We start from the raw sequence: 576,716 nt of genomic DNA on the forward strand, positions 1-576,716 counted from the left end.
AAGGGTTACAAGCGCTTGGTGTGAAAAAAAAATTGTAAACAAATGTGCTTATGAATAGTAAATATATTACATACAAAGCAAAAATTTGGTTAAATGCCCGTTTTCATTTCATTCACAAACCTAGGGCTATACAGTTTGGATACAAATTCCGACAATTGGGGCCCCCTTACAAAATTAATATGCCGTTGCAATAGAACCCATTTTTGAGTTTAACAAAATATCAATTCGGTATAACGCACAGCATAATGACACCAATATGTAATATGTACTAAGAAAAATTGTTATAAACGCAATCAAGATTAAATTTGGGGTAAATCACACTCCTCGAAGAAACCGCCTCACACATAAGTAAAACATAACTTTTAAATTTATAGGAAAATTAACGGAATCGCTCCACATGTCCTGGCAAAACGGGCACTTTTAAATTCATAGAAAAATTAACGAAATCGTTCACATGTTCAGGTAAAACGCGAACTCCCAAATTTATGGTAAAATTAACTAAATTGTTTTACATGCCCAGGTAAAACGTGAACTTTTAAATTTATAGTAAGACTAACGACATCGTTTTACCTGTTCAGGTAAAATGTGAACTTTTAAATTTATAGTAAAATTAATGAAATCGTTTTACATGTTCAGGTAAAACGGGTACTTTTAAATTCATAGAAAAATTAGCGAAATCGTTTACATGTTCAGGCAAAACGTGAACTTTTAAATTTATAGTAAAATTAATGAAACCGTTTTACATGTTCAGGTAAAACGTAAACTGTTTTGCATTTACCAGTCAGTGCCGGCACCGTTTTGTTCCTTTTTTTTTTTTTTTTTTTTTTTGCTTCTAAGGTAATGAAAGCTATCCACCCAACCCCACGTTACGTGCACTTTTTTTTTGCATGGTATAATAAGTTAACTTTACTACAAGTGGATGCAGCCTGCCCTCTTTAACCCAGGCATATGCATGTATGTATGTATTACGTGTTAAGATTCCATACTAGGGTGACAGCCTTGAACTTGAACATGTCTGTATATTAACAATACATGTTGTTGCAGAGTCAAAAAAAAAATGAAAGAACAAGGTTGAGACTACAAATACGTATATTTAGTTCAGTATCGGAACGAACTCACCGCTTTAACCGCCGATACTCGTTGTCGCAATTGGGATGGCCGCAGGCCTATGTTCGCTGCCCTGTGGTTGTTATTGTAGCTGGTATTGTTGCAGCCCGTACGGCCGCAGCTGATACGGCTGCGTCAGCATTGTTATAGCCGGCATAGTCGTAGCTGATAAGGATGCGGCTAGTATTGTTGTAGCCTTTATGGTCGTAGCTGATACGGTTGCGCCAGCATTGTCATAACCGGCATAGTCGTAGCTGATAAGGATGCGGCCAGTACTGTTGTAGCCGTTATGGTCGTAGCTGGTAAGGTTGTGGCTAATATTGTTGTCGGTGGTGCCCGTGATAATAGCAGGCGCCGTTGGTGGTGGCCGGCGCCCTGGGTCGAGGCAACCGAGTGAACCGGGTGGCGATAAAGCCTCGTGCTACCCTTTACGAGCCGGATGACTTGGCTATTTGACGTTGATTGCACTACGCGGCAGCGTACTGTTGGCCCTGGAGGCAGAGGTGGTGTCGGACGCCCTCCGCAGATGGTAGGGTTCTTCGTAAACGTAGAGGAAGGGGCCCATCTCACTAGGTGCGACTGCGAACGCCGACCTACTTCAACCGGATCCTGCGTCCACGCAACACAACCGGTGCAAGGCCCATTACCACCCAAAACAGACGCGTAGAAACGAGACTTGTCGGAAAGAACGGCTTCGGCGCCCTGCGCCATCGACCCCTTCCCAGCCTCTGGACAATCACCTGCCCACGCGCACAGCCGGCGAGGATGTTTTGTAATCAGTTGAGCATCGTTGGGGATGCGCAGTGAGCAATAAGGTTACCAAAGCAGTATAGTTGAGTATCGTTGGGGATGCGAAGCGAGCAATAAGGCTACTAAAGCAGTATATTAGCGGAACCCGACGCCCCCGCTGCTGAAGCTATGCCCCTAGATGTTATATATTCCGTTTGTATAATTGCAGGGTCGCCAAAATTTCGCTCACGCAATTTTTCACCTTTTCTCTTTTTCTTTTTGCCGGAAACTCATGGCAATTTTCGCTAGTGATGGCCCGTCTGGTCTTTTTTCCTTCCTTTTCGATACTTTTTATCGCCACCTTCGCCCCATCACCAGGTGTGTTCGCGCGAATACGCTCCCAAGTGGACCTGTGGCGTTCCTTATGGAACTCCTTCAGAAAAATTGTTTTTGTGCGCACGCTAATGAACGCACACTCCACTCAAACACCAAGAAAACAATCAAACACGAATTTTATGCTTAGTTTTAGTTTGGTTTAATTAGGTTTAGATATAGTTTTGTTTACTGTAGAATAAGAGTATTTTTTGTAAGTAGTAGCACTTAGTTAAGTTAACGTAGCCTTAGATTTAGTTTTCTTTTTGTAAATTTGTCGTACACGCCAAGTCTCTGCCAAAATTAATAATAATGATGGCCGCCTTTTCATTACGAGCCGACCTCCCCGTTTTCAACTTGTTTCCACACCTGTTGTCCATTCACAATAGACAACAGGGTTGCACCAAGTGGGAAACAGGGTAAGATGATAAGGCTGCTGTTACACCATCCCCCTTTTCGAAAAAAGTTTGAAGTCGACAAGTTGATCAGGTTTGTCGGCTTCAAACTTTTTGGGTGGTTAATATTCATCCCGATTGGGGAAAAAATTAGGATAATTTTGAGCTTTGCGGCAGATCTACCTAGGCTAACTTGGCTAGTTTAACTAATTACATTTATTTATATTTTAAGCCTACATATTTACATATATGAATATTAATAGTTTATTTATTATTCTCTTTTTTTCTGTAAGTAGCTTATTTTATTTAATTAATTACATTTATCTGTGCTTTAAGCCTACATATTTACATATATGAATATTAATAATTTGTAAAAAAATTGTTTGTAATTCAAATTCATTTAATAGGTTTTGTGTATTAACTTATACGTACATTCTCTATTTGTTTATTTTACTTACAATACGTATTGTTTCCTATCGTTTGACATATTTTTATTTAAATGTGCTTTTACTTAAATTAAGTATGGTTTTAGAGTATGAGAAATTTTGATTTAAATTTGCTTTATTAGCGAAGTGAAAAATAAAAAAAATCTTTTTTTTTTGACTATCTCAAAATGAAATTGGGTACATCCGATTGTATTTATCTAGGTACTCCTCTTATGCGGTTTTTATGTACCGTTTTGTATTTTTTATTTTCATTATCAAAAATGGTTACGTTTACACCGTCTATACTTGTTACTAGGTATGGGCCCTGATATATATTTTTATGTTTTTCCCGTGGTTCTTTTTGAACTAAAACCATATCGTTTATGTTTACTACCATTGGTTGTGCATTTTTGTCATATGCATCTTTGTTCCTTATTTTGTGTTTTTCTACTAACTCTTTAGCCAAGGCGTGGCATTTTTGCATTCGGTATTTTACTTCTTTTGAATAATTTTCGATATTATAAATTGGTTCAATTCTTTCGTTCTTCAGTTCAGATGGCACAATGGCCTTTTTACCAAAAATTAATTCAAAGGGAGTAAGTTTATTATCGAATACCGTATTTGGCGTTGTGTTATGACAAAACGTAAAATATCTCAAATATGTATCCCAATCATCAAAGGAATCATTTAAGTACGCACGTAGGTACTCGTTGAAAACTCTATGGTTTCTTTCGACAGTTCCTACGGTTTCGTGGTGATATGGTGTAGAAAAGTTGTGATCAATATTTAATAAACTGGTTAAATTTGCAAAAATTTCATTTTTGAATTCAGTACCTAAATCTGATTTAATGGATTTCATAACACCGTATATTAAAATGAAGCCTTCGAATAGTGCTGACGCGATGGTTTTTGCACTTTTATCAGGTATTGATATTGTAACTAAGTATTTTGTCAGATCGCAGATTATGGTAAGCGCGAACTTATTACCATATCTCGATTCTGGTAATGGGCCTATGGTATCAATTGCGACAATGTCAAAAGGTTTATTAGGAGTAGGAGTTAGGACGAGTTCTTCATTATTTCCTATTTTCACTTTATTCAGAAGACATTTTTCGCATTTCCTAACATAACTAGCTATGTCTTTTGTCATGTTTTTCCAGTAAAATTTGTTTCGTAATTTGGCGTATAATTTTTTCGTTCCACAGTGACCTCCAGTGATGGGATCATTGTGATAAATTGCTAATAATTTTGATTTTTGTTCCTGATCAGTGATTGTTTCAATTGGATGCATTAAAATAATTTTTAAAAATTGTAAAAGCCTATTTCCTCTTTCTTTAAAATTTGTAATTGTAATATATTTGAAAATTAAATCGTTTTTTGGCCATTCTATTTCCTTAATATTGCGTTTTCCGGCTTCTTTTTCTAGCCTCGAAAGTAAATTATCGAAATTCTTTATTTCGTTAGAAAATTCAAAATCAAGTAAAATTGTTCTTTTATGCTTTATATGCGCGCATATTCTTAAAAATTGTTTATTGTTTTTATCATGAAATATTTCTGATCTAATACGAGGAATTTTTTTTGAAAAGTTATGAGTGAATTTATCAAACACGTTTAATGTTTGTATGTTTTCACATAAGTCTATATTTCCGGTAGAACTACATTTATCTTTTTTCTTACTCATAGCCCTAGTCTGAACTGCAAATATATTTTTGGTTGATTCTTTTATTTCGCCAATGGTTATGCGAGAAAGTGCATCCGCTCCTACATTTGATTTTCCCTTTATGTACTCTATTGTGAAATTGTATTCTGCCAACTCAAGTCTAATTCTAGAAAGTTTTGAAGATGGGTCTTTCATAGTGAATAAATAGACTAAAGGCCTATGATCTGATTTTACAATAAAGTGATTTCCATAAACGTATGGTCTGAATTGTTTAATGGCAAAATAAATGGCTAATAGTTCTAACTCAATGATGGCTTTCTTTTGTTCTGCCTCATTAAAAGATTTTGACGCATAACATATGGGTAAATCGCTGCCTTGATGTTCTTGGCTGAGTATCGCTCCACATCCCGTCTTAGAAGCGTCTACTGTAATGGTGAACTCTTTAGAAAAATCTGGGTATTGTAATATCTTTGGTGACATTAGGGATGCTCTTAGTGCATCAAAGGCTTTATCGCATGATTCGTCCCAGTTAAATTCTACTCTTTTCCTATTCAGTCTGTTCAGAGGTGCTGCCAGAGATGCAAAGTTTGGAATAAAGCGTCTGTAGTAGTTGGCAAAAGCTGCAAACCTTCTTACAGCATCCTTGTCTGTTGGCTTAGTATAGTTACGAATTGCGTCTATTTTAGATTCGTCTGGTGACAGACCTTCAGCTGAGCATTTGTGTCCTAGGAATGTTACTTCTGGTCTTAGAAAATTGCATTTACTTGGATTGAGTTTAAGGTTGAATGATCTACAAGTATTGAATAATTTAGACAAATTTTTAATGTGATGGGATTCGCTACAGCCGATGACTATAATGTCATCTACATAAAGAAAAGCTACATTAGGGGGTATTCCTGAAAATGCGATGGTCATCATCCTAGAAAACGAATTTGGTGCAATGTTCAGACCAAATGGCAATACCTTCCATCGATACGCTCCGCGATCAGTAGAAAATGAGGTTATATCGCGTGAATCTACGTGTAATGGTATTTGGTGGAATCCAGAAAAAAGGTCTAAGGTTGAGAAAAATTTGGCTCTGCCAAGATTGTCTAAGATATCATCGATTCGTGCTAATGGAAATTTGTCTGCTATTAGCTTCTTGTTAACTGCGCGAAAGTCAACACACATTCGGTATGCTTTTTTGCCATTTATTTTCTTTTTAGGAACTAAGATAAGAGGACTGTTGTAGTTAGAATAGCTTTCTTCTATTAAATCATTTTCTAATAATTTTGTAACCTGTCTGTTAATTTCTTCCCGCTGCGAATAGGGTAGACGATAGTTCTTTATATACACTGGTTCGTTGTCGGTTAACCGCAATTTCTGCTCATAAAAATTATTTAACGTCATTTTATCGTTGTCAAGCGCGAATATGTCAGCATATTGTATGCATAGATCTAAAAGTTCAGATGGTGCATCTTTTGGAATTTGGTCTTTTAAAATCGAAGTTATTTCGTTAATTCGCTTCTCATCTGACTTAGTTTTGTCGATTACATAGACGTGATAATTAGATAAGTTTTCTGTTTTAATAGAGTTTTTGTTTACCAATTGTACATCACTTGTGGTATTGATTAATTTTATGACTGGGTTATTGGAGTTTGTAATGCATCTTGCGGTAAATACGCCTTTTTGTATTTCTTGAGATTCAACGAAAAGTGGAGTTGTTGAGTGACCTAAGTCGAAAATTCGAAAAACTTCGCATCTTGGTGGTATGACACACATATCTCTTTCTGTTCCGTGTAGGATTGGCATAATGACTTTTTCTTTATTTGCCCAGAATGAGATGCTACTATTTGAATAATTTATTACACATTTATTATAATGAAGAAAATCTTTACCCAGTATACCGTCTGATGGGATATTGAAGTCATCTTTTACCACATGTAAGCTGTGTTCGACTAGATTATTCGAAAAATTTAGGTTTATGTTTATTTTACCCAAAGTAGCAACAGAATCTGATGTAACGCCAGTGATATTCACTATTTCGTCATAGTTAATGGGAATGCGCTTATTTAAGCTAGAAATTTTAATTAGCGAAAAATCAGCTTGTGTATCTAGTAAAAATGTACATAATTTGTTAGATCCGGTTATATGAGTTTCGATAAAATCTGAGTAGTTTAGGTTTAGACAAAAAATATTTTTAATATTTATTCGTTTATCTCCTCGTCCCTCAGTGTTCGCTGCTGAGTGGCGTCCAAGTTTAAAGAGCGAACGTTTGCATTATTTCGCGTATTTGAACTTCCGGCGTTAGTATTGGTTCTGTTTTCTAGCCTATTTTGACTGTTGCTAGTATTACGCGAGTTACTATTGTTTCGATTGTCGTTGTTTTGCCTATAGTTGTTGTTTTGCCTATTTTGATTGTTATTATTGTATCTAGCGTTATTATTGTTGTTGTACCTATTGAAATTATTATTGTTTTTGAACCTGTTGAAATTGCTATTGTTGTTGTATCTATTATTGTTATTGTAGTAGTTATTGCCTCTATTGTTATTGCGAAAGTTGGGTTGATTGTTAAACCTTGATCGAAAAGCTAATACCTGCCTTTCTGTAGCCTGATTGTTTTGTTCGACTATCATTTTTGCTACGACGTCTTTTGCGTCACTAAAGGAGGTTGATGCGAGAATTGATTTGACTAAGTCTGAGCGCGTATTTAGCCTACAGACGTTTACTGACTGTTCGACTGCCATCTCGTGCGCTTTGTCTTTTGATATTCCCTCGATAATTAGAGACCTCTCTAAAGCATCAGATAATTCCTCTACTCGTTTAGCAAACTCGGTTAAATTATTGTTCGTAACTTTTAGTGAAGCTATTTTCCCTGCAACGACTTTTGAATTGTCTGGCTTTATTCGACTTTTAAGAGCATCTTTAATTTCTTGGATAGATGTTATATTTGTCGGAATTGCTTCTCTTGCTTTCCCTTCGAGCTTCGATTTAACCAATAAAATGAAAGTTGGCACAAGATCTGGATCTATACATCCTTCTACTAGTTCAATTTTATCTATGAAGTAGTCTAGCGCTAAGGGGTCACCGTTATAGTTTTCCCTAAATAAAGGCGCCCACGACCCAATAAACTGTCTCTTTTGCTCTGGTGTAGCCATTATTGTTGGTTCTAGAAAACTAGTACGAGATTGGTTGGAATTTGAGAAAGTTGTTAAAAGCCCTAAAGAGTTGTTTGATGTAACGACTGGGTTATCGAAACCACAGAAGTTTTCTTGTAATGAAATATTTTCGGTATGAGGTAAAAAACAACTTTGTTCACCGATACGAGTGTCGAGTGTTTCCGGCTTTGATGAGTCAGAGAATTCCTCTTCTTCCTCAAATTCGATTTTGTATGCGTCGAAGGATTCTTTTTCTTCCCGATCCGTATCTGATATAAAAGTGTTATCTTGGACTAAGTCGATGTAGTTGGTTGGTACTTTAATTGTGAAGTTGAGTTTTGTAAAACATTTAATTAATTCTTCCCTACAACGTGATAAACTTTTATTCACAGCAATTGGCCTAGGTCGGTTTTCAAAATGCCCGTTTGCCTCTATTAAAATGTTATTATATGCCTCAATTAAAGAATTTTTATATTCATCTAACTTCTCTTGCCTTGTCGGTAAAGAACGACCTGTATGTAAAACGCGTTTTCTAATTTTAAAGAAATTTTCTCTCAATTCTTTGAATTTTGTTTCGAAATTTGACATTAGCAAAAGGAAGGCTCTTACACTTGCAGCTTTGTATGCTATCCAAGCATTAAGAAATTTTAATGAAAAGAAGGTTGAAATGATTTTATAATCTAATTCGAGTTGTGAAAAAGTTGCAAGTTTGAGGTATGAATATGAACGAATTTGAATGAAAAAGAAATTTGGAATGGTTTTAGAATTTTAAATTGTTTGAGTTCTGAATAAGGACAAATTTGAATTGAGAAGATATTTGAAATGGTTTTGTAACCTGTATTGTATTAACCTAAATTGAATTGTTGCTGCGGATTGAGACATGAATGTGAACAAATTTGAATTGAAAGTGAATATGAAATGGTTTTATCACCTAAGTTGAATTAATAAAAGTGGCAAGTTTGTGTTATGAATGTCAATTTTAATTGAAAAGAAATTTAGAATGATTTTATAATCTAATTTGAATTTTGTATTGAATGTAGAAGTATAATCTAATTTGAATTTTGTATTGAATGTTGAAGTAGAATTAGTGAATTGAATAAATTTGACATTATTTGAAGTTGGAGTCACTTGAGAGACAGCTGGGTTGTATTCCCTGTGAACAATGAATAAAAAAAAAATTGTTTATACCGGGTGTGCTACCATATACGGTATATAAGAGAGAATCCTGATCTATTTTTCCAATTTTCCAAGACAGTATTAATTTTAGACGTGATATGTTTATTGCAATTTAGTATTTATTACAATATTGTTTAACGTGACGGCCGCACCGTTGCACAAAAAGTATTAAATTTTAATATTTAACGTGTCGGCCGCACCGCTACACAGCAAAATGTGGAGTATGAATTGTAAAAATTTATTAAATTTTCATCATTATTTTACGTGTCGGCCGCACCGTTTCACCAAAATTTTTTGTTTGTTTTTTTTTTGTATTGTGAGTTAATAAAGTTTTCGATGTATTAAATTTTTACGGTTTGTTAAAGTATTTCAAAGTATTTGATATGTTCAAAATTACTTAAATCTTCGCACAATGTACTATGTATATGCATATGTCTTTCCTTTTTTTTCTTAAATGCCTCGCTCTTAGACACAATTTATGTAATATATGCATATACATACTCACCCTATAAAAATTTATTGAAAGTATATATGTGTAAGGCCAATTTCGTTTTTTCGATTTGTGTCAAAAAAAAAAAAAATTTTTTTGAAAGTCGTAGATACTTTAAAGTGATGCAGAAAAAAATTCAAAATATATGTGTATCAATCTTGTTTCGAATTATATCTATTACATATATGGGATTATCGGAAACTACTTTAATTGACTAATAAATTTGAGAATATCCATTTCATTTTAATTTTGATGTTAAAAGTATGTATTTTTATTGTATGTATTCACGTTTGATTTAGACTGATTATATTTCAAGCTATACACACTATTGTTGCAAATCTAAATTGCTTTACTTATGAAAATTTAGAGCTATTATGTATGAAAATATTATAAAAATTGGCAAAGTTGAAGAAACAACCGATATTGCGGTTAGGTTTTAAGAATTTTTCCGGAAAATATAGATTTTAGGTTGATCGGATTTGACAGAAATTTTAAGTATTTTTGCGAAAAATATTGATTTGAAATTGACCGAATTTAAAGGTATTTTAAGTATTTTTGCGAAAAATATTGGTTTGAGATTGACCGAGTTTAAAGGAATTTTAAAAATTATATCGAAAAATATTTATAAGAAAAATTATGTATACATATGTATTTCAAAAGCAACTACATATTACATCTCAAACATACATTCATACATACGCTTTCACCGCTGCTGCTGTTCTGCTGCTGCCGTCATCACTTCGCTGCTTACAATTTTCGTTCAGCTTCCTTGTGCAGCTGCTATTTTGATGTGCCGCTATTTATAGTGGCTTCGCTTGGTTCGGGGTGCCGTACATTGCCTTGTCCCGTTATGTTGGGTACAGCTTCCCTTCAATTTGTATGCCGAAACCTCTGTATGTGTTATATGTTTTTTGTAGGTTTTTGTATTTTGTATTTTTTGTAAAGATTTTTGTATTTTATATTTTTTGTAGATTTTTGTATTTTATATTTTTTTTGTAGATTTTTGTATTTTATATTTTTTTGTAGATTTTACATTTTATGTTTTATATATTTTCACCAATTGCGCTGCCTTACGAAGGTGGCCTGGTGCTCCATCCTACATTAAATTTGGCAAGCTGCCTCACGGTCGCCATGTGGCGTTCCTTATGGAACTCCTTCAGAAAATTTGTTTTTGTGCGCACGCTAATGCACGCACGCTCCACTCAAACACCAAGAAAACAATCAAACACGAATTTTATGCTTAGTTTTAGTTTGGTTTAATTAGGTTTAGATATAGTTTTGTTTACTGTAGAATAAGAGTATTTTTTGTAAGTAGTAGCACTTAGTTAAGTTAACGTAGACTTAGATTTAGTTTTCTTTTTTGTAAATTTGTCGTACACGCCAAGTCTCTGCCAAAATTAATAATAATGATGGCCGCCTTTTCATTACGAGCCGACCTCCCCGTTTTCAACTTGTTTCCACACCTGTTGTCCATTCACAATAGACAACAGGGTTGCACCAAGTGGGAAACAGGGTAAGATGATAAGGCTGCTGTTACAGACCGTAACCGTAGACCGTATCAGCAGACCGTAACAAACCTGCTTCGCTTTGAAGACCTGACGATGAAGCGAACAGGAAACCGGATCCGCTGTGGGAAGCCACTGCCAGAGGTCTCCGATACCAATCAACGTGGGGCACGACTCACCCCTGAGATAAGAGTCTCAACGTCTTACTACGAAGCTAGCCGGGCAACATAGGTCCATCAAAAAAAAAAGGTTTAGTCAAATCGGGAATTAATTCTGTTTCCTAGTTTGAAGGGCTTTGCGGCAATTAGACATTTGTTATGGAGAACTCGTCAAAGCTCCGTATGGTTCTAGTGGTTATCGCCCCCACTGAAAGGCAAAAAAAATATGGGTATAGACATTTTGATAAGGAGAACTCGTCCAAACTCCGAAAGGCTAGTCCAACCCAAACGTGGACTGCCAGGGTGTTCACGGTCCTCGGTGAGCACGCGCGTGAACATCCTATGAGGTCAATGCTCGGGGAGAATACTGGGCGAGATGTCCCCGACCGCCAAAACGCCCAAACAAAAAAAATTGTAAGTTTAAAATAAAAAAAATCAAATTAAAAATCTTGGTAAAAAAAAAAAAAAGAAAATACCATTACTCCCGGAAGGGGTGTGATGAGAATGCTGGCATCCCCTTCGAAGGCAGTAGGACTACAGAAAAAAAAACAAAAACAACACAAACTCATTCATACTCGTCCCTAGTGCTCCCAACCGCAACGCATAAGGGGGTCTTAAGGACCTGCCTCTGGGACTGGTTGGGACCACTAGGGTCAATTTCCTACACACACAGGTTGGTCCCAACACACCCAGCCGCAACGCAGAGGCGGTCTCTTGGACTCGCTAGTAGGACTGGCTGGGGGTGCTGAGGCCTCTCGATCATTCACCCGGGACACCCCTCATACCTCCGCCGCAATGGGTGGAACGGTTTTCGAGCCGCTCCCCAGACTGGTGGGACAGGAAGAGGTGCCACTTGGAATCCCATCTCAACCCGTCACAATCCAGGTGGTATTCTGGGGTACCACCTGAGACGTGGGCTGAGCTGAAGTCCTACAATTCGCTCACACACTCACACCAGACAACACAAATTCGGCAAAGAAAAAGTTATCTATCAAAAAAATTTAAACATTACAAAAAAAAATTTATTCAAACCCAATTAGCGGACAAAATTATTCCTAGCCGACTACGGACAACATCCGGCAAACTAAAATCCCACTTACAAAAAAAACTAAGTGCGTTCAGCACTGCCTCACCGGGTGAATACAAAGTCCGGAGGACACGACGTTCAGTCTCGTGGCTCCGTCAGCTACTGCCCCCGAAGACCAGCCCGGACAACCTGCTCCGTCCAACCATCCCACCGCAACGTAGGTGGCAGCTCCTGTGGCTGCTCACTCGGACTGGTGGGATGGTCAACTTCACAAGTTGACCCGACTGACCCTCGCGACCAGCGCCTCAAGAACCACGTTGGGCGCCATCTGTTATGGCGCCATCTGTTATGGCGCCCTCAGCAACTGTCAATGATGATCACTCTGGACAACTTGATCCGTCCAACCATCCCACCGCAACGCAGGTGGCTGCTCCTGCGACTGCACACCTCGGACTGATGGGATGGTCAACTTCACAAGTTGACCAAAATGACCAGCACGACAGCGCCTCGGGCACCAAATCCCGTTGGGCGCCATCTGTTATGGTAACGCATTTACCGGTGGAAGCAGTAGGAAGGCGGTCGGCATGATGTGTTGGTGCAGAGTGGCTAGTCATTGTCGGCTGGGGCGGGTCCTTGCCAACCTTACTGTTCCTGCGCCATAAACAGAAAAAAGTTCCTATCATGCCTGTCAAAACTGAAAGCTGTCAAATTTAAAGTAACCTGACAGAAGCGCAGAGACCGACTCAAAACGCTTATCAATACAAATTAAAACGACATCCGGTCGAACCGGATGCCACGGGCAGACCGTTAAATTCAATTCAAAATTTAAAAAAAACTAGCCGCAAAAAAAATTACCGAACCGGACATGACCGGTTACTAAATCTAAAGTCAAAATTCAAAAAAAACTGCTGAAAAATAACAATTATTATGGCGCCCAAACAAAACAAATAGATGGGCTGCTATACTTAATATAGCGCCCAAACACATGAAATTCTTTTTAATACCATATACATATATGTATATGGAGATGAAAAATGTGATTGCTTGGATTTTTCAGCAGCGTCACTGATTGAAATTGGCGCCCACCAATGAGTAAATTTAACTTGAGATACTAACATCAGTCGACATAAAATTGTAAATACTCATTTACAAATACAAATATATATATTTCAATCATTTTTTTTTAAACGTGCCATCTGGAAATCATCGAGTTAAACGGGTCCTGTCGTAGGCCACCAACACCCTGTCTCGGTGGCTTATTTATGGTGTGTTATGGTAACGCATTTACCGGTGGAAGCAGTAAGGAAGGCGGTCGGCATGATGTGTTGGTGCACAGTGGCTAGTCATTGTCGGCTGGGGCGGGTCCTTGCCAACCTTACTGTTCCTGCGCCATAAACAGAAAAAAGTTCCTATCATGCCTGTCAAAACTGAAAGCTGTCAAATTTAAAATAAACTGACAGAAGCGTAGAGACTGACTCAAAACGCTTATCAATACAAATTAAAACGACATCCGGTCGAACCGGATGCCACGGACAGACCGTTAAATTCAATTCAAAATTTAAAAAAAACTAACTTCAAAAAAAATTACCGAACCGGACATGACCGGTTACTAACTCTAAAGTCAAAATTCAAAAAAAACTGCTGAAAAATAAAGTTGCAAAAAAAAAGCTGAAAATTAAAATGAAAAAGAAAAGCGCCGATTACATACAACAAAGTATAAAAACGTATGTACAAAAAAAAAACTGTAACAAAATGTCGGATTGCAAAGTGACTGCACAGTTATAAAGTAAACATTTTTTTTTGTAAGTTTTTGGACTTTGGATGAGAAATTACAGGATCTGATCATTTACAAAAAAAAAAATTTCACGAACATATGAATGCTATACATATTTATATACGGAAACTCTTTTTATATGAATCAAAAATGTTTGCATCAATGTGTTAAATAAATTGTATACTTCTCACGGGCCTATCAGTCGCCAAAAGTAAACCAAACGACTCCACACTCAACTTGAGTAAAAGATTTTCGGCTACCTAAACCACCCGAATGCCTACCTAAAAGGGCTCTTTTAATATGGCTGAGGGGATTTGTTGGAAGCGAAATGTATGTATCTGCCTCTGCGCAGTAAAAAAACTACTTTTGAGTCTATTTACACGTTTGGTATATTTTCTTTGTGTCCGACCTCAAGACTCCCGTTTACACTAAATGAGATTTTCACAACCTTAATTTTAGCAAGTCTTTGATACAATATAGCCGCCTAATATTTTAATTGTAGCAATGGTTCCACAACCTTAATTTAAAAATTGTTTATTAAAAATATGACAGCCTACTGGACTGCTTTTGGTTCAGGCCCTTCCGGATTTGCATCTTTCGGATGCATTGCAATAAAGTTTATACCACTGGTTGCAGTCTCTGCTGCTGAAATCCACGTTGGTGATAAAATTGATAATGTTGTAAAAAAATAGTCTCCCTGGCAGCTTTTGTTTGTTTGGAGATGGTATGTTCGCTGTAGGAACAAGAGTTGCATTTACCATTTGGGCGCACGTTGAAGCTATTGAAGGCTTCCACGCCAATTGGACGTGCCTGACCATGAAGCCATTTGACTGGGCGCGCCGGTATTAGGGTGGTTGTGAAACACTCACAAATTAATCCCAAAAAAATAATAAATTTACAAAAAAAAATTTCTTTTAAAGAAATGGAAAACTTCGGAAGAAAATTACTTGAATTTCCTCTAATTCAACTGTACGCATTATGTTGGGTCAAAATTGTTCGAGAATTAGTGGCTGTAATCGCCGAATGTGAACCCCGAATTGGCGCGGAAGAATTTCACAGATTTAAAAAAAAAAGGATTTCGTTCACTTAGGACTTACCCGTTTAAACTCGCTCCGATCTAAAAAATGCCAAACGCTCAAAACTCCAGCATGATATCTGCATTGACAAGAAAGCCCACAGTGCCGGGTTAGCTGGATGCCTCCGCTTCTCGACTCCGCCAAACTCTATTCTCTATTATGGGTACCTCCTTTTGCCTTCAATACCATTATTACCACAAACTAACCAGCAGTTCGGCCGCACAAAACTTTTTTATTTCACATACGCACTACTTGCTAGTCCGTTTTGGACTTCGCGCACAGGGAAACTTATTGTCACGAATATCACCAAAAAAAAATCTTTTTATTTTAAAATTTAAATCAACCGCGCACTGCCAACTTGGTTGTCTGCTTCTATATATTTAATCTTCTTGCCCTACAGCAGGGATGCACCTTAACGTTAAGCTAATCGTTTATCAAAAAATTTCCACCGTTTTCGTTGAAACACTTCGAAATATTATCGATAAAGAAATTATAAAGATAAATTGTATCTTGTTTTTAACCGAAACGAAAAGCTTTCATTAAAAACGTTAGCAAAAACGTGATACTTTATGTTTGAGTTATGCTGGCAATGCTATAGCCATGGTGAAGCCGAAAGATGGTAACAGCGAGCACACAAACTCCACGTAATTTGTTTGTGTAATACGTTCGTGGTAATGTCAAAAATACTCTGAGAAATGTTCGTACTGTCAAAATTCATGAGAAAAGTTGCAATCAGCTTGGCTAATGCTTTCACCTTTAATGACTCCGCCATCAATCAGTTTTGCCAGCATACACCCCTATTATGAATTTTCATACGATAGGCGATAAACGCTTGCTAGCGTATCGTAAAAAATCAACTTTCATATTGCGATTTCCACACGCCCGATAGATGTACTATTGTGAATGACAGCAGAGTTTTGTTTACAAATTTTTGTGAATCTATACGAAACAGATAGCAAAACAAAACGTAAATACCAACAATTCAATTGTTTTGTACGTAAAAGTGGCAAAAGTTTTTAAAACCTGTAATAATAAATGTTTTCTGCAACCTCTGTTGCCTTTTTTATAAACTCAAATGAACAAATTGACGAAACTTGCATAGAGGTCCTAGAATGAAGAAAATTGAGAGATGCTTCCAATCTTCTTGAAATGAACTCTACATACATATTAAAAGTAAAAAAAAGTTGAATAAAAAAAATTGATTTCAGAGTATGTCTTAACAGACGCGCCCGTAAAAATAGGTCATCCATCCCAAATATTTTGAAGGTATGTGCCACTTTAAGGTTTCTTGCCCAGGGTGTTGCAACAGAGTGTTGAGGCTTTAGTTGGATTCTTTTGGATTTTTTAATAATTTTATATTTACTTTTAATTAAATAGCTCCCAACGTATCGTGCAAAAATTTATCAACGATAGCTAACGTAGAAAATTTAACAGCTGGTGCGGTAGTTAGCGTATGGCAATATCACGATAAACGCTAACGATCGGATTTCACACGCTAGAATTTATTTCATAATACGGTACAACAGATTGCAAGCGTTTATTGTGTATCGTATGAGTTCATAATAGGGGTGATAGTTTGAAATTAATAATCAACATAAACGATTTGATTTCGTTTTGATATGGCAGAAAACGAAGCAAAATCATTTCGCTAATTTGACGTTCTTAACGTTAATAAACGAAACGAAATGACTTTGTTTCGTTTATTAACGTTAATTATCGTAACGAAATGATATCGGTTCGTTGGTTAAGCATGCCTGCCTTACAGTTACTCACTCTTATATCGGCAGAATCGATCACCGATACCGTTTTCCTTTGCCGTTTTTGTATTATCATTCTTTCCTATACATATATTCAATCGCCAACATCAGAGACCTATATCTCTCCCTTTCCTTATGCGGCAATTACCCACCGACGTGTGCCGTACGTACGGCCGTTTGTCGTACGAAGCACGTTTGACCGAACTCTCAAGCCCGTAGGAATCATTGTGTGCGTCTGTGTACATGTACATAACATATTTGTGTGTGCATTGTTTACAGATAAGCACTATTGCCATTGACCATTTTGCATGCATGTTTATGGAAACATCAACTTTTTCCAATTTAATTTTTGATGTTGTAAAAGGCTGGAATTAATATTAATTATATATAAATAGATTACATATTTCTAATCTGCACTTTTACATAATTATTTCGAATTATTTTCACAATTTTTCAAACTTTAATTAGGTGTTTTTGTATAAGACTGCAAACGGTCAAAAATTAGCGCACAAAAGTTTACTGGGCAACTCTGTCTAGTGAGAGAGCGATCAGCTGACACGTTCTTACGGAAAAAATCAAAATTGTTTTGATTTCTACGTTCCGGGCTTCGTACGTACGGGCGTTGCACGTCGGTGAGTTTTCGTTTACATTGCACACTCATAAGATAGGTCGTGTCAGCTGACACGTTTTTTCTACGTACGTTCGTGAGTAACCACGGCTTTATTTTCGCTAACCCTCAATTACCATCTGGCAACCTTTTAGCAGAACTTTTTCGGACTTATCGTTGGTGGATTTCCAAACACTTCCGAGCAATTGACATTTCTCGTGTTTATTTACAACTTTGCAATTTATTTTATTCGTGTGTGCCAATTAATAATAAATAAAAAAAATTATATATAGTCTTGTGGATATATTAAAATAATTGTGCATACAGACCCCTTATACTCCCAGTGGTTTCACGGTTCTGTGTACATGTACAATAGGCCAATAGCTGCTTTAATCTTCCTGGACTAACCGTGTTGCACCCAAACATAAACATTGTGAGTTCTATCAGTACAATTTGTGATTTATTTTTGAAAAAAACTTAATTTATTAATCTAATAGATATCTTTAAAAAAAAAATAAACGCTCGTGGACCTTTATTTTATTTGTACCTTCTCCTGGTTGAGTTTATGGGTTCGCCCAATCTCACGCTCACTTTAGACCGTGGTCTATTGTTTTCAGGTGCGATCATTAAGAGTTTGACGTTTCCACCCTTCATCATCCGCGACATTCGAGCGGGACAAGGTAGGTTCTAGTCCCAACGCGGGGAACACCCACACCCTGACAAACCATGATGGAATTATTATTATTATTACATTATGAATAAAACTCTTACAAGCTCTCGCTTAACCTGGCGTGTAAAAAGTAAAAATTCTTATGCTTTTAGTTGTGGCATGTGACGGAAATTAAAAATTTTGTTGCAGAGAACACCTTTTTGCGTTGGCGGCCTTCGCCCAAAATAATATTACGGGCAACGTTTTACAAGACGGTGCACCACCTAATTTAAAAATTATCAAAATTATGTTTTGACAGAAATGAAAATTTATATTTTCGGAGCTCGAGGTGCGTCTTTTGATTCGACGTTTGATAATTTTTGATAAAAATTAGGTGGCGCGCCGTTTTTTAAATCGTTACCATATTAAGTTGTATAGAATCGACGGGATGGCATAGAAGGTTTCATGTCATACTAAATCGCTCCCGTGGTGGTCGGGCTAGTACCTTAAAGATTCCCGGAACGTACCCGATCAGCATTCGGCAAAGGACCAACAAAGTCGATAACGGGGAGTGTCCTTATCGCTACAACAACAACAACATAATTTACTTTTTGCTTTTCATTCGTACGTATGTGCATTTTTAAATAATAAAACAAATGTTATATTATTCTAGTAGATATCATCTCCGCAGGGGTGCGGTTCATCTAATCTAATCTAATCTAAACAAGGTACTTTATACAACCAACATGCTTTGGAATACGGTACCAAACTGCTTGGATGTATTTCCCTAAAAAAGGGTGGAAATACGCATCTTGGTTTGTCAGTATTTGCTTCGGTAATTTATATTGATTTGTATTGATTAAAAATTGCAATAGTAGATAATGTAATGTGAATTAAAATTGAATAGGTAGCCGGAGCAAAAAAGGCAACTGATCCGCATGCAACTGTTATTTATGTGGCGCCACCGGGAGCTGCTGCTGGTATCCTAAAAGCATTGGAAGCAGTAATTTCTTTGATTGTTTGCATCAAAAAGGTGTGCCATAACATGATATGGTTCGCGTTAAGCACGCTCTCTTAAGGCAAAAAAATCGCGTTTGAATTTGTTAGTGATAATTTGTCATGCTTTTGTTGATAATCAACTGAAGAATGCAAATACGACACAGTTCGAAGTTCATGTAAATACCAATGTATTTTTTAAATTAGCGTTTGGAGAGCAAAATACATATGTATGTATGCATAGAACTGCATAGAAGGGGAGGAATTAATTAATTATTATCAGTAGATTTACAAGATTTTTGTCATTTTCCCTGCGTCGCAGTTGTCATTAGTTTGCGTTAAGAGAGGACATCAACCCTTATTACCCACAGTCAGTTAAAATTTTAATAAATTTTGCTGTTTTCATCACTGTTTCGAAACGTGGAAAGTTATATATCGAGCATTCCATGGAGAATGGTATATTTCAGCAGACTTTCGCATTGCGGTCATTATTCATATTCAATCCCTAGAAGGTTTAATGTAGTCATATCAATAGTTCCCGAGATGGTGGGGCTAGTACCTCAATGGTTCTTGTTACCGGAACGTAGATAGATAGATAATTTATTGAGGATTGCACAGTGAATTGCACATCTCCTTCACAGCACCTCATCCTAGCCGACTTCCATGATGAACCCTAGCAGTGTTCTTGGCTTGAGGGATTAAATGTGGGAATGCTCTGGCCATGGTGAGCCCATAAACTTAGCCCTACGTCTTGAAATTGCGTCGTATTCTAGAAGGATATGGTCCGCCGTTTGCTGATCCATCACAAAATCGGCATGTGTTCGATATTATATCCAGCTTTTGTATGTGACTGTTCAGTCTACAGTATCCTGTAGGAATAGCCGTTAGGATTCTTAGGTTATCTTTCGAGAGGCCTATTAATGCCCTATATCGAGTTGTGCTGTAACCCCCTAACAGTAACTTTGATTGACTCAGGCCTGGCATATTGCGCCATTGTTCTTCTCTCTTTTCCCTCCCTTCTACTAACAGGGGCATTTATTGAGTGAGCCAACTGCCAGGAACGGCTCGGGATCGATGGGTCATGCAGTTGCTGCCTCTCTTTCCCGGTTGTCTGCCTACTGTTGTTGTTGTAGCAGTGCTTCGCCCCATCCAATAAGTGCGACCGATCACAAATTGTCCTCAATTTCCTCTAACGGGAGTCCAAGGAAACTTTCTGTTTCAATGAAAGGAGTGTTAGAGGCGCTGATTCCACAATACAGTTAAAGAGATGGTTGGTGTCATGTGGGGACACATTACAAACAGGGCAATGTTTTGTATGTCGGGGTTGATTCTGGATAGGTAAGAGTTTAACCTGTTACGTTATCCAGATCGAAGTTGAGCTAGAGTGACTACTCCTCCTCTGCTAGTTTTGTTCTTTGAGTACAGGAATCACCGCCATAGAGGTTCGACGCCTGTTTGTGGAGTTTACTGAAGACATGCTTGTGTTTTTTAGCTTCATACGGTGTCGTATTTCCTCATAATGTAATGAAGGCGTGAACAACAAGAGCCACAAAAGATTTATAAAAGTTACGTGGACGCTGGATTTTGGGATCTAGCCCAGAGCAACCTGTCCGATGCAAGCATCCCTTGCACGTGAAACACTGACAAGAGTATTTATTTTTTTAATTTAATTTATTAATTATTACGGCTGTTTAGGCCTAAAACTTAAACGACTAAGTACAATTCATTGTTATAATCACTTATTTCTATTGAATATGCTGTTGGAATGCCATGCAATTCCGATCAGCATATTTACTAGCGTGACAAACGGACGAGTCTGGGAGCCACTCACTTAAGGAAGGTTGGAAAGGATTCGTTTCCAATCCTCCAGTGCTCCCAGCTTAATGCAACAAAATTTGGAACTTGTATTTTTCAATTATATTTGTATTTTAAGCTGTCGGAATGTATTAGTCTCCGATCAACACAGCTAAACATGTCTTTGGATGTTGGAAATTGAAAATAACGTGTATCCAATCATACCTCAACTTTGTTTAGTAAAGACGCTGTCAGAATGCATGAAGATTCCGATCAGCACAGCTCAACATATAATGGGAGATTGAAAAGGACGTGTTGCCAATCCCCCTGCTCCAACTTTTGTTTATCCTTATTTTCGTTATTTTCGTTACACATTATATAATTTTATTGTTATATTAATGCTGTCGGAATGCGAGTGATTCCGATCAGCAACAGTAAATATCGGCTGAAAATACCGAATTCCAGCGAAATTAGTTGTTGGAACTGTCTGGAGTTACAGGTGGCGACCGATTTTCTTTTCCTTAGGGCCGGATGCATTGTATTTTGCTGCTTCCAATATTACCATTCCCTTTTCGCGCTCCAGTATCGGATATATCATGTAAAAAATAAGAGGAGAAAAACATTATCTTATTGGAAGGGTTTTACAATGACCCAACAAACTTTTTTTAAAAGTATTGAAGTTATTACTACTTTTTATGTGATTAGGAAATTCATTGAAATATTTCAGGCCCTTATATATATGACCGTCCTAAAAAGATTCTATTGCGGCAAACGCAGCAAACCCATTTCTCAGGACCGGGGTCAGGAGAAGGGCCCGGATTGGGGTCGATACCTTCCCGGAAGAGGAGAGTATGGCGCAGATCCGCTGCAAGGATTTGCTGGGAGGATGACAATTTGTAGGAGGGACGCAACAAATTAAACACAGTCCGCCTGCTCATTACCCTCTACTCCCCTGTGGCCTGGGACCCAAGGCAACAGTACTACGTTGTGTGCTCCTAATTGATTCAGCTTTTCTATGCAATGCCTTTAGTGGGGCCCGACTGTGTGACTTGTCTGAGTATGGCAATTGTTTCATTGGGGTATCAGCGCTGAAGGTTCAGCTTAGCGCACTAACTTATGGCGAATACTTCCGCTTGCAAAATACTCGGATGTGCTTTTAGAGGTACTTATATTTTGGCTCTGGGTCCGAAAACTCTGGCTCCAATCCCCTCTGGCGTCTTCGAGCCATCTATGTACCATACGATCTTGAGCAAACTAGTAATACATTGCACCCGCCCATACCTATACAGCCGTACCATGAGACGGAGCAGCGCATTACATATTGGCACAACCGGAGCACTGCTGGACATCCAATATATATGAAAGCTATGCATTCAAAAGTGTGTGTACCAGTGGCTGGTGCACACCGAACTGGACCAATGTATTTTTTTTTTTTTTGAGATTTGGTTTAATGGAGGGGACTATATTAGAAGTCCCATATTCCAGGTTATTAACAATATTATCTGTTGTTTAATTAATGGATTAAATTTCCAGTGTTGTATTGACGCACGTTGAGCTCCACCAGTACACAATAGTAATACCAATTGGCCAGAACCATGTGTAGCAGCTTGCTATTGAAGGTATTTTCCTTTATGCTATAGGTTAGTATGATGTAAACGTTGTATTCAGGTCGTATTGATGAGAGTGTCGTGATTTTGTTGATTGTAGAATCGAAGTAGACATATATGCAACTTCTCTAATTGTGCAATATATAAAACGGGCTGCCTTTTAGCATAATGTACATTTGTGCTCATAGACCTTTACTATGTATAATTTATCTTTTATACGCCTGTCAGATGGAAGAACTTGTACAGGGTTGATTCTGTAGATGAAACGAGTAGCTTTTCAGCAAAAAAACAAGTTTTTATTTGAATTTCGTGTTCGAAGATGTCCATTTATTATCGGTTGGGTTTGAATTAAATTCCGGTATAGTTGTTATGCGATAATAATCCGTTTCAAATTGACGCAGATCTTCTTGATGCACAGTGTTGTGAGCTCATATGTTGCGGTTTAATGATAAAGCGAACAATGATATCTTTAAAGCGCTGGTTCTTGTTACGCGCTGAGACTGGACTGAAAAGGAATTGTGCTTGATGGACACGGTATGTGTATTATGCAAAATGACTTAAGCGATATTAAGTTATGCGCAAAAGTAATGAATGAAATTAATGATTTTTAATGAACAGGTATGATTTAAATACAACTTTTTAGTTAAAATGAGGATTTAGCTTTTTGTAAAACTGTGATTGGTTGTGTGATATTGGCTTTTTTAAATGTTTAGGAATATTTATTATTGTACTTATTAATTATACAACGCTGATATAATTTATATTGAAGTTTGGATAGTGAAAGGTCTGGTGATAGTGTCCACACCCGAAGGACACAGTGAGGTAAAGTTACTGATTGTCCTATGTGAGTCCTGAAATTATGCTGGTTTAAATTTTAGCTTTGCGAAGGAGGAAGTGATAGGGTGGAAAACCAAGGACTATTGTTATGACATAGAGGGTTTTAATAAAGGACCGAAATTTGGGGATGTCAAATGGATGTTTTTAAAAATAGGTTATATACAAGATACCATTCAGTGTGAATGTTGTCATTAAGTGGCTTACGAACTACATCAAAATTAAAATTTGTTTGTTTATTTCAGGGATGCACCTTAACGTTAAGCTAATCGTTTATCAAAAAATTTCCACCGTTTCCGTTGAAACACTTCGAAATATTATCGATAAAGAAATTATCAAGATAAATTGTATATCGTTTTTAACCGAAACGAAAAGCTTTGGTTTACGTTAAAAACGTTAACAAAAACGTGATACTTTATGTTTGAATTGTGCTGGCAATGCTATAGCCATGGTGAAGCCGTAAGGTGGTAACAAAGAACGCACATACACACACAAACTCCATGTAATTTGTTTGTGTAATTCGTTGGTGGTAATGTCAAAAATACTCTGATAAATGTTCGTACTGTCAAAATTCATGAGAAAAGTTGCAATCAGCTTGGCTAATGCTTTCACCTTTAATGACTCCGCCATCAATCAGCTTTGCCAGCATAGTTTGAAATTAATAATCAACATAAACGATTTGATTTCGTTTTGATATGGCAGAAAACGAAACGAAATCATTTCGTTAATTTGACGCTTTTAACGTTAATAAACGAAACGAAATGACTTTGTTTCGTTTATTAACGTTAATTATCGTAACGAAATGATATCGGTTCGTTGGTTAAGCATGCCTGGTTTATTTAGCCTATTATCTATGGAAAATATAGCATTTAAATCAGCTTTTAGTAGTTGTATTCGTAAAAATATATAAAAAATATTATATAAAATTATATGGAATATAAGTAGTGAGTAGTAAGAGTGATTGCACTTTATGTTGAAGAATCTTTATAATAATATTCTTGGGTTGATGACTCCAAATCTTGGAGTTCATCATTTTGTAATGATTCAAATCTATTCCTGATAGATTGAATCATGTTGATGATTTCAGGATTTGTTTGCTCTTGGGAGAGCATTTGTGTGATTTTTAGCATTTCAGACATGAGTTTCTCGATTTCCGAGACAAGACCTTTTTGGTACTCAGCAGTGTTGTACACTGGCTTGATGGTGGTATTTTTTGTAATGCTTCTGAAATTGTTGTTGAACTTGGTTGTAGTGGCGTGCCTGCTGACAGGCTTGCGTACAATCTGACTGAATGTGCGTTTCCTACAATTTCTGTTGATTTCTTCGTTCTTGTCAATTATGTCCTGTTTTTCCATGCTGAGCATGGGGAAACTGGCTTTCTTCGTCCTCTAAAATTTCAAAACTGTTAGAGTTTTTGGGAAAGTATTGGTCCAGGACCTCTCGTCTCGAGAGTTTTTTAATAGTTTTAATTCGATTGATTTGTGTTTCTTTTTCCTATTGTGGGCAGTTATTTCTCTCCTTAGCTGTGTGGTTTGTTCGACCACATAGGATGCAGATGGTTGTATTACAGTCTTTGTTACATTCTTGCTTACCGCACTTAATGCAGCAAGGCTTGCTTTTGCATGACATTTTGGTGTGACCAATACGCCCGCAGTTATCACATTGTCTTAAAGGTGGAAAATATGGTTGTACGTTTAGTTTGGTGTAGTTATAGAAGATATATTTAGGCAGTTCCTTACCTTCAAAGCCTATTTTAATTGTTGTCGTTGGTACATAAGTGCCTTCTTTTTCACCTTTTCTGGTGAATCGTCTTGCCGATCTAATTTTGATGGTGCTAGAAGCTTCCAATACGATATCACTATCCTCGAAACAGGTGGGTACACCTCTCACAACGCCGTATATTTCAAGTGCTGTGCGTGGGATGAATGGTTTCAGGCCACGTTTTGTAAGTCTAGTGTCCAGTGTAAAATTGTTGGCTGCATATGTATTTTTGAAAATTACTTTATATAAAGTTTTGCCTATAGCCTGTAGGTGTGTTATGTCCTTAAAGCGTAAGTCTTTTATTTGTGTGAAAAGTGTCAGTCCGGAGGTCATTTTTTCATTTTTCATGAAAGAGTTATCAGAAGAATCAACTAAGACGAAGATGTCTGCAAGAAAATTTTGTGGGTATAGAATTATTTCTTTTTTGTCATTGTCAGCTTCAATTGAGGTAGCAGGTTTGGTTGTGTTTAAATTACCGTTGCCTGTATGCATGTCATCGTCCATATTCGTGTCATTCGCGGTTAACGTTTCTTTATATCCGCTATTTGCGGTTGCAAAATCACCTAACCTCACTGTCGTACTTTCCGGACATGTGGCCCCAATATCACAAGAATCGTCCTCTTTGGAGAGTTCATAAAAACCAGTAACTACTTTGTGCTCCAAAATTTTAGGTTTTTTCTTGGTGTTTTTATTTAAAGACTCAGACGCCAAGGAAAGTTTCGTTGACGCCATTTTGTCCCTTGCACTTTTGGTTGAAGCTGCGCGCAAGGGCAGCTTTGTCCTTTTTTTAATCGGCAATTTGATCAAAAATTTTTTAACTAAAAAAAGAAAATCCTAAACATAAAAAGCCAATATCACTTACCACCAATTGGAGAGAAAAAAGCCAAATTCCACAGATAATAGAAGTCACAAGATTTTAGAACTGTAAATTACAGTTAGCTGTATTGTTTTTATAACCCACTGACTTGTGAAATTAACCGCGCGTGTCCACACTCGCCAGTTTCTAAAGTCCGAATTTTGGGACCAATGTATGCTATATTGATGTCTGCACAAATACCAAGCTATGTTTATGTAAAAAATGTTACTGCTAATGTCAATTTGCACGGTTGAGCACAAACAGTACCTACGTTTATACAAGGTGAAACACCACACTACCTACATGGCGATAGCCACCGATCAGGTTGTTGTGAGAAAGTAATTAAAATATGTTATTCATAAACACTGATTCTTATATTTTCATTATCATTAAACTGTAGACTGTAGGCTCATGATGGGTATTCTTACTGGACACTGCCTTCTGCCTTTAAATTAGGCTTGGTCAGTGATAGAAGATGTAGGAAGTGCGGGTTGGAGGAGGAAACGATCGATTACGTTCTGTGCTCGTGCCCTGCGCTTGCCTGGCTAAGACTGCAGCTGACAGCTGTCAGATCTAGAAGCAGCAAGTGGCTTAAGTTCTAGGAAGCTTCTAGTATTTGTCAAGAGGACGGAGTTATTTTATAACATAGGTCCTGGTTGTTGATAGGGTTTTCAGCTTGGTCCTTAAAACAAACTTCTGGTAACACTACGGACTCATTCAGTCTACGCGAGGTGCTCATGAACCCGCCAGTTCAACCTAACCTATATTTTGTTTTGGTTTTTACTTTAGAACCAACCGTTTAAGTAAGCGATGTCAGCTAACTTAGCGCCTTCAAATGTAGATCCATAAGGAACATGGGGTCGTCAGAGCCTCGGCTGTTAAAGAAACAGGATTCGCCACGGGTAAGTGAGGTTGACAATTGGGTTTGAGAAGCTATATGTCACTCGGCCTATGAAAAGGTGGCTTATGACTCAAAAAAGAAACAGCTGCTAAAGGTAAACAATGCATTTCTTCAGTTTCTTAGTAGTTTTTCTTCTGCATTATTTTTTTTTGAGTAATAAGCCACCTTTTCAATGGCCGGGTCACATATATTGCTGGCAACCTATTGGAAGGGTTGCGCTACACAACCCATTGAACCAATTTGGTATTTTAGTCGCCTCTTACGACAGGCATACCTATCACGGGTATACTCTAAGCCCCCTAACCCGCTGGAGCCATGAGAAGCGTGAGTGCACTTTGGGTGTCCCAAAACAAGTTCCGTACCTGCTCCGAATAATTGGTAGCTATCTAAATGACAGAGTACTCCTTTTTGATACGGATGAGGGACCAAGAAAGCACAACGCCACGGGCGGTGTCCCTCAGGGATATGTTCTAGGTCCAACTCTTTGGAATGCGATGTATGACGGGGTGCTACTAATCGACCTTCACGGAGGCACGGAAATTGTCGGCTATGCAGATGATATTGTCGTAGTAGCAGTGGCCAAGAAACTTGATCTACTCCAAGCATTATGTAATGACGCCGTGGGAAGAATAAAAGAATGGTTGACGAACATGGGGCTGGAGATGGCTAGCAATAAGACATAAGTGGTTCTGATGAGCTCAAAGCGGACTGTGGATGAGTTGGTCCTAACCATAGGAGATTATCAAATAAATTCAAAGCCCTCCTTGAAATATCTAGGAGTAATCATTGACTCAAAACTAACTTTTAGGGAGCACTTCAGGGCGGTGGGGGAGAAAGTTTCTAGAGTCAGTGCAGCCCTAACGCGAATAATGCCCAACATCGGCGGCCCAAGCGAAGCTACTCGTCAGGTATTATCCAACGTAACCAGCTCTATAATATTATATGCAGCACCAGTATGGCACTGATCTAAAATGGTCTACCAAAAAGATATACTAGCAGCATATCGCATTACTGCTATACGAATAGCATGTGCTTATGGGACGGTTTCCGACGACGCGATCCATGTTTTATCCAGGAAAATCCGAGTAGATCTACTCTCAGGTGAAATGGCCGATCTGTATGGCATTGGAATCAGCCGACCATCTGAAGATGCTAAGAAAATCCCAAGATTCGAGAAAAGGGCGCTGGACCTTCATGCTAGTCCGGAATATAGCGGAATGGTACGAGCGAAAACACGGCGAACTAAATTACCACCTCACATAGATATTGAGCGGGTACGGTGGCTTCGAGGAATATCTACATAAGCGTGGGATAGAGGAGGAACCTTTATGTCCAAGCTGTCCGTTCGAATTGGAAAGAGCAGAACATGTAATGTTTCACTGCCCTTGTTTTGACGGCGAAAGACTGTCTGTAAACAGAGTTTTTGGAGAGGAGCCTTCGATTAGGAATTTAGTTCCACGAATGTGCGGACAAATAGATTGTTGGATTGCTGTGAGCAAGATGGCCTTTATAGTAATGACGAAATTGATGCATGCCGAAAGGAGGCGGAGAGAAATGCGCATACGAAGTAGTGGCGGCTAAATCGCCTTTCCGCCCGTGACGTTATGCCTAACGGCGGTCCCACGGGGTGCGGACACATGAACAGGATTAGCCTGGTTTCATTGGGCTACTTGAGGGTATTGCGCTACCACAACGTCCAATAAAAAAAAGACAAGTTCCGTCGTGCCTGGTGTTGTTGGGTGAGCGGCCAGACAGCAGGGTACAACAAATGCACCTTTCAGTAGGATACCCTTGCTGAGCCCAGAAAATCGGGGAAAATTAGATGTAGCAAACGAGTATATTCTGTATCATATGATCAACTTGGAGACAAACAAACGTTTATTTTCCTGTCCAACACAGAACTGGTGCACGGCACTGCTGCTAAAGAAGGATAGGCGTAGTCATATCAATTCGTTCCCGGGTTACTCGGGTTACTCGGGGAAAGCAATTTTAACAGTACTTTGCCCTTTTCACTTTGCACATTGATTCAAGAACTTCGCATATTGGATTAAACAGTCATTTGCATTTATTTGTTTTGGTTTTGTAGCGAGCCTAATTTACTTCGTATCATCAATTAACCTTGTATAATTTTATGCTTTCTATAAATGCAACAGTGAAGTATCTTCGGGTACCCCTGCCATCGGAAGATACCTTGATATGGTGGAGGTTCACTTGAAGTTACTTTACAAGGGCCTGATTCTGGTTATCTGAAATCTCATTGAGTCCATTGAGCCTTTGGCCTCTTAGAAAAGAGCTAATCATGGAGTCCTATTTATAGAGCACCTTTCCGGTTATATTAAAAACTTTTAATTCGTCCTTACTGATATTAGTTTCTTTTTCATTCTAGGTAATTTAATTTTCACGATGCGCATATCAATATTCCAAATATTTCAGCTGTGGCTGCAAGAAGAACAGACATTTGCTCAAATAACAGGAAAACTGCGACAACTATCCCTCCGCATTTTTATTACCACATATATGGCCCTACCAAGCATATTATGGCAAAGGGTCAAGGCCAAATGCTCAACATCACCTGTGAATCAACTTTGAAAGCACGAATTGGGGCTGCCTATATTCCGGTATTTTACCCACTGTTGATCACCCTGTGCCGTTCCGTCTTGGGTAACAGCGCTCATATACATACATCATAAACTTTCCTGTTGTCAAAAATACGACTGGTCATCAGCGCGCAATTTTCACTAACGATATGAGAGCAGACACGAGTGCACGCAAAACACAAGTGTAAAACAACACAACACAACACAACACCCACACATCGGACATTAAGCAATCATCAGTATTCAATTACCACATGGTCACCGAAATTGAAGTCAATACAATATTTAAGAACCAATCATATTTGACCGACAATCAATTCAACCAATATTATAATTTCCAATTTATAATTCAACAATTAATTTATGTAACAATTTAATCGACGATTCAAACTACATTTTGTGATATAAAACGACCATATTGTGCGATCACATTTTGCAATATAAAAACGATAATATTTCGCAACAATACAAACCGACGATATTTGGAGACGATGTCTGAATAACATTTTAAAACATTCAACAATTAAACATTGCACCAAATTGAGGTCAATACAATATTCGCAACCAAGACGACACCAAGTTACATCACCGATCAAAGGTTCCACATACAATACAATTTGCGCCATAAATCACATTGTCTAAACGAAAAACAATCAAATATAATTGTAGCAAGTAATTCATTTTATTAAACATTTTATTAAAATACATCGTATACATTTATTCCATTGTTCGGACTACCAAATCGTAAGTCACAAATAAGTTTTTGATCAGTCTTTAACAGTTTTTACACTTTTGTGCGCTCCGTCTAAGGAAAGTTTATATGTTTGCACGCTTTGCAAATAAATAATTTACAATCTTGTGCCGCGTTTAATGAGGGTAAGAATTAATCTTGTAGTTTGAGCACCTCGTCAAGGTACAGCTTTATATAAATTTGGGTGCTTCGCCTAACGGGAAATTGCAAGCCGTTAATAACTACAGGTTAATCACGCGAGTGCATGTCAGAAAATAGTAGTTATTCGCTACGAAATCGAGTGGTAGAAAGGAGAAATAGCGGAACTGCGAACAATAACGAACATGGAAGGTACAGGCGGCGATGATAATGTAAGTAAAATTGTTCCCACGTTAAACGCTTTACGAACATCGGTTGAGGAGCTTAGACAGAGCACCGTAGAAAGCCAAAGGGACATAATCAGGTTACGAGAAGGTATGCAGTCACAAGCCGCCAACATATAGAATGGGCAGCCAGCTCAAAACGATAGTCAAGTGGTAGTTGTGGCTGATACTGACTCTCGCATAAAATTATACGACCTACCAATGTTTAGCGGAAATATTGACGAGTGGTCATTATTCTTCGCCAATTTCAAAGACACCACAGAGACATTCCATTATAGTCATCGCCAAAATTTAATCCGACTGCAAAAGTGCCTAACCGGACCGGCAAAAGAGGCAGTGGCATCCATGTTGATTTACCCGATTGATGTGCCGAACGTTTTAAGTGAACTTGAGTTTAGGTTCGGTCGGCCCGACATTTTGGTAAAGCATCAGGTAAATCAACTACAAAATTTGCCGCCAATATTAGACAACAAAATCGAGAAAATTATACCGTTTTCATCTAAGGTGCGAAACGTTGTTGCATTTTTAAAGTCAGCAAAGTGCCAACAACATTTAGCGAACATAACTTTACTTGAGCAAATGGTTTCTAAATTGCCACTAGCCAGACAATTCGACTGGGCGAAACACGCAGCGACGATACAGCCCTTTCCGACAATTGAACATTTTTCGGAGTGGCTCAGCGAACTGGCTAGAGTAATTAGCTTAATGCCGACAATAAACACGCATAGTAGACAGCAAACGCAACCGAATCATCCACGCCGCTTAATTCATATTGACCAAGCTAAAGAAAATGGTTCGTGCTAAAAATGCAATGGTAAACATACAATGTCACAGTGCGGATCTTTTAAAGCAATGGACGTTAACAGTCGATGGGAGTTAGTAAAATCTCAACAGCTCTGCTTCTCATGCTTGCGCCAGGGTCATGGCACATCCAAATGCCGTTCAAAACAAAAGTGTGAAGTCAACGGATGCCGACGGTACCATCACTCATTACTCCACAATAAAGATATAGCTACCAGCACAGCACATAAAGGCACGTCATAAAATGCCAATGTACAGCCACTGTTAAATTGCCGTGTGAAGCAACACACCGAACAATTATTATTTAAGATGTTGCCAGTTAATGTTTATGGCCCACATGACAAACGGGAAATAGTTGCAATGTTTGACGAAGGTTCATCAATATCAATCATGGAAGCAGAAATTGCAGACATGATTGGTGCAAAAGGTGACTTGCAACCGCTTACGCTGCAATGGTACGATAATAAGGTAGTAACCGAACAGGCTTGCAAAATAAATATCGAGATTGAGAATTGTACAAACAAACACAAATTTGTGCTGAAAGACGTATACACGGTGAAGAATTTGAATTTGCCTGAGCAATCATTCAATGAAGAGAATTTTGTACATATGAAAGATTTACCAATCTCAAGTTATAATTTCGCAAAGCCAGCAATGCTAATTGGCCTTAAGCATGCTTACCTCGGTGCCACTACAACAATCGTCCAAGCCGGCAATGATAGTCCGTTGGCTGCAAAAACTCCGCTAGGTTGGGTAGCATATGGTCCGACAAACGTTCAGTCGGCTTCTAATCCTCGTGTTCTGCATCTGAAGGAAATCGACAACTCCATGACCTGGTAAGTGAGTAGATGCCGCCGCCAGCGTAGGCAACGTTTCACTGAACTCAGCACTTTTAAGAGGCCCAGAGCAAGCACAGCCACTGATACGAATTTTATTACAATTTCGCCAGGGGCAAATTGGAGTATCAGCTGATATTCGCGAAATGTTTTCGCAAATTAAAGTGTGCCTAGTTGACCAACATGCCCAGCGCTTCTTATGGCGTGATGGTGATCCGAGCCATCCAATACAAGAATATGCCATGACATCTTTAATCTTCGGCGCTGTTTGTTCACCGTGCATAGCCGAATATATAAAGAACAAAAACGCAGATGATTTCCGAGCACAATATCCGAATGAAGTGGCAATAATACGCAACAAACATTATATCGACGACTTAGTAGCCAGTTTCGAAGATGCAGACCAAGCAGCAAGGCTCTGTCAACAAATAGTTAATATCAACCGACGAGCAGGGTTTGAGCTGCGAAACTTTATATCAAACAGTAGCGAAGTACAAAACAAGCTAAATCAATATTCATCACTCGACCAGAAAATAGTCAATATGGAACACAATGCAACAACAGACAAGGTACTTGGCCTGTACCGGAATACAGGTGAAGACAGCTTCGAATTCCATACTAAGTTCCATCGGGTCCCTCAAGAAGTCCTATAGGGGTGGCGTGCGCCAACAAAACGCGAGCTACTACGAATTGTGATGGCGGTGTTTGACCCTTATGGTATGATAGCTAATTTCTTACTATTCACTAAAATTCTAATGCAGGAAACATGGAAGCGACAAATCGAATGGGACGAGGTTCTACCAGGAGAATTGGGGAAGAAGTGGTCTTCATGGTGGCAGGAGTTCCCTAACATAAAACAATTCAAAATTGCTCGATGTTACTCACCGCACGTGGCAAGTGTGGGTAAGGTCGAGGTGCATATGTTCGTTGATGCCAGTCAGGCAGCCTTTGCGGCGGTTGGTTACATGCGAGTAATACACGAATTTGATACTGACGTTAGCTTCATAATGGGCAAAACACGTACAGCCCCAACAAAACTTGTGTCAATTCCAAGGTTAGAACTGCCGCGGTTCTGGGTACACGGTTGTTCAAAATGATAAGCGAATATTTAGAGGTCAACATTGTTCGTACGATTTTCTGGACCGATTCACAAACGGTTCTGCAATGGCTTCACTCATCGCATAGGAGATATAAAGCTTTCGTGGGTCACCGAATATCCGAAATCCTTACCTCCACTTCGCAAAATCAGTGGCGTTGGGTACCGACGGATCAAAATCCTGCAGATGCTGGCACACGCCCATCATGCCCGCCAAAATTTGAAGTAAACAGTCATTGGCTAAAAGGTCCAGACTTCCTGAAACACGGCGAGACACATTGGCCTATCACGACATTAGAGACAGAAACTAGCCTACCAGAAGAAATTAAGAATGACATTATTTTATTTGTTCAGTCCAATAGTACACTCATAGATTTCTCACGTTTCAGTTCATTCTCAAAGTTGCGTCGTACGATGGCTTGGGTGTTGCGTGCAGTAGCAATTCTACGTAAGCAATTCAACAAAAACGAAGATCCGTCAATGAGTTTGAACATGGCAGAAATTAGCGAGGCTGAAATGATGATTTGCAGACTAGTCCAAAGAGAGTGCTATTCCACTGAGAAAGCTGAATTATTATCATCGGGCAAAGTCAACAAACATAGTTCATTATATAAAATGTCACCTTATATGGACGAAACTGGAGTACTACGACTGAGTGGTCGCATTGATGAGGCCACGTATTTGCCAATGCAGGCTAGACGACCGATACTGTTGCCACCGAAGCACGCCGTTTCGTTCTTGATTGTCAAATATATTCACGAACGAAATCACCATCAGAATTTCGCCATAACCATCAACACAGTGAGACAGAAGTATTGGATCCCAAATTTGAAGGCACTGCTCAAGGCGGTACAAAGAAAGTGCACTACATGTATGCTTGCCAATGCCAAACCATAACCACCATTAATGGGTCAGCTACCGGGCGACCGTGTTACACCGTTCGTGCGACCATTCTCCTACACGGGTGTCGATTTATTTGGTCCATTCAATGTGGCAATTGGAAGGCGGAGAGGGAAACGATGGGGTGTTATTTTCACGTGCCTCACAGTCCGGGCATATTGAATTAGCGGAGAACTTGTCCAGTGATGCATTCATCCTATGTCTACGCAATTTTATAAACCGCCGTGGTGTGCCAGTGAGGATCAGAAGTGATAATGGAACCAATTTCATAGGTGCACAGAAGGAGTTAAAAAAGGCAGCAAAGCAGCTGCTCGACACCGATAGCATACGATCCGAAGCGAGTAAATACAATATCGAGTGGGTGTTTAATTGCCCATCGAATCCAAGTTCGGGTGGCTGTTGGGAGCGGCTAATAAGAGTAGTCAAATCGCTCTTGAGTAAAACGCTAAAGGAGGTTGCACCGAGGGTGGATGCGTTGCAAAGTGTATTAATAGAGGCGGAAAATATAATAAATTCGCGCCCACTAACCGATTTGCCCGTAGCACACGACAACGACGAACCACTCACACCAAACCACTTCTTGCTCGGCTGTGTGAATTCTACCCAAACACCGCACCCTGTGGACGAAAAGATATGCCTCCGAAAGCAGTGGAGAATAGCACAAAATCTTAAGGATCGTTTATGGAAACGGTGGCAAGAGAAGGCGAATCCGCTACAAGTTGATGATCTGGTAATCATATGTGATCCATCGTTACCCCGTAGGCAATGGTAACGAGGCCGCATTACGGAGGTCTTCCCAGCCAAGGATGGCCAAGTGCGAGTCGCAGAAGTACGAACTAGCAACGGAGTTTTACGACGACCAGCGTCGCGTCTTGCCAGACTAATGGTCAATGGTGAATCCCAGGGGGATTGACGGGGGGCGGGGTGTTGATCACCCTGTGCCGTTCCGTCTTGGGTAACAGCGCTCATATACATACATCATAAACTTTCCTATTGTCAAAAATACTACTGGTCATCAGCGCGCAATTTTCACTAACGATTTGAGAGCAGACGCGAGTGCACGCAAAACACAAGTGTAAAACAACACAACACAACACCCACACATCAGACATTAAGCAATCATCAGTATTCAATTACCACATGGTCACCGAAATTGAAGTCAATACAATATTTAAGAACCAATCATATTTGACCGACAATCAATTCAACCAATATTATAATTTCCAATTTATAATTCAACAATTAATTTATGTAACAATTTAATCGACGATTCAAACTACATTTTGTGATATAAAACGACCATATTGTGCGATCACATTTTGCAATATAAAAACGATAATATTTCGCAACAATACAAACCGACGATATTTGGAGACGATGTGTGAATAACATTTTAAAACATTCAACAATTAAACATTGCACCAAATTGAAGTCAATACAATATTCGCAACCAAGAGGACACCAAGTTACATCACCGATCAAAGGTTCCACATACAATACAATTTGCCCCATAAATCACATTGTCTAAACGAAAAGCAATCAAATATAATTGTATCAAGTAATTCATTTTATTAAACATTTTATTAAAGTACATCGTATACATTTATTCCATTGTTCGGACTACCAAATCGTAAGTCACAAATAAGTTTTTAATCAGTCTTTAACACCTACAAAACTCATATGGCTATGCAAACTGATATTGAACAACACCAGCACGGGAAAAATTGGGCAGCATCATTCTGAGCTTCGAAACAAGGTTGCAGAATGCGTACGACTATGAATGGACGTTAAAGTATTTATGTAGCTTGTAAATATCAATATTTTATTTATTTATATGTTAAGTTTATTAGCGTCATAAGGAAATAACTTAAATTGTAAAAACCATTATAAATATGAAATATTTGTTAATTAAATATTCAGACCAATTCTAAATATTGTCGCGGATTTTTTTATTCCCGCGGAAAAATTCCTCCAATTCTTTTCTCATAGGGAGAAGAATAATTGGAGAATAGGAATTTCGAATTTTCGAAGTCAGCTGTTTTGTCAATTGAAATTTCGTTGCGCATTTCTTATTTTGTTTAAAAAATTGTAAAGTTTAAATATTGTTGCCAATTTGTTTGAAATTAAGAAATAAGGTATAAACAATGCACATTATTGCATTTCATGTGGTATTCACTGAAATGAGTAATGAATTGGTGCCACAGCAACATCAACAGAGGAGCATAAGAAGAAGACCGGTGGGATAACACAAATCCGCCGGATTTGCCTGCATTCATTCTGCAAAGCAATATTCTGGCGGCCAAGTCGAGTTGAGTTCGCCTTTCGCCATATGCCTAAATCTATTTAATCCATATTTAAGCCTTCTTAAAAAATCCTTGCGCAATTTCTGGATGGCTGCATCAAATATGCGAAGAGCTCTTCCGTTGCTTATGATATATTTTTCGACTTAAAATAAAGAATATTGTTGTTGTTGTTATTGTTGTATTAACAGTGAGAATATTGTGGTAGAACGTAATTACATATTTTAGCACAAATTTGTACAAATAAGTGTTCTTTCTTAAAATAACCATTTTCCTTTAACTATTTTGATACATTCCCTTTAATTTAACTAGTGAAAAAACTCCTATGAAATGGCAGAGAAATCTCCCTCTCCCTCACATTCATAATACCTACTTTTCTCCCATAACCGGTTTCCGCTTTTTCGAACATTGTTCAGAATAGGAGGAAAGGGAGAAGCGAAAAAACTCACAAGGAATTTTTATTTAGAATACGAGGAATGGGTGTAACGTACACCTTTCAGAGGTGAATCCGCCCCTTTGCGCAATCAAGGTGGAATGTCCCTCAGCTAGCTCAGGGCGAGAGGTCGGGGCCCTTAACCCTTGTCCACCTTGATGCGGGGCGGATGTCACAATCATCATTCTACTTACATCCGTGCACCTCCCTCACAGAAAGCCCACCCTACCTTGGACCGCTCGAGTTTCTGCCTGGCAGCGAGTCCCCTTTTCCTCCGCTCCAAATGACTCCTTCTACCTACCCTAATGCCATCTTCACCCCTCCCCAACCAATTAAACTCAGCAAACCATGTTCAATATCTTTTCAATTCAACTTGACATTATTATTTATGTAACTAAATTTATACAGATAAAAAAAATCAGTTATACGTTTTGCGATCTCTACGCCAATAGAATGTTCGTGTAGACAGGGGTTATTACAGGCATAAAAGCTTAATCAATTACCTGACAAAAAGAACAAATCTTAGGCACAATTGAACAAAGAGTAATATATAATTCCATTACCACTAAATTATCTCGTACTAAGATCACCATATATATATATGCATCTACAAATATCAATCCGTACAAAAAAAAACCACAAACGTGTAAGTGCACACACATTAAATAAAAATCAAACAAAACCCAAAAAAAAAGGACTCAGAACTTGAATTTCGTTCCGCCATTTTGTCTAATTTAAACCCAAGGGTCGGAAAATAGATATATATATATGTGGATTCACACAAAAATAATGCACCTTATTAAATGGTATTCAAAAAAAAAAGAAAATACATATAATACAATAAAATACAATCGCATTACACACACAGTATCATATTTCATCAATCCCTTTAAAATTAGTTGAATATAGGCAAAACTTGTGAATATTAAAGATTCATGAATTTCAAAAAAAAACTTAATTATTCTTGTGACAAAGATGCATACTACATGAAATATATTTGCGTCACATTAAGATTTTACACATTCTCTACGACCCCTCCTTGGTCATCAAAATTCATACACACGTTTATATGCTCAATCGGAGCCGCCTTCAAACTCAGAATAAAAACAAACACCCTAATGCCTACCTATAAGAGCGCTCTCAAGGATATTCACGGGTTTGTTGCAGGGCTTATTGGCCACTGCACGATACAACAACAAAAACGTATTTTTCCTGCAATTACCCGTTTGGACTAATTTCTGGGTGCCCTTTAGGTGCTGCTTAGATTTGGGACGGCTCACTTGACATAAACATTTGATTCATACATACATACAAATACATATACAAATACAAAAGTAATCGCCTATTCTGCATAAAATAATGTTTTGCTTTCGCTATCCCCGCTCTCCAAATTATTCGTGCGCACTGCGGTACCCTTTTTTTTTGGTGGTTGAGGTCTCTTCTGTTGGACTCGGATCATAGGTTATGACAAAGAAATTATATGAGGTGTCTGCTATGACGTGACTGGTATAATAAAATCGGTATACAAGAGACTGGTATACGAGGCTGGTACAAATTGGTTTCCCTGGCGCTGAAGAAGCTTTCGGTCATCCAAGGTGACCATGTGGGTAGAGAATAAGAATTTAATCAGCGCAACTCGAAGGGATGGGTTACCTCTTTCACGCCAATTTGGCGCTCACGCGTCTTAGCACATACATATGTCATGGATATGTTGGTCTCCTACGGATTTTAAGGTGTTCATGACACAACAAGAACTAGTTAGATTTAGCACTCGAAAATGTAATTTACATAAACAAATTCTATTCAACACGGAAGAATCACAAAGAAAATGTTTAAATTTGAATGGAGATTTGAATTAAAAAAAAAGAACAGGACCCGCATACACAATATACCGGGTTCGGGGTTTAGTGAAAATTAGGTGACCGGAGTCGAGATTAGAGTTGCGTGAACCCCAAAATGGCGTCAAAAAGACTAAAAAAAAAATATTTCTACAACAAAAAAAAATTTTTGATTTCTGGCACTTACCAAATAAAAATGTTATTCCACATCCATATGCAGCTTTTTTTTCTTTTTAATTTGACGACCGAATTGTAATTTTTTGTGTGGCCTTTGGCCTTTCAATTATTTTTTTGGAGGCAAAATGTATAACAAAAAAAATCGGCTTTTGCTCACTTTTCGTGCACAGGGACTACGGTTTGACATATAACTTTATATATATATATATACACAGCGGACCGCGCACTGCAACTTGTCTGCTTTTCAGTAATACATTAGTTTCGCTTGTCCTGTAGTGACCCCCTTTTATGTCGTTGAAATCGATCTCCGGCACCGTTTTCCTATACCGTTTGGTATTGTCTTTCTACCGAATCACCCGCAACCATCACCACTCTATATTTATCTCTCTCCTTATTCTCACCACTCTACCCTCTGGCAACCCTTGGAAAAGAGCTTTTTGCCAATTCCTCTATTGTGAACGTACCCCGTGTTTGACGTTTCTCGTTTGTTTATATTTTATGTGTGTGCAAATTAAATCCGCGACATTAGTGAATTTTTTTGTATATTTAAATACAGTCAATTCAGTGTGCGAGTATTATTATGAAAAAGGGCAGCGGCTCTTTAGTGCGATTTATAGGCACTCCGTTGTGCTTCTGGGGTGGCTTGAAAGCAGCCACTTCGCCCCGATGGTCAAACGGCCCAGGGATTTGCGACATACCATCTTGGAGTTTTGGAGCAGTAGTCGTTGCTGAAGGCATCCACACGCATCGCGAAAGGTGTCCAGCGACAACCAAAGGCCTCAGAAAAGGTAATAATTAAGAATAAATACTTTCAGTGAAAGGTGACACTTTACAGGTGGTTGTTATGGTTTTGATGATTTGGTTACCCAACACAAAAAAATGTGCGCTTATATAAGTGGCTATGCTTCTCTGGCTAAAATAATTTAAATTTATTTTTTTTCTTTTTCAGTGCGGAGATAGGAGGCTCCGGTTGTGAGGCGTAACGGGCGCGGTATTGGAATCCTGGAGTTTACGGGAAGTATATATGACTTGTACACCTTTGTCTACGAATTATTACTTTTGCCTACTTTTATTTTGTCTTTCTAGGTAACTTTGCCCTTGACTTGGGAGTTCGGCCGTACCACTCGAGTGCGACCAACGCGGGGAACACCCACACCCTGACATGGGAGAAGGGAAAAAACTCGCACGGAATTTTCGTTTAGAATTGGGCTGATTATTTAAACAAAAAGGACGCGTTTCATTCATGGAAAAAGCGAATTGACAGAAGGTAACCGGTACGGGTAACCGGCAAGCCAGTTACCCGTGTTGTTGTTGTTGCATATGTTTTGGTTAGCGATAACGAAAACATACCTAATGAAGTAACTTCAAAATGTAAATAACATCGAGCGAGAAGGAATGTCGAAAACACAATAGGTAAGAGCGAGAAAGCGAGTAACACGTACACTATTTTGAGAGAGCGCGTGCGTTACTTTTTTCACGACAGCAATGTAAAAGTCATTTATTAGGTTCCATTGGTGTGTGAACCAGATACGAATAGAAATTTAACATGCAACAACAACGTTGTGATCCTCATATTTATCTGGTTCAATTTCTGATCCGTATAGCAGTTCTGTTCGTTTCGTTTTCTGTAGTAGATTTTTTGACAGCTAACCACTTTTGAGTTGGTAGCACCCATGGCTCAACTATATGGTTGGCTTATCTCTACAGCAACAACATACCTTTGTTCACATTGCCAAAATCAGCGTGTTGGTGTTAGATGAATGGAATGAACACATAAAACTTGGCAGCATTTGTAAGTAGTAAGAGAATGTTGTAAATTCGTTCGTTTCATTTTAAGTTAGCCATCTCCTTCTGACAATCCCTACTCCAGTGAAATGAAAAAAATAAAAGCAGCTGGTGAGATGAGCCAACATATAGTTGATCCATTGTAGCACTGAGCCATGGTTCAACTATATACAGGTTGGCTCATCCGTAAAGCAACAAAATATGTCTGTTCAAATTGTCAAAATCTGTGTATTGGTGTTGGTGCGAATGGTATGGAATGGAAACATAAAACTTAGCAGTTTTTGTATGTGTAAGTAAAATGTTGCCAATGTGTTTCATTTTGAGTTTGCCGTCTCCTTTTGACAATCCCTTCGACCATGCAATGACATAAATAAAATCAGCTGATGAGATGAGCCAACCTGTACATAATTGAACCATGCACTGAATGAAATATGTGTACATTTGTGTATACATAAAAGAATTCGCCATATTTAAAAGCAAAAACACTGAAAGGGTAAACAACTTGAGATGATGTAAGGAAAATAAATATTTGTTTACGTGCGAAACTATTTAAATGTTAATAATTCTATCAGTATCTTAAAATTTTGTGTACGTTTCTTCTTATTTTCAACAAAACAGATGTTTTATATTAGTGCTGCTAACTCTCATAATGTTGATCCAGATGGTTCCAGTGAGATTTGAGCCAGAGCCAGAGCTCGATAAACCTATGGAACGGCCCTATTAAGACGATAATTGGTGACCAACTTATCGGTGATGATTAAGTAATCGATTAAGTAACGTGAAGGGTAATTGATGGAAATTGATATGGATAAGTTGTTGTTGCATTTGCATGTTAAATTTCTATCCATAGCGGAACGATACAAGGTGACAGCATGGTGGCATACCTACAAACATAAATAAAAATCCCATGTACTTTGTTTTTGTAAATTTGATGGACTAATGTCAAAATCGTACTGCGCCGGAAGTTGATGTATCAAATCAAATAAAAAAAGTGTATAATCAGCTGTTCCATGCTGCCACCTTGTATCGTTCCGCCATGTTTCTATCCGTATCTGGTTCACGCGTCATTGGAGCCATAGTGTACAAGTACAAGTGTGTTGACTTATCTGTCAAGCATTCTGACAGGCACTCGCTGGATTCGGAATGACAGCGAATTCAAAATGGATACCATTACCGAATGCTCCGAATGATTGAAAAATTGAAAAAGTCCATACGATTGGTAGTCAAAAATGTTGTCGTTGAGACTAAAAATGCGACTCTAGACCTGAGATTTCCATCAGGTGAGCGAGGCTGTTTGTAGTTTTGACGTTTATCCCCTGCAAAAATCGTGTGACCAAAAACGCACACAGACACACGAAATTTTGACAGGGGTGACGATTTGGAATGAAAAATTCTCCAAATGAAATAGCATGTTGACAAATTTAGCTTTCCCACAATGTATCGTGCTCTCTCGCACCTATTATTTTTATTGGGATAGCAAAATACGTCATTTTTGCGTGCAAAAAAATCCGCCATTTCTAATTCAGCAGAGACAGCAAAACATTTGGTGGTCGAAAATTTTTTAAATTTTGAGAGTTTTAAATGGAATATCTCCGGAAAGATTTAAAATTAAGAGGGAGTTCTCCAGATCACATATATATATATTTTAAAGTGCGCAAACTTATAATTTAAAAGTTATTTGGTGTTAAAGTTTGCAAATTTCTATACAAATTTTATGTGTATACGTATATATATGTGGCAGCACAGCTTTGTAATTTCATCAATAAAATATATGTGTATATATGTTGCTACAAAAGCGCGATTGATTTACCAAAAACATTTATAATAAGTGAAAACAATGCAAAAATGAAATGTGAAATATACAAAAATGCAATTTAAGTTTATCGTTGCCAATTTATATAGATATGTATGTGGATTAAGGTTTTGAAAGATGTGTAAATTGTAATTTAAAGTGCTATAGAAATTTGCTAAATTTGCAAACTTTAACAACAAATAACTTTTAAGTTATAAGTTTGCACACTTTAAAATATATATATTTGTGATCGGGATAACTCCCTCTTTCATTTGATACCAAGTTTTACCCCTAACTCGGGGGGTGCTATTCTAAAATTTTCCCAAAGTCTAATATACAATGATTTTTGCTGTTTATTTCGACAACAGTTTTTTATTTGATTTTTGTGCTCATCGAAAGACATCACAATTATGTAGCACCATGCCGCGAATTATGATAAAAGATGGTGTGTGGAGAAACACTGAGGTAAGCATTTGACGTGACTGGTTACTCTTGGCCGTTTATTAACTAAATTGATAACTTTCAGGATGAAATCCTCAAAGCAGCTGTAATGAAATATGGTAAAAACCAGTGGTCACGTATTGCATAACTGCTGCACCGCAAGTCTGCCAAGCAATGTAAGGCACGCTGGTACGAATGGCTTGATCCTAGCATAAAGAAGACAGAATGGTCATGGGAGAAGGATGAAAAGCTTTTGCATTTTGCCAAATTAATGCCAACACAATGGCGTACAATTGCGCCGATTATTTCAGAGGGTTAACTGGCACCAATTGTTCACACCAAATTGTTAGGTACAGGATTCGCCACGGGTAGGTGAGGTTGGCAATCACAACCCCCTGAATCATTTTGGTCGGCAGGTATGCCGCGGATATATTCTTGGCACTTGTTATTGATGGCTTTTATGATGCCACCAACGCAACCTGGACAGACGCCAATGCTCAGTCAACCACCCAAGCCGGGTCAACCTTCAATACCCGGACACGTCCGGACGTTCTGGTTATAATGTATGTTAATACAACTAATAATTTACAAATTTGCTGATGATTATTTTTGTGTTATTTTCTTTAGCAACCACCTGCACCTGTTACAGCCGCAACAGTATGATCAAGCCCAACGCCGTTTAGATCCCGATCAGATGCCAAATCCGATAAGCGTTATCATTGAAAATAAAAATAGCGCTGGTGGTGCTTTTATTACTAATGAACAGGGTTTATTACCACCATTGGTGACCACAAAATATGTGGTAGAAGATCAGGGTAACTCCTCGCCACGTTACGTTAGGTATCGATAATCGAAATTAATGTTTTGTTTGGCAATTACATTGATCTTTCTTCTCTGCAGGTCGTCTTTGTATTGCATACCTGCAACAGCTGATTTGTTAAAAACAACAGCTTTGTCCATTAAACTTACCGTCTCACCAATGGCACGCACGGTTGAGGGTGAATATGAGCCACCCATTGTAAATTTTGGTGAATTGGGTGCAATTAGATGCAATCGTTGCAAGGCTCAATAGCAACTTGTAGATGCTGGTCGTCGTTTCCAATGTCTAATGTGTAAAGTAACAAGAGATGGTAAAAAAAATATTTCACTTTTACTTGTCTTCATTGATCCATATTTTTTCTCAACAGTGCCAACTGCATATTTCCAACATTTGGGCCATACCGGACAGCGTGTCGATAAATATGAATGTCTTGAACTTGTATTGGGTACATGAGTATTTTTGTAAAAAATGCTTGGGTACCGATAGCTCTCATGGTAAACCTCAACTCATATCCAACATCAATGCCTCGCATTCAATTGTGGCACTGTACGCACTACATTGGGTTCACGTAGTATTGACAAGCATATTGTTGATTCCAGTGGTAAGGCCACAATTTCAAATGATGGGGAAACCATTATGAAACCATTGGATATTGTGAATCCAGCCTTAAAACTCTAGTAGACATTGCCAAATCTCAAAATGCTAAGGTAAGTTTTTTGTTATATTAGAATGTGTAGAATAAAAATGTTTCTCTTATCAGGTCGGCGATGGCACCACTTCAGTAGTATTTTAAGCATGTGAAATCTTAAACAAGTTAAGCCAAATGTTGCGGAAGGCGTGCATGCACGTATCATTATTAAAGCTATACGTAAAGCATTACAATTATGCATGCTAAAATATGACATGGCTGTACATGTCGAAGCGCCAATCAAAGGAGCAACAAAGTGTTATTGGAAAAATGATCTGCCACAGCAATGTCCTCTAATGTCCAAGAGTATCAGAAAATTGTTGATGCTGAATGGCGTATTCTGTAGAATAAACTAGCTAAGTAAGGCGCCAATGTTGTGTTTTCTAAATTGCCAATTGGTGATGTTGATACACAGTATTTTGCAGATCGTGATATGTTCTGTGCTATTCATGTACCAGAAGAAGATTGGAAACGTAGAATGAAAGCTTGTGGTGGTGCTGTTATGACTACAGCTAATGATATTAATTCAAGTGTTTTGGGTCAATGTGATTACTTTGAAGAACGTCAGGTTGGTGGTGAACGTTTCAACATTTTCCAAGGTTTGACATCAATTTCATTTTTATAGTTTATAATTATTTAAAGGTTGCGTTAATGCTAGAACAAGTACATTGATTTTATGTGGCAGTGTTGAACAATTTTTGGAAGAAACTGGGCTTCGTTACATGATGCTAAATTGCTTGTGCGGCGTACAATTAAACATGATTCTGTTGTTGCTGGTAAGTCAAAATACAAATTGAAAAAAATGTCTAATCTTAGGGCCTCATTCTCTATTACGAAACGAACTTTCGATGCGGATCAGAGACGAATCGCTAGTGTATTTGCACTATGTTAAACAATGGCAACTTATCACTTGACAATTACTTTTGCCTTCCTGTTAGTTAGAAAGGTAAAGACCGAACGAAAATGATAGAGAATACCATTGCTAGACGATATCGTTTGGAGGCGAATCGTTCGTCTGAGCTATCGTTCGCAATACAGAATGAAGCCTTTAAATTGTTAAGTAATATAATGAAAAGATTGTGTCCAAATACCCCCAGCGGGTTAGGGGTCAGAATTTATCTGCGGTAGGTATGCCTGTCGTAAGAGGCGACTAAAATACCAGATTCAAGGGGCTGTGTAGCGCAACCCTTCAGGTTGCCAGCGCAATATATAGCTTCTCCAAACCCAATTGTCAACCTCACCTATCCGCGGCGAATCCTATTTCACTAACAGACAAGGATCTGTTGGGGGGGGGGGGGGGGGGTGGATAGGGAGGGATGGCCTGAAGGTTTAATGTGGCCACATAAATCGTTCCCAAGATAGTCGGGCTAGCACTTTAATGGTGCTGTGTTACTGGAGCGTACCGGATCTGTATCCGGCTAAAGGACCATCACATCGATAACACTCCCCAAACCCTTCGGGGAGCAACCTTATCGCTACAAAAACAACAACAACATTGTGTCCAAATCCCGAAAAAAAACTATAAAATTTGTGTCAGTGAAATGATAATTATTACTTTTGGTTGTTAGTTTTGAGGCATCGTCATCGAGTTCCTTCTGATCGTATATGCCGGTTCTTTTGCATTCTTTTACATGCATAAAGTGCCGTTGAAGCCTTCCTGACCCTCTCCTCCACGTTGAGCTTCCATGACAGCTTACTGTCTAGGATCATTCCTAGATAATTTGTGCAAGGTTTCTCCCTTAGGGTCGCCCCTCCTAACTTAGGCCTGGTCCAATTAGGGACCTTGTACCTCTTTGTAAACAAGACCATATGCAACGTCATCTGCGTAAACCGTAAGTTTTTCTGGTCCCTCGTAGAATCCCCTAAGCAGCTGGTTAATGACCAGCGTCCACAGCAGAGCTGATAGCACCCCTCCCTGCGGAGTGCCCCTGTCCCCTAATTTCGTGGCCGCGTACAATCCCCATTGCGATGTAATCTTACTGCAGTTTAACATGCAGTCGATCCATCTGGGTAAGGCTGGATGTACTTTAACGTAATTAAGACCATCAATAATCGCTCATTTAGAAAGCCCCGGCAATGCTTAAGAAGACTTCTAGAGCATATTCCTTATATTCCAGGGCTTTTTCTATTCCTATTACCACCCTATGCAATGCGGTGTCTACTGACTTGCCTTTGGTGTACGCCTGTTGTGTTGTGGAGAGCAGCTTTTCATCCACGTTGGACTTTATGTACACATCTAGCAGCCTCTCAAAGGTTTTGAGCAGAAATGATGGTAAGCTATTGGGTCTATAATCTTTGGGATACACGTGACCGATCTTCCCCGCCTTTGGGTGGAAAGCTACACGAGCAGTTCTCTAAGAGTGCGGTACATGATTCAGTTTATGCACCCACCGAATATTATTTTAAGCCATCCCACGACCGCCCTACTTGAAACTTGTAGCATGGCCGGACATGTACCATCTGAGCCCGGCGATTTCACCACCACTACGAGGTCCTCAGTAGTGTAATTAGGCAGCATATATGAATGCAGCTGTTTCCTTACCATTACTACAGCTCGCACCCGTCCTTCCGTTTGCGCATAGTAAACGCCAAATCCGCGCGCGCTAATTCCAGAAACCTTTCCTCCCGATGGAAGCCACGGCTCCTGGATCAGCGCGTTAGGAGGAGGAGTTCGCTCGACGCCACTTTACTGTGTTGGAGGTTTATCTGTAGGACTCGCAGCACCAATGGGCTGCTTGTCCCCCTCCAGCACCTTCATCGGGACGTCGTCGTCCTCCCCTAGCCCTTTTGGTTTAGAGTGTTCGAAGCCCCCTTCAGACTCTTGTACCTGTTGTGCCGGGTGTTCCTCTGTGCGACTCACAGCACCATCTGGCTGTTGGTCCCCTTCTAACACATTCGGGGTGACGTGGGCTACCTCCACCTGTCTTTTTTCCCTTAGGCTTTTGAGGTCCTTTTCTACTTCGCCCACGTCCAGCGTGTTAGGACTTTAATACCCGCGACTTCTTTTCCTGAGTCGCATATAAATTTTGCCTGTACCTAAGGACATTTTTCCAAGCTGCGCTTACAATATATCCTCCGCCTGCTTGTTTATTTGGAAGATGTATAACTGACCTTCCTCCGTAGGCCGAGATACAGTAAGTACATTCCAATCCTGTGTCGGTATGTTCGGATTCTGATTCTGCAAAAGTCGCAGTGTATCCTCCGACTTCATCACGCATGGTATCCATACCTTAACTTTTGGTACCTTGGGGATTTGCGCTTTATCCACCATCTCAAAACGCGCGTTCGTGCCCTGCCTTTGGAGGTTTGGAACCACTTCCTCCAGCCACGCAAGCTCGCGATGTTGTCGCACGCTATCATCTTCATACCATTATACCATCCCCCGAATCAAAGGTTGGAAGGAGCTTACTTGGTTATTCCCGCATCATCTTAAGCTCCTTTTCTACAGATCTCCACCTTTCACTAGTCATCTGTTCGAAAGGACTGCTACGATCAACCAGCGCCACAGTCAGTGACTGCTTTGCCACATCACTCATTTTCTCGGGAAAAGCCGGCGTCTTAGTGTTATTTCCCTTTGGCACCTCCGAGAAAGCCGGAGTCTTAGCTCCCTCTGGCACCTCCGAGAAAGTCGGAGTCTTAGCGTTATCTCCCTTTGGCTTATCTCCTACTTCCATAGTTGGAACTTCCCTCTGACTCGCAGACTTCGAGGTAGTTGCTACCTCGCTATTGGGGCCCATCTGTCTTACAGCTTTGGGCCTACTTGTCTTGTCTATGGGACTGCCCTGCGTCGCGGCTCTGGGACTGGGCCCTTTCTGCCATTCGACGCTTCTTCCTCCTCATACCGGTTGCAGAACCGAGGGTTTCTCGCAGCAAACCTTTTGAACTGCCTTCGACCTACTTCTACCGCCTCATGAGCCCATGCCAAGCGCTCGATCTCCTCTTCTGTTGGGTCCACCACTGCTCCCAAGCACGGTCGACATTTGGCATGTTTTAAATAAGGTCACCGATGATTTGGTTGATGAAAATATCAGGTTTCGCGAGGCGACAAAACTGGAGAGATTGGGGAGATAGCTGTTTATTTTATTACAAAGTTCATCGATGTAGGAAACAATAGCATAGGCGTAGAAGCAATAGTGACTCCTGGTGGTAAAGGTAGCTATTGATATGTAGAAGTTAAGCAGAAGTTTGAATATGAGTTTTTTTAAGTTATAGCAAAAAAAGCGTTGAGGATTTTTAATATCTTTTTTTTATTTCTTTATTTCTTTATTTCACTTAGTCAATGGACTTAAATCCTTACAGACTATGATACAAACTAAAGTTAAGAGATAGTTATTTGAAAAATAATACATAATACTTAGAAAGCAGATTTTAACATATTTAGCAGTTTCGCTTTTGGAGCAGAAAAGTCTAGATTTACAACAGTACTGATAGAGTTAAACTCACGGAGAGCACGAGCAATTGGAGCATTACTGGAATAGTGGGTTTTAAAATTTTCACAATAAAATGTATAAAAACTGCGAAGACACCTCCGAGGAATATTAAATCGAATCCTATCCAATAAATATGGACAGTCAACGAACCCATTAATAATATCATACGTAAATGACAAGCAGAGTATTGATCTGCGATTATCTAAAGACTTAAGGCTTAAAAGCATAAGTCGCGCAGAGTAGGCGGGTATAGGATCAGAGAAGTTTAATGGACGAAGGGCATATTTGAGAAAAATTTTTTGTATTCTTTCAATTCTGGTAATAGCAGTTTGACTACTTGGTCTCCAAATAAATACGCCATATTCCAGATTAGATCTAACAAAAGATGTGTAAAGTAGCTTAAACGTGTAGGGATCAGAGAATTTGGTAGCATTGCGCCTTACAAAGCCAAGCATAGAATATGATTTAGAGGTTATGAAATTTATGTGCTTACTAAAAGAAAACTTATTGTCAAAGACAACACCAAGGTCCTTAATCTCATTAACACATTGAAGCTCATAATTAGAGATACTATAATTTGTAGTTAGAAGATTAATTGACTTCGAGTAGGTCATTTGAAAGCATTTGGACGGATTCAAAGAGATACCGGAATTCAGGCACCATTGGTGCAATTTATTAATATCATTCTGCAACATTAAGGCATCATCTGGCGTCTTAATGGCAGAAAATAGCTTTAAGTCATCGGCGTATAGCAAACACTTCGCGAATGAAAAACAACTACTTACGTCATTAATAAATAAGATAAATAAAAGTGGACCTAATATACTCCCTTGGGGAACCCCAGAAGTGGCTACAAACGGACTAGACGATTGTCCATCAATGGAAACAACACACTGTCTGTTACTTAAATAAGACTTTACCCATAAAAGAAACGAAGAGTGGAAACCAAGGCAACCTAATTTTTTAATTAAAACACTATGATGGATTTTGTCAAAAGCTTTTGAAAAGTCCGTATAAATGCAATCAACCTGATAACCTGCAGAAAAAGATTCAATACAATATTCACTAAAAACAGCAAGATTTGAAACTGTTGATCTACCAGCGACAAAACCATGCTGGAAGGGAGATATTAAAGACTTAACCGCAAAACTCAACTTGGCATTAACAGCATGCTCGAAAATTTTGGAAATGGTAGAAAGCTTTGAAATAGGTCTGTAATTACGCACATCATTTTTGTTACCACTTTTAAAGACGGGGGTAATGGAGGTGAGCTTCCACTCGTCAGTGAACGTACCGCACGAAAGAGATTTATTAAAGATTATTCTTAAAGGAAGAACTAGAGTCGGGCAGTTTTTTAACAGGACTGAAGAGAACCCATCAACGTCTGTTTGAGACGAAGATTTAAGTTTGAGAATAGCATTACTAATATCATCAGAAGAGAGACAGAGGGCACCAAAGTTTAGAGCAGTGTCAAGATTCGAGGAGGCCTCAAGCGATTGATAACTATCGTCGGCAGAAAAATTTGATTTAAAAAACTCCGCAAATAAGTTGGCTGTATCACCCGGTGTTCGCGCTGAGTGGCCATCAAGGAACACTCCAGACGGTATACTGGAGCAACCTTTTTTGGACTTGATATAGCTCCAAAATGTTTTCGGATTCAACTTAATGTTAGACTCGATTGTGTGAATATAGTTGGTGTACAGAAGCTTATCCAAATTATTAAATTTCTTCAAGTATTGCTTATATTTAATGAAGAACAAATGGTTCTTCGTATGTTTAAACTTACGCATATATTTATTTCTGAGATTCCTCAATTTTTTCAACTCTTTCGTATACCACGGAAGTTTGTAAGGCCTCATTCGTCTCATAGGAATTTTATGCAGGCAGTGATTTAATAGAATAGATTTGAAAGTTTGGAAACTATTAGAAGTATCCAGTCCTTCAAGTACCACTTTCCAGTCTATTTCAGATAAAAAACTATTAAAACTAGGAAAATCAAACGAATTAAAGTTAAAAGTAAATCTGCTTTCAGAAGTATCCTGTGCAAAACTATAAAAACTAAAATTAATAACCAAGGGTAGGTGATGCCTGTCCTTGTGAGTGATGGGATTTGTACATTCACTGATTTCACAATTAATATTATCACTAATAAATATGAGATCGAGTAATCTATTTAAAGTATTAACACATTTGTTGATTTGCAATAAATTAAGACTAAGTAAATTGTCAATGAAATATAATTCGTGATTTGCAGAGAGATTATTAGGTGTAAGACCAAAATTACAAACATTAGTTGACCAGTCAATATTGCATAAGTTGAAGTCACCAAGCACGCAGAGATGATTATCACTTAGGTTATTAATAACTAGCGAAACTATGTTGTCAGCGTGTGCCTTGTATAGTTCAAATGAACTGCCTGGTGGCACGTATGATGCAAGGAGATATAGGGAGCCTTGTGAATCAGAACTATTAATGCAAACACAAATTTGGTCGAGCAAAACGTCACCATTACTAAGCGGAAAGAAACAGGGGGATAACTGACGTTTGACCGCAATTAAGACCCCACCGCCACGAAGAAAACCAGTAGCGTTAACATCTCGATCTTTGCGGAATACATTAAAAAGATTAGAGTCGAAGAACTCACTGTCGAAAAAACTTCCAATCAGCCATGTTTCGATGAAAACAAAGACGTCATAATCCAATTGGGAACTGAAGGTGTGAACAAGATCGGCTTTGGTCCTCATCCCAGAAAGGTTTTGGAAATATACCTTTATCTCACTATGCCCATTAATTGGAGGCAGAGCACTCACCACATTGTTCAGTGATTGCTAATCGTCGCTTGCTTGCGCACATTTTTAAACGGTTTAACTTTCACATTTGCTGGCCATAGCAAGGGATCCATAATTGCGTCCAGGAAGGTAGCTGACACGCCAAGCTTAAAATTTACTCTAGAGAGTTTAGTAAAATCTGTATCTTTTTTAACCAGAGGGAAGCAGGCAAGTTCACTGCCATCGATTTTCGTATTTTTAACCACATAGGAGATTATATTATCAGCAGTGACATTAGATTTGAATGACGATAGATGGATCCATTTTTTTGCGGAAACTACATCAAGTTCAGTGTTAGTACTGACTCCGATCACTAGACTACGCGATCTGGTTTGGACTTGGGGGGTTTCCTTTTGATGGACTTGACTTCCCGCGTTATTAGAATCACTGATTTTATCATTGCCTACCACGTCAACGTTAGTACCAGAAGACAGAGATTTAGTGCGTTTTTTGTTTTTACGCGTTTTTCTCTGAACCTGAGTCCACTGTGAGGGAGATTCAATATTATTTGCAGTAGAAGAGCTGTGAGAGAGATGTGTTGAGCATGCTTGAACCACAGTAGTAACATTCTGCTTAGTGGCACATAGTTGAATTTCACTCACATTGTTATCATTAGAAATTGGGCAACGATCGGTGATAGCAGTAACAATTGGACTCTTGTTGTTGACATCAACATCAGCAGAAGTCATAGCAGCAGCAGAGATCGCAGTATCATTGCAGGTGGCGTCGACAATTGCACAGGCAAGAGATGCGTCATCTGTACTCGACGATGTTGTCTCTGACGTTTTAACTGCAGTAGCGGCGCAAGCAGAACGAATATCTGTAGAACATGTGCATTTATTTGTATTTAAATCTGAAGCTAGCGAAGCAATGGCCGAGAACAACTCATCTAAACGAAGTTTGTTGTGTAGAGAGCGAATTTCACTTAATATTTCCAATTGGTCAATAAGAAATTTGTTATAATTTTTGAGAGAATTGATCTCAATTAGAGCCAAATCTAAAGCACTTGTTTGCTGAGATGAGTGAGGATGACTTACGTCAACACTGCCAACATAAGAAAGCATAGGTTGACTATTGAAGTTATTTGTTTTATCAGGAATGCATGTTGTTGTAGCATCACTGAGATTAATAGACTTATTGAAATCTATGATAGGTGGCGGTGAGCGCAGAGAGTTACGACGCAAGGCAATACACCCATTACATATGAATTGTTTACCCGTTTCAGTCAAGCAATCCAGATCAGCTGGGCGAATCTTGACACACTCCATATGAAAAAGTTCAATGCACTTTGCGCACTGCACTTTTGGTTGCGTTCGCTCTACTCTACAGCCACATATGCACGGCATTTTGAGAGTAACGAAGAATAGTCATAAATAATTAAAATATGCAGAAGCACTTATGCAAAATTTTTTTATATGAAAGTCAATAAACTTTATAATTTTTGAATATTAAAATATTTATTCAATTATAGTTTTTAAAGGCACTATTAGACATTTTGTTTGGAGATCGCGATATAAATCACAAGTATAGAAATATTTATTTGTTTACATTGATTTCACGAGATAAATGAAATTTACTTAGAGAGCAGTGTAAACACGTCTGCACAGCACGACGTTCGACGTTGATCTTACCAGGTACCTTCGTACATGTTTCTAAGAATGAAGAATAAAACCTATTCAAACTCAATTTTCACCAGGACAAAGCCGCTGAGACTTCGCTATACTTTAACATACAATACGTTACCCCATTTTAGCACAACTATCATTTTTTGATTTTATTAAATTTTATAAAATGTTTCTTCCTCTACAGTTCTATTTCGGTATTGGATGGTAAATATGGCTTTCGCATTTTCTCCATCAATAACTGTGAAAAGGTGGAAGAAATCTATGCGTGTAAATCTCACATATTATCTTGGTCGAGCGTTTCTTCAATAGCTCTCTAGTGGTGATGGTGACAGCAGAGAAACCCAACTGTTTACAAATGTTACACTTCAAAAAGAATCAAAATATCTTCCATTGCGTCTACGGCTCAAATACCCACAGTATATGAATGAATCGGTTGCACGAACTGGGTCTGAATACTGAAACAGTACACATATTCAAAATCGATGAGGAGGCTGTGATGATGGTATAGGGTGAGTTGTTGAATAACATACGAAAACCACTTTAACCCATCTATATATTTGCATTACAGCTAAAGCTTTACAAACAGCAAAATTGCTGGCGCCAAGCAATTGGAAAAGGCAGTGAAGCATTCATAACACTGTACGGATGGTGTAAAGTTAGAAACTGCTGTTGTAACAGCTGCCACCGACACAACGGTCATCTCTACTTCGCCGAGTAGCGGCTCGTCCGACTATCTATCGAAGACAGTATAATCATATCTTTTGCCAACACAGGTTAGCGATGTGCTTGCACAGGAAAAGATTTCAATTGGAAAACAAAAACCAATTAAGAGAGTTTATTTATTGTTAAAGTATTTTCTTTTCTTTATATCAACAGTATTAATTTAAGTTGCAATATCACGTACATATATAATAAGGGATGTGATACAATTGCTGTCGGAATTAGATTTGAAACCAATCAATACTCCTGCTAAGGGTTGTAGAATTATTGCTTGAATAATTAGATTTAGAACAATAATAAGTCTGACTTTATTACAAGTCGTACATTTTTAAGTTCATCAATTACGACAGCAATCGGATTCCACGACACCTTTGAATATTCTTGATCTGAATTTCTACTAAGCTTTAAGTTGTAGATTATTCAAATAATTGGAGTTTTTTCTGAAGCTTAAAATTATTTTTTGCTCGCTTAGAAGAGATTTCAATTGGAAAACAAAAACCAATTAAGCGAGTTTATTTATTATTAAAGTTCTTCTGTTTTATATGAACTGGATTAATATAAGTTCCAAGTTCATGTACATATATAATAATATTGAAAATAATAAATATTGAAAATTAAATTTTTTTGGTTCATATTTTATTCATATGGCTGTTCCAGGTAAAGTAAATCTGCAGGTAAAATTCACGTTATATGGCGGTTATATAAATGGTAAAACCGCAGTAAAATTGATTGTCAAATGACTCGAAAATGTAGAGTGAAATGACGGAAAAATGACCGCCATTTGACGAGCATTGTGACGTGTGTGAGCAGCACAGTGCTATGCTGTGGGAGCGGAATGCACGATCACATTAATAGGAACGAAACGGAAAATTTGGTCACAAAAGTTCATCACGCCCATGCAAACGTGACTATGAATATAACCGCTGCAGAAAGTCACAATGACCGTAAAATGACGTGGAGCGTTTTTGCAGGGTCGCTTAGTGAACACACTTGGTATAGGTACACTATGATTGGAGCGGTACTACCCTGCAAAAACGCTCCACGTCATTTTACTAGTCATTTTACGGTCATTGTGACTTTCTGCAGCGGTTATATTCATAGTCACGTTTGCATGGGCGTGATGAACTTTTGTGACCAAATTTTCCGTTTCGTTCCTATTAATGTGATCGTGCATTCCGCTCCCACTTATAGGATATGAGCATAGCACTGTTCTGCTCACACACGTCACAATGCTCGTCAAATGGCGGTCATATCTTCGGTCATTTCACTCTACATTTTCCAGTCTTTTGACAATCAATTTTACTGCGGTTTTACCATTTATATAACCGCCTTATAACTTGAATTTTACCTGCCGATTTACTTTACCTGGAGCAGCCAAATGAATAAAATATGAACCAAAAAAATTAAATTTTCAATATTATTTCCAATTTCCAATATATGTACATGAAATTCGAACTTATATTAATACAGTTCATATAAAAAGGAGTAAGTACTTTAATAATAAATAAACTCCTTAATTGGTTTTTGTTTTCCAATTGAAATCTTTTCTAAGCGAGCAGAAAATAATTTTAAGCTTAAGAAAAAACACCAATTATTTGAATCAATTTACTAAACAACAGATTCGATTTACTCTTTTTTCAGATCAAGAATATTCAAAGGTGTCGTGGAATCCGATTGCTGTCGTAATTGAATTTTAAAGTAAAATATGAATTTAAAAATGTAGGGCTAGTAATTGAGTCAGACTTATTATTGTTCTAAATCTAATCATTCAGGCAATAATTCCGCAACCCTTAGTAGGAGTATTGATTGGTTTCAAATCTAATTCCGACAGCAATCGTATCACGACATTCCTTATTATATATGTATATGAAATTGTAACTTAAATTAATACAGTTGATATAAAGAAAAGTCAGTATTTTAATAATAAATAAACTCGCCTTATTGGTTTTTATTTTCCAATTGAAATCTTTTCCAAGCGAACAGAAAATAATTTTAAGCTTTAGAAAAAACTCCAATTATTTGAATCAATTTAAATCAACAACAGATTAGATTTACTCTTTTTTTCAGATCAAGAATATTCAAAGGTGTCGTGGAATCCGATTGCTGTCGTAATTGAGGAATTTAAAAATGTAGGACTAGTAATTGAGTCAGATTTATTATTGTTCTAAATCTAATCATTGAAGCAATAATTCTGCAACCCTTAGCAGGAGTATTGATTGGTTTCAAATCTAATTCTGACAGCAATCGTATCACGACATCCCTTATTATATATGTACATGAAATTGCAACTTAAATTAATACTGTTTATATAAAGAAAAGTAAGTACTTTAATAATAAATTAACTCTCTTAATTGGTTTTTGTTTTCCAATTGAAATATTTTCCTGTGCAAGCACATCGCTAACCTGTGTTGGCAAAAGATATGATTATACTGTCTTCGATAGATAGTCGGACGAGCCGCTACTCGGGGATGTAGAGATGACCGTTGTGTCGGTGGCCGCAGTTACAACAGCAGTTTCTAACTTTGCACCATCCGTACAGTGTGATGAATGCTTCACTGCTTTTTCCAATTGCTTGGCGCCAGCACTTCTTGCTGTTTGTAAAGCTTTAGCTGTAATGCAAATATATGGATGGTTTAAAGTGGTTTTCGTATGGTATTCAACAACTCACCCTTTACCATCATCACACCCTTCTCATCGATTTTGAATATGTGTACTGTTTCAGTATTCAGACCGTTCGTTTGGTGCAATATTTTCGATTTCATGAATATGTATACTTTCCGTTAGGCAGATAATTAGGTGCGTTCGATTCATTCATATACTGTGGGTATTTGAGCCGTAGACGCAATGGCAGATGTTTTGATTCTTTTTTTAGTGTAACATTTGTAAACAGTTGGGTTTCTCTGCTGTCACCATCACCTCTAGAGAGCTATTGAAGAAACGCTCGACCAAGATAATATGTTGCGATTTACGCGCTTAGATTTCTTCCACCTTATCACAGTTATTGATGGAGAAAATGCGAAAGCCATATTTACCATCCAATACGGAAATGGAACTGTAGACGAAGAAACATTTTATAAAATTTAATAAAATCAAAAAATGATAGTTGTGCTAAAATGGGGTAAAGTATTGTATGTTAAAGTATAGCGAAGTCTCAGGGGCTTTGTCCTGGTGAAAATTGAGTTGGAATAGGTTTTATTCTTCATTCTTAGAAACATGTACGAAGGTACCTGGTAAGATATTAAACATCCTCAACGCTTTTTTTGCAATAACTTAAAAAAAAAAACTCATATTCAAACTTCTGTTTAACTTCTAGATATCAATAGCTACCTTTCCCACCAGGAGTCACTATTGCTTCTACGCCTATGCTATTGTTTCCTACATCGATGAGCTTTGTAATAAAATAAACAGCTATCTCCCCAATCTCTCGAGTTTTGTCGCCTCGCGAAACCTGATATTGTCACCAACCAAATCATCGGTGACCTTATTTAACATATTTACATGGCCGCGCCAAATGTCGACCATATGACATTACCCTACCGAATGTCTTACACCCTAAAATCTTGAGTGTGACTTTCGATCAGGATCTACATTTTGGAGAGCATGCAGTAGCAATTGTAAGGAAAATCCAGAGCTGAAACAAATATTTAATATAATTCGATAAATCGGCAGTATAAATAGACGATTGCATGGTACGCGTCTCCGATATGGTCTCCAAGCCTAAAGGTCACTCAGTGGAAGCAAATACAGGCCTGCCAAAATGCTGCCCCCAAAACCGCTACGGGCTGCCTTCTTATGTCCTCGGAACACCACCTGCACAATGAACCGAGAAAACTCCCAATAAGGGAAAGAAATGAAATGCTAACCGAACAGTTTCTGTAGAATACCTTGAAACCTGGGCATCCCAACAGACATCTGATTGATGATCCAACACCGCTTAGGGGCTTAAAGAGTCATCTCCGTAAGCATTATGAGGAAATACGGCACCTGAGAACTCAGCCGTATGAAGCAAAAAAACACAAGCAGGTCCTCAGTGAACTCCACAAACAGGCGTCGGACCTTTATGCTAGGAATTGCCCGGTGAATCCAGTACTCAAAGAACAGTACCCAAAACTTGCGGAAGAGGACCGCATACTCCCCAGGGAAAAGCGAGTCACTCCAGCTCAACTTCGATCTGGATACTGTAACAGGTTAAACTCTTACCTATCCAGAATCAAACCCGACATACAAAATGTATGCCCGCTTGCAATGTGTCCACACATGACACCAACCATCTCTTTAATTGTACTGTGGATACTGCAACTTTCCTTGGACTCCCGTTAGAGGATACTAATGACAATTTGTGATCGGCCGCACCTATTGGATGGGGCGAAGCACTGCTACAACAACAACAATTCAGAATAATTGGCAATACATACCGGATCAGCGGTAACAGTCAAACATTGATTCTTTAACTCTTCCAGCACAGTTTGTAGATAAATGTACTCCTCTGGTAGTGGTGGCTTCTCTTTAGGTGGCTCTTGTTGTCTTTGCACTGGTGCAGGCTGTTCTGTGTAACCAACATTTGGTGGTTGCGTATTCCATGACTGTTGTTGCTGCGACTGCTGTGATATAGCTGAAGTTTGGAAGTTCATTTGTTGTGGAAATTGCTGTGTTGTTACGTTGTTATTTTGCTGAAATGTTGGATTATAGTAATTGCCCGGTGCTGTAGTTTGCGTTTGGATTGACATATTGCTAATAAATACAAAATACAAATTACTGTTGGCGGTAGGTGGTGGTGGCTGAAAAAGCAATAAAATAACATCGAAAAGGTTACCTACAAATTCTCTTATATACTTGTCGTTAGTTGCATTTTACCTGATATTGTCCATATTGATCAGTATAACCATTTTGATTTTGATTTTGATTTGGATCAACGCCAAAGAGGGGATGAGTTATGAGTGCGGAAGCGGGTGCAGGATCCGGCTTCTTGGGCTGCTTGGTAAGAAGGTGAGTTTTTTATTTTTTAATTTGGCAGATGAAATGCATACGTGGCATGCTGGTATAGTTACATATATCAAAAATCAAGATAAAAATTGTTAGTTCCTAGTTATAGGGAAAATTAAACGCTTAATTTATGTCAGCAGGCAAAACGCTAACTCATTGCAAGTAAAAAAACAGGGAACATATATGCATGCATTCGATACCCTCCAGCAATTTTGTGAAGAGAATTCACATAACCTCTTTTTTGAGTTAAAAAACTCAAAGGTGAATTGTGGCGGTGCCCTCAAGAGCAAACTTGGATCATCCCTTTCATCATTAATAATTTTCTGCCAGCGTCGAGTGCCAGCGTAAAATGAATAAAATTTTGATAAAGATACGTGTAAAGTTCGGATATTTTTTGATCTGACTTTGATATTACCGATAGATAGATAATTTAATTGAGGATTGCACTGCGAGCATTGGTCTTTTGTGCCCTCATCTTCTTCACAGCACCTCATCTAAGCCGACTTCCTTGATGAACTTTAGCAGTTCACTTGGCTTGATTGATTTAATGTGGGAATCCTCTGGCCATGGTGAGCCCATAAACTTAGCCCTACGTCTTGACATACAAAAACTAGTATATACGGTTATTGTATTTATTTTCAAGCACAACAGCATGAAGCATTCCAGTTACCAGTTGGTGTACTACCAAAATGGCTGGCGCTATTCATAGTCCCATAACCGCCGTGTTGTGTTTGGGGTAAATCGTTAGAAAAAAGCTACGTGTTTTGTGTTTGCTGCTGCTGTCTTGAATGATACGGCAGACGGCCATTAGTAACCATTGGTCCTTTTCTATAATTTACCGCATTATATATGCGTACGCGTAATTCCACCAATTCCATATTTTCTTCATTAGTACCCGAACCCAATCCAAATATATAAGCTAAGGCGGCTTTGAGCGCACCTTGTGACACTAATATACCACCATACTCTTTTATAAAATCAGCAAAGTGACCATTTAATTCCAAAGCAATGCCTTGCTGTTGTAGCGACTTACTCATTAACATCACAATTTCTGCCAATTCTTGCAACTCAAGAGTATTGGGCTTGTAATTGTTATTTTGATGCTCCAACGCCTTTAGTTGATGCCGCGTCTCGACCCAGCGGGTTAGGGGATCAGAATATACCCGCGGTAGGTATGCCTGTCGTAAGAGGCGACTAAAATACCAGATTCAAGGGGCTGTGTAGCGCAACCTTTCAGGTTGCCAGCGCAATATATAGCTTCTCCAACCCCAATTGTCAACCTCACCTATCCGCGGCGAATCCTGTTTCACTAACAGACGAGGCTCTGGAGACCCCAAGCTCCTCATGGAACTTGGGGGTAGGGAGGGAATGGGAGGGAATGGCCTGAAGGTTTAATGTGGCCACATAAATCGTTCCCGAGATGGTCGGGCTAGCACCTTAATGGTGCTATGGTACCGGAGCGTACCGGATTTGTATCCGGCAAAGGACCATCACATCGATAACACTCCCCAAAGCCTTCGGGGAGCAACCTTATCGCTACAACAACAACAACGCGTCTCGACCTCCGTTTTAAGAATACGAAAGCGGAAATCAAACATTTTCTGTCGAAAGCTATTTACAAAAAACCGTAAAATGACACCGAGAGGGTCCGAAATATGGGGCTCTATCCATAGTTTTTTTTTTTTTAATAGAACACCTTTCTGCATTGGCTTATAAAAAATTACCCTGGGTGGGTCCGGTTTGGGATCAAAACTAAATGCGCGCAGAAAAAAAACAATAAAACTTATGAATGTATACTCACCGAAATGGTGTGGCAATAACAGTGTTAGGTGTAGCAATTGATTGCGCCTTAGGTAACACTCCTGAAAAATCTGATTCATGTAATGGCGTACTAACGCCACCCTTCAACGGTGTTTCCATATGTGTAAGCGCCATCATATTCTGTGCTTCCTGCATTATGCGATTGGAGAAAGGTGCAGGTGTACGTGGAGTTGCTGCAACTTGTGGCGTAATAGAGTAATCGGCTAACAGCGCATCTGTTGCTTCAACACCACTTTCCCCTGCCACTTCTTTAGCTATTTCACTAGCACGTCCCAATTTGACCACTTGCTGCAACTCGCGATCGGTTATTTGTGGTTGCGGTAACACCAGTTTGGAGCGCTTTCTATCGGGTTCTAAATTTTTCAACATAGCTAGGCGCATATCATTTTCTTTACGTTGCTTGAGCTTTTGCTTATCTTTCTTGCGTTCGCGTTCTTCTTTCTCTGAACGCAGTTCACCATCCAGGTCCTGTTGGCGCATTTTATTAAAGTCTGGTTCTAGTTTTTCAACATTTTCTTCTGAGGTGTCATAGAAACCAATAGCGGGTGCTTTTCAAATGGTATCTCTGGATTGTAGTCGATGCCTTTAACACGTCTGCGATTACCACTACCAATACCGCCAGCACGCAATTCTCTACGCTTTTGCAGTGCGGCCAATCGACGTGCTTCTTCCAATTTTTTTCCCGTGCTTTACGCTTTGCTTTTTTGCCCTGTGTATTGGCACGACGAGCACGTGCCTCAGACAGCATTTCCAGTTCTATTTACATTTAAATATTTTAAATTACAGCGAAAAAAAAAACACAAAATTTTAATTTTCATACCATCTTCATCCATATCTTTGGGATCGGGTCATGCAGGTTTCGTTTCGGGATTTGGATCAATTTCTCCTGGTTTCAGCTTACGCGGATCATCACCGCCATCCTCTCCATCTTCCTTACGTTGTGCTTGATCACTTTATTGATCAGAGTAAAATATATACATAAATATATAAAAATGATGTTATTTGCACTTCTCTGCATAACTTACAGTAAATATTCATAACGTTCTAAACATTGTGCCGCCGTGCGTCCAATAATCGGCGCAATTGTACGCCATTGTGTTGGATTTAATTTGGCTAAATGCAAAAGCTTTTCATCCTCCTCCCGTGACCATTCTGACATCTTTATGCTAGGATCAAGCCATTCGTACCAGCGTGCCTTACATTGCTTGGCAGATTTGCGGTGCAGCAGTGATGCAATACGTCACCACTGGTGTTTGCCATATTTCATTACAGCTGCTTTGAGGATTTCATCCTGAAAGTTATCAATTTAGTTAATAAACGGCCAAGAGTAACCAGTCGCGTCAAATGCTTACCTCAGTGTTTCTCTACACACCACCTTTTATCATAATTCGCGGCATGGTGCTATATAATTGTGAATTCTTTCGATGCGAACAAAAATCAAACCAAAAATTTTTGTCGAAATAAACAGCAAAAATCATGGTAATAGTGCAGTTTACGGTACCAACCGAAATTTGAGCCAAAATTTTCGAGTGAGGTATCAAAAGACGCGTATTCACGTCTAGATCAAGAATCCGAAAGCGGAGGTTAACTTGTTTTACCCGTTCAAAAGATATTAACGAAAAACCGAAAAACGGGGGTGGGATCCATAGTATTTTTGCGCAGAACACCTTTCTGCGTTGGCGGCCTTCGGCCGCGCTTATAAAAAAATAACCCTGGGCTACGCCATGCCAAGTTCGGGTGTGTGGTATAACCGTGGCTACCGCCACGGTGATGCACAATTTTTTTTGTGGGTACAAACACAACAACAACCACATGAAAATCGCCAACTTCAACTGCAAATATCTCCGGACAGATAAAATTTTTCTTTACCGCCTTCGGATTATTGTTCTCAAGATTAGGGTGGGTACCGTAAATTGCACTACTACCAAAATCATTGTATATTAAAGACTTTGGGAAAATTTTAGAATAGCACCCCCCGAGTTCGGGGTAAAACTTGGCATCAAATGAAAGAGGGAGTTCTCCCGATCACAAATATATATATTTTAAAGTGCGCAAACTTGTAATTTAAAAGTTATTTGCTGTTAAAGTTTGCAAATTTCTATAGCACTTTAAATTACAATTTACACATCTTTCAAAACCTTAATCCACATAATATCTATATAAATTGGCAACGATAAACTCAAATTGCATTTTTGTATATTTCACATTTCATTTTTGCATTGTGTTTACTTATTATAAATGTTTTTATTAAATCAATCCCGCTTTTGTAGCAACATGCACATATATATATATATATTTTTTATAGATGACATTACAAAGCTGTGCTGCCACATATATATACGTATACACATATAAAATTTGTATAGAAATTTGCAAACTTTAACACGAAATAACTTTTAAATTATATCTTTCCGGAGATATTCCATTTAAAACTCTCAAAATTGAAAAAATTTTCCACCACAAATGTTTTGCTGTCTCTGCTGAATTAGAAATGGCGGATTTTTTTGCACGCAAAAATTACGTATTTTGCTATCCCTATAAAAATGATAGGTGCGAGAGAGCACGATACATTGTGGGAAAGCAAAATTTGTGAGCATGCTATTTCATTTGCACAATTTTTCATTTCAAATCGTCACCCCTGTCAAAAATTCGTGTGACTGTGTGCGTTTTTGGTCACACGATTTTTGCAGGGTAATTTTTCTTGTGCAACTGAAATTGAACCCCTTTAGTTTCTCTTTACTTTTACTTTGACATTGATTAGAATAATTTTTCTCCATCAGTTTCATTATAAAGAGAACATGAAAATATTTGTTTCAAATTTTTAGTTAGTTGCTGCCTTAAGCAACGATTAAAAAATAAATAAAAATAAAAGACTGCACAAAATTCACCATTATTGCTAGTGAAACAGAGATGTATGCTTTTAACAGCTCGCGTTTGGATGTGGTCAATTTCTATTATGATTTGACATTTCAGTTGTCATCGCGTAAAATCTGACTCAATCCGCCTGTATTTTAGTTAAATAAAAAGTTAAATTTACAGAAAATAGTTATGTTTTGTGCATATTCACATTTGGGTGGCCTGGGACGCACGCCAACTCATAATCGTTACATTGCACGAACGAGACAAGCTGGCGAAAGAGTAAAACCAGGGGAAGCAACGTAAGCAAATTTACGATACGAAAAAACCTTTTGTATATATTTTTTAGGCAGCTTTTCATACATGTAAAATAGAGACATAGTTGAAAACTTTACGAAGCATAGTTGCGGCCATTGTTTACTAAAATTAACAATGGTTGGGGCATTCAACCTAAAATCTCCAAACTGTTGAGGGTCAGAACGTTTAATAAAATTTATGCGTATGAAAAAAGGGATACAAAGTAATTTCACAATTTGTGATATTTCGGAAGTGTTCATCATTTTATTGTATTGTAGTTTACGAAAACATGGTATATTTAACACAAGTAGCTTTGATGGCAAATATGTGTGAGTTTATGATATCTACTCCCTTACAGGCCTACGCAGTTTGACATCTTAAGCGATTTATCTCAAATTATAAGCAAATTTCCTCGTAATGTGAGACGTATCATTGAACACAATGCTAGCTCTTTATCCTTCTTCGATTCGCACCGCTTACACAATATACCTTCTAAAGCGAAAGCCACAGTCACAGAGAAAGGTGTTAGTATTAGTTTTGATGTGGGCTTACTTATGCGAAAACGTTCCAAGCATTCCATTGACATTACTTTCAATGCCCGTGGGCCAATGAATTCCAGCTTGCTCAACCCGTTCACTGGACAAAGAATGTAAGAAACAAATTAATACAGCTACATCCTTAAATTGAAATCAATAACTTTTCTTTCTTTGTAGAGAATTTTCGCGCCAATTCAAAACTGATCGATCAATCGCTGCGGAAATGAAAAGAAATCCTACAATATTCTCAAGAATAAAAACAGTTTTCGGCGGAACTGCGCAAAAAATCGAAACTGGCTCGGCTCCTGTCCAAGCAGAATCGTTGAAAAAACTACTCCAAAAGAATGCATTGCAAGGGCAAAATAAGGGCGAAGTAATTATTTAAATATGATTAATTTTCTATAATTGTAATATCATTGTATTATTCTAGGTGGACAACATAAAAATTGCGTTTGCTGAAGGATATTTGGCTGCTGCAAACTCTGAAGATTCACCTAAATCAGGAAAGACTTTGAAATACCTTAAGGTGAGTATTGTCCCATGCACCGAAGTCTGGCACATACAAATAACGCAATATTTCGCTGCCACAAATCCAAAATTTGATAATCTTTGGATCCTTCGCTTGCAAAGTTTGATTATTTATCATTTTGGTCTGTTTAGACTTCAAACTTAGAATACTAAATATACCTAATTATATTAACTGTACTGTCAGAATGCAAATTGATTTGGCATGTAGATTATTAAAGCGGACGGGCGAGTCTGGGAGGCACTCCTTAAGCGAGTTTGGAAGGGACGCTTTTCCAGTCCTCCCTTGCCAAATTAAGGTAACAAACTTTTTAGTTCAAATTTTTCCAATTAGCTTTGATATTTACGATGTCGGAATGTATGAAACTTCGATCAACACAGCTCAAAAATTTCCAATCAACCCCTGCTTCCACTAATGGGTAGACAATAAGTTTTAGTAAAATGTCGAATTGCAGGAAGATTCAAATCGAGACAGCGCAACATACATTACTGCTGTGTTTATAGCATTTGGTAATGAGGGTGTTATTTTTGTAAACTGATTCCCACCTGTCTTCAATTTAGTTTTAGGGACGTTTCTACTTTTCGTCAATGGTCCTCCTTGCTGCATTATAGTCCTTAATAAAAATTAATTTCTCTATATGTATGTAAAAAGCGAGACAGGCTCATATTGCTTCCTACAATTTTCTGTGGTATTGATATTAGAGAAAAATTACAAAATTTGCAAATGGAGATTGTTACTAGGACATTCATTTGTCCTGGACGGCAAATAACTTCTTGAATGAGATTTAATTCAAGAAGCTTAACTGGCCTCCCGTTAACTTATTACAATTATCCAGAAATCATTGCTTAGCCAGGATATTTAAGTCTTCAGAAACGGGGTGCATTTCCGAACCAATATCCAAAAAAGTTATACCTTATCGCATAAGATGCATAATAAGTGGAGTGAAGTGTTTTAAAAGTACACTACTAATTCAGTGATCACAGCTGTATATAAGTTGATTTCTCATGAAAATATCGTTTCGAAAGAAGCTTCTAGTACTGGAAACCAAATTAATGTATAATTGTAACCCAGCAAGACGTGATGATGGTCGGATTCGTTTGTAAACATTCCGATCATCACAGCAGTGCGGGTTCAATTCCCACTCCCGGGAGAAGAGACTTACAAGTTATAATGAAACAGCTTTAGCCTTGCCCGTCCTGATGTCGAGTTGTTTAAATTTTTCCCCAAACTTTTAATGAAATTAATTTCTGTTGTGAACAAATCATATAGTTTTTATTGAAAATGAGTTGGTTGACACCTTTCAACTGTAAATCTAATATTTCGGATAGCCCTGAGAGCCTATTTACGAGGGACCAAATCCCACTAGCGAATTCGTTTTTGCATTGACAAAACGATTTGGAAAGTGTTGTAGAGGTTGTTGTTGTTGTTGTAGCAGTGCTTCGCCCCACCTAACAGCCGCGACCGATCACAGATTGTCATCAATATCCTCTAACGGGAGTCCAAGGAAACTTGATGTTTCAACAGGGGTGGACCATAAGGAAAGGGGTGTTAGAGGCGTTGGTTCCACATTACAATTAAAGAGATGGTTGGTGTCATGTGGGGACACATTGCAAGCGGGGCATACATTTTGTATGTCGGGGTTGATTCTGGATAGGTAAGAGTTTAACCTGTTACAGTATCCAGAACGAAGTTGAGCCAGAGTGACACGCGTTTCCCTGGGGAGTATGCGTTCCTCTTCCGCGAGTTTTGGATACTTTTCTTTGAGTACTGGATTCACCGGGCAATTCCCGGCATAAAGGTCCGACGCCTGTTTGTGGAGGCCCTGCTTGTGTTTTTTCGCTTCATACGGCTGGGTTCTGAGGTGCCGTATTTCCTCAAAATGCTTACGGAGATGACTCCTTAATCCCCTAGGCGGTGCTGGCTCATCAATCAGATGTCTGTTGGGATGCCCAGGTTTCTGGGTATTTAACAGGAACTGTTTGGTCAGCATCTTGTTTCTCTCCCTGATGGGGAGTATTCTCGTCTCATTATGCAGATGGTGGTCTGGGGACATAAGAAGACAGCCCGTGGCAATTCTGTGAGCAGTATTTTGGCAGGCCTGTAACTTCTTCCAGTGGGTAATTTTTAGGCTTGGCGACCATATGGGTGACGCGTAGCACGTAATCGGCTGGCTAATTGCTTTGTATGTAGTCATGAGCGTTTTTTTTTTTCCCCAGGTACTACCAGCATGGGATTTGAGGATTTTGTTACGGCTCTGAATTTTCGGAACAATTACGGCTGCGTGCTCACCGAAATGTAGATCCTGATCAAACGTCACACCCAAGATTTTGGGGTGTAGGACAGTCGGTAGCGTAGAGCCATCAACTGGATGTTCAAAATGGTCGACATTTGGGACGTCCATGTTGTAAATAAGGTCGCGGAAGATTTAGTCGGTGATAATGCCAGGTTTCGCGAGGCGAAAAAACTGTAGAGATCAGAGAGGTAGCCGTTTATTTTATTGCATAGCTCATCGATCTGTGGGCCTGGGCCTGTGGCCATTACTGTGCAGTCATCGGCGTAGGAAACGATTGTGACTCCTTCCGGTAGTGAAGGTAGCTTAGATATGTAGAAATTAAACAAAGGTGGGGATAGGACACCACCCTGTGGCACCCCTTGTTTAATTCTCCTTGGTTTTGATGTTTCGTTTCTGAATTGCACCGATGCCTGCCGACCACCCAGATAATTTGCGGTCCACCTTTTAAGACATGGGGGAAGGGTAGACCCTTCCAGGTCTTGCAGTAACGAGCCATGGTTGACCGTATCAAAAGCTTTTGATAGGTCTAGCGCTACGAGTACTGTTCTATGGTGGGGGTTTTGATTTAAACCGCAATTTATATGGGTGCTAATGGCATTTAGCGCGGAGGTAGTGCTATGGAGTTTTCTGAAGCCATGCTGATGAGAGGCTAGCTGCAAATTTGCTTGGAAATAAGGGAGCAAAATGGCTTCGAGCGTCTTTGCCACTGGCGATAGGAGAGATATCGGACGATACGACTCTCCTATGTTAGCTGGTTTACCAGGCTTTAGTAGCGGGACCACCTTGGCCATTTTCCATTTCTAGGGTATGACAAAGGTGGAAAGAGACAGGTTGAAGACCTGCGCTAAATATTTGAAACCCTCTTTCCCTAGGCTTTTAAGCATCGGCATGGCTATGCCGTCTGGGTCCACTGCTTTGGATGGTTTAGCGCGACCAATGGCGTCCTCAACCTCTTTAGCGGTGATGGTGATTGGTGACGTGCTGAATTTGTGTTTATGTGCGTGTCTGTTGGCCGTCCGTCTATCTTTGTCGACCGTAGAATGCATTATATATTGTCGGCAGAAAGCGCTCGCGCATTTTTTCGCATCCGACAGCACTTTGTCGCCAAAGGCGATGGAAACTTTGTCTTTGTGCTTAGTCGGATTCGATAGGGACTTTACGGTGGACCAAAGTTTACCCACACCGGTAGAGAGGTTGCAACCTCTTAGGTGCTCCTCCCATTTTGGCCGCTTGTGTTCATCCACAAGCAATCTGATGCGTTGCTTTATATCCCTTATTTGGGTTCGCCTGGATCAAGCTGCCTTATAAGGTCACGTTCTCTCGCTAAATTTGCGGTCTCCGCCGGGAAGTGGGGCCGGATTTCGTGAATTCTCCCGGCGGGAATGAAACGTGCCGAGGCGGATTCAATGACCTTGCGGAAGGCACGCTCGTCTTGGCGGGCATAATTCGGGATAGGGAGGGCAGCAAAGAGGTTGTCTGTAAAAGATTTATATTCTTCCCACTTTCCTTTTTTAAAGTTTATGAAAGTGCGTTTTTCCGTGACGATGAAGTCGGCGGTACGCTTGAGCGAAATAAGTATAGGCAGGTGGTCGGATGCCAATGTTACCATCGGCTGCCAGTTGACGCAGTTTACGAGTTCTGCGCTCACGATTGAGATATCTGGCGAACTGTGACAGCTTCCTACCATACGTCTCCGTTTATTGTGCAAAACGTCGTTTCTTCTATTTGACCCGCCAACATCTCACCCCTATTGTCCGCCCGCAAATTTGAATGCCATAGATCGTGATGGGCATTGAAATCGCCTAAGATAATGCGATTGTTGCCAGTGAGTAAGGCTCTGATATTAGGGCGGTATCCACTGGGGCTACAGGTGGCAGGAGGGATGTAGATGTTGATGATTTCAAGGTTTGCATCGCCTGACCGGACAGATAGGCCTTGACGTTCTAAGACATTGTCCCTGCGGTCGATGCCAGGATCAAAGATATAATATTGCACAGAGTGGTGTATGGTAAACGCGAGGCCGCCTCCATTTCCGCTCTCGCGATCTTTTCTGTGGACATTATACCCAGAGCAGGTCTGCAATGCAGATCTTGCTGTGAGTTTAGTCTCTTGAATCGCAGCACTGCGGATGTTGTGCCGCTTCACGAAAACGACTATCTCCGTAATCTTCCCAGTTAGTCCATTACAGTTTAACTGCAGAATTCTGAAGTGCATGGGGGGAGACGTCGCCACTCTGGGGGTAAGTGACGGGTGACTACGCCTGGGTTGAGGAAGGCCAGGACGCAATTGCTGTTGTGGCTCTGGGACTGGGCGTCCTTGGGCAAGCATTGGGGTACCCGGATGATTTGGGTTTGCGACCTGGCAACATGGCGCGATGAAACCCGTCAGGGGGTTGCCGTCGCGGAGACCAGAACATCTAGGAAAGTGGCACCACCCAAGGCAGGAGCTACATTGGGCGGATGTCGCAAACATATATATTCTGTGCTGGCAAAAGGTGCAAACGGAGGTGGGGACTAAGAGTCTGTTTCCTTGACCTACACGATTGCTGCCGGAAAAGAGGGGGGGGGGGGGGGAGAATACGGGGGCAGGGGCTGTTGCTCAGCATTGCTTCCGACTTACTACGAAGATTGTAGTTATGAGTGGTAGCAGCTGTTTGAGTTGTTGGCGCCGTGGGGCGCGAGCAGCAGCGGGTACTTGTTGTGGCTTGCTGAGCAGCGGGGCTGCTGGAAGGTAGTGGGGGGGGGGGGGGGGGGGGGCGCTTAGGCGTAGACTACGGGACGCCCTTGGGCGTGAACAGCAAGGAGCCACAAAAGATTTATAAAAGTTACGTGGACGTCGGGTTTTGGGATCAAGCCCAGAACAACCTGTCCGATGCAACCATCCCTTACACGAGACACACTGAACAGAGTATGACCGTCCTAAAAAGATTCTTTTCCGGCAGATGCAGCAAAACCATTTCTCAGGACCAGGGTCAGGAGACGAACCCGGATTGGATTCGACACCTTCCCGGAGCAAGAGAATATGGAGCAGTCCTGCTGCAAGGAGCTGCTGGGTGGATGACAATTTGTGGAGGGACGCAACAAATTAAATGGGGTTACACTGAGATGACAGTCCTTGGTCGGGACAAATCCCGAGTCGCTCCGGTACATAGAACCGACTGCCTTGGGAAGCAGTGTTGTAGAGGTGATAGTTTTTGTTGTGTCAATATTTTGCAAATCGAGTATTTTACTTAAGGCAGATGCTCGATCAGGCATCCACTACTTGATCCGACAGTTGCGATTCTCTACAAAAAAAATAAACTGCGTCAACTGGCAGCCCATGGTAACATTGGCATCCGACCATCGCCTTCGTCGATAAAGTGCTGTCGGATTCGAAAAAATGCGCGAGCGCTTTCTGCCGTCAATATGTAATGCATTCTACGGTCGACAAAGATAGACGGAGGGCCAACAGACACGCACATACACATAAATTCCGCGCGTCACCAATTACCATCACCGCCAGAGAGGTTGAAGATGCCATTGGTCACGCTAAACCATCCAAAGCAGTGGGCCCAGACGGCATAGCCATGCCGATGCTTAAAAGCCTAGGGAAAGAGGGTTTCAAATACTTAGCACATGTCTTCAACCTGTCTCTTTCCACCTTTGTCATACCCGAAAAATGGAAAATGGCCAAGGTGGTCCCGCTACTAAAGCCTGGGAAACCAACTAACATAGGAGAGTCGTATCGTCCGATATCTCTCCTATCGCCAGTAGCAAAGACGCTTGAAACCATTTTGCTCCCCTACTTCCAAGCAAATTTGCAGCTAGCCTCTCATCAGCATGGCTTCAGAAAACTCCATAGCAGCACCACCACCGCGCTAAATGCCATCAGCACCCAGATAAATTGCGGTTTAAATCAAAACCCACACCATAGAACAGTACTCGTAGCGCTAGACCTATCAAAAGCTTCTGATACGGTCAACCATGGCACGTTACTGCAAGACCTGGAAGGGTCTACCCTTCCCCCATGTCTTAAAAGGGAGGACCGCAAATTATCTATGTGGTCGGCAGGCATCGGTGCAATTTAGAAACGAAACATCAAAACCAAGGAGAATTAAACAAGGGGTGTCACAGGGTGGTGTCCTATCCCCACTTTTGTTTAATTTCTACATATCTAAGCTACTTTCACCACCAGAAGGAGTCACTATCGTTTCATACGCCGATGACTGCACAATAATGGCCACAGGCCCAGGCCCATAGATTGATGAGCTCTGCAACAGAATAAACGGTTACCTCCCTGATCTCTCCAGTTTTTTTGCCTCGCGAAAGCTGGCACTTTCACCGACTAAATCTTCCGCGACCTTATTTACAACATAGACGTCCCAAATGTCGACCATTGTGAACATCCACGTCGATGGCACTACGCTACCGACTGTCCTACACCCCAAAATCTTGGGTGTGACGTTTGATCAAATCCCTCGCTGGCAGTACCTTGGGAAAAGATAAAGAAACGCTCATTACTACATGCAAAGCAATTGGCCAGCCGTTTACGTGCTACGCGTCACCCATATGGTCGCCAAGCCTAAAAACTACCCACTGGAAAAAGCTACAGGCCTGCCAAAATACTGCTCTCAGAATCGCCATGGGCTGTCTTCTTATGTCCCCAGAACACCATCTGCATAATGAGGCGAGAATACTCCCCATCAGGGAGAGAAATGAGATGCTGACCAAACAGTTTCTGTTGAATACCCAGAAACCTGGGCATCCCAACAGACATCTGATTGACGAACCAGCACCGCCTAGGGGCCTAAGGAGTCATCTCCGTAAGCATTTTGAGGAAATACGGCACTTGAGAACCCAGCCGTATGAAGCAAAAAAACACAAGCAGGTCCTTGGTAAACTCCACAAACAGGCGTCGGACCTTTATCCAAAACTCGCTGAAGAGGAACGCATACTCCCCAGGGAAACGGGTGTCACTCTGGCTCAACTTCGTTCTGGATACTGTAACAGGTTAAACTCTTACCTATCCAGAATCAACCCCGACATACAAAATGTATGCCCCACTTGCAATGTGTCCCACATGACACCAACCATCTCTTTAATTGTAATGTGGAACCAACGCTTCTAACACCCCTTTTCTTTATGGTCCACCCCTGTTGAAACAGCAAGTTTCCTTGAACTCCCGTTAGAGGATATTGATGACAATTTGTGATCGGTCGCGGCTGTTAGGTGGGGCGAAGCACTGCTACAACAACAACAACAACAACAAAAAAAAAAAATAGGCGACAGAATTAAGGTTCTCAAACGTGTTTGATTACAGGTTTTCCAACAGCTTTTGGTGATAGTTGTTTTTATTGGCATTTTTCTAAGCTTATTTTCATCTTCAAATGGATCGATGTTCAGGTAAAAATAAATAGCATTTAACGGAATGGTTGTTGAATTGAAATACATTCAAATTAAATACTTTCATTTATTAATCTGCTTCAACAATGAATTTTCTTATGAAAGTAGAATACAACTGGGAAATCAAGTTGAAGTTGACCCGGAAGAAATTCATGTAACGTTTGATGATGTTAAAGGTTGCGATGAAGCTAAACAGGAATTAAAGGAAGTCGTAGAGTTTCTCAAAAACCCAGACAAATTTTCAAATCTTGGGGGTAAACTACCAAAGGGTGTCTTACTGGTTGGGCCTCCAGGTACCGGAAAAACACTACTGGCTCGTGCTGTTGCTGGTGAAGCGAACGTTCCATTCTTCCATGCCGCTGGTCCAGAATTCGACGAGGTCTTAGTAGGTCAAGGGGCAAGACGAGTACGTGACTTATTTAGTAAGTAAAAGCAACAATTATTATGTAAATCTATTTTATGATCAAACTTGTATCCCTCACATGAAACATTTTAGAGGCTGCAAAACAGCGAGCACCTTGTGTAATTTTCATTGATGAAATCGACTCTGTTGGAGCGAAGCGAACAAATTCTGTTTTACATCCATACGCCAATCAGACAATAAATCAGTTGCTGGCTGAAATGGACGGTTTTCATCAAAATACAGGAGTAATTGTACTAGGTGCTACAAATAGGCGCGATGATTTAGATCAGGCACTATTGCGGCCTGGGCGTTTTGATGTTGAGGTGAGTCCATACATTTTTTTAACAAATAGGTTCACATGTCAACGCTTCCCAAGGCAGCCGGTTCTATGTACCGGAACGACTCGGGGTTTTTCCCGGCCAAGGGCAGTAATATCAGTGTAACCCATTTAATTTGTTGCGTCCCTCCCACAAATTTTCATCCTTGCAGCGTGACTGCGCCATATTCTCCTGCTCCGGGAAGGTATCAAACCCAATCCGCGGCCAGTTCCTGATCGCGGCCCAGAGAAATGGTTTTGCTGTGTCTGCCGGAAAATAATATTTTTAGGACGGTCACACTCTTGCCAGTGTGTCACTTGTAAAAGATGGTTACATCGCACAGGATGTTCTGGGCTAAACCCCAGAATCGTGGTCCCCGTAACTCTTACACATCTTTGCTGGGTCCTTGCTGTTCACGCCCAAGGGCGTTTCGTGGTCTGTGCCTCAGATCATGCCGATGCTTAAAAAACTTGGCGGAGAGGAATTTAAATATCTAGCGCATGTCTTCAACCTGTTCTTGTCCACCTTCGTCATCTTCGAAAAATGGAAAATTACCAGGGTGATACCGCTACTAAAGCCTGGGAAACCAGCTAAAGCAGGAGAATCTTATCGTCCGATATCTCTCCTATCGCCAGTCGCCTAGGCACTTGAAGCCTTTCTGCTTCCCTATTTCACTTCAAACTTGCGTCTTGCCAATCATCAGCATGGCTTGAAAACTACATAACACTACCACCGCGCTAAACGCCATCAAGACGCAGATAAATTGCGGATTGAATCAAAAAACGCTTCCCAAGGCAGTCGGTTCTATGTACCGGAGCGACTCGGGATTTTTCTCGACCAAGGACTGTCATTTCAGTGTGACCCCATTTAATTTGTTTCGTCCCTCCCACAAATTGTCATCCTCCCAGCAGCTCCTTGCAGCAGGACTGCTACATATTCTCTTACTCCGGGAAGGTATCGAACCCAATCCGGGTCCGTCTCCTCACCCCGGTCCTGAGAAATGGTTTTGCTGCATTTGCCAGAAAAGAATCTTTTTAGGACGGTCATACTCTGTTCAGTGTGTCTCGTGCAAGGGATGGTTGCATCGGACAGGTTGTTCTGGGCTTGATCCCAAAACCCGACGTCCACGTAACTTTTATAAATCTTTTGTGGCTCCATGCTGCTCACGCCCAAGGGCGTCCCGTAGTCTACGCCTAAGCGTATCCCCACTACCTTCCAGCAGCTTCGCTGCTCAGCAAGCCACAACAAGTACCCGCTGCTGCTCGCGCCCCACGGCGCCAACAACTCAAACAGCTGATACCACTCGTAACTACTACCTTCGTAGTAGAGCTGGTAGCAATGCTGAGCATCAGCCCCTGCCCCCGTCTTCTTCTCCTCCCCTCTTTTCTGGCAGCAATCGTGCAGGTCAGGGAAACAGACTCTTAGTCCCTGCCTCCGTTTGCACCGTCTGCCAGCACAGAATATATAGGTTTGCGACATCCGCTCAATGCAGCTCCTGCCTTGGGTGGTGCCACTTTCCTAGATGTTCTGGTCTCCGCGACGGCAACCCCTCGACGGGTTTCATCGCGCCATGTTGCCAGGTCGCAAACCCAAATCATCCGGGTACCCCAATGCTTGCCCAGTCCCAAGGCCACAACAGCAATTGCGTCCTGGCCTTCCACAACCTAGGCGTAGTCACCCCTCACTTACCCCTAGAGTGGCGGCGTCACCCCTCATGCACTTCAAAATTCTGCAGTTCAACTGTAATGGACTAACTGGGAAGATTACGGAGATAGTCGATTTCATGAAGCGGCACAACATCCGCATTGCTGCGATTCAAGAGACTAAACTCACAGCAAGATCTGCATTGCAGACCTGCTCTGGTTATAATGTCCACAGGAAAGACCGCGAGAGCGGAAATGGAGGCGGCCTCGCGTTTATTATACACCACTCTGTGCAATATCATATATTTGATCCTGGCATCGACAGCAGTGACAATGTCTTAGAACGTCAAGGCCTATCTGTCCGGTCAGGCGATGCAAATCTAGAAATCATCAACATCTACATCCCTCCTGTCACCTGTTGCCCCAGTGGATACCGCCCTAATATCGAGGCCTTACTCACTGGCAATAATCGCATTATCTTAGGCGATTTCAATGCCCATCACTACCTATGGCATTCAAACTTGCGGGCGGACAGTAGGGGTGAGATGTTGGCGGATCAAATAGACGAAACGACGTTCTGCACAATTAACGGAGACGCCCCCACACGTATGGTAGGAAGCTGTCATAGCTCGCCAGATATCTCAATCGTGAGCGCAGAACTCGTAAACTGCGTCAACTGGCAGCCGATGGTAACATTGGCATCCGACCACCTGCCTATACTTATTTCGCTCAAGCGTACCGCCGACTTCATCGTCACGGAAAAACGCACTTTCATAAACTTTAAAAAAGGAAAGTGGGAAGAATATAAATCTTTTACAGACAACCTCTTTGCTGCCCTCCCTATCCCGAATTATGCCCGCCAAGACGAGCGTGCCTTCCGCAAGGTCATTGAATCCGCCTCGGCACGTTTCATTCCCGCCGGGAGAATTCACGAAATCCGGCCCCACTTCCCGGCGGAGACCGCAAATTTAGCGAGAGAACGTGACCTTATAAGGCAGCTTGATCCAGGCGAACCCAAATAAGGGATATAAAGCAACGCATCAGATTGCTTGTGGATGAACACAAGCGGCCAAAATGGGAGGAGCACCTAAGAGGTTGCAACCTCTCTACCGGTGTGGGTAAACTTTGGTCCACCGTAAAGTCCCTATCGAATCCGACTAAGCACAAAGACAAAGTTTCCATCGCCTTTGGCGATAAGGTGCTGTCGGATGCGAAAAAATGCGCGAGCGCTTTCTGCCGACAATATATAATGCATCCTACGGTCGACAATGATAGACGGAGAGCCAATAGACGTGCACATAAACACAAACTCAGCGCGTCACCAATTGCCATCACCGCTAGAGAGGTTGAGGACGCCATTGGTCGCGCTAAACCATCCAAAGCAGTGGGCCCAGACGGCATAGCCATGCCGATGCTTAAAAACCTAGGGAAAGAGGGTTTCAAATATTTAGCGCATGTCTTCAACCTGTCTCTTTCCACCTTTGTCATACCCGAGAAATGGAAAATGGCCAAGGTGGTCCCGCTACTAAAGCCTGGGAAACCAGCTAACGTAGGTGAGTCATATCGTCCGATATCTCTCCTATCGCCAGTGGCAAAGACGCTTGAAGCCATTTTGCTCCCTCATTTCCAAGCACATTTGCAGCTAGCCCCTCATCAGCATGGCTTCAGAAAACTCCATAGCACTACCTCCGCGCTAAATGTCATTAGCACCCAGATAAATTGCGGTTTGAATCAATATCCCCACCATAGAACAGTACTCGTAGCGTTAGACCTATCAAAAGCTTTTGATACGGTCAACCATGGCTCGTTACTGGAAGACCTGGAAGGGTCTACCCTTCCCCCATGTCTTAAAAGGTGGACCGCAAATTACCTGGGTGGTCGGCAGGCATCGGTGCAATTCAGAAACGAAACATCAAAACAAAGGAGAATTAAACAAGGGGTGCCACAGTGTGGTGTCCTATCCCCGCTTTGTTTAATTTCTACATATCTAAGCTACCTTCACCACCGGAAGGAGTCACAATCGTTTCCTACGCCGATGACTGCACAATAATGGCCACAGGCCCAGGCCCAAAGATCGATGAGCTATGCAATAAAATAAACGGCTATCTCCCTGATTTCTCCAGTTTTTTCGCCTCGCGAAACCTGTCATTGTCACCGACTAAATCTTCCGCGACCTTATTTACAACATGGACGCCCCAAATGTCGACCATATTGAACATCCACGTCGATGGCACTACGCTACCGACTGTCCTACACCCCAAAATCTTGGGTGTGACGTTTGATCAGGATCTACATTTTGGTGCGCACGCAGCCGCAATTGTTCCAAGAATTCAGAGCCGTAATAAAATCCTCAAATCCCTTGCTGGCAGTACCTGGGGAAAAGATAAAGAAACGCTCTTGACCACATACAAAGCAATTAGCCAGCCGATTACGTGCTACGCGTCACCCATATGGTCGCCAAGCCTAAAAACCACCCACTGGAAGAAACTACAGGCCTGCCAAAATACTGATCTCAGAATCGCCATGGGCGGTCTTCTTATGTCCCCAGAACACCATCTGCATAATGAGGCGAGAATACTCCCCATCAGGGAGAGAAATGAGATGCTGACCAAACAGTTTCTGTTGAATACCCAGAAACCTGGGCATCCCAACAGACATCTGATTGACGAACCAGCACCGCCTAGGGGCCTAAGGAGTCATCTCCGTAAGCATTTTGAGGAAATACGGCACCTGAGAACCCAGCCGTATGAAGCGGAAAAACACAAGCAGGTCCTTGGTGAACTCCATAGACAGGCGTCGGACCTTTATGTCGGGAATTGCCCGGTGAATCCAGTACTTGAAGAAAAATATCCAGAACTCGCAGAAGAGGAACGCATACTCCCCAGGGAAACGCGTGTCACTCTTGCTCAACTTCGTTCTGGATACTGTAACAGGTTAAACTCTTACCTATCCAGAATCAACCCCGACATACAAAATGTATGCCCTGCTTGCAATGTGTCCCCACATGACACCAACCATCTCTTTAATTGTAATGTGGAACCAACGCCTCTAACACCCCTTTCCTTGTGGTCCACCCCTGTTGAAACGGCAAGTTTCCTTGGACTCCCGTTAGAGGATATTGATGACAATTTGTGATCGGTCGCGGCTATTAGGTGGGGCGAGCATTGCTACAACAACAACAACAACAACATTGAATCAAAAACCCCAGTACTGGCAGCGCTAGATCTATCAAAAGTTTTTGATACAGTCAACCATAGCACGTTACTGCAATGCTTGGAAGAATCCTCCCATCGGTGCAGTTCAGTAAAGTAACATCTAAACCCAGAAGAATTAAGCAAGGGGTACCACAGGGTGGCGTCCCATCCCCGCTTTTGTTAAACTTCTACATATCGAAGCTACCCTCGCCACCAGAAGGAGTCACCATGGCCACTGCCTCCGGCCCCCACATCAATGAAGTATGTTATAAAATAAACAGCTACCTCCCTGATCTGTCCAGATTTTTCGCCTCGCGAAACCTGACACCAAATCTTCAGCGACCTTATTTACAATATGGACACGACAAATGTCGACCATATTTGATATTACGCAGTGGGTTAGGGCGCTTAGAATATACACACGGTAGGTATGCCTGTCGTAAGAGGCGACTAAACTACTAAATTGATTCAAGGGGTTGTGTAACGTAACCTTTTCAAGGGTTGTCAATTGCGCAATTTCTCCAACCCAATTGTCAACCTCACATACCCGTGGCGAACTCTGTTTCTTTAGCCGTGGCTCTGGTGACTCCAAGTTCCTCATGGATCAAGGGGTTGTTGTTGTTGTTGTAGCGATAAGGACGTGAAACCTTCTAGGCCATTCCTAGATCCATCAGGAGTTCGGGGTCGCCAGAGCCTCGGCTGTTAATTAAACAGGATTCGCCAAGGGTGGGTGAGGTTGACAATTGGGTTGGACAAGCTATATATTGTGCTGACAACCCCCTGAGAGGGTTGCGCTACACAACCTTTTGAATCAATTTGGTATTTTAGTCGCCTCTTACGACAGGTACACCTACCGCGGCTATATTCTAAGCCCCTTAACCAGTGGGGGGGGGGGGGGGGTTGGTTAAGGGGTTGGGAGGGCGGAATGGCCTAGAAAAAAAATCGTTCTCGAGATGGTCGGGCCAGTACCTTAATGTTGCTTGTTACCGGAACATAACGGATCTATATTCAGCGAAAGAATATCAAAGTTTCCTTATAGCTACAACAACAACAAAACTAATAACTACTTGGACATCCACGTCGATGGAATTATGCTACCGACTGTCTTACACCCAAATATACTGGGTGTGACGTTCGATCAGAATCACTTAGAAAGCAATTGACCGACCGATTGCATGTTACGCGTCCCCAATATGGTTGCCAAGACTCAAGGTTAGGACTCAAGGAAGAAAATACAGGTCTGCCAAAACGACGCTTTCAGAACCGCTACGGGTTGTATTCCTAAGTCCCAAGAACACCACTTACACAATGAGACGAGAGTACTTCCCAAAAGGGAGAGTAATGAATTGTTGAACAAACAGTTTCTGTTGAATACCCAGAAACCTGGGCATCCCAACAGACATCTGATTGAAGAGGCCACACTTCCCAGGGGCTTAAGAAGTAATCTCCGTAAGCATTATGAGGAAATACGGCACCTGAGAAAAAAAAAATCAAACAGGTCCTCAGTGATATCCATAAAAAGGCGTCAAACCTCTATGCCAGGAATTTTCCGGCGAATCCAGTTCTTAAACATACCCTAACCTCGCAGAATAGGAACGCACTCTCTCTAGGGAGACGTGTGTCACTCTAGCTCAACTTCGATCTGGATACTATAACAAGTTAAACTCTTACCTATCCAGAATCAACCCCGGTATACATACACCGATAACACTCCCCAAGAACTTCGGGGAGTGTCCTTATAGCTACAACAACAACAACATATGCATAATGTATGTCCTGCTTGCAATGTGTCCCCACATGACACCAACCATCTATTTAATTGCAATGTTGAACCAACGCCTCTAACACCCCTCTCACTCTGGTCCATCCTTGTTAGAGGATATTGATTACAATTTGGGAATGGTCGCGCCTATTAGATGAGGCGAAACTCTGCAACAACAACAACAACATGTCAAGCAAAACATTCATATGAAATTAAATAAATTCATTATAGGTTGTGGTTTCTACACCAGACTTTACTGGCCGTAAAGAAATACTGTCGCTATACTTGGCAAAGATTCTTCATGATGAAATAAATTTAGATATGCTAGCTAGAGGTACATCTGGTTTTACAGGTGCAGACTTGGAGAACATGATTAACCAAGCAGCGTTAAGGCATGCATTACATTTAGTTTATTTATTTTGTTTTGAATTATTGATTTATATGTATTTAATGTGCAAAGGTATATAATCATATATTTTTTAAAGGGCTGCTATCGATGGTGCTGAAACGGTCACCATGAAGCATTTGGAAAGTGCGCGTGACAAAGTTCTTATGGGTCCTGAAAGGAAAGCACGGTTACCAGACGAAGAGGCAAATCTCATTACGGCATACCATGAAGGTGGGCATGCTGTTGTTGCTTATTATACCAAGGTGATATATACATAAATGCACAAATTTTACTCATTAAATAATTTTTAACGATTCAATTCACTAGGAGTCACACCCATTGCACAAGGTAACAATAATGCCACGTGGGCCTTCACTTGGCCACACTGCTTATATACCAGAGAAGGAGCGTTATCATGTGACTAAAGCTCAACTATTAGCCATGATGGATACTATGATGGGAGGACGTGCAGCGGAGGAGTTGATTTTTGGAACGGAGAAAATTACGTCTGGTGCGAGTAGTGACTTAAAACAAGCTACGTCCATAGCTACGCATATGGTTAAGGATTGGGGTATGTCGGAGAGAGTGGGTCTTCGAACTTTCGATAGCACGAAGGGACTTGTAGCGGCAGAATCACTTGGTCCCAATACAGTTGAAATAGTTGATGCAGAAATAAAGCGAATTTTAAATGAAAGTTATGAACGAGCAAAAGCGATATTAAAGAAACACACGAAAGAACATAAAGCTCTGGCCGAGGCATTGTTGAAATACGAAACTCTCGACGCCGAAGATATAAAAGCTATAATGAATGATTCGCATTAAGGAGAATACTCTATATATAATTTAGTAACTTTTTCGGTGAAATTTTTAACAACAAACAGTTAATAAAGACTTTAGCTCTCAAGCTAGAAGAAGAAGAGTTATACATAAATTAAAACTACTTCCTTTTTGCTCAAGTATTTTCAACTAGACCATTTTTTGTAAAGAGATAAATAGGTTAACGATCTGAGCCAGATAAAAGTCTGGCTCAATTTCTGAGTCAGATAATTTGTTAATTTCTCTTTAGCTTGATAGCGCTGCCTTAAATAAACCTGTTTTTTCAAAAATAGTTGTCGCTGCTTGTCCTTTTAACAGAATTATTGTGCTTTGGCAGAGGAATAACAACTCTTGTGATAAAATGCTACGACGACATCTGCCTATCACAAATATACGTACAAAAATATCACGACCTCTGCTTTTGAAGTCTGCAAGGTTTGTGTATTCGACGTCTTGCGATTCACCATGTTTCCCCAAATGCGCAAGACGGTATTCTGTTATTACCAAAGAAATTGAAATTATAAGAAGGTTGAACACGCCAGTATACGAGTTTTTTTTTGGCGAGTTGAGTCCAGAAGAACAAATTAGTGGAGTTTACCACATGCCACACACTATTTTTCGTGATTGCCAAGTTCAACAAATGCAAGCCGCGGCTAGCATATTTTCGCCGCATAAAATATGAGAAATTTCAAAATACAAATAATAGAATGAATAAAAATGGTCTTGTCTAGGGCTTGGTCAAGGCGAATTCAGTACCAGGTGTTGTTATCCCAACAGCTGATTGGTTCTTGATTATTTTCCATACAACGGCTTGTACAACCAGAGAATTTAAACACAATGAGAAGGCGTTTTTGCTAGATTCCAACTTTTTTGCATGTGAATACGTCTTGCACTTCACCACACACAATCCAATTTCAATGTTAACCAGTTAACAGCAGAAAATTCTCTGTCAACAGTTTCAGCTGGTGTATAAATTCTCTGGATTTTCTCTTAATATGATTTCTTTGTGGGAATATAGGTATTTAGTAGGATTAATTAAATTTAAATTTTATTACTTGTAGCAATATATTTGCTTGTTTTATGATTTAATATGAATTTGAACTTAATTAATATAATAATAGCAATATATTTGCTTGTTTTATGTTGCAGCAAATTGCAGAAATTTTGCTTATTTCTTTACAAACAAAAACCTATTCATATACCCAAAATATGCCCTTTCATGAAATATATGTAAATTAATCATACATTTATGAATTATCCCATCCCTTTTTGTTAATAAATTAAAATGTTGGGAAAATGTATGCAAATTAAAATATGTATGTAAATAGTGTTTTGCCGACGGCATTTGCACACTTGGAATTTCTGTGCACACGAAATCCATTGCATATTTATAAAACGTTAATTTGCATAAAATGTATGCATATTAACCATGAAGTATGAATTATTAATAAATTGAAAAATTGAAATAAATAAAATATTTGATAACAATTGAATAAATAAAAAAAATATTTAGTTATTATTTGGACTATAGGTGGGAGGGGAGGTACCTATAAAGAAATTTCCTAAAGCATTTTATATGTGTTATTCAGTACAATGATGTAAATACCTATGTACTTGAATATTTTCAAAGGCAGGTTTGATAAGCCAAGTTAAACTTAAGTACATTTAACCTGCCTCAAATCAACCCTTAAATATATAAATAAGACCAACAATACACAAAAGACATGTGCCTGTTGATCAGATGTTGAGCATTGTATCCATTGTAAATTTTACCAAGTAGCGCAACTAACAGCTGATCGGTGAAAATTCGCACATTCACACGCACAGTTCTCGACTCAGTTTCAAAACAAAACTTTAGATTATTTAATTCAAATTTTAAAGTGAGATAATCCTTACATATTTATGTATATAGAATATATATGGCGTTTTTGTTGTTATTAAAACAATATTTTTATTTATATTAAAGCTTTTATCATTTTTTTTTTTAACTTCGAAAAATCTCCGAACACCATTCCTTCATTATATGACATTCGACTGCCTAGTCCACTGCCTTCCACTCTATTCGCAACATAACCTCTACTTAAGCTGCCAAACTATATAGTAAACAATGATTGTATCATTGAATATATATGTATGAAAATACAAACCAAAGCAAAAAAGTACAAATGTATATACATATATACATATTCAATAATACTCCAATTAAAGGCAGACATGTATAAAAAGCTTGGTCGCTTTGATGCTGTGGCAGTGTCTTAAGTTATTAATAAAACAACTTGTCGCTTTCCGCGTTATGAAGCGACCAAATCAATTATGTCAATCCGCGTATACGGCCATGTATATGTAAATATCAATGCTCGTAGCAATTAGCCGACGAAATACAATAGGCACGAGCCAAATTATGTGTCGTCGTGTGGTTAAAAGTGTTGCCGTTTATACCTTTAATAACTCACAGCTAAAAGGGGAATTTATTATAAAATTAAAATAAACGAATTTATTGCTCTTTTGCGAAATAATGTTATATTTCTTCGCAAAATTACTTTAATTTATTTCGCCGCTCCCATATATTAATTTTTATCTATGAAAATAATGTAAAATTCTTACTTTATACTGACATGTGATAAACAAGTCAGCATATACAGTATGACGTCACAGTGCGAATTCGGGCCAGAAACGGGTAAAACACCACTCTTATGTTACAACTGCAACACAGTTGCTGCAAATTTGGCTGCGTGACTGCGCGAATAATTTTTCGGCAGAATATGATAGGGGGTTTCAAATAGCAAATAAAAATGTCCATAAGCTGTGACAACTCGGCAATTCAGGATATGAGAAAATTATTTGCAATAATTTATATGAACAATGGATGGAAATTTTTAGATTATATTGCTAATATGTTAGTGGACATTTACTAGGCAATATCTGTGCATGTTTATTTGCATTTTTTACTACCATATTAGTACTTTCATACAGGCTTATAAATAGTTTGGTATTATTTCAAAGGAAAAGTGAGGGGTTATGAAAGTAGTTATGCTCGTCATAATGAATACCCCCAATATGCATCGAAGTTGGAATTTATAAAACAATATGTCAGTTAATCGAAATCAATGGAAATTTTCTTTTGATTTGACCAAGGCGAATTCATTACAGGTGGTGTTATCCCATCAGCTAATTGCTTCTTCTTGATAATTTTCCATACAACGCCTTGTACTGCAACATGTCAGTTAATCGAAATCAATGAAAATTTTCTTTTGACTTGACATTCTTCTGTACGGCGAATTGGTTGAATTCGCTTTGCCACCACGTAGTATGGATTCGCCTTGGATTTGACATTCTTCTGCACGGCGAATTGGTTGAATTCGCTTTGCCACCACCTGGTATAGATTCGCCTTGGGCATGGTGGAATAACCAGGTGAAGTAAGCCGTCAATTGTCTCGCTCTAAATTCTTCACTATTTTTCACCAATGTTTTCCCCGAAAAAATGTTGTTTTTTGTATTTTTTATGAGTAAAATAATCCACTTTTAGTACTTTTTTTCACATAAATTAGTAGGTGAATATCGATGGACCTTTACTGGATTTAATTACAGAGATTCTTCATTTGGGTATCTTTGGTGTTAGCTTCCATAGATAAGTAATGCCGTGCTAAAATATTACGTCTATATGCGTATATTTAATTGGTTCCAACTTTTTTTTGAAAAATTTTATTTTAATGCAGTTATAAAACTGAATTCAAAATACATCGATCACAAAAAAAATATTTTAATTTTTCATTTTTACGTGCTGTGGGCAATGATGTGTAAATGTGCTAATTCGTCAGCTGTTAAAAAGAATGTGCTAATAAAGCGCCAAATACACGACACGAACATTTCCGCGAACATTCCCGTTATGTCATGTTTCTGCGACCTTTTCTGTCGTGTATGGTGGTGTTTGCCAGTTCGCGCAAATGTTCGCCAAAAATCAAAATATTTTAATTTTTGGCGAACATTTGCGCGAACTGTTCGTGCGTGTATGGCGAAATAGCTCATAATCGTAGTAATTTCTGAACGGAACAGACGTGCGCGGAAAAGTAAAATGGACAATAAAAAATTTCTGAGTGAATTTATTGAAATGTATAAATTTTTTTTTACGCTTAATTGCCACAGCGAGCAATATTGCTGCAGCACAATTGTTGTCCGTATTCATCGCTGTCTGAAAGAGAACTAATGTTCGGCCAAAAGTTCGTATGGTGTATGGCCAAAGCTGCGAACAAGATTGCGGAATGTTCGCGGAAATGTTCGTGTCGTGTATTTGGCGCTTAAGTCAACCTGTAAATAATATCAATCTGAATTACTAGTCATTTCTTTGTTGTTGTTGTTGTTGTATTAACGATAAAGACACTCCCAAAAGGCTTTGGGGAGTGTTACCGATGTTGATGGCCTTTGCCGGATATAGATCCAGTACTTTCCGGTAACAAAGCACTATTAAGGTACTAGGCCGACCATCTCGGGAACGATTTATATGACCACATTAAGCCTTCCCGCCCACTTGTTCCATGAGGAACTTGGGGCTGCCAGAGCCTCGGTTGTCAATGAAACAGGATTCGCAGGGTTAGGTGAGGTTGACAATTGGGTTGGAGAAGCTATATATTGCGCTGGCAACCCCTTGTGAGGGTTGCGAAGACAACCCCTTGAAATTGGATTCACTCAATTGAGACATGCCTTTGGTGTTTGATAAACGCTTTGCGCTTAGTATAATCTATTTCAGTTCTTACATGACGATAACTACATGCTTTCTTACAGACTAGTTAAAAATAGAAAACAATTCCAGCTTAAACTTATATAAGCTGTTATGAAAAATAATAACACTACTGAATCGTTTTGCTTGATGTATAGTCCTAGTTATAGGTTCATTGATAGCATAATTCGTTTTATGAGCTATTTCGATAAATAATCTATTATGCCAAAGATCACGCAGTGGAATATATGGAATGAACAAAGTAGATAAATCAGAGCAATTCGTGCTAAAGTTTATTACATTATAGGCAAGCATGAGATAAAAGTTCTTCTGTCATGCAAAGCCTGAAGACCAAGCAATTTGTAACTGCTGGTATATGATGGGAGGCCGTCTGGCCAGTGAAGCATACGTAAAGCAATTTTGTAAACATTTTTGGAACTTTCTCAATTTTATAGGAGCTGGGTTCTGTTATAAATACACCTACATACTAGCCTTAAGTATTAAACTCGATACTATTAATAAGCATAATAATCGATACTAGCATTGAACTGTTATCTCTATTATTGAAATAAACTAAGTGATTCTACAGCATTACAACAAAGTGGCGACGAGGACGGTAGAATTACACGTGGAGATATCCAACTATTGTCCATATTTTGTCTAACCACCGCTGCTCGGACAAATCGAAATTTATTTCCTACATAATTATAAAAAATTAAAATGACTCAACCACAGCAAAGTCCTATAAATGTCGACAACACGAGGAAGTCAGCATTTTTTCAATTCGAGGAATTTGACAAGGAAAAAATACAATGGAGTCGTTGGCAAAACGCTTAGAAAGCGCGCTTGCTATAAATGAAACACAGGAAAACAAAAAAGTTCTTTTGCTGCTACATCACATCGGCTATGCAACGTACAATACATTGTGCGACAAGTTAGTGCCGGCCGAACCGGAGAAGAAAAAATACGACGAAATTTGTAAGACACTGGCTAAAATATTTGAGCCAAAGCCGCTAGAAATCGTGGAAAATCATCGTTTCCACCTAAGCCGGCAACAAGACCATCAGTCGGTGGACGAATTTTTGATTGAACTGAAGAAAATAGCTATGCATTGCAATTTCGGTTCATATCTCGAGACAGCCTTAAGAAATCAACTAATTTTCGGGTTGAAAAGTAAAGTTATGCGAAATCGGTTGCTAGAAAAACGGATTTAACACTCAAGAACACATTAAAGACAGCACGTTCAATGGAACTGTCTGAAAAAGGTAATGCCGAAATGACACATAACCTCAAAGATGTTGGGCAAGTATCACTCAAGGAAAAAGCAAATCGTGCGTCGGGAGGAAACCGGTCGAAGAATACCAATAAAATAAAACACTCAGGAAAAGAATCGAAAAAAGCTGTTGTCGTTGTGGCGGACCACATATTTCGCGAAAATGTACAGAAAAAAATGTATACTGTACGGAATGCCGCATTCCGGACACACAAAAAAAGTTTGCATCAAAACGAAACGGAAGCAGAAGGACTAAACGGAGGCTAACTACGCTGAGCATCGGGAAGTGGAGGAGATTTGCCATATCACCGGAAACAAAGCTAAGCACACACCAAGGGGAAAATTTTGGATTACAATGCAAGTAAACTCTTTCTTTATAGATTTTGAAATTGACAGCGGCGCACCGGTCGCAATTATGAGCAAACTCGATTAAAATCAGCAAATTGGACGCATTGAAGAATAACAACTACACAAACTGGACATAGACCTGGTCAGCTACACTGGAAATAATATCAAAATATTCGGTTTCGTGTATGTCAAAGTCGCTTCTAAGGGGAAACGTATGAGCTCCGATTATACATTGTCGAATCAAAACGCCATCCATTATTGGGGCGTGAGTGGCTAAACATATTGCCGTTGGACTGGAACAAAGTTTTTCGTGGCGAGCATACACTCGCGTAAATCGATGCCAAAATATCTTTAGAAACATTGAGGCACAAGTATCCACGAGTGTTCGACACAACATCATTGGAAAAGCTAACCGGGTTAAAATCACGTATTCACTTGAAACCTAACGTAACACCAATTTTCAAGAAATCAAGGCGACCAGCGTTCTCAATGCGAACACGAATCGAAAAAGAAATTGACGACTTGGTACAAAATGGCGTATTAAGAAAAGTGGACACCAGCGAATGGGCAACACCAATTGTTCCAGTACCTAAAAGTAACGACAAAGTTAGAAATTGCGGCGATTATAAGATCACCATAAACCCTTGCATTCTCATCGACGAACATCCATTGCCGTCTATCGAAGAATTGTTTTCACAAATGTCTGGTAGTAAGAAATTCACGAAAATCGATCTCACCAAAGCGTATCTTCAAATAGAAGTGCACGAAGAAGATCAAAGGATTTTCACACTTTCAACACATAAGGGACTATACCAGCCGACTAGACTAATGTACGGAGTTGCAACAGGGCCAGCAAAATGGCAACGCGAGATCGAGAACATTCTTAAAGACATCGATGGTGTTACGGGTTTTCTGGACGACATCAAAATAACAGCACCAAACGATACATTGCACATTCAACGTCTAGAAACCGTACTACAACGCCTTGAAAAACACAACATGAGGGCAAATTTCAATAAATGTGATTTCATGGCAGACTCAATCACATATTGCGGTTATAAGATCGATCGTCACGGCATCCGCAAAATAAAAGAAAAAATGGAGGCAAAACAACAGATGAAAGAGTCCACAAACAAGGATGAGGTACGTTCCTTTATCGGTTTAGTAAATTATTACGGCAGATTTTTTGAAAATTTAAGCACGGTACTGTATCCGCTAAATAACTTACTCAAAGACAAAGTGCCATTCGTTTGGGATGACAAATGCAAATTATCTTTTAATACGTTCAAACAAAAAATGTCATGTCCAAGTTATGTAGTACATTATAATCCAAAGTTACCTTTAGTACAGGCAACAGACGCAAGCCCGGTAGGAGTTGGGGTGGTTTTAAGCCACATTTACCCAGACGGTACCGAACGACCAATACAATTCGCCTCGCAAACTCTGACAGCTACGCAACAACGTTACAGCCAGTGTAATGAACCCCGTTATTCGGGTTTATAGCTGGGGTATAACTCAGCGAATGGGTTCGCCTATACAATAAAAGTCGTTAGTTAAACGTTATAAAAATGATGATTTATTTCAATCAATAATAAAATCTATATACATATATGGTTAATCACCGAGTGTATTACACGCCTCGGTAGTATGCCTAGTGAATATACGTAATCGGTGAGCGTTTCACACAACTCACCGGATCCCTAGTAGAATACGTAATCGGTGAGCGTTTCACACAACTCACCGAATCCATAGTAAAATACGTAATCGGTGAGCGTTTTACACAACTCACCGGATCCCTAGTAAAATACGTAGTCGTCGAGCGTTTTACACGACTCGGCGGTATACCTAGCATAAACAGCTGAAGTTTGACACCACCAGCTGCTCCGTAGTGGATGTTTAACACAGCCCACTATATAGTTCACTCTACGACTTCTAAGCCAAGAGTGCCTTGCTTATGAATTTGCCGCTCCTTTTATATCATTTTTGAGTCGGCTTCCGTTGATTTACAATAAAAGTTCTTAAAACTAAGCTAAGATTACTAAATATATATTTGTACGCATGTGTGTTCGCTATCGTTTCATAATTTCATTTCTCCTTGTTCGCTTATACGTATGTATGTATGTTTGTTTTCATATCCTATATATAATTTAATATGTATTATAATTATATATGTTTTAAAATCTATGTATGATTGTACAAAGTATATTTAATTCAAAATGTATGTACATATATGTATAAGTGAATTCATTTCATGCCATATGTAGAAATTTGTATAATTCATTTTATAATTGAAAAGTATATATATATATATATATATATATATAACTATAGGTAGGTTCATTATATATAAATTATTATAATTTCAGTTTATAACTGGAAAGTGTAATATACATGTACGTATAAGTAAATTCATTGGTATAGGGTATTATAATTCAGTTTATACAAAATCCAAATTTGTGGAGGCCCCGAAAGCCTGTAATTTTTGGGTTTTTCACATCCCCCCTTACTTCCGGCTCGTGATTGTTCCCTCGCCCCCTCTGTTGATCCGTTGTCATCGCGTGAAAGCTGTAAATTTTGTCCAAAACCATCTAATCGTAACCCGAACAGTGTTGGTCAGCCCTATTCTGCATTTCGACTTGGATTGGAATTTTTTCGATTTGGAAATTTTGGTATTCTGTGTTCCAATCTCTTTCGATCCAACTTCGAATCGTTCGATTTTTTGTATTCTGCATTTCGATCGTAGTTCCGTTTTTCTAAGTTGCAAATTAGTTGGCGGAAAAATATTTTCTTTTTATTTTTTTATTAATTTATAACAAAATTTTAATAAAAATGTAATTAAAACTTGTTAAGAAACGTAGAAGGCTTGATGATGATTGTTTTTTTATATGTTTCCAGGTCAAAAACAACATGTAGATGTCGAAGTCCTTGGACGTATTTGCCCCGCAAAAGTATCTAACACATACCTGAAAGCTTCCTTGTTAAGTCGAAAGTTTTTTTTGAACCTAAATAAGAAAATAAGTCATTAAACTTTACCACTTTTAAGTTCAATTTCTTGCAATTCGCCACTCATCTCAAATGGATTACACAAATCTCGCAATATTTGCCTTTCCATTCTCGCCTGGCAATTTTCGTATGCGTTGCTTTCCAACTCCATAAATAATGCCGCGGCTATTGATTCCATTATAATAGACAACTATAATTTGTGTCTGTTCGTTGGGTCCAGTTATATGCCAAAGCAAGCTGCCGGCGTAGAGGAAGGTGAAGCGAAAACGTAAACAATCCTTGCGGAAAGAATAAATAAACCTTTATAAAGTATTTTAGGCCAGTGCAATGAAATTAGCATCCCTAAAATTCGGAAAATATCAACTATATTCGTGCAGGAATCCGTTTTAACAAAACTTGGTGGCCACGGCAGGGAATTGGCCAAAAGAACGACAAAAACACACTTACAATCAGGGATGCACCTTAACGTTAAGCTAATCGTTTATCAAAAAATTTCCACCGTTTCCGTTGAAACACTTCGAAATATTATCGATAAAGAAATTATCAAAATAAATTGTATCTCGTTTTTAACTGAAACGAAAAGCTTTCGTTAACGTTAAAAACGCTAACAAAAACGTGATACTTTATGTTTGAATTGTGCTGGCAATGCTATAGCAATGGTGAAGCCGTAAGGTGGCAACAACGAGCGCACATACACACACAAACTCTATGTAATTTGTTTGTGTAATTCGTTGGTGGTAATGTCAAAAATACTTTGAGAAATGTTCGTACTGTCAAAATTCATGAGAAAAGTTGCAATCAGCTTGGCTAATGCTTTCACCTTTAATGACTCCGCCATCAATCAGCTTTGCCAGCATAGTTTGAAATTAATAATCAACATAAACGATTTGATTTCGTTTTGATATGGCAGAAAACGAAACGAAATCATTTCGTTAATTTGACGATCTTAACGTTAATAAACGAAACGAAATGACTTCGTTTCGTTTATTAACGTTGATTATCGTAACGAAATGATATCGTTTCGTTGGTTAAGCATGCCTGCTTACAATTATGAAAGCACTTCACTCAAAAAAATATAACACTGCGGCAATATATTATATTGCTTTTTTTGTACAAAATGGCGTGGATAATAAAATAAAAACGTTTTTCAGTGTTTTTTACAAATTTTCTTTAATTTATTTTGTTCCAATGTTCACACATTCCGTACTAACAGCTGATTTCGAAAAACCCTTTTGCTCTTCCTCTCCTCTTTATGATTCCGTCGTAATGCAGAATACCAAACTTCGATTAAAGCGGAGCGTAGAACGGGAACGTAATCGAAATGCAGAATAGGGGTGGGTATTTTTTTCCAAAGGTTTTCAATTTCGTAAAATTTCGTATGTTTATGTACGTGTGAATTTGTTAATTTCCTACTTGTTGTTGCTGCCATCAAATTATTATTCCTTCTTAAGTTACGTTTGTAATACTGTAGCTTTAATACCTCGCAATTCTTATGTTAGTTGCTGTCGGTATCCTCGTGTCTTTGCCCTTTCTTCTTTCTGCTTGTGTTTGTTGTTGTTGTACCATCGTATCTTTTCATTTCGTGCTTGCTTGCGTTGTTTGTTGTTGTACCATGTAGCTATGATATTTTCTATTACTTATGTTAGTTACTATTGGTATGCGCGTGCATTTGCCCTTTATTGTATTGCTTGTGTTTGTTGTTGTTGTACCACTGCATTTATATTTCGTGTTTGCACGGGTTGTTTGTTGTTGTACCATTGCATTTCTTTGTTATTGTTAGTCGGCTGTGATTTGTTTGGGGATGCTGTTTACGGTAGACGGAGTAGATAAGCGTTGTTTTGGCGTGCACCAAATTAGGGTTGCCGAAAAATTTTGTTACCGGTAATATAAATGTGATGGTTACTATTATTGTGATTATTACTATGATCATAAATAGTGCTATTATGATTATTAGAGCATTATTATTAAAACTAATAATAATATTATAGAAAATAAAATTAATGTAATTGTAATAATTATTAGGGCAATGATTGAAATTTATGAAACTTGTTCATATTGTGATTTACCGTCGTGATACGCCTTCCTTTGTAGTTTTCGGTGATTTTACTCTTCGGTTGTGTTTGCAAAGATGTAGATGGGCATCTGTGGTTTCTTCGTACCATTTGAAATATCTCCTTCATTTTCGCAACTTTTTCATTTGCCGTTGTTGTGGCCTCGCCTGTGCCAAATGTTCGTTCGTCGTATAGGGCGTTAGGGATCCGTGGATCTCGTCCTTGTACCAATAATGCCGGGCTGTACCCTGTTGCCTCGCAAACACTCGAATTTAGTGCCAACATTATCTCTGGTAATAACTCGTCCCAGTTGCGTTGTTCTTTTCCCGTGAATTATGCCAACATCCGTTTGATGTTTCGGTTTGCCCTCTCCGTTGGGTTCTCTTGTGGTGTATAGGGTGCTGTTAATTGGTGCTTTACTCCATTTTCCTGAAGCAGTCTCTTGAATTGTCTGCTCGTGAACTGGGCGCCGTTGTCTGTAATAATGATCTTGGGAACTCCAAATCGTGATAATATACGCTCTCTAAATGCTTTGATGAGGCTATCCGCTGTTGCCTTACGTAATACTGTTTTAACACAGAAACATAATGATCTCATTTCACCTGCTAATGAAATCGTAAATTTTTTGCTTTCACACAGAAGTAACTGCTCGATTAGTATGAAGGATGAAACAGACAATCATGGCGGAACGATACAAGGTGGAAGCATGGTGACATACCTACAAACAAAAAAAAATCCATGTACTTGTAAATTCGATGGACAAATGTCAAAATCGTACTGCGCCGGTAGTTGATGTATCAAATCAAATAAAAAAGGTTATAATCAGCAGTTCGATGCGGCCACCTTGTACCGTTCCGCCATGCAGACAATGACATTTGCTTTGACAAATGACATTTTTAAGCACTGACCACACCAAAAACTAAGAAGCGGAAACGGAAGCGGAACGCTACCAACAGAGTTGCATTGTGCTTTTGACTTCATTAGGCATTCGATTATCTACTAAAGAAATAATAATAGATTCGAATTTTGTAGGGAAGATTGAGCTCAGTAAGTGTCTTGATGTAGGATATTGCCTTTATTATTCAATAAGCCGTCTGTGTGAAAATAGTATAATGGTACGATCTATACCCACTTGGTGAAGCGATCTAGAAATACTAAAACCATGGTATTGCCGTGCTTTGAACGTGGTAATGGTCCAACGAAATCTGCGCTCACCGTTGCCCACGGTTCTTCTGGAATTTGGGTTAACATTTTCCCCGCTGCTTGCTGTTGATTAGGCTTGTAAATTTGACAGGTTGGGCATTGTTGTACATACCGTTTTATGTCGCGAAACATTCCTGGCCAGTAGTACCTTGTGGCTGCTCGAGCTATTGTCTTCGGGATACCCATGTGTCCGGCGCTTGGACTGTCGTGCACTTCCTGTAATACTTTACCGCGTTGTGGTTTCGCTACACATAGTTTCCACGGGATCGCGTCTTGATCGTCGATCTGAACTTCTATGTGCCGATATAACTCACCGTTTTCAATAATGTAGTCTCGGAACGTCTCCGGATTTTGTTTAACTTCCTCCTTCCTTTTTTCAAGCCATTTACACGATATTTCGTTTTCGTGTTCCAGTCTGTTGAGTTGTGCGTCTTGCGGCTGTCGTGACAGTGCATCCGCTCGTTCAGCTTACCTTTCCTGTACTGTACATCGAACGAGTATTGTTGCAACTCCAACGCCCATCTCGCAATACGTTCCGAAGGACTTTCGATGGCACTCAACCATTTCAATGATAAGTGGTCCGTGATTACCGTGAATTCGTAGCCTTCCAGATATGGTCGCATTTTGCGTATAGCCCATACAATGGCTAAGCACTCTTTCTCCGTGGGTGAATAATTAATTTCTGCTTTGTTGAGGCGGCGGCTAGCGTACGCGATTACCCGCTCTCCGTCGTCTAGCTCCTGTGTGAGGACTGCTCCTAGTCCAAAATCGCTCGCGTCTGTTTGTAATGTGAATCTTCGTGTAAAGTCTGAGCACGCCAGTACTGGTGCTTCGGTGAGTGAATACTTCAGTGTCTGAAATGCTGTTTCTTGTGTTTCGGTCCATTTCCATCTGTTACCCTTCTTTAACATGGTTGTCAGCGGATGCGCTATTTTTGAAAACACTGGTACGAATCGCCGGTACCAAGATGCTAAGCCAAAAAATCGTCTTAATTCTCTTACGTTTGTTGGTGCTTGCAATTTCTTAATCGCTGCTACTTTATCCGGGTCCGTGTGTATACCCTTTTCGCTTACGACATGTCCCAGATATTTCAGTTGCTTTTTGAAAAATTCGCACTTTTCGGCGTTGATTCTTAAATTTGATTTTCGTTGGCGTTTAAACACTTCCGTTAGATGTTTAATATGCGAATGCGTTCGGTTCTAATTCGGGGCCGATTACTTGATCTAATGCCCGTTGAAATGTTGCGGGTGCTGAATGAAGCCCAAATGGCATCACCCGCCATTGAAACAGCCCGCATCCAGGTACACTAAACGGCGCATATTGCTTACTTCCTTCCTCCATAGGGATCTGCCAGTAGCCGTTTTTCAGATCCAGGCTACTTATGTACTTCGCGTTTCTTAGCCGGTCTAGTATGTGTTGGATCCGCGGTAGTGGATATGCATCGGGGACTGAGCGTGCGTTGAGCTGGCGATAGTCTATACATAACCTCCGCTTACCATTCTTCTTCTTTACGAGTACGATCGGTGCACTATGCGATCTTCGCGATGGCTCGATGCACCCCTTCTCCAATAGCTCGTTTATCTCCATATCAATGGTTTGCTGCATCTTCGGATTCCGTGGAAAGTATCTTTGTTTTATCGGCCGATCATCACGCATGATTATTTTATGCGCCGTGATATTTGAGGTACCAGTCATATTTTCGAAACTAAGAATCTGTTCGGCTAGGAAATCCTTAACTCTTTTAGTGTTTTCAGACGGGCTTTGTTGGTCCGTAGTTAGTCTTTCCGTATCGTTTACATCGGGTCCGCCTGCCTCAGTTATTGTCCTGCACATAACCGTGTCTTTGCTTGCCTCTTCTGCTTGTAGCGTTACCGTGTGACCGCCGAAACTTAATGATGTGTTTGCCCTGGCAAGTATGTCCATGCCGATGACAACTTCTCTATTAGCCCTGGAAGAACGAGTATTTCGCTGTTGTACGTCTGTTTCTCAATCTCTATATCTGCCACTATTGCTTCATTTATCGTGCTGACTCTACCATCGCCCAATACCACTCGGCTTCGTACCTGTTTCAAAATCGCCTTACCTAATCTCCTCGAACATTTCTCACTCCTAAAACTCCTTGTCGCTCCTGTATCTACTGTTGCTGTTACTTTGCAGCCATTTATCCATACGTCGGCCAAAATACGCCTTCCTGTTTGCCTCAAAACAGTTAGACCTCCCGAATTTGTACTGCTGGAGACCCCACCCCTCGGGTCTGATCGAGTCTGCGGTCGTTTCCCGATGATGCGCGGCAACAATTTTTTGTGAGAATGTCGAACCGACCACATTCCCAACAAAAGTCTCGACGTTCATTGCGGCACGCATAAGCACGATGCCCGTTTTCACCACATCGCCTGCACGCGGCCCTGGGATTCTTATACGTTTGTTTTGTTGGTGGGTTACTTCGCTGTGTATTGCCATTGCCAATCCTGCTACTAGGCTCTACATCTGGTAATTCTTGTATGAAAAAATGCCGGTCGTCTGGACGCCTTGCTGGAAGTGCTCTTGCCACTACTCTCTGCGCATCTCTGCCATTCGTGATATTTTCGAAGTCCTCTGCCAGAGTCACCAAGCCTTCGAGCGTCTGAAATTCAGTTCGTTTTATATATAATTGATACTCACTGCGGCAGTTTCGGTATATTTTTTGCAGTCTTTGTTCCTCGGTAAGGTTCGCGTGTCTCATGAGGTTCTGTAGTTCCAAAACGTAATCGTTGAACGACTCTCGTGTTCGTTGTGTTCGCTGACGTATCTCGTCTTCCAGCCTTTCGAAGTATGATGCGCTCAAGAAGAAGCGTAAAAAGTCGTGTTTAAAACTGTTCCATTCGCTCCAGTGACGATTATAGTTCCGCAGCCATACCAGGGCTCGGTGCTTGAATAATTCTGGTAGCGCTCGCGGGAGTGAATTAAGGTCCACTTCATATCCCTCTGCCAGCTCTTCTACTCTCTCGACGAAACTCAGTGGGTCACCTTTGCCATCGTACTTAATTCCCCATTTTCGTGCTCGATCCATTACGCAGACGGTAGACGTAGTTTGGGTAAGTTGTCCTGCAAATTGATATGACATATTAGGTATCGTAGGTATGCTTACGCTTTCAATGTTGTTGACCGGGGTCGCTGGTCGACTTCCGGAAGCGGTTCCACTGTTGCCTTGACCTTCTTGATTGGTGGTTAATGTTGTTTTGGAATGCTTTGTTTCCAACTCTGCGAAACGTGTTTCGTAGCTCGGATTTTGGTTAACAAACTGGGCGAACTCCTTCATCAACTCGTCTACGGTTCCGCTGTTGTTGAATCCAAACTCGGCCGCGTATGTCAAAAGATCTTCCTTCTTCTGGTAATAAATCCAATTTACCTTGACCATGTTGTTTTGTTATGTGTTCTGGTGAAGTAAAATATATGTCCCCTTATATGTATAAGGGTCCCTTCTCGGGCGCAAATTGTAATGAACCCCGTTAGTCGGGTTTATAGCTGGGGTATAACTCAGCGAATGGGTTCGCCTATACAATAAAAGTCGTTAGTTAAACGTTATAAAAATGATGATTTATTTCAATCAATAATAAAATCTATATACATATATAGTTAATCACCGAGTGTTTTACACGCCTCGCTACTATGCCTAGTGAATATACGTAATAGGTGAGCGTTTCACACAACTCACCGGATCCCTAGTAGAATACGTAATTGGTGAGCGTTTCACACAACTCACCGAATCCCTAGTAAAATACGTAATCGGTGAGCGTTTTACACAACTCACCGGATCCCTAGTAAAATACGTAGTCGTCGAGCGTTTTACACGACTCGGCGGTATACCTAGCATAAACAGCTGAACTTTGACACCACCAGCTGCTCCGTAGTGGATGTTTAACACAGCCAACTATATAGCTCACTCTACGACTTCTAAGCCAAGAGTGCCTTGCTTATGAATTTGCCGCTCCTTTTATACCATTTTTGAGTCGGCTTCCGTTGATTTACAATAAAAGTTCTTAAAACTAAGCTAAGATTACTAAATGTATATTTGTACGCATGTGTGTTCGCTATCGTTTCATAATTTCATTTCTCCTTGTTCGCTTATACGTAAGTATGTATATTTGTGTAATTTGTATAATTCATTTTATAATTGAAAAGTATATATATATATATAACTATAGGTAAGTTCATTATATATAAATTATTATAATTTCAGTTTATAACTGGAAAGTGTATATACATGTATGTATAGGTAAATTCACTGGTATAGGGTATTATAATTCAGTTTATGTAAAATCCAAATTTGTGGAAGCCCCGAAAGCCTGTAATTTTTGGGGGTTTCACACCAGTTCGACAAAGAGGCATATGCTATAGTGTACGGCGTAAAGAAATTTTACCAGTATGTCTATGCCAGACACTTCATTATACAATGTGACAACAAACCAGTTACACAGATTTTTTCACAACAAAAGGGTCTCCCTATATTATCAGCAACACGGATGCAACATTACGCAATTTTTTTGTCTTCGTTCGACTACGAAATCAAGTACCGAAAATCAGCCGAACATATCAATGCAGACGCATTCTCCCGTTACCACGAGCATAATCGGTAGCAACAATTTCCGAAATTGATAGTATAGAATTAAACGGCATACATAATATGCCTGTCACAGTGGACGATTTGGCTAGAGATATAAAAGATGACAAAATAGTAAGCAAACTTGTGCAGGGACTAGAAACAGGAAAAACAGTTGCTAAAGAACACCGATTTGGAATAGACCAACAGGAATTTGCACTTCAAGAAGGATGTTTGTTGAGGGGGACACGCATTTACATTCCATCACTACTGAGGAAAGCTGTGCTTGCAGGCACATTTTGGTATATCAAAAATGAAAACACTGGCACGTAGCTACATTTGGTGGCCTGGATTAGATTCGGATGTTGACATCACTCTAAACTGTAGCTCATGCCAACAAAATCGGAAAAATCCTAGCAAAATTTCAAACACACGTTTGGGATCCACCATCAAGTGTTTTTGAAAGAGTTCACGTCGATTTTGCAGGACCGTTTATGGGGAAGTATTTCTTCAATCTGGTAGACGCATACAGCAAATGGCCAGAAATACATATAATGAATAATATCACAACACAGTCGACAATCAAAGTTTGCCGCCAAATTTTCGCAACGTTTGGAATTCCAAAATTATTAGTCAGCGACAACGGGACACAACTCACGTCGAATGAGTTTAGGCAATTTTTGCGAAGCAATGTATTACACATAAACGAAGTGCACCATTTCAATCGGCGACAAACGGACAGGCCGAAAGGTATGTGCAGACGCTGAAAGATAAGCTCAAAGCAATGCACAGCAGTACGAAAGACATAGACACAAAATTGGCACAAATTTTAATGTGTTACCGTCGAATGGTAAATACATCCACGGGCGAATCACCAGCACAGCGAATGTTTAACAGGCAAATTCGTTCAAGATTGCATTTGCTGTTGCCGGTAGCACAAGATGACCGAGAAAAACAAATTAAACCGGCGAGTCGGAAGTTGTACGAAGGGGAACGTGTATCAGTGCGAGATTACTACGATAAAAAGTATCAATTTGGTCGTATTCTCAGAAAACTTGAGGAATTGCACTATAACGTCCTCTTGGATGATGGCAGAATATGGAAACGACACTTCAACCAAATTCATCGAATCGGCGTCAGTATTCCCGAACACAGAAATGATCATTATGATGAGCTACCAGATGAAGCAATCGCAGCTGAAAGACCAACGTTTTCAACCACGGCTCAAGACACCAATACTCAAGCTGAGTTAGAAGAACCAGCGACATCGTCAGAAAATGGAAGTACTACTGAGGAGCAGACAGTATCTGAGCCCAGACGGTTACAACGCCAGCGCGTTCCAAAACAACGTCTAACGTACGATGAAAATTTTCAGCCCTACGAAGAATGGATAAACTGAAAACTACATTCATCTCAACGTAATTTCGAAGTTTTCTTCTCTGAGGGGGGTAAGTTGTTATAAATACACCTACATACTAGCCTTAAGTATTAAACTCGATACTATTAATAAGCATAATAATCGATACTAGTGTAGTATAATGCGTGCATGCGGTAACAATGTAATTATTCTACGTGTATATTTGATATATTCTACGTCAATACCCTCATAGTATATTAATTCTGATATATTTAAGTTACGCCGATATGGCAACCTAATAGAACATAAGCAACGAATGAAGAGCAACGAAAAGAATAAAAGAAGCAGTTGTATTCGGAGAAGAAAAGAGATCGGTTGCATATTGCATCTCAGAAGTGGTCGCGCACGCCAAAGTTTAATTTAAAAGAAATTTACAAAAATACATTTGCCCAAATACACTTTTTAATAAGTACAACAATATAAGAAAAATGGAAAATTCTCTTAAAAAACAGCAGTTAATACAAGTGCTAGCAGCTGCTGATATTGAGGTAGAAGCAAAAGCTACGGTAGCAGACCTACGAAAGATTTTCGCACGAAATCGCAAAAAAGCCGAGAAATTTGCATGCCATTTACTTTGGGATGGCGATGATGCAAAATCGCAGGACAGCGTTTTTCAAGCAGTTGGAGTTGAAGGCGCCTTTAATCCTGTTGCTAACGGAATGGTTAGCCGACGCTGAAAATATTTTCGCTTTACACCAAAATACATACACCGCTGCAATCGATGAAATTTTTACTAAGAACCTCAAAGTAGAAGCTGATGATCCCGTTCATGCCGTCAACGTTCATACCGCTGTCAACACCGCCGCCGACGTCGGAGCTCATTTCGTTGTACCTAACGAAATCCGAACGGCTTATGCCAACGATGCCGCTGAAAACGAAAAAGAAGCCGTAGAAAATACAACCGCCGCAAATAAATTTGATTTGAACAAAATGTCAAATGCTTTAGATGAAGAGTTATTCGTTTTACGCAAAGAGTATGACATTTTAAAATTAAAAAAAGAAAAAAGTGAGCTGGAAAATAATGACCAGCATCTATACAAGTCAGCGCGTAGAGTTTTTTTCCAAGAAATTGAGCCCTCAATAGTTAAGTTTGATGGTGACAATCGTATGTACAGTGCATCAGATTTTATACGTCATCTTGAACAAATTTTTGAGCAGGTCAAGGCAGGTGAACTCTTCAAATTTTTGGCTTTGAGAAATTCCTTAGCAGGTACCGCTCGATTGCTTTTAACAAAAGGGCCTGTGATATACGAAAAGTTGAAAGCGAATTTGTTAAAAGAGTTTGACCATTCCGTTTCCCGTCAAGAAATCTACAAAGCTTTACAGTACCGCCGAAAGAAAAGTGATGAAACCGTGCGAAGGTATATTTTGGAAATGGAAGCGATTGCTCGGGGTAGTGATGTATCGGAATATGGGTTGGTTGCATTCGTTTCACATGGTTTAGAAGATCGTGCAATAGACTATGCATTATTTTGTAATGCAAAGAACATCACCGATTTGAAAGAGGTTGCTAACATGGCAGAGCATCGTAATGCAGTGCGAAGGCAGTCACCTAATACACAAAGTTACAACAAAAACAAAGTTCCGATAGAAATTTCAGCTGTAAATAATCGTTGCTACAATTGCTCCAAATTTGGTCATCTTAAATATGATTGTCCATATGAAGTTCGTTCAAAGGGTGTATGTTTTAACTGTTGGAAACTGGGGCATGATCACAAGGCTTGTACGAATCCGAAATATGTTCAGCGTTTGAAGAAGACAGTAGCTACAGTAATGCAAACTAACGATGTACAATCGGGGAATTTTATTAATTTTGTAGATGAGGTAAGTGTTGCATTTCTTAATAATGACGGTATGTGTAAAAAAACAACGAACCTTAAATCCATTTTTGATACAGGAAGCCCCATAAATCTAATTCGGATGTCTGAAACGTCGTTTAAAGAAAAACATAAATTATTTAATACGTCATATTGCGGTTTGGGTAACGCGCAAATAAGAACATATGGAACTATTTATTGCAACATTAAATATAAAAACCACAATTATAAAACGATATTTTTTGTAGTACCAGATAATTTTCTTCCAGTGCCCATTCTTTTGGGACGGAAATGTCTAAAAAATCTTAATATTCTTCTTTGTTATGAAATCCAAAATATGAATAATAAAAGTGGAAGTAAAACAAATTCTTCTTTTTGTACATATGAACCTGCGTTAATGACAGAGGTGAATAAGTCACTTGCGATTGAAAACAAAAATTTTAGCGATTCTCGTATATCAGAGAAAATAGACAAATTTAAAGGAAATATTGAATTTGAAACACCTTTGGGAACTGAGATATTTGCGTTAATGACCATTGATACTAATAGTGCCCATGATGCATTTGATATAAACCCTCAGTTAGGTAGTGAAATGATTACACATATAAGAAATATAATTATCAATAATTATATTATGGCAGAGATTGACGTTGACCCAATTGATTACAAGATGACTATTAAATTAACAAGTGAGACTCCCTTTAATTTGGACCAAGACGGTTAGCTGTAGAAGAGCGTGTTGCTTTGCGAGAAATTATAAGCGATCTTTTAAAAAAAGGTATCATCAGGCCAAGTGACTCACCATATGCATCACCGATTGTGATGGTTAAGAAGAAAAATGGTGATTTTCGTAAATGTGTGGATTATCGGGCATTAAACAAATTTACTTTAAAACATAATTTCCCAATACCCTTAATTGAAGTCTGTTTAGAATATTTTGCGGGAAAAAAAATTTACTCTTCATTAGACTTACGGAACGGGTTTTTCCATATTAATGTGAGTGAGGAATCGAAAAAATATACCTCGTTTGTAACACCCGATGGCCAGTTTGAATATAATAGGGTACCTTTTGGATTGAAACATGGACCATCGGTTTTCCAGCGTTATATACGTCGGTGTTTGCAGGACTTGATAGATTCAAAGAAAATTGTAGTATACCTTGATGATATATCCATAGCATCGTACAGTTTACTATCACATATAGAATTGCTAACAGAAGTCCTTAAACGTCTTGCTAAGCGTGGATTAGAATTAAACATAGACAAATGTAGGTTTGCTTTTCAGAAGATAAAATATTTAGGTTATTCGATTAACGAGAATGGAATTAAGCCAAGTGATGATCATATTATGTCAATAAAAAATTATCCTATGCCCCGAAGTTTAAAAGAGGTTAAAGCTTGCTTAGGACTCTTCTCCTATTTTCGAAAATTTATTCCGAACTACGCGAAAATTGCTAATCCTATACAAAGTTTACTTAGAAATGGATCAAAATTTGAAATCAACGATCTATGTATTAAAGCTTTTGAAGAACTTAAATCTAAGCTTATGTCAAAGCCAATTCTATCAATTTATAGCCCGGATAAAGAGACAAAACTTCAAACAGATGCCAGTAAAGTAGGTTTTGGAGCTGTTCTCTTGCAGCGGCAAGAAGATGGAAAATATCATCCGGTATTTTATTTCTCTAAGGAAACACAACCACAAGAGTCACGTCTACATAGTTTTGAGCTGGAGACACTTGCAATAATACATGCGCTAAGAAGATTTGATTGCTATTTACGAGGAATAACTTTCAAGGTGGTTACGGATTGTAACGCAGTTACTTTAACTCTTAATAGAAAAAACGTTTGTCCGAAAATAAGCCGTTGGGCACTGGAATTACAAAATTATGACTATAAAATTCAACATCGAAATGGGGTTATAATGGGTCATGTAGATGCCCTCAGTAGATGCCATAATTCAGAGTTCAGTGAAGAACATGCAGAATTTAAACGCACGGCATATTTATTTATTTATTTATTTAAGACATCTAGAAAATATACATTTTCATACAGACTAAGTAGAATAAAAACATTTAATTACAAATTAATTAACGGTCCTATTTAATAACAATTTAAATTTAGTTTTTGGTAGAGAGAAATCAACATCATGTACCCTTGAGAAAAGATGTCATTACTCCTCAAGCTTCGGGCTGGGATATGAAATAAAATGCATTCTAGCAAGGCAGAGGAATCAATAGTTCCACGAACTATGTCATAAACAAAAGAAAGTGACAGAATGATTCTTCTGGAGTATAACAATTTTAAGTTAATTAGCTGGCATCTAGCAGTGTACGAGGGTAACGGATCCATGAACCCAATCGACCGAAGAGCGAATCGAATAAAAGATTTTTGAATTCGTTCAATCCTATTGATATGACAATCATAATAAGGTCTCCAGATAAAGACAGCATACTCTAACTTTGAACGTACCAAACTCGTATACAATAATTTCAGTGTATAAGGGTCCTTAAAATCTGAGCCAAACCGGCGAATAAATGGAAGCATTGAGTAGGATTTAGCAATTATGTAATTTATATGACCAAGAAATAAGAAGTTGGAGTCAAAGACAACACCGAGATCCGGAATTTCTCTAAGGGAGCAAAGTTGAGAGTCCTCGATACAATAAGAGGTGGGAATGGGAGAACGAGACTTTGAGAACGAAATATGAAAACACTTTTTTATGTTCAAATGTAATCGGTTACTATTACACCAGGCTACAACGTTATTAAGATCCTCTTGTAACTTAACAGAGTCCAGGTGACTGGTGACAGCCGAAAATATTTTCAGGTCATCAGCATATAACAGAAATTGTGAGTGTCGAAAGCAGCTTGATATGTCATTTATAAAGATAATAAAGAGCACCGGACCCAAAATACTACCCTGGGGAACACCAGAGGAGGCAAAAAAAGAACGAGATGACGTATTGTCAACTTTTACTACACAGCTTCTAGATGAAAGATACGCCCTTATCCACAATAAAAACATGGAGTGAAATCCCAAACTAGCTAGTTTGGATAATAAAAGCGAGTGGCTAACTTGATCAAAAGCTTTCGAAAAGTCCGTATAGATGGTGTCAACTTGACAACGGTTACCAAAAGCTGATAAACAGAATTCTGAAAATATGGCTAGATTTGTTGTGGTAGATCTTCCTGGCACGAAGCCATGCTGATTAGGTGATATCAAGCTCTTAATGGCAAACAACATTTTCTGTTTAACAATGTACTCAAATAATTAAGAAACCGAAGACAATTTAGAGATGGGTCTGTAATTGGCAATATCATTCTTGTTACCGCTTTTAAAAATAGGGGTAATAGAAGTAATCTTCCAAGCATTGATAAATTCGCCACTATCAAGCGATTTATTGAGTAAAATTAAAAGAGGGTAAGCAAAAGCTGCACAATTTTTAAATAGGCAGGCCGATAAACCATCGACATCAGTCTGTGTTGTGTAACTAATATTCCTAATGCCATCTTTACATCATAAATTATTAGGTTGAGAGAACCAAAATTGATAGGAGAGTCAACGACTGGGCCCCGGTTTTCAGTTTCTTCAATGTCAGACTCAAAGTTGGAACTAAAAAAGTCCGCAAAAAGATTTGCAGCCTCATAGGAGGTCGAAGCAATGGTTTCTTTATAGAATACCTCAGACGGAATAATAGAACACGATTTTTTAGACTTAACATAAAGCCAAAATGCTTTAGGGTTGGTTTTGATTTCAGTTTCATATTTCTGAACATAATTTTTATGTAGCACCCTACTCATGGATTTAAACTCCTTCGAGTAACGCAGATATAGATCTCTATGGGAAGAAGAGCCTGAAGACTTAAATTTTTTATAAAATTTGTTTCTTAAATTTTTTAGTTTCTTTAAGTCTATAGTATACCATGGAATTTTATAAGATCTTTTTTTATTAATAGGAATAATGCTCTTGCAGATGCTGTTAACTTTAAATTTAAAAATGTCAAAGCAGTCATGTAAAGATTGACCATAGAAAAGACAATCCCAGTCTAAAGAGGACATTTCAGAGTTGACAGAATCAAAATCGCAATTTTTAAAACAAAAACTAGTAGAATGGTTATCTGCACAAATAGAGTTAAAATTATAAAATTCCAAGTTTAACACTAGTGGAACATGATGTTGATTTGCAGCCGACAAAGGATCCAGGCACTCATTTAATGAAAAATTCATATTATCGCTAATAAATATAAGATCCAAAATTTTTAAGAGTCTGTTAATGAAACTATTAACCTGGACAAGATTAAGACTTAACAAATTATCAATTACATAAGACTCAGCGAAACTAGTAACATTATTAGGAAACAAAGAAAAACTATCATCTAGTCTATTCCAGCTTATATTGCACAGGTTAAAATCATGCTTAGTAAATAAAGCTAAAATATGTCAATATGTGCTTTATAAAGTCCATCAGCACTAGACGGCGGAATATACGATGCACAGATTAGAAGTTTAGAGCTGCTGCAAATTGATACACAAAGTTGATCTAAGAGCGAGTCCCCATTTGCCAAGGGAACCAATGAACAGCGTGGAAACTGCAATGAGTACACCTCCACCTCTTGAAGTCTTGGTTTTCGCGAAGTCTCTGTCCTTCCTAAAAACATTATATAGCTTAGGATTGAAGAATTCGTTGCTAAAAAAATTTTCATTGGGCCAGCTCTCAATAAGAACCACAATATCATAGTCCGAGTGAGAGCTCAAGTCAAAGAGTACTTTAGATTTTGTTCTTAAACCAGACACGTTATGAAAATATATTTTCAAGGGCTTATTATGCATTATGACTGGAGACTGGGCATTTATGTTTTGAGTGGTGACACAACCTCCTTTCGAAAAAACTGGAAGGGACGAAGTTTAACATTCGCAGGCCAAATATCGGCATTTAACATCTTCTCATAACACCAATCTTCAACACCCAATTTAAAGTTGACTTTCCTTAGATCACCTTCAATAACATCCTTCTTCACAAGCTTAATGCACACCAGAAAACGCTTCTCAATTGAGGCATGTTTAGAAACATAAGATATAATATTGTCGGAAGAAACGCTAGGTAAGAACGAGGATATGTGGAGCCACTTCATCGATCGTACGACACCAAGTTCCTGACTGTGGCTGGATCCAACAAGTAAAGGCTGTTTACGAGGCTTTCGGTTAGATTTATTATTAGTTTTCCATTCGGAAACATGAGACACAGTATGTGTTGTAGCATTTGGAATAGTACGACTAGTAGACGACAAATCAAGTGAGTGGTCCAATCCATTGGAGGACAAATGGCCAGTACTAGGACCATTTATTAATGAAGATGGCGTAGTATCACTAATAAGCTTAGTAGTAGTAGACTGCTGGGATGCTTGCATAGGTACAGCAAATGTTTTAGCTAAAGAATTTTGATTCTCTGTTAATGTAGTAGAGAGAGTAACAGCAGAACTAAAAACAGGTTTAGCATGTGGTAGAGTATCATCTGGCAGCGAAGAAGCACACAAAGTAACAGCAGCAGCAGTATTCGACGTAGCTTTCGCCTTTAATGCATTTGTGACAACAGTAGAATATAACATAGCTGAGCACGCCGCAGCACGAGAGACTGGTATAGTATTATTATTATTAGCTGATGATACAAGAGACGAGCATTGACGAGACTGATTAGCAGTAGTTACGGCGACAGATTTATTATTAATTTCATTAGATGCCGCGCATATGACGGATGATATTGAAGGAGAGCTTTGCTCAGGCTGATTTGCAGTAGATACAACAATTTTGCTTTTGCCCATTGCACCATTTTTACTCTTTTTTTCTTTAGCTAAGCTACCAACAATGCTTTGAAGGTTTTTTAGCTCGAGAGTTAGTTTCGATATATCCTCATTTTTATCAACTATTTCGGCCCGCAATGATTGAATTTCGGCAAAAAGTTCTTCCGTCTTTTGCACAAAAAGTTGTTTATCATCTCGATAATTTTTGATCAACGACAGCATAGAAGCATTATCAGCTCTTAGATAAGAAAGTTCCTTCAAGATAGATTGCAGCATTGATTGTTGCTTATTTGAGGGCAAAGCTAATGTTTCACTTTGTTTGCTATTATCAGAGAATGAGGCTAAATTACCGCTGGGTTTAGAAATATAATTATCTTCAAAAGCAGCGGGTGGCGGAGGAGAGCGAATCGAAGACCGACGCTCAAGAGAACAAACTTTACAAAAGAATGGTTTATCAGACGAGGTTAGAAAATCCACATCAGTCTGCAGCATACCAACACAGCTTATATGAAAAATCTCTTTGCACTTCATACACTGAATCTTCGGATGTGACCGATCAACCCTTTGTCCACAAGCACAAGGCATGACAATAAAGATATAAAAAATTAAGTTGCCTAATTATATTAAGCAATATTTATAATAAAAATTATGTAGAGTTAAGAGTCACTATCTCGGTAAAATTGCTTTTGCATCATAGGAACACCAATAACACAAAATCACAGATTTTAATAATAAACACAAGGAAAATCTTTACGCAGCGGCAAAACACAACCCACCGCACCGAAGTCTCTCTCTCTGCTTTGACGACAAGAAGCAAGAAAACTTATCCCTATGCAGCAATTTCATCTCCGACGCCTGAGGATAAGCCAGTTAGTAAACAATTAGCACAACCTGAGCTGTCGGATGTGATGTCCTCGGATGAGATCAGTCAAACAATCGTTCAGAGTTATAATAATCATACTGAAGAAGAACTTAACGGTATTGCAGATAATATCAAATGTTAAGTAGTTACTCCAGCGGATATGAATGACTTAGACTTCATAATACGAGCAGCTCAGAACAGAGACGAACATATTTTAAAACTGCGAGATCGCTTAGAAACGGAAATTGTAGAATATTACAAGTTACAGGACGGTGTAGTTTTTCGACAAAGCAAATCAGGTTTCCTCCAATTATATGTTCCATCGGAAATGGAATCTAATGTAATGCGTCTTTTTCATGAAAAAATAGGTCATTTAGGCATAGAAAAGACATATGACGAAATTTGAAACTTTTACTGGTTTGCAGGTATGAAAGATAAAATTGTAAACTATATAAATAATTGTATTAAATGTATAATGTGTTCCACGCCAGTTCGAATATATGAAAGAAACCTCCATAGTATTGCAAAAGAACCAGTACCGTTCCATACATTACATGTGGATCATTTTGGACCACTACCTTCAATAGATTCGCAACGCAAGCATATATTTTTTGTTATTGATGCATTTACGAAATTTGTAAAGTTATTCGCTGTTAAATCAACTAGTACGAAGGAAGTAATATCATGTTTAGAAAAGTATTTTACCAGTTATAGTAGACCCAAACGAATAATCAGTGACCGAGGAACGTGTTTTACTTCACTTGATTTTACTTCTTATCTTTTAAAATTGAGTATTGTGCATGTAAAAATTGCAGTTGCTTCAGCTCAGGCTAATGGACAGGTAGAGAGGGTTAATAGTACATTAAAGAGAATGCTGGCGAAACTAAGTAATCCAATTAATCACGCTGATTAGAGCAAGATGTTAGTCAAAGTCGAATTTTCGTTGAATAACTCCAAACATAGCTCCACAAAGTATACATCATCTCAACTCTTATTCGGGGTTAACCAACGTGGAACTACCATAGACTATCTCAGTGAACATTTAGAAAATAGACAAAACTCAAGTAATATCAGTTTTAATGAAATTAGATCAGATGCCTCAAATGAAATTCAGAAATCGCAAGAAAGGAATCTTAAGTATTTTCTTCAGAGAAGTAAACCGGCAAAAGTGTATGAAAAGGGGGAATTTGTTGTTATAAGAAATATTGACAACACGGTAGGAGTTAACAAAAAACTAATTGAAACTTTCAAAGGGCCATACGTAATCCATAAAGTGTTACCAAATGACAGATACGTCATTAGAGACATTGAAAATTGTCAAATAACTCAGCTCCCATACAATGGTATTGTAGAAGCATCTCATATGCGCAAGTGGCTTCTTAATTAATCACCTTCCTTAAAAGAAAGCAACACTAATATGATTGTGGGCAATCATAAAGTCAGAATGGCCGAAGTACGACAGCAAAATAGTTGAAATGGAAATAGTTGAAATGAAAAAAATTTACGTTCTTTCATATGTAAATTACATGTTGCGTTAATCTAGTATTAGTTGGAAAATAATGTGATGAGTGTGATGTATACATGTATCATTTTGGTATTTCGTAGATGTAAGCATGAATATATGTTGATGCATTTAGAAACTGTTGTTATATTTTAATAAGGTAAACACATTTTGGCAAAATAATCTAGAAACTATTCATACAATTTTTTTTTATCAGAATGGCCAAGTTGTAGTATAATGCGTATATGCGCTAACAATGTAATTATTCTACGTGTATATTTGATATATTCTACGTCAATACGCTCATAGTATATTAACTCTGATATATTTAAGTTACGCCGATATGGCAACCTAATAGAACATAAGCAACGAATGAAGAGAAACGAAAAGAATAAAAGAAGCAGTTGTATTCGGAGAAGAAAAGAGATCGGTTGCATCATTGTTTACTATATAGTTTGGCAGCTTAAGTAGAGGTTATGTTGCGAATAGAGTGGAAGGCAGTGGACTAGGCAGTCGAATGTCATATAATGAAGGAATGGTGTTCGGAGATTTTTCAAAGTTAAAAAAAAAAAATGATAAAAGCTTTAATATAAATAAAACTATTGTTTTAATAACAACAAAAACGCCATATATAAGCTGTATACATAAATTTGTAAGGATTATCTCACTTTAAAATTTGAATTAAATAATCTAAAGTTTTGTTTTGAAACTGAGTCGAGAACTGTGCGTGTGAATGTGCGAATTTTCACCGATCAGCTGTTAGTTGCGCTACTTGGTAAAATTTACAATGGGTTGCATATTACACTAGCATTGAACTGTTATTTATATTATTGAAATAAACTAAGTGATTCTACAGCATTACAACAGATTCATAGAAAGGATTCCATATTATTGAGCAATATTCAATACCACTTCTGACCAAGGATATATAAAGTGCCTTCAACGTCATAGGGTCCTTAAAGTCACTGGTGTTACGTCTACTGAACCCAACCATTGCAACATTTTTGAAACAAAGAAATCAATGTGACTAGAAAAAAAGAGTTTAGAGTCAAAAATTACACCCAAGTCTTTACTCTCTTGACAACGATTAAGAGATTTAGCATTTAGTTTGTAGATAAAGTATGTAGCAGTTGTCTTTATGGAATAAGATACAACACAGCATTTGTTTGAATTTAAAAATAAGTTATTGTCTGCGCACCATCCGGCAAAAGAATCCAGATCAGAACTGTTAGAAATAAAATAAATAAATAAATGAAAGGCGCGATAACTTCCGAAGAGATTTTATGCCAATTTACGTCGTGCTCCTTTTTAAATTTTTCCTACAAATTGGCGGGACGGGACCTACTTGTTTTATGGCGACTCCGAACGGCATCTGCGAGGCAGATGAGTTTTCACTGAGCGCTTTTCATGGCAGAAATACACTCGGAGTGCTTGCAAACCACTGCCGAGGGGTGACCCCGCTTATAAAAATTGTCTTCAAATTGAAAAACCTTATTTCTAAAATTTTGATGTGGCTTTGCCCGGGGTGTGAACCCAAGGCATTCGGTGTAGTAGGCGGAGTACGCTACCATCGCACCACGGTGGTCGCCAATAGTTAGAAATAGTTTGACAAATAATTAGCATAGTGTACAAGTACAAGTGTGTTGACTTATCTGTCAAGCATTCTGACAGGCACTCGCTGGATTCGGAATGACAGCGAATTCAAAATGGATACCATTACCGAGTGCGCCGAATGATTGAAAAATTGAAAAAGTCGATACGATTGGTAGTCAAAAATGTTGTCGTTGAGACCAAAAATGCGACTCTAGACCTGAGATTTCCATCAGGTGAGCGAGGCTGTTTGTAGTTTTGACGTTTATCGCTTAGTGAACACACTTGGTATAGGTACACTATGATAATTAGTATTGTTTGTGAAATATATAGTGTTTTAGTGTTATATTTCAATCATTAAAAGGGAGGAGTGATGGGGAAACATATTAAGTAAAAAGTGCTAAGTCAGGAGAAAAAATTTGTTTTGAGTGAGGAAATTGTGCTAAGTCATAAAATAAATGCTGGGTTAGCATACATGATTTTTATTTATCTTTTTCAAAGCTTCTACACTCAAAAGTACTGCAACTAAGGTATCCTCATTCACAGTTTTGAAAAAAAAGGTTATTTCAAAAATTATTCAGTTTTTTTTCGTCTCCTGTAAAATTCGTAAAAAGTGACTTAGCACATTTTCACATTAAGCTCACGACATATGTATTTCAAAGTAAAAATAATTATACAAACACATGCATATGTTTCGAAGTCAGAAATTAATTTTTCGTATTTATCCGATCAGTTAATTTATCTATTTTTATATAAAATAAGCTGGTTTGATCTATTTATGTGGGGTGCGAATAAGACAAAGCTTTTTCCACCTTACAGCTCAACGTTTCGCTAAGCATCTTCAGGAGCGTAACTGTAAGTTTATTTAAAATTCATAAAAGGAGCAAAAATACAAAAACAACATTAGTAGGTGTTACATATAGGTGCACAAAGTTTAAAACACACATTAAACATTTATATCTAACTTACACTGAAAATGGTAGATTTTTGTTACATTAAATATTTACGTTAAAAAAAAACACTAAACAATGATATTGTTGCATTAAATTTTACAAAAACATTAACATACAATGTTGACACCATCATTCATTGTTTACTATATAGTTTGGCAGCTTAAGTAGAGGTTATGTTGCGAATAGAGTGGAAGGCAGTGGACTAGGCAGTCGAATGTCATATAATGAAGGAATGGTGTTCGGAGATTTTTCAAAGTTAAAAAAAAAAATGATAAAAGCTTTAATATAAATAAAACTATTGTTTTAATAACAACAAAAACGCCATATATAAGCTGTATACATAAATTTGTAAGGATTATCTCACTTTAAAATTTGAATTAAATAATCTAAAGTTTTGTTTTGAAACTGAGTCGAGAACTGTGCGTGTGAATGTGCGAATTTTCACCGATCAGCTGTTAGTTGCGCTACTTGGTAAAATTTACAATGGGTTGCATATTACACTAGCATTGAACTGTTATTTATATTATTGAAATAAACTAAGTGATTCTACAGCATTACAACAGATTCATAGAAAGGATTCCATATTATTGAGCAATATTCAATACCACTTCTGACCAAGGATATATAAAGTGCCTTCAACGTCATAGGGTCCTTAAAGTCACTGGTGTTACGTCTACTGAACCCAACCATTGCAACATTTTTGAAACAAAGAAATCAATGTGACTAGAAAAAAAGAGTTTAGAGTCAAAAATTACACCCAAGTCTTTACTCTCTTGACAACGATTAAGAGATTTAGCATTTAGTTTGTAGATAAAGTATGTAGCAGTTGTCTTTATGGAATAAGATACAACACAGCATTTGTTTGAATTTAAAAATAAGTTATTGTCTGCGCACCATCCGGCAAAAGAATCCAGATCAGAACTGTTAGAAATAAAATAAATAAATAAATGAAAGGCGCGATAACTTCCGAAGAGATTTTATGCCGAGCTTCTCTTCCAATTTACGTCGTGCTCCTTTTTTAATTTTTCCTACAAATTGGCGGGACGGGACCTACTTGTTTTATGGCGACTCCGAACGGCATCTGCGAGGCAGATGAGTTTTCACTGAGCGCTTTTCATGGCAGAAATACACTCGGAGTGCTTGCAAACCACTGCCGAGGGGTGACCCCGCTTATAAAAATTGTCTTCAAATTGAAAAACCTTATTTCTAAAATTTTGATGTGGTTTTGCCCGGGGTGTGAACCCAAGGCATTCGGTGTAGTAGGCGGAGTACGCTACCATCGCACCACGGTGGTCGCCAATAGTTAGAAATAGTTTGACAAATAATTAGTATTGTTTGTGAAATATATAGTGTTTTAGTGTTATATTTCAATCATTAAAAGGGAGGAGTGATGGGGAAACATATTAAGTAAAAAGTGCTAAGTCAGGAGAAAAAATTTGTTTTGAGTGAGGAAATTGTGCTAAGTCATAAAATAAATGCTGGGTTAGCATACATGATTTTTATTTATCTTTTTCAAAGCTTCTACACTCCAAAGTACTGCAACTAAGGTATCCTCATTCACAGTTTTGAAAAAAAGGTTATTTCAAAAATTATTCAGTTTTTTTTCGTCTCCTGTAAAATTCGTAAAAAGTGACTTAGCACATTTTCACATTAAGCTCACGACATATGTATTTCAAAGTAAAAATAATTATACAAACACATGCATATGTTTCGAAGTCAGAAATTACTTTTTCGTATTTATCCGATCAGTTAATTTATCTATTTTTATATAAAATAAGCTGGTTTGATCTATTTATGTGGGGTGCGAATAAGACAAAGCTTTTTCCACCTTACAGCTCAACGTTTCGCTAAGCATCTTCAGGAGCGTAACTGTAAGTTTATTTAAAATTCATAAAAGGAGCAAAAATACAAAAACAACATTAGTAGGTGTTACATATAGGTGCACAAAGTTTAAAACACACATTAAACATTTATATCTAACTTACACTGAAAATGGTAGATTTTTGTTACATTAAATATTTACGTTAAAAAAAAACACTAAACAATGATATTGTTGCATTAAATTTTACAAAAACATAAACATACAATGTTGATACCATCATTCGTGGTACTCTTGTCATACTAAACTAAACTATAAACATAACAAATAAGTCGCGGCTATTTCATCGGTGTCTTCTTTCTTGTTAATCGTATATTCCCTTTTCTGCATTATACTTAGGCTCTCCAAAGTATATCTCGTCTTTTCTCTTCGTTCCTTATCTAGTATTCTTGTGTTGGCAAAATCAGCTGTGTGGTTGTTTGTTATTGCATGCTGTGATAGTGCTGTGCTGTGTTTTTGTTTTCTTATATCAGCCTCGTGCTCTGCTAGTCTGGTGCTTAAATTTCGCTTCGTAGTCCCGATATAAATCTTGTTGCAATTCTCGTTGTTGTTGCCTTTGCAAGTTACTTCGTACACTACATTACTTTGTTGTTGCTGATCTATTGGGCTTTTTGTTTTTGTGAAGCATGTCGCTAGTGTGCAATTCGATTTGTAGGCTAAGCATAAGTTTGGTTTTTGTATAATGTTTGTGAAATTTTCTGAGAGCCTGGGAACGAATGTGACGCTAAAGTATCTTTTGGGTTCATTTGTCATATCTGTGGGAATCGATAACCGCACAACCCGTAGTGGACAGACGTACTAGTACAGGATCGCACCTAACATACTTGCCAATACAACCCTGACGAATGACAACTAAAGAGGCTAAGTTGAACGGACGAGAAATAATTCAGCCGCTAAGCTAAGAATCGGACGCTTGACAAATTTGACCGCGACTAAATAATTATTGCCAATTAAAACTATTATATTACATGTTAACCGGTGTTGTTTTATTTACCAAACGGAGTAGAACCCACAAATTGGTGTCAGAAGTGGGATGACTTCGCAGTGATTTATTTTTGCAGTAGTTATTTCATTAAAGAGAACACTTTGCAAAAGAAAAGTGCGTGCATATTCATACACATGCGAAGACGTGCATTTGAAAAAATTTAAAAGGCAATCGGCCAAACGAAAAAACATCAAAGTAAAAAATTTGAACTGCTCGAACATTAAATAGCAGAAATAAGTTATCGAAATAACAAAGTACATAATTGGCGTAGAAATTAAAAAAGGTGCATTTCGCCATAAATCTAAAAAAACCGTAATCGAAAAAAACGGTATTTTGAGGTCGAGGTATCAACAGTTCATTGGCAGAAGTACGACATTTGGGCGATCAAACAGCGCAAGTCATAGGAGCGCCAACATTTTAGAAACAGCGCAGCAACAAACGAACGCATATCGCACCAGCACGACATTACAGCCAAGCAAGTGACGCGAGCAGAGGACACAGCACAACCGACGCAGGCGACAACGACACGCATGAAAAGCAAGCTTTCAGTATATTATTTTACTTTATTTATCGTGACAGCAGCGAAGTTCGGAAACGGCTGAGCAGTAGCAAGCAGCGAAGTTGAAGACATCACAGCTAAGTTTTTATGTCTTGTATGTATTCATTTTGTTCAGATTTTTTTTTGCAATATTAAAACAGTTTGATAATTGCACACAGTAGTGGCGGCGAAAAAAGGACAATTAAAAAAAACAAAAACCTCTTTCATACACTAATAGCTAATCAAAAATCTGCTCGAATATATATTGCTAGACATTGTCAAAGTACAATAATAAAATTTTGAATTGTTATTTAATTTCGTTTGATAATCAAATAGTGTCCGCCACTGAGTTTAGATATAGGCGTACATAATAATATTAATGCATATTTCATATACCATAATATTTTAAATAACCTTTTGTATCAAATCGTAAGACCATGAACCGCGAACAGATACTAGGCTTGACCGTAGACGGACTAAAAGAAACATTAGAAGAACTTGGGTTGGCGACTACTGGACGGAAGGCTACACTACAGGATAGGTTGTTGGAACACTTCGGCCTGAACGCTAACGAAGATTATGATGTCGAATCCGATGACGCAGGTAGTAGACACAGTGCCCTTTTTCCCATTACCGAGCGTTCAATATTTACTCTACGCGACGTTGAAGACTCTATGACGCAATTCAGCGGATCAGGGCACCCTAGTTTCGAGCAGTGGGTCCAGGATTTCGAAGAGAACGCAATAGCCGTACAATGGAGTGAGCTGCAAAAATACATCTATGCCAAGCAGTTACTAAAGGGAGCTGCGAAAATGTTCATACGAAGCCAGACAGGTGTTAGCAATTGGGGCTCACTCAAGGCAGCGCTGAAAGAGGAGTTCGGAACTGCAGTGTCATCTATCGAGGTACACCAGGCCCTGAGAAATCGCCGTAAGCGTCATGGAGAAGATCTACGCGAATATTTGTATAGCTTGATGGAAATCGGGAAATGTATAAGCTTGGATGACCACAGCCTAATACAGTATTTTATCGACGGTATACCGGATGCGAAATCAAACAAAATCAACTTGTATCAAGCGAAGTCTGTAGATGATCTCAAGTATCAAATTAAAGTTTACGAAAAAGTTCAGCAAGGAAAACCTCAACCCTTTGCTCCCAGCTCGGTGCAGCCATCGTCATCAAACAAGGCAGTACCGAGTTACAGCTCCGGTGAGAGGAAATGTTTCCGATGCGGCGACAGTTCGCATATCGCCAGAAATTGTAAGCGTAGCAAAGTAAAATGTTTTAAATGCGGTGAAGAGGGCCACCGTGCAGCGGAATGCAAACCAGATGTAAAAGTGAAGTCGGACAAGGATAGTGTTAACACGATGACAGGTATCAGGGGTGGTCTGATTTTTAAAGATTTGGTTTTCACGGCGCCGAATATGATGCCCCAAACTATGTCAGCGTTAATAGATACTGGTTCGGATTTGTGTCTAATGCGACATGATACGTTGGTGATGCTACGGCTGGACGTCGATCTAACTAAAGAAAAGCGGCGATTAGTAGGCATAGGCAACAGCGAGCTAGTAACCATAGGTAGTTTCACGCAACATATGATCATTGACGATATTCCCTTGCACATAACATTCCACGTAGCCAATGAGCGGGATCTGAGTTATGCTATTGTGGTTGGCAACGATGTTCTTAAACAAGTTGACTTGACCGTTACAGAAGAAGGCGTTGAGTTTCACAGGAAGGGGTCTAAGCAGGAGAAGTTAACGACGGAATTGGTTGCGCAGCCACAGGTATGCGCACATACATCGGGCGACTCACGCGAAGAGCAGACCGAAGGGGCAGTAGGAGGGCAGCAGCCGACCATATTGAAGCTCGCGAATGCAGTTGGTGAACTGCGTGGACACAACCAGATGTCGGCATGTGTTGCGAAGAAAGGCAACGTGGGCGCTAGGGTGCGCGTGAATGCAGTTAGTGAACTGCGTGGGCACAGTCGGGTGTCAGTAACTGCTGCAGAGAAGGGCAGCGTAAGCGCTATGGCGCGTATGAATGAAGTTGGTGAACTGCTTGGGCAGAAGCAGGTGTCAGCATATGATTTGAAGAAGGGCGGCGTGAGCGCCGCGGAGCGCAGGTTTATTAAGTCAACAGTGACAGAGCGTTCTAGCAACGGGAAGGCCGAACCGATATCATCGTCATCAAACAAAGATATCGGAGCAGGCGAAGCAGTTGCGGAGGAAAATGGTAATACACGCGATCAGGGAGAAGATAAAAACAGGATTCCTGAGCTGATAAGAGAGTTTGGCGACATGTGCCTGACGGTAGATGCGAGCAAATTATCCGTAGCAGAATTATCTCACCTTAGTAGCAAACAAGCAAGCAAGGTCAGACAACTAATAGATGCATACAAGCCAATGCGCGGCGCTAAGGCGCCAGTTGAGATGAAAATAATCATGAAGGACGATGAGCCGGTGTATGAGCGACCAAGGCGAATGTCTTATGCGGATCAGTGTTTGGTGCAGGAGAAGGTAACTCAGTGGTTAAAGGAGGGGGTCATTAAACCCAGTACCTCAGAATATGCCTCACCAATTGTCCTCGTATCCAAGAAAAATGGCGAAAAAAGACTCTGTTGCGATTACAGAAGATTGAATGCCAAAATCGTGCGAGATAATTTTCCGATGCCAGTTATGGATGATGTCCTCGAACGCTTGCAGGGAGCCAAGGTTTTCACGACGCTTGACCTGAAAAACGGTTTCTTCCATGTCCCTTTAAATACAGAGTCCCGCAAATACACCGCATTCGTCACTTGGAGTGGTCAATTTGAGTTTTTATACGCGCCGTTCGGCATCTGTAATTCGCCGGCTGCATTTTCAAGATTTATATTTGCCGTTCTGAGAGATTTAATTACAGATGGAGTAGTCATAGCCTACATGGATGACTTAGTAATTCCCTCCAAGGATGAAACTGAAGGTATTCAAAAGTTGGAGTTGGTGTTGAAGACGGCTGCAGCAAATGGCTTGAAAATTCAGTGGAACAAGTGTCAATTTCTTTTACGTAGAGTCGAATTTCTGGGATACGTCATCGAGAACAATACGATTAAACCATCCGAGGTAAAAACGAACGCCATTAAGCATTTCCCTCGGCCTCGCGATCGCAAGTCTATGCAACGTTTTCTCGGCTTGACGTCCTATTTCAGAAGATTCATCGAAGGTTACGCAAACATAGCAAGGCCACTTTCAGATACGCTGAAGCAAGATGTAAGGTTCGCGTTGGGCGACGAACAGCTAGCTGCATTCCAGCAGCTCAAAGCCGCTCTAGTTAACGCACCAGTGCTAACATTGTACGACCCGAAAGCTGTGACTGAGGTGCACACAGACGCTTCCAAGCATGGATATGGTGCCGTGCTTTTGCAGAGAAACCCGGACGATCAACAGTTTCACCCTGTCCAATTTATGAGCAGGAAGACGAAACCGAGCGAGGAAACTTATCACTCTTACGAGCTAGAAGCGCTAGCCATCGTAGAAGCCCTAAAGAAATGGCGAGTGTACTTGATGGGCATCAAGTTCAAAATCATTACGGACTGCAATGCCTTTGCAATGACGATGAGAAAACGAGACGTACCAGTGAGAGTTTCTCGTTGGGCAATGTACTTACAAGATTTCGACTACGAAATCGAACACAGAAGTGGCACCAAGATGAGGCATGTAGACGCCTTGAGCAGAGTTTCCTGTTTGCTTATGGAAGACGCATTGCACCATCGGTTAAAGCAAGCCCAAGAAAAAGACGATTGGGTAAGAGCTGTGCGTAAGATCCTTGAAAAGGACGAGTACGAAGATTTTTATATGAAGCATGGCGTGGTACACAAGGATCCCGTCAAGGAGTTGATTGTTGTCCCATCGCTCATGGAACAGGAGATAATCCGAACAGCACACAAGCAAGGTCATTTTTCCAGTAAAAGGACTCAAGAATTAGCTGAGAAATCGTTTTTTATTCCACAGCTAAAGTCAAAAGCAGCACGCGTTGTCGAAAGTTGTATTGAGTGCATCGTAACGGATAGTAAGATGGGGAAAAAGGAAGGGTTTCTTAAACCTATTAAAAAGGAAGACCGCCCTTTAGGTACATACCACATAGACCACGTCGGGCCTATGGAGCTGACAAACAAAGCGTACAACTACATATTGGTAGTCGTGGACGCTTTTTCTAAATTCGTTTGGCTCTACGCGACTAAAAATACAGGTGCAGATGCGGTCGTCGACAGGCTTAGAAAACAATCAGCAGTATTTGGGAACCCTAAGCGTATCATCACCGACAGAGGCGCAGCTTTCACATCGAATCTCTTCAAAGAATATTGTGAAGGCGAAAGTATCCAGCATCTAATGATTGGTACAGGTGTACCGAGAGGGAATGGCCAGGTGGAGCGCATGCACAAAATCGTAGTTCCTATGGTATCTAAACTCTGTAGTGAGAGTCCTGGTAGTTGGTATAAGCAGTTAGATCGAGTACAACAAACGATTAACAACACTCCACCCCGCAGTACAAAAATATCACCATTCAAAATTCTTACCGGGTTAGATATGCGCGTAAACGGTATTCCAGAACTTCAAGAACTCTTAGAAGATGTTGCCATAAAAGAAATCAATTCGGATCGCGAGCAAAGCCGCCATCAAGCGAGAGAAAATATTGCTACGATCCAGGACGAAAACCGAAGAACATATAACGACCGTCGCAAAGCTGAAGTAGAGTACAACGTAAACGAGCTGGTAGCGATTAAACGTACACAGTATGGTTCTGGTCTAAAATTGAAGCCGAAGTACCTCGGACCTTATAAAATATTGGAAAAACTTGAACATGGCAGATATGAGGTTGCGAAAGTCGGAGATCACGAGGGGCCTGTACGAACTACTACAGTCGCGGAATTCATGAAGAAATGGGACCCTTCATTCGGGTCGAATGAACGCGCAGGATGGCCGAATGTGGGAATCGATAACCGCACAACCCGTAGTGGACAGACGTACTAGTACAGGATCGCACCTAACATACTTGCCAATACAACCCTGACGAATGACAACTAAAGAGGCTAAGTTGAACGGACGAGAAATAATTCAGCCGCTAAGCTAAGAATCGGACGCTTGACAAATTTGACCGCGACTAAATAATTATTGCCAATTAAAACTATTATATTACATGTTAACCGGTGTTGTTTTATTTACCAAACGGAGTAGAACCCACATATCTGTTGTTGGTGATGGATTTATTATATTTTGCATTTCTATTATTTTTTGTTGAATTAAGTTATTGGTTAAGTGATCTGGGCAATTATTTTTCTTTAGCGTTCTTTTAATTAATTTAATGTTGGCGTCGTGAAATTTGGGATGACTTATTGTCAGTATTTTGTGTATGAAGTTTCTCGCAGTATTTACTTTATATTTTTTAGGCTGTGAGGATAGGAAGTTTATTAGGCGTCCAGATGATGTAGGTTTGGTGTACCAGTCTAATATTATATTGTTGTTGTTCTTGTGTATTCGGACATCGAGAAATGGGATATTGCCGTTTTCCTCCATTTCCATGGTGAACTTTAGTCTTTCATGATTGTTGAAGACATGATCGAGTTTTCGCACTAAGTCCGCCCCCTCCGTCTGGCAACACCCGGCCAGTGCGACCAAGCGCAGGCAGTGCAGCTCAGCTGCGGCTTGCCAACCACCACCGCGCTCACTCTCAGTTTTTTTAGTTTACATTAAACTACCCGCCCACACGCATCTATCGTGCCCGCATCGCATCCCGTGCGCCGTCGCGCAATATTTAATTTCCATAAAAGTTTTAATATTTAATTTAATTTCGTTCTAAAACTTGGTTTATATTTTACAAATGTGTAATTGAGAGTGAATTGAAAACATTTAAATAAAGTGCCTAGTGCTAAAATTTTATACATGGTCCTTTTGTGCCAAAAAGGCAACCAGCGGCAAAAAACAAAGTAAAAATAAAAACACAAATATTTTGCAAAAACTAAAAGCTATTTTATATAAATACATAAAAAAACGCGGTACATAAAAAAAAGCATGTTAGGGTGGTGACAACAAAAAAAAAGAGTTACTTCACAAAAATCAAATTTTTATTACCACAAAATTAAGTTTTGTACAAACAAAATAAAAACATATTAAAACATATAAGGGCATAAAGCTAAAATTAAGTGCTGATAGGGTGGTGAAAAGGAACAAGTTTTGAAAAAAAGTGTGGAAAATTTTTAAGAAAATAATTTTTGTTCCGCAAACAAAAAAATAATAAAATTTAAATAAAAAGAAATAAAACCATTTATTTTAAATACACAATTGAAAAAGGAAAAAGCAAAACAAAATCTATTTTTCCAAAAAACATAAGAACCACATTTTTTTACAAAAGAAATCAAACAAAATTAAGTTTTGTGCAAAAAGTTGGTGAAGGTGAAAAGAAAAAGAAAAGCGTAAAGAAAATAAAAATATTTTTGGAAAAAAAACAAGAAAATTTAAAATTTTTGGGAAAATATTCTATTTAAATTTTTGAACAAAAACACAAAACACGAGCACAAAAAACGGAAAAGATAAATACAAAAAAATAAAGAAAGTAGATAAAGTTGGGAAAAACGGGAACTCAACAAAAAGAAGTTTTGTGAACAGAAAATAATAAAAAACAAGTAAGAACGGGACTGTCTTCGGCTGTGCCGAAAACTTCATACCTTTCATGAATGGGGCTGAACAATAATCTTATCCCGTTCGTAATCTCCGAATAATCGGATGTATAAGATAAGAAATATATAGTGAACAGATCTGCATACCTTAACGATTTTTAAGATAAATATAAATAAACAGGTAGGTACTTTGTGTGAGGATGCAAAGTTTCTGGTTTTTTGTGGTCTGCGTGTAAAAACTATGACTACGAATCACGTATTTCAACAATATATGACGTAAACGTAACTATTTGATGAAATTTGATGAATTTTGAAGCTTCTAGCCGTAAAAAGGGGGCAAAAATTAGAGTTTATATGGGGTATATAATATATATACCACCGATCTCTATGATTTTTTCAGACAACAATATATGCTATACACGTAAGCATTTAGTGAAATTTGAACATATCTAAACGATTTTTAAGATAAATATAAAATAAAAAATAGGTAGGTAATCTGTGTGAGGATGCAAAGCTTCACGTTTTTTGTGGTCTGCATGTAAAAACTATGACTACGAATCACGTATTTCAAAAATATATGACGTAAACGTAACTATTTGATGAAATTTGATGAATTTTGAAGCTTCTAGCCGTAAAAAAGGGGCAATAATGACAGTTTATATGAAGTATATAATATATATACCACCGATCTCTATGATTTTTTCAGACAACAATATATGCTATATATGTAAGCATATGGTGAAATTTGAAGCGTCTAGCTGTTAAAAAGGGGCAGAAATTGCGCAAAGTTTCTTAACTGAACAATCGGTTGTATGAGATATATACTATATATACCATCGATCTCAATGATTTTTTCAGACAACAATATAATCTATACACGAAAGCATTTGGTGAAAGTTGAAGCTTCTAGCTGTTAAAACGGGGAAGAAATTGCGCAAAGTTTCTTATCTGAACAATCGGTTGTATGGGATAAATACTATATATACCACCGGTATCTATGATTTTCTCAGACAACAATATATGCTATACACGTAAGCATTTAGTGAAATTTGAACATATCTAAACGATTTTTAAGATAAATATAAAATAAATAAAAATAGGTAGGTAATCTGTGTGAGGATGCAAAGCTTCACGTTTTTTGTGGTCTGCATGTAAAAACTATGACTACGAATCACGTATTTCAAAAATATATGACGTAAACGTAACTATTTGTATTTGATGAAATTTGATGAATTTTGAAGCTTCTAGCCGTAAAAAAGGGGCAAAAATGACAGTTTGTATGAAGTGTATAATATATATACGACCGATCTCTATAATTTTTTCAGACAACAATATATGCTATATCCGTAAGCATTTTGTGAAATTTGAAGCTTCTAGCTGTTAAAACGGGGCAGAAATTGCGCAAAGTTTCTTATCTGAACAATCGGTTGTATGAGATATATACTATATATACCACCGATCTCTATGATTTTTTCAGACAACAATATATGCTATATACGTAAGCATTTGGTGAAATTTGAAGCTTCCAGCTGTTAAAATGGGGTAGAAATTGCGAAAAGTTTCTTATCTGAACAATCGGTTGTATGAGATATATACTATATATACAACCGATCTCTATGATTTTTTCAGACAACAATATATGCTATACACGTAAGCAATCGGTGAAATTTGAAGCTTATAGCTGTTAAAATGGGGTAGAAATTGCGAAAAGTTTCTTATCTGAACAATCGGTTGTATGAGATATATACTATATATACAATCGATCTCTATGCTTTTTTCAGACAACAATATATGCTATATACGTAAGCAATCGGTGAAATTTGAAGCTTATAGCTGTTAAAATGGGGTAGAAATTGCGAAAAGTTTCTTATCTGAACAATCGGTTGTATGAGATATATACTATATATACAACCGATATCTATGATTTTTTCAGACAACAATATATGCTATATACGTAAGTATTCGGTGAAATTTGAAGCTTCTAGCTCTTAAAATGGGGCTAAAATTTGCCAAAAAAAAATATATATATATACTATATATATATACTATATATACCACCATATATATACTATATATACCACCGATCCTTATGATTTTTTCAGACAACAATATATGCTATATACCTAAGCATTCGTTGAAATTTGAAGCCTCTAGCTCTTAAAATGGGGCAGTAATTACGAAAAGTTCCTTATCTGAACAATCGGTTGTGGGGGATATATACTATATATACGACCGATCTCATCAATTTTTTCAGGCAACAATATGTGCAATATACGAAAGTATATGGTGAAGTTTGAAGCTTCAATCTGTTAAATTGGGTAAGATATTACAAAAATCCTCTTTTTCTGAAAAATCGGTTGTATGGAGGATATATGCTATAGTGGTCCGATCCGGTCGGTTCCGACAAATGTCTAATCGGACATCCAAATACACCCGCTCACCAAATTTTATCAAGATATCTCAAAAATTGAGGGACTAGTTTGCATACAAACAGACAGACGGACAGACGGACATGGCTAAATCAACTCAGCTCTTCATCCTGATTATTTCGGTATACTTAATGGTGGGTCTATCTATTTTCCTTTAAGGACTTACAATTTTCGGTTTCGTGACGAAATTAATATACCATTTCATTTTCATGAAAGGTATAAAAATTCAGAGAAAAATATATTTAAGAAAAGATTTTTTTTTTTTAAACGAAACAAAACACAACATCTACGTACGTCCAACAACAACATTAACACTAACTTCACCAACAAGGAGGTACAACACAACAACAACGAGGAGCATTACAATAAAGGACAACACAAACAACCCACAAGTAACACCCATAATAATAAAGGAAATGTCAGAGTGAGTACTTTTGTTACCCGATATATACCCCCATATATATTCCCTCCGTCTAAAGTACGGACCCAAATTCTATAAAATCCCCAAATTTATATACCCCTCCGATCTAAAGATCCGGACCCTGGATATATAACCCACATCAAAAAGCCTAAACGGTAAAATATTTCATTGGCTTACTCACTGTTACCAACAGGTACAGTCCCATCAAAAACCCCATATAAATTTTTCAACAAAATAAATTTGCATTCCCGTACCAACGGAAAATCCACTGCTCGGTTCTATATACCCAAAAAGTTCGTTGCGCTAAATATCTACATAGTTATAAAAATATATACGCATATATGTAATATATGTACATATATACCCACTTGGTTCGGTAATATCACCCGAGCTACATATTCCCCCAGCGTGAAAAGCACCGCTGCCCAGTTTACCCTTATATACATATATTATATAAAATATATTTTATAAAAAACCCATAGCAACAAACTTTGCCAAATTTTGTCACTTTTCCAAAAGTTTATTTTACCGGTGCACCGAAGATTAATTTTGCATACAAATCTACAATTATATGCACCCATAATACCCACACGCACCTGTATATCTTTTTGCATAAGTCAAAAACCCACCCTCAACAAAGTAATTGCATGACCATATGTAAGGAAGCAACAAAGAAGATCATCGATCACATATTGGCATACATTTTCTTTGTTAACAATAGATCAAGTGCATTGGCACGGCAACAAAAGGTATTGTTGGTACACCACAGTTTACCGGCAAATATATTTTACCCACTTATATATATACATACATACGTACTATATACCCATATTACTTGTGCTCAGACGCGCTGAGACAAGTACATATAACAAAAAGCCGGTACACATTAGGCCGGTCTAAAAAATTTAAAAATAAAATCCCAGTGAACACAAATATTATAATATTTATATTATTATATACTAACATTACTTGTACTCAGAAGCGCTGAGACAAGCCCGTATTAAAAACCAAGCGTACATTAGGCTGGTTTCAAAAAAAAATGTTTTTTTTGCACTTTTGACAACATTTTTTTCGATTTTCACAGCTTAATAAAAGCTCCCATTTCTTAATAAACCAAACTAATTTATAATGCCGAAATCGTCGGACGAAACCCAAAAATTGACCCCTGCAGATAAATGTCTGCAGAAATTCATATATGACGGTAACCAAGTAGAGGTTTACTGCTCAAGATGGTCACCCTCCCAAGCTACCGATTTATCAGAGTGTATGCTTAAGGTCAAATTAGAAGACCTTGATAAAATATGGGCAAAGGTGCTAGAGTCCCATCGAGAAGTAAGTTTCTCAGATAATTACACAGATGTTAGCGGCTCGGTTGAGCAAAAATTCGCTAAATGCATGGAAACGTACCAAACATGCAAATCAGAAATTTTAGAAGCCTTACAGCTTTTTAATACTGCTAGCACCAACCAACAACAAATACCCGTCCACCAAATGAACAATTCAGACGCAAACGGTTTTTATTTAAAAGTACCACCATGAGACACCGAAGTATTTCATGGTGGATACGAAGACTGGCCATCCTTTAGAGATATGTTCACGGCAGTCTATAAAAACCACCCTAAATTATCACCCGCTCAAAAATTATACCACCTACGCCTGAAAACTAAAAGTCAAGCAGGACTTATTGTAAAGCAATACCCACTGAGCGATGATAATTTCGAGCTTGCCTGGGAAGCGCTCAGATCTAGGTACGAGAACAAAAGGATACTCGTCGACAACCAACTGAAGACGCTGTTCAACCTACCCACAATATTCGCAGAAAACGGAGAACAAATACAGAAGATGCAGACAACAATCAACAACTGCATGTCCACCCTTAACACCCAAGGAATTCCGACAATGGACTGGGACCCAATCCTCGTTTATCTGTGCTCATCAAAGCTGCCCAGTGAAAGCCTTTCACTATGGGAACAATCCCTCAGCTGCCGGAAGGAGCTGCCCCTTTGGGAGGACATGAATAAATTCCTCACCAGTAGATACGAGGTAGTAGAAAGACTAAGTGCATATAGACCAGGCAAGGCGAAACCCCAATTTTCGAGTTTTACGCCACGAACGGTGAATCAAAACTCGACCCAACCCAATAATAATAAAACCCATGCATATCACACCGAGTTCAATAAAACGGCTTCGTGTAGATTATGCAACCAATACCACGCAGTCAAATCTTGCGTCAGGTTTAGGAATTTATCGGTATCAGACCGAATCAAATTTGTGAGAGAAAATAGTTACTGCGAAAACTGTTTATCAACGTCACACCCCAAGAACGAATGTAAAAGTAGTTTCACGTGCGTTTTTTGCCAAAAGCGTCATCATTCGCTACTGCATTTGCAACCAAAACCCCAACAATCACAACCAAACCCCAGAGCTCAAAATGCCCAAGCCGGCACCCCTAGGAGAACGGACGACGAGCGAGCCTCAACATCGAAAGCCGCTGCAAGAGCCACCTCCTCCCTACAGTCTCAAGACAAAAACCTGGTTTCTTCACTCTTCTCGAGTAATCATGGAACCACCCTACTACCCACAGCAATAGTATCAGTCTACTTTGCTGGCGAATTTCATAAAATTCGTGCCCTAATGGACCAAGGTTCATAAAAAACCTTTGTATCATCCCGTATACAAAAGGTTCTTGGTCTACCCACAAAAGAGTCTCTCCACCAGATATCTGGAATGGGTGGAACGGTTGTGAAAAATGCCAATAAAGTCTGCCAGATAACATTCTGTTCAGCAGACTTAACCCAAATGATAGACGCACAAGCAATAATTTTGCCAAAACTAACGAAGTTCTTGCCCACAGTCAGATTTTCAAGCATCGATCTCGAAGAACTGTCCCATTTACCGTTAGCCGATCCACAGTATTCGATACCATCAAAAATCGATGTGGTAATCGGCAGCGATATCACCCCGCAAATCCTCACCGAAGGGCTCCTACGAAATGTGAGTGGAACATTACTTGCCCAAAACACAATATTCGGATGGATATTAAGCGGCCCTGTAGCTGAAAAGGTATCAACCTTCAGCACTCATGTCACGGAATGCACCGATGACCCCATCAATCAACTTTTGAGACGATTTTGGGAACAGGAAGAAGTTCACCAAACCCAACAACGATCAGCAGATGATGAATACTGCGAATCCCTCTACCGGACAACCACAATTCGTGAGGAAGATGGACGCTACAGAGTCAAACTACCCTTCAAATCGGAATTTCCAGCCAATCTGGCACTCGGTCATTCACGACCCGCAGCACAAAAGCAGTACATCAGCATCGAACGCACGCTCGAAAGAAAACCCGAATTAAGAGACAAATATTTTGAAGTCCTTAATGAATATTTAACCATGGATCATATGGAACCCACCTCCCAACAAGAGATAATTAGAGATGGTAAATATTTATCATTTTATCTACCCCATCATGCTGTCATAAAACCCGACAGCAAAACCACAAAAGTGCGAGTCGTCTTCAACGCATCAAAAATGTCGCATTCTGGCAACTCGTTGAACGACGTGCTTCGTACAGGCCCCATTCTACAAAATGACTTAATGCTCGTCATACTTAAATGGCGACTTTATAAGTTTGTTTTCAACGGCGATATTGAGAAAATGTATCGCCAAATACTCATCCATGAAGAAGATAAAGATTTTCATCGAATCGTTTTTCGAAAACACCCAACTCTGCCGATACAAGGTTTTCGACTAAAAACAGTTACCTTTGGTGTAAATTGCGCGCCATATTTGGCGATTCGAACCCTACACCAACTCGCCCACGACTGTCAAGACGAATATCCGCTCTCTAAAAACATTTTATTAAACGAAACATATGTTGACGATATTTTGTCAGGCGGTCATAATATACAGTCCACTTTGAACTCTATGGTTATCGAAGCCTTAAAATCGGCAGGGTTCCCTTTGAGGAAGATGTAGGCAAATCACCCTGAAATTTTAAAACCCGTTCCCGACCCTGATTTGCTAGACGTCGACTTCCTTAAATTCCATGATTCGAGTTCCACAAAAACCCTTGGAATTCAGTGGAACGCGCTAACCGACACCTTCACCTACACGTATGATCCACCATCAGCAGAAAACACGACTACAAAAAGGCAGATTTTATCAGCAGTTGCAAAACTGTTTGCCCCGCAGGATGGCTTTCACCAATAATGATTCTTGCCAAAATGTTGCTGCAACGACTCTGGATTGAAGGAACGGATTGGGACGAAGACGTGAAGCCCGGAGCTCTCCAAAAATGGACCTCAATTTATGAAAATTTACCTCATATCAGAGACATTAAAATCCCTAGGTGGGTACAGTATTCCCCCGATAAACTAATCCAGCTGCATGGATTCTCAGATGCTTCAGAAAAAGCATTTTGTGCCTGTGTATATTTACGAGTACAAACCCATGAAAATAGGTTTTCATCCCATTTGCTAGCTGCTAAAAGCAAAGTAGCACCCCTCCAAACCGTAAGTCTTCCACGATTGGAACTCTGTGGAGCAGTTTTACTCTCCAAGTTAGTGAAACAGCTGCGAAGTGAGCTGAATCTACCCCAACACGAACTCATTCTCTGGTGCGATTCTGCCATCGTACTGGCCTGGTTAGAAAAACCACCCCATACCTGGAAAACGTATGTCGCCAACAGAACCTCTGAAATTCTTAAGAACGTCGACAACGCCATTTGGAGGCACGTTTCCAGTAAGGTAACCCAGCGGATTTGGGCACTCGAGGCTGCAAGCCTCAGGATTTAGTCCAATGTCCATTATGGTGGGAAGGACCTAATTGGCTTATCAACCCATCAACTTCGTGGCCAAAGGATATTTCTCATCACCCAACTTCCCCGAACAACGACATGTGGACGTATTCCACACCCTGCAGGAAGAAAATATAGACATACTCGACCGGTTTTCGTCGTTTTCTCGAGCGCTTAGAGTCGTGGCCTATATGTTGCACCCGAGAGGTCAATGTATTCCCTACCCTTTCATACAACAGGAGTCGACTTTGCTGGACCATTTATGATAAAAACTTCTCCCCTTCGCCGCGCTTCGTATGTCAAAGCTTACGTTTGTGTGTTCGTCTGTTTTTCCACAAAGGCTGTTCATTTAGAAGCGTGCTCTGATCTCACCACGAATACCTTCAACGCAGCCTTTGCCCGATTTACTGGCCGCCGTGGCCTACCCCACCAGATATATGTATGTATGTATGTATTTATTTGAAAATTTGTTCCTAGCACAACAATTTTGACAAATTATTTAACAGTGCTAGTCATGAATAGCATGAGCTATAAAAATTGAACATTTATAATAATAAATTAGATTAATCAAATTAAATTAAATATAGCGGACAATAGTGAAATATTTATGTATGTAAATGTAAATCTTAAAATTAAAGAAAAGTAGTTAATAAATATTAAAAGACAGCAGTAGTGATGATAACCTTTGGCTGGTTATAGATTGAATAGTATTTAACAAACAAAGAAAGAAGACACAGAGAAAGGAAAAGGACTTAGAAATGAACATTTTAACAACAACAATTTGAGATCCAGTTTAAGAGTCGTTAAAAAATGATGTTAGCTCTTTTCTGAAGTGCAGAGCATTACTTAATAGTCGAATACTAGTAGGTAGCGAGTTCCAAAGACGTATTGCAGTAACAAAGAATTGGCGCTCAGAGGTTAGCGAGTGGTATCTGATGTGCTTAAGAAGAAGCACCGATCTTGATGATTGCAGAAAAATAAGCTTACGATATAGATAGTCAGGTTCCTTCGTGTGTATCAATTTATGGAGGAAGGACAGTGTTTTGACTTTTAAAAGATTTTCGAAAGAAATGTTTAGCAACCTTTCAGCATGTTGAGATACGTGGTCAAATCTTTTCAACCCATAAACATATCTAGCAATGTTGTTGTAAACAACATTTAGTTTGTTCTTGCACAGATAGTCACAGTTTGAGTAAATCACACAACCATGGAGTAGCGTAGGTATTAAGTACGCTTTAGCCAGAAGTAGTCGTATGTGCAAAGGCGTGAAATACTGTGTTAACCATAGTGTACGAAGCATTCCATACACTTTCCCAACCGTTCTAAAAATATGGTCTTTCCATGTCAATGTTTTGTTAAAAATTACACCTAAGTTTTTCGCCGTATCTACGTATTCTATAACGGAATTGTCGAACACTACATTCTCTAAATCATTAGTGGGAAAAGACCTTCTATGAATAACAATACATTTTGACTTATTCGGGTTTATACATAAGCCATTCATAGCAGCCCATGAAAATATTTGATTCAAATCGTGGTTTAAGTTACTTATGCACAAGCTAGTTTGATCACGAGGACAACACGTAAATAACTGCACATCATCAGCGTAGATATGAACATTACAATACTTAAGGACATCGGGTAAGTCATTGATGTACAGAACAAATAACAGAGGACCCAGGATAGAGCCTTGAGGGACGCCTCTTAAGACATGAAGGAAGTCAGACTTTTCACCATCTATACATACTGCTTGAGTCCTATCGCCAAGATATGATCTTATAAGGGCAACTGCATGACCAGAGAAGTTAAATAGGTTTTCCAGCTTCCTACAGAGCAGAGTGTGGACTACAGAATCGAAAGCTTTGGAGTGGTCAAGAAGTGTTAAGAAGGCAATGTAACTTTCATCCACTCGCTCACGAATTTCTTCTGTCACAGATAATAGTGCCGTTGTACAGCTCCGCTTTGACCTGAAACCGGACTGACTATCTGACAGGAGCTTGTATTCATGTACATATGATACGATTTGCCCATGTAGAATACGTTCAACGACCTTAGAGAGGAAAGGGAGTATGGCTATTGGTCGATACTCATTATTTTGTTTACGGATTGGAATAACTTTTGCAGCTTTCCAGTATATTGGGAAGACACCGGTCGTCAAAATTGAGTTGACCAAGTAAGTAATGTGGGGAAGGATTTTGGGAAGAATGACTTTTAAAAACTTTGAACATATACCATCAAGCCCCATTGCGTTAGACTTCACAGAAAGTATGGCTTGGATAACATCACAATTATCGACACAAACAAACTCGAAAGGGCTAGTGTCAACATTAACACGCACGGAGTAGTTATCAATACACACATTGTCGGCTGAGTTTGGTAGTCTTACAAAAGTATTATTTATTTCGTTGATGTCGACATCAGGGGGATGAGACAGGTCACTTTTGGGCTTACCAATTCCTATTTGTTTGATTTTGTTCCACTTTTCCTTTGTATTCAAAGCAGAACTAAACTTATACTTAAAATAATTTGCCTTGGCCAGCCTTATGGCTTTGTTTGCAATAAGCCGAGCTGTTTTAAAGCAGCTATGCGCTTCGACTGTTTTGTACCTTTTCCACCGTGAGTAGGCTTGGTTACGAAGGTGGATAAGGTGTTTTAATGTAGCATTGAACCAAGGGCTATTCTTGTATTTAAGTGTTTTTATTTTTAGTGGAACGTGATCATCGAATAACTTATTTATATTATCCTGCAGAAACTTTGTCTGGTCATCAACCGATGTTAACGTACGAATCAAGCTCCATTCAACCGACTCAACGGACTCAGCAAGGGAATAATAATCTATACTTCTGTAATCGCGATACGCGAACGAACTTGGCCTACATGATGTTTGGAAGTTGTAGTTTAGGAATATCAGGTCGTGTTTTGAGAAGCAGGAGGCGGATAGTTGCGTGTAGTGAATCATTTTATGAAGATCATTGACAAAAAATAAATCTAATAGAGAAGAGTTAGTATTTGTGAAATGCGTTGGTATAGCACAGTTTGTGGGAAAAAGTCCCAGAGATTCCATGTTTTGTTTTAAAGTGGCATCCACCAGTAGGTTACTATTAAAATCTCCAGCGATGATAATATTGTCATAGTCTAATAGTAACGATTGAAGAAATTCAATAAACGCGGAAAAATCTATTAGTCGATTCGGTCTATATGCACAGCCGATAAGAAGCCTACTATTATTATCAGAAAACATATGAACAAACACATATTCCACAGGATCACCTGGACTAGAACAACAACACAATTTACAGGACACACTACTTTTTACATATATCGCAACACCACCACCATGACCACTTCTATCAACTCTGAAAAGTTGGTAGCCATTTATCTTCACCATATCATTTCTATGAAACGAAGAAAACCATGTTTCTGAAACACATATGACATCAATATCGGAGCCTTCTGACAGAAACCTCAACTCGTCAAGCTTTTTATAAAGGCTTTGCGCATTGATATGAATAACTTTCAGCCCGTTGGCTTTTTTACTGACTATGCGCAACAAAGTAGATAGACAGTCTTTGGAACTCGGGGACTCATTATCGCAGACCAACATTATAAAAATAATTAAGTGAATGATTTACACTGAATTTGGCTAACAACATAATTAATGATTTTGTGATGTTGTAGGTGGAGAAAAAGACAGAGAAGGAATAGATTAGAAGAGAGCAAAGAGAAATATTTATTAGCAGGGGGCTGTTAGTTAAGCCTTTGGTGGCCCTCCAGGGCGTTGTTCGCAACCGGCGTGACGTCTTCACGAAAGGAAGTATTGTTTTCCAGGTCGAGACTCTCGAGAAAACTCAGGCTGGGGACTGCTTCGGGTCGGTCGCCGAATTTTCGCTTTATATGCACCACACCCCGCATTGTGAACACCGATGAAACCTTTTTCCTCTTCTTTAGATGGATCGCAGCCTTGAAGATCTCATAGTTGTTTTTGGTCAGCGATGCATTAACAAAGATAGGCTCATTGGAATTTATTCCCACATGCACGAGTCGCAGCCCTTTGGTGTTGTTGTGGCGCCTGAAGCTCACAATCGTTTTCAACAGCGTGTTTCGGTCCGCAGGTGTGTAAAATTTAATGATAACGGCGGGATCAACCGTACCGTGGGGTAGTTTGCGTTTCGGCCGAAAAACACTTTTTAGGGGGGGGGGGTGGCTGTAAGTTTAGCGTGAAGCAGAGGTGGTGGAAAATCTTTTGTAAGTTTTCCCCTTCCTCGAAGGGAATCCCATGAACTCGGACGTCGCATGCAGCAATTTGGAGTTCTTGCTTGGATATAAAGTTTTCCTGCTTACATACTCTCTGTTTTAGTGTGGCTATTTCATTTTCGAGGTGCCCAATCCTCTCAAACATACCCTCCATGCGATTAATTCTACCACTTAACTCGTTTAACTCCTTCTTCAGGCCTTCAAATTTATCTTCCAGTTTTCTGCATGTAAACTCCATCATACGCTTTTCTGCTTCCATTATTTTATTGGACAACGAGTCATTGTACTTTATGAGTCGTTGGTCGATTGTACGGATGAGGTTAGGAGATGTATCGCTTAGACGAGGAGCCTTTTTAATTGTTTCAGCTTCATTTCCCAATGTCTCGCCACGACGCTTTCCAGAATTTTGAGACATAGTGTTCCAAAAAAATACTCCAAAAAATAGATGAGTTGGAACCAGGTGGCAGCACAGGCGTAGATGGTATAATTTATTTTAGGCTATCAACCGATAGATGGCGCGAATGCGATTGTTGAATTACTGAAAGCTTTCTGCACAGGAATTGGCGGGAGATTTTCAGTTGTTGGTAGCTATGTATATTATCAAACTTTCTTTGTTGTACCACTGTTGTTATTGTATTATGACAATTGTGATTCTCATTAAATTCACTACAAATTATGAGTTTCAGCTGCACTCCGTGCTCCACACTTTGGGAGTTGCTAGAGATTTTGATACTTTTGAAAGTTTATCTTAAATTCTCGACAGAAATGATTAAATTTTTGAATTATTTACGCGCTCACTTTTAAACAATACTTCACACGAACAGAGTTGCCATGTGAAATGTTCTGACAACGGAAAGATGTTCGTCGGCGCACAACGCGGATTGCAAAGAGAATTCACCACATTCCTCAAGGAAGTCGCTACAGACGTCGCCGAAAAGTATGCAACTCACGGATTCTCATGGAAATTCATCCCACCATACGCTCCACACATGGGTGGGCTATGGGAAGCGGCCGTGAAAAGTTTCAAGATACACTTCACAAAGGTAGCAGGAAACCAGAAGTTCTCCTTCGAAGAGCTTACTACCCTCTTAGTACGCATAGAGGCGGTCCCCAACTTCCGACCGCTCTCCCCTATGTCCGCAGATCCAATGGATCGCCTAGTCCTAACCCCAGGGCATTTCCTACGTGGCGCGCCGCTCTTGTCGTTACCGGACCCAACTGCAGAGCATCTCACCTTGGTCAACAAATGGCAGAAACTGAAAGTGCTTCACCACCAGTTCAGCACACGATGGAAGAACGAGTACCTCAAGGAGCTGCATAAGCGGTACAAATGGAAATGCCCTCAACGTAATATTCAAGTTGGAGATTTATTCGTGGTAAAGGATGATTTACTACCCCCGAACGAATGGCGTTTGGGACGGGTAATCACTTTACACCCTGGATCGGATAACCATGTTCGAGTTGTGGAACTCCAAACACAAAACGGACTAATAACCCGAAATATTGCCAAACTGTGCGTGCTACCAACTGCCTAGTAATGCCAACCCTACCTCTGGTACCCTCTGTTTCATGACCCTAGCAATCTGAAAAAGATATATAAGCTACCCTCACCCATGCCTGCAAATACGAATATTTTTCTTTTCTTGTCTGTGCAGGACCCGCAGAACAACTGAGGGACCAAAGTGTCGCCTCTGTGGCCAACGACATGTGTTGAGACAGTGGCGGGCATTCTTAGCGATGAAACCCGAGGAGAGATACCAATGTGCAAAAACCCACCGGCACTGCCTCAACTGCCTCGCAATCTCACACTCCACCGGGGCGTGCGACTCCCCAAGCAGCTGCCGAAAATGCTCCCTCGGCCACCATACTTTGCTCCACCGGGCTCGACCGAACAACCATGCTGGACGCCAGGACAACAACAGCCGACGAAGAGACAGGGCAACCCCACGAGCCCGCACGGAAAACCGCCAGAGCGCGGTACAAAACCGATCGGCTCGTCACAAAGACGACAAAATACGAGAATTAGTAGCCGAGGCACGGGCGGCATTGGACAGGGTTGATGCCGCCCTTAACCCACCAACGCGTCGGGCGGGGGGGGGGGAGCATGTTGAAGACATGATCGAGTTTTCGGACTAAGTCCGCCCCCTCCGTCTGGCAACACCCGGCCAGTGCGGCCAAGCGCAGGCAGTGCAGCTCAGCTGCGGCTTGCCAACCACCACCGCGCTCACTCTCAGTTTTTTTAGTTTACATTAAACTACCCGCCCACACGCGTCTATCGTGCCCGCATCGCATCCCGTTTTATTTTTTTTAACGCCCGCCCGCCGTCGCGCAATATTTAATTTCCATAAAAGTTTTAATATTTAATTTAATTTCGTTCTAAAACTTGGTTTATATTTTACAAATGTGTAATTGAGAGTGAATTGAAAACATTTAAATAAAGTGCCTAGTGCTAAAAATTTATACAATGATATATATTAAGAGTTTTTAAGATGAGTTCCGCGTCATTTCTTTTGATTATAGCGAATATGTCGTCCACATATTTCACTAAACATTTTATTTTTGTGTTATTTTGTTGTTTTAGTTCTGAGAAAGTATTGTCAAGTATTTCATCCATCACTATATCTGCAATTGTCGGGGAAAGGGGGTTACCCATGGGCATTCCAAATGTTTGAGTATACAAAACCGAATACAACGAAAAGATTGACCAGCTACTAGGAGACAAGAAAACTTAAAAGGTAATTCGTAATTATCCAACGAACACTCTACAGAGAAAAAACAACAACATTGTATACGATCTTCATAAGGCAAAACTCATATGTGCAAAAGAAAAGCAACAAATGACAAGCTCGACAGCCATAGCCCCCCGACTTTATGGATTATCCAAATCACATAAGCCTGAATGTCCGCTTCGTCCTATTGTATCGTCCACTAATGTTCCGTGTTATTATTTGTCCAAACATATTGGAAAAATTCTCCAAACTTTAATATCTGAGAAATACAACATATGCGTATGACCTAAAAGAAAGATTATCCAATGTTTATATATGTGATGAAGATGTGTTGGTGTCGTTTGATGTTGTGTCTCTCTTCTCTAATATACCGACCACTTTAGCCTCTAAAATAATAATGAAAAAATGGGACAGAATTAAAGAAACAACAAATATACCAAAGAATAAATTTCAACGCATATTAGACTTTTGCCTAAAGGCCACCGTGGTGTGATGGTAGCGTGCTCCGCCTATCACGCCGTATGCCCTGGGTTCAACTCCCGGGCAAAGCAACATCAAAAATTTTAGAAATAAGATTTTTCAATTAGAAGAAAATTTTTCTAAGCGGGGTCGCCCCTCGGCAGTGTCTGGCAAGCGCTCCGATTGTATTTCTGCCATGAAAAGCTCTCAGTGAAAACTCATCTGCCTTGCAGATGCCGTTCGGAGTCGGCATAAAACATGTAGGTCCCGTCCGGCCAATTTGTAGGGAAAAATCAAGAGGAGCACGACGCAAATTGGAAGAGAAGCTCGGCCTTAGATCTCTTCGGAGGTTATCGCGCCTTACATTTATTTTATTTATTTAAAGGACAACAACTATTTCGTTTGCAACCATAAAATTTATACTCAAATATTTGGAATGCCCATGGGTAACCCCCTTTCCCCGACAATTGCAGATATAGTGATGGATGAAATACTTGACAATACTTTCTCAGAACTAAAACAACAAAATAACACAAACATAAAATTTTTAGTGAAATATGTGGACGACATATTCGCTATAATCAAAAGAAATGACGCGGAACTCATCTTAAAAACTCTTAATATCATGAAAGACTAAAGTTCACCATGGAAATGGAGGAAAACGGCAATATCCCATTTCTCGATGTCCGAATACACAATAACAACAACAATATAATATTAGACTGGTACACCATACCTACATCATCTGGACGCCTAATAAACTTCCTATCCTCACAGCCTAAAAAATATAAAGTAAATACTGCGAGAAACTTCATACACAAAATACTGACAATAAGTCATCCCAAATTTCACGACGCCAACATTAAATTAATTAAAAGAACGCTAAAGAAAAATAATTACCCAGATCACTTAACCAATAACTTAATTCAACAAAAAATAATAGAAATGCAAAATATAATAAATCCATCACCAACAACAGATATGACAAATGAACCCAAAAGATACTTTAGCGTCACATTCGTTCCCAGGCTCTCAGAAAATTTCACAAACATTATACAAAAACCAAACTTATGCTTAGCCTACAAATCGAATTGCACACTAGCGACATGCTTTACAAAAACAAAATGCCCAATAGATCTGCAACAACAAAGTAATGTAGTGTACGAAGTAACTTGCAAAGGCAACAACAACGAGAATTGCAACAAGATTTATATCGGGACTACGAAGCGAAATTTAAGCACCAGACTAGCAGAGCACGAGGCTGATATAAGAAAACAAAAACACAGCATGCAATAACAAACAACCACACAGCTGATTTTGCCAACACAAGAATACTAGATAAGGAACGAAGAGAAAAGACGAGATATACTTTGGAGAGCCTACGTATAATGCAGAAAAGGGAATATACGATTAACAAGAAAGAAGACACCGATGAAATAGCCGCGACTTATTTGTTATGTTTATAGTTTAGTTTAGTATGACAAGAGTACCACGAATGATGGTATCAACATTGTATGTTTATGTTTTTGTAAAATTTAATGCAACAATATCATTGTTTAGTGTTTTTTTTTAACGTAAATATTTAATGTAACAAAAATCTACCATTTTCAGTGTAAGTTAGATATAAATGTTTAATGTGTGTTTTAAACTTTGTGCACCTATATGTAACACCTACTTATGTTGTTTTTGTATTTTTGCTCTTTTTATGAATTTTAAATAAACTTACAGTTACGCTCCTGAAGATGCTAAGAAAATCTTAGCGAAACGTTGAGCTGTAAGGTGGAAAAAGCTTTGTCTTATTCGCACCCCACATAAATAGATCAGACCAGCTTATTATATATAAAAAAAGTCAGAAATTACCGTTAGTTATATGTATGTCCCACTTATTCACCTCACCATTATCTAGACTGCCATTTATACATTGAAGTGAGGTGTTAGGCAAGTAAGATTCAACAGCTAGTTTGGAGCGGTTGTATAGACTTCTCTATTGTGTTAATTTATTGTGAGTTCGATCCTCATTCGGGTAATTCTTATTTATTATCATACCATTCTGAGCAAATAAATAAATTGCAGTTTGCCATTCAAAAACGTTTACATGGGTTCAAGTAAGGCTACTGTATGTATTATTATTTAACATATTTTTGCATTTGGATATTGTGACGAACTTGTAATGCTTTTCATCAACTTCCTCTTATGTCCAAATGCATTGAACTTATGCCAAGATAAGGAGTTTTTGAAACAAATTTTGAGATAGTGTATTAGTGAATAAAATTCTGACGTACATAACTTTTTATCAAATCACGAAAAAATAAATTGAATCATGTTGCGATCGGATGGTTTTACTGGGTTCATTGTGGATAAATATAAGTGTGTTGATTTCTTTCTGACCGGCACTCGATTAAAGGGCCCATTACTGATACTTAGCATAGACTTGACTTGACTTGACTTGGCGTAAACTTGGCAACTTAGCCACGATTATACTCCACTTAGCGCATACAATCTGGCATTATAATCAATAAATGTCAATTTGTATGAAAAAATGTCAAAATGAAATGGAAACAAACAAATGGCATCTCAAAATGTAAACGTCACTTAGAACTTAAGGCCCCATTACTTATACTTAGCATAGACTTGACTTGGCTTGACAACTGTCGCTTACAATTCTGTAAAATGGACATTGCATGTTACTGATTACTCAAAACTTAGCAACATTTAACTTGACTTAGAAGTCTGTTGAATTTTGATTTTCTATATAAGTTCTAAGTGACGTTTACATTTTGAGATGCCATTTGTTTGTTACCGTTTCCGTTTTGACATTTTCTCATACAAATTGACATTTATTGATTATGATGCAAGATTGTATGCGCTAAGTGGAGTATAATTCTGGATAAGTTGCCAAGTTTACGCCAAGTCAAGTCAAGTCTATGTTAAGTATCAGTAATGGGCCCTTAACATGCAATGTTTATTTAACAGAACTGTAAGTGACGGTTCTCAAGTCAAGTAGCAGTAATGGGCCCTTTAAGTTAGCATAACGGGAAAATCTGGGTTGTCATTTTTGTTTCAGTTGAAAACGGTCAATTATGGTTCTGTGCAGGGACGTAAACGATTGAAATAGGGTTTATGTAGTCACAAAAGTGTTGCTCCTATCACACAGCATTTAAATTTTTTTCATGGCGAAAATTGTTCAGTTCATAGTTATTGATTTTCATTGAAAACTTACGGCTGAATTCTGTAATTGAGTCTCATCTTAAGCCTCTAAATTGGAGATTTTCCTTTAGATACATTTTTTTTGTGACTTGAGATGATTTCGGTATTCAGTCACAAAAACAATTCACCATATCAACGAAATTCACCAAAATGACAATTTACTCATACATTGAACAAATAATATAGCACAGCATTTTGTCAAGATAACGTTGTTGTTGTAGCGATAAGGTTGCTCCCCGAAGGCTTTGGGGAGTGTTATCGATGTGATGGTCCTTTGCCGGATGCAGATCCGGTACGCTCCGGTACCACAGCACCAATAAGGTGCTAGCCCGACCATCTCGGGAACGATTTATGTGGCCACATTAAACCTTCAGGCCATCCCCTCCCTTCCCACCCCCAAGATCCATGAGGAGCTTGGGGTCGCCAGAGCCTCGTCTGTTAGTGAAACAGGATTCGCCGCGGATAGGTGAGGTTGACAATTGGATTTGGAGAAGCTATATATTGCGCTGGCAATCTGAAGGGTTGCGCTACACACCCCTTGAATCTGGTATTTTAGTCGCCTCTTACGACAGGCATACCTACCGCGGGTATATTCTGACCCCCTTACCCGCTGGGGTGTCAAGATAACGTCATATGATATTGTGGCTGAGCTTGCTGAGAATCCGTTCACAATTTTTATAGAAAATCCCAAAGTGTGTAGGTTCGAATCTCAGCGGCGCCACGTAGAGTTAGATGTTTTTTTTAAGTATTTTCTGTTTTTTAATTTTTTCTATGCTTATTTTAATTTGAGGATTAAAAAAATATATTTAAAGCGTTTTTCGCAAATAATTTTCATACTTTTTCTGAAATTTTCACGTTTGTGATCTGCCCCGGCCCAGCTCACAAATTAGTGATTGCTTTTGTGAGGCTGGAGACGCGAGACAGCTTACAGAATGGCAAATTGTCTCAAAAGTGATTTTCACCCCAAATAGTCTCTAATAGTGACTAGAGACGGCTTACTGAATTCAGCTGTTAGTTTATTACATGAGTTGCTCCTCTAAGTGTAAAAAGCATAGAAAACGTAGTTTTTCAAATTATTGTGAAAACCTTTTTAAACACAACGACAACGTATATCGGTAAAATATTTTCTATGATTTCTGAATTTCTGTACCCAAGTTCATTATATTTGTGTAATACAATAATCTGGTAACAGCATTTTTAAATGAAAAAACAAGAATCTTACACGTGTGGCGCTTTATATTTTGTTAAGTTTTTCTGGACTTTTTTGACTCTAATTTAAATAAATTTTGGTAATTGTCTAGATGAGGGGTCGACTGCTAATACGCTACCAAAAATATCTAGAGAGGTGTCAATATACGCGTCTTGATATCAGTATTAATAATCCGAAGGCGGAAAATAAAAATTTTAACTCGTTCAAAAGATATTAACGAAAACCCGAAAAGTTACCCGCGGGTCCTTCCGAAACCGGGAATGGTATCCATAGCATTTTTGTGCAGAACATCTTTCTATGTTGGCGGCCTTCGGTCGCGCTTATAAAAATTACCCTGGGGATGGTCCAACACCGGTTTGGAGACCAAAACTATATCCGCACAAAACATTTATGTTCACAATTTTTTTGTGGGTATACAACACGACAACAACCACATGAAAATCACCAACTTCAACTGCAAATATATCTGAACGGAGATACAATTTTTCTTTTCCGCCTTCGGATTATTGTTCTCGAGATTAATACGTGTCTTTTGACACCTCTCTCGATATTTTTTGACTATTACCAAAGTCTAGTTGAGGGGTCGACTGCTAATACGCTACCAAAAATATCGAGAGAGGTGTCAATATACGCGTTTTCATGTGGTTGTTGTTGTGTTGTGTACCCATAAAAAAACTTGTCAACATAAGTGTTTTGTGCGGATATAGTTTTGGTCTCCAAGCCGGTGTTGGAGCCACTCAGGGTAATTTTTTATAAGCGCGGCCGAAGGCCGCCAACGCAGAAATACTATGGATCCCACCCCCGGTTTCGGAGGTACCCGCGGGTCTTATTTAGGTTTTTCGTTAATATCTTTTGAATGAGTTAAACTTTTTATTTTCCGCCTTCGGATTATTAATCAAGGAGTGTCGTTTGACACGTCTATCGATATTTTTGGACGCGTATTAGCAGTCGACCCCTCAACTAGACTATTACCCGAACCTCAACCACTGATGACCTGATACGAAACATTCATTCTCTCTCAATTCGTTTCCAGGAATGGGTCTTGAAGTTCATTCGATTGTAAATAAAAGTTCATTCGTTTCCAAGAATGGGTCTTGAAATCAGATGGCTATAGAGTTGCCTAAAATACGCAAAAAAAAAAAAACTCCAAGAAATCCGCCCGGTTTCATTATTTTCAAATAAATCAGCAAGTAAGCTGATAAAAACTTATTAAAATTTATAAAAAAAAGGCAAAGTTTTGTAGAAATATTTTGTGGTAGATAAGTGAAAAAATATGAAATAATATATTTCGATTGCTTTGCTTTGTTGCTCTGGCACCGCCATAAAATAACAATGAACGGCTAACCCCTTTTTTCACTTTGATGCGACCAAACCGTTTATGTACATATACCCACATACAATAAAAAACGCAAAAAATGTATAAGAAATTACGTAATTAGATCACTTGGTGAAGTATCTGCGTTGTCGTCCGCAAAAGGCATGTTGCGTTAACCTATACGTATACCTACAATTTATCTCAGCTTTCAAAAATGGAATGTCGCAACGCTCCACAAAACCATGGCCTTTATGCATTCATTTACATCAATGCGAAGACTAAGAAGCTGACTTTTTCACTAATCGAAAGTTGCTACCAAAACCCGTGTGCAGCCCTTCGATGAAAGGTGTTGTCACTGATAAATTTTCCATGGGTGAAAAAGAGCTTTTTTTTGTTCGGATTTGTAATCCTGACATAAATTCGAGCTTTTTGATATCCCATTTGATTATCTTGAGTAAATTTTCGGTGAAAATCATAAATTAAACCTTCACCACGAAAAATACCTAAAAATACTAAAGTTATTCTGAAATGACCAAATTTGATTTTGAGCATGATGGCATCTATGGCCAATATTATAAAAAAAGCACATTTTCACGCGCTCTCAGAGAGCGAGAAGTTTCATATCAGGTAATCAGTGACTTCAACTGCAAATATCTCCGGACCATAGCGGAACGATACAAGGTGGCAGCATGGTGACATACCTACAAACATAAATAAAAATTTCATGTACTTGGTTTTTGTAAATTCGATGGACAAATGTCAAAATCGTACTGCGCCGGAAGTTGATGTATCAAATCAAATAAAAAAAGTTTATAATCAGCTGTCCCATGCTGCCACCTTGTATCATTGCGCCATGATAGGTACACTATGCGAAAGACGAGCCAAAGAGTATGGTGAACTCCACTAACTTGCTCTTTCAGAAAATTTTTGTTTTCTCGCTGAATTTTGAAGCAGCGAACATCTTTCTGCATTGGAGGCCTTCGGCCGGGCTTATAAAAAATATAGTTGCCGGTCAAACACCATTTTGGGATTTAAATTAAATACGTCCAAAACCTTTTTCTGCACCAATTTCCTTTATATGTACAACAGCCACATGAAAACTGTTAAATTCAACTACAAAAATATTTCCACACAGAGCTAACACCATGGTGTCAGGACCATAGTGTACAAGTACAAGTGTGTTGACTGCTTTCTAACAGGCACTCGCTTAAGTGAGCATAACGGGAAAATCTGGGTTGCCATTGTTGTTTCGGTTGAAAACGGTCAATTAGGGTTCTGTGCAGAGACGCAAAAGATTGAAACAGGGTTTATGTAGTCACAAAAGTGTTGCTCCTGTTCCACAGCATATTAAAGCTTGAAACACAATGCCGAGCGACGACGGTATACGCCGCGTCGGGCGATGACATTTTTCAAATTACGCCCAGACATTTCGTCTACTTAAAACACAATGCCGGGCGAAATTGACGCTGTTTATTCAGAGTGGCACTTATTTAGAAATAAAGATGAAAACAATTAAAACTTTTTTAGTTCTCTCTGCTTTAGCACTTGACTGCTAAAACACGCCCATAAAAAAAAAAAAAAAAAAAATAAATGTAAGGCGCGATAACCTCCGAAGAGATCTAAGGCCGAGCTTCTTTTCCAATTTGCGTCGTGCTCCTCTTGATTTTTCCCTACAAATTGGCCGGACGGGACCTACATATTTTATGCCGACTCCGAACGGCATCTGCAAGGCAGATGAGTTTTCACTGAGAGCTTATCATGGCAGAAATACAATCGGAGCGCTTGCCAGACACTGCCGAGGGGCGACCCCGCATAGAAAAATTGTCTTCTAATTGAAAAATCTTATTTCTAAAATTTTAATGTTGCTACGGTGTGATAGGCGGAGCACGCTACCATCACACCACGGTGGCCGCCAACACGCCCATAATGTTAAGAAATTAACAAAAAGAAACAAAAATGTTAAGAAATTAAATTAAAAATGATATGTAAAGAAAATGAAAATTAGTTTTTGTATATTATGTTTTCTTTTTTTATACTTAAAAAATTGAACAGCAGCAACCCTTGGGATGTTTGTCGTCATCGCCCGGCGGCGACGATAGAAATAAACCTATCGTCGCAAAATGACGTCGCGTAAATTTCGCTCTTGGCGTTCATTGTGTTCACCTTCATGTAATTATGGGGATTCTATTTTTGACAAGGCGATGTTCGTAGCGTTTATTTCGCGGCGTCAGGGCATTGTGTTTAAGCTTAATTTTATATCATGACGAAAAGTGTTCAGTTAAGAGTTATTGATTTTCATTAAAAGTTTAATTTATTACGGAGGACTACTCCTTTAAGTGTAAAAAGCAGAGAAAACGTCGAGTTTTTTAAATTATTGTGAAAAACTTTTTAAATTGAATTTCTGTACCCAAGTTCAGTATATTTGTGTAACATAAGAATCTGGAGTGCAATTCCTTAACTATGAAAAACTATAAAATGTACACTTATTGAAAACTCATTTGCACACACAATTTACACTTTGAATTTAGTTGTGTTTTTATGCACAAAATTTTGAAACTAAAAGCAAAATTTTCATTTGTCAGGAAAAATAAAGAAAAAACGGCCTAATGTCAAAAAACCCTATCGAAATACAAACTGGCTTGTTTGTTTTTAATGAACTACGTTGTATTTTTCTTGTATTTCGTTAGTTTTTTTAAATATAGTTCACACACTTACAGCAGTACTGAAACCTTATTGGCTCCCTCGACAAAAAATATAAGAGAAAATACAAGAAAAAAAACATAGAAAATAAAGTAGTGTCATATAGGAGTTTGATTTGTTTGCACTTACAGCACCATTTTATTTGTAGGAGACTTTCACAGGTACAAAAATTAAGGCGGATTTACACAGACGCTTTGGTTGTGTTGCATTCATTAATTCATCTGTCGGGCGAAGTATCGAAAAATTTACATAAATGCTTTGGTTGCATGCCTACGCTTTAAGCTGGAGACATTGGTGCTTTATCGGTAACCTTTTAACAGCTGATTCGACCAACCTTATGAGAATCAATGCAATCGATTATTGGTGCCGCTAAGTTCGTAACCGTATCGTAGCCAACCAATTGGGTTTTGGTTTACCGTCGTAACGATAAACAGCTGATTACGTTAGGGATACGGATACAGCGATACGACATACGGCACCAATGACTCCAGCTTTAACAACGCCATACGAGAAACAATGAAACGCCGTACGTTATTGTTGCTTTGAAGCGACCAAAGCGTGTATATAATTTTGCCTTTATGCATTTGTGTAAACAGCCTTAGAAGTGAAAATTTTCCATGTTACACGTGTGGCGCTTTATATTTTGACTCTAATTTAAATGAATTTTGCTTTCCGTATGTTTCCGCATTGTTGCAGGCTACAAATCTTCTAGTATTCTTATTTCCGCAGAAATATATGCAACTATTTCATCTGTAAATACTACAAAATTTTATTAAACTATCAAATGCAGTTCAGCTTGAAGTACTCTTAGGTACCAAAAATGCAACTCTAGACCTGAGATTTGCATCAGGAGAGCGAGGCTGTTTGTAGTTTTGACGTTTATCGCTTAGTTGACACACTTGTATAGGTACACTATGGTCAGGACGCGTCATTTGATACCTATCCCGATATTATCGGACACGTATTAGCAGTCGACCGCTGCTCTATATATTTACTAATTTTTTTTGGACGTGTATTACCCCACTTTTCCAAACGAAAGCAGTCCAGCTTTTGAGGCTGATGCTTCTTTTCCGCCATATTGTTGTTGTTGTAGCAGTGCTTCGCCCCACGTAATAGCTGCGACCGATCACAAATTTTCATCAATATCCTCTAACGGGAGTCCAAGGAATCTTGCTGTTTCAACAGGGGTGGACCATAATGAAAGGGGTTTTAGAGGCGTTGGTTCCATATTACAATTAAAGAGATGGTTGGTGTCATGCGGGGACACATTGCAAGCGGGGCATACATTTTGTATGTCAGGGTTGATTCTGGATAGGTAAGAGTTTAACCTGTTACAGTATCCAGAACGAAGTTGAGCTAGAGTGACTCGCGTTTCCCTGGGGAGTATGCGTTCCTCTTCCGCAAGTTTTGGGTACTGTGCTTTGAGTACTGGATTCACCGGGAAATTCCTGGCATAAAGGTCCGACGCCTGTTTGTGGAGTTCACCAAGGACCTGCTTGTGTTTTTTTGCTTCATACGGCTGAGTTCTCAGGTGCCGTATTTCTTCAAAATGCTTACGGAGATGACTCCTTAAGCCCATAGGCGGTGTTGGCTCATCAATCAGATGTCTGTTGGCATGCCCAGGTTTCTGGGTATTCAACAGGAACTGTTTGGTTAGCATCTCATTTCTCTCCCTGATGGGGAGTATTCTCGCCTCATTATGTAGATGGTGTTCTGGGGACATAAGAAGACAGCCCGAGGCGTTCTGAGAGCAGTATTTTGGCAGGCCTGTAGCTTCTTACAGAGGGTAGTTTTTAGGCTTGGCGACAATATAGGGGACGCGTAACATGCAATCGGCTGGCCAATTGCTTTATATGTGGTAATGAGCATTTCTTTGTCTTTTCCCCAAGTACTGCCAGCAAGGGATTTGAGGATTTTTTAAGGCTCTGGATTTTCGGCACAATTGCGGCTGCATGTTCACCAAAATGTAGATCCTGATCAAACGTCACAGCCAAGATTTTGGGGTGTAGGACAGTCGGTAGCGTAGTGCCATCGACGTGGATGTTCAAAATGGTCCACATGGACGTCCATGTTGTAAATAAGGTCACAGAGGATTTAGTCGGTGATAATGCCATGTTTCCCGAGGCGAAAAAACTGGAGAGATCAGGGTGGTAGCCGTTTATTCTGTTGCAAAGCTCATCGATCTTCTTTTCCGCCATCATGTTTCTCTTTTGAGGACGAGTACAAAGCGCAACGCTGGAGATGATCCCACAAATTGTTTGTGTTGCCGCTTGATTTGAACTCCTTTTTGCAATAGGAACAAATCGCCGTGTCTTTATATTTATTCGATTTGGAAAAATTATTCCAAATAGCAGACATATTTACCTTCTCTTTGGGGGACACGCTACCCATTTTGTTCAGAATGTGCGAAAGTTGACGATTTATATAAATAATTGTGAACTTCTTCTATATAATATTAAATTTATAAGAGTATAAGAATGCAAAAACTCGTTCCAATTTATACACGTATTTTACAGCCTTTATCCCTTCTAAAATGTCCGCTCATTTGAAAAAGTCAAAATAAGTGCTACCAATATGCCAGCATAACACAAATATTTATATATATAAAATTCAAATTATGTATGTATGTAGGTATAGATCGAGTTGCGTCCTAAACGGATCGACCGATCACAACCAAATGTGCAAAACCCACTAGAAACCGTCCAAGGATGGTCATAGGCTAAAAATAATGTCGATAAATAAAAGGGGCGTTGCACCTCACATGTAAAATGAATATTTGGTACTACATAACTCTGAAGGTATTCATGCTAGAACATTGAAATTCAGTAAGGAATTATATGAGGTCAATCCCTAACACCTCCAGTAAAATGTGGAATTGGGAAAAGGGGCGTGGCACCTTCCCTACAAATGGGATTTTTCAGAACTATGGCTGCCGTACACACTTATATTATTATAACAGCTAAAGTTTGACTACAGAGTTGTTTGGCTGTTTTTCATTTTGGATGTTAATAATCTTCCTCCGTTAAAATTTTTTGTTAACTTCAGTCTATCCAAATCTTCTATCTATCTATATATATAAAATTCAAATTATAGACGTATGTATTTATGTAGGTATAGATCGAGTTGCGACCTAAACGGATCGACCGATCACAACCAAATTTGCACAACCCACTAGAAACCTTCCAAGGATGGTCACAGGCTAAAAATAATATCGATATATAAAAGAGGCGTGGCACCTTCCATGCAAAATTAATATTTGGTACTACATAACTCTGAAGGTATTAATGCTAGAACATTGAAATTCAGTAATTAGTTATATGAGGTCAATCCATACACCCCCAAGAAAATGTGAAGTAGGGGAGAAGGGGGCGTGGCACCTCCCATATAAATGGAATTTATCATACTGCATATCTCTGGATGTAGTAATGGTAGGATAATGAAAATTGGTAAGGAGCTATATGAGGTTAAGTCCTAACACCTCCAGTAAAATGTGGAATTGGGGAAAAGGGGGCGTGGCACCTTCCCTACAAATGGGATTTACAAACTTAGATTCTTATAACAGCTAAAGTTTGACTACAGAGTTGTTTGGCTGTTATTCCTTTTGGCTGTTTAGTAATCTGCCGCCGTTAAAATTGTTTGCCAACTTCAGTCTATCTACATCTTCTTTATCTATATATAATTCAAAATTTCGAAAACAACAAAGTTTTCATACCAAGGATTCCATTAATACGGACGGATATACCTTTCAATTTTAATCGCCTCCAATTTCCTATTAGGTTGGCTTTCGCAATGTCTATCAATAGAGCTCAAGTACAGTCATAAGCTGTAGTAGGAGTCAATCTTACCAACTCATGTTTCACCCATGGCCAATTATACGTAGCCTGCTCCAGAGTTGGGTCATCGAAAAATCTTTTTATTTATACACCAAATAATATTAAAAAAAAATTTTTATATCCTATGGTTTTCAGCAATACCTAAATTGGCAAATACACACCCCTAAAATAAGTTTAAAATTTGTGTTATTTATTTTGCATATTTGTATAGAAACGTGGGGTCAAGCCCACGGGCATAAGCTAGTTATGTATAAACCTACAATTCCTCTACTACAATACTTTGAACGACAGTATCGATAGTCATAAAACATCGATAGTACCATCGATAGGTAAAAACTATCGATATATCAATACTATCGTCGATAGTTTTCCACCTCTAGCAAGCACAGTTCTGATGTCATAGCGAGAGCCATGCTCATAGTACAGGTCTACAAGTAGGATATGTAGCAGCGCGCACATACACAGCCACGCTCACCTGATAAAATGCTTGTTCTTGTTCGTTTTTTTTGTGGATGTTAATTGGCACTGTTGTACTTCTTAGGTCCAAGAAAAGTGTAGTAGCTGCTAAGGAAAACTGCGTAAAATTTTTATCGTAAAATTACAAAGAAATGCCCCTATTTACTTTCAAACGAGCACTTAATTACACCCCTCTTTAAAATCCATATGTTTTGGACAATTTTAATTAACAAATTGTGATACTTTATTACCGGGGACTATTGCTAAAACACGACCAAAACCGTCGGGGGAGGTATTAATAGACGCGTTTTTGCCTCACTTCCAATAATTCGAATACTTTCTCGCCTTTGGACTATTGATAACAGGACAAAACGCGCCTTTTCATTTCTCTTTCTACATTTCTCGACGTGTTATTGCAGTCAACCTCGGTTTCAAACGGTTTTTCGCGGAGAACTTTTGAACGGGTAGAAAAACTTAGCACCCGTGTTTGTATTCTTAATACTGGAATAACTACGCGCCCTCAGATATCCCAATTCAAGACTTTTGTATAATTGTCTGTAGGACCCATATAGGTGCACTACATTTTCATACTAAATTCGTTCAAAAAATTTACCATCACAGCAACCCATATCTTACCAAGGCGTTCGTTATCAAGATGGTCTCGTTTTAGTTGCTCCTGATTAAAGTGGTTATAATATAGAATAAAAATATAAAAAAATATATAAAGATAAAAACAAAGTGTATAATGAGACAGTGACTCGAATTTAAAGTGGTTACCTTATAAAATCAGTGGAAATTTATATATAAAGTTAAAAAATAAAAGTCACCAGCATTGGGGTTTAAAATGCCCTCTGAGTGCTGCGAATGCACAGCGAAATTGACGCTTATAGAAGAGACGGTGGAGTGTAAGGGGGGATGTGGTAAAAGCTACTGCCTTAAATGCAGTAAAATTGGAGGATCAAAATTGAATACGACAGTTGCAGAGTTTTTGAATATATGAATATTTTAAGGTGTTTTAAATGTTTAGGCTTTCAACACAAAGCGAGCGAATGTATAAATAAAATCGCGTGTGCCAAGTGTGGTGGCTCGCATGAAGTAAAAGTTGTAAGTCCGAAATAGTGAGATGTGTAATTTGTTACGAACTTGTGCAAAAAAAGGTAGCAGACGTCGATGCAAATCATTTTGCATTTAGTACTAAATGTCCTGCTTATGAAAAATATTGCCGTAACAAAGGTCCTAACCGTAAATAGCAACTACTTGGTTTATACCTAAATGTAAGTAGCATCATAGCTAACAAAAATGAGGTTGAAATTCTCATATATAAAAAAACCCCATTTATTGTGATGTGCTCGGAATCAAGAACAACAAGTGATATAGAAGATTCCGAATTAAAATTAATTAACTACACGATCGTAAGATGTGATTCACATAGCCGTCACACAGGCGGTGTGTTAATATATGTTCACGAAACAATTGAGTATAAAGTGATTTACAACAACAGCTTTGACCAAAATATGTGGTGTATAATTATTAAAATTAAAACAAATGGTACAAAATGGTGTATGGGGCTTTTATATCATTCACCTAATAGTAATGACAGTGATTTTATAAATTACTTGTGTGAAAATGTTCTACATAAGTTTGAACCAAGCGATAATAACTTACTTATGGGGGATTTCAATATAGACATGAACAGGAACACTTCCATCCGAAATCAGTTAAATGACATTATGGCAAATGTATGTATGACTCAGGTAATCGATTTCAATACCCGTATAACAGAAAACTCTCAAACAAGAATTGATTTACTTTACTCAAATAGTGATAAAATTAACTGTATGAGGCTTGAAGAAGATAAAATCTCTGACCATGAAACAATTGGGTTTATTTTAGAATCAGAGAAAGAGTACCACATGCGTGTAACAAAAACTATAACTTCATGGGAGTGCTACAATGCTGAAAACCTTCTTCATATCTTTAGATACTATAACTATAGTATATTAAACAACTTATCACTTGAAGATAAAATCAAAGCTTTAAATTATGTTATGGTTCAAGCAGTGAAAGTTCTAACGTTTGAAAAACAAATTGAAGTGAAATTAATGAATAAATGGTATGATCGCGAGTTAACTGATCTAAACAGACGCAAAAATAGTCTCTATAAAAGTAGTCAAATGAGTGGTGACTGGAGGTAGTACAAAAGCCTTAATAGACACTACAAAAAACTAATTAAGATTAAGAAAAACAGGTACCTGGAAAGTAAAATCTTGGCTAATAGAAAAAACAATAAGCTTATGTGGAAATATTTAAAAGACACAGTTAATTTAAAAAAAGAGAAAACCCCGATAACAAAAATGGAAATAAATAACATAATATACAGCGATGAAAGAGACATAGCAAATAAACTAAATCAATTTTTCGTGCACAGTATACAAAATATTAATAATGAGATTGAAATAGTGGGAAATAACTTTAACCATGATTATGCTGTACACACATACTTCGAGTTCACGGAAGTGACAGCTGATACTGTAGCAAAAGTTGTTAAACAGTTTAAACACAAGATAGGTGGCAAGAAACTTTTGACGGATGGTGTTGTAAAAGACTCAGTTGAATACACAGGGTACTTTTATGCTGATATAATTAATGAGAGCTTTAGAACTGCTACCATGCCAGATTGTTGGAAACTTACTACGGTAACGCCAGTTTATAAAGTCAAAAATACCATAAAATCGAATGAAATGCGACCAATAAATACATTGCCAGCAGATGAGAAAATCATCGAATTAATTGTAAAAGAGCAGCTGCAAGAATACATTGAATAAAATAAAATTATAAGTTCGAAGCAATCAGGTTTTCGAAAAAAACACTCATGTGAGACGGTTTTAAATTCAATTGTTTTTGAGTGGAAAAATCAACTAAATGAAAGAAACTACGTAATTGCGGTATTTTTGGACCTAAAACGAGCTTTCGAAACTGTATCTCACCAAATTATGATGGATAAACTGTATAGTATCGGCATAAGAGACAAAGCGCTGGACTGGTTTATAAGTTATTTCTCCAACCGACGTCAACAAACATTAATTAATGGTACTTCTATATCAAGTGAAGAAGCTGTTAATATCGGCCTTCCACAAGGATCGATACTTGCACCAATACTTTTTAAAATATATATAAATGACATAGTCAAAGCAGTTAACCATTGTGATATCAAATTGTTTGCAGATGAAACCCTTATTATGATAAGCGATAAAAATCTCAATGTAGCTATTGAAAAAATGCAATCAGATTTAGATAGTGTATATCTCTGGATGTGCCAAAATAAATTAAAGATAAATGCTGATAAGACCAAATATATGATCTTAAGTAGAACACTTATTAGTAATACAAATGAACTAAAAATCGGGAACTGCAAAATTATGGAAGTAGATAAAATGAAATACTTAGGTATAGTTATTGATAATAAAGTGAAATTCGAGGATCATGTAAACGACTTGAAGCAAAAGATTGCAAAAAAGATAGGCTTTTTATACAGATCATGTAAATTTGTTTCAAAAAAGCATAAAATTCTTATATATAGAACAATCGTGGAACCTCATTTTAATTACTGCCCTACCATATTGTTTTTAGTGGCAGATAGTGTGATAGACAGTTTACAAAAAATGCAAAATAAAGCGATGAGGTTTATTCTAAAGAAAAAATACGATAATCCGACAAGAGAAATGCTAAACGAATTGCAATGGCTTAGTGTAAAACAGCGGATCCTTTTCTTTGTGATGATATTTATTTTTAATATTAAAAAAAGGTAATCTGCCAGAGTATTTAAGCAACAATATTGTATATCAAAGAGACGTTCACAATATTAATACGAGAAATAAAAATAGCTTCAGACTTCCGCTCTTTACAACGGAAAGAGGTTCAAGGTCTAAAAAGATTTAATGAGCTTCCTGTAGAAATTAGAAACTGTGAAGACTTAAATGTGTTTAAAAATAAATTATACTTATATTGTCGTCCAACTGTGATACGATAGAGATTTCATATTACATGTGATAAGTTTATATGTTGTAAATCTAGGCATAAAAGCTGTAATAATAATAATAAATAAATAAATAAATAAATATCTGATATTCCGCTCCTTTTTTGTTTCCCTGCGTCGCTTCCAACGACAGCAAATCCGGTAATTTTGACACTTCGTTCAGTGTCAAACGCATGTTCCACGCAGGTTCCACTGAGTTCCACAATAGTTTGACACTGACCGAAGTGTCAAACTGCAATGTGTTAGAAAAGGAAAGGAATTGCTTCCTTCTCATACATATCATACTTGTAAACCTGTACTATGGCCATGCTTCTAGTGTACCTATACAAGTGTGTCAGCTAAGCGATAAACGTCAAAAATACAAACAGTCTTGCTCACCTGATGCAAATCGCAGGTCTAGAGTTGCATTTTTGATACGCAAGAGTACTTCAAGCTGAGTTGCATTTGATAGTTTAATAAAACTTTGTAGTATTTACAGATGAAAAAGTTGCATATATTTCCGCGGATATAAGAATACTAGAAGATTTGTAGCCTGCAACAATGTGGAAACATACGGAAAACAAAATTTATTTAAATTAGAGTCAAAATATAAAGCGCCACACGTGTAACATGGAAAGATTTCACTTCTAAGGCTGTTTACAAAAATACATAAGGGAAAAATTATATAAACGCTTTGGTCGCTTCAAAGCAAAGATAACGTACAGCATTTCATTGTTCTTCGCATGACGTTGTCAAAGCGTAGGCACGCAACCAAAGCATTTATGGAAATTTTTCGATACTTCGCCCGACAGATGAATTAATGAATGCAACACAACCAAAGCGTCTGTGTAAATCCGCCTTAATTTTAGTAGCTGTAAAAGTCTTCCGCAAATAAAATGGTGCTGTAAGTGCAAACAAATCAAACTCCTATATGAGACACTACTTTGTTTTCTGTGTATTATTCTTGTATTTTCTCTTATATTTTTTGTCGAGTGAGCCAATAAGGTTTCAGTACTGGTGTAAGTGTGTGAACTATATTTAAAAAAAACTAACGAAATACAAGAAAAATATAACGTAGTTCATCAAAAACAATCAAGCCAGTTTGTATTACGATAGGATTTTTCACATTAGGCTGTTTGTTCTTTATTTTTTCTGACAAATAAAAATTTTGTTTTTAGTTTAAAAATGTTGTGCATAAAAACACAACTAAATTCAAAGTGTAAATTGTGTGTGCAAATGAGTTTTCAATAAGTGTACTTTTTCAGTTTTTCATAGTTAAGGAATTGACCTCCAGATTCTTGTGTTACACAAATATAGTGAACTTGGATACAGAAATTCAAATTAAAAAGTTTTTCACAATAATTTGAAAAACTCTACGTTTTCTCTGCTTTTTACACTTAAAGGAGTAACCCTCCGTAATAAATTAAACTTTTAATGAAAATCAATAACTCTGAACTGAACACTTTTCGCCATGATATAAAATTAAAATGCTGTTGAACAGGAGCAACACTTTTGTGACTACATAAACCCTGTTTCAATATTTTACGTCTCAGCACAGAAACCTAATTGACCGTTTTCAACCGAAACAACAATGGCAACCCAGATTTTCCCGTTATGCCCACTTAAGCGAGTGCCTGTCAGAAAGAAGTCAACACACTTGTACTTGCACACTATGGCCATGCTCTTTCTTCTAGTTGCGTAAATAATTTGTTGAAGAGTTTCCCTCAGAAGAATGGACGAGATGCCTGTTAATGTGGGAAACTGCAATACAATACGAGAACTGAAAAGTTTGGAGTCCGCATGGCAAGGCCCGACGAGTGGGGAGGGGGATTCCCCCGGGCCCGGGGTTTCTCAGGGGGCCCGCGATTTAGAGGTACTAAGAATTTTTTTTTAATTCAGTAGAGTCTTTAGGTGTTCCATGTGCAAGTTTTAAGCCGAATTTCAAAAGCAACGAATATTGATAACAGGGAGACAATAAAAACATCAATTGTATGTTTACATGAATCCCAAATCGTAAAGTTTTCGTGGTGTCACTGATGAAGGTTCATCTTCAAAAAGTCTTCCAACAATACCACCAACTTTGTATCAAAGTCCAGATTATTTAAACGACTTTGATATCGGTACCGTGAAAAATGAGTTTTCCGATCTGAAGAAGTCAACGAAATAATTCGTCGAGGTCATCAAAAGTGTCCTGTTATTTTTCCACTGGATTGTCATGACGAGGCATTTCCTACCTCGTTATTAAACAAAATCTTGCCAAATGGAGAGAAAGTGGAGCGTGACTGGTTGTGTGGAGTGCCAGAAGCAATGCTTTTTATTGCCTACCATGTCGTCTGTTAAGCACCAATACTTTAAATCGACTTAAAATTTGTTGAGCTGGCGGATATTCGAAATTCCAGGTATGGAAGAAGCTATACGATAAACTGCCATTACACGAAAATACTCAAGATCACATTAAATGTTATAATCACAATTGATACACTTATCAATGAACAGCTAAACACTGAAACTCAAAAGTGAAAGACATTTTATATAGAATTTTGGACACCATTTTATTTTTGGGTGAAAGAGTATATATTGTGAGGAATATTAGCAACACTAAGGGATACTATCATTTCTAAGCCGATACTAAGCAGTGACTTGTATGCACATCAAGAAATCAATCATTATGTCTACACATATGTCCATGCAAGCAGCGGAGAGAAGCGCACAAACACATGCATATATCTGAGATACTCCCAGGAGTAGGTGGAACAATCGGTGGAACAATCATTATGTCTACACATATGTACATATACGCAGCGGAGAGAAGCTCATAAATACATGCATATATCTTATCTAAGATGCTTACAAAAGTAAGCAATCATTTGTGCAAGTATCACTCACATATACATATGAGAAACGTGCATCTGTAGCTATAGCTGGTAATTTTATAGCTGGTAAACAAAGAGTAAATTCTAGAAACGCCTAGAAATATGCAAACGAGGAAATCGAAGAGTATAAAAGAGCGCCAGCTGAGGCATGGCAATCAGTTTGATTTAAGCACGCTATCTGTTGAGAAGTAGAAGTGTTATTGTGAAGTACTTTAATAAAGGCCATTTTGCATTATTGAATATTGGTGTTTTTTTTTCAACAGTTTAGTGATTCGAACGTTAGTATAAGGTTGCAAATAAGCGGAATTGCACTCAACTTGTTACAACGTCTTTGTTAACGAAACAATGGAAATTGTTTGGGCATCTTAGAACTCATAAGCCATTACCCTGCAAAAATCCCAAGTACTCCATGCATACATGTATGGAGTACTCGCTATGGACTAAGCGAGTGCTCCAAAATTAATCACAATTCATACAAAAAATATGTTCCAATTAATATTGCGATGTCCAAGGATTGGACCATATACTTCAGCTCCGCTTTACATCAGACGAATCCATGGAGTACCAACAGTCCAATGTACATTGTGTAGTGATTACAATCGTTAAAAACGAACAACGATCGGCTTACAATATGTTCGTGTAGAAACACGAGTTGGTCCATTGCTGCATTACAGTGGAGTATAATGGTAAGTACTCTAGTATGACACAAGTGGACCACATGATCCAACGATTTTTGCAGGGTATGATCCGATACTTAGAGATCATTTGGAGAAAGTTATGATTTTCACAACGAGAGCACAAACGTTTACAAGTTCACTATATTTCCCCCGAGATTCAGAACGAGTTTATAGAAATTTGTGCAAAGCACGTGAGGGAAACTATATTAGATCAACGCAAGAAAGCCAAGTATTTTGCTATTATCGTTGATGCTATGCCTAATGCTAGTCACGTTGACTACGTTCAATTTCCGCTACCTCCATTTCAATTCGAAAGCAACAAGTTTTACAATTCGAACGGTTTTTGACTTTCGTGAATTGTAACCAAAGAACTGGTTAGAAAATCGCTGATCTAATTTGCCATACTTGATTTAAGATTGTCGTGCACATGGGTACGATAACGCCGCCAATATGAAAGGAGCTTACAACGGAGCATTACGTCACATTCTCGACAAAAACTTAAATGCTGGGGGTCAATTCCATAACTGTGAAAAACTGAAAAATGTACACTCATTGAAAACTCATTTGCGCACACAATTTACACTTTAAATTTTCATGCGATTCTGTAAATTATTGTGGACATTGTTTTGCTGAATGAGCGCTGAATGTAAAAGTCTTATGTCAGTGAGAAAATATTCATCAAACGCCATGAAAACAAAAAAGTCATTCTGCAACAGTGCGTATGAGTTTTGAATGTCAGAATAATGTACACTGGCTGCCAAGAAAACTCACGAAGTTTTTATCAGTGAGTTTTTTTGTTCACAGTTTTGCTTTACAGAATCAGAATTTCAAAGTTTACACAATTTCTTGTGTACACTTTAAAACTCACAGTTAGCGAATAGGGCCCCCGATGACTCGCCTTGTGCAACCGACAGGCTCAATTTATGTGGTGTTGATGCTGCAGAATGTTGTACGGCTGCAATTAATTTCTTCAGAGTTGTACAAAAATGTTTTACTATTTTTAGCAGCAGTTCACAACGATGGGACGTCCTCAAAAAAATTTACCGAGCTCTCATCATAGTCTTTCAGAAAAAAGCCAAGCATACGGAGATGTAACCGGCATTCTCAAGTATATCAACAAGTTCGAATATATCTTGGATCGTTGATTCGGTAATCACTGGCATTATTGAACGATTTGCAGCTATGATAAATTTGAGCGAGACGTTTTCCTTTTTGTGGCAATTTGAAGACATGGATGAAACTGCGGTTCGGGCAAGCGCAGCAAAATTTGTCGAAAAATACAAGTCGGACATTTCTCAAAAGCTTAGAATGCGAAATAATTCACTTGAAACACATTTACGAACCAAATTTTGATAAAGATCTGTCACCACTGGAATTGCTAAAGGCCATTTATGTTCAAAATCTGTATACAATTTTCCCCAACATTTGTGTTGCTTTTCGTATCTTTTGCACTATACCTGTTACTGTAGCTAGTGCAGAACGTTCCTTCAGCGTCTGTTATGGTCCACTTGGGAGAGTCTCCTTTGGAACGCATCTAGTGGCTAGTGATGGTAAAGAAAAGGTGCCATGGCAATTTTAATCGAAAATGGACACTAGAGGTCGCCGCGGCCGCGTGAAGGATGATCTCTAAGAGGAAACACGCTGTTTCCGGGGGAAAAAAAAGATTTTGGAGGAAGACCGAGATACTTGGACGTGTGCACTGATGGAATCGAACCAAAAACAGTATTTGAATGCTTGCTGAAGCGAAAATTGGTGAAAAAGCCCACATTTAATGCCGGTGTGGCTGCTAGTGGGAAAAAGAAAAAAAAAGGGAAAGTACATACATACTTTCACATGTGTACTTGGGGTAATAACCTAAATTCAAAGGTGATAGTTGGTGAAAAAGTCCACGTTTAATGCGGTGTGGTTGCTAATTGCAACAAATACATACCTTCTGCATTTATACTTAGTGTATATTACCAAACCATATTTCGAACGCGAACGCTCCGGCACAAAAAAAAAAAAAAACCAGTGAAAGTGGGTGAAGTAAAACAAAGGAAAACAGTCCACGTTTAACGCGGTGTGGCTGCCACTTGCGGAAATACATACTTTTCACGTGTATAGTTATTGTATATCACCTAACCGTACGTTAATGAATGCTTCGGCAGAAGCGAAAATTGGGAAAAATCCAAGTTTAATGCCTGTGTGGCTGCTATTTGAGAAAAGTACATTCACACTTTTCACATGTGTACTTAGGGTATGTAACCACAACCACTTCGACCGCTCCACCACAACCGCAACCACCAGCTATAGCGCCAACGACACGCTGTAACCAACCACCACCAGTCGTGCCCACATTGCGTGCAAAACCGTGCACGGCCATTATTAACCGCGTGCAAACCCCAGGGATAGCGCTAGCAACCAAACGCGCTACCCCCAGCTATAGCGCCAACGAAACCACCAGTCGTGCCCACCTTGCGTGCAAAAACCGTGCACGGCCACTGTAAACCGCGCGCAAACACCAGCGATAGCGCTAGCCAACCAAACGCGCTACCACCAGCTATAGCGCCAACGAAACCACCGGACGTACCACCACCATCAGCTTTGGCAACAACCATCAGCAGGGCCGCCTCAGATAGACCTGCTGCAACGTCCACCTGATTAACAACAATCAGCAGGGCCGCCTTAGATAGGCCTGCTGCAAGGTTCCCTTTATTAACAACAATCAGCAGGGCCGCCTCAGATAGGCCTGCTGCAACATTCACTTGATTAACAACAATCAGCAGGGCCACCTCGTATAGGCCTGCTGCAACATCCCAATTAGTAACAACAACCAGCCGGGCCGCCTCATATAGGCCTGCTGATACAGCCACCAAGTACGACAATAACTGCCTTTAAAACTGGGTGAGTTCGTTCTGTAATACAGAAACCACATTTTTCTTTATTTTAATTTAACCAATTACTAGTTGGATTTGGAGTTAACAGAATAATTGTAAAAAAGAGTTGAGTTGGACTATAAATTTGTAATGCCAGCCTAAAAATAATTAAGTTACGAAAAGCAGCATACTCAAAATTGAATAAGGTTCTGAAGTAAAATTTCGAAATTTATTCAAAAATGTTTTAGGAGTTGGGTTACAATTTATTCACATTCCTTCTGATTGCACTGAAATTTAAGTTTAAACTTGGTTACTGAAAAAAAAAAAGTATCGATGGTTAAACTGTGCTGTTACTTTAGTGCGTGTAGATACCTAAACATTATTACATATATGGGTATTTTAGATTTTCTTTCATATAAATGAGAAAATTGTTTTATAATCCAAGAAAATCTAAAATGTTCTTCGGAGGAAAAAATTGCCGAAAGCATACTCAAAAATAGCTTAGAATTTTAAATGAAAATTTGTAAATTTTCTGAATATTTTTGAAAACCTGCCGAGTTTTAAAATTTTTTTTTGAAAACGTTTTCAAAATCGGCCTACACATTTACTGTATACATTCAATCAATTTACTTACACATTTTGTTTACGTAAATTATACAAAAACTGTTAATGAATTGTACAATGAAAGCTGTTGGGGTTTACCCGAGCAAAATTTCGAAAAATTTAAAAATAAGAATAGTTTTTAAAAGTATTGGTATTATTTAATTTCAATATACATTTTTATTAATTTTGCAGTTTTACACTTTCTATGGAAGAAAAACCAGAATCAGCCTTCGAAAAAAGTTGTTAAAAAACCAATGCGAATTTTAAAAAGACTTCAGCTTTTTTTTATTTACTCCAACTAGAATAAGTTTGTAGTTCAAAATTATTGACTAAGCATTTGTAAGTTTACATGAAGACTTTTAAAAACTGCGAATTTTTTTGAAATTCGTTTTCGTTATTCAAGTTTTTTTTATTAGGTTGTAACTAAACGAGTACATAATGAATACTAAATAAAATTTGCTATTAACATGGGAATGCTGATGTCCTTAATTATTTAGAAGGCACTAGGTAATACAGGTAAGGGGCCACCGAAAATCTAGGTGCGTCGGTGGCCATGGTTCTGAGGGTGGGATATGCACTGGGCGTCGCAACAACACCCGCGGTGCCCCCTATGTATATTCGGCCTTTTCCCTTGTTTGTTCCAATTTTTAGTTTTTTTTTTGATTTTGAGCGTTGGTAATCGGCCATGTCCGGTTCGGTAAATTTTTTTTGCGGTTATTTTTTTTTTTGAATTTTAAGTTTTTGAATGTTTAACGGTCTGTCCGTGGCATCCGGTTCGACCGGATGTCGTTTTAATTTGAATTTCAAGCGTTTGGAGTCGTCTCTGCGCTTCTGTCAGTTTTTTTTTGAATTTGACAGCTGAGTTTTTTGAATAGGCATGATATGACTTTTTTTTCGTTGTGGCGCAGGAACAGTAAGGTTGGCAAGGACCCCGCCCAGCCGACATGACTAGCCACTGAGCACCCCGAGATCATGCCGGCTGCCTTCCTTTGCTGATCCATCAAAGATGCGATTCCATAACAGATGGCGCCCAACGTGGTTCCTGAGGCGCCGGGTGCGAGGGTCACTCCTGGTCAAACTGTGAAGTTGACCATCCCACCAGTCCGGGGTGAGCAGCCGCAGGAGCAGCCACCTGCGTTGCGGTGGGATGATTGAACGGATCAGGGTGTCCGGAATGATCATCGTCGCCGGTAGCTGAGGGATCCACGGGACTTCACGTCAAGTTATCCCGATTTTGTATTCACCCAGTGAGGCAGTGCTGAACGCACTTAGGTTTTTTGTAGATTTGGGGTTTTAGTTTTCCCAGAAGTTGTCCGTTAGTCGTCTTTGGTATATATATGTCCGCTAATTGGGTTTTTTTTTGTTTAAAAATTTAGAAAATTTTTATTTCTTTTTTTGCCGAATTTGTGTCGTTTGGTGTGAGTGTGTGTGTGTATGTGTGGGAAGGACCCCAGCTCATCCCACGTCCAAGGTGGTAATAATAGAATACCACTTGGATTGTGACGGGTTGAGCTGGGATTCAAAGTGGCACTCCTTCCTGTCCCACCAGACTGGGGAGCGGCTACGAAACCGCTCCACCTACTGCGGCGGAGGCAGGAGGGGTGTCCAGTGAGAATGAACGGGAGGCCTCAACACCCCCAACCAGTCCCAGGGGCGAGCACCTGGAGACTGCCCCTGCGTTGCGGCTGGGCGTGTTGAGACCAACCCGTGTGCGTCTGGAACTGACCCTAGTGGCCCCAACCAGTCTCGGAGGAGGGACTTAAGACCCCCTTGCATTGCGGTTGGGAGCACTAGGGACAAGTATGAATGGCTTTGTGTGTCGATTTTTTTTCTGTAGCCTGAGTGTCTTCTGGGGATGGGATGTCAGCATTCCCATTACATTTGACTAACAATTTCTTTTGCAGCTTTTCGCGAATTTTTTTGTTCCCTCGCGTTAAATTTTTTTATATATATATATATATATATATATAAATTTTTTTTTATTAGTAAACAACCCATCGTCTGGAATATACGTTTTGCAGTCAATAGAAGTTTTTTTATATTAATAACGATCTTAGGATTTAACAACCGACACATTTTTTTTTACCTGATTATAATGTCGCGTGTCCTTCGGGCAACCGGGCCGGCATACTCCGTTCGGAAGTGCGAGGAACTTTAGAGGGCACCAGAACCGGGGTGGAAATAATAGGGGGGCCTTTTCCAAGGCCAAGCGTCCCTTGGTGGTGCACACTAGTGTTGGGAACTATCGAATGAAAACTATCGAGTTATTCGATGGTTCACTAATTTTCATTCATTCGATAGTCATTTGAAATTCGTTCATTACTATTTTTTCGAATTACTAGTTTTAGGTATGAATGATTCGTTCACTACTATTTTTTCGAGTTACTAGTTTTAGGTATGAATGATTCGTTCACTACTATTTTTTCGAGTTACTAGTTTTAGTTATGAATGATTCGTTCATTACTATTTTTTCGAATTACTAGTTTTAGGTATGAATGATTCGTTCATTACTATTTTATCGAACTACTAGTTTTTGGTATGAATGATTCGCTCATTACTATTTCTTCGAATCGTTCGTTCTATTTAAATTTTTGCTGTGCATATATCAGTGTTAAAAAGATATTAAAATAAATTTAGCATACGTCAACCTAATCGACAAACGTTTTAAGAGTGGTAATTATTAAATATTTTTAACTGAGGAAGTGATTTTAACGATTTCATTTGTGTAGATATTTATAATGCGGCCTGGATTGAAGAGATCTTCCGTTTGGGAGTTTTTACCAAAAATGGCAATGAAGTTAAATGCCATATATGCAAAAAAAATTTTAAATTTTCTGGCAACACATCAAATTTAAATGACCATCTACGCCGTAAGCATCCGTCTTCCTCAGAACCATGGTGGAATAACCAGGTGAAGTAAGCCGTCAATTGTCTCGCTCTAAATTCTTTGTTCTATCATTCGGCTATCTGAAAAATTTTCACCAATGTTGTCCCTGAAAAATGTGGTTTTTTTGCATTTTTCAGGAGTGAAATATGGTAGTTTTAGTCCTTTTTTCATCTAAACCAGTAGGTGAATATCGATGGACCTTTACCGGATTTAATTACAGAGATTCATATTTGGGTATCTTTGGTGTGGGCTTCCATAAGTAAGGTCGTGCTTAACTATTGCGTTTATATTATTGATGTTTCCATCATATAAGTATGTTTAATTTGTTCCAAAAAAATTTGAAACAGGTCTTTGTTAAAACTAACTATTTGAATTCGCGTCATATCCAACAAGGATTTTCGCCTGTGCAGCGCTACTGAAGACTTCCGAAAAATGTGCAAGAACAACAAAACTATCGTATTACACCTTATTTATGTAAACACTTCGCTAAAACAATGGATTTCTAAATACAATTACGAAAAATTGTTACTCACTATGTTTGTTTTGGCCTAAAAATTAGACCACTATGATAAGAAGAATGTTGCTGTTATGGATTGTAAATTAGAGTATATGAATCCGGCTCGCTTGGATTAGCACCTTCTGGTTCTAGGCCGACTCCTATTATATCCCCTGACATATTTTAGTAAATAATAACTTGGGACCATTAGTAATACATCATGAATTAATTGTCAAGAGCTTATGGGAGATCTTCTGATCAAGTTTGTATGATATATTAAAAGGTCATATGTTTTACTTCCAACTCTCAATGTCAAATCAACAGAGCAGATGGAAATAACAATGGATTTTTAGAGATCGAAACACATTTAAAAGTATTACGATCACTTCCAAGTGTGACTTTAAAACTTTTCATCAAACCCGAAACCCATTTAAGTGCGCAAAGTTCCTACAGTTCAACTATATAATGGATAACACCTCTCCCACTTATGTCCGGTTTTTCGATAAAAACTTCAACTGAAGTTGAAGTTGAGGTCAGTTTACTTTAGACGCATTCTTGAATTTTACTACTCATCGCAGTTTAAGTTTTTAATTTTATTCGATGCCTAAAGTAATATAAGTTCGCACTGGTCTTGTGTATCCCTTTTGTATTGGCATTAGGTTGCACTGATATGCTGAAAAAGAAACAGTCTGTAATGGCTTTCGTAGCAAGGCATTTGTTTTTCTACTCCTACTTTTCCAAAGCGGGTAAACATTTTACCCTCTTCTGACCGTTGAAAATACATCCCTACCGTTTCAGATAGCGTACACCTTCTATCTCTTTTTATTTACTTCACCTGGAGATTCCACCATGCTCAGAACATAGTAATCTAACTTCAGGAGAAATAGCGCCAGTAATTGCAGAAGAGGAACGTAGTTCCACTTCTCTTTCGTCAACTACTGCAGGGAGTGCAGCGCGCAGTTCGTTAACAGTACCTACCGAAGACATTTCCAATACTGGATGTTTGAGAAGGACTGTTCAAACAAAATTTTTTGTTACCAGCACACGTTCTGAGCTCTCAGAGCAAGAAAAAAATAATATTGATGAATCTCTTTTAAAGATGATTACAAACGACTTGCAGCCACTTTCCATCGTTGACAATGTAGGATTTGTAGAATATATAAAAAAGCTTCAGCCATTATATTCCTTGCCAAACAGAAAAGTTTTATCAAATACAATGCTACCTTTTAAATACAATGAAGTAAGAAAGAAACTGCATTACTTGCTCAACATTGTAACACATATTTCAGTTACAACTGATATGTGGACTTCTGATAGTCAAAAATCTTTTTTGCCAGTTACTAGTCATTTCGTTCGGGATAACAAAATGATTTCTGCAGTTTTATCAACAAAGGAAATCTTAGGAAATCATACCTCCCAAAATATAGCTACAGAATTGAAGTTAATATTTGATGAGTGGTCCGTTTTTGACAAAATAGTTACTGTAGTAAGTGATAACGGGGCTAATATTAAAAAGGCTATAATTGAAATGCTACAGAAGCACCACCACCCATGTGTAGCGCTCACATTAAATTTATGTGTAATTGATGCCATCAAAGCTGTTCCACAAGTTACTGTGCTCATAACCAAGTGTCGTGCCATAGTCACTTACTTTAACCATAGTTCTCAAGCGACGGAAAAATTAAAAAATATGCAAAAGCAAATGGGCGTTACTGAACTGAGGTTAAAACAAGATGTCCCTACCCGGTGGAATTCCACCCTTATAATGATGGAGCGCATATGCTTGGTAAAAGAACCACTTTCTGCCATAATAACTTCTTTACCAAATGCTCCTGATTTCCTCAATTCATCAGAATGGGAAACATTGTTGGACTACACTAATCTTTTCAAGCCCGTAGAGGCCATGACAACCGAATTGTCAGGAGAAAATTATCCCACGATGTCACTGGTAGTGCCCCCTGATCAGAGGTCTTCAATACGCAGTACGAAATCGCAAAATGATAACTGTAGAGGGAGAAAGTTTGAAGAGCAGATTATTAGAGGTAGTTTGGAGACGATTAGGGCAGTTGGAGTCTGACAAAATGTGCGCCAAATCAACATTCCTAGATCCTAGGTTTAAAAAAATTGCGTTCGGTAATGAAATTAATGCAAATAATACAACAAAATGGCTAGTGGAAGAAGTAACTTCCCTAATACGGCAACAAAACACAAGTGTTTCTACCAACACCCCAAGAGAAGCATCGGTCGATAAAAGCGAAGTATCTCTCTGGGACCTTCTCGATGTAAGAGTTGCTGAAGCAAAAACAATTTCTCAAAACGCGCCCAATGTCAATGCAAATATTCAGTTGGAGCAATATCTAAGGCAAAATTTTGTTGATCGCTCAAATAATCCCCTAGATTATTGGAATCGTAGCCAGTCAACATTTCCGGAACTATATATGCTTTCGAAAAAATATTTATGTATACCCGCAACATCGGTTCCGTCAGAACGAGTTTTCTCGAAAGAAGGGCAAATAATTAACGCCAGGAGAAACCGACTTAAAGGAGATAAACTAGATATGATAATATTTTTGAACAGCAATTTAAACATTGAAGGTATTTTTCATGTCAACTCGATGTACATACTTGTGTTATTTACTTTACAATCAATTTTTTTGGGGGTTTAATAACGCAATCAGTTGCCATCTCTGCGGCGAAAATTTAATATAGACCCTCATGCACTATCCGATTTTGGCTAGAACAACTATAGCGACTTTTAGTATTTAAGTGCTTGAAATATTTGTTTTATGTTTCTTTTATAAGTGAAATTTAATGTGCAATTTTTATATTAATTAAACGTGACCTGAATTTTGAAAAAAAAAAAAAAACAGTACCTTATGTATAAGTTAAGGCAATCAATAATTCCTCTGAAACAGATTTGAATAATACAGATAAAAATCCATCTTAAGTAACCCTCTTTCCTGTTGTTGTTGTTGTAGAGGCATAAAATCTCCCCACAGGTTTGGGGGAGACCAAAAAACTCAGTGGGTTGCGAACCAAGGTCATTCATGCGCTTTGCATAACATGTAACAAAGGCATTTAAATTGAATATTTTCATTATTTACTTGAAGCAAAATTTACACCATTTTAGTCATATTTAACGTTTTTGTTACGTTCCAATGTAGCGTGATCCAGATACGGATAGAAATTTAACATACAAATGCAACAACAAATTGATCCATATGGTTCACATTGTTGTCGCATTTGCATGTTAAATCTCTAGCCGTATCTGGATCACGTTTCATTGGAACACGACGTTTTTTGTCTTATATAGGTTTGTTCTTTAGCTACCCCCGAGGGGTAGATTGTTCTTATGGCTTCTGGCAAGCTAAAGAACAAATCAAATGAATGAATGAATGAATGAAAAAATTCGTTCGATAGTTAAAATCATTCAGTAACTAACTATCGATAGTTGAATTCATTCGATAGTTCCCAACACTAGTGCACACTCCAGTAGGGGGGCAATACGGAAATCCCGCGGGGACTCATACAGGCTCGGACCTGAACGACCACCGCGAAAAATTGAATAGGCCTGGAAGTACCAGTAATTTAAACGCGCCCCTGAGAAACGCGCATGATATCTCGGGGCTAATGACCAACGTGTCGGCATACGCACTGGACGGGGCTAGTGCCTTACCACTAAATCACGGAACTTTTGGAGACGCTGCAAGCGATAGGGCGAATACCCCAGGGATTCGGGCAGAAGCTAATGGTGGAGACTCGTGGGTGGAAGTATTACACCAACTGTTCCAGGCTTCACAGGAGGAAATGCGGAGAGAAATGGGGTCGATCCGAACCAATATGGACCAGCTCAACGCCGCCATCGAATCGGCGCAGCAATCTATAAATTTGAACCGGAACGCGAATAGAACGGAACGTAACTCACTTCCAGCGGCTGTAACCCTAACGAACCCTGCTCCGAGCAATATGGCAATAAAATCCCAGAAGTGGAAGATATCGTTCGACGGTACTGGAAGCGTGGCAGATTTTCTTTTTAAGTTAAAAACCCTGTGTGAGCGCACACAATGCACGGACGAACAAATAATGGCTAGTTTCCACCTATTCCTTTCTGGGCGGGCCGAAGAGTGGTACTGGTTGTTCACAAAACAGAACTCAAGCGCGACATACGCCTTTTTGTGCTATTCCTTGAAGAGAGAGTTCGGTACTCTAAAAACTGACCACGAAATCATGATGGAGATCTCCATGCGGAAGCAGAAAGTAAGTGAGTGCTATGATCTATAATCTCATTAAACGCGCGCTTAAGAGAACCCATGTCAGAGGTATTGCTGATTGACATCATAAAAAGGAACGTTAACAGTAGCCTTAAGCTGATGCTCTTCAACGCGGATGTAAGAACCCTTCATGATCTACGCGATTTAGCACGGTGAGGAGAACAAGTGCTGAAAGAAAGCAAGCTGTTGGGAGCAACTTACCCAGGATGGCATGTGAACGAAGCCCGTGTGATAACCCCGGACATGATAATGGAAGTCGAGGAGAGGCGCTGGAATATCGACGCAACAGGAGACCGGACTATTCGGAAATCCAATGCTGGAATTGTCAGGCAATGGGCCACTAATATATATACTGTGAGGAACCCATTGGGAATCCTTTTTGTTTTAAATGTGGGTATAAGGGAGTACTTACTCCTAAATGCCCTAGGGATCATCGCAGGCAGGGAAACCAGTACCCGAGCGAGAAGGCGGGGGAACCTCGTTCGGCATCATAGCTCCCACACCAGCCGGTGCTCGAGGCACCATGCACCGAACCAGAGGGTGAATCTCTGCATGGAGGTGGTGAGCTTCCGAGGTGCAGTAGTACCCTGGCGAAAGAATCCTCGAATGTAATAATAACCTTCCCTGACAGTACGGATAATTCCAATAGTTCTGAATACGAGAGTCCAACGTCCTCATCCGCGATGGGCGAGCCGATCAGAACTCTGCGATGCCAGCATAGGGATGTCGCTTGCCAGACACTATCTTTACCTAATCTAGAAGAAAGGGAAAATAGGTATGAACAAATAAGACATACCATTTTCGAACCACAACCGTTATCACACAATATTTTGAAGTGCAGGAAGAGATACCACAGGAGAGTACAGGAGCTTAGACTGCTGCAAGTCACCACGTTAACGCTTACAGAGGATGAAAGGCCTCTCGTAAAGGCTAAAATAAAAGATAGTTTTATTGTAGGGTTGTTGGACTCGGGAGCCAACGTCTCCATCTTGGGAAAAAATGGAGTAGAATTCCTAAGAGATAACGGCTTCGGTTATCAGCCCTTACATGCATTCGTATATACCGCGGGTGGTAACAAGCAAAAAATCTTAGGCTCAGTGTCTCTACCGATCACTTGCAAGAATATCACAAAGATTATTCGTTTTTACCTTGTCCAAGAAGCTTACTTCGGTGTAGATTTTTGGAGAGCATTTGCGTTAGCTCCCGAAATATTTCCAAGCGTAGAGTGCATAGAGGTGAGGAATGAAAAGGACGAAGAACTTACAGCCTCATTCTGTTTGGCGATATCGTCTCCAAAACGATCATCGTTCGTGTGTTCGTATTATGAATTGCAATACGATAGACAAAACGATAACAGCTGACTGTTACGTAACGAAAGTGCTCGTCGATTGGTATTCTGTATCACGAAAAGTTGCTACCAATACGAAAACAAAGTGTCAAAAACAAACAACAGGTATTCACCTATCGTTTTGGTTTAAAATGAGCTACACAAACCAAAAAAGTGAGTATTATTAATTAACTAGTTATTATTGTATAAAAAAAACTTGTATTTTATATCAGAAAATGCAAAAAAGACCAAAAGCGCCCAATTCCTCGTGCTTGTTCATGAACTGGAAGCAAATGTGGATCTGGCCAGAGGAGCACCGGAATATGGCGCAAATAATAGAGCAATAGCTTGATACATTTTTATTATATTTTTATCTCTATATTTATTTCACTAACAACTTTATTTTTATTTCACTTATTTTGTAAACTTTATGACGTGCGCAAAAACAAAATATATGTGCACAGAGTTGCAAGTTTGATATTGATATCGTGTAGTTGACGAACGACGTAAAGCTACACGATAAACGGCAACGTAAGATTCAGAATACCATGAGCACACGATATCGTCCAAGCAGATCTCGTTCGTTGAGCGTATCGTTCGCCAAACAGAATGAGGCTGTTAACCTCCATGAATTGTCACCAGCCCGGAAAATAGAATTGCAAAAGGTCATAGAGACGTTTTCTTCGTACGAGAAGTTAGGCCTGGGGAAAACTAAATTAGTGGAGCATCACATTGACACCAGTCATGCCGTTCCCATAAAAAGCAAACATTTCCCTCTTTCGCCACCGAGGCAAGCCTAAGCTTTTAGCGAATTAGACAGGTTACTCGAATTGGGAGTTATAGAAGAATCAAACTCTCCGCGGTGTAGTCCTGTGGTACTGGTCCGGAAACCAGGTAAAGTTAGGCTGTGCATAGATTCCAGGAAGGTCAACGCGGTGACTAAGAAGGACTCATACCCCTTGCCTCATATCAACGGCTTATTGAGCAGAATGAAAGATACACATTTTATTAGTGGTATTGATCTGAAGGACGCGTTCTTCCAGATCAAATTGACAGAGTCCTCCAAGGAAAAAACAGCATTGGCAGTTCCGGGGAGGCCTCTGTACCACTTCAAGGTCCTTGCAATGGACCGCAGACTATGAGTATGCTGATGGACAAGGCAATCCCTTCGCGTCTGCGGGAGAATGTCTTCGTCTACCTGGATGATCTGATGTTATGTAGTACAAATTTCGAAGATCACCTAAAATTGCTGGCGCAAGTGGCAAAATGTTTGACAGACGCAGGTCTGACAATAAACGTAAACAAAAGCAAATTTTGTCAGAAAGAAATTCGTTACTTAGGGTACCTGATAGGCAGCGGGTGCTTGAAAGTGGATCCAGGGAAAATAGAAGCGACGTAAAACTTCCCGATCCCTAAATCCCCTCGGCAGGTGCGTAGGTTTGTGGGCATGGCGAATTGGTACAGGGCGTTTATTACCAATTTTGCTGACATGGCAGGTCCCCTGACCGACTGTCTCCGTAAGTCATCAGGCCCGTTCGAGCTTACCTCTGAAGCTATAGAGGCCTTCGAAAAACTAAAAGTAGCTTTGAGTTCCGCTCCTGTCTTGGCCCAACCTGATTTTTCCAAAGAATTCGTAATCCAATGCGACGCGTCCAAATTAGGTGTTGGCGGAGTGTTGTTCCAGGTCGATGATGAGGGCGCTGAGCATCCAATCGCGTTCGTGTCGAAAAAGCTGAATAATGCTCAACGCAATTATACAGTAACCGAGCTGGAATGTCTCGCCGCCATAGTCAGTGTGAAGCGTTTCCGACCCTATGTTGAAGGATTACCGTTTCGGATTATCACGAGCCACTCCAGTCTCAAGTGGCTGATGACGCAAAAGGACCTGAGCGCAAGGCTGGCGAGATGGTCGCTCCTGCTGCAAAGATACGATTTTAAAATGGAACATCAGAAAGGCACCCTGAATGTAGTACCCGATGCGCTTTCGCGGTTTGATGCTGATGAGTTAACTTTCACTACCACACCCGGGGAAATACTTGATTCGGACCGTCACCGAAAACGAGGAGTCGCTTCCGGATTTACGAGTGGTGGACGGTGTAATTTTCAAAAGAGTCATATTTCGTAAGTGTGTGGAAGGGGAAGAAGACTCGCTGTGGCGTTTATGGTTGCCGGAAGGGTTGACTGAGGAAGCAGTGAGATTAGCACATGACGCTAACCGGAGTTGACATGGCGGGTGGCAGGAAACCTTAGAACGTGTTAGGCAAAAGTACTTCTGGCCGCAGCAGGCTAAGGACGTCAGGGACTACGTCCAGCGTTGTGACACTTAAAATAAATAAATGTAAGGCGCGATAACCTCCGAAGAGATCTAAGGCCGAGCTTCTCTTCCAATTTGCGTCGTGCTCCTCTTGATTTTTCCCTACAAATTGGCCGGACGGGACCTACATGTTTTATGCCGACTCCGAACGGCATCTGCAAGGCAGATGAGTTTTCACTGAGAGCTTTTCATGGCAGAAATACAATCGGAGCGCTTGCCAGACACTGCCGAGGGGCGACCCCGCTTAGAAAAATTTTCTTCTAATTGAAAAATCTTATTTCTAAAATTTTGATGTTGCTTTGCCCGGGAGTTGAACCCAGGGCATACGGTGTGATAGGCGGAGCACGCTACCATCACACCACGGTGGCCGCCACTGTGTGACACTTGCAAGGCAGTAAAACCCACTAATCAACAGTCGAGACCACCTACAGGGAGTACCTTCGCATCAGAGAGGTCATTTCAGCGATTCTATTGCGATTTCCTAGCGCCGTATACGAGATCTAAGCGGCGAAATCAATTTCTTTTTATAGTACTAGACCATCTTTCAAAATACGTTTGGCTAAATCACATGCAGAGAGCCACCACTGTTAACGTTATAAATTACTTCGCTTCAGAAATTTTTCCAGCTGTAGGGGTCCCTGAATTTATTCATAGTGACAATGGTAAACAGTTTATCTCGAAGGAAATTAACCAATTTTTTGTAAATTACGGGGTGACGCATGTGAGGACGGGATTATATTCTCCTCAAGCGAACGCATCCGAACGCGTTAATAGAGAAATTGATTCGAAGATTAGAATTTTCCTGAAGGATAAACCAGACCATATAGATTGAGATAAGCATATACGCGAAATTTTATTAGTTTTGAGAAGTGATTTTCATACGGCAATTCAGTGCTCTCCATACTTTGCATTATATGGCCAAAATATGGTCCAACATGCCTCAGCGTAGAGTATTTTAGAGAAGCTCGGCAGCCTTTGGGAAGACCAAGTTACGATAGTAAGCAGAGCTGACAAGTTGACCAATATTCGTGAGCAAATTCGCAGGAATTTAGATCAGGCCAAGGATAGGGGGATAAACACCTATAACAAGCGCTCTAAGCAAGTCAACTACAAGGAAGGCCAGGAAGTTTTCCGGAAAAACTTTGCTATAAGTAACTTCAAACAGGGCATTAACGCCAAATTCCTGCCTAAATATCTTAAGTGTCGAGTACTCCGAAAAATAGGCAATGCATTGTATGATCTCGAGGACCTAAACGGGAAATTGATAGGTTGCTTCCATGCTTCGGATATTCGTCCACAAAGAACCAACAAGAACATTTTTTTTTTTGCCAAATTACAATTTTGGCGGTCGGGGACATCTCGCCCAGTATTCTCCCCGAGCAATGACTTCATAGAATGTTCACGCTTGGGTTGGACTAGCCTTTCGGAGTTTGGACGAGTTCTCCTCATCAAAATGTCTATCAGCAGGGCCTGCTACAACATCCCAATTAGTAACAACAACCAGCAGGGCCGCCTCGTATAGGCCTGCTGATACAGCCACCAAGTACGACAATAACTGCCTTTAAAACTGGGTGAGTTCGTTCTGTAATACAGAAACCACATTTTTCTTTATTTTAATTTAACCAATTACTAGTTGGGTTTGGAGTTAACAGAATAATTGTAAAAATCCTTGGGAGTTGAGTTGGACTATAAATTTGTAATGCCAGCATAAAAATAGTTAAGTTACGAAAAGCTGCATACTCAAAATTCAATAAGGTTCTGAAGTAAAATTTCGAAATTTGTTCAAAAATGTTTTAGGAGTTGGGTTACAATTCATTCACATTCCTTTTGATTGCACTGAAATTTAAGTTTAAATTTGGTTACTGAAGAAAAAAAAAAGTATCGATGGTTAAACTGTGCTGTTACTTTAGTGCGTGTAGATACCTAAACATTATTACATATATGGGTATTTAGATATTCTTTCATATAAATAAGAAAATTGTTTTATAATCCAAGAAAATCGAAAATGTTCTTCGGAGGAAAAAATTGCTGAAAGCATACTCAAAAAAATAGCTTAGAATTTTAAATGAAAATTTGTAAATTTTCTGAATATTTTTGAAAACCTGCCGAGTTTTAAAATTTTTTTTTGAAAACGTTTTCAAAATCGGCCTACACATTTTCTGTATACATTCAATCAATTGTTTAAACTAACAAACAAAAAAAAATATTTAGCAGAGAAAAAAGAAAAAATTTACTTACACATTTTATTTACGTAAATTATACAAAAACTGTTAATGAATTGTACAATGAAAGCTGTTGGCGTTTACCCGAGCAAAATTTCGAAAAAATTTAAAAATAAGAATAGTTTTTAAAAGTATTGGTATTATTTAATTCCAATATACATTTTTATTAATTTTGCACAGTTTTACACTTTCTATGGAAGAAAAACCAGAATCAGCCTTCGAAAAAGAGTTGTTAAAAAACCAATGCGAATTTTCAAAAGACTTCAGCTTTTTTTTATTTACTCCAACTAGAATAAGTTTGTAGTTCAAAATTATTGACTAAACATTTGTAAGTTTACATGAAGACTTTTAAAAACTGCGAATTCTTTCAAAATTCCTTTTCGTTATTCAAGTTTTTTTTTATTAGGTTGTAAATAAACGAGTACATAATGAATACTAAATTAAATTTGTTATTAACATGGGAATGCTGATGTCCTTAATTATTTAGAAGGCACTAGGTAATACAGGTAAGGGGCCACCGTAAATCTAAGTGCGTCGGTGGCCATGGTTTTGAGGGTGGGATATGTACCCGACGTCGCAACAACACCCGCGGCGTCCCCTATGTATATTCGGCCTTTTCCCTTGTTTGTTCCAATTTTCAGTTTTTTATTGATTTTCAGCGTTGGTAACCGGTCACCGTGGTGTGATTATAGCGTGCTCCGCCTACCACACCGTCAGTGGCGGCGCAAGACAAAAAATTTATGTGGGCGAGGTACATTTTGCGAGGCCCTATCATGGTGCAACAAAAAGGGAATTCAAAATAAAAAATCTCTTGAAATGAGACGGTTTTTATTCGTTCAGAAACAAACATACATTTTTACATACATATAACTTTTTGAAACAATAAAAAAATTAAAAAAATTTTTTTTTAAAATTAGTATGGTGAAAAAATTAAAGAAACAAACATTTTCTACTTTTGGTCTTACTGAACTCCTCAATGATTGGTTTGTAACTTAGATGCTATATCTACTTCAATAGATAAAACTGCCAAAGCCGAGAGTCTTTCTTGATCCATAGTATTTCTTAAATAATTTTAATTAGTTTCAATTTTGGAAAGCTCCTTTCAGCGGAAGCAGTACTTACAGGTATTGTTAACAATATCCTAATGACAATGTAAACATTTGGGTAAATTGTTCTCTATAATATATTGTAGCAAATGTTTCACGTCTTTAATAGAGTTGGGTAAATTTGGAATCATATTTAGTAACTCCTCATACAACTCATAAGGCTGGAAGTCACTGCTCTCACCTACTTGCAGAACACTGTGTAAATCCTGACAGTTTTTCAGTAGTTGCTCATTTGGAATTCGTTTTAACTGGTTTAAGTCATATATAAAACCAAAATCTTCAAAATGTTGTCTTAAAGACATAAATCTCGATTCCATGCTACTGATCACAGAATCAATCATGGTATTAAAAAAATTGGTTTCATACCGGCTTTCTGCAGACTTTATAGGTTGATCGCTGCCTTCATAATCAAACATCCTTTTCTTTTTGGCTACTCTTTTATTTTTAAAATCTTTGGGCAAATCGTAACTGCTTTTCTCAATAAACTGACGAGCGTCAGACAAGCATTTTTCGAATCCAGTTTGTCGATATTCTTTTATCCATTCACAAGATGTACGCAAATGTTCAAGAGTAACGCTTAAATGGACTTGTACAGATTGCCATAATTTGCTAATGGTATTGACACGAGTTAATAGCTCATACCAGATATGTAATGATACGATAAATTCCAAACTGAACATTTCGTTCAAAATGGAATCGCAATCAGTGAGTGTGTCCGATTTTTCCTTTTGGCATTTTAAGTATTCTATACATTCAACAACATCATCAAATTGCAATAATACAGCCTTCACCACCTGGATTCTGCTTTCCCACCTTGTGTCTGATAAAGGCTTCATCGTAAGCTTTAATTTATCTTTGATTATTTTCCAGCGTTTGCTGAAACTTGAAAAAAGCAAAGGAATCTTCTGAAGAAAACCAAAAAATGTTTTTGCTGCCACCGAAGAATTGGCTGCGTCGAACAACAAGAGATTCCAGCTATGACAACCTCAAGGTGTGAAAAGTGCCCTGGGATTTATATTTAGAATTCGAGTTTTAACTCCATTATATATGCCTACCATATTAGCAGCATTGTCGTATCCTTGGCCATGACAGTTTTGAATATCTAAGCCATTTTTTTCAGTATTGCATTAGCCAAATATTCTCCAGTCGTTTCGGTGACAGCAAGAAATCCGATAAAGTTTTCTTCTATGGTTCCAGTTAATGTATTACAATATCTTAAAATAACCGGCATTTGTTCAACTCTACTAGAGTCTCTAGTGCAGTCGAGTAAAATAGAATAATATTTTGCCTCTTTTATCCTACCAATCACTTCACAGGTATTATTAGTGTACAGGTGTATTTGACATTAATGTAATCAATTCATTTTGAGTATCATGGCTTAGATAGTGGTGTGTAAGTTGTTTATTATTAATGCGGTTTAAGTGTTCTTGTAACGTAGGATCATAAATAGCTATCAATTTAAATAAGTCTACAAAGTTACCAGAATTCTTAGTGTTTTCGTCAGTTTTGAGAGATTCTATGTGACCTCTAAATGCAAATTATGAGAGGCTAAGAAGTTTATGATATCAATTAATCTTAATTTCTTGAGAAAAGAAAATTGGAAAAGTGTCTATGATCATCATCTTGAGGATAATCATCAAGATGACTTAACTTCATGACGCTTAGCAGCCGCCATGGGAAACGTCCACAATCCCACGTCAAAACTGGCAAATGTTTGCTCCACTACATCACTGGCTCTACTAGCAGATGGCGAACTTATTTCAATCATGCTCTCTTGATTTCTTTTTCCGAATCTCGTCGTTCGGTATCAATATTTGGTGCATCTGGAGTAATTTCCGAATTGTCGGATACAGACACATGTTGTTGAGAAGTGGAAGCAAGCGATTCAATTGATTCAGTACTACTAGATTCAGCTCGACTGAGAAACTTCATCATACCTGAACTTAAAACATGGTTTGATACAGCTCTTTCAGATTTTTTTTCTTTTTGCTGAACCAGATTCCCATTTTCTCCCTTTATCTCTATCTCTCTTAGTACTTAAGAGTGACATGATTGATAAATTATGAAGAAAGTGCCAATATTGTACCCGTAAAATTAGGCGGACTCTAGCGCAACAAATAAAAGATATAAAACAAATAATAACCTCAATTTTCAATCACATAACGGTTTCTTACCTATCTCAACTTTTTAAACACTTGTTATAGTTTTAAAAATATGTGACGCTATTATTTATTTAAAGGAACGAACAAGACTCCGTCTGAACGCGATTTGTACTTTCATTGGAAATGGCTATGCGTCAAATTTGACAGGTAACATATCATATGCATTTGTTTTGATACACAATGCTTTTTAATAAGGGAAAGTCCCGAGCAATGCTCTTTCTCTTAAAGGGGACTCCCCGCTACAGCAGCTTAACGCCAACTAATGTTGCAAGACTAAATATAAACAAATTGTCAGAAACGGAAGAGATGAGATTTCGAAATAATTGATTTTAACAGAAATATTGATTATTACATAAACATAAATTTGTGGCGCCGAAGATTGGAATATCTTTAAGTTAAAAATTTATTTTAAGTGAGGCGTTCAGTGCAACAACGGACACAATATTAACAATTCTCAACTAATGACATTAATTTAAATTCTAAAGTTTTATACAAAGATGGTGGGAGATTTGACATTCTATAAAGTGAAAAGCAGAAAAAGTCCACACATCTCAAGTTTCTTTTCGATAATTGCCATAAAATCATCTTCGGACTAAGCAAAATTAAGATCGGTCTCTTTAAAAAATTACCAGAGGTCCTTTTTTTAGTTAAAAGTTTTAAAGGTACAATTACGCAGAAAAACGCCTGAGGGGTCAGCTAGCTTATTATAAGAACAGCCTTGTGCCGTGTTCTTAGGTATTTTTCATAATTTTCAATTACATGTTCGTTGTGGGCCGCGAGGCCCTTATCACCGCGAGGCCGTGGGCGGTGGCCCACACCGCCCACGCCTTACGCCGCCTCTGCACACCGTATGCCCTGGGTTCACACCCCGGGCAAAACGACATCAAAATTTTAGAAATAAAGTTTTTCAATTAGAAAAAAAATTTTCTAAGCGGGGTCGCCCATCGGCAGTGTTTGGCAAGCGCTCCGGTTGTATTTCTGCCATGAAAAGCTCTCAGTGAAAACTCATCTGCCTTGCAGATGCCGTTCGGAGTCGGCATAAAACATGTAGGTCCCGTCCGGCCAATTTGTAGGGAAAAGCAAGAGGAGCACGACGCAAATTGGAAGAGAAGCTCGGCCTTAGATCTCTTCGGAGGTTATCGCGCCTTACATTTTTTTTTTAACCGGCCATGTCCGGTTCGGTAAAATTTTTTTGCGGTTATTTTTTTTTTTTAATTTTAAATTTTTGAATGTTTAACGGTCTGTCCGTGGCATCCGGTTCGACCGGATGTCGTTTTAATTTGAATTTCAAGCGTTTTGAGTTGTATCTGCGCTTCTGTCAGTTCTTTTTTGAATTTGACAGCTAAGTTTTTTGAATAGGCATGATATGAATTTTTTTGTTATGGCGCAGGAACAGTAAGGTTGGCAAGGACCCCGCCCAGCCGACATGACTAGCCACTGAGCACCCCCAGATCATGCCGACTGCCTTCCTTTGCTGATCCATCAAAGATGCGATTCCATAGCACGTCCTTTCAAGAATCAAAAACTTTCATAGATCGTGTTCATCTCAAGAGCGAGTTTCAGGACTTGCCACGCTTTGCGTTGAATCCGTTTTGGCAAGACAGTTAAATTTTGATATTATTATAAAAAATTTTGCAGCGCAAAAAGCAAGAAAAGCCACTTTTTGATATGCGAACCTTCTATATTGAATAACTAAAATTTATAACCATCATTAAATTTATCAGAAATGTATTAAAATGTTACCAAATAACTAGAAAAGATTATTTGAAACAATATGTGGCTGTTAAAAGAGAATTTTACTTTTACGTTATGAATAATTTCACTCGGTCTTTCTTCGCTACACTCTTATACCAAATAAATAGCTTTTTGATGTTTTTTCTAAAACGTTATAAATGGTTCACTATTCTATTTATTTAATAATTTGTTAATTCCTTTTAAATATAGAGGAGATTCAAATGCACTTTTACAACCTCAAGATATTATTTTCTAAATATATGTAGAAGAGTTAAACTCAAATAAATGTATATAAAAGGAGCGCGTCCGCGGTTGCCGAGTGACAGTACTTGACTAGCCGATTCGTGCATTGGTTGATGGTGATGGCCCCTCGTCGGTGTTGGCGCCTTCCAGTTCGCCGCGTACGGCTGCGCGTGAGGGTGGCGCGTGCCGCCGTTTAATTTGGTAATGTAGGCGGCTTAAACATCCTGCCCGCCCTGCAGGGAGGTGCTAGTAAGCACCTTCTGCAGTTCCTGCAGGGCGCGGATGGTAGTATCTAATGCGCGACTCGTATTGCGCCGTTTGCAGGCCTTGAGGGGTGCGCGTGATCGTGCGCTTGGCCGTCTTCGCGAGTTTGGGGGTTGCCGCTGTTTTAATTGCAGGATGCTCCTTTCGGGCGCTGCAGGCGCAGGTCGGTGTCCTCTCTTTTTCCTTCTTCAGCTTGGGTTTCGGCTTGCGGGATGCTTGGGGGGTTTTCCGTGGAGGGCTTTGCGCTGCCCACGTCGACCTGTTGGCCTTTCGTGCAGGAGGGTGTGATGTGCCAGGCCGCAAATTTTGCACGACCCTCGGGAGTCGCATTCTCCCGTGGTGTGCGTGAGTGCCAGACAATTGAAGCAGTAGCCCTGTGCTCTGGCCACTGTAGCACGCTACGGTGGCCGCATCGCCTTAAAGGCCGGGCAGGTCCGCAGCGCGTGGTAGCGATGGCAGAGCCGACACCGGAGGCAGTTATCGGTCTCTGCCATGGGAGCCAGTGGGCATGCTGGTCGAGATGCCATGATGGTGTCGTCCTGAAAGTACAAGAGCAGACAGAGAAACGAGAAGTAATTTCATACAGCGGATGATAAGCGGACATTTAATACGGAAATTTTGATATACAAGGAAAGCGTATATAAGTTATAGCGCCGGGCGCGAAGAGTGCTCCATTGGATGAAAGCACAGTTTTACTAAGGGGCGCACGACAAGCCCATTTTGGGTGCGAACCTCTACAACCCGAGCATGGTTGTCAGGGCCGAGGGGAACGTTCTCGATTCGTCCCAGACGCCACTCGGTGGGTGGGAGCGAATCTTCTTTAATTACGACGAGGTCGCCTGGTTGAGGATTTCGCTGTGGCGTTTGCCATTTATAGCGCTTCTGAAGGTCCTTCAGATAATCCTCTTTCCAGCGTCGACTGAATTGGTGATGAAGCGATTTGAGTTTTTCCCATCGATTTATCCAGGAGAGGTCTTCCGCATTTGGCTCAGGAATGGCTAATAGCGGTGCACCTCGAAGGAAGTGACCCGGAGTGAGCGCTGTGAAGTCAGCTGGGTCCTGGGATAGTGAGGTTAGAGGCCTCGAATTGAGAACTGCTTCAATACGCACCAACAGCGTCGTGAATTCGTCGAATGTAAACTTGTGGATGCAGCGGTTTTTTTGAAGTGGGTTTTAAAACTTTTTACTGCGGATTCCCACAAGCCGCCCATATGAGGGGCGCTGGGTGGAATATACTGCCAGTTTATTCCCTGGGGGGCATATTTCTTCACAATGTCCGCAGAGCATTCGTTAAGAAATTTAACGAAGTCGCGTTCGAGTGCGCGCTGAGCGCCAATGAACGTTTTATCATTGTCGGTCATCATTTTTGAGAGACAATCTCGTCTGCCAACGAATCGGGCGAATGCTGATCGAAAGGCTTCAGTAGTAAGGTCCGAGCATAGCTCGAGGTGTACTGCCTTTGTGGAAAAACAGACGAATACAGCCACGTACCCTTTTATGATAGTGGTCGACTTCAGAACCGATGCTTTTATTTGGAATGGACCTGCAAAGTCTACTCCTGTTGTGGAAAAGGGGAGTGAGAAATTGCAGCGCTCAGGTGGTAGCGCTGCCATTATTTGCGTGCGGGTTTTCTGTTTGAAAAGCGTGCACGATTTGCATTGAAAAATGCATTTATTTATAAGAGGCTTTAGTTTTGGTACGTAGTACTCTTGCCTCACCATTTGGAGCATTAACCGCATTTCTGCATGAAGAAGCAGGCGGTGTAAAAACTCCAGATTCAACTGGCAGAGCCTTGAATCCGGAGGAAAGATTACTGGATGCTTCTCGTTGTATTGCATTGTAGAATGTTCCAATCTTCCACCGATACGTAGGAGTCCGTATCCATCCAGAAATGGGTCAAGAGCCAGAAGGGAACTCTTTTTGCTTATTGGCATATTGTTTTGTAAGGCGCTCTTTTCCGCCCCGAAATGGCGAGATTGTGCCATTGCCACAAGCCGCGTTTTCACATGATGCAACTCTTTGTACGTCAGATGGGGATTATGTGTTGTCGCCACCGATTTGGATTTGTTGCAGGCATTGTTCGCAAAGCAGAACACGTATGCAATCACACGGGGAGCTCGAGAGTATGAGGAGAAACGCTGAGGAATATCGTCCTCTTCCTCGAGTGCGTGATATGCTTCGACCTTGCGTTTCTCGGGTGGAGAAGCGCTACATTCTTTCGCCTTTGGCCATGCCGAAATGTGGCAAGAAAGCCATTGTGGTCCGTGCCACCAAAGTGCAGAGCCTATCAAATCATGCGGCTTGCAACCACGTGTGCCAAGATCAGCAAGGTTCTCTTGGCTAGATACATGGCGCCAGGTGCCGCTGGGAAGATATTACCGAATTTGAGAGGTACGGTTGGCCACATAAGTCTTCCAGGTCGATGGAGATTTCTCTAGCGAGGCTAGTACAATCTCAGAATCTGACCATAAGAATGTGTTGCATGCTTGTAAGTCGAGCTGTTTTCGATCATTTGAAGCCAGTTTGGCGAGTAGGACTGCACCACATAGCTCTAAGCGGGGTAAGCTTACAGTTTTTATGGGGGCAACTTTGCCTTTTGCAACCAAAAGTGAAGCTTTTATTTGGTTGCCCACATGTATACGGATGTAAATCGCTGCGCAATAAGCTTTTTCCGAGGCATCACAGAACCCGTGAATTTGGGTGTCTTGCCCTGGAACGACATTAACCCAGCGAGGGATTTCGATGTGGCAAATGGCTGGCAGATTTTCTGCGAAATCTTGCCATTTTGATAATGTTGCGGGCTTGGCGCTTTCATCTCAATCGCTGCCATCCAGCCAGATTTCTTGGAGAAGCATCTTGGCCTGGATCATTACTGGCGACAGCCATCCTGCCGGGTCAAAAAGTTTTGCAACAGAGGATAAAATTTGTCGCTTTGTGACCGCAATTTGGGTGTGTTCCGGCAGAATGGTGTATGAAAATTTGTCCGTGAGCGCGTTCCATCGAATACCAAGAGTTTTGGTGTTGGAAGTGCTCTCAAATTTTAAGAAGTTGGAGTCTAGAAGATCCTCCTTCGGAAACTGTTCTAATATGGCCGGGTGATTAGCCGTTAATTTTTTAGTATGGAACCAGCTGATTTTAGAGCGTTTATCACTTGAATGAGTGATTCAGTGGCGTTATCAATGGTATGACTTCCTGATAGGATGTCGTCGACATACGTTTGCGTCTTGAGAATTGTTGCAGCCAACGGAAATGTCGCTTTCGTGTCATCGGATAGTTGATGTAACGTACGAATAGCGAGATATGGTGCACAATTGACGCCGAATATAACCGTTTTCAGATTGAAATCGCTAACAATGGAGTTGGCCGATTTGCGAAATAGGATTAGCTGAAAATCTTTATCGTCCTCGTGTATGAGGATCTGACGGTACATTTTTTCAATGTCTCCATTGAACACATACTTATGCATACGCCACTGTAGAATTAGTAGCATGAGATCTGGTTGGAGAGTTGGACCAGTGTATAGCACGTCATTCAGGGATTTTCCTGACCCAGATTTTTTAGAGGCGTTGAAAACCACACGAACTTTGGTGGTGACCTTATCTGGTTTGACTACCGCATGATGTGGCAAATAAAATGAGAAGACCTTGCCATGCGAAGTTATTTCGCATGGGTCGGTAGATTCCATGTGAACAAGGTCGAGATATTCTTGCAACACATTGTTGTACATTGTACCTAACTCCCCCTTTTTCTGAAGCGATCGCTCCATGCTGAAAAACTGCTGCAGAGCAGCCGGGCGGGATTTGCCGAGGGAGAGTTTTTCAGGAAACTCTTCCTTGAATGGAAGTCGCACAATGTATCGACCGTTTGGTGCACGTGTCGTGGTTGTTGCGTATATCTGCTCACACGCTTGATCCTCGGGAGATATCTGTGGAGGTTGTGGAATTTCTTCCTCTTCCCAAAATTTTCTCAGTTAAGAACTGAGTGTCTCGTTTGACGCTTGGACTTGTGTCGAGAATGACACAACATTTTCAGTTATTTAACCACTGAGAATCCAACCAAAAATGGTTTGTTGCGCAAGGATGCAACCGCACACCTTTTTTATGCCTTCCAGCAGAATTTGTGGAAGTATGTCGCTGCCAATGACCATGTCAGTCTGACCTGGTATGTGGCAACTGGGATCAGCGAGCTCAAGGAGTTTGAACTGCTGCCAGATTTTGCGACTAATGGTGGATGTTGGCAAATTTTTTGTCAGTTGCGGCAACACAATGGCAATGGCCTTGGATGCAACCAGTATCAAAGGACAAAGCTTGGAGGACTTTTGTACGACTTGTCCACCCATGCCAGAGATTTCGAACTTTGAATGTTCGAATGGAAGTTTCAACCGTTTTTGAACTTTCGAGGAAATGAAAGTTCTTTCAGAGCCCTGATCAATAAGGGCTGTCAGTTGAAATAATTCCCCTTCGTGTTCGACTGCGACCATAGCAGTAGGAAGGAGAATTTGGTTATCATTAGCTGCATGCAATGATTGAACCGGTGCGTGTTTTGAACAACACGGTAGCTCCCTAGAATCGGAGCTATTCTGCGTTTGTCGAACGGGAGATGTTGACTCAGCAGTTGTGTGCTGCACGTTTGGTGCATACAACAGCGTGTGATGCCGTTGATGACATGTCGAACATGACCACTTGCTCGTGCACTCATTGATGATATCAGTGCTGCTAAGGCAGTTTGTACACAGCTTAGCTTGTTTTACGAATTGTGTCCGGTTTTGCACAGACATTCGTTTGAAACGTGGACAGAATCTAATAAGTTGCGGGGAGTTGCAACATTGGCAAGTTTCCTTTTTAGATTCTGCCACAAGGGTTTACGTCCTGCTGAAGGACCTGTTTTGCGCAGAATTTTATTGAGCGACTGGTTTTTGTTTGCTTGGTTGAAGCCTATTGACTTTTTCAAGGACTTCATATCTCGAGGTGAGAAAGTCGTTGATTTGGGACCATGAGGGTAGATCTCTTCGAGAAGAGAGAGATTGTTCCCAAAGTGACATGGTTGTTTCGGGGAGCTTTGATGAACAAATGTACACCAGTATCGGATCCCCACTGTCTGTCGTAACTCCTTGAGAGTGAAGGACGGATAGGCAGTGGTTGATTGTATTTTGCAATTTCTGAAGTTGCTCACTGTTTTCGGATGGAATAGTGGCAAGAGTCAGTAAGGATTTTATCTGGTTGTCAACCAGGATCCGCTTGTTTTCGTATCGTGACCGTAAAGCTTCCCAGGCAAGGTCAAAGTTATCATCGCTCAACGCATATTGCTTGACGATGGAGCCGGCGTTTCCTTGCGTTTTGTACCGGAGATGATACAATTTCTGAGCACGGGAGAGCCTTGGGTGGTTAATGTACACCGCTGTGAACATATCACGAAAAGCGGGCCATTCTTCATAGCCACCATAAAAGGTCTCCGTGTAGCATGCTGTGACTTTGAGGTAAATATTTTCCTCAGCCGGGGGTTGTTCCACGCGGGGTGGTGGACTCGGCGTTGCCATCATTTTGATCAACGAAAGTTGATCGGCAATCTTTGCTTTTGTCACTTCATACGTATCAAGGCAGGCGCATTGTTTGCCTTGTACTGAACTCTTGAAGTCTTCAGGGAAACTTTCGTCTGGTTTCGAAAATACCAGATCGTAAACCGATTGAAGCCGTGCCCAATAATCATCTAGTGATTTGTCCTTTATCATGAGATACGATTCAGTGTGATCCTGAATCGGTGCTTCGTTAAATTTTGCACAGTATCTCTTCAGATTGTCACTTTCCGCGATGAACTTTTGCGCGGATGGGTCAACTGATTTAGATTTCCGGCTGGGGGATGTTGACCTCTCCTTGGCCGTTTCTTCCTTTGGGCCAACTTTTGGTTTTGTCCCGGTTTCGGACGCTTCTGGGGGCTGAGAGGCATTTTATGCAAACTTTTGGGTTTTCACCAAAAAAACCGAATAAAATATTTGTCCGCTCAGAGAACGTTCGCAAAATTCGAAGATGGAAAACTCTTCGTTCCACAGAAATTTAAAAAAGGGAATTTAAATTGATGGCGGTGTTTGCGTTTTTTTTTGAAAAATAGAGCCAAGCACGGACAACGGGACGTTCCTTAAATGATTTAAATCCGCGAAATTCGGAATTTAGTAGGATGTATATTGTTTTGTAAAAACAAAAAGTATAAAATTAAAAAAAAAAAAAACAAGTAAGGAAGGCTAAGTTCGGGTGTAACCGAACATTACATACTCAGCTGAGAGCTATGGAGACAAAGTAAGGGAAAATCACCATGTTGTAAAAAGAACCTAGGGTAACCCTGGAATGTGTTTGTATGACATGTGTATCAAATGAAAGGTATTAAAGAGTATTTTAAAAGGAAGTGGCCCATAGTTCTATAGATGGACGCCATTTAGGGATATCGCCATAAAGGTTGACCAGGCCTGACTCTAGAATTTGTTTGTACGATATGGGTATCAAATGAAATGTGTTAATGATAATTTTAAAAGGGAGTGGGCCTAAGTTCTATAGGTGGACGCCTTTTCGAGATATCGCCATAAAGGTGGACCAGGGGTGGCTCTAGAATTTGTTTGTACGATATGGGTATCAAATGAAAGGTGTTAATGAGTATTTTAAAAGGGAGTGGGCCTTAGTTCTATGGGTGGACGCCTTTTCGGGATATCGCCATAAACGTGGACCAGGGTTGACTCTAGAATGCGTTTGTACAATATGGGTATCAAATGAAAGGTGTTAATGAGTATTTTAAAAGGGCGTGGGCGTTAGTTCTATAGGTGGACGCCTTTTCGAGATATCGCCATAAAGGTGGACCAGGGGTGACTCTATAATTTGTTTGTACAACATGGGTATCAAATGAAAGGTGTTAATGAGTATTTTAAAAGGGCGTGGGCCTTAGTTCTATAGGTGGGTCGCCTTTTCAAGATATCGCCATAAAGGTGGACCAGGGGTGACTCTAGAATTTGTTTGTACGATATGGGTATCAAATGAAAGGTGTTAATGAGTATTTTAAAAGGGAGTGGGCCTTAGTTCTATAGGTGGATGCCTTTTCGAGATATCGCCATAAAGGTGAGCCAGGGGTGACTCTAGAATTTTTTTGTACGATATGGGTATCAAATGAAAGGTGTTAATGAGTATTTGAAAAAAAAGTGGGCCTTAGTTCTATATGTGGACGCCTTTTCGAGATATCGCCATAAACGTGGACCAGGGGTGACTCTAGAATGTGTTTGTACGATATGGGTATCAAATTAAAGGTATTAATGAGGGTTTTAAAAGGGAGTGGCCCTTAGTTGTATATGTGAAGGCGTTTTTGAGATATCGACCAAATTGTGGACCAGGGTGATCCAGAACATCATCTGTCGGGTACCGCTAATTTATTTATATATGTAATACCACGAACAGTATTCCTTCCAAGATTACAAGGGCTTTTGATTTCGCCCTGCAAAACTTTTTCATTTTCTTCTACTTAATATGGTAGGTGTCACACCCATTTTACCAAGTTTTTTTCTAAAGTTATATTTTGCGTCAATAGACCAATACAATTACCATGTTTCATCCCTTTTTTCGTATTTGGTATATAATTATGGCATTTTTTTATTTTTCGTAATTTTCGATATCGAAAAAGTGGGCGTAGTCATAGTCGGATTTCGGCCATTTTTTACACCAATACAAAGTGAGTTCAGATAAGTACGTGAACTGAGTTTAGTAAAGATATATCGATTTTTGCTCAAGTTATCGTGTTAACGGCCGAGCGGAAGGACAGACGGTCGACTGTGTATAAAAACTGGGCGTGGCTTCAACCGATTTCGCCCTTTTTACAGAAAACAGTTATCGTCCTAGAATCTAAGCCTCTACCAAATTTCACAAGGATTGGTAAATTTTTGTTCGACTTATGGCAGACAAATTAAATGAAAAAGGGCGGGGCCACGCCCATTTTCAAAATTTCTTTTATTTTTGTATTTTGTTGCAACATATCATTACTGGAGTTGAATGTTGACATAATTTACTTATATACTGTAAAGATATTAACTTTTCTTTTAAAATTTGAATTAAAAAATTTTTTTTTTAAAAAGTGGGCGTGGTCGTTCTCTGATTTTGCTATTTTTTATTAAGCAGACATATAGTAATAAGAGTAACGTTCCTGCCGAATTTCATCATGATATCTTCAACGAATGCCAAATTACAGCTTGCAAAACTTCTAAATTACCTTCTTTTAAAAGTGGGCGGTGCCACGCCCATTGTCCAAAATTTTACTAGTTTTCCATTCTGCGTCATAAGCTCAACTCACCTACCAAGCTTCATCGCTTAATCCGAATTTGGTAATGAATTATCGCACTTTTTTGATTTTTCGAAATTTTCGATATCGAAAAAGTGGGCGTGGTTATTGTCTGATATCGTTCATTTTAAATAGCGATCTGAGATGAGTGCCCAGAAACCTACATACCAAATTTCATCAAGATAACTCAAAATTTACTCAAGTTATTGTGTTAACGGACAGGCGGACGGACGGACATGGCTCAATCGAATTTTTTTTCGATACTGATGATTTTGATATATGGAAGTCTATATCTATCTCCATTCCTTTATACCTGTACAACCAACCGTTATCCAATCAAAGTTAATATACTCTGTGAGCTCTGCTCAACTGAGTATAATAACAAACACTTTTCACTAATATATACGTGTAAATATACGTGTGGAAATAAACGTGTATTTGTAAATTACTGGTATATATAGGTATGTATATATTAGAAAATAATAATACTTCGAGGTTTGTAGGGATATTTTATGAAAAGTTACTATAAATAAAAAAAAAAAAATAAATGTAAGGCGCGATAACCTCCGAAGAGATCTAAGGCCGAGCTTCTCTTCCAATTTGCGTCGTGCTCCTCTTGATTTTCCCTAGAAATTGGCCGGACGGGACCTACATGTTTTATGCCGACTCCGAACGGCATCTGCAAAGCAGATGAGTTTTCACTGAGAGCTTTTCATGGCAGAAATACACCCGGAGTGCTTGCCAAACACTGCCGAGGGGCGACCCCGCTTAGAAAAATTTTCTTCTAATTGAAGAATCTTATTTCTAAAATTTTGATGTTGCTTTGCCCGGGAGTTGAACCCAGGGCATACGGTGTGATAGGCGGAGCACGCTACCCATCACACCACGGTGGCCGCCAAAGTTCCTATAGGGACGAAAATATCTAAAACTTGGTTTTGTACGCCAGAATAAGTACAAATGTACGTGCGCAATATACAAACGTGTGCACACTCAATTAACATGTATTCTTATTCTCTTTAGTTTAGTAGTCACTGAGCATATGGCGCAGCAACATCGATTGTGTGCGTCACTCGCAATGTTGACGAATGTTATTAGCAAGCAACAAGCAAAGATCGTTTGTTAATTTTTTCAGTGCGCACAAGCGAAAAATATTTAATGTTGACCAACCCTTTTGCGCAAATAAAATCTATTTAATTGTATAAACCTTTTGCTTCCCATGGTGCGCATTAAAAATATAATAACAAACGATCTTGTCTTGTTGCTTGCTAATAAGCGAATGAACTAAGCCAGGCATCGGCGTTTCATACATCTTAAGATGGTAAGCAGCTCACACAGATAGCCTGCGCTCTTTGTTTAGTGAATGGTTCAGTCTGCAATGAGCAGTTGGCGTGTCAACCATTGTTTACTATATAGTTTGGCAGCTTAAGTAGAGGTTATGTTGCGAATAGAGTGGAAGGCAGTGGACTAGGCAGTCGAATGTCATATAATGAAGGAATGGTGTTCGGAGATTTTTCAAAGTTAAAAAAAAAAAAATGATAAAAGCTTTAATATAAATAAAACTATTGTTTTAATAACAACAAAAACGCCATATATATTCTGTATACATAAATTTGTAAGGATTATCTCACCTTAAAATTTGAATTAAGTAACCTAAAGGTTTTTTTTGAAACTGAGTCGAGAACTGTGCGTGTGAATGTGCGAATTTTCACCGATCAGCTGTTAGTTGCGCTACTTGGTAAAATTTACAATGGTGTCAACATCGAGTGTTGGTATCGCTAGTTGCGCAGCGAAAAATGTGTGCACGTATTTACGTAAATACATTTTATTAATATGAATTAATTTAACTAATTTAATATGAAAAAATGCAACTCTCCTCAAAAAGTTTTAATTTTTTTGTTGCATTCAACTTATTTAAGTTTTTATGCGAACTTTCAAAATGTCGTTTGATGTTATTTACATAAAAATAAAAAAAAAAAAATTTACATACGTCGCTGAAAATGTTTTGTAGCATAAACCCCATTGAATTTGCCCAAAGGCGTTGTTCAACATAAAATATTCGCTTGCCATTGTGCGCATCAATAATTTATTATTTATTGCGTGCTTAGCCGTTGCAGTTTTACAAGCGAATGATCAGTGAATCAATTGGTTCGTACGATCAAAGCGCTCTCACTAGTACATCCACACAACATTTTTGCCGACACTTGACTTGGAAGAAGTTGAACTGTATCGACAAGTTCAACGCGCTGTGCGAACAACGGGGTAAACTCAGCGCTGTAGAAGAAATTTTTGCTGATGTTGTTCTTGCACAGTGGGTTTGAGTAGGCAAGTAAACTGCAATTTTTTTTGTTGGTTAAATACCACTAGAAATCCCTCACTAGGGTAGGCACCTTGTCGTTGGTGTGAGGGCTTAGCCGAACTCCATAGCGCCCGATTATGAGGCGGAGCTGTTTAGGACTGACATTGACATCTACGTCGTTTCGCCTCATACGAGGGCGGCGGGATGTCGGTGACCAAGAACTGCCAACCCCCTAATCCAGGGTGTTAGGCGGACCGTGCCTATTGGACGATTTGCAGCCAGGGGATAAATTCGGCTGTATTCGAACGGAGCCTTCCCGATACCAGGCCACATCGGGAAGTATTAATGGCCTTACCACAGTAAGGGGCGCTGCTGTGGCGTACGGTTCTGTCCCCGTATATAATACTGGACCGCTGAGCCCGCCTTGTCGGGCAGGTGGTCGTACGACCAAGATGAACGACTCATTACCTGACTGTAATAAGGACGATGTAAAGAAGAGGACTGAGTCGTAATCCAAGGACGAAAAATACGAATTAAGCAATGCGTCGGACTCGGAGAGCGAGAGTAGTGCTGATTCAATGAACTCCGTGTTTGAGAAGCACACAAATGAAAACGGAGTAGAAGAGCGGAGAAGGGTACGGAGCAGAGGAAGTAAAAGAGCTCTCTTGCAGTACCGTGCAGCGCTAAGAATTGTACAACGCTTGGGAGCAGTAGTCGACCCAACAGAAATGGAGATCGAGCGCTTGGAATGGGCCCATGAAGCGGTAGAAGTAGGTCGAAGGCAGTTCAAAAGGTTTGCTGCCAGAAACCCTCGGTTCTGCAACCGGTACGAGGAGGAAGAAGCGTCGAATGGCAGAATGAAGAGGCAACGTTCGGCGGAAGGCGACAAGCCTGCTTTCAAGAGGCAGAAAGGACCCAGTCCTAGAGCCGCGAGGGAGGGCAGTCGCATAGACAAGACAAGAAGCCCAAAGCTGTAAGACAGATGGGCTCCAATAGCGAGGTAGCAACCACCTCGAAAGCCGCGAGTCAGAGGGAAGTTCCAATTAAGGAAGTAGGAGATAAGCCAAAGGGAGATAACGATAAGACTCCGGCTTTCTCGGAGGCGCTAAAGGGAGTTAACGCTAAGACTCCGGCTTTCTCGGAGGTGCCAAAGGGAGATAACACTAAGACTCCTGCTTTTCCCAAGAAGATGAGTGATGTGGCAAAGCAGTCACTGACTGTGGCGCTGGTTGATCGTAGCAGTCCTTTCGGACAAATGACTACTGAAAGGTGGAGATCTGTGGAAAGGGAGCTTATTAGCTTAATGCTTAAGATGATGCGGGAACAACCAAGTAAGCCCCTTCCAACCTTTGATTCGGGGGGATGGTATAATGGTGTGAAGATGATAGCCTGCGACAACATCGCGAGCTTGCGGTGGCTGGAGGAAGTGGTTGCAAACCTCCAAAGGCAAGGCACGCACGCGCGGTTTGAGATGGTGGATAAAGCGCAAATCCCCACGGTACCAAAAGTTAAGGTATGGACACCATGCGTGATGATTTACATGCGACTCAGGAAAAGAAGTCCCGAGGATAAAAACCCTAACACGCTAGAGGTGGGCGAAGTCGAAAAGGACCTCAAAAGCCTAAGGGAAAAAATACAGGTGGAGGTTCCCGACGTCACCACGAACGTGCTAGAAGAGGACCAACCGCTAAATGGTGCTGTGACTCGCACAGAGGAACACCCTGCACAACAGTCACGAGAGGCTGAAGGGGGCCTCGAATACTCTAAACCAAAAGGGAAAGGGGAGGACGACGACGTCAAGACGAAGGTGCTGGAGGGGGACAAACAGCCCAATGGTGCTGCGAGTCCTACAGATAAACCTCCAACACAGTAAAGTGGCGTCGAGCGAACTCCCCCTAACCCTTGAGGAGGGTTCGTTTGACGTGGCGCTGATCCAGGAGCCGTGGCTCTCATCGGGAGGAAAGGTTTCTGGACTTAGCGCGCGCGGGTTTGGCGTTTACTACGCGCAAACGGAAGGACGGGTGCGAGCTGTAGTAAGGGTAAGGAAACAGCTGCATTCATATATGCTGCCTAATTACACCACTGAGGATCTCGTAGCGGTGGCCGTTGAGCAAAATAATAAGCAGGCATTTATCCTGGCGTCCTGCTACATGGCCCATGCTGCGGAGGTCCCACCGATGGAGTGCAAAAGGCTAGTACAGGAGGAAGGGCGCAAAGGACGGTTGGTCATAGGCGCAGATGCAAATGCGCACCACAATGCGTGGGGAAGAGCAGATACGAACGAGAGAGGCGAATCTCTGTTTTGTTACATCCTGCAAACCAATTTGCAGATAGCCAACAGGGGAAATGTCCCTACATACATTGGTCCAACATCCAGCAATATTCTGGATATTAAATTGAGCTCCGAGCGTGATATATCAAGGTATGATTGGATGGTTCTTGATAGACCATCCTTCTCCGACCATGCGTATATCAGCTTCAACATCCCCCTAAAGAGGGTAGAGAAGGGAGGAACCTTTAGAAACCCTAGGTCAACAAACTGGAATAAATTCCAGAAACAGGTAGAAGCGAAACTGGGACAACCCAAAGAGGTTGCCAATGTGGAAGAACTGGAGGAGTCAAATGAATTCCTAACAAGGACGCTTATGACTGCGTATAACAAAGCTTGCCCTCTAAGAAGATTCAGAGGAAAAGCAAAGCCGCCATAGTGGAGCAATGAGCTGAGTCTTCTAAGGAGACAGGTAAAAGAAATGTTTAAGCTCGCAAAGACCGCGGAAAGCGAAGCGTGTCGGGACGAGTACAGGGATCTACTGAGGATCTACAAGCGCGAAATTACCAGGGCGAAGAGAAACTCATGGAAAAGTTTCTGTACGGACATAGAGTGCTCCAGCGAAACAGCACGGTTGAAAAAAGTCCTAGCAAAGGGAAACATAGTCCAGGGACTAATAAAAAAGAGAACGGGGAATGGTCACGTAATAGTGAGGAATCCCTTGAGGTGCTTCTCGATACACATTTCCCATCGGGAGACGGTTTAGAGGAACCAGCAGACATCACTCACACTTCGATCACGGAGCTAGTAGTGCCGGGCTTGGTGACCGATACCAAGATCGAGTGGGCAGTGAAGACGTTTTCTAAGTTTAAATCGCCGGGCCCAGATGGTATATTCCCGGCAATGCTACAAGTCTCAAGTAGGGCGGTCGTGGAATGGCTTAAAATAATATTCGATGGGTGCATACGACTGAATCATGTACCGCACTCTTGGAGAACTGCTCGCGTAGCTTTTCTACCAAAGACGGGGAAGATCGGTCACATGTATTCCAAAGACTATAGACCCATTAGCTTAACATCATTTCTGCTCAAAACCTTTGAGAGGCTGATAGATGTGTACATAAAGTCCAACGTGGATGAAAAGCTGCTCTCCACAATACAGCATTCGTACACCAAAGGCAAGTCGGTATACACCGGATTGCATAGGGTGGTAATAAGCATAGAGAAATCCCTGGAATATAAGGAGTATGCTCTAGTAGTATGCTCTTGGACATTGCCGGGGCTTTCAATAATGTTGCAAAATGGGCGATTATGGATGGCCTTAATTACATTAAAGTACATCCTGCCTTAATCAGATGGATCGGTTGCATGTTAAATTGCAGAAAGATTACATCACAATGGGGATTGTACGAGGCCACGAAATCAATGGACAGGGGCACGCCGCAGGGAGGGGTGCTATCACCTCTGCTGTGGACGCTGGTCATCAACCAACTGCTCAGGCAATTCGATGAGGGACCCGTAAAACTTACGGATTACGCAGATGACGTTGCAATTGTCATAAGTGGAAAGTGCCTTCCAACGATTAGTTCTTTGATGGATCGGGCGCTTCGCGATATTCATACCTGGGCATCTAACGTCGGGTTGAAAGTCAATGCGGAGGAGACGGATATGGTCTTGTTTACAAAGAGGTACAAGGTCCCAAATTGGACCAGGCCTAAGTTAGGTGGGGTGACCTTACAGGAAAAGCCTTGCACAAAATATTTAGGAATCATCCTAGACAGTAAGCTGTCATGGAAGCTCAACGTGGAGGAGAGGGTCAAAAAGGCCTCAACGGCACTCTATGCATGTTAAAGAATGCTGGGGTGTACGTGGGGTCTATCGACCTCTCTTTCTCATTGGGTTTTTACAGCGATTGTAAGCCCTATTCTATACTATGGAGTTCTTGTTTGGTGGAAAGCCACACAAAAAGCAACATACCTCAAAAAATTAAAGGGGGTCTGCAGACTATCGATGCTTAGCATTACGGGAGCCCTGAAAACAACTCCGACGGCTGCACTGTATGCCATTTTGCACATCCCACCTGTAGACCTGGTAGCAAAGAACAAAGCGTTAATGACCGCAACCAGGCTGGGCGCTTCGGGGCAGCTTGAGCGCCGACCATATGGCCATAGTAGTATAGCGTCATCAATCACAAGACGAACAGACTACATGATTCCCTATCTGCGCTTCGAGGGAGATCTTAAGGCCACAATAGAGCTGGACGGTTGGCGCAAGGGTGCGCAAATGGCGGACGAGGCGATACATGTGTACACCGATGGTTCCAAAGTAGTGGAAGGAGTAGGGTCTGCGGTATACTGCGCTGATCCGGAAATAAGCAGATCCTACAGGCTGCCGGATTACTGTAGCGTTTTCCAAGCGGAAATATTAGCCGTAACCAAAGCAGTAGAAACCCTGGAAGAGAATAGCTTAAGCTGCAACCGTGTTAACTTTTATATTGACAGTCAAGCAGCAATTAAGGCAATAATATCGCATAGCACAGCATCTAAATGCGTGTTAGAGTGTAAGCAGTCTCTGGAGAGAATCGGGACAGGGAGAAGCATACATCTATATTGGGTCCCAGGGCATATGGGAATAGATGGGAATGAAAAAGCGGACGAACTAGCTAAAAAGGGCGCATCCCTTGAAGCTAGTTCCGTAGATGTCCCAATTAGATTGGGCAAGATTAAGCGAAGGCGAGAGGTGCACCTGATCGACCAAGCGGGAAAGACGTGGGTTCAAGCGCGGGGCTGTAAAGTGTCGAAGATTATGTGTAGGTCTTACAACCTTAGACTAACACAGTTGCTCCTATCATTAAAAAGAGAGGACTGTAGACTCATGACGGGTATTCTGACTGGACACTGCCTTCTGGCGTCACATACCTTTAAACTAGGCTTGGCCAGTGATAGCAGATGTAGAAAGTGCGGGTTGGAGGAGGAAACGATCGAGCACGTTCTGTGCTCGTGCCCTGCACTTGCCAGGCTAAGACTCCAGCTATTAGGAGTGATACAGCTGTCAGATCTAGAAGCAGCAAGTGGCTTAAGTCCTAGGAAGCTTCTAGTATTTGCCAAGAGGACGGAGTTATTTTATAACATAGGTCCTGGTTTTTGATAGGGTTTTTCAGTTTGGTCGTTAAAACAAACTTCTGGTAACACTACGGACTCAATCAGTCTATGTGAGGTCCTCATGGAACCGGCCAGTTCAATCTACCTACCTACCACTAGAAATATGTATACATATATACATATAATTGGCGGATTTTGCCTATTGGTATAGCGGAATATTTTCTACCAATTTTTGGTTGCAAAAGGGTTGCAGTAAAACCAACGGTAAGAAAATTTCCGCAATATTCATGTATATATGTGGATATATATATATATATGCTTTTGCAGTTTACAAAAATAATCTAACTTTTGTGGAAAAAAGTTGTATTATTTTCTATCTTTTTTTATGGAAAATAAAAAAACTGCCTACTCACCGATTCCTGTATTTTGTTGCTCCTTATTTATGTATGTTGTTGTGTTGCCTGGTCTGCTTATCGTTGCTCGCTTGGCGATGCTTTTAGCTGGTTGATGTTGCTGCTTAGCTGGCTGTTGCTGATTAAAGATGGTTTTTAATTAAAATTTTTTTTTTATTTTTTGATTTTCAAAAATATCCTTTTTTTAAACAATTTTTGTGTGCATATAAGTGTTGGTTTGATATATGTTTGTATCAAAACGGCACTTATGATGATTTCTTTTGTGTTTTAAAGACAAATTTTTCCCCTTTTGCAATGTTTTTTTTTTGTAATTCGAATTTTTATATATATGTATATATGTAATAAGTATATGTATAAGCAGCTTTTAAATTTGACACTATGAGGTTTTTTGCACTTTGGTTTTATATTTTTATCTATTTTTTAAACGAACGAAAAATTCGATTTATATAATTTTATTATCACTTTAAGGGTGGGCCAAGGATGGCTGCGAAGGACCATGAACAAATTTCACCTGGTCTTTCTTCGCTACACTCTTATACCAAATAAATAGCTTTTTGATGTTTTTTCTAAAACGTTATAAATGGTTCACTATTCTATTTATTTAATAATTTGTTAATTCCTTTTAAATATAGAGGATATTCAAATGCACTTTTACGACCTCAAGATATTATTTTCTAAATATATGTACAAGAGTTAAACTCAAATAAATGTATATAAAAGGAGCGCGTCCGCGGTTGCCGAGTGACAGTACTTGACTAGCCGATTCGTGCATTGGTTGATGGTGATGGCCCCTCGTCGGTGTTGGCGCCTTCCAGTTCGCCGCGTACGGCTGCGCGTGAGGGTGGCGCGTGCCGCCGTTTAACAATAAAAACAGTATAAATAGTAAATATTCTGTATTAATTTTATTTTCAGCTCTTAAGCCGTGGTTACTCACGAACGTACGTAGAAAAAACGTGTCAGCTGACACGACCTATCTTATGAGTGTGCAATGTAAACGAAAACTCACCGACGTGCAACGACCGTACGTACGTAGCCCGGAACGTAGAAATCAAAACAATTTTGATTTTTTCCGTAAGAACGTGTCAGCTGATCGCTCTCTCACTAGACAGTTGCCTAGTAAACTTTTGTGTGCTAATTTTTGACCGTTTGCAATTTTATGCAAAAACGCCTAATTAAAGTTTGAAAAATTGTGAAAATAATTCGAAATAATTATGTAAAAGTGCTGATTATAAATATTTAATCTATTTATACTTATTTAATAGTATTCCGGCCTTTTACAATATCAAAAATTAAATTGGAAAAAGTTGATGTTTCCATAAGCATACATGCAAAATGGTCAATGGCAACAGTGCTTATCTGTAAACAATACACACACAAATATCTTATGTACATGTACACAGACGCACACATTGATTCCTACGGGCTTGAGAGTTCGGTCAAACGTGCTTCGTACGACAAACGTCCTTACGTACGGCACACGTCGGTGGGTAACTGCCGCATAAGTCCAAAAATCATTTAGTTGATGTGGGAAAATTTTTTTTGTAATTCATCAATAATGATTCATGAATGGGACGTCATTAATTCAAATTAATCAAATGTATTAGTGGAATTTTTATAGGGGGCCCGTAAATTGTTTAGTACCGGGCCCGGATTTTCTCTCTACGGCCCTGCGCATGGCCGTTATGGTTCCTTGCTCACCAAACAACTTCTTCTTACCGGTTGAAAATACTGTTCTGTATGAAATAACAACATTTTCATAGAGAAAAAAATTACTGTTTATAATATTTTGTTATGAAAACAAAACCATAATAAAAAAATAAAAACGTAAAAACAGTGTGCGTTTAAAGGCCAATTAGTGGTGACTTATAACCGTAAAGCCATTACCAGATAAAACAGCTGATCGAACCTACCTTATGGAAATCAATGTAATCGATTAATGGTGCCATACCATAACGCTAACGCCATAACCATACCATAGCCAACCAATTGGTTTTTGGTTTCTCGCCATATCCATAACCTAAAAATATTTTAGTTGGTGAATTTAATAACTTTTTGTAGATTATGTTTGTAATGTTTTGCGTTTTCTTCATTTTTATGAAATTTTCACGATTTTTAGGTTAAGGTACCATTAATCGATCACATTGGAGATGGTTATGGATATGGGTATGGTTACGACTATGGCGTTATGGTTAAGGAAGTTTAATTTGGCCTTTAAAAATTTTTTAAACGTCATTTGTTTCTCACCGGTTTTACCTTGTATTATTTTTTTTATCATGCTCATCATACCTCGTGTTCCAATGAAACGTGAACCAGATATGGATAGAGATTTAACATGCAAATGCAACAACAACGTTGTGATCCTGACCATATTTTTACTTATCCATATCAATTGTCATCAATTATTAGTGCCTTAGGCCCAAATTTCAGGAGCTGGTTAAGCTAAGTTTAAACTACGTTTGCTTAAACTCTAGTCAAATTTAAACTCCAGTTAAACTACTGAGCAGTTTTTCAGTTACAGTTTAAGGCCGCCTTTGGGATATGCTTTTTGTGCGGCAACATTTGTTTTTTTATTATCTATATAATTGTAGATACGGCAACAGCTGGATTTTGTTTACCCAACAATCATGGAAAAAAATTCTTCAGCGAAATTATATATATAGTTCCGAAAGTGATATCCAACATCATTATTTAATTATTCTTAAACTATATAGTTCTTGAGTTGATATCCAACTTTTTCCCCAATCACTCTCCAACCGTTGAGGAATTTTGTAAAATTAAAAGTTTTCGAGTTGATCTCCAACGTCATTAATATTTTCCAATTAATATCCTAATTTCGAGAGAACTTCAGAAATGTACAGTTCTCAAATGAATATTCAACAAGTTTCTCCAGTTGATATCCTACATTGGATATCGAGTTGAGTTGAAAAAAAAAAATCTACAAGGAGGTACCACCAAAGCAAATAGCTATTTATTGTGAGAAATAAACACCTAATAGATAGCAGTAATGAGGCGTAAGTAATCAAAAATAAATTATATATGATCCGCCTACCGCACCGAAGATCATGGGTTCATGCCCCGGGAAAAGCAACATCAAAATTTTAGAAACAAGGTTTTTCAATTAGAACCCACTTTTTCTAAGCGGGATTGCCCATCGGCAGTTTTCGCAAGCACTCCGTTTGTATTTCTGCCATGAAATGCTCTCAGTGAAAACTAATCTGCCTTGCAGATGCCGTTCGGCGTCGGCATAAAACAAGTAAGTCCCGTCCGGCCAATTTGTAGGAAAAATTAAAAGGAGCACGACGCACATTGGAAGAGAAGCTCTACCTAAAATCTCTTCCGGGCTTAGCATGTTACATTTAGTTACCATATGGATCACATTGTTGTTCCATTTGCATGTTAAATCTCTATCCGTATCTGGTTCACGTTTCATTGAAACACGAGGATGCACAGATTGCATGAAACAAAACAGATCCCGCATTAAAAAATGAGAGGGCAAAGAAATTATAGTTGACTGAGAAATATTTTGTCGGTGTGATGTCATGCTTTTGACAGCATGTTTCATTGCTGACGCAGTGTTCAGACTTTATTTCAATCGGACTGAGGTCAGCTAACCCTGTTTTGCGATAACAGTCTCCAATTGGAAGCAACAAGCGAGGTCAAAGCTTCCCCCAACTATCTCTCCCAACTCAGTGAAGGTCTTCTCTTTCCTCTGTTTACAAACTGCCGGAGCGTATTCGTTCGTCCGCATAACATGGCCTAAATAGCGAAGCTTTCTGTTTTTATGCGCTGCACTATCGTCATATCTGCGAAAAGCTCATATAGCTCATCAGTATACCTCCTTCGATACTCACCGTCGACATCACGGATAGGACTATAAATCTTCCGAAGAACTTTTCCCTCGAATACACCAAGAGCCATCTCATCTTCTCTCGACACCTTCCATGATTCCGAGCCATACATCAGGACAGGTATGATGGGTGACTTGTAGAGCGAGAATTTTGATCGTCGAGAGAGAACTTTACTTTTCAATTCCTTAAAAAAGCACTTGTTGGCAAGAGTTATTCTCCGTTTGATTTCTAGGCCGAAATTGTTACTGCTTTTAATGCTGCTTCCCAAATAAACGAAATCCTTCACAGTCTCGAATTTATATCGGTCAACAGTGTTGTGGCTACAATGGCCATGATGACAGCAAGTACTTCGTCTTGTCCACATTTACTGCAAGGCCCACTTTTTTTGCTTCTTTATCTTATACCAACTCTTCGCCTCCATGTTTGAACAGACCGGCGGGTATCCCGTCATTACTTGACACCTTGTGATTTTTTAGCTGTGATATTGCCATTCTCACTTCCCCATAGTTGGATGCCGGAACGTGTTTTGCATCATCGGCAATCGGGGTATCGGGTTCGTCTTCCCCCACACTCTGTACGTCAGTTACCAGGACGCCATTATCGTTCCTACAGGAATCTGCCCCTGTCTTGAAATCGTGTCATTAAAAGAGCATGAAATATGTATAGTAAACCGAAAATAATAATAATAATATTTTTTCGCGGTAAATATCCGGGGAGATAGAGCCCACTTTTCTTCCAGAATGTGGTGTGCTTATGGGAGCACTAATTAGTCATCCTAAACGTTTTAGGCCGACTACATGTGCATCTGATAAGGCAGATAACTTTTTTGCTGAGAAAAATTTCATGGCAAAAACACAATCGAAGGGATTGCCAAGCCGCCAAATCAATTTGATGTTAGTTGTTCGCCCGCTTTCAAAAAGGAAGAAAAAATATACTCCGAAAATTTAATTTTTACTCCGGCGTAGTCATTTACTCAGGTAATAGTTTTAAATACTCTGAGCACTGGTAGCGAAATATGAAGGAAATGTAATAAATCGAAAAACTACAAAAGCGCTACGTCATCAAACTTTTTTTTCAAATTCGATTCTGCCATCACAACGCATGTGTACAAAAATATCACCACCTCTACTTTTCAAGTTCCCGAAGGCCTTGGGGGGGGGGGGGGGGGTGCTATCGATGTTGATGGTCATTTGCCGGATGTAGTTCCGGTACGCCACATGAAACCTTCTAGGCCATCCCGCCCTTCCACCCCCTAGATCCGTGAGGAACTTGGGGTGGCCAGAGCCTCGGCTCTTAAAGAAACAGGATTTTCCACGTGTAGGTAAGGTTGGCAATTGGATTGGTGAAGCTATAAATTGCGCTGGCAACCTCTTGAAAAGTTGTGTTACAAAACCCCTCAATCAATTTGGTATTTTAGTCGCTTGTTACGACAGGCATACCTGCCGCGGATATATGCTAAGGGCTCTCACCCGCGGGGGAACAAATGCCAAATGCTAAGCCCTAGAAGCTTTGCATTAATTGAACGGAGAGATTTCTATTTGGTCCTTACTATTTTAGAGATATTGGCCGCTTTCAGAAACCACAACCGTTGATAAGTCGTTGAGTGATAACCTTCTGAACGCGCCTCTCAATGTTTTAAGGGCCAATTAATGGTGACTTATCCATAACCAGATAAAACAGCTGATCGAACCAACCTTATGGAAATTAATGTAATCGATTAATGGTGCCATACCATAACGCTAACGCCATAATCATACCATAGCTAACCAATTGGTCTTTGGTTTTTCGCCATATCCATAACCTAAAAATATTTGAGTAGGAGAATTTACTAACTTTTTGGTGATTTTATTTATTGTTTTGAATACGTTTTGATTAAGATACTTATTTTGTGTGGTGTATATGTTTGTAATTTTTGCGTTTTCTTGTTTTTATTTTTAATTTCTGAACTACATATGTAGTGCTATCTAAAAAAAAATTCTTTAACTGTTTTCTGGTTGCACAAATGGCATTTTCTTTTATGGAAAAAAAATGTGAATTTGTGTGAAATTTTGTAAGTAAAGCAGTTTTTTTGCTTATTCTCTCCTGCTGAGAGAGCAGAGAAAAGATAAAATGATAACATTATTATTAGAAAAGAATACTCAATTATTGTGTTATTAATGATCACTATATGAAAAAAGATCGTGGTTTGTTCGACTGCTCAGATCCTGAAGTTAGACTTTTCTTTTGCACGCTAAATTCTCAGGTGGTGGACTTGCTTAAAACGAAAGGTGCAGATTTTAATTTTTCTATATGCGATGCTCCGCGAAAAAATTCTACAATTCGAAAAAACTTATTACAAACGACAGTTCGTTCTCGAGATTGGTTAAAACCGGATATCGATATCTTTACTACTTTTTGATTTATGAGCAGTCAAAATCCACAGTAATTATCCCGGTTTTCAGACGATCATGCAAAAGCTAGCACACACGACACAATATATTGTAACGAATTTAGGGAAATTCCGCTTATTTGAAACCTTCTGCTAACGTTCGAATCGCTAAACTCTTGAATAAATCACTCCAATATTCACTATTGCAAACTGGCCTTTATTTAGATTACTTTGGGAGTAGTACTTCACAATTATACTTCACTTCACAACTAATATCGTGTTTAAATCAAAACTGATTCGATATTACTCAGCTTGCGCTGCTTTTATACTCTCTGTTGCCTCGTCTGCATATTTCTCCAAGGGTATAGATGTTTCACCTTCTAGAACTCTTGTTTCCCCTGATTGGTAATTTAGTATGCGTGTGTTTGTGTGAGTAAGAACTTCGGCTGATGATATCTCTTCACTTCGAGCAGCTGGTTATGTGTGTGCATGTACTTTTCGTCGCCTTTGTTGTGCATTTATTTAGTAGCAGCTTAGTGATGCTAATATTCGTCACACTAAGTCTGACCGTCCCGATCAGACAAATCTCTCGATCCAACCGCTGCTAACCTCTCCAAATGAAGCACCCTTCTGTTTCGTGGTTTCCCAATTGTTTGTATGCGGTAGATGGCATCACTGATCCTCTTCACAACTTTGTACGGGCCTTCCCATCTGCACCAAAATTTGGATGAAACACCTTTCCGCCGGTGAGGGTTGTAAAACAGTACCAAATCTCCCTCCAAGAAAGCTTCCGAATTGTTGTTCTCGTCGTACCTGTGTTTCATCTTACTACTCATTAACCTGGTTCGTTGCCTTGCATTCTGTTGCTTGGTCACTGTACTACTTTGAAGAGGTTGAGCTTGACCGATTGGCTTTGCATAATCAGTATCGTTCTGACGTTTCACAGCAGTAGTGCGCCCTGGATTGAAACCACCCTTGCATTCTTTCTGGTAAATTCTTTCGTTTTAGTGCGTCCATTAGGGTTTGTCAATGCCAGTGTTTTTCTCGCAGGTACCTTTGATTTTGATTTGTTTGGCCCATTCGTTCCATCAACCTTTGCCCGATCTACTGCCTTTGACTTTTGTGGTCTTTGTCGAATCTCCTCCACCAGCACTCGCTTTCTACTAAACCCTTTCTCCAAACTGAAGTTAAGTGGCACATCCTTGTTCTTAACCCGCATAATCCTTGTTTGCATGTCGATCCTGATGCCATGGTCAACTAAAAAGTCCACTAAATCCACTTCCAATATCACTTCATCAACAATCTGCCACAACGAATTTGTGTAGAACCGTGACCTCTCCAACTAAGACTTCACATACCACTTCTGGTTATATTCGCCAGTGACCGTACGCAATCTTGCTCTAGGTAATGGCTTTACTCTCTTCTTGACCAAATCAGATCGGCAGCAAGGAATGAGGTGCGCCCGTATCTACAGTCAGTACACGCTCCTTGCCATCCACGTATCCTCTTAGGGTAAGACTGCTCGATTTTCTTCCGATTTGTGATAAAGAGATAACAGGAAATTCAGCAGCTGGAGCTAGCTCTATATCTTTACATCTGGCTCGCTCTTGCTCATCCCCTCCATCTTTGTACTTAAGACGACCACCCACGCTGTTGGAACCACTAGAATCAAGACCGAAATGACGTGCAATGTGACCTGGCTTCCCGCATTTGAAGCATTTGATAACTCTTTCACTCCGATTTTGCGACCTTTCAGTGCCTCTAATATTGTGTTCACCCAGTCTGGACTTTCTACTTCTACACGGCATGCTTTGAAAGCTGGCTTACACAGAAGCAATACTATTTCCTGAGTCAGAGCATGTGATACCGATTCACCAAATGTTGGCTTTGGGTTTGCGTATGTAGCTCGCTTCGTTTCCACTTCCCGTATGCCATTTATAAAGCTCTGAATTTTTACCCTTTCGGTGTATTCCACGGGTGCGTCCGCATTTGCCAAATGAGCCAACCTTTCAGAATCCTAAGCAATCTCTTGCAAAGTCTCATTCGCTTTTTGTTAACGGTTTTGCAACTCAGTTTGGTATATCTGTTTTCTATGCTCGCTTCCATAACATCTCTCGACAGCGCCCATCAATGCTTCATAACTGTTCCGTTCGTACTCCGGAATAGCCTGTAAGATTTCAGGTGCAGGCCCTTTCAATGTCACGAAGAGTGCAGCAACTATATCTTCAGCATTCCAGTTGTTCACTGCTGACGTCTTCTCAAATTGAAGCTTGAATACCTGGAAAGGAACAGAGCGGTCAAAAGATGGAGTTTTTACCTTCGGATTGCTCGCTGGAACAGGCGGTTTAGTTGTAACTGCTCCATACGACCTTTTAACGCTTCTATATCGGCATCAATTTTGTCCTCGAGTTGTAAAATTTTTGTATACTGTTCTTCCAGTTTCGTAGTGCTGCGATGATACTTGTTCCGAAATTTGTGCCGACATTTCAGATATACCTGCGCTTCCAGTTGAGATGCCATATATGTCTTCTGTTCTTCCAATTGTGTTTCCATCTTGGATGTTATACGTGTCTCCTGTAATTCGAGCTGTCCTGACATATCGGTCGATATTTGTGACGACATTTGCTTCAGCACTGCTAGTATCGCGTTAGTATCTACACTTGCCAATGGATTCGGAGTCTCTAACTTCTTCTTCATTTTAGTCGCCGACTCTTCCAATTCAGGATGAAAAGTGTGTCATCAACGTCGATTCCTTCAGGTTCCATAGCTTCCCGTAGTCGTGATAGTACCTCGGATTTGTTGCCGGTAGTATTCAATCCGCGGGATTCCAACTCCTTGTTGATCTTTAATTCACTGAACTTCGCCATGATAAGTTGTATTCAAAATCTTTGGAATTTATTCAACAATTCCTCTTCTGACACCAATTGTAACGAATTTAGGGAAACTCGCCTTATTTTAAACCTGCTGCTAACGTTCGAGTCGCTAAACTGTTGAATAAATCACTCCAATATTCAGTATTGCAAACTGGTCTTTATTTAGAATACTTTGGGAGTAGTACTTCACAGTTATACTTTATAACCAATAGCGTGTTTAAATCAAAACTGATTAATCATTATACTCTCTGTTGCCTCGTCTGCATATTTCTCTAAAAGTTGACGTTTCACCTTCTAGAACTCTTGTATCTCCTGCTTGGTAATTTAGTATGCGTGTGTATGTGTGAGTAAGAACTTCGGCTGATGATTACATGTGTGTGTGTGAGATATCTCTTCACTTCGAGCTGCTGGTTATGTGTGTGCATGTACTTCTCGTCGCCTTCCACTTAACAGTGGCTGCTTTATTTTTGTTTTGCATTTATTTAGTAGCAGCTTAGTGATGCTAATATTCGTCACAATATGTACATACATGCTCGCCAATGAAAATCAACAGCATTCAAGTTAGGGGCCACGTTGTTATTGTGTTAACACTGCTTGCTCCATTCAATGGGTGCCACCACTCACAATTTGTCATCGCAATCCTCTAGCGGGATTTCAAGGAAACTTGCAGAGAAGTTGGCCAAGGATGACTCGTGTTGTTGTTGTTGTTGTAGAGATAAGGACTCGTGTCTATCTTGGTGGTGTGCTTTCTTCTGCAAGAGTATGATATTGTATGTTGATAACAGGGTTCAGCAGGCTCTACCTGGGAAAGGCGTTTACCAATTCTGTGTGGATTTTGCCTAGGCGTCCTTATGTATAGCTGGATCAAACGGCTATCTTGGCAGGTGCCGGATCTCATCATAGTGCTTATGGAGATGTTCCCTTAACCCTCTTGGAAGCGTGGCTAGATCAAGCAGTTGTTTGCTAGGTTGTCCATTTCGCTATGCCCTTTAATGTTGAGCTCTTTGGCCTCACTATGTATGTGATGTTCAGGGGTCAAAAGGAGACATCCCGTGGTAGTTCTGATTGCAGCATTTTGAAAGGCCATTTCCAGTATTAGTTTTTAAGACTAGGCGAGCAAACAGGTCAGGCGTAGCACATTAGCGGCCGGCTAATTGCTTTGTAAGTGGTTAACCGCGTTTTTTTGTATTTTCCCTCAAAGTACTGCTGGCAAGCTACGCGAGGATCCTATTGCGGCTCTGAATTTTGGGTATAAATGTATCGGACACTGCCCCTAAGATCTGTAGGTGACTGACAGTCGGTAGCGTAACACCATTGACGTGAACGCCAAATATTTGTGTCATCTGTTTTTTCCACTTCGTTGGGCTTTTCTCGCGGAGCACCACATATGGGAGTTTTGATTAGGATATCCCAACTCGATATCACCCAAAACATAGACGTGGGGCCTGTTTCAGCATCATGGGATAATGTATGGAAAGCTTAGGTGCGATATGACACGAAACAGGTTTTGGCCTAGACTTTTGTGTAGTGTAGATTTCATCCTAGTTTAGTTAGGTTAGGATGAGTGCTAACTTACCCAATAGGGGAAGCTAAATTTGGCTTTTTGAAGGTTCTTTGCGATACACCAAAAGCAACGATACAGTTTCAAATTAGACTGCTCTCGCCAGTGTAGATACAAGAATAAAAAAGGCCTAACAAAGACATTCGGCACGCTTACCACGGCAGCTGTTTCAATGTAGCCGGGCTACTCGGGATTTTTCCCAACCATGTGCTGTCATTTTTGGGTATGCCTATTTAATATGTTGTTGTGTCCCTACCCCAGATTGTCATCCTCGGAGCAGATCCCAGAAAACAGACTGCTCCTTGCTCTTTTAGTGCTAGATACTAGACCTAAGCCCGGCCCAAAGAAGTGCTGTTGCTGCGTTTGCAAAGTATGGATGCATCGAACCAGGTGTTCTGGCCTAGATCCCAGCACTCATCGACCACGTCATTTCTATAAAACCTGTGCGGCACCTTGCTGCTCCCCTCACACGGCAGCCTGAGATTCTTCATCACTCTGTTCTTTACAATCTTTTTTGACCCTGACATCAGCTGCAGGGCCAGCGTCCTGGACCGTGAAGGAATATAAACTTCTACATTCTCTTGTTACTTGTTGCCCCACTGAATACCGCCCTGATATCAGTACTTTTCTCACTGGCGAAAATCGCATTGTTTTAGGCGATTTAAATGTCTATTACGAACTGAGGCATTTCAACCTAAAAGCATCCCCCAGCGGGTTAGGGGGTCAGAATATACCCGCGGTAGGTATGCTTGTCATAAGAGGTATTTTCTAGTATTTTATTCAAGGGGTTGTGTAGCGCAACCCTCTTAGGTTGCCAGCGCAATATATAGCTTCTCCAAACCCAATTTTCAACCTCACCTATCCGTGGCGAATCCTGTTTCATTAACAGCCGAGTCACTGGCGACCCAGAACTACTCATGGATCCAGGGGTTGGCAGGGCGGGATGGCCAAGAAGGTCGCATGTGGTCATAACAAATCGTTCCCGAAATGGTCGGGCTTGGTACCGGAACGTACCGGATCTGCATACGGCAAAGGACCATCAACATCGATAACTCTCCCCAAGGCCTTCCGGGAGTGTCCTTATCGCTACAACAACAACAACAACAACAACCTAAAAGCAGACTCAAGGTAAGATTTTGGCGGATCAAATAGACGTCACCGAGTTCTGCACGGTATACGGGGACAATGCAAAAGGCATTGTGGTAGGAAATTGTTTTGGCTTGCCAGAATTGCCATCGCTAACGCAGGACTTGTCAACTGGCATCCAACCACCACCTCCCGCTGGAGTGATCAGCCGAATACATCGCTGCACTTTCATTAGATTCAAAAAAGGGGACTAACTATACAATATTCACAGATTACCTTTTTGCTGCCCTCCCAGTCCCGACTGATATCCGTTAAGGGGAACGTGATTTTCTCAAAGCCATGGAGCCGCGTCGGCATTGTCTATTCTTCTAATTCCTGAAATCCGGCCAAATTTTTCAAAGGAAGCCTCAACATTAACGAGTGAACGTGGTCTTCATCAAATCAGATACAAAAAATTGCGCATCGGACAGCCTGTAGATACATACAAACAAATGATGGGAAATGCATCAGACGAACTATAACCACTCTGCCGATGTTTGTAAGCTATAACCAACCGTAAAGTATCTCCAAAATTCGACAAATAACAATGATAAAGTGCTATCGGATGCGAAGAAATGCGCCAAAGCGGTTGAAGAAGCCAACCAATTTTCTAAACCATCGAAAGCAGTAGGCCCGGAGGGGATTGCAATGCCGATGCAAAAAGCCTTGGCATTGAGGGATTTAGTTACCTGGCGCTTATCTTCAACTTGCCTATGTCCACATTTGTCATCCCTGAAATTTGGATACTGGCAAGGGTGGTGCAGTTACTAAAGCTTGGGAAGCCAACTAACAAAGGAGACTCATAACGCCCGATGTCTCTACATTCGCCATTAGCTAAAACACTTGGAGCTGTCCTGCTACCTTATTTCACCGCAACTGCAACTTGTCAACCAAGCATGGCTTTCGAAAATTACGGCATGTAAACACCATTTAATTGCGGATTGAACCTAGTACCACACCACAGAATAGGAGTACTGTGGTAAAACCTATTGGATTGGGCGAAGCACTGCTTCATAAACAAAATCAGCCCTTTTGTCCTGCTTCGAACTTACATTACAAAGGAACGGTTTCGGAGACTTTCCTGGATTGGATATGGCTTATTTCGACACCCATTGTAAACCATCTTTATTGAAGACTCCTCGACCCCCACATAGGGGTTGTTGTTGAGGGGCCGTGGACTTGGTCGGTGATAATGCCAGGTTGCGCGAAGTGAAGAAACTAGAAAAACTGGGGAGATAGCTGATTTTTCTAGAAAACAATTCATCTATTGGAGGGACAGGTCCCGTTGCAATTATCGTGCAGTCACCGGCATAGGAAATGATTGTAACTCCTTTTGGTGGGGAAGGGAGCTTTGATATCTAGAAATTAGACAGAAGCGTGGATAGGGCACCACCTTGTTGTACGCCCTGTATAATTCTCCTAGGTTTTAAGTTGTCATTCCTAAATTGAACTGACGCTTGCCGGCCATTCAGATAATGTGCGGTTCATCTTTTTAGACAAGGGGGAAGGGGCGACCCTTCTATATCTTGGAGTAGGTTCCCGTAATGGGCTATGTCAAAAGCTTTTCACAGGTCGAGTGCCATGAGCACCGTCCTGTGATGTTTGTAGCGTTTAGCGCGGTGGTAGTGCCAGCATTTTGCGGAAGATGATTCGCAGTGAGTAGTCAATTGTTCGGTAATAACAAAGGACTTTAACGACGGGTTAAAAACGTGCGATATGTACTTTATTCCCCAATCGTTTTTCTTAGCATTGGCACGGCTATTCCGTATGGGCATATTGATTTAGAGTGCTCGTCCTTTTGGAAGGCTTCTTCAACCTCTGTGAGGGTAATGGTAAAGCTGAAGCGATGACCTTGCAAAACACACACTCGCCTTGCCGGCCATCAGTCGGAACGGGAAAGCTTCAAAAGAATAGTTTGTGAAGGTTGTATAATCCTTTCAGTTAACTTTTTTGAAATTAATAAAAGTCCCTTTTTCAGAGGCGATAAAATTAGCAGGTCGCTGAATTGAAAGGAGTATATATAGTCAGGTGCTAAAGTAAGCATCGGCTGCAATTCGACGCAGCTTAAGAACCCCGCACTGACGACGGAAATGTATGTTGAGCTGTGACCGTTACCTGGGATTCGAGTGAGGACACCGCCGCTTATCGTGCAGAAGGTCGTATTGTCTATTCGCTGTGCTAGCTGCCTGCTTCTGGTGTCGACTGGCAAGCAGGAATGCCAGAAATCGCCAAGAATAAGACGGTTTTCGCCACTGAGTAGCGCGCTGATATCAGCAACTTGGACAGCAACTGGCAGGAGGAATATAGATATTAATTATTCCTAGGTCAACATCACCTGACCAGATGGTTATGTCTTGGAATTCTAAGGTTTTGTCCGTGCGGCTGATGTTGGCTTGATATAGACTATATTGCACGATGTGATGGGTGATAAAAGCAAGGCTTCCACCATTACCCCTTGTACAATATTTCCTGTGGATGTTGTAGCCATTGCAAGTTCGGAGATCTGATCTAGCAGTTAGCTTCGTTTCTTGAACCGCGACTATACGGATAATATTGTAACGAATTCTGGGGATTTCTGATATCTATGCACCTTCTGCTAAAGTTCGAATCGCTAAACTGTTGAATAAATCACTACTATAGAGGCTGAAGGGGGCTTCGAATACTCTAAACGACTATCACGACGAAGGTGATGGAGGGGGACAAACAATCCAATGGTGCTGCGAGTCCTACAGATAAACCTCCAACACAGTAAAGTGGCGCCGAGCGAACTCCTCCTAACCCTTGAGGAGGGTTCGTTTGACGTGGCGCTGATCCATGAGCCGTGGCTCTCATCGGGAGAAAAGGTTTCTGGACTTAGCGCGCACGGATTTGGCGTTTACTATGCGCAAACGGAAGGACGGGTGCGAGCTGTAGTAATGGTAAGGAAACAGCTGCTTTCATATATGCTGTCTAATTACACTACTGAGGACCTCGTAGTGGTGGCCGTTCAGCAAAGGAATAAGCAGGCACTTATCCTGGCATCCGGCGGTTAGTCATAGGCGCGGATGCGTGGGGAGGAGCAGATACGAACGAGAGAGGCGAATCTCTGTTTTGTTACATCCTGCAAACCAATTTGCAGATAGCCAACAGGGGAAATGACCTTTCATTCATTGGTCCAACATCCAGCAATGTTTTGGATATTACACTGAGCTCCGAACGTGATATATCAAGGTATGATTGGATAGTTCTTGATAGACCATCCTTCTCCGACCATGCGTATATCAGCTGCACCATCCCCTAAAGAGGGTAGAGAAGGGAGGAACCTTTAGAAACCTAGGTCAACAAACTGGAATAAATTCCAGAAACAGGTAGAAGCGAAACTGGGACAACCCAAAGAGGTTGCCAATGTGGAAGAACTGGAGGAGTCAAATGAATTCCTAACAAGGACGCTTATGACTGCGTATAACAAAGCTTGCCCTCTAAGAAGATTCAGAGGAAAAGCAAAGCCGCCATGGTGGAGCAATGAGCTGAGTCTTCTAAGAAGACAGGTCCAAGAAATGTTTAAGCTAGCAAAGACCGCGGAAAGCGAAGCGTGTCGGGACGAGTACAGGGATCTACTGAGGATCTACAAGCGTGAAATTTCCAGGGCGAAGAGAATCTCATGGAAAACTTTCTGTACGGACATAGAGTGCTCCAAGCGAAACAGCACGGTTGAAAAAAGTCCTATCAAGGGGAAATATAGTCCAGGGACTAATAAAGAAAGAGAATGGGGAATGGTCACGTAATAGTGAGGAATCCCTTGAGGTGCTTCTCGATACACATTTCCCATCGGGAGATGGTTTAGAAGAGCCAGCAGATAGCACTCACACTTCGATCACGGAGCGGGTAGTGCCGGGCTTGGTGACCGATACCAAGATCGAATGGGCAGTGAAGAAGTTTTCTAAGTTTAAATCGCCGGGGCCAGATGCTATATTTCCGGCCATGCTACAAGTTTCAAGTAAGGCGGTCGTGGAATGGCTTAAAATAATATCCGATGGGTGCATAAGACTGAATCATGTACCGCTCTCTTGGAGAACTGCTCGTGTAGCTTTCCTACGAAAAGCGGGGAAGATCGGTCACGTGTATCCCAAAGATTATAGACCCATTAGCTTAACATCATTTCTGCTCAAAACCTTTGAGAGGCTGATAGATGTGTACATAAAGTGCAACGTGGATGAAAAGCTGCTCTCCACAACACAACATGCGTACACCAAAGGCAAGTCGGTAGACACCGCATTGCATAGCGTGGTAATAAGCGTAGAAAAAGCTTTGGAATATAAGGAATATGCTCTAGGAGTCTTCTTAGACATTGCCGGGGCTTTCAATGATGTTTCTAAATGCGCGATTATGGATGGTCTTAATACATTAAAGTACATCAAGCCTTAACCAGATGGATCGGCTGTATGTTCAATTGCAGGAAGATTACATCACAATGGGGATTGTACGAGGCCACGAAATCAGTGGACAGGGGAACGCCGTAGGGAGGGGTGCTATCACCTCTGCTGTGGACGCTGGCCATCAACCAACTGCTCAGGCGATTTGATGAGGGACCCGTAAAACTTACGGCTTACGCGGATGACGTTGCAATTGTCATAAGTGGAAAGTGCCTTCCAACGATTAGCTCTTTGATGGATCGGGCGCTTCGGGATATTCATACATGGGCACCAACTGTCGGGTTGAAAGTCAACGCGGATAAGACGGATATAGCGTTGTTTACAAAGAGGTACAAGGTCCCAAATTGGATTAGGCCTCATGGAAGCTCAACGTGGAGGAGAGGGTGAAGAATGCTTCAACAGCACTTTATGCATGTAAGAGAATGCTGCGGTGTACGTGGGCTTATCGCCCTCTCTTTCTCATTGGGTTTTTACAGCGATTGTAAGCCCTATCCTATACTATGGAGTTCTTGTTTGGTGGAAAGCCACACAAAAACAACCTACCTCAAAAAATTAGAGGGGGTATTCAGACTATCAATGCTTAGCATTACGGGAGCCCTGAAAACAACTCCGACAGCTGCACTGTATGCCATTCTGCACATTCCACCTGTAGACCTGGTAGCAAAGAACATAGCGTTAACAACTGCAACAAGGCTCGGTGCCTCGGGGCAGCTTGAGCGCCAACCATACGGCCATAGTAGTATAGCATCATCAATCACAAGACGAACAGACTACCTGATTCCCTATCTGCGCTTCGAGGGCGATCTTAAGGCCACAATAGAGGTGGACGGTTGGCGCAAGGGTGCTCAAATGGCGGACGAGGCGATTCATGTGTACACAGATGGTTCCAAAATAGTGGAAGGAGTAAGGTCTGCGGTATACTGTGCTGATCCGGAAATAAACAGATCCTATAGGCTGCCGGGTTACTGTAGCATTTTCCAAGCGGAAATAGTAGCCGTAACCAAAGCAGTAGAAACCCTGGAAGAAAATAGCCCAAGCTGCAATCGAGTTAACTTTTATATTGACAGTCAAGCAGCAATCAATGCAATAATATCGCATAACACAGCATCTAAATGCATGCTAGAGTGTAAGCAGTCCCTGGAGAGAATCGGGACAGGGAGAAGCATACATCTATATTGGGTCCCAGGGCATACGGGAATAGATGGGAATGAAAAAGCTGATGAACTAGCTAAAAAGGGCGCATCGCTTGAAGCTTGCTTCGTAGACGTCCCAATTAGACTAAGCGAAATTAAGCGAAGGCGGGAGGTGCACTTGATCGACCAAGCAGGAAAGGTGTGGGTTCAAGCGCGGGGCTGTAAAGTGTCGAATATTATGTGCAGGTCTTACAACCTTAGACTAACAAAGTTGCTTCTATCATTAAAAAGAGAGGACTGTAGACTCATGACAGATATCCTGACTGGACACTGCCTTCTGGCGTCACATGCCTTTAAATTAGGCTTGGTCAGTGATAGCAGATGTAGGAAGTGCGGGCTGGAGGAGGAAACGATCGAGCACGTTCTGTGCTCTTGCCCTGCGCTTGCCAGGCTAAGACTCCAGCTATTAGGAGTGATACAGCTGTCAGATCAAGAAGCAGCAAGTGACTTAAATCCTAGGAAGCTTCTAGTATATGCCAAGGGGACGGAGTTATTTTATAACATAGGTCCTGGTTTTTGATAGGGTTTTTCAGTTTGGTCGTTAAAACAAACTTCTGGTAACACTACGGACTTATTCAGTCTATGTGAGGTCCTCATGGACCGGCCAGTTCAACCTAACCTAACCTAGATTACTTTGGGAGTAGTACTTCACAATTATATGTTTAAATCAAAACTGATTAGTAAGTCCTCAGCTTGCGCTGCTTTTATACTCTCTGTTGCCTCGTCGGCATATTTCTGCAAAGGTCTAGATGTTTCACCTTCTAGAATTGTTGTATCTCCTGCTTGGGAATTTATTTATATGCGTGTGCATGTATGAGTAAAAACTTGGGCTGATGACTACATATGTGTGTGTGTGAGATATCTCTTCACTTCAAGCTGCTGGTTATGTGTGTGTGTGTTATGTGTGTCAATTATGATTAAATTGATGTGTTCATGTACAAAAGGGTGGCGGCTTGCTTTATTAGTGTTGTGCCTTTATTTACTGCCCTCCATCTAAGTCGGATCGTCCCGACCAGACAAATTTTCCGATTTACATGCTGCCAGCTTTTGGAAATGAACCACTTTCATTTTGTTTCGTAGTTTGCCAATGGTTTGTATGCGGTAAGCTAGATCGTTGATCCGTTTTACAACTTTGCATGGGCCTTACCAATTACACTGCAATTTCGGGACAAGCCTTTTTTTCGTTGTGGGTTGTATAACAGCACCAAATCTCCTTCCTGAAATCCTTCCGAATTAATTGCTTTATCGTATCTGGCTTTCATCTTGTCGCTCATAATCTTGGTTCGTTGTATTTCATTCATCTCTTCCTCCAACACGCCAGTGGATTTCTTGGCATCCCCTCCGCATCGGAATTTCCCAAACTTCAAATCAGCTGGCAGTCGAAGGTCATTGCCAAAAATTACGTTTGCGGGAGCTTGTTCCGTTGTCTCATGCACTGCCGATCGGTAAGCCATCAAGAATAATGATATGTGTGTATCCCACTCTTTATGGAACTTGTCCACTACTTTCCTTAAGTGCTCCTCCAAGGTTCTATTGAAACGTTCCACCATACCATCGGACTGAGGATGCAACGCAGTTGTTCGTGTTTTTCGAATGCCCAATGTCTTACACATTTCTTGGAAAACAGCTAATTCAAAATTCCTGCCTTGGTCAGAATGTAACTCCATTGGTACACCATACCTTGCAACCCAATTGTTTGTAATCACTTCTGCCACTGTTTCCGCTTCTTGATTTGGGATTGGGTATACCTCTGGCCATTCACTGAAATAATCCATAACCACCAGTAGATATTTGTTTACGCAGTTGCCTGTAGGAAATGGGCCTGCGACATCCATAGCGATCCTTTCAAATGGTATACCTGAGTTCTGTTGCTTCATCTGGCCATGACTTCGGGGTTTGGGCCCTTTCGCCCTGCTGCAAACCACGAAGTTGGGAATCCACTGCGTGACCGACTGACGGCAACCAACCCAATAGAATCACACCTTTAAGTCCAGTGTGGAACACCATTTTGTGCCAGATAGAGAGTTCAGAATATCGTCAATTCCAATGGGAAGCTATCCTTATTCGTAAAGTCGTTCAACTTGCGGTAGTCCACGCAAAACCTCATCTTTCCGTCCTTCTGCTTCACAAGTACCACCGCTGAGCTCCATGGGCTAGCTGATGGTTCGATGACACCGCTGTTGCTCATTTCTTGTATGATTTGACTCACAACTTCCCGCCTCGCCAGTGGAACACTACGAGGAGCTTGACGGGTCGGCCTCGCACCTCCATTGTCAATTTGATGTTTCACAATATTGGTGCGGCCTGGTTTGGAACCATCCTGGTCAAATATGTTTGCGTACTTCAGAAGCAGTTGTTTTGCCTTACTCTGATAGTCTTCCTCTAGTCCCTTCATCCATGCCATCATGTGATCTGAAAAATCAATCTTGCTAGTTGAAACGTTTTCCTGGAGCTGTTCACAATTGATTACTACTTCAGCCTCTTGGCATCTTCCCAGTATAGTTCCTCTGGTCAATTTGAGTGCTGACTTGAACTAATTGAGTACTCTTACCGTGATACGTCCATCTTGTTTTGTCATAGCCAGGGTTTTTCTACAAGTACGTTCGGTGTTGATTTGTTTGCTGCCTCGATAACCAACAATTTGTTTGTCCTACAATCTCAATCAACCTTTGCTCAGACTACTGCCTCCGACTTTGGTGGTATTTGCTGATTCTCCTCCACCAGCACTCGTTTACTGCTGTAGCCTTTCTCGTAACCGGAACTAAGTGGCACATCCATGTTCTTATATCGCATCGTCTTGTTTTGCATGCCGATCTTGATGCCTTGGTCGATTGAGAAGTCCACTTCAATTATGATTTCATCAACAATCTCTGCCACTATAACACTGTGTAGTACCGTGACGTTCCCAATTGTGACTTCACATGCTACTTCTCCTAGAACTTAGGTGTCTTCTCCTGTGGCTGTACGAAATCTTGCTCCATGCAATGTTCTTATCTTCTTGTTGACTAAATCCGATCGAATGATGCAATGAGATGCACCCGTATCTACAATCAGTAAATGTTCCTTCCATCCACATGTCCTCCGAAAGTAAGATTGCTCGACCTTCTTCCTATTTGCGAGATAGAGATTATGGGGCATTCAATTGCGGGAGCCAGCTGTCGCCACTTGTCGATGACTCGCTTTAGTTTAACGATTGAGTGGACTTGGTTGATTATTTTCTTCAGCTCTGCGTTTATGACCACCCACAATGTTGGAACTACTAGGGTTGGTGCTGCAAAAACGTGCTACATGCCCTAGCTTACCACATTTAAAGCATTTGACGGCACCTTCGTTTTTCTGCTGCGTTCCTTTTAATGCTTCTAAAATTGTGTCTACCCAGTCTGGCCTTTCCACTTCCACACGATGGGGTTTGTACGCTGGCTTACTCAAAAGTGAGGCTGTTTCCTGAGTAAGTGCATGTACTACCGTTTCAGCAAATGTTGGTTTTGGTTTCGCATATGTAGCTCCTTTTGACATCCCGTATTCCATTTATAAAGCTCTGAATTTTAACCCTCTCTGTGTATTCCACGGGTGCGTCCGCATTTGCGAGATGAGCCAATCTTTCAACATCTGAAGCAAACTCCTGGAAAGTCTCGTAAGATTTTTGGTAGTGGTTTTGTAATTCAATTTGGTAGATTTGTTTCCTGTGTTCGCTTCCGTAACGTCGTTCTACAGCTGCCATCAACGCATCATAGTTATTCCGCTCTCCTTCGGGAATCGTCTGTAGGATTTCGGCTGCTGGCCCCTCCAATGCTACGAATAGAGTAGCAACTTTATCTTCAGCATTCCAGTTGTTCACTGCTGCGGTCTTCTCAAACTGTAGCTTTAAGACCTGGAACGGAACAGAACCATCAAAGGAAGGGGTTTTTACCTTTGTATTACTCGATGAAACAGCCGGGCGATTCTGTTGTAACTGTTATGCTTGTCTCCCGCGACTCCAGTTGAGATGACATTTGCGACGACATTTCTGAAATGCGTGCCTCCTGTGCTTCCATCTTGGAGTTATACGGTTTTCCTGTGATTCCAGTTGAGATGCCATATATGTCTTCTGGGATTCCAGTTGAGATGCCACTGTCGATGTTTGAGCAGATCAGGATGAAAGACGTACGTCTCGTAGCCGTGCTTGAAGTTCGGACTTATTGCCGGTTGTATTCAATCCACGGTTCTCCAACTCCTTTTTGAGCTGCTGGATCTTCAAATCACTTAACTTGGCCATGTGCTTGTCGTCCTCGAAATCTTCGGAATTTATTCAACAATTCCTCTTCTGACACCAATTGTAGCGAATTCTGGGGATTACTGATATTTATGCACCTTCTGCTAACGTTCGAATCGCCATACTGTTGAATAAATCAGTCCAATATTCAGTATTGCAACTGGTCTTTATTTAGATTACTTTGGGAGTAGTACTTCAAAATTATACTTCACAACCAATAGCGTGTTTAAATCAAAACTGATTAGTCATTCCTCAGCTTGCGCTGCATTTATACTCTCTGTTGCCTCTTCTGCATATTTCTCCAAAGGTCTAGAAGTTTCACCTTCTAGAATTGTTGTGTCTCCTGCTTCGTAATTTAGTTATATGCGTGTGCATGTGTGAGTAAAAACTTCGGCTGATTACTACATGTGTGTGTGTGTGAGATATCTCTTCATTTCAAGCTGCTGGTTATGTGTGCGCATGTACTTCTCGTCGCCTTCCATATATGTTTGTAAATGATGATTAAATTTATGTGTTCATGTGCACAAAGTGGCAGCTTGCTTTATTGTTGTTGTGCCTTTATTTACTAAGAACATATTGATGCTAAAATTCGCCACAATATTTTTATTAATGTAGTCAACTATCTCCGCGATCTTTACGGTTAACCCGTCACAAATGAGTTGCAGAACTCTGAAGTGCAACGGATGGGTGGCGGGCAGTTGCCACTCTGAGTTAGAGATTGATGAACACGCTTTGAAGGATTTACGGTTTGTCGGGTGTGCTGTCCGACTGCTGCTGGAGTATCTGGTATCGATGGGTTGGTACTTGTGTTTTGGCAGCACGGTGCAACAAATGCGCCGGTCAAGCGATTGCCATTGCTAAGCCCTAAACATTTATGAAGGTGGAATCGGCCAAGGCATGAACTGGCATACGAAGCACATGGTGTGAGGGGAGTTGTTGACCACTTCTTACGTGAGTGCGTGTGCCGGAAAAGGAATTGCGGGACGGGGGTAAAGGCTGGTGCTCGGCATTGCTTCTATCCATGCTACGATGATTGTAGTAGCTGCAAAGATTTGCTCCGAAGATGAAAATTTGTGGGATGGACGCAACAAATTAAATAGGGTTGCACTGAAATGACAGCCTTTGGTCGGGAAAAAAGACCTGAGTCGCTCCGATACAGAGAATCGGCTGCCGTCGGAAATGCTCGTCTGCGGTTGATTCAGTAAGCGTGAATTTCGAAATGTACATTTTTCTTTCATACAATTTATATGAAATTCGCGTCCAAGAATATCGGAAGATTTGCAAAAGACGGTTTAACCTAGGTGTCAATAATCAAAAGATATTCACGAAAAATTGAAAAAATGATCCCGGAGCTCTTTGAAACCGGAGGTGGGATCCATACTATTTTTGCGCAGAACATCTTTCTGCATTGGAGGCCTCGGCCGCGCTTATAAAAAAGTATCCTGGCTGTGTCCAACATCCGTTTGGGATCAAAATAAAATTCCCGCAAAACACCTTTCTACACAATTTTTTTTCCTGTGTACAATAAATTCATCAAAATTACAACAACCACATGCAAATTTTCAACTTTTCCTGGCAGGGTTAAACATTTTCGGTAAAAGTCTAGTTGACGGGTCGACTGCTAATACGCTACCAAAAATATCGAGAGAGGTGTCAAACGACGCGTCTTGACATCAGTATTAATAATTATAAAAAATTACCCTGGTTGAGTCCAACACCGTTTTGGAGACCAAAACTATATCCGCGCAAAACACTTATGTATGCTCACAGTTTTGTTGTAGACGTCCCAATTAGACTAAGCGAAATTAAGCGAAGGCGGGAGGTGCACTTGATCGACCAAGCAGGAAAGGTGTGGGTTCAAGCGCGGGGCTGTAAAGTGTCGAATATTATGTGCAGGTCTTACAACCTTAGACTAACAAAGTTGCTTCTATCATTAAAAAGAGAGGACTGTAGACTCATGACAGATATCCTGACTGGACACTGCCTTCTGGCGTCACATGCCTTTAAATTAGGCTTGGTCAGTGATAGCAGAAGTAGGAAGTGCGGGCTGGAGGAGGAAACGATCGAGCACGTTCTGTGCTCTTGCCCTGCGCTTGCCAGGCTAAGACTCCAGCTATTAGGAGTGATACAGCTGTCAGATCAAGAAGCAGCAAGTGACTTAAATCCTAGGAAGCTTCTAGTATATGCCAAGGGGACGGAGTTATTTTATAACATAGGTCCTGGTTTTTGATAGGGTTTTTCAGTTTGGTCGTTAAAACAAACTTCTGGTAACACTACGGACTTATTCAGTCTATGTGAGGTCCTCATGGACCGGCCAGTTCAACCTAACCTAACCTAGATTACTTTGGGAGTAGTACTTCACAATTATATGTTTAAATGAAAACTGATTAGTAAGTCCTCAGCTTGCGCTGCTTTTATACTCTCTGTTGCCTCGTCGGCATATTTCTGCAAAGGTCTAGATGTTTCACCTTCTAGAATTGTTGTATCTCCTGCTTGGGAATTTAGTTATATGCGTGTGCATGTATGAGTAAAAACTTGGGCTGATGACTACATATGTGTGTGTGTGAGATATCTCTTCACTTCAAGCTGCTGGTTATGTGTGTGTGTGTTATGTGTGTCAATTATGATTAAATTGATGTGTTCATGTACAAAAGGGTGGCGGCTTGCTTTATTAGTGTTGTGCCTTTATTTACTGCCCTCCATCTAAGTCGGATCGTCCCGACCAGACAAATTTTCCGATTTACATGCTGCCAGCTTTTGGAAATGAACCACTTTCATTTTGTTTCGTAGTTTGCCAATGGTTTGTATGCGGTAAGCTAGATCGTTGATCCGTTTTACAACTTTGCATGGGCCTTACCAATTACACTGCAATTTCGGGACAAGCCTTTTTTTCGTTGTGGGTTGTATAACAGCACCAAATCTCCTTCCTGAAATCCTTCCGAATTAATTGCTTTATCGTATCTGGCTTTCATCTTGTCGCTCATAATCTTGGTTCGTTGTATTTCATTCATCTCTTCCTCCAACACGCCAGTGGATTTCTTGGCATCCCCTCCGCATCGGAATTTCCCAAACTTCAAATCAGCTGGCAGTCGAAGGTCATTGCCAAAAATTACGTTTGCGGGAGCTTGTTCCGTTGTCTCATGCACTGCCGATCGGTAAGCCATCAAGAGTAATGATATGTGTGTATCCCACTCTTTATGGAACTTGTCCACTACTTTCTTTAAGTGCTCCTCCAAGGTTCTATTGAAACGTTCCACCATACCATCGGACTGAGGATGCAACGCAGTTGTTCGTGTTTTTCGAATGCCCAATGTCTTACACATTTCTTGGAAAACAGCTAATTCAAAATTCCTGCCTTGGTCAGAATGTAACTCCATTGGTACACCATACCTTGCAACCCAATTGTTTGTAATCACTTCTGCCACTGTTTCCGCTTCTTGATTTGGGATTGGGTATACCTCTGGCCATTCACTGAAATAATCCATAACCACCAGTAGATATTTGTTTACGCAGTTGCCTGTAGGAAATGGGCCTGCGACATCCATAGCGATCCTTTCAAATGGTATACCTGAGTTCTGTTGCTTCATCTGGCCATGACTTCGGGGTTTGGGCCCTTTCGCCCTGCTGCAAACCACGAAGTTGGGAATCCACTGCGTGACCGACTGACGGCAACCAACCCAATAGAATCACACCTTTAAGTCCAGTGTGGAACACCATTTCGTGCCAGATAGAGAGTTCAGAATATCGTCAATTCCAATGGGAAGCTATCCTTATTCGTAAAGTCGTTCAACTTGCGGTAGTCCACGCAAAACCTCATCTTTCCGTCCTTCTGCTTCACAAGTACCACCGCTGAGCTCCATGGGCTAGCTGATGGTTCGATGACACCGCTGTCGCTCATTTCTTGTATGATTTGACTCACAACTTCCCGCCTCGCCAGTGGAACACTACGAGGAGCTTGACGGGTCGGCCTCGCACCTCCATTGTCAATTTGATGTTTCACAATATTGGTGCGGCCTGGTTTGGAACCATCCTGGTCAAATATGTTTGCGTACTTCAGAAGCAGTTGTTTTGCCTTACTCTGATAGTCTTCCTCTAGTCCCTTCATCCATGCCATCATGTGATCTGAAAAATCAATCTTGCTAGTTGAAACGTTTTCCTGGAGCTGTTCACAATTGATTACTACTTCAGCCTCTTGGCATCTTCCCAGTATAGTTCCTCTGGTCAATTTGAGTGCTGACTTGAACTAATTGAGTACTCTTACCGTGATACGTCCATCTTGTTTTGTCATAGCCAGGGTTTTTCCTACAAGTACGTTCGGTGTTGATTTGTTTGCTGCCTCGATAACCAACAATTTGTTTGTCCTACAATCTCAATCAACCTTTGCTCAGACTACTGCCTCCGACTTTGGTGGTATTTGCTGATTCTCCTCCACCAGCACTCGTTTACTGCTGTAGCCTTTCTCGTAACCGGAACTAAGTGGCACATCCATGTTCTTATATCGCATCGTCTTGTTTTGCATGCCGATCTTGATGCCTTGGTCGATTGAGAAGTCCACTTCAATTATGATTTCATCAACAATCTCTGCCACTATAACACTGTGTAGTACCGTGACGTTCCCAATTGTGACTTCACATGCTACTTCTCCTAGAACCTAGGTGTCTTCTCCTGTGGCTGTACGAAATCTTGCTCCATGCAATGGTCTTATCTCCTTGTTGACTAAATCCGATCGAATGATGCAATGAGATGCACCCGTATCTACAATCAGTAAATGTTCCTTCCATCCACATGTCCTCCGAAAGTAAGATTGCTCGACCTTCTTCCTATTTGCGAGATAGAGATTATGGGGCATTCAATTGCGGGAGCCAGCTGTCGCCACTTGTCGATGACTCGCTTTAGTTTAACGATTGAGTGGACTTGGTTGATTATTTTCTTCAGCTCTGCGTTTATGACCACCCACAATGTTGGAACTACTAGGGTTGGTGCTGCAAAAACGTGCTACATGCCCTAGCTTACCACATTTAAAGCATTTGACGGCACCTTCGTTTTTCTGCTGCGTTCCTTTTAATGCTTCTAAAATTGTGTCTACCCAGTCTGGCCTTTCCACTTCCACACGATGGGGTTTGTACGCTGGCTTACTCAAAAGTGAGGCTGTTTCCTGAGTAAGTGCATGTACTACCGTTTCAGCAAATGTTGGTTTTGGTTTCGCATATGTAGCTCCTTTTGACATCCCGTATTCCATTTATAAAGCTCTGAATTTTAACCCTCTCTGTGTATTCCACGGGTGCGTCCGCATTTGCGAGATGAGCCAATCTTTCAACATCTGAAGCAAACTCCTGGAAAGTCTCGTAAGATTTTTGGTAGTGGTTTTGTAATTCAATTTGGTAGATTTGTTTCCTGTGTTCGCTTCCGTAACGTCGTTCTACAGCTGCCATCAACGCATCATAGTTATTCCGCTCTCCTTCGGGAATCGTCTGTAGGATTTCGGCTGCTGGCCCCTCCAATGCTACGAATAGAGTAGCAACTTTATCTTCAGCATTCCAGTTGTTCACTGCTGCGGTCTTCTCAAACTGTAGCTTTAAGACCTGGAACGGAACAGAACCATCAAAGGAAGGGGTTTTTACCTTTGTATTACTCGATGAAACAGCCGGGCGATTCTGTTGTAACTGTTATGCTTGTCTCCCGCGACTCCAGTTGAGATGACATTTGCGACGACATTTCTGAAATGCGTGCCTCCTGTGCTTCCATCTTGGAGTTATACGGTTTTCCTGTGATTCCAGTTGAGATGCCATATATGTCTTCTGGGATTCCAGTTGAGATGCCACTGTCGATGTTTGAGCAGATCAGGATGAAAGACGTACGTCTCGTAGCCGTGCTTGAAGTTCGGACTTATTGCCGGTTGTATTCAATCCACGGTTCTCCAACTCCTTTTTGAGCTGCTGGATCTTCAAATCACTTAACTTGGCCATGTGCTTGTCGTCCTCGAAATCTTCGGAATTTATTCAACAATTCCTCTTCTGACACCAATTGTAGCGAATTCTGGGGATTACTGATATTTATGCACCTTCTGCTAACGTTCGAATCGCCATACTGTTGAATAAATCAGTCCAATATTCAGTATTGCAACTGGTCTTTATTTAGATTACTTTGGGAGTAGTACTTCAAAATTATACTTCACAACCAATAGCGTGTTTAAATCAAAACTGATTAGTCATTCCTCAGCTTGCGCTGCATTTATACTCTCTGTTGCCTCTTCTGCATATTTCTCCAAAGGTCTAGAAGTTTCACCTTCTAGAATTGTTGTATCTCCTGCTTCGTAATTTAGTTATATGCGTGTGCATGTGTGAGTAAAAACTTCGGCTGATGACTACATGTGTGTGTGTGTGAGATATCTCTTCATTTCAAGCTGCTGGTTATGTGTGCGCATGTACTTCTCGTCGCCTTCCATATATGTTTGTAAATGATGATTAAATTTATGTGTTCATGTGCACAAAGTGGCAGCTTGCTTTATTGTTGTTGTGCCTTTATTTACTAAGAACATATTGATGCTAAAATTCGCCACAATATTTTTATTAATGTAGTCAACTATCTCCGCGATCTTTACGGTTAACCCGTCACAAATGAGTTGCAGAACTCTGAAGTGCAACGGATGGGTGGCGGGCAGTTGCCACTCTGAGTTAGAGATTGATGAACACGCTTTGAAGGATTTACGGTTTGTCGGGTGTGCTGTCCGACTGCTGCTGAAGTATCTGGTATCGATGGGTTGGTACTTGTGTTTTGGCAGCACGGTGCAACAAATGCGCCGGTCAAGCGATTGCCATTGCTAAGCCCTAAACATTTATGAAGGTGGAATCGGCCAAGGCATGAACTGGCATACGAAGCACATGGTGTGAGGGGAGTTGTTGACCACTTCTTACGTGAGTGCGTGTGCCGGAAAAGGAATTGCGGGACGGGGGTAAAGGCTGGTGCTCGGCATTGCTTCTATCCATGCTACGATGATTGTAGTAGCTGCAAAGATTTGCTCCGAAGATGAAAATTTGTGGGATGGACGCAACAAATTAAATAGGGTTGCACTGAAATGACAGCCTTTGGTCGGGAAAAAAGACCTGAGTCGCTCCGATACATAGAATCGGCTGCCGTCGGAAATGCTCGTCTGCGGTTGATTCAGTAAGCGTGAATTTCGAAATGTACATTTTTCTTTCATACAATTTATATGAAATTCGCGTCCAAGAATATCGGAAGATTTGCAAAAGACGGTTTAACCTTGGTGTCAATAATCAAAAGATATTCACGAAAAACTGAAAAAATGATCCCGGAGCTCTTTGAAACCGGAGGTGGGATCCATACTATTTTTGCGCAGAACATCTTTCTGCATTGGAGGCCTCGGCCGCGCTTATAAAAAAGTATCCTGGCTGTGTCCAACATCCGTTTGGGATCAAAATAAAATTCCCGCAAAACACCTTTCTACACAATTTTTTTTCCTGTGTACAATAAATTCATCAAAATTACAACAACCACATGCAAATTTTCAACTTTTCCTGGCAGGGTTAAACATTTTCGGTAAAAGTCTAGTTGACGGGTCGACTGCTAATACGCTACCAAAAATATCGAGAGAGGTGTCAAACGACGCGTCTTGACATCAGTATTAATAATTATAAAAAATTACCCTGGTTGAGTCCAACACCGTTTTGGAGACCAAAACTATATCCGCGCAAAACACTTATGTATGCTCACAGTTTTTGTTGTGGGTACGACAACATTACAACAACCACATGAAAATCGCCAACTTCAACTACAAATACAATTTTTCTTTTCTGCCTTCGGATTATTGTTGTCGAGGTCAATACGCGACACCTCTCTCGATATATTTTGACGCGTATTAGCAGTCGTCCCCTCAACTAGACTTTTACCACATTTTCTTTGCCGCCTTCGGATTATTGTTGCCGTTGTCAAGGCGCGTAATTTGACACCCCTCACGATATTTTTGGACTCATTTTTAGCAGTCGACCGCTGTCTAGAATTTTACCCAAGGCGAGATCAGTATCATCAGTAAGGTGAATCTATACCAGGTGGTGGCAAAGCGAATTAAATCAATTCGCCGTGCAGATGAATGTCAAGTCAAAAGAAAATTTTCATTGATTTCGATTAAATGACATTTTGTTGTACAAGGCTTTGATCGAAAATTATCAAGAAGAACCAATCAGCTGTTGGGATAAGAACACCTGGTACTGAATTCGCCTTGATTGAAGGAAAGTTTTCTAATGCCTGGTTTTTCAGTGCGAGCTTAAACTATAGTTAAAGTTGACTAGAGTTTAACCTTGCCACTTTGATAACATACAATTTTGCTGCTCATCTCAACTTAAGCGGCTGAAGTAGCAGGATTAAACTCTAGTCAACTTTAACTGGAGTTTAAACTCGCACTGAAAACCCCGGCATAAGATTTTCATCCCTATTTAATACTCTCAGTAGTACTTTCCTACAACACCGAATTTTCCGGACTTCAAAAACGACTTCAATAACGGAGGAAAAATATTTAGCTTAAGATTTTCTTTATTATAATATGATAATTAAACAATTTCAAACTCTTAAAATATTAGATTGGATTTTAGGCATATACATACATATCTGTAAATACATAATTATATATTTGTTTAACAATAGCTAATTTATTATGTAGGATAGGTATTTATTTAAACACAATAATGAGCTCGACTAGTTTATGTATACATTTCATTTGTTTATTAAATTAAGTACATTACACGATTAATGAACCTTCAGTTATTGTACAATATGATTTTAATAAATTTTTTATAATAATTTGTTGTTAAATAGAGTACATACACATGTATGTAATATACATTGCTCTTAAATTTTTTTGTTGCTCCAGTAAGTTTCAAAACAGTTAATATTTATAATATGTGTGCTGGTAATGTGTATACACTCATACACACATCTATATGCACGTTCGTTATATATATATATATATATTAGAGCGGGTCAAATTTTTTTCCATCAGGAGTATAGCAAAAACGTAATCTACAGATGATTCTAAGAAAAAATGTTGAAGGCACCATAGCTGTAAGGCCGATTTCGAATCTCCGACTTTTGCAAAAAGTTATTTTGCCATATGAATGTAGGGTTTGGCCAAAAGATCTTCATATCTTCTGATAGAATTATAGGAAAAATATCATATTAGGCTTATTTTAAAGGTATTTTACGTACATTTCAGAATCTGTATTAATATCTATAGTGTTTTTGAATTTTAGTAAAGATATCAGGCTTAAATTATGAGAAATTAGCCTAAAATGAACTTTTAATTATTATATTATAATTTTTAACAAATTTGTATTGGACAACTTTTTTTCTTTACAGCTTTTTGTATTTAAATTTAAAATGGATGAATCAAATCCTTCTACATCATCTGAATCGACATTATGACATATACTTGAACACGTTATTATTGCATTTGGTTTATCAAATGAATTAAATAATCTGAATTTACCGTTTAGTCGTGACATTTTAAGATTTTTTTTTTTTTAAGTGATCATGCTAAAATTCAAAGTAAAATGTTTTCGTATGTTTGTTTAATGGTGTGTTCAGTTTATACTTATATTTAAGAATTCATGAGCTTAACACCGGCTTATAATAATTGAATTTCAATTATTATGTTTTCTAAGAGAAACTGAAGAGAATGAAACATTTCTATAGAGACATTAATATAGAGACAAAATGTCTCAATTGCGTTGTTAGTGTAGAAATGAGAAAAACTGAATTAAGCATGAAAACAAATACCAGCAGGGGTTGATTCACTAACTAGAGAGAAAATTAATCAGAAATTTCATACAAATATGGTAAAAGAACCCCATTTAGTTGTTCTAAAAGAGCCGAATGCTGAATTACTTGGATATGTTAGTTTGGGTGAAGAAGAAAATGCAAAACACAAATTTAAAAAATTAGATGTTTTCTTCAATAGCAAAAAACTGTCAGTAAATCAATCAATTAGCATATGCCGCGATGGAGAACCCGCTAATACTGGAATAGAAAATGGTGTTATGTATAAGACTTTTTGAAAAGCGGTTAATTATACCACTGCACTGGTTTATATGTTTGCTTCATTTCAATGAAATACCATTTGGTCATTTATTCTTAGCATTAGATAAAGCAGTCACGAGCGGACCAAGAGCAGCAAGTGGAAAAATATACAAAGGCATTCAAGACCGTGAAAAATTTGAGGTGTGCATTTGTTAAAATTAATTTAAAATCATTTTTCAGTCAAATTAAAATAGGAAAATTATTCTAATTCCAATTGATCTAAATAAATTATTTTTCAGGTTGTAAGTGATTTTGAACCAATAGCATTGGAAAATATGCCTTGAATGATCAGTGATGAACAAGAACGAGAATTATCTACAGATGTTATATATTTATATCAAATGGCCAAAGCAATTTCAAATGGTGCTGCTTCAGTTGATTAAGCTAACATAAAACCAGGACCAGTTGTGTATTCCCGATGGGTAACCAAAGCAAGCAGGCTAATACGTCTATATACAACAACTAATACACCATCGGAAAATTTGAAAACTCTAGCAGTTTATATTATTAGAATTTATGTGCCAATGTATTTCAATGTAAAATACTATAATTTTGTTGTATACGGCAATGTACTTTTATTAAAGTTTATTCGTTGGACACGATACTTACCACGTAATTTACTCAATATTGAAGATGGTGTAATCCAAAATAAAAACATTTTATTAACAATGTTATTTGATGATAGAAAAGCCATGCGTGATAAAGCTATCAAAAATATTTATACTATCGAGAAAAAATACTTGATCCAACTAAACTCACGAGGTTACTAAAAATATAATATCAATTTTAATGCTTCAGATTATACTGATATGATTGATCTGAATGACGATAATTTACTATCTGAACCGGCATTCACAAGAAATATTCCATATGATCACTTGGTACAATTCTTAGATTATGATGAGCCAACACTAGATGATCCTAATATTCCAATGCATATACAAGGAACAGAAGGATATGTGCAGTTGTTAACATCTGTTTCCAAATGTGTTATAGAAAAAAAACGTGAAGGTGTTATGGCTGTTACGGCAGAAAGTCGTGAAAAACAACCACGAATGGAGAGAAAAAGATATTAAAAAATGATAACATAACATTTTATTTTGAAAAATTCGTTAAAATGGTCAATTCTAAGTAAAAAAATAATTTTTTAAATAAATTAAATTGATATTATAAAAATTGTGTTTTTTGCTTATTACTTGAAAATATAGGTTTTTTTTGAAAATTTTCTACTAATAAATTTCTCTACTAAAGCGAATTTGAAAAAAGAAAAACTGTGTGAATGAAAGTTGTTGAAATGTTCTGAACTTATTTTAGCTGTAAAGAAAAAAAGAATTTCCATAAAATATTTGTTAAAAATGATAATATAGTAGTTAAAAGTTCATTTTAGGCTAATTTCTCATAATTTAAGCCTGATATATCTACTAAAATTCAAAAACACTATAGATATTAATACAGACTCTGAAATGTACGTAAAATACCTTTAAAGTAAGCCCAATATGATATTTTTCTTATAATTCTATCAGAAGCTATGAAGACTTTTTGGCCAAACCCTACATTCATATGGCAAAATATCTATTTTGCAACAGTCAGGGACTTGGAATCGAGCTTACAGCTATGGTGTCTTCAACAATTTTGCTTAGAATCATATGTAAATTACGTTTTTGCTATACTCCTGATGCAAACAAAATTCATCCATACAATTTAACCCGCTCTAATATATATATATATATATATATATATATATATATATATTTAAGCTTTTAAACAAGCTTTTAGTTAGGTAAGTTATTATATCTATTCATATGTATATTGCATTTGAAGTACTTTTTAACTAAATATGCACTAAAAAAATATTGTATGATATATATACATTTATGTACGTAATAATGCAGAAGTGTGTGTGTACAAATGTAAGTATGGATGAGTAAAATAGCACCCATATATGGGATTTGAAAAATCTGAAAATTTTTGGTATGCAAGGACGGTAAAATTGCACACCCTGAAAGTTTTTAAAATGTTCGAAGCTAAGGCGAATTTATGGAAAAGCGAGTTCATCCCAATTCGTCGTGCAGAAGAATGTCAAGTCAAAAGAAAATTTGCATTGATTTAAATTAACTAGCATTAACATTAACTAAGGATAAAACCACTTGGTACTGAATTCGCCTTGGTCCTAAACAAGTTTGATGTCTTCTTTGTTTTTTGTTTAATATTGCAGATTTTCGTAGCATTTCCACAAATTAAAAAACTTTTTTGGACTCATTGAAATTTGTCATTTCAAAAACTATAAATATGGGATTTTTAAGCTTGAATAGATTTCAAAAATTTTGCTATTCAAAAGCTTAAATTAAATTTTAAAATAATAAAATAGTTATACAGCCATGACAGCGAGGGTTTCAGGCTAAAGCTCAAGTGAATAGTTGGTCCCCATACGAAAAAAAGTTGCCAAATTCACAAACACATTCACAAACTTGATGAGATATTGATAGGTCATTATTTTCGCTTGAGAGTCTCTATAGTTCTTTTTAATGTCTTTTTGAGATCTGCAGTCGTTTTAACGTACTCTTATTTTCAAAGTTTGATGACTGGTTAATGAGAAAAAACTATAAGAAAACGATGTCGGAGCTTAAAAGGATAACTGAAGTAATTGTAGAGATTCTCAAGACAAAAATTATGGCACATCAAAATTAAAAATCAGTTATAAAATAAAAAAACTATTTGCAAGAATTCAAAAAAAATTAAAAAAAAAATATTCCGAGACCCTCTAAACAGAAGCTTCAAAATTTAGCGGGCGACTTTTTCAACTTTTTTTCCGACCCAGCCTAGTAAGTGGATATTTGGGTTTCCTTTTAAAAGTATACAGCTTTGAAAAAAAAAATATATATTTTCCAAAAACGTTAACTACATAGCATAGTTTTGAAATACATATGGACTATATCAAAATGATCATTTAGCCATATCCGTCGGTCCGCCGTAAACACGATAACTTGAGTAAATTTTGAGGTATCTTAATGAAATTTGGTATGTGAGTTCCTGGGCTCTCATCTTAGATCGCTATTTAAAATGAACGAAATCGGAATATAACTACGGCCACTTTTTCGATATCGAAAATTTCGAAAAACCGAAAAAGTTCAATAATGCATTACCAAAGACGGATAAAGCAATGAAATTTGGTAGGTGGGTTAAGCTTATGACGCAGAATATAAAATTAGTAAAATTTTGGACAATGGGCGTGGCACCGCCCACTTTTAAAAGAAGGTAATTTAAAAGTTTTGCAAGCTGTAATTTGGCAGTCGGTGAAGATATCATGATGAAGTTTGACAGGAACGTTACTCCTATTATTATATGTGTTTTGAATAAAAATTAGCAAAATCGGATGACGAACACGCCCACTTCAAAAAAAAAAAACAGTTTAAAAGTCAAATTTTAACAAAAAATTCAACTCCAGTAATGATATGGTGCAACAAAACACAAAAATAAAAGAAAATTTCAAAATGGACGTGGCTCCGCCCGTTTTCATTTAATTTGTCTAGAATACCTTTAATGCCATAAGTCGAACAAAAATGTACCAATCCTTGTGAAATTTGGTAAGGGCATAGCTTTTATGACGATAACTATTTTCTGTGAAAATGGGCGAAATCGGTTGAAGCCACGCCCAGTTTTTATTAACCAGTCTACTTTCTGTCTTTCCGCTCAGATCTTAACACCATAACTTGAGCAACAATCGATATATCTTTACCAAACTTAGTTCACGTACTTCCCTAAAAAAATGCCATAATTCTATACCAAATACGAAAAAAGGGATGAAACATGGTGATTGGATTGGTTTTTTGACTCAAAATATAACTTTAGAAAAAGCTTTGTAAAATGAGTGTGACACCTACCATATTAAGTAGAAGAAAATGAAAAAGTTCTGTGGGGCGTAATCAAAAGCCCTTGGAATCATGGCAGGAATACTGTTCGTGGTATTACATATATAAATAAATTAGCGGTACCCGAAAGATGATGTTCTGGGTCACCCTGGTTCACATTTTGGTCGATATTTCGAAAACGCCTGCACATCTACAACTAAGGGCCACTCCCTTTTAAAATCCTCATTAATATCTTTAACTTGGTACCCATATCGTACAAACATACTATAGAGTCACCCCTGGTCCACCTTTATGGCGATATCTCGAAAAGGCGTCCACCTATAGAACTAAGGCCCACTCCCTTTTAAAATGCTCTGTAATACCTTTCATTTGATACCCATGTCATACAAACACATTCCAGTGTGACTCTAGGTTCATTTTCCTACATGGTGATTTTCCCGTATTTGACAAAAGAATGAAGGGAAATCGTTCCAAAAAACGTCACCCTTGGTCTACAATTTGGTCGATATTTCCCAAACGTATGTGATATGGAATTAAAAACCACTTATAAACCATCTACGAAACCCTACGAAACCAACGCAGCTAAGCTCTCAGCTGAGTATGTAATGTTCGGTTATACCCGAATTTAGCCTTCCTTACTTGTTTAATAAAAAAATTTACCATATGGCAGTAAATAATTGTCAATGTGTTGGTTCCATTTTGCGTTTGACATCTCCTTTTGACAATCCCTATGCCAGTGAAATGAAAAAAATAAAATCAGCTGATGAGATGAGCCAACCATATAATTGAGCCATGGTAGTAAGGCGCGATAACCTCCGAAGAGATCTAAGGCCGAGCTTCTCTTCCAACTTGCGTCGTGCTCCTATTGATTTTCCCTACAAATCGGCCGGACGGGACCTACATGTTTTATGCCGACTCCGAACGGCATCTGCAAGGCAGATGAGTTTTCACTGAGAGCTTTTCATGGCAGAAATACACCCGGAGCGCTTGCCAAACACTGCCGAGGGGCGACCCCGCTTAGAAAAATTTTCTTCTAATTGAAAAACCTTATTTCTAAAATTTTGATGTTGCTTTGCCCGGGGTGTGAACCCAGGGCATACGGTGTGGTAGGCGGAGCACGCTACCATCACACCACGGTGGCCGCTTTAGCTTCAAATTTAAACGCGTTCTTTTGCAACTTTTTTATTTCGTATGGGGATCAACCCATACTCGTGTAAGTGTGTAGTTATATATGTCTACATATCAAATATGTTATCTGGGGCTAGATTCTGTCAGCGCGTGCTTTGAAAGGTATACTTTCCTTTTATACGAAAGATAAATGTACATTTCGAAAATCACTCTTACTGAATCTAGCCCCTGACCTAGCACTTTTAAGATTTCTTAAGAAAACTTTCGGCTTTTTGGCTAATGAAAACTAGGTGTTGTTGTTGTTTTAACGATAAATAAAACTAGGATATTTTTTAGCTGACGAAAACTAGAACTTTGTGTTTTTGTTTTTTTTTTTGATAGGATGTTTAATCGTTAAGGGGACTTTGATTTGTAATAGAAAAAGTTATCGATATAAATATAGCCATATTCATCGGAACCCGCCTATGGAAGCAGAGGTAGAGGGCGGCCCCACTCCGTTGGAAGGACCAGGTAGAAAACGATTTAAACTCCCTTGGTGTGACCCCTTGGTGTGTGTGGAAATTGGCGCCGGTTGGCAGAGAGAAGGAGCGCCTGGCGCGCCTTGTTGGACGGCCATAACCGCTTAAACGGTTAAGCGCCAATTAAGTAAGTAAGTATATGCGTTGTAATGATTCTAAACACAGAACTGGTTTTTATTCAATTTTGTTGAACTGATTATTTTTTTCGTTTCATTTTTCCACTTTTCCCCAATTTTAAAAAACGAATTTATAAATGGGCAATTTACAAGAGTTTCGGCTGCCATCACAAATCTATACATCTTATAAAATAAAGTCGACCGAATGGCTAGAAATTTAGGTTGCAGAAACGAGAGCAAGGAAACACGAGGGAAGGAGAAAGAGTCTCAGAAAGATATAAAATTAGCTGTGTTAGGACTGAAGTGGAAATATGGAAATGAATTGAAGTTAAATTAAAAAAAAATATTCAAGTGTTTTATTTAAAAACGGCTTTTGAGCTCCACAAAATTATTAAATCCTTCCTCTCCCTTTATCACCCACTGCGTATCTTTCTCCCTGTCTCTCTAGCTCTCTTTCTTTCTCCCTCCCCCGCTCCCTTTATTTCTATCTTCGTCTAACTATCGTGTTTTCTCTATCCAAATTTATAGCAATCCGGTTCCTAAAAAAAGTTTTATTTAAACCGGCCTTTGAGCTCAACAAGATGGAGCAGTTTTTTTTATGTATCTGAGCCCATTTTTACAAGTAATACTTAGTCTTTTAGGTAGTAAATCAATCAGATAACAAGGAAAATACCAAAATACACCATAAAAAGAAGATGAAAATGGTGAGAAGTCTGCCGGATCTGCTTGTACATTATCAGCCCAATTCTAAACAAAAATTCCGTGCGAGTTATTTCCCTTCTCCCATTCCTCGTATTCTAAATAAAAATTCCTTGTGAGTTTTTTCACCTCCCCCTTTCCTCCTATTCTGCACAATGTTCGCAAAAGCGGAAACCGGTTATGGGAGAAATGTAGGTATTATGAATGTGTGTGAGAGGGAGATTTCTCTGCCATTTCTTAGGAGTTTTTTCACTTGTTAAATTGAAAGAAATGCATCAAGATAGTTAAAGGAAATTGGTTCTTTTAAGAAAGAACACTTATTTGTACAAATTTATGCTAAAATATGTACATACATTATACCACAATATTCTTTATTTTAAGTCGAAAAGTATATCATAAGCAACGAAGGAGCTCTTGGAATGTTTGATGCAGCCATCCGGAAATTGCGCAAGGATTTTTAAGAAGGCTTAAATAGATTTTGGTATATGACGAAAGGCGAATTCAACTAGACTTGGCCGCGAGAAAATCGATTTGGTGAATGGAAGCAGGTAACTCCGGCGGATTAGTGTTATCCCGCCGTCTTCTTCTTATGCTCCTCTGTTGATGTTGCTGTGGCACCAATTCCTTACTCATTTCAGTGAATACCACATGAAATGCAATACTGTGCATTGTGTATATTTTATTTCTTAATTTCAAACAAATTTGCAACAATAAATAACTTTTAAATTTTTTAAACGAAATAAGAAATGCGCAACGAAATTTCAATTGACAAAACAGCTGATTTCGAAAATTCGAAATTCCTATCCCCCAATTATTGTTCTCCCTAGGAGAAAAGAATTGGAGTAATTTTTTCGCGGGAATAAAAAAAATCCGCGAGAACAAAATTCCGAGGGAATATTTAGAACTGGGCTGTATAAAAATAACTGAATTTAGTATGTGCTAGTTTTTTTCAGTCACAAAAGGAAATCGCAGCATTTCCGGTGCTCTTTTTCGTATCGCATTTTCAACTGTAGCAATTATTATTTTTTATTTAAGAGGGGGAGTTAAATTAGCATATTATAATTACGTATGTATGCATACAAAATATAGTTATATAGTAATAGTTATTATTAACATTATTTCCTTAATAATAGGTAGGTAGTAAATATGTATGCATACATTTATACATTACATATGTGTTTATATGCGTTTTCAAAATATTAATCACTTCAGCTCAGAATTTTAATATGAATCAAATAAGAGTACGACACGTCTGCTGACTGGACGATCGCATAATCTTCACTTCACTGCCGTATCTCAGAATGTGTTTTATTAATACCGTGGTCATTTCATTGCAACACGGCATACCATAAATTGTGCCCAGTCTCTTTTATTAAAAGTTACCTAGGCTGCTAAGCGATAAATTAATTAAAAAATTATCATTTGTCAAAAATGTTTTGAATTTAGATAAGAGCTTTTTGAAAAAACATATTCTGAGATTGATGGTTTGCTTGCGCTTCATCCGACGATATGCATTCATATTCATACTTACATATGAGCCGTTTATTTTGAAAGTGGCATAAGTCATTTCATGTCGTTTAGGTTCAGTGGTAATTTGTTTGTACCTCTCCTCGCCTCCAGTTTTTTAGAGTCCTATATCCAAAAGATGCAATTCTTATTATTATTTTATAATTGTAGAACCATCTATATATGCATTCGTTCAAAAATAACAATGCATTTAAGACCATGAGTTGGAAATGACTTATGCCACTTTCAAAATAAACGGCTCATATGTATGTGCATATGTATATAGTATGCAAATAGTATTGACATTTCACGATTTTAGGAAAGGCTTAATAAATCATATACCGTTTTCACACAGAAACTTAATCGAATCACAATTCTGTTTAATGAAGTAATTAAGGATGTGTGCGAGTTGACCTAAATTTCTACCTAAATATGGAAAAAACCTAAATCACTGGAAACTGTCGGTAAGGCAGTGCAAAATAAAAATTTAGAATTTTTATGAGCATACTTTTCAAATTTCAAAAACAAAAATATTGATTTTTCAACATTGTATATGCAAATATGTAAATGGCCCTTTTCCATTCAATTTAAGTAAATCATAAATCATAGAGCGATGATCCCAGTTGCGATTAAGGCCCCATCGATCGTACGTGATGGTGAGCTCAAATTTATTCAAGCTGATGTTTGCGACATTAGAATTGGATCCTTTTCAAATATGGACCACAATCTGAACATATTTGGCAACCAAGTGGACTAATTGGCCTAAAGAAGTTATTGGGGGAGTATCAATATCACAGTATTGAATTCGAGATTGTGGAAAAGGTCATTGTGCATGTGCTCCACTATGTCCGGAAATAAAGCCTTATAAAACGGACCCACTGCATTTTCTTGTACTGCTATCATGGGATAGGTACTCACCGCGGACCCTAATTGACCTCTGTTCTTTTTAAACAGTGGCGGCCACCGTGGTGTGATGGTAGCGCTCCGCCTACCACACCGTATGCCCTGGGTTCACACCCCGGTCAAGGCAACATCAAAAAATTTTAGAAATAAGGTTTTTCAATTAGAAGAAAATTTTTCTAAGCGGGGCCGCCCCTCGACAGTGTTTGGGAAGAGCTCCGGGTGTATTTCTGCCATGAAAAGCTCTCAGTGAAAACTCATCTGCCTTGCAGATGCCGTTCGGAGTCGGCATAAAACAATTAGGTCCCGTCCGGCCAATTTGTAGGGAAAATTAAGAGGAGCACGACGCAAATTGGAAGAGAAGCTCGGCCTTAGATCTCTTGGGAGGTTATCGTGCCTTACATTTTTATATATTTACATATATTCTTTTTAAGCATGAAACGCGTCAAAATTACCAAATTTCCCGTATTGTTATTATTTTCTTAACAGAAATAAACAATTTAAGTTTTCAGATCAACGCGCAGTTTTGACAGCTTTTTCCAGCTTTAGTTTAGGTACCTAAAATTTAGGCGAACTCGCACCCAGCCTAAGTTTCCCTTTTCATATAGGGCCTTTTGGTTCATTAAGCGAACATCTGTCAACAGCCCCAAAAAAATATTTCGTTTTTACAAAAAATAGTTAAAATGGAAAGCAGCCGTTTCCTTCTTAACTATAAATACAATTAAAAAACCCATAGATGTTGCACCTAACCAAATATGTGCCTATTTTCGAAAAAGCCATATTGCCTTTTGCAGCAAATGCAGCAAAAATTAAATTTTGAATTTTTTCTTGTTTTTCTATTTTTTGTAAATTGTTAAAAATAATTTATTTTTGATTGTCATTTGTTAAATTGACAATGAAATTTGAACCACCAAGTAAAACCGATTGGATTCTTCACTCGATTAGGCATTCAATAAAGAAATAATGAGATAATTAAGAATTTGTATTTTGTATGCAGGATTGAGTTCAATTAGGGCTGTAATATAGAAAACTTTACTAATTATTTCATTAAGCCTCTGTGTGAAATTGGCAATATAATATTAACACTGATAATTTTGAATAGCAAATAATTTAAGTTTATTTATGTATTCTAAAACTCTTACAAATGTATTCTTCACTCATTTCTTCCGACGACAATATTTTTGCGCCAGCTTCCTAAGTCTGGTGGTTGATTTCTTCCCACTTATTTGTTGCATTGAATTAGTGATTGGAATCACTGTTTACTATTTAATCTAAAAAAAAAAGGAATTGGTTAGTGAAGCAAATTTGAAACAAAACATTTATTATATGAACATAAGAATTTAGCCTACGATTGCTTTAATCGCATTTTCACATTTTTTCAAATAATGATACCGGCGTTTACAATCGCGGTAATCGTAATTAAATTTTTTTTCAATAAAAGTCCCTACGCATCTCGTAAAACGTCCGCGGCCGCTAAAAATTTCATTGAGCTAACAAAATATGTACATAATTTACAATAACTAAAGATTGTTTATTAATTTCACTGTATATTAATTTCAAAAACTTAAGGTTGTACGAAATTAAATAAATAAAAATATCCTGTAACATTTGAATGCTACAGAATTCACGTCCAGTAACGTGTTAAGTAAACACAGAAATATTTTGATTTATATCTTTTGTATGAAAATAGGAGCAGCAAAGAAATTTTAACGTTTGACGACGCATGATGATTCACATACAATGCTCATCGAATATTAAATTTCAATTGATTTTAATAAACTTTGACAAACGAAATTTTTCTTAAGCATTTCTTAAGTGTCAATTTGTATGGATTTTTTGGTTTTCTTTAGAACTGTATACTGCTTTTAGCCGCTGCATACGAAATCTGTACGCTTTGATGTCCAACACATATATGAGAATGGATAGTTGTAAACCATTAGCGCGCTTCACTATCTTTTGGGTTTCCGAAATCGAAATTTTACCAACACTTGATAAATATTTATTCAATTTCAGAAAAAGTGCCATCGCTAAAAAACTAATCATTTGTTCGCGCCACAAATTCTGTGCAGGATTGATATTATTTGAACATTTATATTATATCTCCACTTAGAGCTTCAACTGTAAAAATTTATTAAATATCATATTCTAACCTACATTGCCTCCACTGTAGTCTTATTTCACGTTTTTTTTCTTATGGAAAAAATATTAAGTTGGACCACATGCATAGTTTCAATTTTAAGAAAAAAAAAAAATTTACATTTTCGATTTAAACACATACAATTTCACCTGTTTTGTACACAATGTTGAAGATTTCGAAAAACAACTGTCATCTGTTTCCTTTCAAAAAATTACATGATATATGAGTTGCCGGTTACCATACCTGAAATGTTGTATAAATTGAACAAATGATTGAGGATCTAACTTAAATCTTCAGCGTTTCTAGATTTAATTTGTATGATATAGCATATTTCCGCATAGAACTTTATATCATATATCCACTTACAGCTTTATTCGAGATTAAGGCATCTGAAAGGATTTAACGTTAAATCTTGCATCATCATATCATACCAAATTAAATCTCGAATTTCTCTTCAATCATTAAAATATTTCTAGTATGGCAACCTGAAATTCACATATCATGCAATTTTTTCATAGGAAAAAGTTTTAAGGTATTTCTCAGATATGTTTTTGCTTTGTAAAACATGTATATCATTCGAAAATATAAATTGGTTTTGGCTGAAACACTTTACACAAATTGAAACTGTGAATGAGGTCCCACTTTACTTTCAATATGAAAAAATAAAGCTACAGTGGAGACAATGCATGTTAATATGAGATTTAACAAATCAGTGGAGATATGCTACTTCATTGTCTCCACTGTAGTTTTTTTTTCATGCTGGAACATCATGCACAGTTCAAATTTTTGTAAAGTTTTTCAGCCACAAAAGAAAATAATATTTTCGAATTTAAAACATACATTTTGGAATGTTCTACAAAGAAAAAACATATCTGAATATTTCATTTGGATACTTTTTAATTTTATTCACTTTGGCAATAAATATCTAAACTTGACCGCTCCTACATTAAAATATATTTCTATCAAAAATTACTTGACATATAAAATTTAGGGACATACCTAAAAAATTGTAATGATTGAACAAATGATTGAAGATTTACCTTAAAAATCGTCTGCGTTTCGAGATTTAACTTTGTATGATAAAGCTTGCTAGATAAAGCTCTAAGTGGAGATATGCTATAATACTTTCAATATTTTACGTTTAACCCTTTAGATGCCTAAATCTTGAATAAAGCTCTTAGTGGAAATATGGTATAGTATCCCCTTTTTATTTTTTCCCGAATGGTGTCTACAAGCAAGGCAGCAGCAAGGTCCATCACTCTTGCATTATTTGCAGTTGCGTCCCACGACAAAGTATCTATAGGAGCAGTATCCACATCGGAAGAAATGAAAAATTCCACACAAAAACGCTTAAGAAAAATTTCGTTTGTGAAGTACTATTTTACCATCTCGGTGTCTCGGGACTACATTTATTGAAATTCCGGCATTTCGGGATCCTAAAATGTAAATTTAATATATTTATTTTTGTAATTTTCAATTTCAAACCACAGGAAATCCTTATTCCTGGTAAAGTACACACTTCTTTAGACGTCACAAAGTTCAATAATCTGATGTTAAAGGAAACACCAATTTTTCTATATGATAGATAAATCTCGTTTGTAGTCTGAAAGATGTTCCTCAATTGCCGATTATATGTGTTACAAGTTAAGATCTAGTCTTTCAGATGTTATTTTAGATGAACTAATAGTTTAAGTATATTTTTTAGAATAAAGAAGTATTTTGAATTGGATGAATTTGTTTTGAATTAGTTTTAAAACACATTACTGAAACAAAAGTTTTTTGTTAAACTGCTCATATTTGTAATTATATATCATCACTAGCTGACCCAGCAAGCGTTCTTTTGCTAGAAACAGTATTTCTATCTTTTTTTTTTTTAGTTCAATAGAAATAACAAACTTACCATTAGAATGTAGGGTTGTACTTATAATCGAAAGCGTTGTAGATAGTGCAAGTATACTTTATTTATGGTAATTTAAATTATGGCTCTTAGTAACTATTAAAACATTGTTATGAATATTGTAACGAATTTATTGAAATTCCGCTTATTAGCAACATTCTACTAACGTTCGTATCGCTAAACTGTTGAATAAATAACTCCAATATTCAATAATGCAAAATGGTCTTTATTAGACTACTTTGAAAATATTTCAAAATAACACTTATACTTCGCAACCAATAGCGTACTTAAATCAAACTGATTGCTGTTTACTCAGCCTTCGCTCCTTTTATAGTCTCTGCTATCTCGTTCGCATACTTCTAGGCGTTTCTTCTTCTAGAATTTACTACTTGTTTACCAGCTATAAACGTACCAGCTATAAACTACAGATGCACGTTTATAGCCTATCGCATATGCGCGTGTATATGCGAGTAATACTTCCGCCGATGATTGCATACTTTTGTATCTCAGATATATGCATGTGTTTGTCCGTATCTCTCCGCTGCTTGTATGGACATATGTGTAGACATAATGATTGATTTTTTATGTGCATACAAATGACTGCTTAGTATCGGCTTAGAGATGATAGTATCCCTTATAGAGTCGTGCTTTTTCGTTCATTTCAGAGATTCGAATCTTTCGTTCTTTTTCTGATAAACGAACAAGTTGTTCTTTTTGTTCATCTGTTCTTTTTTTTCAAGCAAATTTGTTCACTGCTGCTCGCACCCGCGAAAAAAGCCAACAAGTATAGATGGGGGTGTGTATGCAGCAATGCTTTGTTTAGGTATATTTAAATGTGTTATGAATAAATAAGTTAATATATATAAGATTCAAGGTTCGATTCGAGCTCAAGGCCAGAACAAAATTTTTTTTCTAATGATAATTATTGTTATTTTTTAATTTTTCTAAATTTGAAAAATTGTATTTTGTTTTTGGAATAGTAAGTAGAAAATTTTCAGACAACTTGCCATAGCTGCGCAGATAGATCCATTTCGAAGGGTGCTAAGCCTTCATCGTCAGTACGCTTTAGGCACGCTGCGCTAACCATTTAGCTATACAGCGGTGGTTTGTTTGACTAGCAAATTTGCTACTTCTATTCCTTTTTACCAACTATATTCATTCAGTGTTGCGCCATCTGGTGCAAATCACTGATAATGCTGAATTTTTGTTTATTGTCAATTACTTTGTTTGACATTCCCAAGTGCTCATGGTTTATTAACAATTGTTTTTGTTTTTATCGGCCTATTGATAAATGATTCAAGGTTCGATTCGAGCTCAAGGCCAGAACAATAATTTTTTTCTAATGATAATTATTGTTATTTTTTAATTTTTCTAAATTTGAAAGTCAAACAAACCACCGCTGTATAGCTAAATGGTTAGCGCAGCGTGCCTAAAGCGTACTGATGATGAAGGCGCAGATAGATCCATTTCGAAGGGTGCTAAGCCTTCATCATCAGTACGCTTTAGGCACGCTGCGCTAACCATTTAGCTATACAGCGGTGGTTTGTTTGACTTTCAAATTTAGAAAAAGTAAAAAATAACAATAATAATCATTGGAAAAAAAATTATTGTTCTGGCCTTGAGCTCGAATCGAACCTTGAATCATTTATCAATAGGCCGATAAAAACAAAAACAATTGTTAATAAACCATGAGCACTTGGGAATGTCAAACAAAGTAATTGACAATAAACAAAAATTCAGCATTATCAGTGATTTTCACCAGATGGCGCAACACTGAATGAATATAGTTGTTAAAAAGGAATAGAAGTAGCAAATTTGCCAGTCAAACAAACCACCGCTGTATAGCTAAATAGTTAGTGCAGCGTATCTAAAGCGTACTGATGATGAAGGCTTAGCACCTGTAATATTTTCGAATAATAATAAAATTGAAGCGCTGAAATTTAGCGTCAGAATGATACTCCTTTTTTATTGAATAAATTCTTTCCTATTTATACAAAAGTTCTTAACCTACACATACGTACTTACATTAATGCTTACATACCATAATGTACATAGTTTCATAATAAATAATGGTTAGTCAGCATAATGTGTGGTGACTTACATACCATTACTGTGATTCATGCATAAGTTGGTTGACCGATATATTGAATGGTTTGGTAAATGCAAATGAACTCAATGTATGATTCATACATAAGTTGGTTGATCGATATATTGAATGGTTTGGTCAATGCAAATGAACTCAAGTGGTTATTTGAGTCAGTAAAAATGTATTGGCGTAAAGGCATACTGTATCATGCTACACACCCTTCGAAATGGATCTATCTGCGCAGCTATGGCAGGTTGTCTGAAAAATTTTCTACTTAATATTCCAAAAACAAAATACAATTTTTCAAATTTAGAAAAATTAAAAAATAACAATAATTATCATTAGAAAAAAATTATTGTTCTGGCCTTGAGCTCGAATCGAACCTTGAATCATTTATCAATAGGCCGATAAAAACAAAAACAATTGTTAATAAACCGTGAGCACTTGGGAATGTCAAACAAAGTAATTGACAATAAACAAAAATCCAGCATTATCAGTGATTTGCACCAGATGGCGCAACACTGAATGAATATAGTTGGTAAAAAGGAATAGAAGTAGCAAATTTGCCAGTCAAACAAACCACCGCTGTATAGCTAAATTGGTTAGCGCAGCGTGCCTAAAGCGTACTAATGATGAAGGCTTAGCACCCTTCGAAATGGATCTATCTGCGCAGCTATGGCAGGTTGTCTGAAAAATTTTCTACTTACTATTTCAAAAACAAAATACAATTTTTCAAATTTAGAAAAATTAAAAAATAACAATAATTGTCATTGGAAAAAATATTATTGTTCTGGCCTTGAGCTCGATCGAACCTTGAATCATTTATCAATAGGCCGATAAAAACAAAAACAATTGTTAATATATATATCTATAATTAACTCCAAAAAAAGTTACAAATTTCGGAAGATCCAGAAAATTGAAAGAGTACAGACACAAATTGTAAATATGAACTTTTCAAGTTTAATAAATGTAATAATTAGTTTCTTACAAAACACGTTTTTCATAAATAGTCCATACATATATTGTTGTAGCAGTGCCACACACAAAGTTGACCACATATATCTTTAGTGTAAGTGGCATCATCGACATTCGTGCTCACTGTGAATTTCTGCGTAGGTATGTATGAATTTACAATGTTTGCGAACGAGAAGAGAGAAAGAATAACATTAGATATACGAAAGAACAAATGAACTAATAGAACCGAAATCGAAGATCTAGTTCACTTGTTCAGTTGAGACACCCGGCCAATTGAACAAGTTCACAAAGAAACGACCCAACTCTAATCCCTTATAGCGTTTTCTTTTCTGGCTATATGAATGAATTGCCCATAAAAAAGAGATGATCTAATGTTTACATGCGCAATCTTCGTGTGTGATTTGTGATATGAGTGAATATAGCATGGTTCAATTATGTACAGGTTGGCCCATCTCATCAGCTGATTTTATTTATGTCATTGCATGGTCGAAGGGATTGTCAAAAGGAGATGGCAAACTCAAAATGAAACCAACACATTGGCAACATCTTACTTACACATAAAAAAACTGCTAAGTTTTATGTTTCCATTCCATACCATTCGCACCAACACCAATACATAGATTTTGACAATTTGAACAGACATATTTTGTTGCTTTACAGATGAGCCAACCTGTATATAGTTGAACCATGGAATATAGTGAGATGAAATGTTCTTTGTATGCACTATAAATGTTGACAATTTTCTGGGGTAGGAGTAACACTATTAAGGCTTTACCATTTACTTAGGCAACAATTTATTTCAGAAAAGAAAGCGCTATTAGTGTTGCTAATATTCGTCACAATATGTTTAACACCCTTATATATATTAGATTTTTACTTATAGATGAGTAACTCTTATTTTTATGTTACGTATACGCACTGTTAGCATGTTGATGTGGGTGCAGCTACAGATGTATGCATGCGTACTAAACAAAACTATGGGTGTTTTATTTTTTTAAACTATATTTATATTATTACTGTTTATTATATCAGTTTGAAAATCCCTCAGCACAATAGAGTGTACAATATTCTTGGTTAGTCCGTCTTCAGCCAATATAAACAAACTGGATGGTTTGCCACGCGAGAAAATGCTACATATAGTTGTCTGTGGGAAAAGCATGGTGTTTCAAATCTACGCCACATACAGACAACGTTTGGCCTCGTGACTTGTTGATCGTCATTGCGAATGCTAATCTAATTGGGAATTGAATGCGTTTGAATTCAATTGGCACATCTGTAGAAATCATAGGAATTCGTAGCAGTAATATATTTTCGCCTTGCCGTTCAAAATACTGGCTTCAATGACGTTTTTCATAAATTGTTTAATGATTAATCGTGTACCATTGCGTAGCCGTGGTGGGTTCAAATTACGAAGCACAATGACCGGAGATCCAACCTTCAATTGTAAATGGTGAGGTGGCATGCCTGGTAAATCCAATGAATTTAAAAACTTAATTGGAAAGTTGACAGATTCGTTGTCATCGCAAACTGCATCGACAGATTTGTATGATACCAAGTCTCCTGGCAACAGTTGTTGTGTTTTGAAATTTAACTCTTTGACATCCGAATTTTTTGCTGCTAAAATCGCTCTGTCTGCCAGCAACTTATGATTTCTATATTGTGTGTGGACATCGGGAAATATGTTGTCGATGAGAGTACTTTGCGAATTGACGATCGTACAGAAGTCCCTCTGTAATTTTATGCATCCAATATTTTCATGTACAGGATCTTTTCCATCACCAATATCTAACAATTGTTTCGGGAAAGTTTCGGCAGACGGCTCCTGCAGCATTTGAACACTCATGTTCAACGTCAGTTCTACCTTTTCAACATTGCGCCATAGTCGTGATGTTTTTAGGCAAGCGTTAATTTCATTAGCGTACTATGAACGTGGAATAACGGAAGGGGTTGCCTAAAATTATCTGACAGGAGTAACAAAGTGCCGCCAAATAGTTTATCGTTGTTTTTTATATCTTTCAATGTCCTATCCAATGCCTCAAGCGAATGTTTGTGTGCCATAGTGCATTCATCCCAGATAATAATTTTACACTGTTTCAGCACTGTGGCCATGGACGACAGTTTCTTTATATTGCACATTTCATCAGGTTTATTTTGTATGTTCAATGGCAGCTTAAATGCTGAATGCGCCGTACTGCCTCCATCTAAAAAGTGGCTGCAATGCCTGAAGATGCAATAACTAATGCGATGCAATTTCTTGATGGTATCTCGACAAGAAATAGCAAAATAAGGAATGTTTTGCCAGTTCCATCTAGTGCATCCAAAGAAAATAATCCCCCTTGCCCTGACGAAACTGCCAGCATAATGCGGTCGTAAATAATTTTTTGCTCATCATTTAATAGTGAAATATTGCGACTATCAATGCTTGCCATTTCTGAAGTAGTAAATCAGATACACTTCGATTGGCTGAGTTCATTCCGAAATGACTGATTGGTTAATTCGCAATGCCAATGCAAACATCTTCGGCAGCAATCAAAGCTTCATTGTACATTGCGTGACTCAATGACATCGTTAGATCGTTGCACCTTGTACGATGTCGATATAATATATCATCAGTCATTGCGCCTTTGTGATTATCCACAACATCTGTGCTGGGGCCGGGAAACATTGTAGTTAGTACTACAGCAAATAGTAGACGAATTTGTGCTGCTGTGCAGTTTAATGCTGCTTTAGCAAGCATATTATCCCAATGGTTGTCGTCTTCTAGCAAGCCTAACGCAAGGCATGCATCTTTATATGCTGCGTACTGTTGCCCATCTACTTTACGTATTTCATGAAATGATAATGGTCCTATGAAATTAAACAAAACCAGTAATAGATAAAAGCACACAGTCTGCCTTGGATTGACTGTATATACAAGACCCAAATGATTTGATTTAAATAAACCGGGACACGCATCAACTGGTGTACCTTTCTTTCTGGGCATCCATTTTTTCGATTGAGTTCATGTACTCCTGAATAGAGCAGTGTGTGTGCGAAGGCCCCAAAAGCATCTGCACGATTACATAAGTCAAAAATTTTTCTGTGAGCGTAGCTTTTGGTGGATTCATAACACGATCAAGCGCTGTCTCGTTCGTAAAATATAGGCGCTGGCTGTTTTCAAGATGGACAGCTAAATGGATAATTGCTGGATCCCGTTCATGAATTTGGAAACCGAAGATATGCCAGACAGCTTCATTGGAGCTTATATAACGGCCAATTTGGCAATTAGTAATTTTAATTTAATTTAATTTATTTATTATTACGGCTGTTTAGGCCTAAAACTTAAACTACTAAGTACAATTCATTATTATATCATTTATTTCTATTGAATATGCTGTTGGAATGCCATGTGATTCCGATCAGCATATTTACTGCCGTGACAAACGGACGAGTCTGGGAGTCAGTCATTTAAGGAAGGTTGGAAAGGACGCGTTTCCAATCCTCCAGTGCTCACAGCTTAAGGCAACAAAATTTGGAACTTATATTTTTCAATTATATTTGTATTTTACGCTGTCGGAATGTATTGGTCTCCGATCAACACAGCTAAACATGTCTTTGGATGTTGGAAATTGAAAATAAAGTGTACCCAATCACCTCTCAACTTTGTTTAGTAAAGACGCTGTCGGAATGCATGAAGATTCCGATCAGCACAGCTCAAAAAATAATGCGAGGTTTAAAAGGACCTGTTTCCAATCCCCCCTGCTCCAACTTTTGTTTGACCTTATTTTGGTTACACATCATATAATTTTATTGTTATATTAATGCTGTCGGAATGCGAGTGATTCCGATCAGCAACAGTTAATATAGGCTGAAAATACCGAATTCCAGCGAAATTAGTTGTTGGAACTGTCTGGAGTTACAGGTGGCGACTGATTTTCTTTTCCTTAGGGCCGGGTACATTGTATTTTGCTGCTAACAATATTACCATTCCCTATTCGTGCTTTAGTATCGGTATATCATGTAAAAAATAAAAGAAAAAACAACTTTATCTTATACTACGTTCCCACCGAACTTAAACTCCGTGTTTGCCAAACTTTTTATGCTAAATATCTCTTGACAGAAATTGAATTTTCCATTTTCGCTTTAGAATTATTGGTACCGACGTTAAAACGTGTATTTCAATACCGCTCTCTATATTTTTTGGCATGTTTTAGCCGCCGTATGAATTAGGCAAACACGGAGTTTGGGTTTGGTGGAAACGTAGTATTATTGGAAGGGGTTTACAATGCTCCAATAAACTTTTTTTAAAAGTATTGAAGTTATTACTACTTTTTATGTGATTAGGAAGTTCATTGAAATATTTCAGGCCCTTATAAAATATATTTTGCTTGTCCAATTCTCTTTTGAAAAGAGGTAATCTAAAATTATTGTTTTCTCTGATTACTTATGAATGTGCATCATTACATATATAAGCTTTTCGCTGAGGTATGTTGGTAATTTACCGTGCTTAATATTAAATACATATTTCATACTGTGGTAGAATATGAGCTGTTTTATACTCAACCAGTTTAGTGCTTCTATCATGTTATTAATGGGAGTATCATACCTCATGTTTAATATAAATCTCGTAGCTTTATTTTGCATAACTTGTAGCTTATATACCTGAGTTACATGGGCCATAAAGAATATTGTGGGACAATATATGAAATGCGGCTCTATGATGGATTTATACACTTTCAGTTTGTACTTTCTACTGATAAATTTGCATGACCTCTTCCAAAAACCAATTTTCTTGCTTATTTTGGCAACTATGTATATAATCAATATGATCATTAAATTTTAATTTATTATCAATCTGAACCCCTAAGTACTTGAAAGTTTTAACGTCGTTTATGTTTGAGTTCATTTTTTTAGCTCGATATTACAAGATTCCTTATTCATCGCTCTAGATATGACCATAAAATGGGTTTTATTAACATTAAGTTTAAGCTTATTGTTACAAAGCCACCTGTATAGGGTGTTCAAGTCTTCCGGCATTTTGCTTCTAGCTAACATGATATCAATTTCACTTACATCGAGCAATGCGTCATCCGCAAACAGCCTTATTTTACTATGTTTTAGCGCCGAAGATATATCATTTATATATATATTAAATAGGACCGGTGCCAAAACCGATCCTTGTGGCAATCCAAGTCCTGTCAATACCTCATCCGAGAAAACCGATTCAATGGCTGTTTTTTGTCTTCGGTTATCTAAAAAGCTCTGAAACCACTGCAGCTCGTTGCCCCTAATTCCAATTATATCTAATTTTTTAATCATTATATTTATGTCTATAGTTTCAAATGCTCTCTTTAAGTCGATAAAAACGGCAAGTATACTTTTCTTTTGATTAAGTTCTTCTTTCCAACTCGATATTACATAACTTAAAGCCGTTTCACAAGAGTGGTCTTCTCTAAAACCGGATTGTTCTTTAATTAGTATTTTATTTATTTCCAAGTAACTTATGAGCTGATTTTTTACTACTGTTTCTAGAATTTTTTCGATATTCCGCAACGTGTTGATCGGTCTCAGATCTTCTGCCCTTAATGCATTTTTTACTTTATTTATTGGCACTATTGCTGATATTTTCCATGCGTCGGGCACTATTCCCTCTACTAATGATTTATTTATTATAGAAATGTCCCATGTATGACACCGAATCCATAATTACTCCTTCTGATAGTAAATTTGTTCCTCCGATTTTATTTTTTAACGTTTTAGCTACCAATATGACATCACCAACCGTAACTTCTTGGATTTTCAGACCTGTGCTAACCGTGTATTGCACACTGTCGCCACTATAAAAAGTTTCGATTTCTCGATTTATGTCACCAATACTATCAACAAAGAAGGAATTCAATGCTTGAGCTACATCTTTGGGTGTTTCATATCTTATTCCATTTACAATCACTGTCAGGATATTATCACGCACTTCATCACTTTGCTTCAATGGAGGAGCTTGTATATTAGTATTTTCAACTCGAAATGCAGCCATATTACTTCCTTTATTCACATACTTGCAGATATATTTTACACCCTTCACCGAACTTCAGAACTCTACATTAATATGATCATTGAATGTTTTGCTCAACAGAGGTGAATATGGTACCACCCAACGATGTCAATATCAATTTCTGTGTTTCCGATAGTTTTGGTGAATGAATGCCCGCCATGTACTTCTTCGACGATATTTTGGATATCCATCACCATGTGTGACCGTTTCGTTGTGAAATCTTTCGGAAAGCGCTTTGTGCAATTACCATTTACCATGCAATTTGATGAACGATTTAGGTCTCTGCACGGGCCATGGATCATGTTTGTAGTAACAATATCAAACAGTAACTGATCAGTCGACGAATCAACAGCTTCCATTTGAAACCCATATTTTACAAACACATCCAAGGGTAACCCGCGTCCACGTTTTGGTCTATATCTCGAGACCCTAGCCACCCAGCGGTATACAAAATACTCTGCACTAAAGCACACATCAACAGCTACAATTTGATACCCATAATGTAAAAACACATTCTATTGTTACCCTGATGCACGTTTTGGCCTATATATCGAGACCCTAGTCACAAATAGTTAAGAAAATTACCCTGCACTAAAGCACTCGTCAACAGCTTTCATTTGATGTCTATATTGAATAAACATGTTTTAGGGGTAACCGGGTCCACGTTTTAGCCTAGATCTCGAGGCCATAGTCACCAATGGATATGACCTCTTGCTCATTCTCTTCATTTTCCTCATCACCTTCCGTTTCCTCTTCCTTTTCCTTTATCTCTTTCTCTTCCTTGTAATAATTTCGTTATAATAAATTTCTTGAAATAGGTTCACTCCCCGAAAGAAAATTTCATGGGTATCATAATAAAATTATTTTTGTTGTTTATTTTTGTATTTAAAAAATCATAAAAAAATTAAAAAAAATGTTGCCAAAAAATACAAAATAAAATGAGTGGCTTACTACATACATTTATGGGACCATACCTAGATATATGTTGACCGATTATCAGACCTACTCGATATGACACCCCTTTCATTTGATACCCATCCACTGGAAGCCCTAGTCAATATTTAGGTCTATTGTAGGGTATTTGTAATAACTTTAAATAATATCAACTTTTGTTATTTTAAATATTTTATGTATTTGTTCTAATTTTCAATCTCGAATTTTTGCTTTCAAAAATTTTCATTCTTGATATTGTTCTGCTGGAAATTAAATTCATTTTTCAATAAAAAATAATATTTAAAAATATCTAAAATATTTATCCTACATCTGGCGATCCTGCCAGGAGCGTTAATTTTCTGTGATTAGATATGATTAGTATAGAGAACTTAGAACTACATTTAAAGGGTTTACTACATATAACAACATAATAACGAAGGTAAAATAACAACAATTTGAACAAATGTGAAACTAAAGGAGCAGCAGATATCGTGAGGAATTTATCAGTCAGTTCAAAATCAGTAAAAATATAAGAATTGCAACAACAACAATACAACAACAATAAATACAGCAGAGTCAGTTCAAAATCAGTAAAAAATATATACAACAACAATAATCAACAATACAACAACAATAAATACAGCAAGAAAATATATTTTAAAAGAAGATCCTTATAAATAACAATTATATGATTTGGGTGAGCTGTATCGAATATTTTTACGATTTATATTTGTAAATTACTTATATAAATAATATATATATACTTTGTAATTTATCTATAATACTTCATTCATTTTTAGATTTTAAATTGTAAACTTCTTTTTCAGAGATCTTTAATTTTTGTTTATTAAAAATGTATCGTACGCCACCACGTGACACAGACACGTCTACACCAACACATCGTACAAATGACTCGCTTATTGATTTACAAGGTGATGTTTTTCAGAACGATCTTGTAAATCCATACGCCAATCAAAATATTGAAATATTTGCCACTTCAGTGAAACTTCTCCAATTTTGGACAAATTGTCCTGAAGCATGGTTCATTCATGCAGAAATGCAATTCAATAGGAAAAATATTACGCAGGAGACGACAAAATATGAATATGTCATCACTGCCCTTCCTCAGGATGTCATTATGACAATTTTGGATTTTATTCAAAATCCTCCTGATGATAATAAATTCTCAGCCTTAAAACAGATTTTAATAGAAAGGCATTCTTTAAGTGAAAATGCCAAATTGGATAAGATTTTGACTGATTCAGAGATTGGAGATCGCAAACCCTCAGAGTTTTATCGGTCTCTGGTCTTACTTTCTGGCTCCAATTTCAGCTCTGAAGTCCTTAAAAAGATTTGGATGAGAAAACTTCCTAAAAATTTAAACGTTATTTTAACGAGTTCGAACTCTAATGATATAAATGAACTTTTAAAATTGGCTGATAATGTTTGGGAAGTTTGTTAGCAAAAACGAAATAGCTTTAGTCAATAATTTGCAAAATTCTAAAAGCGAGAATGCAATAATTTCCAATTTGGTTCAAACCACTAATCTAATATGTAAAAACTTTGAAAAATTATCTTTAGAATTATCAGAAATGAAAAAAGAAATTAATCAAAATTATTCTAGATCCCGTTCGATAAGTAGGAATCGTTTTAGAAGTCAGTCTAGATATAGGTCCAATTCGCGTGAGGATCCGAACTGGCTCTGCAGATATAATTATAAATTTGGTAACAAAGCTATTAAATGTGAACAACCATGTGCCTTTTCTAAAAACAATTCAACAAACTAAAGTTTTCCGTTGTTGCAGCGACGAACGACGGAAATTTTGAAGTATCAACTCGTCGCTTATTTATATTTGATAGGGAAAACAAGTTAAATTTTCTTATTGATAGTGGGGCAGAGATTTCGGTACTTCCAGTGACTAAATTCTTGTGTAAAAATAAATCTAACGATATTATTTTGACAGCAGCTAATGGTACTACGATTTCGACTTATGGTAAAAAAATTTTAAATATAAATTTAGGATTGAGGCGCGAATTTCCATTTACTTTTTTAATAGCTGATATAGGTAAGCCAATAATCGGAGCTGATTTTTTAAGCAAATATGGCCTACTTATCGATATTAAAAATAAATGTTTAGTTGACCCGTTGACAAGTCTTTCAGTCAATACTATTTCATGTTTTTGCAATGTTCCTCTTCCCAAAATTTTCTCAGTAGACAATCAATATACGAAATTATTAAAAACTTTTCCATCTTTAATTACGGAACCTGATTACTCGAAGCCAGTTAAACATGCTACGGTTCACAGACTAGTTACAGAAGGTAACCTAGCATTTTCTAAGCCCAGGCGTTTAGATCCTATTAAATTTAAAGTGGCCAAGGCCGAATTCGATTTTTTATTAAAAACTGGAATTTGTAGATCTTCAAATTCATCCGTGGCATCTCCTCTCCATTTAGTACCCAAAAAAGATGCTAATGACTGGCGTCCTTGTGGCGATTTCAGAAGACTAAACGTAGTAACAGTTCCTGATCGTTATCCCTTGCCCCATATCCATGACTTCAATATGAATCTTCGAAACAAAACTATATTTTCAAAAATTGATTTAGTTAAAGCGTACCATCAGATACCAATGGCTAAAGAAGACGTATATAAAACGGCAATAACGACACCCTTTGGTATGTTTGAATTTTTACGTATGTCTTTTGGGTTAAGGAACTCAGCTCAAACATTTCAAAGGTTTATTAATGAGGTTATAAGTGGACTGGATTTTGTGTTTGCCTATATAGATGATTTGCTTATAGCGAGTGAAAACGAACAGGAACATTTAAAAGATTTGAGTATTCTTTTTGAGAAGTTGTCGGAATACGGTCTAAATATTAAACCGAGCAAATGTATTTTTGGTGTTGGCAGTATTGATTTTTTAGGGCACAATATTTCTAGTTCTGGAATTAGTCCTTCCGATGAGAAAACAGCAGCCATACGTAATTTTGAGCGTCCGAAAAATATTAAACAAGCACAAAAATTTATAGGAATGGTAAACTATTACCATAGGTATATTCAAAATCTTGCTGAGTACACGAATATAATATATGATTTAATTAATAGAACAAACAAAAAACGTGATAAAAAATTAATATGGGATGACACATCAACAAAAAGTTTTGAATGTATTAAAGAAAAATTTGCAAATAAAGTATTATTAAATCATTTTAATAATGATGCAAAGCTTTCTTTAAATGTAGATGCATCAAATACAGCTATTGGTGGTGTAATAGAACAACATTTTAATGGCAAATATGAGCCAATAGGATTCTATTCCAAAAAGCTTTCACCATCAGAGATAAAGTATAGTGCATTTGATCGAGAGTTGTTAGCAATATATTTAAATATAAAACACTTTCGATATCTTTTAGAAGGAAGACAGTTTACAGTTTTTACTGATCATAAACCTTTGGTTTTCGCCTTAAATTCAAAAACTGAACGTAGTCCTAGACAAACGCGGCATCTAGAATTCATTGCGCAATTCACTAGCGATATACAATATGTTAAAGGAAAAGATAATGTGGTAGCTGACACATTGTCACGAGTTTTTGAGGTAGATGCTTTTCAAAATTTCGATCTAAATTTTAAAATCTTACAAAAGGAGCAACAACAAGACACTGAACTTAATGAATTAATATCTGGCCAAACTTTTCAAAATCTTAAATTAATCAAAATTCCTTTGCTAAATTTTACCATCTGGTGCGAAGTTTCAGGAGAATGTCCTAGACCATTTGTTCCAAACAGCTTGCGTAAAACAATTTTTGATATTTTACATGGAATTGCTCATCCTGGTACGAAGGCTACCCGAAAACTAATAGTTAAAAGGTATTTTTGGCCAAGTATGAATAAACAAATAAATTTATGGTCCAAGGAATGTCTAAATTGTCAGAAATCAAAAGTTATTCGTCATACGAAATCACCTATTAGCAAAATTCCAGTACCAAAAGGTAGATTCTATCATATTCATTTGGATATTGTAGGACCTTTACCCATTTCCAGAGGACATCGTTATATTTTTACTATAGTTGACAGGTTTTCTCGTTGGCCTGAGGCATATGCACTAAGAGATATTTCTTCGGCAAATATTGCAAGAACATTTTTCAGTGAATATATTTCGCGTTTTGGAGTTCCATGTAATATAAGTACTGATTAAGGCTCTCAGTTTACATCAAATTTGTTTTCGGAATTGACAAAATTTCTTGGAAGTCACCACATAACAACGTCTCCCTACCATCCTCAAGCTAACGGAATGGTGGAACGTTTTCATAGACAGTTAAAATCTTCAATAATGGCTAGGAATGGGATTAGAGATTGGTACGAAGAATTACCAATAATACTTTTGGGTTTGCGATCAACTTTTAAAGAAGATATTTCAGCTACACCAGCTGAAATGGTTTTTGGTCAAAATTTAAGGTTACCTGGTGAACTCGTTGTCTCAACTTCTGAGAAAACAAATTCGACAGATGTTTTGAGCAGTTTACGTGAACATTTTAGAAATTTTAAATCAAATCTTGAACATCATAAAAATTCTTCTGGAATTTATGTTCCTTTAGAAGATTGTCAATTTGTTTTCGTACGGGTTGTAAACAAACATTCTTTACAACATCCTTACGAGGGACCTTATAGAGTAATTGAAAAAGGAATTAAAAATTTTAAAATAGAAATAAATAATGAAATTAAAATTTTTCCTATTGATCGTTTGAAACCTGCTATGGTGGATTTTGCACACTTTACTAAAACAAAAACAAAAAAGAAAGTAACGTTTAATTTATATAACAATTTATCTCTGGAAGGGGGAGTAATGTAGGGTATTTGTAATAACTTTAAATAATATCAACTTTTGTTATTTTAAATATTTTATGTATTTGTTCTAATTTTCAATCTTGAATTTTTGCTTTCAAAAATTTTCATTCTTGATATTGTTCTGCTGGAAATTAAATTCATTTTTCAATAAAAAATAATATTTAAAAATATCTAAAATATTTATCCTACATCTATATACCGAAACGGCTTGAGATGTCACAATAAAAATTAATTTACTTCAAGGGCCGTTTTCTAATCCACCCAATAAATTTCAATTAACTTACCGGGCAGGTAAATTATTCTCCACTTTACAGTCAGCTTTAGCGATTTTCGTTTTCTCAAGTGCCCTGTAAAATAAAGCTTGCATTTGATTTAGATTTGGCAACGTCACATTAAAACTGTAATACGTTCATATTAAGAGTGTATTATTTTTTTTTGCTGCATAATTTTAAACTTGACATGATATGCCTTAATTTAAACCTGTGTAAATAATATATTGTTGCGGCTGAAACTGCTGTCGCCGCTACTTTTTGCTGCTATAAAAGACGCAAAATGCGGCGGTTCGAATCTCCCTGGCACCTGTTTTTTATTACATTTTTTTCTAATTTAGGTTTAAACCTAAGAATAAATTTTAAAGGGCAGATGAGCTGCCGGTAAATTTTTCCGCCCGCGAATTTAAAAAGAACTTGAGCAAATGAAAATTCACTTATAGCCAGGATAAAGTGAGCGCTAAAATTAAAGAGTGGATGAGAAAACGGCCCTTAAGCCAACATCAACAGCTTCCATTTGATACCCATATTTTACAAACACATCCTAGTGTTACCCTGATGCACGTTTTGGCCTATATCTCGAGACCCTAGACACCAATAGGTATGAAAAATACCCTGTACTAAAGCACCCATCAACAGCTTTCATTTGATATCCATATTGTATTGTAACGAATTTACTTGCAAATCCTCTTATTTGCAATCTTCTGCCAACGTTCGTATCACTAAACTGTTGAATAAATAACTCCAATATTGAATAATGGAAAAATGGCCTTTATTAAAGTACTTCACAATAACACTTATACTTTGCAACTAGCTGGCTTAATAACCAAACTGACTGATGAAACTGATCTATTGCTCGCTAGATAGCGTCTTAATCGAAACTGCCCATAGCGCCTCTACCGCTGATGATTTTATACTCTGTGATTTCCTCGTGGCATCTTCTAGGCGCTTCCAGAATTTTACTTAGTTAGTTATAAATTTCTCAGCTACAACTACAGATGTATAATTTCTCATTTCAGTAATACTTGCACAAATTATTGCCCTCCCTTGTGACAACTCAGATAAGATATATGCATGTGTTTGTGCATTGCCGCTCCGCTGCTCGCATACGTACATATGTGTAGACGCAATTATTGATTCGTTTATGTAGATACATAATGATTGAATTATTGATGTGAATTCACGTCACTGCTTAGCATCGGCCTAGAGATGGCAGCACCCCTTAGTTTTGCTAATATTCGTAACACTGTCCTCCACCTAAGTCTGATCGTCCCGATCAGACAAATCTCTCGATCTAAACGCTGCTAGCATCGCCAAATGTACCACCCTTCTATTTCGTGATGTCCCAATTGCTTGTATGCGGTAGATGACATCACTGATCGTATTCACAACTCTGTACGGGCCTTCCCAACTGCACCGATATTTGGATGGAACACCTTTCCACCGGTGAGGGTTGTATAGCAGTACCAAATCTCCCTCCCGGAAACCTTCCCAATTATTTTCCTTGTCGTACCTGTGTTTCATCTTACTACTCAATACCCTGGGCCGTTCCCTCACACTCTGTTGTTTGGCCAATGAACTACTTCGTAGAGCTTGCGTTTGACGGATAGGCTTTGCATCATCAGTATCGCCTTGACGTTTCACAACAGTAGTGCGCGCTGGCTTGAAACCACCTTTGCATTCTTTCTGGAAAATTCTTTCAGTCGTTTTAGTGCGTCCATTAGGGTTTGTCAATGCCAGTGTTTTTCTCGCAGGTACTTTTGATTTCGCTTTATTTGGCCCATTCGATCCATCAACCTTTGCTCCATCTACTTTCCTTGACTTTCTTGCCCTCCGTCGAATCTCCTCCACCAGCACTCTTACTGCTGAACCCTTTTTCCAAACTGAAGTTAAGTGGCACATCTTGGTTCTCATAACGCATCACCCTTATCTGCATATCGATCCTGATGTCATGGTCAACCAAGAAATCCACTCCCAATATAACTTCGTCAACAATCTCCGCCACAACGAATTTGTGTAGAACCAAGACCTTCCCAATTAGGACTTCACATATCACTTCTCCCTGGACTTGGTTATACTCGCCTGTGACCGTACGCAACCTTGCTCCAGGTAACGGTTTTACTCTCCTGTTGACTGAATCAGATCGAATCAAGGAATGAGATGCGCCCGTATCTACAGTCAGTACACGCTCCTTGCCATCCACATTCTCTCTGACGGTAAGACTGCTTGATTTCCTTCCAATTTGCGACACAGATATCACAGGACTTTCAATTGCTGGAGCTAGCTCTCGATTTTTCCATCTGGCATGCTCTTGCTCATCTCCTCCAGCTTTGCGTTTACGGCCACCCAAGTCGGAACTACCAGGACCAAGATCGCAATGACGTGCAATGTGACCGGGCTTCCCGCATTTGAACCATTTGATAACTTTTTCACTCCGCTTTTGAGATCCGTTCAGCGCCTCCAATATTGCGTCTACCCACTCTGGCCTTTCTACCTCTACACGGCGTGCTTTTAAAACTGGCTTACACAGAAGCAATGCTGTTTCTTGAGTCAGTGCATGGGATACCGTTTCTGCGAATGTGGGTTTTGGGTTTGCATATGTCGCTCGCTTCGTTTCTACGTCCCGTATGCTATTCTTAAAACTCTGGATTTTTACCCTCTCGGTGTACTCCATGGGTGCGTCCGCATTTGCCAAATGTGCCAACCTTTCAACATCCGAGGCAAACTCCTGCAAAGTCTCATTCGCTCTTTGGTGACGGTTTTGCAACTCAATTTGGAATATCTGTTTTCTATGCTCGCTTCCATAACGTCTCTCGACAGCGGCCATCAATGCTTCATAGCTGTTCCGTTCGTACTCTGGAATAGTCTGTAAAATTTCGGCAGCTGGTCCTTTCAATGCTACGAAGAGTGCAGCAACTTTATCTTCAGCATTCCAGTTGTTCACTGTTGCGGTTTTCTCAAACTGTAGCTTAAAGACCTGGAAAGGAACAGACCCGTCAAAGGATGGTGTTTTTACCTTTGGATTACTCGCTGAAACAGCTGGGCGATTTAGTTGTAACTGCTCCATACGACCCTTCAAATCGTCGACTTCTACCTGAAATTGAGCGATTTTGCATCCTGCGCTTCCAGCTTCGATGTTACCCTTGCTTCCTGTGCTTCTAACTGTGAAGACACCTGCAATGATAAGCGCTCCTCTTGTTCTTCCATCTTGGATGTTATGCGTGTCTCCTGCGATTCTAGTTGGGAGGCCATATATGTCTTCTGTTCTTCCAGTTGAGTTTCCATCTTGGATGTAATCTGTGTCGACATTTCTGACATACGCGTTTCTTGTGCTTCAATCTTCGATGTTATTTCTGACGACATTTCTGACATCTGCGACGACATTGATGTTACTGTCGATGTTTGTGCAGATATTGCAGCCAAAATCATGTTCAAGAGTGTGCTCGTAACTGTCTGCGATGTTTCGTTTTTCTCTTCAATTTTTGTTGTTGTCTCGTCCCCATCAGGATAAAAGACATACTCGTCCACATCAATTCCTTCTGCTTCCATTGCCTCTCGTAGCCTTGCCTGAAGTTCGAGTTTAACGCCGCTTGTATTCAATCCACGGCTCTCCAACTCCTTCTTCAGTTGCTGGATCTTCAATTCACTGAACTTTGCCATGTCCTTGTTGTCCTCTGGAATTTATTCAACAATTCCTCTTCTGACACCAATTGAAAAGAATTTACTTACAAATCCTCTTATTTGTAATCTTCTGCCAACGTTCCTATCACTAAACTGTTGAATAAATAACTCCAATATTGAATAATGGAAAAATGGCCTTTATTAAAGTACTTCACAATAACACTTATACTTTGCAACTAGCTGGCTTAATAACCAAACTGATGGCTTAAATGAAACTGGCTTTCAAAATAATACTGCTATTGCTCGCTAGAGAGCGTCTTAATCGAAACTGCCCATAGCGCCTCTACCGCTGATGCTTTTATACTCTGTGATTTCCTGGTGTCATCTTCTAGGCGCTTCCAGAATTTTACTTAGTTATAAATTTCTCATCTACAACTACAGATGTATAATTTCTCATTTGAGTAATACTTGCACAAATTATTGCCCTCTCTTGTGACAACTCAGATAAGATTATATGCATGTGTTTGTGCTTTGCCGCTCCGCTGCTCGTATACGTACATATGTGTAGACGCAATTATTGATTCGTTTATGTAGATACATAGTGATTGAATTATTGATGTGAATTCACGTCACTGCTTAGCATCGGCCTAGAGATGGCAGCACCCATTAGTTTTACTAATATTCGTAACAGTATAAACACTGTCTACGGGTACATGGGCCCACGTTTTGCCTATACCTCCAGACACTAGTCACTCAGGGCTATGAAAATTACCCTCAACTAAAGCACTCATCAACAGCTTTCATTTATTATCCATATTGTAAAAACACATTCTAGGGAGACCCGGGTCCACGTTTTGGCCTATTTCTCGAGGCCCTAGCCACCAATAGGTATGAAAACTACCCTGCACTAAAGCACTCATCAACAGCTTTCGTTTGATATCCACATTGTGTAAACACTGTCTACGGGTACATGGGCCCACGTTTTGCCTATATCTCCAGACACTAGTCACTCAGGGGTATGAAAATTACCCTCCAATAAAGCACTCATCAGCAGATTTCATTTATTATCCATATTGTAAAAACACATTCTAGGGGGACCCGGGTCCACGTTTTGGCCTATTTCTCGAGGCCCTAGTCACCAATAGGTATGACAATTACCCTGCACTAAAGCACTCATCAACAGCTTTAATTTATTATCCATATTGTAAAAACACATTCTAGGGGGACCCGGGTCCACGTTTTGGCCTATTTCTCGAGGCCCTAGCCACCAATAGGTATGAAAACTACCCTGCACTAAAGCGCTCATCAACAGCTTTCATTTGATATCCACATTGTATAAACACTGTCTAGGGGTACACGGGCCCACGTTCTGGCCTATATCTCGAGACCCTAGTCACCCAGGGGTACGATAAATACCCCGTATCAAAGTACTCATAAACAGCTTCCATATTGTACAAACACATCCCAGTATTACTCAGGTCCACGTTTTGATCTCAAAACTCTAGCCACCTAGCGAAAAAAAAGTAGACGTTGCCCGATTCTCAGACCTACCCAATATGATTTGTAAAGTTTTTCAGCTACAAAAAAAAAATTTACATTTTCGAACTAACACATACATTTTCATATGTTCTTCATAGCAAAAACATATCTGAATATTCTATTTTAATATCTTTTATTTTACTCAGGTTTTGCAATAAAAATATATAAAAAAAGCTCCTCCTACCTTAAAATATTCTCCTATCCAAAAATTACATGACATATAAATTGTAAGATGCGATAAAAGAAAAGTTTTGGCAATGGTTGGGCTATCGTGAACTCCTACACGTGAAAAATCTTTTTTGCATTGTGAATTCATACAAGTGAAAAATATTTATATTCTTCCATTGCCATACCTACCTGTCAAATAATTGCTGACAGAGAGAACGGTTGTCGCGAATGGCGAGAGAATGGAAGAAAGGTTTCTTTTTTGCTCGCCATCAATTGCCCATTCATGTTTTAAACGAATTTTTTTTTTTACATGAGTCTACAGAAAATGAGACCACCAATTAATATTGATTTTTAGAATCTATGTAGTTAATAGAGAAAAAATATGAGCACTCAGCCAAGCAAACATTTTAAATTATGTGAGTAGTGCAATGTACCAGTCGTCTACAAAAATGTTTGAAAAACACTATTGAGCAAATAATTTAAGTAATCGAACAGCGATTCAACAGATGATCCAGGCTGTTTACTATTGTGAACATTTTTTTTCAAACATTCGAATCGTGTATGACGTTTTTTTCCCTCATTGCCATACCTACCTGTCAAATAAGGCTGACAGTCAGTAAGGCTGTCACGAATGGCCAGAGAATGGAAAAAAGGTTTGTTTGCTAGTAGCAAACAAATTGAACTGCCACGAATTGCCGATTTTTTGTTCCAAACTAACTTTTCTTCTAAATGTGTTTAAAGAAAATCAGACTTCATATTAGTATTCGTTTAAAAAATCTAGTTAATAGAGAAAGTATGAGCAGCCATTTACGCAAACTTTTTAAAGTATTGTAACAAATTTTGGTAAAATTCCTGATTATTCTGCATTTGCTATTATAGTTCGATTCGCTGAACTGTCGAATAAATAACTCAAATATTCAGTATAGCAATATGTCCTTTATTTACAACTCTGCTGTAGTAGTAGTACTTCACAATTACTATACCCGCTTACTTCACTTAAACGTGTTAAAATCAAACTGATTCATTATTCCTCAGATTGTATTGCCTTTATACCCTCATTTCTATGTGTGAATAAAAGTTCTGTTCTTACGTGATGGCTATTTGTGTGTGTGTGAAATAATCTCTTCGCTCTAAAGGGCCTTGCAAAGTTGACATAGTCATAAAGCTAAAGTCATAACCATATTTTTACTTATCCATATCAATTGGCATCAGTTATGGGTGCCTTAACCTAAAATATGTGAAAATTTCACAAGAAAGAAGAAAATGAAAAAAAAAATAAAAAGGAATTCCACAAATAATAAGCCACTTAGACGAAAAATAAGAATCCACTAACTCAAATATTTATAGGTTATGCATATGGCGGAAACCCGAAAACCAATTGGTTGGATATGGTTAAATTTCCAATCGACAATGATAACAGCGGTGTTTATTTTATCAAGTTTAGGATTGACACAAGTTATCGAATAGCAGGATTATTAAAATTATTGTTAAGCTAATTTACCGTTGTCAAATATTGTTAAAAATGTAAGTGAATAGCAAGCGCTTTAGGTTTCAGTTGCATGTAAGCTACAAAGTATGAAAGCTTTATATACCCAAGAGTCAGGCATGCTTAACCAACGAACCGATATCATTTCGTTACGATAACAAACGTTAATAAACGAAACGAATTAATTTGACGTTCTTAACGTTAATAAATGACTTTGTTTCGTTTATTAACGTTAATTATCGTAACGAAATGATATCGGTTCGTTGGTTAAGCATGCCTGCCAAGAGTACAGCAATACTGGTCACTAGGCGTACCTGCACTTGGAATAAAGGAAAAACACGAATCTTGTTAACATACCTAAATTGTGAATTCATACAAGTGGCGAATGTTTGAAAAAAACGTTCACAATAGTAAACAGTAGACTGGGTCGAAAAAAGTTGCTAATGTCCGCCCCTAAATTTAAAGATTATGTTGAGAGGGTTTCGGAAAAAATTTTTTTTTTAAATTTTTTTTGATCCTTCAAAATACAACCGAAAAGGTTTTTTCGTTGTAACTTGGTTATTTGACGTCCGATTTTTTAAATTTATATGTCATTATTTTGGCCTTGAGAAGCTTCACATTTCCGTTTAATGTCCTTTTAAGCTATGAAGTCATCCTTTTAAGCTATAATCGTTTCACATGATTAGGTCAGCTAACAAAATTTACCCCCCTAATGTAATGTACCCTAATGAAAGAGCAAAAAACAGACCTTTCTTCCATTATTATCTGGCCATTCGCGACAGCCGTGTTCCATGTCAGCAATTATTTGACAGGTAGGTATGTCAATGGAGGAATATAAAGATTTTTCACTTGTATGAATTCACAATGTTTACATATGTAAGTTTCTGGGTAACGTTTTACAAGACGGTGCACCATCTAATTTTTATCAAAAATTATCAAAGGTGGTATCAAAACACGCGTCTCGACCTCCGTTTTAAGAATCCCGAAGCGAAAATTAAAATTTTTATTTCTTTTTGTTTTTATCGGCCTATTGATAAATCATTCAAGGTTCGAATCGAGCTCAAGGCCAGAACAATAATTTTTTTCTAATGATAATTATTGTTATTTTTTAATTTTTCTAAATTTGAAAAATTGTATTTTGTTTTTGGAATAGTAAGTAGAAAATTTTTCAGACAACCTGCCATAGCTGCGCATATAGATCCATTTCGAAGGGTGCTAAGCCTTCATCATCAGTACGCTTTAGGCATGCTGCGCTTATGATGAAGGCTTAGCACCCTTCGAAATGGATCTATATGCGCAGCTATGGCAGGTTGTCTGAAAAATTTTCTACTTACTATTCCAAAAACAAAATACAATTTTTCAAATTTAGAAAAATTAAAAAATAACAATAATTATCATTAGAAAAAAATTATTGTTCTGGCCTTGAGCTCGATTCGAACCTTGAATTTTTATTTCTGTCAAAAGATATAAGCAAAAAATCGGTTCTAATTAGCATGTGGTTGTTGTTTTTTGCCAGATTTGTTGTACACACACATATACGCTAATGCAAAAAGTTGTTCTGCGCGCATTTTGTTTTGATCCCCAAACCGGTGTCGGAACCACCCAGGGCAATATTTTATAAGCGCGGTCGAAGGCCGCCAACGCCGAAAAGTGTTCTATGCAAAAAAACTATGGATCGGGCCCCATATTTCGGACCCTTTCAGGGTCATTTTACGTTTTTTTGTGAACAACTTTCGATAGAAATAAATTTTTGATTTCTGCTTTCGGATTCTTAAAACGGAGGGCGAGACGCTTGTTTTGATCCCACCGTTGATAATTTTCGATAAAAATTAGGTGGTGCACCGTCTTGTAAAACGTTACCAGTTTCTGTTATTACAAAATGCTTCTTAGACATGACGAAAGCGTGAAATGTACATATATTTTCAAAGTGGGATAAGTATTTAAGCTTAGTATCTATTTTTGAAGTGATTAAGTTGCTATTAAGTGTTCCAAACTAGAAATGTCTTCTTTTATAATCCGCGGTGGTGCAAGCTTGCTCTTTCTCATTGGGTATTTACTGCGATTGTTAAGCCTTTCTTACACTATGGAGCCCTTGTTTGGTGGAAAGCCACAAAAAAGAGCATACCTCAAAAATTAGAGGGTATGCAGACTGTCAATGCTTAGGTGCCCCCCAAAAACAAATATTGAGAAACACATTTTTTCAGCAAAAGACAACAATTAAAAAAATTTTTTTTTATTGCCTGTTCGTTTTTTTAATATTATTTATGAAATTAAATATTTTAGGGTGTGTCCTAAACGCACTACGAATAGCGTTGTGCCGCCCTTCGATAGAAATATTTGTTCGGGCTTCATCCAATTTGGTGATATTATACATATTCCTTAATTCTTTCGACGTTGCTGTGTTCCGGGCTGAAAAATATTCAAAAATAAAAGTCAGAAGACAAATTTCAGAAATCAAAATTTAAAAAGTAATTAGAAAGAAAAAAAAAACACAAAATTTTGCGCAAAATTTTGTGTTTTTTTCTGTCTGATTACTTTCTGAATTTTGACTTCAGAATTTCGACTTCTGAATTTCGATTTCCGAATTTTTGTTTCTGAGTTTTGACTTCTGAATTTTGGCAAAGAGGGATTTGGAAAAGAGGGTTCTGACCAGGCGCTGATCTACGGGGTGGTAGGGGGGGGGGGGGGATTGGGGACATTCTCAAATAACCTCTGGTATACCAACTAACGCTGTGGAAACTTTGGAATTTTATGACATGTTGTGTGTATACCCAACCATCCATGCTTTCCTCAAAATTTTATGTACGATGTGTGTCACGAATGCAAGCGCCGAAAGGTCTTTTTCAACATTACGTCGGTTGAAAACGTCGCTCAGAACGACTATGCTTCAGCAAAGATTGGTCGGTCTGGCGTTTACAGAAAAGAAAATGAAATATCCAAAGAAAACAAATATTCAAATGTTTAATACTTAAAGTATTTGAAAAATAAAATTTTGTATGGAAAATCTTCAAGTCTAAGGTGTGGAAATGAAAATATCTGGCATCAATACTGCGGGCCATTTTTTTCTCAATGGAATATCATAGAGAGTAAAATTTTGCGTATGTGGTTTTCCTTGCGTGCAAAAATGTGCTCCAGAACAATTTTTTTTGCACGGTTTTCGCAACAATTTTAAAAATAGAAATTTATTTAACAGAAATAAAAAAAATGTGCTCTTAAATAGTTTTTAATTACAAACAAATTGGTGTTTGAATTGTCAAAATCGGTGGAGCCTATCGGCTGTTATTCAACTTTAAAAAAAAAAGGACAAAGAAAATTCAAATGACGATAATTGAGTGGATGTGTGGAATAATGGTATAAGTCGAGTTACATCGTTTTTCCATAAATCAAATAAATAAAAAGAGCACGATTACATACACATACCATATTAATCTTAGAAAATAATAGTGATATTTAAAAACGGTATAACTCTCTAATAAAATTTTGCAGTAGTGAAGCATCGAAATGGTATGAAAATATATTCAATGTCGTAGACCAGAAAGAACTGAAAAAAAAAGAATTGAAGTGGTTTCAAAAACGACTAAGCAGACAGAGAACTCCATTGTTAAAAATAGAAAAAGTTTAAAAATGATAAAAGTAGTAAACAAAGATTGCTAAAAATAACAAACGGAAATAACAAATAGTTATAAGCACATCTAAATAATAGAATATAATGTATTTAACAATGGTTATTAATGTATCTACTATTTTGTGTAATAAAGTATCTCAATCAAAATATTTGATATTCGATCTATGGAATAGCGGTATAACTCAAAAAAATAAGAAATCATCCATTTTCTAATAAAATTATGTATATATAAAATTTGTTACGTTTTCTTATCAAAGAATCATACTATCTACAATCCTACCAAATAGGATTATTATAAATTAATTTTTACCTGCGTTTTTAAGTTTTTTTTCACTTTTCTCAAAAGGTTGATTCTTGAGTTATACCGTTATTCCACACATCCCCTCAATTAAGGATACAGTTTTTTTTGGAAAAATCGAAGACGAGCATTTGTTTTTGTATTATTGACAGCTATCAAATAATAATGTAACGAATTTACTTGCAAATCCTCTTATTTGCAATCCTCTGCTAAGTTCGAATCAGTAAACTGTTGAATAAATAACTCCAATATTGAATAATGGGAAAAATGGCCTTTATTAAAGTACTTCACAATAACACTCAAACTGTGCAACGAATAGCTTGCTTAATAACCAAACTGATTGATAGCTCAAATGAGACTCTACTATTCAAAATACTACTGCTCTCGCTAGATAGCGTCTTAGTCGAAACTGCTTGACAACTCAAATCAAACTGAATTCCCGCGCCTCTACAATTGCCGCCTTTTATACTCTTTGATTTCAACCTTCGCATCTTCTAGGCGCTTCCAGAATCTACTAGTCCAGCAGCTCTTAAACTTCTCAGCTGTAACTACAATTGCACAATTTTATAGTTTTTCTCATTGCATATTTATAGGAGTATCTCAGATATATGCATGTGTTTGTGCATTGACTCTCCGCTGCTCGTATACGTACATGGTACATATGTGTAGACGCAATTATTGTTTCGTTTATGTAGATACATAATGATTGATCTATGGATGTAAGTTCACGTCGCTGCTTAGCATCGGCTTAGAGATGGCAGCACTCCTTAGTTTTGCTAATATTCGTAACAATACCTTTGTTGCTCAAAAATAAATTATGACATTTTTCGGTTATCACTTTCAGAAATTTTCACTCTGTGTGTTTAAACATAACACTTTTTTACATTGTTATTATTACATAGTTTTATTAAAATTATATAAGCGTGAAATGTACACACCCAGTGATGATAAAAGTAGCAAATAAAAAATACAAAAAGTATTTAAAAACAGAATACATACATACTTTCAAAAATACTTTGAAATCGAAAGCTTACATTTTGGTATTATTAAGCGCTGTACTCAAATCAAAAGAAAAATTTTGCATTTTTCTTGAGCATGAAAATAGCAGTAGGCACAAAATTTTGGCATTTCACGATGCATGGTAATTTATACATGAATACCGATATTATAAAAATAAAACAAAGTTTATGAAACTTTTAGATTTCATTCATATTTTGTTGCTTTAACAACGTATAATGTATTTTCTTCGCAGAGTTTTGCATTAAATTGTTGCTATGATATGAAATTTTGTTGGCCTAACAATAAAAATTGAAATTAAACTATGTGTAATGTACTTTCTTCGTCGTTTGTTATGATGCAATAACGCGAACGCATGATCGCGTCAGTTCGTGTCGACATGCCTTCGTTGTACGACGAGTTTTGGTGAGAAATTTTTTAGAAGTAATTAAATAATAGTAAAATAAGCAAAAACACTCAGTAATTGTTAAAAATGGAAGAAACTTTGATTCCCATTTTGTTGATTTCAGAAGACGACATTGTTTTCGTTGTTGCAATTACGGATCATCAAATTGACGCCGACCAAAATTTGGAGGCAATTGATAGCGATTAAATAGAAGATGACCAGTTAAATGTGGAGTACACTTTTGCAGCATTTACAGGTAAGTAAATAATATTAATTACATTGATTCATAAATAAATAAATAATATATTTTGCACAACACATGTAGCTTGCGGATTCACCTACAATAGGCTAAACATATTTAAATAAGGACGATTTGGAGCAGATTTTTCCTGGAAACGGAAATATTGGCCTCAGGGCCGAACTCAGGGAAAAAATTGCTGCTTGGAGAACAAGAATGGTAACATATAAATTTTTTTCTTTTAATACAAAATATATACAACATACAATCAAATTTTTCTCAGTTTTCGGATATGGATACACTTTCAAGCAGCTCAAGCTCCATGCGCAGTTTGAGTAATTCCCAAGATTGGCAGTTTGAGTGATTCCCAAGAAGGCTACTTTTTGACAAATATAGACAATGAAGTTATTAAACTCTACGAAATTTTGAACATTTTAATTTACAATAACAATACAATTTTTTTATTGTAAATGAATATAAATTACTTGAATTTTCAGAACACTTTCAATCTTACATTTATCGCAGGGCCAAAACAAAGTTTTTTGAAATTATTAATAATTGTTTTTGTTTGATTCGAACCTTGAATGAAATTATTAATATAAAAACTTTTACTGGTCCACTTATACATTTATATTACATTCCTGATGGAACTATATTAATAAGAAATAAAATATTTTGAATTGTTTTATAAGAACATTTTGAGTTAATAAAATTTCAAACAAAATTATTTTCAGTGCTTTATTTAACATTTCTAAAATATTATTTAATATAAATAACAAAATAAAATGATATTGAATTTTCATTAACTAACATTTTAGTCATATCAAATTTACCAATTTTTTAATGTAAATTTGATATTTAATATGTGAACCCTAGATCACATATAATGTAATTAGTGATTGTTTTACATTTTTCGTGTCGATTTTGCGTTAAGATATTATTAATTTTACATTTCTTAATGTAATATTAATAATGTTATAATGATAATGGCTTAATATCAATTTTAAAATTTATTAATGTTGGATGACTTTGTAACCAAACAATGTTATTTTTACGGTAGTTTTTGGCACATTTTTGTTTCAGTGTGGTGGCAAAAAACACATCATTAACAACTGCAACAAGACTCAATTCCTCGGAACAGCTTGATCGCAGACCATACGGCCATCATAGACACAAGGGCGCTTTAATGGCGGAGGAGGCGATACAAATGTACTCCGATGGTTGCAAACCAATGGAAGGTGCAGGGTCCGCGGTATATTATGCTGATCCGGAAAATAACAGATCTTGAAAGCTGCTAGATCAAAATGGCGTGTTTGATCTGGAAGTAGTAGCCGTGACCAAAACAGTAAAATCACTGGAGGAAAATAGCTTAAGCTGCATCCGCGTGAACTTTTATGTTGACAGCCAAGTAGCAGTTAGGGAAACATAGGTCAGCATGTAAAAGTAGGTTGGAGTGTAAGCAATCCCTGAAAAGCATCTGGATAGGGAAAAATATACATCTTTATTGGGCATATTCTTACAAGCTAGCTATAAATGGCTCACACCTCGAAGCTTGTACCTTAGCCGTCAGATGATCAACTAAACAGGATTACCGTAGTACCAAACGCTGCAAAGTGTCGAATATAATGTTTACGCTTATCAATAATAAGAGAGGATTGTATGCTCGATAGCTATTCCGACTGGGCACTGCCTACTGCGAGTGAGTTGCAGGATGGAACGATCTAGCACCTTCTGTGCCCGTGTACTGCGCTCGCCAGGCTAAGACTCCAGCTATAGGAAGTGCTTCAGCTATCGGATCTAAAAGCAGCAAATAGCATAGTTCCTAGAAATCTCCTAGTATTTGTCAAGAGGATGGGGCTATATATAGCATAGGTCCTGGTTAGTGACAAGGTTTTTTAGTTTGCTCGCTGAGCAAACTTCTGGTAGCACTGTGGACTCACTCAGTCTGTGTTAGATCCTCACGGACCGGAAGTTTAACCTTACTATAATTCTAGTCATCTTGTAATCCTAACTCTAATCGTTTAGCTCTAATTAAAACTTACTAATATCGTATCATTTCCGATGAGAGAGAGTTTATTGTGTCCTCAACGGTCGCTTTATGCCGGTCATGTTTTTTTGAATTTACAGGTGACAAGTTTTCTGCAAAAACATAAAAAATAAGATTTTTCAATTGAATTTTACTTGAAATTAATTATGTGGCATTTATCGTACCGATATCACCACTAGAGCTTGAATCTGTAAAGCTTGGTGTGCCTTCTGTCCAAGTAGGTGTTGATCCCTCTCCAGAAGCGGGTGGTGTCCACGCCAATCCTCCACGTGACCCATATTGACTACTGGATGATATATCTACAGCCAAATATGTGTCTAAGTGTATTTCAGAAATGCTAAAATTGCACATAAAATAAATGCTTTTGTAAAGGTGCCGTTTTTCACTACTTATCTAAAGCAAGCCAAGCAAGTGCATATAATTAAAATTTTATTTAAACTTACTTAAAAATCACGCTAACAAAGTAATGATAAAAAAATCATTTAAGCCTAGCTAAAATTAGGTTGTTTAACAAGCGAGCAGTGAGCGCTTCCCTGTGTTTCTTAATTATGCAGACAAATTTTATTTTTGAACTTTGAGTACATATGTTTAAGATGATTATTTCCGTTTTCTGAATGTCTCTCTATTCCAAATTCCATACCTCGAGACACCCGCTTCACGAAGCCATAATACTTAACTTGAGGGACATATCAAAAGGCACCCACATACGTACATATGTCAAGGGGATTGTGTCCAATTTGTTAAGGCCGGATAAACTTCAATCGAGTTCAGACTGTCTATGACTGCTCGTTTCGAGACATTGTGGAAAGCCCGGGCAATGTACACTCCCCAAAACCTTCGGAGAGTGTCTTTATCGTTAATACAACAACAACAACAACGCTACTCTCTGAAAAAATCGTCAAGATCGGTAATATGTATAACATATATTTACCGTATAACCCATTGTTTAGATACGAGGATTATTGACGAAATCCAAGAATTCTTCTAGAGGTCCCAAATATAAAGCATTCTGAAAGACAAGCTTCCTAAAATAACAACAAAAAGTGAGGGAAGACGACAGAAATTAAAATCTATATTGGGTATTCCATCCCATTTCGACCAATTTTGAACCCGACCCCTTTAGAATTGGCTGAAAGTTTTTCTTCTTTTTCTAGCTTACGAAAGACGTTTTTCAGAATTTTTTCAAATTTTTTCATCCAACTCAAAAAAAGTTATGAATTTAAAAAAAAACACCGTTTTTGTTTTGAAAATGCTATAACTTTTTCAAAAATTGACCGTTTGGGATCTATTTTTTTTTAAATTTGTTTTTAAATGTACTTTTCGGAAAAAATACAAACAAATTTTTAAAGTTTTATTTTTAATTTTTCAGTTTTTCGAGATTTTTCGAATTTCGCCGATTTTTTTTTATATTTTTTTTAATTTAATTGAAAAAAAATTTTCAAAAATAAATTTTTTTTTTTATAAATTTTATTTATATAACAAAAAAATCTAAATAAATGATTTTTAAGAAAATAAATTCATAATTTGTTACATCATTTTTAGAAATCTTACATGTTTACTGTGTCAGTCATTAATCCTGGTTATTTTAATCGTAGATTACCATAATATATAAAGAAAATAATACTTAAATCGGCCCACTGCGGGATTGGTGGGGATGATTGCAGAATTGATTGAAGTTTTTTATGAGAAAAAAAAACATGGCGAAATTCGAAAAATCTCGAAAAACTGAAAAATTAAAAAAAAACTTTAAAATTTTTTTTGTATTTTTTCCGAAAAGTACATTTAAAAACAAATTAAAAAAAAAAGATCTCCAACGGTCAATTTTTGAAAAAGTTACAGCATTTTGAAAACAAAAACGGTGTTTTTTTAAAAATTCATAACTTTTTTTAAGTTGAATGAAAAAATTTGAAAAAATTCAGAAAAACGTCTTTCGTAAGCTAGAAAAAGAAGAAAAACTTTCAGCCAATTCTAAAGGGGTCGGGTTCAAAATTGGTCGAAATGGGATGGAATACCCCATATACACTCGGAGAAAAACGCCGTTCTAAAATCCAGCACCACCGGACTCAATTCAAGATTTTCATGTTCTTACTTTTTTGTTCTTGAAACACGACCGACCTGGTCTCAAAACAACAACCTTGTTCATGAACTGACAACCATTTTCTTGAAAAGAGAACGGCTGGTCTTAAAATATGAACAAATGTTATATTAATGAGAACTTACTTACTTACTTAATTGGCGCTTAACCGTCTAAACGGTTATGGCCGTCCAACAAGGCGCGCCAGTCGCTCCTTCGCTCCGCCAACCGGCGCCAATTGGTCACACCAAGGGAGTTTAAATCGTTTTCCACCTGGTCCTTCCAACGGAGTGGGGGCCGCCCTCTACCTCTGCTTCCATAGGCGGGTTCCGATAGAAACACTTTCTTGGCCGGAGCATCATCTTTCATTCGCATAACATGGCCTAGCCAGCGCAGCCGCTGCGTTTTAATTCGCTGGACTATGTTGATGTCTGCGTATAGCTCGTACAGCTCATCATTAAATCTTCTTCGGTACTCGCCATCGCCAACGCGTAGAGGTCCATAAATCTTTCGAAGAACTTTTCTCTCGAACACTCCCAAAGCCGCTTCATCTGCTGTTGTGATGGTCCATGCTTCTGCTTCTGCCCCATATAGCAGGAGAACAATGTTCTTAAATTAAGAACAATGTTCTTAAATTAAGTTCAAGTAAAAAGAAACGGTAAAATTCGTGTGTACTACAATGTTAAATACAACATTTGGCGCATGCTATTAAGCAGCTGTAGTGGTCCAACGGTTATGATGTCGTGGTTGCGATCGGGTGGCGCAAGTTCGATCACCGTCAAACTATAAAATTTTTTAAAACAGTTTTTTAACTTTTATTTTTCTTTCAATTATTTTTCCATTCACTTATGCACAGATAATTCTCAAACATGTTGTGAAATATTTTAAGTATATATGCAGATTACATCTTCAAATAAGAATAATTTCTCAATAAGAGAAACATATGAACTTTTTCTTAAATTTTTGGACTATAATAAAAATGTTTTTGTTATAAACATTTTTTATTTATGACAAAAAAATTATTATTAATAAAAAATAAATGGGTACCTATGGAAAAAAATACTTTCCCCTCCCATCAATAACAAGCCCAAACTGTTCTTGAATTGAGAACGAAAACTGTTAAATCGACCACAAGACGTTCTCGAAGCGTGAGAACGAAAAATCTCATTTTAAGCACAAATAGTGCTTGAAATGAGCACAGAAGGTTCACACATCAATACCAAACTGGTCATAAAATACGAACGGTGTTCTTGGAAAAACTGTTCTTAAAACAAGCCCATCAGTCACGAGTTAAGAAAAAACGTACTTAACGAACTTGTTTCGTTCGTTTTAGAACGATTTTTTCTCTGAGTGTACATGTTATACAAGATAGGCTCAGTCCCACGAAGCAGTTGCAGTTAATATTGAGCTGCAGGCAGTTGTTACCATTATGAATTTACAATGGTGCCAAGAATGGTAAACCCGATCTTTTAAGTAAAAAAAAAACAGCATTTTTGTGCGTGGCAGTTTTGTAAACTTTTCGAATGCATAAAATATGCATGTTATATTGAACTTTTGCCGATAAATGAAGGCTCAGTTCGAAGGGATTTTACCTGGGTAAGTGGGCCGCCCTCTGAGTGTTGTATATTGGGATTAAAAAATGTGAAATATTTTCTATGCTTCCTAGACTGAGAGAATTTATTTTTCGTTTTTATAAAAGATCGATTTTTCAGTTTATTATGAAATAAAAGCGTAATATTACTTAAATATCAACATAGGCCATATTTTTTGTGGCTTTTTATTTATTTTGTTTTTGATTTTGGTTCTGATAGTAATAAATACAATTGTCATCTGGCTTATAATGAAAATCAGAGAGGTGAAGTGAAGATCAAAGTGAATTTAATAAATTGAGATTGACAGTTAAATATGATCCTTTTGCAAAAGTCTATTATTTCAAACAAATGTAAAGAAATGACTTAACCCTATGAGGAGCATGTAGAATTTTATCACTTATGCTATGTTTTTTGCGGTTTGTATGGGTGAGAAAATGAGAACTTCAAAAGACGACCGTACTTAAACAAAATAACTGCAAGGCGCGATAGCCTCCGAAGAGATTTTAAGTGGAGGTTTTCTTAATAAAACCCAGCACACAAGTTGCAGTACCCAATCTGACATTACATTAAAAGAGAATTTTGATAAAGATAAAACATCCGTTTTGTAACAGCTTAACAACTTTTGTATTTAATTGCGGTGTGGTGGTAGCGTGCTCCACTTACCACACCGAAGATCGTGGGTTCAACTCCCGGCCAAAGCAACATCGAAAATATGGAAAAAAGTATTTCTAAGCGGGGTCGCCCCTCGGCACTGATTTGGCAAACACTCCGAGTGCGTTGCCAAGCTCTTACTTACTTTATTAATTGGCGCTTAACTGTTTAAGCGGTTATGGCCGCCGAACAAAGCACGCCAGTCGGTTTTTCAACCTGCCAACTGCCGCGAATTGGTCACACCAAAGGAATTTAAATCCATAGTACAGGTTTACAAGTATGATATGTATGAGAAGGAAACAACTCCTTTCTCTTTCTAACACACTGCCGTTTGACACTTCGGTCAGTGTCAAACTATTGTGGAACTCAGTGGAACCTGAGTGGAACATGCGTTTGACACAGAACGATGTGTCAAAATTACCGGGGTTGCCGTCGTGGAAAGCGACGCAGGGAAACAAAAAAAGATGGGGAATATCAGATATGGGTTGCTGTGATGGTAAATTTTTTTGAACGAATTTAGTATCAAAATTTAGTGCACCTATATCGGTCCTACAGAAAAATATACAAAACTCTTGAATTGGGGTACCTGAGGACGCGTAGGTATTCCAGTATTAAGAATAAAAACACGGATGCTAAGTTTTTCTACCCGTTCAAAAGTTCTCCGCGAAAAGCAGTTTGAAACCGAGGTCGACTGCAATAACCCGTCCATGTGGAAAGAGAAATGAAAAGAAGCGTTTTGTCCTGTTATCAATAGTCCAAAGGCGAAAAAGTATTCGAATTATTGGAAGCTATGCAAAAACGCGTCTATTAATACCTCCCCCAACGGTTTTGGTCGTGTTTTAACAATCTTCCCCGGTAATAAAGTATCATAATTTGTTAATTAAAATTGTCAAAAACATATGGATTTTAAAGAAATATGTATTTAAGTGCTCGTTTGAAAGAAAATAAGGATATTTCTTTGTAATTTTACAATAAAAATATTACGCAGTTTAGTTAGCAGCTGCTACACTTTTTTTGGACCTAAGAAGTACAACAGTGCCAAATGGCATCCACAAAAAAAAAAAAAAAAAATGAACAAGAACAAGCATTTTATCAGGTGAGCGTGGCTGTGTATGTGCGTGCTGCTACATATCCTACTTGTAAACCTTTACAATGATTTAAATCGTTTTCCACCTGGTAGTTGGGGCCGCCCTCCTTCTTTGCTTCCATAGGCGGGCTCCGATACAAAAAATCTTAGCCGGAGCGTCATCTTTCATTCGCATAACATGGCCTATCCAGCGTAGCCGCTGAGTTTTAATTCGCTGGACTATGTTGATGTCTGCATATAGCTCGTACGGCTCATCGTTAAATCTTCTTCGGTACTCGCCATAGCCAACGCGTAGATGTCCATAAATCTTTCGAATGTCTTTTCTGGACCATATAGCAGGACGGGTACGGTGAGTGACTTGTATAAAGCGAAAATCATAAATTTACGAACATAATGTTAGGCAACACTTTAACCACTATAAATGTGTAATATTACACATCTTTATTTTTAACAAATTTCTTACTGAATTTTAGGCAAAAAATTTGTAATACTTTAGACACTATTTGCCTAAAACTGTACGCTCCAGTTGCTTATATTTACACCCTAGGAGCGCGATTTTAAACACTAAATGTTTTAAAATATGTGAATATACTTCATGTATGCTTGTAGCGAAAAAGTCGCAAGAAGCCATCGAACAATTGAATTTGTGGTACACAGTGGTGACAACTTCAACCACGGCGTCTTTACACACAAACATTTCCAATATATTTTATTGCTTATTCACCTATTTACAATTATATTTTAAAGCTTTTTCTCTTTTTTTCCACCATGAGACGACAAACGCGATGATTTCACAGAAAATGAAAATTTCCACTTACCTGAAGCAAAATACGATAATAAGCGACCGAAATTTACACATTGTTGTGTGAAATTGCAAAGCATGTATACTTTTGCACTCTTCTTGCGTAAAACTACGTACTTTTCGGATGTAAATCAAAATAGTACACGTTTTTTTTATACTCAGTTGAGCAGAGCTCACAGAGTATATTAACTTTGATTGGATAACGGTTGGTTGTACAGGTATAAAGGAATCGAGATAGATATAGACTTCCATATATCAAAATCATCAGTATCGAAAAAAAATTCGATTGAGCCATGTCCGTCCGTCCGTAAAATTTTGGACAATGGGCGTGGCACCGCCCACTTTAAAAAGAAGGTAATTTAGAAGTTTTGCAAGCTGTTATTTGGCAGCCGTTGAAGATATCATGATGAAATTTGGCAGGAACGTTACTCTTATTACTATATGTCTGCTTACTAAAAATTAGCAAAATCGGAGAACGACCAAGCCCACTTTTTAAAAAAAAATTTTTTAAATTCAAATTTTAAAAGAAAAGTTAATATCTTTACAGTATATAAGTAAATTATGCCAACATTCAACTCCAGTAATGACATGGTGCAACAAAATACAAAAATAGAAGAAAATTTCAAAATGGGCGTGGCTCCGCCCTGGAGGCTTAGATTCTAAGACCATAACTGTTTTCTGTGAAAAAGTGCGAAATCGGTTAAAGCCGCGCCAAGTTTTTATACACAGTCGACCGTCTGTCCTTCCGCTCGGCCTTTAACACGATAACTTGAGCAAAAATCGATATATCTTTACTAATCTCAGTTCACGTACTTATCTGAACTCACTTTGTGTTGGTGTAAAAAATGGCCGAAATCCGACTATGACCACGCCCACTTTTTCGATATTTAAATGAAAAAAATGCCATAATTATATACCAAATACGAAAAAAGGGATGAAACATGGTAATTGTATTGGTCTATTGACGCAAAATATAACTTTAGAAAAAAACTTGGTAAAATGGGTGTGACACCTACCATATTAAGTAGAACAAAATGAAAAAGTTTTGCAGGGCGAAATCAAAAGCCCTTGGAATATTGGAAGGAATACTGTTCGTGGTATTACATATATAAATAAATTAGCGGTACTCGACAAATGAAGTTCTGGATCACCGTGGTCCACATTTTGGTCGATATCTCGAAAACGCCTTCACATATACAACTAAGGACCACTCCCTTTTAAAACCCTCATTAATACTTTTAATTTGATACCCATATCGTACAAACACATTCTAGAGTCACCCCTGGTCCACGTTTATGGCGATATCTCGAAAAGGCGTCCACATATAGAACTAAGGCCCACTCCTTTTTAAAATACTCATTAACACCTTTCATTTGATACCCATATCGTACAAAAAAATTCTAGAGTCACCCCTGGCCCACCCTTATGGCGATATCTCGAAAAGGCTTCCACATATAGAACTAAGGCCCACGCCCTCTTAAAATACTCTTTAATACCTTTCATTTGAAACCCATATTGTACAAACGCATTCTAGAGTCACCCCTGGTCCACGTTTATGGCGATATCCCGAAAAGGCGTCCACCCATAGAACTAAGGCCCACTCCCTTTTAAAACACTTATTAACACCTTTCGTTTGATACCCATATTGTACAAACGCATAGTAGAGTGAACCCTGGTCCACGTTTATGGCGATATCCCGAAAAGGCGTCCACCCATAGAACTAAGGCCCACGCTCTTTTAAAATGCTCATTAACACCTTTCATTTGAAACCCATATCGTACAAACAAATTCTAGAGTCACCCTTGGTCCACCTTTATGGCGATATCTCGAAAAGGCGTCCACCTATAGAACTAACGCCCACGCTCTTTTAAAATACTTATTAACACCTTTCATTTGAAACCCATATCGTACAAACAAATTCTAGAGTCACCCTTGGTCCACCTTTATGGCGATATCTCGAAAAGGCGTCCACCTATAGAACTAAGGCCCACGCTCTTTTAAAATACTCATTAACACCTTTCATTTGAAACCCATATCGTAAAAACAAATTCTAGAGTCACTCTTGGTCCACCTTTATGGCGATATCTCGAAAAGGCGTCCACCTATAGAACTAAGGCCCACGCTCTTTTAAAATACTCATTAACACCTTTCATTTGAAACCCATATCGTACAAACAAATTCTAGAGTCACCCCTGGTCCACCTTTATGGCGATATCTCGAAAAGGCGTCCACCTATAGAACTAAGGCCCACGCCCTTTTAAAATACTCATTAACATCTTTCACTTGATACCCATATTGTACAAACGCATTCTAGAGTCACCCCTGGTCCACGTTTATGGCGATATCCCGAAAAGGCGTCCACCCATAGAACTAAGGCCCACTCCCTTTTAAAACACTTATTAACACCTTCCATTTGATACCCATATTGTAAAAACGCATTCTAGAGTCAATCCTGGTCCACTTTTATAACGATATTCCGAAAAGGCGTCCACCTATAGAACTGAGGCCCCCTCCCTTTTTAAATACTCATTAACACCTTTCATTTGATACCCATATAGTACAAACAAATTCTAGAGTCACCCCTGGTCCACCTTTATGGCGATATCTCGAAAAGGCTTCCACATATAGAACTAAGGCCCACGCCCTCTTAAAATACCCATTAATACCTTTCGTTTGACACCCATAGTGTACCAACGCATTCTAGAGTCACCCCTGGTCCCCTTTATGGCGATATCACGAAACGGCGTCCACCTATGGAAATAAGGATCACTCCCTTTTAAAATACTCATTAACACCTTTCATTTGATACCCATATCGTACAAACAAATTCTAGAGTCAACCCTGATCCACCTTTATGGCGATATCCCTAAATGGCGTCCACCTATAGAACTATGGCCCACTCCCTCTGAAAATACTCTTTAATACCTTTCGTTTGATACACATGTCATACAAACACATTCCAGGGTTACCCTCGGTTCATTTTCCTACATGGTTATTTTCCCTTATGTTGCCACCATAGCTCTCAACTGAGTATGTAATGTTCGGTTACACCCGAACTTAACCTTCCTTACTTGTTTATATTCAGTTGAGCAGAGCTCACAGAGTATATTAACTTTGATTGGATAACGGTTGGTTGTACAGGTATAAAGGAATCGAGGTAGATATAGACTTCCATATATCGAAATCATCAGTATCGAAAAAAAATTTGATTGAGCCATGTCCGTCCGTCCGTCCGTCCGTCCGTCCGTCCGTTAACACGATAACTTGAGTAAATTTTGAGGTATCTTGATGAAATTTGGTATGTAGATTCCTGGGCACTCATCTCAGATCGCTATTTAAAATGAACGATATCGGACTATAACCACGCCCATTTTTCCGATATCGAAAATTTCGAAAAACAGAAAAAATGCGATAATTCATTGCCAAAGGCGGATAAAGCGATGAAACTTGGTAGATGGGTTGACGTTATGATGCAGAATAGAAAACTAGTAAAATTTTGGACAATGGGCGTGGCAGCGCCTACTTTTACAAGAAGGTAATTTAAAAGTTTTGCAAGCTGTAATTTGGCAGTCGTTGAAGATATCATGATGAAATTTGGCAAGAACGTTACTACTATTACTATATATGTGCTGAATAAAAATCAGCAAAATTGGATGAAGAACACGCCCACTTTTTAAAATTTTTTTTTTTAAATTCAAATTTTAACAAAAAATTTAATATCTTTACTGTATATAAGTAAATTAAGTCAAAATTCAACTCCAGCGTGGCTCCGCCCATTTTCATTTAGTTTGTCTATAATACTTTTAATGCCATAAGTCGAACAAAAATTTACCAATCCTTCTTAAATTTGGAAGGGGCATAGATTCTATGACGGTAACTGTTTTCTGTGAAAATAGGCGAAATTGGTGGAAGCCACGCCCAGTTTTTATACACAGTCCACCGTCTGGCCTTCCGTTCGGCCGTTAACACAATAACTTGAGCAAAAACCGATATATCTTTACTAAACTTAGTCCACGTACTTATCTGAACTCAATTTATCTTGGTATAAAAAATGGCCGAAATCCGACCATAACCACGCCCACTTTATCGATATCGAAAATTACGAAAAATGAAAAAAATGCCATAATTCTATACCAAATACGAAAAAAGGGATGAAATATGGTAATTGGAATGGTTTATTGACGCAAAATATAACTTTGGAAAAAACTTTGTAAAATGGGTGTGACACCTACCATATTAAGTAGAAGAAAATGAAAAAGTTCTACAAGGCGAAATCAACAGCGTTTGGAATCTTGGCAGGAATACTGTTAGTGGTATTGCATATATAAATAAATTAGCAGTACCCGACAGATGATTTTCTGGATCACCTGGTCCACATTTTTGTCGATATCGCGAAAACGCCTTCACATATACATCTAAGGGTCACTCGCTTTTAAAACCCGCATTAATACCTTTAATTTGATATCCATATCGTACAAACACATTCTAGAGTCACCCCTGGCCCACCCTAATTGCGATATCTCAAAAAGGCGTCCACCTATAGACCTAATGCCCACTCCCTCTTGAAATGCTCAGTAACACCTTTCGTTTGATACCCATATCGTACAAACATTCTAGAGTCACCCCTGGCCCACCCTAATGCGATATCTCAAAAAGGCGTCCACCTATAGACCTAATGCCCACTCCCTCCTAAAATGCTCAGTAACACCTTTCGTTTGATACCCATATCGTACAAACACTCTAGAGTCACCCCTGGCCCACCCTAATGGCGATATCTCGAAAAGGTGTCCACCTATAGACCTAATGCCCACTCCCTATTAAAATGCTCAGTAACACCTTTCGTTTGATACCCATATCGTACAAACATTCTAGAGTCACCCTTGGTCCACCTTTATGGCGATATCTCGAAAAGGCGTCCACCTATAGAACTAAGGATTACTCCCTTTTAAAATACTCACTACCACCTTTCATTTGATACCCATATCGTACAAACACATTCTAGAGACACCCCTGGTCCACCCTAATGGCGATATTTCGAAAAGGCGTCCACCTATAGACCTAATGCCCACTCCCTTTTAAAATGCTCAGTAACACCTTTCGTTTGATACCCATATCGTACAAACATTCTAGACTCACCCCTGGCCCACCCTAATGGCGACATCTCGAAAAGGCGTCCACCTATAGACCTAATGCCCACTCCCTCTTAAAATGCTCATTAACAACTTTCATTTGATTCCCATATCGTACAAACACATTCTATAGTCACCCCCGGTCCACCTTTATGGCGATATCTCCCCACCTATGGAACTAAGGATCACTCCCTTTGAAAATACTCATTAACACCTTTCATTTGATACCCATATCGTACAAACATATTCTAGAGTCACCCCTGGTGCACCTTTATGGAGATTTCTCGAAAAGGCGTTCACCTATAGAACTAAAGCCCAGTCCCTTTTAAAATACTCATTACCACCTTTCATTTGATACCCATATCGTACAAAGACATTCTAGAGTCACCCCTGGCCCACCTTAATGGCGATATCTCGAAAAGGCGTCCACCGATAGACCTAAGGCCCGCTCCCTCTTAAAATGCTCAGTAACACCTTTCATTTGATACCCATATCGTACCAACAAATTCTAGAGTCAGCCCTGGTCTACCTTTATGGCGATATCCCTAAATGGCGTCCATCCATAGAACTATGGCCTACTCTCTCTTAAAATACTCTTTAATACCTTCCATTTGATACACATGTCATACAACCACATTCCAGGGTTACCCTAGGTTCATTTTCCTACCTCCATTTTAATCTTAATTTCATTCAAAAGTTGTAGAGTGTAGAGCATGGTTTTCGTTTGCCGAAAGAGGACTTTACTTTTCAATTGCCTACCTAGTCCAAAGTACCTAGCATTTATTTGCTGGAGTGCCAACCTCTTATCCCTTTTCTCTTCTCTTTCGATTTCCATTTTCCAATGTGAAGATATATCAAGCTTGGCTTTTTTCTGTATATTGCATAATTATAGTAGTGGAAAGTAGCAAAATAGTACCAAACATTTTCGCTCCCTACTACTATATTACTTTAAAAATTTATAGCGACACAACCTACATGTTTTATGCTGACTCCGAAAGGTAGCTGCAGGTAGATGAATTTTCGCTGAGAAGCTTATACTGCAAAAGTACGCCTGAACTTTTTGTCAAACCACTTCCGAAGGGCGACTTCGCTAAGAAAAATTTTTTACTCTTTGCAAAAAAAAAAAAAAATAAACTTTCTTCTGAAGACTTTGATGCTGCTTTAGTATACAATATCCTACTCTTGCAGAAGAAGAAAGCACCCTACCAAGGGAGACACGAGTCAACCTAGTCCAACTTCGTTCTGAATACTGTAACAGATTTAAATCGTGCTTGTCCAGAATCAACCCCGACATACGTTTGTATGTCCTGCATACGATGTGTCCCCACATGAAACCAGCCATCTTTTCAATTGTTATGTGGGACCAAAGCCTTTAACAAGAATCTTCTCATGATAGGCCCTTGTTGAAATCGCCTGTTTCCTTGGACTGCCGTTAGAGGACAGTTTGGGAGTGGTCGTACCCATTTAATGGAGCGAAGCACTGTTAATACAACAACATGTTGCTTTCCCGGGCCTTGAAACCAGGACCTTCGAAGTGGTAGGCGTAGTACTGTACCACCACACCACGGGAGAGGCCTTATCAAACACCAAGGCAGGTTAGATTTGAAGTTACACATAAGCAGCTTGAGACTTTATAAAAGACTAGCAGACCCGGCAGACGTTGTTCTGCCCTAAATTTGGTATATCTCCATACATTTCAATGAGCTTTTTCCGTATAACTCTGCCCTCGTCCCTCTACACTTTTCCCTAATCTTTGTATTCGCTCCTCCCTCCGTATTTTTCGCTTCATCTATCTCCATCTTCGTCTCATTCTATCTGTTTCTCAGTCTCCCTCTCCCTTTTCTCTTCTCTCAAGTTTTTCTCACTCTTCTTCATATCTTATTGCCAATCCCAGAGGGTATTATGTATTTTGTTCCAGTCCCATTCAGAGTCTCAGTCCCAGTCCCACTCCGATCTCAGTCTCAGTCCCAGTCCTAATCCCAGTCCCAGCCCGTCTATGGTCTACTTCCCGAAAAAAAACAACGTAAATACTAATATAGGCAAATTTATATACTAAATTTCAGGCAAATCGAATAGGACGTATGTTAATAGGTATGTGGATATTATTAATTCATGTCTTTATTTCGGCTTCGCATGCATATTTATCAGCGTTGCCAGGTTAATGCGACTAAATCGAATATCACACTGAAAATTACTTAAACGCTCTCAGCAACAGCTTTCATTTGATATCCAAAATACACACACATTCTAGGGGTATCCGGGTCCATGTTTTCGCCTATATCTCGAGACCATAGTCACCAATAGGTATGAAAACCACCCTGTACTAAAGCACTCATCAATAGCTTTCATTTGATATCCATATTGTATAAACATATTCTAGGGGTGCCCGGGTCCACGTTTTGGCCTATATCTCGAGACTGTAGTCACCTAGGGGTACGAAAAATACCCAGTGTCAAAGTACTTATAAACAGCTTCCATTTGATACCCATATTGTACAAACACTTCCTGGAGTTACCCGGGTCCGTGTTTTGGCCTATATCTCGAGACACTAGTCACCCTGCATCAAAGTACTCATTATACAAACCTTCCCCGTGGAAAAATACATATATATACCAATTTTCATAATAATCGGTCCAGTAGTTTTTGAGTTCATCGATGACATACATACAAACATTCAGTTTTATATACATATGGCTAAACCGATTTGGGATTTCAAAATCAACTAACCATCATCTCTCCTTCCTGTATCTTTCCTAAAAAGTTCATGGCAATCTGTCGAGCCGTTCTCGAGTTATGGAGTGACAATCAAAATACACACTTCTTTTTATATATATAGATTGGCGATTAAGTGGAAATTCTCACAAGGAATTTTTGAGACTTTTGTCCATACAGAATGTTCATCCGTCCCCGTGCGTTCTCATCACATGGCTTTTAAAATTATCTTTAGATGACGCGCTGACAGTTTGGAAGCCAAATAGAAAGTTTTGTTGATTATCGGAACAAAAACCCAAATTTACTTGTAGTCACATTCTCTAATTCTGACGAAAAATATTATTGACATCCGAGAAAGGCTATATTTAAGTTCAGCAGCACTTTTAAAATATGATTTTTTATACTAGAACAACATAAGTTTTATAACTAGGGAATAGGTTTAACAGTTATCAAAATAATTTATTTGAAGAGGTTGATAAAAAGCGAAAAGAGTAGTTTCGAAGTTTCAAATGGGACCCATTCTAACATATTTTATCTATTTATTTTTATATAAATGTCCCTGCATTTTTATGCGTTTATTGCGAATCCGTTATCAGAAGCTGCCTAGGAAGTCCCAGCTCGGATCAACCTCAAAAACCAGCAATAATCGCACTTACCGATTCTCTGAAGCTCAAAAAGATTTCGAGCTATGTTTAATTGAAATAAAAGCAGCAAAAAGTCGTCGGATTACTATGCCAACAATTGCCCGGTGAGCCCCGTTCTCAAATACAAATACCCTGAACACACAGTTAAGGAAAGCAACCTCCCGGAGGAGACACGCGTCACTCTAGCTGAACTACGATCTGGATACTGTATATGGTTGGCAAAAATCCCCAACTGAACCTTCCAAGAGGGTGCCGACTGGTAATGGACACTACAGTATTGAGCCTGTGCGATATTAGGACGGTGTCCAGCTAAGATCAGGGAATCAGGGCTGTGTGCCTGACTTATTAATGGTCTGGTTATACGGAAATGATCCTTGATCAGGTATCTTTCTCCTTTCTATTACTTTTTTTCTCTCTCTCTTCTTTCTTTCATATTTCCTTTCCTTCTCGGTGGCTGGATCAAGGCGTTATGCATTTCGGTGCCGAGGATCTGCCAGGCTGGGGGCCCCTAAATAGCCAAGCCGCGAACGGAGCCCTCCTGATACCAGGTCGCACAAGGTTGTATGAAAACCTGGCCCGGGTATTGCGGATCTTTGCACGGGTGGACGTTCCTTTCTCCGCTACTCGTGAGAACATGAATCAAAACCAAAGAAAACAAAAAAAAAAAAAAAAAACGCAACAAAACAAATAAAGACCGGCGCTCTTAAAAAGCCGGGAGGGCTTCTGCCCACCACAACGGTGACCAGTGCGATGCAGGGTAATTCTATCCGCCAGACGATGGCTAAAAAAGGGGATGGTTCAGGACTAGTGGCGATGCCGGGTCAGAACCCTCTCCCCAACAAAACTTGCGGCAGTGAGGCAGGGCAAAGGGGTGTTTGTTCTCCGGGATACTCCTGGCACGAGCAGAGACACAGTAGGTGCGCAGAATGCGGCCTCAGTCTCAGCCCCGCGTGGTCCACCTCCGCCAACCACCGCCTTCACAAAGTCAAATGATCGGCCACACTCCAGTGAAGTTGGATACAAACACAGGAGAGCGGTTGCAAGGATTTCATATTTCTTTATTTAGTCTATGATTTACAAAAATCTTACAGACTATATTAAACATTATTAAACATAAGGTTTGTTTACAGTAAAGTTAATTTAAAATGGAAAACAACATATTTTTAAAAGTTCGACGAGATATCGATACAATAATTATTACACAGGTCAACAAAAAAAATTTTTGTGCATGGGTTTTGCCCTATATATTCGGATTCTATGTTCAATTCTATAAAAAAAAATGCAATTACGAATCAAAAATATTTGGTTTTGTAGAAGTTATAGCGATTTGAAAATTTTGCATTTTTGCACCAGGCCTGTAGGTCCTTTCGCGCTATTTCGGTCGATAGAGGGTGGCGGGTAGCTATCTGATGCAGCGATGCATCGAGAAAAGATCTACTTAAAGCACAACATACTCATCTTAAAAAAAAACTAAAAAAATGTGGCTGAGAAACAGTAAAAAGGAGATAAAAGGTCCCAGATACACATGATTTTAGGTAGATTTGGCAATTCGTTAAGTATATATTAAGATATTCATCGAAACTTTTACTGACGGATTGGCAGGCCCAGCAATAGAGCATGCCAGCTACCTGATAACGTTTTTGTAAGTAAGATTTTTTTAAGAAGCTGTAGTTTTTCTTGGGTCACTCGTTGTGGGCGACACTATGTTTATGCATATCACAGAGGAATGATGTCTTCGAGAAGTTGTAAACGAGCGGCTAATTCGTTTTGCTATATATGTGGCGAATGTATTAAAAGAAGACAAAAAAATTTGATTTAAATAAAAACACAAGGATTTCCGAGACCTACCTAGCCTACTTCGGTCTACCTGTTAAAAACCAGGACAAAAAATGGGCTCCACATGTTTCATGTAACTCTTGCAGAAGCATTCTGGAGCGTAAGTTTATTTTCTTTTTTTTTATTGTACTAACTGTTTCATATATTTATACATATATCTACATATATATAATTGCATAATAACTGAAATTGTTATGAAATGCTTTACGTTTTATTATAGTTTGGTAGCAAGGTGAGAAAAGAGCCATGAAGTTCGCAGTGCCGAGGATTTGGAGGAAACCGAGTAATCATGACACTGATTGCTATTTTTGTGTAGTGAAACCACTGAAAGGGAAACGTTTAAGGAAAACAATATATCCGGAACTACCATCGACATCCGCTCCAGTACCACATTCGGAACAAAATCCTGTACCTGATCCACCTGTGTTGGAAAAGCAACTATTCCCTCAAGGCAGCTTTCAAACACCGAGTTCATCTGCATCCGTACATTCCGAATTTGTTCCTCAACTTGAACCAATGACTTAATAAGAAACTTAAATCTATCAAAAGACAAAGCAGAGTTATTAGCATCGCGGCTTAAACAACGAAATTTACTTACTTCTGATGTTCGAATACCTCGGCAAAGAAAGCGTCATGAAGAATTTTCTTGTTTCTACAGTAAGGAAGATGGACTCTGTTTTTGCTAAGACGTGAAAGGTTTATTTGAAGCAATTGGTAATCCTTGTAATACAAATGAATGGCACCTCTTTATCGACAGCTCAACAAAAAGTTTAAAGGCAGTTCTACTACACAATGGGAACAAATTTCCATCTATTCCACTGGCACATTCCATACATCTCAAAGAAAATTATGACAGTATTAAAATGCTATTAACTGCAATCAAATATACGGAATACAAGTGGGAAGTTATTGGAGACTTCAAGATGGTTTGTTTTTTTACTGGAATGCAAGGTGGATATACCAAACACTCCTGTTATCTTTGCCTATGGGATAGCAGAAATGATGCCGCCCACTATCGCCAAAAACATTGGCCTGAACGTACTGAGTATGGAGTGGGAAGATTTAATATTAAACATGAAGCAATTGTCGATCCTAAAAATATATTGATGCCGCCATTGCATATTAAATTGGGCCTTATTAAACAAGTTGTGAAGGCTCTTAATATTGAGTCTAAAGCTTTCAAATATTTGCAGACTTTTTTTCTAAAGCTGTCAGAGGCGAAAATTAAAGCTAGAGTCTTTGTTGGCCCTCAAATAAAAAAAATTATGAACTGCGATATTTTCCCGAACCTACTTAGCAATGAGGAGAAACTAGCGTGTTACAGTTTTAGGGGAATATTTTGAATAAGGTGCCACGATTTTCCAACTTTTTTTTTTCAAGGGGTGGCGGGGGTCCTAAAAATCACAAAATTATCATCCGCAACTCTAGGAAACTCTTTAGTTTATAAAATATAAGCTTTTTAATTTCCAAATTTAGTAAAATTTCAACTTAAGTCCTGCACTTAAAATTCGGGTCACACATGTCGATAGCAGTATCAAAAGACGCGTATCTGCGTTAAGATTCAGAATCCGAAAGCAGAAACTATATTTTTTATCTCGTTTAAAAGTTATTCGCGGAAAACCCGTCGGTACTATTGTCGCTTTTTTCGTTGTTCCAATTAAACAAACGAAAACATATGAAGGTGGTGAATAGTGTTGCCAGCTCCGCAACAATACCTTTTCTGTTCTATCTCATCGTAGAACATACAAACATACACTATCAATGTATTTTGGGCTTAAGTGCAAAATACATACATTTGTCAAAAAAAAAAAAAAAAAAAAAAAAAAATTTTAAATCGGACTTTGTAGAGATTTTTATACTGATTCCAACGGTATATTTCTTTTTTGGTGCAAATGAAAGGTTTGGGGGTAATTCCATGTCAAAAGGCGAAATTATGAATTTTTCAAATCAAAATATCTCCGAAACTAGTGGATGGATTTCAAATTTTAAAAAATCGAAAAATAACTTATAAAAATACCTTTCATCTGATGTATATATATCTTTAACTTTTATAGTCTTTATTTACCAAAAATTTGAAAAAGCTCTTTTTTGGTGGAAATTTTTTAAATTTAAATTTTAATTCTGCGTAGAACACCTTTCGGCCGCGCTTATAAAAAGTAGCCCTGGACGAAAAAAGCGACAATAGTACCGACGGGTTTTCCGCGAATAACTTTTAAACGAGAAAAAAAAATATAGTTTCGGCTTTCGGATTCTGAATCTTGACGCAAATACGCGTCTTTTGATACCACTATCGACATGTGCGACCCGAATTTTAAGTGCAGGACTAAAGTTGAAATTTTACTAAATTGGGAAATTAAAAAGCTTATATTTCATAAACTAAGAGTTTCCTAGAGCTACAGATTCCATTTTGGTGATTTTTAGGACCCCTTCTACCCCTACAAATCAACAAAAGTTTGAAAATCGTGGCACCTTATATAAAATCCAACCCCAGTTTTAAGGCAGTAGTTCATGGCTTTCTTGGAAATCATAGGGATGAAAATTATGATGAGCTGATAACTGGCATGATTACGAATTTTTCCGCCATCGGATGTAGAATGTCGTTAAAGATTCACATGTTACATTCACATCTGGATAAATTCAAAGATAATATGGGAGCTTATTCAGAAGAACACGGGGAGCGATTCCATCAAGATATAATGGAGTTTGAGAAACGCTACCAAGGCCAGTATACGGAAAGCATGATGGTGGACTATATTTGGACGTTAATAAGAGAAATTGTTACCGAATATGGCAGGAAAAGCAGGAAAAGCATTTTTAAACATTTAAACTGTATTCTAAAACTAAATTTATAAGAATAAATCTTAAATTGATTTTTACTATACTAGAATAAATCAAATCTATGTCAAATTTTGATGAATTTTCATGGTTTTCGTTTTTCTCATTTTTTTCGAACAAAACCAAATCAAAAACTTTTTATGTTCATATTCTTATTTCTGGGCGCAAAAGCAATAAAAAAATATACGCACGACCCATGTACAAAAATGTTGTTGACCAGTGTTATTGATTGAGTTAACAGCAATTAGAGCCCGAGTGATCGGGCCATTAAGTGCGTAATTAGACCTAAACTGGTCAATTACAAACATAGTATATTGGCGCAAAGTCCGTGATGGAACATAAAAGTTCAAAGACTCGTAACAGTATTGGGCAATCAATATTGCCATTGGAAATATCATAAATAAACATTATAGATGTTATTACTCTTCTACTTTCTAATGTGTGAAGATTAACTAGCTTACACCCAGAGATATATGGAGGAAGAGGCAGAACGAAGTTTATATCGTATAAACAGTACTTCATGAATATTTTTTGCACACGTTCGACTCTCTTATTGTGTACCTTATAATAAGGACTCCATATTATGGAACCATACTCAAGCCTTGACCGTACAAAGGCATTGGATAATAGTTTTTTAGTATATTGGTCCTTAAACTCGGATCCATTTCTTTTGATAAAGGCCAGCATATTCCTTCCTTGGGGGATAATAAAATTTAAGTGCTCGGTGAATGTAAAAGATGAATCAAATACAACACCTAAATCCCGAATTTTATTCACCCTAAGTAACGGCTTATTAGAGACATAGTAAGACGAAATCAATTTATTACATAATTTAGAATAAGTTATGTAATAACATTTGTTGGCATTCAGCGCAAGGTTATTTTTACAGCACCACTCTTTAAAATTATTTAACTCAGATTGTAGTATGAGAGTATCAGACTCGTTCTTGATTCTGAAAAAAAATTTCAAATCATCCGCGTAAAGGAGATAATTGCATTGCTTGAAACAAGCACTTACATCATTGATAAAGAGAATAAAGAAAAGCGGGCCAAGGATACTACCTTGGGGCACACCTGAGGTTGCTACGTAAGGTGATGACTTTACGTTATCGATAACAACACAATTTATCCTATTGGATAAGTATGAATAAATCCATTATAAAAATGTTGAGTGGAAACCCATTTTTCGCAATTTAGCCAAGAGAGCTTTGTGCGAAACTCTGTCAAAAGCTTTGGATATGTCCGTATATATGCAGCCAACTTGACAACCATGAGTAAAAGACGAGATGCAGTTATTCGAAAAAACGACCAGATTAGTTACTGTTGAACGCACCGGAACGAAGCCATGCTGACATTGGCAAATTTAACGCTCAACTACGGACGATAATTTAAACATCACCGTTTACTCAAAAAGTTTCGAAATTACAGGGATCTTCGATATTGGCCGATAGTTTGAAACGTCAGTTTTGCTACCACTTTTATGAATTGGTTGAATAAAAGTAGTTTTCCATTCACCAAAAAGATACCAGACTTTAATGATAAATTAAATATATGCAACAAGGGCTCTGCAACGGAAGCTACACATTGCTTCAGAAAAAAAAAAAATGAAAATTCTTGAAAATCACATTGCTTGGAGCTCTTGCTCGTCTGAATACTTAAGATAATATCATCAATATCTAGAACTAATGAGGAGAAGTCGAAACAAGGCGTTATCTCATTCAACATATCCTCGTCGTCATTCCACAGATCATCAGTAGAAAAGTTTGCTTTAAAAAAATCTGCAAACAAATTGGCTGAATCACTAGACGATGATGAATTCTTGCCCTTGTAAGACACAGACAACGGTATTGTTGAAACCGATTTTTTGGAGCGAATGAAGTTCCAAAACGATTTAGGATTCGATTTGATATTCTTTTCGAAATTGAGAATATATCGATTGTACAGAAACTTATCAAGATAATTAAACTCCTTCACGTAATTCAGATATTGTTGCTTGAGTTCGGGACTTCCAGATTTTTTAAAAAGTTTATGATATTTATTACGCAAATTTTTTAGAGTCTTTAAGCTTTTGGTATACCACGGCAACTTGTAAACCCTTGCCGGGAAACGAGGAATATTAATATTCATTATTTCCGAGATATTACTTTTAAATAAGTCAAAGCAGTCTGAAAGATTGCGATTATTAAAAAGAGACTGCCAGTCAATATTTGAAATCAAATTATTGGTCAAGGCAAAATCACATCGGCTATAATTTAAACCAGCTTCATTATTGTGTTTAATATTTCCAAGTTCATAAAACTTAATCTCCAATATCAATGGTACATGATGTTTATCAGTAATAGATAACGGGCCGAGAGAACGAATTAAATTATAATTAAGATCATTACTAACAAATATAAGATCGAGGATTTTACCTAACGTATTTTCAAAATCCTTGATTTGAACTAACTGTAAACTATAAAAATTATCAACTAAGAACATTTCACTAGCTTGATTGACATTAGTAGGTATGAGAGTTTTCTCACCTGGAAGATAATTCCATACGATTTTATTTAAGATAAAATCCCCTAAAAAACAAAACAAAATTTAAAATTCAAGTTAGTGCTCGAAACATGCATTATATTATTAACGTGATTTTCATAACCACTATCTGCACTATTTGGTGGTATATAAGAAACCCTGACAAGTAGACATTCTGTTTTGCCTTTTATACTGATTATAGGCTGATCAATAGAAGTATCAGCGATATTAAGAGGAACCTCCGAGGTTTGTAGGCTTTTTCTTACAGCAATTAGCACTCCTCCACTTCGATAAACTCCTGTACTTACACTATCACGATCTTTGCGATATATATTATACAAATATTTATCAAAAAACTTATTACTAAAAAGGTCCGCAGTAAGCCACGTCTCAACAAGAACTATCGAATCGCAGTCTTCACTAGAGGTAGCAGCAAATACAGCAGAGGTCTTAGTTCTCATGCCTGATATGTTTTGAAAATATATTGATATTGAGTTCTTTAAAGAACGGACATCATCAATTAGACAGGAATTGTAGCAGTGATTATTGGTGACGGAGCGAGGGCTTATGAGTTGACCTTTTGCACCACAGTCCTTTGAAAAAGCGAAACGGCCTTACTTTTACATCCGATGGCCAAATTGACGAATCGAGCAACTTATTGTAATTAGATGCTGAGATCCCAAGCTTAAAATTAACACTCCGTAAGGACTTTTCATCTACGTCCCTTTTCGTAAGCTTTTGGCAGTGCATTAATAAAGGCGAAATATTTTCAGTTTTTGATACATAGTCAACTATAGTCTCAGCATTCACAGGTGGCTTAAAAGATGACAGATGAAGCCATTTGAATCGTATACTAACTTTTAAACTAGCATTAGAGTTACTACCAACAACTATTGGACGCGCCTTTTGGTTATTCATTCCATCATTTTGGGAACTATTTTTCAATTATTCATTGGGATGTCCGGTATTAGAAGAATCAGAATGAAATGAAGCGACAGACTCTGCAGTATCAGAAACAGCGCCAGCTACAGCAGAATAACTACCAGCATTCACATTCCCAATCTCAGCGACGCCTGCAGCAGCTGCAGCAGCATCTTCACCACCAACAACACTCCCGCTCGCATTATCCAAATCACTAGCACTCAGCTGTTGAAGAGAGTGAGATTCCACCTGACCTGCATTTTTTCTATTGCTTTTTGTGGTTGTTTCACGTTCGGATCGACGCCCTTTGTTTTTGACCGCGTTACAATAACGTTGTCTTTAGCAGCAGAGTTATTTTTGTTTCTCTGCTTATTATTAGCATTATTATTTAAAGTCTTTAAAAAGCTACTAAGAGCTTTGAGACTTTTTTGAGTCTCCGCAATTTTGGTCCGCATAACGGAGAGCAAACCAATGGCACAGTTGTCACATCTGTAGAACAGATTATTATTGCTTTTTAATGTATTAATAATATTAGCACTAAATTTTGTGCATTTTATGTGCGTTTTTATTTCATATAGGCCACACATTAAGTGGTCATCATCACCACACAAACTTGTGCACTTAAGACAGCTATTCATCATTTAAAAATATGATACAAGCACAGCGAATAAAAACACGTCTGCTCACTACAAAGTTCAGTGTTCCTCTCTAATTCTAACCAGATCCGCACGAATGCCTGACCTCGTGAGTAGAGCGGAAAGTGACAACGTGGGAGAAATCCTGGCATAAATCAAATGGGTGAAAGAGGGGATACCGGACTTTCGTCTTGCAGAAGGGAGGGAGCCACAAGCGGCAACAAAAAGGGCAAGGTCGGCGGAAGTAGTGCCTACCAAATTAAAGAGGCCGAAGGTGCATAGGATCTCTTTTGCAGAAGTGGTCAAGGACAAAATGCTGCTAGGGGACCTTGACTACAATCAGGAAGATGGCGTAGTCAAGAAGGACAAATGGAAATGCGTGAAGAGCGAGCTTTCAAACAATACCCTGCACGTGCTTATGCGCAATCCTGGACCGCCACCGTTATGCAAGGACGCCGGGAGGTTCCAGGGCAGCATCAAGGTTGTGGCATGCGGAAACGAGAGGTCCGTATCTATCTACAAAAAGGCGATAGAATTCGTGGTTGAAGTTTACCTTGGAGCGAAGCTCAGTGCGGTTGACTTCAAAGATATACCGTCATGGCTATGAGCAAGGTTGTGGCTACCGGCAAAACCAGCAGAACCAGAGGAGATACTGAATATGATAAGGATCCTCAACCCGACGCTGCCAGCCGCTAACTGGAAGGTTGTCAACGTGGAGAAAGGGGACAGAGCCATACGTCAGGCTGTCCTCCTACTGAATAAAGAATCGGTATTGAAGAAAACCGGAGGCGAGATTAACTATGGCCCAGACACCGTCACCATAAAGGTCTAAAATAATGACGTCAACGCTGCTAGAAATTTGGCAGCCGAGGAGGAGCCAGAAGAAGAGAGCGACGAGGACATAGATACGAAAGCAGATGGGGTGAGCCGGATACGTTGACGGCTACACCTCGTCTACCTCATCCATAGGTATAGGCGGGTTACACCTGCAACTAACTCCACGCTCAAGGAGGAAGCGGGTCCTCCAGATAAACCTGCACCACAGTAAAGCAGCCTCCGCTGCACTGCTGTTCTGACTGGCATCTAAAGGGGCAGCTGATATTGTCCTCATCCAGGAGCCGTGGGTGGTAGTACAAAACATTTTCGGAATCCAGTCCACCGGCTACACATCGGTAAGTTTTGGCACCTCGGAAAAGCCTAGATCGTGTATACATGTTAGTACCTAACTTAATGTTTTGTTTCTTCCTCAATTTAGCGATGAAGACACAACAACGATCAGCTTGAACTTCAGTATGGGTCAAATCAGGCTATCATCAATTTATCTAGCCCATGACAAGACGGTGCCGACATCGACCGTCAGGAAGCTGGTGAAAGCTACATCAGGTGCACTGATACTGGGAGGAGACGTAAACGCGCACCACTCCACCTGGGGAAGTAATGACGAAAACGAAAGGGGTGAGTTACTATTTGATTTCATCCTATACTCTAGATTAATCATAAGCAATAGAGGCACTGGAACAACCTTTATTACAAAAACAAGAAGGGAACTTCTCGATGTCACCCTAGTCTCAGAAGATGCGGATGAGTTGACAGAAACTGGAGTGTCCTTAAGGACCACTCATTCTCTGACCATCGTTATATCCAATTCGACTTAGACTTGGTGAAAAAGCAAAGCGCTGCCACCAGAAATATTAAAAATACAAACTGGCAAGAATACATACATAAAGTCTGTCCCAAGATAATTCAAAGGGGTAGAAATAAACCACCATGGTGGAATTCACAAATCGAAAATTTTCGCAGGCTAAGTAGAACTGCTTTCAATGCAGCTAAAGCCTCTGGCGATGAGCAGCATTGGGAAGTATACAAAGAACATCTTAGAAATTATAAGTTTGAGATAAGGAAAGCCAAAAGTTCCTCCTGGCGAGGCTCAGGAAAGTACTTTCCAGATCGGCTAATACGACCCCAGGATGCTTGCAAAGGTCGTGGACCGAAACTGGGGAGGAAACCCTGGACCTACAACTGAATACACACTTTCCAGGTGCAACGAGGAACGAACCAGGGGATACATAAAGCTTGACACAAGCAACAGTGCAACCTATACTGCACAACCTAATTGCAAGAGATATATTGGGCCATTCAATCTTTTGAAACATTCAAAATTCTAGGGCCGAACGGAGTTACACTTATACAACTGCAACAATCACTGGAATGCAGCACTAACTGGCTATACGCTGTAATAGGAGGTGTCGTGGCACTAAACCATATCCCATTTATATGGAAAATATCTAAAGTGTTATTTATTCCCAAGACAGGTAAAGCGTGCCACGCGAAGCCTAAATAGTTCAAACCCATCAGTCTTTCTTCGTTTCAACTAAAGGTGATGGAGAGGCTGATGGAAACATATATCAGGGAGGCAGTGAATGACCAACTCTCTGAAGCACAACACGCCTATATGAAGGGTAAATCAACGGAAACGGCATTGCACGAAATTACATCGTGCATAGAATTCAAGGAATACTGCCTAGCAGCCTTCCTAGACATAGAAGGAGCGTTCAATAACATCAAACCCGACTCAATCATTAAGGTACTGACTGATCTGGGCATCGAATCTTAGCTGGTGGGTCTTGTACACCAATTGCTGCTATGCAGGGTAGTACAGACAGAACTTGCAGGGGTATCGGTGAGCAGGTTTCAGTAGAGGAACTCCTCAAGGTGGAGTCCTATCCCCTCTGCTGTGGGCCTTGGCGGTGCATCAGCTGCTAAGGGACATGGAGGAGGAGAGGGGCTGTAAAGTTATTGCATATGTTGACGACCTTGCCTTGGTGATAAGTGGGAAGTTTCCTTAAACTCTCTGCGATATGATGCAGGTGGAATTAGGAAGGCTCGAATCATGGGCCGTTGATAATGGTCTGGGCGTGAACCCAAATAAAACGGAGCTGGTGCTCTTTACGAGGAGGTATAAGATACCACCTCTCTCAACTTCAGTGCTGGCAAACACAGTGCTTAAGTTAAGTGAGTCCGTCAACTATCTAGGGCTCACACTTGATAAGAAATTTAACTGGACACAAAACACCACGGAACGTGTCCATAAGGCCACGATTGCCCTCTACACATGTAAACGGGCAATTGGACGGAAATGGGTTATGTCCCCTATGATACTGCATTGGATACACACGGCCATAATTAGGCCAATATTGCTATACGGGGTGGCGGTATGGTGGCCCGCCCTGAATAAATCCTCGACGGTTCTTGCTCTTCAAAATGTGAAAAAATCTGCACTATTACGCATAAGCGGAGCCATGTGCACAACGCCAACGGATGCTACGAATATAATACTGAACCTGCTACAGATTTTTGCAAACCACATACCAACTTTAACAAGGGATACGAGATAGTAATCCATGAGAGGGAAAAGTGGGTGAATGATCCTGATTGGCCCACTAACAGCATTCAGATCTACACAGATGGATCTAAACTGGATAACAGGGTCGAAGGGGGTGTCTATTCTGAACGATTGAACATACAAAGATCGTTTCGCCTTCCGGATCACTGTAGCGTATTTCAGGTCGAGCTTGCGGCCATACAAGACATTGTGGACTGCCTTAGACAGATAACGAAGGCTCTACTGATGGAAGCGGGAACCAGGTGGACGCATCATGATAGATGCCACACGGAAAAACTCACATGGCAGGAATGGAATGAGAGGAGATCGCGAGAGCTTCTCACCCTCCGTATAAGGGATCTTACCTTAGTTGTAGGTCTTCTCACTGGTCACGTTTGTATTGGGCCGCATGCGGAAAGGATTGGCGAACCTAACCTAACCTAGTATACCCAATTATGCCTTGCTTGTGGCTTGTCCCACATGGCATCAATCATCTTTTCAATTGTAACGTGGAACCAACGCCTCTAACACTCTTATATCTTTGTTCCAACTTGTTGAAACTGCAAGTTTCCCCGGGCTCGTGATGGATGATATTGGGAGTGAGCGCACCTATTGGTTGGGGCGAAGCACTGCTACAACAACGCTTGCAAGTATGGTGCACTAGCCATCTTTCACTACTTATCCTCATTAAGAAGGCAAAGGTAGAGGTATTACGGCGGGTCAACGGTACTAAATGATCTTCCCTGCCTTGTACTATTGTCGGAATTTCATTGTTTTTTTGGCATACATTCTGAATTCTGTCGATTGTTTCAATCGTACTCATACCTATTTATATAAAATGAGAAATGTGCGTAACATAATTTTCCCATTAATAACTTGGCGCGATATACCATAGAGGAGATCCAGGCCTTCCAATTTGCGTTGTGCTACTCGGAGTGTTTGCCAATCCACTGGCGATGACGCAACACCGCATAGACAACTTTTTGCCAAGTATATGATGTTGTAAGACCTTCGATGGGAGCACGCAACCCCTACACCACGATGGTCGCAATTTTTTCATCCTTACCTAATATAAAGGAAGGAAATATTCATCATCGTTATTTGTATAAACTTACAAAATATATATTATTAAGTGATCTATCGCTACAAATAGTATTTAAGCCAAAACATTCTAATGTTTTGCATATCCATATAAATAAAACATTTAAGTTAAATTTGTGGAACTCGTTAAAAAATAATTTATGTGTATGTTAGCATAACAACCTGTTCTGATTACCTGACAATATCATCTTTTTGTGAGCCTCGAAATGCTGGACCGACATTCATTTTTCGCTCTTGATGGTGATGTGATTTTCTACCGTAAGACGAACTATTCATATGTGAACTATCTTCAGATATGTCATCGAACGCGGGTGGAGGCGTTGAACTGCAAGAAGGTGTTGAGCCTAGCGATACATAAACAATGGGTCAATTAATGGAACTTAAAAATTGAGCATGGAGTAAGGAGACGGTTGGTGCAATAAAAAGAAAAAAAAAAACAAAAAAGCATGCAAACGGGTTAGGGTTAAAACATAGTAATGATAAGCAATATGAGATTATGAGGGAATCCGTTATGTCAGTATGTCTGTGTGCCTGGAGTATGTTTACGAAGAATGTTCCTCGTTTTAACGAGCGCTCTGTCTGCCTCTATCTTTTATATCAGATATCTCGGTGTTATCGCTTTTACTTTCTATTGAGGTTGGTATAGCAGGAGGTGGACGCGCTTTCCGCGATTTAAACTTTGATTCCACCTCTCTTTTAACTTCTACAAATGCATTTACAGATTGCAGAAGGTTTTCTTCATACTCATCTTCATATCTTTCATCACGTAAAGCTATGTCAGCATACTGAAACATTCTTTGATGTTTGTCGCTTTTTTGTCGCGGAGATCTTCTAAAACATTTCGAGCTGTCCGATGCATTGGTAAGTGGTATTTCTGGTGGTTCCGGTTCAATAGGAGGAAAATTGTATACAATTGATCCTATCGAAGGACGTCCAGCACGGGCTATGATACTGTTTTGACGTTGAAACATGTCCATACGATGAAGTAAGTTATATCGAAAGGACTTATGTGATCGTACCTCGGAGCGAGCATTAGAGTATGTTGACTTTATTGATTCACTTGGCGCAATAGAGCGACATGTTTTTCGATTTTTCGTAGATGAGTGCACCGAATCTGGGCTGTTAATCGAAGGACGCGATGGTCTACGATTCAAAGTGGCAATGGGCAACTGAGGCGGAGGTGGGATTGGAGGTGGCGTCTCAATATCAAATAAATCATGTAGTTCCAACCAGTCTTTGACATTACTCGGCGATCTTCTTTCACCGAAACGAGGCAGCGGATTCTCAATTACCTTTAATGTATTATCCGAACTGGATATTTTTGTTTCTTTAGTATTAACTCTTTTGAATATTGTTACTGAAGTTGGTGATAAGCTCTTGACAGGTGAGTGCACTTTATTTATTTGTTTTTTATTCTTTTTCTTGTTGTTTGCTTTGGAATATATACCTGCATTAGAAATGGCACGTGCAACTTCGTTGTGTCCATCGTTTTTCGTGCGACGTGGTGAACCTCTTGGTGGTACTGGTGGGGGGACCTTAGATTTTGCTACGCCACCAGGTGCACGATGAACTGATAGTCGCTGTCCCACTATTGGGCCAGCCGTTGTTATTGTGGAAGATGTAACTGACGTGGCTGCATCTGTAGCAGAAGACAGAAGTCCAGTAGTTGACTTACTCGTTTGCACGTGCGTATTAACGCAGCAAGTCTGAGAAGTATGTGAAGAATAGGCATGTGTTGGACGATGTTCATAAGTGCTTTCCGCTAGATAAATGAAAAACATAATAAAATATTAATTGAGGTGATTTGTAACGAAATTTAAGTACTTTCAGTACTTACATCGGCTCTCGTTTTCATTATCTATAGATCTCTGTATTGCTTTGGACAAACTTTTCCTTTTAGATGGCGAGTGCTTAAGTGCTAAAAGAATTGTAATTTTATGTAAATTATATATATTATTGATATGAGGAGAATATAAATTAACTATACGCACCTATATAACTGGTTACCAACGTACGAAACTTTCTGTGGTTTCCCTTGATTTCAGGCAGATCCACTTTGATGTTAAATTGCAATGAAAAAAGGCTTTCATGGATAATGTATCATTTTCTAAACTAAATAACTTACATGAAGGTATTTTTCTAAAGACAGTTTTGGCCATAAAGTTTTGGAATCTTTGAGCGTAGAATGACGGTCGGCACACTGATACAGTGTCCTTTAAAGGAAAGTAAATTAAAATATTATGACATAAATTAAAATATGTGACCCGGCCTATGAAAAGGTGGCTTATGGCTCAAAAAAGAAATTGCGAGAAACAGCTGTTAAAGATAAACAATGCATTTCTTCAGTTTCTTAGTAGTTTTCTTTTTTTTGAGTCTTAAGCCACCTTTTCATAGGCCGGGTCACATATTATAAATTAAATTATTATAACATAAATATATATATATATATATATGACGAGACACCTTAACTTTAATTAAATAACTAGACTTTTCATATAAATTTTCGTCTTCTAAAACACTGTCACAAAAAAAGTGGTTTGTACGTGGGACTAACCCCATATAACTGTATGTATTACGGGGCGCTGATTTTGAATTTTTAGTAAGATTTTCCTAGTTTCTAACAACAAACAACAATTCAAAATATCAAAAGATTTCACTAAAAGACAAATTTGAATGCGAAGACATATGATAATATTGGACCACTGAAACCAATAACTATACCTCACTTCCTATGTCATCGTTATAAAGTCAGAGTTACAGTCCAAATTTATAATGTGAACTCCTATATAGAACATCTAAATGCACTAGAAATATCATTATTTAAATTAGAAAATTTTTATTTCCACAACCGGAATTTTTGCTACTTTTACTTTTTTGCAAATATATCAAAGTTTTGAGGGTGTATTAGGAAATCTGACCAAAAAACCTAGCTCATTAAAAACAAACGAGTCAGTTTGAATTTCGATAGGTTTTTTTTGACATTCGGCCGTTTTTTCTTTATTTTTTCTGACAAATGAAAATTTGGTTTTTATTTTAAAAATTTTGTGCCCAAATATGTAAAGAAAGAAATCAACCAAAAGAGCTAGCAATATTTATTAACCGAACATTACATACTCAGCTTCCAAATTACAGCTTGCAAAACTTTAAAATTACCTTCTTTTGAAAGTGGGCGATGCCACGCCCATTGCCAAAAATTTGACTAATTTTCTATTTTTTTTTTTTATTTTATCGTGTTTACGGACAGACGGACGGACGGACATGGCTAAATGAATTTCTTTTTTCGCCCAGATCATTTTGATATATAGAAGTCTATATTTATCTCGATTAGTTTATGCCGTTACTGGGTACCGTTATGCGAACAAAGTTAATATACTCTGTGAGCTCTGCTCAGCTGAGTATAAAAAGTCAACAATAACATGTCAAACATTTTCCTTTTGTGGGCAATATTCGTCTCCCTTGCTCTCGTTGGATTTTTTTGTTTTTTTGCCTTTTGAATTTCCGATAAAGTTTCGTCAGTATTTTAAGCCAAGCAAAAATAAAGTGATGTATATTGGAACCATTTTCCGTCATCCCATGTCAAATTTGGGTTTGAGACAAACCGGTTTCGGCGTTGTGCCATCATCAGTGTCGATTTTCGTTCTTTCGAGAACGGATGACGGATGACGAAAAATCGTTCTATCCATCCTGTCGGAAAATCAACAAAACAAAATAAGTCAAAAATAAGTCAAATATAAAAATAAGGTCATTTAGTGGTGTAAAGCTTGTACGTATCGTGTTGGAGACGATCGAGAACACTTTTCATAACGCGAGAAACTCACATTCTGGCGCTCCATCGTGTTTCAGATTCATGTTTGACAATTTTTGTTAAGCATTCTTTAATAATTCCCATCGTAACATTGAACGTGAGAAAAAAAGTTATATGCTTTCAATTATTCCACAACCTGTCGCAAGTAGAATATCGATGGACCTTTAAAAAAAAAAAAAAACAAAAAAAATGTAAGGCGCGATAACTTCCGAAGAGATTTAAGGCCGAGCTTCTCTTCCAATTTGCTATGTGCTCCTTTGATTTTTCCTACAAATTGGCGGGACGGGACCTACTTGTTTTATGGCGACTCCGAACGGCATCTGCACGGCAGATAAGTTTTCACTGAGAGCTTCTTATGGCAGAAATACACTCAGAGTGCTTGCCAAAAAAAAAAAAACAAAAAGTGTTCTGGATATATGCATGAATTTTTTAGTATAGAAATTTTTTTCAGATATCAATATTTTCCACAAATCAGTTATCTATAATAAAAATACAAATTATCCAGGAAGTTCTGCTTTGCGGGCCATTTGGCGCCCCCCTGTGAGTAGCGCCTGGGGCAAGATGCCCTCCCCATCTTGGGTTATACTTAAATGTGTAGATTAACTATTGACTACCTTTTGTATATTAGAACGTCTGTAAAAATGGATAGTGACTTGATACTTCAGCCAAATTAAAGATTCTTTTTATACCGTTCATGAGAAAGAAATGTTTTATTCAGTTTGGACTGAATCTCAAAAATGTAAGTCCCTAAGAGAGAAGATAAAAATAGCGGTCTGAGTTAATTTATAAATGCCCCTCTGCCCGTCTGTCTGTTTGAACGCAAACTTGTTACTAAATTTTTAATATATTTTGATGAAATTCGGTGGGTACCACTTAGCCGATCAAGCCTCACTGTTGTTGTTGTGTAAACAGTTCTTCGCCCCATTCAATGGGCACGACCACTCACAAACTGTCGTCCTCTAACGCGAGACCAAAGTAACTGGCAGTTTCAACAGGGGCTGACCATGAGGAGATTGGTGTTAGAGGCGTAAGTTCCAACATTGCAACTGAAAAGATTGCTAATGTCATGTGGGGATACATTGCATCCAGGACATACATACTAGAGGTTTACGCCGATCACTTTATCGGCGGCGTGGACGGCGCGACGGCGTACGCCGATGTTCTTACTTTAAAAAGCTTGATTTTTCTATTTAAAAAAATAATATTTAGGAAAGGTTTTGTTTGTATGTATTTAAGGAAATCAACGTGTTGGCCATTTCGGAAATATTCGGGGTTTTTGCCTCAATATCTCGCAGACCGTTCAAAAATTTTCAGAAGTAGCTCCTTGCGGAGGGACTGTCCCTCGTTCGCTTACTACAGAGAGGCTTCGAACCTAACGCCAGTCTTTGGAGTTGGTACTTCTGCGTCTGCTGAAAAGAAATAGAGATATATAAAATAGTCACACTTGTGTCTGTATATCTCGTGCAAAGCGTAGTTTCTCCTGGGATAAGCTCCTAACAATCGTCGCGTACACAATTTCTTTAAATCATTTGTGGCTCATTGGTGGTCACGTACAAACGCGACTTACGGTTGCTATTAATGGTCTATTAATACTCCACGGTGGGTTTTAAAAAATTTAAATTATTCTGCCGACCACCTGGGAAATATTTCTGTGGGCTTACTCTAGCAGGTACCTAGTGTCAAAAAAAGCCAACCGCGAAATCTCATATTCGGCGCTTTTTTTAGAGTCATTTGAACTTTTTAATTTTGTAAATTTTGCAATTAAAGCTTTCATACGCGTTATTGTTAGGGAAATCTATTTTAACGCAATAATAATCATGTTTCTTTGCAAAAGATAATGTAAACATTTATTTTATGTAACGTTACATACAAGCAAACAGTTATTTTAAACAAAATTTACAAAATAATGCATATTTTTGTTTGAAACCACAAAAGCTCGTTAATCAGCTTCTCCAATTTATTTGAACCACAAACGGCAACTATTGTATTCGCATATGCTCTCAATAAACGACTAGGGTATTTTGGATTAGATATTTTAACACTGTACTTAACCCACGTCTTTTTAAAATCTGCATGCACAGATTCAAAAACTTGCTCTCTCCAAAATTCGAATGTTGTTGTTGTTGTAGCAGTGCTTCGCTCCACCTAACAGCCGCGACCGATCACAAATTGTCATCAATATCCTCTAACGGGAGTCCAAGGAATCTTGCTGTTTCAACAGGGGTGGACCATAATGAAAGGGGTGTTAGATGCGTTGGTTCCACATTACAATTAAAGAGATGGTTGGTGTCATGTGGGGACACATTGCAAGCGGGGCATACATTTTTTATGTCGGGGTTGATTCTGGATAGGTAAGAGTTTAACCTGTTACAGTATCCAGAACGAAGTTGAGCAAGAGTGACACGCGTTTCCCTGGGGAGTATGCGTTCCTTTTCCACAAGTTTTGGGTACTTTTCTTTGAGTACTGGATTTACCGGGCAATTCCTGATATAAAGGTCCGACGCCTGTTTGTGGAGTTTACCAAGGACCTGCTTGTATTTTTTTGCTTCACACGGCTGGGTTCTCAGGTGTCGTATTTCCTCAAAATGCTACCGGAGATGACTCCTTAAGCCCCTAGGTGGTGTTGGCTCATCAATCAGATGTCTGTTTGGATGCCCAGGTTTCTGGGTATTAAACAGGAGCTGTTTGGTTAGCATCTCATTTCTCTCCCTGATGGGGAGTATTCTCGCCTCATTATGTAGATGATGTTCTGGGGACATAAGAAAACAGCCCGTGGCGATTCTGAGAGCAGTATTTTGGCAGGCCTGTAGCTTCTTCCAGTGGTACGGCTCTGGATTTTCGGAACAATTGCGACTGCGTGCTCACCAAAATGTAGATCCTGATCAAACGTCACACCCAAGATTTTGGGATGTAGGACAGTCGGTAGCGTAGTGCCATCGACGTGGCTGTTCAAAATGGCCGACATTTGGGACGTCCATGTTGTAAATAAGGTCGCGGAATCCTTTTCCATGTTTTGAACAAATGTAAGGTATTGTTCAATTACAGCATGAACTTTAGGTGTAATACTAATTTCCTAGTCCTCATAACTTTTTTTAAATTTATTAATATGCACTTTGAATTGGGGGTCTAGATTGTGCGAAAAGCAAGAGTTAACTACCAGACCAAAATCTTGAAAACACTGAAGATATTCCATACATTTACGACCATGTTTTTCTGAAATTATTCTCAAAATATCTACATTTTTAAGCAATTTTTTGTAGGAATTGCCGTTAAAAGAAGACTGTCCGAAATAAAATTCACGATCTACATGGCATTCTTTACCCCATTCATTGCTTTCTATTTCGACCATATCCGACCAATTTTCGACATGAACAATAAATGGTCTAAACAGTCTTAAACGAGTAGAAAATATAGTAGCGGCGGCGGCGGCGGCGTATATCTCTAATACATATATTACGTACGTCGGGTTGATTTGGGACAAGTAAGAGTTGAACCTGTTACAGTATCCAGAAAGAAGTTGGACCAGGGTGACTCGTGTCTCCCTTGGTAGTGTGCTTTCTTCTTCTACAATAGTAGGATATTGTATAATAATAACAGGGTGTACCGGGCGCGTCCTGGCCAAAGCGTTTACCGGTTATGTGTGGATTTGGCTGCGGGCCTGCTTATGCTTGTCTGGATAAAACGGCTATGTTGGCAGGTGCCGGATCTCGTCATAGTGCTTATGGAGATGTTCGCTCGACCCCCGTGGAGGTAGGGCTAGATCAAGCAGTTGTTTGCTAGGATGTCTTGGTTTGTGACAGTTTAGCAAAAACTGCCTGTTCAGCACAACATGTGCAATTTAATGTTGAGCTCTTTGATCTTACTATGTAGGTGGTGTTCGGGGGTCATAAGGAGACATCCCGTGCAGCATTTTGACAGGCCTGCAGCCTTTTCCAGGCGACCAAACTGGTGACGCGTAGCACATTAGCGGCCGTCCAATTGATTATTTTGCGTGATGAAAAACGTTCCAAATATAAAGGACGGTGCTGCAGGCAAACGACTTGAGGATTTTGTTGCGGCTTTGTACTTTAGATACAATTTCGGTGGCATGCGCTTTGCAGGTCAGATTATTATCGAACGTTACCCCTAAGATCTTTGGGTGACTGGCAGTCGGTAGCGTGAAACCGTCGACGTCATAAACAGAGTGGCCGTGGATTTTGTCGGTAGCCAGGTTCCGTGAGGTGAAGAAGCTAGAAAGATCGTGGAGATAGCTGTTTATTTTAGAAACTATTTCATTTATTGAAGGGACAGGTCCCGTTGCCATAATCGTGCAGTTGTAGGCATATAAAATGATAGTAACTCCTTCTGGTGATGGGTTTTCACTGATTTTGTCCGCAATTTATCTGAGTATTTATGGCGTTGAGCGCGGTGGTGGTGGGTGGCTCGGGGAAGATTTGCCGTGAAATGAGGTATCAAGACGGTATCCAGTGTCTTCGCTACTGGCGAAAGGAGTGATATCGGCCGATATGCTCGCCTTCGTTAGCTGGTTTGTCAGGCTTTAGTAGCGGAACTATCCTTGCCATTTTCCATTGTTCAGGAATGACGGGGGATATCTCGCCAGGTCACGTTCTCTTGCTAAGTTTGCGGCTTCAGCCGGGAAATGCGGTATGATTTCAAGTATTCTACATGCCGGAATAAAGCTTTAAGAAGCTGAAGCGACGACCTTGCAGAGCGCACGCTCGCCTTGCCTAAAATCAGTCGGAATGGGGAGAGCATCAAAAGATTGATTTGTGAAGGTTACCTTTTTGGAAATTAATAAAAGTCCGTTATTCGGAGGTGATAACGTTAGCAGCTCGCTGTATTGGAAGGAGTATGGGCAGGTGGTCAGATGCTAAATTAAGCGTCGGCTGCCTTTCAGGCCACACTGGAGAGGCGGGAAGTTTCTGTTCATCTTCAGAGATTTATAAATATGATGTGCTCATTTTTCAAGGAAGCAAGTCTGGATCAAGTCAGGACTGTGTTTGTATGACTCCTTCAACTTCCTCAATTAGTAAAACATCGTCAGAAGATATATTTGGAATACATATTGAATTATTTGATTGCAGTTTATAGGACGAGAAAATATCATCGACATGGTAATTAGATTAAAAACTTTGCAAAAACTAGGGATTTTTAGTAATTTCCGTAAGAAATTCGTTGCCAAATATGCCATAGCTATTGAGATAATGTTATGGTCAAAAATGCTCCAAGATATGTGTGAAGATTTAATTATACCAAGACACTCATAGAGTCGGAAGGTTTTATCGTTGAGTCAATAAATTTTAGGGAAGAAATATGCTGCATGTGTGTCGTGGGCACGACGAGGGTGGAATATTACAAATAGGCAGATAAATATACCCGATTCCTAGCTGCAGACGAATTCACGAGAATTCAAGAAAATCCACGACGTGGACGGTAACCTCTTCAGATGCTGCCACCCCTGACCCTGTTCAAACGATCCCATCGACAATTTACTCCTTTTATGGAGGCATATATATTGTAGGGCACGAGAACATTTCTATGTAGCATAAAATATAGTATATTGGCATAAAGGCAAAAGTTCCTTTAGGCAATGGAATTTTTATAGGTGAGGGATTTCCCGTAAGGAATGTACGGACGATATAGCATGTTGCTTTCAAAGTTTCTTTCTAATTTGATGTGTTGCATATATAAACAGTTTAAGACAACCCAATCCCAAAATTGAATCCAAAAATTAAAAATTAAGATAGTTTATTTCAAAGCTCCCCACACCCGAAGTAGCAACACTACACATTGGATGCACACTTTGATTCTACCTAGATATATTTTAACTGTTGTGGCTTAACTTCAACGACTGGGCAAGCTCTAGTTAATTTAAAGACCTAAGTTTTCTAGATATATGTCTTATCTCTCTCCTCTAGTACATAATTGAATATGTGAGTTAATCCCTTATTCCTTTTATAATAAAAGTACATAAAAAAAATTATTTCCTGGTCTCTAACTTTTTAGTCGGAAATAAAATATTAAATCCGGAATTTTATTTTATAAGTACAAAAATAAAAGTTAATACGGAATTTTACTTTTTAAGGACCGAATGAAATTCCGAGCCCATAACTTTGGAACGGCTTATCCAAATGAAACAAATTTTTAACCAGTCGATTCTTTTAAATATCTAGATGTGAAACCTATTACCTCATTTGAAAATTTTTGTTACTAATACCAGAAATTTGTCTTAGAAATAATGAGACTAACTCTCATAGTTCTATACTTAAACTTTTCCATAGTTAACTTGCATCTGTTTTTTCGCCATAAAGTTTGACCCAATTTAGATATTGCCTTTATAATGTCATAGATCGCTTTCCGTCAAAACAAGAAAATTCTTTCTGAAAATGGACATAATCGGTCTCTAACCATGCCTACATTTTGCATATACAATTAAGTACATAAAACCCAGAATATGCGTTATAAATTTTCACCTAGGACAATTTTTTGGTCGAAATTTTTCGACTCAATAAAAAAATTAAATAACTATTAAAATGTGCTGCTGATGTTTGCACTTATTTATCCCTTTAACTGACTTGAACTCGAGTTTTAGGGTATTTATCCATTAGGCTTGTCACGGTCTCATCGTAATTAAACTTCGAATACCGATGAAATAATTCGGTATTGTAAGGATTTTATAACTTACCCCATCATGGATAATGCTTTTGAAAGTATGCTCAAGCTTCTTCTTCAATCTGTATGATTGTAAAATATCAATAATGCCAATGAAGAGAAGTAATCGTTCACCTTTTTCACTTCTGGCAGGGATTCCACCCGGTCTATAAATCAAGAAATTTTAAATGAAAGGTTCAGGTAGATAACAGGATTATGTTTACTTACGGTACATCGTCCTCATCATCAATAGGTTCGCTTTCAGCTTGAATGCTTTCCATAGCTGTGGAGTGCGCCACCAATCGTTGCCGATTTGCTGACCTATTCAAGAAGTAAGCCATTTACATATATTAAGATTCCGAAAAGCGGCGCTTGGCTTATTTAAACTAGGTTAGCTTAAGATTTAAACCTAAAAAAGTAAAACAATATTTGTCTCCGAATTCGCGTAAATAATAACAAATCGTTGTTATTCTTGTAGACTATTTCTAATGGTACATTACAAAGGATACATAGGTACAGATCTGAAAGGATATTTTCAATACTTTCCTATGGAAATTATAATTTTTTTCTTAAACATTTTTTGGAAAACAATTTTAAAAAAGACTTCTAAATAGTCTCAAATTGATCCTGAAGTTGTGTCATAGTGATGACTAAAATTATTCCTAGATGATCCTGAAACTGCTCCGAATTGGTCTTGAAATAGTTTCGAAATGATTCCGAAAATAATCATGAAACGATCTAGAAATTTTTCCAAGACTACATCGAAATATTTTCGAAATGCTCCTCAAAATAGTCCTGAAGTATTTCTAAGCTTATTCTATGTTTAGTAAACAGTCCCGAAATAATCCAAGAATATACGTTTCAATCCAATCCCATTCATGCGCAAAAATACTATGGATACCACCCCCCTCTCTAGATATTTTTGGTAGCGTATTAGCAGTCGACCCTCAACTAGACTTTTACCCTTTCTTGTACCAAAACGGTTTATTTCGAATAATTTCGCCAAATAAAATGGCTAGATTTAAAAAAATTTACATGCATATATGTATACATACAAGTAATTCGTATAATTAATTCTTCTACGAGTAGTCCGGATGTATTTGAATACAAGATACAACAATAAGACAATAGTTGCCTTCTGAATTATCTGAGAGGCTTCTTTTATCAAAATTGCCAACATGAAAAAAGGTATTGATTGATTTCGTTCGTCCATTAAGACGTAACATGAAGAAAAATGTAGGTCTCTTTTGAAATATATATACGGGCCTTCTGAACCCAGAGCAGATCTAAAAAAATAATTATTTACCAAAAACTGATGAAATATGGTGTGTGTTTTTTAGTTAATCTCTCTAGTGAGAAAATTGTTTTCATGGTAGTAATCGTTCTTTCTCCTTATTATGTTTACGAGAGCACACAGCTGGCTATATAATGCTCGGTTTGCCCGAACTAAGACTTCCTTACTTGTTTTCAAATGTCTTACCGATTCCGATTCACACCTGTCGTTGAATCTCGTTCACGTCCCTCTGATCCTCCCGCCGCTTCACCATCTCCCTCTGGTATATCTTCAAGATCGGAATCTTCAGGCAAGGGTACCTTTGATTTTTTGCTTTCACTTTTCTTCTCTTTACTTGCTTGATCAAGATTATGTACCCCAACTAACAGCGAATAGTCCATTATTTTAAATGATTCCAAAACTGTACAATCGCGCTGGATTGTTTTTGTAAGTGCGCTATATGTCTCAGCTTCTAAGAATAAGCCATTTGGATGATGTTCCATGAAGTCTAGATCTTTGTATGTTGGAGACTTTTTAGAACGTTCCGCTTTTGACGCTTTTCGTTTGAATGTCGAACCCTTCAAATCATACTTCAAATGCATTCTAACGGCCGAGGGCAATAAATTGTTCATAACAACCAAACGAATATTTTTGCTGGTGCTCGTCTGTAGGCAGTAAAGTCCAAAAAATTTTGGCAACAACGTTCGAGGATTTTGATTCAAGTTCATATAATAACTGTAATTCAAATATAGAAGGCACACATTTTTGTTCTTGGTTTTTTTTAATACATGCATATATTCATAGTGCATCAAACACCAGAAAACTACGATGCTAAACAGTTTTACCCAGATAATGCAGATCTCAGTCCGGTGGACCTTCTCTTTCTGCTAAACTTGTCACAACTCAAGAGAAGGGCTCTCCAAAGAAACTGATTGGGGTTAGTTATGCGAAAATGGACACTGTAAAACCGGGTTTTAGTACTCAACTGGAAAAAGCTACAATTAATTTTTTTCCGCGCACAATCCTGTAAGAGCTGAGAGAATATTCTAGGCTCCAATGGTGAAAGAGGGCTAGCTATTGGGCCATGGGTACACACTAAAGACAACCTGACTAGGCAAACTACCAGGAACTACACATTTTTTGTTTGTTTTTTAATGGACGTTGTGGCAGCGCGCTGCCCTTAAGTGGCCCAATGAAACCAGGCTAATCCTGTTCACGCGATCGTTATATATATATATATATATATAATACATTTTTTTTTGTCTTTTTGTTTTTGCCGAGTCTTTGATGGGCAGCGGTTTGTCAAGCGTCGCGATCTGAGACTGCTCAGCTACAGAAGAGATTTCATCAGCCAAGCGTAATACTTAAAGAGAGCAGAAGCAAACGTATTATACATTAGTTGTTAAGAGAGGTGAGAACAATCTTTTTTATAGAAAAACCGCAGTCCGAGCTATCAAATGTGTTTGAGTGAGAGTTATAACCGTGACATAAACGCCGAAAAGGTTCATTTCCTTCGAAATTCGTTCTACATTGTTTCAGCAGAAGAGGTTTGAAGTGTCTCGATGTCCGTGAGGGAACGCAAAAGTTCACTTCATTCAGAAGGATACATTTAAAAGTTTTGTCATAAATATCACACCAAGCATTTCCCTTCGACTAGGAAGAGTTGGAAGATTGATAAGCTTTAATCGATTAATATAAGGTGGAAGATTAGTTAAAGAGTCCCATTGAAAATTACTTAAGGCAAATAGTAAAACTTGTTTTTGCATTGACTCGAGACCGTCTGCATGGGCTTGATAACGCGGATTCCAAATTACTGAGCAGTATTCTAATATTGGCCTAACTAATGTTGTAAAAAGTGCTTTAGTTATGTAAGGGTCGTTAAATTGTTTTGACCATCGTGTTTAACAAATGCAAAAACACCTTTGCCTTTATTCACTGTAGCATTAATATTGTGAAGAATATTAGTGACACTAAGTGATACTCACATCACTAGTCTGATGCTAAGTAAATGAAGCCACAACAACAATAAAGCAGGCAGTCACTTGTATCTACATAAACGAATCAATCATTATGTCTACACATATGTACGTACAGAGACGCACAAACACATGCATATATCTTATTACTCACATATACACGCGCATGGGCTATGCGAGCAGCTATAAAAATCGTGCATCTGTAGTTATAGCTGAGAAATTTATAGCTGGTAAACGAGTAGTAAATTCTAGAAATAGAAATGCCTAGAAGTATGCTAACGAGGAAATCACAGAGTATAAAAGGAGGTAAAGCTGATAATCAGAATAGTTTGATTTAAGCACGCTATCTGTTGAGAAGTAGAAGTGTTATGGTGAAGTACATTAATAAAGGCCATTTTGCATTATTGAATAGTGGAATTATTTATTCAACAGTTTAGTGATTCGAACGTTAGTAGAAGGTTACAAACCAAATAAGCGGAATTTCCCAAAATTCGTTACAATTGGTGTCAGAAGAGGAATTGTTGAATAAATTCCAGAGTTGCAGAGCACAATAAGGACATGGCGAAGTTAAGTGAATTAAGGATCCAGCAACTGAAAAAGGAGTTGAAAGCCCGTGGGTTGCATACAACCGGCAATAAGATCGAACTTCAGGCACGGCTACGAGACGCTATGGAGTCGGAAGGAATTAATGTGGACGATGATGTCTTTCGGCTTGATGGCGACGAGACAACAACAAAAATTGAAGAGAAAATCGAAACACCGAAGACAATGGCGAACACGGACTTGAACACAATATTAGCTGCAATATCCACACAAACGTCGACAGTAACATGCAAGATGGAAAAACAACTAAAATCCCAGGAGACACGTATAACATCCAAGATGGAAACTCAACTGGAAGAACAGAAGACATATATAGCATCCCAACTTGAATAACAGGAGGCACATATTTCGGAAATTACGTCGCAAGTGTCACCTCAACTGGAAGACCAAAAGACATATAAGGTATCTCAATTGGAAGCGCAAGAGGCACGTATATCTGAAATGTCGGTAGAAATTTTGTAACAGGTATCAAAACTGGAAGCGCAGGATGCCAAAATGGCTCAATTTCAGGCAGAAGTAGATGATTTAAAAGGTCGTATGGAGCAGTTATAACTAAATCGCCCAGCTGTTTCAGCAAGCAATCCAAAGCTAAAAAATCCATCTTTTGACGGCTCTGTTCCTTTCCAGGTCTTTAAGCTTTAATTTGAGTAGACATCAGCAGTGAACAACTGGAATACTGAAGATAAAGTTGCTGCATTGTTCCTGGCATTGAAAGGGCCTGCAGCTGAAATCTTACATACTATTCCAGAGTACGAACGGAACAGTTATGAGGCATTGATGGCCGCTGTCGGGAGACGTTACGGAAGCGGGCATAGGAAAGAGATCTACCAAATAGAATTGCAAACCGTTATCAAAAAGCGAAAGAGCCATTGCAGGAGTTTGCTTAGGATGTTGAAAGGTTGGCTCATTTGGCAAATGCGGACGCACTCGTGGAATACACCGAGAGGTTAAAAATCCAGAGTTTTATAAATGGCATACGGGACGTAGAAACGACGCGAGTGACATATGCAAACCCAAAACCCACATTCACAGAAACGGTATCACATTCTCTGATTCAGGAAACAGCGTCGCTTCTGTGTAAGCCAGTTTTCAAAGCTCGCCGTGTGGAATTGGAAAGGCCAGATAGGGTGAACACAATATTGGAGGCGCTGAAGGGATCACAACAGAAAAATGACGGAGTTATGAAGTGTTTCAGTGCGGTAACCCAGGTCACATTGCACGTCATTGCAGCACCGGTCCTGGTAGTTCCAACTTGAGTGGCCGCAAACGCAAAGCTGGAGGAGACGAGCAAGAGCGTGCCAGATGTAAAGATCGAGAGCTAGCTCCAGCTGTTGAATGTTCTGTGATATCTATCTCGCAAGTTGGAAGAAAATCGAGCAGTCTTACCGTCAGAAGGAATGTGGACGGCAAAGAACGTGTACTGTCTATAGATACGGGTGCATCTCATTCCTTAATCCGATTTGATTTGGTCAATAGGAGAGTAAAGCCATTACCTGGAGCAAGGTTGCGTACGGTCACTGGCGAGTATAACCAAGTGCAAGGAGAAGTGATCTGTGAAGTCTGAATTGGGCAGGTCATGGTTCTACACAAATCCATTGTGGCGGAGATTGTTGATGAAGTCATATTGGGAGTGGACTTCTTAGTTGACCATGACATCAGGATCGATATGCAAAGAAGGAATATGCGCTATAAGAACCAGGATATACGAGGATATACCACGAAAGTCAAAGGTAAAGGTTGATGGATCGAATGGGCCAGATAAAGCGAAATCAAAAGTACCTGCGAGCGAAACACTGGCATTGACAAAACCAAAGGGACGCACAAAAACGAAGCAAAGAATTTCCCAGAAGGAATGCGAGGGTAGTTTCAAGCCAGGGCGCACTACTGTTGTGAAACGTGGGAACGATACTGATTATGCGAAGCCAATCCGTCAAGCGCAATCTCTGCGAAGTAGTTCATTGGCCAAGTGTGAGGAAACTGCCCAGGGTAATGAGTAGTAGGATGAAACACAGGTACGAAAAGAACTATAATTCGGAAGGTTTCTTGGAGGGATATTTAGTACTGCTATACAACCCTCACCGGCGGAAAGGTATTCCATCCGAATTTTGGCGCAGTTGGGAAGGCCCGTGCAGAGTTGTGAAGAGGATCAGTGATGTCATCTACCACATACAAACAATTGGGAAACCACGAAATAGAAGATGCTTCATTTGGAGAGGCTAGCAGCGGTTAGATCGAGAGATTTGTCTGATCGGGACGATCAGACTTAGGTGGAGGGCAGTGTGACGAATATTACTGACATTAAGTAATACTCACATCACTAGTGTGATGCTAGGTAAGCTGGTAGCGAAATTCTCCAAGAAAAACACATGAATTTACATGTTTTGAGTTTGAGCGGCATATAATTTACATTGCACCAGGTAACCAAGTGATTTAAATCCATTTAAAGCAAGGAATGTTCCTGAACCGAGGCATATGATTTGAAAAGTTTTACATCGTCTGCGTACATCAAGATTTTTGAATATTTAATTGTATTAGATATATCGTTTATGAACAACAAGAACAGAATCGGACCAAGATGGCTGCCCTGAGGAACACCAGAAGAAACATTTATGACCCCAGAAAGTGTATTTTTAAAAATTCCCTTTTGCGTACGATTATCAAGATACGAAGAAATTCAACATATGCAGACCGTATCCTTCGCAGAAATGCCACCTCACCGAAAAGGGATGATACAGGGTGGTGCCCTATCCCTGATACCACACTTTCCTACACCGACGACTGCACGATAATGCTAACGACGTATTAGCTTCTAGAATAAACAGCTAACTCCGCAGTCTTTCTTGTTTCTGCACCTCGCTCGACCTGGTACTATCAACGACGAAATACACGGTCACTGTGTTTACGACGTAGACGATCCTCGATGGTGTTATGCTACTGACTGTTTTGCTTAATTGTCACAAGCCTGGACACCTTAGCAAAAAACGTCGCGATCTAGCCCCGACCCTCCAAGAAAAATAATCTAACATATCCTTAAGCATTATGATGAGATTTGGCACCTGCCGTTTGACAGAGACAAGCATAAGGAGGCCCTGGGCAAAATCCATACAAAGTCGGTAAACGCCTTTGCCAGGACTAGCGCGGTGTACCCCATTATCAATATACACTATCCAAACTTTGCAGAAGAAGGAAGCATACTGGCCTAGCTTCGTTCTGGAACCTCGACATACGTAATGCATGTTCTGCATGCAATGTGTCTCCACATAACACCAACGATCTTTTCCATTTTAATGTGGAACCCACGCCTCTAACACCAATCTCCCTATGGTCCGTACTGTTGACACATGCAGTTTAATTAGACTCCAGTTAGAGGACTTCGATGACAATTTGTGAGTGGTCCCACCCATTGAATGGGGCGAGGCACTTAAAACATCTACAACAACAATAACGGCATTATATGTGAGAGTAACGCCCAGCTGTACAAAACGAAGATAGGGCGCAAAGCTCAGTTGGACGCGGGAGTGCGCACCAAGTGTGGCAACTAACGGTTTTTAATTACTCTCATGCGAAATATGAGTTCCAGTCACGCCAATGAACCAAGCAGAAATCCTACATATGTTCCAAGAACTCTACTCTAGTCTACTGACGAAATTGGAGTGTTGTCAACATCGATTAAATCGCTCTGCTATTGAGTTTTGAACCCCTAGCCGGCCACAGTTATAGACTAAACTATTGCTTCGAAAAAGCAAGGGCGGATACGCATCGTCAAGCTCGGAATAGGTTCGATCAGAGCCGAGAGGCCGGACAGAGTTATGAGGTGGCCCATTTTGATCTGACCAAACATCACCATGGCCCACTATCACCCGAAATATAACGAGAGTTCGTGAGATACGGAAACCCGAAGATGCAGTTCTTATAATCGGAGTCAACAAGGCCTATCTTTCACAGTGGATTGTGTCGAAATAAATAATCATTACGTATATCCTTCCCAATATGTGCATATAAGGAACATTAAAGACGATTGTACGAGGCTGAACGATGTTCGTATCGATACCAGCTTTCAAGAGAGCAAAGGGGAATCCCCATCAGAGGTGGAAAGAACAGTTGGAAAGTAAACAGATATCTCTTGGTGCTTGAAATTGGCGTAAGCTATCGCTGGGAAGAGATGTTAGCGTTGTTAGAGATGTTAGGCGACTGCCAAACAAGAAGCGGTCAAACTCAAATTCATTATGCCGACGAGGTCTTCGCTGTCTGGGTTTGATGTGCTAGGAACTTTCTTTTGCAGCACAAGAGTGAGGAGACCAGACCACCAAAAAGAAAGTTTGCAGAGAAGGGACAAAACTTCCTGGGACAATTATTGCTATTAAAGGGATGAATTGGGAGTAGGAAGAATTGGGTACGGGAGAGGAAAAGAGAGAGAGAGAGAGAGGAAGATGAACGGATAGAGGAAAATGGACCGAAAAATAAAAATGGGTGAGGAAAAGTCAGAGAAATTGGGGAATATGAATGGGAGAAAGATTATTTTTTAAATGTAGGCAAACTAATTTACGGGCAGGAAAATGTCTGCTGGGTATGCTAGCATCTTTATATTTTGAACTATTTGTTCCTTGCGGTTGGCTTGATTCTTACCCCGGCAGAAGCTTTTGTAGAAACTCTCCTTCTTTGTGTTGTACAGTTTTGATAATGAATTCATCGTCTGCTGTCAAATAAAAAATGGAGCCAGAAGCGCCCGGATTAGAGAGCTCTCGTAATGGCGCTGAACACATGGACATCTATGAGGAATTAAAGAAAGAAATTAGTAAATGTTCATACTATTAACAACGAAATATAAACATTTTCAAATTAAAATGCTTACCAGAAAGTCATCCGGTTGTATGCCAAACAGATCCCTAAAATAACGGAATGCAATAGGCGCATAAATTTTATATCTGAATTCACTGTAATGGTGGGCTGGCGTAAGGCTTGATCCTTCTGGGGGGAAAGTTATACTTTCGATTTCGAAAAAGTCCATCATTAGAAGATCACGTTTTGGTTTAGATGCCAGGCTTCCGACCTAAATAAAAAGAGTTAAAGGTTATATCAATTAGCTCTGCTATGCAATTGAAACATTTTTGGGATTATTATTTATAGCCTTTCGGGTCATTATTGTGCCTCAGTAGTCACTTGAACAACATAAAGCCTTTTTACGAATGTGGCACTGTAACTTTATCTCCTCATACCTTTTATAAATAAATTTTGTATTTATAGATATTGTTTTAAGACAAGACTTCAAATGAAGAAAAATAGAGTCAGTCGGAAATATAAAGAGTTGGAATAGAAATATATAAATATATTGCGTTATATATTATGCCGCGCCAGAACGACGCGGAAAATTGTAAAAATTGTAAAAAGCTATAACCTTTGTAATTTTAAAATATTTTTTGGAGAAGCTTGGTGAACCAACCAACGGTACCAAGAATGAGTTGGTTATTCGGCTGCTCTGCTTAACTTGGGATATCCATTTGAGTTTCCATTGGAAGATGTGGGAATCCTGGACTTTGATGGCCAAAGAGAATATGTCGTTGCAGAAACATGGTCAATAGTTGGCGGTGAACTTGTGAATCTTACTGTTGCAAATGCAGGTGAGAGAAATCAAAATTTAAATGAACCCCAAGTCAAGTAGGTGAATTGCAAATATTCAAATTGGAATTGAATCTTATAGAGCGGGAAAATTAGGTTCAAAAAAAGGAGATTGAGTTATTGAAGAGAGAATAAAAATAAATGTAAGGCGCGATAACCTCCGAAGAGATCTAAGGCCGAGCTTCTCTTCCAATTTGCGTCGTGATCCTCTTGATTTTCCCTACAAATTGGCCGGACGGGACCTACATGTTTTATGCCGACTCCGAACGGCATCTGCAAGGCAGATAAGTTTTCACTGAGAACTATTCATGGCAGAAATACACTCGGAGCGCTTGCCAGTCACTGCCGAGGTGCGACCCCGCTTAGAAAATTTTTTTTTGATGTTGCTTTGCCCGGGAGTTGAACCCAGGGCATACTGTGTGATAGGCGGAGCACGCTACCATCACACCACGGTGGCCGCCTGAAGAGAGAATACGCAATAATAAAATACAATATGGGGCGTATCCAAAGTGACTTTCAAATAAGTTAAAAGGACGTGTTTTGCGATCCGATGCAGTGTCACATACTGTTCGAAATTTACTTGAAGAAATGCAGTTACTGTTTGAAGATCTAGTCGTTTGATGCTAATAAATTCATTTGAAGCAAGTGGCAGACAAATGAAAAATTTCAGGAGTATTTTAATGAAAAAGTAATACTTTAAAATAAAATTTCAATGAGTGATGTGGATTTAATAGATCATATCATTGGCGATATCCCCGATTACGTTTTACATTCACAAGCCAAAATGCAACGATTCAAAGATAAACAAAGTTTGCTCGAAGCATTTCAGGGTCTCAAGTTGAGAAAAGAATTTCCGTTTAAAAAAAATTATGCAGTCCCACAATCAAAATCTATAAGATGTTTTAATTGCAATTCTTTGGGCCACGTAGCAAGTACCATATTTCAATCAACACTAGGTACTTTAATTAACACACGCAGTTCAAAAGTTTTATTCGCAAACAGTTCCTGCACGATATACTTTTAGTTAAAATCGTTACATCTAAAAATTCTTTTTTCGGAATCAATAAATGCCAACTCAAAATAATTAGTCAACTTAGAGAGAGATTTATGTTTGTTTGTTGTGTCAGATGATGCTATGACTTATCCTGTTATTTCAGGTAGGGATTACTATTATTAAATTTGGCTAAATGGAAATTTAAAAATGAAGTATGGAAGAAAATGTGTGTCGTGTGTTTGATGACAATAGATACTAATAAATATTTAAAAGTTTTCATTGCAAAATGAAGTTTTATTAAATAATGAAAAGCCCTTCCATTCCCCTCCGCGAGAAAAAGTTCAGGAGATTTTAGATGAGTTATTAGAAAAGATGTAATCAGGCCAAGTAGATCCACATACTCTTCTCCAATAATATTAGTACGGAAAAACACGACTTTTCATAGATTATCGAACATTAAATAAAAACAATTTGAAGAATTATCATCCAATACCATTAATCGATGACCTTTTAGACAGATTAGCCGATAAAACTATATTTTCACTTTTGGACTTAAAAAGTTCTTTTTATCACGTGCGAATGGGTAAAGATTCTATTAGGTACACATATTTCGTAAGTTCTTTGGGGCAATATGAGTTTTGCAAAATGCCATTTGGGCTTAAAAATGCTCCATCTACGTTTCAGCGTTTTTTGATTATGTTTTTGATGATTTAGTGGGTGCAGGTAAAGTTACCATTTATTTAGATGATATAATGGTTGCCACTAAAAAAAGCGAAGATGAGCATTTGGAAAATATGGAGGATGTTTTTGATAGACTAATCAAAAATAAATTAAAGTTAAGAACTGTCAAATGTTATTTTATGAAGTCGGAAATTAGGTATTTAGGATATTGGATCACGAAAGATGTCATTAGACCTAACCCAAATTCCGCGAAGTATTAAAAATGTTTTTGGGATTCTTCTCATATCTTAGGGGGTTTATTAAAGGACTTTCTGTGGATGCCGAAACTTTATATCGTTATTTAGGAAACAAGTTAATTTTAAATTTGATAAAATTTAAATGGATTGTTTTGAAAAACTAAAAGCTAAGTTAATAGTGGCACCAACGCTAGCAATACACAATCAGAAGGATGAAACCGAATTACATTGCGATGCCAGTTCTCTTGATTTCGTAGCTATTTTATTACAAAAGAAGGTATATGGAAAGTTTCATCCAATATATTATTTTTTAAAGCGGGCGACTGAAGCAGAGTCTAAATATCATAGTTTCAAATAATAAACTTTGCCGATAATATATGCGTTGAGAAGGTTCAGAATATATTTACAGGGATTGAAATTTCGAATACTGACGGGTTGTAATTGTTTAACGTTAACATTAAACAAGCGACAGATCAATCCGTAAATTGCTGGGTGGGTATTGGAGCTGGAGAATTTTGATTGCAGTTTAGATCATTCAGATGATGCAAGAATGCAATACGTGGACGCGTTAAGTAAGGTTTCAAATGTGCTAGTTTTAGAAGAGCATACGTTTGAACAAAATCTATCAGTTTGTCAGAACGGGAAGAAATTTTACGGATTAAAGAAGAATTAGAAAGGGAAAATTGGGAAAGAAATTTTATTTTATGTGCCGAAGGAAATGGAAGAAAATATTTTACGTTTATATCATGATGAAATGGGTCATCTAGGGTGCGAATATTTACTGCATGCAATATCAAGAACTTATTGGTTTCCTGAAGTCAAAAAGAAAAGAAAATTCCATATTGATAATTGCTTAAAATGCATTGCGTTTTCTCCAAAAAATGGAATACATGAGGGGTGCTTGCATATAATTGCAAAAGGTAATGTACCTTTTGATACAATTCAGAAAAAGTATATGTTTATAGTTGTGGATGCTTTCACAAAATTAGTAAAGCTATACTCGACACGACATGCTGGATCAGGTAATGTTGTAAATTGCCCCAAGCTATATTTTAACAGTTACAGCCGTCCTAAAGTTTTAATTTCTGATTGAGGTAGGGCATTTATTTCAATTATTTTTAAATTCAAATAAAGTCAAACACGTATAGATGGTGCGGCGTCTCCCCAAGCGAATGGACAAGTGGATAGAACTAATCGAACTATGGCGCCAATGATGGCGAAAATAACTAATGCTGGGCAAGTGATTAGTTTAGACAAAATTTTGCCGAATTTAGAATTTGCTTTAAATAATACACATCATCATAGTATTAATAAAAAAAGAACTAAGTTGTTATTTGGTATTGCATAAAAAGGATCTGTGATAGATTTTTTGATTGAAAAATTGGAAGAGTTTTGCTTGCATGAAGAAGAGGCACGTTCAAAAGCATTTATAAAAATCAAAAGGATCGCAATACAGTTTCGAAGATTTATAGATAATGATATTTCGTGGTAGTTAAAAATTTCGTTAGCAATTCAGGGGCTTCTAAGAAAATTTTTCTAAATAGATGGATACCCCTGTTTTAGGGGAACGTAAACGAACAACCAATCAGCTATTATTATGAAGGGTTACTCTTAAAACGCACGGCGTAATGTAAACTGGACATCGTAAATACAAGTTAAAGCCTTTCCATGATACGTTGCAGTTTATTCTACTTTTTTGTTTAAATATCCATGAATTTGTAAAATTATTTATTATAATATCAATAAGTACACTTACTGTATGTTGAATGCCCAATTGGATGGAGCCCATTATCTGGCTAGTTTGAATTTTTTTATAGGTGATCTCACCACCCTCTCCAACACGCCTATGACCAAGCTTGCGTTCTTTGTCCCCTTTATTGCCATAGCGTGACAGACGCTGATGATTAATCTAGAAGATGAAAGAAACTATATAATGGGTATGTTAAACAGAATTATACGGATTACTTACATCGGAACTCGAAGATTGTATGTTTGGATCTACGGTAGAAAAGAAATTTAAATTATTTGAATAAAGTTTAATAGTACACAAATATACAAATATGAGATTTTAATAAAACAACGTAAACCGAAAAACGCGAATAATTTCCTTATTTTTTAATGTGGACATAGTAATAAAAGACTTTATATAATCATATACGGGACAATCTCGTATTTATTAACTTGATTTAAAAAAATCTGCTCAAATATGAACCCGAATATTTAGGAAGTCCTCATTGCTCTTTTCAATTTCCCTTACTATTTGTGTGGGTCTATCATGGGTTACAAAATAGCTGGGATATTTACGTTTTTCGGTTGTATTCATTACGTAATTTCGCCATGATTAATTAAAATTATATTTGCTTCAGATTTATTGATATGCATTAGACCGGGTAGGACTCCATACAAAAAAAAAACGTTGTGAAAGTCCGCTTATGTTGAAGCTTATGTTGGGAAGGCTTCGGACATTTTTTTATAATTTTTGTTTGATCCTTCGAAATACAGCCGAAATTTTTTTTTATTGTAACATACGTTTTTTTTAATTGATACGTTATTATTCATAAAAGTATATGTACAAGATATGTCATTGCATAATATGTTAATTCTTTTTTAAACGCACATACTGAATAGCATGTAATAAGAGTCTGGTTGATAAGCTATAAATAACATTAAAAGTGCTAAAACTTCGTTGTTTATTGACTTAGGAAAATGGTTCAAAATCAACAATGGCAACAATTTCGCAATACTTTCGTGCGGTAAAACAAAAAAGATATTTTAGGGGGTATAAAACCCAATTAGGTGACCCAGTCATGTGAAAATGACTTCATAGCTCGAAAGGACGTTAAAAGCAAATATCCAGTTTTCAAAACCAAAATAATTATGTTTCTATCAATATCAAAAATCGGATTTCAAATAACCAAGTAACAATAAAAAAAACTATTTCGGCTGTATTTCGAATTATCAAAAAAAAAAATTTTTTTTTAATTTGTCCGTAACCCTCTCAACATAAGCTTCAAATTTAGGGACGGATTTTCACAACTTTTTTTTTACTCGGTATAATATACATATCAGTGGCTTAATTCACAAAGGTCCTAACCAACAGATTTTTCGAAACTGCGTTTTTACATATTTTCCTACGATATATTAAAATATACCCCAGTTAAAATTTTATAGAGGAAGAATCAATAACAACAAATCTGTGCCACATGAGCTGAATTTCAAAAGATTATCTTTAGATAAATTTTCGGCTTTTTTAAGAATCTGGTAGAAAATGGCAAACTCTATTGATATTTTTCATCATATGAATTTCCAGCATAAAAATAAAAATTATTAAATTGATGCTTGGGATTAAAAAATAAATAAGTTATTTTGAGCGAGGAAATTAATTTAAAAGGATTATTTTTGTAAATTAATGATCCATCATCGGTATTTTATGTTTTGTTATTCATTTCAAACGGTTATATAAATTCTCAATTAAATTATTTGTTAATTTTAGTTTCAAACTTATAAATCATTGTTTCTAATTTAATATTTTATAAAGTAAATTGTTTTAAAGTTCAAAATTTTATTTTCATTTTTGATTTTATGAAATATTTTATTATTTCCAGAAATAAATAATTTGTTAAAATATTTTCGTTTGTTTTGCATAAAACATATTTTGAGATGATTATTTAAATGAAGTAATTCAGAAATGTCTTTAATTATTTTAGAGAGCGACACAATTTTTTTTTTTTAATTCATCCGAAAAAAGAAACATTTAATAATCTTTGATCAAAAGGATAAATTATGTTATCACTTCAAATCAAAAGGGTACTTTATTTTATCACCGTAGATCAAACGAGTAGAAACAAAACTGGGACAACCCAAAGAGGATGCCAATGTGGAGGAACTGGAAGAGTCTAATGAATTCCTAACAAGGACGCTTATGACTGCGTATAACAAAGCTTGCCCTCTAAGAAGACTCAGAGGAAAAGCAAAGCCGCCATGGTGGAGCAATGAGCTGAGTCTTCTTAGAAGACAGGTAAAAGAAATATTTAAGCTAGCAAAGACCGTGGAAAGCGAAGCGTGTCGGGACGAGTGCAGGGATCTATTGAGGATCTACAAGCGTTACCCTTCCAGGGCGAAGATAATCTTATGGGAGAGTTTCTGTACGGACATATAGTGCTCCAGCGAAACAGCACGGCTGAAAAAAGTCCTAGCAAGGGGAAACATAGTCCAGGGCCTAACAAAGAAAGAGAATGGGGAATGGTCACGTAATAGTCAGGAATCCCTTGAGGTGCTTTTCGACACACGTTTCCCATTGGGAGACGGTTTAGAAGAGTCAGCAGACATCACTCACACTTCAATCATGAAGCGGGTAGTACCGAGCTTGGTTACCGATACCAAGATCGAATGGGCAGTGAAGTCGTTTTCTAAGTTTAAATCGCCGAGCCCAGATGGTATATTCCCGGCCATGCTACAAGTTTCAAGAAGAGCGGTCGTGGAATGGTTTAAAATAATATTCGATGGGTGCATAAGACTGAATCATGTACCGCACTCTTGGAGAACTGCTCTTGTAGCTTTCCTACCAAAGGCGGGGAAGATGGGTCACGTGTATCCCATAGACTATAGACCAGACCTATTAAATAATGATTACTATTGGTAATGATTAGCCGTTCCATTGAAAATCAGAAAAATCAAAATTAATTGAAAGTAATCAAAAATCAAAGAAAAACAAAAATAATCTAAATTAATTGATTATTTTTGATTTTTTTTTTTTGATTTTTTTTAAATTTTTTTTTGATTTTTGATTGATTTTCCGCTTTGTTGAAAGAAAAATTCTTGTTTGTTGCATGCACGGGATAATTTCTACATACAAGTACATTTTAGGATGCAATAGTATATCGTAAGCGCTTACCGAGGCGAACATATACATGCAATATATAGGGCGTCTGGTATATGAGCGTTGATTCAAACATATGCTCAGGTAAGTATATACACATGCGCATTATTACACTCATTATATAAAATAATGATGGTTTCATACTTAAGTCAAGCCAATTTTGTTTTGTATCCAAAATTAATATATCCGCTATTTTTTAAGTTATGACTATGCACTGATTGTTTTTTAATCAATTGTTCGCTTTATTTTAATAATATTGGTTTCATATCATCGCCACTATGTGAGTGTTCTTCGTCCCATTTACAGAGCTTTATGATAAATAAGCATTTGTTTTGTTGATTATTAATTTCAAACTATGCTGGCAAAGCTGATTGATGGCGGAGTCATTAAAGGTGAAAGCATTAGCCAAGCTGATTGCAACTTTTCTCATGAATTTTGATAGTACGAACATTTCTCAGATTATTTTTGACATTACCACCAACGAATTACACAAACAAATTACATGGAGCTTGTGTGTGTATGTGCGCTCGTTGTTACCACCTTACGGCTTCACCATGGCTATAGAATTGCCAGTACAATTCAAACATAAAGTATCACGTTTTTTTTTAACGTTTTTAACGTTAACGAAAGCTTTTCGTTTCGGTTAAAAACGAGATACAATTTATCTTGATAATTTCTTTATCGATAATATTTCGAAGTGTTTCAACGGAATCGGTGGAAATTTTTTGATAAACGATTAGGTTAACGTTAAGGTGCATCGCTGGTATTTTCTCACCGACACTAACGATGTGTGATCACGATCGTTTGCTTTCGCTTTTCACTCACTAAAATCAACAGTGAGTGCAAAACGAAAAGTCCATGCTACTTTTTGGGCACATAATAAAAACAATATACTGCAATGTTAAAGTGACTTAATACGTTGTAGTTAGTATTATTAAGTTCCTTTGAACATACATATTAATATTGACAATTTAAATATTAATAAATAATAATTAATTAATTATTAATACATATTGACAATTTAATATAAGTAACTTTTTATACGTTTTAGTTAGTTTTATTAATTTTTATAATTTTTTTTTATTGAATAACTTTATGTTTTGAAAATACATATATATCTTTACATTTACTTTGTTTTATAGTTTTTTCTTAATGAAAAAGTGAATTTTTATACTCAGTTGAGCAGAGCTCAGTGTGGTGATTGAAACCACGTTTTTATTTTATAGCAAAACTTTAAATTATATTTTTTAAAACGCATAAAAGTATGCGTCAATATTTTTTATTTTTCACAACAACGAATATTTTTGAAAATTGAAAATCAATATTGAAACTTAAAATATTGGTAATACATCTAAAATTAAAACGTTCAAAGTAACTAAAATACAAAGTTAAATAAAGATAATAAGAACCCTACATTACAGTGTGGAGATTGAAACCACGTTTTAAACTTTATACTATATTTTATTAATACGCCTAAATGTATGCGTTTATTTTATTTTTTATTTTTCACAACAACGAAAATTTTTGAAAATTGAATATCAATATTGAAATATAAAATATTGATAATACATTTAAAAATTAAAAAGTTCAAAGTAACTAAAATATAAAGTTAAATAAAGATAATAAGAACCCTACATTACTCCCCCTTCAAGAAAATGTATCATTAAATAAATTGAATGTAACTCTCTTTTTATGTAAATTCTTCGTGTTGTTTGTGTCCGTTGTTTCAATTATTGCAGGTTTAATCTATCAATAGGAATAGTTTTACTATTATTATCTATTTCAAGTTTAAAACATTTTTGGTCTTTTTCCACAATTTTGTAAGGTTCTTCATATGGTTGTTGTAATGAATGTTTATTAATGACTCGAACAAATGCATATTTGCAAGTTTGAAGATCTTTTGGAACATAAATTCCAATATCAGCATCTTTATGATGACTTAAATTTGATCTAACATTTCGAAAATGTTCACGTAAATTACTTAAAAATTCAGTTGATGAGAAATTTTTAGCTGATGGCACAACAAGTTCCCCTGGCAAACGTAAATTCTGACCGAAAACCATTTCCGCTGGTGTAGCCGAAATATCTTCTTTGTAAATAGATCTCAAACCAAGTAATATGACAGGTAACTCGTCATACCATTTATTTGTGTCCTCTCTAGCTATTATAGTAGTCTTTAATTGTCTATGAAACCTTTCAACCATACGATTTCCTTGAGGGTGATATGCGGATGTTGTAATTTGGTGACTACCAAGTAATTTAGTTATCTCTGAAAACAATTTCGATGTAAATTGGCTACCTTGATCAGTTGTTATCTTTAACGGAACTCCAAACCGAGAAATATATTCTCTAAAAAACTTATTTGCAATTGTAGATGCTGAAATATCTTTTAATGCATATGCCTCAGGCCAACGGGTAAATCTTTCAATAATCGTTAAAATATAGCGATGTCCTTTTGAAATAGGTAATGGTCCAACTATATCTAAATGGATATGTTCAAATCTATTCCTGGGAATTTGAATTTTGACAACAGGGGATTTTGTATAACGATAAACTTTAGACTTTTGACAATTGAGACACTCTTTTGACCAAATATTAATATCCTTATTCATATTAGGCCAATAATATTTTTTAACTATGAGCCGTCGTGTAGCTCTTGTACCCGGATGTGCTATTCCATGTAAAATATCAAATACTGTCTTTCGCAAATTACTCGGTACAAATGGTCTAGGAGTTTCTCCTGAAATTTCACACCAAATATTAAAATTTAAAATCGGAATATTAATTAACTTTAAATTTAGATATTGAGAATCAGATACAAGATGATTTAAGTCATCATCTTTTTGTTGTTCAGTTTGTAAAATTTTAAAATTCAGTTCTGTATTATATATTGCATTAACCTCAAAAGCTCTAGATAGCGTATCTGCTACAACATTGGATTCTCCTTTAATGTATTGTATGTCATCAGTAAATTGTGCTATAAATTCCAAGTGTCTCGTTTGTCTAGGACTTCGTTCTCTTTTTGAATTTAAAGCAGTAGTCAAAGGTTTATGGTCCGTATAAACTGTAAATTGTCGTCCTTCCAAAAGATATCTAAAATGTTTTATATTTAAATAAATCGCCAATAATTCCCTATCAAAAGCACTATACTTAATTTTAGTTGGAGAAAGTTTTTTAGAAAAGAATGCAATGGGCTCAATGTTATTATTGTAATTTTGTTGTATGTCGCCCCCAATCGCTGTGTTAGATGCATCTACTGTTAAAGATAATTTAGCATCTTTGTTAAAATGATTTAACAATATCGTAGATGCAAATTTATCTTTAATGCATTCAAAAGCTTCATTCGAATTCTCGTCCCATACCAAAGTTTTGTCACGTTTCTTACTTACTTTGTTAATTAGATCATAAATTTTATTTGTAAATTCTGCTAGTTTTGGAATGTATCTATGATAATAATTTACCATACCAATAAATTTCTGTGCCTGCTTAACTGATTTTGGACGTTCGAAATTGCGAATAGCTGATACCTTTTCATCGGAAGGTCGAATACCTGTTCCAGAAATGTTATGTCCTAAAAAATCTATATTCGTTACACCAAAAGTACATTTACTTGGTTTAATGTTTAAACCGTACTCTGTAAGGCGTTGAAAAAGGATACGTAAATCTTTTAAATGTTGCTCTTCGTCTGTACTTGCAATAAGTAAGTCGTCGCTGTAAGCATATACAAAATCTAAGTCACCGACTACCTCATTTATGAATCGTTGAAAGGTTTGTGCAGAATTTCTAAGTCCGAAAGGCATTCTCATGAATTCAAACATACCGAAAGGAGTTGTAATAGCAGTTTTATAAATATCTTCTTCAGTCATAGGAATTTGGTGATATGCCCTAACTAAGTCTAATTTTGAAAATATATTTTTATTATGAAGGTTCATATTAAAATCTTGAATGTAAGGTAAGGGATATCTATCGGGAACAGTTACAATATTCAATCTTCTAAAATCACCACATGGACGCCAATCATTCAACTCCTTTTTAGGTACAAGGTGAAGTGGTGATGCTACTGAAGGATTTGAAGGCCGACAAATGCCTGTTTTAACTAAGAAATCAAACTCCGTTTTCGCGACTTTGTATTTAACCGGATCTAAGCGCCTGGGCTTAGAAAATGGAAGACTACCTTCTGTTACAAGTCGATGTACTGTTGTATGTTTAACAGGTTTAGTATAATCTGGCTCTGAAATAAGTGACGGAAACTCTTTTAATAATTTTGTAAATTTATTGTCAACCACAAATAATTTAGGTAATGGAATATCACAAAAGTAGGATACTGTATTAACTGAGAGATTGGTTAATGGATCTACTAAACGTTTATGTTTAATATCTATAAGAAGACCATATTTACAAAGAAAATCAGCGCCAATTATTGGCTTGGCTATATCCACAATCAAAAATGTAAAGGGAAATTCACGTCTTAAACCCAAATTTACGTTTAAAAGCCTTTTCCCGTAAGTGGCAATTGTTGAGCCATTAGCTGCAGTGAGAATTATGTCGGAACGTTTCCTATGAGGAAATTTAGACGCGGGTAATACCGAAATTTCTGCTCTACTATCAATTAAAAAATTTTGTTTGTTTTCTCTATCAAAAATAAATAAGCGACGCGTCGAAAATTCTAAATTTCCGCTGTTCGTCGCTGCAAGAACGGAAGAATTTAGTTTGTTGAATCTTTGTTTTTTGTTATAAGAACAAGGTTGTTCACAACTTCTAGCATTATTTCCAAATTTGTAGTGAAATCTACACAACCAATTTGGATTATTACGCGAGCTAGAACGACGCCTAAAAGAATTTCTAAAATTGTTCCTAGAATTGGAACGCGACCTAGATTGATTCCGATACATTTCTGTTTTAATTTCACCTAACTCCAAAGAAAGTTTCTGAAAATTTTCACTTACCAAAGAAGTGGGTTTAACCAAGTTTTCAACAACAGAATTTTGTGCTTTTGTATCCGAAAAATTATTAACCGAAAATACTTCATTTTTGGTTATCACTTCCCAAATATTATCTGCTAATTTTGTTAATTCGGTAATATTATTAGAACTCGAACTAGCCAAAATCATACTCAAATTTTTAGGAAGTTTACGCATCCAAATTTTCTTTAAAATATTTTCACTAAAATTTGATCCGGCTAATATAATTAATGAACGATAAAATTCTGATGGCTTACGATCACCCATCTCAGAATCGTATAAAATTTTATCAAGTTTCGAATTTTCGCTAAGTGAGTGTCTTTCTATCAACACTTTTTTAAGTTCAGTAAATTTGTTATTAATGGGGGGATTTTGGATAAAATCCAAAATAGTTATTATCACTTCCTGCGGAAGTGCTGTAATGATGTGTTCGTATTTAGTGTTTTCTTGTGTAATGTTTTTAGTACTAAATTGTGTTTCGGCATGAATAAACCATGCTTCCGGACAATTAGTCCAAAATTGTGGAAGTTTTACTGAAACTGACAAAATTTCATTTTGAGTAACATTTGCATATGGATTTGTAATTTGTTGTTGAGAAGTGTCATGTGGTAAATCTATCAAAGTGTCGTTTAAATTGTTAGTAAATGTAGATGTTTGCTTATTACGTTGTGGTGAACGAATCATAATGAGTTAAATGAAAAGAGAGTTAACTAACAAAACAGTAAAATACACTAGTAATTCTATAAAGAGGGAGTTTACAATGATAATAATAATATATCTATATATTAGTATACATAGTATACAGTCAGGGAACTCAAAAATAACAGTTGTGTTTCGGCAATGGCTTTTGTTGAGATTGCGTGTCCTCAATATAGTTGGATGATACAATACTGATGAGTTACGTTGTTAATTTTTGTTGTTGTTGTTACTTAACATCGCATTTAATGATAAATGGTACAATTATACACATCTAAGAGCAACCGAAGTAGTGATTTGAATCAGCTTGAAAAACTGCACATTATTCTACAAATTCTTGTTGATACACGTTCAATCCGGATATACGGTCTTGAAGGGAGTTCGTACGATGTAACAAATCTTTGTACTGAGTTGAAATTAATGAAACTTCTTGACGAATCTGACTTTCTGCATTAGATATTGGTTCTATATGAGGTAAACGTTCGGGTAAGGATATACGAAATTCGTTTCGTATTGATTGTAATATTTTATTGGATGCTATGGCTATATCGCGTATTTTTTTATATACCTTGTAAATATATTTTCAATAGTTTGGCCAGCTGCGGCGAGCAAAACTGTGATGCAATGGCAGATAATGGCGTAATTGTCCAGTTGTACAGGTCCGAGTGTTTCACCAAACTGTTCATATTTTGTTGATTAAATATTTGTTTTTGGTTTTGCTTTTGTTTAAGCTATTTCCAATTCGGCGTGTATGCTTTTTGACCGATGTAAACTGGAATGAATGTCTGTTGTTTTGTTAATTAATTCTTTGTTTGAGAGATTCTTCTCATTTTGCAAAATTTACTTTTTTTTTTTTAATTATCACAAAAGTTCACCTTATCACTAAAGCAAGATCGCCAGTGTGGAGATTGAAACCACGTTTTAAACTTTATACTATATTTTATTAATACGCCTAAATGTATGCGTCTATTTTATTTTTCACAACAACGCAAATTTTGAAAATTGAATATCAATATTGAAATTTAAAATATTGATAATACATTTAAAAATTAAAAAGTTCAAAGTAACTAAAATACAAAGTTAAATAAAGATAATAAGAACCCTACATACATATATAAAGGAATCGAGATAGATATAGACTTCCATATATCAAAATAATCAGGATCGAAAATAAATTTGATTGAGCCATGTCCGTCCGTCCGTCCGTCCGCCCGTTAACACGATAACTTGAGTAAATTTTGAGGTATCTTGATGAAATTTGGTGTGTAGGTTCCTGAGCGCTCATCTCAGATCGCTATTTAAAATGAACGATATCGCACTATAACCACGCTCACTTTTTCGATATCGAAAATTTCGAAAAACCGAAAAATTGCGATAATTCATTACAAAAGAGAGATAAAGCGACGAAACTTAGTAGATGAGTTGAACTTATGACGCAGAATAGAAAATTAGTAAAATTTTGGACAGTGGGAGTGGCACCGCCCACTTTTAAAAGAAGGTGATTTAAAATTTTGCAAGCTGTAATTTGGCAGTCGTTGAAGATATCATGATGAAATTTTGCAGGAACGTTACTCCTATTACTATATGTACGCTTAATAAAAATTAGCAAAAAGGAGAAGGACCACGCCCACTTAAAAAAAATTTTTTTTTAAGTAAAATTTTAACAAAAAATGTAATATATTTACAGTATATAAGTAAATTATGTCAACATTCAACTCCAGTAATGACATGGTGCAACAAAATACAAAAATAAAAGAAAATTTCAAAATGGGCGTGACTCCGCCCTTTTCCATTTAATTTGTCTAGGATACTTTATAACGCCATAAGTCGAACAAAAATTAAAAAATCCTTTTGAAATTTGGTAGGGGCATAGATTTTATGACGTTAACTATTTTCTGTGAAAATGGCCGAAATCGGTTGATGCCACGCCCAGTTTTTATACACAGTCGTCCGTCTGTCCTTCCGTATGGCCGATAACTTGAGCAAAAATAGGCATATCGATAACTTGAGCAAAAATAGGCATATCTTTAATGAACTTAGTTCACGTGCTTACTTGAACTCACTTTATCTTGGTATGAAAAATGAACGAAATCCGACTATGACCACGCCCACTTTTTCGATATTTAAAATTACGAAAAATGAAACAAATGCCATTATTCTATACCAAATACGAAAAAAGGGATGAAAATGGTAAGGTAATTGGATTGTTTTATTGAAGCGAAATATAACTTTAGAAAAAACTTTATAAAATGGTTGTGACACCTACCATATCAAGTAGAAGAAAATGAAAAAGTTCTGCAGGGCGAAATAAAAAACCCTTAACACCTTGGCAGGTATTACATATATAAATAAATTAGCGGTATCCAACAGATGATGTTCTGGGTCACCCTGGTCCACATTTTGGTCGATATCTGGAAAACGCCTTCACATATACAACTACCACCACTCCCTTTTAAAACTCTCATTAATACCTTTAATTTGATACCCATATCGTACAAACTCATTCTAGAGTCACCCCTGGTCCACCTTTATGGCGATATCTCGACAAGGTGTCCACCTATAGAACTAACGCCCACTCCCTTTTAAAATACTCATTAACTCCTTTCGTTTGATACCCATATTGCACAAACGAATTCTAGAGTCACCCCTGGCCCACCTTTATGGCGATATCCCGAAACGGCGTCCACCTATGGAACTAAGGATTACTCCCTTTTAAAATACTCATTAACACCTTTCTTTTGATACCCATATTGTACAAACAAATTCTAGAGTCACCCCTGGTCCACCTTTATAGCGATATTTCGAAAATGCGACCACCTATACAACAACCACCACTCCCTTTTAAAACCCTTATTAATACCTTTATTTTGATACCCATATCGTACAAACACATTCTAGAGTCACCCCTGGTCGACCTTTATGTCGATATTTCGAAACGGCGTCCACCTATAGAACTAAGGCCCACTCCCGTTTAAAACACTCATTAACTCCTTTCGTTTGATACCCATATTTCACAAGCAATTCTAGAGTCACCCCTGGCCCACCTTTATGGCGATATCTCTAAACGGCGTCCACCTATGGAGCTAAGGATTACTCCCTTTTAAAATACTCATTAACACCTTTCTTTTGATACCCATATTGTACAAACAAATTCTAGAGTCACCCCTGGTCCACCTTTATGGCGATATTTCGAAAATGCGACCACCTATACAACAACCACCACTACCTTTTAAAACCCGCATTAATACCTTTAATTTGATACCCATATCGTACAAACACATTCTAGAGTCACCCCTGGTCGACCTTTATGTCGATATTTCGAAACGGCGTCCACCTATAGAACTAAGGCCCACTCCCTTTTAAAATACTCATTAACACCTTTCATTTGATACCCATATCGTACAAACACATTCTAGAGTCACCCCTGGTCCACCTTTATGGCGATATTTCGAAACGGCGTCCACCTATAGAACTAAGGCCCACTTCCTTTTAAAATACTCATTAACAACGTTCATTTGATACCCATATCGTACAAACATATTCTAAAGTCACCCCTGGTCCACCTTTATGGCGATATCTCGAAAAGGCGAACACCTATAGAACGAAGGCCCACTCCCTTTTAAAAATACTCATTAACATCATTCGTTTGATGCCCATATTGTACAAACAAATTCTAGGGTCACCCCTGTTCCACCTTTGTGGCGATATCTCGAAACGGCGTCCACCTATAGAACTAAGGCCCACTCCCTTTTAAAACACTCATTAACTCCTTTCGTTTGATACCCATATTTCACAAGCAATTCTAGAGTCACCCCTGGCCCACCTTTATGGCGATATCTCGAAACGGCGTCCACCTATGGAGCTAAGGATTACTCCCTTTTAAAATACTCATTAACACCTTTCTTTTGATACCCATATTGTACAAACAAATTCTAGAGTCACCCCTGGTCCACCTTTATGGCGATATTTCGAAAATGCGACCACCTATACAACAACCACCACTACCTTTTAAAACCCTCATTAATACCTTTAATTTGATACCCATATCGTACAAACACATTCTAGAGTCACCCCTGGTCGACCTTTATGTCGATATTTCGAAACGGCGTCCACCTATAGAACTAAGGCCCACTCCCTTTTAAAATACTCATTAACACCTTTCATTTGATACCCATATCGTACAAACACATTCTAGAGTCACCCCTGGTCCACCTTTATGGCGATATTTCGAAACGGCGTCCACCTATAGAACTAAGGCCCACTTCCTTTTAAAATACTCATTAACAACGTTCATTTGATACCCATATCGTACAAACATATTCTAAAGTCAACCCTGGTCCACCTTTATGGCGATATCTCGAAAAGGCGAACACCTATAGAACGAAGGCCCACTCCCTTTTAAAAATACTCATTAACACCTTTCATTTGATACCCATATCGTACTAACAAAGTCTAGAGTCACCCCTGGTCCACCTTTATGGCGATATTTCGAAAATGCCACCACCTATACAACAACCACCACTTCCTTTTAAAACCCTCATTAATACCTTTAATTTGATACCCATATCGTACAAACACATTCTAGAGTCACCCCTGGTCCACCTTTATGGCGATATTTCGAAACGGCGTCCACCTATAGAACTAAGGCCCTCTCCCTTTTAAAATACTCATTAACACCTTTCGTTTGATGCCCATATTGTACAAACAAATTCTAGGGTCACCCCTGGTCCACCTTTATGGCGATATCTCGAAACGGCGTCCACCTATGGGACTAAGGATTACTCCCTTTTAAAATATTTATGAACACCTTTCTTTTTATACCCATATTGAACAAACAAATTCTAGGGTCACCCTTGGTCCACCTTTATGGCGATATCTCGAAACGGCGTCCACCTATGGAACTAAGGATTACTCCCTTTTAAAATACTCATTAACACCTTTCATTTGATACCCATATCGTACAAACGCATTCTAGAGTCACCCCTGCTTCACCTTTATGGCGATATCTCGAAAAGGCGACCTCCTATACAACAACCACCACTCCCTTTTAAAACCCCCTTTAATACCTTTAATTTGATACCCATATCGTACAAAAACATTCTAGAGTCAACCCTGGTCCACCTTTATGGCGATATTTCGAAACGGCGTCCACCTATAGAACTAAGGCCCACTTCCTTTTAAAATACTCATTAACAACGTTCATTTGATACCCATATCATACAAACATATTCTAGAGTCAACCCTGGTCCACCTTTATGGCGATATCTCGAAAAGGCGAACACCTATAGAACGAAGGCCCACTCCCTTTTAAAAATACTCATTAACACCATTCGTTTGATGCCCATATTGTACAAACAAATTCTAGGGTCACCCCTGTTCCACCTTTGTGGCGATATCTCGAAACGGCGTCCACCTATGGAACTAAGGATTACTCCCTTTTAAAATATTTATTAACACCTTTCTTTTGATACCCATATTGAACAAACAAATTCTAGGGTCACCCCTGTTCCACCTTTGTGGCGATATCTCGAAACGGCGGACACCTATAGAACGAAGGCCCACTCCCTTTTAAAAATACTCATTAACACCCTTCATTTGATACCCATATCGTACTAACAAAGTCTAGAGTCACCCCTGGTCCACCTTTATGGCGATATTTCGAAAATGCCACCGCCTATACAACAACCACCACTTCCTTTTAAAACCCTCATTAATACCTTTAATTTGATACCCATATCGTACAAACACATTCTAGAGTCACCCCTGGTCCACCTTTATGGCGATATTTCGAAACTGCGTCCACCTATAGAATTAAGGCCCACTCCCTTTTAAAATACTCATTAACACCTTTAATTTGATACCCATATCGTACAAACGCATTCTAGAGTCATCCCTGATCCACCTTTATGGCTATATCCCTAAATGGCGTCCACCTATAGAACTATGGCCCACTCCCTCATAAAATACTCTTTAATGCCTTTCATTTGATACACATGTCATACAAACACATTCCAGGGTTTCCCTCGGTTCATTTTCCTACATGGTTATTTTCCCTTATGTTGTCACCATAGCTCTCATCTGAGTATGTAATGTTCGGTTACACCCGAACTTAACCTTCCTTACTTGTTTTAAGTAAATTTTGAATTGCAGAAACACCATACCTTCTTTTATAAAAAAGTTTTATATGGCTATTTCGACCTCCGCGTTCTTAGTTATACGAATATAAGTAAATATAGTTAGGATTAGCTTGAAATCAAATAACCAAAGTCCTTTTTAATTTCAAACTCCACAGTCCACATTTTCTTTTAGCACACTGTGGGGAGTTGTAACTCAATTTTTACACACACTTATGCAATTGTTTTAGTCTTTGTGTGGCCGGCTCTGACATACACGAATCAATCATTATGTCTACACATATGTACGTACACGCAGCGGAGAAGCAACGCACAACCACATGCATATATCTGAAATACTCCCGAAAGTATGCAATGAGAGAAGCTATAAAATCGTGCATCTGTAGTTACAGCTGAGTAATTTTATAGCTGCTAACTAACTAGTAAGTTCTGGAAATAGAAGCGCCTAAAAATGTGTCAACGAGGAAACCGCACAGTATAAAAGCAGCGACAGTGGAGGCACGACAATCAGTTTGATTTAAGCAAGCTATCAATCAGTTGCGAAGTATAAGTGTTTATTGCGAAGTACTTTAATAAGGGCCATTTTGCATTATTGAATAGTGGAGTTATTTATTCAACAGTTTATTGATTCGAACGTTAGTAGAAGGATGCAAATAAGAGGAATTGCACTAAAATCGTTACAGTATGATAAGCAAACAAACGTGTTTGGAATTTCCATTGTTAGTAATAACAAGTAAGGAAGGCTAAGTTCGGGTGTAACCGAACATTACATACTCAGTTGAGAGCTATGGAGACAAAATAACGAAAATCACCATGTAGGAAAATGAACCTAGGGTAACCCTGGAATGTGGTTGTATGACATGTGTATCAAATGGAAGGTATTAAAGAGTATTTTAAGAGAGAGTAGGCCATAGTTCTATGGATGGACGCCATTTAGGGATATCGCCATAAAGGTGGAACAGGGCTGACTCTAGAATTTCTTTGTACGATATGGGTATCAAATGAAAGGTGTTACTGAGCATTTTAAGAGGGAGCGGGCCTTAGGTCTATCGGTGGACTCCTTTTCGAGATATCGCCATTAAGGTGGGCCAGGGGTGACTCTAGAATGTGTTTGTACGATATGGGAATCAAATGAAAGGTGTTACTGAGCTTTTTAAGAGGGAGTGGGCATTAGGTCTATAGGTGGACGCCTTTTCGAGATGTCGCCATTAGGGTGGGCCAGGGGTGACTCTAGAATGTTTGTACGATATGGGTATCAAACGAAAGGTATTTTAAAAGGGAGTGGGCATTAGGTCTATAGGTGGACGCCTTTTCGAAATATCGCCATTAGGGTGGGCCAGGGGTGACTCTAGAATGTGTTTTTACGATATGGGTATCAAATGAAAGGTGGTAATGAGTATTTTAAAATGGAGTAATCCTTAGTTCTATAGGTGGAAGCCTTTTCGAGATATCACCATAAAGGTGGACCAAGGGTGACTCTAGAATGTTTGTACGATATGGGTATCAAACGAAAGGTATTTTAAAAGGGAGTGGGCATTAGGTCTATAGGTGGACGCCTTTTTGAGATATCGCCATTAGGGTGGGCCAGGGGTGACCATAGAATGTTTGTACGATATGGGTAAATAACGAAAGGAGTTAATGAGCATTTTAAGAGGGAGTGGGCATTAGGCCTATAGGTGAACGCCTTTTCGAGATATCGCCATTAGGGTCGGCCAGGGGTGACTCTAGAATGTGTTTGTACGGTATGGATATCAAATTAAAGATATTAATGAGGTTTTTAAAAGCTAGTGGCTCTTAGATGTATATGTGAAGGCGTTTTCGCGATATCGACCAAAATGTGGACCAGGTGATCCAGAAAATCATCTGTCGGTTACTGCTAATTTATTTATATATGCAGTACCACTAACAGTATTCCTGCGAAGATTCCAAACGCTGTTGATTTCGCCTCTTAGGAGTTTTTCATTTTCTTCTACTTAATATGGTAGGTGTCACTCCCATTTTACAAAGTTTTTTCCAAAGTTATATTTTGCGTCAATAAACCAATCCAATTACCATGTTTCATCCCTTTTTTCGTATTTGTTATAGAATTATGGCATTTTTTTCATTTTTCGTAATTTTCGATATCTATAAAGTGGGCGTGGTTATGGTCGGATTTCGGCCATTTTTTATACCAAGATAAAGTGAGTTCAGATAAGTACGTGGACTAAGTTTAGTAAAGATATATCAGTTTTTGCTCAAGTTATTGTGTTAGCGGCCGAGAGAAGGTCAGACGGTGGACTGTGTATAAAAACTGGGCGTGGCTTCCACCGATTTCGCCCATTTTCACAGAAAACAGTTACCGTCATAGAATCTATGCCCCTACCAAATTTAAGAAGGATTCGTAAATTTTTGTTCGACTTATGGCATTAAAAGTATTCTAGACAAACTAAATGAAAATGGGCGGAGCCACGCCCATTTTGAAATTTTTTTTTATTTTTGTATTTTGTTGCATCATATCATTACTGGAGTTGAATTTTAACTTAATTTACTTATATACAGTAAAGATATAAAATTTTTTGTTAAAATTTGAATTAAAAAAAAATTTTTTTTAAAAAGTGGGCGTGTTCTTCATCCAATTTTGCTAATTTTTATTTAGCGCATATATAGTAATAGTAGTAACGCTCCTGCCAATTTTAATCATGATATCTTCAACGACTGCCAAATTACAGCTTGCAAAACTTTTAAATTACCTTCTTGTAAAAGTGGGCGGTGCCACGCCCATTGTCCAAAATCTTACTAATTTTCTATTTTGCGTCATAACGTCAACCCATCTACCAAGTTTCATCGCTTTATCCGCCTTTGGCAATGAATTATCGCATTTTTTCGGTTTTTCGAAATTTTCGATATCGAAAAAATGGGCGTGGTTATAGTCCGATATCGTTCATTTTAAATAGCGATCTGAGATGAGTGCCCAGGAATCTACATACCAAATTTCATCAAGATACCTCAAAATTTACTCAAGTTATCGTGTTAACGGACAGACGGACGGACGGACGGACATGGCTAAATCAAATTTTTTTTCGATACTGATGATTTTGATATATGGAAGTCTATATCTATCTCGATTCCTTTATACCTGTACAACCAACCGTTATCCAATCAAAGTTAATATAGTCTGTGAGCTCTGCTGAACTGAGTATAAAAATATGGCTCACTATGCAAAACTTAAAATGTTATAGGAAATATCCTAGACGTAATCATAAGAAAATAAGGAGAAGTTTCAATCTAATGTACATGGACATATGTTAATAAATTTATCTGGGATATAACAACCTTTGGTTAGACAATTGATCATGACGATGAATGACAACTTAGACGATCGTTCCAGTTAGAAGTGAAGCTATCAACCAAAGTAGTATTACTCATACATATTGTTTGAGCATATTGTTTTGTCGTAAAACAATACGCACTACCATGCAAGGTATTCGTCGGATACATCTATAGACAGGATAATTTGTAGGTGGGTATGTATGTATCAGTGCATATCCATAACGTAAACTAAAATATTGGATATATTTATTTTGGATATAACAAAATTGACTAGACTTAAGATTGAAACCATAAAGGATTGTTGCTAAATGAAAGCTTTTTGACGCCAACCTATGAATCCACCATTTTTTTACATATTGTTTGGTCAATTAGAAAACCCGCCGTTTTCGATCCCACATTATTTTATATAATGAGTGTAGTAAAATATGCACATGTGTGTATACTTACCGGAGAATATGTTTAGATTGATGCCCATATACCATACGCCCTATATATTGCATGTATGTATATATTCGCCTCGATAAACACTTAAGATTTACTATTGCATCCTAAAATGTACTTGTATGTAGAAATTATCCCGTGCACGCAACAAAGGAGAATTCTTCTTTCAACAAAGCGGAAAAATAACCAAAAAAATCAAAAAAAAAAAAAAAAATCAAAAAAATCTAAAAAAATCAAAAATAATCAAATGTAATCAAAATGATTCTTTTGATTATTTTTTATTTTTTTCAATAATCGGAAAAAATCATGATTTGTTTTTTGATTTTTTCTATTGATATTCAATAAGTAATTCCTTTTTCGGAAAACAATTGAAATAATCATTAGCCATTAAAATAGGCATCTAATTAATTGATTACTAATGCTAATTCAAGTTTAACAGGTCTGCTATAGACCCACTGGCTTAACATCATTTCTGCACAAAACCTTTGAAAGGCTGATAGATGTGTACATAAAATCCAACGTGGATGAAAAGCTGCTCTCCACAACCCAACATGCGTACACCAAAGGCAAGTCGGTAGACACAGCATTGCATAGGATGGTAAGAAGCATAGAGAAAGCCATGGACTATAAGGAATATACTCTAGGAGTCTTCTTAGACATTGCCGGGGCTTTCAATAATGTTTCTAAATGGGCGATTATGGAAGATCTTAATTACATTAAAGTACATCCAGCCTTAACCAGATGGATCGGCTGCATGTTAAATTGCAGTAAGATTACATCACAATGGGGATTGTACGAGACCACGAAATCAGTGGACAGGGACACGCCACAGGGAGGGGTGCTATCACCTCTGCTGTGGACGCTGGTCATCAACGAACTGCTCAGGCGATTCGATGAGGAACCCGTAAAACTTAGGGCTTACGCAGATGACGTTGAAATTGTCATAAGTGGAAAGTGTCTTCCAACGATTAGCTCTTTGATCAATGCTTAGCATTACGGGAGCCCTGAAAACAACCCGGCGGCTGCACTGTATGCCATTCTGCACATTCCACCTGTAGACCTGGTAGCAAAGAACATAGCGTTAATAACTGCAACCAGGATCGGTGCCTCGGGTCAGCTTGAGCGCCGACCATACGGCCATAGTAGTTTAGCGTCATCAATCACAAGACGAACAGACTACCTGATTCCCTATCTGCGCTTCGAGGGAGATGTTAAGGTCACAATAGAGGTGGACGGTTGGCGCAAGGGAGCTCAAATGGTTCCAAAATAGTGGAAGGAGTAGGGTCTGCGGTATACTGTGCTGATCCGGAAATAGACAGATCCTACAGGCTGCCGGATTACTGTAGCATTTTCCAAGCGGAAATAGTAGCTGCAACCAAAGCAGTAGAAACCCTGGAAGAAAATAGCCCAAGCTGCAATCGAGTTAACTTTTATATTGACATTCAAGCAGCAATTAAGGCAACAATATCGCATAGCACAGCATTTAGATGCGCGTTAGAGTCTAAGCAGTATCTGGAGAGCAGCGGGACAGGGAGAAGCATACATCTATATTGTCTCCCAGGGCATATGGGAATAGATGGGAATGAAAAGGTGGATAAACTAGCTAAAAAGAGCGCAACCCTTGAAGCTTGCTCCGTAGACGTTCCAATTAGATTGGGCGAGATTAAGCGAAGGCGAGAGCTATACATGATTGACCAAGCGGTAAAGGCGTGGGTTCAAGCGCGGGGCTGTAAAGTGTCGAAGATTATGTGTAGGTCTTACAACCTTGAGCTAACAAAGTTGCTTCTATCAATAAAAAGAGAGGACTGTAAACTCATGACGGGTATTCTGACTGGACACTGCCTTCAGGCGTCACATGCCTTTAAATTAAGCTTGGTCAGTGATAGCAGATGTAGGAAGTGCGGGTTGGAGGAGGAAACGATCGAGCACGTTCTGTGCTCGTGCCCTGCGCTTGCCAGGCTAAGACTCCAGCTATTAGGAGTGATACAGCTGTCATATCTAAAAGCAGCAAGTGGATTGAGTCCTAGGAAGCTTCTAGTATTTGCCAAGAAGACGGAGTTATTTTATAACATAGGTCCTGGTTTTTGATAGGGTTTTTCAGTTTGGTCGTTAAAACAAACTTCTGGTAACACTACGGACTCCTCATGGACCGGCGAGTTCAACCTAACCTAACCTAGATCACACGGGTGTTGTCCTTTTATAAATTTAGATCAAAAGGACACTTTTTCTAATTTTAAATATTAATTACACTAAGAATTGAAATATTTTTTAAATAAAATTCGAGTCTAGCCAATTGTATCTCCACAAGCACTATGCATGTCAAGATCCTAAGATGGATGTACATTATGATAGTGAGACCTATCATAGTGTACGGAGCAGTTGCGTGGGCATCAAGAACAACCATGGTGACCGTACAAAAATCGCTCACGAAGCTTCAACGCTTAGCGTGTGTCTGCATTACGGGAGCCATGCGAACATGCCCGACGGCAGCAATAGAAGTGCTGCTTGAGTTAACGCCTCTACATATAATAATTGAGCAGGCAGCCAGGAGTACTTTAGTAAACATAGCTAAAGAGGGATGTGGAAGAGGCAAAGTGATACAGTCACGGAGCATGGCGAAGCTGCAGGAGCAGATTCCACTTATCCAACTTCCCAGAGATGATACGAGGAAGATAATTAAGTTTGAGAAGCGCTTCAAAATAGAGCTGGGGAACAAATGTACGTGGGACACCTCCAGGATTGAAGCGCTTCACCGGGAACACACTATAATATGGTACACCGATGGCTCGAAGACACCGGAGGGCATAGGAGCGGGGATCTTCGGGCTCCGAACCAAAATATATCTACCACTCGGAAAATATCCGAGCATCTTCCAGGCCGAAGTTGTTGCCATAAGCCGGTGTGCAGAGATAAATTTACAGCGGGGATATACCAACGAGAAAATCGTTATACTCAGCGACAGTCAGGCTGCACTCAAGGCATTAGCTTCGGTTGAGATCAAATCATCAACAGTCCTTGAGTGCGTGGAGAGGTTAAACAATCTAGGAGTCAACAACACCATCCGTCTGGCATGGGTACCTGGACACAGAGGAGTGGATGGTAACGAGCGAGCCGACGAGCTTGCCAAGTTGGCAGCGGCCGGAAAGCCAATAGGACCCGAGCCTATGGTGCCAATAGGGTCACATACAATAAGGGAGGACTTTATACAAAAGGAGGCGTGCCTCAGAGAACAACACTGGCGCGAGAGTCCAGGACTTCGGCAGGCAAAGGCACTAATAGGAGGGTACAACTCGAAGCGATATAAGGCTATGATTAACCTCCCAAAAAGTAGCCTTAGGATTGTAACAGGTATACTCACAGGTCACTGTAGGCTAAAGAGCCACATGCATAAATTGGGCATATCAGCTAGTAGCCTCTGTCGCTTCTGTGATGTCGAAGATGAGTCTGCAGAACACATCCTGAAGGAATGTGAGGCAGTCGCGAGACGAAGACTTAGAATCCTAGGATCATCCAAACTAGGAAATAGTCACATACACTCTCTGAAGCCGGGAACCATTCTGGATTTTCTCAGGGAACTCGGCTTGGATGAAGTGTTGTAAAGAGAATTGAGGGCACAATAGACCAATAGGTCGCAGTGCTTAACCTCACAACATCTATCTATCTATCTATCTATGCATGTCTATAAATAAATAAAAAGTTGTATGCATATGTCAGGCAGGTTTTCTTATATTAAATTTGTAGTTGCGTAGCAGAAGGAGTAACCCATATAATTTCTTTTAGCTTCAATGTTTTGCTAAATTCATTTAATATAAACATTCATGGTTTGAGGAACCCGCCTACATGCATTTGTTGTGTGATTATTGGGAATTTGGGAAAAAATTTTGTATGGAGAATATCTCCTCAAAGAGCAAATAAGAAAGAACATGAAACATTTACAAGTTTTCTAATAAAAGGTAGTTTTCGTTGCGAAAAAGCCTTGTTAAAATAGTAGAAAAGCAGAACTGATTAAAAAATTTTTCTCGCACTAATTTAAGATAAAGCGTACCGAGGGTCTTTAGAAAAGTGTACGCTCATTTCCAGGCCTGTGTTATTGTTAGACAGATAGTATACTGTTTTGGTGTACTTAATTATTATTGCATTTAGTAAGTAGAAGTTGCATAATTCATAACAATGACCTCTTCCGTATAGTCAACATCTGATAAGGTATAAAGAAATTGATATTTGAAAAGCCGAATCATTACTAAAACAAGAATAATTTATGATAAATTTCCCTTTCAACTTTTCGATTTTCTTTGTGCTTTATCACACTCATGCGCTCCAGGGCATTAAGCACGTTCATTGATTTTTTTGACTTTCCCTGAAGGAAGTTTTATTTATCATGGTATTAGATTTGAAATGTTAACCAAGAACTGAATAACTTAAAAGATTAATTCATTGGTTTTGTTTGTAGAAAAATATATAATATATTACCGTAAATTCTAAAATAAAAGCGTTAACTGAATATAGCAAACGTAATATGCCACACACAAACATTTAATAAATGTACACACACACATTCATCCATTGAAAATTATTTCGTAAGCACTTTTTGGGTGTCATTCGGGGGAAAAATCATAATATTTATGAAAGGAATTTACCATCTTTGATGAAATTCGAATTTTCTGCTGTTTTTGTATTGGATGTACTTGAGATATCCTGGTCAATGGAGTTGATAGTATCTCCAGAAGCCATTTGATCGATGTCGTTAATTGTAAAACTGTCACCAGGCACAAACTGAAAGGGTACAAGGAGACGTTCATTTCACCTCTTGGCCTTGTGAACTTTGCCAAACCCTTCAGTTTTGCCTTGAGCCTCGTTTACGTACTCTAATCAAAGAATAATTCATAAACTTTTATAGTACAGCGATTTAGCATTTTTTTTTTGTTTCAATTATATTCAACGACTTTTTATTAGTTAATTTTTAGTTAACGAATTTACTAAAAATTTACCGTTCTTGGCAAACTGAGAAAACTATCCACTTACATACTTTTAGGCAGAAAGAAGATACTTCCATGGATACCACTGGAAGTAAAAAAATACACCGATTATTACTGTCACATCGCAAATTCCTCTATCTCTAAATACTGGAAAGAATATTTGAGTTGCCATATTTAAGAAATCACATACAATAATATCGCGTTAATGTTATGATTTACGGAGCAGGATAAATAATTTTCGTTAATAATGTTTATTAAATAAATTTATCCGTATAGCAAAAAATGAACACTTGAATGGTAAAAGTGTTTTAAGCGACAAAATTGTAACTTTGCGGGAGAGCAAAGCGTTCATTATACAGAGATGGACTTTTATTCTTGGTTTTTTAATCTTACCTAAAAAAATTAAAAGAGAACGATGTACACAAAAAATGATTCAGCTTAAATTTGAAATTAAATCCCACTTTACTGTTTAAAAATTTGTTCAGTGGTAAAACGTCGTAGGCTCAAAGCCTCAATATACATACCCCGCAACGATTTTCGACTACGCAAAACTATGGTTTTCTCTTTTTGCGTACACGTTTTTATTATCTCTTAATTATTTTATTTGTTATCGAGCCAATTATCACTATAATATTTCCTTCTTGGTCTTATATTTCATTTATAAATAACATCCATCATTACGTATTATTTTGCGCATGGCTTAAAACATTTTGTACTCACTGACTATTTTTTAGCTTTTTTACCACCATTTTAGCAAGTTTGGAGGTAACAGATCAATACTACTGTGAATATCTGAAAGCGTAACATCAAACTACTTTGGAAAATTGTTTTTTAAATTTTAAAATCGTTTTTTAATCGAGGCCCCCCTCGGCAATGGTTTGGCCACCCTCCATTGTATTTCTGCTATAAAAAGCGTATCAGCAAAAAGTCAGTAGATGTTATTCGAAGTAGGCATAAATTATGTATGTTCCGTAAATTTGTAGGAAAAATTAAAAGTATTACGCCACAACTGGGACAATTAATTTGGCTTTGATAATCTCTTTATGAGATCTGAAATCGTTTTCACATAGTTTTGTTCATTAAACCAGTTGTAACTCAACCAAACTATGAAAAAACGACTAAATATATGAGAACAGGTGCAGATGTCAGTGAGAGTAAAAAAAGATTTGATTTACAAGAATAGAAAAAAGTTTTTATTCCGAGACCATGCTACTTTTTTCGTATGGGTACAAGCCTAGTCCTGTACCGTAGTGATAGTAACTGGGGATGTAACAGAGATTCGATTCCGCAACTTGATAAATACTCCCGTTCCGACTTTTTGAAATCGAATTTTAAGGTAATTCGATCATAAGAAATTTCTAGTGAAAGCGATAAAAGCTTTGCTTACACTCGTGCTTGTGTTGGAAAAAAGAGTATGGATTCTGTATTGCTCTTGGACGTTGTGGCGGTAAAGAGAAGATGGCATGTGGTAAAGCCATATAATTTGGTAAATTGTTGGCAAAAGTGAGGAAGGAAAAGCTCGGATGTATAGAGTTACTGGTTCCATCTTCACAGGGTCGTGGGACGTAACCGAATGAACAGGAATAAACTGATGTATTAACCTTCGACCGGATCAAACGTGTGTCATGTTGATACGTATAGCCAGTTCAGCTAACACAAGTTTCATTGATAAACATGTTTCCGTCAGCTGAGGGATAGAAATTTTGTTTTATGAGCGACGAGTTGAGCCAACTGCCAAATGAAATAATTATTCTTAAATTTTAGGGAAAGGACTTTTTAAATTATTTTTACACTTGATTGTAATATTGCATTCATAACCAACACTTGAATGCACATTTTAAAATACCACATATTCACCTTAATCCTAAGAGATTTTATTTGCCATTAAATTTTGCGTTTATTTGTAAATATGTTTTGTGGTATCCCCACTAATTTCTCCAGACCGTTGTATTTTGATATTGCATAATCAATTTGTTTGTTAAACTAGGAGTTATAATTACCTACCGTGTGATTGATAAAAATAATGAAATTACGTTTAAGACGAGAGGACCGAATGTACTTATCAACCACCATGAAAAATAACTTTTTCTGGAAAATAATGATACAGTTTGAATTTTTCGTTTCATTCCAAACTTAGTGTAGCAACATAAAAGGTAAAATAAATAATATATACCTACTTGGTGCGATTAACCTACGAGAAGATTAAGCTAAGCTTCCTTTCCAATTTGCGCCCTGTTCATTCTAATTTTCCCTACAAATTGGCGGAACGGGAGATCTACATGTTTTAAAAGCTTTTTATGGCAGGAATACACAAGGAGTGTTTGCCAAATCACTTTAGAGTTGCGTCCCCGATATGAAAAACTTTTTTTGTAATTGAAACAACTTTTTTAAAAATTTTGGATTTTACTTTATGGGGGGTTGAACCCAGGACACTTGGTGTGGTAGGCGGCACACGCTACTACTACTACACCACGGCGGCCGTAGCACGATATAGGTGTGGTCATACATTGAACTCATCAAGCAATGCATCAAAGCGTTCTACGTAAATTCGTCATAAACAATTTGTAAGTTCTTTAACAAAGCATAGACATCGAAAAAACGAACAGAGTAGCAAAAAACCAATTACAATAAGAGCTTTACTCATACTAAAAATTGGTATTTATTTGATATGGCAACTACAGTTTTTAAGGGGGTGAACACAAATCACACAAGATTGCGCATGTAAACATTAGATCAGCTGTTTTTTATGACGTATGAATTGACCCTTTTCCTTTAGCTCTTTCTTTTGTCGCTCTTTTTTCATTCGCTCAAGGGTCAACTGTGGCGTAGATGCGCAGAACGAAGCAATTTTGAACTCGTGAATCTGGGTAGGTTATTTGTGGGCCTGAACGCTTATTAACCATTATACAAATTCACTTAGTGCAATTCACAATAATCTCACCATTTAAAGTACTAAATATGTTGTGGCATGCATTCACATGTTTTATTCCAATTCCAAATAACTTCATACTCATACCTACCTATTTACAATTTTATGCCAGCGTAGCAGGGATTTTTGAATATCCTAATATTTATGTTTGTTTTGACAATCAGCTGTTATTTGACATCAAACTTCAAAGTTACATGCAAACCACCACCACTGCACTACACAGGAGGTCGGATGGCGCATGGCACTTTTTTGGTTCATACATATGTATATATATTTTTAGTAAGTTATGTGCATATTCAGGGCCGCACAGTGCCGCGACTCCATACAAAAGATGGACAAAAATAGAAGGAGTGGTCCGAATTGGGTGAAACTTCACGCCTTAAAGTATTATGTCACGATAATTTCAAAAATGAAATTGGTTTTTCTGTACCAGTTACTAATTTCGAGAAAACCGAGTTTTTCTCGCATTTTTTGTATGAAAATAGTTATTGCGGGAATGAGTCATCAGAATGGGCCGAAACTTCACACCTCAAAGGCCTATATTACGGCAATTTCAGACAAAAAATCTGTTATTCAATCCCGGTTACCAATTAATTTAAAACAATTTTTTTTTACAATTTGATAAAAAGGTCGAATAAGCCATAATCTTCGTAGACATATGTTTATAAAAAGCGAAGTACTCGCCAGAACTGATTGAAAAAAAAACCGGGTTTTTGCACGTTATTATATAAAAGTGAAATGTGGCATAAAATTGTTTGCAAATGTTCAGAAAAATATAATTTTTAGTTATAATTTGTCGCACCTTTACATTAGGGTAATTTAATATATTACGGTAATTTTAAAAATTAAGTCGTTTTTTTTTTACATTTTACCCGTTCTATAAAAAAACAAAATTTTTTTGATTTTGATATGGATTTAAAATAAAGCATAATTGCTGTTGACTATGTAAAAACAGAATTATTTTTTATAATCAATCAGTTTCAGAGTCTTCAGAAGATTCCATGTCGTTGTCTGCTTCATCACTTTCAACAATATATTTTTTAAAGCTGAGATCAGAACCCTTCGAATATTTGTTTCTCTGTTTTATATTTCTTTTAAATGCAACTAATGGATCTGATGATAATATCAAACGGGTCATTAAATCCGTATTGCTTTGAATTCTACCAGTTTTTCGTGTATAATTAAGCTGATATTTTCTTATGTTTTTGTGTGAACATTCTAAGGCTTCTTCTGATAAAGAACCTGATAAAAAACGTGGAAGTACAGATTTAGACAAATAAATCATAACATAGCTTAAAAATCATTACCTATTGGTAAATCAAAGTTTAATTAGTATATCACATCCATGTACTAAAACTTTATGCACAGAACTTGGCATGTTATACCAACCATAATTTTTTAGGGTTTTTATTTCTTTTCCACTGGAGAGGACTCTAAGCACCAGAGAAAAATTATGGATTAGAGACTTACACAGACGAGTAATTTCTGCGGCAACGTCAATATTTTCAAAAAACGTCGAGCTGTATTTCCATCATTAGTTGTGCCAAACCCTTGCTTGACTTGGTCAATTATCAAACCTGTTTTATCTTTGAATTCTTTTTGTATACGGGTTTTAGTTTCAATAAATTTAGCCTTATTTTCTATTCTTACTTGCCATTTCTTAAAAAGCAGACGGTAGGCTATGTGCAGCAAACATTCAAAAAATCGAATCCAGCAATGGAGGGTTGATATCCCAAATTTATAATGATCTGGATTTGGTATTTTGTTTTGTTCAATATTGTTCATTTCCGTTGGGCTTGCATAACATATAAAACATCTGCTCGAAGAATTGGTGCTTGTTAAAACATTAGCTACTGCACCGTTAATCATAGTGCAGTGCATGACGTAGGAAATTTCAGCTATTCCCCTCTTATTTTTGAAAATATCGCATTCCAAATCATCAATCATCTGAACCATTTTATTATAATCAGAATGAATTACCTCTTTTCCTTCTTTCGTATAAATAAATTTCACTGGTCTACAGAAGAGAGTAGAAGAAGGAGTTCGGTTGACCCATATTTCATTGCCTGATGAGGAATCGATGAGCCTTAAATTGTGAAAAAAAATTTAAAAATTTACAATATATACATTGGAAACTAATTGATTTTATACGAACTTTATTGGTAACAAAGCAATTACGAAAATAAATTCATCTGAGAGGTTTACACCGAGAATTTTTGCTTATATCGACTGTGCCCAGAACTACCATCCATTCCCCATTTACATATAAGTGAAAGTTTGCCCCCTGGGTGTTTGTCTGAACAAACTTCTAAGATGTGTTTTGATGTAATTTGCAGAAGAGCCTTTAAATTCACTTCCGCTGAAGTTTCCGTCGCTTCTATATGTTGTACTAAATTTTGTTTGAATTTGTTTAACTCATACGTGCTTGGGAAACAATCCGTATGCATATAATTAACAACTTTGCTTAGTTTATATATATTTTTTTTCTGATAAATCTAAATCTAAACATAAGGCTAGCGCTTCAAAGGGCTCAAGACACTTATTTATAGTGTTGTCAGGCTCTTTTTCACCTTTCGTTACTTTCCGCGCAGCATAAGTAATTTCTTCCTTACGATGTTCTTCAAGTATTTTACTTATCTTTCGCGATTTTGACTTTTCTGAAGCTAGTGAAAACTCTACTTGCGGTCTACCTCTTTTTCCCGTACTGGTGCTTGGTATCTGAAATTTATATTCAATTACAAACTTTCACACTACAAAGCATACATTAAATACATTATCGGGATCTTCAGTCTCAAAGACTGCCCATTGAAGCCAAGAAGAGTTCCATTTAATAAATCGCTATTTTTATATGCAGCTTCTTTCCACATGTTGTTCATGTCATAATTGAATCTATAAACAATTTTCCTCACATTATTTCTATCAAATTCAACATTAGTTAACTTTTCACAAACAAAAGAAAAAGTGACTGATATTCTTTCTTTAAGGGGTGTTTCTAACGATAATCTACCAAATCACTATTTCTGATTTTAATTGACATTTTTATTTATTTATTATAAAAGTTTTATGTTTTGGCTTTCGACACTTTATTTTGAAGTGAGATAAACAAGTGTTAATTTACCTGCTGCGGTCACTTGTTTTCACACGTACATATGTGCATTAAGGTGGTTCAAGTTTATATTAAAAAAATTTTGGCCTTTTCAATATATTGGTACTCATAATTTACTTTCAATTTTAAATTTAAGAAAAATCGGTTAAGAAATAAAGGGTGCTCATTGCTGTTTTATATTCTTTTAATCCTGATTTTTTTTTGTTAAATGGGTAGAAAAAATATGTCAAATACAAGTTATACATGAAATTTTAAACTCGCGTTGAACACCATCTTCCACTAATAGTAAAACTATGAAATTTTTTACAGATAAAGTGATTAGTTAGGTTAACAAAATTATAAGAGATCAATCAAAAAAAAAAAAAAAAAAAAAAAAACAATTGGACCACCCTAATGGGCATTTTCGCAAAGCTCTTTTTGTTTGTGCTTAAGCTAAATATGCAGATGAAGATGAATATATCACATATTTATATTTTCTTTTTGTTCGTCTTTCGTCTAATGCTAAAGCAGTACCAAAAAAGGCATTTAGTCACTTTTTCAAAATTGAAGATTTTCGCATGGTGGAAGAAGGCGGAAGAGATTTCGATTGTTTCTGTTAGTAGAAGGTCCGAACTACCATAAACAAAAAAAAAATTTCACCGACTTTCACCCACTTGGGTTTTCTTTGTCTCCAAAGTTTAGCAATTTTCGGATTTTGGTATGTTTAAAAAAATATTTATTTATTAAAAAAAAATATTTGTACAAATGTTTCTTTTAAGAACCATACATTTTTTGGTTTGTCGCATATATCTTCATCAAAGTGCAAAAGCTGATTTTGCTAGGAATAAAAATGTATTTTAAAAATTTTTTTAACTGCGACCACTTTTATGTGCGAAACCCCAAAATGAAATAGTATGTAGAAAATAGGTGTATTTTGAGGGGGTGTGTGAGGCAGAAAGTTGTTTTTATCACAAAATAACTTATGAACTTCTCCTAGTTGGAGTTTTAGCTGTAACTTGGCGTCAAAACATCTAAGTTTCAAGACAGTCGATTTTTGTAAAGAGAAAATCCGGGCGCGGGACTAAACAATTTACGGGCCCCCTATAAAAAATTCACTAATACATTTGATTAACTTGAATTAATGACGTCTCATTCATAAATCATTATTGATGGATTACATCATAAAAATATTTGCCACATCAACTAATTGATTTTTGGACTAAGAGCTGACAATAAAATGAACACAGAATATTTACTATTTATACTATTTTATTGTAACATAGAAATAAAATTCTCTTTTAATAGCCACATATTGTTTGAAATAATCTTTTCTAGTTATTTGGTAACATTTTAATACATTTTTGATAAATTTATATCAAGAAGAATTGCCGAGCTCTAGGCCACACATATATATTAATAATAAAAATGCAATTAATTATACCATATATGTTGTATTTATTTATTTTGTCGATATTTCGATTTCAATTAGAAATCATCTTCAGGGCTGTAAAAAAATAAATTTTTCCATGTATAAAAACCACAAATGCACAAACATAATCTAACACTTACACTTGTGAATGCACCTTGTCGACTAATTTAAAATTTCAGTGCAGAACACAGAATATCATAAACATAAAACAAAGATGTATACAAATAATAAACAGTAATAATAAACAAAATATCTGCTAACAACAACGTATATATTATTTTGTTGGACACCCTCAGCATTATTGTTGCTAACTTCTCTTCATTACCAAATGTCTGTATGCGTGAGCGATGTTGTCGGTGTCTATCTTAAAATTCATGCGTATGTCATTAGGAGTATTGATAATATGTAGCATTTCGAGAGTGTACCGCTTGGAATATTGTTTTTCTTTTTGCAATATTGTAAAATTCTCTAAGTCCGGAGAGTGTCCCGTGTTCTTGCAATGTTGCGATAAAGCCGTTCTGTTGTCGTTAGAGTGGTCGCGATTTTTATACTCAGTTGAGCAGAGCTCACAGAGTATATTAACTTTGATTGGATAACGGTTGGTTGTACAGGTATAAAGGAATCGAGATAGATATAGACTTCCATATATCAAAATCATCAGTATCGAAAAAAAATTTGATTTAGCCATGTCCGTCCGTCCGTCCGTCCGACTGTCTGTCCGTTAACACGATAACTTGAGTAAATTTTGAGGTATCTTGATGAAATTTGGTATGTGGATTCCTGGGAACTCATCTCAGATCGCTATTTAAAATGAACGATATCGGACTATAACCACGCCCATTTTTTCGATATCGAAAATTTCGAAAAACCGAAAAAATGCGATAATTCATTGCCAAAGGCGGATAAAGTGATGAAACTTGGTAGATGGGTTGACGTTATGACGCAGAATAGAAAATTAGTAAGATTTTGGACAATGGGCGTGGCACCGCCCACTTTTACAAGAAGGTAATTTAAAAGTTTTGCAAGCTGTAATTTGGCAGTCGTTGAAGATATCATGATGAAATTTGGCAGTAACGTTACTACTATTACTATATATGCGCTAAATAAAAATTAGCAAAATTGGATGAAGAACACGCCCACTTTTTAAAAAAAATTTTTTTTTAATTCAATTTTTAACAAAAAATTTTATATCTTTACTGTAACCATTGCTGTAGAGCAGCTGTGCTTTGGTCTGAAGCCAGATTGCAACGGACTGAGTAATTTATTTTGCTGGATAAAGTAAGAAATTTGTGCTGCCATTAAATTTTCACATACCTTCGAAAATGTAGGCAGTATGCTGATAGGCCTATAACCACCTGCACACGTAGCATTAGTTTTTTTTGCAATAGGAAGAATAATTGCTTTCTTCCACATCGTGGGAAAACATGAAGAGATGAAGCAGAAATTTATGATGTGAGTAAGCGGACCTAGTATAAACTCCATTATGATCTTAATAAATCTTAGAGAGATTCCACCCTCCCCCAAAGCATTCGATTTTATACTTAATAAAGCCTTCAAAACATCAACCTCGCCAATTGTATCAAATTGAAATTTGTTATCAGGGCCGACATAGGAGGAGTAATCTTTTAGCAGGGCTATATGTTGTACTAAATTTTGTTTGAATTTGTTTAACTTATACGTGCTTGGGAAACAATCCGTATGCATATTATTAACAACTTTGCTTAGTTTATTATATTTTTTTTCTGATAAATCTAAATCTAAACATAAGGCCAGCGCTTCAAAGGGCTCAAGACACTTATTTATAGTGTTGTCAGGCTCTTTTTCACCTTTCTTTACTTTCCGCGCAGCATAAGTAATTTCTTCCTTACGATGTACTTCAAGTATTTTACTTATCTTTCGCGATTTTGACTTTTCTGAAGCTACTGAAAACTCTACTTGCGGTCTGCCTCTTTTTCCCGTACTGGTGCTTGGTATCTGAAATTTATATTCAATTACAAACTTTCACACTACAAAGCATACATTAAATACATTATCGGGATCTTCAGTTTCAAAGACTGCCCATTGAAGCCAAGAAGAGTTCCATTTAATAAATCGCTATTTTTATATGCAGCTTCTTTCCACATGTTGTTCATGTCATAATTGAATCTATAAACAATTTTCCTCACATTATTTCTATCAAATTCAACATTAGTTAACTTTTCACAAACAAAAGAAAAAGTGACTGATATTCTTTCTTTAAGGGGTGTTTCTAACGGTAATCTCTCAACCTTTCGAATAAGTAATTTGGTGTCTTCCGCAATAATAATTTGTATATAAAGATACAATTCCTGGCGGCTAGATAATTTTCAAGGCTGCACCCAAGAATTTTCGTTCGCCAGGCAGATATGTGATCATATCTACCAATCCCGTAAACGTATCTCGTAGCATTGTTAAACGCTACAGCAACTTTGTTGTATGACACTGAGTCCATCTTACCATATACTGTATCGGCGTACGTTATAAGTGGCATAATTAACTGCAGCACAAGTTTTCGCCTGGTTTCAACGGGTGTGAATGGGGCCGAGACTCTTAACTTCCGTAATATGGCATAAATATTGGTAACTACCCTGTTGACATGGTCACTACAAGTAAGTTTACAGTTCACAATAAAACCTAGAATTTTTACTCTGTCAACAAATTTAAGTGGACTAGTTCCAATATACAACGCAGGAAGGTCAATATTATATACAACACTATGACATATAGGCAAGACATAAGACTTGGATGCATTCAAACACAACGAATTTTCACTAGCCCAAAGAGAGATTGCAGAGAGATCATTATTAATTTTGAAATATAAATCTTCAACAAGACCGATACGACTTGACAAATGTAACTGCATATCATCGGCATATGCATGAATATTGACATACTGGCACACATCAAAAATTATCATTCGCAAATAGACTAAACAGAAGTGGACCAAGGACCGACCCTTGCGGTACGCCAGCATACACAGGTTTAGACTGCGACAAAGAATTTCCTGATTTAACTTTCTGCGTTCTATCCTTAAGATAACTGGCAATAAGCTTGACTGAGCTATCCTCAAATCCGAAGTAATACTTCAGCTTCGTACATAGCAGCTCATGATTCACAGAATCAAATGCTTTGGAGAAATCTAGTAAACAAAGAAGTGTTAGGTCGCCAGTATCAAAACTAGTTCTTATATCATCCAATACTTTAACCATTGCTGTAGAGCAGCTGTGCTTTGGTCTGAAGCCAGATTGCAACGGACTGAGTAATTTATTTTGCTGGATAAAGTAAGAAATTTGTGCTGCCATTAAATTTTCATATACCTTCGAAAATGTAGGCAGTATGCTGATAGGCCTATAATCACCTGCACACGTAGCATTCGTTTTTTTTGCAATAGGAAGAATAATTGCTTTCTTCCACATCGTGGGAAAACATGAAGAGGTGAAGCAGAAATTTATGATGTGAGTAAGCGGCCCTAGTATAAACTCCATTACGATCTTAATAAATCTTAGAGAGATTCCATCCTCCCCCAAATCATTCGATTTTATACTTAATAAAGCCTTCAAAACATCAACCTCGCCAATTGTATCAAATTGAAATTTGTTATCAGGGCCGACATAGGAGGAGTAATCTTTTAGCAGGGCTGGAGCATTGACGTCATTGTTAGTGCTAACAAAAAAGTCATTTAGTTCATCCACATCTATTTCACACTTAGTAGTATCCTTGCCATGTATTTTAAACCTTTTTAAGTTTCTCCACAACTCCTTGGATGGAAGTGAGGTATCTAGCTTTGATTTACTGTACCTACACTTTGCCTGCCTGATAATAGCTGTTGTTTCATTTCGCACTTCTTTGTATCGACACCAGGAAATATCTGTCCTATTTTTACGCCACTTACCATAATATTTTTGACGTTTCTTAATAGCCGATCGAACTCTCGAATTGTACCAGGGACACGAACTGTTAATAACACTTGCACAACGAATAGGCACATGCACATTAAACAATCTGGTCAAGTTATTATTAAGAAAATTTAACTTGGTATCAACCGTGTCAAGAAACCAACAGTCAGTCCAATCAACACCACATATATCGGAGTACAACGCATTAACATTCAACGATTTAAAATCACGATACACAAACGTACAATCTAAATCAGAACGGTTCATTTCAACATCTATAGTACAGAAAATCAAATCATGGTCAGAAACAAAGCATATTTGCTCAAATTTTAGGACGTGCCAGGGATCACAAGTTACAAAATAATCAAGAAGACTGGGTACAGAATTATTATCAAATCTCGTCGGGTTAGCACTATTGACAACACATAGACCTGCTGTTGCAAGCTGGTCAAGTAGTTTACTACTGTAGGAATCATTAACAAGTAGGTTCACATTAAAATCACCACAAATCAAAATACGTTCATAATCAATTACAAATTCGGACAAATCAACATAAAATGATTCTAATGAAAAAGTTTTTTTGGGGTTGTAAAGACATATTACCATAATTTTATTTACTCCATCTGACAGTTCAGTGAAAATATATTCAGCATCACAGGAATTAGAAGTTTTTAGTAGTCTAGATTTGAGTGTTTTTTTACAGTACACTGCAACTCCCCCTCCTTTTTTCTACCTACGATCATTCCGAAATAGATTGTACCCATTAATCGAAAAGTTGAGATCAGGAATCTCACTGCAGAACCATGTTTCAGAGACACAAATCACATCCACCGCAGAATCCTCAAAAACATACCTTACAAAATCGAGTTTGTCGTGGCTAAGGCTACGAGCATTAAAATGTACTGCATTGAAGCCATGATTTTGCTTACAAAAAATATCAATCAAAATTCTTTCATTTTCATTAGCGCCAGGGCGAGATCTATGGAATGACCCCATACACATAAAGCTGAACCAAAACAGAACGAACCAAAGGCAGGCAAGCACCACGCATGTCTGTACAAGAGACCAAGGCAAAAACAATGGAGGAATGACAAAATAAAGAAAGACAGACAATTAAACACATGATTGAAAAATAGAGAAAAAAAAGGTAGTGACAACAATTAAACATATGATAGGATGAGAGTGTAGGAGGACAGTAGATTGTTTGAAAAAGAACATTAGAGAAAAAATAAAGAGAATATATAATATTAGATACAATTAACATTAATCATACATAATCAGATGTCTGCAGCAACAACACGATACTCTCGATATCAGTCACCTTGAAAGCTTTACAATTTGGACGTACACGAACATACACATATCCACGAACTGAGAAAGCAGCAACGAGCTTTTTCTCTCTTCTCAACTGCATTGCAAAATGGATTAGCTCACGATTGTTTTTGGTTAGGCACTCATGTATGTGTATTTTCCCGTCCGAATTTATTCCTACATCACGATGCATTAGTGGACGCTTATTCTCTTTGCAAAAACGGGCCACTGCTTTAAAGCGTGTAGATCGATCATCAGAAGAGCTCAGTCGTACAATGACAGATGCAGGTGTTTTGCTGTTGTTTTTGTTAGGCACACGAAACGCCGAGGAAATAGGCAATGCTGGCACCTTCAATGATTGGCACATTTTGTTAACAGTGCCTTTAATGCTTGATGCAACAAAATACAAAAATAAAAGAAAATTTCAAAATGGGCGTGGCTCCGCCCATTTTCATTTAGTTTGTCTAGAATACTTTTAATGCCATAAGTCGAACAAAAATTTACGAATCCTTCTTAAATTTGGTAGGGGCATAGATTCTATGACGGTAACTGTTTTCTGTGAATATGGGCGAAATCGGTGGAAGCCACGCCCAGTTTTAATACACAGTCCACCGTCTCACCTTCTCTCGGGCGTTAACACAATAACTTGAGCAAAAACTGATATATCTTTACTAAACTTAGTCCACGTACTTATCTGAACTCACTTTATCTTGGTATAAAAAATTGCCGAAATCCGACCATAACCACGCCCACTTTATCGATATCGAAAATTACGAAAAATGAAAAAAATGCCATAATTCTATACCAAATACGAAAAAAGGGATGAAACATGGTAATTGGATTGGTTTATTGACGCAAAATATAACTTTGGAAAAAACTTTGTAAAATGGGTGTGACACCTACCATATTAAGTAGAAGAAAATGAAAAAGTTCTACAAGGCGAAATCAACAGCGTTTGGAATCTTGGCAGGAATACTGTTAGTGGTACTGCATATATAAATAAATTAGCAGTACCCGACTGATGATTTTCTGGATCACCTGTTCCACATTTTGGTCGATATCGCGAAAGCGCCTTCACATATACATCTAAGGGCCACTAGCTTTTAAAAACCTCATTAATACTTTTAATTTGATATCCATACCGTACAAACACATTCTAGAGTCACCCCTGGCCCACCCTAATGGCGATATCTCGAAAAGGCGTTCACTTATAGGCCTAATGCCCCTCCCTCTTAAAATGCTCAGTAACTCCTTTCGTTATTTACCCATATCGTACAAACATTTTAGAGTCACCCCTGGCCCACCCTAATGGCGATATTTCGAAAAGGCGTCTACCTATAGACCTAATGCCCACTCCTTTTAAAATACCTTTCGTTTGATACCCATATCGTACAAACATTCTAGAGTCACCCCTGGCCCACCCTAATGGCGACATCTCGAAAAGGCGTCCACCTATAGACCTAATGCCCACTCCCTCTTAAAATGCTCAGTAACACCTTTCGTTTGATACCCATATCGTACAAACATTCTAGAGTCACCCCTGGCCCACCCTAATGGCGATATCTCTAAAAGGCGTCCACCTATAGACCTAATGCCCACTCCCTCTTAAAATGCTTAGTAACACCTTTCGTTTGATACCCATATCGTACAAACACATTCTAGAGTCACCCCTGGCCCACCCTAATGGCGATATCTCGAAAAGGATTCCACCTATAGACCTAATGCCCACTCCCTCTTAAAATGCTCAGTAACACCTTACGTTTGATACCCATATCGTACAAACATTTTAGAGTCACCCTTGGTCCACCTTTATGGCGATATCTCGAAAAGGCTTCCATCTATAGAACTAAGGATTACTCCCTTTTAAAATACTCATTACCACCTTTCATTTGATACCCATATCGTAAAAACACATTCTAGAGTCACCCCTGGCCCACCCTAATGGCAATATTTCGATAAGGCGTCCACCTATAGACCTAGTGCCCACTCCCTTTTAAAATACCTTTCGTTTGATACCCATATCGTACAAACATTCTAGAGTCACCCCTGGCCCACCCTAATGGCGACATCTCGAAAAGGCGTCCACCTATAGACCTAATGCCCACTCCCTCTTAAAATGCTCTGTAACACCTTTCATTTGATTCCCATATCGTACAAACACATTCTAGAGTCACCCCTGGCCCACCTTAATGGCGATATCTCGAAAAGGAGTCCACCGATAGACCTAAGGCCCGCTCCCTCTTAAAATGCTCAGTAACACCTTTCATTTGATACCCATATCGTACAAAGAAATTCTAGAGTCAGCCCTGGTCCACCTTTATGGCGATATCCCTAAATGGCGTCCATCCAACTATGGCCTACTCTCTCTTAAAATACCTTCCATTTGATACACATGTCATACAACCACATTCCAGGGTTACCCTAGGTTCATTTTCCTACATGGTGATTTTCCTTATTTTGTCTCCATAGCTCTCAACTGAGTATGTAATGTTCGGTTACACCCGAACTTAGCCTTCCTTACTTGTTGATGTTCGATTTGTGAGCGGAAATCCTTGTCTTTAGTTTTGATTTAGTAGTACCCACATATACTTTGTTGCATACGTGGGACCCGTCGCCATTACATTTAATTTTGTATATTACGTCGGATTTCTCGTATTTTTCGATTTTGCCTTTTGTATTGCTGTATATTTGTTGTAGGGTATTTTTATATTGGAACGCGATTTGAAATTTTTCTTTGTCATACATGTTTGAATGTTTTATTCGGTTAGACAACCAGGTACAAATACGGCAGTCTTATATATTTTGTTTATGTTTTGTTCTTTATTTTTATTCGTAGCATAAAATTGGTGGATATAACCATTAATAAGGTGGATCGGAAACTCTTTGTTTTGAAGTATTTTTTTGATGATGCTTATATTTTTCGGGTGATATATTCTATCGCTGATAGAGAGAACTGGCTTGATAAAATTTTTGGCAGTGTTTATTATTATACTCCTATCATGTTTCGAGTTAAAATTTATTAACCTCCCGGAAGCCGTAGGCTTTTTATACCAGTCAAAGGTTAGGTGGTTGTTATTTCTTATTACTACCGTGTCCCGAAACGGCAACATTCCATTGTTTTCCATCTCAGATGTGAATTTTATTGAGTTATGAAATCGAAATATCGACAAAATAAATAAATACAACATATATGGTATAATTAATTGCATTTTTATTATTAATATATATGTGTGGCCTAGGGCTCGGAAATTCTTCTTGATATAACTTTTTAAAAGGCCGAAAATAAAAATAAAAACAACATCATTTTTGATAAATATAATGATTTTAATTCTAATTATTTAATATGGAAAGTTCGGATATCAAAGAGTGGCTACTTGCCACTTGCTTGGGGAATGAACGTAGTCATAGCATCAACGATAATAGCAAAATACTTGGCTTTCTTGCCTTGATCTAATCGGATTTCCCTCACGTGAACTTGTAAACGTTTGTGCTGCTGTTTTGAAATCATAACTTTCTCCAAATGATCTCTAAGTATGGGATCATAATGATGCCCAAAAAATATCCATTGGTTCGTTCACGAAGATATATACTTTCGCCTTTGAAAGCTAGTCCTCTTTCACCCAAAAATAAAATAGTGTCCGAAATTCTATATAAAATTTCTTTACATTTTTGAGTTTCAGTGATTACCTGTTCATTGATAAGTGTATCAATTGTAGCCACCTTTTGAATTAGATTTTGTAAAGACCGCCATTGAATACAACATTTAATGTGATCTTGAGTATTTTCGTGCGATGGTAGTTTATCGTATAGCTTCTTCCATACCTGGAATTTCGAATATCCGCCAGGACAACACATTTTAGGTCGATTTAAAGTATTGGTGATTAACAGACGACATGGTAGGTAATACAAATCATTGCTACTGGCACTCCACACTAACCAGTCACGCTCCACTTTCTCTCCATTTCGCAAGATTCTGTTTAACAACGAGGTAGGAAATGCCTTGCCATGACAATCACGTGGAAAAATAACAGGACACTTATGATGACCTCGACGAATTATTTCGTTGATTTCTTCAGATCGCAAAAACTTATTATTCACGGTACCGATATCGAAGTCGTTTAAATAATCCGGACTTTGATACAGAGTTGGTGGTATTCTTGGAAGACTTTTTGAAGATGAACCTTCATCAGTCTCACCACGAAAACTTTACGATTTCTGATTCATGTAAACATACATTTTTGTTTGATATTTTTATTGTCTCCTCACTGTTCGAAGGCCCATGCAAAAAATCATTATCAATATTCGTTGCTTTTGAAATTCGGCTTAAAATTTGCACATGGAACAACTAAAGACTCTAATGAATTAAAAAAAAATTTCTTAGTACTTCTAAATCACGGGCCCCCTGAGAATCCCGGGCCCGGGGGAATCCCCCACTACCCCCGCCCCCTCTCGTGGGCCTGTGCATATTAAAGCTTTCCAAAACTTGTTTTTTGTTTTTTTCCATATATGTAATACCCCTATATTGCTACAAAAGGCTAGGTAGATTCCCAAACATCAGAGTCCCGATATATTGCTGTTTAAACGTTTTTGTTTTTGTATTCAATAATCGAATGTACCTAAATTTTAATTTTTTCTTGCCACATTTACGCTGCCACAATCACAAACATTTTATAGGCTGTCTTGTTTTGATTTCGAATTCAAAACACAAAGGCTCCTCCCATAAGGTTAATGTTAGAGTATCATCTAACTAAGGGCTTCTTTTCCGTGGTATCTGCTTCCACAGGCGGGTGCAGACAAGAATTCGTTCCAAACAGGAACATCTTCTTTCATTAGGGTAATGGCGTATCCATAGTGGTGTAGAAGTAGCGTGCTCGCTTACCACACCGGAGGTAATGGATTCAAGCCACGAGTGTAATTCCACCATGAAAACCTGCTTCGTTAAAATGTATCTGCCTTGGTCGATATTGTTAGGAGTCAGCATGAAACATATAAGTACGTATGTAGATGTCGTCCTGACAATTTGTACAAAAAAAAGTAGAACGACGCAAATTGGAAGAGAAGCTCCGCCCAAATATCCTTGGAGGTATATCGCACCAAATTATTGTAATTTTCTCTCGCACATTCCTAGAGATTCCTCGTCTTATGTTGTCAGCATCCAAGCTTCTGCAACATAAAGTCGGACGGGACTTATATGGCTTGATTTGCGTTTACAGAGAGGAGTTTACTTCTAAACTTGTCGAGGTATCCATCGGCGCCTGCGTATCGCCGGCCCCCTTTAATGAGAAAAATAAGGGTTCCTTCCATAAAATTAGCACTCCCTGGACATCGCCGTTTTCGTTCTTACATATTTCATCTTTGGTCAATTTTTTAGTAAAACTTTTAGCTCACGGTAGCATTCGAATACTGGCTTTGTTGATTTTGATCTGAAAGTGGCTCTTTAGGCAGCTTTCTTATTTTCGGTTGCAACGCCGCATTCTGCCATTTGTGTTTTTTAATCGCCGGCTTCTAATGTCTACCTCGATGGCGGTACGCAGTGTTAGAGTGGTATGCTCCACTACTCATGCATTTCGTCGGGTTGCCTTATGCCCTCAGAGAACAGGTGAGTAAACTGAATTGCGTAGTCTATGGCAGTCCGTTGTAACTGTAGCTTTGTTTTGTCAGGACGTTTTAAGCCGAGCAAGGGCGGGTGCGAGTTATGGCTGTGACAATATAGTGATCCGAGTCAATGTTGGAACCAAATCGTGCGCTTCTACATCTTGTATATGATTGTGTTTGGGATGCCCGCGAAATCGATAGCTTCAGCTGCATAAGTGAAGTTTCGTCGTGGAAGCTGAACTTTCAGACTGTGATCTAAGTACATATTCTTTGGCCCCCTGGCGCTTAAGTCGCCAAGCACGGCCTTGGTATCTTAGCGGGAGCAACTGTCGAAAGAGCGATCCAGCCTCTCAGAGAATGGGTCGTTCCCCATATTGCTCTGATTCTCCGTCAGTGCATGGACGATGAAAGAGATCACCTTTTACGATTTTGCTTTGTAACAGACAGTGGTGAAACGTTCATCCCCACCGTGAACGACAGGACTTGGCGACCTAATCTCTATGAAATTACGAATCCGACACAGACATTGCGCTTATTTGTTTGGTCACTCCCGTGAATGATACATGTTTTAACGGTCGTATTTCTATGCTTCGTGCCATTGGATGGCAGCGGTGCCAGCTTTTGTCTTCACGCGCACATCAACCAGCGCCACCGGTACCACCTTTCTCGTGGTCCTTTAAAAGTTTAAAGTTTTCGTCTTAAAAAAGTGTGATTTTACGTGAGCGTACAGCCGCACTCTGGGAGAAGATGTATTACACCTTTGTTTTGAGCTTGAGCCAAGACGAATGCCCGCTTGTAGTCTCATCTCATGGTGGTTTGATGTAAAGTTGTCGCTTTAATTCTGAAGTACTACTCTCAAAGTAGTCTAAATGAAGAACTTTTGTTATACTGAATATTTGAGTTATTTATTCGACAATTCAGAGATTTAAATGTTAACAGAAACTGCAAAATAATCAGAATTTCCCAAAATTCGTAACAATATTATTTTTTGTACTGATAGTGCCATTACGGTAAAGCTGCGATCACACAAATGTGTAAACAAAGCAAACGATAAAATGTTTCCTTTCTCAGCAAAGGTCCCTTATATTATTTTCTAAGTTTATGAGAGGATAAAACTAGTTCTTATAAGCCATTTGTGATCGGAAATGATTTTTCGATAGCTTGACGTTTACGATACAATTGCTAAATGGGCTCGATATCTCGTCAAATCGGTAACAATATTTTGTGTATCGAAACGTTTTCTTTCGATATTATCGGGTACCCAACAAAGACGGATAACTTAAATGCGATACGGTTTTCGATAAAGGGATCGATATAAAAGAGGATATGTATAATAATGTGCAGCCGTCTGCGTTTTGCAGAAATTCGGTTGCCGAATTCTGTGACTGGGTATTGGGAAATCGCCTTTTAAACACTTTTCTGGTGTATTTGAGTTTGTTTCGAGGTATTGTATTAAATAATAAGTTTTTATTATAATAGTATAAATTTATGTAAACCCCTGGAAAGTTTTTTAAAAGGGATATTTTCCCCTAACCAGCATAGAATCCGGCAACTTAATTTCTGCAAAAGTAACATGTTGAAATTTTTTTTTATGTTAATCCTCCTTGTCGATATTAAGGCTTATATATTATGACCGCCTACTTCTGTTGACAAAAACAACTCTTTGTAAAAATAAAAGTCTATTGTTTCCGATCTAAACTAGTTCCTTTGTTTTCGTATTTATTAATACTTAGTACATTTGCGTACTTATACATAAAAATATGAATATGATTTTTAATTTGTTTTGTTATGACATTTACATGCATTTACAAAATAAGCACTTTAGAAAATACCGCAAAATTTAATATCCATTAAAATTCGAAATAAAAAATACCCTAAATGAACAAAAATGTTCTATCAAACTAACTGCTCAGTGTTAAGGATGCAATCGATATAACTACGGCAACTGTAGTCCACTTGCGTTGTATATTTGTGGCTTTATCTGAAAATGGATAATGAAATGAAATAAAATAATGAATATTATAAGTACAGTTTACTGATATTGATAGGTTAGTTAAAAAAATATTTGATTCATGCATTTTTACAGTGTATCTGGGGTCAGTTTCAACGAAAGTTTTTCTAGCTGTAAGATTTATTAGATATTTTGCATTTTTTTGAACATTTTGTATACATCTATTTTCAAAAAGTCGATTTTATTTTTACATATGAGTTTTTAAGCGATTTCTTTGCATGGGGCCGATTTAAAAATAAATCGATTTTTTAATTTGTTATGATATAAAAGGGGATACTGATTAAATGTCGTATTACGCGACTTATCGGATCTCACAAATTTTCACGGTAAGTAAAACAATATTTTTTTCGACGAAGTAATTTATATAACTTCACTTTTTCAGCAGTTCTATTGCCGATATTTACATGTATTAATTATTAAATTTTGGTACAAATAAAAACAAAAAAGTGTGCTTTCTTCGAAATGTGTTATAGCTGTCGGTGGGGAATAATTATTTTCGAAAGGTAATGAAAAATATACCCCGATCGTATTAAAATTCAAAAACAGTTATATGTGGCAGGCAGCTTATAGGGCTATGTATACTGATCTTGTCAGAATAAGTGATACCGTCAATGGGATGAGAACTCCTTAGTACTCATTTCATCATAATTTTTGATCAGAATAAGGGCAAATGTAATATTTGGTTCAAATTTTCTTTCGTCAAACTACTAAAAAATACCGAAGAGGACTCATAAAAACTCCGAGAACCCTTAAAAAATAGCCATGATTTTTCAAAAATTGTCCCACCAATAAATATTTAAATTATACCAAATAATTTTCGAAATAAAACCCCAAAATATTTATATTCATGATTCAGAAGAACCAGCGACAGCACTTGCACTTTCATCACGGAGCGGGTACTTTCGGGCTCTAAGTTTAAATCGCCGGGCGAGACGGTTTATTCCCAGATAAGCTACAAATTTCAAGTAGAACGGTCGTGGAATGGCTTAAAATAATATTCGATGGGTGCATAAGACTGAATCATGTACCGCACTCCTCGAGAACTGCTCGTGTAGCTTTTCTACCAAAGACAGGGAAGATCACTCATATGTTTTCCAATGTGTACAGGCCCATTAGCTTAACATCATTTCTGCTCAAATCCCAGGAGCCTCTTTAGATATTGCCGGGGCTTTCAACAATGTCTGTAAACATGTGATCATGGATGGTCTTAACTACATTGAAGTATATCCAGCCATAACTAGGTGGATCGGCTGCATGGTAAATTGAAGGAAAATTGCTTGGCAATGTGGATTGAATGAGGCCCTGAAATCAGCGGACAGGAGCACGGCGCAAGGCAGAGTTTTTTACCTCTGCTCAACGTGGAGGCGAGAGAGCACTGTATGCTCTTATTGGGAATTTACAGCGATTATAAAGCCTTTCCTATACTAGGGAGTCCATGTTGGAGAACAGCCGCACAAAACAGAACCAACTTCAAAAAGTTGGAGGTGGTATGCAGGCTATCAATGCTTATCATTGCAGGAGCCCTGAAAACAACCTAGATGGCTCCACTGCAAGCCATTCTGCAGACACCACCTGTAGGCCAGTTCCGACAAATGTCTAATTGGATGCCTAAATATACCCGATCACCAAACTTTATCAAGATATCTCACAAAATGAGGGACTACTTTGCGTTCAAAAAGATCGAGAGACGGATGGGCATGGCTAAATCAACTCAGGTCTATCTCTTATCCTTTAAGGGCGTACAATTTTGAGATTCGGGACAAACTTAATATATGAATTCATTTTCATGAAAGGTGTAAATATATATGTAAACTATTAACATGAACATGACAAAAAATCTTACCTCTACTTACCATAGAAAATAGTTTCTCTCCTTTTGGTATAATTAGTACCAAGTAGGAAAAATGCACAAGTGATCGGTGTAGGCGATTCTAGCTTATCTCGTGGAATTCTCGTTCTAACTGTAGTACTATATAGACCACTGGAATTCTGATCTGTTTGTGTCAGAACTGAATCTATTATCTTTGTATCAAATCTTAAAAAAGATATAGGATATATAAAAATAAAGTTCTGAGTGATATCAAAAAAATATTTGTGTAAGGGCCGTTTGTCAATTTCCTTTTTAGTTAATTAAAACCGTCAGTTTATTTGATAGATTATCGTCAATTTAAATTACGGTTAGCGGGTACCGTAGGTTAAGAAAATGACCCTTATATGTAATTTTTTCACTTACATTACAGATAATATAGGTTGGGGAAACACATTTTGCACCGCACACATTATGTCTACGCCACTTTGTTCTCCATCCATTTTCGTTTCTAACACGAAGTCGGACTCAGGAACTGTAAGAAAATGTGTGTGGAATAAATTCAATTATTTATATGTTTTTGCATTTGTTTAACGACTAAACTGAAAACCCCTATGTTAAAAAAAAACTCCGTCCTCTTGGCAAATACTAGGACCTTTCTAGGACATATGCCACTTGCCGCTTCTAGATGTGATAGCTGTGACCCTCTTTATAGCCGGAGTCTTAGCCTGGCAAGCGCCGGCATGTGACGCCAGAAGGTAGTGTCCAGTCAGAATACCCGTCATGAGTTTACATCGCTCTATTTTTAATGACAGGAGTAACGCTGATAGCTTAAGGTTGTAAGACCTACACATGATATTCGACACTTTTTAGCCACGCGCTTGGATCCACGCCTTCCCTCCTGGTTCGATCATTGCACCTCTCGCGTTCTCTTAATCTCGCCCAATCTAATTGGGACATCTACGGAGCAAGTTTCTAGGGACCCACCCTTTCTAGCTAGTAGATCTACTTTTTCATTCCCAAATGCTTTGGGACCCAATATAGAAGTATGCTGCTCCCTGACCTTATTTCTTCCAGGGATTGCTTACACTCTAACACACTTTTATATGCTGTGCTATGCGAGACTATTGCTGCTTAATTGCTGATTGGCTGTCAGTATGAAAGTTAACGCAGCTGCAGTTTAAGAGTTTTTATTCCAGTGTTTCTACTGCTTTGGTTACGGCTACAACTTGTTTATTTCCGGATCAGAACAGTATACGTGTATCGCCTCATCCGCCATTTGGGGACCTTTGTGCCAACCATCCACCTCTATAGTGGCTCTAAGAGACCTTTCGAAGTACAGATTAGGAGTCAGGTAGTTTGTCCTCCTGTAAATGATTACTCTATACTACTATGACCGTATGGTCTGCGCTTAAGCTACCCCGAGGCACGATATGTTCTTTGCCACCAGGTCTACAGGTGGAGTGTGGAGAATGGCATATAGTGTAGCCATCGCGGTTGTTTTCAGGGATTTGAACTTTATGTACACATCTATCAGCCTCTGAAAGGTTAGAACAGAAATGATATTAAGCTAATGGGTCTATAGTCTGTGGGATACATATGACCGATATTCTCTGTCTTTGGCAGGAAAGCTACGCGAGTAGTTCTCCAAGAGCAAGGTACATGATTCAGCCTTATGCACCCATCGAATATTATTTTAAGCCATTCCACTTGTCCCAAAATATTTTCGATATCTAGATGAAATTTTGTCAACGGGTGTATTTTGGTGTTGGATTAGACAATTGTCGGAACTGGCCTGATCGCTATAAGCTTCAAATTTCACCAAATGTTTACGTATATGGTATATATTGTTGTATGGAAGAATCGTGTAGGTCGGTCATGTATGTAGTATAGATCCCATACAACCTATTGTTTAGATGCACGGTATTAGCTATCTCATGCAGGCAACAAGAAACGTTGTCGGAGAAGTATCAATTTGTTATTTATTTGATATAATATATATACTAGCAGACCCGGAAGACGTTGTTCTGCCCTAAATTTGGCCTATCTGCATATATTTTAATAAGCTTTTTCCGTCTAACTCTGCCCTACCCCTCTACACTTTTTCCTAATCTTTTTGTTTACTCCTCCCTCCGTCTTTTTCGCTTCATCTCCATCTTCGCCTCATTATCTTTCTCAGTCTCCTTCTCTCTTTTCTCTTCTCTCAAGTTTTTCTCCTTCTTCTTCATCTCTTATTGCCAGTCCCAGAGGGTGGTATGTATTTTGTTCCAGTTCAATTCCGATTCTCAGTCCCAGTCCCAGTCCTAGTCCTAATCCCAGTCCCTGTCCGTCTCTGGTATACTTCCCGGAAAAAAGCATCGTAAATACTAATATAGGCAAATTTATATACGATATTTCAGTCAAATCGAATAGGACGTATTTAAATAGGTATATGTGGGTATTATTAATTCTTGTCTTTATTTCGGCTTCGTATGCATATTTATCAGTTTTGCCAGGTTGATGCTACTAAATCGAATATCACAATGAACTTTATAGCTCTCAGCAACAGCTTTCATTTGATATCCATAATACACACACATTCTAGGGGTATCCGGGTCCATGTTTTGCCCTATATCTCGAGACTCTAGTCACTCAGCGGTGTAAAACTTACTATATACTAAAGCATACATCAGCAGCTTCAATTTGATTCCCATAATATAAAACCACATTATAGGTGTATCCGGGTCCATGTTTTGGCCTATATCTCGAGACCGTAGTCATCCAGCGGTGTAAAACTTACTCTGTACTAATGCATACATCAACAGCTTCAATTTGATACCCATAATGTAAAAACACATTCTAGGTGTATCCGGGTCCACGTTTTTGGATATATCTGGAGACCCTAGCCTCCCAGTTGTATGCAAATTATCCTGTACTATAGCACTCATCAACAGCTTTCATCTGATATCCATATTCTATAAACACATTCTATGTGTACCCGGGTCCACGTTTTGGGCTATATCTCGAGACCCTAGCCTCCCAGTTTTATGCAAATTATCTTGTACTATAGCACTCATCAACAGCTTTCATTTGATATCCATATTGTATAAACACATTCTAGGGGTACCTACCCGGGTCCACGTTTTGGGCTATATCTCGAGACGCTAGCCTCCCAGGTGTATGAAAATTGACCTGTACTATAGCACTCATCAACAGCTTTCAATTAATATCCATATTGTATAAACAGACTCTAGGGGTACCCGGGTCCACATTTTGGGCTATATCTCGAGACCCTAGCATCCCAGGAGCATGAAAATTATCCTGTACTATAGCACTCATCAACAGCTTTCATTTGATATCCATATTGTATAAACACATTCTAGGGGTACCCGGGTCCACGTTTTGGGCTATTGCTATTTTCACACAGACGGCTTATTGAATAATAAAGGCATTTTTCTACATTAAGACGCTTATTGAGCTCAATCTGCCCTACAAAATTCGAATCTATTATTATTTCATTAGTAGCTAGTCGAATGCCTAATGAAGTCAAAAGCACAATGCAACTCTGTTGGTAGCGTTCCGCTTCCGTTTCCGCTTCTTAGTTTTTGGTGTGTTCAGTGCTTAAAAATGTAATTTGTTAAAGCAAATGTCATTGTCTGCATGGCGGAACGATACAAGGTGGCCGCATCGAACAGCTGATTATAACCTTTTTTTATTTGATTTGATACATCAACTACCGGCGCAGTATGATTTTGACATTTGTCCATCGAATTTACAAGTACATGGAATTTTTTTTGTTTGTAGGTATGTCACCATGCTCCCACCTTGTATCGTTCCGCCATGATTGTCTCTCTCATCCTTCATACTAATCGAGCAGTTACTTCTGTGTGAAAGCAAAAAATTTACGATTTCATTAGCAGGTGAAATGAGATCATTAAGTTTCTGTGTGAAAACAGTATATATCTCGAGACCCTAGCCTCCCAGTTGTATGAAAATTAGCCTGTACTATAGCACTCATCAACAGCTTTCATTTGATATCCATATTGTATAAACACATTCTAGGGGTACCCGAGCCCACGTTTTGGCTACATCTCGAGACCCTAGCCTCCCAGTTGTATGAAAATTAGCCTGTACTATAGCACTCATCAAAAGCTTTCATTTGATATCCATATTGTATAAACACATTCTAGGGGTACCCGAGCCCACGTTTTGGCTACATCTCGAGACCCTAGCCTCCCAGTTGTATGAAAATTATCCTGTACTCATCAACAGCTTTCATTTGATATCCATATTGCATAAACACATTCTAGGGGTACCCGGGTCCATGTTTTGGGCTATATCCCGAGACCCTAGCCTCCCATTTGTATGAAAATTATCCTGTACTATAGCACTCATCAACAGCTTTCATTTGATATCCATATTGTATAAACACATTCTAGGGGTACCCGGGTCCACGTTTTGATCTCAAGACCCCAGACACGTAGCGAAAAAAGGTAGATGTTGGCCGATTCTCAGACCTACCCAATATGCTCACAAAAGTTCATGAGAATCGGTTCAGCCGTTTCGGAGGAGTTCAGCCTCTAAAACCGTGACAGAAGAATTTTATATATTAGATATTATATCGAAATTATCGCTTTTATACATCTGTATCAGCTCCATTCATGTAAGGTATTGTAACGAATTTACTTGCAAATCCTCTTATTTGCCCTTTTGCTAAGTTCGTATCACTAAACTGTTGAATAAATAACTCCAATATGTAATAATGCAAAATGACCTTTATTAAAGTACTTCGCAATAACGCTCAAACTGTGCAACGAATAGCTTGCTTAATAACCAAACTGATTGATAGCTAAAATGAAACTCTACTATTCAAAATAATACTGCTTTTGCTCGCTAGATAGCGCCTTAATCGAAATCTCAAATCAAACTGAATTCCAGCTCCTCTCAAATTGCCGCCTTTTATACTCTTTGATTTCAACCTTCGCATCTTCTAGGCGCTTCCAGAATCTACCAGTCCAGCAGCTCTCAAACTTCTCAGCTGTAACTACAATCGCACAATTTTATAGTTTTTCTCATTGCATACTTATAGGAGTATCTCAGATATATGCATGTGTTTGTGCATTGCTTCTCCGCTGCTCGTATACGTACATGGTACATATGTGTAGACGCAATTATTGTTTCGTTTATGTAGATACATAATGATTTATCTATGGATGTGAATTCACGTCACTGCTTAGCATCGGCTTAGAGACGATAGCATCGCTCACTGCTGCTAACATTCGTTACACTGCCCTCCACCTAAGTCTGATCGTCCCGATCAGACAAATCTCTCGATCTATACGCTGCCAGCCTTTCCAAATGAACCACTCTTCTAATCCGTGGTTTCCCAGTGGTTTGTATGCGATAGATGGTATCACTGATCTTCTTCACAACTTTGTACGGGCCTTCGCAACTGCACCGAATCTTGGATGGAACACCTTTCCGCCGGCGAGGGTTGTATAACAGTACCAATTCTCCCTCCAAGAAACCTTCCGAATTTTTGTTCTCATTGTACCTGCGTTTCATCTTACTACTCATTAGTCTTGATCGTTCCCTCGCACTCTGCTGTTTGGCCAATGAACTTCTTCGCAGAGCTTGCACTTGACGGATTGACTTTGCATCATCATTATCGTCTGGACGTTTCACAACAGTAGTGCGCGCTGGCTTGAAACCACCCTTACATTCCATCTGAAAAAATCTTTCAGTCATTTTAGTCCGTCCATTAGGTCTTGTCGATGCCGGTCTTTTTCTCGCAGGTACTTTTAATTTCGGTTTATTTGGCACATTCGATCCATCAACCTTTTCTTTTGACTTTCGTGGCCTTTGTCGAGTCTTCTCCACCATTACTAGATTACTACTGAACCCTTTCCCCAACTTGAAGTTAAGTGGTATATCCTGGTTCTCATAACGCATCACCCTTCTCTGCATATCGATCTTGATGTCGTGGTCAACCATGAAGTCCACTCCCAATATGACTTCTTCAACGATCTTCGCCACAACGAATTTGTGTAGAACCGTGACCTCTCCAATCAAGACTTCACATATCACTTCTCCCTGAACTTGGTTATACTCGCCAGTGACCGTACGCAACCTCGCACCAGGTAACGGTTTTACTCTCCTGTTGACCAAGTCAGATCGGATCAAGAAATGAGATGCGCCCGTATCTACAGTCAGTACATGCTCCTTGCCATCCACATTCCCTCTGACGGTAAGACTGCTTGATTTCCTTCCAATTTGCGACACAGATATCGCAGGACATTCAATAGCCGGGGCAAGTTTTCGTTCTTTACATCCGACACGCTCTTGCTCATTTCCTCCAGCTTTGCGTTTACGGCCACCCCCATTGTTGGAACTATTAGGACCAAGATCGCAATGACGTGCAATGTGACCGGACTTCCCGCATTTGAAGCATTTGGTAACTTTTTCACTCCGCTTTTGCGATCCTTTCAGCGCCTCCAATATTGCGTCTACCCACTCTGGCCTTTCTACCTCCACACGGCGTGCTTTGTAAACTGGCTTACACAGAAGCAATGCTGTTTCTTGAGTCAGTGCATGGGATACCGTTTCTGCGAATGTAGGTTTTGGATTTGCATATGTCGCTCGCTTCGTTTCTACGTCCCGTATGCCATTTATAAAACTCGGTGTATTCCACGGGTGCGTCCACATTTGCGAGATGAGCCAACCTTTCGACATCCGATATGGGTATCAAATGAAAGGTGTTAATGAGTATAATGAGTATTTTAAAAGGAGTGGGCCTTAGTTCTATATGTGGCCGCCTTTTCGAGATATCGTCATAAACGTGGACCAGGGTGACTCTAGAATGTGTTTGTACGATATGGGTATCAAATTAAAGGTATTAATGAGGGTTTTAAAAGGGAGTGGCCCTTAGTTGTATATGTGAAGGGGTTTTGGAGATATCGACCAAAATGTGGACCGGGGTGATCCAGAACTTCATCTGTCGGGTACCGCTAATTTATTTATATATGTAATACCACGAACAGCATTATTTCCAAGATTCCAAGGGCTTTTGATTTCGCCCTGCAAAACTTTTTCATTTTCTTCTACTTAATATGGTAGGTGTCACACCCATTTTACCAAGTTTTTTTTCTAAAGTTATATTTTGCGTCAATAGACCAATACAATTACCATGTTTCATCCCTTTTTTCGTATTTGGTATATAATTATGGCATTTTTCTCATTTTTCATAATATTCGATATCGAAAAAGTGGGCGTGGTCATAGTCGGATTTCGGCCATTTTTTACACCAATACAAAGTGAGTTCAGATAAATACGTGAACTGAGTTTAGTAAAGATATATCGATTTTTGCTCAAGTTATCGTGTTAAAGGCCGAGCGGAAGGACAGACGGTCGACTGTGTATAAAAACTGGGCGCGGCTTCAACCGATTTCGCCCTTTTTCACAGAAAACAGTTATCGTCCTAGATTCTAAGCCTCTACCAAATTTCACAAGGATTGATAAATTTTTGTTCGACTTATGGCATTAAAAGTATCCTAGACAAATTAAATGAAAAAGGGCGGAGCCACGCCCATTTTGAAATTTTCATTCGCTCTTTGGTGACGGTTTTGCAACTCAATTTGGAATATCTGTTTCCTATGCTCGCTTCCATAACGTCTCTCGACAGCGGCCATCAATGCTTCATAGTTGTTCCGCTCTCCTTCGGGAATCGTCTGTAGGATTTCGGCTGCTGGCCCTTTCAATGCCACGAACAGAGCTGCAACTTTATCTTCAGCATTCCAGTTGTTCGCTGCCGACGTCTTCTCAAATTGGAGCTTAAATACCTGGAATGGAACAGAACCGTCAAACGTTGGGGATTTTATCTTCAGAGTAGATGTTGAAGTGATTGGACGGTTCAATTGTAACTCCTGAATCCGATCTTTCAAAGCATCCATCTCGGCCTCCACTTTATCTTGTCGTTCACTAACAGCATCCAGCTGCGATGAGAATTTTGTTTCCTGTACCTCAAGCTTTGTTGAGATACGCTCTTCTTGCGCTTCGAGCTGTAATGTTATGCGTGCCTCTTGTTGTTTTAATTGTTCTGCAATTTGTGATGCCATGTATGTTTTCTGTTCTTCCAATTGTGTTTCCATCTTGGATGTTATTTCTGACGACATCTCTGAGATACGTGTATCTTGTGATTCCAGTTGGCATGCCATATATGCCTTCTGCTCTTCCAGTTTGGATGTTAAACGTGTCTCCTGCGATTCCAGCTGGGATGTTTGAGCAGTTATTGCAGCCAATATCATGTTCAAGTCTGTGCTGGTAATTGTCTGCGATGTTTCGTTTCTCTCTTCAATTTTTGTTGTCTCCTCGCCATCAAGAGGAAAGACATACTCTTCCACGTTAATTCCTTCTGCTTCCATTGCCTCTCGTAATCGTGCTTGAAGTTAGATTTTAATGCCGCTTGTATTCAATCCACGGCTCTCCAACTCCTTCTTCAGCTGCTGGATCTTCAATTCACTCAACTTTGTCATGTCCAAGTTGTATTCCCTATATTCGGAATTTATTCAACAATTCCTCTTCTGACACCAATAGTAACGAATTTACTTGCAAATCCTCTTATTTGCCCTTTTGCTAAGTTCGTATCACTAAACTGTTGAATAAATAACTCCAGTATGTAATAATGCAAAATGGCCTTTATTAAAGTACTTCACAATAACGCTCAAACTTTGCAACGAATAGCTTAATAACCAAACTGATTGATAGCTCAAATGAAACTCTACTATTCAAAATAATACTGCTCTTGCTCGCTAGATAGCGTCTTAATCGAAATCTCAAATCAAACTGAATTCCAGCGCCTCTACAATTGCCGCTTTTTATACTCTTTGATTTCAACCTTCGCATCTTCTAGGCACTTCCAGAATCTACTAGTCCAGCAGCTCGCAAACTTCTCAGCTGTAACTACAATTGCACAATTTTATAGTTTTTCTCATTGCATAATTATAGGAGTATCTCAGATATATGCATGTGTTTGTGCAATTATTGTTTCGTTTATGTAGATACATAATGATTGATCTATGGATGTGAATTCACGTCACTGCTTAGCATCGGCTTAGAGACGATAGCATCGCTCAGTGCTGCTAACATTCGTTACAGTATGAAGTCTTTGGCATATTCGAACACAATCCCGTCCTTACTTGTTCAATATTGGTATTCAGAAATACTTAACAACTATAAATACGAATAGGGAAAAGGAATTGAATGGTGTAAAAATGTTCCTACTATTTAAAAAATATATACTTCATGTGGAACTGACTTTTGTCATTATAGCACTTAAAATTATAGGGACAGTTAGCATTAGGCATGACAACTGTTAATCTTAAAGATACTAGAACGAGATCGGACTATGTGAAAGTGGCAATAGTAAGGGAGCAGGCGATTCCTAAATGATATCGAACAACACCGCCAGCTTCGCAACGTTTAGGAAGAACTTCTCCAAAGGAAGCCTTAGACAAGGTTTGTTAAATTTCTTTTGACCTGATGCCCTTGCTGCCGCTTTTGTTGCGTTATTCTTAAACAGCAAATGGTGGAAATAAGAACCATTTTCAGTATTTTAAAATCCTCATATATGCATCTTTTCTTTGTAAAACATACTGAAAAAATCTGAAATTTTCGTTTAAATCCGTTCGTCTAGACTAGCATATGTTTTAGGGTATCTCAATTTTGAATCTGTAGTATATATTTTGTCAGTGTAAATTAAATTATTTTCTTACCAATAATTTGAAGGCGGGCACTTTTCTTATCTGTTGACTCGAATGTTTGTACGGTGCAAGTATACTCCCCTGTCATATTCCAGTCTGGCTTTTTTATGCTTATAACACCGGGACTGCCTTCCATGGTAAATATTTTTGTATCTATCTTGGACTTCATTATGCCCTTCACATTTACAAAATTAAAGTAATCTTAATTAAATCTTGTCACAAGATTTTTCAATAATGTAATATATGTGCATACATAGATTAGACTACAAAATACGATGATAGATAAAAATTTGAGAATGTTTAGCTTCTCGACGATAAAAGGTAAAACGTACAATGTCACTCAAAATACGCAGTTTGAAACCAGTATTGCGAATACGAAATCGAAAACTCAAGGTTTTCCTTCTGTCAAAAAATGTTCTTAAAAAACTGAAAAATGGCCGTATCGCTCCGTTACTGGTGGTGGGATCAATTGATTTTTTTCTGCACGCCGCGATTAGAAAGAATGCGATGTTGAGCACGCGTTAAGAAAGTGCACTCTTAAGTCTGCTGGGGTTTGCATATCGGATCGAAATACGTAGTTGGGGACAGAGTTGGGCATAACTCGAATAAATTTTTATTTAGATTATTATTCGAATGAAAATGTATCTAAAGAAAATTATTCAAAAGTTTTTTATCCCTGAATAAATCACACGGTACTGTAGTGTTTTTGCACTTTTCAAGTGACCTAGTGTAGGTTATAGGCCTTGACGAGTACATCATGATAATGTGTTTCAAAATTGTCTAGCACCCCCAAATTTTCAAGTTTCTGTCTAAAAACCGCTCTTCGCCTACTGCGCGCACTTTAACAATCATAACGTCGTCATATTTTAACCGATTTTCGATCGCTTTTCGGTTTTGGAAAGAAGAAGATTTCAAGCTTGCAGCTGACATATATTTGTTTATTCTTTATACAAAAAATTGGGACATTTTGCAAAAGTTATCTAAGATTTACCATTTTTTCCCCGTTTTTCACAGTTTGACGTCTTTTTTATGTAACGTATCATAAAAAAAATATATTTTTTTACATTCATTCTCAAAGAACTATTTATTCAGAGAAACAAAATGCATGCCTTATCAAAATCGGTTGATAAATGTTTAAGTTACGACGCTTATTGTGAGCAAGAAAATTAATAAACGACTGTCCCAAAACCGTAAAGCGATCGAAAATCGGTTAAAATGTGACAACGTTATGGTTGTTAGAGTGCGCGCAATAGGCGAAAAACGGTTTTTAGACAATAGCTTGAAAATTTGGGGGTGTTAGACAATTTTGAAACACATTATCATGATGTACTCGTCAAGGCCTACAACTTACACTAGGTCACTTCAAAAGTGTTTCGAATTTTTTTTTTGTAACACTGAATATATGCAAATTTTAAAGATAATTAGTTTTTGAAAAATTTTCCGATAGAAAATTTGTTTCAAAATTTGTGTTTTGTGTTGTATGTTTTTTATTCGCCTCTTCACGTTCTTTGATCAAGATTTTCGTCTGAAAGCACACTTATTGAAATATTTCAGCGAATATTTTTCGAGAACATTTTATATTGTGGCGACCTTCGAAATATCAGTTAATTCATGGGAAAGATATTATTATACCTGTTTCGCTTTAAAATATAGTTTAACTCTTCTTTCGTTTATTCCAAAATCAACTCAAAGACATTTGATCAAGGAACCCAAAACAGTTTTGAGGTACATATATGTACACGAGTCTAGATCTTATTTTTAGGCCTTATAGTACGATCCAGCACTTACCATGGCAAAGCCCTTCACTGATGGTATCCATTGATAAATGGAGTGGTTGTTGAATAACCACTTCAGCACAAATCCTTTTTCCCGTGGTTCTACTTCGTATTCACAGTCCAGCACCAGAGGATCTGGTTCGGTATTTCGTTCTAAAGTATAAGTGTGTGGTACTTTGAGATTTGTTATCCGTACCGAATCGGTAACTGAAATTCCAACAGAAAAATTTTTTCGTTAGTAAATATCACAATAATTGCAAAAATGCGCCTAAAACATGTTACGTTATTTTAAAAAGCATTGCTAAGTCCCCCTTACAGTCGGTGGGTTTTTCGTAGGGTTTGAACGGTGGAATATTTCTGGCATAAAAAAATATAAATGTAAGGCGCGATAACCTCCGAAGAGATCTAAGGCCGAGCTTGTCTTCCAATTTGCGTCGTGCTTCTCTTGATTTTCCCTACAAATTGGCCGGACGGGACCTACATGTTTTATGCCGACTCCGAACGGCATCTGCAAGGCAGATGAGTTTTCACTGAGAGCTTTTCGTGACAGAAGTGCACCCGGAGCGCTTGCCAAACACTGCCGAAGGGCGACCCCGCTTAGAAAAATTGTCTTCTAATTGAAAAACCTTATTTCTAAATTTTTGATGTTGCTTTGCCCGGGATGTGAACCCAGGGCATACGGTGTGGTAGTGGGAGCACGCTACCAACGCACCACGGTGACCGATATTTCTGCCATGGGAAAATTAAACATTTACTAAGCTCTTATTTAATTTTTTGTAAAAACTAAAGCACCATGTGCATAAAATCAGCGAAAGCTCTTCTTAATAGCAATCACCGAGAAGAATATTTAACGGGCTACAACTTGCTGGACAATGCTCAAAAACAAAATAATAGCACACATTTTTATAGTCATGTGTTAAACAATAAAGTAAAAAAAATCTGTTTAGGTGGTAGGATAAACAAAAAGTTGGTTTCCTTTCCATTTAAAAGCTTCAAACTTAGGGGCGGTTTTCTTCAACATTTTTTCGACCCAGTCTAATAGGCCAACATTACAATAATCAAAATTGCAAGACCGTTTTGAATAAGAATAATGTTGCTGACAGGGAGAATAGCAAAATATGTAAATTAATGTCGAATACGATTCTAAACTCCAGAAACCTTCAGACTGTTTTATTAAATTTTGGAGCTCTTTCGTATTTGTCCAAAATGTCCTCATTTTGTGATAAAGAGCACCTAAGCTTTCAATCACCGACTTGGTTGTTAAATTAGCTATGATTGAAATGTATTAGGCTATCAACGCAAAACTGATGTAGTAAGCAAATTAAAATTGGGGAAATTGTTTTAGAATTAAGTGAAAACTAGTTTAATTGTAATTTATGAAAAGAACTATCAAAACTGCAGTATTCGTGAATTGTTTCGTAAGTAAGCTAGGAACTGGAAAAATTTAGATTACATTACTTCTGCATATATTATATTTGGGTCTTATTTCAATGACTGAAGAAATGTGCCCAAAAAAGTTGAAAATCCCATAAGTAGTTAGAGAAAGTAGTACAAAGCTAAAGAGATCTTCCATAGTCACGGGTGGGACAATTGTACGCAGTATTTCGTCTTTGTTGAAGTGTTCTGATAAAACCAGCTAAAGATTTCAGGTTTAAATAGATAGGTTAAGACGCCTAACAGTACTGATTTAATGTACTGTTATGTAAAAAAACTGAAAATATCTGCAATAAAAGAAGCTAACCGTGAGTGAAGTTATATATTGTGACGAATATTAGCAACACTAAGGGATACTATCATCTCTAAGCCGATACTGAGCAGTGACTTGCATGCACATAAACAAATCAATCATTATGTCCATACAAGCAGCGGAGAGAAACGCACAAACACATGCATATACCTTATCTGAGATGCTCACAAAAGTAGGCAATGCAAGTATCACTCACATATACACGCGTATTTTTGTTTAAACATTTTTTGGACATGTGGTTGATATCTCTATAACGACTAGAAGGCGTTTTAGCAACGCCTACTATTTTCTAAACATTTTTACTACGTTCTCATACTTGTCACGTGTGGGATAAACTTCATGGTTGAATAATTTCTTAACAACTCCGATGAAGTCAAAACTGAATTGTTGGATATACATATTTCAAACGAGTTTAAAACGTTGTATATCAATTTAGGATAACATCTTTCGACTTTTTTAAATCAGGATTGGGACAAAGCTAATACCTTTAGATACATCTAATAATAAGAATATAGGAGTTATAAAAAATAGAGTTACTGTAGTTATTTTTCCTATTAATCAGTCGAATGGTAAATCACAAATTGTTTGACAGCTTTTGCAAAACAAGCTATTTCATCTAATGAAATAGTTAAATCAGCATTTGACCCTAAGAGTAAATAAAAGATATTGAAAATGCATTTAAGATTGAATTTTATATTTTTAAGTTGATTGAAGGTTCTAACAACTTTTTATCTACACTGTCTCCGTTTAAAACAAAAAATTATCTCCCCACCAAGGCTCACTTTCTCATGAAACCTCCCTGAAGATATTCTCCGCCTTTGTCATCATAAACTCTTCATATCGGACATTTATTGAACTTTTAAGGTTGTTATAGAAAGTATGATGAATCGGCCGGGTTAATTGTAGCAATTCAAGTTTTTTCTCTTCAGCGACTGTTGGTTTTTCCAATCCATCTAGTTTTGAACAGTTTTTTTTTCAGACTGATTTTTTTATTATTCGAATATTTGTAAAAAATTGAAAATTGGTGGAGTTTATGGGATTTTAATCACTGCACGTCCAGCCAACGAACCATCATTGTATTGAAAGTTCATCATACAACAAATGTATTTTACACGACCACCGCGCACACCAAAAAATTAGGGGTTTTCTTCTTTTGTGTTGATAGCCTCATATTGTATGGTAGGGATTTTATAATAAACGTCAACGCTCCCCCGATCCGTTCTTCGATCCCCTCCTGATCAAACCCTTTACATTTGTCATGTTATCTGTTTTTGGACTGACTTCTTGCATGTTAATCCCTTTCCTAGTTATCACACGTTCTTACGGCCCACTTACCTGAAAGTAACGTCAGCCATGTGAGTGTGGAAAAGCACAAGGACCATTTATACGCCATCAGCATCAACATTTAAAGGATTTTTTTTTTGTCGCCCACGTACAATTCAGTGCAGTGCTGCAGCTCGTTCGTTGCACCAGCGCTTTTAGAATGGGGTGAGCGACCAGGCGAATAGCTTACTTCACAGTTTTCATTCTTTTCACTAACTGGATAAAGAAAATTATTTGTATTAGCTAATATACACACCTGCACATTCATACACACATACATATATTGTATACCAATGTATTTGTGTATGTATGTATATATAAATGTAAGTAAGTATGTTTATCATTGCGGTTGCTTCGCTTAAGGGATTTACTTACTTATAAGATTAACCTAATATATGTCGAGTATACCTATAGTTTAAAGTTGCTCTTCACCACATAATTAAGCCTTCGAATTGTTCGAGTATCGATGTTCTTCGTCTTTACTTTCAACGATGTATGTATGCAGGTTTCTATGTATGTATGTACGCGTGTGAATATGTACGTATAAGTTTCTTTAAATACTAAATATCAATTTTTGTGCAACGGATCAGACATAAATTTTACTTTTCAAATATTGTTAATACACCAACTATTTGTTTAATCCGTTTTTTGTTTATTTATGCCTGGTTCTGTGGCTTTTTCTAGTATTATTTTCACTTTTGCCATCCATCCACTCCACGTCCGTGCAAAAATTTCGTGTGAAAAATCGACTTTTTAACGTAGAGCAACTATGTGTGTATGAAATTGTTATACTTGTCACATACACAATCGTGTTGATTCCTTTCTTGCTTATATTTGCTTTGCAGTTGTCTTGTTTTACAAAGCTTTTTGACGGATGAACTACTCGGTCCTTGTGCGCATACTCCCAGAAAAAAAGCTGACATGGTACGTAAAAGCTTTTGTTAACTGTCTAAATAGCAGTGATGCATTAAAAAGTTTTTGAAAAACAGCTGATTTCAAATTTCTGTAAATGTGCCCAATTACCGGCACAACACTTATACACATACTACGATGGATCAGCCCGTCGAAGTGTTCTGCATATTCTAGATATCCTGAAAAATTCCTAGTAAATGTGACGAGCTTCCTTCAACCTTCTTTTGAAGTCCATTTGTAAGTTTCTTAAATTTTTGGTGTTTTTGACCAATAATTCGTTAGGCTCCTACAAACTCTTCCATGAAATTTAATGAAAAATATCATATGTCATATGTTTGGATGGCATTCATGAAACTTCAATCCCCCTGTACGGATTATGGATTTTTATTCTGAATAACTTAATGTATGCTTTCGAGGCTTCTTAATACCATATTGCCGTTTGTTTTGAATTCGCCCCCATTTTTAAATTAGGCGTGTATGAAATTTTCCTTAAAAAATAAACAAAATAATAGCAAATTTCACTTCCACATATATGAAAGATTTTGTTATTCTTTTTTTTTTTTTTTGATTGGTATAATTTGCTACGCTTTCAAGGTCGCTAAATTTGACGGTGCTATTAGTTGATAAGTTCGACACTGAAACAAATCTGGCCAAATCTCAAAACTCAGGGGCCTTATTATGTAAAACTAGTTGAAACTAGTTGGCGGCCACCGTGGTGCGATGGTAGCGTGCTCCGCCTATCACACCGTATGCCCTGGGTTCAACTCCCGGGCAAAGCAACATCAAAATTTTAGAAATAAGATTTTTCAATTAGAAGAAAATTTTTCTAAGCGGGGCCCCCCTCGGCAGTGTCTGGCAAGCGCTCCGATTGTATTTCTGCCATGAAAAGCTCTCAGTGAAAACTCATCTGCCTTGCAGATGCCGTTCGGAGTCGGCATAAAACATGTAGGTCCCGTCCGGCCAATTTGTAGGGAAAAATCAAGAGGAGCACGACGCAAATTGGAAGAGAAGCTCGGCCTTAGATCTCTTCGGAGGTTATCGCGCCTTACATTTATTTTATTTTAGTTGAAAGAAATTATTTTCGGATTAAAAAAGAAATGTATGCGATTTGACAGCTGTCGAATCGAGTTACAGAATAAGGCCCAGGCAGGCGTTCAACAAAATATAGAAAACCAATTAGAAATACTTTCATGCCATCAAACCTAAGATTTGGTATTATTTGTTTATTTTTCTAGGCATATCGCATGCAAACTTGGGGTCAATTTAAAAAAAAACTCTGCGACCAAAAAAAACTTATAATGAGCTATTAAGAATCAAAATCCTTAAGCTTCCATTAGTAGCATAGGCTTGACTTGACTTAGCATTAATTATACTCCAATTAGCACATAGAATTTGCATTGTACTTGATTTTTGCCTAATTTAAAAAAACGGGCGTGGGTACCAAGTACTTCTGAAGTTCGATGTGTAAACTTACATGCGTACGACTGCAAGCTAATTTTTTTAAGTTGACTTGACCGACTAAATTCGAGATTCCGATTTGTTATTAGCTTGATATCGATTTGCTATCAACTTGTATTTTTTTTATGACTTGCTATCGAGGTATGTGTTTGAAGTTTTGAAGGTATGTGTTTCATAACAAATCGATACGTCGACGTTAAGAAATCGATAACATTCCCATAAAAATTGGTAATACTCCGATAAGTATTTATAATTTTTCTATAACAAATCGGTACATTTTTAATACAAAAATCGATAACTTTTCAATAATACACCGATAACAATTTGCTAATACTCCGATAACAAACACATAAATTTTCGAAAACATATTGATACCCTATCAATAACGAACTGATAATCATTGGATTAAAAATCGACCTAATTAAATTAGTAGACCCAATTAAATTAGTAATTAATTTCATTTAATTTAAATTAATTAAATCTTTCTTATTCGATTTAATTTATTTTGTTTTAATTTAATTTTATTTCATTTGATTTTGTATGGTTTAATTTAATATTTTATTCGATTCAATTTAGCTCGGTCTAATTTAATTTAATTCAATTTGATAAAGTTGTATTTTATTAATTTTCATTTTATCTTATTATACTTTATTTCTTTTTATTTTATTTTATTAATTTGTTTTTTAATTTAATTTAATTTGATTTCATTTTATTTTAATTTTACTTATTTTATTTTATTTCATTTTATTTTATTTTATTTTACTTTATTTTATTTTATTCGTTGTTATTTTAGCTAAATTTTATTCGATTTTTAAATTATTTATTTAAATAATATACAAATATATTCAAACCAACAAAATCCTAAAAAGACACGAGGTTTTGTAAAACCCTTTTTGCACATCTCTTGCACTTGCATGCTGTATATGGCCGGAGACTTCAATATATATGTGTGTATGGTATAAGTTACGTGTTTACATGAGTTGCTTTGTGGAGGTTCCATGAGAAAGTGAACCTTGGTGCGGAGATAATTTTTCTTACAAAACTGGAGACCGTGTGATTACAAATATTGTAAAAACCTCTCTCACACACACATATGTAGTGATCAGCCGAAGTAGTCACTCACGCATACACACGCATATGGCTATAAACTACAGATATACATGTATATAGCTGGTAACTAACCACGCATGAGCTACAACTGTTCGCGAAATGACTAGACCTTAGGAGAAATATGCCAACGAAGCAACGGAGAGTATAAAAGCAGCGCAAGCCGAGTAAACAGAATCAATTTTGATTTAAGCACGCTATTGGTTGTGAAGTATAATTGTAAAGTACTACTCCCAAAGTAATCTAAATAAAGCTCAGTTTGCAATACTGAATATTGGAGTGATTTATTCAACAGTTTAGCGATTCGAACGTTACCAGAAGGTGTATAATAGCCGGAATTCCCCGAAATTCGTTATATTATTTATATCCAATTTTTCTGTTCAAAATAGAATTTTCCGAGACAAAAATCACAAAATCGGTAATTACCCACATACTTTCTCTATAAAAATGAAAAATATACATATCGAACACACATACAAATTTGAGATCTTTAGCCTCTACCGCTTACGATCGACTTCGATGTTTCTCGAAAATGTTTCATATACATGGCTGTTACAGGATCGAAAAATACGGCATAGAGTATAGGAAAAATTTAAAATGTTATCAAAAATTCAGCGAAAGACCAGGTAAAAAAAGGTTCTTAAAATTTATGCAGATAGACCAAATTAAGGGCAGAACGTCTGCCGGTCTGGTAGTTAGAAATAAAAAACTTAATTGGCAGATTCCGGGAAAGGTCAAAGAAGAGCGTTACGGTCGCTACATTATAAAATTACTAAATTTTGGGGAACTCAGTTCCATACCATACACTGTAAAATTTTCCCATTAAACTCAATAAAACCGCCTTACTATATTTAAATTTGAAATTGCATCTATTGATACTGCGATCAAAGAAAACAATTCTAAGCCCTTTTTGACATTTGTTACGGTAGCGACATGGTTATTTGTTTTTAGTGTTTTTTGGGCGATATCTCCACTGCCGGTTGCTATGTACAAATGAAATGTGATATCTCTTGATAGTTTAAGCAGCTCCTTTCGCGTTATATCAATATTGGCGTTAAATGATTAGTACCACTGAATTTAGCGGACTTGGATGAGATGTGAACGCCAAGTTTCAGATTTGATTAAAAAAAAATTTCGGTTTAAAAATTCTGCTATAATTAACAAGGAAAATATATCAAATGTTACGGTCGTGAGCCGTACGTACATACTTCCAAAGATCTTGAGACTTGTTTCGAATTACGGAAGAAGTTTGTCTAATATGACCTTCTGGATTACGGAACTGCAGGAGCGCGGTACAGATGCCTTCAGTCCTTACCTTATGACCCAAGTAACTTACTTCCTTTTTGAACAGTGAACACTTTTTTCCTCTCAAGGGGTTGCCAGCGCAATATATAGCCCAACCCAATTGTCAACCTCACCCAGGACCGTAGAGAGAAAATCTGGGCCCAAGACTAAACAATTTACGGGCCCCTATAAAAAATCCACTAATACATTTGATTAACTTAAACTAATGATGTCTCATTAATGAATCATTATTGATGGATTACATCAAAAAAAATTTTTGCCACATCAACTAAATGATTTTGGGACTAAGAGCTGACAATAAAATTAACACAGAATATTTACTATTGTAATGTAGAAATAAAATTCCCTTTTAATAGCCACATATTGTTACAAATAATCTTTTCTAGTTATTTGGTAACATTTTAATACATTTCTGATAAATTTAATGATAATTATAAATTTTATTTATTCAATATAGAAAGTTCGAATATCAAAGAGTGGCTTTACTTGCATTTTTCGCTGCAAAATTTTTATAATAATATCAAAATTTGACTGTCTTGCCAAAACGGATTTAACACAAAGCGTGGCAAGTCCTGAAACTCGCTCTTTAGATGAACACGATCTATGAAAGTTTTTGATTCTTGAAAGGTCGCTGAAGGAACGTTCTGCACTAGCTACAGTGCAAAAGATACGTAAAGCAACACAATTGTTGGGGATAATTGTATACATATTTTGAACATATGTAGATGGCATTTAGCAATTCCAACGGTGACAGACCTTTATCAAAATTTGCTTCGTAAATGTATTTCAAGTGCATTATTTCGCATTCTAAGCTTTGAGAAATGTCCGAGATGTATTTTTCCACAAATTTTGCTGCGCTCGCCCGAACCGTAGTTTCATCTATGTCTTCAAATTGCCATAAAACGTCTCGCTCAAGTTTCTCATAGCTGCAAATCGTTTAGTAATGCCAGTGATTACCGAATCAACGATCATCAGGAATGTATTGTTTTTAAAATCCGATTCTGAATCATCCGTAATCATCTCATTTAAATTATCTTCAGAACGTCTTTTTTGGTTTTCTCTTTCGAATATCCGGAAACTTTGGCGAGATGTCCAATTGAATAGCAACTGTTTTGCATTCGTTTAAAATTGTTTCCTATTGATTCCTGATCATCTTCAAATCAGCTAATAAGGCATCTAGATGTCGAACCTCAACATTTATGGTGCCGCCTCTAGCTTGGAGGACCACGTTTCTTTCATTAATAGTAGTCAGTATTTTGAACCAAATTGAGGACAGCAAGATAAATTCGAACTTGTTGATGTACTTGAGAATGCTGGTAACACGTCGTATGCTTGCGCAGTCAAATTTGGCTTTTGCCTGAAAGACTATGAAGAGAGCTCGGTACATTTTTTTGAGGATGCCCCATCGTTGTGGAGTGCTGCTGAAAATAGTAAAACATTTTTGTACAGCTCCGAAGAAAGTAATTGCAGCCGTACAAAATTCAGCAGCATTAACACCACATAAATTGAGACTGTGGGTTGCACAAGGCGGGTAATCAGCATTCGAGTTTTTGTCGAGAATATGACGTTGTGTTCCGTTGTAAGCTCCTTTCATATTGGTGCCGTTATCGTACCCTTGTGCACGACAATCTTCAGTCAAGTATGGCAAATTAGATGAGCGATTTTCTGTCCAGTTTTTTGGTTACAATTCAGGAAAGCCAAAAACCGTTCTTGAATTGTAAAATTTGTTGCTTTCGAACTGAAAGGCAGTTAGCGCAAGATGAACGTAGTTAACATGACTAGCATCAGGCATAGCATCAACGATAACAACAAATAACTGCATTCGATTTTGGTGGTATTTGCTAATTCTCCAACACCAGCACTCATTTACTACTGTAGCCTTTCTCGTAGCCGAAAACAAAAGGAACATCCCTGTTTTTATATCACATCGACTTGCTTTGCAGGTCCGTCTTGGTATCTTGGCATATTAAGAACTCCTCTCCAATTATGATTTCATCAACAACCTCTGGCACTATAAAATTAGTAGTACCGTGACGTTCGCAATTGCGACTTCACATGCTACTTCTGCCAGGACCTGGGTGTCCTCCTCAGGCATTATCTTCTTGTTGACTAAATCGGATCGAATGATAGAATGAGATACCCCCGTATCCACAGTCAGTAAACTTTTCTTCCCATCAATATGTCCTCCTACAGTAAGATTGTTTGACTTCCGATTTGTGGGACAGAGGCTATGGGGCACTGAATTATGGGACCCAGCTCTGGTCCCTTAATGCTGGCTCACTTTAGTTAAACGGTTGAGTGGATTTGAAGACTTTCTCATCTCCTTCAGCTTTGCGTTCACGAGCAGCCAAGTTGGAGATACTTGGGCCGGTTCTGCAACGACGTGCAATGTGACCTGTCCGCAGTTAACATTAACATAACTCCGGAATTTTTCTGTTGCGATCCCTTCAGTGCTTCCAAAATTGTGTATACCCAGTCTGGCCTTTCTAGTTCCACACGATGGGCTTTGTATGCTGGTGTACTCAAAAGTGAGATAGTTTCCTGAGTCAATGTATGTAATACCGTTTCTGCGAATGTAGCATTTGGGTTTGCGTATGTCGCCCGCTTCGTTTCGACGTCCCGTATTCCATTAATAAATGAATTTTCACCCTTTCGGTGTATTCCACGGGTGCGCCCGCATTCCCCAAATGAGCCAGCCTTCCTACGTCCGCCGCAAACTCCTGTAAAGGGTCATTAGCTTTTTGGGAGCGATTTTGCAAGTCTATTTGATATATCATATAGCAGGCATCAATACTTCATATTTGTTTCGTTCTTTCTCTGGAATGGTCTGCATGATTTCAGCAGCAGGTCCTTTTAACGCCACGAAAATTGCAGCGACTTTATCTTCAGCATTCCAGTTGTTCGCTGCTAATGTCTTCTCAAATTGGAGCTTAAATACCCGGAAAGGAGCAGAACCTTCAAACGTTGGGATTCTACTTTCAGAGAATGTGTTGTAGTAATTGGATGGCTCGTTTGTAACTCTTGTGTCTGATCTTTCAAAACATCAATATAGGCCTCCATTTTATCTTGTCAACCACTGAAATCTTCCTGAATGTACGTAAGTTTGTCTTCCATACGCGCTTCCAGTTATGCAGAGTTCTGCGATGATACATGTGCTGAAACTTGTGCTGACATTTCGGCTATACTACATGCCTCTTGTGCTTCAATTTTAAATGTTATTTCTGACGACATCTATGAGATACGTGTCTTCTATGATTCAAGCTTTGTTTCCATCTTGGACGTTATGCGTGTCTCTTGCGATCCGAGTTGAAATCTTATACGTGTCTCCAGTGATCCCAGTTGAGATTGTATAATTGTGGATATTTGCGATGACATTTCTGCTATACGTGTTTCTTGGTTTTCCATTTTTGTCGATATATGTGATAAAAAAATCCAATATCGCATTAGTCTCCCCACTTGCGACTGGGTTCGGATTTCCGTTCTTCTCTTCAATTTTTGTTAATGTCCGGTCCCCATCAGGTTGAAAGACACATACCTCCACATTAATTCCTTCCGACCTCATAAGCTTTCGTAGTCGTGTTTGAAGCTCGGATTTATTGCCGGTTCTATTCAACACACGGTCCTCCAAGTCCTTTTTTATTTCCTGAATCTTTAATTCACTTTGTCATGTCCATGTTGTATTCGAAATCTTCGGAACTTATTAAATAGTTTCTCTTCTGATATAAATTGTAGCGAATTTTGGGAAATCCGTCATTTCTTTGCAGCTTCTGTAAACGTTCGAATCTCTGAACTGTCGAATAAGTAGCTCAAATATTCAGTCAACAAAATGTTCTTTATTTAGACTACTTTGGGAGTAGTACTTCACAATTACAATAATCGCTTACTTCACTAATAGCGCGTTTAAATTAAACTGATTGACTATTCCTCAGCGGGCCCTGCTTTTATACTCTCTGTTCTATCTTTCTTCTTCGATCTTAGCTTTGCTTTTTACATGTACATATGTGTGGGTACTCACTTCGTTTTTGTTGTGCATTTATTTACTAGCATGCTGTTTATCGAAGCTGATAAAGGCCGCGGCACAATGACATTTTTCATATGATGGATTTCATATCAAAACCTATAAAAAAAGGCACATTTTGAACTCGACCCCCTCAGATTTTGATAAAATTTTGCATAGAGGTACACTTAATAAACACCGCCTTATTTTTAGAAATTGCATTTTTGAAAAATTGTGGGCGTGGCAAGGTGTCAAAGTTGTGAAACTGCGTGAACAATTACGGTAATAGCTACATTTGAGCTGTGATAAATACGGAATTGCTCAACCCATTGCAAAGATCTTGGTACCATTGGAAAGGTATTAAACATACTGTAAAAATTTTTTAATACACTGAAAAAAAATTTTTTTTAAATAAATTTTTAAACTTGAAAAAAAAGGCCAAGCGTTTTAAAATAAAATATATTTTTTTTAGAAAGGTCTATTTAATATATATAACATATACAATGCTTTGCGGCCACCGTGGTGCGATGGTAGCGTGCTCCGCCTACCACACCGTATGCCCTGGGTTCACACCCCGGGCAAAGCAACATCAAAATTTTAGAAATAAAGTTTTTCAATTAGAAGAAAATTTTTCTGCCATGAAAAGCTCTCAGTGTAAACTCATCTGCCTTGCAGATGCCGTTCGGAGTCGGCATAAAATATGTAGGTCCCGTCCGGCCAATTTGTAGAGAAAAGCAAGAGGAGCTCGGCCTTAGATATCTTTGGAGGTTATCGCGCCTTACATTTATTTATTTTATTTAACATATCCAAAAACTGAAATGGCGTATTTTTTCTTTTTTTTTTTTAATTTTAAGTAAATGCATATCTTTATTTTTGATATTACGGTACTTTTGAGCTGTAATAACTACGGAACGGCTCAACCGATTTCAAAGATCTTGATACAAATGGAAAGTTATTCGAATAGGCTTTCGAAAATATACACTGTCAAAACAATTTATTGCACTGAAACATTTTTTGTTTCAAAAATAAAAGTTTAAACTTGGAAAAAAATTCAAAGGCCAAGTGTTTTAAAATAACATATATTTTTATTAGAAAGGTCCATTTAACATATACACTCAGAGAAGAAATCGTTCTAAAACGAACGAAAAAAGTTCAAAATTAAGAATATTCGTTGACAAAAGTCTGTTAAGTACGCTTTTTCTTAACTCGTGACCGATGGGCTTGTTTTAAGAACAGTTTTTCCAAGCACACCGTTCGTATTTTTTCACCACTTTGGTATTGATTTGTGAACCTTCTGTGCTCATTTCAAACACTACTCAGGCTTGATTTAAGATTTTTCGTTATCACGCTTCGAGAACGATTTGTGGTCGATTTAACAGTTTTCGGTCTCAATTTAAGAACGGTTTGTGCTTGACCATTGGTGGGAGGAATATAATTTTTTAATTATTACCCATTTATTTATTTATTTTTTATTAATAAATAATTTTTTTTGTTATTAATAAGAAATATTAATAACAAAAAACTATTATTAAATGCCAAAAAGTTTTGAAAAAACGCATAATATGCATTTTTCAATAGATTTCTCGATAAGAGAAATCTTTCTTATTTGATGATGCAATATGAATATATATTTAAAACATTTCATAACAAGTTTCAGAATTACCCGAATGGAATTGAACGAAAAATAAGAGTTAAAGAATAGAATATTGTAAACAGAATTATATACTTGTACAAGAAAAACTTTGTAATTTTCAGGATATCGTATATAATTTTGTTTTTCTTTTATCAATTTTGAGGTTTGAAAAATTGATTAGAAAAATATATATTGTACATTGAAGTCGTTAGAATAATTTATTATAATAAAACTTAATACAACGAAAATATAATTTTATAACATCAGGTGTCTGAGGAATCCAAGCTCGTCTCCAATGTCGTCTAGAAAAGAAAATTTTGCGCAAATTTTAAGTGATGCAGGCATTGAATTCCCGCCGACAGCCACGCTTTCGCAACTCAAGCGAATGACAGCGGATATATTTGGTGCTACAGGTGAGCCAATATCAAAACATACCGATAGGGTACCGTGCTTGTTGAGAACGTTTCCGAAGATGTATCTTATGGTAATTATGATGGTGTATCTATTATTGATGTCTCTCCTGTTGGTGTATCTACCGCTGGTACCTCTGCTGATGGTACTACTGTCGTTGGCGTCTCTGCCGTTGGCTCTTCTGTCATTGGTGCCTCTGCTGTTTATTCTTCTGCCGTTGGTGCCTCTGCCGTTGGTGATTTTACAATTGATGCTTCTACAGTTGGTGCATCTGCCTTTGATAATTTTGCAACCGATGTTTCTGCCGTTGGGGTCCCTTTTCCTGATGCTTCTGTTTTTGTACCAAAGTCCAGTTCCTTACCTATAGCTGGTGGTAATTCAAGGTCAAATTTTACTGTAGCTGCCGGCATGAACACGAAGGCATTTGGAGATTCCAATATTGCCCGTGATCGTGTGGATGAAGAGTTAATTTATTAAAAAAAAAAAATTGAAATACTGGCAAAAAACCCGTTTATATGAAATGCAACAAAATGCAACAACGCCCATGGCATATGCTAGTTATAAAAAAAATGTTTGTGACATTGAACATGCATTGACAAGGTTTAGTGGTGAGGACATTGCATATTCCGTTAGATTTTTTTTGAAAGACTTCGAAGAAGTTATGAATACAATAAACGCTGATGACCGTTTCCGGTTTTTAAGTTTACGTCTTTCCCTTACTGGTACAGCAAGAGTATTTCTTGATACAACACCCGCTATGACGTATGATCAGTTACGTAAGCAACTTCTTGAAGAATTCGATAAACCTATTAGTCGTCAAGATGTGTACAAGATGTTGCATAAAAGGTGTTGGAAGAAGAAAGATGAATCTCTTCATTGCTATATTCTTAGTATGCAAGCGATTGTCAAGCGTTCTGATATTACTGAATCAGAAATCATCGAGTTTATAATGGTTTGGGGAACAATATATCCAACATAAATCTTCTTTTGAGTGCTAAGACAATTCATGAATTGAAAATACTGGTGGCCAGATATGAAAGAAAGTACTTAATTCGTGAAAACGAAGTAATCACTAAGCTACCAATGAAAGATTTCACCAAAATCATAAATAAAGGGGATACGAATATTTGTTTTAATTGCTCACAAACGGGTCATGTTAAACCGAACTGTCCTTATCCACTTAGACCGAAAGGGTCATGTTTTCGATGCTGGCAAATGGGTCATGAACATCGTTCCTGTCAAAATGCTAAAAAAATTTTAAAGAAGTTGGAGAAACAACAAGTAGCTGCAATTGAAGATGTCAACAATGATGACTTCCTAGGTGCCTTTAACGAAGTGGGTATTTTATTTCAAAATAATAAAACAAAAATTTTTAAAAAATATCTTTCCCTATTTGACACTGGTAGTCCGGTTAATTTATTACGTGAATCTGACGTTCCGATTGAGTTGACAAGAGCAGACATACGTCCAATACAATCCAAGTTTGTTGGAGTTCGAGGAAAAAAATTATTAATTAAAAATAAATTAAGTTGTTTTGTGAATTTTAGAAATGAAATAAAAATTATTACATTTTATGTACTATCTGATGAATGTTTGCTCATGCCAGTCATTTTAGGACGAGACTTTTTCTAAGTTTAATATTTGTTTGAAAAAAGTAAAATTAAAGTATACAAAAGAAAACTGAATGCATCTTAGAGGGAAAAATATTTATAATCATACGGGGAAAAAATTACTTATAACTTCAGCAAACACGGATTTCTAAAATCAAATGATAGTCGGGAGCCTACTTTTAATTTGAATCAGCCTTTTGTGAATGAATGTCACATTGAAAATTTAGAGGTAACAAAGCAAATGACATATTTTTTATAGATGTTTTTTTCTGATCTACCTGAACCAGATATAAATCCTAAACTAGAAAAGAAAAAGTTATTAATGCTACAGGATATAATAAAAAAATCTTATCTTGATCCAAAAGAAATAAAAGTTCAACCACTTGATTATGAAATGAAAATTCATTTGACGACTGAAACGCCATTTTATTGTACACCGCGGCGGTTGTCTTATGTAGAGAAAGCTGAAGTTCAAAAAACTATTGATGAGTTGATGAAAGAGGGAATCATTAGGCCTAGTAACTCGCCATATGCTTCTGCCATAGTTTTAGTGAAAAAGAAAGGAAAAAATCGAATGTGCATAGACTATAGAGGTTTAAATAAAATAACGGTAAGGGATAATTATCCGTTACCATTAATAGACGATTGTATTGAGTATTTAGAAGGGAAAAAGATATTTACAGTACTAGATTTGAAAAGTGGATTTCATCGAGTTAGCATGTCTCCTGAATCCATTCCATACACATCTTTTGTAACGCCAAATGAGCAGTATGAATATTTAAAAATGCCATTTGGATTGAAGAATGCACTAGCCGTATTTCAGAGATTTATAAATACTATTTTTAGAGATTTTATTGATTCAAAACAATTAATTATATATATGGATGACATAATAATAGCTTCGAAAACTTTTGAGCAGCACAAAGAGATATTGGATTCAGTTTTTAAACGAGTTTCTCAGAAAGGACTCAAAGTAAATCCTACCAAATGTAGGTTTGGTTATATTGAAATTGAATATTTAGGATATCTAGTTAGTTTTAAAGGTATCTCACTAAGTGATTCCCATTTAAAAGCAATTAAGCGTTACCCGATACCTAAAAATCAAAAGGAGTTACATTCTTGTATTGGTCTTTTTTCTTTTTTTCGTCGTTTTGTGCCATCATTTTCTCGTATTGTAAGACCATTACAACAGCTATTAAAAAAATGCAAACTTTAACTTTGACGACCAGTGCATTAATGCATTTGAGGAGTTGAAAACTAAATTGACTGAAAGTCCTGTGCTCGCTATTTATAATCCTTTAAAAGAAACAGAATTACATTGTGGCGCCAGTTCTCTGGGGTTTGGAGCAGTTCTACTACAACGTCAAGAAGATAGTAAATTTCATCCAGTGTCCTACTTTTCAAAAACTGCTTCCAATGCTGAAAATCGATACCATAGTTTTGAGTTGGAAACGCTAGCCATAATTTATGCTTTAAGAAGATTTAGAGTATACCTTGAAGGTATTACATTTAAAATTGCAACTGATTGCAATTCTTTAGCAATGACCTTAGGGAAAAAGCAAATAAACGCACATATAGCAAGATGGGCATTGGAACTTAAAAACTTTAACTATACCATTCAACATAGGAAAGGTGCATCCATGGGGCATGTTGATGCGTTAAGTAGATGTCAAGTTGCTAGCGTATACATTAGTCAAGCCGAGTTTCAAATACAATTAGCCCAGGAGCGTGACGGTTTAATAAAAGATTTGAAAGAACGTTTGGAAAAAGAGGAAATAACAGACTATAAATTATCAGATGGCTTGATTTATAAAGTTAAAGGGGATGGTAAAGATACGCTGTATGTACCTCGGGAAATGGAAGATAATATAATAAGGTTAATACATGAAAAATTGGCCACCAATCCGTAGAAAAAACCTTGACGAAGATATGTTTATATTATTGGTTTCCAAAAATGAAGCAAAAAGTTGAAAACTTTGTATGAAACTGTCTTAAATGTATTATGTATGCAGAGCCAGTACGAGTAAATGAACGAAATTTATATAACATATCTAAAAGTCCTGTGCCATTGGATACAATTCATGTTGACCACTTTGGTCCTCTGCCTTCAATACAATCCAAGCGGAAACATCTGTTAGTTGTGATTGACGCCTTCACAAAATTTGTTAAACTTTATCCGACTAATTCAACAAGTACTCGAGAAGTTAATGCAGCATTGGATAAATATTTCAGTTACTATAGTAGGCCGAGACGTTTAGTAAGCGATAGAGGATCATGTTTTACATCATTGGAATTTGAAAATTATTTATTAAGAAGAAACATATTGCATATAAAAGTAGCAACAGCCTCTCCACAGGCGAATGGGCAGGTAGAACGTGTGAACAGAGCTTTGAAAACGATGCTGGGTAAACTCAGTGATCCTCTTAATCATGCAGATTGGACAAGCAAACTTCTTCAAGTGGAATATGCTATTAATAATTCAGTTCATTGCAATACGGGAAACTGTCCCAGTAAAATTTTATTCGGCGTTGAACAGAGAGGGGAGATAGTTGACAAATTCACAGAATACTTTGATGATAAAATAAATGTAAATATACCGTGCAACCTTGAGCAGATTAGAGCCAATGCTTCCGAGGCAATCAAGAAAAAAACAAGACTATAATTTTAATTCCTTCTATAAAAATATTATGAGGGCAAAAGAATACAAAGTTGGAGATTTTGTAGTTATAAGAAACGTAGATACGGGTGTGGGAACAAATAAAAAATTGTTACCAAGATTTAAAGGACCCTATATAGTATATAAGGTATTGGGAAATGATAGATATATAGTGCGTGATATAGAAAACTGCCAACAAACTCAATTACCATATGATGGAGTTATTGAAGCTAAAAAAATGAGGAAATGGCTTGTCAATGATTTTAGTGAGGCCGTTTTTGCTGAAGACTTAAATGAGTAAAGGAAATATGCTGTTACATAATACCTTAGATTTATAAAAAAAAACTTATTTTACATACATGTTAGAAAATAAAAAAATATTAATTGTTTGAAAACTAGCTTTAAGTTATATGACCGAGGTCGGTCTTAATCAGGTTGGCCGAGTTGTAAACAGCATTATATACTTGTACAAGAAAAACTTTGTAATTTCCAGGATATCGTATATCATTTTGTTTTCCTTTTATCAATTTTGAGGTTTGAAAAATTGATTAGAAAAATATATATTGTACATTGAATTCGTTGGAATAATTTATTATAATAAAACTCAATACAACGAAAATATAATTTTATAATATAAAAAAATTGTTTTAAAAAGCTTCAGAGTTTGACGGCGATCGAACTCACGCCACACGATCGCAACCGCAACAACATAGCCGCTGGGCAACTACAACTGCTTAACAGTTCGTGCCAAATGTTGTATTTAACATTGTAGTGTACACGAATTATACCGTTTCTTTTTTCTTGAACTTAATTTAAGAACATTGTTCTTAATTTAAGAACATTCATTCTCATTAATAGAACATTTGTTCATAATTTAAGACCAGCCGTTCTCTTTTCAAGAAAATGGTGTCAGGTCAAGAACAAGGTTGTTGTTTAAAGAACAGGTCGTTAGTTTTTCAAGAACAAAACAGTAAGAACATGAAAAGCTTGAATTGAGTCCGGTGGTGCTGGATTTTAAAACGGCGTTTTTTCTGAGTGTATAACATATCCAAAAACTAAAATGGCGTTTTCTTTCCTTTTGTTTAAATTTTAAGTAAATGCATCTGTTTATATTTTGATATCATGGTAATTTTGAGCTGTGATAACTACGGAACGTCTCAACCGATTTCCAAGATCTTGGTACCACTGGAAAGGTACTCTAATCGGCTATCGAAATCGTACACCGAGAAAATTTTTATTACACTGAAAATCAGTTTTTTTTTGTTTTTAAATGCTTGATCTTTGTAATTTTTTCCAAGTTTAGTTTTTAAGAAACTAAAAAAAGATGGTTTTCCAGCGAAATAAAAATTCTCAAGGTATACGTTTCCAATGGTACCAAGTTCCTGAAAATCGGTTCAGCCACTCTGTAGTTATCACAGCTCAAATGTATTATGATATCAAAATATAGAGAGATGAATTTACTTAAAAATTATAAAAAAAAAGAAAAAAAAATGCAATTTTAGTTTTTGGATATGTTATATATATTAAATAGATCTTTCTAATAAAAATATATTTTATTTTAAAACACTTGGCCTTTGAATTTTTTTCCAAGTTTAAAATTATATTTTTGAAACAAAAAATTGTTCAGTGCAATGAATTTTTTTTACAGTGTATATTTTTGAAAGCCGATTCTAATACCTTTCCAACAGTACCAAGATCTTTAAAATCGGTTGAGCCGTTCCGTAGTTATCACAGCTCAAATATACCATAATATCAAAAATAAAGAGTTACATTTACTTACAATTAAATAAAATAATTAAAAAATGATTTTAGGTTAAACGGTTTTATTGAAAGCAATACTTAAATGAAATAATAATAATACTGAAAGCTAGAAAATAATTAGGTAGGTCCTGGGTACTAGTAATCACACTCCTTATCAATCTAGGGCGTTGATAGACAATTAAATAAAAGCGTCGGGCGCGTGAAATTTCTAAAAATGTGAGGCGTAGCATAACCTGATTAAGGTTCAGTTGGTCTTATATATGACTATCAATAGAACTTTTACGCGCTCAAGGCTTTTATTTAATTGTCTGATCAACGCCCTAGATTTATGAGGGGTGTGATGACTAGTATCTAGGACCTACCTAATTATTTTCTAGCTTTTAGTATTATTATTATTTCATGTAAGTATTGTTTTCAATAAAACCGTTTAACTTAAAAAAATTGTTTTAATTATTTTATTTTCAAGTCTTTAATTGCCTATTATTTCTCATTCTATTTAGTTCATTTAGTGACTCATTATTACAAGGACTCTTTCCTGACAATTTGTTACAATCTAAGTCCTCAATACATAATCCTTCCAAAGACTTTACTCGACTCTGCGCCACGTACGCTTGTCCCTCCTCCAACTCCAAAATATTTTGAGGTCACTTCTACCGGACTGTATGTAATATTTGTTCCAAATATGGACCAAATCGGACCACAAATATTTTTTTTTCATAGGTCGCTTTCTATTCTTGTATGTATTATGTGTTCCAAATATGAGCCAAATCGGACCACAAATACGATTTTTGTGAATATCTCGATCGTTGCGCCACCTAGCGGCAATTTTTTTGTATTATTACATTGTCATTGGGTTCTGAACTATATTCCAAGTTTCAACCTTGTAGCTTATCGGGAAGTTACTTAAATTTTAATTACAAAATTCGTTCAGAACGGCCGGCCGTGCAGCCTGTCAAGTCAACTTAAATAAACCGTTTAAAAAAGTAGAAAGAATACGCCATTTTAGTTTTTGGATATGTTATATATATTAAATAGACCTTTCTAAAAAATATATATTTTATTTTAAAGCGCTTGGCCTTTGAAGTTTTTTCAAGTTTCAAATTTTATTTAAAAAAAATTGTTTTTCAGTGTATTAAATTTTTTTACAGTATATGTTTTCGAAAGCCGACCTGAATACCTTTCCAATGGTACCAATATCTTTGAAATCGGTTGAGCCATTCCGTATTTATTACCGCTCAAAGTACCTATTATCGTGATTTTTCACAATTTTTACACCTTGTCACGCCCACAATTTTTCAAAAATGCAATTTCTAAAAATGAGGTTGTGTTTGTATAGGTAAGGGTTACTTTCCAATAACATCGCCACAATCAACCAAGATGTTGCGTTTGTAAATATGAAGGAACTTCAGACTTGGCAATTGAAGTTTATTACGCCTTGCACATTCACATACAAAATTTCGCGAAGCACTGTTATAAATATTCTCCCTATAAAACAAAAATACTTGCTAAAATATTTTGTGTCGTATTCGATTGTTATATTTCAGTTTTTAATTGCGAAAAATATAAGAAAATAATTCCACTTGTCAAAGCAAATGTCAAATTCTTCTTCTTATGATTTGCTTGCAAATGGGAGTTGGCTACTTTTCAATATCAGATGGCGCCAGTGTCGCTCATTCTACCGTTCTCTATAAAAATACGTGCAATCTACTTTGTTTGTGTTAAACTCATCTATATGAAAAACTGCTTATGTGTCGGGGCTTTAATATTCGACACAATATTTATGCGTGTTACCATGTTAATTAATGCAACATAAATGGTTACGAATGCATACATCTCTTGAAAAAACTCTTTCGTTTTAAACATTTCGTTAAAATTCTTAAACAAAAGTTCTATTTTTTGGTATGTTTGTATGTAAATACTAATGTTTATGCACTAAGGAGACTTAATCTACCTATGTACATATTCATATGTATGTGTGTATATAAAGAAGGATATATGTTAACATGGCATATGTTAACAATTGCTACAACAATAAATGATTAATAAGCAATAATAAATACAGGTAAAGCGGATATGCAACTCTCGTTGCACAATATTTCACATAAAAGCTCAAGAAGCAATGTCAGCAAAATTAGCTTGAATTTATTTAGAGCGGAAGTTCAATACTTTCCCACAAAATTGCCAGACGCTAAGTCAGCAAATTAAAGCTCCAATTCATTTAAACAGGAAGCCCAACATGCGCAACTAAAGTTGGCTAATTCGCGGAATAGCAAAACGCAGCAGCAACGCCAGCGGAGTCGGCCAATTAATTAAGCGTAGTTATAAGTTAATGATTTTTGTAAAGTTAGTTATACTTTTGATGTGACTCAATAAAGGTCGTAAAGACCCTAAAAATATATTTTTTTGGATTTCTCAATAAAAGAATCCTTAACTGGCGCCCAACGTGGGGCCTACGGTTGTTCGCGGGTTGTAAAAGTAGTGATTAAATCCTTTAGATTCCGTTCAAAAAAACACTAAACAAAAAACCGTGTAAAATCGCGCGAATAATAAAGCGTGCAATATTCGAGTGGAATACGTTAAGAAAAGGAAACACGAAAGAAGCAACGAAAGCAGCAACCGAGGCCAGAGGATAGAAGCAGCGTATATCGGCCCCCCAGTAGACCGACCAAGGACAAAAAGGAGACGCCCAGTCGTCAGCCGGTACGCGAAGGACCTTCCCCAAAAAAATGGAGAAGCTAGCAATGTAAGTTAAGTTTAGAAATAAGTAAGTGAAAAAATTTGTGAAATAAAAATTTTTAAGTAAATGAATAGTAGATTACTAAGGAAATCGTTTGAAAAGTGAAGTTGAAAACAAAAATCTTATTTTGAAGTTAAAAGTAAAATGAAAAATTAATTAGAGAAATTTTATTGGATAAACGAAAAATTGCAAAGCAAAATCTGCGAAAAAAGTATTCGCCTTAGAATTAAAATTTTAGGAATAGTAACAAGCCTCTATTGAGAGCTAGATTGATAAAAAGTAAAATAAAAAGAGTGTAGAATTAACCCTTTGTGAATAATTAGTGACAACACCGAGAAAATTTTATGATAAAAGTAAATCAATTACCAAAATTTAAATAAGAAGAAGAAAGAAGTGATAAATTTATTCTTGTGAAAAACTTAAAGAAAGGTTTTATATTTTAGATTTTCAATTGGTTCGGTTCATTGAATTTCACTATTAATAAAAGAAATTAATTATATCAAATAAATTTAACAGTTGAAATGAATCCAAACAACCTCGTTCGTCCACCAATCTTGAACGCACCCCAAGCTCCAGCTGCACCTTCTGGTCAGCAAGCTCCTCGTAACCCCAATGCGTTTTCAATGGAAGAACTTACAAATATTGTCTCAGGACTTGTCACCAACATCCTGAAAACCGAAGGGCGTAACCTAGTTCAAGCCGCCCTAAATCCTAACGCGAATTTTTCGAACTTTACGGACATTACAATCGATACAAATTTAACCGGTAATGTTTCCGAACTTGACAAAATTCCGGATGTCGTAAGATGTCTTCGGGAATTCTCTGGAAACCCAGGAGAATTCACATCTTGGAGGAAAAGTGTGGACAGAATCCTCCAAATATACGAGCCTCAAAGAGGAACTCCCAAATACTATGGCATACTTAATGTCATACGAAATAAAATTGTGGGCAACGCCGATGTCGCCCTGGAGTCGTACAACACTCCATTAGACTGGCAGGCCATATCAAAATGCCTGACACTCCATTACGCGGACAAGCGCGACCTTGGTACCCTCGAGTACCAAATGACTTCACTCGTACAGGGTAACCTTACGATCCAAGAGTTTTACCAACGGGTATACTCTCATTTGTCCTTAATATTAAATAAACTAGGCTGCATGGAAGTCGGCACAGAAGCTATGCACCTACTAACCCGCACTTATAGGGATAAAGCCCTAGACACTTTTGTCCGTGGCCTCAAAGGAGATCTCCCCAGACTCCTAGGAATGAGAGAACCGGCGGACCTCCCTCAGGCACTCCACCTGTGCCTTAAACTAGAAAATCAGAATTTCAGGTCACATTATGCTCTAAGCAATAATGGCCAAGGTAGAAAGCCGCAGGAATTTCGACCACCTTTGCCTCCTAGAAGGCTAAATAATGAATTCTACCCAGAATTGGCATACATGCCCCAACCCAGGTTGTACGCAACCAACCCATACCAGCCACCACAGGTAAGTGATCAAGGCCAACGTCCACAACCAGCTAATCATTATGGTCAGCAACCAAACTATCCACCACCGAGGCCCTTTCAGAAGCCTCAGCCCCGTCCAGAACCCATGGACATAGACCAGTCACTAAGAACGCGCAACATAAATTATATGAATAGGCCGCGTCCTAATGACCCAACTAACAAAAGACCCCCTATCGGAAACCCTCCAGCACCAGTTCCCCCAAACAAAATCCAAAGGAACTTCCATATAGATGCCGACCAACCTGAGGAATATTCCCCTACCATGACTAACGACGACCAGACAAATGCAGATTATTACAACAACGAATCTGATACCACTCCTGACAACTGCGACGAACAACACAAGGACAATTACCTAGACACAACAGACCTACATTTTTTAGGATGAACCACTCTTCGCTGCCTTACTTCCAGTGCAAACTGAAGAGTGGAGAAACTGTAAAATTTTTAATAGATACAGGATCTACAAAAAACTATATACAGCCCTCCATTGTTCCCAATCCAATCAGAAACGACAAAATTTTTTTTGCAAAATCAATAGCGGGAGACATCGAAATCAAAGAACACACCTATCTCAATCTTTTTAACGCCGATAACAAATTGAAATTTTACCTCCTCCCCACATTAAAATCCTTCCATGGTATCCTCGGAAACGACAGCCTCAAGGAACTCGAAGCTGTGATCCACGTCAAGGATGACTTTATGGAAATAAAAGGAAACACAAGAATTAGGATAAAACAGTTAGTTTCGGGATCAATTAACAAAATTGACCTTAAGGAGGACAACATGTCACCAAGTCAGAAAAGTAAAATCAATAATCTAGTAGAAAAATTTTCTAGTCTCTTCGCGGAACCCAACGATAAACTTACATACACCACTAAAGTCGTAGGCGAAATCAGAACCAATAAAGATACTCCTGTTTATACACGATACTATCCCTACCCCATGTCGCTTAAAAGCGAAGTTGAATCCCAAATAAACAAAATGCTAGACGACGGCATTATTCGACCATCAAGGTCACCTTACAACTCACCCGTTTGGGTGGTAGCGAAAAAGCCTGACTCCCAAGGCAACAAGCAGTATCGAGTCGTTATCGACTATCGCAAGCTTAACGCGATTACTGTAGCAGACCGCTACCCAATACCTCAGATAAATGAAGTATTGTCTCAGCTCGGGAAAAATAAATTTTTTTCCGTGTTAGACCTAAAAAGCGGATTTCATCAAATCCCGCTCAAGGAATCCGATATTGAGAAAACGGCTTTCTCAATCAATAACGGCAAGTACGAGTTCACGAGATTGCCATTCGGACTCAAAAATGCCCCGTCAATATTCCAGCGAACCCTAGATGACATTCTTCGTCATCACATCGGCAAACTATGCTACGTCTATATCGATGACATAGTCGTCTTCAGCAACTCTGAAGAAGAGCACGCTCTCCACTTACAGCAAATTTTTAAAACTCTAGAAGACTCTAACATGAAGATCCAACTCGATAAATGCCATTTTTTCAAGGACTCTGTAGAGTTCCTAGGATTCATTATTTCCTCAAGAGGAATTACAAAGAACCCCGCAAAGGTTGAAGCAATATCAAAAATACCTTACCCAAAAACCATTAAGCAACTTCGCTCATTCTTAGGCCTTTCCGGCTACTACCGCCGCTTCATTAAAGATTACGCCATGTTGGCTAAACCCCTAACGATACTCTTAAGAGGGGAAGAAGGGCGTATATCCAAAAACAAATCAGCTAAAATAAATATCGAACTAAATGAAGAAGGAAAAGATGCTTTCAATAAAATAAAAAAATCTCTTATGTCTGACGATGTCATACTTGCATACCCTGACTTCAGCAAAGATTTCCATTTAACAACCGATGCCTCTAATTATGCAATTGGTGCAGTCCTTTCTCAGGATAAAAAACCTATCGCATTCATTTCAAGAACACTCAACAAAACAGAAGAAGCCTATGCTACAAACGAGAAAGAGTTTTTAGCTATAATATGGGCCCTAAACAATTTCAGGAACTATCTTTACGGCTCAGCAAAAGTAAAAATATTTACAGATCATCAACCCCTTACCCAGGCTCTTAGCAATAAAAACAACAACTCTAAAATGAAACGCTGGAAATCCATTTTAGAGGAATATAATCACGAACTCCACTTCAAACCTGGCACAACTAACGTCGTAGCTGACGCCCTTTCAAGAATGCCACCTGAACCAATTAATTCCTTATCCTCAACTCAACATAGTGACGAGAGTTCATCGGATAATTTAATTCCTCACGTCGAAATCCCAATAAATGTTTTCAAAAATCAGCTATTTCTGAAAGTAGCTGAAACTTCAACGTACCAATTTAAAATAATATTTCCCACTTACCACAGGCACATTTTAGAGGAACCCGACTATAGCCCAGAAATTTTGATAGACCGCCTTAAAAGATACCTCAACCCCTCCGTAGTTAACTGTATTAAAACAGAAGAACGAATTATTGGAAAAATTCAGGAAATATACCCAGTCCACTTTAGCAACTATAAGATCAGGTTTACACAACTGCAAGTCCAGGACGTGACAGACGAACAAGAACAGGAAGAAATCATAATCAAAACCCACAAAAGAGCTCACAGAAATTGTCGAGAAAATAAAATTCAAATTCTCGAAAATTTCTACTTCCCATCTATGACTACAAAAATTAAAAGAATAATTCAACAATGTTCAACCTGTAAAGAAAATAAATATGATAGACACCCCAGTAAACCAAAATTAGGAGAAACTCCCATACCTCAATTCCCAGGACAAATTTTGCACATCGACATTTACATGACCGACCGAAACATAGTCCTGACAGCAATAGACAAATTTTCAAAATACGCTCAAACCAAAATACTTAAATCCAGAGCAATAGAGCACGTTAAAGAACCTCTCCGTGAAATACTTTTTCAATTTGGCGTACCCGAATATGTCATAATAGATAACGAAACATCCCTGAACTCAGCTTCCATAAGATTTTTAATGGAGGACACTTTAAACATACAAGTTTTCAAAACACCGCCTTATACCAGTTCCGTTAACGGTCAAGTGGAACGATTCCACTCGACCCTCACAGAAATAATGCGTTGCTTAAAAGCAGAACGCACCTTCTCTTCATTCGCCGAACTTCTCGACAACTCTGTCTACGAATATAATTATACAATTCACTCAACAACAAAAAAGAAACCAATAGAGGTGTTTTTCGGGAGAACAGTCTCTACTGACCCAAGCCAATTCGAAAGGGCGAGGGAAGAAAACATCTCCGAGTTAAGAAATAAACAGCTTAAAGATCTTTCTTATCATAATAAAACCCGGCATCCCATAAAGATTTTTCACCCAGGAGAAACCGTATATGTGAAAATCAATAAACGGTTAGGTACGAAAATTTCCCCCAAGTTTAGAAAAGAAGTAGTAAAGGAAGACAGAAACTCAACCATTTTAACAGAAACAGGAAAAGTAGTCCATAAAAGCAACATTAGAAATTAAAAATTTACCCTTTCATTTTCAGACTCCTGTTAATTTACTGTGCCACTGCGACAGTAGACATTTACGACTATACGAACTCGCAACTAGTGACGATTAACGACGGACTAGTAAAAATACAGAACGGTGCCTTTAGGCTTATACATATAATTGACCTCAACAAGTACGAACAATTTTTGACAGACATGTACAAATTTATTTCATCGGACATACCTAAGGATAACATCCTGTATCCCACCTTAATACACGAGCTAACCCAATCCCTCCAGATATTAGACACGATCAAACCAATTGAAAAGAAACAAAAGAGATCTATAAACATTTTAGGGACGGCATGGAAATGCATCGCCGGAAGCCCAGATCATGAAGATCTTGAAGTAATAACAAATAATCTTAACGAAATTAACAATAATAATAATAAACAAGTAATTATAAATGAACTTTTCAATGAAAAAATTAATAATATTACAAATATAGTAAATAATCTCTTTAATAACATAAGGAAAGATATTTATGTAGAAAACGAAACAATAACCAACTTGCAAAATAGAATAAGATTAATTAAGGAAGAATTGACGAATATTAAATACGCCATACAGTGGGCGAAAAAAGACATATTGAATACACTATTGTTAAATAAAATTGAAATTGAAATTGCTATGGAAAAACTCGAAGATGAGAAAATACCGTTTAAAAATGCGGAAGAGGCACTAGAGACTGCCAATATAAATGTTATTAGTCAAAATATGACAATTTTTTACTTGGTAAAAATACCACTAGTTATTAAAGAAAATTTTCAAAAAATTATTTTAAGACCTGTTGTAAAAGCAGACAACACTATAATTGATATAGAATTCGAAAAAATATTAAGAGGAAAAAAAGAAATTTACGGAACAAAAAAACTTTGCGATAGCTATAAGAAAATAGAAATTTGTAGACAGAATAATTTAGTTGACATAAGTAATAAAACTTGTATGCCTAGGATAATAAGTAGTCTTAATTCAACTTGCACTAAAAGCAACGGCCACCACATTCCCCAAATCGAAGAAATAAAATCCGGTATATTACTCCTTAATGGCTTTAAAGGACAGATATTCACAGATGGCGAGCTTAAGAATATATCAGGAACACAACTTATCAACTTTCATAATTCAACGCTGAAAATTAATAGTCAAACGTACATTAACTATGACATAGTACCATTTCCCGCTATCCCAGCAGTCTTGCAACCTGCACCAATCGAAAAGAATCGAATTGAGTTACTCTCCCTCAAGGCTCTAAAAGAGTTACACATAGAGAATATACACAGAATAAATCTTCTTAAAGTAGCAACTATATCCAACAGCTCACTTTCACTTGGAGCAGTTGTGACTACTTTAATCATCATAATAATTTTTTGCAAATTCTGGAAGAAGTCCAAAAACAAGATAGTAACTTCATCAAATCTTGACACTAACCAGATACCTGCACCAAGCATCACTCTAGGTGAGATCAAAGATTTTTCAAACGAGCAGCCCACATACATAAATTTTAATAACTTACCTTATTTTTGACAACGCTCGGGACGAACGTTTTTAAGAGGGGAAGTGTTAACATGGCATATGTTAACAATTGCTACAACAATAAATGATTAATAAGCAATAATAAATACAGGTAAAGCGGATATGCAACTCTCGTTGCACAATATTTCACATAAAAGCTCAAGAAGCAATGTCAGCAAAATTAGCTTGAATTTATTTAGAGCGGAAGTTCAATACTTTCCCACAAAATTGCCAGACGCTAAGTCAGCAAATTAAAGCTCCAATTCATTTAAACAGGAAGCCCAACATGCGCAACTAAAGTTGGCTAATTCGCGGAATAGCAAAACGCAGCAGCAACGCCAGCGGAGTCGGCCAATTAATTAAGCGTAGTTATAAGTTAATGATTTTTGTAAAGTTAGTTATACTTTTGATGTGACTCAATAAAGGTCGTAAAGACCCTAAAAATATATTTTTTTGGATTTCTCAATAAAAGAATCCTTAACTTATATATTTGTATACAGCTTTTGGACTCCGAAGTCACTTCGCCGATATAACCTAATTTGTAGGATAGCTTTACACAGTATTTCTGTGAAGTTTCTTTCAGGGAAGTGGACCAGGGACCCATACATTCGAATAAATTCTATTTAAGGTTCGATTTGCCTGAATTTCGGTATTGCCTAGATTAGTATTTACGATACTTTTTTCCGCGAAGTGGACCAGGGATCGACTGGGACTGCGGCTGGGACTAGGACTATAACTGGAACTGGGACTGGGAGTAAGGGATTGAGAAAAAACAGAACTATATAGAAGAGAGAAGAGGGAATGAGAACGAGATAGAGTAAGAAGATGATAGAGAGATAAGGATGGATGGAATGAAAATAAGTGAAGAAAAAGACGGAGAGAGAGAAAGGGACGCAGAAAAATAAAAACGCAAAGGGAAAGTGAATAAAAAGTCACGGAGAAGCGGAGAGAGGGGGTTTTGCAGTAAGAGGTAAAAACCTATGCAGATAGACCGAAGTAAGAGCAGAACAACGTCTGCCGGGTCTGATAGTTTTTGTATTTTCGTATAAAAATCATTTTGTGAATTTTATTTCATATATTTCGTTGGGCTAGAGCTTGGTTGATCGTTGAGTATTAAAACAAAATAAAATAAAATAGTAAAAAACGAAGTCAAATCAAAAAGTTTCAACGAGTGAAAGAAAAATAATGTAAAACAAAATTTTACAAAAAGAATTAAACAAAATACAATCAAGTCTCAATAAAATGAAAACAAAATAAAATTTAATCAAAGAAAACCAAAAGAAAGTAAAATAAAACAACGGTTTAAATAAAACTGAATGGCTTAAACTTAGCTAGGTAGGAAGGTTGAACTGGCCGGTCCATGTGGAGCTCACATAGACTCATTGAGTCCGTAGTGTTACCAGAAGTTTGTTTTAATGACCAAACTGAAGAACACTATCAAAAACCAGGACCTATGTTATAAAATAACTCCGTCCTCTTGGCAAATACTAGAAGCTTTCTAGGACTTAAACCACTTTCTGCTTCTAGATCTGGCAGCTGTATCACTCCTAATAGCTGGAGTCTTAGCCTGGCAAGTGCAGGGCACGAGCACAGAACGTGCTCGATCGTTTCCTCCTCCAACCCGCACTTCCTACATCTGCTATCACTGACCAAGCTTAATTTAAATGCATGTGACGGCAGAAGGCAGTGTCCAGTCAGAATACCTGTAATGAGTCTACAGTCCTCTCTTTTTAATGATAGAAGCAACTGTGTTAGTCTAAGGTTGTAAGACCTACACATAATCTTCGACACTTTACTGCCTCGCACTTGAACTCACGCCTTTCCCGCTTGGCGATCATGTGCACTTCTCGCATTCGCTTAATCTCGCCCAATCTAATTGGGACATACGGAGCAAGCTTCAAGGGATGCGCCCCTTTTAGATAGTTCGTCCGCTTTTTCATTCCCATCTATTCCCATATGCCCTGGGACCCAATATAGATGTATGCTTCTCCCTGTCCCGATTCTCTCCAGAGACTGTTTACACTCTAACACGCATTTAGATGCTGTGCTATGCGAGATTATTGCCTTAATTGCTGCTTGACTGTCAATATAAAAGTTAACACGGTTGCAGCTTAAGCTATTCTCTTCCAGGGTTTCTACTGCTTTGGTTACGGCTAATATTTCCGCTTGGAAAACGCTACAGTAATCCGACAGCCTGTAGGATCTGCTTATTTCCGGATCAGCGCAGTATACCGCAGATCCTACTCCTTCCACTACTTTGGAACCATCGGTGTACACATGTATCGCCTCGTCCGCCATTTGCGCACCCTTGCGCCAACCGTCCACCCCTATTGTGGCCTTAAGATCTCCCTCGAAGCGCAGATAGGGAATCATGTAGTCTGTTCGTCTTGTGATTGATGACGCTATAATACTATGGCCATATGGTCGGCGCTCAAGCTGCCTGAAGCACCGAGCCTGGTTGCGGTCGTTAACGCTTTGTTCTTTGCTACCAGTTCTACAGGTGGGATGTGCAGAATGGCATACAGTGCAGCCGTCGGGGTTGTTTTCAGGGCTCCCGTAATGCTAAGCATCGATAGTCTGCATACCCCCTCTAATTTTTTGAGGTATGTTGTTTTTTGTGTGGCTTTCCACCAAACAAGAATTCCATAGTATAAAATAGGGCTTACAATCGCTGTAAAAACCCAATGACAAATAGAGGGCGATAGGCCCCACGTACACCCCAGCATTCTTTTACATGCATAGAGTGCCGTTGAGGCCTTCTTGACCCTCTCCTCCACGTTGAGCTTCCATGACAGCTTACTGTCTAGGATGATTCCTAGATATTTTGTGCAAGGTTTCTCCTGTAAGGTCACCCCTCCTAACTTAGGCCTGGTCCAATTTGGGACCTTGTATCTCTTTGTAAACAAAACCATATCCGTCTTCTCCGCGCGACATAAGATGCCCAGGTATGAGTATCCCGAAGCGCCCGATCCATCAAAGAACTAATCGTTGGAAGGCACTTTCCACTTATGACAATTGCAACGTCATCTGCGTAAGCCGTAAGTTTTACGGGTCCCTCATCGAATTGCCTGAGCAGTTGGTTGATGACCAGCGTCCACAGCAGAGGTGATAGCACCCCTCCCTGCGGCGTGCCCCTGTCCACTGATTTTGTGGCCTCGTACAATCCCCATTGTGATGTAATCTTTTTGCAATTTGACATGCAGCCGATCCATCTGATTAAGGCAGGATGTACTTTAATATGATTAAGACCATCCATAATCGCCCATTTTGTAACATTATTGAAAGCCCCGGTAATGTCCAAGAAGACTCCTAGAGCATACTCCTTATATTCCAGGGATTTCTCTATGCTTATTACCACCCTATGCAATGCGGTGTCTACCGACTTGCCTTTGGTGTACGCATGCTGTGTTGTGGAGATCAGCTTTTCATCCACGTTGGACTTTATGTACACATCTATCAGCCTCTCAAAGGTTTTGAGCAGAAATGATGTTAAGCTTATGGGTCTATAGTCTTTGGGATATGCATGACCGATCTTCCCCGCCTTTGGTAGAAAAGCTACACGAGCAGTTCTCCAAGATTGCGGTACATGATTCAGTCTTATGCACCCATCGAATATTATTTTAAGCCATTCCACGACCGCCCTACTTGAGACTTGTAGCATGGCCGGGAATATACCATCTGGGCCCGGCGATTTAAACTTAGAAAACGTCTTCCCTGCCACTCGATATTGGTATCGGTCACCAAGCCCGGCACTACTAGCTCCGTGATCGAAGTGTGAGTGATGTCTGGTGGCTCTTCTAAACCGTCTCCCGGTGGGAAATGTGTATCGAGAAGCACCTCAAGGGATTCCTCGCTATTACGTGACGATTCCCCATTCTCTTTCTTTATTAGTCACTGACTATGTTTCCCTTTGCTAGGACTTTTTTCAACCGTGCTGTTTCGCTGGAGCACTCTATGTCCGTACAGAAACTTTTCCATGAGTTTCTCTTCGCCCTGGTAATTTCACGCTTGTAGATCCTCAGTAGATCCCTGTACTCGTCCCGACACGCGTCGCTTTCCGCGGTTTTTGCGAGCTTAAACATTTATTTTACCTGTCTTCTTAGAAGACTCAGCTCATTCCTCCACCATGGCGGCTTTGCTTTTCCTATGAACCTTCTTAGAGGGCAAGCTTTGTTATACGCAGTCATAAGCGTCCTTGTTAGGAATACATTCGACTCCTACAGTTCCTCTACATTAGCAACCTCTTTGGGTTGTCCCAGTTTTGTTTCTACATTTTTCTGGAATTTAGTCCAGTTCGTTGACCTAGGGTTTCTAAAGGTTCCTCCCTTCTCTATCCTCTTTAGGGGGATGCTGAAGCTGATATACGCACGGAGAAGGATGGTCTATCAAGAACCATCCAATCATATCTTGATATATCACGCTCGGAGCTCAATGTAGTATCCAGAACATTGCTGGATGTTGGACCAATGTATGTAGGGACATTTCCCCTGTTGGCTATCTGCAAATTGGTTTGCAGGATGTAACAAAACAGAGATTCGCCTATCTCGTTCGTATCTGCTCCTCCCCACGCATTGTGGTGCGCATTTGCATCTGCGCCTATGACCAACCGCCCTTTGCGCCCTTCCTCCTGTACTAGCCTTTTGCACTCCATCGGTGGAACCTCCGCAGCATGGGCCATATAGCAGGACGCCAGGATAAATGCCTGCTTATTCTTTTGCTCAACGGCCACCGCTACGAGATCGTCAGTGGTGTAATTAGGCAGCATATATGAATGCAGCTGTTTCCTTACCTTTACTACAGCTCGCACCCGTCCTTCCGTTTGCGCGTAGTAAACGCCAAACCCGCGCGCGCTAAGTTCAGAAACCTTTCCTCCCGATGAGAGCCACGGCTCCTGGATCAGCGCCACGTCAAACCAACCCTCCTCAAGGGTTAGGAGGAGTTCGCTCGACGCCACTGTACTGTGTTGGAGGTTTATCTGTAGGACTCGCAGCACCATTGGGCTTTTTGTCCCCCTCCAGCACCTTCGTCTTGACGTCGTCGTCCTCCCCTTGCCCTTTTGGTTTAGGGTATTCGAGGCCCCCTTCAGCCTCTCGTGACTGTTGTGCCGGGTGTTCCTCTGTGCGAGTCACAGCACCATTTAGCGGTTGGTCCTCTTCTAGCACGTTCGTGGTGACGTCGGGGACCTCCACCTGTCTTTTTTCCCTTAGGATTTTGAGGTCCTTTTCGACTTCGCCCACCTCTAGCGTGTTACGGTTTTTATCCTCGGGACTTCTTTTCCTGAGTCGCATGTAAATTTGGCCAGTGCCAAAGGACATTTTGCCAAGCTGCGTGTACAAAATATCCTCCGCCTGCTTGTTTATTTGGAAGATGTAGAACTGACCATCCTCGGTAGGCCGAGATACAGTAAGTACCTTCCAATCCTGTGTCGGTATGTTCGGATTCTGATTCTGCAGAAGTCGCAGTGTATCCTCTGACTTCATCACGCATGGTATCCATACCTTAACTTTTGGTACCGTGGGGATTTGCGCTTTATCCACCATCTCAAACCGCGAGTTCGTGCCTTGCCTTTGGAGGTTTGGAACCACTTCATCCAGCCACCGCAAGCTCGTGATGTTGTCGTACGCTATCATCTTCACACCATTATACCATCCCTCCGAATCAAAGGTTTGAAGGGGCTTACTTGGTTGTTCCCGCACCATCTTAAGCATTAAGCTAATAAGCTCCCTTTCCACAGATCTCCACCTTTCAGTAGTCATTTGTCCGAAACGACTGCTACGATCAACCAGCGCCACAGTCAGTGACTGCTTTGCCATATCACTCATCTTCTCGGGAAAAGCAGGAGTCTTAGTGTTATCTCCCTTTTCCACCTCCGAGAAAGCCGAAGTCTTAGCGTTAACTCCCTTTAGCGCCTCCGAGAAAGCCGGAGTCTTAGCGTTATCTCCCTTTGGCTTATCTCCTACTTCCGTAATTGGAACTTCCCTTTGACTCGCAGCTTTCGAGGTAGTTGCTACCTCGCTATTGGAGCCCATCTGTCTTACAGCTTTGGGCCTAATTGACTTGTCTATGCGACTGCCCTGCCTCGCGGCTCTAGGACTGGGTCCTTTCTGCCTCTTGAAAGCAGCCTTGTCGCCTTCCGCCGAACGTTGCCTCTTAATTCTGCCATTCGACGCTTCTTCCTCCTCATACCGGTTGCAGAACCGAGGGTTTCTCGCAGCAAACCTTTTGAACTGCCTTCGACCTTCTTCTACCTTTTCATGGGCCCATTCCAAGCGCTCGATCTACACTTCTGTTGGGTCGACCACTGCTCCCAAGCGTTGTACAATTCTTAGTGCTGCAGGGTACTGCGAGAGAGCTCCTTTACTTCCTCTGCTCCGTACCCTTCTCCACTCTTCTCCAACACGGAGTTCCTTGAATCAGCACTACTCTCGCTCCACGAGTCCGACACATCGCTTAATTCGTATTTGTCGTCCTTGGATTGCGACTCAGTCCTCCTCTTTACATCGTCCTTATTACAATCAGGTAATGAGTCGTTCATCTTGGTCGTACGACCACCTGCTCGACAAGGCGGGCTCAGCTGTCCAGTATTATATACAGGGAAAGAATCGTCCACCACAGCAGCGCCCCTTACTGTGGTAAGGCCATTAATACTTCCCGAGGTGGCCCGGTATTCGGAAGGCTCCGTTCGAATACAGCCGAATTTATCCCCTGGCTGCAAATCGTCCAATAGGCACGGTCCGCATAACACCCTGGATTAGGGGGTTGGCAGTTCTTGGTCACCGACATCCCGCCGCCCTCCTATGAGGCGAAACGGCGTAGATGTCAGTCCTAAACAGCTCCGCCCCATAGTCGGGCGCTATGGAGTTCGGCTAAGCCCTTACCCTAGTGAGGGTAAAACTTAGCCAAATAAAGTTAAAAAATGTAAGTTAAGTAAAGAAGGAAAAAACAATTTGTATGTTTAATGGCTTGTGAATTTTTTACTTAATTTATAAGAATTCATGAATAAACAACTATTAGTTATTTTTGTTAATTGGGAGATACTGAAATTATATAAAAATTTACTGGCATATTGCGATGGCACCATTTCGAAGAGCCCGATGTAAATGTCGATGATTTCGTGGCGGTTTTCGAATCCATAAAAATTGTGTAACACCAGTTTCACACAGAGGGTTAATAAAATAGTACTAATAGTGAATAATAGTCAAGTTTTCTATACTAAAGCCTTTATTGAACTCAATATTCTATACGAAATACAAATTCCTAAATAACTCATTATTGCTTTATTGAATGCCTAATAGAGTAAAAAAATGTAATAGGTTTTTGCTTGAAGGGTCTGAATTAACTGTCAATGTTACATATGACGGTAAGAAATAAAATATATTCAATAATTTACGAAAAACAGAAAAGGATCAGAAAATACAAAATTTTATTTTCGCTGCATTTCTTCATTTGGATAAGTGAAACATTTATGAGTAGTTGCGTATGCACTTTATTTTTATTGCCTTAATAGTTAATTAAGCAGTAAAGGGCTGCTGTTCATTTTAACTTTTTTTTGTGATGTGTAATATTTTCTTGGGGCTGCTGACAGACGTTCGCTTAATGAAGCAAGTTGCCCTGTGTGAAAAGGAAAACTTAATTATTTAATTAAACTAAATAGTAAAATTAATTTTTTTATTGTTATACTCAGCGCGCTTTGTACACTTGACCACGGCCATTTTTATTAAAGAGATTTTGGAAAAGTTCCTAGATGAGTATAATATGCAAAATCTATTCAAAACATTGTTTTATATCAGAAATATTTTACTCTTAAAGTGTCATTATAACAAAAAAATGGGCGTGGCACCGCCTCCTTTTTTGTTGTTGTTATTGTATTAAAGATAAACACACTCCCCTAAGGCTTTGGGGGGTGTTACCGATGTTGGTGGTCCTTTGCCGGATACAGATCCGGTACGTTCCGGTAAATAAGCACCATTAACGTGCTGGCCGGACCATCTTCTAGGCCATCCCGCCCTCCCCATCTCCTAGTTCCATGAGGAAATTGGGATCACCAGAGCCTTGCCCGCTAAATATGTGTATATACATTCATATATTTAACAGAATTCCCCCAGCTTTGTATTGCGCTTATCAACCTCTTAAATACCAAGAAATTTCTCTCTTTTGTGGAGCCGTAACTCGATAAGAGTTGACGTATAATGAAAACTATTAATTAATAGCTACACACTCTTTTGATAATACTTGTTGTCAAAAATGTGGCTCAGTGGGGTAAGAAAATTAATGTATCTGAAATGAACTGTACAGTTGAAATTCACGCTCGTTTGTTCGATTACACCCGAACTTAGACACCCTTACTTGTTTAATTTATATTAGTTTACTTTACTTAATTTTACTTTGTTCTATGTTTTATATGTGTGTTTTTTTTTTTTTTTTTGCTTTTCTTTGTAGTTATATCATAAATTTTTTCTTAGTTTCATGATGTGTAAAATCCATGTGCAATAACCATGCTGTGGGTATTTTTCCCAATAGAAGGAAATAACGCCCGCCAAAATAAGGAGTAAAGCCCGCGGTCGTTACCCGCACCATTCAGTTGTACTTACCCGTAATAGACGAATTTTTGTTTAGTTCAGTCTACAATTTTTTTTTTCGGAGATTTGATACCAAAATGGCAGAATGAAAAGCCTTGCAAGTAAAATTGGATACATATATATATTATAAATTTCCGTTTTCAAACTCATAAACTACTTATACAATTTACATAACACATACTTTTTGCCGATTCTCACATTTACAGAAGACTAATTTCAAGAAATATACAGTCACGTTAAAATTTAATGCATACAAACAATATTTTTAAATAATTTACATTTTGTTTCTTGTAATTATTCACAAAATTTGTGATTGCATTTAAGAAAATTCATATTTCGTTCCTAAGCACTGGCCTCATCCACATTTCCAATTAATGTCTCTATGCGAAAGTCTTTCGCATTATTATGTTTTGTTGATTGAATATGATCGTAGTCGAAAGGAATTGTCGTCCGCTTGTAAGCCTCGTCATTATCATCATATTTTATATTCGGTTTATCTTTGAGGCCAACAAAATTGTGGTTGCTTTTATGGCGATCTACAAATGGTACCTCAGTTGTTGAGCTATTTGAAACTTCCGAATTATTAAATAATAAAATATATGGAGATGATCTTCTTGGATTGCCATCGTTAACGCATCTCTTTGCAACATCTTCACTGTCTACCTGCGGATCTAATATATTATTTGTACATACGCTATCAATTGAGTCAGATATGTGAGAGTCATGTTCATTGGAGCTTTCAACATCAATTCGATCACAGGACACATCATCGCTTTCATTGAACATATCGGCGTCTTTGTATTGCAACGAGCTGCTGCAATCGATATTTTGCTCATCAATGAAACTCACCGAACTACTAGGTAAAGTAGGTAATTTGCTGTATTTATCGTGGATGTTATCTTGTTTTTGAATATCGTCCATTACGCCGAGGGTGTGTGCATTTTTTCTCATAAAAGAGACATTTTGGCATGTCGTATCAAATTTGTCGTTATTCTGATAAGACAAAGCATCTGCGCCTGCGAAAAAGTTGAATTTTTTCTCTTCTCTCCGCGCCGCATCCAATATATCTGTGGGTGCATGCAACATGTCAAAGCAATCGCGATTGTTTGTGAAATTCGCAACACTGAAATGAACCGGCACTAGAGGCACCGGTTTTCGTATCCAAAATGGCGAAATAGGTCCAAACACGGCAGGAAATGGGAATCTCTGCATGGCGGGTGGTCGTTTATATCGCTTACGTCTTCTCAGAAAGCTCCCATTGTCAAACATATCCTCGGCTAATGGATCTAATGTCCAAAAATTACCCTTACCGGGATTTCCAGGCTCTCGCGGAACTTTGATAAAACAATCGTTTAGACTCAGATTGTGACGAATGGAATTCTGCCAGGCGGGAAATTTTTCTTTGTAGTATGCAAACCTGTAAAATAAAAATAAAAACATTTATTAGAATATGTTGATTATTGTTTTGTACATTTTGTGCGCATTATTTCATTCAAAGTAGCTAACAGAAAAATTGCGGTGGCAGTTTTTATAAAATTTCGAAAATTTTTCTTCTGTTTTTATTTTCCATATTTTAAGAAAAACTTCGTTGAATTTCGTATTTGAAACTATTCATACCCATCTTAAAAACATTCCGAAAAAAATCGAAAGCTCGAGAAATTTTACGAAAACTCCGTACTTTTTATTTGGTGCTCTCTGAATTTTTTCGGGTATGCAGTTTTGTGGCCCAATCAATTGTATTCTAGTAAAGTATAAGTTATGTGTCTGAAATTCCCGTTGATTTTTGCCATTTTTTTTCTTTAAAGGTGTTCCAAATTTTCCTCCATATATGGATACTTATATTTGGGCTACAAAACTGCCTAGTCTGAAAACTTTAAATAAAAAGTTGGAAATTTTCGCAAAATTTTCTCAAATTTTCGAATTTCTTTGAAAATGAGTTTGATATTGGCTTGCTTAGTTTCAGTTGAAAATTTCGATAATAGAAAAGGAAAAGTTAATTGAGGAAATGTGATAAAAACTGTCACTGCTATATTTCTGTTCGCAGCTGTAGGTTAGTATTGCAACAAAATATTTGGCGTATTCAAGGGACATGGTTATCACCTTAAAAGCTCGCCTATGTTTATGAATAAAGTCCTCAAATAAAGCGTTCTTGAACAGAATGAAATGTGAAAGATATTCTGAGATAGAGCGTTTCGAAACTCGCAACTGAGATAAGGATACTTCACTCAGCCTTCGACATATCGCACTCCTCGATCAATAGTGAGCTAAGTCAAAAATCTAAAAGTATGAAGTTATACCTACTATCGAGTTCCCGAATTCAATACCTACTGATTTGTATACTCCATTAAATATAAGTTTCACTATCCACACACAATTAATCTTGCGATCAAGTGCCTTTCCGCCGAGCTAAAGATTTGGAATTAAAAATGTGACGGTGAAATATATATGAAGAAAAGTTTCGCCAAATGCAGCCCAGATCTTGATCAATCTAATTTTATAAAGCCTTATTCATGAAGCATATATATTAATCTATGCAGTATCCATATAATACAGGCGATAAAGACGAAAAATCAATGGCTGCAGGAGCATTTCCAAAATAAAAGCCATTATTCATCTCTAACAAAAACTTGTCAGCAAAACATTTAGACCTTTTCGAAAAAATGGGGTTTAAAATTTTACAAAATGCACTAAGCAAACATATTTGTATGTTTATGATAAATATACCTACTCCTTACCGAACAGTTGAACCCCGAAGTCCCAAGGTGTTGTCCCCACTGTCGATGTCGTGCTTAAAAAGATCAGAGTACTGAATGCAACGACATTTCGAAGGTCACCTCAACGAATTTCCCAGTTGGTCCCTTGCAGATTAATGACAGAATTTTTAAGATAAATGAAGAACCGCCAATCTTAGGCTTAGGATGAGTGTGCCTTGATGGGACAGGTTTAAAAGTGAAATTATACTGAAATGACAACCTCGGTCAATCCGTTGGGATTCAAGGGTGTTTATGGCGCAACCCTTTTAAGAGGTTGCCAGCACAATTTATAGCTTCTCCAACCCAATTTTGAAACTTACCTACCCTAGGCCCAGGTTCTGGCGACCCAAAGTTTCTCAAGGAAGGAGGGATTTGGATCACTTAAACGCTTATACGAGGTCAAATAAACAGTTTATTTCGATGATCAGAGTAGTACGTCAATGGCGTTAATTTTCCGGAGCGTACCTGATCCAGCAAAAGACCAGAAACATCGATAAAACTCCCCAAAATCTTACGGAAGTCTCTATATCGCTACAAGAAAAATAAGTCCTTCCGGTTTATAGAATCGCCTGTAGTTAGAGTTATTTTCCGCACCTACTTGAATTAATTAATATCTTTGCTTCCTCCTTAGCGAATTTTCAATTACTCGGCAAATATATGAAACATCAACTACGGCAAGCCAAAGTATGTTACTCACACGCAGCATCGCATAGAGCTGAGGTTTCAAAAAAAAAAAAAAAAAAAACCAATTGAATCATGGACGGAATTTGCGCAGATTTCGTTATTTAGGTGGTTGGATTCTAAAAATGGCATTTTCCTCTACATCTCTTTATTCGCCACCTCATATAATCATATATCATCAACGCCGCGACCTAATTTTATGTTTTAAATTTTAAAATGTGTTGAAAACGTATGACGGGTGATTACAAACTTAGAGTTTTTGTTGCTGGAACTCACTATTGAGGAAGTGAGCTTTCAGCTTTCCAAGAAATAACATAAAAATCTATCGAAGGTGCCAAGTCTCGTTTAAACTTTGTTATTTTCTTGACCTGTGAACAACGTAGCGTAATGTTTTTCTAATTTTGTTGCATGGTATCAGTCCTCTGAACTTTAACTGGCGTGTCAAGTTTGAAGCTCAAAAAGCTTCTTAAAACTTTCTAAATATCGTCGGTGCCATGGTATAAAAAAGAAGGTAGTTCCACTCAAAATTTTTTGACGTATTTAGGATTTTTGAAGTTTCACAATGTTTGTTGTTTTGCTAGAAGCGTTTCCATACCGCTACTGTTTAAGGCGAAATTGTGGTTTTTCGGGATGGAAATTTCCTTCAGGATGAAAAAAAGTGGACTTGTAGCTAATTTATCACCATTCAATTTCATAAATTGCGTTTAAGTACGCTATACTCTTAGAAATTGCGGCGTCGGTTTATAAGGACTAAGCAAATGTACGGACACCTGGGAAGGCTATATTCCATTGATTTGTATACTTCGATCCCTGCTTCTTCCACCAAAACAATTTTCGGGAGCTCGAAAAACTTATTAAAAATCTTTTTTTCTAGGCTGATATTTCGTAACAAAATATTTCCAACGCATTCAGCAAATTTTTTTTTCTTTTTTATTTAAAATAACCATGAAATTAATTTAGTCGTATTCGTTAATATGAAATCCATCAAAATGAGAAAAATTCGTAACATTTTTTAATCTGGTAGCTTGATTTTTTTTTGTCATTGTCCCCGCAAAAGTCAAGTGGCTAACGTCACACTAGATGGAACTACCCCCATTTTTTGTATCATGGTCGGTACAATGCCAAAGTCACGAATGTGACATTTTTGTTTTAACGAAATTTTATATATGTCAAATTTTGCAAAGCCAAAACAACGAATGTGCATTTAAAAAAAAAAAAAAAAAAATTTAAAAATCATTTTGCAATTAACATTACTTAGTGGCTTACAAAAGTAAACCTTCCAATAGTGGTTGAAAAATACAAAATTACTCTATTTTTAACCATGTCTTCAGAGTTTAAAACGCGATTTTCCCAAAGCATCAAATATGCACATTCGTGACTTTGGCATTGGACCGACGATATCTCTCCTCTGACTCCATCTAATGAAATGTTTCCCCTTATTTAAAAAACTACCATCGGATTCTCAACTAGTGTTTTTCGGTTTTTGAGATAGGTTTCCCCAATTTTGTGTTGAAGTTTGTGTACAAACATGAAACGAGCCCAATATAAAGGAGGTGAAAGTGCATAGTAAATATTTAGCGGTGAAAAGCGGACGATTTAATTGAGCGCTCATAATAATTAAGGAACGCTATTTTCGGAAATATAAAAGTTCATGTCTTGTAGTATCTTCCACCTCTAATCAAATATGTAGGCTGAATAAAACATATACCCTAATCAGGATATCTACAGTTTTCAAATAGGAAATAATGCCGTCATTCCCTTGGTATGATTTTTTATGTGGCCGCTGGGGTGTTGTGATAGCGTGCTCTCCTACCACATACCACATCAAATTTTCTGGGTTAAGCTATGTCACAGCTCGGCAGTTGTTTGGCAAACACATTTCTGCCGTAAATAGCTTTTCACAGAAAATTCATCTGCCTTGCAGATGCCGCTCAGAAGTCCCTTTTCGCCAATTTGCAGGAAGAATTAAAGAGTAGCGCGATGCTAACTGAAAGAGCAGCTCGGTCTTAAGCTTCCATTAGTCATACATAGCATAGACTTGGCTTGACTTGGCACCTTAGCTTTGATTATGCTTCACTTATCACATACAATCCGCATCATACTAACTACTAAAAGAAACATGAAATACAAGTATTTTTTTTCAAACAAATGCCAACATATTCAAAGAAATGTCGAGATAAAGTTTAAAAGCATAAATGGCATACAGAAATGCTAAAGCTTCTTAGAACTTATATACGTAAGAAATTACATATTGTAACGATTATACTGCAATTCCCCTTATTTGCCATCTCCTTCCAACGTTCGTATCGCTAAACTGTTGAATAAATAACTCCAATATTGAATAATGGAAAAATGGCCTTTATTAAAGTACTTCACAATAACACTTATACTTTGCAACTAGCTTGTTTAACAACCAAATTGATTGATAGCTCCAACGAAACTCACTCTTCGCCTCTACTGTCGCGCCTTTTATACTTTTTGATTTCTCATTGCATACTTCCAGGCTTTTCCATTCCAGAACTTACTAGTTAGTTTCAGCTACAAAATCGCCAGCCACAACTACGTTTATAACTTCTCATTTGAGTAATACTTGCACAAATTATTGCCCTCTCTTGTGAACAATTCAGATAAGATATATGCATGTGTTTGTGCATTGCTTCTCCGCTGCTCGTATACGTACATATGTGTAGACTAGGCCGGGTCGATTTGTGGGGAGGCAAAAAAATCGCACATTGCTCCGTGAAAATCATATTCTAGGGATCAAAATAAGAAACTTTGCCGAAGGAGCCATACCTCTAAAACGAATTTTGATGTCCCCCTCTTTGGGTCGTAGGGGAAAATTTTGAAAAATCCCACTTTGAAATGCCTATGTTTTTTTCTTTTTGGAGTTTATTTTTCTCTTTAGAAATTTATTTAGTCAGAAAATATGTAAATGAAAAAATGAATTTAACCTAGTAATAGAAAAAAATTAAAAAAAAATTATTAGAAATTAGCGTTTTTACAACCCCCTTTTAAAACCAAGGCATCACTGTGATGCATTTGCATGTCGTAAAATTGATTGTGTTATTTTTTTTAAGCCACCACAACAAATCTCCCGATCTAAACGTTGCCAGCCTTTCCAAATGGACCACTTTCATTTCGGTTCGTGGTTTACCGATGGTTTGTATGCGGTACACTACATCGTTGATCCGTTTTACAACTTTGTATGGGCTTTCCCAGTTACACTGCAATTTCAGGGACAAACCTTTTTTTCGTTGTGGGTTGTATAACAGCACCAAATCTACTTCCTGAAAACCTTTCGAATTAATTGCTTTATCGTATCTGGCTTTCATCTTGTGACTCATAATCTTTGTTCGTTGCCTTATCAGATCATGTATTTCTCTTAGCTCTTGTTCCAAATCACTAGTGGATTTCTTAACACTTCTCTCCGCATTGGCATCTATCCCAAGCTTCAAATCAGCTGGCAGTCTAAGGTCATTGCCAAAAATTAATTTTGCAGGGGTTTGGTCCGTTGTCTCATGCACTGCTGATCGGTAAACCATCAAGAATAATGGTATGCGGGTATCCCACTCTTTATGGTACTTGTCTACTACTTTCCTCCAATGTGCTATTGAATCGTTCTACCATACCATCGGATTGAGGATGCAATGCAGTTGTCCATGTTTTTCGAATGCTCAATGATTTACACATTTCCTGGAACACAGCTGATTCGAAATTCCTGCCTTGGTCAGAATGTAACTCCATTGGTACACCATACCTTGCAACCCAATTGTTTACAAACACTTCTGCTACTGTTTCCGCTTCTTGATTTGGGATTGGGTATACCTCTGGCCATTTTCTGAAATAATCCATAACTACTAGTACATATTTGTTTCCGCCGTTGCTAGTAGGAAATGGACCGGCGACATCCATAGCGATCCTTTCAAATGGCGCACCTGAGTTATATTGCTTCATCTGGCCATGACTTCGGGTTCTGGGCCCTTTCGCTCTGCTGCAAACCTCGCAGTTCGCAATCCATTCAGTGACCGACTGACGGCAACCAACCCAATAGAATCTCTGTTTAATCTTCTCGAGCGTCTTCGTGATTCCAAGATGACCTCCGCTTGGACCATTATGCAGCTCACTGAGCACGTCAGGAATCCTATTTCTGGGAACAACTATCAATTTTTTTTTTCTTTTAACCATCCTCACTCTCCCATACTCGATGCAAGCAACGGGATATCAATTCTAAACTGTTCCACTGTGCCCAATATGACCTCGCAATGGGACTCTCTGCTGACATCTCCTCTCTGCTTGGTCTTTCATTTCGTTCGAGCCCTTGTATAACATGTGACAGATCTGTAACTTCTAGCTGACACTTTCTTAGTTGTTCCCTGTCCCATTCATCCGTATATGTTTTAGTCATTAGCCGGACATCTATAATGTCTTCTTTAGCCTCGGCCTTTGAACAGTGCTTGCATTCCAAACTACATGGTCTTCGTGACATTGCATCGGCATTTCCTTTTCGATGCTCAATGGAAAAGTCATAGCTTTGTAGTCGCTCGATCCACCGTACCAATTGTCCTTCCGGATTACGGAACTGCAGAAGCCAATTTAACGCTGCGTGATCTGTCCTGACACGGAATCGCTGGGCGTAGAGGTATTTGTAAAATGTTTAATGCACTCTACCAATGTCAACAGCTCTCTCCGCGTAAGGCAGTAGTTCCTCTCTGGTTTTCCAATCGAACGGCTGTAATATGCAACTACCTTCTCCTGTCCATCGACCAGTTGTGATAAAACGCCTCCGATATCATATCCACTCGCATCTGTATCTAGAATAAATGTTGCTCCGGATATGCCACTTCTTGCTCCTTCGTCCATTCAAAAGCTTTATTTTTTCTTGTAAGCTCATGGAGGCTATGGGCTACGCTGGAAAAATTTGGTACAAATCGGCGGTAATATGTGCACAGCCCAAGGAAACTTCTCAATTCATGTAGGTTCTGTGGTCTTGGCCAATCCTTTACAGCCTCTATCTTTTCGCTCGCAGTGCAGATGCCCTCTGTCATTACCTTGTGACCCAAATAATTTACTTCCTTTTTAAACAGCGCACACTTTTTGGGACTTAACTTCAGACCATCGCCAGCTATTCTCTGGAGAACTTCCTCCAAGTTCTTAAGATGTTCATCAAAGTTCTTGCCCAATTCGATGATTTCGTCCAGGTACACCAAGCATGTTTTCCAATGTAGTCCTTTCAGTACCTGGTCCATGAGTTTCTCAAAAGTACCTGGTGCATTACAAAGTCCAAAAGGCATCACTGTGAATTGCCAAAGACCATCACCGACACTGAAGGCTGTTTTCTTTCATCTTCCTCCTTCACCTCAACTTGCCAGTAGCCGCTTTTCAAGTCCAGTGTGGAAAACCATTTCGTACCAGATAGCGAGTCCAGAGTGTCGTCAATTCAGCTATCCTTTTTCGTAACGTCATTCAACTTCCGGTAGTCCACGCGAAACCTCATTTTTCCATCCTTCTTCTTTACAAGTACTACCGGTGAGCTCCATGGACTGGCTGATGGTTCGATGACGCCGCTGTCGCTCATTTCTTGTATGATTTGACTCACAACTTCCCGCTTCGCCAGTGGAACACTAAGTGGAGCTTGACGGATCGACCTCGCATCTCCAGTGTCAATTTGAGTTTCACAACATTGGTGCGGCCTGGTTTGGAACCATCCTGGTCAAATATGTTTGCGTACTTTAAGAGCAGTTGCTTTGCCTTGCTCTGATAATCTTCCTTTAGCCCCTCCGTCCATGCCGTGATGCCATTTGAAAGATCAGTATTGCTAGATGAAACGTGTTCCTGGAGCTGTTCACAGTTAATAACTACTTCGGCCTCTTGGCATCTTCCCAAAATAGCTCCTTTGGTCAAATTGAATGGTGACTTGAACTCATTGAGTACTCTTACCGGAATACGTCCATCTTGTTTTGTCATAGCCAGGGTTTTTCCTACAAGTATGTTCAGTGCTGATTTGCTTGCTGCTTCGACAACCCACAATTTGTTTGTCCCACAATCTCCATCAACCTTTGCCCAGATGACTGCTTCTGATTTTGGTGGTATTTGCTGACTCTCTTCCACCAGCACTCGTTTACTGCTGTAGCCTCTCTCGTAGCCGAAATTAAGTGGCACATCCATGTTCTTATATCGCATCGTCTTGCTTTGCATATCGATTTTGATGCCTTGGTTGATTAAGAAGTCCACTCCAATTATGATTTCATCAACAATACCTGCCACTATAAAATTGTGTAGTACCGTGACGTTCCCAATTCCTACTTCACATTCTACTTCTCCAATTACCTGGGTGTCCTCTCCCGTCGCTGTACGTAATCTTGCTCCAAGAAATGGTCTTATCTTCTTGTTGACTAAATCTGATCGAATAATGGAATGGGATGCACCCGTATCTACAGTCAGTAACCGTTCCTTTCCATCCACATGTCCTCCGACAGTAAGACTGCTTGACCTTCTTCCAATTTGCGAGATAGAAATTATGGGGCATTCAATTGAGGGAGCCAGCTGTCACCCCTTCCGGCTGACTCTCTTTAGTTTAACGATTGAGTGGACTTGGAGATTTGCTCATCTCCTTCAGCTCTGCGTTTACGACCACCCACATTGTTGGAACTGTTAGGGTTGGTGTTGCAATGTCGTGCAATATGACCTGGGTTGCCGCACTTTAAACATTTAATAACTCCGGCATTTTTCTGTTGTGATCCCTTCAGTGCTTCCAAAATTGTGTCTACCCAATCTGGTCTTCCCACTTCCACACGATGAGCTTTGTATGCTGGTTTACTCAATAGTGAGGCAGTTTCCTGAGTCAACGCATGTGATACCGTCTCTGCAAATGTTGGCTCTGTGTTTGCGTATGTGGCTCGCTTCGTTTCGACGTCCCGTATGCCATTTATAAAGCTCTGAATTTTTACTCTTTCGGTGTATTCCACGGGTGCGTCGGCATTCGCCAAATGTGCAAGCCTTTCGACATCTGACGCAAACTCCTGCAAAGTCTCATTAGCTTTTTGATAGCGGTTTTGCAACTCTATTTTGTGTATCTGCTTCCTGTGTTCGCTTCCGTATCGCCTCTCTAGAGCGCTCATCAATGTTTCGCAGTTGTTCCGCTCTCCCTCGGGAATAGTCTGTAGGATTTCAGCAGCAGATCCTTTCAATGCTACGAATAGTGCAGCAACTTTATCTTCAGCACTCCAGCTGTTCACTGCTGTGGTCTTCTTAAACTGAATCTTAAACACCTGGAAAGGAACAGAGCCGTCAAAAGATGGAGTTTTTACTTTCGTATTGCTTGCTGAAACAAATGGGCGAATTAGTTGCAACTCCTGTATATGACATCGCAATGTTTCAATCTCGGCATCGATTTTGTTCTCAAGTTGCAAAATTGTTGTGTCTTGCGCCTCCATTTTCGAAGAAATACGTCCTTCTTGCTCTTCCAGTTGTGCAGAGATCTGCGCTGATATTTGTGCCGACATTTCGGATATTCCTGCCTCTTGTGCTTGAATGTTATACGGTTCTCCTGCGATTCCAGTTGAGATGATATACGTGTCTCCTGTGATTCCATCTGTGATGACATATACGTTTTCTGTTCTTCCAGTTGAGTTTCCATCTTGGATGTAATCTGTGTCGACATTTCTGACATACGCGTTTCTTGTGCTTCAATCTTCGATGTTATTCGTGTCTTTTGGGATTCCATCTGTGATGACATATACGTTTTCTGTTCTTCTAGTTGAGATGACATTGTCGATGTTTGAGCAGATATTGCAGCCAAAATCATGTTCAAGTCTGTGCTCGTAACTTTCTGCGATGTTTCGTTTTTCTCTTCAATATTTGTTGTTGTCTCGTCCCCATCCGGATAAAAGACATACTCGTCCACATCAATTCCTTCTCTTTCCATTGTCTCTCGTAGCCGTGCCTGAAGTTCGATTATAACGCCGCTTGTATTCAATCCACGGCTCTCCAACTCCTTCTTCAGTTACTGGATCTTCAATTCACTGAACTTTGCCATGTCCTTGTTGTCCTCTGGAATTTATTCAACAATTCCTCTTCTGACACCAATTGTAACGATTTTACTGCAATTCCTCTTATTTGCAATCTTCTGCCAACGTTCGTATCGCTAAACTGTTGAATAAATAACTTCAGTATTGAATAATGGAAAAATGGCCTTTATTAAAGTACTTCACAATAACACTTATACTTTGCAACTAGCTTGCTTAACAACCAAACTGATTGATAGCTCAAATGAAATTCACTTCGCCTCTACTGTCGCGCCTTTTATACTTTTTAATTTCTCATTGCATGCTTCCAGGCTTTTCCATTCCAGAACTTACTAGTTAGTTTCAGCTACAAAATCGCCAGCCGCAACTACCAGCCGCAACTACGTTTATAACTTCTCATTTGAATAATAAAAAATAAAAATAAATGTAAGGCGCGATAACCTCCGAAGAGATCTAAGGCCGAGCTTCTCTTCCAATTTGCGTCGTGCTCCTCTTGATTTTCCCTACAAATTGGCCGGACGGGACCTACATGTTTTATGCCGACTCCGAACGGCATCTGCAAGGCAGATGAGTTTTCACTGAGAGCTTTTCATGGCAGAAATACACCCGGAGCGCTTGCCAAACACTGCCGAGGGGCGACCCCGATTAGAAAAATTTTCTTCTAATTGAAAAACCTTATTTCTAAAATTTTGATGTTGCTTTGCCCGGGGTGCGAACACAGGGCATACAGTGTGATAGGCGGAGCACGCTACCATCACACTACGGTGGCCGCCAATAATTTGAGTAATACTTGCACGAATTATTGCCCTCTCTTGTGAGCAATTCAGATAAGATATATGCTTGTGTTTGTGCATTGCTTCTCCGCTGCTCGTATACGTACATATGTGTAGACGCAATTATCGATTCGTTTATGTAGTAGATACATAATGATTGATCTATGGATGTGCATGATATCACTGTTTAGCATCGGCTTAGAGCTGGCAGCACCCCTTAGTTTTGCTAATATTCGTAACAATAGATAATAGCAGACTTGTTTCAAAATGTTATGAGTGAAAAATTTTCGTACTATATTTATGAATTTAAGAGCTCTGCAGAAAAGGATGTAAAATCATCACTTTAATTTTAAAGTTTAAAATCACCCAAAGAAATGAAGCTAGTAACATCAACAGTTGTTCTTGAATTAAAAGTTATTCGCTTAATTAAGTGGAGTTTTTTTTTTGTTTGTCAAGAGGACAAACTTGTAAAGTAATTTCAAAAGAAGAACAATTGTTGGTCCCAAGGAAAAAATAATCTGTAAAAATTACAGATTCTCAATCAATCTAACTGAGTTTTCAATTAAAAGAACTGATATAGAAAATAGTTTGAGTTTCAAAGAACACATTGAATATATAAATGGCAAAATAGCAAAGAAATTCAACATGCTGCGTAGATTGAGAAAAAATATTTCGAAAGCAGGAAAAACCACATTATTTAAAGTGATTTTGGTGCCTCATATAAAGTATTGTTCTACAATATTATTGATGGCAATTAAACAAGCAATATCTAAGTTGCAAAAAAATTTGAATAAAGGTATGAGGTCAGTATTGAACAAAAGTCATACTGAACGTGTTCAAAATATGTTAAGAGATTAAGATATCGTTACGAATTTACTGAAATTCCGCTTATTCAAAATCTTCTGCTAACGTTCAAATCACTAAACTGTTGAATAAATAACTCCAATATTGAATAATGCACGAATGGCCTTTATTAGACTACTTGAAAATAACACTTATACTTCGCAACTGATTGCTTGCCTAAATCAAACTGATTGTCGTGCCTCAACTGTTGCTGCTTTTATACTGTGAGGTTTCCTCGTTGACATATTTCAAAGCGCTTCTATTTCCAGAACTTACTAGTTAGTTATCAGCTATAAAATTACTCAGCTGTAGCTACAGTTGCACGATTTATAGCTTCTCTCATAGCCCATGCGCGTGTATATGTGAGTGATACTTGCACAAATGATTGCATACTTTTGGTAGTATCTCAGATATATGCATGTGGTTCTACGTTACTCTCCGCTGCTTGTATGGACATATGGGTAGACATAATGATTGATTTGTTGATGTGCATACAAGTCACTGCTTAGTATCGGCTTAGAGGTGATAGTATCTCTTAGTGTTACTAATATTCGTCACAATATTTATCTATAGAAAATGAAGTGAAAAGAGATGTACTACTGTACGGATCAGTCGATCAAGCACATCATTGCGTGTAAGTTCTGTTTTATATATATATGTTTGTACATATTAACTTTTAAAACTTCTTATATCTTTTTTTTTTGTTTTCTTATTTATGTTAGCCCTGATGATGACTTCAGGTTGAAGTCGAAATATCGACCAATTAAATATTTTTAAAAAAGGAAAGTAAACTTGTTTTAATTTACTTTACGGCCTCAAGCTCATCAAATCAACATATTTAATCGTACCAAATAAGGCCAACAAAATAGAGCAATAAATAAATAAATAAATTTCATTGGCCATTTTATGATGGCTGGTAGTGGATAGGACATTTACGGGCTTTGTTTAGTAATTTTAAAATCTGTCACTAAATTGTTATAAATTTCAGAAACTTGCATATACCCGCAAAAGAAAATATTGAACTAATCCACCACAGTTCATAAACTAGTCAACATTTTTGTCTGTCACGGAAAATTCATCTGCCATTTCCTATAAGGATCGACAGCAAGCCACATGCAATACAAGTTGTGTTCAATTTTGCAGTGAGTAAAAGTTTTTATGAAATCGCGACACATTCGTATTAAATAGTAGCGTAATTTGTTTGCTAAATAAACTCATCACCGCGATAGTTTAATAGTTCCGCTAAATTCGTATTCTTTTAAGAAACAAAAGAAAGGAGTCCTCATCATTCTGCAACAGCTTCCCCACGTAGAAATGATGATGAGAGAGGTTACCTCTAGATATGCCTACTGCAGTCACTGCTCAGAACTTGGCAACAAGTTTGGCATCATCGATATAATTTCGGAAAAAGCGACGTAGATATTAAAATTGTCGTGACTTCATATTTAGCACAAGATTTTCCTTGGCTCTGCGTGGAATGTGAAGCGGCATCAGAACCAATACCATCTACAAAAACTAAAAAAACAAGTAAAGGTGTCTAAGTTCGGGTGTAACCGAACATTGTATACTCAGCGTGAGCTTCAATTGTACAGTTCATTTCAGATAAATTACTTTTCTACATAACACGTGGCACCGCCCATTTAAAAAGAAATGTCTCCCCATTTCCTGTTACAATAAAACTTGATAAGTGAAACATCATTGATTCAAAACTATTTTTTTAAGTTATAGCTTATTATTCTACTCTACGACTCTTTTAAACTTGTTTTATATCTAAGTTGCCGTAGTCTTTAACCGATCTCGTCCATTTTTTCTAGAAATATTTCCTGCTATAGAGAAAATTTGTGTACCCAATTTTATTACGATCCGTTAATATTACTTCGAGATATGGCTCCCGAAACATAGAAAATTACTTAGCCCAAAAAGGGGCCATGCCACGCCCATTTTTTAAAATTTGAAGTTTTTCTTATTTATTGTTATAAATCCACTTGGAAAATGAAATACCATTGATATGAAGCTATTTTTTGCAAAAGATATAGCTTTTTTTATTCGCCCACAACCCTTTTAAAAAACTTTTATATAAAAGTCGGCGTGGTCCTTAACCGATTTCGTTAATTTTTCCTCAAAGCATTCCTTATAGTAAAGGTAACCTCTCTGCCGAATTTTGTTACGATAGGTTTAACGATTTTTGAGTTATGATTAATAATATTTGTAAAATTGATTTTATCACAAGTGAGCTTTGCCACGCCCATTTTAAACTTTTTTTCAAATTTTTATCAAGAGTCTCAATATCAGTCCACATGTCAAATTTCAACATACTAGGTGTATTATTTACTAAATAATCAGGTTTTTCGGGTTTTCCAAAATGTTATATATGTATATAGAAAGTGGGCGTGGTTATATTCCGATTTCGCTCATTTTCAATACCAATCTATTCTGGGTCCAGATAAGCTCGTGTACCAAATTTGCTGAAGATATCTCAATACCTACTCAAGTTATCGTGATAACGGACGGACGGACATGGCTCAATCATATTTTTTTTCGATACTGAAGATTTTGATTAATGGAAGTCCATATCTATCTCGATTCCTATATCGATTCCTTTATACCTGTACAACCAACCGTTATCCAATCAAAGTTAATAACTTCTGTGTGCAAAGCACGCTGAGTATAAAAAAAACAAGGCTGATGGTAGCTGTGAACGTTGCACGATGGGGTATTTGATCAATCTAGCTGGCCAAAATTAAAACAGCAGTTTTTTCAGTTTCTGTTGTTGTCTCACTTAATTGTTATGAAAGGAAATATTTGACAGTAAATTCACAGTGTTCCGCGCAGAATTACTATGCATCGGGCCCCCGGTTTCGGATGGACCCGGGGTCCTTTGGGTATCAAAGGGAAAGTATTTTACTCCGCATTTCTATTGATATTTTCAAGAAGGGTTGCCACCTCACCTTCTTTTTTATATTTCTTTCTATATCCACTACCATCTCGGAAACGGCTTAACCGATTTGAATCAAATTTGGTACATCGATATATTATTACATTTTAAGACTTTCACCTAGGTATTGCCACTAAGGCTATTTTCACAAGGTTGCCACCTTTCGCCAATTAGGGTATCAGTCTCTTACAAAATTGATCACTACTCAAAAAATTGCGGGTATGCGCAGCCGTTTTTGTTATTAAACTTTGAAACAAACATAAGCTTATGTATTGCCAAAAAATTACTGACATGATATGCCATGAAAAAAAGATATATCCTTTTGTTTGCAAGGTTTTTAAAAAATTTAATATCGAAAAGTAGTAGTATTACAAATAGAATAACTCAGTTAAAACATGCGGTATAAAAAATCTAACATATGAATTAAAACCACATTTACCTGTCCTAAAATAAAATGTAACTAGATTTGATTAAAGCTAAACAAGTGAACACGTATTTAGGTTAAAAGGGTATATTGCTTTTTAATACAAAAATTCATCGCACTGCACACAATTTTTATACAACTTTAGATGTGCGCGGTTAGCTCCGTTGACGCTGCAGACGGATTTTGGGGTATGTATACTATTTACTGGACATCTAGGAAAGCCAGGAAGTATATTTTAAAAAAATTGGATTTTTTGAAAAATCGACTTTTGGCCAGCTAGGTTGATCAAATACCCCACCGTGCGTTGGGGGATAAGACAAGTATGACACCTTCTGCGTAGACGTCCAAATTGCAAATAGAATAGATCACCTGATTTTTAAATTGGCTATCGTAATCTCATCCTGTATCTCTTTAGGAGCGTTCCATTGAGTTATCGAGCTCTGGCTTACGATCAAATTTCATTGGAACGATCTGAATCAACTTAATGAGAGCTGGTAGCACTAATATATAACATCTGTTTTGTTGAAAATAAGAAGAAGAAACTTACACAAAAATTGAAGGTACTGATAAAATTATTAACATTTAAATAGCTTCGCTCGTAAACAAACTATTTATTTTCCTTACATTTTCTTCAAGTTGTTTACTCTTTCCGTGTTTTTTGCTTTTAAATATGGCACATATTTATTTCAGTGCTACCGTGGCTCAACTATATGGTTGGCTCATTTCATAAGCTGATTTTTTTTTTTCATTTTACTGCAGTAAAATCAACACATTGACAACATATTCTTACTATGCACAAAAGCTGCTAAGTTTTATGTTTTCATTCCATTCCATTCGTCTAACACCAACACGCTGATTTTGACAATCTGAACAGAGGTATGTTGTTGCTGTAGAGATGAAGCAACCATATACATGGTTTAGCCATGAGTCCTACCAACTCAAAAGTGGTTAGCTGTCAAAAAATCTACTACAGAAAACGAAACGAACAGAACTGCTTTACGGATCAGAAATTGAACCAGATAAATATCAGGATCACAACGTTGTTGTTGCATTTGCATGTTAAATTTCTATCCGTATATGGTTCACGCGTCAATGGAACACCCGTGTGCATCGCCATATTGAACATCCTAGCATAGTATATATTGCTCATACCAACGATTTTTCAGAAAAGAAGATTTTTTACCATATCTTCCTCGATTTATCAGATTGAAGCTTTAAATTTGGTAAATAGCACGTATTGATTTATGAAAAATTTGAAGAGACCGGCCGTATGTACAGCATATATCCCATATAAACCCATTGTTCAGATAAAAATCTTTTCGTAGATAATATTTGCCCATTTTAACAAAAGCTTCAAATTCACTAAATGCATACGTATAGGGCATGCAGTGTTGTCTAAAAAAATTGTATAGCCGCATATGTATATCCCATACAATCGATTGTTCAGATAAAAAACTTTTAATACTCCACCTACTCAAAACACAATACCGCGGGCAAAATTTTCTGGCGCGTTTTGTACAAAGTGACCACCGATAGAAAAAAAATTAAAAGAATAAAAATTTTTTTAATTCATTACTTTGGGACTTAAAAATTCATTAAAATGAATAAATACTTGGCGCGATTTACCTCCAATGAGAATAAGGCTGATATTATTTTCCAACTTACGTCGTACCTCGTTTTTACCTTCACCTACAATAACCGGCATCTATATGCATAATTTATTACGACTTCGAACGGCATCTGCAGGCAGATGTGTTTTCACTCTTGGAGAATTTGTCGAACAACTACCGGGAGTCGACCTCGCTAAGAAAAACTTTTTCTAAACTATTTTGAATTTGCTCTTATCGAGACGTGAACCCCCACACCACAGCGGCTGCCATTATTATGATTTCAGAACATAACCAAAAATCTCGGGATTGCAAAAGATCTTCGGGATTCTATGGCTTATTTTTATGCATGTAGTAATAAAATCTAAAATAACATGCCACTATCTGAGAAGTTTTTAATTAAAAGAAAATAAGCAAAATTAAAGAAAATATACAAAATTTTGCATGAAACAAAGAAAAAAAGTTCACATCTATACGGCGTACGTTATGTAAATTTTCATATAACTGAATGACTTTTAACTTTCGACAGCGCGCGCCGGTTTGTGGAAAACCATGGTTCAACTATATGGCTGGCTCATCTCTACAGCAACAACATACCTTTGTTCAGATTGTCAAAATCAGCGTGTAACACCAATGAAATTGAGAGAAAACGTAAAACTTTGCAATTCTTGCGTGTTGCGGGAAAATAAAGTCACTAAATCAAAGAGCTTTTATTTGATAAGAGCCGTCACTCGATACTTTGCCAACAACAAAGCAACCAATTCATACCGATTTTTTTCTCAATGAAGTTTTGGTTTTTTTCTTTAACTGCATCCTATATACATTTATGCGGTGTAGTGATTTTGCGTAATTACGATTTTTAGAAGGATAATTAATCAATTTATTTAACACAATCTATAAAATAAAAACAAATACGTCACGAAAATGTATAGAAGGCATTTTTATAAACTTATCTGACAAAAAAGCCAGCGACTACCTTGAGAAAACATCGAGTAATGTGCCAAAGTATCGAGAGACGGCTCTTTACAAATAAAAACTCTTTGGTTAAATTAGATGCATTTACTAAAAAACATAACTTAAAGTGATGTAAAACTACTTTTTTATAAAAAATTTACCACTACGGCAGCAAATAATTATCAATGTGCTGGTTACATTTTGCGTTTTCCATCTTCTTTTGACAATCCCTGTACCAGTGAAATGAAAAAAATAAAATCAGCTGATGAGATGAGCAAACCATATAATTGAGCCATGGTGAAAAACTTTTAATAATATTGCAATTTTGAAGTACTACTCATAAAATAGTCTAAATAAAGAAAGTTTTGCTATACTGAATATTTGAGTTATTCATTCGACAGTTCAGAGATTCGAACTCTAGAAGAAGCTGCAAAATAATTCGCTGCAATTGGTGTCAGAAGAGGAATTGTTGAATAAATTACGGAATTCTAGAGCACAATAAGGACATTGCCAAGTTGAGTGAATTGAAAATCCAGCAACTAAAAAAGGAATTGGGAAGCATGGATTGAAAACAACCGGCAATAAGTCCGAACTTCAAGCACGGCTGCGAGACGTTATGGAGTTGGAGGGAATCAACGTGGAGGAGTATGTCTTTCATCCTGATAGGGAAGAGGCAACAACAAAAGTGGAGGAGAAATCGAAGCACTGCAGACAGTGACGACCACAGACTGAAACATGATATTGGCTGCAATATCTGCGCAAACATCTACAGTGGCATCTCAACTGGAATTGCAGGAGACATCCAAGATTGAAGCACAGGAGACACAAATTTCATCACAGCTGGAAGAAGAAAAGACAGACATATATGGCACCTCAACTGAGAGAACAAGAGACACGCATAACATTACAACTAGAAGCACAAGAGGCGCTTATATCATCAAAACTCAAAGCGCGCATGGACGAAAAAATAATGCAGTTTTAGGAAAAAATCGAGGCCGAGGTGGATGCTTTGAGAGGTCGTAAACCGGAGTTGCAACTTAACCGTACAGCTCTTCCAGCGAGCAATTTGAAGGTAAAAACTCCATCTTTTGACGACTCTGTTCCTTTCTAGGTATTTAAATTTCAATTTGAGAAGACGTTAGCAGTGACCAACTGGAATGCTGGAGATAAAGTTGCTGCACTGTTCGTTGCATCGAAAGGGCCTACAGCTGAAATCTTACACACTATTCCAGAAGGAGAACGGAGTAATTATGAAGCATTGATGGTCGCACTAGAGAAGTGATACGGAGCAGAGCATAGGAGACAGATATACCAAATTCAGTTACGGAGCCGCTTTCAGAAGGCTGGTGAAACGTTGCAAGAGTTCGCGGCGGACATTGAAAGATTAGCTCATCTTGCAAATGTGGACGCACCTGTGGAATACACTGAGAGAGTTAAAGTCCAAACTTTCACAAATGGAATTCGGGATGTCGAAGCGAAGCGAGCGACATACGCAAACTCAAAACCTACATTCGCAGAAACGGCATCACATGCACTGATTCAGGAAACAGCCTCGCTTTTGTGTAAGTACGCCGTGTGGAAGTAGAAAGGCCAGATTATGTGGACACAATATTGGAGACACTGAAATGATCGCAAGAGCGGTGTTACAGAGTAATAAATGCTTCAAGTTCGGGAAGCCAGGTCACGACGCACGTCATTGCGATCTTGACCATAGTGGTTCCAGCAGAATTGGTGGTGTTAAGCTGGAGGAGGTGATTAAGAGCGAGTCAGATGTAAAGATCGCGAGCTAGCTCCAGCCGTTGCATGCCCTGTTATCTCTGTATCACAAATCGGGAGCAAATCGAGCAGCCTTATCGTAGGAGGATATGTGGATGGCAAGGAGCGTAAACTGACTGTAGGTACGGGTGCATCTCATTCCTTAATACGATCTGATTTGATCAACAGGAGAGTAAAGCCATTACCTGGAGCAAGATTGCGTACGACTACTGGCGAGTATAACCAAGTCCAGGGAGAAGTGGCATGTGAAATCTTAATTGGGAAGATCACGGTTCTACACAAATTCGTTGTGGCAGAGATCGTTCATGAAGTCATATTGGGAGTGGGCTTCTTAGTTGACCATGGCATCAAGATCGACATGCTGAGAAGGATTATGAGCTATAAGAACAAGGATGCGCCACTAACTTTAGTTTTGAGAAGGGTTCAGAAATAAGCTAATGCTGGTGGAGGAGATTCGACAAAGACCACAAAAGTCTAAGACAGTAGGCCGGTCAAAGATAGGTGGAACAAATGGAACACGCAAGTCAAAACCGGATGTATCTGCGGGAAGAAAACTGGCATTGGCAAACCCAAATGGGCGCACTAAAACTAAGAAAAGAATTTCCCAAAAAGAATGCATGTGTGTTTCAAGCCAGAGCGCACTAACGTTGTGAAACGTTAACACGATACGGATTATGCAAAACCAATCAAGCTCAAGCTCTTCGAAGTATTCCATTGGCCAGTCAAGAGAGTGTGAGGCAACGAACCAGGATATTGAGAAGAAAGATGAAACACAGGCACGACAAGAAAAACAATTGACCGGCGGAAAGGTGGTCCAAGAAAATGTCTGTGTAGGTGGGAAGCCCATACAAAGTTGTGAAGCGGATAAGTGATATCGTTTACCGCATACAAATAATTGGAAAACCACCAAACAGAAGGGTGATTCATTTCGAGTGGCTAGCAGCGGTTGGATCGAGAAATTTGTCTGAAGGACCTCTCTCAGCCAGTTGAAAAAGCAAAATAAGTTCCAGACAAAGCGTCTCCTTATCGTGCTACATCTTTCACCTTATGCGGGAAAAGTAATTTCTAGCAGCAGATCTATGATTATGTGAACATATAAGTTCTGGCGTATGCACGTACTCGTGCCTTAGTAGCCACGTCACTGTGACGGTATAAATAAGAAACAGTAAATGATTTCACCTAGCTGGTAAGATCTTCTTTAATCAGCTTCGTGCACCAAAATAGCCTATGCGATTGAGCAGCAGCTTATGAATGAATGAGTACCTCCACCCAATATCATTCCTTTCAGCAGTAGCGAGGAGGGTTGAGAGTAGGGGTGGTTTCCTAATCAAGCATTCGATTCTCCCGATACACAAATATCGATTTTGAAACAATTGGGCACAATTTAATTTTACTTATTTTGCATCATGATGAAATGAATTTCCAGGTGTTCTCATCCCGTTGAGGTTTTCCCTTATTCTGACAAGTTCGGCATGCATATTTCAGAGGTTTGTCTATCACACAGAACTGAATTTGAGTTCTACTACGATCGGAGTAGATTTTACTATACGTTTAGAAATATTATAACTATATAAGCCTATAATTTTTTAGCCAAAAAGATTAACGTAACTTTGTATTCACAAAAAGAATATAGACAAGATTTTGCAGAAAACAAGTTTTTTCAGGAATTTTGTACGAAAAATGAAGCAATCAAAATTTAATATTTTTGTAAGACAAGTAAATACTGGAAAATAGAGCTACCTAAAAAGTGAGATTATGTTGTTGACATAACCTTTATTACTACATCATATTTTGCATTAAAAAAAAGTGAAAAAAGTCAAATCATTTTGTTTTTTTTGTGTTTGGTTTGACATTCCCAAAGTTTTAGACAGTGATTTAAATTTTTGTTTTGTTTTTTTTGAAATCACAAAACGATTATGGCCGAGAATAGAGATAGTTTTATCCCATGTTGCAATAACGACAAGGTGGTCCATGTAGTGACAGCTCATTTTGAAAGCTCCCAATTAATACAAATGATGAGAGAAAGGGGAAGAACAGAAGAGGCCGCTTTGTGAAACAGTATTAAATCGAGTACTTTTTTTTATAGCAAAGCACTTAATCCAAAATAGTAACGAAACTAATATCATGTTATTTTTTTATAAAAATAAAAAGTGAATATATGTTACTGCGACTGCCGCCATACCTTGTTTACCATAACGAAATTGTGGCAGCCAGCTCAAAGTACTTTAGAAACAATTTTTTTCTTTTTTTACTTAACGGATTGATTCTCGCGGTAAATGAAGACAATGCGAAGTACTTGCTGTCACAAAAGAAATAATCGGCCCATTTGCACCTTGACAGCCACGTCACTGTTGACGGGAATAATTTCGACACTGTAAAGGATTTCGTCTATTTTGAAACCAGCATTAACAGAAAAAACAATGTCAGATTAGAAATCAAATGGAAAATGCCTTAGGCAAACAAGTGCTACTTTGAACTGAGTAGGCAACTGAAAAGTAAAGTCCCATCCCGACGAACAAAAATCACTCTGAACAAGTCACTCATCATGCCTGTCGTGCTCTATGGCTCGGGAATCGTTGACGGTGTCGAGAGAAGATGGCTTTTGGAGTGTTGAGAGAAGTTTTCCGTAAGATTTATGGCCGCACACGTGATGCCGACGGCGAGTATCGAAAGATAATTCAGCGGGTTAGGGGGTTAGAATATACCCGCGCTAGGTATGCCTGTCGTAAGAGGAGACTAAAATACCAGATTCAAGGGGCTGTGTAGCGCAACCCTTCAGGTTGCCAGCGCAATATATAGCTTCTCCAAACCCAACTGTCAATCTCACCTCTCCGCGGCGAATCCTGTTTCACTAACAGACGAGGCTCTGGCGACCCCGAGCTCCTCATTGAACTTGGGGGTGGGGAGGGAGGGAATGGCCTGAAGGTTTAATGTGGCCACATAAATCGTTCCCGAGATGATCGGGCTAGCACCTTAATGGTGCTGCGGTACCGGAGCGTACCGGATCTGTATCCGGCAAAGTACCATCACATCGATAACACTCCCCAAAGCCTTCGGGGAGCAACCTTATCGCTACAACAGCAACAACAACAAGTATAGTGATGGCCCTGTATGAACTTTAACACTTTTTCATGCAGAGCGAGTTTTGAGCTGCATAGGCAACTGCTACATAAAACACATTTGTACTGAATTATTAAAAGATGCGATGTTTATTGCAGTGTGCATGAAAGAAATTGTTCTGGTGCAGATAGTGTGATTCATGGCTCTATTTGAATGTTTCGCAATAATGAGGTGAAATGTGTACATTGTTCTTCAATGTTGTGTTCATCTGCGCCCCCAAACATCAGACATATAAAACAACGCAGCCAGATCGGCCATGTCGCGACACGCGGAAGGCACATGCTTCCATTCTTTTTGATATGCGCAGGATTCGAGAATCAATATCAAAACGGGTCACTTTCTCGTCATAGCCAAAGTCAGCCCTTGCTATTGAGCTGCAAAACGTGCATCCTGAAACAGCAGTTAAGCAGAAACATAAAATAGTTAAACCATGTATTAGAATTATTATTAAAAAACATCTTGCCATTATTTTCGATGGAAATATTATAATTCAAACAATTTCGTTTAATATAAAATGTTTTATATAAAAAATTTTACGCATTTCAGTTATAGAAAAGTCAACTCAAAATAGAATTGGAGAAAAAAGTGATGTCTTTGCATACTTTTCCAGGAAAATTGATTTGTATGATTTTTACTACAATTTTTCCTCTGAATGAAAAAGTAGTTTCGCACAGAGGCAAATTGAGTTTCAGAGTGGGAGTTCAAGATGGCGGATTAGAAAGAGAGGCTGCCAACGTCAGTCACCTTTTAATTGCATCATGGTTTTCAAACTCAAAACCATAAAGCAATAATAAAGGTGACGTAAACAACATAACCTCACTTGTACAGCAGCTCTATTTGCCAGTATTTACTTGTATTACAAAAGTAATAAATTTTTATTGCTTAATTTTTCGTACAAATTTCCTCAAAAAAATAAGTTTCTTGCAAACTTTTTTCTATATCTTCATCAGGGAGTCTGATTTATTCTAATAAAATATAAAAACATATAAACGGCGCATACACTCAGAAAAGAAACACTTTAAAGTCACTTTAAATCCAGTACAAGGAACTTTAAAATTAAAAATTTTTATGTATGAAAACCAGCCGTATTGAAAAATATTTAATCTTAAAGTTAACACTTTAAAATGTAAATTATTAGCCGTGTTTTTTAACACGCGCGTATACGTTTCGTTTGCGCGTGTTAAAAAACGCCTATCTTCGCTTAGATAATGCTTAGGAGACCCATCTAGCGGCTGTGGTTAAACAACTAGCTACAGCAACAGGGTGTACCGAAAAGCGGAGACGCAACGCTCTGATGGCCATAGGGTATAACATATAGCTGAACAGTTGCGATGAATTGTGGACACACATAGAATACATAGAATTAGTGTAGAGGGTGAAACCAAAGAGTATATATTTGTCAAGAGGCGTCACTCGATACTTTTGTTGTTGCCAAAGCAAATTACTCGATGTTTTCTCAAGGTAGTCGTTGGTTTTTTTTATCAGATGTATTTATAAAAACGCCTTCTATACATTTTCGTGGGGTATTTGTGTTTATTTTACTGATTGTATTAAATTAATTAATTAATTCTCTTTCCAAAAATCGTAATTATGCAAAGTCACTTTACCGCATAACTATATAGGATTCAATTAAAAAAAACTAAACAAAACTTCCTTGAGAATAACATTCGACATGACAGGGTTGCTTTGGCAACAACAAAGTATCGAGTGACGCCTCTTAACAAATATATACTCTTTGGTGAAACAACAAAGACACATATTTCAGTTACATCTGAGTATAATGCGTATTGAAATTTAGTAGGACAAAATTTATGCGCAGCAATTTCAGAGGTGTATTTATAGTTTGTCCCTTAGCAGTCAATATAAAGTTTAATCGTAAACGGATATACGCGTGTTAAAAAACACGGCTAATGTTAGCACTTTGAATATTAAAGTGAAAACTTTACATTTTAATATGCGCATTCTCGAATACAATTTAAACACTTTTGATTTTAAAGTTCACACTTTTAACCCAATTTAAAAATGTTTGTATTTAAATTAAAAGTTAACACATTCAACCTCAAATTAAAATCTTTAGCTTTTATTTTGAGAGTGAAGACTTTCAAATGCAATTTAAAAGCTTTCACTATAAACTTTAAAGAAAACACACTATTTTAATTGTGTTTAATTCACATTTTTTTATTCAAACATATTTAAATTTAAATTTATTTTATATCTATGAAATAACTTATTTATAACTCATTTATAATTCATTAAATAAAATAATTTAATTTAAAATTAAAAAATAAACCATTATATTATTATATCTTTTTAATCTTGCATATGTCTTTCCATTGTTAATTTGATGTAAATTCATAGGCAGGCTTGTGAAATGTGATATGCTAATCAGTTTAAAGCAATTTTGTTTTATACCAGTCTCGTAAGATTGAAAATGTGCATCAAATTTAATAATTTCAATAGGATAACATAGAACGTAAATAATTTCATTTTCGTAAATAAAAAGTTTGATTTTATAGATATAACAATTTATTTCATTCAGTAATGCTAAGAAATTATTTTGTTTATATTCGATTCCTTTATAATATATTATAGTCGAAACATAAACAGATTGATAGTTAATATTTTCAAAGTTCAATATTTTAGGAAAATATTCTTCTTTTGTTAAGGCCTTTGTAATAAATGTTTCAGTGTTAAAAGCATGCGGAAACCCATCTTTATACTTATGTAAAAAATTTGAAAAACAAAAAGAACTTTTCATAGCCGCTGTATAAGCAGGATTTACTCGAGATGTTATATTGTTAAAATATATTTTTGCATCTTTATGTTTTGCCTCGAAACGCATTGCCCAGACAAACTTGAGAGGACCACATTTCTCAATTGCGCGTGGGTTGCACCAAAAAATGATGCTTAGGTTTCAAATTACCGTAAAGTCGAATATATAATTGATGATGTGCTTTAGTTAAATTTTTTAACTTATCTAGATCGAATTTAGAAGAACTAGAATCAAATAATAAATCTACTATTTCTATTAGCAACACCAACAGTTTCCAATGCTTCACGTCTGGTGAAATTAAATATCCTATCATGAGTGGAAGAAAATTTGTAAAGCATAAAACCTCACTAGCTGTCATTTTTAAGTTGTACGATTGAAGTCTGTCCATAAGGAGAGGCTGCGAAATATTTCCTATTTCAATATTTCCAAACTGAAAAAATTTTTTTCTGCTGTTAATAATGTCTAATGAAATAATTTTGTAATTTACCAAACCCAAGATTATGTTGCAAATATCATATACGCAAATTCCTTCTAAAACGTCATGCATAATGTCAAAGCAAATGTTATTTGTTACGTGAAAGCTTTTCAACTCATTAAAAATACAAACTGTTTTGACACCGGTGTCTTGAAATTTATTGTTAAATAAGTCATCTTCGTATTGAATCCAAGTTCTTAGAAGTTGTTCGTTTTCTGAAACATCAATTTTAATATGATCTTTAGTAGTTGTATATGCTCGACAGTAACGCTTGGCATTAAAAGATTGCACAAAACCCAAAATACTATTTACACCTAAATTATCTCCAACTATCAGGCCTAAAACGAAATGTACTTTTAAAATCTGATCAAATGATTGAATTAATATCCCTTCCTCCAATGATTTAAGCTCTTCAAGTAAATGGAAGAAGGACGTTATGTTTCCACAACATTTCAAATCTTTTGTAGATATAAAAGCAGCATTAAAAATAAAATCAAGTTTTGAGAGTATATATTGTGGCATAGTAGGGAAATTGTAATAACAACCGCAAATTGAGAATGTGTGACTACCAAGAGCGTTATTTATTTGAAAGTCATCAAAATATAAAACATAGGGTATTACCAGTTGAGAATCAAATTTTAATTTAATTGAATGAAAAATTTGGCCATTACAAAAATTTGAAAAATTAGTATCTGCTAAAAACTTTTCTGTATTTTCTAAAGTCATTTGTAAAACATTAGGTAACTCAAAAAGTGCTTTAAATTGATATTTTAATGGCATTATTTGAAGCTTTTTACTATCGAGTGTAGGGTTTCCCTGAACAACTGTGTCAGCTATTTCTTTAAGAATTACAAAAGACTTTGGGCTTTTATATGAATTCATTGCCTTCAAAACTGTAATTATTCGATGTTCAGATTTTATTTCCAAAATGGATCATCACAAAAGTGAAGAATACAGTCAATATCGTTTTGTAGTTCAGGTAATAAGTTACTGTTTGAATTTGAAATAATATTTCTGATTGTAGCAGAAACTATTCCTAGTAAATCTGATACCATGCTTTGTGTATTTAAAACATCTTTTCTTGGCATGGTAATTTTTGAATATAGTTGCAGACATAAAGCTAAAGACTTATTTTTTAAATCCGTTATGGTTTGTTCTCTATTTATATGAAATTGTGAACTTGTGTCTGGCATTGTTATTATGATAGGTTCATCTGATAAAATGGGTTCATCTAACCTAATACCGGAGGATGTGGTGGGTAACTCTGTTGGTGTTTGTAAAGTGTAAATTATATTCTTTTTTGTCGCTTTAGAGAACTAAAGTTAGAAAAAATTTGCTTACTTTTATTTTGTTCGCATTGAAGTTTATCTCTATTTGACAATAAATGCATGTGTTTTAAATGTCTTATTAGCACATCAACACTTTTAAATAACTGAAAACATTATTACAATCGAAAAATTTACAAAATTAATTTTTTTCATTCATGTGTGTTAACAATGAAGTAAGATTTGAACTTTTTAAATCAAATTTTGAATCTAATTCATAAAAATACTTTTGGATAAACATCCATGGCATTTCGCAGATCTTAGGATATTTAAGATTAAATACGTGAAAGATTTTAAAGCATATATCCAAACTTTCAATAAAAGAATTTAGTTTGTACAAAGTTTTGTCAAAGTAAATATAAAAGGTTTTAAGATCGTCCTCAGAGTCTCCTACCACAATTATAAACGGTTGTACAGTCAATTTATTATAAAAATATTTACCGATAATTTCTTTTTATCGTATTGAGTAATCGCTAATTGTTGTTAACTGCAATACGAAGCTTTCATTAGCATCATTAATGGTGGCTTTCTTTTTTGTATTTCCATCTACACTAAATCTTGCTGAAGGCAGCAGAACTGAATTGAGAAGAATTGTAAAAATGTAGTCTTGACAATCTAAAAAAAAAAAATTATTTAGTGTTATTTTATTAAATTAACAACAACTTACCAATTTTTTTCGTCGTTTTTGCTTGGTTCAGAAGATCTATTGATTGCAGATTCCGTATGTTGGCATAGTAGTAGTTCACTATCTTGGTTTTAAAATTATCCCTCTTTGTTTTTAAAAGATTATCTTTTTGTGGATAAATTAAATTGAAATCTAGATTAATCTAAAAAAAATATAAAATTTTGCATATCCTTGAATTTTGTGTTAAAGTTCTTTTTAAATACCAGAAATGGTGCTCTGGAGTCTTTTAAAATTGGCCACTCCTGCAAAAAATCAGAATTCGAAAGCTTTGCCAAATCCTTCTTCCGAAATGTAAATGTTTTTTGCTATTTGTCAATAACCTCATCCCAATTACTGGCATCTTTTTGAAGCGAAGTTTTTAAACATAACGACAGCGTTTCGTCAACTTCAACATTTTCTTCTACTAATGGATCACGTACTTCACTCGAAAGAGATCTTTCCGCAGATGGACTACTCTTTCTAATCCTTGTCTTTAAATTAAAATATTTGGAACAGAGCTTGCCTGATGGGTTTTTTTTCTTTGACGAGGAATGCAGTAATAATCCTCAAAGAAATCAGTTTACAATATGTTCTTTTAAATATATCGTTTTTAATAATACCTGGGACTCTTTTTCATTGGGTTTTTTTTTCAATTATTTCTTCCACAATACTAGCAAAGTGTTCTGGTCTAAGATTTGTCTTTGTTAACATGACATATTCTAAAATTATTTTCATGAGGGCATCGCGTTGCTTATTCGTAAAACATGCCCTTTCCTCATAATATTGAATAAGTTGTTTTCCGGCTGAGTTATCGTTTAAAAATGTTGAAAGGGGCTGCAATGCAATTTATCATAAAATTTAAGACAAAACCTTTTACTGTATATTCTTACCTGTGATCCAAATGCGTTTTCTAGCCAACCAACAACTTTTGAAGTCTGGCTCCACGTTTCGTCTTCTATTCCAAACTGAAAAAATAAGTTTGCTAAATTATAAACGTAGTAATATTGAAATGTTAATTGTATCTATGTACGTGCTTAACGTCGCAAATAAGCTTCAAAATTAATATTATATTTACCTTTGACTTGCGCCAGAAAAACAACTTTTCTCTAAACTCTGCTCGAAGACCAATATTTTTTACTGCTTCCGCAATGTCTTCTTTCGACAAATATTTTAAGCTTCGAAAAGTTATTCCAGCACCTAAGGAACATTAATAATAATGCATATGTGTTAATATTGCCGAAGAATTTTTACTTACTTTTTAGGCCAAGAAAAATTGTTTCCAGATCAAACTCCTTTAGCAGATTAAGGAGATCCGTTTCTTCTTCAACACACGTGTACGTTAAATCACCCTGCTCATTAATTTGGATATCGTTGCCAAAAATTCGCAGCAAATCGTTTTCCGGTATAATTTTACCCTGACTGGTCATTCTTGTATCTTGTTTACACTTCTAAATTCTTAAATGTCATAGTGAACACTTTTAATTAGAAAGTGCCACTTTGATTTATAAAGTGAACACTTTAAATGTAAATGTTAACACTTTTCTGCAAATTGATCACTTTACATTTTAAATTTAACACTTTCAAAATAAACGTTATAATTTTATTTTTAAACTTTTAAAAATTTTAAATTAAATCGATTCACTTTTAATACAATTTTAAAAGTGATTACATTCAGACATGCTTAACCAACGAAACGATATCATTTCGTTACGATAATCAACGTTAATAAACGAAACGAAGTCATTTCGTTTCGTTTATTAACGTTAAAATCGTCAAATTAACGAAATGATTTCGTTTCGTTTTCTGCCATATCAAAACGAAATCAAATCGTTTATGTTGATTATTAATTTCAAACTATGCTGGCAAAGCTGATTGATGGCGGAGTCATTAAAGGTGAAAGCATTATCCAAGCTGATTGCAACTTTTCTCATGAATTTTGACAGTACGAACATTTCTCAGAGTATTTTTGACATTACCACCAACGAATTACACAAACATATTACATAGAGTTTGTGTGTGTATGTGCGCTCGTTGTTGCCACCTTACGGCTTCACCATGGCTATAGCATTGCCAGCACAATTCAAACATAAAGTATCACGTTTTCGTTAACGTTTTTAACGTTAACGAAAGCTTTTCGTTTCGGTTAAAAACGAGATACAATTTATCTTGATAATTTCTTTATCGATAATATTTCGAAGTGTTTCAACGGAAACGGTGGAAATTTTTTGATAAACGATTAGCTTAACGTTAAGGTGCATCCCTGATTACATTATAAAAAATATATTTTAATTTAAAATATAAAGTTTGTCATTATAAAATAAAGTTAACATTTTTAAATTTAAGAATTTTACATTAAAAACAAAAATTTTAACTTTTAAATTAAAAGTAAACAATTAAAAAACTTAAAATTAGCACTTTTACAAAATATTTTTTTTGTGTTCCCCATAAAGAACCTATAGACTGAGACACTTTAAATAAAATTTAAAAGTGTTCACATTTAATTTTAAAGCGCACTTTTTTCTCAGTGTACATATGTAAGTGTCATCAAATGCAATGGGCGAGGCAATGGACGCAGTCGAAAATTTTAATTGTGCGAATTTCTATATGATGTTGAATGAATGTTTTTGTTAATTAATGTTGCACGTAAAAAGTAAACATTTTATGTTAAAGGTAAACATTTTATGTTAAAGAAAAAATTGTAGTTCCAATGTTATTGTATTATGTTAAATTTAACTGTTGGAAAATATGTTATTGCTTGATGTTAATTTTTAATAACTTTTTAATGTTTGTTTTTTCGTTTTATGTTGTATTAGAAAAAAATCAGACTCCCTAATGAAGATGTTATAAAAAAACATCGAAACGCGTAGGAGAATAAGAAAAATTAAAAGCTTTTGTCTTTTTATTAATCGGCCGAAAAGCTCCTTTTGGAAAAATTAATAAGAATTATACTCTGGCCCAAAATCATTGTACAGGTTTACAAGTAGGATATGTAGCAGCGCGCACATACACAGCCACTCTCACCTGATAAAATGCTTGTTCTTGTTCGTTTTTTTTTTAGGATGCTATTTGGCACTGTAGTACTTCTTAGGTCCAAAAAAGTGAAGTAGCTGCTAACGAAAACTGCGTAAAAATTTATTGTAAATTACAAAGAAATACCCTTATTTACGTTCAAACGAGCACTTAATTATATAACTTTTTAAAATCCATTTGTTTTGGAAAATTTTAGTTATCAAATTGTGATACTTTATTACTGGGGAGGATAAAATTGCTAAATCACGACCAAAACCGTCGGGGGAGGCATTAAAAGACGCGTTTTGGCCGCGGTTTCAATAATCCGAACACGTTTTTGCCTTGGGATTATCGATACCAGGACAAAACGCGTCTTTTCGTACCTCTTTCTACATTTTTGGATGGATTATTGCAGTCGACCACGGTTTCAAACTGTTTTTCCCGGAGAACTTTTGAACGGATAGAAAAACTTAGCACCCGTGTTTGTATTCTTAAGGCTTGAATAACTACACGTCCTCAGATACCCCAATTGAAGACTGTTGTATAATTTTCTGTAGGACCTATAGGTGCACTTTACATTTGAATACCAAATTCGTTCAAAAAAAATTTACCAACACAGCAACCCATATCTGATATTCCGCACCTTTTTTGATTTCCCTGCGTCGCTTTCGACGACAGCAATCCCGGTAATTTTGACACTTCGTTCAGTGTCAAACTCATGTTCCACGCAGGTTCCGCTGGATTCCACGCTAGTTTGACACTGATCGAAGTGTCAAACGGCAGTGGGTTAGAAAGAGAAAGGAATTGTTTCCTTCTCAAATATATCCTACTTGGAAACCTGTACAATGCCCAAAGTCACTAATAAAAAATATTTTATTTTCTTTGAAAAATTCATATACATTTCAACAAAAGTATATTTGATATCTAAGAATATTTCAATAAACAGGTGAACAAGTGCGTTTGTTTCACACAATATAACTTGAAAAATTCCGACTTTGCTTCTAGTTTATTTTTAACTTTTTTCAGAAATTTTTTAAATCTTTTGCTTTTTTTCAAAATTTTTGAATTAAATGGTTCATATCCGAACAAGTTCCGAATTATGGCGGAGCTATCTCATTAAGAAGCGGTACTAGTTCTAATTCCGTCTCCTCGCAGTGCTTTGAACTTACACTTTTAATATTGTCATGTGCTACGAAATGCCGATTTCCCCTCTTTGTAAATATTCTAAATGTGTTTTAACTGGTTCAGTCATAGGTGGTCTGAAATATTCGCTGGCTTTGAGTAACTAATTTAAATTCAATTAAGTCGGATGTAAGCACTGTTGGTAAAAGTGTGGCTACCAACTGTTGCGCTCTGCTTGCGATAAGCACCAGTTCGAGGTAGTCATTGAACCTGTATTGCGAAACTAGTGCTTTTCGTTACTATCTTCCATTTTTTTTTCTGCAGGTTAAATAAACAAATACGAAAAAACTGCCGTAGTTTTTGATTAAGTTAATAGACACCTTAAAAGATATTCTTTTCTTAAAGCGCTTATTTTAGCTTCACTTGTATGTTTGTATGCTTGTATGTACATATGTAAAAAATAAATAAACACTCAGAGGAAATTTAGGCTCAGCTTTTCTTCCAGTTTGGGTCGTGCTCTTTCTTAATTTTCCCTAAAATTTGGCGAGGCGGACCAATATGTTTTATGCCGTCTCCAAACGCTGAAGAACAGATGAATTCAGACTGAGAATCTTTTCATTTTCTATGGCAGAAATATACTCGGAGTGTTCGTCAAACCACTGCCGAGGGGCAACCCCGCTAAGAAAAACTATTTTCAATTAGCTTGAACCAAAGACCATTGGTGTGGTAGACGAGGCTGAGGCAACCACCACACCACTGTGGCCGCCAGTGTATTAATGTATATAAATATTTTCTACCAATTATATGCAAAACGAAAATGTCACGTATAAACACCGGCACTCCTCACATGTTGCGGATATATTAGCTTTTAATAAAAAAACATTGTGCTTATTATTTCTATTGAACAAGTACTGAGTGCTGTAAAACTAATTCTGACAACATTGGTTGCGAAAGCTTATGACGCTTACTTGTTCTTTCACCGACTTAAAAGCCCCGTCACATAAATAGGTTGCAAGTATTTTTATGGAGAAGGGCAGATCGAGCGCCAATAGCGCCATCTGCCAAATTTCGTTGCAAGCAAAGTATAAGAAGAAGAATTTGGTATTTGCTTTGGCTTAGGGTGCTTTCACACTTCGCAAGTGAAATTATTTTTCCACTCGTTGGTAACTCTTCTAACATTTTCACAGTTAAAAACTGTAATTTTACAAATGAATAGGACACAAAATATGTTAGCAAGTATATTTCTTGGCAAGGCGAAATAAACTTCAATTGCCAAGTCTGAAGTTCCTTCATATTTACAAACGCAACATCTTGCCAGGGGCCGCCGTGGTGTGATGGTAGCGTGCTCCGCCATCCACAACGAAGATCCTGTGTTCACGCCCCGGGCAAAGCAACATCAAAATTTTAGAAACAAGTTTTTTCAATTAGAAGAAAACTTTTCTAAGCGGGGTTGCTCCTCGGCAGTGTTTTGCAAGCACTCCGAGTGTATTTCTGCCATGAAAAGCCCTCAGTGAAAACTCATCTGCCTTGCAGATGCCGTTCGGAGTCGGCATAAAACATGTAGGTCCCGTCCGGCCAATTTGTAAGGAAAATCAAGAGGAGCACGACGCAAATTGGAGGTTATCGCGCCTTACATTTATTTTTATTTTTTAACTTCTTGCGTGATTGTGGGGATGTTACTGGCATACATAAGATTGCGTTGAACGCAGCTATATGAAGAACTTTATTGTGTCTCGGCCATAATAGAGAGTGGATAAAATTAACGTTTTTCTTTTACGGAAAATATGTGTCTTATATACCCACATAGGGCAGCAGATCGCCACCTACCTTATGAGTTTTGGCTCTTTTTCTTCGCCAAAGGCAGTCGTTCACCGAGTATGGTTTTACCTTGTTTAAGATAATCGATGTGAATAATACCTCCTGCCCGACAGATTCACATTGGCTTTCTTTGATGAACATTCATCCGGAAAAATTCAACGGTGTAGAGTTATATCCCGGGCTTACTGTTCGACTTCAGGCGCATTTCCTGCAGTTCATTGCCGACGGTAACTTTCGATTCAGATGCTCTTTGATTTTCAAAAGCTTTGTAAAACTTATTTAATTTACATTAAGCACATAAAATCACTTAACTTAACTTTTGACCTAACAACGCTGCCCAGTTGTTAGCGTCCTATAATTTTTTTATTTATGCAAAAAAAATTACGTAGCAAACACGGGTTTTTTCCTCCATCAACATTTAGTCTCAACCGCTTACTACACATTTTTATTTCATTAAGTTAAAAAGATTTTTTTTCGTTGCCTTACCTTGACATAATGAAATCACAGATTCCACTCAATGTGAGCTTTTTGTGCGGCGACTGTAGGATGGCCATTGTGATGAGGGCAATGTAGGAATATGGCGGCTTTACCAATGGTGTACCATTAGTATTATCGCTGCCGCTGCAGCCGCTATTTGAACCTGATTTCTCCTCTGATAAATTAGCCGCAGACGCTGTGGCTAATGGAGGTGAAATTGAGTGTGTATTGGAGGCGGGTCTTAGCTTTTGACGGGGCGGAGACAATTGCAGTCGATTGTGGTGATGAGCGTTGCTGCAAGCAATTGCTGAATCCGCTGAGGTTAGCATGACCGCTTCTTGATTTAATTTTTAATAACAAAAAAAATTATATTAAAAATTCTATAGTGTAATAAGATTTTGCATTAGCAGCCTTTCATTTAGGTGCAACAAAGGCCGTTGCTTGATCTCATTAATATTAATAATGGTTTTTAGTTAAATTTTTATTTTGCAAAAATCGCTTTTCATCTAATTTCAGAAACCAACAATCATTTTTTCTTAATTCCTTTTATTTTGCATTCCTTTTTCCACCAAATATCACTTTTTAAAAAATTCATTACAATTTTTTCACTTTTGAATTTATTGCTAGGTTATTTGTATGCATAAGTTTGCATATTTAGATATTACATGCACATACACACACATATATATATACATATATGTATTTATTGTTATTATTAGGAACTAATGTTTTATTTGCAAAATAACAATTAATTATTTTACGCAAGAAATAAAAGCTTTTGTCAGCGACGGACGAATTCATTCGATTTTGTATGACTTTTTAAGATTCCGCCGACGCGCACAAAAAATTTGGAAACTTCTTGAAATTATTGTATCCGCTTGTTGTCTGGTTTAATTCGAATCCTTTTGGTAAATGTTAGCTGAACTGCAACGAAAGCGAAATTTTCTTGTTCATCTCTTTTCTTTTGGCTTTTTGCACTGTTTTTGTTTCGCGCTTTACATAACCAAACATTTATTTATCAGAAAACCACTGCTGTATCCATCAGCTTTTGTCAGCGTTCCGATGTTTATGTAGCTGGAATAATTCTGATTCCGTTTCGGCTAATGCCTCTGCCATTGCCTCATCCTTAACTAACACTCCTTTCTCTTAACACAAACAAACATTATGTCGTTGCCATTGTTACCAGAAGACAAGAAGCGCCTATCCAGCTACGAAAAGAGTGTGAAAGAGATCGAGCCCTTGTGTAGGATGTGTACGTGAATACGTCGTCGCAGAAGCGGAGAGATGAATGAAGAACATCACTCGAATAGGATGTGGCATACACAATCATTTACACGAATTTTTACATATACAAATGCACACATTTATTGAAAGTGAATGGCAAAAGGGATGAAGGCTGAGATTGGGATGTAAACAAATATTTTGAAAATGTTTTCGGTATGAGCGCAATGGCGAGTTAGCGTGACAAAAAAGGAAAAGGCAATGACGGGATGCGATGTGTCAGACACAAAGTATAATATATATTATGTATATATGTATGTACATATGCAACTACATTAATATTTATCTGCCAGTTTGTCTGTCTGTGTGCTATAAAAGTTGAATATTAGAAAATGGTGGCACGCCAAAATGTAGATATTCGCATTGGTATTTGTATGACTATGAGAATGAGAAATTTGTTATGTTTCCCCATTGTATGTTGTTTCAATAACGGGGTGATTTGATGAGATTCGTTAAATGGGAAGAGCGATTAGTTTTGTTGTTTGGCTCACTGATGTAAATATTGTAGTTATAAGCACTCATCGTTGCCATACTTCCTACATCTACAAATAAGCACAACAAACAATATGCGAAATACCTTTGAAGTTTGATGTGTTTTTCACTTAATAATTTTTCATTACGTAGTACACATCAAATACATATTTCCAAATATAGACATTAGAGCGTATCACGATAAAAAATAAATAAAAACGATAAACGTGTAAAATAAACATTAGCAGTGAATTCTGGTAAAGTCGAACGTTTCATACACAGGAATGGACTTTTACATTTATTTTAGGAGAAATTTAAAGTGGAAAACCCACAGTCACAGAGCAACCTTTCGTATAAAGTTAGGATAGGATAGGATAGGTTAGGTGGTAGCTGCCCTGATAAGGATAGCTCACTTGGACAACACGAAGGTCCGTTGTGATACCACATACACCAAAAATATCGGTGACTTAGATCTAGCTACTTAGAGAATCGTTGGGTAGCAACGATAAAGCTCCGAATGATACCGATCTCAACTTTGGATATATCCTCGGGAGATCAAAGTGAGTCGCGACCGAAGTACTTTCGCCTAGTTCTGGCAAAAGCTGGACAATCAAGCATAAAGTGATTTGGTGATTACACCTCATCATGCTCCATACAGCTGCAGCAGGATGGAGTTTCCAGTATATTGAGACGTACCGCATGGATACCCATGGGACAGTGCCTTGTCAAAACCCCAATGACCCTTGATAGGTGAGCCTTAGTGAACCCAATTATTTCAGCAGACCTCCTGCCATTCACTTTTGGCCAGAAAGATCTTGTTACCCTGCAAGACGTGGTATCCGCCCAACGTGTGCTGAGCTGATTCGAGGCCCAGCTATGGAGGAGCAATCCACAGGTGGCCAGCGGTATCCCGAAATCCCTACAGCCATCTTCATCCGGTTCAGTTGTACCGATGCGGGCTAAGAGATCCGCTTGACAGTTACCCGGGATATCACTATGGCCCGGGACCCAGATAAATTGTAAAATAATTCGATGCAATCGCAAGCGAGGTCAGGCACTCCCAGACCACCCTCGATCGCACTGTAGTTGAGCTCATGGCCTTGATAGCCGCTTGGCTACCAGAGTAACCGTGGTAGCACTGGACAGCATTCCATCCACCGCATCCTTAATCGCAGCAATTTCCGCTTGGAATACACTGCAGTGGTCAGCCAACATAAACTTGCGGCTTAAATTTAGCTCTTGACAAATACCGATCAGCGCCGTCCGTTGCACTGACACTAACATTTTGGAGGTGCTCGCCGTGTCCAGTGCTTTCCACCAGACCAGCACCCCACATAGCAGCATCGGTTTGACCACCATCTCATAAAGCCAGTGTACTATTCTTGGCGAGAGTCCCCATCTCTTTCCGATAGCTCCTCTGCAGCAGTACAAGGCAATGGCGGCCTTCCTGGCCCGATCTTCCACATTTGGTCTCCAGGACAGTTTCTTGTCCAAAAAAATCCCCAAATATTTAACCCTATCAGAAAGTACCAACGGTACCCCTCCAATCGAGGGAGTTCTGAAATCGAGCATCTTATATCTCCTTGTGAAAAGGACCAATTCCGTTTTTCCCGGGTTGACCGCCAATCCACATGATTCAGCCCACCTAGCCACAGTATCCAGGTAGCCCTGCAGAACATCGCGCAGGGTGCCCAGATATTTGCCTCTGACTAGGATAGCGAGGTCGTCTGCATAGGCAACCACCCGACAACCATTGGCTTCCAGCTCCACAAGAAGCTCGTTGACTACCACAACCCAGAGGAGAGGAGATAGGACACCCCCCTGTGGCGTGCCTCTGCACACCTTCCTCTTAATTATGGCCCCTCCCCACTCCGCTGCGACAATTTTGCCGCATAGAAGTTTGCTAATAAATTCAACCAGAGCCGCCTCGACTCCTAAACCCACCAGAGCTCTTTCGATTGCCCCCGGTAAGACATTGCTAAAAGCTCCCTCGATGTCTAGAAAGGCACCCAGCGCATACTCCGTATAAAGTAGCAAAGCTAACAATGGCACATCGATAGTTTATTTTTGTATACTATAGATGGTTCTTTCAAAACTATAAAAAAAATGTCCACCGTCTAGGACATTGCCATGTTAAATTCGCCAGTTGAAAGCATGTAAAAGAGATAAATGACGAACTAGTAGTGGTTCGGAATGCATTAGAAGCGCACCAGTTTTCAACTAAAGATTTTCCCTACAAGGTAGAGGAACGTCGCAAGGTAGTGCGTTGTCACGAACGCTTTAAACGCTGTGGACATACTCGGGCATCTAATGTGGGGTTGAGCACCAGCGCAGAGAAGACGGATATGGTGTTGTTTACCTAGAGGCATACATCGAAGCTTGTGCCGTAAATGTTCAGCTCAGATTGGACGAAATTAAAGAAGGCTATATGCACATGATCGAGTAAGAAGAATAGCCGTGAAACCAAGCGCAGGGCTGCAAAGTGCCGAAGATCATGTGCAGGTCTTCCCACCTAAGACTATCAAAATTATTCCTATCATTGGAAAGAGGAGACTTTATGTTCACGATAGGTATTCGGCCTATTCCGGCATCACATGCGATCACGTTTTGCGCTCGCCAGCTAAGTAGATACACAAACGAATGTTAATCAATCACGTGATCGCCGGCACGCATAGTTCCTGTGTCCTGCACTTTACGATGTCCAAATATCGACTCTGGCTTCGACCTGACGATACGACCACTGCTGCTGACACCATATATTTCCAGCGAGTCCGCAAAAATAACTGGTACGTTAAGGAATGTCGCGCAGCCTTGGAAAAAGTGGACGCTTTCTGTAGAGCCACGCTGCGTGCGGTCGCGACAGCGCTGTGCAAAATACCCAATTCACAATAAAAGCAATTCCGCTTTGCCAAATGACTCGGCAAGAATATCGACCTACTCTTAGAAAAAACCATATTTGGGATGATTAAATATGTATATTGAATTAGTACCCTGCAAGCATACTGTTGCTATTTATTTGGCAATTATCAAATAATTTATGTACCTGCACACTGAAAGAAAAAACTGGTAAAATCAAACGAATTAAAGATCAACACAACCGATGTTTCTGTTATTTTTTTCCATCGAAAATAGCTGTTGAGTCAACTTCGAACAAATTTTTGTAATGATGTTTTAACAGTGAAATCAAAAAAAAAAAAAGTCGATTAAATGTAAGCCACAGCTCCGTTTAAAAATATGAAAACAAAAATAGGCGTATTACTCATAGTGATAGAACGATACGAGTACTGAGTTAGTAGTATGGATACTTTTTCAAAAAACCGTTAAACAAAAGCCGTTGATATCACTTTGCAATATGGCGGAAATATGGTCATTGGTATTATATATAGATCCAATCAAAAGCGGATAAGGACCACGCCTACTTTGAAGAAATAGGGCTTACAGTTTTAATCTTAACAAAAATTCCAATACATACATATAGGGAAAGTAAAAATACTTCCAGTAGAGATAGACTTATCAAAAGCTTTTGATACAGTCAACCACGGCACGTTACTGTAAGAATTATAAGGGTCCCCTCTTCCTCCTAGTCTCAAAAGGTGGACCGCAAATTATCTGTCTGCTCGGCAGAGATCGGTACCATTCAGGAACGAAGCATTTAAGCCCAGAATAATTAAAAAAGGTGTTTTCTATCGCCGCTTTTGTTTAACTTAAACATATCGAAGCTACCTTCGCCACCAGATTGAATTACCATTGTTACGCCGATAACTGCACAATATGAGTTTTATAATAAAATAAACAGCTATCTTCCTGATCTCTCCAGTTTCTTCTCATCGCAAACCTGACATTGTCACCGACCAACTCATAGGCGGCCTTATTTACAACATACACAAAACAAATGTCGTGTGTACCTAGAATCCAGGGCCGTAATAAAATCCCCAAAAATCTGGCCGGCAGCGCACAGTGTTTCGACTATAAGGCGGCAGGTGGAAAAAAGTCATAGTGACAGATAAAAGCGAAAATGTGTTTATGTTAGAGGGCAATTACTAACAGTCGTGTGCGCAAAATTTCGGGTAATTAGCTGCCACCAATCTTCGGCAAACGGTGCATTTTTGTGGAAATTTGTGAAATCCGGGTGATATTGATTAATCGGTTTAAGTGCGTTTAGCGATAATAAATTTAATATAAACGGTAATTTTTTAAACGATATCTATTCAGTACGAGTCATGGATAATCCAGGTAAAATATTTATCACTAATTTTGGATTTTGGTGTTTTTTTTTCTTAAAAAAACATCAAGGAATTGTAAATTTTTTAGATTAGTAGCAAAAAAAAAAAAGTGAGTACCCCTTAGTAACTCAATAAAAGTAGATTCATATTGTAGAGAATTTTATCTAGTTTCTATTCATATAAGCCGATTGTAGCGCACTGATTTGCAAAAATGTGTAATCTTTGATTTTTAAAATTTTTCGATTTTCAGTTCCATCTTATATAATTTCACATTTTTCCAATTGTGGCACAGCTATCCTAAAAATGAAAGACTTGAAAAAATATATAGTAACATACTTACAAAGATTAGTCTTTGTATATCCGATAATGCGAAAGATGAACTAAAAAGAAACATAAAATTGTTGATGTTGAAAATTGATAAGTGGAATTTCGCTGGTAAACGGATTGAACGGTTCTCTTATAAGTATGAGCAATGGCTGAATGGCGAGGATATAGTTTTTCTACTGGAGGAACCAGATGCTCCTTCGTATGCTGCTGAAGAAACTTTTACAAAAGAACAACAATTCGGTCGACCCTAAAAGGACTTCCAAAACTATGGGCAGAAAACTAAAATAAAAAGAATAGAATTCATACTTAACAATTACACTTTGGAGGAAATTTTGTTCGCTGCCGAGCACGCTCTTAGGCTCGCAAGGAAAAAAGATGCTGCTAGCATTATTAAAGACCTAAGCGGTGACTTAGACAGTGCTAAAGATATGGAAAATGCGCAGATAAATGCTTCAAAACAAAGGTGTCTCTCTGGCGATGAAGCGATAGGCCTCTACCTTGACGCTAAATTAACTACCAATAACTATAAATTATTGAGAAATGCAGCTCTGGGTATAGATCACGATGTCTTTCCATCGTTCTATAGTTTAACGAAATCTAAGAAAATATGCTTTCCACCTGATGAATGCGGTCATGTGGATGAGATTTCTGCTAGTTTTACATTGCAGTCTTTGCTAGATATAACCACTAAGCGCGTCTTAGACACTTTGTCCCTTTCTGGAGCTGACAAAGTTCAATCAGCAACACTTATTTGCGAATGGGGCTTAGATGGGAGTTCAGGGCATAGCATGTACAAGCAAAAGTTTGAAAATGCTGCTGCAACTGACGAGTACTTATTTTTAATTTGATTCGTGCTTGTGTTAAACACGATATTGTCGTCCAATCAAATTTCTTTTTCAAAAAGAAACACCAGATTTAGTGAAACACGAAGCAGATAATATAAGGGCTCAGATTAATCAATTGAGGCCATCTGATTTTAAAAATTTCCTAGTGAAACATACTCTCCTCTCAACAGTGGTTGATGGAAAAATATGTAACATACTCTCAAGGACGAAGGGTAATTGTTACATTTGCGATGCCAAACCTAGTCAAATGAACATACCAGTTGCTTCTTACATTGCAAAGACTGAAAATTATGATAATTGGTTGTCAACACTCTATGCGCTGATAAAAACATACGAGTGTTTATTAAATATATCATATAGATTGCCCCTAAAAGTTTGGCAAATCCGAGGAGAGAACCAAACCATTTTTAATGAAAGAAAAAGCCAAATCAAGCAAAAGTCAAAAAAGTCAGAGACGATTGCAAGTTTTGAAATATTTATTTACAGTAAATACATAAGTGAATGATAACCTTATATAGAAGTATGTTGTAGTTCTGTTTTTATTAAATAAACGACTGCTGAGCAAATCTGAGACAAAGTATAATTATTTTTACAATAAAAAGAATTTAAAAGGGTAAGAGTTGGGAAAAAAATTTTTTTTTTGAATCACCCTAATGTATATGTACACACACACACACTAAAATTTTTAGTATTAGAAGCATGGGGCTTCTGTATAAGCCAATTTCAGTGGTTAAGTTAATATAGGAGCACAACTATAATGATTTTGACTTTTTTCCACCTAACTCCATACAGTCGAAACACTGTGCAGCGCTTGGAGTAAAGACAAAGAAACGACCATTATCTCTTACAGAGCAATTGGCCGGCCGATTGCTTGCTACGCGTCCCTAATATGGTCGCCGAGCCTAAAGGTTACTCACTGGAAGAAAATACAGGCCTGTATAAATACCGCTCTCAGAACCGACACAGGCTGTCTTCTTATGTCCCCAGAGCACCACCTGCATAGTGAGGCGAGAGTACTCCCCATTAGAGAATGAAATGAAATGCTGAGCAAACCGTGTCTGTTGCATACACAGAAATAACAGAGCATCCCAACAGACATCTTATTAACAAGGCCCCGCCTCCCACGGTCTTAAGAAGTCACCTCCGCAGCCTCTACGCCATGAATCGTCTAGCGAACCCCGTTCTTAAAGCTAAATATCTTGAACTCGCAGAAGAGGAGAGCAATCTGCCTATGGAGACATGTGTTACTCTACCTCAACTTCGATCTGGATACTGTAACAGATAAAACTCTTACCCATCCAGGATCAACCCCGATATACATAATATAAGTCCCGCTTGCCATGTGTCGCCTCATGACACCAACCATCTTTTCAATTGCAATGTGGAACCAACACGTCTAACATCCCTTCCTCTGTGGTCCACCCCTCTTGAAACTACAGGTTTCCTTGGACTCCCGTTAAAAAAGGATAGATATTGATGACAGTGAGTGGTCGATCAAAAGTCTTTTAAAACATTTAATGTTCGTGACGTTTCTCTTTAAATGTATACTTAAAATATATGTAACTAAGAGCACACAAATGGGTATATAATTTTCGGTTTCGTCCAAACTGCACTTTGTTACTTAGTTGTGATCGTATGCTTTGAATTTAATGGAAAACAATTAAATTCAAAGCATACGATCACATTTTAAAAAGTTTCTTCACTTTTAGTAAAAATTACTAATTGGATCGAGTATACTCGATACCTTTTACTCAGTATGAGTATAAGCATCGATTCTTTGATCCGAGTATTTTATATGAGTACCGGTATCGAAACTTTTTCTAAAAGTTTTATCACTAATTACGCCACGGAACTGTCAAATAAAAAGCATAAATACGTTGCGCGAATAGCAAAAAAAAATTATGCTCAGTAATTTGACGCAAAATTCAAACCGCTGAGTGGATCAAAAATACTGAACGGTACATTACGAAAGTTATCACTCAACGATTGATCAACAGTCGTCTTTGCTGAAAGTGCCTAAGAACACTCTAAAGTTAGATTGATTAAGAATCTGTCAACACAGTTTCTCTTCTGTTAAAATGACCAAACAAATTTGTTCTCTTGACAAAAAAAATCGGTTGAACTAACCATAATGCGATTGATTTTACTAAATACCTGTTAATTCAAGAAAAACAAAGATGATTTGTTGATATTACTCTCTTCATTCCTTTCGTTGTAGTGTTCAGTTAAATATAATTGACGTTGGGATGGAATTACCCAATAGAATTTATGTACACGTGAATTTGTTTAGGTACAATAGCGAGTAGTAAAATTGGAATATAGGTACCAGTCGTTTTTTGGATTACCTTTTCCAGATTCAATGCTTATTCATTATGGTGTAAGTTTTTGGTAGCCTACATGATACCGGTATTTTCCTCAATAGTTACTTGTAACATACCTCAAAGAATTCCGATAGTTTACTTGTGTTTTACAAGGAATTATTTTGTAGATTTTTGATAAATTTTCTTTATACTATACTATACTGGAAAATAATGGTATTTTCCCTGAAATTTATTTGTGAAAATCTACTTTAAATTCCGATATTTCACTGGTATTTTCCTTGCCTATAACTTCCTGGGTATTTAAAGTTAAACTCCTTGAATAATTTATGTGAGTATTGCAAATCTTTTGTATTCAAACTTTATTGATCTATTCCCTCACTAGGGTAGGCACTGACATCTACGCCGTTTCGAATCATAAGAGGGCGGCGGATGTCGGTGACCAAGAACAGCCAAGCCCCTAACCAAGGTGCTATGCGGACCGTGCCTATTGGACGATTTGTAGCCAGGGGATAAATTCGACTGTATTCGAACGGAGCCTTCCCGATACCGGGCCACCTCGGGAAGTATTGATGGCCTTACCACAGTATGGGGCGCTGCTGCGGTGGACGGTTCTTTCCCCGTATATAATACTGGAGCGCAGAGCCCGCCTTGTCGGGCAGGTGGTCGTACAACCAAAATGAAAGACTCATTACATAATTGTAATAAGAACGAGATAAGGGGAGGACTGAGCCGCAAGCCAAGGACGACAAAAACGTATTAAGCGATGCGTCGGACTCGGGGAGCGATAGTAGTGCTGAGTAGTAGTAGTAGTAATGTGGAGAAGGGTACGGAGCAGAGGACGTAAAAGAGCTCTGTAGCAGTACCTTTCAACAGTAAGAATTTTCCAAGTGGAGATGGAGCGCTTGGAATGGTGGTATAATGGTGTGAAGACGATAGCGTGCGAAAAATTGCGAGCTTGCGCTAGCTGGAGAAACTGGTTCCAAACCTCAAAGGCAAGTCACGAACGCGCGGTTTGAGGAGGTGGATAAAGTGCAAATCACCACGGTACCAAAAGTTAAGGTAGGGATACCATGCGTAATGAAGGCGGAGGATACACTGCGACTTCTGTAGAATCAGAATCCGAACATATCGACACAGGATTGTAAGGTACTTACTGTATCTCGGCCTACGGAGAAAGGTCAGTTCTATGTACATCTTCCAAATAAACAAGCAGGCGGAGGATATATTGTGCACGCAGCTTGGCAAAATGTCCTAGAGTACAGGCAAATTTTACATGCGACTCAGGAAAAGAAGTCCCGAGGATAACAATCCTAACACGCTAGAATTGGACGAAGTCGAAAAGGACCTCAAAAGCAAAAAGGGCAGGTGGAGGTAGCCGACGTCACCACGAAGATGTTAGAAGAGGCCTAACAGCCAAATGGTGCTGTGAGTCGCACAGAGGAACCCCCGGCATAGCATTTACGACCCGAGAAAAGAAATCCCGATAATACCAATCGCAATTTGCAAGAAGTGGGAGAGGCTGAAGAGGGCCTCGAAAACTCTAAACCAAAAGGGCAAGGGAAGTACGAAGACATAACGACGAAGGTGCTGGAGGGGGACAAACATACCACTGGTGCTGCGAGTCTTACAGATAAACCTCCTAACCCTTGAGGAGGGTTCGTTTGACGTGGCGCTGATCCAGGAAGCATGGTTGTCATGGGGAGGAAAGGTTTCTGAACTCAGCGCACGCGGATTTGACGTTTACTACGTGCAAACGGAAGGACGGGTGCGAGCTGCAGTCATGGTAGAGAAACAGCTGCATTCATATATGCTGCCTAATTACACTACTGAGGACCTCGTAGTGGTGGCCGTTGAGCGAAGAATAAGCAGGAATTTATCCTGGCATCCTGCTACATGGCCCATACTGCAAGAGTGCAAGAGGCTAGTACAGGACGAAGAGCGCAAAGGGCGGTTGATCATAGGTGCGGATGCAAGTGCGCACCACAATGCGTGGGAAGGAGGAAATACGAATGAGAGAGGGGAATCTCTATTTTGAAACATCCTGCAAACAAATTTGCGGATAGCCAACAGGGGAGGTGTCCCTACGTGCATTGCTCCAACATCCAGGGATATCTTAAAGCCACAACAGAGCTGGATGGTTGGCGCAAGGATGCCCAATTGGCGGACGGGGCGAAACATGTATACACAGATGTTTCCAAAGCAGTGGAAGGAGTAGGGTCTGCGGTATACTATGCTGATCCGGAAACAAACAGATCCTACAAGCTGCCAGATCACTGTAGCGTTTTCCAAGCGGAAGTATTAGCCGTAACCAAAGCAGTAGAAACACTGGAAGAGAATAGCTTAAACTGCAACCGTGTTAACTTTTATATTGACAGCCAAGCAGCAATTAAGGCAGTAATATCGCATAGCACAGCATCTAAAAGTGTGTTAGAGTGAAAGCAGTCTTTGGAAAGAATCGGGACAGGGAGAAGCATACATATGTATATATATATATTCCCAGGGCATATGGGAATGAAAAAGCAGATAAAAAGTGTCTAAGATTATGTGCAGATCTTACAACCTTAGACTAACAAAGTGCTTATATCATTAAAAAGAGAGGACTGTAGACTCATGGCTGGTATTCTGACTGGGCACTGCCTTCTGGCATCACATGCCTTTAAATTAGGCTTGGTCAGTGATAGACTCCAGCTATTAGGAGTGATACAGCTGTCAGATCTAGAACCAGCAAGTGGCTTAAGTCCTAGGAAGCTTCTAGTATTTGCCAAGAGGATGGAGTTATTTTATAACATAGGTCCTAGTTTTTGATAGGGGTTTTCAGTTTGGTCGTTAAAACAAACTTCTGGTATCACTACGGACTCATTCAGTCTATGTAAGGTCCTCATGGACTGGCCAGTTCAACCTAACCTAACCTTATTGATGTTTACAAAAATGTGTATCCCAACAAATTATGATAACAACTCAAATTTAAGAAAGACACGCTTACAATTTCGCGCTATGGCACCCTGTGTTTTCAAATATTGAAAGTCCGAGTAGTTAGCTTTCAGGTTCAAATTAAAAGTTATGATTTTTGCAAAGAAAAATCTCAAAAGATGTAAAAATCCAAACAAATGTTACTATGCTTTTCAAAAGTGTGCCTAAAACATTCCACACAATTAGGATTAAACAGCATGCAGAGTGTATGCATCTAATAGTGAATATAAAAGAAATAGCAACAAAAATGGCAATTCTTAGAGATCAATTTGCAAAGCGAGCAGCGGGGCATTCATATGGCTGAGTGGCTAAAGGCATCTGCCTTTGCACTGATATGAATGTTGGTGATTCGAGTTCAATGCTCAGCTCCCGAGAAGCTAGCTGATGAAGAATTGCAATTCAGAAACATGTCTTAGTAACCTTCGCCCTTTGTAAACATTGCAATTTTTCTCTAATATCAATAAAAACTAAAGTATTTTGCACAATTTACCTCAGATTTAGGCCGAGATTCTCTGCTTCGTTCAGGGCTTACTTCGAACGGCAGCTGCAATGCAGAGTAACTTTCACTGAGAAGCTTTCCAAAGAAGAAATACACTTGGAGTTTTTGCCAAATCACGGCGGCCTCCGGCTTAAACTTTCAACGGTGTAGTAACTACGCTGTGCAAGTCGAAAAGTGGGTAAGATATTTCGATAGGCTCTTGATGCATATAAATAAGTTTTTCAATTAAAATCAGAAAACGCGACTTATAAAAAAAAATAAGAAAAATTGAATAGAAGAGATTTAAACTTTGAACCGAAATTCAAAAGCATTTATCATTCATCGTCATAATAATAGGCTCCCTTAAGTCAATATTATCAGCAACGAAAAATATTTTCTTGATTCGAATTCGGGCTCAAGGCCTTTACAATTATTTTCATGATAATTATATATATATATATATTTTTTTTTTTCTACCACAGAAAAAATATTTTTTTCATTTGGAACAGAAGATAGAAAGTTTTTCAGCACCTGCCATAGCTGCACAGATAGATCCATTTCAAAGGTTATTATCAGTACGCTTTAGGCACTCGGTGCTAACCATTTAGTTCTCCTGTATATCTGGGGAATCTATTAGTAAAAAAAAAAACACCGCTGTGAAGCTAAACAAAACAGCGAAAACAATATCAGGTAAGAAATCAAGCTGAGAGTAACTCTGACCAACAAGTTCTACTTTGGACTGAGCTGGCAATTGAAAAGTAAAGTCCTCTCTCGATGGACTAAAATCACGCTCTATAAGCCGCTTATCATACTTGTCCTGATGTATGGCTCGGAATCTTGGAGTTTGCGGGAGGAAAGTCCTTCGGAACAGCAGTTTGGAAGCAGAGTAGCCAGATGGAATAAGGCTTGACCTCCCTTGATGCTCCCAACTGGCGGCAGTTTTACGAAACGGCCAAAATCGCTTAAGCGGCTAAGCGCCAATTAATGATTGATGATGGTGTATCTGCCAGGTGTGTACAATAGGACGGGTCGATTTGTGGGGAGGCAAAAAAATCGCCCATTGCTCTGTGAAAATCATATTCTAGGGATCAAAATAAGAAACTTTGCCGAAGGAACCATACCTCTAAAACGAATTCTGATGCCCCCCCCCCCTTTGGGTCGTAGGGGCAAATTTTGAAAAATCTCACTTTGAAATGCTTATGTTTTTTCTTCTTGGAGTTTATTTTTCTCTTTAGAAATTTATTTAGTCAGAACATATGTAAATGAAAAAATTAATTTAACTTAGTAATAGAAAAGAAATTAAAAAAAATTATTAGAAATTAGCGTTTTTACAACCCCCTTTTAAAACCAAGGCATCACTGTGATGCATTTGCATGTCGTAAACATAGTTGTGTGGGTTTTTTATTCAACCGTTTTAAAAAATGAAAGTATCACTGTGTAAAATTGCTTGTGTTGTTTTTTTTTAAGCCACCACAAGACACAGCAGGTAGAATTGAAATTGCCCCTACCCAAAAGTTCGACCCAAAGGGGGGGGGGGGGGGGGGGGACATCAGAATTCATTTTAGAGGTATGGTTTCTTCGGCAAAGTTTTTTATTTTGATCCCTAGAATACGATTTTCACAGAGCAATGAGCGATTTTTAAATCGACCCGCCCTAGTGTACAACTTCGTAAAAATATATTTTTTCGGTCGAGTGAATTGCCCCGCTTATCTGAAAACGTAACGATATAGTGACGCTTTGCCAATAGGCCACACGATTATCTGCCAATTGTTTGCAGATTATGCTAGAGCTTTTTAGTACTCTCTCATTAACCGATTCTATTTATATAAACTTGAAATATAAACAAATCATTGCTTACCATCCTTGTGATGAAATCTTTAGCAACTCACACTTCTGCCCATTTGTGGTGCGTGCATCCATAGCTACATACATATATATGTAAGTAATACGCTTGCAATAATTTTTAAACCATACGGCCAAGTGACAATCATCATACTTAATTGAATTCCACGCTACATAATAAATCATGCTAAAACGGCACTTGTATGTCTGCAGCGAGATGATTTTTCCGCTTTCAACTGCCAAATCCGTCGGCTTATTTTGTGGGATTGAATGTGGTTTAGGTAAAATTTATGCATCTATTGCAAACAAATAAACAATAATAATAAAAGCACTGAGGGCGTTTATGCCCACTTTAGGAACAACAACAACAAGAACAATTCTCACCACCAAAAATCATCATCACATTCACATCATCGCATCACAACATCACCATCGGCATCATAACAACTCACGGAAATTTCAAATAACAACCATCAAGGCATAAGCCGTCTGCTGCTCCGTTGCTGTTTGACCTCGATACTAGGGCTGCTATTTATGTTTTCAGATAACACAATTTTTGTTTTTGATAAATGTTTGCTGCTATTCAAATTATTACTGTTATGGTAATAGTTCTTTACATTTCCGGAAGACCTTGTAACAGGGTCATGGTATAGTAATTATTTGGCACAATATGCCCTTGCGACCGCCGTAATGCGGTGGCAGCGTGCTTCGCCTACCACACCGAAGGTCCTGGGCTCAAGACCCGGGCAAAGCAACAAATATATTTAGAAAAACATTTTTTCAATTAGAAAACAGTTTTTCTAAGCTGGATCGCCCCTCAACAGCGGTTTGGCAAACACTCTGACTGTATTTTTTCCATGAAAATCTTTTTGGTACAAATTCATCTGCCTTGCAGCTGCCGTTCGGAATCGGCTTATTTAAGCATGTAGGTTCCATCCCGCCAATTTGTAGGAAAAATTAAAAAGGAGCCCAACGCAAAATGGAAGAGAAGCTCGGTGTCCTGGGTGGTTAATAGCGCCAAGTATATTTTTGTATGCTTCCACGGAAAATTAGACCTAGCAGCTCTTTTTACGCATTTCTGCCAAGTAACCTTTTTATTACAGAAATTCACTCGGGGGGGGGGGGGCGATATTTTTTGTTTTTCCCACTTAAGTTGACTTCACCTATTCCGATGTTTTAAACGGAACCTTGCCGACAACATTTGAATAAATGTATATCTAATAATTTTCAAAGTTTTAAAAAGAGCGGAAAAAAGAATAGGATTCGAAAGCTGTTTGTATGTGAAGCAAACATGCATTATATTCTCTGTGAACTCAAAATTATTTTAATGTAAATTTTGTATTTAAATAATTTGAAAATTTTTATGCGGCATTTTTCTTCTCTGCTTCTTTATATCTTCTCTATGGCTAAAAAATACTTGGATTTTGAAACTTCGAAAAAACTTAAATACCCCCTCCTTCCCCTCACCCTACGAACTGTTTTAATAAATCGCTATAACTCGGAGTCTTTTAAACCCGTTTGGCATATGACTCATATAGATTTAGGTTTAAGAAAACGAACTGGCTTGAACTGCTTGGAATCCTTTGAGACAGCTTCTCTGGAGACTTTTTGGATCACTTCGGGATTTCTTTGAAGACATTTCCTCAGGTTTCGGCGTTTTTTTCGGGACTATCTCCCCATCTATTTGGCCTTGTATATTATCATCTTCCCAAAGAACGACGGTCGATCGTTTATTACTGTAACATATTACGTCAAAATACTAGATATTAGGGTCGGGCCAGCTTATTTCTATTTAGAGATGTTACCTGAGGTGGAGGCTGAATATCCCGACTTTCAAGTAAAATAGTTCTGTCTTTCCTCATCGGACCGCTTGGTAATTTTTTCCACAAATTCGACACCATAGCTAACATCCCCTTTTATGCTTTCGGCTCATCCTTCACATCTCAAGTAGGTCGGTAAAAAAAAAAGGCAAAAACAATTTAACAGCAATATATCAGCACTGTGATTTATCTAGTTTACCCTGTCTGTGCTAGCAATATAAGAGTATATATGCCCAAGATAGCACCAGTGATGAGGAATATTTCACATACCAATTTTGCAAAAGCTGGAAAATACACATTTTTATGGCTTTCATAAAATAAGGCAAAGACTGTTCTAAAAAAGGCATTAATTATTTTGCTTGTAATTCGACGAGTTTGCACTTTTTCCCCAAAATGTTCTAATGGAAACAAGCATATTTAAAGTTTAAACATGCAAAAGGAATGAAGAAAACAAAATGTATCTCTCAGATGTCGAAGAGTTTTGGTTTTACCACTCTCTTTGCTTTCGAAATTTTTTTCAAGTTCTGCGATGGTATGGCCTGGATCTTACTTCGGCATGTCACAAACAGAGCAATAACACGATATGCAAAATGTCTAAATTAAAAAAAGAATATATACTTGGCTCGATTTACCTGTGGGGAGATTTTTTGTGTCTAGATTCTATCAGTTGGTAAATTATCACGACCAAATTAGAAGGGACTGTGCGCAGCCTGAAAATGTTTTAATAGTTTTTGAACCGATTGTTAAGGGAAATTATATAATAGTCTAAACACGTGCCTAATGGGAAGGTTTTATAATGAATTTTTATATAACTAGAGTAAGTACTTTAAATTCTTCGGGATTTATATGGGAATAATTGATTTAAGATGTGAAAATTGTTTTTCAAATACCTGTGGGTATTTTCACAGAGACTATCTGACATCACTGATATAAAATCCTGCTATACTGTTAACTTGGTCATCTACGGGGGTCAAATATATGTTACAACTATTTTCTATGTGCCTACAAAAACTCTCCAATTTTCAGTGTAATCGGATGAATGACTTGAATTTAAAAAATGTGAAATCTGTATTATGGTTTTTTCCGTTTAACTGGAAAATCATGAAGTTTCAAAAGTGCTCTATCTCAGCAACATTTTGAGGGCCGCTCTATGACGGACTTTTTTTCCAAAATTTCTTATCAACAAATATTGCTGAAGAATTTCCTGACTCAAAAATTGATTTTTGATCACCCTATTTGAGGGAGATTTCCAAAAAGCTTCCAAGAAAATATTATGTTCATGCTTTTTTTTGAATTTAATATTTTGCATTTTTGAGCATGGGATTCGAAAAAGTTTTCATATTGGCCGCATTTTGTAAATACGGATTTGTCGTTTGTATAGCAACAACATTCGAACCACATGCTTTTGGTTCACACAGCCAGGGCCGTGGAGAGGGGGCGGGGGGCAGCCAGGGCAATTTCCCTGGGGCACGGAAGGTTTTTGGGGGCCCGGCAAGGCAAAGCAGTATTGACAGTACTCTAACTAAGATTTCATAGATACGTAAATATTTTGTTGCTACAAAAAATTGTTTTAAAATTGAAAATCACTAAACTATAATCATAAGCATCCAATCAAATACTATGGGGCATAGTCATAGTCGAAATAAGATGTGATTTTAAGTTAGATAAACGCTTTTGACACAATTTTATAAGCGCTATCTGTCAAAAATGCTTCAACTAACTTAAAATCATATTTTATTTCGACTATAACTATGCCCCTATCGGTTTGGTCGTATTGCTTTTTAATTTTTGTAAAAGCCAGCGACAACTGTAAATACAGGCTGATAATAAACTAGAGCGTTAATTTGAAAAAATTAGTACACTTGACTTGTTTTGCAAAGCGCAAATTTGTGCAAACATATGAGTATGCCGTGGATAAGCTTACATCGGTCAGTTTCGCGTTAATTGTTGCAACCTTCGTATTTCTTTTATCAGTGGTGCAATTATTGGTAAATTTTTTAATTTGTGAATGTAATTTCGGTTGTAATTCTTCACGGGCCTTCTAACCCAGATAGTACCAATGTACTAAATATAGTACACCTAGATCATGTCGCGTCATGCTCGCATTTGAACTTTCTCTTTAGCGCGCAATGCAACAAAATGTTCATTGTGCTTGCAGCAGTCGTTAGACATACATCGCACGTTGGTGGCAGAGTTAAAATTTCGTGTTTTTTTCTTGTCGAAGTTTGACAAAATTGCAAAATGCAAAATTGCCATATACGGTTCGAAAGGTAAAACAATATAAAATATTATTTAAGATAAAAATGAAAAATTTTATAGGTAGGTTGAAGAAAGATATCCAATATTTCAGTATAATATGAAAAACTTAGGTTTTTTTAAAAAGTGTTATCTATTTCGGCTAAACAAACTAGGGTGTACTATATTTAGTACATTAGGACTATATGCGTTGTGTTTGTCATTATTTCATAGGGGTGTTTCACTTAACGAAGTACTTGCTATTTTGGAAGATGACGATGATAATGGGAATAGACTTGAAGAAATTTGTATTTTTCCTCCAATTGATGCAGCGGATGAATTGACAGATGAAGACTCCGGGGACGAGGACTATCTGCAGATAGATAACCTTCCAGCTTCTCAACTGCGGGCTCCAGCAGAAGTTGTATTGAAGAAAGAAACGCCGAGCATACTTCATCAGATGATTCCGATGACGACTTGCCATTGAGCGAGCTAGCAAAAAAGCAGAATCTTCGAAAACGTAAGGCAAAAAAACAAAAGAGATATAACTGGGTAAACGAGGACTTAGAATTTTCTGTTACGGGAGGGACCTCCATTCTCAATGGAATCGTAAAATCCTCTAGAGCTCTTTGCACCATTAGAGGAAATGCATTCAATTGATGAGGCCATGGTACCATATTATGGCCGTCATGGTTGTACATCCATGGAAAACCGATTCGATACGGCTATAAGTTGTGGGTAGGTGCTACCCGGTTAGGTTACTTGAATTGGTTTGAACCATATCAGGGGGCATCAACAAACATAAGGAAAAGGTATGAGGATTTTGGTGTTGGAGGTGGAGTTGTGCTGGAGTACGCACACGCCTTAAGTGACAACTGGCCAGATCGGAAGTTCAATAATTTTTCGATAACTTTTTTAGTTCAGTTCCTTCGATCGAAAAACTCACTGAGTGGAACTTATACTCAACCGGAACAATAAGGGAAAACAGACTAAAAGATGCATCTCTGTGCAAAATACATGGCAATTGCATCGAAAAGAAAATGGAGACATGGACCAGCTAAAATTTAGGAGAGTCATTGCAACGACATTACTGCAGCAAAATCGGAAAGAGCAAACTTACCAAAAAGGACCCAGAGGAAGCTTGGAAGGATCAGTTTTACGCTATGATGGCATGAATCATTTCGTGGTTCACCAGGATAAGCAAACTCGTTGTGAATTTTGTCATGAACGGACCACGACCAGATGCTCAAAATGCGATGTTGGAGTGCATGTAAAGTGTTTTATTTCATTTCATACTAAAAATTAATTTTTTCGTTCACAACGCATATGTTCCCAATGTACTAAATATAGTACGGCCTTAAGATCCACTTTCATGAATTAAATGTTTTAAAAAAAGTTTAGACATGTCTTTTTAATCACAATTGAAGTCCAAAAACAAAAAAATTATTTTGGTTAACTTCCCGGTTTTGTCTTGGGACTATCTGGGCTAAAGACATACACTAAGCACTGATTTATAAAATTTAAAGGTAAAAATCTTTTAAATAAAAGAAGGAAGATAAGAAAGCGCCAGTTCGATGCATTACTTGGCAAATCACCTGAGTGGGATTCCGAAACTCAATTCAAACAGCAAGTTTTTTACGTTCTTTTGGACTGCTTGATTGGTAACATGACAAGACGTTTCGAAGCCGTAGATGACATTGCGATTAAATTTAGTTTTTTGTGGAAGTATCAGGATCTGACGGAAGAAGAGCTCAGAGAAAAGGCATTGGTATTCTGCACGATTTGTGGCATCGATATTTCTACGGATCTAATAGATGAAATCATTCGTCTCAAAGCCATCCACTTAGAAAATGTGGGATATGATTCGCTGCCACCATTTCATGTTCTGAACAAATTTCATGACTTGAAGATGGAAGTCTTATTTCCTAACATCTGCATAGTATTAAGAATATTTTGCACACTTCCAGTCAGTGTGGCTGAAGGGGAGCGTTCTTTTATTCTATTGTCTCGCGTGAAAAATTTTTTACGTTCTACTATGAGCCAAAATCGCTTGACAAGCTTGGAACATTGGCGTTGGAGTCTAGCCTTGCTCGCAGCATTAGTTTTGAATCGGTAATTTCCATATTCGCCAAAAAACACGGAAGGTTTTCCTTGGCTGATTCAAGCTCTTAAAATGTACATATTGAGAAAAAGTTAATGTAGGCAAATCAAACAATGAAATCTAAATTTCATTTATGTATGTACATACGTGCTCCAGTAAATCGTATTTTATATGAAATAAAACTGGCAATGTGAATTGAAAAACTTATGTATGTTATGTTTTTTTTTTTACCGGATTGAGTTTATTTTTTATGGGGGCCCGTAAACGCGAACTGCCCCAGGGGTCCGGCTCGGTTCTCTGCGGCCCTGCACACAGCAATTTGGTATATGCACAATTTCAATATGAAACAATAAAAATAACAATACAAAATGAATAAAACATTAAACTAACTAAATATAGGCAGAAATCACCCACTAAAATACGACTATTTGTATAAATATGGCCAGCACTGCAGTTATCGGCTACTGTTCGTTGTTTTTATGTGTATTGCTGGATCCGCAAGTCGTACATCCACAGCTTAAAGCTTGGCGAGCTTTAACTTTATAACTTGCCATTTTTATGCTGGCTCGAGGCCAAGTTTTCACAGTAAAACGAAGACTTGGCTTCGTGAAATAAAATGTTCAACCCTGAAGACGGTTACCGTAGAGTAACTGAAATATATTGGTATCGAGACAACAATTTTTCGGTTTATCCTGAAAACTCGGCCTCGAGCCAGCTTACCAACGTCAAGAATATTATTATTATTAGGCCTGAAAGCACTGCGACCTTTGTGTAGATCTATTGTACATGACCTTTCAGCCTAATTTTGTATGTGAATGCTTTAAATGTATCTAATTACCTCTTCAGGCTTTTTACTTCATATAACATAGGGTTTAAGAGTCCCACCACCCACATGGGAGAATCTCTGCCTTGCCAGAGCGACGCATTTGCAGAGAATGTGAACAGGCGCTTCATCCTCCAGCTCACAGAAACGACAAATTTGATTATGGGATAGATTTAACTTACTTAGGTGATATCGTACACCACAGTGTTCCATATACTTAGTACGTAGTGAGAGTTCGTAGGTCCTCCCTGCCCAGCTTAATGAGTTTGGCTGATACTTTCGTTGCCGGAAGAATAAACAGTTTGGCCTGTCTTTGCCCTGAGAAGTCAGTCCAGTGACGTCTGAATTGTTTTATTTCCAGTTACTTATGGGGTGTGCCTTTGTCCACAAACGTGCTCTGGACCATTGAATGCTGCTGTAGCACACTGCTTTGCTAGGTAGTCTGCATGTTCATTACCTTCATGCCGCTGATGTCCGGGACCCATCCTAACAAAACCTTGTTTTTGGCTCCCAGGTTATTAAGGATTTCAATGCAGTCATTCACTAGCTTAGAAACGTCAAGATACATCGACAATTATAAAATTAATATTGTAAACACAGAATTACTGTAGCTGAGCATGAACATCCTATAAGATGACCTTCAATCTGCGGATAATAGATACCTATATCCATTTCTAAGCTTCTGGATCTAAATTTCATTCGACTCCAAAGCTAGCGAAATTCCAAATGTTTAACATTCTACATTCTCTATTTATGTACGTAGCAAATAGATTTGAATCTAAATTAAGTTGCATTTTTGCCTTCAGTGGCCAATCGAGTTTGTTTCCATACGCTCATTAAATTTAAGAATTAAAATATCGAATAAATGGGCAATCAGCACAAGTTGTTGCATTCTTTCAATAAGTCCTTGCATTCGTAAAACAAAACAAAACATTTAGTTTCCCCAACTGCTAAGTCAATTAATTCCAAAACGCACTCAAAACTATCTTTTAAAATATGTACAAATACTTTTGAGGAACTTTGTATCGGATTATCACAAAACATAAACAGCAACCCTCGTACAAACACACTCGTACATACATATTTATCTGCTGTGGTATCAAAAACAACAAACAAATGTGCATTTCCTTCTGTACGTTGTTGCTTTAATTTCCACACTTGTGCTGACACATTCAAGGGGCTTTTGTGAATTCTGAATTGTGAATTGTAAATTGAGATTGACATTATGGGTAGGCTTAGCGTGGTGTAAGTATAATTCCTCCTGGTTCGATTTTTATTGCTGCCAAACAAAAGGCTTAAGTGAACAAACGACCGAAGTGTATTGAGAAATTGGTAGATTGAGTCATTGAAACACCGTAGAACAAGAGAGTAAATGAAGCCGAAAGCCAAAGCCGTTGCTTGTGGAGTCAAGCAGAGAAGTGGGAGATGAACCACTTGCTGTTTTATCGATGCCCTGATGCGGACAAATCGAGCGTAAAATATTTCATCTTTGTGTTGATGTTTGTCAGCGTTTAGATTATTATATTAGTTAGAGCATACCTACTTATTTACATAATTTCTCACTTTTTATGACTATATATGTATGTAGGTAAGCAAGTGGATATGCGTATGATGGCAGAAGAAGAATTTTTATTGTGGATAATTTGTCAAAACAACTAGTACTTAGCTGTCAAAGTTATATTTTGATTACATCCGTTACTAACCTTTTCCATAGATTTTTTTGTGGGTCCAACAAATGGATCTAGCCAATCTACCTTTCCTGTTGTTGCACTTTCTCGGATATGAATACAGAATGGTCCAGTACTAGTACCTTGTGGTACTAGCTGCCCCCGTTACGTCTTTTGGGATCATATTCTAAGGATCTTCACAATAACTGGCGCTAATTACAACCGACATTTTCCTGTTGACATCCACAATTCACAATCAAAATAAGCAGGGAAGGACTCCGGTTATATGGGAACTAGCCAGTCTTTTATAATTTATAACAAAAGTTTCTCAAGATATGATTATACATAGATTTGTCTATACATACCAACTAGTGCCGAGGTTATCACCCAACGTGTGAGCCAGTGATAAACATGGAATCGTTTAACCTAAATTGCTTGTAGGTACATTACAAGGTTTAATGATGAGATTTACGTAGATATGATAGTGCAACGAACCAAAGCCCAAATGTTTCGTTGGCGAGGTCATGGGCTGGATGAAGACGCCCCCTTCCCATTTCATTAGGGGGAAGTGACAGAAGGAGTAAGACTTGATCTCAGGTGGTGATCCCAGTTAGCGTCAAATATCGCCAAACGGGGTAAGTGTAGTGACTTAGGCCAAAATCTCTTGGACGGTTAAACGCTGAATTGTTATAATTAATAATGGGGCCTTAAATGACGACTACTTAATATCGTTAGAGTCGCCAGACTAAGCTATTGCAATAAATTTTAATGGGTCAATGTTTCTTTACAATGCAAGGATCCTGTTAAAAAGCAGGGCCCGTATCGTCTTATAGGTTCACGGACGAAAAACCAATTTCACTCAAATTATATACATATCGTTAGCTTAATGTAAAAATGTGCTAAGTCAACTTTTACGAATTTTACAGGAGACGAAAAAAAATGAATAACTTTTGAAATAACCTTCTTTTTTCAAAACTGTGAATGAGGATACCTTACTTGCAATGCTTTTGAGTGTAGAAGCTTTGAAAAAGATAAATAAAAATCATGTATGCCAACCCAGCAGCTATTTTCTGGCTTAGCACAATTTCCGCGCTCATAACAAATTTTTTCTCCTGACTTAGCACTTTTTACTCAATATGTTTCCCATCACTCCTCACTTTTAATGATTGAAATAAAACACTAAAACTATATATTTTACAAAAATACTGTTTATTTGTCAAACTATTTCTAACGGTTCTCATCTGGACTCTTTTGCCGGATGGTGCGCAGACAATAATTTATATTTAAATTCAAACAAATGCTGTGTTGTGTCTTATTCCATAAAGACAACTGCCACATACTTTATCTACAAACTAAATGCTAAATCTCTTAATCGTGTTGTCAAGAGAGTAAAGACTTGGGTGTGATTTTTTACTCCAAACTCTCGTTTTCTAGTCACATTGACTTCGTTGTTTCAAAATTTGTTGCAATGGTTGTGTTCAGTAGACGTAACACCAGTGACTTTAAGGACCCTTAGACGTTGAAGGCACTTTATATATACTTGGTCAGAAGTCGTCTTGAGTATTGCTCAATAATATGGAATCCTTTCTATGAATATAACTCCTATAGAATTGAGAGAGTTCAAAAAATGTTTACAAAAATTGCTTTACGTATGCTTCACTGACCAGACTGCCTCTCATCATATACCATCAGGTGCAAATTGCTTGGTCTTCAGGCTCTGTATGACAGAACAACTTGAATCTCACTCATGCTTGCCTATAATGTAATAAAGTTAGCACGAATTGCTCTGATTTATCTAATTTGTTCATTCCATATATTCCAATGCAATTCCATATATTCAAATGCTATGAATCAACCTATAACTAGGACTATACATCTAGCAAATCGATTCAGTAGTGTTCTTAATTTTAATAACAGCTAATATAAGTTTAAGCTTGAATTGTTTTCTATTTTTAACTAGTCTGTAACAAAGCATGTAGTTATCGACCTGTAAGAATTGAAGTAGATTATGGTCAGCGCAAAAAATTTATCAAACACCAAAGGTATGTCTCAATTGGGTGAATCAAATTTCAAGGGGTTATGTAGGCAACCCTCTGAAGGGGTTCCCAGCGCAATATATATATAGCTTCCCCAACCTAATTTCCAACCTCTCCTACCCGTGGCGAATTCTGTTTCATTGACAGCCGAGGCTCTGGCGACCCAAAGTTCCTCATGGAACTAGGGGGTGGGAGGACGGGATGGCCTAGAAGATTTAATGTGGTCATATAAATCGTTGTCGAGATGGTCGGACTAGTACTTTAATAGTGCTTTGTTACCGGAACGTACCGGATCTATATGCGGCAAAGGACCATCAAACCAAAGCCTTCGGGGAGTGCCTTTATCGCTAATACAACAACAACAAAGCATGTACTATTAGACTGAATGAATTAAATAAGTAAATAAAATGCGCGCACAAAGAAATGACTAGTACTTTAGATTGATATTATTGACTGGTTTACTTAGCACATTTTGTTTGAACAGTTGACGACTTAGCACATTTACACATCATTGCAAACCGCACGTAAAAAATAAAAATTTAAATATTTTTTTCTTGTGATCGATGTATTTTGAATTCAGTTTTAAAACTGCATTAAAATACAATTTTTCAAAAAAAGTGACTTAGCACATTTTCACATTAAGCTAACGATATATATAAACCTGTTAAGCTAAATATTTATAAAAAGTGTACTGAAACATGGATCTAATGAGTGTGTATGGTCACTAGTAAATATATGTATGTCATTCAAAGGATTCACCGTTTCACAATAGCTCTTGTGATTAAAAAAATGGATTTTGTTCACGGATCGTATATCCAAGATACGGGCCATAGCTGGGGAATAATGACTAGTAATCCTAATGATTAGTAATCGGATTAGAAACTTTTATTTTGCAGAATAATTGATTAATTAGGATTAGTTGGCTATACTAATCGATTACTTATTGATTAGATTAGAACTAATCAAAAATCTAATCGCGATTAGTGACGATTAGCATATCTAATCAAAACTTATCAAAACTAAAAAAAAAAAAATTCGATTCGATTTCTCGATTAGTTTTGATTAGCTTTGATTAGATCAACTATTTTGAAATATTTTTGTAAAAAAAAAAATTTATTTATTTTTGTATATACCCCCGTTTTTTTTTTTTTTTTTGTTAAATAATGAGAATAGAACATTTTTGGTTATAATTGTTGTTCGCGTCCCCTCTATAAAATATATCATCGCCACCATTGCCTTCACACAATTCTTCGTCTTCGCAATATGCATTTTATCAAAATGCATTCTCTTCGTATCCATATGTACATATACAGCTGTACATATAAATACTGTAACGAATTTGCTGCAATTCCCCTTATTTGCAATCTTCTGCCAACGTTCGTATCGCTAAATTGTTGAATAAATAACTCCAATATTGAATAATGGGAAAAATGGCTTTTATTAAAGTACTTCACAATAACACTCAAACTGCGCAACGAATAGCTTGCTTAATAACCAAACTGATTGATAGCTCAAATGAAACTCTACTATTCAAAATAATACTGCTCTTGCTCGCTAGATAGCGTCTTAGTCGAAACTGCTTGACAACTCAAATCAAACTGAATTTCAGCGCCTCTACAATTGCCGCCTTTTATACTATTTGATTTCAACCTTCGCATCTTCTAGGCGCTTCCAGAATCTACTAGTCCAGCAGCTCTCAAACTTCTCAGCTGTAACTACAATTGCACAATTTTATAGTTTTTCTCATTGCAAACTTATAGGAGTATCTCAGATATATGCATGTGTTTGTGCATTGACTCTCCGCTGCTCGTATACGTACATGGTACATATGTGTAGACGCAATTATTGTTTCGTTTATGTAGATACATAATGATTGATCAATGGATGTGAATTCACGTCACTGCTTAGCATCGGCTTAGAGACGATAGTATCACCCCTTACTTTTGCTAATATTCGTAACACTGCCCTCCACCTAAGTCTGATCGTCCCGATCAGACAAATCTCCCGATCTAAAGCATCTCCAAATGTACCACTCTTCTACTCCGTGGTTTCCCAATGCTTTGTATGCGGTAGATGGTATCACTGATCTTCTTCACAACCTTGTACGGGCCTTCCCAACTGCACCGAAATTTGGCTGGAACACCTTTCCGCCGGTGAGGGTTGTTTAGTAGTACCAAATCTCCCGCCAAGAAACCTTCCGAATTAAAGTTCTTGTCATGCCAGTGTTTCATCTTACTACTCATTACCCTGGAACGTTCCTTCACACTCTGTTGTTTGGCCAATGAACTACTTCGTAGAGCTTGCGCTAGACGGATTTGCTTTGCATAATCAGTATCGTTCCGACGCTTCACAACAGTAGTGTGACGTGGCTTGAAACCAACCTTGCATTCTTTCTGCAAAATCCTTTCCTTCGTTTTAGTACGTCCGTTAGGGCTTTTCAATGCCAGTGTTTCTTTCACAGGTACCTTCGGTTTTGATTTGTTTAGCCCATTTGTTCCATCAACCTTTACCTTTGAATTTCGTGGCCTTTGTCGAGTCTTTTCCACCAGTACCCGATTACTGCTGAACCCTTTTTCCAAACTAAAGTTAAGTGGTATGTCCTGGTTCTTATAGCGCATAATTTTTCTCCGCATATCGATCCTGATGTCATGGTCAACCAAGAAGTCCACTCCCAATATGACTTCATCAACGATCTCCGCCACAACGAATTTGTGTAAAACCATGACCTTCCCAATTAGGACTTCACATATCACTTCTCCGTGGACTTGGTTATACTCGCCTGTGACCGTACGCAACCTTGCTCCAGGTAATGACTTTACTCTCCTGTAGACCAAATCAGATCGAATCAAGGAATGAGATGCGCCCGTATCTACAGTCAGTACACGCTCCTTGCCATCCACATTCCCTCTGACGGTAAGACTGCTTGATTTCCTTCCAATTTGCGACACAGATATCACAGGACATTCAATAGCCGCGCCAAGTTTTCGTTCTTTACATCCGACACGCTCTTGCTCATTTCCGCCAGCTTTGCGTTTACGGCCACCCACATTGTTGGAACTATTAGGACCAAGATCGCAATGACGTGCAATGTGACCTGGGTTGCCGCACTTGAAACATTTAATAACTCCGGCCTTCTTCTGTTGAGATCCCTTCAGTGCTTCCAAAATTGCGTCTACCCACTCTGGCCTTTCTACTTCCACACGGCGTGCTTTGAAAACTGGTTTACGCAGAAGCGACGCTGTTTCCTGAATCAGTGCATGTGATACCATTTCAGCAAATGTCAGCTTTGGGTTTGCGTATGTAGCTCGCTTCGTTTCCACGTCCCGTATGCCATTTATAAAACTCTGGATTTTTACCCTCTCGGTGTATTCCACGGGTGCGTCCGCATTTGCGAGATGAGCCAACCTTTCAACATCCGAGGCAAACTCCTGCAAAGTCTCATTCGGTCTTTGGTGACGGTTTTGCAACTCAGTTTGGAATATCTGTTTCCTATGCTCGCTTCCATAACGTCTTTCTAAAGCTCTCATCAATGTTTCGTAGTTGTTCCGCTCGTACTCTGGGATGGTCTGTAAGATTTCCGCAGCTGGTCCTTTTAAAGCTACGAACAATCCAGCAACTTTATCTTCAGCATTCCAGTTGTTCACTGTTGCGGTCTTCTCAAATTGTAGCTTAAAGACCTGGAAAGGAACAGAACCGTCAAAGAATGGTGTTTTTGCATTTGGATTACTCGTTGAAACTGCTGGGCGATTTAGTTGCAACTGCTCGATACGTCCTCTCAAAGCATCCACCTCGGCCTCGATTTTTTCTTCAAACTGTAAAATTTTTGTATCCTGGGCCTCCAGCTTCGATGTTACCTTTATCTCCTGTGCCTCCAGCTGCGAGGTTATGCGGGCCTCCTGTGCTTTCAACTGCTCAGCCAACTGAGATGTCATATATGTCTTTTGCTCTTCCAGTTGTGTTTCCATTTTGGCTGTAATCTGCGTCGACATTTCTGACATACGCGTTTCTTGTGCTTCAATCTTCGATGTTATGCGTGTCTCCTGGGATTCAATCTGTGATGACATATACGTTTTCTGTTCTTCCAATTGTGATGTTACTTGCGACGCCATTTCTGAAATGCGTACCTCCTGTGATTCTAGTTGGGATGATATTTGCGACGACATTGATGTTACTGTCGATGTTTGAGCAGCTATTGCAGCCAATATCATGTTCAAGTCTGTGCTCGTAACTGTCTGCGATGTTTCGTTTTTCTCTTCAATTTTTGTTGTTGTCTCGTCCCCATCAGGATAAAAGACATACTCGTCCACATCAATTCCTTCTGCTTCCATTGCCTCTCGTAGCCGTGCCTGAAGTTCGAGTTTAACGCCGCTTGTATTCAATCCGCGGCTCTCCAACTCCTTCTTTAGTTGCTGGATCTTCAATTCACTGAACTTTGCCATGTCCTTGTTGTCCTCTAATTTATTCAACAATTCCTCTTCTAACACCAATTGTAACGAATTTGCTGCAATTCCCCTTATTTGCAATATTCTGCCAACGTTCGTATCGCTAAATTGTTGAATAAATAACTCCAATATTGAATAATGGGAAAAATGGCCTTTATTAAAGTACTTCACAATAACACTCAAACTGTGCAACGAATAGCTTGCTTAGTAACCAAACTGATTGATAGCTCAAATGAAACTCTACTATTCAAAACAACACTACTCTTGCTCGCTAGATAGCGTCTTAGTCGAAACTGCTTGACAACTCAAATCAAACTGAATTTCAGCGCCTCTACAATTGCCGCCTTTTATACTCTTTGATTTCAACCTTCGCATCTTCTAGGCGCTTCCAGAATCTACTAGTCCAGCAGCTCTCAAACTTCTCAGCTGTAACTACAATTGCACAATTTTATAGTTTTTCTCATTGCATACTTATAGGCGTATCTCAGATATATGCACGTGTTTGTGCATTGACTCTCCGCCGCTCGTATACGTACATGGTACATATGTGTAGACGCAATTATTGTTTCGTTTATGTAGATACATAATGATTGATCTATGGATGTGAATTCACGTCACTGCTTAGCATCGGCTTAGAGACGATAGCATCACCCCTTAGTTTTGCTAATATTCGTAACAATACAATAACTACAGCATATCACTGCTTAGTTAATCACTCTCGCTGTCGCTGCCCACGCTATCGTCAAGTTCATCGTCATCATTGGTATTACTTTGAATATACATAGCGGCATGTATGTGTAAATATACAGAACATCACACCACCAGCAAAACAAAGTCAAATTGAGTTATGATTAGACAGCTGACCTGCCAGTCCGCGTTAAATAAACACTTTTCGTAAAGAGTGATTAAAGTAATAAGCACTTTCTTCCAAAATGATTCCACATGTTTTGAAACGGCCGTGCCTCAGTTGGACTATGAAAGCTCTTTTTATGATTTCAATGATGAACGTAAGTTCATTTATATTATATGATTTTTCAAACTAAATATTATTTTGGTTCCAGAACATCATGAGGAGGCGTTAATTCCCAGAACACCAATTTCACCAAACGAGTCAAACGGTTTCAAAGAAGTGGTTAGCAATCAGCTATATGCATATTTGAATGACCCGACACCAGGGGCCCTATTCAGTAACTGTGAGTTTTAAAATGTACACTTTTTCCTCATATAATTTGTATGAAAGAAAAATGTACATTTCAAAACTCATAGTTACTGAATAGGGCCTCAGGTCCTGAAATTTGGAATAAATATGGTGCACAAAGGAAGGAAGCGTGTCTAGCGTTCAATACCCCTCTTACGTCATCAGCGTCCGTCGAAAGGCTGTTTTCATTTGCTGGAATAGTCAAAACCCCAAGACGGAATTCATTGTCTGAATTTTCTTTGGAAAAGTTGGTAGTAATGAAGTCGAATATAAACTTTTTGTGATACATATGTAATATAAATCAGCATACATTTAAAGCGTCGAGAATCTCATGTTTTTTTTTTCAGAACGTGCCTTTAATTTTTATATTACAACTAGTATGAGAAAAATTGGAGATAGATCCACCAAGAAGTGTACCGAAATGACCAGGGCTATGAGCCGAAGACAATCCCGTCCTTACTTGTTTAATAAGATTTATGTTTACAGTGAAATTTTGAATAAAATTTCTTTTAAGTTTGTTACTTTATGAATTTAACGAAAAAAACAACAAAAATATTTCAAAATAGTTGATCTAATCAAAACTAATCGAGAAATCTAATCGATTTTTTTTTTTTTTTGATTAGTTTTGATAAGATATGCTAATCATCGCTAATCGCCATTAGATTTTTGATTAGTTCAAATCTAATCAATTAGTAATTTAAAATATTAAAGAATAAAAAAAACTAATGATTAGATTATTTTATTTTTCTAATCGTAATGATTTCTAATTCTAATCGAAGTTCCCCAGCTCTGATACGGACCCCGGAAAACAAAAATGAATTGCTAGTTTTCGTCAGCCGCGGGCCGAATGTGTTAGTTTTCGTATGGTACGACAATATCTTTAAAAAGACTGGGCCTATTTTGACGAAAGTTTGTTTCTAGGTTCATTGAAAATGTTCAACTTTTCAACTCCGATGTTATTTCTCGGGATGTTTTTACTCGATTGTCACATATTTAAATTTTTTTACATGAAATGGGATACGCCAATTGATTGTTATGATTATGACCAAAGCGTATTGGTAAGTCAATTATAATCGATTACATCGATTTCCAAAGGGGAGGTTTGATCAGGTGTTTTATATGAATATGGTTATTTTAAGTTTAACTAAATTTCCATTTAAATGAAACGAGGTTTAAACTGCAAGCATTAAGGTTTAAGATTAAGAAAAACTAGTTTTAATTTTAAAAGGCAAATTTTAAAATCAAAACCCTACTCAGCACACTCTGTGATGAATAAACTTGAAGTTTATATTTCAAACCAAATTTTGTTTTGTAGTTCAAAAAGTTTTTAAGTTCAGACCAAACTTTATACAAATAATGCAATATGAAATAAATCCTTACTTCAAGGTATTCTAACAAAAAAAAACAAAGCCATTTGTCTAGAGCTGCCAGATGTATTTGTTGCCAAAACGGGACACATGCCTAAGTCTGAAGTATATATATAAATTGTCTGTATTATTCAGAAAAAGAGCAGCATGCGAGCTATTTGCCAATATCTAATTTCTTATAAGTACCCACTACTTATTTAATTAACCAAAATGAAAAATTTTAAACATGCAATATATTTTCACGTAACTTAAAGTTATGGTCATAAATTATTTTGCATACATATACGTAGAAGTGTAATATTGCGTATTTAACCACTTTTAATTCAAGTTTTTTAGTACATTAGGGTGAATAAGTTTTTATGGTTTCTACATTTGCTTCTGACATGAAAAGCTTAAGTGTAGGAAGAGTGATATAACGATACGTGCACTGATTGAGTAGTATCGATACTTTTCGATAAATTACTCGAATATTTCGTACTCGAAGCTTTTTAAGAAGTATTGAGTAAAGCATCGATACTTTACCTCGATACTTTTCCCCGATACTTTACCAAATGCCGATGGTGGGAGATTTTGTATTTTCGTTTTCTTTTGTTCATTTGCTCAGCTCGGCCTGAAATCTCTTCGGAGGTTATCGCGTCTCACATTAACTTTTTTTATTTATTCATTTTCTTTGTAAAATTCCTTACGAGATACGTGCTGCAACTATAAATATAAGCCTATAAGCATTTCGTGGACACTTGGAGAAATACCCGAGATATCATTGCAGGCTTCAATTGATGCACGCTGTTTTAGAAATAATATTAATAATAAAAAGGAAAATAGATATTTGGAAATAAAAGAAACTTCAAGTTTGGCATTTAAGGGGGAAATATAAACATTTTATCAGCGTTTTCTTATGATCTGGATGCGGCTCTTTAAGATGAGCAAAGTGCAGTTCATTAACACCATTACTTTAGCAAAAACTATGGTATATTGAGCGAATCTGCTACAGGAGCTCAAGATATCGCTGTTTTATGCTTTAGATTCAGAAGCTTCAACAAAATTATGGAAAACTATAAACTACATAAAACCATAGTACAGGCTTGCAAGTAGGATATGTGTGAGAAGGAAACAATTCCTTTCTCTTCCTAACACACTGCCGTTTGACACTTCGGTCAGTGTCAAACTAGCGTGGAACCTGCGTGGAACATGAGTTTGACACTGAACGAAGTGTCAAAATTACCGGGGTTGCTGTCGTCGAAAGCGACGCAGGGAGACAAAAAAAGGAGCGGAATATCAGATATAGGTTGCCGTGATGGTAAATTTTTTTTACCGAATTTAGTATGAAAATGTAAAGTGCACCTATATGGGTCCTACAGAAAATTCCCTGCAAAAATCGCGAGTACTCCATACATGCATGTATGGAGTACTCGCTATGGACCAACCGAGTACTCCAAAATTAAACACAATTCATACAAAAAATATGGTCCAATTAACATTGCGATGTCCTAGGACTGGACCATATACTCCAGCTTCGCATTACATCAGAGTAATCCATGGAGTACCCACAGTCCAATAAACATCGTGTAGTGATTGCAATCGTTAAAAACGAGCAATGATCGGCTTACAATTTGTTCGTGTAGAAACATGAGTTGGTCCATTGCTGCATTACAGTGGAGTATAATAGTAAGTATTCCAGTGGACCACATGATCCAACCATTTTTGCAGGGTTATACAAAAGTCTTGAATTGGGGTATCTGAGGACGCGTAGTTATTCCAGCATTAAAAATACAAACACGGGTGCTAAGTTTTTCTACTCTTTCAAAAGTTCTTCGCGAAAAACAGTTTGAAACCGAGGTCGACTGCAATAACCCGTCAAAAAATGTGGAAAGAGAAATGAAAAGATGCATTTTGTCCTGGTATCAATAATCCAAAGGCGAAAAAGTATTCGAATTATTGGAAGCGAGGCAAAAACGTGTCTATTGATACTTCCCTTGACGGTTTTGGTCATGTTTTAGCAATCGTCCCCAGTAATAAAGTATCACAATTTGATAACTAAAATTGTCCAAACATATTTTAGAGAGAGATGTGCTCGTTTGAAAGCCTTTAAGGGTATTTCTTTGTAATTTTACAATAAAATTTTAACACAGTTTTCGTTAGCAGCTACTTCGCTTTTTTGGACCTAAGAAATACAACAGTTCCAAATAGCATCCACAAAAAAACGAACAAGAACAAGCATTTTAATCAGGTAAGTGTGGCTGTGTGTGTGCGTGCTGCTACATATCCTACTTGTAAACCTTTACAATGCATAAAATTTCAATATATTTTAAATTGTAGAATGTTGAGTGACGTTCTTATGGAGTTGAGTTTTTTCGTTTTATTGTGAAACCAGATTATGACCATGCCTACTTTTAAAATTTTTGAAAAATTGAAAAAAGGGACAATCCATTAACAAATACTAATGGAGTGTTGAAGCTTGACGAGTGAAATAACTTAATGATGCAAAATATAAATTTAGTACAATTTTGTAAAGTGGGCGTGGCGCCCACACAATTAGTATGTGCAGGTTCAAAAGTTTTGCAAGCCGCCAACCAAAGGCCGTTTATATAATTTGTGCAATTTGGCGGAAATTTGGTCCTTGGCATTATTCTTATATGGATCTGGGAAAAATAGGCTAAAGACTACGTCTACTTAAAAAAAAGTTTCTTAAAGCTTTCAACTTAACAAAATTTGCAATATACATATTAATGGTATGTCGCAACACTACCAGTAGAGTAGTACAAAGTCGCTTTCCAATGCAGCCGGTTATATGTACCGGAACGACTCAGGATTTTTCTAGTCCAAGGGCTTTCATTTCAGTGCCCCTTTAATTTAATTTGTTGCGCCCCTCCCACAAATGGTCTTGCTCCCAGCGGATCCTTGTATCGGGGCTGCTTCATATTCTTCTGCTCCGGGAATATATTAAACCCAATCCTGGGCCGGAACCTGATGCTGGTCCAGAGAAAGGGTTTTGCTGCGAGTGCATTTTCTTCCTTGGATGATGGTACTTTCCAAGATGTTCTGGTCTCAGCGACGGGTTTCCCCCACGGACCCCCGACGGGTTTCCTTGCGCCATGTTGCCTGGCCGCCCACACAACTACACCCGGTACCCGATACTTACCCAAGGACGTCCAGTTGACGACATCTTCCCCGTTTTACTTCAAAATACTGCAGTTAAACCGCAATGGGTTAGCTGAGAAGATCATGGAGATAGTTTTAGGAAGCGGCACAACATCCGCATTGATGCGATCCAAGAGAATGAACTCATGGCAAGATCTGCTTTGCAGACCTGCTCCGGGTACAACGTCCAAAAAAAGGATTGCAGAAATGGAGGCGGACTCGATAGTGTCCTGGAACCTCAAGGCATATCTGTCCGGTCAGGCGATACACATTTAGAAATTATCGACATCTACATCCCTCCTGTCACCTGCTGCCCCAGTGGATACTGCCCTGACATCAGCGCACTACTCACTGTTGAAAATCGCATTATTCTAGGCGATTTCAGTGCAGACCACGATTTGGGCTTTCCGCAAGGCCATTGAATACGCTTCGACTCGTTTTATTCCCTACTGGAAGGTTTCCGGAAATCCGGCCACACTTTCGGGCGGAGGCTGCAACTTTAGCGAAAGGATGCGACCTTTTAAGACAGCACGACCATGGTGACCCCAAATAAGGGGCACGGCACCAACCAACACATCAAACAGCTTGAGGATAAAGCGGGTGAAATGGGAGGAGCATTCAATGAATTGTAAGCTTTCTGCGGGTGTTGGTATGCTATGGTCTACCCTAAAGTCCCTATCAAACCCGTCTAAGTACAACGACAAAATTTCCCAAATTTTGAAATTTATGACCATAAAGTGCTGCCGACAATACGTAATGCATTCCAAGGTTGACAAAACTAGACGGTGGGCTAGTAGACGCGCATACAAACATAAGCACATTGCGTCCCCACTACCATCACCGCCAAAAAGGTTGAAGATGCCATCGATAATGCTAAACCAAACAAAGCAGTAGGGCGGCCACCGTGGTGTGATGGTAGCGTGCTCCGCCTATCACACCGTATGCCCTGGGTTCAACTCCCGGGCAATGCAACATCAAAATTTTAGAAATAAGATTTTTCAATTAGAAGAAAATTTTTCTAAGCGGGGTCGCCCCTCGGCAGTGTCTGGCAAGCGCTCCGATTGTATTTCTGCCATGAAAAGCTCTCAGTGAAAACTCATCTGCCTTGCAGATGCCGTTCGGAGTCGGCATAAAACATGTAGGTCCCGTCCGGCCAATTTGTAGGGAAAAATCAAGAGGAGCACGACGCAAATTGGAAGAGAAGCTCGGCCTTAGATCTCTTCGGAGATTATCGCGCCTTACATTTATTTTTATTTATAAACAAAGCAGTAGGCCCCAACGGTATAACCATGCCGATGTTTAAAAAATTTAGCAAAGAAGGATTTAAATATCTAGCACATGTCTTCAAATTGTCTTTGTAAACCTTCGTCATCCCCGTAAAATGAAAAATGGTGAGGGTGGTACCGCAACTAAAGCCTGGGCAACCAGCTAACGTAGGATATCGTCCGAAAAATAGTTAAATATAATTTGATAGTGCTATAGCAGAATTGACTGTGGATCCTTTCCAATAATCCTTTGTATATACACGTAATCAAAAAAGTTAAGACAACGGTTATACAAAATAAACAACCTTGCACTACCAAGAAGTCCACTCCCAATATGACTTCATCAACGATCTCCGCCACAACGAATTTGTGTAAAACCATGACCTTCCCAATTAGGACTTCACATATCACTTCTCCGTGGACTTGGTTATACTCGCCTGTGACCGTACGCAACCTTGCTCCAGGTAATGACTTTACTCTCCTGTAGACCAAATCAGATCGAATCAAGGAATGAGATGCGCCCGTATCTACAGTCAGTACACGCTCCTTGCCATCCACATTCCCTCTGACGGTAAGACTGCTTGATTTCCTTCCAATTTGCGACACAGATATCACAGGACATTCAATAGCCGCGCCAAGTTTTCGTTCTTTACATCCGACACGCTCTTGCTCATTTCCGCCAGCTTTGCGTTTACGGCCACCCACATTGTTGGAACTATTAGGACCAAGATCGCAATGACGTGCAATGTGACCTGGGTTGCCGCAATTGAAACATTTAATAACTCCGGCCTTCTTCTGTTGAGATCCCTTCAGTGCTTCCAAAATTGCGTCTACCCACTCTGGCCTTTCTACTTCCACACGGCGTGCTTTGAAAACTGGTTTACGCAGAAGCGACGCTGTTTCCTGAATCAGTGCATGTGATACCATTTCAGCAAATGTCAGCTTTGGGTTTGCGTATGTAGCTCGCTTCGTTTCCACGTCCCGTATGCCATTTATAAAACTCTGGATTTTTACCCTCTCGGTGTATTCCACGGGTGCGTCCGCATTTGCGAGATGAGCCAACCTTTCAACATCCGAGGCAAACTCCTGCAAAGTCTCATTCGGTCTTTGGTGACGGTTTTGCAACTCAGTTTGGAATATCTGTTTCCTATGCTCGCTTCCATAACGTCTTTCTAAAGCTCTCATCAATGTTTCGTAGTTGTTCCGCTCGTACTCTGGGATGGTCTGTAAGATTTCCGCAGCTGGTCCTTTTAAAGCTACGAACAATCCAGCAACTTTATCTTCAGCATTCCAGTTGTTCACTGTTGCGGTCTTCTCAAATTGTAGCTTAAAGACCTGGAAAGGAACAGAACCGTCAAAGAATGGTGTTTTTGCATTTGGATTACTCGTTGAAACTGCTGGGCGATTTAGTTGCAACTGCTCGATACGTCCTCTCAAAGCATCCACCTCGGCCTCGATTTTTTCTTCAAACTGTAAAATGTTTGTATTCTGGGCCTCCAGCTTCGATGTTACCTTTATCTCCTGTGCCTCCAGCTGCGAGGTTATGCGGGCCTCCTGTGCTTTCAACTGCTCAGCCAACTGAGATGTCATATATGTCTTTTGCTCTTCCAGTTGTGTTTCCATTTTGGCTGTAATCTGCGTCGACATTCTGACATACGCGTTTCTTGTGCTTCAATCTTCGATGTTATGCGTGTCTCCTGGGATTCCATCTGTGATGACATATACGTTTTCTGTTCTTCCAATTGTGATGTTACTTGCGACGCCATTTCTGAAATGCGTACCTCCTGTGATTCTAGTTGGGATGATATTTGCGACGACATTGATGTTACTGTCGATGTTTGAGCAGCTATTGCAGCCAATATCATGTTCAAGTCTGTGCTCGTAACTGTCTGCGATGTTTCGTTTTTCTCTTCAATTTTTGTTGTTGTCTCGTCCCCATCAGGATAAAAGACATACTCGTCCACATCAATTCCTTCTGCTTCCATTGCCTCTCGTAGCCGTGCCTGAAGTTCGAGTTTAACGCCGCTTGTTTTCAATCCGCGGCTCTCCAACTCCTTCTTTAGTTGCTGGATCTTCAATTCACTGAACTTTGCCATGTCCTTGTTGTCCTCTAATTTATTCAACAATTCCTCTTCTAACACCAATTGTAACGAATTTGCTGCAATTCCCCTTATTTGCAATATTCTGCCAACGTTCGTATCGCTAAATTGTTGAATAAATAACTCCAATATTGAATAATGGGAAAAATGGCCTTTATTAAAGTACTTCACAATAACACTCAAACTCTACTATTCAAAACAACACTACTCTTGCTCGCTAGATAGCGTCTTAGTCGAAACTGCTTGACAACTCAAATCAAACTGAATTTCAGCGCCTCTACAATTGCCGCCTTTTATACTCTTTGATTTCAACCTTCGCATCTTCTAGGCGCTTCCAGAATCTACTAGTCCAGCAGCTCTCAAACTTCTCAGCTGTAACTACAATTGCACAATTTTATAGTTTTTCTCATTGCATACTTATAGGCGTATCTCAGATATATGCACGTGTTTGTGCATTGACTCTCCGCCGCTCGTATACGTACATGGTACATATGTGTAGACGCAATTATTGTTTCGTTTATGTAGATACATAATGATTGATCTATGGATGTGAATTCACGTCACTGCTTAGCATCGGCTTAGAGACGATAGCATCACCCCTTAGTTTTGCTAATATTCGTAACAATACAATAACTACAGCATATCACTGCTTAGTTAATCACTCTCGCTGTCGCTGCCCACGCTATCGTCAAGTTCATCGTCATCATTGGTATTACTTTGAATATACATAGCGGCATGTATGTGTAAATATACAGAACATCACACCACCAGCAAAACAAAGTCAAATTGAGTTATGATTAGACAGCTGACCTGCCAGTCCGCGTTAAATAAACACTTTTCGTAAAGAGTGATTAAAGTAATAAGCACTTTCTTCCAAAATGATTCCACATGTTTTGAAACGGCCGTGCCTCAGTTGGACTATGAAAGCTCTTTTTATGATTTCAATGATGAACGTAAGTTCATCTATATTATATGATTTTTCAAACTAAATATTATTTTGGTTCCAGAACATCATGAGGAGGCGTTAATTCCCAGAACACCAATTTCACCAAACGAGTCAAACGGTTTCAAAGAAGTGGTTAGCAATCAGCTATATGCATATTTGAATGACCCGACACCACGGGCCCTATTCAGTAACTGTGAGTTTTAAAATGTACACTTTTTCCTCATATAATTTGTATGAAAGAAAAATGTACATTTCAAAACTCATAGTTACTGAATAGGGCCTCAGGTCCTGAAATTTGGAATAAATATGGTGCACAAAGGAAGGAAGCGTGTCTAGCGTTCAATACCCCTCTTACGTCATCAGCGTCCGTCGAAAGGCTGTTTTCATTTGCTGGAATAGTCAAAACCCCAAGACGGAATTCATTGTCTGAATTTTCTTTGGAAAAGTTGGTAGTAATGAAGTCGAATATAAACTTTTTGTGATACATATGTAATATAAATCAGCATACATTTAAAGCGTCGAGAATCTCATGTTTTTTTTTTCAGAACGTGCCTTTAATTTTTATATTACAACTAGTATGAGAAAAATTGGAGATAGATCCACCAAGAAGTGTACCGAAATGACCAGGGCTATGAGCCGAAGACAATCCCGTCCTTACTTGTTTAATAAGATTTATGTTTACAGTGAAATTTTGAATAAAATTTCTTTTAAGTTTGTTACTTTATGAATTTAACGAAAAAAACAACAAAAATATTTCAAAATAGTTGATCTAATCAAAACTAATCGAGAAATCTAATCGATTTTTTTTTTTTTTTGATTAGTTTTGATAAGATATGCTAATCATCGCTAATCGCCATTAGATTTTTGATTAGTTCAAATCTAATCAATTAGTAATTTAAAATATTAAAGAATAAAAAAAACTAATGATTAGATTATTTTATTTTTCTAATCGTAATGATTTCTAATTCTAATCGAAGTTCCCCAGCTCTGATACGGACCCCGGAAAACAAAAATGAATTGCTAGTTTTCGTCAGCCGCGGGCCGAATGTGTTAGTTTTCGTATGGTACGACAATATCTTTAAAAAGACTGGGCCTATTTTGACGAAAGTTTGTTTCTAGGTTCATTGAAAATGTTCAACTTTTCAACTCCGATGTTATTTCTCGGGATGTTTTTACTCGATTGTCACATATTTAAATTTTTTTACATGAAATGGGATACGCCAATTGATTGTTATGATTATGACCAAAGCGTATTGGTAAGTCAATTATAATCGATTACATCGATTTCCAAAGGGGAGGTTTGATCAGGTGTTTTATATGAATATGGTTATTTTAAGTTTAACTAAATTTCCATTTAAATGAAACGAGGTTTAAACTGCAAGCATTAAGGTTTAAGATTAAGAAAAACTAGTTTTAATTTTAAAAGGCAAATTTTAAAATCAAAACCCTACTCAGCACACTACAAAGTCGCTTTCCAATGCAGCCGGTTATATGTACCGGAACGACTCAGGATTTTTCTAGTCCAAGGGCTTTCATTTCAGTGCCCCTTTAATTTAATTTGTTGCGCCCCTCCCACAAATGGTCTTGCTCCCAGCGGATCCTTGTATCGGGGCTGCTTCATATTCTTCTGCTCCGGGAATATATTAAACCCAATCCTGGGCCGGAACCTGATGCTGGTCCAGAGAAAGGGTTTTGCTGCGAGTGCATTTTCTTCCTTGGATGATGGTACTTTCCAAGATGTTCTGGTCTCAGCGACGGGTTTCCCCCACGGACCCCCGACGGGTTTCCTTGCGCCATGTTGCCTGGCCGCCCACACAACTACACCCGGTACCCGATACTTACCCAAGGACGTCCAGTTGACGACATCTTCCCCGTTTTACTTCAAAATACTGCAGTTAAACCGCAATGGGTTAGCTGAGAAGATCATGGAGATAGTTTTAGGAAGCGTCACAACATCCGCATTGATGCGATCCAAGAGAATGAACTCATGGCAAGATCTGCTTTGCAGACCTGCTCCGGGTACAACGTCCAAAAAAAGGATTGCAGAAATGGAGGCGGACTCGATAGTGTCCTGGAACCTCAAGGCATATCTGTCCGGTCAGGCGATACACATTTAGAAATTATCGACATCTACATCCCTCCTGTCACCTGCTGCCCCAGTGGATACTGCCCTGACATCAGCGCACTACTCACTGTTGAAAATCGCATTATTCTAGGCGATTTCAGTGCAGACCACGATTTGGGCTTTCCGCAAGGCCATTGAATACGCTTCGACTCGTTTTATTCCCTACTGGAAGGTTTCCGGAAATCCGGCCACACTTTCGGGCGGAGGCTGCAACTTTAGCGAAAGGATGCGACCTTTTAAGACAGCACGACCATGGTGACCCCAAATAAGGGGCACGGCACCAACCAACACATCAAACAGCTTGAGGATAAAGCGGGTGAAATGGGAGGAGCATTCAATGAATTGTAAGCTTTCTGCGGGTGTTGGTATGCTATGGTCTACCCTAAAGTCCCTATCAAACCCGTCTAAGTACAACGACAAAATTTCCCAAATTTTGAAATTTATGACCATAAAGTGCTGCCGACAATACGTAATGCATTCCAAGGTTGACAAAACTAGACGGTGGGCTAGTAGACGCGCATACAAACATAAGCACATTGCGTCCCCACTACCATCACCGCCAAAAAGGTTGAAGATGCCATCGATAATGCTAAACCAAACAAAGCAGTAGGGCGGCCACCGTGGTGTGATGGTAGCGTGCTCCGCCTATCACACCCTATGCCCTGGGTTCAACTCCCGGGCAAAGCAACATCAAAATTTTAGAAATAAGATTTTTCAATTAGAAGAAAATTTTTCTAAGCGGGGTCGCCCCTCGGCAGTGTCTGGCAAGCGCTCCGATTGTATTTCTGCCATGAAAAGCTCTCAGTGAAAACTCATCTGCCTTGCAGATGCCGTTCGGAGTCGGCATAAAACATGTAGGTCCCGTCCGGCCAATTTGTAGGGAAAAATCAAGAGGAGCACGACGCAAATTGGAAGAGAAGCTCGGCCTTAGATCTCTTCGGAGGTTATCGCGCCTTACATTTATTTTTATTTATAAACAAAGCAGTAGGCCCCAACGGTATAACCATGCCGATGTTTAAAAAATTTAGCAAAGAAGGATTTAAATATCTAGCACATGTCTTCAAATTGTCTTTGTAAACCTTCGTCATCCCCGTAAAATGAAAAATGGTGAGGGTGGTACCGCAACTAAAGCCTGGGAAACCAGCTAACGTAGGATATCGTCCGAAAAATAGTTAAATATAATTTGATAGTGCTATAGCAGAATTGACTGTGGATCCTTTCCAATAATCCTTTGTATATACACGTAATCAAAAAAGTTAAGACAACGGTTATACAAAATAAACAACCTTGCACTACCTTGAATTTTCGATATGCATTGTAAGGTTTCTCTAACATTTTTATATACATACATATGTATGTATTTACAAAACATACCTTGTTGGGATCGCAAAAATGTTTTTTTCTGATTACATAAAAGTTCGGTTCGTAGACCAAACAGAAATAAAGTTATAAACCAATGGATGAATAAACCTATGAAAAGGGGATTTCTGGACTCCAATTCCATAGTTTAAAGGTATGTATATTTGGAATTTTAAGTACGTAGAGTTTATGTGCTTGACTAGACCTACAAATTGCGGTACATCTCGCCAAGAATATATTTTCACTCTTAAGCAATCCAATTGATGTTACATGATAATGCACTAAAATGGAGTATACATGTATATCAATTGTTGTTAAAATTAGCTTAAATTTGAACAGGAATATGTGTCGAAAACAAAAATATAGTACAGTTTTTGCACATTTGGCTATTTTGGCTATGTAATGAGTAAAACCTTAATGGGGAACAGCAACCACATTCACCAAAATCTACTCCTTCAGGATTTCTAATACTGCCGGCCTGCCACCAGGTTATGATTTTAGACTTAATTAATTGTTTTTATACAATCGTAAATTTCTATGAGCTTTAAAAGAGCCTTTGAAAGGCTCGATATAGCGCCGATACAATCGATCTTCGGTCATAGCAGATCCCAGCAAAAAAAAAACAAAAACCGATGACAAACCGATAAAAATTGAATAACAAATTGATCCATGGCGTACGCTTTCGGGTTTGGCTTCGATTCAGCCTTCTTATTTTTCCTTTCCCATTTCCTTCTTTCCCTTTTCCCTCCTTTTAATTTTGTTTTCTTTTCTTTCCTTTCCTTTCCCTTCCTTTCTTTCCCCTTCCTTTCCCCTTTCCTTTCCCCTTTACCATTCTCCTTTCCTTTCTTTTCTTTCCTTTTCTTTCCTTTCCGTTCCTTTCTTTTCCTTATCTCCTATTTTTTTCTTTTCTTTTCTTTTATAAAGAAAACATATATACACATTCGGAATTTCCGGCCGAATAGCCACTTTCATAAAAAAAAATCAGTTAAAACTTTTTTTCTGCAGATGCAAATATTCGTAGCATCCCAAGCATGAGCCGCTGTTCTGAATGCGTTCAACCATCCAGCTCGGGCTTAATATGATATGACACAAACACATACTGAAGTAAGCGGCGGTTTTGAGGATGCTTGTGCTTGTTTATGTTCAAATAATTCCACTATTTGGCGAATTGACACCACCGTTATTGGCGGTATTGCTAATACTCCACTGCAATTTGTTTTTGCTACAGCGCAATCTAATTGTTTTTGTTGTTGTTGTGGTGTGGAAAGTACTAACTGTGAGAAGTACCATTCATGTGTTTTATTTCGTTTTATTATTTTATTTTGCCTTCTTTTTTTTCTTGTGATCCAACTTCAAATACTTATGTATTGTTTTCATTGTTTATTTCATTGTCCTGTTTTTTTTTTTTTTCTTCTTAAGTTTAAGTGCGCTTAGTTGGCGGGGTAGCTATGTAGCAAAGTACTTGAGTAATTCAAGTGTCAAATCTGTTATTTGCCTTTTGTAGATTTCGCAATAAAATGTTGTATACCTGTATTGGTGTAAATATGCATGTGTTTGTGTATACATACATAAAAAAGGTATAAGAGCTAAGTAGATATGGTAGATTGAGTGTTTGTACGCCTGAAAGTATGCAATAAATGTGCTGACAAAAGAAGGATTATTATCGGATTGCACCATCGCCGTCGTTGCTGCTGTTCCCGCTACTGTTTTTACTCCCGTTAAGAAGGATGTATAATATGTTCAATTCATTCTTGACAGCGGGACACTGTCGGTACAATTATTGCTGCCTGAATTGATGAGCAAGCAAGTTAATTGTGGGCATAAACGTTTATACTCGAACACATTTGTCTGTCTGACCATTGTGCTCGTATTGAGAGAATGAAGGTATTATTGTTTTCGGCGTGTGGATATCATGATGAGCCCACAAAATTAATGTTTGACAATTTCACGCGGAGAGCATTACATAAAAATTTATAGTCCTTTTGTTCAACACCCGCAAAAGACTGCGATTAAGTTGTGCGAGAAAATTCGTACGATACTACTAAGTCCATACATTATTTTATACTTTTATATATATCCATACATACAAAGATACTTTTATTTACAAATCGAGCATAAACGGTAAACAGGATATGTTAAGATTAATAACTACTTATGTATGTATGTGTAAATATAGTATAGCCGAAATAAGAATAGCGAAAGTTTTCAATGCCGTATACGGTTCTCTTCATATATGAATATAAAAATCGGCAACATATTCTTCTCCATAAGTTTAAAGACTTCCTTTACTGTTGGGCCCCAAAACTCCTTTATAACATTATTGGCTATAAGTTAGTTTTAAATTTATAGATGAGAAACAAAGTACTTTCCAATGGTATTTAAAATGGTTTACAAAATTGTTGAGATGTGTGAGTACTTGTCTAGGAAATACACACAGTTTTAACTTTTTTCGGGTATTTCCATGTATGGCTTAGTTTCACAACAATATTTTTTATAGGGCCTCTATTTTTCTTGAAAAGGCATGCATGGTAATGGTCATTTTATTAAGCGAAACCGCGCCCGGGGTGCTATACCTTTGTTAGCTCCCACTCCCAAGCGGAAACACTATAATATTATATGTAAATTATACTTAGGCCGAGCTTCTTTTCCAAAATGCGTCGTGCTCCTTTTACCTACATGTTTTTCACTGTAGTTATTGAAACCACGTTTTTATTTTATAGCAAACCTTTAAATTATATTTTTTAAAATGCCCAAAAGTATGCGTCAATATTTTTTATTTTTCACAACAATGAAAATTTTTGAAAATTGAAAATCAATATTGAAACTTAAAATATTGATAATACATTTAAAAATTACAAAGTTCAAAGTAACTAAAATAAAAAGTTAAATAAAAATAATAAGAACCCTACATTACTCCCCCTTCAAGAAAATTTATCATTAAACAAATTGAATGTAACTCTTTTTATGTAAATTCTTGGTGTTGTTTGTGTCTGTTGTCTCAATTATTGCAGGTTTTAATCTATCAATAGGAACAGTTTTAATATTATATAAATTTGATCTAACATTTCGAAAATGTTCACGTAAATTACTTAAAAATTCAGTTGATGAGAAATTTTTAGCTGATGGCACAACAAGTTCCCCTGGCAAACGTAAATTCTGACCGAAAACCATTTCCGCTGGTGTAGCCGAAATATCTTCTTTGTAAATAGATCGCAAACCAAGTAATATGACAGGTAACTCGTCATACCAATTATTTGTGTCCTCTCTTGTTATTATAGTAGTCTTTAATTGTTTATGAAACCTTCCAACCATACCATTTCCTTGAGGGTGATATGCGGATGTTGTAATTTGGTGACTACCAAGTAATTTAGTTAACTCTGAAAACAATTTCGATGTAAATTGGCTACCTTGGTCAGTTTTTATCTTTAACGGAACTCCAAACCGAGAAATATATTATCTAAAAAAACTTATTTGCAATTGTAGTTGCTGAAATATCTTTTAATGCATATGCCTCAGTCCATCGGGTAAATCTTTCAATAATCGTTAAAATATAGCGATGTCCTTTTGAAATAGGTAATCGTCCAGCTATATCTAAATGGATGTGTTCAAATCTATTCTTGGGAATTTCAATTTTGACAACAGGGGATTTTGTATGACGATAAACTTTAGACTTCCAACTATATCTAAATGGATGTGTTCAAATCTATTCTTCGGAATTTGAATTTTGACAACAGGGGATTTTGTATGACGATAAACTTAAATGACGATAAACTTAATGCATATGCCTCAGTTCAACGGGTAAATCTTTCAATAATCGTTAAAATATAGCGATGTCCTTTTGAAATAGGTAATCGTCCAACTATATCTAAATGGATGTGTTCCAATCTATTCTTGGGAATTTGAATTTTGACAACAGGGGATTTTGTATGACGATAAACTTTAGACTTTTGACAATTAAGACACTCTTTTGACCAAATATTAATATCCTTATTCATATTAGGCCAATAATATTTTTTAACTATGAGTCGTCGTGTAGCTCTTGTACCCGGATGTGCTATTCTATGTAAAATATCAAATACTGTCTTTCGCAAATTACTCGGTACAAATGGCCTAGGAGTTTCGTCTGAAATTTCACACCAAATATTAAAATGGGGATATTAATTAACTTTAAATTTAGATATTGAGAATCAGATACAAGTTGATTTAAGTCATCATCATTTTGTTGTTCAGTTTGTAAAATTTTAAAATTCAGTTCTGTATTATATATTGCATTAACCTCAAAAGCTCTAGATAGCGTATCTGCTACAACATTGGATTCTCCTTTAATGTATTGTATGTCATCAGTAAATTGTGCTATAAATTCCAAGTGTCTCGTTTGTCTAGGACTTCGTTCTGTTTTGAATTTAAAGCAGTAGTCAAAGGTTTATGGTCCGTATAAACTGTAAATTGTCGTTCTTCCAAAAGATATCTAAGATGTTTTATATTTAAATAAATCGCCAATAATTCCCTATCAAAAGCACTATACTTAATTTTAGTTGGAGAAAGTTTTTTAGAAAAGAATGCAATGGGCTCAATGTTATTATTGTAATTTTGTTGTATAACGCCCCCAATCGCTGTGTTAGATGCATCTACTGTTAAAGATAATTTAGCATTTTTGTTAAAATGATTTAAAAATATCGTAGATGCAAATTTATCTTTAATGCATTCAAAAGCTTCATTCGAATTCTCGTCCCATACCAAAGTTTTGTCACGTTTCTTATTTACTTTGTTAATTAGATCATAAATTTTGTTTGTAAATTCTGCTAGTTTTGGAATGTATCTATGATAATAATTTACCATACCAATAAATTTCTGTGCCTGCTTAACTGATTTTGGACGTTCGAAGTTGCGAATAGCTGATACCTTTTCATCGGAAGGTCGAATACCTGTTCCAGAAATGTTATGTCCTAAAAAATCTATATTCGTTACACCAAAAGTACATTTACTTGGTTTAATGTTTAAACCGTACTCTGTAAGGCGTTGAAAAAGGGTACGTAAATCTTTTAAATGTTGTTCTTCGTCTGTACTTGCAACAATTAAGTCGTCAATGTAAGCATATACAAAATCTAAGTCACCTTTGTGCAGAATTTCTAAGTCCGAAAGGCATTCTCATGAATTCAAACATACCGAAAGGAGTTGTAATAGCAGTTTTTTAATATCTTCTTCAGCCATAGGAATTTGGTGATATGCCCTAACTAAATCTAATTTTGAAAATATATTTTTATTATGAACGTTCATATTAAAATCTTGAATGTGAGGTAAGGGATAACGATCGGGAACAGTTACAATATTCAATCTTCTAAAATCACCACATGGACGCCAATCATTCAACTCTTTTTTAGGTACAAGGTGAAGTGGTGATGCTACTGAAGAATTTGAAGGCCGACAAATGCCTGTTTTAACTAAGAAATCAAACTCCGTTTTCGCGACTTTGTATTTAACCGGATCTAAGCGTCTGGGCTTAGAAAATGGAAGACTACCTTCTGTTACAAGTCGATGTACTGTTGTATGTTTAACAGGTTTAGTATAATCTGGCTCTGAAATAAGTGACGGAAACTCTTTTAATAATTTTGTAAATTTATTGTCAACCACAAATAATTTAGGTAATGGAATATCACAAAAGTAGGATACTGTATTAACTGAGAGATTGGTTAATGGATCTACTAAACGTTTATGTTTAATGTCTATAAGAAGACCATATTTACAAAGAAAACCAGCGCCAATTATTGGCTTGGCTATATCCGCAATCAAAAATGTAAAGGAAAATTCACGTCTTAAACCTAAATTTACGTTTAAAAGACTTTTCCCGTAAGTGGCAATTGTTGAGCCATTAGCTGCAGTGAGAATTATGTCTGAATGTTTCGTATGAGGAAAATTAGACGCGGGTAATACCGAAATTTTTTTGCTCCACTATCAATTAAAAAATTTTGTTTGTTTTCTCTATCAAAAATAAATAAGCGACGCGTCGAAAATTCTAAATTTCCGTTGTTCGTCGCTGCAACAACGGAAGAATTTAGTTTGTTGAATCTCTGTTTTTGTTATAAGAACAAGGTTGTTCACAACTTCTGGCATTATTTCCAAATTTGTAGTGAAATCTACACAACCAATTTGGATTATTTCGCGAGTTAGAACGATGCCTAAAAGAATTTCTAAAATTATTCCTAGAATGAGAACGCGACCTAGATTTATTCCTATACACTTCTGTTTTAATTTCTGCTAACTCCAAAGAAAGTTTCTGAAAACTTTCACACATTAAAGAAGTGATTTTAACTAGATTTTCAATAACTGAATTTTGAGCTTTTGTATCTGATATTGTATTTACTGAGAAAACTTCTTTTTTATTCATAACTTCAAAAATGTTATCCGCTAATTTTACTAATTCATTAATATTATTAGAACTTGAGCTAGCCAAAATTGCATTTAAATTTTTGGGAAGTTTTCTCAACCAAATTCTCTTTAAAATATTTTCACTAAAATTTGAACCAGCTAACAACATTAATGACCGATAAAATTCAGAGGGCTTGCGATCACCCATTTCAGAATCATTTAAGATTTTATCAAGCTTTGAATTTTCACTAAGTGAGTGTCGTTCTATTAAAACTTTTTTGAGTTCACTAAACTTGTTAGTGAGGGGAGGGTTTTGGATAAAATCTAAAATTGTTACTATTACGTCTTGTGGAAGTGCTGTTATAATATGTTCGTATTTGGTATTCTCTTGAGTTATATTTTTGGTGCTAAATTGTGTTTCAGCGTGTATAAACCACGCTTCTGGACAACTAGTCCAAAATTGTGGAAATTTGACTGACGTTGCTGAAATTTCGTTTTGATTGTAATTATCATACTGATTTGTAATATTTTGTTGTAAAGTGTCATTTGGTGTATTTATAAATGAATCATTTAGATTATTACAAAGTGTAGATATTTGTGTATTATGTTGTGGTGAACGAAACATTATTGAATTAAATGAAAAGAGAGTTCACTAACAAAACAGTAAAATTAACTAGTAATTCTATGAAAAGAGAGTTTACAATAATAATAATAAAAATATATCTATATTTTAGTATACATACATAAAAAGTGATATTTTTATTCAAATACTTGCGAATATTTAGTTTGTTGCCATAACTGATACTTATGCAATGGCTTTTGGTTGTCCTATACTATTGAATAATGCATTGGCATTTGATTCTTCTGTGGAGGAGCGTAAGAAGATTCAGCAGCTGATGATGATTTTTGTGCTTCAACTTGTTGCTCGTTGCTTATATTTAATTAGTCGTCTGGATCTTGATCAATATCGGTGTTAATATTATTGGACAGGGGGTGATCTTGATCGTAATGGCGTTTACGAATACTGCGTGTGGCACCTATTACGTTCGACGAAGCGACTTTTATTTGTAGCACTAGTAGAGTTTTATATTGATTTTTGATATACAATTACTGTTGCAGTTAGCTTGATTTAATGTTGTTCGCATGTGTTTCATAAATTTTAGAAGAAAGTACATATCAAACTCCAGAACTACGGCTGAAATACACCAAAAGTTAGATATTATATGCGCTTATTATTTCTTTGCTTCCAGTCCTCAGATAGGTTCATGAATGTTCTTTTAAATTTTCGCAACTCAATGTTGAATATTTCAATTGTACTTCACTTTTAGGTTAAAACACTAAACAAGTATGACGAGAAACTAGCTCAAATTCTGCAACTTCATTTGATGAAAAATGATTGTAAAATTTTACGCGATTACGCGCTATTAACGTTCGTGAGCTATTTAAAACTCCTGGCAGGATCGCCAATGTAGTTATTGAAATCACGTTTTTATTTTATAGCAAAACTTTAAATTATATTTTTTAAAACGACTAAAAGTATGCGTCAATATTTTTTATTTTTCACAACAATGAAAATTTTTGAAAATTGAAAATCAATATTGAAATTTAAAATATTGATAATACATTTAAAAATTACAAAGTTCAAAGTAACTAAAATACAAAGTTAAGTAAAAATAATAAGAACCCTACATTTACTAAGAAGCTTTTCATGACAGAAATACACAAGCAATGGCAAGCACTCCGGCCAAATCACTGCCGTGGGACGACCGGGATTAGAATACTTTTTTCTAAGTTTTTGATGTTACTTTGCCCGGGAGTTGAACCCAAGACAGTCGGTATGGTAGGATTTGGATTTGCGTTTGCTCATATAAAATTATTTGGGTAAATATCTAAATAATAAATTGGTTGTATATCGTGAAAATAAGTAAATATCCATATATCCCAAAAGAAGGGTAGAAATTATGTTTTACAAGAAGTGACAAAAACACACACAAAATCAATCCAAAATATACCGATGTATAAAAAATATCCATTGCACCATCGATTTAATAAGTTTTTATCTCTAATCCAGCGTTTTCAATGAATCTTCACCCAATAATGAACCTGTTGGAATCATATCGAACTCATATTTGAGCTCATATGAAGTTTGAAATCATGCTTATACCGGACGGTAATCGCAAGATGCTAAATATATTCACACTATGCGTCCGATTAGCACTAATCCAGTGGTAGTTTTTAAACCAATAGTGCGAGACTGTCGCTTTGTGTGACAATCTTCCATTTTCTTTGCAGAGTATCTATCCTTAAACTTTTGCCAAGTTCAAACCACAGGGTATGGAAGAAATGAGCGGCTCGAGTAGTCTTCATACCGATAGCGGGAAGGACCAGTCATCTGCACCTGTAAGACTACAGGCATATAAGTTTCAGATATTTTCTGCTCAAAACCCCAAAGAGATTATATAAAATCGAATATGAATGGAGCCTTATGCTCTTCAGCAAAACGTGCAAATACAAGTCAGTTGCTACTGCATAGCATAGGGTGGTCATCAATATAGAAAAAGCCTTACGTATTTTTCTGGATATTGCCAAGGCCTTTCAACAATGTCTCGAAACGTGCAATCATCGACAGTCTCAACCAATTTGATCGGCTTCATGTTAAGCCGCTTACAAAATCTTTAAACAGAGGAACGCCGCAGGGTGGGGATTATTACCAATGTTGTGCAGCTGTAGTCAGGTTAAGTGCTAACTTGGAAAAAACCGATCTAGAATTATTTAACAGGAAATATAAGGTCCCTAATTGGACTAAGCCTAAGCTTAGAGGGGTAATCTTAAAGAAAAATATAGCACAAAATATCTTGGAATTATACTATATAGTAAGTTGTCGCGGAAACTCCATGTGGAAGAGAGAGCAAAGAAAACCTCCGTGGCACTGTATACATGCGAGGGAATGCTAGGCTGCACGTGGAACTATCGCTCAAACTGTCACATTTGGTATTTACGGCAATTGTCAAGCACATACTTAACTATGGGGTCCTAGTTTGGTAGACAGCCACACAAAAATGTACGTTTACCAAAAAAACTGAGGAGGTATGCAGATTATCCATGATTGGCGTAACGAGAGCCACTAAAATTACCTCGACAGCAGCATTACATGCCATTCCATTTGTAGACCAAAGGGCCGAAAATATAGCGCTTGCAACTGGCTTAAGGGCTCGGAGCAGCTCGAGTGCAGGCCGTATGGTCACAGCAGTATAGCCCCTTTCAACATAGGGCGACCGGATTCTCTCCTCGAAAAAGATCTTGGGGCCAAAATGGAGCCGAAAAGATGTCGGAAGGGTGCGGATATGGCAGAACATACTATACACATTTCACCGATGGTTTCAAATTAACGGAAAGGGCGGGTCTGACTTTTACTGTGTCGCTTCAGAAATATGTAGATCCTACAAGATGTCAGATCATTGCAGTCTCTTTCAGGCGGAAATTGCAGCCATGAAGAAAGCAGCAGAAATTCGGGAGGAAGCGTGCTTAAACTGATAGCGATCAAGGCAATGATCACTTCATCAAGAAGTATCCTGGAATGCAAAGAAGCTTTGGAGATACTTCGCTCAGCTGCGACCATACACCTTTACTGTGCTCCCGGTCATTAAGGCACAGAAGGTAACGAATAAGCCCATTAGTCGGCAAGGAGGTGCAGCACTCGATTAATCGACGGTAGACGTCCCAATGCATTAGGAAGAAATCAAGAGGAGCCAGCAGTTGCATATGATTCATCAAGAATTAAAATCATGGACATTCTAAGATCATTTGCAAATCCTACGACATTATAATTAGAAAACTGCATGCTCATATCTTTTAAGGCAGAATACAGGTCGGAGTTATTTTATAACATAAGTCCGAATGCCTAACTGGGTTGTCTATTTGGTCGTCAAACAAATTCTGGCAACATTATGGACACATTCAATCCATGCGAGGTGGCAGTGTGCCTAAGGCGTACTGATGATGAAGACTTAACAACCTTCGACATGGATCTATCTGCGCAGCTAAGGCAGGTGTCTGAAAGAACTTGTATCTTCTATTCCATATTAAAAAAAATAATAATAATTTTTCAATTATAGAAACAAAAAAAGAATAATTATTAATAATTAGGTCTTTATTGATCGACCAGTTCCACCTAACCTTACTTCTATCTTGAATGCTTAATTCAAACCACGATGGTCTTGACGATGTACGCCGCTCTTTGTCCTTTTACCGTTTGATTGGACAGAACGGTTTTGAAACGAGTTTTGAGATTAAATCAAATTTGTTAAGTGCCTATACTAAATTTTTAAATCGAGTTGCACCCTTTATTAATTTTTAATTGAGTCAGTTTAACAAAAAGTTGAAATAATCGCATTATTGAGCCGGCATTTGTATGTTTGTTATATTCACTCCACTTTTTATCATATGCCTTTTTGAATATTATGAATTTAATTTGGTGGATTTACATGAGATAATAAGAATTTCGCTCTAGGCTTTAATTAAAAAGCGAATCACACAGTGAAGAGAGAAGCAAAGTAAAGGAAATTAAATTTACTTTTCCAAATACAATTTGTTTACACACCCATGTAAATCCCTTTTGCATACACACACTGATGCTACAATCAAAGCTAACCCAACGAACATTTTGTTTAAATTAACATAAAATTTAATTTTGTCCCGACAATTGACAAGGGAAAGCAATAAATTAAAAACCAAAAAATATTGCATGTACTAAATTAAGTATTTATTTAAACTTATTTGAAAAATCTATCAAAATATGTTGTTCCAATAGTTTTCGGTCTTCAACAGAATAAAATCGTGTTCTATCTAGTAAAAATGATATTTGCGAAAGGTATTTAAATAAGCAAACTTAAAACCAAAGAAGGCTAGACCCACATTTTAAGAGCTCAAATCTTTACATCATATCGACTGCTAAATGGAATATCGACTGTCGTGTTTAAAACGCCGCATCTCAAAAAAAGACCTTATTTCAGGATTTGTTTGACGAACGCCCTATGTCCGGATAAGTTGTATAACTGTTCTGTGTCCCCCATTATCTTCACGAAAGTTTAGTCTTCCAACGTAACTAAACAGCGTAGTGAAAATTTGAATATATGAGTTTCACCATATTTTCGAAGTCCGAGTTATTTTCAAAGTATTAGCTCCATATAAGCAAGTTTTTGAAATTTATTGGTTCGAATTGTATTAAAAGTAATATGGCTAGGAGTTCGAACATAATACCGATTAAAAAGTATCGATTTGGTACTCGTTCTAGGTATTATCTTCGAAATATAGGGTACCCAAGACTTTCACTGACAAAATAGTCGATGCCAATTTCACAAATAAGAAGTGTTTATCAGACAGAGGTAAAAGGAATTATCGAGTAAACTTATTTAATGGGAATGTTATAGGAATGTTATCCCGTTGTTCAAAAAAAGCAAATATGTGATTCACGAGGTGGTTAATTGAAATACAAAGCTTTAAGGCTACTAAGCTTATCCAACACAAGGTTGGACTGACTGGTCCGTGAGAACCTCACATAAACGGAATGAGTCCATAGTCCACTTACGTTATGCTAATCCTGGTACAAATATGAATGTATAAGTACACATATTTTACGGGCGAGCTACTGACAACTCATCTGTTGTATGCCAGAAGGTGGTCGGAGCTGGCGCAGACCCAGAAATTTCGACCAGGTCAAATCAAAATCGTTCCACAGTTAGTCGGGCTGGTACCTTCAGATGCTTGTTCCGGATAGTTCCAGATCTATATTCAGGACTACCAACATCGATTACACCCCTAGAACCTTTGGAGAGTATCTTTGTTGCTATTACAACTAGTGATAGAGAAGAAGTATCGATATCGGTACTTCTTTAAAATACTTGGATCAAAGTATGGATTCTAGTACTCGTACTCGGCAAAAGGTATCGAGTATAGTCGATCCAAACCCAAACCCCATCGGAGGTAAGGTTAAGTTAGGTTAGATGGTAGCTACCCTGGTGGGGGAAGTTTACTTGGCGAACATGAAAGTCCGTTGTGATAACACATAAAATTAGGGCGACGCAGCTATAGCGACTTAGAGAATAATGGACTCCCAATAGAAATTGCCCTGTCAAAACCCGAATAACCATTGATAGATGAGCCTTAGTGAATACAATCATTTCGGCCACTTTCGGACAGAAGGTGCCCAGCGAAGTCCCGAAATCCCTACAGCCAGTTTCATCCGGTTCAATTGTACTGCTGCGAGCTAAGAGATCCGCTTGACAGTTGCCAAAGATATCACTATGGGCCGAGACTCGCATAATCTAAATCATAAGATAGTTCGATGCAATCGCAAGCAGGGTCAGGCACTCCAAGACCACCCGCGATCGCATGATCGCTGATAGTGTTGTTAAGTACATATTGTTACGAATATTAGCAAAACTAAGGAGTGCTGCCATCTCCAGGCCGATGCTAAGCAGTGACGTGAATTCACATCAATAATTCGATCATTATGTATCTACATAAACGAATCAATAATTGCGTCTACACATATGTACACATTCCGACGAGCAACATTTACATACAAGGCAGCGAGAGATGAGATGTCACACACAGATGAGTTTACTTATACGCTTATGTGTGTGCGGGAGACTGTAAACTACAAACTCACATACATCTGAGAGACGCTGAAAAGTAGAAAATTGTAAACAAGTAGAAACTATATAAGAACTATAAACACTCGAAATAGTTGGTAAGTTCTGGAAATAGAAGAGCCTAGATGTATGCAGCGTAAACTATAAAAGCGGCACAAGCGAGTGAAAAAGAATTCAGTTTGATTTGAGTTGTCAAGCAGTTGCGATTAAGACGATATCTAGCGAGCAATAGCAGTATTATTTTGAATAGTAGAGTTTCATTGAGCTATCAATCAGTGTGGTTATTAAGCAAGCTATTCGTTGCACAGTTTGAGTGTATTGTGAAGTACTTTAATAAAGGCCATTTTGCATTATTACAAATTGGAGTTATTTATTCAACAGTTTAGTGATTCGAACTAGCAAAAGGGCAAATAAGAAGATTTGCAAGTAAATTCGTTACAATATATATATTACAAACTTTTAAAAATTAAACCTTTAGCAACTTTTTGTAAGTGGCCCCCAACCAATTTTGCTCAGCTCAATATAGCAAAGACGATATTTCCCCCAAATTTCAAAATGATATCAACGGATTTTGATTTACGGCTTGTAAAACTTTTAAATTTTCTTGTACTAAATGTGAGCGGTACCACGGTCATTTTACAAAGTTGACCTAAATTAATATTTTGCTTCTCCACTTCAACAGTATTTGATAATTCGTTGTACCTTGTTTTCATTATTCGAAACTTTTGAAAGTGAGCGTGGTTATAATCCCATTTCGACCATTTTCAATACCAATATATCGTCGACGATGCCGGAAAAGCTGCTAACTTCATCGAACAAAATTTCACAGTAGAACGAAGAAATTCAATTACATGAAAACGTCATTCAACACTACAATTTGAAATGTATTGAAAATTCATGGAGTTAGTCGCTTTTCATAATTTTGTTGGAGTTAGTGATTCTGAACATTATACCAATAAAAAAAAAATAAATGTGAGGCACGATAACCTCCGAAGAGATTTTCTTCCAAAACCTACATGTTTTATGTCGCCTCCGAACGGAATCTGCAAGGCAGATGACTTTTCACTGCCGAGGAAGACCCCGTCGGCCGCCAATGAACAATAAACCAATACTTTTCTTTTGCCACCATATGTAGAAATCGTATATCACTCCACCATTACCAAAGAGTTGTTTTAAGTATCTCAGGTTTTGCTCAAGTTATGGTGTTAATGGACTGTACTTTGTTGATCCTAAACCTATAGGCCATTGGCACTTGGTAAAGTATCGGGGAAAAGTATAGAGGTAAAGTACCGATACTTGACTCAGTACTTGGAAAAGACAGCAAGTACGAAATATTTTAGTATTTTTTGGAAAATTATCGATACTACTCACACAGTACTTGCATTGTTCTATCACTATCCACACTTTGATTTTAGCATACCGGTACCTAAGATGTGTTTATACAAGCAAATTAAATAATGACAAAATTGTAAGGAAAAAACATACACCGGGGTAGTCAAAAGACTGAATGGATAGAAGCACTCTGCTTCTACACCAACAGGTCTACAAGTACTCTGGCTCTTGCCTCGTAACCCAAAAAGCTGATAATGAGTTGGAAGTACAGAAACATGTCTTAGCACCATCACTATGTGTAGAGCTGTAATTTTACTCTTACATATATAAAAACAAGTAAGGAAGGCTAAGTTCGGGTGTAACCGAACATTACATACTCAGTTGAGAGCTGTGGAGACAAAGTAAGGGAAAATCACCATGTTGTAAAAAGAACCTAGGGTAACCCTGGAATTTGTTTGTACGATATGGGTATCAAATGAAATGTGTTAATGATAATTTTAAAAGGGAGTGGGCATAAGTTCTATAGGTGGACGCCTTTTCGAGATATCGCCATAAAGGTGGACCAGGGGGGACTAGAATTTATTTTTTACGATATGGGTATCAAATGAAAGGTATTAATGAGTATTTTAAAAGGGCGTGGGCCTAAGTTCTATACATGGACGCCGTCTCAAGATATCGCCATAAAGATGGACCAGGGGTGACTCTAGAATTTGTTTGTACGATATGGGTATCAAACGAAAGGTATTAATAAGTGTTTTAAAAGGGAGTGGCCTTAGTTCTATAGGTGGACGCCTTTTCGGAATATCGTTATAAAAGTGGACTAGGGGTGACTCTAGAATGCGTTTGTACAATATGGGTATCAAATGAAAGGTGTTAATGAGTATTTTAAAAGGGCGTGGGCCTTAGTTCTATAGGTGGATGCCTTTTCGAGATATCGCCATAAACGTGGACCAGGGGTGACTCTAGAATTTGTTTGTACGATATGGGTATCAAATGAAAGGTATTAATGAGTATTTTAAAAGGGCGTGGGCCTAAGTTCTATACATGGACGCCGTCTCAAGATATCGCCATAAAGATGGACCAGGGGTGACTCTAGAATTTGTTTGTACGATATGGGTATCAAACGAAAGGTATTAATAAGTGTTTTAAAAGGGAGTGGCCTTAGTTCTATAGGTGGACGCCTTTTCGGAATATCGTTATAAAAGTGGACTAGGGGTGACTCTAGAATGCGTTTGTACAATATGGGTATCAAATGAAAGGTGTTAATGAGTATTTTAAAAGGGCGTGGGCCTTAGTTCTATAGGTGGATGCCTTTTCGAGATATCGCCATAAACGTGGACCAGGGGTGACTCTAGAATTTGTTTGTACGATATGGGTATCAAATGAAAGGTATTAATGAGTATTTTAAAAGGGCGTGGGCCTAAGTTCTATACATGGACGCCGTCTCAAGATATCGCCATAAAGATGGACCAGGGGTGACTCTAGAATTTGTTTGTACGATATGGGTATCAAACGAAAGGTATTAATAAGTGTTTTAAAAGGGAGTGGCCTTAGTTCTATAGGTGGACGCCTTTTCGGAATATCGTTATAAAAGTGGACTAGGGGTGACTCTAGAATGCGTTTGTACAATATGGGTATCAAATGAAAGGTGTTAATGAGTATTTTAAAAGGGCGTGGGCCTTAGTTCTATAGGTGGATGCCTTTTCGAGATATCGCCATAAACGTGGACCAGGGGTGACTCTAGAATTTGTTTGTACGATATGGGTATCAAATGAAAGGTATTAATGAGTATTTTAAAAGGGCGTGGGCCTAAGTTCTATACATGGACGCCGTCTCAAGATATCGCCATAAAGATGGACCAGGGGTGACTCTAGAATTTGTTTGTACGATATGGGTATCAAACGAAAGGTATTAATAAGTGTTTTAAAAGGGAGTGGCCTTAGTTCTATAGGTGGACGCCTTTTCGGAATATCGTTATAAAAGTGGACTAGGGGTGACTCTAGAATGCGTTTGTACAATATGGGTATCAAATGAAAGGTGTTAATGAGTATTTTAAAAGGGCGTGGGCCTTAGTTCTATAGGTGGATGCCTTTTCGAGATATCGCCATAAACGTGGACCAGGGGTGACTCTAGAATTTGTTTGTACGATATGGGTATCAAATGAAAGGTGTTAATGAGTATTTTAAAAAGGAGTGGGCCTTAGTTCTATATGTAGACGCCTTTTCGAGATATCGAGATAAACGTGGACCAGGGGTGACTCTAGAATTTGTTTGTACTATATGGGTATAAAATGAAAGCTGTTAATGAGTATTTTAAAAGGGCGTGGGCCTTACTTCTATAGGTGGACGCCTTTTCGAAATATCGCCATAAAGGTGGACCAGGGGCGACTCTAGAATTTGTTTGTACGATATGGGTATCAAATGCAAGGTGTTAATGAGTATTTTAAAAGGGCGTGGGCCTTAGTTCTATAAGTTTTCGAAATATCGCCATAAAGGTGGGCCAGGGGTGACCCTAGAATTTTTTTGTACGATATGGGTATCAAATGAAAGGTGTTAATGAGTTCTATATGTGGACGCCTTTTCGAGATATCTTAATAAACGTGGAACAGGGGTGACTCTAGAATGTGTTTGTACGATATGGGTATCAAATTAAAGGTATTAATTAGGGTTTCAAAAGGGAGTGGTGGTAGTTGTATAGGTGGTCGCCTTTTCGAGACATCGGCATAAAGGTGGACTCTAGAATGAGTTTGTGCGATATGGGTATCAAATTAAAGGTATTAATGAGAGTTTTAAGAGGGAGTGGTGGTAGTTGTATATGTGAAGGCGTTTTCCAGATATCGACCAAAATGTGGACCAGGGTGACCCAGAACATCATCTGTTGGATACCGCTAATTTATTTATATATGTAATATCTGCCAAGATTTTAAGGGTTTTTTATTTCGCCCTGCAGAACTTTTTCATTTTCTTCTACTTAATATGGTAGGTGTTACAACAATTTTATAAAGTTTTTTCTAAAGTTATATTTCGCGTCAATAAAACAATCCAATTACCTTACCATGTTTCATCCCTTTTTTCGTATTTGGTATAGAATTATGGCATTTTTTTCATTTTTCGTAATTTTCGATATCAAAAAAGTGGGCGTGGTCATAGTCGGATTTCGTTCATTTTTCATACCAAGATAAAGTGAGTTCAAGTAAGCACGTGAACTAAGTTCATTAAAGATATGTCGATTTTTGCTCAAGTTATCGTGTTAACGGCCGAGCGGAAGGAAAGAACAGACGGTCGACTGTGTATAAAAACTGGGCGTGGCTTCAACCGATTTCGCCCTTTTTCACAGAAAATAGTTACCGTCCTAGAGTCTAAGCCTCTACCAAATTTCACAAGGAATGGTAAATTTTTGTTCGACTTATGGCATTGAAAGTATCCTAGACAAATTAGATGAAAAAGGGCGGAGCCACGCCCATTTTGAAATTTTCATTTATTTTTGTATTTTGCTGCACCATATCATTACTGGAGTTGAATGTTGACATAATTTACTTATATACTGTAAAGATATTAACTTTTCTTTTAAAATTTGAATTTAAAAAAAATTTGTTTAAAAGTGGGCGTGGTCGTTCTCCGATTTTGCTAATTTTTATTACGCAGACATATAGTAATAAGAGTAACGTTCCTGCCACATTTCATCATGATATCTTCAACGACTACCAAATTACAGCTTGCAAAACTTCTAAATTACCTTCTTTCAAAAGTGGGCGGTGCCACGCCCATTGTCCAAAATTTTACTAGTTTTCTATTCTGCGTCATAAGTTCAACTCACTTACCAAGTTTCATCGCTTAATCCATATTTGGTAATGAATTATCGCACTTTTTGGATTTTTCGAAATTTTCGATATCGAAAAAGTGGGCGTGGTTATTATCCGATATCGTTCATTTTAAATAGCGATCTGAGATGAGTGCCCAGGAACCTACATACCAAATTTCATCAAGATACCTCAAAATTTACTCAAGTTATCGTGTTAACGGACAGACATGGCTCAATCGAATTTTTTTTCGATACTGATGATTTTGATATATGGAAGTCTATATCTATCTCGATTCCTTTATACCTGTACAACCAACCGTTATCCAATCAAAGTTAATATACTCTGTGAGCTCTGCTCAACTGAGTATAAAAAAACACTTTACTTAAAACAAGTAAGGAAGGTTAAGTTCGGGTGTAACCGAACATTACATACTCAGTTGAGAGCTATGGTGACAACATAAGGGAAAATAACCATGTAGGAAAATGAACCGAGGGAAACCCTGGAATGTGTTTATATGACATGTGTATCAAATGAAAGGCACTAATGAGTATTTTATGAGGGAGTGGGCCATAGTTCTATAGGTGGACGCCATTTAGGGATATAGCCATAAAGGTGGATCAGGGTTGACTCTAGAATGCGTTTGTACGATATGGGTATCAAATGAAAGGTGTTAATGAGTATTCTAAAAGGGAGTAATCATTAGTTCCATAGGTGGACGCCGTTTCGAGATATCGCCATAAAGGTGGAGCAGGGATGACCCTAGAATTTGTTTGTACAATGTGGGTATCAAATGAAAGGTGTTAATGAGTATTTTAAAAGGGAGTAATCCTTAGTTCCATAGGTGGACGCCGTTTCGAGATATTGCCACAAAGGTGGACCAGAGGTGACCCTAGAATTTGTTTGTACAATATGTGCATCAAATGAAAGGTGTTAATGAGTATTTTAAAAGGGAGTAATCCTTAGTTCCATAGGTGGACGCCGTTTCGAGATATCGCCATAAAGGTGGGCCAGGGGTGACTCTAGAATTCGTTTGTGCAATATGGGTATCAAACGAAAGGAGTTAATGAGTATTTTAAAAGGGAGTGGGCCTTAGTTCTATAGGTGGACTCCTTTTCGAGGTATCGCAATAAAGGTGGACCAGGGGTGACTCTAGACTTTGTTTGTACGATATGGGTATCAAATGAAAGGTGCTAATGAGTATTTTTAAAAGGGAGTGGGCCTTCGTTCTATAGGTGCTCGCCTTTTCGAGATATCGCCATAAAGGTGGACCAGGGGTGACTTTAGAATATGTTTGTAGGATATGGGTATCAAATGAAAGGTGTTAATGAATCTTTTAAAAGGGCGTGGGGCTTAGTTCTATAGGTGGACGCCTTTTCGAGATATCGCCATAAAGGTAGACCAGGGGTGACTCTAGAATGAGTTTGTACGATATGGGTATCAAATTAAAGGTATTAATGAGAGTTTTAAAAGGGAGTGGTGGTAGTTGTATATGTGAAGGCGTTTTCCAGATATCGACCAAAATGTGGACCAGGGTGACCCAGAACATCATCTGTTGGATACCGCTAATTTATTTATATATGTAATATCTGCCAAGATTTTAAGGGTTTTTTATTTCGCCCTGCAGAACTTTTTCATTTTCTTCTACTTAATATGGTAGGTGTTACAACCATTTTATAAAGTTTTTTCTAAAGTTATATTTCGCGTCAATAAAACAATCCAATTACCTTACCATGTTTCATCCCTTTTTTCGTATTTGGTATAGAATTATGGAATTTTTTTAATTTTTCGTAATTTTCGATATCAAAAAAGTGGGCGTGGTCATAGTCGGATTTCGTTCATTTTTCATACCAAGATAAAGTGAGTTCAAGTAAGCACGTGAACTAAGTTCATTAAAGATATGTCGATTTTTGCTCAAGTTATCGTGTTAACGGCCATGCGGAAGGACAGACGAACGACTGTGTATAAAAACTGGGCGTGGCATCAACCGATTTCGCCCATTTTCACAGAAAACAGTTAACGTCATAAAATCTATGCCCCCACCAAATTTCAAAAGGATTGGTTAATTTTTGTTCGAATTATGGCGTTAAAAGTATCCTAGACAAATTAAATGAAAAAGGGCAGAGCCACGCCCATTTTGAAATTTTCTTTTATTTTTGTATTTTGTTGCACCATATCATTACTGGAGTTGAATGTTGACATAATTTACTTATATACTGTAAAGATATTGAATTTTTTGTTAAAATTTTACTTTAAAAAAATTTTTTTTTTAAAAATGGGCGTGGTCCTTCTCCGATTTTGCTAATTTTTATTAAGCGTACATATAGTAATAGGGGTAACGTTCCTGCCAAATTTCATCATGATATCTTCAACGACTGCCAAATTACAGCGGTGCCACGCCCATTGTCCAAAATTTTACCAATTTTCTATTCTGCGTCATAAGTTCAACCCATCTACCAAGTTTCGTCGCTTTTTCTGTCTTTTGTAATGAATTATCGCACTTTTTCCGTTTTTCGAAATTTTCGATATCGAAAAAGTGGGCGTGGTTATAGTCCGATATCGTTCATTTTAAACAGCGGTCTGAGATGAGTGCTCAGGAACCTACATACCAAATTTCATCAAGATACCTCAAAATTTACTCAAGTTATCGTGTTAACGGACGGACGGACGGACATGGCTCAATAAAATTTTTTTTCGATCCTGATTATTTTGATATATGGAAGTCTATATCTATCTCGATTCCTTTATATATGTACAACCAACCGTTATCCAATCAAACTTAATATACTCTGTGAGCTCTGCTCAACTGAGTATAAAAATGCCTTAGTGGGATTAGATTTTTGTCAATCGGCGTAAAATGGCTTTATAAATACAAATTGTTGGAAGAGATGGTGTTAACCAGATGTGCTCTTAAATTAACATTCATACATGGTACAAATGCATGTATGCGTGTTGACATACTCCCCAGTTGGAAATCGGCACCTCTGCATTATATGAAATGCCCGTTATTTTCTATGCGCAACGTAAAAACCTGCAATATTTTTTATGTAAAAGTGGGATGTGGTCCTTGACCAATTTCGTATATTTTCCAGGTTGCATTCCCTATGCCAAACGCTTAACGAGTTTCGTGAGGACAACTTAAACCTTTTTTGATTTATATACAAAACATTTGAAAACTTGATATATAGAGCTTACGATTTCTTCTGGAGCACAAGCGAAAATGTCCACCAAACCAAAGTAAAAAACACCGAAATATATAGAATACTGCCAATGCAGCCACTGAATTGAAAGTCGAGAAGCTCGCGAGTATTACGAGTATTTCGAGATTGGAGATTCTCGCGAGAAGCCGCGTTCTCGATGTCTGGTTAAAAAAATAAAATATTGTGTACAAAATTATATGTATAATAAATATGTTTTGAGTTAAGTGTCATTGGAAAGCAATATAATCAAGAAAAAAGTCACAAGTAAAAAAACCAAGTGTATAAATCAGACCTGTTTAATAATGATTAAAAATTTTAATGATTATTAATTATAATGACTTTTCCTCAGCCAATTGTTTAATGATTAAGTGCCAGTAGGTATGCCCTTTTAGTGATTATTAATTAATTATTTTCACTAAAAAATTGTAATTAATTAATTAATTATTTTTAATTGCATAACTAATACAAACAGTGTTCATTATTTTTAATTAATTTTTCGTGTGTCTTATGGAATGATAAACATAATTATTTGATTGTTTTAATTAATTTTGATTATTTTTAATTACATAATTAATACAATTAAATGATTATTTTTGATTAATTTTAATTATTTCTGTGTTTTTCCAGCATCATAATATATTCAACAAAGTAAAGAAAATATTACAATGGTATTTATCCCTGAACGGGCAGTATAGTAACGTAAAAGGAATACATTGATACATAAGAATAACAAACAAGGGAAAAAGTACATTGTTTTATTAAATACCAACTAACTACATGATATTACACGATATACGGGTACTATTTTTTTTATTATTAGGTACAGGGAATGGGACTACATATACACAAACAAGTAAAGCTTATTTAAGCGTGTTAAAAAAGATTAAGTGCTGTTTGCATTTGCTTTAAATAAAACTAGTTTTTCAAATGAAAAATCCATCAAAGATTGAAGCCTTGGAGAATATATAATGCTTGCGAAAGGGAAAAGCCTCTCAACTGCGGCAGACGACGGCAGTGGAGTGAATAATATTGGCGGTTCTTTCAGTATTTGGTGGTTTTTTCAAATTTCCGCATGTATGGAACAATCGCTTAGGTAGCTGTAAAGTTGACTTTGAGCAAGGATCCTCAAAGTTTCTTTAGAAGGTGAAACTTGCGCAGCACTTGGGTCATTTTCATTATATACAATTTACTTTCATTATTTTTTGAATAATTTTTGAATGTAAACAAAGTTATTTACCATCATCCCCGAAATGGAAGTATTTCGATCGCGATGACGTTTGGTTAGTGTTCGTACCGTCGACTTCAAATGAAAGTTTGCATTGTTGGTGATACAAGCATATGGCTGATACAACTTTTTCGTATATAACATCTTCCAGCAAACTACTGTTTGTCTTCTGCAACACCTTGAGCCAGTTGACTTTAACATCTGGTGTTAAAACAGAAGCACATATTGCAATAGTTGCTTCGGGAGCTAAAGAAAATAAAATATTGAAACTTAATATACTGCGCTTCTAATTTTTCCGAAATAAAACTTAAAAATGTATCGTTTCTTCTACTAAGTTTCTTTAGTTTGTTGCTTAGTGTCATGCGCACTGGAAGCAAATATCCATACACAACTTTTCCTTCCCCTTGCCAAAAATTAAGAGCTTGTGCTATGGACTGCATTATACAGATATATAATTGTGAATACCCGAATATCAAATTACAGGTCGATTTGTTTGAAATTGATGCGGAGCTTTCGAGCTTGCTTTTTCTTTTGATCCGTTTTGGTAAATAAGTTGGATCACGAATAACATCGTCCGCAGAGAAATCCGCCATATTTTCTTCTCCAACCATGTTTTCGACATAAATTTTTTCTACAAATAATTCATAATGTGTAGGCTTATTGAATTGTAAACAAATTTTTACAGATATATACTGACGTCTGTGGTGTAATAAGCCAAAATTTACGCTCTCCAATTTGGTTTTTAAAAGTTTTCACAAAAAGCAGCGACCCTTGACAATATCAGTAAGAATAAATGTGTATCTTATATTTCTTGAGTTAGCACAAGTATGTACATACAATAGTACATTTGGTTTCAGCCACTTATTTCTTACTTCAAACATTTTCCCTTTCATGTTAATAATTCAAAATAATCATATAATTGGAAATAATTATATAATCAGAAATAATTAAGTAATTGAAATTAATCAAATAATTAAATTTAATTATTAATTGTTTCATTAATTTTAATTTTTTGATTAATTTAATGTTTTGATTATTTTTAATTACTTAATTGTTCTTAATCATATGATTGTCTTTAATTTAAAACAATGTGTATATTTTTTAATTATTTTTGATTATTTTTTTAATGGCCAATAATCATGATTATTTTTAATTATTTTTTTAATTAATTAATTATTAATTGCTAGATGCTGTGCAAAAAATTAATTAATCATTAAAATTAAAAAGGGAAACGAAATTAATGATTATTAATGTTAATGGAAATTTAACAGGTTTGGTATAAATACAGTCCATGCAGCGATTAAGTTTATGCCGAGAAGCTCGCGAGATTTACGAGTACTTCGAGACACGAGAATCTCGCGAGAAGTCGAGTACTCGATTTCTCAGGTCTCGGATATCTCGCTCGTGTTTCAGAAGAATTCGTAAGCTCTACTACTAAGCGTAAAACTTTATCTACTCTTCTGAAATTGCCGCGCATAAATTTATTACTAATAAATATCAATACGCATTACACTCAGATTCAACTGAAATAGGTGTCTATGTTTCCCACTACACTAATTCTATGTATCACCTCTTAAAATCGTGCGTGTCCACAATTCATCGCAATTGATTCAGCTATATGTTATACATATGGCCGATCTATAGCTGTCCTTAAGACGAACGGAAGGGATATATCCAGAGTAGTTGCGGTGCTCACGGGGCATTGGACAATTGGGGTACATGCGGCACGGGACACAATACCTCCTGTCGCAGCTGCAAGCATCCGGAGGCGGAGGAAACGGTTGAGCATCTGCTGTGCAAATGTACAGCACACTGTCGAAGCAGAATACAATTTCTTGGAAAGCCCTTTTTCGAAAGCCTCCCAGAACTCAAGGATGTTAGGCCGGGAGAACTTCTCAAAATTATAAACTCCACGGGATGGGTATAGGGGGACGGATTTCCCTGAGGCGCTTACAAATGTTTATTAGTCTTCTTACAACACCCTTTCGTTAATTAACTCACGAGTTGTGGTATTAAAACGGCGCATGAGCGCTAATTGGAGTCAATTGGGACTCGCCACTCCAACCAACCAACACTATGGCCATCAGAGGGTTGTGTCTCCGCTTTTCGGTACACCCTGTGCTGTAGCTAGTTATTTAATCACTGCCGCCAGATGGGTCTCCTAAGCATTATCTAAGCGAGGACAAGCGATTTTTTTTACGCGCAAACGTAAAATTATACGCGTGTAAAAAAAACCGCTATTATCAAAAGTGGGCAGTGCCACGATAAAAGTCGATTCCGAGCAGCATTCGCAAGCTAGAAGAATTTTCGTTAACAAACTTTACAAGGCAGAAATACACTAGGAGTGTTTGCCAAATCTCTGCCAAGGGTCGTCCCCGTTTAGAAAAACTTGTTTTAATTGAACCAACATTTTTCAAAATTTTTTTTATTTCTTTGCCCGGGACTTGAGCCTGGACCTTATGTGTGGTAGGTGGAGCACGCTACCACCCCAGTATGTTGGCTGCCGCCAAAGAACAGCAATACATCGTCATATATAGCCGATTATTATAAATATTGGTATAGAAAATATATTGATTGATCCATAACAGATATTAGTTAAATTAAGCTTTAAAACTATTTACAACACATACAAACACATTTCCAAACTTTTTTTTTATTAAAATTTTAAACTTTACAGTCAGAACTGCAACTTTTATCTCCCCTTTTGATTCTACTACATCATTTCAAAGCGTCGCTTGAAATAAAATTTCGATAGCGTCAATTTTAATTGAGAATTGTCAGCTGTAAAAAAGAATAGTCAATTGCAAATGCGAATGCCTCATAAAGAAATGAGAATTGTCAATTATACACCAGAAAGCGTCATATGGAAATAAGAAGTCACTTGAAAATGAGAAAAAGTCATATAAAAATTCGAAAGCGTCAGTTGTAATTAAGAATGAGAATAATCACTTGTAAATGGGAAGGCAACAAATGAAAATGTAAAAGCGTAATTTGTAAAGGATAATACAAAAATGCTAATTAAGATAAGTTATGTATGTGGCAACGGCCATAAGCTCAAAGTATAATAATACTTGGTGGGGAATTTCCAATGCTCCGACTGACATATGTACCTTGGAGTGAGAGAGCATTTCCATATAACGGTGCATGTTGCATGCTATTTTAAGCATCGCCTCGAATGGCATGGCCCGCTGTCTCACACTAAAACTAAGTCGTTTGAATCGTTCGCCTGCTATTCCCATCGTTGAACAACTGACATTATCCAAACAGCGCATGTACTTATCCTAAACGAAACCCTTCGCCGATCGATTGACGCTCCAGATGCTGATATCGCGCCGAAAAAATTAATATATCGGCCAAATGACACTTTCGCATATTCCCTTTATGCTTTACGCTTTCACATTTCCACCTGACGTTCGCTCATTTACAATTAACTATTCTCATTTTCATATGACGCCTTCTCATTTACAATTGACTATTCTCATTTCCATATGACGCTTTCTCATTTACAACCGGATATGATGTAGACATATTTTTTTTCGATATCTTGGCAATGGCATTAATCACCATATTTCCGACTGGGTACAAATGGATAGCATCGTTTATTGGAACAGCAACTACTCAGCTGAGCCCAAGCAGTCGAGGGTTGATTTGTGCTGTTGTTTGCTAAAACATTTTTTTTTTTTTGCCATATTACAATTTAAAAATGACAATTATTTGTTTATGCTCTGTCATTTGGAATTGAGTTTTAATGTCGTTTTATTACAAATCCTGTTCAAACTTCGCGCTCTTCAAAAGCAAGTTATTGACCGACACAGTAGACTACTTGTGTGCTATTGCGATTAGTGATCCTTAAGCATACTCATGGGGGCGCCAGTATTTACTCAAAGGATATTGAGATGTTATTTTATTTGCTGCGTATTACTACATCGATTTGATAAGAACATTATGGGAACTTGCATAAGTTCGAAGTTGTGTAAACAATCCTGAAAACACTATTTTATAATAAACATTGCCTAGCGGGTATAATTATTTTCATTTACTTAACTCTTAACATTTGTTGAGCGCCTAAATTGCATCGCCCATAAAGCACAAGTTAGCAATCGGCAAGCTACAACCAAATTTACCCGCTCGCCAAACTTCATTAAGATATCTAAAAAGTGATGGACTAATTTGCGTTCAAATATGCAGACTGATAAACATACGGACATAGCTAAATTGGGGAGGAAGGATGAGGGACAAGAGCTGAAGAGACAAGGAGAAATAGGAGTGAGAGGGAGAGTAAATGCGTGACGGGAGAAAAGGGACAGGTGGATGGCGGGGCTGGGGCGGAGATGGAGAAGTGGGGGAAAAGAAAAGGTATAAGTATAAAGTTAGGGAAAGGGAGAAAGAGCGGAAGTGGGAGAAAAAAGTGACGATGAAAGATATTGTGGTAGAAAAGGGGGAAAGGAAAAAGAGTAGAAACGGACGGTTCATACTTCTTCAAATAAGGAACAGGGAAAGACAAATGCCGAATCAGAGGGACGCAAGGATAGGGTCAGCTATAGGGAGAAAAGAGGAAACGTGGGAGCAATAGAGAGAGAGTGCGGAGAAGGCGAGGTAGAGGGAGAGAAGGTTAGAAGAAGTGAGAGAGATATTAGGAAAAGAGTTAAGCAATGGATTGGACATGAATGCAAGCTGATTTTTTTATCAGTGTAAAATCCCACACAGAGGCACAGGAGAAAAACTGAACTAAACTACAGCAGCGATAACGTTTACGTTGCCAGTTGCAACCTCTGAATCACATTCAGTAGACTTCCCAATCAGATTGGGTGAAAAAAAAAAATGTGTGGGCGGCAAATTGTGAAAGATGGTGTGCTAGTCTTTGGCATTAAAGAGATCACTGTAGGCTCGTGATGGTTCATACAGGGCACTTACATTAAGGCATCACACATTCACGAGAGTACCCAAGACCGCCTAGAGACGGCCTAAATTTATTTCACATTTATTCGATTTACATATACCGTTTCGTTTGTTTTCAAATTTCTTCTAATTCGGGGAAGTCCGAAAAATAATGCTATTGTGTTTGCAGCACCTTCTTGCTTTTTAAGCAGCGCTCACCGTCATTGGAAATTTGAAGTTAGTGAAGTTCGGACAAATTAATTATTTCGCAAAAAGTGTATATTTCGAAAATTAAATAAAAATATTAAAAGTGGTTTCAACTGACAATAAAAGTTATTATAGTGTTTATGGTGGTATTCGGAATACAAAAATTATATAAAATTAAAACAAGCAGGGTTTTCGCAGCTTTGGTACATCTTTGAAGATAACCCGTCTAGAGGCTGTCTTGGGATAACTCGGAACAAATTAAACCTTTCGGTAAGTTTGAAAGTTTAACATTTTAAAAGAAATTAAACCCTAAAATTTTGGTGAAATAGAAATGGATCATAGACAAAAGTGTAAGTTATCGTCACTTAATGATGAGGATATTGCAAAATTTTTGGATTTGATGGAAATTGATGATGATACAGACGTGGAAGAAGATTTCGAAGACCTCTTAGAGGAAGATGATTTTGAAGAAGAGTTACCTATAAACATTAGAATTGACGAGGTGATCAACAGGGCGGTAAATTTGTCAGTTTCTGTGCTGGAGTCAGAAATGTGTCTCAATTCGAATTGAAGTCCCGCGTCGTTCGCACAGGTATTATCTTTCGGCTGCCTCAAAGTTTCAGTTAATTCCAATGACTCAACGGTTATGTGTTGATGAACAAATGTGCGCAACGAAAATGAGACCTTTCCTACGGCAATATCTTCCAGGTAAGCCACATAAATGGGGTATAAAATTCTTCGTTTTGTGTGACTCTTTCGGTTTTTGTTATAATTTTGAAATATATTGCGGCGCAGGAGATAATGTTACACCGATCGCCACACCAGACCTTGGGGCGGCAGTGAACGTGGTAGTCCGATTGTCTCGTAACATTCCACATTGAAAAATCATATAATATATTTTGACAACTATTACACATCGCTGCCACTTCTCATGTATCTAAAATCACGCGGAATACATTCACTAGGGACTATTCGTTCAAACCGAATTCCGAATTGTAAACTTCCGGCCGATAATGATCTCAAGAAACAACCCCGTGGATATTCCACTGAACTCTGTGAATCTGCTTTAGGAGTTGACGTTTCTTTATCAGTTTGGACTCTCATCGATATACGTTGGCACAAAGCCTTTCCAAAATGAAGCCAATGTTGTAAACCAAGTGCCACGTTTCGTTCGATCAGAAAAAAATTTGTTGATGTCGATTGCCCGAATGTAATCCACGAATACAATAGTCACATGGGTGGTGTCGACCTCGTAGATTGGCTTATTGGGCGCTATAAGATTCCAGTAAAGAGCAAAAAGTATAAAAACCGACTTTTTGTACACTTGCTTGGTTTGACCATGATAAACGCCTACATTTTGTTCAGAAGAGTCAACAATGTTGACATTCATGCTAGGCAGTACCAACTGCCAAACTACCGAGTATAGATCGCATTCGTACTCTGCACAGCAGAGGTCTTTCATACCAAGGGCTCCTGGGCGTCCACGTCAAACTGTTCAAAAGAAGTGTACAGGAAAAAAACGTACTTACCTCTTGCAGACGTTGTAATGATTGGGAAATGAAAATAAATTGAATTCGGTTGTAGTGCCAATTAAGCGGCACCAGATAGAATTCACTGCCATTGAAGCGGCAGCAGATTGAATTGAGTTCTTTATTAAAAAGCTGGTACTTTTATACATAATTTCTATAAGCTAAAATAACTACTTACACTAATACTTACAAACTAAGTGTATTACATACATATACATTCAGTTCCCTGGGAACTGCATTCTAAGCATAAATAAAATTAGCTGTGGAATCTGCAGCGCAAGCATAAGTAAATCATTTTAATAATTTGTATACAGGTAAAGGTTTGTGGCGAGCAAGCTTTAAACAGTAACATACCAAGGTTCAAGTTACCAGATGGTGGACGGTGTAGTTATCGTGGCGTGTAGAAAATATATTTGTACAAATGAATGAATGTGTCAACGAATCTCAGGCCGCACCAAAGCGGGCCAAATTATATGTATGTACAATAATACATATATGTATATAAGAGGCAATGCATTTTAAGACATTCCAAAAGGGATTGAAATATATGTTTGTACAAATGAATGAATAACTTAATAAGTGAATGCTACACCATCCGCCTTTGAAAGAGTAGACATATATAATTTTGTGCACGAACTATCTATGGCTACTAAAGTTATACTATTAATTTTGGAATCAGTTTGTGCTTACTTTGTTTGTTGGTTTTTTTTTTTTTTTGTGTGTGTTTTATGATATTTAGCTTGATTTCCAAAGAACAGTTTACATTTGTTTTTCTCTTTTGTTTTGTTTTATTATTATATTTTTCTTTTGTATACAATAAAAATTTTCTTTGTCTTTACAAAATTAAAGTGCTCTTATTCTATGAGTTATATTAGGAATTATAGTAAAATTATTATTTTTATCGATTTTTTTTTACCTTATAGGGTATTAGAGTAAAGTTATTATTTTTATCGATTTTTTTACCTTGGAGGGTATTAATAAAATTATTTTTCCTATTCTACCGGTCATAATAAAGCTATTTTTTGTATTCTAAAATTATTTTTCCTATTGATATTTTATATTCTGCAGGACCCCATATGTATGTCTACTATCTACCTTATGACCTCTCTAAAAGGCGAGGTTTTCCTAGATGAGGGAGGTCAAACTTATATTTATATTTCTAAAAAAAATAATGAAGATTAATGATTTAGATTTCCTTACTTTCTCCTTCACAGAACCCTATATATATGCTATCGACTAAATATAGGAGATTTAGTTTTCCTTACCTTGACTATTTCTATTAAACAAAGCTTTTGCATTGTTATTAAAATTAAAGCGTATAAAATAAGATCATGGTTACAGTCATCATTAGCTGAAAATTGACATTGTTTTAAAAAGCGGGATTTCTGAGCGTATTATATACAGTAGATTGGGTAGATTTAGTTGCTGCTAGAGCAAGAAGTAGTTATATAGTGATAAGTGGTTAAACCAATGAGTACAGTGGATGCAAAAATTTTTCTTATACCATTTTTCATATTTTGCAGCAATATTTTTATTAGATCTTATGTGTCATGCGATTTTCTGGGTACCCTTCCCAGATGGGATCGTCATGATATTTATGAAGAATTTCTTTAATTTCTGTCGACATTTTTAAAATTTGTCTTGCATCCTTGTTGTCACTGTCGCTGTGATCCGCCCCTTTGCATTGACTATACCATTCGCCGTTGCAAAGTTGATGCCTTGAACTCCTTTGCAGAAAGTAAACTTTTTCAAAAATATTTTGTATCTGAAGTCTGCCTATACTTCAAGCAGCAGACAAGGGAGAACATTTTCCATCGGATTTATCACGCACGGGTAAAAAAATTTGTAAATTTCCTGCCTGCAGCGCCGAAACTCAAATTGAATGCCGAAAGTGTAATCTGAATCTATGTTTTCTCAGCAAAAGGACTGCTTTTACAATTTCCACCATAAATAATTTGAACTAACTACCTAATTATGCTCAAAAACATGACTTTCTTGAGTAAAGTTTTCTTTATAAGTATAAACAATAAATTTAATAAAAAGAAATATTGTTTGTTTTGTATTGAATTCTGTTGAAATCTTTTGTTTTTGTTTAATAAACGTACTTTGTACACTGAATTTGAAGAATTTTGATCCAGAATTTTTTTTTGGTATTCTTTCCCAAAGCCGCCTGGAGGCGGAGTAAGGTTTTAGGTCTTTATAATCCGAAAACGCAAACAATGTCACTTTCTTGATAAAGAACCTATAATTTAAGGGTAATGCCTACCCAAATATAATTTTTTCATTAAAAAATAAAATTTTGGCACTAGAGGGTTAACTCACGATATATTGCTAAAAAATGACACCGAAAACTTGAAACGCTGCTCCGTTTTAGATCTTTCCGTGGTTATGAGTCTGTTGGAGTGGAAATCCCAGCTGATCCTTTTTGGAAGATTTGCGTTTCTTTCATATTTCCATACGGACAATATTTGCTGCTTAAAAATAACACCAGTACTCATGTTCCGATATTTCCCAAAAAGTAAAGTGTAAGTTGAAAAATTGCGGTTATGAAAATAAAAATAGAAATTCTCCAATTGAATTAAAGATATTTCTAGTGTATTAAGGTGTTCTAAATGGGAATTGGAAGTATGAATTTGGGTTCAAACTCAGATTTTATAACCATGGAATGGGAAACGAACCGTATTGGTTTTACTGTCGGTTTCGTCCAAGAGGGATTCAGTATTAAAATTTATGGATAAAAACGCTGTACATTCCTCATTTCTCATACGATTTAAATATATAACTATATATATAAAAATAAGTGCACATTTTTGGTGTTACTTTATAACTTGAGACCGGCTCCACCAAATTCGACCTAACGGTACATTTGGGCTATCATGTAGATGGTTTCTGTACAGTTTGATTGAATTTGGTCGAGCGGTTCATGAGATATATCACAGCAAGCTACGGCTACCTATCATACCAATAGATGGTGCTTATTTGCATATTTGCGTTATTTCATGAAATAGAATAGGTGGTGCTTATTTCCATTTTGCATTATTCAATGGAATTGGCGTTTCTAGAATTATAATTTGACGTTCGGCATTTCGAAAACCAAACGAAAAAAAGAAGTCATTTGTTTTTTTTTTTATTTATAAAAACTGTGAAAAAAAAATAAATGAACTGGATTTAAATAAATTCGGTATATGCTGTGCTTCAATTTGGTGAGTAATGTCCCACTAAATTTATTAAGTGTTATGTTTGTTGTGTCAAAGGAACAACATTGTAATAAAATTACGTTGCTTTTCTTCAGAAACAACCATGAATACAGTTGAAATAATCCTGGAAATTGCTGACCGACTGCATTCTGATGAAGATGTCATACATCTCGCATCGGCAAATTCATTTTTGGCTGGGATTTTGGCAACAAGAATTCACGAACAAGAATTTACGACGAAGCGCTGATGCATTATTTCGGTCAATATTTTAGATTTCTCGAAATCAAAACCCGATATTCCGCAAATTTCAACTGGTTCTTTTCAAATGGTCGCTTCCTTACTGAAAATTTACAATATCTCTTCATTACACAACTGTCCCAACAAATAACGGTTCGGCGCAACGTGTTCAATCTTCTTTCACGACGAAAAATCACTTATTGGGAAAACGAATATACAGAATCGTTGACTGTTGCCATTCAACTTGCAAATTTACGACTACCAAATCTGATAGCCATAAGATTTACATATACAATGTTTCTTCGAAATACGGATCAAGTCAACATTAGAAATATTCGCCCACCTGTTTTCGAATCAATATCGCTACAACTATTTGGTAACCTAACTCATGGATCCGTCGAGTTCAACGAATATATTCACCAGCGTTCCGAAAATTGTTGTTCCTACACACTTACTAACTTTTTTACTCTGATGCCTTAAGAATAAAAAAATTAAAAAAAAAAGTAATGAAGAAATGTATTTATGATGTGTTGTACTGATTCATTTGCATTTGATCGAGTTTTCTTAGACAAGAATATGTACAATGAACATGGCTGCCATTTTGGCAATGGGGATTTTTCAGATACAATGGAAAGAGATACACCACAACACAACATATCTATCACATCGTACTTTCGGTGTATATTGACATTAGGTCTTTTTGTTACGAACTATGGAGAATCAACACGTGTGTTCAATATTTATATAGTTTTCGATTCATAATTGAGTATATCTTCATTTTCAATTGAATTCATATCAATATTTATAATACATTGGGAATTCCTTCTGTAGGTATGTCGTATTGTTGAACAAAAACATAGTAGAAAATTGTGGCAATAATGTATCATTTTTTTCTCTTCAAATTTATTTTTCCAAATGTTCTTTCTTCGTTCATTTTACAGAATACATTTAGTGATTTCAACTGTATCTAATCGTGCGCACGTGTTTTATTGTGTTTTTCATCAAATTTTTTGCACGGTTTGTATTTTCGTTTTGCCTTTTATATATGTCGTGGGTGTATTTCGTCCGCGCATTTTTTGTTTGCACATGTGCTTTTCTTAAATTAAATTTCATGCGTTGAACATGGAGTTTTAGTGAATTTTTTTCCTTTCTCTTGAAGAAAACGCCGCAAGCCAGACGTCAAAATATCGGTCGACGTACGCGTATTGCTAACAGAATGTTACTTCAAAGAAGAGCGCAAAGTATTGATGACCTGTCACAACAAAACGAAATACGACGTGAACGATATGCACGAAATAGATCTGCAGAACCACAGCGGCAAAGAAATCCAGCACGACCAAGACAAATACGACGTCGTGCTCTAGAAAATATGTATCGTGCTGCTTTTAATTACGATCCACAAATTGCTTGCAGTATGCATGGATATATTGGATTAATGAGTGCGATATGTCCACATTGTGAAGCAGCTAAGTTTGTAGGTGAAACGGCTGGCATGTGTTGTGCTAATGGCAAAGTGAAATTGCCGACATTTGAAACTCCACCTGATCCATTAAAAAAATTATAAGAGACAATTTTGTGTCGACATTTAAGGTGATTACTTCATGTGGAATATCTAATTGTTCTGTAGATCTAAGTAACATTTTCTACAATGTTTTTAAGGATTCTGATCCAACATCAAATTACATTGCATACATATTACAGATTCAAGGTCAGATTTATCATCGAGCGGGTACATTGTTACCATTTCCTAACGCTAACCATCAATTTTTGCAAATATATTTTATCCGAGATGAAAATCGTGAGTTGGATAAACGTTGCACAATTGGCTCTCACATACAAAACGAGCGATTATTTGCGATCTCCAAAGACTTTTTCATCAGAACAATGAAGTAGTGAAATTGTTCAAAACCGCTCCCGATCGTACGCCATCTGATAATCACAAAATCATAACGAAACGCCTTTTGGTGAGCATGCCAGAAGATTTAATGTACCGACGATTGATGAGGTGGCAATTGTAATTGTTAGCAATCATTTTCAATTCCGCGATATTGTACTTCATCGTAGAAATGAACAATTACAGCGTGTTTCGGAGCTTCATCGCAGTTACGACGCATTACAATATCCAATTCTACATTGGAAAGGTGAGGATGGTTATCACATTAATATACCAATGATAGATCCAAGAACCGGTAAATAATATACTAATTGTATTAATCAGATATTAAATAAAAACTAAATTTTAAAATCGAATGAACATATTTTTTACAAGTCGAGATGTTCAAAAGAAAGTTAGGGCGATGAATTATTATTCTTATCGATTGATGATTCGTGCACAAGAACAAAATTACATTCTGATATGTGGTAAACCTTTTCACCAATACATTGTAGACATGTATGCAAAAATTGAAACTGAACGTCTCAATTTCATCCGATTCAATCAAGCCAAATTGCGATCTGAAAAGTACATATATTTGCAAGATGCAATAGCGAATGATGCAAATGTGAATGATATCGGACGTCTGCCGATATTACCAGCTTCTTATATTGGTAGTCCACGGCACATGCACGAATATGCACAAGATGCTATGTCATATGTTCGAAAATACGGCCGACCAGATCTTTTCATCACTTTTACGTGTAATCCGATGTGGAACGATATAAAAAATGATTTGTTCGACGGCCAGTCACCAACAGATCGACACGATGTTACAGCACGTGTATTCCGCCAAAAATCGAAGACACTGATGGATTTAATTGTGAAATTAAGTGTTCTTGGAAAGGTACCATGTTGGATGTACTCGATTGAATGGCAAAAAAGAGGTTTGCCACTCGCACACATATTGATATGGCTGGTACGTAGAAAAACACCGGACGAGATTGATAGCGTCATATCAGCCGAAATACCAGATCAAACCATCGATCCAGAATTATTTGAATTGGTAACAAAAACATGATTCACGGTCCATGCGGTGAAATAAATATGAATTCACCATGTATGATCGATGGGAAATATTCAAAGCGGTATCCGAGAGCATTAATTTCCGATACCATAACATGCAATGACGGATATCCATTGTATCGACGTCGATCATTTCAAAATAAGAGTAAAACGGCGACAATAAGAGTGCGCAATCAAGGCATCGAAGTTGACAATCGTTGGGTCGTGCCATATTCACAGATACTGTCAAAAGTTTTTCAGGCTCACATAAATGGTGAGTACTGTAACTCAGTAAAGTCTATCAAATACATTTGTAAATATGTGAATAAAAGAAGTGATATGGCTGTTTTTAGAGTAGATGGTGAAAATAGAAATGATGAAATCACTCAATATCAAATGGGGCGATACATAAGCCGTAATGAAGCAGTTTGGCGTATCTTTTCGTTTCCTTTGCACGAAAGACATCCTGTTGTTGTCCATTTGGCAGTTCATCTGGAGAATGGCCAACGAGTTTATTTCACTACTGGGAATGTACAGCAGAGAGCAGCACAACCACCAGCAACTACTTTAAGTGTTTTTTTCAATTATGTGAAATCGACACATTTGCCAGAAATTTGATATATGTTGTTATACCGCAATAATACACCTGGAATGCATCATCGAAAAAATTTCAACGGCGTAAACAAGGAACACCAGTTGATGGTCATCTAGGTATTTTCCATACAGATGCCTTGGGCAGCATGTATACGGTACATCCCAACAATGCTGAATGTTTCTATTTGCGAATGTTTTTGGTAAACGTTCGAGGACCAAAAATTTCAGGATCTAAGAACAGTTCACGGTCATTTTTGTCAGACATATCGCGAAGCATGTCAGCTCTTGCATTTGTTAGAAGATGACACTCATTGGGACGCAACACTTCATGATGCATCGATTTCATCTCATCCGCAGAAAATACTAATGCTATTTTCGATTATAATATCAACATGCATCCCATCGAATCCAATCGAATTGTGGAATAAATATAAAGATTACATGACTGAAGATATTTTAATTCGGATGCCTCGTAGAGCAATGGATCCAGATTTCCTGATTACATTGGAAATGTGCAATGAAATAATAATTGAAGATATGTGTCTTGCGATTGCCAATAAAGCATTGGGGCAGTTAATGAATGTTTTATTTAATCGAGAGTTGCAACATGAACAACAATTCGATTGTGACGATTTACGTATATTTGTTCAATCCAACATCACCAAATTGAACAATCAACAATCAACAAAAGGATAAATATATGACAAAATCATGCAAGCTGTTTCTGATAACACTGGTGGATTATATTTTTTGGATGCACCTGGCGACACCGGAAAAACATTTGTGATTTCATTGATTTTAGCGACTATTCGATCGCAACAGAAAATTGCTTTGGCACTCGCTTCTTCTGGAATTGCTGCAACTTTATTGGATGGAGGACGAACAGCTCATTCAACTTTAAAATTGCCATTGAATATACAGGTGGTTGAAACTCCAACCTGTAACATATCCAATAATTCAGCGATGGCAAAAGTTTTGCAACAAGCCGCGGTCATTCTATGGGATGAGTGTACAATGGCAAACAAAAAATCATTGGAAGCATTAAATCGAACGATGCAAGGTTTACGTGGAAACCGAAGGCTTTTTGGTGGTGCTTTAATTTTATTGTTAGGTGACTTTCGACATTGCCCGTTATTCCACGATCAACACCGGCAGATGAGATCAATGCATGTTTGAAGTCTTCCCTTTTGTGGCGATACGTGAAAAAATTAACATTACACATAAACATGCGTGTTCAGTTGAACAATGATCAGTTTGCAGAGCAGTTCTCGAAGCAATTGTTTGATATCGGAAATGGCAAAATTACAATCGACAAAACAAATGGTTTTATTACATTGCCAAACAATTTTTGTACAATTATCCAATCAAAAGAAGAATTAATTGAACGAGTGTTTCTAAATATTGTTCAAAATTACATGAGTCACGATTGGTTGAGAGAACGCGCAATACTGGCGCCAAAAAATGTACACGCCAATGAAATCAATCATCACATTCTGAAAAAATTGCCAGGTGTGATGACAACATACAAGTCAGTGGATAGCGCAATGAATCAAAATGACGCAGTTAATTATCCAGTTGAATTTTTGAATTCATTGGAACCGTCTGATATGCCACCGCATTGTTTAAATTTGAAGGTGGGCTCATCAGCTATTTTATTACGGAATTTGAATGCACCAAAATTGTGTAATGGAACAAGACTGAGTGTAAAAAAGTTGATGACAAATTTAATTGAAGCAACAATACTGACCGGCAAAGCAAAAGGTGAAATTGTGCTTATACCGCGAATCCCACTGATACCAACAGACATGCCATTTGAATTCAAGCGTTTGCAATTTCCAGTGCGCCTGTCATTTGCTATGTCAGTCAACAAGGCGCAAGTACAAACGCTTCGAGTATGCGGATTGAATTTGGAGGAACCGTGTTTTTCGCACGGACAGCTATACGTTGCCTGTTCCTGGAAAAATTTAGTGTATCCAAATATTTTGGATTAAGAATTGAAATAAAGATTTAAAAAATTCTATGATATTTTATTCTTTTTCCAATATTTCTATTGGTGTAGCGAAGCACACCGGGGTCCCGCTAGTACATATATATATTTTAATGAAAGCTTTGTAGATTTGAAATAGAGATTGAACTTTGAATTTTTGATAGTTAACATATTATTTGAAGCGAAAATTTCACGGAACTGGCGAATTTTTAAGGTAATTCATTTGCCTGTTTTATCTAATAAGTTTTGATAAAGAGAAACAAGTACAAAATAACCATAAAGTTAATCCAAAATGGAAATAAAATAAAAAAAAAATGAATTTGAATTCGTAAATTTTTGCATTTCGTTTTGGGTTGACTCCACAATTAGTTTTAACAAGTTTTTGTTCACTAACATTTATTAAGGAATGCAGGAGACCTACCTTTAAAATTTCCCAGTTTCGTGCACATTTCACTAAGTGTATAACAATTGTGTTCCAATAGAGATTAATCTGTTGTAACCCTTTTAAAGAAAAAATTATATAATGTTTTGCAGGGGTACAACCATACAAATGCAAAATGCTTTGAAATGCGTATATCGTATTTTATATATGGATCTTTCTATGTCAACTGAACCTACTAAAGGATTTTGCATCACCGATTTCGCTTATCTTGTTAGCTAATATAGAATTTTTGAAAAAATCGACCCCTGTTTTGTATAAGTTGCTTTTTTAATGAGGAAAAATTTAAAACATGTGCGACCTCGGTCATTTTATTTGAATTGAATAAATTTTCTAAAAAATTATGCAAAGTCACTCACAGTATTTAAGTTTATTAATCTTTTCTTTTAATGTTTTGTTTTAATAATTTGGTGAAATGGGTGATGCAAAATCCGACGGTATGTTGAGTTGGCATTTAATCCGCCTATTTTTTTAAGTAACTTTTAAACTGTTACCAAAAATAAAATTTCGCAATTTGATTCGTATAACTGGCAGTGATGCGCATCCGCTGATACCCCTATTGACCATATCGGCCCAATTTTCGACATGAACAATAAATGGCCTAGACAGTCTTAAATGATTTGAAAATAGGTTAATGCCAATTCCACAAAGAGGCTTAATGAAATAATTAGTTAAGTTTTCTACATTAAAGCCCTAATTGAACTCAATCTTCCATACGAAATACAAATTCTTTATTATCTCATTATTGCTTTATTGAATGCCTAATCGAATAAATACTCCAGTCGATTTTGCTTGGTGCTACGAATGTAACAAATGACAATCGAAAATAAATTATTATCAGTAATTTACGAAAAATAGAAAAACACGAAAAAAATCAAAGTTTCGCTGCATTTGCAGCAAAAGGTAATATGCCTTTTTCGAAAATGGGCACGTATTCGGTTAGGTGCAACATCTATGGGTTTTTTCATTGTATTTATAGTTAAGAAGGAAACGGCTGCTTTTCATTTAAACTATTTTTTGTAAAAACGAAATATTTTTTTGGGGCTGTTGACAGATGTTCGCTTAATGAAGCAAAAGGCCATGTATGAATAGAGAAACTTAATTATTTCATTAAATAGAATTGTTATTCGATAAGTTTTTGTGTGAAAACGGTATAACGCGCCAAACGCCGCCGATGCCGCGCCGATATTTTTGTTGTTCATACGAATTTTTACAGTGGTTATGTTAAAGTTTGAATAACAAAGTTCAACAAGATTATGCCTATGTTTAAAGAGACATTCTTCGTTTCTCTTTTTATAAAAAGGCAGTACTTAAAATATTGTTATCTTCTTTTTATTTGTTTTTTAACTTGTTTCGTAATGAGTTGCTGTCAAAAGTAAAAAACTTGAAAACTTTTTACGGACACATTCATCCAGCGATACGTTATAATTATACAATGAATTGTAATTTTAGCCAATTTATCACCATTAAATTTAATAAAAACTACATTTAAGTATTTTTAACTCTTTCAAAAGTGTGATGTCGGTCTATAAAAACCTCCTTTGCACAAGCAATGGACATACGTATGTTTTGTGAAAATATTCGGGAATACCAAGAACCTTCTTTTCTAAGCTGTTATTTCGTGTTTACATATTTCCAATGTACGGAATTAATTTTTATTTTTTATTTAAAATTACTATGAAAATAATTGTCTTATATCCGTTAATATGGAATCCAACAAAATCAGAAAAAAATCGTCTAATTTTTCAAACTGATATCTGAAATCGTCATATTCCTAGCAAAAGTCAAGTGGGGAACTATATTTTTAACTATATTTTTTGTATTATGGTGTACATATATATATCATGCCAAATTTCAAAATGATATCTTCAACGGCTTATGATTTACTGCTTGAAACATTTTTAAATTTTCTTCTTCTAAATGTGGGCGGTGCCATGCCCATTTTCCAAAATTTCTTTTTGAGTCATATGTTCAACCCACGTATTAAGTTGCATCCCTTTATCGGTCTTTTTTCGATGTCAAAAATGTGGGCACATTTGTCGTTCGATTTCGCCCATATACAATACCAATCTATTCTGGTCCCGTATCGTGTTATACGATCATGTATCGAAAAGCAATTTAACTAAAACGATAAATATGAAACTATCAAAAGATTCGTAAAAAATGGTATTAAGTTACACTGAACCAAAAATCGTACGCTATATTAATAAAAATGATTTATTGATTGATTGTACATAGTCACAATTAACATTTTATTGTCTGTATTAAATATTTATTAAATATCTATAAATGCATTTATTATTTTTAATAAGCGGTTATTAAAAAAGTTTATTAAACATTTCTGTGACGTATTATCTAACTGTCTGTCGGTTGAAATACGTTTTAATAAACAATTTATTGTCAGAATTAAATATTTATTGAATACAATTAATATATTTATTGTTATCATAAATAGCGTAAGTATAAGCAAGTGTTCCAATAAATCTTTAATTGTGAATATAAATAGTTTAATTGTGACAATAAATAGTTTATTAAATGTAATTAATTTCCTTATTAATTCAAATTAACACGCGGTAATGACGAACAATAAGAATAATTTTTCAGTGAAAAGCGAACGAAGCAGCAGTAATCAAAAAAAGTGAAATTAAAGTGACAAATTAAATAAAAAAGTTCAAAGTTAATTTAAAATTGAAGCAATAATTTTAATTATAATAATAAATAAAAAAATAATAATAAAAAAGCATTTGTTTCCTAGAACATTGTTGATAAAATGATTTGTTTCAAATGTGCAAAAAAAATTTGTTCATGTGCTTTTCTTTTTCGATCAGCAAAACAGACACCTCTCCTTATCGGCTACATATATTCTGGAGCAGGAAATAATACAAAAATTTCGATCTGAGAAACTGGTATGGAAATCATTCAGTATTAAATACAGTTAATAATTTTTTTTCGTAGGATTTTTATCGAACTGGTAAACGCGGAAGAATTTATAATAAGCACGAAAATGTTAAGGCTAACGCAAAGCAGCTGTATATGACTACCAAAATTCCAGCAGAGAGAAAGGTGATGGTGGCTGCAAAATGTTAGGTAAATTATAAACTATCATTAATGGTATTTTGTTTTTATAATACTGAAACTGATATATATAATTTTTTAGAACCTGAAGAAAATGCAGGAATTGTAATAAACACAATAAAGCACGACACTCTATCTGCCGAAGAATTTGAGAGGTATTGGAAGGCATGCAGCAAACATATGCTGTGCAATATTAAAACTGCAGCAACAACGATGGAGGTGTTTGAAAGTTGGCCGGAATACAAAATGCCATCCGGATATAGACTTGTAACTGTTTTTATTATATTATTTCCTTGTCATTGAATGAATATTTTTCTAATAATTTATTTTATTTCATATTATAGATTGAAATAGACTTTACAGTCCTTTTTCCGGCAGCGTCTTCGATTTTAAATACTTGGGACCAACAAAAGTTGTATACCGTATTGATGTCAGAGGGTCATTTAAATAACAAGACTATCAAAGATATACTGAGCGACATTGAAAGCTTGAATAAAAGTAAAAAATATGAAAAAACAAAAAAAATCTACATCTTATTAATTTTTTTTATTTTCCCTTTTATTTTCAGCTAGCCAAGAGGCCTGCCTACTCTGGGCACTGCACGGTTGCCTTATGCCGTGGCAAAAAATTGTTAGAAAAGGAGTAGACGACAAAAAACAAGTAACGCGATTTACAATAAAGGATTCGCAAAATGCCTTTGTTATGATACTTCCATCAATCGAGGCTCTTGAAGAGGCCATCAGAGTTTTAACTGAAGGAAAAACCTCTATTCAGCCCTTCATTATCATTATCGGCAAGGATATAAAGAATGTGAATGAGATATTTGTCTATTTCGACGGTATAAAATTTCGTTTTAAAAGTGTAGTAAGAGCTACTGACATATGTTTTAAAATATTTCATGTTTTTAATTTGGAATACCCAAAATCATGCGAAACATTTTGGACCTTCATAGAAATGTGTTATTTTGGAATTCCTGTAAGTCAAATTTTCCGAAAGTAAACATTTTATGTAATGCAATTAAAATTAATAAATAATGTAATAAAAATTAATACAAATTAATAACATAGTCGAAAACGCAGTCTTTTTATTTATATTCTACAAAAAATATTAATAATAATTAATAAAAAATTTATTGAATTCAATAAAATATTAATAGGCGTAGCGAACTTTTTACTAAAAATTTATTAAATTTAATAACAGAAATTAATTAAATTCAATGACATATTAATAGGTGTAGCGAACTTTTTATTGAATCTGTGTGAAAAGTTAATTAATTAATTTATTAAAATTAATAAATTGTACGTCCTGCCAATAAATACGTAATAGAATTCAAAAAATAAATTGAATAAATAGTTTTATTAAATTTAATCATCGATGTCTATTGTGACAATTAAATAATTTATTAGCTCATTTTTAATAAAATTTTAATTGTGACAATGTACTTTTTTATTGATATTACGTACCTTTTTGGTTCAGTGTATTCATGCAATGAGTAGATATCACACATTTCCCTAATCCGATGAACGATTTCAGGGCTATAGCAATTCCGATCCTAATAATTTTGATATAAGTCTATTGCTTAATCCATATGGGTCACATCGTTATTGCATTTGCATGTTAAATCTCTATTTGAATCATGTTTCATTGGAACACGAAACCCACTCAACTTAAGCTTCAAACCTAGTGGTGAGCCTTTTAACTTTTGTTCCGTATGGGGCCGACCAAAAGCAGTGAACGTATGTATGTATATAAGATATAAAATTTTGTTCCTATGACAAGAACTAAGCAAATTCTGATGTTTAAATTTCGATTTTCATTGAACGTGCACCGCACGTGCCGCTTGATGTTGCTTGGTGTTATTATTGGTATTATTGTTAACGCCATCTTACATATGTACGTTTAGGGATAGCATTGCAAAAATATTTCATTAAACACTCATTTAATTTGATCTGTTAGACCAAATAACTTTATAGGCAAAACGTTGTCAAGCATTCCTATTTAGCTTTCAAGATGTGATCACATCAATTTCGTTGCCATAAGTAAATATTTGTATACGGTTTATATATGTAAGTATGATTTGTATACATATTATGCATTTTTCGAAACCAGTTGCGGTCACGTGCCAACACCCCAGCAACGGCTATTGAGTGTGAAAACGTGCCTGATAAAATAAGTTGTATTTACATTGGTATGTACTAATTGTGTAGATCTGTATGTATGTGTACAGAATACGCGTGTATAACAAGTGCATAAAAAAACGATTTGAAATTAACACTTACACTCAACGGGAAAAGACGTTACGCTTGTCCATGGCCGTTATTGCTGCGTTCTTGTTTCACGACCTGTTGTACCACCGTTGAGGAAAACTGTTAACAATAACCTTGGAAATTAACCTTTGAGTATTTAAGATCCACCCATTGGTTGTACGTAATTTTTGGTGATAGATAGTACCTACGCTTTTGAAAAAATATCCGAGTATTTCGTACTCGATGCTCTTTAAAAAGTAAAGTATCGATAATTTACCTCGACACTGGACCCCTATATTTTACCAAGTGTAGCAATAACATTTTACCCAATTCGCTCCTGGTTTCCATTAAATATCACAACAATATTTTTCCAGCCTCTGACAAAGTCATTATTCCCAAATTGATCTCCAAGATCATTCTCCAACCTTTGATAAATTTTGAGAAATATTCTACAACTTTTGGAGAAATGTATGGTTCTTGAACTGTTATATTCCATATTTCTCCTAAAAGCTTAACTTTGAGCACTTCGTAAATTAAAATATATGTAACAAGTAAGCAGTTACGTATTGATGGGAGGTGGTGGCAAAGGGGCATGTTGCCCCGGGCGCTACTCACAAGGGGGCGCCAAATGGTCCGCAAAGCAGAATTTCCTGGATAATTTATATTTTTTATAACTGATTTCTGGAAAATGTTGACTTCTGGAAAAAGTGTTCTATACTTAAAAAATGCATTCATATATTCACTTGCGACAGGTTGTGGAATTATTGCATATATTTCCAACATATATCTGCTTTTCTCACGTTCAACATTAAGATGGGAATTATTAAAAAAACTAAAACTTTCAAACGTGAATTTGAAACACGATGGAGCGTCAGAATACAAGCGGTTAGCGTTATCGTCGATGGGCTAGAGAATGTAGTAGAACACTTGGAACAAATAGCATAGGACACTTACACCACAAGTGACACCAGAAGCGAAGCTACAATTCTGTTGCACAATATACTAAATTTTAGTTTCATAACATTAGTTCATTTCTGGTATGAAATCTTAAGGAGGATTGGTCGTGTGCAGCTCAGATCACAAGATCCGGGGATGCATTTTAGAGGAGCATATCATGATCTTAAATCATTAGCGACTGAAATATCGGAAATTCGAGACATCCTCTGTGAATAAGCAATAGAAAAAGAGAAGTCTCTTTCTGAAAAATGGGATATTGATATAATAAAACATTTAAGAAGGCGCCGCAAAATGTCCGGAGAATCAGCTAGAAATGTGGGTCTTTCCGCAGAATGTGAAATTTCTCGCGTTATGAAAAATGTACTCGATCGTCTCCAACAGGAAATACGTACAAGATTACACGACTAAATGACCTTAATTTTAAATTTGGATTTCAAGATTAAGACTTAGAAAGAAATTGTAAGAACTTGGGTGAATTTTATAATACAGATTTCGATGGAACGGAAGTTTTTATTGAAATATGTGACTGCGAAATATTACCTCGCAGTAGAAAAGAAATTGAACCTAAAACTCTTTTAGAATTAGTTAGTTTTAAAATCTCGTATGGCGAAGATGTTTTTCCAAACTTGCGAGTGGCACTTCAAATACGCTTAACTATCTCAGTATCAATTACTTGCTGCTGAAGCCGCCGGGGTTGTTTTCAGGGCCCTACCCCCTCCAACTTTTTGATGTAGGTTCTTTTTTGTGTGGCTGTCTACCAAACAAGGACATCATAGTATATAATACGCTTTACAATCACTGTAAATACCCAATGAGAGAGAGTGGGTGATAACCCCCCGGTCATCCCATCATTCTTATATATGCATGAAATGCCGTTGAGGCGTTCTCAACTCTCTCCTCCACCATAAGCTTCCACGATAACTTACTATCTAGAATGATTCCTAGATATTTTATACAAGGTTGCTCCTGCAAGGTCACCCCTCCCAGCTTAGGCGCTAAACAATGCTGCACGGTTCTGTGGGAAGGCTCTCCAAATCCCTCTGATCCGTACCCTTCTCCACTCTGCTTCTCTGATTGGGTTAAACTAACGTTCCGGAACAGACCTCGTTGATTTATTACAAATTTTGCTCCCCGGGTCCAACGCATCCCTTCTTGCACTTTTGTCTGCTCCCGCTATGACTCTATTCTCCATCTCTCCTACTTATTATCAACGCAAGGTATGGGAAAGAAGAGCTACAAGTCTTGGTCAGCGAAATCCAGTCGCCGTATTAATACGCAGAGCAGACACAAAGCAGGGCGCCATGGAGTTCGGCTAAGCCATCACACCATCGACAAGGTGCATACCCTAGAGAATGTCTTTAGTAAGCTAGTATTAACAACAGCTAAAAACCTCATGATACGACAAATTGAAATCAGATGCAATTTCCCATACATTTTAAATGGTGTCTACAAAGTAGACAACCGGCTGAGAGATGATTTTTTAGTGGGGTCACAGGTTCGAATGATTATATGCACTTCATCGTTTGGAATAGATAACACTGGTCGACGGCCAAAATTTACCAGAGACGCCGTTATGAAATTCGTATGTAAAACCACCCCCTGATTTCGAAAATCGAGTTCATTTTTGATTCTATGGTACCGTTTTTAAGATATTTGCAATTTACCGTTATTCGAAAAAACCAAAAAGGTGGCTCCCTTTAATTACGTATATCTCACGAAAATCTATGCAAAACTACGTAAGTTATAAGCGATCAAATAAAAATACCCAGGTTGGGCAATTTCAACGTATACCTCAAAACGTATGTATGGTATAAAGAAGAGTGAAATATCTAGCTATGCTCTGTTTCTATTTAGTTAAAAGTTCAATTTATGAAGGAAATTTCCCATATATTTAACTTTTTTTAAATTTATTTATGTTTATACTATATTCTAACAATCTTTATCTTAATTTGATTTTACTATGTAGTCGAAATAATTATGTGTTCTACTTTGACGCTTATTCAGTTTAGGATCGGTTTCTCTTATGAGAAACCAGCAGTAATCACCCTTCATTGCGACGTCCCAGAATCCTTGATATCGATTCTCAATTAATTTCATTCGCTGATGAAACCTTTCGCCATGTTCGTCACTTTCGTCGCCAAGATTTGCCGTAAAAAAGCTCAAATGTGAGTGCAGAAAGTGAATTTTTAAGGACATATTTACGCCTGGAAAGAAAATATTAGTTAGGTAAGCAAGTTATAGAATTTTGGGAAACTAATTTTAATAAGCCTTTAAGCCATTTTCGCATAAAAAAATAAAATAAATGTAAGGCGCGATAACCTCCGAAGAGATCTAAGGCCGAGCTTCTCTTCCAATTTGCGTCGTGCTCCTCTTGATTTTTCCCTACAAATTGGCCGGGCGGGACCTACATGTTTTATGCCGACTCCGTACGGCATCTGCAAGGCAGATGAGTTTTCACTGAGAGCTTTTCATGGCAGAAATACAATCGAAGCGCTTGCCAGACACTGCCGAGGGGCGACCCCGCTTAGACAAATTTTCTTCTAATTGAAAAATCTTATTTCTAAAATTTTGATGTTGCTTTGCCCGGGAGTTGAACCCAGGGCATATTGTGTGATAGGCGGAGCACGCTACCATCACACCACGGTCGCATAATTATTGATTAAGTCGTTCACTATCTGCTCGTAGTTAGGGCTTTTGTGTCTACCGAGAAAAGAAGCAAGGACCTTTTCAAAGGATTCCCACGCTGCTGCCTCAACTGATGAGAGTAGTCTTTTGAATTGATTATTGTTGATCAACTTTTTTATTTGTGCTCCAACAAAAATACCTTCCTTTATCTTGGCTTGAGAAATATCTGGAAAAATTGTTTTCATATAGTCGAATGCTTCGCCTTCTTTGTCCAAAGCCTTAACCAAGTTTTTAATGAGACCGAGATTGATGTGTAAGGGTGGAAGTATGATTTTCTCTTTCTTGACAAGAGGGGTGTATTTGATGTTATCCACATCAACGGTAAACTCGACTCTTTCCGGCCAATCCTTTCTGACGTAGTGGTCCTTACGAGCTCGGCTATCCCACTTGCAAAGGAAGCAGCAGTGCTTGGTGTAGCCACTTTGTAGACCGCATAGCATTGCAACGACTTTGAGATCCGAACATATTTTCCAATCATGCTCTTCATATTTAATAAATTTGAGTAGTTTTTGCGTTTCCTCGTAGATTTCCTTTGTATTTACTGCATCGACGATCGGGATAGAAGGCTTTTTGTTACCAATATGCCATAATACAGCCTTCAAACTCAGTTTATTGCTGTCTATGAACAATCGCCAGTCTTTTGAATCATATGTTTGACCAAACTCTTTGAATAAACCAGGAATGTCGTTGCAGTAGCATATACTGTCTTTCTTGGTATAGTGTTTGGAAAATTGTTCGTGACGAGTTCTAGAATATATAACCTTAACATCGGATGACACAAATTTAAATTGTTGCATACGAGAAGTGTGGATATCGGCCTTTTCCCTGGATAGTTCCCCGCACTCAGATATTACTGTTGACAATGGAACTGGATTCGCAACTGCCGTTGAATGTAGTACTGGTAATGTCACTGTAGGTACGCTGACATAGGTTACTCTTCTTGATCTTCCAATGCCAAGTACTTTTGTTTGACAAATATAACACTCTATTGAATGGCAAGTAGGTTCTCTCCATATCATTGGTGTATCAAATTTTATTTGTTGTCCTGATTCCGACTGAATCAATTCTACTCGACACGTTGTACACAAAGTGTTCGGTGTCTATGGTTTTTCAGCATTTTTAGGCTCAATGCCAAAATACTTGGAGTATAAAGTTTTCATATGATCTGAGAATACTCGTCGTCGCCTTATGATAGTATATTGGCCACACATGAAACAGAACATATCTGGATCGTTATTACAAAGAAATTCTCGCGTCCTTTTACTCATTTTATTTTTTTTAATAAATCACGGTTTTGAAATTTGACTTATGAACTGAACTATCTTCGGCGAGCCTTGCAGATGTTATGAAGTTTCAAGGAGCATTAACTCATATTTATACTCGGAACAAGAATAAAATTGAAAAAATCAAATCTTACCTAGACAGAAAGGTTCCTTTTTATACGAAGCCGGGAAAAGAAAATACTACCTGCTTTAGATGTAGGCTTTAAAAATTTTTTGTGTCTTATAATTTTGAAAATCTACCTGTATACTTACCCATAAGTGACGGAAATACATGTTTATAACTACATGCCTACATCAGATTTCGAACCCAACCACTCTTCCTTTCGATGCAACCTCTCTACCTACTATAAAACAATTCGAGTATTAAAAGTACTATTTGATTTATTTAAAGAAAAAGTATTATCATTGTTATGGTGTTATTCGTTTATCCGGATAATATCCCATTTGCATCTTATACCTTTAATATATGTATGTATACATACATTAAAGTTGCGTATCCTGGGTATTTTTATTTGATCGCTTATAACTTACGTAGTTTTGCATCGATTTTATTCGATGATGGCTTATCTTGTTTCTAATTAAACAGAGCTTTACGTAAAGAAAAAATATCTGGATAAAAAGTTGTGGTTTTGGAATGTTGCCCTCGCAAAAAGTAATTTTTTTTCATATTTTTTCATAAAAAAAACAAAAATCTGAAATGATAAGCTAATATCTCGAAAACTGTCTGGTTGACCAAAAAACAATGTATGATGTATTCATAGAAAATTTTATCGTCTTTCCGATTCTGTAAACCTTTTTGCAATTGCTCTACCCGTTCGTGAAATATACGTAATTAAAGGGAGCCATCTTTTTGGTTTTTTCGAATAACGGTAAATTGCAAATATCTCAAAAACGGTACCATAGAATCAAAAATGAACAATTTTCGAAATCAAGGGGTGATTCTACATACGAATTTCATAACGGCGTTTCCGGTAAAGAGAAAAAGTTGAAATTCGTGGTCCAGTGTAATTAGTAAGCTAGTTTTATCGAACTGTTTGTTTTCACTAGGGGGACTCATGATAGCATATAAACTTATAAGGTGTAAAATTATATCCATTTACACACGCGGTTATATGAACGCACCTAGTAATACTCTTGATAAACTTGATTGTTTTTCAGCTGTATTATTTCCAAAAAAAATTTTTTGATTGTTATACAAATTAAAAAATACCAAGATTAAGTGAAAAATCAAAACTAAAACGTCTTTACTAAGATATTCTTGTAAATTACTTGCTGATGTTGGAGATTTCTGATGAAAATGCCTGCTGTAATGTCTGCAAGGTTGCATTCCTTTGAGTTTATCGCGTTTACACAATGAAATGTGCGCGTAAATTTATACAAATTGTGTAAATGATTTTTCATACAAAATTTGACAGCTCGTGCGTAAACTAGATAAATTTATACGTTTACACACTTTATAAGGCATTTATACGGTTACATGAGTCCCCCTACTTTTTTTCCAAATTTGCTACAAATGTAGACTGCCGGGCACATAAAGGTTAAGTATTGAATTATAGCAGATTATATTTTATTTTGAATTAATATTCGATATATGAAAAAGGGGAATGATTGCATGCTTACTATGCCCATTTCTAGCAGGAGTCTTAGTCAGAGTAAGAAGTAGTTAGTATGTGGAATTTCTCAACAGCACAGTTCTTTAATTGAAAGTTATAGCAAAAAAGCTTGTGAGAACGACTCCTCGGATGGAAAGGCTGACGGATGGACCGATGAATGTATAAACAATGTTGACTTAAATCGGCTATCAAAAAAAATCGATAGACGCTACCACTGATCAAGGCGATAGAGGCTATCAAAACACAATGAATTGATCTGAATTGTTTGATTACAATTTTTATAAATAGCTTCACAGATCCATATTTATCATTTGAGTTAAATTGGTTTTTCATCCATGATTGTATTGCACGATACGGGCCCTGGTAGTGAAAATATTGTGGCGAATGTTAGCAATTTCGATGCATCACTGTGCTGCTAGTAAATAAATGCACAACAACAGCAAAGTAAGCAACCACACATATGTGCATGTAAACCAGGTGTCACCATTTAGTTGAATAATTATTGGCGCCACTTCACACGTATTATTATTCTCTTTCGTATTTATTCGACTTTAGTTGTCGCTGAACAAGCATAGTAGCAACATCGGGTGAGGCTATTGTTTATTTGCGCATTTGCGAAAAGATATTTTGCAAACAAACGCTCATGCACAGAATGTTTTCATGGTTTAAAGATAGCAATTTATTTTGTTTAAATTTTTCCTTAGACTCAAGCAATAAAGTAGTATTTATATGGCATATTAACGAATTACTTTTTGTGGGTTAACAAATATGCGTGCATACGTCCTACCTCGTTGATTTTTCATCAACATCTAAACCACCGCCAATAAGATGATTCTAGTTTTGCTCACACAGCCACAGTTTTGATTTCGGGGACCCCTGAATGTAAACATCAAAGCAAGTAGCCAAACATACATATATTCAGTGAAGCTAAAGTCCGCAGCACAATGAAATTTTTCATATAGATGTGTTTAACACAAGCTTATGCATTCCAGTAGCATCGCCACAATAAACCAAGATGTTGCGTTTTTAAATACATATGAAGGAACTTCAGACTTGGCAACCGAAGTTTATTTCGCCTTGCCCATTCACATACAAAATTTCGCGAAGCACTGCTATAAACATTCTCCTCCAACAAAAATTATTCATTGTTAGAAAAGTTAGCAACGAGTGGGAAGAATAATTTCACTGGCAAAGTGTGCCAGCATCCTTAGCCCAAGCAAATGTCAAATTCTTCTTCTTATGCTTTGCTTGCAACAAAATTTGCAATTAGGCTACTTTTTCATGTCAGATGGCGCCAGTGTCGCTCATTCTACCGTTCTCCTTAAAATACGTGCAATCTACTCATAACGCATAAGATTGCGTTAAACTCATGTATACGAAAAACTGCTTATGTGACGGGGCTTTAAGGCGAAGAAATTATTTTACATCAGTGGTTACCAAAATTGAAACAGTGGCTGTAATCGTAGGACTAAAATCATTGTAGTGGTAGTGGTTTAGTTGTTGATAACAAAACAATTACGTAGGACGTATGCACGCATGTTTGTTTGCACTCAAAGAATAATTCGTAAATATGCCATGCAAATACTACGCTTTTGCTTGAGTGAAACGAAAAATTTTAACACAATAAATTGATAACATTAAATCCATAAAACATTCTGCGCATGAGCGACTGTTTGCAAAAATTAGTTGGAAATGCGCAAATAAACAATAGTCTCCTCCCATGTTGCTACACTCGCTTCCCAAGGCAGTCGGTTCTATGTACCGGAGCGTCTCGGAATTCTTCCCGACCAGGGACTGTAATTTCAGTGTAACCCCATTTAATTTGTTGCGTCCCTCCCACAAATTGTCATCCTCCCAGCAGCTCCTTGCAGCGGGACTGCTCCATATTCTCTTGCTCCGGGAAGGTATCGAACCCAATCTGGGTCCGTCTCCTGACCACGGTCTTGAGAAATGATTTTGCTGCGTCTGCCGGAAAATAATGTTTTTAGGATGGTCATACTCTGTCAGTCAGTGTGTCTCGTGTAAGGGATGGTTGCATCAGACAGGTTGTTCTGGGCTAAATCCCAAAACCAGACGTCCACGTGACTTCTATAAATCTTTTGTGGCTCCTTGATGTTCACGTCCAAGGGCGTCCCGTAGTCTATGCCTTAGCGCCCCTCCCTACCTTCCAGCAGCCCCGCTGCTCAAAGCCACAACAAGTACCCGCTGCTGCTCGCGCCTCACGGCGCCACCAACTCATACGGCTGCTCCCACTCATACCTACAATCTCCGTAGTAGAGTCGATAGCAATGCCGAGTATCAGCCCTTGCCCCCGTCTCCTCCTCCCCTCCTCTTTTCCGACAGCAATCGTGTAGGTCAGGGAAACAGATTCTTAGTCCCTAACTCCTTTTGCACCGTTTGCCATCACAGAATATATATGTTTGCGACATCCGCCCAATGCTGCTCCTGCCACGGACGGTGCCACTTTCCTAGATGTTCTGGGGTCTGCGACGGCAACCCACCGACGGGTTTCATTGCGCCATGTTGCCAGGCCGCATACCCAAATACACCGGGTAACCCAATGCTTACCCAAGGACGTCCAGTCCCAGGGCCACAACAGCAGTTGCGTCCTAGCCTTTCACGAACTAGGCGTAGTCACCCGTCACTTACTCCCAGCATGACGACGTCTCCCCCGTTGCACTTCAGAATTCTGCAGTTAAACTCTAATGGATTATTTGGGAAGATCACGGAGATAGTCGCCACAACATCCGCATTGCTGCGATTCAAGAGACTACACTCACAGTAAGATCTGCTCTGCAGACCTGTTCTGGGTATAATGTCCACAGAAAAGATCGCGAGAGCGGACATGGACGCCAGCGGATTAGGGGTTAGAGAATATACCCGCGGTAGGTATGCCTGTCGTAAAAGGAGACTAAAATACCAGATTCAAGGGGCTGTGTAGCGCAACCCTTCAGGTTGCCAGCGCAATATATAGCTTCTCCAAACCCAATTGTCAACCTCACCTATCCGCGGCGAATCCTGTTTCACTAACAGACGAGGCTCTGGCGACCCCAAGCTCCTCATGGAACTTGGGGTGGGGAGGGAGGGGATGGCCTGAAGGTTTAATGTGGCCAGATAAATCGTTCCCGAGATGGTCGGGCTAGCACCTTAAAGGTGCTGTGGTATCGGAGCGTACCGGATCTGTATCCGGCAAAGGACCATCACATCGATAACACCTCCCAAAGCCTTCGGCCGCAACCTTATCGCTACAACAACAACAACAACAGAGCGGACATGGAGGCGGCCTCGCGCTTATCATACACCACTCTGTGCAATATCGTATATTTGATCCCGACATCGGGCGCAGGGACAGTGTCTTAGAACGTCAAAGCTTATCTGTCCGGTAAGGCGATGCAAACCTAGAAATCATCAACATCTACATCCCTCCTGCCACCTGCCGCCCCAGTGGATACCGCCCTAATATCAGCGCCTTACTCACTGGCAATAATCGCATTATCTTAGGCGATTTCAATGCCCATCACGATCTATGGCATTCAAACTTGCAGGCACAAAGCAGGGGTGAGATTTTGGCGGATCAAATAGAAGAAACGACGTTCTGCCCAATAAATGGAGACGCCCCCACACGTATGGTAGGAAGCTGTCACAGTTCGCCGGATATATCAATCATAAGCGCAGGACTCGTAAAGCGCGTCAACTGGCAGCCGATGGTAATATTGGCATCCCACCACCTGCCTATATTTATTTCGCTCGAGCGTATAAGGTTCATTTTATGAACCTCCGAAAAATGGACGTGCGCTTTGCACTCGCAACGCACTTACTCCATTCAAGACGCCAAACACAGTAGTTGTAGTTTTATAATTTAGTTTTATTAAATTAATTCAGTTGTCGTATAGTAAAATGTCTTTTAATTATTTTTCACTTGTTTAATATTTATTAAGTTTAGTTTGTACGACTCGATTTATTTTAGTTTTTAAGTTTGGCCAATGTTCGTCTTGCGATTTGTGTTGTCCAGATTTTAATAATGGCCGGTTTCTGCCGAGCCGAATTGCTCTGTTTCCAAGTTGTTCCAAAACCTGTTGTCCGTTCACAGTAGACAACGGGTGTTGCAGCAATTTGGAAACAGGGTGACATTTTTATTATTCGTTAAGGCTGCTGTTACATCATCCTTTTTGGGGAAAAGAAGAATTGACAAAGTGATCAGTTTTGTCACATTCTTCTTTGGCCATAAACTTATAAAAATTGGTACGAACAAACGAATATATATTTATATTAGGGTGTACCTCCCCTTTTTAATTCGTTGGTTCGGAACCATTTTTGTTATTAATTGAAAAAAGATTTTATACATCGAATACTCAAATTGTAGTTATATTTTTGTAGTTCATTGTAACTTAAATAAAAGGTATAAATATTAATAATATTTTAATTCACGACAGAATGTGTTGAATGTTTCTTTGTAAGTATTTATATTTGATATATTCAATTTAAAGTTTTACATTTTTATTACATATTATATATGTTTTTTTTTTGTTTTAGCAATTAAGAAATACCCTTTTTTTTCTTAAATATACAAAATTGTGTGCTATTTTCCCTTTTTTTGTTTTACAAGTGTTTGTGCCTTCGTGGCTGCTTAATTACTAGTAAGAAAATTTTGGATTTATTTTTCAATCAAATTTACGGTTTATTCAAAATATTGAAGTAATCTTAATTTACTTTACTTAGGCGGTTTTTGTGCACTACTTTTTTTTTTGTTTTTAACTTCATCGAAAATAGTTACGTTAGGTTCGTTAATTTTGGTTATAATAAACGACCTTGATAAATATTTTCGTGTTTATGATGTGGTTCTTTCTGTAAAAGTACTTTATCTCCGATTTTGACAACTAAAGGTCGTGCCGTTTTATCGTAAAGATTTTTACTTTGTAACTTATTTTTATTAATTAGATTTTGTGCCATTTTGTGCGTTTTCTGCATCCTAAATTTAACTTCTTTGGCATAGTTTTCGACATTATAAATTGGGTCAATTGTTTCTTTTGTCAATTCATTAGGCAAAGTTGCCTTTTTCCCAAATACTAACTCGAAAGGAGAAAATTGATTGTCGAAAACTGTGCTACTCGCAGTGTTGTGTAGGAAAGTAAAATATTTTAAATAAACATCCCAATCAGAAAAAGTATCTTTTAAATATGCACGTAAGTATTCATTAAAAACTCTATGATTACGTTCAATCGTGCCAACAGTTTCGTGATGATATGCAGTTGAAAAATTATGTTCAATATTTAGAAGTTTATTTAATTCTTAATTCATTTTTAAATTCCGTACCTAAATCTGATTTTATGGCATTCATTGTGCCGTATGGTAAAATGAAGCTTTCAAAGATTGCTGAAGCGATTGTTTTTGCCGATTTGTCTGGCACAGCGACTGTTACCAGGTATTTAGTCATGTCGCAAATCATGGTAAGTGCGAACTTGTTACCATATTTGGACTCAGGTAGGGGTCCTATTGTTTCAATTACTAGTATATCAAATGGTTTATAAGGAGTTGGTGTTAAAACAAGTTTTTCTTTTTTTTTAGGTTTAACCTTGTTTAAGAGACAATCTTTACAACTTTTGATATATTTCGATATATCGCGAGTCATATCTTTCCAATAAAACTTTGTTCGTAGTTTTGCGTAAAGTCTTTTCATTCCGCAATGTCCACCAGAAATGGGATCATTATGGTAAATTTTCATTAGTTTTAATTCTGTATCCTCATCTGTTACGGTCTCCACTGGATCTGTTAGTATAATTTCTAATCATTAAAATTTTATAAATTTTATTTCCAATATTTTTGAAATTTGTAATAGTATAATGTTCCAACAAAATATCGTTTTTAGGCCATTCAATCTGCTTAATTTTGCGTTTGCTGGCTTCTGATTCAAGCCTCGAAAGTAATTTCTCTAAAGTCATTATTTCGTTAACAAGCTCAAAACTAAGTAAGTCGAGTTTCTTATGTTTAATATGCGCAAAAATTCTTAAATTTGTTGTTTTATTATTTTTATCGTACGTTATTGCAGATCTTATTCGTGGAACTTTTTTCGAAAAATTAAATGAAAATTTGTCGTAGACATGTAAAGTATTTTGTTTTTCGTCGTTTTTGTCTGTTTTCCTATGTAAATTTTTGTCGTTTGCCTTTTTTGTCATTGCCCTTGCCTGCACTGCCAAAACTTGTTTGTTAGCTTTTTAATCTCATCGATAGTGATGCGCGATAGTGCATCAGCACAAACGTTTGATTTACCCTTTATATATACAATAATAAAGTTATATTCAGATATTTCCAGTCTTATTCTTCAAAGTTTTGAAGATGGGTCTTTCATGTTGAATAAGTATACTAGAGGTCTATGGTCTGATTTTACAATGAAATGGGTACCATACACGTATGGTGGAAATTGTTTTATTGCGAAATAAATAGCTAAGAGTTCCAACTCTATAATTGGTTTTTACTGCTCTGCTTTATTAAATGCTTTAGAAGCAAAACAAATTGGTAAATCACTACCTTGCTGTTCTTGACTTAAAATAGCGCCATATCCAGTTGTGGAAGCATCAACGGTAATAATGAATTGTTTAGTAAAATCTGGATATTGAAGTAATTTTGGTGAAAGTAACGCTGCTTTCAATGATAAAAATGCTCTTTCGCACTCTACATCCCATACAAATTCAACTCTTTTTCTGCTTAATCGATTTAGAGGCGCTGCCAGAGACTCAAAATTTGGTATAAACCGTCTGTAATAGTTTGCAAACGCGACAAATCATCGTACCGCGTCTTTGTCAGTCGGTTTTGTATACTTTTTAATTGCGTTTATTTTAGAGTCGTCTGGCAACAAACATTTGACTGTACATTTGTGACCTAAAAATGTAATTTCTGGTCGTAAAAAGTTGCATTTATTTGGGTTGAGTTTGAGATTGAAAGACCTACAAGTATCGAAAACTTGTGAAAGATTTTTAATGTGGTGTGCTTCACCACAACCTATGTCGATAATATTGTAACGAATTTGCTGCAAATCCTCTTATTTGCAATTTTGCTAGGTTCGTATCGCTAAACTGTTGAATAAATAACTCCAATATTGAATAATCGAAAAATGGCCTTTATTAAAGTACTTCACAATAACACTTATACTTTGCTACTCGCTGGCTTAATAATTAAACTGATTGATAACTCAAATGAAACTCTACTATTGGCCGCCAGATCTCGTGCTTAATCAAACTGACTGATAGCTCAACTCAAACTGAATTACAGCGCCTCTACATATGTCGCCTTTTATACTCTTTGGTTTCCTCGTTCGCCTCTTCTGATGCTTCCAGAATCTACTAGTCCAGTATCTCTCAAACTTCTCAGCTGTAACTACAATTGCACGATTTTATAGCTTCTCTCATACCCCATGCTTGTATGTGTGAGCGACACTTCCACAATTATAATTGCCTACATTTAGGAGCATCTCAAATAAGATGTCTGCATATGGTTGTGCCTTGCTTCTCAGCTGCGTGTACCTACATATGTGTAGACATAATGATTGATTCGTTTATGTAGGTACATAATGATTGAATTATTGATGTGAATGTTTGTAGTTTACAGTCTCTCGCGCACACATAGGCGTAAATGCATCTGTGTGTGACATCTCTTGGCTGCCTTATATATGTTTATACATGATTTGATTATTGACGTAAATACTGCTTAGCATGGCCTTAGTGATGGTATAGCTTAGTGATGCTAATATCCGTGACACTGCCCCCACCTAAGTCTGATCGTCCCGATCAGAAAAATCTCCCGATCTAACTGCCGCTAGCATCTCCAAATGTACCACTCTTCTAATCCGTGGTTTCCCAGTGGTTTGTATGCGGTAGATGGTATCACTGATCTTCTTCACAACTTTGTACGGGCCTTCCCAACTGCACCGAAATTTGGCTGGAACACCTTTCCGCCGGTGAGGGTTGTTTAACAGTACCAAATCTCCCGTCAAGAAACCTTCCGAATTAAAGTTCTTGTCATGCCAGTGTTTTATCTTACTACTCATTACCCTGGGCCGTTCCTTCACACTCTGTTGTTTGGTCAATGAACCACTTCGTAGAGCTTGCGCTGGACGGGTTTGCTTTGCATAATCGGTATCGTTCCCACATTTTACAACAGTAGTGCGCTCCGGCTTGAAACTACCCTCGCATTCTTTCTCGGAAATTCGTTGCTTCGTTTTCCTGCGTCTTTTAGGTTTTGTCAATGCCAGTGTTTCTCTCGCAGGTACTTTTGATTTTGATTTATTTCGCCCATTCGATCTATCAACCTTTGCCTTTGACTTTCGTGGTCTTTGTCGAGTCTTTTCCACCAGTACCCGATTACTGCTGAACCCTTTTTCCAAACTAAAGTTAAGTGGTATGTCTTGGTTCTTATAGCGCATAATTTTTCTCCGCATATCGATCCTGACGTCATGGTCAACCAAGAAGTCCACTCCCAATATGACTTCATCAACGATCTCCGCCACAACGAATTTGTGTAGAACTATGACTTTTCCAATTAATACCTCACATACCACTTCGCCTTGGACTTGATTATACTCGCCTGTGACCGTACGCAACCTTGCTCCAGGTAATGACTTTACTCTCCTGTAGAACAAATCAGATCGAATCAAGGAATGAGATGCCCCCGTATCTACAGTCAGTACACGCTCTTTACCATCCACATTCCCTCTGATGGTGAGACTGCTTGATTTCCTTCCAATCTGCGACACAGATATCACAGGACATTCAATAGCCGGGGCAAGTTTTCGTTCTTTACATCCGACACGCTCTTGCTCATTTCCGCCAGCTTTGCGTTTACGGCCACCCCCATTGTTGGAACTATTAGGACCAAGATCGCAATGACGTGCAATGTGACCGGACTTCCCGCATTTGAAGCATTTGGTTACTTTTTCACTCCGCTTTTGCGATCCTTTCAGCGCCTCCAATATTGCGTCTACCCACTCTAGTCTTTCTACTTCCACATGGCGTGCTTTGAAAACTGGCTTACACAGAAGCGACGCTGTTTCCTGAATCAGAGCTTGTGACACCGTTTCTGCGAATGTTGGCTTTGGGTTTGCGTATGTAGCTCGCTTTGTTCCGACGTCCCGTATGCCATTTATAAAGCTCTGAATCTTTACCCGTTCAGTGTATTCCACGGGTGCGTCCGCATTCGCTAAATGTGCTAGCCTTTCAATATCCGACGCAAACTCTTGCAATGTTTCACCAGGCCTCTGGAAGCGGTTCAGCAACTCCATTTGGTATATCTGTCTCCTATGCTCACTTCCGTATCGTCTCTCTAGAGCGCCCATCAATGCTTCATAACAGTTGCGTTCGCCCTCTGGAATGGTTTGTAAAATCTCAGCTGCAGGCCCTTTCAACGCCATGAATAATGCAGCAACTTTATCTTCCGCATTCCAGTTGTTCACTTCTGCGGTCTTCTCAAACTGTAGCTTGAAGACCTGGAAAGGAACAGAACCGTCAAAAGATGGACGTATTACTCGCTGAAGCAGCCGGCCGATTAAGTTGCAATTCCTGTATACGACCTCTCAACGCATTCACCTCTGCCTCGAATTTTTCTTCAAACTGCATAATTTTTTCGTCCATGCGCGCTTCGAGTTTTGATGATATACGCGCCTCTTGTGCTTCTAGTTGTACTGTTATGCGTGTCTCTTGTTCTTTCAGTTGGGTTGCCATATATGTCTTTTGTTCTTCCAGCTGTGATGACAGTTGAGATGCTATTTCTGTCTTTTGCGATTCCAATTGGGATGCCAATTGCGACGACATTGATGCTACTGTCGATGTTTGTGCAGATATTGCAGCCAATATCATGTTCAAGTCTGTGCTGGTAACCGTCTGCGATGTTTCGTTTTTCTCTTCAATTATTGTTGTCTCCTCACCATCAAGATGAAAGACATACTCTTCCACATCAATTCCTTCTGCTTCCATTGCCTCTCGTAGCCGTGCCTGAAGTTCAAGTTTAACGCCGCTTGTATTCAATCCACGGCTCGCCAACTCCTTCTTCAGTTACTGGATCTTCAATTCACTGAACTTTGCCATGTCCTTGTTGTCCTCTGGAATTTATTCAACAATTCCTCTTCTGACACCAATTGTAACGAATTTGCTGCAAATCCTCTTATTTGCCCTTTTGCTAGGTTCGTATCGCTAAACTGTTGAATAAATAACTCCAATATTGAATAATGGAAAAATGGCCTTTATTAAAGTACTTCACAATAACACTTATACTTTGCTACTCGCTGGCTTAATAACCAAACTGATTGATAACTCAAATGAAACTCTACTATTGGCCGCCAGATCTCGTGCTTAATCAAACTGATTGATAGCTCAACTCAAACTGAATTACAGCGCCTCTACATCTGTCGCCTTTTATACTCTTTGGTTTCCTCGTTCGCCTCTTCTAGACGCTTCCAGAATCTACTAGTCCAGTATCTCTCAAACTTCTCAGCTGTAACTACAATTGCACAATTTTATAGCTTCTTTCATACCCCATGCTTGTATGTGTGAGCGACACTTCCACAATTATAATTGCCTACATTTAGGAGCATCTCAAATAAGATGTCTGCATATGCTTGTGCCTTGCTTCTCAGCTGCGTGTACCTACATATGTGTAGACATAATGATTGATTCGTTTATGTAGATACATAATGATTGAATTATTGATGTGAATGTTTGTAGTTTACAGTCTCTCGCGCACACATAGGCGTAAATGCATCTGTGTGTGACATCTCTTGGCTGCCTTATATATGTGTATACATGATTTGATTATTGACGTAAATACTGGCCTTAGTGATGGTATAGCTTAGTGATGCTAATATCCGTGACAATATCGTCGACGTACGAAAATGCGACGTTGGGTGGTATACCCGAAAAAGTTATTGTCATCATTCATGAGAATGAATTAGGTGCTATATTTAAACCGAATGGAAGGACTTTCCATCTAAATGCGCCGACCGAGGTGCTGAAAGAAGTAATGTCACGTGAGTCAGGATGCAAGGGGATTTGATGAAATCCTGAAAAAAGATCTAATGTGGAAAAATACTTTGCTCTACCGAGATTGTCTAAAATATCGTCAACTGTAGCTAGTGGAAATTTATCAGCAATGAGTTTTTTTTGCGCGAAAATCTACGCACATACGATAAGCTTTTTGACCATTAGTATCTTTCTTTGGGACTACAATCAAAGGACTATTGTAATTCGAATAACTGGGTTCAATCAAATCGTTGTCTAACAATTTATTTACTTGGCGATTTATTTCTTCGCGTTGAGAGTATGGCGATCTATAGTTCTTAAAATATACCGGTTCGTTGTCTGTCAATCTTAATTTTTGCTCGTAGAAGTTATTTAAGGTCATCTTGTCCGTGTCAAGAGCGAAAATTTTGGCATAATCTATGTAAAGGTAATTTACTTGGAGCATGTTGAGGTATTTGATTTTTTAAAATCGAAATTAGTTTTTTTGTTCGTTTCTCTTCTGTTTCTGTCTTGTTAGTTGTATATAAATTATAATTTGAAAGTTTTTCTGTCAGAATACTTTTTCTTTTCACATACTTGACATCATCCGTGGTGTTTATGACTTTAATTATTGGGCTACTGGAATTAACAATGCACCTAGCTGTGAAAACACCTTTTTCAATTTCCTGCAAGTCCACGAAAAGTGGCTCGGGTGAGTGTCCTAAATCAAAAAGTCTGAATATTTCACATCTCGGAGGAATTATACAACTGTCGCTTTCTGTTCCTTGTAGGATTGGTATCGGGAGTTTTTCATTACCTATCCAAAAGGAAATACTATTTCTTTCAAAATTAATAATGCATTTGTTAATTTTCAGAAAATCTTTACCCAGTATGCCATCGGATGGAATATTAAAGTCTTCATTTACTACATGTAAGGTATGTTTAATAGAAAAGTTAGAAAACTTTAAATTTGCTGTAATTTTACCTAAGGTAGAAACTGAATTAGAAGTGACACCGGTAATGTTAATAATGTCGTTCGTATTTAAGGAAATATTTCTGTCTTAACACGATATCTTTATTAAAGAAATGTCTGCTTGAGTGTCTACTAGGAAAGAACAAAATTTTTGTGACTCGTTAAGTTGTAATTCAATGAAATCAGAGTAATTTAAATTTAAACAATAGCTGCCTATTGGTGAGGGAAGTTCGCTTACTGGCTTAGTTCGTCCTCCCCAGTGTTCGCTCCTGAGGGGCGCTGGCGTTTAAAGCGCGTACGTTTGCGTTTCGACATCTACCGTTTGACGATCTTGAATTGTTGCTTCTATTGCTACTATTATTTGGATTAGGATTTGTATTTGGACGCGTTATATTATTGTTATTATTCTGATATCTATTTCCGTTATAATTCCTATATCTTTGATTATTGTTGCCGTTATAGTTACTATTGTATGAAAATGAACTATTGTTATTTCTATAACCAGTATAGCCGCGGTTTGGGTAAAAACCTCGATAACTACCACGTGAATTTCTGAATGTACTGTAACCACGTGATCGGAAAGCTAGAACCTGACGTTGAGTTACTTCGTTGTTTTGTTCTACAATTAATTTTGCTGCTACGTCTTTCGGATCAGTAAATACTGTTGAGGCTAAAATGTTTTTTACTAAATTTGATTTTGCATTTAAACGACACACGTTAACAGTTTGTTCGACTGCCATTTCATGAACTTTCGCTTAAGTGATCCCTTCAATAATAAGAGACCGCTCAAGTGAGTCAGCTAAATCTTCAACTTTTTTGGCAAAATCTGTATAATTGTTACCGTTAACGTGCAACGCTGCAATTCTCCCTGATACAACTTTCGAGTTGTCTGGGTTGATCTTACTACGTAGAGCTGTTTTAATTTCATTAACTGAATTTACTTGTCTTGGTATTGCTTCACGGGCTTTACCATCTAGTTTTGATTTTAAGAACGCTATAAAAGTGTCAGTTAAATCTGCAGTAGCGAATTGTTCAAGTAATGCAATTTTGTCTATAAAAGAATCAAGTGCAAGAGGATCACCACTGTAGTTTTCTCTAATAGAATTATCACATGTGTTAATGCAAATTCTCTTTTCCTCAAGTGTTGCCATGATTTGATCGTCAAGATCTGGAGTTGAATTAGCAGAAGGTGAGGCCACGTTTGTACTATTTGGATCGTTAAGATCTGATTTTAAAGTAAAAGAAATTGAAGTTAGTTTTGCACTATTTGAATCTAAATTAGAAGTTGAATTTTTAATGGAAAAATTTTCGAAGCCTGGAAAATTTATTTTCCTGGTTTGTGACTTCTTCAGTCGAGGATGAAGCTAAACTTTCGTAGCTTGAGGCTGAATTATCGGAATCGGATTCTGAGTTTGAATTTTTTTGCACTTGCTTACCACTTCTAAGGTACATATGTAGTTATCAGAATAGCACCAATAATTCAGTTCAAACTATGAAATTAATGAAGTACTTATTTGAATGTCTGAATTTATACTTAAGCTGAAATATTGAGGAAAAAGAAAAAAAATTTGTAAAATTGAACTGATTTACAGGTGAATAGTCGCTAAGGAAATATTTAACAATTATTTGAAGAATTAATGAAAACTGCATTATAATTGTATAGAAAAATATTTAAGAAGTAATTGAATTTAAACTTTGCACAAAAGTATATAGATATTAATTGGTAACAATCTCAAATTGTTGTAATTTGTTGAAAAGATCCATTTATATTCACGCTTTGTTAAAAAAAAGTCGTGTATTTTCACGGACGCACCGCTTTATAAAAAAAGTCTCACTTGGCTTTTCACGGGACCACCGTTTATATCAAAAAGTTAATTGGTTTTTTCACAAACCACCGTTATGTCAAAATCCAAAATTTTTATAAAATGCGAAATTATTTTAATTGAAATGCGAAGGCACCGAATTTAATAAAAAAAAATTTAAATTTTAATATACATACATATATACGTTTAAAGAAAAGAATACCCGTAGGCAAAAAATGTAAAATACATATATATATTATACTATTATATACGCCAATGCTGCTGATGCCGGAGTTGTTTCTGGCGGTCTTTGCCGGCGCTGCCGCTGCTGGTCTCGATGTTAATGCTGGTGGTGGTGGTGGTTAAAAAAAAATGGCATTGATATGCCGCTGGCTAGTGGCGTGGGTTTATATCCCGCTATGGCATATTACATTATACTATAATTTCCAATTACTTCCGTTATATTTAGTATACTTTTTAGTTAATTTTATTATATTAAAGATTTTGTGTTACCTCTGTTAAATTTAGTCGTAGTATTAGTTTTGTTGTATTAAGGGATTTTCCCGTACTTCAATTATACATTTTCACCGCCACTGCCACCTCATACCACCATTCTCGCCCAAAATGTAAAAGAAATGACCGGGCTCCAGCCGTCACGGTCGCCATGTGAGGTTCATCTTATGAACCTCCGAAAAATGGACGTGCGCTTTGCACGTGCAACGCACTTACACCACTCAAGACGTCAAACACAATAGTTGTAGTTTTATAGTTTAGTTTTAGTAAATTAATTCAGTTGTCGTATAGTAAAATGTCTTTTAATTATTTTTCACTTGTTTAATATTTATTAACTTTAGTTTGTCCGACTCGATTTATTTTAGTTTTTAAGTTTGGTCAATGTTCGTGTTACGATTTGTGTTGTCCAGATGTTAATAATGGCCGGTCTTTTTCTGCCGAGCCGAATTGCTCTGTTTCCAAGTTGTTCCAACACCTGTTGTCCGTTCACAGTAGACAACGGGTGTTGCAGCAATTTGGAAACAGGGTGATATTTTTATTATTCGTTAAGGCTGCTGTTACAAGCGTACCACCGACTTCATCGTCACAGAAAAACGCACTTTCATAAACTTTAAAAAAGGAAAGTGGGACGAATACAAATCCTTTAAAGACAACCGCTTTGCTGCCCTCCCTATCCCGACTGACGCTCGCCAAGGGGATCGTACTTTCCGCAAGGTCATTGAATTCGCCTCGGCTCGCTTCCTTCCCGCCGGTAGAATTCCCTAAATTCGGCATCACGCTTCGGTGAGAAGGTGACCTTATAAGACAGCTCCATCCCGGCGACCCCCAAATAAGGGATATAAATCAACGCATCAGATTGCTTATGGATGAACACAAGCAGGCGAAATGGGAGGAACACCTAAGCGGTTGTAACCTACTTGCCGGTGTAAGTAAACTTTGATCCACCGTAAAGTCCCTATCGAATCCGTCTAAGCACAATGACAAAATTTCCATCACCTTTGGCGATAAAGTGCTGTCGGATGCGAAAAAATGCGCGAGCGCTTTCTGCCGACAATATATAATTCATTCTACGGTCGACAAAAATAGACGGAGGGCCAACAGACGCGCACATAAACATAAATTCAGCGCGTCTCCAATTACCATCACCGCCAAAGAGGTTGAGGGCGCCATCGGTCATGCTAAACCATCCAAAGCAGTGGGCCCAGACGGCATAGCCATGCCGATGCTTAAAAGCCTAGGGAAAGAGGGTTTCAAATATCTATCACATGTCTTCAACCTGCCTCTTTCCACCTTTGTCATTCCCAAAAAATGGAAAATGGCCAGGGTAGTCCTGCTACTAAAGCCTGGGAAACCAGCTAACATAGGAGAATTATATCGCCCGATATCGCCAGTAGCCAAGACGCTCGAAGCCATTTTGCTCCCCTACTTCAAAGCAAATATGCAGCTAGCCTGTCATCAGCATGGCTTTAAAAAACTCCATAGCACCACCACCGCACTAAATGCCATTGGCACCCAGATAAATTGCGGTTTAAATCAAAACCATCAAAAGCTTTTGATACGGTCAACCATGGCACGTTACTGCAAGACCTGGAAAGGTCTACCCTTCCCCATGTCTTAAAAGTGGACCGCAAATTATCTGGGTGGTCAGCAGGCATCGGTGCAATTTAGAAACGAAACATCAAAACCAAGAAGAATTAAACAAGGGGTGCCGTAGGGTGGTGTCCTATCCCCACTTTTGTTTAACTTCTACATATCAAAGCTACCTTCGCCACCAGAAGGAGTTACCATCGTTTCCTACGCCGATGACTGCGCAATAATGGCCACAGGTCCAGGCCCAAAGATCGATGAGCTTTGCAACAGAATAAATGGCTACCTCCCTGACCTCTCCATTTCGCCTCGCGAAACCAGGCATTATCACCGACTATATCCTCGGTGACCTTATTTACGACATGGACGTCCCAAATGTCGAACATTTTGAATATCCACGTCGATGGCACTACGCTACCGAATGTCTCACACTCCAAAATCTTGGGTGTGACGTTCGATCAGGATCTATATTTTGGTGAGCATGCAGCCGCAAGTGTACCGAAAATCTAGAGCCGTAATAAAATCCTCAAATCTTTTACAGGCAGTACTTGGGAAAAAGACAAAGAAACGCTCATTACCACTTGCGTAGCAATTGGCCAGCCGATTGCATGCTACGCGTCCCCTATATGGTCGCCAAGCCTAAAAACTACTCACTAGAAGAAGCTGCTACTAAAGCCTGGGAAACCAGCTAACATAGGAGAGTTATATCGCCCGATATCGACAGTAGCCAAGACGCTCGAAGCCATTTTGCTCCCCTACTTCAAAGCAAATATGCAGCTAGCCTGTCATCAGCATGGCTTTAAAAACTCCATAGCACCACCACCGCACTAAATGCCATTGGCACCCAGATAAATTGCGGTTTAAATCAAAACCATCAAAAGCTTTTGATACGGTCAACCATGGCACGTTACTGCAAGACCTGGAAAGATCTACCCTTCCCCATGTCTTAAAAGTGGACCGCAAATTATCTGGGTGGTCAGCAGGAAACGGTGCAATTTAGAAACGAAACATCAAAACCAAGAAGAATTAAACAAGGGGTGCCGCAGGGTGGTGTCCTATCCCCACTTTTGTTTAACTTCTGCATATCAAAGCTACCTTCGCCACCAGAAGGAGTTACTATCGTTTCCTACGCCGATGACTGCGCAATAATGGCCACAGGTCCAGGCCCAAAGATCGATGAGCTTTGCAACAGAATAAATGGCTACCTCCCTGACCTCCCCACTTCCCCTCGCGAAACCAGGCATTATCACCGACTATATCCTCGGCGACCTTATTTACGACATGGACGTCCCAAATGTCGAACATTTTGAGCATCCACGTCGATGGCACTACGCTACCGAATGTCTCACACTCCAAAATCTTGGGTGTGACGTTCGATCAGGATCTATATTTTGGTGAGCATGCAGCCGCAAGTGTACCGAAAATCTAGAGCCGTAATAAAATCCTCAAATCTCTTACAGACAGTACTTGGGAAAAAGACAAAGAAACGCTCATTACCACTTGCATAGCAATTGGCCAGCCGATTGAATGCTACGCGTCCCCTATATGGTCGCCAAGCCTAAAAACTACTCACTAGAAGAAGCTGCAGGCCTGCCAAATTACTGCTCTCAGAACCTCCACGGGCTGTTTTCTTATGCCCCCACAACACCATCTACATAATGAGGTGAGAATACTCCCCATCAGGGAGAGAAATGAGACGCTAACCAAACAGTTCCTGTTGAATACCCAGAAACCTGGGCATCCCAACAGACATCTGATTGATGAGCCAACAACGCCCGGGGGCTTAAGGAGTCATCTGCGTAAGCATTATGAGGAAATACGGTACCTGAGAACTCAGCCGGTCTTAAGTAAACTCCACAAATAGGCGTCGGACCTTTATGTCAGGAATTGCCCGGTGAATCTAGTACTCAAAGAACAGTACCCAAAACTTGCGGAAGAGGAACACATACTCCCCAGGGAAACGCGAGTCACTCTAGCTTTACTTTGATCTGGATACTGTAACAGGTTAAATCTTACCTATCCAGAATCCACCCCGACATACAAAACGTATGCCCGCTTGCAATGTGTCCCCACATGACACCAACCATCTCTTTAATTGTAATGTGGAACCAACGCCTCTAACAACCCTCTCATTATGGTCCTCCCTTGTTGAAGCAGCAAGTTTCCTTGGACTCCCGTTAGAGGATATTGATGACAATTTGTGATCGGTCACACCTATTGGATGGGGCGAAGCACTGCTACAACAACAACAACATGTTGTTACTCTGCTTGTTCAGCGACGCCGAAGCGTAAGCGAGTAAAAATATATGTAAAGTGGGCGCGAATTATTTCACTAGCTGACGGCCACTGTTTGTGTATGTAACTAACTAGAATATAAAAGTGAAGACCAGATACATAAAGGAGAAATAAATAAAGAGCTGTTCGCGAAATGTTTAGACCCTCGCAGAAATAGGCGAACGAGGTAACTGAGAGTATAAAATCAGCGCAGTCCAAGCGATGGTGAATCAGTTTATTTGAACAGGTTTTAAGTGAACTCCGCGAGTAATCAAGCATTACGCAGACATCAACATAGTCCAGCGAGTTAAGACGTAGCGGCTACGCTGGCTAGACCATGCTAAGCGAATGAAAGATGACGCTCCGGCTAAGAAAGTGTTTTTGTCGGAGCCCGCCTATGGAACCAGAGGAAGAGGGCGGCCCCCACTCCGCTGAAAGGACCAGGTGGAAAACGATTTAAACATCCTTGGTGTGACCAATTAGCACCAGTTGGCAGAGCGAAGAAGCGACTGGCGCGTCTTGTTGGACGGTTATTACCGTTTCAATGGTTAAACTCCAATTAACTAAATAAGTAAGTAACTCTATAATACATAGGTACGCAAATTGACAGGAAGAGGATTACACTAATGGATTATTTCGCGGTAGATTCAAGACAGTACACTTAAATAATGATAAGCCACTTAAACTTGAGTCAATTCATATAAAACATAACTAAGTCCTTCAGAGGCCAATTTCGGAACATCCGAAATGTTGCATCGAAACTTGAACCAGGTTTTGTAATAAAATGTTTTGAAAAAGGTACCAGTTAAAATGAAAAATAAATCGTGATTTCGCCTGGATCAGAGCTATATTAAAATGTGAGTTCATATTTTAAATGCAGATATTTAGGGTTTCGTTCAGAACTGACGATAAAGGGGTTAAAAGCTACATGTTGAATGTCGGTCTGGTTTGGAGCCAAAGAAATAACGCCAACAAAAGAACTAGATCTAAACTGTACATTTTCACACTAGTGCGGAATTATCGAAATCGTACCAATGAACAGAACATATGTATACTAACGATTTCTTATGTAGTTGGCAACTATCGAAAAAGTGCAAAAAAAAGAACTAGTTCCAAAGAGGATGTTTTAATCTGGTTCAAAACTACAGAAAAGGTAATGCAACAGGAACAATTTCCACCAGTTTGCCAGTTAAAAGCAGATAGACGACGAGCTAGAGGTGGTTCCGAAGGCACTAAGAGCGCACCAGTTTTGAACTAAAGATTTTTCCTAAAGGGTGATGTAATCCGGCTATACCATGTCGGTAAGAAACCAATAAGCAGCAGGTGACTCGGTGATAATAGTTTGCTGTCGATAAAAATCGAATAAGAAAACAAGGACTTGTGTTTATATATTATTTGTTTTTGTTTCAACTCATGGGTAAGCTCTAGTTAACCTAAAAACTTTAGTTTTCTGAACGTATACCTGTATCTTTACACATCGAGCTTTTCGAGTACTTTTTGTACCTTTCATGAAAATTAAATGGTATATTAATTCCGTCGCGAATCCCAAAATTGTAAGTCCTTAAAGGAAAATAGATAGACCCACCATTAAGTATACCGAAATAATCAGGATGAAGAGCTGAGTAGATTTAGCCATGTCCGTGTGTCCTTCTGTCTGTTTGTATGCAAACTAGTTGACATATCGTGATAAAATTTGGTGAGCGGGTGTATTTAGGTGTCCGATTATACATTTGTCGGCCGGATCGTACCACTATAGCATATATCCTCCATACAACCGATTTTTAAGAAAAAGAGGATGTTTGCCATACCCACTCAGCATTTGGGTGATTCAGTTTTGAATTTCCCTACATATCAATACAATTTGATTACTCTTTCTGACTAAATAATGAGTTATCATACAGTTGAACAAAAGAAATAATCAAATATGAATACTTTTAATGATGAAAAACTAAAAATCATTTTTCGATCACTTTTTGGAATAATTTTTGAAGTCCTTTGATGATTAAATTTTAATATTTCATAAAAACCAACAAAAAGAATTATCAAATATGCTTACCTTTGATGGCCAAAAACTGAATATATTTTTTCAATCACATTTTGGAATCATATTTGAATCAAATGTGTTTACTTTAGGTGTTCAAAAATGTATAATCATTTTTCATTCAGCTTCTGAATCTTTTATGAATATATTTGTTGACTGAATAATGAATTTTATACTTGTTGACATTTTACTTTTCATTAAAAATTTTATTTTTTTCACATACACATATTTTTTCAATCATGAAGCTAAGAAAAAATATATAAAAATTGTATTATTTATGCAAAAGATATTCGTCAAGACAAAAATAATGTAATGGTGCTCGTGAACGAGATTTCCCCAACCATTTCTCCCCTTCAGCTTCCCAGAAAATACATAATGATTGAACAATACATAGGTTGTGAGCTGTTTGAACCCCAGGTAAGTGCAACTATGTATCTTGACATACCTGGATACGGCTTCAACATCCCGTATCGTATCCGTATTTTAAGACGCAGACGATAATGCTGATGTTGGATGTTGTAGTCGCAGGTGTATATCGGTCAAGTTAGTTTGCGAGTTAGCTGTGGTTCGAATAGATCACTTTCGCATGCTTTCTTCCCCTGATTAAATAAGATTATTATGTAATATCCTATTTTGAATGAGATATGAAGAATAAATGCATTATAATGGCATTCAAAAATAATTCAAAAAGCTCAACCAAAACGATTGAAATATGATTAGAAAATGACTGTGAAAAACAGTCAAATATTACTCTGAAACTATTAAAGCTCAATTTTAAAATGATATCAACTGATTATATTGTTGAAATACGTGATTCGTAGTCATATTTTTTACATGCAGACCACAAAAAACGTGAACCTTGCATCCTCACACAAAGTACCTACCTATTTTTTTTTATTTTATATTTATCTTAAAAATCGGTATGTACATATGTTCACTTTACATTTTTAAACGGTTTTGTTTAGCTTGGCTGGCTGGCACGAATTTTGTAATTGAAATTTAAGTACCTTCCCGATAAGCTACAAGCTTGAAACTTGGAATATAGTTCAGAACCCGATGGCAAAACAATAATGAGAAAAAAATCGCCGCTAGGTGGCGCAATGATCGAGATATTCAAAAAAAAATCGTATTTGTGGTCCGATTTGGCTCATATTTGGAACAAATATTACATACAGTCCGGTAGAAGTGACATCAAAATATTTTGGAGTTGGAGACGGACAAGCATACGTGGCGCAGAGTCGAGTAAAGTCTTTGGAAGGATTATGTATTGAGATTGTAACAAATTGACTTGAAAGAGTCCTTGTAATAATTAGACAATAAACGAACTAAATAGAATGAGAAATAATAGGCAATTAAATAAAGACTGAAAACTTGAAAATAAAATAATTTAAAAAAATTATTTAAGTTTCACGCGCCCAACGCTTTTATTTAATAGCCTGATCAAACCCTAGATTGATGAGGAGTGTGATGACTAGTACCTAGGACCTATTTTCTAGCTTTTAATATTATTATTACTTCATGTAAGTTTTGTTTTCAATAAAACCGTTTAACATAAAATTTTTTTTGAGTTATTTTATTTATCTTATACAGCCGATTATTTGGAGGTTACGAATGGGATAAGATTATTGTTCAGCCCCATTCATCAAAGGTATGAAGTCTTCGGCACAGCCGAAGACAGTCCCGTCCTTACTTGTTTATATTGAAAACTGCATATCAACTGATGAGCGGCAACACAGAAAGCTTTAAAAAACCTACCAAGGAATATTTTCAAGTATTTTCGAGTTTTTTTCAGGTTCTTTATCGAAAACGCCCCATCCGAGCATATGTTCAATAGAGTAAGTTGGGTAAATATGGACCACCCTAACATTTTTTATAAGTAAAAACGCAAATTAGGAACAATTCAATTCATTATCAATCTTGATCATAGCAAAAATAAACTGATAATATGGACCATCCCGTAGTTAAATATGAACTACGGTAGCGTCCTCTAAACTGGATCTGTCTGGGCTAAGATCGTGTGAATCAGTTAAAATTAAATTGTCACTATCTGATGTAGAGGTATCTTCCTTATGCTTGGCTTTCTTCTGGAAAAGACGTTCACCGCTTACGTTTTTTTAATTCAAATTTTTTTTCTATATTTTGACGTTAGACAAGACGTTTTTGAAAAATATTCACATATGTCCATTGTGATTTCATACAAGTGAAAAATTTTTCTATTCCTCCATTGCCATACCTACCTGTCAAATAATAGCTGAAAGGGGAACGGCTGTCGCGAATGGCCACAGAATGGAAGAAAGGTTTGTTTTTTGTCCGCGGTTATTAAATTGAAGTGCCATTAATTACCCATTTGTGTTTCAAATCAGCTTTTCTTTTAAAAGTGTCTACAGAAAATCAGACTAACAATTCAAAATATGTGAATAATGTAATATATCAGTCATCTACAAAAATGTTTGAAAAACACTATTGAGCAAATTATTTAAGTAATCGAACAGCAATAATAAGAAAAAAATCGCCGCTAGGTGACACAATGATCGAGATATTCAAAATAATCGTATTTGTGGTCCGATTTGGCTCATATTTGGAACAAATATTACATACAGTCCGGTAGAAGTGACATCAAAATATTTTTGAGTTGGAGGACGGACAAGCATACGTGGCGCAGAGTCGAGTAAAGTCTTTGGAAGGATTATGTATTGAGGACTTAGTTGTAACAAATTTTCAGGAAAGACTCCTTGTAATAATTAGTCACTAAATGAACTAAATAGAATTAGAAATAATAGGCAATTAAATAAAGACTAAAAACTTGATAATAAAATAATAAAAAAAAAAATTTAAGTTAAACGGTTTTATTGAAAACAATACTTACATGAAATAATAATAATACTAAAAGCTAGAAAATAATTAGGTAGGTCCTAGGTACTAGTCATCACAGTCCTCATAAATCTAGGGCGTTGATCAGACAATTAAATAAAAGCGTTGGGCACGTAAAATTTCTATTGATAGTCATATATAAGACCAACTGAACCTTAATCAGGTTATGCTACGCCTCACACTTTTAGAAATTTCACACGCCCAACGCTTTTATTTAATTGTCTGATCAACGCCCTAGATTGATGAGAAGTGTGATGACTAGTACCTAGGAACTATTTTCTAGCTTTTAATATTATTATTACTTCATGTAAGTTTTGTTTTCAATAAAACCGCTTAACATAAAATTTTTTTTGAGTTATTTTATTTATCTTATACAGCCGATTATTTGGAGGTTACGAATGGGATAAGATTATTGTTCAGCCCCATTCATCAAAGGTATGAAGTCTTCGGCACAGCCGAAGACAGTCCCGTCCTTACTTGTTTATATTGAAAACTGCATATCAACTGATGAGCGGCAACACAGAAAGCTTTAAAAAACCTACCAAGGAATATTTTCAAGTATTTTCGAGTTTTTTCAGGTTCTTTATCGAAAACGCCCCATCCGAGCATATGTTCAATAGAGTAAGTTGGGTAAATATGGACCACCCTAACATTTTTTATAAGTAAGAACGCAAATTAGGAACAATTCAATCATAGCAAATTCTTGATCATAGCAAAAATATACTGATAATATGGACCATCCCGTAGTTAAATATGGACTACGGTGGTCCATATTAAACTCAGTCTATGAGCATCATCCACGATTCTCCTCCTTATATACAATAGATGCATTTGGCGTCCTCTAAATTGGATCTATCTGGGCTAAGATCCTGTGAATCAGTTAAAATTAAATTGTCACTATCTGATGTAGAGGTATCTTCCTTATGCTTGGCTTTCTTCTGGAAAATACGTTCACCGCTTACGTTTTTTTAATTCAAATTTTTTTTTCTATATTTTGCCGTTAGACAAGACGTTTTTGAAAAATATTCACATATGTCCATTATGAATTCATACAAGTTGAAAATTTTTTATTCCTCCATTGCCATACCTACCTGTCAAATAATAGCTGACAGGGGGAACGGCTGTCGCTAGTGGCCAGAGAATGGAAGAAAGGTTTGTTTTTTGCCCGCGGTTATTAAATTGAAGTGCCATTAATTACCCATTTGTGTTTCAAATCAGCTTTTCTTTTAAATGTGTCTACAGAAAATCAGACCAAATATTAATATTAATTTATAAAATCTAGTTAATTGATTAAATTTGAGCAGCCAGCTATGCAAACAATTTAAAATATGTGAATAATGCAATATATCAGTTATCTACAAAAATGTTTGAAAAACACTATTGAGCAAATTATTTAAGTAATCGAACATCGATTGAACAGGTGATAGAGGCTGTTTACTATTGTGAACGTTTTTATCAAACATTCGCCTCTTGTATGAATTCACAATGCATATGTCCCATCCCATGGTGGAATCACCAGGCGAAGTAAATAAAAAAGGCAGAAGATGTACGCTATCTGAAACGGTATGGATGTATTTTAAACGATCAGAAGAGGGTAACATTTTTACCCACTTTGAAGAAATAGGAGTAGAAAAATAAATACCTTGCTTCGAAAGCCATTACAGAAACTGCTTCTTTTCAGCATATCAGTGCCACCTAATGCCAATACAAAAGGGGATACACAGGACCAGTGCGAGCCTATATTACTTTGGGCATCGAATAAAATTAAAAAACTTAAACTGTGCTGAGCAGTAAAATTCAATAATGCGTCTAAAGTAAACTGACCTCAACTTCAACTGCAGTTGAAGCTTTTATCGAAAAACCGGACATAAATGGGAGAGGTGTCATCCATTATTATTGTTATATAATCATTTTATTGGTCTAATTTTTAGGGCAAAAAAAAACAGTAAGTTACAATTTTTTGTAACTATTTTTAGAAATCCATCGTTTTGGCGAAGTTTTTACCTAAATAAGGTGCAATACGACAGTTTTGGTGTTCTTAAACCTTTTCTGAAAGTTTTCAGTAGCCCTGCATAGGCGAAAATGGTTGTTGGATATGACGTGAATTTGTTTGTTTTAACAAAGACCTGTTTAAATTTTTTTGGAACAAGTTAAACATATATATATATATATATAATGGAAACATCAACAATAGAACGTAATAGTTAAGCACGACCTTACTTATGGAAGCCAACACCAAAGATACCCAAATGATGAATCTCTGTAATTAAATCCAGTAAAGGTCCATCGATATTCAACTACTGGTTTATGTGAAAAGAGTACTAAAACTACCATATTTTACTCCTGAAAAATGCAAAAAAGCAACACTTTTTCGGGGAAAATATTGGTGAAAAATTTTCAGATAGCCGAATGACAGAACAAAGAAGAATTTAGAGCGAGATAATTGACGGCTTACTTCACCAGGTTATTCCACCATGGTCCCATCCCTATCAAATAGATTATTAGCTGTCAAATTTTTACGTTTCTCTTTAATTTTGGATTTCCATTTAAAGATGGCGGCCACCGTGGTATGATAGTAGCGTGCTCCACCTATCACACCGTATGCCCTGGGTTCAACTCCCGGGCAAAGCAACATCAAAATTTTAGAAATAAGGTTTTTCAATTAGAAGAAAAATTTTCTAAGCGGGGTCGCCCCTCGGCAGTGACCGGCAAGCGCTCCAAGTGTATTTCTGCCATGAAAAGCTCTCAGTGAAAACTCATCTGCCTTGCAGATGCCGTTCTGAGTCGGCATAAAACATGTAGGTCCCGTCCGGCCAATTTGTAGGGCAAATCAAGAGGAGCACGACGCAAATTGGAAGAGAAGCTCGGCCTTAGATCTCTTCGGAGGTTATCGCGCCTTACATTTATTTATTTATTTAGAGATAACATAACTATGGTAACCGTTTTGAGATATTTACGAATAACCAGTTTTTCAAAAAAAAAAAAAAAAAAAAAGATCATATATATCTCAAGAACGAGTTGAGCAATTCCAAAACGATTTGAAGCTTTTAAAAGGTAATAAAATTTGCTATAAACTCTGCATACAACACTTTTTGCTAGGCCCTGCAGATTCAAAGATAACGAACAATCATTACGGATTTTTCCAATTATTTTTCTTTAATATAAAACAAGTAAGAACGGGACTGTCTTCGGATGTGCCGAAGACTTCATACCTTTCATGAATGGGGCTGAACAATAATCTTATCCCGTTCGTAATCTCCGAATAATCGGATGTATAAGATAAGAAATATATAGTGAACAGATCTGCATACCTTAACGATTTTTAAGATAAATATAAAGTAAAAAACAGGTAGGTACTTTGTGTGAGGATGCAAAGTTTCTGGTTTTTTGTGGTCTGCGTGTAAAAACTATGACTACGAATCACGTATTTCAACAATATATGACGTAAACGTAACTATTTGATGAAATTTGATGAATTTTGAAGCTTCTAGCCGTAAAAAGGGGGCAAAAATTAGAGTTTATATGGGGTATATAATATATATACCACCGATCTCTATGATTTTTTCAGACAACAATATATGCTATATACGTAAGCATATGGTGAAATTTGAAGCGTCTAGCTGTTAAAAGGGGGCAGAAATTGCGCAAAGTTTCTTAACTGAACAATCGGTTGTATGAGATATATACTATATATACCATCGATCTCAATGATTTTTTCAGACAACAATATATGCTATACACGTAAGCATTTGGTGAAATTTGAAGCTTCTAGCTGTTAAAATGGGGAAGAAATTGCGCAAATTTTCTTATCTAAACAATCGGTTGTATGGGATATATACTATATATACCACCGGTATCTATGATTTTCTCAGACAACAATATATGCTATACACGTAAGCATTTAGTGAAATTTGAACATATCTAAACGATTTTTAAGATAAATAAAAAATAAAAAATAGGTAGGTAATCTGTGTGAGGATGCAAAGCTTCACGTTTTTTGTGGTATGCATGTAAAAACTATGACTACGAATCACGTATTTCAAAAATATATGACGTAAACGTAACTATTTGATGAAATTTGATGAATTTTGAAGCTTCTAGCCGTAAAAAAGGGGCAAAAATAACAGTTTGTATGAAGTGTATAATATATATACCACCGATCTCTATAATATTTTCAGACAACAATATATGCTATATCCGTAAGAATTTTGTGAAATTTGAAGCTTCTAGCTGTTAAAACGGGGCAGAAATTGCGCAAAGTTTCTTATCTGAACAATCGGTTGTATGAGATATATACTATATATACCACCGATCTCTATGATTTTTTCAGACAACAATATATGCTATATACGTAAGTATTTGGTGAAATTTGAAGCTTCTAGCTGTTAAAATGGGGTAGAAATTGCGAAAAGTTTCTTATCTGAACAATCGTTTGTATGAGATATATACTATATATACAACCGATCTCTATGATTTTTTCAGACAACAATATATGCTATATACGTAAGCAATCGGTGAAATTTGAAGCTTATAGCTGTTAAAATGGGGTAGAAATTGCGAAAAGTTTCTTATCTGAACAATCGGTTGTATGAGATATATACTATATATACAACCCATCTGTATGATTTTTTCAGACAACAATATATGCTATATACGTAAGCAATCGGTGAAATTTTAAGCTTATAGCTGTTAAAATGGGGTAGAAATTGCGAAAAGTTTCTTATCTGAACAATCGGTTGTATGAGATATATACTATATATACAACCGATCTCTCTGATTTTTTCAGACAACAATATATGCTATATACGTAAGTATTCGGTGAAATTTGAAGCTTCTAGCTGTTAAAATGGGGCTAAAATTTGCCAAAAATATATATATATATACTATATATATATACTATATTTACCACCATATATATACTATATATACCACCGATCTTTATGATTTTTTCAGACAACAATAGATGCTATATACCTAAGCATTCGTTGAAATTTGAAGCCTCTAGCTCTTAAAATGGGGCAGTAATTACGAAAAGTTCCTTATCTGAACAATCGGTTGTGGGGGATATATACTATATATACAACCGATCTCATCAATTTTTTCAGGCAACAATATGTGCAATATACGAAAGTATATGGTGAAGTTTGAAGCTTCAATCTGTTAAATTGGGTAAGATATTACAAAAATCCTCTTTTTCTGAAAAATCGGTTGTATGGAGGATATATGCTATAGTGGTCCGATCCGGTCGGTTCCGACAAATGTCTAATCGGACACCCAAATACACCCGCTCACCAAATTTTATCAAGATATCTCAAAAATTGAGGGACTAGTTTGCATACAAACAGACAGACAGACAGACGGACAGACGGACATGGCTAAATCAACTCAGCTCTTCAACCTGATTATTTCGGTATACTTAATGGTGGGTCTATCTATTTTCCTTTAAGGACTTACAATTTTCGGTTTCGTGACGAAATTAATATACCATTTCATTTTCATGAAAGGTATAAAAATGTGTACTTTGCGAGGAAGGATCTCGAAAATTTTTATTTTTTTGCAAATTTTGTTTTCTCTTTAAGCTCTGCTTTATTTCAAAAAAAAAAAAACAAGCTTATTCAACAAAATCGATGGGCCAATACAAAAGTTATAAGCATTCAAGTAATTATATCCATTTAATACTTAAGTACCCTACTGGTACATATGTATGTGTTAGTATTCGTATATCAGTTAGTTTGCAGGTAGATTTTCGAAGGGTTATTAGATACAAAAAACTGTTAGTGTCGTTTTCTCAAACCCAGGTAATTCCAAGCAAGAGCATATTTTTAAAGCAGGTAGTGTTTTCTTTGTAGAACTTGGAAACCTTTTTGTATAGGTAGGCTTGAATTTTTACTTGTTCCTTCATAATATCTGCAAGGCTCGCCGGATACTGTTCAGTTTATAATTGTAGTTTATAACCCGTCATTTATTTAAAATATATCTGCGGTCAATTTATCGTTAAAAGGATGCGACGTGTGTTTTCAAATCCGTTGAAAGTTACATACTATAAGTATTTCAGAATTGAGCCTAAAAACAATGAAAAACCATGGACACCGAATACTGTGTGCACCACATGTCGAGTCGATTTGATTTTTTCGGAAACCGGAACAAAAAGGTGCGTTGTAAAAATTAGGAATTTGCTCCCTTTTAATGCATAACTAACTAATTTCTGAAACTATCTATTTAGGCGACATATGAAATGTATTACACCAATGAAGTGGAGGGAACCAACTTGCCATTGAACGGACTGCTATATTTGTACTATAAAAGTACTTGGGGTTGGAAAGTCAAGAAAAGTAACCTATGCGAGCGTATCTACAGTGTCATTACCAGAACTAAATTCAACGGAAGCTACATTGCCAGAATCAAATTTAACTTTAGTTCCGGCTCCAGTTTTATTGTCAACAGCAGAATCTGATTACGCGGCATCATGTTGTACTGGATTTCAAACGAAAAACGAAAGAAACTCTTTGTCACAAGCACAACTCATTGATTGGATACAGGATTTGGAATTGTCAAAGGAAAAGGCCAAACTACACGCCTCTCGTATGGAACAATTTAAATTTGTTTCATCCGATGTTAAGGTAATATATTATAGAACACGTCACGAACAATTTTCTAAGTACTATACGAAGGAGGACAGTGTTTGTTACTACAAAGACATTGCTGGTCTATTCAAACAGTTTGGTGAACCATATGATTCAAAAGAGTGGCGATTGTTCATAGACGGCAATCAATTAAATTTAAAGGCCGTATTATTTCATATTGGCAACCAAAAGCCATCTATCCCGATCGCACATGCAGTAAATACGAAGGAAACGTATGAGATAATGCAAAAATTGCTCAAATTAATCAAATACGAAGAACATGATTGGAAAATATGTGCCGATCTTAAAGTCGTTGGAATGTTATGTGGTCTGCAAGGTGGATATACAAAATACTGTTGCTTTCTATGCAAATGGGATAGCCGAACTCGTCAAGACCACTACATCATAAAGGATTGGCCAGAACGAATCGAGTTTCAAGTTGGGTTGGATA

General features: G+C 37.8%; 8 protein-coding genes, 1 long non-coding RNA gene and 2 pseudogenes across 35 annotated transcripts; 4 read left to right on the plus strand and 7 right to left on the minus strand.

Annotated features, from left to right (window-relative positions):
• The first annotated feature begins 17,622 nt into the window (after window positions 1-17,622).
• LOC137244528 (uncharacterized) lies at window positions 17,623-30,095 on the plus strand. Its single transcript, XR_010951083.1, has 2 exons — window positions 17,623-17,828; window positions 29,180-30,095. It is a non-coding gene; the product is annotated as an uncharacterized lncRNA (long non-coding RNA).
• Window positions 30,096-42,018: 11,923 nt separating this feature from the next.
• LOC137244532 (protein transport protein Sec24C-like) lies at window positions 42,019-54,635 on the plus strand. 13 transcript variants are annotated; one of them, XM_067773612.1, is made up of 10 exons: window positions 42,019-42,218; window positions 42,830-42,926; window positions 42,988-43,465; window positions 43,530-43,742; window positions 43,803-44,032; window positions 44,090-44,429; window positions 44,483-44,978; window positions 45,036-45,186; window positions 53,478-53,802; window positions 53,862-54,632. In XM_067773612.1, the coding sequence occupies exons 4-5, from the start codon at window positions 43,597-43,599 to the stop codon at window positions 43,972-43,974; spliced, it is 318 nt and encodes a 105-aa protein (XP_067629713.1). In that variant the 5' UTR covers window positions 42,019-42,218; window positions 42,830-42,926; window positions 42,988-43,465; window positions 43,530-43,596; the 3' UTR covers window positions 43,975-44,032; window positions 44,090-44,429; window positions 44,483-44,978; window positions 45,036-45,186; window positions 53,478-53,802; window positions 53,862-54,632. The 13 variants fall into 13 exon arrangements, with proteins under 13 accessions (XP_067629713.1, XP_067629715.1, XP_067629712.1 ...); XM_067773614.1 differs by having other exon boundaries at window positions 42,861-42,926; XM_067773611.1 differs by lacking the exon at window positions 42,019-42,218 and adding an exon at window positions 42,301-42,319.
• Window positions 54,636-55,411: 776 nt separating this feature from the next.
• Window positions 55,412-62,972, minus strand: LOC137244531 (cell division cycle 5-like protein; annotated as a pseudogene).
• A 523-nt stretch (window positions 62,973-63,495) lies between these two features.
• On the plus strand, window positions 63,496-81,350 carry YME1L (ATP-dependent zinc metalloprotease YME1L). Of its 3 annotated transcripts, none has more exons than XM_067773606.1 (10): window positions 63,496-63,975; window positions 64,329-64,619; window positions 64,684-64,879; window positions 64,937-65,032; window positions 72,624-72,706; window positions 72,812-73,128; window positions 73,203-73,432; window positions 80,257-80,417; window positions 80,511-80,676; window positions 80,741-81,350. In XM_067773606.1, exons 1-10 carry the CDS (start codon window positions 63,866-63,868, stop codon window positions 81,233-81,235), a joined length of 2,145 nt encoding a protein of 714 aa, XP_067629707.1. In that variant the 5' UTR covers window positions 63,496-63,865; the 3' UTR covers window positions 81,236-81,350. The 3 variants fall into 3 exon arrangements, with proteins under 3 accessions (XP_067629707.1, XP_067629708.1, XP_067629709.1); XM_067773607.1 differs by having other exon boundaries at window positions 72,815-73,128; XM_067773608.1 differs by lacking the exon at window positions 63,496-63,975 and adding an exon at window positions 64,092-64,262.
• An 8,590-nt stretch (window positions 81,351-89,940) lies between these two features.
• LOC137244533 (uncharacterized) lies at window positions 89,941-97,750 on the minus strand. 3 transcript variants are annotated; one of them, XM_067773625.1, is made up of 4 exons: window positions 97,612-97,750; window positions 92,634-97,354; window positions 91,614-92,371; window positions 89,941-90,845 (listed from the first exon to the last, which is right to left on the minus strand). In XM_067773625.1, the coding sequence occupies exon 2, from the start codon at window positions 97,216-97,218 to the stop codon at window positions 96,031-96,033; it is 1,188 nt and encodes a 395-aa protein (XP_067629726.1). In that variant the 5' UTR covers window positions 97,219-97,354; window positions 97,612-97,750; the 3' UTR covers window positions 89,941-90,845; window positions 91,614-92,371; window positions 92,634-96,030. The 3 variants fall into 3 exon arrangements, with proteins under 3 accessions (XP_067629726.1, XP_067629725.1, XP_067629727.1); XM_067773624.1 differs by having other exon boundaries at window positions 97,668-97,744; XM_067773626.1 differs by having other exon boundaries at window positions 97,564-97,736.
• A 1,716-nt stretch (window positions 97,751-99,466) lies between these two features.
• Window positions 99,467-269,241, plus strand: LOC137244536 (uncharacterized). Of its 2 annotated transcripts, XR_010951084.1 has the most exons (4): window positions 99,467-101,641; window positions 268,529-268,660; window positions 268,730-268,861; window positions 268,926-269,241. XR_010951084.1 is itself a non-coding variant. In XM_067773636.1 (2 exons), the coding sequence occupies exons 1-2, from the start codon at window positions 100,397-100,399 to the stop codon at window positions 101,724-101,726; spliced, it is 1,257 nt and encodes a 418-aa protein (XP_067629737.1). In that variant the 5' UTR covers window positions 99,471-100,396; the 3' UTR covers window positions 101,727-102,198. The 2 variants fall into 2 exon arrangements, 1 of the variants encoding a protein (XP_067629737.1); XM_067773636.1 differs by lacking the exons at window positions 268,529-268,660; window positions 268,730-268,861; window positions 268,926-269,241 and adding an exon at window positions 101,715-102,198 and having other exon boundaries at window positions 99,471-101,641.
• LOC137244534 (phosphatidylinositol 4-phosphate 5-kinase type-1 sktl-like) lies at window positions 237,543-345,890 on the minus strand. 7 transcript variants are annotated; one of them, XM_067773627.1, is made up of 18 exons: window positions 345,853-345,870; window positions 345,502-345,729; window positions 322,414-322,442; window positions 322,201-322,353; window positions 317,770-317,967; window positions 317,544-317,686; window positions 310,546-311,073; window positions 309,294-309,386; window positions 309,100-309,232; window positions 300,735-300,822; window positions 300,601-300,663; window positions 300,447-300,527; window positions 300,057-300,371; window positions 298,785-298,953; window positions 270,854-271,026; window positions 270,685-270,781; window positions 270,187-270,248; window positions 269,556-270,119 (listed from the first exon to the last, which is right to left on the minus strand). In XM_067773627.1, the coding sequence occupies exons 2-17, from the start codon at window positions 345,593-345,595 to the stop codon at window positions 270,221-270,223; spliced, it is 2,385 nt and encodes a 794-aa protein (XP_067629728.1). In that variant the 5' UTR covers window positions 345,596-345,729; window positions 345,853-345,870; the 3' UTR covers window positions 269,556-270,119; window positions 270,187-270,220. The 7 variants fall into 7 exon arrangements, with proteins under 7 accessions (XP_067629730.1, XP_067629732.1, XP_067629729.1 ...); XM_067773629.1 differs by lacking the exons at window positions 269,556-270,119; window positions 270,187-270,248 and adding an exon at window positions 237,543-238,363 and having other exon boundaries at window positions 345,502-345,890; XM_067773628.1 differs by lacking the exons at window positions 269,556-270,119; window positions 270,187-270,248 and adding an exon at window positions 267,184-268,642 and having other exon boundaries at window positions 345,502-345,890.
• LOC137243435 (uncharacterized) lies at window positions 299,173-300,048 on the minus strand (the record flags this gene model as incomplete). The annotated part of the gene is made up of 1 exon (XM_067771205.1): window positions 299,173-300,048. A coding segment is annotated over one exon (876 nt), but the record flags the coding sequence as incomplete, so codon positions are not given.
• A 19,901-nt stretch (window positions 345,891-365,791) lies between the features above and the next one.
• LOC137244537 (uncharacterized) lies at window positions 365,792-383,314 on the minus strand. Of its 4 annotated transcripts, XM_067773639.1 has the most exons (8): window positions 383,107-383,314; window positions 382,879-383,054; window positions 382,516-382,719; window positions 379,447-379,640; window positions 377,671-377,833; window positions 368,348-368,456; window positions 367,968-368,149; window positions 365,792-366,084 (listed from the first exon to the last, which is right to left on the minus strand). In XM_067773639.1, exons 3-8 carry the CDS (start codon window positions 382,583-382,585, stop codon window positions 366,005-366,007), a joined length of 798 nt encoding a protein of 265 aa, XP_067629740.1. In that variant the 5' UTR covers window positions 382,586-382,719; window positions 382,879-383,054; window positions 383,107-383,314; the 3' UTR covers window positions 365,792-366,004. The 4 variants fall into 4 exon arrangements, with proteins under 4 accessions (XP_067629740.1, XP_067629739.1, XP_067629738.1 ...); XM_067773638.1 differs by having other exon boundaries at window positions 382,912-383,314; XM_067773637.1 differs by having other exon boundaries at window positions 382,879-383,314.
• A 34,052-nt stretch (window positions 383,315-417,366) lies between these two features.
• fd59A (forkhead domain 59A) lies at window positions 417,367-453,662 on the minus strand. Its single transcript, XM_067777746.1, has 2 exons — window positions 452,790-453,662; window positions 417,367-418,644 (listed from the first exon to the last, which is right to left on the minus strand). The coding sequence occupies exons 1-2, from the start codon at window positions 453,107-453,109 to the stop codon at window positions 417,570-417,572; spliced, it is 1,395 nt and encodes a 464-aa protein (XP_067633847.1). The 5' UTR covers window positions 453,110-453,662; the 3' UTR covers window positions 417,367-417,569.
• LOC137246731 (uncharacterized) lies at window positions 447,043-447,781 on the minus strand (annotated as a pseudogene).
• Window positions 453,663-576,716: the final 123,054 nt, after the last annotated feature.

Source organism: Eurosta solidaginis, chromosome 3 (assembly GCF_040869045.1).
Source record: "Eurosta solidaginis isolate ZX-2024a chromosome 3, ASM4086904v1, whole genome shotgun sequence".
Classification (NCBI taxonomy): domain Eukaryota; kingdom Metazoa; phylum Arthropoda; class Insecta; order Diptera; family Tephritidae; genus Eurosta; species Eurosta solidaginis.

What these genes read in the sequence shown, in the direction of transcription:
- LOC137244532 (XM_067773612.1), top strand. Translation starts at nt 43,597, where the DNA reads ATGCCAAATCCGATAAGCGTTATCATTGAAAATAAAAATAGCGCTGGT. An exon ending in TCCTCGCCACGTTACGTTAG is followed by an intron (nt 43,743 to 43,802) that starts GTATCGATAATC and finishes TCTTCTCTGCAG; the next exon opens with GTCGTCTTTGTATTGCATAC.
- YME1L (XM_067773606.1), top strand. Translation starts at nt 63,866, where the DNA reads ATGTTTTGTGCATATTCACATTTGGGTGGCCTGGGACGCACGCCAACT. An exon ending in GTAAAACCAGGGGAAGCAAC is followed by an intron (nt 63,976 to 64,328) that starts GTAAGCAAATTT and finishes ACTCCCTTACAG; the next exon opens with GCCTACGCAGTTTGACATCT. An exon ending in ATTAACCAAGCAGCGTTAAG is followed by an intron (nt 80,418 to 80,510) that starts GCATGCATTACA and finishes TATTTTTTAAAG; the next exon opens with GGCTGCTATCGATGGTGCTG.
- LOC137244533 (XM_067773625.1), bottom strand. Translation starts at nt 97,218, where the DNA reads ATGGTCAAGGTAAATTGGATTTATTACCAGAAGAAGGAAGATCTTTTG.
- LOC137244536 (XM_067773636.1), top strand. Translation starts at nt 100,397, where the DNA reads ATGGCGATGATGCAAAATCGCAGGACAGCGTTTTTCAAGCAGTTGGAG.
- LOC137244534 (XM_067773627.1), bottom strand. Translation starts at nt 345,595, where the DNA reads ATGGCTTCTGGAGATACTATCAACTCCATTGACCAGGATATCTCAAGT. An exon ending in ACGTGCCATTTCTAATGCAG is followed by an intron (nt 298,954 to 300,056) that starts GTATATATTCCA and finishes ATGTATCGCTAG; the next exon opens with GCTCAACACCTTCTTGCAGT. An exon ending in CAAAAAGATGATATTGTCAG is followed by an intron (nt 271,027 to 298,784) that starts GTAATCAGAACA and finishes GTGCAATTTTAG; the next exon opens with CATTTCTGAAATACACTTAG.
- LOC137244537 (XM_067773639.1), bottom strand. Translation starts at nt 382,585, where the DNA reads ATGTTGATGCTGATGGCGTATAAATGGTCCTTGTGCTTTTCCACACTC. An exon ending in ATGGCTGACGTTACTTTCAG is followed by an intron (nt 379,641 to 382,515) that starts GTAAGTGGGCCG and finishes TTGGAATTTCAG; the next exon opens with TTACCGATTCGGTACGGATA. An exon ending in CAACCTATATTATCTGTAAT is followed by an intron (nt 368,150 to 368,347) that starts GTAAGTGAAAAA and finishes ATCTTTTTTAAG; the next exon opens with ATTTGATACAAAGATAATAG.
- fd59A (XM_067777746.1), bottom strand. Translation starts at nt 453,109, where the DNA reads ATGCTAACCTCAGCGGATTCAGCAATTGCTTGCAGCAACGCTCATCAC. An exon ending in TGTGATTTCATTATGTCAAG is followed by an intron (nt 418,645 to 452,789) that starts GTAAGGCAACGA and finishes TTTATTTTACAG; the next exon opens with GTTTGCATACTACAAAGAAA.